The 506356-nt window shown below is 39.9% G+C and overlaps 18 protein-coding genes and 2 long non-coding RNA genes across 29 annotated transcripts in view; 11 read left to right on the top strand and 9 right to left on the bottom strand.

Annotated features, from left to right (window-relative positions):
- The first annotated feature begins 15160 nt into the window (after positions 1-15160).
- On the top strand, positions 15161-54991 carry METTL9 (methyltransferase 9, His-X-His N1(pi)-histidine). Its single transcript, XM_067550958.1, has 5 exons — positions 15161-15558; positions 24079-24269; positions 27486-27695; positions 39274-39458; positions 54265-54991. Exons 1-5 carry the CDS (start codon positions 15385-15387, stop codon positions 54468-54470), a joined length of 966 nt encoding a protein of 321 aa, XP_067407059.1. The 5' UTR covers positions 15161-15384; the 3' UTR covers positions 54471-54991.
- IGSF6 (immunoglobulin superfamily member 6) lies at positions 40275-53253 on the bottom strand. Its single transcript, XM_067550959.1, has 6 exons — positions 53170-53253; positions 51399-51743; positions 50097-50200; positions 49146-49202; positions 47246-47329; positions 40275-42278 (listed from the first exon to the last, which is right to left on the bottom strand). Exons 1-6 carry the CDS (start codon positions 53225-53227, stop codon positions 42237-42239), a joined length of 690 nt encoding a protein of 229 aa, XP_067407060.1. The 5' UTR covers positions 53228-53253; the 3' UTR covers positions 40275-42236.
- Positions 54992-62874: 7883 nt separating the features above from the next.
- OTOA (otoancorin) lies at positions 62875-111683 on the top strand. The gene is made up of 29 exons (XM_067550957.1): positions 62875-62956; positions 63310-63338; positions 63433-63463; positions 63556-63583; positions 64140-64227; positions 66306-66437; positions 69306-69541; positions 70128-70231; positions 73006-73112; positions 73640-73779; positions 77280-77403; positions 77821-78036; positions 78542-78709; positions 79060-79200; positions 79904-79962; positions 80435-80552; positions 81022-81095; positions 84016-84151; positions 86562-86752; positions 89592-89685; positions 91217-91346; positions 96298-96485; positions 98110-98265; positions 99504-99646; positions 100275-100411; positions 101594-101691; positions 103728-103920; positions 105937-106025; positions 110230-111683. The coding sequence occupies exons 1-28, from the start codon at positions 62875-62877 to the stop codon at positions 106002-106004; spliced, it is 3411 nt and encodes a 1136-aa protein (XP_067407058.1). The 3' UTR covers positions 106005-106025; positions 110230-111683.
- Positions 104395-125951, bottom strand: LOC137155037 (uncharacterized). Its single transcript, XR_010920337.1, has 3 exons — positions 125724-125951; positions 123495-123571; positions 104395-105134 (listed from the first exon to the last, which is right to left on the bottom strand). It is a non-coding gene; the product is annotated as an uncharacterized lncRNA (long non-coding RNA).
- A 104-nt stretch (positions 125952-126055) lies between these two features.
- KDELR2 (KDEL endoplasmic reticulum protein retention receptor 2) lies at positions 126056-139771 on the top strand. The gene is made up of 5 exons (XM_067550956.1): positions 126056-126243; positions 135404-135504; positions 136911-137069; positions 138475-138727; positions 139592-139771. Exons 1-5 carry the CDS (start codon positions 126153-126155, stop codon positions 139624-139626), a joined length of 639 nt encoding a protein of 212 aa, XP_067407057.1. The 5' UTR covers positions 126056-126152; the 3' UTR covers positions 139627-139771.
- A 4074-nt stretch (positions 139772-143845) lies between these two features.
- Positions 143846-168628, top strand: DAGLB (diacylglycerol lipase beta). 2 transcript variants are annotated; one of them, XM_067550952.1, is made up of 16 exons: positions 143846-143919; positions 144421-144549; positions 146288-146439; positions 149915-150089; positions 150811-151072; positions 153187-153312; positions 154678-154805; positions 157899-158025; positions 158505-158588; positions 159113-159190; positions 159649-159729; positions 159885-160012; positions 160651-160719; positions 160828-160900; positions 163359-163612; positions 165556-168628. In XM_067550952.1, the coding sequence occupies exons 2-16, from the start codon at positions 144455-144457 to the stop codon at positions 165749-165751; spliced, it is 2028 nt and encodes a 675-aa protein (XP_067407053.1). In that variant the 5' UTR covers positions 143846-143919; positions 144421-144454; the 3' UTR covers positions 165752-168628. The 2 variants fall into 2 exon arrangements, with proteins under 2 accessions (XP_067407053.1, XP_067407054.1); XM_067550953.1 differs by lacking the exons at positions 163359-163612; positions 165556-168628 and adding an exon at positions 161056-162807.
- A 116-nt stretch (positions 168629-168744) lies between these two features.
- RAC1 (Rac family small GTPase 1) lies at positions 168745-186245 on the bottom strand. Of its 2 annotated transcripts, XM_067550954.1 has the most exons (7): positions 185986-186245; positions 178231-178302; positions 177648-177765; positions 174210-174266; positions 172381-172443; positions 170560-170719; positions 168745-170375 (listed from the first exon to the last, which is right to left on the bottom strand). In XM_067550954.1, the coding sequence occupies exons 1-7, from the start codon at positions 186018-186020 to the stop codon at positions 170245-170247; spliced, it is 636 nt and encodes a 211-aa protein (XP_067407055.1). In that variant the 5' UTR covers positions 186021-186245; the 3' UTR covers positions 168745-170244. The 2 variants fall into 2 exon arrangements, with proteins under 2 accessions (XP_067407055.1, XP_067407056.1); XM_067550955.1 differs by lacking the exon at positions 174210-174266 and having other exon boundaries at positions 185986-186241.
- Positions 186246-192500: 6255 nt separating this feature from the next.
- SMIM10L3 (small integral membrane protein 10 like 3) lies at positions 192501-195994 on the top strand. Its single transcript, XM_067550951.1, has 2 exons — positions 192501-193062; positions 195874-195994. The coding sequence occupies exons 1-2, from the start codon at positions 192877-192879 to the stop codon at positions 195892-195894; spliced, it is 207 nt and encodes a 68-aa protein (XP_067407052.1). The 5' UTR covers positions 192501-192876; the 3' UTR covers positions 195895-195994.
- On the top strand, positions 195917-212365 carry FAM220A (family with sequence similarity 220 member A). 2 transcript variants are annotated; one of them, XM_067550946.1, is made up of 5 exons: positions 195917-196728; positions 200047-200147; positions 209192-209351; positions 210757-210937; positions 212013-212365. In XM_067550946.1, the coding sequence occupies exons 1-5, from the start codon at positions 195961-195963 to the stop codon at positions 212180-212182; spliced, it is 1380 nt and encodes a 459-aa protein (XP_067407047.1). In that variant the 5' UTR covers positions 195917-195960; the 3' UTR covers positions 212183-212365. The 2 variants fall into 2 exon arrangements, with proteins under 2 accessions (XP_067407047.1, XP_067407046.1); XM_067550945.1 differs by having other exon boundaries at positions 195917-196794.
- A 9807-nt stretch (positions 212366-222172) lies between these two features.
- Positions 222173-322079, top strand: CYTH3 (cytohesin 3). Of its 5 annotated transcripts, none has more exons than XR_010920332.1 (14): positions 222173-222533; positions 254044-254126; positions 255888-255952; positions 256408-256474; positions 263985-264103; positions 267692-267772; positions 272608-272720; positions 273711-273859; positions 274367-274478; positions 289902-289978; positions 290060-290131; positions 290261-290415; positions 290887-291027; positions 320458-322079. XR_010920332.1 is itself a non-coding variant. In XM_067550948.1 (14 exons), exons 4-14 carry the CDS (start codon positions 255915-255917, stop codon positions 290957-290959), a joined length of 1056 nt encoding a protein of 351 aa, XP_067407049.1. In that variant the 5' UTR covers positions 222512-222533; positions 250905-250986; positions 254044-254126; positions 255888-255914; the 3' UTR covers positions 290960-291841. The 5 variants fall into 5 exon arrangements, 4 of the variants coding, with proteins under 4 accessions (XP_067407048.1, XP_067407051.1, XP_067407049.1 ...); XM_067550948.1 differs by lacking the exon at positions 320458-322079 and adding an exon at positions 250905-250986 and having other exon boundaries at positions 222512-222533; positions 290887-291841; XM_067550947.1 differs by lacking the exon at positions 320458-322079 and having other exon boundaries at positions 290887-291841.
- On the bottom strand, positions 295871-333219 carry USP42 (ubiquitin specific peptidase 42). Its single transcript, XM_067550944.1, has 19 exons — positions 333171-333219; positions 327640-327886; positions 326311-326511; positions 324136-324246; positions 323842-323944; positions 323621-323688; positions 323415-323485; positions 322467-322549; positions 320206-320317; positions 319583-319723; positions 312080-312180; positions 311357-311510; positions 310182-310928; positions 309146-309237; positions 306835-308358; positions 304113-304456; positions 300794-300885; positions 299326-299369; positions 295871-296797 (listed from the first exon to the last, which is right to left on the bottom strand). Exons 2-18 carry the CDS (start codon positions 327875-327877, stop codon positions 299355-299357), a joined length of 4197 nt encoding a protein of 1398 aa, XP_067407045.1. The 5' UTR covers positions 327878-327886; positions 333171-333219; the 3' UTR covers positions 295871-296797; positions 299326-299354.
- A 237-nt stretch (positions 333220-333456) lies between these two features.
- On the top strand, positions 333457-341613 carry LOC137155032 (uncharacterized). Its single transcript, XR_010920334.1, has 3 exons — positions 333457-333662; positions 339333-339407; positions 341497-341613. It is a non-coding gene; the product is annotated as an uncharacterized lncRNA (long non-coding RNA).
- Positions 341614-347248: 5635 nt separating this feature from the next.
- On the top strand, positions 347249-378470 carry EIF2AK1 (eukaryotic translation initiation factor 2 alpha kinase 1). Of its 2 annotated transcripts, XM_067550940.1 has the most exons (16): positions 347249-347469; positions 349167-349325; positions 353012-353145; positions 353589-353620; positions 355223-355322; positions 357070-357150; positions 357566-357665; positions 359351-359408; positions 360206-360563; positions 363341-363452; positions 365514-365600; positions 366253-366359; positions 376240-376360; positions 376505-376584; positions 377190-377423; positions 378217-378470. In XM_067550940.1, exons 1-16 carry the CDS (start codon positions 347343-347345, stop codon positions 378349-378351), a joined length of 2025 nt encoding a protein of 674 aa, XP_067407041.1. In that variant the 5' UTR covers positions 347249-347342; the 3' UTR covers positions 378352-378470. The 2 variants fall into 2 exon arrangements, with proteins under 2 accessions (XP_067407041.1, XP_067407042.1); XM_067550941.1 differs by lacking the exon at positions 365514-365600.
- ANKRD61 (ankyrin repeat domain 61) lies at positions 369117-374945 on the bottom strand. The gene is made up of 3 exons (XM_067551458.1): positions 374715-374945; positions 371492-371586; positions 369117-370175 (listed from the first exon to the last, which is right to left on the bottom strand). Exons 1-3 carry the CDS (start codon positions 374943-374945, stop codon positions 369233-369235), a joined length of 1269 nt encoding a protein of 422 aa, XP_067407559.1. The 3' UTR covers positions 369117-369232.
- A 543-nt stretch (positions 378471-379013) lies between the features above and the next one.
- On the bottom strand, positions 379014-385141 carry AIMP2 (aminoacyl tRNA synthetase complex interacting multifunctional protein 2). Of its 2 annotated transcripts, none has more exons than XM_067550943.1 (4): positions 385025-385141; positions 382221-382427; positions 381436-381667; positions 379014-379806 (listed from the first exon to the last, which is right to left on the bottom strand). In XM_067550943.1, the coding sequence occupies exons 1-4, from the start codon at positions 385037-385039 to the stop codon at positions 379421-379423; spliced, it is 840 nt and encodes a 279-aa protein (XP_067407044.1). In that variant the 5' UTR covers positions 385040-385141; the 3' UTR covers positions 379014-379420. The 2 variants fall into 2 exon arrangements, with proteins under 2 accessions (XP_067407044.1, XP_067407043.1); XM_067550942.1 differs by having other exon boundaries at positions 384911-385106.
- A 281-nt stretch (positions 385142-385422) lies between these two features.
- Positions 385423-403137, top strand: PMS2 (PMS1 homolog 2, mismatch repair system component). Its single transcript, XM_067550939.1, has 15 exons — positions 385423-385607; positions 386908-387047; positions 388065-388151; positions 389011-389113; positions 391038-391221; positions 391990-392157; positions 393771-393868; positions 394689-394788; positions 395592-395676; positions 396197-396349; positions 397067-397985; positions 398608-398775; positions 400316-400416; positions 401293-401462; positions 401867-403137. The coding sequence occupies exons 1-15, from the start codon at positions 385588-385590 to the stop codon at positions 402008-402010; spliced, it is 2640 nt and encodes an 879-aa protein (XP_067407040.1). The 5' UTR covers positions 385423-385587; the 3' UTR covers positions 402011-403137.
- A 1660-nt stretch (positions 403138-404797) lies between these two features.
- LOC137155286 (radial spoke head 10 homolog B2-like) lies at positions 404798-435011 on the top strand. The gene is made up of 21 exons (XM_067551486.1): positions 404798-405148; positions 406008-406083; positions 406659-406727; positions 407216-407389; positions 410493-410578; positions 410791-410911; positions 412513-412689; positions 413729-413870; positions 415296-415417; positions 416216-416405; positions 417249-417357; positions 418279-418358; positions 418464-418612; positions 419624-419731; positions 421086-421262; positions 423495-423629; positions 425597-425696; positions 426167-426229; positions 429000-429137; positions 429748-429943; positions 434442-435011. The coding sequence occupies exons 1-21, from the start codon at positions 404895-404897 to the stop codon at positions 434641-434643; spliced, it is 2868 nt and encodes a 955-aa protein (XP_067407587.1). The 5' UTR covers positions 404798-404894; the 3' UTR covers positions 434644-435011.
- A 545-nt stretch (positions 435012-435556) lies between these two features.
- On the bottom strand, positions 435557-460766 carry CCZ1 (CCZ1 homolog, vacuolar protein trafficking and biogenesis associated). The gene is made up of 15 exons (XM_067550938.1): positions 460313-460766; positions 458094-458191; positions 457911-458004; positions 457741-457818; positions 456935-456982; positions 456439-456522; positions 453475-453650; positions 451211-451292; positions 447592-447653; positions 446102-446213; positions 445287-445320; positions 444725-444842; positions 439370-439528; positions 437623-437750; positions 435557-435923 (listed from the first exon to the last, which is right to left on the bottom strand). Exons 1-15 carry the CDS (start codon positions 460406-460408, stop codon positions 435868-435870), a joined length of 1425 nt encoding a protein of 474 aa, XP_067407039.1. The 5' UTR covers positions 460409-460766; the 3' UTR covers positions 435557-435867.
- Positions 460767-477564: 16798 nt separating this feature from the next.
- Positions 477565-480992, bottom strand: LOC137155285 (parvalbumin, thymic CPV3). The gene is made up of 4 exons (XM_067551485.1): positions 480932-480992; positions 480483-480615; positions 479921-480030; positions 477565-477590 (listed from the first exon to the last, which is right to left on the bottom strand). Exons 1-4 carry the CDS (start codon positions 480990-480992, stop codon positions 477565-477567), a joined length of 330 nt encoding a protein of 109 aa, XP_067407586.1.
- A 20466-nt stretch (positions 480993-501458) lies between these two features.
- The window catches only part of LOC137155284 (parvalbumin beta), a 5136-nt gene continuing 238 nt past the window's right edge, over positions 501459-506356 (bottom strand). Inside the window, exons 2-5 of the mRNA XM_067551483.1 lie at positions 504582-504649; positions 503575-503707; positions 503072-503181; positions 501459-501780 (exon numbers count right to left, since the gene is read on the bottom strand). Coding sequence (XP_067407584.1) covers positions 501755-501780; positions 503072-503181; positions 503575-503707; positions 504582-504642 — 330 coding nt within the window. The 5' untranslated portion in view covers positions 504643-504649 and the 3' untranslated portion in view covers positions 501459-501754. The remainder of the gene's footprint in view (positions 501781-503071; positions 503182-503574; positions 503708-504581; positions 504650-506356) is intronic.

Here is a 506356-nt window from a genome sequence, read left to right as displayed (position 1 = left end):
TGAGGAATCCGAAGACTTAAGAATTCATTATATCTCTGATTTCTTTAACTTAAGCTAAAGTTATGGCTACATTTTTTTGAGTCATGCCAGAGAAACAGTTCTGTTCACTTGTATTGTACATGCTAATATCAACATGTTTCCAATGTCTTCTATATTTATATATCAAAAGAATCCTAACAAAAAAATGTTAGAGGAAATTTCATGGGCCTGGATTCTTAAATTCTATCTTTTATAATACACTATTGTTTATATACATTTATTTATTTATTTATTTGTCTATTGATCATTAGTCTATTTTTAAAAACAAATTGTATATTTGCCTTCCAATTTAGAAGGATTAGCGTTCTTGTTGTTTTGTGGACATAGTTTTTGAGGAGAAAATCTGAAGAAATCTAAATAACTTTTAGCCCGTGATTCAATGTGATTCAACTATATTTTCTTCTTGGTTATGCCTTCCAGTTTAGTAATAAAGAAGTTATATTGCAAATATTCTTTCCTTATACTCTCTCTGGTAGTATTTTGTCTTTTTCTCATTTGTATTCTTTCTTCTTTCTCTTTTAAAAGATATGCTCTTCCTTTCTGCTAGGGGACAAATCCCACCTCAGGTCCTAAATGCCTACAGTAGGCCTCAGATCATTAGCTTTCTTTAGTTTGTCCTTACATAATGTAGAATTGTTAGAACACATTTAGATCACAGTGCTCAAGTATGTTATGCCATGTAGTACAACAGAAAGAACATCAAGGAATTTTAAGCCCTAAAAAGGTAGCAAGAATTCATTTAATTTGGCAAAGCAGGAGGGGTAGTCTTTTATGGAAGAGATTTGGTAAAGCTAGCGTTTTACTTACTGAAGTAAAGAAGGATAGAAGTGGATATGACTAAAATCTTAGATTGTTATAAGAATATTAAAAGTAAACTTAAATAGCATCTTTTTCACTCCTACAACTCCAGCATTAAGATAGACAAACCAAAAATAACAGTAGACAAAAGAATTGTAAGCCAACCTTCATTCACATACAAGGAGATTAATGGTATGGAATAGTATAATACAGAAAATGTGTAGTCATAGCCTATGAAACTCATACTAAAATACCAAATAAATATTTAACAGGAACAGTAATTAGTAGAGCTGCTAGTTAAAAGTGTTAATAGTGCTCCTTAGTTTTCTTTTCAGACCTACCATTCTTCTCGGCATAAAGACAGCAAAAGTATCTACTGCTACATGGTCTCAGAATAAAATTCTGGACCTGGAAAACTGATTGCCACTTGAATATAAATCTCATCACAAGAATTAGCGATAGAAAATTGACCATATTTATGACGGAAGTGAGGAATAAAAATGTCACTGCCATGCACCAAACTTCATTATGCTGTGCTAAACCTACATGATTGCTTTGGCGAAGACCCAAGGAAGGGATGACCACATACAAAAGTTTAGTTTTCTACAACAGCTGGTTGGTCAGCTCGGACTCTGTGTTAGCTTGGTGGTCCTGAGTCTGAAAGTCCCATTGCTGGGGAAAAAAATTACACAGTTCAATCTTAATATTTTTAAAGTATATAAAATAGCCAGTCTGTCTGTCTGTCTCTCTCTCTCTCTCTCTCTCTCACACTCTCTCTCACACACACACACACACACACACACACTATTTGAAAGCATTACAATTTATCAAAATTACAAGCCTAAATCATCTTGCACAGCTTTCCTGAGGGCCAGATGTGCCTGATCTTAATACAAATCCTTGGATTTCAACTTGTTAGTACAGTAAACTAATTTTATTTATTTAAAACCAATACACAAAAGCCCATGTTAGACTTAAATGGATGATAGATATTAGGTGTTAAAGAACATCTTTGTTAATCTTAATCATAAAACAGTGGTGTACTATGGTGTGGTTAATAGTATAGCCAAAATCAGACTGATCAAATATAAAAATTATATTGAGATATTCCTGGGAAAAATTCAACGCAGGTATTTTGCGGGGACTACAGCTCTGCTTCAGTTTTCTTATATGATGTGAGCTTCCCCAGGTGCCTGCTCTAATTTATGAATAAAGATGTTTATTGTGTGAATATATTGGTGTATTTTAATAGGGGGCTTTAGGAAAGACAAGCAGGAAGGAAAGGATTTGAGGGTTGTAAAGCCATATGTAACTAACCTGGAGCAATGTATTTAACAGTGTATACATTGCAAGCAGATGTCTGTTTCAAAAGCAGCAAAGTTAAGTTTGTCATTTGGAGTTTTGAGCATGGAGCTCTTTTATTCCTTGAGGGAAGAATAGGCTGACATCTTTGTAAACAGCAAATCACACAGAGAAGAGGTTCTTGATACAAACCAGAGAGAAACAAATAGATTGAAAAGGCATCTTGGCCCTTACAGTTATGGGAGAAAAAAAATTCTCTGATTTTAAAAAAAAAAAAAAAACTGCCACTGGCAAATGTCTAAAACTTGTCTCAGAGATTTTCCTTAAAGAGACTAAACATAAATGATAGTGAACTTAAGAAAAAGATTGTTTAGCAATGTTTTTGTTATGATCATGTTAGAATTTCTCAAGGTAAGCAGGGTTGGGCTTGATTGGTACGTGGCTAAGAAACCCCCAAGGAAGATCCTAGGATGCAGCGTGAAGTACTAATGTTGATTTTGGTGAGTATTATTCTTACCATTGAGTCAGACTTGAACCCAAACATGGTGTTAAGAGTCGCTGGAGATCTGTCTTCAAATGAGATCTAAAGTCAAAGTAATTAAAGTTATGGCACTTTCTGCAAGATTAAAGATGTTAACCCTGGTGCCATAGTCAGATTCTAGTTTAAGCAATTAGGTAGGCTCCATCTAAATCCTCTTGCAGTTTCAATGTGATAGGGTATTCTTCACTTTCACTGCTATGATACTGTCATAAATAATACTGTATATAACGCCATACCTGTGCATGATAGTACTATGCCCCTAAAACACTCCCTGTCCCAAAGCTTTTACAGTTTAAGGCTTTGGTCCTGCAAAGATTTATGCACATACCTGTAAAACAAGAAGACGGTTGCCCCGCTACTCCACATGGAGCAGCTTATGGTCCCATCACCACACTGTTGCCACCATTACTTGGGGCAGTAGTGATAGGGACCACCTATACATGAATCATCTGGTTGGCTGGCATGGAATCTACTACCGCTCCTCTTTGGGTAGGTTGGGGCTTCCCCCATCCTCAGACCACTGTTCCCTGTCTTCAGGCAGGTTTGGACCCATAGCAGAAGAGGGAGGAATCAGCCTCCACCCCTTAAGCAGAGGATTATGTGGGGTACCCTGCCAACATCACTCCAGAGATTTATGATGAGGTGGCAGCGGCAAGGTCCCATGCCACTGGGGTAACAACAATTTGCAGATCTCGGTAAGATGAAAGTTCCTACGTTGTAGGGCTCTTATTTCAGGCTGTCTGCAAACCTAGTCATACACCACTGCATTAGTTATACACAGGTCATATTTCCATGGTTTTTGTCACAATTATGAAAGTTGGAAACTTTTTGCATTAGAGCTTAAGACTCTAATGTTACCCAATGACTCCAGGAACCAGGGCCCCAGGTACATCTCTGTAGTGCTTATGCCTTAAGCCAGTCCATGATGAATTAGTCCCATTTTGCAGATGAGGAAAACAAGGATGGACAGGAAAGGACTTGTCCAAGGTGACACAGCAAGACAGAATATAAGCTGGGAACAGAAACCAGGAATTCCAGCTCCCAGTCCTCCCTGTTCTAACTTAATAGGGTCCCACTGTGTTCCCAGACCCAGGAATAGAACTGAGGAGTCGGCTCCCAGATTCCTATGCTCTAACCCAGTGGTTCTTAACCTTTCCAAACGACTGTACCCCTGAAGCCTGCGTCCCACCCCCACGGGGCTGAGGCATGTAACTTAGTTTCATGGCGCCCCTGTGGCTCCAGGCAATTGCCTTTCTTGCCACCCCCAATACCAGCTCTGCACTTGCAACCCCTCTAAACCCTCAGGTTCAGAAACACTGCCTAACCTATAAGACCCATCTCATAGTTGCAAGTAGAACCCAGGAGCCTTCGCCCCGCCCCAATCTCCCCGTTCTAATCACTAGGTCATAGTCCCATCCTAAGAGCCAGGAATAAAGCCTAGATTCCCTTAATAAAACAAAATCCTACAGAATTCCACAGTAACAACCCACTGTAAAGGGGTCTGAGCCATTACCAAAGGGAGATGATGATGATGCAGCTTTGAGGGCCTTAAGCCTGATCTTATATTTGTCAAGATGGAGTCTTAAATCTGCAGGTCTGTGTTTGTAAGGTGCAGAAGCCCTTTTTGAAGAGGCCTGTGATGACCAATCCATTTTAAATGTGCCTTTTTCATAGGAACCTCCTCACTCAGTGTTCACTGCACCTGTTTACTTTAGATTTCAGTTTGTGGGATGAACTTGCATTCAGATAGAGAATGGAAGCAAAATATTACTCCAAATCTCCCCCCAAAATATAAGAGAAGGTACCACTTCTCACTTTCATTTTTACCATTGCAACAGCAGCAAGGAATTGCTGCAGACGAGGCTCAAGCCCCAAAATTCTGGACCTTAACCACAGCCACAAGAGACTGTATGTACAATGAGTCCTTCTGGATTGATGTTAATCTATTCTGAACCAGTCATTCGCTGCATGGTCCTGAGTGACAGCTCTGTGCCATAGTCAACACAGAGCAGAAGCCTCATTGAAAAGCAAATGCAACATGTCACTTGAGTTGCCCTGGGTGAACTAATCACAAGGACCTTGGTCACAGTTGCACAACTGAGGATGAAATTCTCTTTCATAAGCAATTTGCCAAATCCTGAAAGGTCAGGACTCCTAGGTGAGGGTCCTAGTGAATTAAAGTATGTGAGTGCGTTGTATGGTTGCGGAAGGGAGGCTGGGTGTTAGTTTAACAAGGACTGGCTCTAGACAAAAATGTCACCCCAGATGAGGATTGTCTTTGGCAGCCCCCTCTTCATCGCCCTCCCATATGTACATTTTCATAATTACATAATAAAACAAGGTTCACAATGTCACAGCTGGGCTCTCACTTCAATTCATTCTTATATCTCACTGACTGGTGAAGCCCTGCCCCTTATTAGGGTGACCAGATAACAAGTGTGAAAAATCGGGACGGGGGGGGAGGGGCAGGTAATAAGTGCCTCTATAAGACAAAACCCCAAATATTGGGAATGACCCTATAAAAATGGGCCATCTGTTCATCTTACTAATATACCCATGAGGGCATGGCTGACAACACTCTAGGAGGTTCAAGGAAAATTATGTTCTCAGAAAGTCTGAAAAAGGTCCAGAACATCCTAGGAGATTAATGAAAAATGAATCCATATATGGAACACCTGAAACATTTTACTTCAAACACTCTATTTTCCCTTTTGTGGCTAACAACAAAAAACAGCACCCCAAGCCCAGCACCCCAACCCAAATCATGGTGATTGTTACTGGTATGTATGTGTATGTTTTTTTCCATGATCTGCAGTGCTCTTAAAGTAAGATGGGGACCCAGTAGCTTCAAGAGAAACTTAGACACTTGGTTCCCTTGCTCTGAACTGGTGGTGAGACTGAAAGTGAGGCTGTCAAATAGCTTCAGGCCTAGAAGCTGTGGTGGAACTCCATGTATTTTGGCGCGGGTGAGCTGCGGTGGTGGATGCCTGTCATGAGGGCATGTTGGATATTAAACTGTTGGATAAAGCATAGAGGAATTTCTCCTCTTTTGGAAATTTTCCCAATGTTTCCACAAGCCATACACAGCTTGTGTGGTGCAGGACTGGCATCTTTTCAGGACACAGGCCTGGACCCCCCCTTGCCAAAAGCTTTCAAGAGTTTCTGTGGTTGGCCCTTGTGGACACTTCTACTGTGAGGAGTAACAAGAAAGGGTTTTGCCATGTCTAAGCCTCTTTGGGATGTGATTCATGTGGGATGTGTAGGTGGGCGGAGATTTGTAGAGGGAGAGATAAAGGAGATGGGGGTACTAAAATGGAATGATGGAAAGCGCTATGGGGGGGGGGGGTCTTCCCCAGACTCTGGGCTCAAATTGTGTTAATCTATGTGATGCCCTAAATAACTTAGCTGCTTCTTTCCAAGGACACAGTTTTCTTTGTTCAGCATTAGTCCTGTAGATTATATATTACTCAAGACACTAAAAACCTTTTCTTCTGGTCCTTGCTTTGTATTGGCTTAAATCAAAATATCTTCCACATGTACAACCACCTCCTGTGATCCTCCTATCTGTTTGCATTGGAAGATTTCAGGAGAACTGCTGATGCCAAAAGATAAATGCTAGGAACAGTAGCAGCTAAATGAAGTAATGAATATAGCAGACTGGATTCTGAATTTACTTATACAGGTTTTACATAAGTTTCACTACACTGACTTCAATGGAGTTACTCCAGTCCAGATTTAAACTGGTGTAACTGAGAACAGAGTCAGGTTCAGTGAGTTTAGCACTATCTGGATGCAGCAGAATCTGCCAAAATCCACTTGCAAAATTAAGCAGTGAGGAAAATATGTGCACATGCTAACTTGGGGATTATATCCCCTCGTGTGGGCAGAACATATTTTCTTTTCACTGATTAAATACAAATCAAATCAACACATATTCTCATATTCTGCTCTCTTTTATGACAGGAACCGTGGGTGTGCTCCATTTTCTAGGTTCTGTTATTGCTGCAATTATTTGCAGGTTTACCATTCTGCCTAGTTCCTTTTTCACTCGTCTACACTGGCGACTTATGTCAGCTTAAGGTCCCTTAATTCAAATTAATTACACCCGCGTCTACACTGACGCCACTGTAAATTCAAATTAAGGTGCCTGTAAAACTGACCTAATAAGACCACCTCTGCAAGTGGTGTAGCACCCAATTCGAATTAGTTAAATTGAATTAGCATCAGTGTAGATGCAAAGGGCCTTAAATTGAATTAATTGACCTCCAGATAGTATCTCAAAATGCCCCACTTTGACCGCTCTGCACAGTCGCGCTGTACTGCTCTGTGGTCATGGAAGCAGGAAAAGTCCCCTCCCCTCAAGTCCCAGGAACATTTGAATTTCCATTTCCTGTGCTTGCTGCCAGAGTTGGGAGACCTTTGCCACTTTTCTCAGCATGTCTACTGCAAAGCCCAAATGTGCTCCAGCATGGAGTTGACCAGAGGTTTTAGACCTCATCAGGCTGTTAGGAGAGGAGTCCGTTCTGGCTCAGCTCAGAGCCAGCAAAAGGAATCTGGACATATATGGGAAGATATCACAGGGCATCCTGGAGAAGGGACACCAGAGGGACGCTCAGCAGTGCCGAGTGAAGATCAAGGAGCTGCGCCAGTCGTATCAGAAAGCCAGGGAAGCTAACAGCCACTCGGGCTCCTCTCCCAAAACATGCAGGTTCTATGATGAGGTACATGCTATTCTGGGGGGCGATCCCACCACAATGCCTCCCTGCAGCATCGATACCTCCGCTAGTTCACAGTCCATGAACAATGAGGAGGACGCCATGGACGAGGAGGAGGAGGAAGCTGTGGAGAGCAGGGTGCAAGGCAGCAGAGTGTCCATTCTCCCACAGAGTCAGGACTTATTCCTGACCCCCGAGCAGTCCACCAGCACACAGGACAGCACAAATGATCCCAGGGAAGGCACATCTGGTGAGTTTTATTTCTTCTTAGCATTTATGTCCTTGAACATTGGTTGTTGGGGGGCATGAAGGGGATCTCAGGCGTTTCGTTGACTCTATTGGGTGGTTACCCAGGGATCCTGGTTTTTATGTGATGAGAAACGCTACTTTTAGCATCAGTTGATATCACATGAAAAATTGAATGTATGTAATCTATTATCCCTTGAAAAAATTTTCAGGGGATGGCTGCCTTGTTCCTTCCTCCACGGTAGGATTCTTCTCTGCACTCAAGGTAGCCAGCATCCTGGCTTCATGTGTTTGAAGAATATCCTTCCCCCCCCCCCCCCCCCCCACACACACACACACACACACACACACACACACACACACACACACACCCTCCGCAGTTCCTCTCTGTAAGGGTTTTAGAAACAAGCAGAGAGAAAATCATTAGCTACATTTTATCATGGTATCATTATTGAAATTGTTACATATGTATCCTGTTCCTCACTATGCACACCGTGGCTACATTTTATCAGGGCATCATTATTGAAATGGACACATATGTATCTTGTTCTTCACTATGCTAACTGTGGCTATCTTGTTATTTTTCTTTCATTCTGTAGACACCTTGTCCGTGGGCCGACCATTAACACTGTCTCAGATTAGAAAAAGGAAGAAAAAAAGCAGAGATGACATCTTTTCGGAGGTCATGAACACCTCGGCAGCCGCAGAGACAGAGCAAAGAGCGTGGAGGCTGACCTTGTCCCAGAACATGGGACAAATGAAGGAACATGATCGCAGCACCATGCAGGAGATGCTGCGGCTACTGCGGGACCTGGCAGACTTGCTCTCGCTTTTTGTGGAGAGAGTCCCACTGCAGGCCCTCCATAATGCTCCTCGACGGAGTGCTATGCCGTCCTCCCCCACCCTGCCCCAAACAGGTCTTGGAGGAGATTGGCCAGGATGCAATACTTGCTCTCCTCCACCTTGGTGGAGGGGAGAAGAAAGCTGCAATGGCCATGCTGACTGCTGGCCACCAAGCTACCACCTTACCCATAGAGACAGTGAATTAACCCTCTCTCCCCCCCCCATCCCCTCACCCAAGACTTGTATGTTAAAAAATAAATTTTTGCATCTTTCCAAAACATTTCTTTATTAAATCATATCTTGTTCATGAAGGATTTTTCAGGCACAGATATCGAAGGGCGGTGGGGGGGTGTGGGTCTCATCAAAGGCAAACAACATACACAAACAGAATCAGTCCTGCATCAAAGGCAAACAACATACAGGAGGGTGGGTGGTAGGGGGATCATAAAAGGCAAGCAACATACGGGGTGTGGGTGGTTGGCAGGCAGTTGTGGGATCATCAAAGACAAACAGCATACAGGAACAGAAATCATTCCTGCATCTCATTGCAGAACCTGGTTTTCAAAGCTTCCCTAATGCAAAGCACTCTGCGGTATGCTCTCACCGTAGTGCTGGCACGTGGCTGCTCATAATTGGCAGCCAGTCTTTCTGCCTCCACAGCCCAGTCGTGGGGGAACCTTTCCCCCTTTGCTTCACACACATTATGAAGAACACAGCAAGCAGATATCACAGAAGGGAGGTACTTCTCACTCATGTCCAGCCTAGTGAGGAGACTCCTCCATCTACCCTTTAAACCCCCAAAGGCACATTCTACAACCATTCTGCAACTGCTTAACCTCTTATTAAAACACTCCTTGTCGCTGTCAAGGTGACCGGTGTACGGCTTCATTAGCCAAGGGAGCATGGGGTAAGCAGGATCCCCCAGGATCACTATGGGCATTTCCACACCCCCGATCTGAATTTTTTGGTCAGGGAAGAAAGTTCCCACGTGCATCTTACAGAACAGCCCCGAGTTACAAAATACATGAGCGTCATGCACCTTCCCAGACCACCCCACAGAGATGTTGGTGAAACAATCCCTGTGATCCACAAGCCTCTCCAGGACCATTGAAAATTACCCCTTGTGGTTTATATTCTCAGTTGCCAGGTGTGCAGGCGCTAAGATGGGGATGTGTGTCCCACCAGTGGACCCCCCGCAGTTTGGGAAGTCCATCGCGGCAAACCCATCCACTATGTCCTGCACGTTTCCCAAAGTCACTAGCCTTCATAGCAGAAGTCTATTTATGGCACTGCACACTTGGTGCATGGCTATTCCCACTGTGAATTTACCAACTCCAAGTTGATTCCCAACCAAGCAGTAACAATCGGGGGTTGCCAGCTTCCAAAGAGCAATGGCCACTCTCTTCTCCACCATCGGAGCTTGTCTCAAGCGAGTGTTCGCGCACTTCAGGGATGGGGCCAGCTCCGAGCACAGTTTGAGGAAAATTGCCTTTTGCATCCAAAAGTTTTGCAGTCACTGATCATCATCCCACAGCTGCATAACAATGTACTCCCACCAGTCTGCGCTTGTTTCCCTGCACCAGAACAGCCTGCAGCAATTGGGAATTGTTCTGCTGGATGTCTTGTAGCAGGGCAGCCTCGGTGGCATAGATGTAGTATCTGCTTCGCCTTCTTGCTCTATTTCTAAAGTACTCCATGATAAGCCGCGATGGATTTGTCACGCTCACAATTAGAATGCAGAGTTAAGCTGGCTCCATGTCTCTGCAGCAATGGTGATCACAGGGAGTAAAAAAATGGCACGAAAAATCCTTTTCCTGTTTGTTTGCTGGGTTGAAGGGGGGAAGCAGTGCTGCATCCTGGGACAATGACACTCATCGCAACAGCCACTGTGGCTAGTTGCACTGTGGGATAGCTACCCACATTGCACTGCTTTCTAATTCGACTTAAGACTGGCCAGTGTGAATGCAAGAGACCAGCGCAAACAGCGTAGTGTGTACAGTCTGCTGCGATTTATATAAATCGGCTGTTGAAAGTCCAATTAAGCTAATTTGAATTAGCGCTGCAGTGTAGACATGGCCTCAGAGTGAATGTCACCAGACCACACTGGCAAAAAACAACACATTTTAACTCAGCCACAGCCCTTACACAGCAGCACCTGCCTCATCTAGAGCCTGCAACAAGATGGTCCACCCCACCAAAAGAACACTTTGTTCAATTCCCATATCCCTGCCTCTCTTAAACTAGTGGGGGATGGGAAGGCCATTATGGGGTCATACAAGGACTACATGATAGGACTGCCCTAGGTTCCTCAGAAGGTTCTTCAGATTATAACAATTTCAGCATCTTTATTGGCGTGACAAGGTATTCGATACAAGTGTTGCCAACAGGTATCTGTCTATAAAGAGGTTCATATTAATGATAAGGTCTTATTTAGTATGTCAACTTGTATTGTTGTCCATTTCTGATTTGGTATAAGGGTATCACTTGCTGGGAGGGTATTTCAGGCTATTAGAAAATAATTATAAAATGTGTGCATACCACATAGAAGTTTGTCCAAACAAAAATATGACCTCATCCACCTTATACTTCACTATTCTATGCAGGCAGTCAGAGCATCAGAGGGGACTGCTCAGGATTATACCAAGACTATATCAATTAGACAGCTTTTAATCATACAAGAAACCTTGACTTTATCTAGATGTGGTGTCATGGGCCTTCTTAAGTGTGAGCCAGTGCAGATAAAATTGAAAGAAAGGTCAATGCCTTATAGCATTAACACAGCTCACAGAATTCCAGTCACATTATTTCCTCAGATACCCCTGAAACAACACTGGTGTTAGCTGTGGGATGGTGATGAAATAAACCCATCCTGTCAAACAGAAGCAGGATATACTGAACAGCTGTCACAGTTATGACCAGAAAGAGCCAAGAAGGAACAAGCTAGGTAATAGGCATGGGAGAAAGGAACAAAGGGGGCTTGAAGGGAGATAAAACTGGCAGAGATAGCACGGATAAATAAGGGAGGGGAAGATGTGGTAGAGAATGCAAAGCCAATGAAGGGATGTGTAAAAGGAAGCCATGTGATCACCATGGTTAGTGAGGAAGATGAGTTTGATAGCAACATTTGGTTAGATTGATAAAGTGGTGTTAAGAAAGCCAAAGAACAATTGGTTACAACATTCTCTTATCTATTATGTGGCATTGCTGCATGCTGTTTGTGAAAGAAACAAGGCTTCACTTTGCGTTTTTAGTTGAGGCTCCTCAGAGATCTAAGACTCTTTTATTATTATGAAGCATAAGCATATGCAAGGGGAGAGCCACTGACAGAGTTGCCTCTGGTCAGTAAAGGGTTTCCGCCCTGAGGCAGATTTTAACATATATTTATAACAGTGTTAGAATTACAGCATTCATTTTTTTAATTATTAGTTAAGGTTACAGACATAAGCAAACTGCAGTACAAGCATTTTTTCAGTTTAGACAGTTACATTTTTTAGCACTTTCTTACTCTTTGTTTTACACCCCCCCTCCCCCTTTACCCAAAAGACATACTTTTCTTCACCAAAGTTTAAGGCCTAAGCATTTTACTTTAACATGTTAAATATCTGCTGCATTCCACCCCAGCAGTGCTGCTAGGTAAAGTTGTTCTCTGTGTGTAGTTTATCTTATAAAGCTCTTTGGGATCCTTTAGTAAGACATTAAAAACTGTACAGCTTTCTACCCAGTGTAGCACATTTCATATACACACCATCCCAAAATTATTTTCAGAAATAAAATTCACAATACAACAAATTGTGTATGTTAAACTATAGAAAAATCTTTACAATATTATATGGTTAAATTATGGTGTTCAGTTACAAAACTAATAACTGAGAGAGAAATAAGTATAGACAAAAGATAAAAGATCTTAAAATGCTATTGTAAAATAGCTGATGAGGCAGAGCAGAACAGGAAGGTTGTTTCAGATGGTGGGAGATGCAGAGAAGGTGCTTTCACCAACAATGGCCAGATTAGGGAAACCAAGAGAGATGTAAATATATTGTGTTATAAATAATGTTAGAACCATAAAGATGAAAAGGGATTGCGTATTGGTCTAAGCATTAAGTCTTGAACTCACTGGCATCATAGGTTCAAAAAGTTGTCAGAGCTGACTTACAGTTTTGTCATTCTGAGATAAAGTTCAATTCCATATTATTTTCTGTGTCTTTTGGATGCTATTTTAAGAATTGAGAGTCTGTCTGCTCTATGTAGGCATTAAAAGATCTGAAGGCATTTTTCATAACAGTTTCATAGTTCATAACATAGTTTCATAACAGTTTCATAACATAGGTTTCTTCTGCTTTGTCTTTGACCAACACTTCACCTTCCACAACTGCTGTGTAATGTTCCAAGATGACTGCTTGGCTTACTCTCACATCGCAGAGATGGCTATATTTTAGTGAAGTGATCCTTGCGTGTATATAGTTTGTAAAATGCTTTGGAAGCATTGCATGGAAGATGCTATGAATTTAAATATGTATTCTTAAACTCCAGACAATTGACTATATAGAAGAACATAATATTGTGCCTTTTCTTGCTTCCCTTTGGAAACTAACCCACGTCAATGTTAATAGGAGAATGTATAAAATTTTACCTGCCTGCCACAAAGATAAGTGCATCTGCTGCTCAAGCCTACCTTGAGGGGGTCCAGTGGGAGGGCACTCCCCACCCACCCCTCACCCTGAGTCCTCTGGATCTTTTCATTGGGCCCCTGCCGTGCAAGTCCCCTTGGCCACCCCTTCCACACACCCTGAGCCAGCTGCAGGATCTGCAGCCAGTGCACTTCTGAACCACACCACGGGCACATCTATATACACTTGTGCTCCACACTTTCTATTTCCTTGCCCTCGTGTCCCACCCTGATACCAAGTGGCAGGACCTTTTACCACCTGTTGAGGATGAGGAACCCGTCTGTATTCCACCTTGGTTCCACAGCCCACCAGGGATATTAGCTGGCAGCTCCTTCATGGAGCCGTGAGCACAGGCGTGTACCTGGTGTGGTTTACGCCTCATCCTGATACCTGTCCCTTTTGTGACATGAGGGAGACCCTGGCGCACGTCTGTCCAGAGTGCACCAGGCAGCAGCCCCTATTCTGGCTCCTCCAGAACTTCGTCCTGAGGTTCTTGCTGCACTTCTCCCCACACCTTCTCATATATGCAAACCCCATCCGTGGCCCCACAAAGTCATGGGACCTCCTCGTCAGCCTCCTCCTCACTTTGGCCAAGGTGACTATCTATAACACCAAGGAGAGGATGTTGGCTGAAGAGGTGCTCTGCAACTGTGGGCCCTATTTCCGTTCCTCTGTCCAATCATGTACCCAGGCAGAGTTCCTCTGGGCTGCATCCAGTGACTCTTTAGCTACTTTTGAGGAGCAGTGGGCACTGTCCAGGGTTCTTTGCTCGGTGTCCCCCTCAGGTTCCCTCCATTTAGCCCTTTGAGATTAATGCCTGTTCCTCTTTTATCATTTATTGTTCCCAGTAATCAGTTGAATCCCAAGCTCAGTAGCTCCTCCCTTAGGTTCACCCACCCACATCCCGGCACCCAAATAGTACAAAGAGAAGTGCAATTCTGTAGTAGAGAAGGAATTAAAGCAAAAAGGGACATCATCCAGCCAAAATGATTCACTGACCTTTTATTGCCTGAGGTCCAAAATTTTCAGATAAAGAAAATAATGAGTCTTAGGATAAGCCAGACACCAATTAAAAATTTATTTGTTGGGGAAAGTGACACTGCTAACACCAGATTATTTAGATTTGTTTACCAGAGAATGCCCGCTTTTGGGGAAATAAGACTGGCAGTTGACAATGACAACGGGGACATGTATGGAAAGATGGAAGGGGATAACGTCTTGTGTTTCTGCTCAAATGACGGGGCAAGGCCCTATCTGTGTATGTGGGAAGCTCTATATGCAACACGCTCATCCCATTGTGTTTCTTGGTTTGCGGAAGCACCTCTGTGTCTATGGGGTAGGAGGGAAGAATGGGTCCTTGTGAAGGAAGTAAAGGGAGTAGTTTTGAGTGTACACAAACACATACACACAGCAGCTATCTCCATGCTTCATAACAAGTGGTCATAGGGGAATATGCCCTCCATCGGTCTGTGGGGGGAAGAGATGTTTCTTGATGGGGGCTGGGGGGAGAAGGGGAATTGGAGAAAGGAAAGGGTAGTGTCTCTGCCTGAGACTTAAGTCACTCATTCACACAGAAGGGCAGTGGGTCTGCGTGTGTGTGAGTGGCTTATGCTCCCAGCTGCTCGTGGGAGGCGGGGAAAGTGCCCTTTGACTGTGGAAAAGGACTGCGGGCGTCCTGGACGAGTGATCCTCCAAGCCCCCCTTCTGCGTGGGGTGGACTGGACACTGGAGGTACCAGTCCGCCTCTGTCTGCGGCGGAGGGGCAGTCGGTCTGTCTGCCATGCGTGGCACATGCCCCGAGGGAGGGGCGGTAGGTGAGTGATGTGCCATGTACCCTCTGAGGGAGAGGCGCCCCCTGCGTGTGGGGGAGGGGTAATGGGTCGGAAGGTGGTGGGGGGTGAGATCGCCGGCAGCCCCGCCCTCCCCCGAGTCACCGCCCCATTGTGCTCCGCTCTGGTTTGAAAGCAGCGTCCCGCGGTGTGGCCCACGCCACGCTGTGATTGGCCCAGAGGCAGGGAGGGGGCTGGTTCGTGCCAGGCCCCGGCGTGTCCCGGCAATGCGGTCCGGCCGGTCCCATTGCCCCCGCTTTCTGAGTTCCGCTCGGTGTGCGCGCGGGCCCTGAAGGGGAGCTCCGTGCTGCCCGCCGCCGCCTCCGCCACCAACGTCTGTGCCGCCGCCATGGAGCGAGGAGGCGGTGGCTGCGGCAGGGGGTGACTTTGCGCCCCGTCCCCCGATGAGACTGTGCCTGGCCTGGCTGGGCTGCTACACCCTCTCCCTGTGGGTGCTGAGGAGGAGGATGTGGTCTGGCCCTGCCAGGTACCTGAGGAGCCCTTTATCCAGGTCCCTCTACATGAATATGATGGGCAGCCACAGCCAGCCAGCCCCGGGCACCAAGGAGAACCACCAGGTACAGCCCAGCCCCGAGAGAAAGGCAGCAGCCCACCCCCCGGGGAAGGGGGCTCCCCGCCCCCATCCGGCCCCTGAGAGGCAGCAGCCCACCGGAGGGGGGGAAACTCTGCTGAGAGCCCCGTGCACGGGGGCTCCCCGCCCCCATCCAGCCCCCTAGAGGCTGCCCACCCCCAGGGTAGGGAGCGGGGGTGGAAGGGTGTGAGTGAGAGCACGGGTGGGGGCGGGAGTCTCGGGAGAGGTGGGAGTGAGCGTGGGGCGGGGGGGCACTGAGTGTAACCGGGGCTGGGGCAGGGAGCACAGGAAAGCGCACGAGGGTCGGATCTGTGGGGCACACGCAGCCCGAGGCATGAGACGCTTGTGGAGTGGACTTGGAGCGAGAAGGACCCGGAGTCCCTCCAGGCAAATGTCTGCGGGCGTGAAACAAAGAGAGTGGCTAGCTGATTCTTATTGATTAGAAAGTTTGTGTTTGTTCTTTGTGTAAAAGATGTCCAGGGAATTTTAGTGTAGTACAGAGATTGAGACAAGCTGAATAGAAAGAGGAGACATTTTAGTGTAATACATGTGGATTTGACTAAAATGTACACCGCACCTCAGTATAGTTGTAAAAGTTCCTTAAAATTAGGTAGGCTAGGAACATGTGAATTGTAAATCAGCTCAAAGGTTGAAAATAAACAGTAACAATAAATAAAGTCTCAAGTTGCAGAAGGGTGTTTTAAAGGGTTCCTGAAGTCCTGCCTCAGTGTAGGGGGCTGGACTTGATGACTTCTGGAGGTCCCTTCCAGCCTGTATTTCTGTGATTCATGAATGTGACTCATGTTAAGACCTTTATTTCACTTCTTCCTTGATGATCTAGATAAGGGAGTAAACAGAATGTTAATGACAGTTGCAGATGGTGCTAAATTTGGTGATGTTACAAGCAGGAAGGTGACAGAGAAATGCAAACTAGTATAAGTGGTGGAAAATAATCTGAAATATAGTGAGAGTGAGAAACTGGGAAGCAGCAAAGTGTAGAGAGACTTGGGTTGATAGTGGACAACAAACTAGGTATGAGTTTGCAATATATGATATGACTACAGTGAAAGCTTGATGTAATTTTTGGACCACATATGCACATGCATTGGTCGCTTCATGGAGGAAGAAGGGAATATGCCTTTGCAGTCCATCTCTTATGTGATATGACAGCACCTGGAATATACTGAAAACCTGGAGGGAGTTCAAGAAAGAGTAATACAAATTATCATGAGGCTAAAGGGATTGACTTATTGAGGGAAAAATTAAGTAAAATATACATAGTTTGATTTACTGGGGAAAATATAGTTTATAAGTACTTGAAGGGTACAACCACAGAGGAAGGAGGTTAATTACATAGGCATTGATTCTGCAAGTCTGTTCCACCAGCACCCTTGTGCCCAAACAGAGTCCTGTTGACTTTATTGGGACTTGAGGTGGGTGCAGGAGTTTTACAGAATCAGGGCCTTTATGTGGCTCATGAGTGTTTATAACTAGTTTATGAGTAATAGGATGAGACTGAGGGATAAAATATAGGATGAGTAGGGAACTTCCGGACAGTGGAACAAAGGAAACTTTCGAAGCTCCATAATTTGAGAGGTTTAAAACTAATCTGGAAACAACAGTAGACCAAGAAAATGTATAATAGGGAACAATTTGTCATTTGCTGGTAGATGGACTGGATGATCTAATGGGTCTTTTCCATCTCTAATTTTTGTTCTGGGTTTTAGATTTCTAGCATTGATTTATTGAGTGTGTAGTGAGCTTCTTAAAGAAATTATGATGAATAAAAGCTGACTAATTTCCATGGAGTTACTTGTGTGGATAAGTGCTGCATGGTGGGGCCCTAAGTACTTTGTTACTTTTAAATTATACTATTTGACTTTTCATTCTTATGTAAAGTAGTTAACTCACCAGTGAGGTGTGTTTGGGTTTTTTTTGTTTGTTTGTTTTTCATTAACATTGGTTAACAAGTTTTGGCAATAATAGTGGTAGAGAGTTTTGAAAGTTTCTTTTGGTAATTATAGCCACTGGTTTTATTATTGTTCCGTTAGAAAACCCTTATTTTTCAGTTGTTGATAAATCACTTGTGAAAACTTGATCCAGACTGGAACTCGTCTGACATTTCTACTCATGTGCAAGCAGTTGGGGGAGACGAAGCATTCATTTTTTTTCAGAGCTTTGTTAGAAACCTGCATAATGATGTACAGTGTTTTCTACTGGTGTTGAAATATATCCTTAGTTGGATGGAGTAAAGAATTTGGATTTTTTTTTTTTTTTTTTTTGCATCCAAAATAACCAAGTTATTGGTTTCTAATGCTTTATTACTCCCCTACAGATCAAAGGTGATTTGATTATTAAACAAATTTAGCTGACCATTACTTTCTAATGTGAACCAGTGCAGTGGAGTGTTCTGGGAGGGCGATGGTAAAATGAAGATTCGTTCAAGTTGTTGGAAGCTCCTGTGACATTTTCAAAATTACTTTAATTTTTAAACACTTCCGCATCTTTTTCCTTAAAAAATAAAATACACTGTGTTGGTTTTAAAGTTTATTCTCATACAAAAAATTTAATTTAAAATCTATAAAGCTAGTATACTTAAATCCGCTGTAAACCTACAGAGCTAATGTATTCAGAGGTAAGGCTAAAATTCCCACCTTTGTTCCCACATTATGCCTTAATATTGCAACTAATATGGTCCAATGTACTGTGTGTCCAACTCCTATTGGAGTCAATAGGAACTGAGGGAGAATCTTGTAGGAATGGGCATTGGGATGCTTGATCATCTCTACATATTATCTGCAGTGCCTCTGTATTATAAATTGATGGTATTTAGGTTTTGGTCTTAGCTCTGATTTTTTGAGTTTGGATGTTGGATAATCTTTCAAGGTAGTAGCTCTATTAAGACCTTTAAATTAATACACATTAACGTTTACTGTCAGCTGCATTCATATCCTGTGGTACTGTCCGTTGTTGATCTCTTTGTGGAGTTGGTTGAAATGGAGAGTTAGGGATTTTATTGAACCATACTTCCCCTGGTCTCTTATCCTACTCTTTTTCTTTAGAATACTGCTAGAAGGCTTTACGCTTACAAGAAGGACCCAGCGTGTTATGTTCTGTGATGTACAGTAATATGTCTGTTGTGATGTACTAGATCTCTCCATCTCCTAACTTGGTGGCCCAAACTAACCTTTCTATAGACAAGAGAAGTAGGAAATAATAGAACCATATAATTTTGCACAAAAAAAAATTGTAGAATGATGCTTTACTTCTTTACTACTGGAACTTAAAGGGACACTCTAAACTTGACTTGTTTACACTAGACTTTTTTTCTTACAATTTTCCATGTTGCTACCAGTAAAGTGCTAGAGTAGATCAGCCATTAGTTGTTTTAACCACTGTCATCTAATCTTGTTCAGGCCCGGTTTAGGGGATAGGGGTTAAAAAGCTGTTGACCAATGACAACAATTGGTCTGTGCTAGAGCGCTCACTGTTTCTACCACTGGTGGAGCTGCACTGGTGGTATCAACAGCAGGAAACTTTTAAGGAAAAAAAACCTAGTGTAGACAAGAAATGGAGTTTCAAACCATACTACCTGCAAACATATTTGAAACATGATTCTACAAGAACTGTACCTAGCATATGAACCGGTCTGAAGCTGGTTTAGAATTTGCTTCTGAATGGAAAGGCCCTAAAACATTTCTTTGCTCTGGGTCTTTGTTTTGATGGAGCACTACTTCAGACGCTGGACTATTTGCCTTGTTGCAGCTGTCTGTTCCCCTCTGCTTGCTGGCACTGTTATTGTGAGCCAGCAGGATATTGAAACATAAATCCTGTATCATTATTTGTATTACAGTAGTGCCTAGAGGTCCCATTGTGCTAAACACTGTGCAAACATACATTAAGAGACAGTTCCTCTCCCAGCTAGTGAATGTAACAAAGAAATGGAGAAGTAGGACAGGATATGTATGTGTTCTTGCGTCGCATAGCTACCTGAACAATTTTTGGTGTTAGGGCAGTTTTTTGTTTTTAAATAAACATATTGGTGACAGCTGTCCCAGTTGGTCACTTGCCTAATCATCATCAATTTGTTCTTCTATGCAGGTTTTTTGTAAGAGCCTGTTTACACTATCCATTTCAACTTTTATACAAGAGCCTTGCAAAGCCCCATCTACACTATAAATATAGTCTCATTTTGGAATATGGTTGCAACATAGTTGCCCTGAAACAGTTCAGTTGCAGTTTGGATAATTCAAGGCTTTAGCAGACTTTGGGGCGTGGTTTGTGAGCTCTTTGAGGCAGGAATTGTCTTTGTTCTGTTTGTACAGCACCTAATACAGTGGGGTCCTGGTCCATGACTAGAGCTCTTAGGCCCCACGATAACACAAATAATAAATAATAATGCCCCTTCTTCACTATAATTTGCAATCCTCCTTTAATGGTGTTATAACATCTTCCAACATGGTTATATTTTTAGTATAAACAGGGCCTGCATATCAGTACCTTATAATTTCACCACATCAGAGCTAGTAAGCACAACATACATATGTGCAGTGATTTTACAGTGTGTTTTTGCTCATATAAATGGTATAATGTTTGTTTCTCAGTTGCTTCCATATCAAATTTGCTCAGTTTACAAATCAAAAGATGCCTTTTCTAATTGCTGGTTCCGCAGATTCAGTCTGGACTCTGAATATCAAGCTAGGTTTTCCTTGTTGTGTGTTATCAACAGTAGTAAAGATTCTGCATGCCAAATTACCTTCCTATATCTCTGCAACTATACTGTCTTCAAATTAGGTCTTCAGTGACACCAGTGCTATGACCCAATCTTTTTCAGTGGGGCAGCACTGATGCAATTGTTTGGAATTTAGTATATAATCTTGTTGATGATGCACAAGATGGGAAAAGTATCCATAACTTTAATGATTAAATTAAATCAGCAGAAATTACTCTGCACACACACAGAATATCTAAGTCATTGTCACTGTCCCTTGTGAAAGACATAGACCTGTACTTTGAATAAAAACTGGTAGGACTAATTAAGGCTGTCTGCTGCCGGTAAGTTTGCCTTCATTTTACCTTCATGATCCATGTTATTGTGAGGCATCTTCTCCATCAATTTCCACTGCTAAGGAATTTAATAAAGAAGTCAGGCAACAATAGAACATCAGAGCAAATTCAGAGTGGATAACAGGGAATCTCAGTTGGTGTAATTTACTCCCATGTTTTTATGCCAATGTAAACGCTCTGGCATGCTTGCTTAGGCTCTGCTCTTTTAAACAGATCTGCACGGAGCCCTGTTGACTTCTGTGGGGGGACCCCATTGGTACAAGTCTGCACTCATGTCCATTTTATTTCAGGATTGGAACCTTACATTTGTATCCACTTACCATGGAACTTGCACTCCTCTTTTACATTTCTTTTGGACTTGGGCAGTAGAATCTAAAGTTTATCTACATGGGATTTCAGGATTTGCTATTCCTGACTAGCTATTCCTGATTAATGAGATGTGTGAATGCTCTTATTCCAGAATTCGTGCCTTATTCCAAATAATTTTAATTCATTTTGGAAGTGGGTTAAACTAATTTGGAAAAAGGCATTCTTATGCTGTAATAAGAGCATCCACACATTTTGTTAATGAGGAATAATTAATCCACTTTTAATTCACTCCCTCCCTTATTCCAGATTGTTTCTTGTGTAAAAAGGCTGTAGCTTCCATGTGGAAAGGCCAAAAGAGAATAGTGAAGTAAGAAAATCACTAGTAAGAGGGTGTAAATTACATCTCGTTCCAGCTCCTAAATTTGCAAATTATATCAGTTTAGACATGTTGGTAAATTGGTAGATGTAAGGAAGATTTGTATCATTCTCAAACTTAGCTCATAATGAATAAGAGCAGCAGAAAAATTCTGGAAATTTTCCGGGTTATACTGTGTTCTTTTTTTGTCCCCCTTTCTCTTCCTCTCCCTCCCCCCCTGGCCGCCTTGCTCTCCCCCCCAATGGAGTATTAAAGCAAACCCTGACCATGAAAAGGTTGAACAATTACAGTTGCCAGCTCTGTGATGGAAACTATCTTTGATATCTTTGGATTTGGCAGATATGTGCCTACACATTCTGATTGCTTGATGTCTCAGAAGGTTTTTAAAATTTCCCTCATCACAGTTTGATGTATCAGCAGTTCTGAGGGTCTTAATAAAGATCTCCATGCCAGTAATTGACTTTGCTAATTTCTAACAGGAAGATGGCTCTTTATCTCCAGTGACTTGAACTTTTTAAAAAGGGAGGCAAAATTCCATCTGAAAACTGCTTATTCATGGAACTGTTCATAGGCACATCCTGAATGGAAGGCTTAACAGAAGAGAGGTTTAGTCAGAGGGAACAATATCTAAAATCACAAGCAGATAGCCTTCCATCTAGGAATCCTAAACCTATGGTATCACCAGACTTTGATGTTAATACAGTAGGTGTTAGTAGGTAAAAGTGGTCCCCTGATTAAAGTAAATGAGACCAAAAAATGTAGAGCCATCTGTCTTAGTGGCCATGTAATGTAAGGGTCCTGTGTTTGGCAAAATTGTTACAATATCCATATATTAAGAGATGTGGGATTTAAGCTTGGTGCTGCAAGGTACAGAAGAACAATCTCTTGAGCTTTTAGAATGCATTCCTGATTGTTGTCACCTCAGGGACAAGAGTTTCAAGCTTGCATCTGTATCCACAGAAGAGTAGAGTTATGTTTGTCAGGCGAAAATGGATTTAGAGACTTTTGCTGTAGTTTTAGCAAAGGTCCATTTGGTTTCTCCAAAATCTCAAGATTTCTATGTAGTTCTCCCAATCTTGGAAAATTTTTGTTGTTGTGGGGTTGAATCTGGCCACTCCATTCCATTAGTAAATTGTGTGAACTCTAAATGTGTGCCATCGGGTGCTCTCGAAATGAATCCTCTTTTCTGTAGAATGGAGTTCTTCTGTGCAGTCAGGGTTGAGCCATGAAATTGGGACTGAAGTAAAGAGCTGGGACAGAGCTGTGCTTTTCATTCTTTCCTGCCCACATCCTTTATTTAATCTCTCCCTGATGCTGCTCCCTTCCCCTTGCACTCCCATCTCCCCATTTTCTCTAGGTTTGTGCAGCTAGGGATCATGATCAGGCTGAACTGTGTTCTCGTAATAATGAGAATAATGCTGATACTGATCAGCTGGCAGGTGGTGGTGATGTTCAGTACCCAAGGTTCACCTTCACCTCTGAGAGCCCTGTTTTGCAGTGCTGCTTGCTCCTGCTGGCACAAGAAGCTGGACTTAGTCCAGCATTCAAACCCAGGTTTCCCCAAGCTTGGTAGTGCACTACCTCTAAACAACCGCTGTACTGAGGTCTTTTATTAATAGTTCTGCTTTGTTCATGGTAGGTCATAGCTAGACTGTGCAACTGACCTGTCTAGCAGGCTTTTTTTTGGCTACTTTCATTTTAATAATTAATAGGGAAGTATAAGAAATAGGGTTTAGGGTGAAGAGCATTGGAGCACTCAAATAGGAATGGAGGACAAGAATAATAGTACAAAATAGTGACGAGCAAGGGTGGAATTGCATGGTGAGATGTAAAGAGCCAATGGATGTATAGGTGAGAAATATTTAATGGCATGGAAGAATGAGCAGAAATGTGGGAGGAATAAATCCGTGATTGTTAATTCAATAGCAGAAGGCAAAATGGAGAATACAGTCAGAGGTGTCACTGGAGCCTTTCTGAAACCGACAGAGAAACAACGTCATGGTTATAAGTGGGAACGTCTTATACAGGGTGTGTGGAAATGATTGTTAAGTAGCACAAGATGAGAGAAACTCTCCTATCCAGATTTCATTTGTCCACCAAAAGGAAAAGGCTGAAAGGATACTGCTGCCATTTAGCTGATGCTAATGTTTGCTTTGCATGGCAAAATTTATCTCTCTATTTAGTGTTTTTAATAGGAATGTCGGGAAGAAGTTGCATACCATAGCAATATTTGTGGACTAACTTGTTGGTACCGGAGTAGCAGGAAATGTGGTCTGTCAGTTTCTCAAGCAGTGTTCAAAAGCAATGTATAGAGTCAATCAAGAGAGAAGGTGTGTTGTCTTGCAATATAGAGCAGATACTTTATTTCCTCTCCAGGAAAGGCGTTGCAGGTGTATTCCTGAATTCCTTTTGGTAGGAGACCCCATAAAGTTCTGAGTGATTGACTGAGTTAGAACATGAAAGAGTGGAGTCTATTCATCCAGCTGTTTTTATAGAAGATGCTTTGTGAAATAACTGTCCAGAGTTCAGAATACTATGTAAAACACGGGTTTAAAGCATTATTTCTTCAGGATTAGTCTTCCTGCGTTTGAATATAATCCAAACCTAAATTAATCTTGAATTTATTAGTCTGAAGTTCTGAAGTTTGGTATTTGTAGAAGAGCTTGATACTGGTCTTCTATGATTTTCATTATTTTTGAACTATTGTTTTTTATTGCTTAAGTTTTAAAATGTTGTTCCTTTCTTTCCCTGTAGTGGTACATGTGCAACACAGAGCAGTTGTGTGAATCCCTTCAGCCTGTCTTTGTCCAGAGTTACCTTGACCAGGGAACACAGATCTTCTTAAACAACAGCATTGAGAAATCAGGCTGGCTCTTTATCCAGCTCTATCACTCTTTCGTGTCCTCAGTTTTTAGCCTGTTTATGTCTAGGACATCTATCAATGGGTAAGTGAAAAGGTGGTACTAGCTCAGTTTTTTGTAAATCGAGACAGAATAAGAAAACTCGGGATTTGGATTTCCAAGTGCTCAGTCCTGCCACTTGATGCCCTGCCATGCAGAGAGTAATCAGTCTTTTCCAAGATGCACTTTGCTTCATTTTCTTCATTCTGTCAAGTGCATCTAAACTACCTTTATGTAAAAGAGAAAAAATGTAAATATCTAACAGGTCAGAAAAGCTATCTGTGCATTTTTAAATTATAAAGAATCCCACCTCCAATTAAAAATAAAATTGGCAAAAGATCATGGGACTTTAAATTGGAATATAAAGGCTTCTTTCTTCTTGCTCCATCCCAAATTTACTATGGAGTGGGGTGCCCTCCTTATGGGTCAACAGTTATTCTCCCTGCATCCCTCCATATTTTTTTTTTCATCCTTTGCTTTACTTACCTGCCCATCTCTAGAGAGCTCACATGGTGGTGACTATCTTAAAGATGGTTGTATGAAATCATCTCTGCAACACAGCCCTCATGGTAGCTCCAACGCTTATTGGAGGGGTTGCTGCAGAGCATTTGAAAATTCTTCTCCCACTTTCCTTTTGAGGCTGTGTGCATTGCCTCTATACTTCTACTGGGCATGGAGCAAGAGACAAGATACAGAAATCTAGACTAGGTTTCCTGCATAATACAATGTGTAACAATTACCACAGGACCATGGGTGTAGACTCAAAATTCCCTCTGAAAATAAGTCTTTTTGGGTGCCTGGTAGTGCTGACGGAAACTTTTTTTTTTTTTTTTTTGGGTCCTGTGGGAATTTTTGAGATTTAAAATAATTTTCCCGCCCTTAATTGGGACAAAAGTCAAAATCTCAAACTTTGTCAACTGATAATGTAAAACAAACAAACACACCCAAAAACCTTCAGATCTCGTCAATTGAAGCATTTTGTTTGAAATCATTGTGTTTTCAACTTTATTATTTAACATTTTTTATTTTTAACTATTAACCAAACAAAAAGTCAAACAGAAATCATCATTTTCTGACCAAAAACTATTTTTTGTTGAAAAATTCCTGACCAGTTCTATTGCCTGCCATCTCTGCCAAGAACTTTTATCCCATTCAGTTGTCAGTGAGCCATAATACAAAGCCAGTTTTTTCAGTGAGTTTCAGCTCTCTTCTCTATACTTTTTTTTGTTCTTTTTTGGTTTTAATTTTATGCACCACAGCAGATGCTTGAAGGCCTAAAGCCATATTAAAGCTTTTGTGGTATACTTAGGCTTCTAAAATTGATCAGCAGAATATTCAATACCATCTTCTGCCCTTTAAAGTATAAAATCTTTTTTTTGTATCCTTTTGTTTCTGAGCTGCCCTGGGGCAGAGAACCCATCATAAACAAGATGTTGAGTTTGACTGGTGGGTATCTTGGCTGGGGGAAGAGTGAGTGAGGAGAAGCTTATTAAACAAGCAAACTTGACCAATATTGTTCTGTTGGTCTCTTCCTTGATTGGCTTCAAATGAGCATAAATTTACACAGTGAACCCAAATTCCAGATTCTGAAGGCTATTCATTTGATATCCTCATATCTGCAGACCACACAAAAGTTCCCTGACTATTACAATCTCTTTCCTTCCTCACAACTCTCCACCACATTCAGGCATATCTCCAACTTCACTTCAGGTCTGATGCTCTGTGGAGAATGCATTTTATTATAGCTACATGCTTGACTTTTTTTCTTTCTTTCTTTCTTTTTTTTTTTAAACTTCCCTTGCACAGCTACTCTGTATGATCTGAGAATAGTATCTGGCTACTCTGGCTAGCAAAATAATCTTTCACCTTATTTCCCAACCAGATGTTCCTGTGAGCTTTCCTGTGGAGTTCTGAGTTATTTGTCGCTTTTTATAAAGGTCCTTTTGGTCTTCCCTTTTTTCCTTCCTTTCCCATCTTTCTTTTTCTCAAAAGCTTTCTAGTGCTTTGAACAACACCTCACAGTGCCTTCAGGAATAATAGCCATGAGCCAATTATACAGTGTGGACTGACATAAATGTGCTGCAAGCGGGCTCTAGTTAAATGGGCTGTACTCTATATTTAACATCCCTTCTTAGTATCTGTGCTAGAAACGTAACTGATGGTTTCTTCTATATGACTTCATTCACTCTGCATCCATTTCTAATGAGTTCTACCTTTCCTGGATGACTTCTTTTTTCACCCATCATCCTGTTTCATCATCTTTGCTGCTTATTCTCTTCAGTTTCCCTGTCCTTGCTCTTGATCATAAATCTCTTCTTTGCTGCTATGGCCTATTTGTACTAGTCATTGTCTTTCCTAAATTTGACATCTTATCTAAAGGTAGACTGAAATATTTTCTTTATCCCCTTTGCATCTGTTTGTTACCAATTCTTTCTTCCCCTTCCTAAGTCTTTCATCCTCTGAACTTCTGTCACAACTGCTATAATCTTACAGTATATAGTCTTCAAACAGTAATAGGCAGAGATGTCATTGACATGATCTAGAGACTAGAATCCAATTGTTGTCTGCAGCCAATTCCTTAATGAATTGTTCATTTTCTGTTCCACATCCTTTTCTGTCACATACGGGAGCTTCATATAGCTGCAAAGACCAGTTGAGTCACTACATCATACAGTTTTTAAAAATAATCCTTTTTCTATCCCACCACTCCAAACGTATTACCTCACCTGCTCTTCACATTTCTTCACTGGCTTCCTTTCCATTTCCTCATTAAATTCTTCATGCTTTGTGCCTGCTTACATATGTGCTCTCACCTCCTATTTCCTCTTATCTGGTCCTTTAGGGCCAAATTCCACTAACCATGCTCACATGAGGTCAATTGCCTGTTAAAGCCAGGGAATCAGCTCATGCAAGTACAAAGAGCAGGATTTGGGCTTTGTCGTCTCCTTCCCAGTCTTGGCTTTGTCCCTTTTGTGTGTGACCTCCTTCTCTTAGAACTGCATCCCTCTTTCCAGGAACAAAATGACTTCCCTCTGCCCATCAAATTTCTTCCTAAAGCCCACGCCAATGCTATCTGCATCCATTTGATATTTCAACCTGTGTATTGCATTTATCTAAATTAGATTGTAAATTCCTCTGAACAGCGACCTTGTCTATTACACGTTTGAAATAATTTATAGAGTGTAATCGGAGTATCCAGAATTTAACATCGTCCCTGTTTATGTTTGCACAAAATCAGACACTGCCATCTTTACATTTCAGGTTGCTGGGAAGAGGCTCAATGTTTGTTTTTTCACCAGAACAATTTCAGAGACTACTCAAAATAAACCCAGAGTGGAAATCCCACAGACTTCTCGATTTAGGGGCTGGAGATGGAGAGGTCACTAAAGTCATGAGTCCTCACTTTGAAGAAATCTATGCCACTGAGTTGTCTGAAACTATGATATGGCAGCTTCAGAAAAAGAAATACAGGTATTGTACTGACTAGGTTGCCTTGATGTAAAACTTGATGTGACGGATGTAGCAACTGCCTGTAGTATTTTATGAATATGATGTGTTCCATCTGTTTTATTATTGTGTTGCTTACTATATGATTTTTAGGAGATGGTAGTTCAGGCATGAGCTGACCTGCATTTACATAGGAATGCAGACAAACACTTTTAATAACCCCCATTTATCAATACTTAAAACAATGAAGAGAATAATGGCTTTGAACTCTAACCTGGCCTCCCCCCATGATGAGGTGCTTAAGAGATACAGGGTGACCAAGAGAAACAGGTTCAAGAGATACAGGGTGGCAAAGAGCTTTGGAACTGATAAATGGACAGCTCTGAGACGAGAGAGAGACAGGGATTTCAGGGAAGCAGACTGAAGCCCAGTTCCTAGAAGTGGTGGTGTCTGGGTAAGTGAGGCATATGTAAGATTTAGGTGAGACAGTTAATATGTGTAGATTTTTGTTGTTGTTTTAAGACTGTTGTGCTGTGTTTGCTTTTGTTGTGCTTTGTTCCTACTGTTGAGATTAAACAGTTTGTTTTGAAAATGTTGGTTTGTGGCACAGTATTCAAACACTGATCACAGCTCTTGAAAGGCAGTCTTGCAGGTAGCCGAATCCCGTTGGGCCTGCTGAGTAATCCCAATTAGTGTACAAGGGACTGTATCCCGGGACCCAGTCTAAAGAATGGGAGAATCCTAAGGTTCCACGCCAGGACAGGTGAATGCAAGAGGCCTAACACCTGAGAAGCTGCAATCTCAGAAACTGAGGGATAAAGGATGTAGCTAATCTTGAACTGTGAAACTTGAGCTTTGCTATTTCTCCAAAGTGTATCAAATTTAATACCAGAACATCACATTTTTGTAAAAATGTTTTATTTAATAATTGCAAGGAAGGTCCAAACTAAAATGTTTGTGTGGTGGGGTGTATAGAGCTGCCCAGTGGTTGGCTGGGGGAAGGTTAACTCTGTCTGACCTAGAGGAGTGGAAAGATCATTCCTACAGCTAGAGGCATGTCTACACTGGGGCTTTGGTTCATACTGCTAGTGAACACATGATGAAAACGCTTAGTGCACTAACGCCCTGTGTGGTGTGAATTCTGCAGTCCTCTTTTCAAGTATACAAAGTTCGTTGCGAATTGAGTTAGTGTGGACTGTTGTTTGTGTGAACGCAATACTGCTGTGGATTACTTTTGGCAGTCCTCCAACTGCTATCCCACTGTTTTGTGGGCATTTGTGACCTACCTATCTGTTTACCTGTATGTCCTCCACTGCTCTGGGGTCAAACTGACCAGATGTCACTGTTTAAAAAAACTGGCTGAGGGCCATAATTTGTTCTTTTGCTGTTGGATTCAAATATATCATTATTAATGCAATATTACCTGGAAGCGATATGACGTTCCTCGGGCAGCTGCTGTAGCCATGGAGTAGTCCTTGATCTCCTCACCATTTGGGGAGAAGCAACAATGCGAGTAGCTCTTGTGACAAGCCACAGTAATAAGAAACTGTTCAAGGAGATCTCCAAACAAAAGGCCAAAAAGGATCACAACCAGAACACTTTTTTCAGTGCCATGTAAGAGCCAAACAATTAAATGTAGCAAAGACACAAAAGAAGATCCAATGCTGTCTCTTCAATCTGTCTATTTTTTGAGGAGCTGGACAGGATTTTAGTTGTTACACCACTACAGAGCCCAACACCCTTATGGAGACTCGGACCCCTGGGGATGAGCAAGAGTCATCAGAGGAGGAGGAGGAGGAGATCTCCCCAAACAGCCAGGATATTTTCAGAAGTCAGAACCTAGAGAGTTGACATGTAGGTAGCATGTCCAATTCCCAGTCTGCGACACAGGAGGAAGATCCTACAGAGGGGACCTCGGCATGTAAGTATCTATCTTCTGCCTTTGCCATTCATTATTATGCTATACTGCTGGGCTAACTGCTTTACAGGTGCCCCAGGACCACTGCCATTTTGGGCAAATGTGAGCTAGGAGCCTTTCAGATTCTCTGGCCCCTGTCAGCTGTCTACTCTCCCTCCTCCAGTGTGGTCCCCTTTCATTCTGACGCCAAACACATTTTCAAAATGGAGGCTGGACTGGCTGGGCAGTCCGCTTCTATGTCATGCTGAGGCCCCTGTTAACATGTGACCTCTGTGGTATAGGTTTGTAATCTGCGAATCCCTTCTCCTTTCCCATATGTTTCCTAACCAGTGATTATGCCCCCTCCTCCGCCCACTATCTCCATACACAAAATGGTGGCTGCACAGAGCAGCCACAACCTCTATATCACACCTCTTCTCTCCCCCTGCCCCTCCATGTAGCAGAATCAAACAATACTGTTTGTTTGTGCAAAATTCAAAAGTTTATTGAGACGGTTATTACAGGAAAAATAATTTTAGTATTCATAGTTTACATGAGGTATACGTAGGCATGGACATTGCATGTCCTTAAAGATATAAGCCCTCTTACAGGGATTCATGCAGGAAAAGAAATTTAGGTTAGGGATAGTATAGCTCCTAATGGCTTTTCACAGGGATACAAATTCTGCAGCCTCTGGGTAATACAGGGTACTGGGAAAGCCATCAGATGCTGTCTGCTGTCGCCCCACAGCTGTGCTCCCAGAGGCTATTCCCCTCCTCAGCCCCAGCACAGAGCAGCAGGATAGGCACCATGTTGGAACCCTGTTCATTTGAGCCATCCCATGCACGTGGCAGCTTTGAGCCCCAAGAGTCAACCCGTGAAGGCAGAAGGACAGGAAGTAAAGGCAAAACATTCACTTGCCTGTGAATAGGAACGCCCTCCACCCACCCCGTTCTTTGCCAACAACCCCCTCCTTTCACTGCTCTGTATCTGAATTTTGGACACTTTCAATTTAAACCTACGTTGCATGTTTTTACAATCACTGTTAGCATTTTTGTATTGTTTTTCAAGTTGTATTTTTTGGTTTTATGTACTGGCATAACTTGAGCAATAAAACTGTTAACTATTCACAAAGAATCTGCAATGCTTACATGATGTATACAATAAGCATAAATTTTCATAAGAAGTAGGTTCTTACAAATGTATAAAAAATACAGACATAATATAAGGAATGCCACAATGTGCTACTTCTACCACCCATAAAAGCAGCTGTAGGGTTCATGATCCAAACCCCATAACCCAATTAACAGATGCACATTTTCAGACTCCAGACTCAAGGCATTGCCATGACAGTTTAGATTTACTAGTGGATGCCTCGATGGCTGCTTATATCACTGAGCAAGGCTCTCTACCTCAACCTCCCATCTGTCATTAAGACTTTTTCTCCCTTGTGCTCACAAAATGTTGTGCAAAATGCAACACTCAGCTATTATCCTAGGCAAGTTTTGTTCTGCAGCTTCTAACCTCGCCACAAGAATGCCGCTTAACTTTGAGATGGCCAAACGTGTACACAACTGTCATTCTGCAATTACTGAGGCAATAGTTAAACAGTTCTTTTCTTCTGTCCAGTCAGCCAATAAATGGTTTCATTAAGTAAGGAAGCAGGGGATAAGATGGGCGTCCTAGAATAACCTCTCCAATCTCTGCACCATTAATGTCCAAAGTGATCCTGGGGACAAACTTTCCATTATTCATTAAAGTAAGCAGGCATGAGTTCTTAAAGATCCTAGTATCATGGACCTTTCCAGATCTCCCTGCATTTATGTTTGTAAATCTGTGATCAACCTTACCTTGGAGCACCAAGGAAAAATACTGTTTTCTGTGTATAAACTCCAAGGCAGAGGACAAATGATCATAGAATTTTAGGACTAGAGGGGACCTCAGTAGGTCATCTAATCCAGTCCCTGACAGGCATTTGTCAACCTGTTTGTGAAAACCTCCAATGACAGAGATTCCACAGCCTCCCTAGGCAATTTGTTCCAGTGCTGAACTGCCCTGAGAGTTAGAAATTTTTTCCTACTGTCCAACCTAATCCTCCCTTACTGCAATTTAAACCCATTGCTTCTTGTCCTATCTTCAGAGATTAAGGAGAACAATTTTTTATCCTCCTCCTTGTAACCGTTACATGGGGCTGGTATCAGCAATCAGCAGCAATTTACCAGTGAGACACAGTAACATCTGATTTGCAGATTGATAATGCAATTTAATGAGAACAGGCTTACTATAGCTAATACAATACTAATATAATATTATTACAATGCTATACTCACAAAACCCATAGAGATAAGTTCTCACCCAGTAGGCTGTGAACAGGAGTGTTCTTCAGGAATCTTCATCAGACGGCCAGGCTGGCAGAATTACTGCTGGATTTGGGTGGCAGAACGCACACCTGGCAGCCCAAGTGCACTACTTGTATAATCCATTTGTACACAACAACTATGGCTGGTATGTAGCAGCTGACGACATCTCATGGCTGTTCTTTATGGGTATTCCACATACTTTTCCAGTGTTCTTTAACTCATCTGGGTCAATCTTTAATTTACTATTATTGACATTCATACTATCAAAACTATTATCATAAGAACAAACAGAATATAACATTCTTTCTCATGCTAAAACTATTTGGTTATCATATTACTGCTGGGGTTGTTCAGACTCAGGGTTGTATTTCCTAAAAGGTTTTCCTTTTTGATTTAGGCCGTGGCTCATGAGTATGTAAGTGGTCAGCGGTTAAAAGGCTGCTAGCTTACAGGCCGCAAAATGTGGTCAGTGCTGCAGGACAGAACCAGGCCCATGGCCTACAGTAACAACCTTTTATGTATTTGAAAACTCTTATCTTGTCCCCCCACAGTCGTCTCTTCTCAAGACTAAACAAACCCAATTTTTTTAGTCTTTCCTCATATATCATGTTTTCTAGACCTTTAGTTATTTTTGTTGCTCTCCTCTGGATTTCCTCCAGTTTATCCATATCTTTCCTGAAATGTGGCACCCAGAACTGAACACAATACTCCAGTTTAGGTCCTATCAGTGTAGAGCATAGTGGAAGAATTACTTCTCGTGCCTGGCTTACAACACTCCTGCTAATACATCCCAGAATGTTGTTTGCTTTTTTTTTTTTACAACAGGATTACACTGTTGACTCATCTTTTAGCTTGCGATCTACTATCACCCCCAGATCCCTTTCCGCAGTACTCCTTCCTAGGCAGTCATTTCCCATTTTTGTGTGTGCAATTGATTGTTCCTTCCTAAGTGGAGTACTTTGTATTTATCCTTATTGAATTTGATTTTATTTACTTCAGACCATTTCTCCAGTTTGTCCAGATCATTTTGAATTTTAATCCTATCCTCCAAAGCAGTTGCAACCCCTCCTAGCTTGGTAGCATCCACAAACTTTAAAAGTGTACTCTTTGACATTATCTAAATCATTTATGAAGATATTGAACAGAACCAGACCCAGGACCGATCCCTGCAAGACCCCACTCGTTATGCCCTTCCAACTTGATTGTGAACCACTGATAACTACACTCTGGGAATGGTTTTCTGACCAGTTATGCACCCACTGTATATAGTTCCATCTAGGCTATATTTCCCTAGTTTATTTATGAGGGGGTCATGTGGGACAGTATCAAAAGCCTTACTAAAGTCAAGATATACCACATCTTCCACTCCCTCCCCCCAATCCACAAGACTTGTTACCCTGTTAAAGAAAGCTATTAGGTTGGTTTGACATGATTTGTTCTTGACAAATCCATGTTGACTGTTACTTATCAGCTTATTATCTTCTAGGTATTGACAGCTTGATTATTTGCTCCTTTATCTTTCCTGGTACTGAAGTTAAGCAGCAATTCCTTGAGTTGTCCTTATTCCCCCTTTTATAGATTTGTCACTATATTTGCCCTCTTTCAGTCCTCTGGAATCTCTCCTGTCTTCCATGAGGTTTTGGAGATAATCACTAATGTTCAGATATCTCCTCAGTCAGCTTCTTTAGTGTTCTAGGATGTATTTTATCAGGCCCTGCTGACTTGAAGACATCTAAGTTGTCTAAATAATTTTTAACTTGCTCTTTCCCTTTTGTAACCTCAGATCCTACCTCATTTTCACTGGCATTCACGACGTCAGATGTCCGATTGCTACTAACCTTTTTGGTGAAAACTGAAACAAAAAAGGCAGTTAGCACTTCTCCCATTTCCACATTTTCTGTTATTGTCTTTCCCCTCTCATTGAGTAATGGGTCTACCCTCCCATGGTCTTCCTCATGCTTATAATTTATTTCTGGAATGTTTCTTGTTCTTCTTTATGTCTCTAGTTAGTTTAATTTCATTTGTGCCTTCGCCTTTCTAATTTTGTCCCTATATATTTGTTGCTAGCTCTCAAACTTTTTTTCGCCTTAGACTTGCTTCCCATGGGAACTTACCTACCAACTCTCTGAATGTGGTAAAGTCTGCCTTCCTGAAATCCATTGTCTTTATCCTGCTGTTTTTTCTCCCACCATTCCGTGGAATCATGAACTCTTACCATTTCATGATCATTTTCTCCCATGCTGCCTTCCACCTTCATATTCTGAACTGGTGCCTCCCTATTGGTCAAAATCAAATCTAGAACAGCCTCTTCCCTAGTTGCTTTCTCCACTTTGTGAAATAAAAAATTGTCTCCAATGCATTCCAAGAACTTGTTGGATAATCTGTGCCCTGCTGTATTATTCCACCAATGTGTGATGCCAACTATGTCATAGTTATAATTATTCACTAGTATTTCTACTAGTATTTCCTGTTTATTCCCCATACTACTTCTGTTAGTGTGACCCATCCGTGCCTAGGGTAGCCACCTGAAAATGTCAAGGTCAGGGCAGGCTGCAAAAGGAGAACAGATTCTCTCAGCACTGGTGGGTGATACTGAAGTCAGACTTCCCAACCAGCCACAAACAGTGCTTCTGATTCCCCACACTGGTTATCAAGAAGCCAAAATAAAATATACACAGATCCCTTTACTGCATTTCAGTCTCTGGCTCCCAATCTGACACTAGGTCCAGTAAAGAGACCAGTTATTTAAAACTCTATGCTCTTTACCAAAAGGTTTCTCCTGACCCCAAAGGGTCAGCCACAGTACCAGATCAATATAAATTTGGATCTTACCCAAAATACCATGCTGCCAGCCAATCCTTTAGTAACTAAAACTAAAGGTTTATTATAAAAAGAAACAAACTAAAAGAGAAATGTTAAAGGATTAAATCAATCAGATACATACAAATGATTTGAAAGTCCATATATATCAGGTTTCTAGAAGAATTGTGGAGTTTGCAGGCTTGTATAGTCCCTCTGGTATACATCCAGTACCTGGATGGATCTCAGTCCTTTGTTGAGAGACAAACAATCACTCCTCCTTCATCAGACTTTGCAGTTGAGAGCTCTTCATACTCTCAATATCTGTTCAGGGCTCTTATGATTATCTACCTAGACCAAACTCTCCTGAGCTTGCTCCACCAAGGGATATTTCAAGGCTCACAAGGTCTCAACCTCTTCAGCATCCTCCTTGGTATGACAAATCCTGGATTCCTGCTGTGTTCCCATATGGCCTCCCTAGTGGCTATACTGGGACCCTTGGGCTGCATACTGCCAGCAATTCTCCAAGGTACCCAGTGCTCACAGGAAATGCCAGGATCAGTACTCCCCAACACCACCTCAGGAGGAGATGTTTGAAGAGCAAGAGAGGAAGGCTGGGGAAGTGACTATTGCTCAGATAAATGTTTCCTTATCCTCCCTGGATTAAGCCGTTATGCCCCCTCCATCTACTATGGACAACTTCAAACAGTCTAAAGATTTGATGAAGACACTCTTCAAATATCGCTGGAAGAAGTCAAAGAGATAAAGCAAAAATTGTTGGATGTTCTTTCTACATGATATTTGGCTAGGTGGCCCTCCATATAAATGAGGCACTGTTAGAATCTGCTAAGACAATTTGGCAGACTCTTGTTGCTGCTCCACCTCCCTCCATCTTCCCTGATAATTCACTGGGCACACTGCATCCTGCAGACAAGAGGAGATTGTTGGTCTCAGACAGGTAAGAGATCCCACCCAGTTCAATTTTCTACCTACTGTAAGGCCTCAGAGCTGCCTAAAACAACAGCTGCACTTGATTCGATGCAACAGCCACCATCTACATAGTGCTCATTTTGATGCCTTGGTCAAGGGCCTCAAACACCTCCAGAATCTGGATTTGATGTTGTATCATCCTGCCCTTTCCTTCTGCCCACCTTTTGGGGCTCATTTTTCCCATTTCCACATCTCATGGGAGCAGATTACCTTCAGCAAATGGGTCTTGGAGGTTATAATATGGGGCTACTCCAGCCACTTCCACTCCATACCCCCTCGGACTCTTCTTCCCCATCCCTTTTCAGGGATCCATCTCACAAACCTCTCCTAAGATAAGAGATTGTGCCTCCTAAGATAAGAGATTGTGCCTGCAGCTCCTCTGGCACGTGGCAGCGTGTACCTTTGTCACATTACATGCACACTTATCCCTGTGCTGCTACCAAGCCTGGCTAAGGACAGTTCATATTCCCAGTAGAGACAGTCTAAACAAGTTCTCTATTCCTAGCTGTGTGCTAGTCTCTCTCACCTAGTTGAAGAATCCGGACAATTCATGTGCTCATGGTTTCCTTCAGTCATCTCTCTCCCACTGTCCCAATGGTTTTGGATGTGTCCCTCTTAGGATGGGGAGCTCATCTTTGGGACCACGCTATCCAGGACAGATAGTCTGCCCAGGAGTCTACACTACACTTGAACATTCTGGAGCCCAGAACAGGACAAAATATTTGCCAGCCATTCTGCTTCATGATAGATGGTCAAACCGTCTGTATAATAACAGACAACAGTGCCAGTATGCACTACATAAATTGACAGAGGTGCTATTTCCCCTTCCCTCTGCTCAAAGGCAATCAAGTTATGGAACTAATGCATATCCCAACAGATCCTTATCTTGGCAGCTTATTTGCCTGGACTGCAAAACACAATTGGCAACTACCTCAGCAGATACTTCACTTGATCATAAGTGGGAGCTCAATAGATCCATACTCAGACTTTTCTTACTTGGGATCTTCCAGACATAAACCTTTTTGCCACCGCTGCCAACAGCAAATGAGAAAAATTTCACCAAAGCGAGGTCTTGGTTGCCATTATCTGGGAGGGACGCCTTTCTCCTCTCCTGGTCAGAGTCTCCTTTATATGCCTTCCCTCCAATAGTGCTAATCCTCAGAGTTCAAAATAAAACAAAACAGGACAAAGCCACAGTAATTTTGATTGCATCAACCTGGCCAAAATTGGTATGATTTACTTATCTCATTCACTTCTCATCCCAACCAGCCATCAATCTCCTGTTCACATCCAGCCTTCTGACTCCAGGATTTGGGAAATGTTCATTACCCCAACCTGGATGTTCCCCAGATCAAGGCTAGGTACATAGATAGGTCTCAGGATGAGAACTCCCCTGTTTCAGAGAATCAAGAAGTTTTACTGCACAGCAGACAGGAATCCACCAGGAAAACTTACCTTCAGAAATGGAAGAGATTTTACCACTGGTGCACCTACCTTTGCCTATCTCCTATCGACTTTCCCATCTCGGAGGCCCTGGAATTCCTGTACACTCTGAAGAAAGGAGGTCTTTTGTTAAGCTCTGTTAAAGGCCACCTAGTGGCCATCACAGCTTTTCATTCTCCTGTGAAATTTTATTTTGGTATTTGCTCATTGTGCAACTTCCAGATTCATTAAGAAGTTATTGAGCCTCTTCCCAAATGTAAGAGAGCCCACCCCAACTTGAGATTTGAATTTAGTTCTTAATTCTGTGATGAAAAACTCTTTGAGCCACTAACTACTTGTGCAGTTCTAAATCTTTCCATGAAAATAGCCTTTCTAGTGACAATTACATCCACTCAAAGAGTTGGTGAATTGGGGGATTTGATGGCTGATCTGCCTTATATGGTCTTCAAGGATAAAATATGCCTCCAACCCCACCCACAGCTACCCAAAGTAGTCTCTGACTTAGATATTAGACTGTTCATCCACAGTTTTCCACCCTAAACCCCATCAGACTAGGAAGGATGCTGCTCTTCATACCTTAGATGTTGGGGGGTGGACAGGACAAATCCTTTTGGACCTTCTCCAAGACTATTCTTCTCTATCACAGACAGAGCTAAAGGAACACCAGTGTTCACCTAGAAACTTTCTAAATGGGTTTCTGGCTGCATTTTCTTCTGCTATGCAGTTGCTAATGTTCCATGCCCACCTAGGATAATAGCCACTCAACCGGTTCTCAGTCTACATCTTTTGTCTTACTGAAATATATTCCTATTGTGGAAATCTGCGAAGTGGCTACATGGGCATCAGTTCACATCTTCAAGACTTTATACCTTCATGCACACCTCTAGAGTAGATGTAACATTTGGTTCTGCTGTTCTACAAACAGTTCTAGATCAGGTTCCAAAGCTCTCACTTCCTTCAGAGGATACTCCTTAGGAGTACCCTCAAGTGGAGCACCCATAGGGATACTCCTCGAAGAGGTTACTTACCTTGTACAGTAACTGGAGATCTTTGAAATGTGCCCCCTCCTCCCCTCCCCCCCCCCCCCATGGCTGCTCCATTACCCGCTGTCCTTCCCCTCTGCTTTGGAGTCTCCTCTTCATGGGACTTTGCAATAGAGAAGGAATTGAGAGCAGTTTTGTCTGTTGTAGACCTATATACCCTCAGTATGGGACAGGAGAATGGCTTGGACACCATGTGTGGATCGAACAAGATTGATACACAAAAAACCTGATCAAAGGCACATGTATACCTCAAGTAGAGCGCCCATAGGAGGAAACATCTCAAAGAATTCAGTTGCTGTACAAGCGAGGTAAGTAACCTCTCCTTCCTCAGTGCTGTCATTATCATCCTCCTCCTCCTCCACCTGCTGGTGCTACTACAGTTGCCACTGTTGTAGCCACATTATCTGTTCAGTGGTGCAGCAGTTGGCTTCCAAAACTGAAGCAACCTGGCCCTGAGACCTCAGATGAAGCACAAACAGTCTCTGCATGTCTGCAACTGCTCGCATAGCAGTGCACAGCATTCTTGCATCCATGCTGGCTGACAGTGATTCAGAAATGGTGCTAGTCCACCTAGAAAGAGGGGAAGTATGGAATGGAAGGAGCAAAAGCATGGGATTTTTGGAGTTTGACTCCCAAGTCCCAGAATTCCACTGGCTTCTGCTAAGCATTTCAAAGTGCTCAGCGAGAAAAATCCCAGAATGCATACAGCTCAGCATTGAAGCAAAGGACCATGGGATATCTACCCAATATACTGCATGCTTAGTGCACACCCAGCTCCTGCTGTGTATACATGATGTAAATGAAAAGAGGACACAGAAACTCCATCTGCGTGCTCTTAGTGTGGCTTATGTATTGCACACTGATCAGTGCATATTGCCTCAGTACGAACTAAGTGCCCTGTGTAGACAAGTCCTATGTGGTCTACATACAGTAAAGGTATGGTCAGCCTCAGCTGTAGAGAATTATCTCCTACTTCTAATTGCTGTAGTCAAGCTGTGTACTGAGAAGTCTACATTTAGTCTGCAGTTGTTTAATTATAACACTTTCCATCTTGCTCTCTCTCTCTTTAGAGTGCTCGGTATAAATGAATGGCAGAACACAGGATTCCAGTATGATGTTATCAGCTGCTTGAATTTGCTTGATCGCTGTGATCAGCCACTGACTGTATTAAAAGATATTAGAAGTGTACTGGAGCCAACTAGAGGCAGAGTCATTCTTGCATTAGTTCTGCCCTTTCATCCATATGTGGAAAATGGTAAGTAGACACAAATTAAAAGATGTTTGGGAAGATAGGGGAAGGATGTTAGGTTATAATCTAAAGACCAAATCAGAACAAGTTTTTATTCATTGTTAATAAAAAATGTTGTAGTAATGCTACAGTCTTGACAATTAATATCCTTTGCTCTATTTTAAACTACTTTTAAATTTTAACAGAGTTTCATGTGTATCTTATAAAGCAGTATTTAGGCCAGTAAAGTTTTAAAAAATAATTAAATAAAATGTGACTTTTTTTTCTTTTGAGGGGAGAGGGAACCTGTTTGGAGTGGGATGTTTTTGTTTTTATGAGCCTATAAAATGTTTCAAACACATCTGGATACAATTTCTTATGCCTTTTAATAAGGAAAAGTTGTCCTGATTGTTTTTTAAGGTTCCACATAATAGTAAAACACAGTTCTGTCTGTATAGAAGTGTCTTTATGTAAGCAAAATCTGTGACATGCAGTGATTATACATTAACTTGTTTCTTGTGTACCTTATAATTATACACTTAAGTTCAATTTCTCTGTTTTGCAATTACTAATCCATCCAGGACCTGTTTTCCTGCATTTTCCTCTCTGAGTCTGCATCATGCTAGGTAACAATATGAAAAAACTTAATGCAACTTTCTAGCATAGCAGGTGGTGGAGGAACCAAGTGAAAGACAAATATGAGGAATCCACTTTTACTTTCTCATGGTTCAGTCTCTTAGTATTTAGTGGAAGGAGAACTGACTATTGGACTAATAAGCCACTAGGACTTGAAAATATGTTCTCTGAATATGGAACTTCAAGACATTTCTTGTTAGGGGTAGGAATCTGCTGTTTGGCATCTTATAAACCAGAAAGAAGCTTTGCTTGTGCTGATGACTTGTGGCAAACCAGACATTTTGTTTCAGGCAGCTCCATTTCCTTTGCTTTGTTGCTACTTCCTTTCTCTAATCTCAAATCAGATCACAATGATTTCTCTGATGATTTTCTGTGGCCTGCAGGATGTGACATGATAGCTTTGGAAATGGAATAATTTAACTGTAATGTTAATGAAAATTATACTCCGCTATGCTTGACACAGTCTGTTTCCTTGTTCTTAATTTTTTTTTAATGACTGATACAAATGTCCTTGCAAAATTATCAGAAACAAAAGAAATATTACATTGCTCTTTAAACTCTTTCTAGAATTACAGTGACATCTAGAGTCCAAAGTACCTTATTCACAAGTTATTTCCTAAAACAGTTTGAGAGAAATGCACCTTTGTTTTTTATTTTCCAATATACAGTAAAACCTCATTAATTCATCCTAACACGATGTTATTGTGGAGTTCCAAATTTTATGAATTGACAAGTACACAAATCTTACTGATAAGTCAATGATACTGCACTACAAAATGTACTCTGTTCATTTGTGGTTTAATATTTATATTTATACTTCATTGGCAGGTATTCTGTAATGAGTGTTGTATAGAGAAATACTTTTTCATATAATTCATCTCTAGAACTCGCTATGTGATATTATTGAGGCAAAAAGCTTAGGGTTTAAAAAAGGATTTGATATTTATACAAATAAGAATAACTGTGTAGTCACTCTAGAATAAATATGTATAAGAGATCATGCTTCAAGAGAGAAGCCAACCATTAACTGCTTGGGATTAGGAAGAAAGTTTCCCTGTTGAACATATTGTTCTATAATTTGTCCATTATGAGGTGTGGATTTTTATGCCTTCCTCTGAAACATCTGGAGACCTCTGGTTTGCTCCAGTCAGGCAGTTTTTGTGTTCTTAAGAGTTGCAAAATATTAGATGAGGCCTCACTACTGGACACAATTAAATCTTTTGCTGAGAGGATGAGTGAGACCAGCAGGTATTTTGTAAGACTCTTGAGGTGTGCAGATTAACTAAGTGAGAACTGGTGAAGTTTCACTGTAGTCCAGCAGTCTCGGTTGTGTCCAGCTCCATGTATATGCACAAAGGGAAGGAGAGGTTTCAAGGAACCCCCTCCATGCCCCTGTGCAGAGGCTGCATATAGTTATAATGGGGAATGAGGTACTGCTTCTGCCTAGCACCCAGGAATCTTGTCTACTGATGCAAGTAAATATAAATGTTGAAAGAAAAGCAGTCCTTGAATTGGCATGTAGACTAAGCTACCTTCCTACCCCACAATATGGTCCCCCTGGATCAGCTTTGACATACATTATTGTGTATGCTTTTATATTGCCTATTTCTTAATCCCTGTTCTGTGCAAAGCCAGCCAGATTCTGCTCTGTTTAGACTAGTGTAAATCCTGAGTTACTATTGACATGTGTGGTAATTATACCTGAGAGCAGAATTTGGCCCAGAAGCTTCATTTTCTTTATCTGCTTATCACAAACCTTTCAGAAGCATTACATTCACAAAAGAAAAACACAAAAAAATTATTATAGAACTTGCTCTAAATATGAACATTTCCATGAAGTATTTGTAGCTCTTCAATAGAAAATAAAATCCTTTTCCAATATTTTTTTTTTGCAGAGGAAGAGGGCTTAGTAATGTCAAACATAGGATTGTAATACTTTCACACTTTAGTTGGAATACCGTCATTTGTGTTTGATAATCTATTTGCAAAACATCTTTTAAAAAAAAAAAAAAAATACTGCTCACTGAGGATTCTTTTTTTTTTTTTTTTTTTTTTTTTTTTTTAATATCAAGGTAAGTCTCTTTCAGAAAATTAATTTTTGAAGGCTGACACACCTTCAGTTGTATTTCACATAAGGTATCTTTAGAATGTTATGCACTTCGAATTTGATCATCTGTTTTGATAGATAGTGTCATTTGGTTCCAAGCATTCCTGCAAAGAAAAAAATTGTAAAAGGCTATAATATTTATGTAATGGTTTGCTTTGTAAAAAGATTTTCTTAGTGGGGCAAACTTCCTTCCCTTTTCTACTGCTGAAGAAAGCTTCCCCCTTCCTTCTGCCCCATATCCAGATGCCATCATACACATGGCATCTGCAGGATTTTTAATCTTTTTTTATTCACCGTTGAGTACCTTGAATACAGCTCCTAGGGGAACACAGAATCAGCAAGACATTCATGTTTACCTTGTGTATGCCCATATCTGCCAGGCCCTGGGTTACATCAGTAGGAATTTGATGGCTTTATGAAAGGCAGTTATAGAGGAAAACTGTTGGGTATGAAAATTAAAATTCAAGTTGTATGGGAGGGCAAGTGTTTGACCTGTCAGTTCTGAATGTCTATTTCATTTTTTTTATTTCATCTGTGAAGTATATGTTCTGCTCCCTGCTTAGAATAAGAAAGGAGCTGTATTGCTTGTGCAGTGTGGATTCAAGAGTAGTTTTCTTAACTTGAAAGTATGTGTATTCCTAAAATAATTTTTCTGCAATTTACATGGCATATGCAAAATCCACTATGTTGTGATTATAAAAATTGTATTAAATTCAGGAGAGTGAAATAACTTGCATGCTGTATACAGTACCATGATTTATTGTGTATATGCTGCTTATGTTACAAAAATTGTTTTAGGAATGTTATAGAATTTTTTTTTTTTTTTTAACTATTGGAACTACTTTTTGTAACTTTCAACTTGTAAAGCCATGTGCCTTCATTACCATGGGTCCAACTATCTGGACCTCAAAGGGGGAGAGAAAACAGGGTTACTTACCAGTAACTGTTGTTCTCGAGATGTGTTGCTCATATCCATTCCAATTTAGGTGTGTGTGCGTCCTGTGCACAGATTCCCGGAACTTTTTTTCCTTAGTATGCCTGCAGCGCCGGGTGGCGCCCCCTGGAGTGCCGCGCTCGTGTCCCGGTATATAGGGTGCTCCAGCCCCACGGGTCCCCAGTCCCTTCTTTCTGCCGATTCTGACAGCGGGGACGGGGGTTGGGTTTGGAATGGATATGAGCAACACATCTCGAAGAACAACAGTTACTGGTAAGTAACCCTGTTTTCTATCTTCGAGTGATTGCTCATATGCATTCCAATTTAGATGATTAAGTAGCCATACCCTAGGAGGCGGGTAGGAGTCACTGACGAGCGGCTCTACTCAGCACGGCTCTGCTGACAGCTGCGTCGTCTCTCGCCTGTTGAACAATGGCATAGTGGGTCGTGAAAGTATGAACTGATGACCAGGTGGCTGCCCTGCAGATGTCCTGCAGTGGCACGTTCTCTAGGAAGGCCGCCGATGAGGCTTGAGACCTGGTTGAATGTGCCGTTACCGTTCCTGGCAGGGGCACTTTCGCTTGCTCGTAACATGTCTTAATATAGGACGTGATCCAAGAAGAGATTCGCTGGGTGGAGACGGGAGAGCCCTTCATCCGGTCTGCCACTGCTACGAACGGCTGTGTCGATTTGCGGAAGGGTCTGGTTTTCTCCACGTAGTATGCCAGGGCCTGCCTGATATCCAGTGAATGCCATCTCTGTTCCTCTTCCGAACCATGCGGTTTTGGGAAAAACACAGGGAGGAAAATGTCTTGGTTACAATGGAATTGGGACACTACCTTGGGTAGGAAGGCCGGGTGAGGCAGCAGCCTGACCTTGTCCTTGTAAAAAACCTTATAGGGGGGCTCCGATGTTAATGCCCTTATCTCAGAGACCCTCCTGGCCGAAGTAATGGCCACCAGGAATGCTACCTTCCAAGAGAGGAGCAACAGGGAGCATGTAGCCATGGTCTCAAAGGGGGGTCCTGTCAACATGGTGAGGACCAGGTTTAAATCCCAGGGGGGGATTGGGTCCCGAACCTGTGGAAACACCCTCTCCACCCCTTTCAGGAATCTGACTGACATGGGGTGGGAAAACAGCGACCGCCCTTCCATCAGCTGGTGAAAAGCCAAGATGGCTGCCAGGTGTACCTTCAGGGAGGCCAAGGCTAGGTCTTGGAGTTTAAGATGCAGAAGGTATTCCAGAATCGCCTGTATTGGCGAGCAGGTTGGCGTGATACCCTTGGCCTCTGCCCAACCCATAAAGCACCTCCACTTAGCCCGGTATGTAACCTGTGTGGAGGGTTTTCTGTTACCCAACAGAATCTGTTGAACCTGCAAGGAGCAGGCTCTTTCTCCCTCTGTCAGCCAGAGTCTCTCCATGCTGTCAGATGGAGGGAGTCCAGGTCCGGGTGCAACAGGCTCCCCTGGTCCTGAGAGAGTAAGTCGTATCGACTGGGGAGTGGGATCGGTGAGGCGATGGATAGGTCGAGCAGCGTACTGTACCAGTACTGTCTCGGCCACGCTGGGGCGATCAGGATGACGTTCGCCCTGTCCGTCTTGATCTTGAGCAGGACTTGAGGGAGGAGTGGGATGGGGGGAAAGCATACATCAGAGACCCCGACCATTCTATTAAGAACGCATCGGACAGGGATCCCGGCTTGCGACCTTGGAGCGAGCAGTATTTCGGGCACTTCCTGTTGCAAGAGGACGCGAACTGGTCCAGAAGGGAAACGCCCCACACTCGGAAGATTGAAGTTGCTCCCTTGTGGTGTAGGGACCACTCGTGCCAGGGGGAGAACGACCTGCTGAGGCAGTCCGCCCTGTCGTTCCTGGTCCCTGGGAGGTGAGAGGCAAATAAATGAAAGTCGTGCCTCACTGCAAATTCCCATAGATGCGTAGCCTCCTGGCACAGGGCCGAGGAGCGTGCCCCCCCCTTGCCTGTTCATGTAGAACATGGCGGCTGTATTGTCTGTAAGGACCCGTACCCCCCCTGCCCTTCAGGAATCTGAGGAAGGTCTTGCAGGCCAAACGGACTGCTCTGAGCTCATGAACGTTGATATGTAGAGCTCTCTCCATCGGTGACCATAACCCTTGGGTGCCTAGGTTGCTGCTGATGTGGGCTCCCCATCCCACATCCGAGGCATCCATGATAAGGGTCACAGATGGAGCCAGGTCTCTGAATGAGACTCCCTTGAGCACCTCCCTCGGGTTCCTCCACCAACGGAGGGAGGACAGCACCTGTGGGGGAACCATGACCACCTTGGTCAGTAAGTGTCTGGAGGGTACGTAGACCGAAGCTAACCATGCCTGTAAGGGCCTTAGCTTGAGATGAGCCAGCCTTACTACGTAAGGAGAGGCTGCCATATGTCCCAACAGCTGTAGGCAATGCCTGACTGTCATCATGGGGGACCCATGCAGCTCCGTGATAATGGATCTCATTGCCTCGAAACGCGGTCGTGGCAGGAAGGCTCTGGCCTGTATGGCGTCCAGGGTGGCCCCTATAAAGTCAATGCGCTGCACCGGGGCGAGTGTGGACTTTTGCTCATAAATGAGCAGCCCCAGTCTGGTGCATGTGGTGCAAACCAGCTCCAGGCTGTTCTGCACGTGATTCCTGGATCTGCCCTTGATGAGCCAGTCATCCAGGTAGAGGAAGATCTGTACCCCCTTGCGGCACAAGTAAGCCGCCACTACAGCCATACACTTGGTGAAGACGCTTGGGGCTGAGGATAGGCCAAATGGGAGGGCCTCAAATTAGTAGTGGCTTCCCTCTATCGTGAATCTCAGGAACCTCCTATGCCCTGGTAAAATGGAGATGTGGAACGGAGGCGTAGGCAAGGCCATGAGGACCCTTGCCGCGACGAACACCTCCGGCGTCAACGGCCCTTGTAGGGGCACTCCTCCACCCCCAGGAGTCGGGGAAGGCTCCCTATGAGGAGACACCGGTGCCAGAGGAACCTCCACGGCACGTGGCTGGGGTGTCTCCCGTCCTTCTCCCTGTTTCACAGGTTGCAGAGAAGAGTCCATGGAGGCGGTGCCGGACCGCTTCGTCGTCTTCGGCACCAAAGGCTTCGGTGCCGATGATGGTGCCGGTGGTGCGCTTTGCACCAAGCGTCCACTCGGTGCCGGAGATCTTGACGGCTCGGATGCCGGACGGAGCGCAGACTCCATGAGTAAAACCTTCAGCCTTGCGTCCCTTTCTTTTTGGGTACGGGGCTTGAAGGATTTGCAGATCCTACATTTTTCTTTGCGGTACTGCTCTCCAAGACAATGGAGGCAGCGGTCATGAGGATCACTCACTGCGAACTGCTTCGAGCATAGGGAGCAGCTCTTGAAGCCAGCAGAGCCCAGCATGGCTCCTACAGAAGCCCTTGAGGACACTTGACACTACAATTTCACTATCTAATAACTGCTTGAATAACAACAAACTAACTAACAAATCTAGAGCTCTAACTAGAGCGAAGAGGCTAAGGACTGCTGCTTGCAATAGCAAGGGGCAGAAGTTCCAGTAACTGTCAGAGGTGGAAAGAAGGAACTGGGGACCCGCGACGTGAGCGCGGCACTCCAGGGGGCGCCGCCCAGCCCTGTGGGCGTGCTAAGGCAAAAAAGTTTCGGGAATCTGTGCACAGCGCACGCACACACCTAAATTGGAATGCATATGAGCAATCACTCGAAGATAGAAATTAAAATTAATAATATGCCTCCAAAAGTGAACGGTAATAGCTTTTCTATACCTAAAATACGTCGGGGCTTTAAAATCTGACATCTCAGGCCTTCTAGGACATGAAATGAGTTCAGAATCCCTTTGAAAAGAGAGGTATCTCCACTCCCCAATGGTATGTAGATCTCAGTTTTAGCCCTGCTGGGATGCACAGTATTGGACTTCTAAAAATCATGGCATTGTAGGTATAGAAAAGCTATTGCTGTTTTAGGACTGAATCTTGCCAGTCCTGGTTCTCAGGCAGTGAAGAAGTCCAGTTCTGTAGGAAATGTAATATAGTTCTGAAATTTGCTTCTCCCTTTTTCCACATACAATACACTAGCAATAAATAGCCAGAAGATTTTGGTAACCCCCCTTCTCATGTTACTCGTTACTCACAGGCTGATGGCTGTCTTCAGCATATTTCTTCTTGTACAGTTCTTGTACAATTGCTCGACAAACTGTTCGTCCACTCATATTTTTCTGCAGATTAAAATCTGTGGTTAACAATAATTTTATAAAAGAGCCAGATTTAGAAAGTGCATTTGCCTCTACAATATATCTTTGCTGATTTTATTTTGGGGTTTTATGCAAACTCTTAAAAATGTTAATCCTCAGATGTTACCACAACTTCAAAACAGTAGGTGTAGCAGCCAAAAGGGGCCCTGGCTGTAGAATAGTAATGATTTCTTACTGTCAAGTTAAATTCCTCCTTTAAGTTGTGGATTTTTTTTCCCCAAGAGGGTCTTGCAGTACATAAACATGGTTTTAAGTTTGGTGGAACCCATCTAAAGCCACTACCCAAGGGACCAGGAAAAACCAGTTGCATGGCAGAGGTTGGCTTTTTAACTAAAGTTCAAACATGGTTTACTTGTAATCTTGATGTTAATGAAAAGCCATCACTTAAGACAGGAAGTTGCCTGTTGGACGTGGCCCTCAGCATAGCTCTTACTGTAATGTAGACCATCAGTTATCTGAACCCAATAGTTAAAAAGGACCGATGAACAGAAAAGCTTTAAAGCTTGGGGTACAGGTCATTTGCTAAATCATCTGGGTATATCTCACTTTATCAATTCCCTGACATTACAGGGGCCTTGGGAAGGCCCACTGATGGGGGATAGAGGGGGCAAAGGGGTCAATTGCCAAGGGGCCTGGCAATTTAAAAGGGCCTGGGAGGATGGGATAGATCTGTGGGTGGCGGGTGAAACTTCCCTATGGGGAGGCTAGCTCCTTGTAGGGTGACCAGATGTCCTGATTTTATAGGGACAGTCCTGATATTTGGGACTTTTTCTTATATAGGCACCTATTTCCTCCCAACCCGTCCCGATTTTTCACACTTGCTATCTGGTCACCCTACTTCCCCATCCTGCCTCTTTCACCTGCAGCCCCGCCCCCACTCTGTCCAGGCCCTTCCCCTGCTCAGCCTGCTTGCCCTCTTGTCCCTCCTCCCCCCCTGTTCAGCCTCCCCCCTGTCGCTCACTGCCTTGGAGGATGGGGGAATATGGAAGAGAGGAGGGGGGCTGAGCAGTGGGGGGAAAGGAAGGAGGGACATGGCAGCGGGGAGGATGAGCAAGGAAGTAAGGGTGTGGAAGGAGGGTGAGCAGGGAAGGAGAAGGAGGGATGCAGTGATTGGCAGGGCCAAGGGTGGGAGGTATGTAGCGGTGAGCAGGGCCTGGGCTGGAGCAGAGGCAGGGTCTGAGGCAGAGCAGGGGTGGATTGTGGGGAAGGCCGTGGGTGGAAGAGGTGGGACAGGGAGCTAGCCTCCCTGTGGGGAAGCTTCACCCACTGCCCCTGGTTGTAAATCTCAGCTATCCCTTTCTAGGGGGGCCATTGACTGTTCTGCCCTGGGGCCCGGAATTGTTGTCGGCAGGCTTGGCCTTGGGAATTGGTGCACCTCGGTATCCTGTTCTCTGCCTGTGACACACAACAGTCTAGTCTCCTGAAGGTTGTAACACTTTGATATAATTCTAGTGGTTGGGGTTGTGAGAGCGGCTAGGTGGTTTTGGTGGCCCGCGATGTGCAGGAAGTCAGACTAGATGATCTGGTTGTCTCTTTTGGCCTTTAAACTCTGACTCTGAATTCAACAAATAGCTTTCTATAAATCTTAGACACTGAAGCCCTTAATCACTTACATTTACAGAATTTGAGCTCTGTATACGCATCCAGTCCCAGTAACCCCTTTATCTGAGACTTCAGTTAGCCAATATATAGTCCCCAGATGTGTTCAAGGTTAAATTTAAAAAACAAAAAATCTATGAATCAAAGATACATCAAACAAATAAAGTAAATGTTCACATACATGGTGCCCTCCTTTCAGATCTTCTTTTCTGGTTTGCTTTACCAATTTGGATTTTGACTGCAAAACAAAAGTCAACTTTGTATACATAGCTCTCTGTGCCAAATAATAACTAAAGAGGTACTATAGCAAAATGTATTGCCTGCTTATAACATTTAGGGATATCTCCTTATTATATATTGAGTTCATTTAAAGGTCCCAACTACTGATGATAGTTCTAAAAACAAACAAACAAAAGCCTCTTCCACATACTTAATAAAGCCCAATGTCAGTGTCTTAAGTAATTGGGTGCATTCTAAACCTGCACACCTCTCTCTGGTTCTAGGGGAGCTTTTCCAAGTGTTAGCTGCCCTGTGATGCTCTTCCAACTCCCTTTTTCATACAGCTACACTATTTTGAATATAACTTCACTATGTAAGAAAGCGTATTGCTTGAAATAATTTCATTGCTCTTGCATTTTGTGCTATATAAATTTAATTATTGGTTTAGCAATGGAAATTCACAGATTTTACAACCTGTGTAGTGGTAGTAATGCTCTTTATTTGCTAACTATCTTTCTTTCAACATATTTTAATCTTGCATACTTTTTTGCATTTTTGATGGTCTCGGTCTCATTTACAAAGTGATTTCTGGCAATATATACCAAAGTTGCTGTAGAATGTTCCAAAGATAGTTTGGTTTCTGCTACCTTTCCCTTGAAACTCTCTCTATTTTAAAAAAAAAAATCAATAGGTGATTTGTATGAGATGTAATGAGTATCTAATCAGTGTGTGAAAGTTTGGAGATACATATGAGATGTAATCATCAAACACAACCTCTGTAAAACTCATTTGCCATGTGTGATGCAAAAGTTATTAAAACCCATAATGGCCTTTGACTCTTGATGAAAACAATAAAGCTATTGAGAAGTCGGGAGGAAAACAATCAAATAAAAAAAGTCAAAATTAAACCCACCTTGTAGAATATAAGGACTGCAAATATGGCAGTGCTGTATAGAAATAGCAAAGATGAAAGGACTATCATGAGGGTGTATTCTTCAGTGCTGTACTTCTCAGATCCTTTAGTAATAATAAAAAGTGTTAGAATAATGGAAACCTGTTCTATCTGGATCATACTCTTAGTAAGAATAATATTTTAAATTATAGCTCCTTTCATCTGAGGAACTCAGTACTGCACACGAACACATTCATGTTTTAATCATTCCTGGTGTTAATTTCCATCTTGGTTCTTGACTGTAGGAATCTTTTCTCTCCCTGTCAGCTGGAACATTTGAGAAGAGTCACTAGATTCAAACAACTGGGGACAGGAGACCAGGCATTCTTGATGGAGGGCTCTTGATTTGGGATTTTGTTCTCTTCCTATTCTTGCCCTCTGCTGTACTAGAATCTAGCCTTTAAGGAACAAGTCTGAATAAGGGTCATGTGTTTGTTCAGGCTTTAGCTTGAGTAGGCAGAGTGAGTGGTGGGATGAATGTAGGGAGAGTTTGGGGGGAGAAAGTCCATTAGTTAGGGTTTTCTTTAAACTTTTGTACATATGTCTAGAGCTTGTTATTTAAGCACATGGAACCAAAAATATAGTTAATTAAGCCTCCTCATCCCTATGAATATCTTTATCTCTGTTACATAGGTGAAGAAACTAAGACACCAAAGTGAAATGATTTGCTCAAGTTCACGCAATGAATCCATGGCAGAGAATCAGCCCAGAGTCCCAGGACCTTGTTCTGTCTGCTAGACACAGTGCCTCCTGTATATGGCAGATTCTCAACAGAAGCCATTTACTTGTTTGACTGTTTGTGTTGGTGTATGACTTAGTTTGGGCCAGTCCCAAAACCTTCCGTGTAACTTGACATGGAGTGTTTGTATGTTCAGTTTTGACAGTTAACAAAAAGGTAAAATACAGCACCCAATCTTCTAGATTATTATATACCGTCTCCAAAGGATCATTTACATCATATGATAACACAGCATCTGGTTAGTAAACCATAAAAAGATGCTGATTTTTAACTTTGTTAATAGAGTATCTCCCTAGTTGATCTTCATTCTGCACCTGGAACTCCTGTTGATGGTAGTTTGACATTCACACAAATACCCAGGGTATGACATGGCCCTTATTTGCTGTTCAAATCGATACTAAATCAACAAGCTTTCCAGTAAACTATTAGTGTGCCATAATTTACAAGTATAAATAATTCGAGATATTTAGAAAAGAACAGAATGGGTTTTTTAAAAGATTTTTTTGTAGAAAGTAGTGACTAACCTCTTTTCACCAATATTGTTCCATCCCCGGTTTTCTTAGATGTGTGTGTAGCTGAATCTGAAAATGCTATTCCACAGATATAAATGGCACTGTCATTTACGGCCAGTTTGTTGATCTGAAGTGAAGCATTATTTTCAGAAACTTTGAACTTCTCAGTGTCTATGCAATTAGGTGTACACAAAGTCTCATGTTGAAGAGCAAGATAGCGAAACCACAGAATTTGAGGGGAGCCAGGACATTCAGAAGAAGAGAAATTGCACATAATGTTCACAGTACTGACAGTGTAGTCTACTTCCTTAAGTGGGTGTTGTCTTACGGTAACTTTGCAGGTGTCTACAACACGACCTGTTGAGAAAAAACACATACTTGAGTGAGAGAGGATTTAAAAGTAAGGGATGGTACAAACGAAATATAAGTTACCTTGAATTTACACTGTGGGGGAGGGGAACAGTGATATTTCAACCATGGGACCTCTTTTGGTTGTTTTCAGGAAGTTTCTTCTTAATGCTTCCAAGATTGCCTCATGGTTCAAATGCCATTTTGAACTTTATTTTATAGTTTTCACATACATAAGAAAATATGAATGTGATTGCCTGTTGATCATGGGTTTCACGGTCAGCAGCACCACTTGCTGGTACTGACATTTAAAAATTAAGCAATATACAGAAAAAGGAGAGCAAGGGAAGGTTAATTAATCAGAAAAGAGAACTTCAGTTAAGGAACTGAGTCACCAGCAGCTCTCAAGCTTTCTGTTTACTATAACTGTTATGACAAATGCCTTTTTTTTACAAGACCTTATAGAAATACATAACTTTAATAAACATTTAATTTGCCAAAATAATTATATCCAAGTAATGGGTAAATGCCTAACATTTAGGCAATTGGAATGGAGACTCTGGAAATGAAAGTGAGATTGCAAAACCAACAAGCTTTTTTTTTTTTTTTTTTTTGCTTTCTAGAAAATATTTAGCAAACAAATTGCAAGAAAAATAAATTGAAGTGGACTCTTATTTCTTTGATCAAATCTGGGATTATTACAAGTTATGTATTGTATGCAATCAATACAGTAAAATGCAAAGTTAGGATAGCATAAAATGTTACTACTTAATATTGTCTGGATACTTATGTGACTCTTCATCATTGTACTGTCTGAGCTCCTGGTGGACTATGTCCAAGCTTCATGAGTGCACGGGGTTCCACAAGAACAGAGAGAAGTCATTCTCCTTTTTCTGTGCCACAGAGCAGCAGCAGAACTACAGTCGCTACTGCTTCTCTGAGGCTGCAGTAGCCCTAGCAGCTGCTGCACTCCCATTCTGTGAAAGGCATTGATTGGCTGGTACATCCACAAAGTGGCTAGTATCTCTGTGTCCCTCTCCTGAGCAGGGTGGCCCTATGAAGCAGAACTCTGTGATTTGCAGTTGATGCAGACACCCTGCACTGGACTCCCAGAATCATCCTCTTATCAGCCAACTAGAGCAGAACTGCAGCCATTTTGCCCTGATGGTCATATGTTAGGAGAGCATTTTATATACTCTGCTTCGGAAGAACAATCTTTCACTAATAATCATTTGATTAGGAAACTTTATGAAGACAGCAGATATTAGTTAGCTCCACTCAACAGAATTGTTTTTTCTTGCCCCTTTTATCATCTTACAGACTTGATCCAAATGAGAATCGCTGCATTTTCAATCTTATTTATAAAAAAACAAACGTATATGAATCTCTTAAAGTAGGTAAAAAAGACAGTAAGTTTAAAAATAAAATGTCTTACCAACATAGTATAGAATCCAGTTGAATTCCAACACTAGTACGACTTTGAAAGGTGCCATTTCTTTATGTGTTTGTCCAGAAATGATTCTGCTGAACAAAAGAGGAAGTTAGTTGGGAACTTTAGAAGTTACATAATTCTCTCAATCGCTTGCTCAGGCACTTCCTGCTTTCATATGTTTATAGGAGTTAAACACTGTGTTCTGTAAATGTTTCAGTATGTATTTAAAATATAATCAAATTACATTTTTCTATTAGATGGGACTGGTGAAAGTCTATTTTGATAGCGAGTGATTTAAAAAAAAATTTTAAATGACTATATTGCGGAGTTGCTTCCAATTATTTCATCGACTAAAACAAATTATGACATATTTTCCATTATATAAAGTCATTCAGAACTCCATTTCCTCTTTGGGAGATCCTAAACAAAATGGCCTTTTCTCACCTACCAAAATGGCCCTTGGATGAACAGAGATTCTGTAGACAGTGTTCCACAGGACCCATTTAGGATTTCCTAGTTTGGTGTAGAGTCTCTTGTGGTGGATTTTTTTTTTTTTTTTTTTTTTTTGGAAGGGTGGGAGCGAAGGGGAAGTTGATTTTGTATTTTAGCTAGTAGTAATACTGTGGTCATACTGAAGAATTCATAACAAATTATGGTTGTCAGTGTTTGGCTTTATTTATTATAACTAATCGAAGCCAACTCCACCAAGGGAGTATGATAGAAAAATACTGGAACGCATTTTAATGGTGGCCAAGGTTTTAGTTAGTTTCTCAAGCTACATCTGCCATATCTCAGTTTCACTCAGTGATCTTACTATTCTGAGCCAAATAGTTCTTTGGCCAAGTGGCTTGAATTTAAAACTATTAGAGGAGGATTTAACAAAATATTTATGGGGCAGCCCTCTCTATACTCTAGCAAGACCTCTGAACATTATGGTCTTCCGATAGACTTATACAAATGCTTTACCCCACCATGTGTTGGGGTGGAGCATAAACTCTGGAATGGAATATAAACTGCATAGCATGCTTTCTTTAAGAGACTGCCATACACTGAAAAGGATCTCTTTCTAATTTAAATATAATTGTTTTGTTTTCTCAGTAGGTGGCAAGTGGGAAAAACCCTCAGAAGTTTTGGAAATCAAGGGGCAGACTTGGGAAGAACAGGTGAATAGCCTGCCAGAAGTTTTCAGGAAAGCTGGTTTTGCCATAGAGGCTTTCACCAGACTGCCATACTTATGTGAAGGTGATATGTATAATGACTACTATGTATTAGATGATGCTGTCTTCGTCCTCAAGCCGGTGTAAGCGTATATGAAGTAGAAGTCTCCAGAATCAAACCCAAGAAGCAGCCTCTGAAAGAGGTGTCTGATTTATGATTACTTAATGGGAGGGAATTTTGGGATTGCCATTCTAAATAAATATCATGTAAGAATTTTAAAGGCCAAAATACTAATGTATTTCTTTGTAGTATCTTTAAAAAGGACAGTTTTTTTAAAAACAGACTCTTCAGTTGAGAATTTTTACCAACTCTTAACAGAGCAGTCTGCAAACCAACATTAATGGAAGATATTTTTTATACTTAACTGCAGTAGGGATCAAAACCAGACAAAAGCAATAGTTGTGATGATACGTGAACCAATACCCAGTATGGATTGTTCTTAAAGAAATCAAGTGAAAACTGGCAATAAAGCTGTCCATTCAGTTCAGAACATTGTTGAATATAAAGAGTTGGAACGGATATTCTTCCATGTTAAGAAGTTTTTATCTCTGACTGTCATTCTTCAGCACATCTTTTTAATCATGCTAATAAACTTTTTTTGAGATGACCTTTGCATTCATTTTTGTTCATTTATGTAAACATAGTCATACTTGTCTGCACAAAATGCTCCTTGTATAGATAAGAGAACCTTGTAGCAGTACAATTGAGTTCATTTAACAGGATTTAACTGTTGTGTTGAAGACTAATGTAATCAAATTAAAAAATCACTTTTGGAGGGATTCTTCTATGTTCCTCTCAATCTCATAAATCCTCCTTGCTTTTGCACACATCAATTTCCAACTAAGGAGGGTTAGTCAGGATTTATGAAAGCTGTTCCTTAAACTGATGGATAGGGTCAAGTTGATACATGACAGACTTCCACAGGTTGAACAAATTGTCTCCAAAGGATTCCAACTCAAAGAACTAAGGTAGAAATTTTCACTTGAGATCCTCCATCACCACCTCCATACACACACACAAGTGCTAGGATAAATACCTTCCGTGCCACATTGTTACGGTGTCTGTTTGGAGTTTCTATCTGCTTGACCAAAGCATTTAGTTTAAGTGAAATGGGAGTTTCACTTAAGTTTTAATTTAATCTGCCCCCGAAGGGATCAACTGTAGCCTTTCCTTTACAGAGAAACTCTTCTCAGTAGTGGTATATGATGTGCTGGCTACATAAAGTGGAAAAGTCTCTTAACTGGATTGTGGCATATAGACATAGCTTTTTGATGAGGGAGGTGCAGAAATCCAGCCACCTTGGTAAGAGCTCTGGAAAGCACTGGACCTGCTGTAGCCACGTTTCCTGGAGTTTAAGGAGCACTGGAGGGACGTAGCTGCTGTGCCACTCCTGGAAAAGTTGTTGTACCTACTGTCGCTGGCCTCCTTTGCTGACCAGTGTGGGATCATGGCTCTTCTCCCTATCCCCAACAGAGAACATAGTGCCAATAGTGACTCCAGCCATATAAAGTCTTTCCACTTCGTGGGATTTTTCAGTGCCGCCTGGGGATTTTCATTAATGAAAATTGGGTGTCTACATTTTCCAGGTAGCCCACAAAATCTCAGCTTAAGAATGCAAAGGCTGACACTGACCTGAACACCAACACTGCAGACAATAGAGAAAGCTACTTGCATCCAGGCAGGGACTGGGCACAGTCTTGTCCTGTGTTACTATTGGGTCTAGTGCAGGCCATAGTGTGAAGGTGCCTATTCTGCCAGCTTCCTCTTTGTTCTCAAGCACTGTATTTTGGAATTCTATAGTTCGGTTGATTTTTACATTAGCTCTTTCTTTATAAATCAGTTTAGTTACTTTAGGATTTAGAAGTTCCAAGTCATTAGAACTGACTCACTGAACTTCTGCCACCTCATGTTAGGTTTCACACCCTGCCTATTTGGGGAAAACTGTAATAAAAACAAAGCTGTTTTAATTGATTTAGGACCAGATTTTTAAAAGATATTTAGGTGACTAAAGATGCAGAATTTTGGCATGTAACTCCCACATTACCTATCAGCATCTTTAGGTGCCTAAATACTTTTAAAATCTGGCCCTAGAGACTGGTACTTGGTGGCCACAGATCACATTAACTGCACAGGGCAACATCTCACCTAGGGCAGAACCTTATTTATCCAAACCTCTTATCTGAAAGCCCCTATTTGCTGAAACTGGGTTGTGTTGCCCTGATACATTATTTAAGTGGGAAAGAATAGTTTGGATATGGACTAACGTACTTGTTTATTAATATTCCCAGTCATCTGGAATCTGGTTGACATAGGAAGATTTCTATATACAGAGTTCTGGGCTGCGCAGTGCTACCTAAATGCTAATTTTAATAAACTTAATACAATAACCCTAAAATGTGTAACTGTATTAGAGGGAAACTTCCATTTCTAAATGACATGGGACTTCTCCTGGCTCTGATTGTTAGCTGCCCTGGAATATAATAATCCAGATCTGCCTATTTTTCAAAGCTATGCTTTCATTGCTAGGTAGAGAACAGAAATGCCACATTAGAATGCCTCCCAAGAGGATAATCCAAGCTTTGTTGAAATGCTAGCTGTTGAACAGAGTTTTTTGTTTTTTCAAATTAGAAAAATTGCAGTTTAAAGTATGTTGTGTGCTATGAAAAGAGCTAGTGGAGGATTGCACAGCTAGGAGGCTTGATAATGAGAGGCAGCAGCCTTTCACCTCCTAAGTCATTGATTCAAATTCTGTTCTAGAACTATAGTCATCCTAATTCTTGAACACCTGATTTGAGAGCAGCATTGGTGAAAAATTTGACTTCTCAAATAAGGCAATTAAATGTCCCACCTCACTAACTTGGGGGCACAATTCTTGACTAAAATAAAAGTTGAACAAAAAGGCTAGCCATCGACTGAGCCAGGTTCTGGCATTTAGGATTTTGTATTTCGTTGCAGCAGTTAGCAGCATCACCAGCACCAAATAGGGAGACAGCAGCTGCATGCCTTGTGCTGCTTGGAGTGCAAGTGGTGTGTCTAACTCTTGTGAGAGAACACAGAGCTCAGAACTGGAGTATTGGCAGGTAAGTAAAAGAAATACTAAGATATTTCTAGGGTTTTATTTTGTTTTTATTACCAACAATCTCAGTTGGTAATTGGGGATCAGAAGCAGTTTCTGGACATTTCAGCCCACTTTTAAATCTTTATGTAATTGTTTATTACCTTAACTTTTGTACTTCCTGCCTTGGAAGTATTTCATTATACAACCTTACTGGCAATTAATTTCCATGGAATACTAAATGTTCCTAACAGTAATGAAGTCTTAGTAATTCTCACTATAGCAGCTGCTGTTTAAATTTTGGCAGAAAAGTAAAGTCAGTTCTGGGGAAGAAAGGGGGTTATGTACATTTTGGGATGTGAATATTAAGTAAAATTAAAACTAGCAAGCTTTTTTATGTATATTGAATAAATGATGTGAAAATGTAGCCCTTAATGTGTAGTAAACTTAAACTGAGATATCAGCTATGTACTCTGCTTCTAAATTGCTTTGGGATCCCTTTGGACAAAAGGCACTATATAAATAGATTATCATTCATGTCTACCACTCTACTTGTTTCAGTGTTCAAATAAGGGTTTTTACTGAATGGTTTTAAGAGCAAATGAAAATGTGTGAGAACAAAAAAGCTGTGAATGGAAAAAGTTTATTATGCACTAAGGGCCAATGCTTTCACACAATGCTCTGCACTTTGGCCCCAATCCTGCCAAGATTTACACGTGCTCAATTTTATACAGTGTGAGTGTTCCCATTGGTGCCAGGGGGACTACTCTCAGCATGTAAAGTATATGGTGTGTAAATCTTGGCAGGATGGGGGCCTTCATTTAGCACCTTTCGTCTGAGGTTCTGAAGGCCCTTTAGCAAAGTATTATGTATTGTATTCAAGTAGCTCCAAATGCTACATAATTTAAACCAAAGCAAGGTGTAAAGGTCACAAATAGGACAGCAATGGTTCAAATAAAAATGTGCCTCTACTTTTAAAATGATACATTCATCTTATAATTATTCCTTTAGCTAGGTCTGTGTCCATTTGTGTGTGTGTGTGTGTGGGGGGGGGGGTTATGTACACTCTTTCACCTTAACAATGCAGGCAGTAAATGGCTAAACCACGGTACCTTCGTCGTGCGGTCTGTGAACATACTAGTCCGGGCAGTAAATCTACTCAAGTGCCCTTTTCTTCAGTGAGAGCTGGGGTGAAGGTGAAGGTCTTTTACTAGTCTGGGACCCTTTACTCCGTCCCAACCTGCTCGCGCTCCTGGGCTCCCGTCTCTTCTCAGCGGCTGGGGGCACCCGCGCGCTCCGCCGGGCTGAGCCGCCGCTGGGCTGCCCCCCCGCCGCCGTCCCGCCCCCAGCTCGCCGAGACCCGCCGCGCCGCCGCCAGCTTGGTTCTCCCCGGAGTCGTCGGACGGTGACAAAGGCCGGCCCCGCCGCCGCCGTCGCGGGTGCGCTGGGGGGCGCTTCGCATCCCAGGCCAGGGAGTGGCGCTGCTGCTGCCGGGGCACCAGGCAGCCCGGCCGCCCGCCGCCGCTGAGTAGCCCCAGCTCAGCCGCTCCGAGGGACGGCCCTGAGAGCCGGGCAGCGCCCCCTGCCTCCCTCCGTCCTCCCTGCGCCCGGGCTGCCGGCGGGCAGGGACCCCTCCCTGGGCGAGCCCCTGCCCTGCTCGGGGGGCGTCCAGAGGCAGGTAAAGGGGCCGGCGGCCCCGGCTCTCCACGGGGGCGGCTGCAGTGCCGGGGGGTCCCGTCCGAGGCACCCAGCCACGCCAATTCCCTCGCCCCTCCGTTCCGCCCCTCGCCCAGTCCCGCTTCCCCTCCCTGCGCCCCCTCCCCAGCCTCCTTTCCTAGGTGCCCCTGCGCTGCCCGAGGGGGGCGGGCGGGCGGGCGGTCCGCGGGAGCTGGCCCTGGAGCCCCAGCTGCGATTGCTCGTTGTTCCTCGGCAGGCGAAGTCCGCCCAGCGCCGCCGAGGTTCTCCCTTGGGGTGGGGGGCGGGAGGTGGGGAAAGGTTAGTAGCGACACGGGCTAGGGGGGAATCTTGGCCCATGGAAACATGCCCAGAGTTGAGGCACCTGTCTCCGGGCTGGTTCCGTGCCTGCTGGTGTTCTGGCAACATTGCAGAGGGGTGGCTGTATTCTGCCCCCCTCAATAATAGTGGCCCTCTGTAAGATCAGTCAGGTAAGGTGTTCCTTTCCTCAGTTTCATCCCTTCCCTGTAGGGTGGTGTTGCTGTGCCCTGTTTAAATGCCCCTGTGTTCCCAGCAGAGTCGTGCAGTGATCCCTCTATAGAGGAGCTGGTAATAGTTGGCAAAGGTTGCCGAACGGTTTGGATGATTTGGATGAGAGGTGTTATCATTGTGTTTCCTTGTGGGTATTGAGAATAGCTATCTGAGGTAACAGTGATTAAGACCAGCAAGCAGGCTGCAGGTAGGGCACTGTTTGAGTCAAATAATACAAGTGATAAAAAGTCAGGGATTTCTAAACACTGCCCTTTGGAATTAAAAAGGGAAATAAGGACTGTGGCATTTCCCTGTAACAAAATCAGGAAAAGGAAACTTTATAGGTCTGAATACAAAACTCAGTCTGCAGTGTCCTCTGCACCTTGTTCCTTGAGGGGAGAATGACATAGCCACCAAATAAATTAAAAACAAAAAAGCAAAAACCCTGCCTACAATTTAAGATGAACTCTTCTGCCTGATTTTTGTTTGACAGTTTCAGTGTTTAGCAGAACAGGCAAAGTGTCATTAAATAAGGTGATTTAATGGCAATGTTTTCTCATTAAACTGTTAGTTGTCCATTTCAGTTGGTTGGTCAGGATAAAACACCAGCTTTCTAAACACTTCATCACCTTATAGGTTTATTTAACAGGCTTTAATTAAAACAAAATCATACACACATAAGATCAAGTTAATTTGAATGACTAAATCAGGATTGAGAGTGATAGTGGAGTGATTTGTTAAACTGTGCAGTGTAATTCCAAACCTTGCTGCAAAATTAACTGGGCAAATGCAGAAACTAACACAAGAAAGTTCATTGTCTGGGAAACTGGATATGTTTGAATGAGACAGATGTCCCATAGAACTCCAAATGAAATAGCTAAAAGGAAAGTGCACAGAGAAAAAGGTCTGTGCAAGATGAACAGGACTACTGAGGCTGTGGCTTCTCAAAAGCAAGTGTTTAAAATCTTTCATCATCCAAGAGTTTGGTTCACTGTTAATTTTATAATCAGTGTTAGAATTCTTAAATGGAGGCATTTGTAGAAGGCAATTGGAAATTTGTTATGGTGAAGAGATTATCTTAAAGCTTTGCACATACACACTATGTAAAGAAATGGTAATATAAATGAATGCAATTTAGTAAAGAGATACAAATCTAATTTCAGAATCAATACCATTTGCAAAAGTGAATTTAACAAAGAAGAAAAGACAATTAATTCAAATTCTGTTATAATAAGAATGCACAGCATGATAGAACCTGCATGCAGATAAAATGTCACCCTATAGCACTACCCAGAAATAAGGGGCCAAAGTCACACAATGATCTCTGACAAAGCTAGGTGCCAGATGGTCCAGTGTGCTTGGTCATCTGTATTATTATTTTTGAACAGAAGGGAGACACAAGAGGGGCAAGAAAGGGTATGGTGTGTCCCCCCCAATCATCATTAGGGGGCACAGAACTCCAGCCACAGGGGATGGGGGCAAGAGACTGAGCTCCTGGTGGGGCCGTCGGAGGGGAAGGAGAGCAAGCTCCTGCCAGGGCCAGGGGAGGGAAGAGTGAGCTCCTGCTGAGTGGGGCAGGGAGAGGCACAAAATGTGCCCCTCCAAAAGGGATCACAGTTGAATTTCTGGGCACACCCCTGCTTTTAAAATAATAAATAGATCTTTATTTTAAGTTTCAGTCTATAGGAGAGGGCACCATTTAACATCTCAAACAGGGTTGTGTTTTTCATGTATTCTTTTCTTTTAGCTGTTGGGAAGGTCACATTGGTGCTTGTGCTAGGTGTCAGACTAAGAGTCCTGGAGAAGAAAATCCTCTGATCTTCCAGAGAACAGGTACCACATGGGCTGCAGCAGTGAAGGCTTCCCCACACTGCTCAGTGAATATGTTTCTACCTTGATCCGCAGGGACTACCTGTGTAGGCAGAGGATAGTTCACTCACTATTCCCTTTCAGTCCTTGGTCTTGGGGTTGAGATTGCTGACAAAGGCCCTAATTCTTACAAGGTGGATGCATGTCCACTGGGAACTGGACTAAGACCAGAAAACCAATTTCATGTAGGATGATTTTGGGGTTGCTATCAGTCTTGGCTGCATTAGGAACCAATATTGTAGCAGTAAAAGACTATATATTCCATTTCCTGGCCCTGAGCTACTTAGTCTTTCAGTAGTCTTTGTGGCATAGATCCCCATGCATTAGGGATAGCGTAAGCATAGCAAAGCTTGTACATTCTACTCAGCGATGGGTTTCCATCCTCCCCACCAGAGGTTCTGGTCCATGCCTAGAGCTCATAGGCACTGTGGCAATACAAATCATCAAGTATCATCCAAAGACTCAAAATCAGTTTAAGTGAAAGTGAAGTTGCATGTTTCTGTTTGCAACTGGACACGATTTCCAGAAGCTTGTTACCTAACTTACCTATCAAGCAGAGCACTGTGTTAGCTAAGATAGCCACCTAGTCATGTGGTGCAAGCTAACCCTCCTGCTAGGAGACTGACAGCACCAACGGTGTGAGGAACCATGCCCTGCCCTGCCTGCAGCATGTCTCACTGGGATGGGATCGGCAAGTGCTGTGGGGGGCTTCCATACTGGGGGATTGTGTGAGTACCGAAGGTCCTGAAGGGATATTGGAGTAATCATCAGGACAGTCCATCTTTCTAGTGCTAACAACAGGCGTGGGCTTTTTTACACATTTTTATTTCTCATATTGTTCTAGGGAAGTGTTATAGGACTGATACATTCTCGTGTTTGTTTGGGAGCCTAATTACATCAATATGCCTCTCTTTACTTTGCCATAGTTTTAAAAAGAATAAATAAAAACATTACACAATTTCAAAGAAACATGTATATTTCCTTTTTACTAAACTGGGTTCATCCTTTATCTGGAATATTGTTTAGCAAGTATACTGTACCACAGAGAGTAAAATTAAAGGAACTGCCTAATACAAGGGATGTAAGAATGACTGTGCACATATCAAGTTTTTAGGAGGGGTGTCGTATTATTAAGTCTTATTTTATTTATTATTATACTGGAGAGAAGTCTAAACTAAAATCCTCTATCCAAACACTCCTGTATCTCAGAGAAATTCTGATCTCAATCTCAATTTTACATCTCAGATCTATCTCTAATTTATAGCTGTGAAACTTTAGGATAAATATTGTCTTTTGACATTGTCTTTTTATTTTTCTTTTGTAATCCAAATATCTTCTGACTTTAATACACAGTAGAAGAAATGTTCAAAAATCTGAAGATATGTTTCTTATTGATATTAATGAATCATGCAGAGACTGCAAGTGGTCAGAAATCTGATAAAGGTAAGATTAGAAATCTTGTTTGGGGGAAAGCTTTTTCAATACACAAAACATTCTATGTGTAGTAAACTAGATTCCCTACAATTAAGAAATATGTGATCAGTTTCACAGAGAATTTGGCTAACATTGTAAATAAAAGTTTTGTTTAAAAGCAATTACCTTTGCTTGAGGAAACTCCCCCCTCCCCCCCCCAAAAAAAACAAAAAACTTTTATTAGCACTATACTTCTGCTATAGGTACATTTGATAAAAGCTGCTTTTCTTTAAATTCACTTATTTATGATGCATTTATTTTATGTTTAGACTTTTTTTTAAGGCTGTTGAATTAAATTTTAGTAATGGGATAATCTCTTACAGGTTTGCCTCCATTATTACAAAAAGCTGCGGTTAGTATTTTTATTTTATCTGTCTTAAAAAATTCTGTAATATAATCTAAAAATGTTTGTGTTATTACATGTAATTGTTGTTTATACTCTTTAGGAGGAAGTAATAGCTGGAAAATATCTGAATGGTAATGTGTAAAACTGTCCCTACCTGTGTTTTGAAAACATTTTCAAATACCATGCAATATTTTAATTGTTTTTGTTTGATTTTCTTGTTTAGCTTTCCTTGATATACTCCAGTTTCAGGGGTAATGTATGACAAACTGTACTGTACTGTAGATAGTATATGTGTATGCACGAGAATAGAACATGATGGATTAAAAGGGCAATCAAAGGATATATATTTAGTGTTTACTAACATTAACCTATTATGTACAGTATATATACACTATTAGCTCTATAACCTGCATTAGTACAAGCTCTGTGTACAGAATTCTAAACCACCAAACCAGTGTATAGTGAATTGGTGCATCTTGTTGTTATGATTCAGAACTACAATGAAAATTGTTAATTTCTCTTAACACGTATAAAGCCATTTCTCATGCCAAAATAGAAATATACACAGAACAAGGCTGGACATAAATACATGCTATATTATTTCAAAAGCTTTTTGATAGTTAACTTTGCTCATTTTTTTCACTGTAATTATGAGTTTAGATGTAAATCTGTTTTGGCAAAAAGATTAAGTAAATCCTTGCATCACTGTCATATTAGTAATAGTGCTTGTTTGTCATATTTATTTTTTCTTGTAAGCAAAAGTAGTTTATTATTTTACCTATATTTTGCTTTTGTTTTCCACTGTAGCACTAATGTATGGACAACAGATATGCCTAAAAAAATCATGGAATATTTCCATGCTCAGAATATTATATTTACTATTAGCAGCCTACAGGTTAGTACCCTTTTAAGTGCCAAAACTTTCTTATTAAAGAGAGAGGGGGGAAACCTTAAGAAAACTAGTATCTGTAGTCTAAGTCGTGTAGTTAAATTATAGAGTTGGCCAATAAGTCTGTGTAATACTGCAGGTCAGTATTAAATTGAGGATAGAGTACTTTGCTTTATGGCCTTCAGAAGTTTGCAAAGGACTAAGACACAAATAATATAGATAAGGGCCCTTTTGCTCTTCTTCTGGAGTCAAACGTTTGCATGTGGTGTTTGGTATGGTAACTGCTAGCCCGGTAACTCTGCCACACCATGTTTTTCCATAAAACAGAAGATTTCCCTACTCATACTCTGGATATAGCTATACTTTGCATTGCTTCAGAAGCAATGTGAGACATTAGAGTTTCCTACAAGACTCTTCTCCTTTCAAGACTTCATTGAACTCTGTTTTGTAAAAACTCTTCCTGTGACCAGCGTAAGTAGTCTGGGAAGTATACACCATTCGTTATCCACAGTCATTACAAGTGATGGTGGGCCAAGTTCAGATTTGGAGCAATGCCACTGGCATCAGTAAAGCGGAATCCTTTACATCAGATCTGAATTTGGCCCCCAGAATAACAAAAACATCTAATGTCCAATCTGAGTTTTTAACCTTCTCAAAAAGCCTTTGGCCATTCATTCAGAAGCATATGAATCTAGTCCCACGACTCTATTTCCCTATCATAACTCTTCCAAATCTATAGGGATTTTCATTAAGGTTATGTTCTTAATTTTGGTTTTTGGAACCTTCACAGAGTGCTGTGAGAGAAGTTTAAAGTGGTCTTTGATGATAGTGAATAGTCACAGACATAAGGGTTATTGGTTTTAAGTAGAAATAAAAGTTAGAAGAAGGATTTAATGCAAAAGGTAGAGGGTGTAGAGAGCAGTCAGAGTAAAGGGACAGATCCTGAACTGATGTCAGTAGAGCTATGTAGATTTGCACCAGCTGAAATTCTGGTTAAAATTTTACCTGTAGCTAGGCCTTCAGCTTCTGATATTGGTAGCTTAATATTTAGGAATCTATCCTAGGAATTATCAGTGAATCAACTGGCTAACTGTAAAGCAGTTTGTACCTATTGGGTATGAAGGATACAGTGTTTTAAGGATTTATATTTCACACAAAGCCAGCTGTATTCCAGTAGCAGGTACAGGAAAAGTGGCATAAGTAATATTCAGTTATAATATATCATTAGCAACTGAAAAGATTGTGCAATTTAAAAGGCAGATAACCATGTCACTCATATTTCTCTATTTATAAGGAAGGCTTCCCCCGTCTGCTTCTAATTACTTTAAAATCCACTTACACTGATTAGTTTGTTTCATTAACACTTTCAAGCAGTGTAGTCAGCTGTAGGCTTCATGGAGCAGAAGGTATTTGCAGTCTGTAAGCATGATAAAATGTGTTTTGTTTGCAGTGCAGATTCTTTTGCACCCTTAGCAAAGACAACAACAAAAATTACTACCTGAACTTCAAACTAGTTTTGAAACAGTCTTGTTGGAATTCAGTCTAGTATTAATTCTTACTGCAGTCCAGGAAAGAGTAAAGATGAGATGCCAGTGTTAATCACACTCATAGTGGTTTCTGTTAATATCTGTTTTCTCTGAGTTCCAAAATATATAGGACTTTGTTCACGGGCGGTGGGGTGTGGTGTGGTTTATCAACTAATGAGCTGGCACATACTTTCACTTCCATCCAATTGCATGTTTCTTTCAGCTTTGCATTATTATTATAAATAATGCTCAGTATTCTTCATCTTCCAAGTGATTTAAAGGATTAATCACCACAGCCCACTGTAAAGTAGATAAGTATTATTATTTCCATTTTTTTACAAATGGAGAAACTGTGGCATAGATAAAAAAATGACTTACTCAGTGTCACAGAGGGAGTCATTTTTGGAGCCAGGATTAGAACTCGGGAGTTCCTACCCTTCCAGCCTGGGGCATGAACTATTAGACTAAGTCTTTATATCTGTTTAAACAGAGATTTTCCTGGAGTAAAAGATTAAGGGTGTGTGTGTGTGTATTTATTATTCCCACCTTGTGCTGCAGATGTCTATAAAAAACTACCTGGAGAACCTTTTATACCAGCCCAAACAGCTACTGTCAGATTTTCGACAGATTAGTCATCAGCAATTTCAAACTGCAGTGAAATATCTTTTCCGGAGCAAAAAGGACCGTTTGGTAAGTTACTTTGCACGCATTGTGTGAAAAGTAAGAGCTGCCTTTTTATGCTTAAATATAAATAGAAAGAAGGCCAGACTGCGTGGGTTTTCATGAATGTTTTACGCTGCGACACAGCAGACTTGGATTAGATACCTGGGTCTGGTGTCTTGCATCCCCTGTTGACTGGGTATGGGAATATGCAAACAGCGCACTAAATCAGTGGTTTTCATCCTGTAGTCTGCATACCCTGGGGACAGAGTCCCCACATGGGGGGAAAGGGTACACTTTACTGGGGCCTGGAGGCCCTGGGGGGCCCAGTCTAGGCTGCAACCCCCATTACCATGAGGACAAAATTGAGGCTAAATTGTAGATCACGCCTGAGGATATTTATAGAAACTTATTTCCCTGTATCTATTGTCCAGATCTTGTGAGATTTGCTGGAGCCAAGGAGAAGCAGTGTTAGAGCAGTCTCAAGCAACATTCTGAACAGTGAGTTGCTGGGCCTCCTGGCCCAGCCTAGGACCGTCTCTAAAATAGAGTGTGTGTTTGTGCAGTTAAACTAGGACTTGTAGTTTGAGACTGAGAGACAGAGGGACACAGGCGTGTGTTCCCAGGGAATTTTCATTAGGGGTGTCAAACTCAATTCCACCGACGGGCCACATTTGAATTTCCTGCCGGCAGAATTCTTGCCGCGTCCGAGTCTCGGCCGAGAAATGCCACGAGGAAGAGTATTTTGGCAGTAGAGTCCGTCCACCGCAAAATCTTGCAGCTCCTTCTTTTTCAGCGGCAGCTCGCTGTGTCTTGCCGTCCACCGAGAAATTGCGCGCCCTCCACTCTATCTGTGGCAGCACTACCCTCCAGCATCAGCTTGGTTCGCAGGCCGGATACGAAAGGGTGGTATGTTTGAAACCCCTGCATTAGGGTGTGCCCGGGCACACCCCGTACGCACGCCTATGCAGAGAGATTTGTGCTCCTCTCTGTGACATGGTCTAGCATATCAAGATCAAGAACTACCAGTCCCAGAGTTCCTTGCGCACAGGCAGGAGGGAGAGAGAGCTGGTGGGAAGATCAAAGCAAAGCACCATAAAACAGTGGGAACTAGTGCTGCTGCTTCTTCTTCTGGTAGGATTAGCAGGCCCAAAATATATGTGAGTAAGTGTCTAATTCACTCACAGTCACACACACACATCTCATATTGCCATGTCTGGTGATGTCTATAAATACAAATCAGGCAGCCAGAAACATAAGAAGATAAAAGAAAGGGAACTAAAAGAAGCTAAAGGACACCAATCAATCCTCCAGTTTTTCAAATCAGACAAGGCCTTCCTACATCAGGCAATATACTAACTAGGGAAGCCGATAAACAAAATCAAGATGAAAATGATTTCACTATAGAAACTGTCTGTGGCACTGGCAATTGATGACAAAAGAAAAGCTGCCAGAACATGCATCCTATGACTCCAATTTAATGCTTGAAGATAGTCAAGTAGTATCACCATTATAATGACCAAAAAGTTGCAAAATAGTCAGCAAACTTGTAGGACTCTCAGGCTGGGTGTTATGTTAAACAAAAATAGTAAAGAGGGGCATTTTTCAGAAATGTAAAATATATAATAGTAATTTCAGAATTCAAACTTTTTTTCATGGTTTATGAGATTATATGAGGGATAGTGGTATGTGTGTGGGAGGGGACCCGTGTTACGAGTTTGTACTGGGCCCGAAAAATTATGCTTGGCCCTCCCTGGGGGTTCGCAGACTGTCTAAAATTTTTCAAAGGGGTCCGTCCATACATCCAGTCGAAATATTTTAGTGGTCCGCAAATGAAAAAAGTTTGAAAACCACTGCACCAAGCAATTATATGGAGGACAGAGCAACCTTTTCTACCAGTATAGGGCCTGATACTGTAATGTGATCAATGTGTCGGATCCTTACGCCCACATAGAGTCATGTTGAAATCAGTGTGGCTCTACGTGGGTGTCATTCTCATTCTGCAGGACAGGCCATTGCATGGTGTTTGTGGATAGAGATGAGAGGGTCTTCCATGATGGGAGGAAAGGCCTGCAACATAGGTGTCCTGAACATGGGGGAGAGCAAACCAGGAGAAATAAAGGATGTTCCCCAGGAGACATGTAATGAATACCCAGATAATATAAGACTTCAGTGTATTGTAGAGTCTGTTTTACTCAGACAGTTGAGATTCAGATTGCATTGTAAGAGTGTACAGGTAAGTGCCCAGAACACTTTGGGAGCTGTGTAAATAATACTAATCAGAGCTGCAGGTGGCATTTTCTCACATGGTATTCACAGGTACCTCCAGGACTGATACTACAGTGATGATGCCAAATCACCATCCCTAGAACTAGCACTGAAACATCAGTCCTGAAAGTGTTGTCTTTGAACCATAGATGTTTAAGATGGGAAATTTTCTATTAGCTCTAGTCCATCCCTTTGTCAGGGTAAGCTTGTTCTTACATTGTTTTTAGTGTTTGTCCGTCTTCTGAAGGTGGTATGTTTGGGTGGGCATCGCAAGAAATATGGCATGTGGAAAAGGTCCATTCTGCGGGGTGGGGAGATATATATATGTAATTACTTTATGCACAGGGTGCCACAAAACTTCATGTTTTCCCAGTACCCAGGAAAATACTCTGTAATCTGCAGCCATTAGTAGCCTTTTTCTACTTTTCACTTTGCTTGGATCTCAGGTTGATTTTTGACCCACAGAAGAATAATCTCCAGTAATGCAATCAGACACAGTATTTTACAGCTGCTCTATTTTGAAATAGTGGAATATTGTTTCTACACTGCTTTTTATCAGGCCTCAAATTAAAAATATATTAAATTAAGGATGAAAGGAAATATATTCTCTTAACCCTTTGATACCTGCAGGAATTGGGAAATATTGTTCTCAATCTGAACACAGTTAGGGAGAGAATTTTCCAAAGCCCAGGAGGAAACAGGACCTTGTTCCTTGTTACGTTGGAGAAATGCTTTGCAGCTTTGAGCTCTATGGAGTGTGTGGATATATTAAGCCAAGTTCTGCGGGTGTCTTCAGTGAGCTACCTTCAACCTGATATCATTGGAAGCCTCCCTAAAGATCTTCAACAAGATACTTTCAGAAACTTGTAAGCCATTTGTTTCCCAATGAAAACAATAATTTCTATTATCTTCTGATTAAATATACTTTAAAAAAAAAGATTTTGATATAGCGGCTCTATATTTGGCTTCAAGATACAACTTTCTGTTAGTTTTAATTTATTTTGATGCTTTAAAAGGGGTGGGCAAACTTTGTGGCCTGAGAGCCACATCTGGGTATAGAAATTGTATGGCGGGCCATTAATGCTCCGGGAGTGGCTCCAGTCAAGGCGCCGCTGGGCCCATGTGGTGGGAGAAGGGCAGTGGGGGGAAGGGGTGAGCGGTCGCTGCACTCTGGCCAGGGCGTTGCTGGGCCCACGTGGTGGGAGAGGGGCGGGGAGAAGGTGTGGGGCTAGGAGAGAGAGCAGCCACTGCCACACCACACAGTTTGTTCCTCAACTTTCTGCAGACCACCTGAATGGAGCTCACAGACCACTGGTTGAGCTGGAGGGTCTGATGAAAAGCTCAGATGGGCCATAGTTTACCCATCCTGCTTTAAAACCATGTTTGCTAATCTATCCCTTTAAAAGGAAGTCTACTTATCAATTGATTAGCATGTGCTATTGTATCATTTAGATCGGCAGTATTCAAGGACCTCTACGACAAGACAAAGGCAAATGCACAAAGAACTCTGTATGACTGGATGAAGCAGATTCTACAGAAATCCTATACCTCCAGTGGTATGTTGAATATTAAAACAAGGACTAGCTTATCGCTCTGGAAACATGGTCAGGAAAGGGTTAATCTTCCATAGTGAACTTTTTTCCTCATTATGAACAGTGTTGTGTTAAGGGCAGCCCTCTGAAATACTGTACATCTCTCCAGTGTGTGATAAACATATATCCTTTATCTAGAGCTGCCCTGCAGATAGAATGATCAAATATGCTTATTCCTAAAGGAGAACTCCACCCTTGTGCAGAGCACCATGCACAAGGACTACGTGCCATTTTGGTCCTGTTTCTAAGGTTTATATGGGATTTAAGTGGTGTATTATCCTTGTTCAGGCTCTGCACAGAGGTGAAATTCACTATGGTACCTTGTTTAAACTAGGAAAACAGGTGATCTTTGGAAATGTTAACCACCATGTTTTTAAACACAACAGGTGGCTGTGAAGGTTCTGCCATTGGAGTACTGGCTCATTCAGAGAAATGACAAAATAAAAACGAAGTAAAATAAGTGTACCTCCCTCCCAATTTTACATGCCTTTCACAGCTGTTTATCTTCCATGGCTGAGGTGCTTATTCCAGTGCCAGACAGCATAGCACAAATTCCACTAGGGAGCACCAAAGCAGCAGCAACAAGACATCAGGGAGGGCACCTGCACTTCATTAAACGCTCTGTAGTAGTAATACTAGTAGCAATTTGTTCTTCTAGGGTTTCATCCCCTTCCCATTGAAATCAAAGGACTTCAATGGAGCAGGATCCAGGTTCTGTGGACTCTTCCATCTAAAGATATCAAAGTAATCTATAAACGTTAATACTGTAATGAATGAGCCTCAGACACACCTGAGTATTAATGATATTAACACCATTTTACATATGGAGAAACAGAGGCATATTACTTGCCCACAGCAAGCCTGAGGCAGAGTTGTAAAGAGTCCAGATCTTCTGACTTCCAGATCTGTGCCTTAAGTACAAGCGCATCCTCCCTTAATTAACAAGTGAACATACAGCTGAGAAGTAACTGAGGGTTACAGTGCCCCACTTAAGAGTTCCAGCATTGGTGAATGTTGGTTGTCATTCTTGCTTGTTTCCTTGACCATTACGGATTAGGAACAGTATAAAGACAACACAAAGAAGGGAGCTTTTATACCTCTGCAGCATTCCCTCCTTCCACTTAGCGCAGCAGTGCAAGAATCTTGAAACATACCTCGTATCTGTGTTATTTATTAGGCTGCCTTCCCAACATTCTTGCTAGTTTTCGTTACAGATATTTCCTCATTTGTATATATGTTGTGCAAAGCATGTCTTCCTGCCCACTGCAGTTGTACCAAGGTCACAGTATCAACGTGAGATGACCTGTTTTAATGTCTCAAAAACATCTCTCCAGCTGTAAATAACTCAGCAAATTCTCCTATTAAAAATACCAACCTCTCCAAAGATGAAGAATTCTAGTGGCTTTTACAAAAACACGTGCTGATGTTTTTTACATTTTCTGCATAGTTTTTAAAGAACAAAAAAGGCTCAAGGGACCATAATCTCCAGTGTTGATAAAAGCAAGTTTGCTTTTCTATTAAATGCTGCAGTCAGTATCTTTACATTGTGAAAATTCCTTTTCCCTCACCCTTCCTCTTCTCTCTCTTCGTTTCTGTCTCTTAATGTACTTTGTGATGGAAGGTAGTATGGTCTAACAATAAGAGCAAGGGACAGGAAGCCAGGACTCTGGGAGTCCATTCTGAACTGTGCCTCACCACATCAACTTAAGGCAATCACTTGAGATCTATGTTTTCAAAAGTGCCCACTAATTTTGGGTGCCTGTTTGAGAAACCCGTGGCCTGATTTTTCAGAGATGTTGAAAATTCTCTGAAGTGTATTCATGACTATTGATAGAAGTCAACTGGAGTTGTGGGTGATCAGTATCTCTGCAAATCAGGCCCCAGAGATGTCAAGTTGAGCACCCAAAGCATTGAGAGATCCAAAATTCATAGACACTTTTGGAAAACTTAAGTCTTAACCGCTCTGTGCCTCAGTTTTTCCACTTGTTAAATGGGGATAATTTTTTCCCAGGGCTGTTGTGAATCTTGATTGTTTATTTGTAAAACATTCTGAGGTCCTGGGATTGTGCTATATAAATGCAAAATATTGTTCTTATTATAATATGGTATTGTGTTTCTTCAGCCTTTATCCTAATTTGTGGCTGTACTAAATATTTTTTACTTTCTCTGTGGTTAATATCAGTTAACAATGAGAGTGTTCTGTGTAGTTATAGCATATAGTTAGTCATTTAATGGGACCCTGTGATGTTAATAGTATACAAAGATAAAGTGCTTTACCTCTGTTACGAGATAACACATCTGATTATGAAAACTGAATTTCAGAAAAACTGCTACTTCATACTGTTTTTTACTTTTGCATTTTGTTCAGGTTAGGCAATACAAACAGACTAGTCATTTTCACTTTCTGGTTCTCATGTATTAGCACAAAGCTGTAATAGCTGGGTGCACAAACCCTAGAGTAAAGTTTTAAAAGCAAACAAAACTGATTTATTGACATTTAAAATATTAATGAATACACTTCTGTTGTTAGTTTGTAAAATGTTAGTTATAACCCATCTCATCCCTGCCATTTATGGATTTAAACTATCTGATATTGTCCATTTTTAAAAGCAGGAACTAGTAGAGTTATCATTTTAGAGTTCCTTTGATTATCCAGCAATGAAGATATATAGAGCATAATATTTGTGTAACCACAATGACATTCTTTACATTTGAACGAGTATTTTTGTACAAAACAGAGTTAAATGATTCAACTTCTTGGGTCAGTGCAGAAAATCTATGGATTTTGGGAAGATACATGGTTCATCTTCCATTAGAAGAAATTATGAAAATTAATCTGAATGAAGTAAGTAGAAAAAATGTGTTTGGATGTATCAATTATGCAATGATGTGATGCACGGCTAGAATGATCACAAGCACAAACTTAAAAATGAAAGATTAATGTGTATTTTTAAAATTACTTAGTTGCAAAGCAAATCCAACTATTCAGTCAATCATTTATTAACGACCCACTCCACTGCCTGTTTTAAAATTGAAAAATGTACAACATCCATAGGTGCTTAATTAGATGTGTATGCCTGCCATTGTCTCTTTCCCACAATCCATCTGCATCAAAACTTCCATGGGCTGCACAAGGAGTTCTTCAGATGAGAGAACTGCAGGACCAGGCCCCATATTAGATTCCAAATTATTTAGGAGTGATACAAAACCACTGATCTTTGCCTTCTCAAACTTTGTATTATCCAAATTGCTCTTGGTGCCATCTGTGTAATCTGAATGGAGGCAGATAATTGTTTACAGTATAAAATATGTGTATTAATGTCTTTAGTTCGTATAGATTCCTGATGATATGCTTTTGTTTGTACTAATTAGATGAGACTATTCATAAGCTATGACAATGCAACAAAGCAGCTGGATTCAGTGTATGATATCACACCAGAACTCGCTCAAGCTTTCCTAGAAAGAATAAATGCATCAGGATTTGATCTGAGAAACACTTCAACTATCTACAGGCAAGTAAAACTTATTTTCACTTTTGGCTGTCTTTGAAAATGCTTTTCTGAAGCAAAGTGAAGGAAAGAGAGAGACTGGATGTCACGTGAGATTGCTAGAACATCGTAGTTTTTTACTTCTAGGTTTCTGATTGAAAACTGCCACTGGTTGGTAACAACCAAGAGTTGTTGCCATTTGATTAATTTTTGTAGGTGCTTTTAAAGTAACCGATGGTCTCACTAGCTTCCTTGTGCACAAGTGTCCATATAATTAGTAGAAACCCAGAATCAAGGTTTCATTGTGCTAGGCATCATACAACAAAGTACATAAGACATTCCCTGGCTGAGAGAGCTGACAATTTAGATGTCAGGCATAATGTCACGGGTGGATGAAATGCACAAAAAAGGCAGGAGTAGTTTAGAAGGATAATGTTGCAATAAACAAATTAATTTAGCAGAAAACAACACTCAGCTAACCACTTGCCTAACCATTGTCAGATGATATTGATCTGTAGGCATTATGACAGAGTAGGCTTTGAGGAGGAAATCACACATGACACTAGACACCATCACCAAAAGTATTGTTAATTGACACCCAGATTACCAGTCACAGCAGAAACAACGAGAGTTCTGTAGCACTTTAAAGACTAACAAATTTAATTTCAGCAGGCATAAGCTTTTGTGGGCTTCAGCCCACTTCCTAGCACACGAAAGCTTATGAAAAGAAAGCTTATGCCTGCTGAAATTAAATTTGTTAGTCTTTAATGTGCTACAGAACTCTCGTTGTTTTTGCTGTATACAGACTAACACGGCTATCACTCTGGAACTCAGTCACAGTAGAGAGGCCAAGGAGAAAACAGGTAAAAAGAATGATCTACCCTCCCCACTTTAGTAGTCCCTTGGGAAAGCATTGATCCACATTTGCATGCATTTGCTGCCCATCCTGTGCCTGTTCTGTGGGTAAATGGAGGACCTCCATCTTCAGGGCTTTCAAACCAGCACTAAACTCACTTTAACAATAAAAAAGAAAATAAACCTTTCTCGTGAATATTCAGCGTGTAAACCTGTTCCTTTACATTTACATTACATTTTTTCATATAAATGATTCATATAAAATACATCACTATCTGGAGTTATTTGCAGCCCTCTGGAGCAATTCCTTGGACTTTTAAGATTTATAAAGAATACTCTTTATGGTTCCAATTCTTTTCTAATTACACCGGTGGAACTCTGTTCACTTCAGTGGAGTTATTCCCGATTTACATTGGTGTAAGTGAGAGGAGAATCGGGCCCACCATGTATATTTGTGTGTCAAGAATGAGGGGGAAAAAAATCTCACAAATGGTTTTTATTACCCATGAAAGGTGCTAGCTTCTCATAAACTGGAGGAATGTCATGCTCCGAAGTCCTTAATATATTCCATTTTACAACAACCTTTTTATGTATTTTAACCAAATTAATGATTTAAAATGCTCTTTTAAAAAGTAATATTATTATTTATTGCTGCTAATCCCAAGGGAGATGGTGAGCATTTGGTGGGCTATGCATCAGATGGTAACTATTTGTTATAGAAGTGTGGTTATAGATATTTTGTTGATTTGCATGTTAATCTGATAATGTCCCATGAATTCCCATGGGCCACTAAAACAGTAGGTTGTTACATTGCTAAGCTATTTGCTGTTGAAGGACTAGAGGAAGTAAAAACTGTCTGTACCCATCTGCTCTGCAGACTTCTACCAACTTTGTGACTAGGTTGCAGCATAGCTAGCTGCTGCCACAGTTCATATCCATAAACTACATAGTTTAGATGCTAATCCTAGTGTGCCCATGTTCTATATATCGATCCTGTCTGTGAGCAGGGCTGTAGCATGAATGTCAAGTTATTTGTAGCTGCATTCTCCTATGGTTCCTGCCCTATGTAAATGGGATTGCTAATAGGTTGGAAGATTAAATATATGGGCAAGCCCACTATTGTAGCCTTTCTTGCTCATTTGATGACTAATCTTGACTGTAAGTGCAGTAGAAGTAGAAAATGCTCAATAAAGAGTGCTGATATTTTACCATTACTATGATATGACCATCAGGTCAAATGTGTCAGTGTGGTTGATACACATGCATATGATACACAAAGGTCCTGTCTGCCTGATAGCTGAAATCATGCAATCAACAAAGGTGTGTGGAAAATGGCTGTTCACAGCGTGTATTTCCTAACCAGTATGGACAGATATTTTTCTTCTACGTTATGAAACTATGCTATAGACTTAACCAGGAAGGTCTTGAGTGAAATAATCTATAGTGGAGCTTTGTAAAACAGTTAAAAAATATCCCTCTTCATCACAGTTAGGGAAAACATACTACATCCCTGCTTGCAATAACTGTGTTTGAACTTTGTTGTGTTCTTAACATAGTTTTAGCTACCAGGTAGACTAAGCCAGAGGAGTTTTAGGCATTTAATCCTCAGCCATACACATAGTTGTGTGCCCTGCCGGCGCTAGGAAACAGAGGAATGTTTGACGTAGTGTATCAAACATGGCTTCATCTCTGACTTATAACGCAGATCTTACCCAATAATCATGCTGCTGCCAATCCCTTAGTATCTAATATCTAAAGGTTTATTCTTAGGGAAAAAGAAAGAAGAGAGAGTTAAAATGGTCAAAGAATCATACATACAATTATTGCAAAGTTTCTTGAGTCAGGTTTTAGAAGGGGTGAAATAAACTGCTGATTTGCAAAGTCTCTGGAAATTACCCAAAAGCTTGGGGGTCATCCGTCCTTGTTTAAAGCTTCCTCGTTAGGAATCCAGTCCAGAAAAATGAAGCAGGAGATGAAGACAAGATGGAGTCTTGGAGATGGTGCAGCTGCCTTCTCTCAATGCGTGGATGCTTTCAGTCTCAGTTTGTGGAAAATTACAAAATGGAGTCCAGGGTCACATGAGCAAGTCACATGTCCTTGCATACTTTTTTGAATCACTGGAGCAGCACTGTCCATGCTCTGGCTAAAACGTTCATGGAAAGGCCCATTGGGAGGGGAAGGGGACACAGGCTTCTTCTGTGGTCCATTGTGTGAGCTAAATGTCCTTAAACGGGCTGTTAACATTCACAATAGGCTGGCTTCAATGTAGATTTTATCTGGTGGGTGTTACTCAGCAATGCAGCATATATGCAGGATTCCAGTTCATAGTCAATATCTATCAGTTCAAATACAAAATGATATTTGCCTATAAACAGGATAATCATACTTAGCAAATCATAACTTTTCCATTGACAGCCTTACGTGATATACTTTGCTTAAGTTTCATTGCAATTGTATAACAGTGGTAGCAACAATGTTATACATGGTTATATTTCAATCATATAACATCACATCCTACTTTAAAGATTCAAGGTGGTGGTGAAAACTAGAAGTGATCAGAAAGCTAGTGAAAGGCTTTGAGCACAGGAGCTGCATTTATGCTCTACCTCCCCACCCCAGGAAGCAGGTATATCTGTAGTTAGCTAACTCATATCTGGTCTCCCATACAGGTTAGGCTTGTTGGTTTGTTTTTATGATAATATGGAACAAATGGATGCTGTTGTGGCACAGGTTTTACTTCATCAAATGATCAAATGCAATCACCTGAGAGGCTTCCAGGCTGATGTTCATAAGGTGTGTATTCTGTTCACTCATGCATGAACTATCCTAGCTAATCTGATCCTAGAAAGAGATAGGGAACCAGTTTCTTCTTTAAAATCCAACAAGAAAAGAGTGACAAATCACCGATCTCCAAAAAATACATGAAAAAGTATTTGAATAAATAATGCAAAAGATAAAAATCCATTGGTGCTTTTAACAGCATTTAGTCCTTTTCTTAGCCTGTTTGCTTATTTTTTATATTTATTTGCCATCTGTGGTTCTATGTCAGGATTTCTGTGAAGTGGGTTCTTGCTAAGTGCTTGCTTCTGGTGCTGATGTTTAGTCAGAAAACCCCAGATAATGTTTGGGTGACGATGGAAATAGATCTTCACAAACCTCCCTGCTCTTAGACACAGTTTCATGTTCTGCATCTGTCTCTTCTTGTTTTAGCTCAAAGCTCAACTCCTAGACATTGCCATGCAAAACCAGACCTTGAATGATATCCTGGGGTCTCTGTCAGATGCAGTGGTTGGGTTGACGTCAAGTCAGCTGGACTCTTTGTCACCTGAAGCCGTGCATAATGCTATTTCAACATTAAACCAAGTCTCTGGATGGGCAAAAAGTCAAATTATGATTTTATCCAGCAAATATCTCACTTATGAAAAGGTACATTTGGGAATTTTCTGATATAACTTTATCACATTTGATAAAAACAAAGTGCAGAAACCTATTTTTTTCCCCAGCTGGAACTGTTGATTTTGAAAAGTTTAGAATCCACAGAGTTTTACTCTATAATTTATTCTCAGTACAAGATTTCTATAATGCTGTCATTGACAGACCTGGTCAGAAAATTCTGTTTAAACAATGTTTTAACTCAAAATAGGAAAATATAATACCTAAAATATAATTAGACATAGGAAGAATGTGCAGTTTCAGTCCATAGTTTTACTTTCTGTTCTGTCTGAATTGCTGCCACAATTAGCTGAACTTTAAGAACTTTTAAAACTATCACTGGAGGTTCAACATTCCAAATAATAGGATGCAGAAAGATGCATTTCAGACAAGAAATATATTGCACATCTCGAATTAATGGTTCTTAAATTTTTCTTTTAAGATTTCTGCTATACGTGGATTTGAAAACTTCTCATTTTGTTTCCTCTGCCCTCTATAGGTTTTATCATTTTATAACATTAGTCAAATGGGTGCTTTGGTGACTGGTATTAGTACTCAATCATTCTACAGCATGAACGCACGGGAACTCTCCCAAGTTATCAGAGGTACCTTATCCCAATATGCATCTGATTTATCACCTGCACAACAACAAGGTATCCTCAGTAAGGTAATAATACATTCTTAATCCCCCTCTCCATCTACACCAAAGTATGACCTTATACATAGAACATGATTTTAAACTACTGTCAGTTAGATGTAGATTTTGGCTAAATTGTTGACTGAAATAATTACCTCCTATTTGTAATCTGTTTTCCTCTCAAACGTCAAATACTCTTCAAAAGTTATGTACTTTATTCTCTATCATTCAGTAACATTATGTTAATGTTGAGTAATGAAGTAACTCTTTACCTGCAGTTTCTTAAGGAATATTGCATTGAATTGAAATAATTTAGTCAAATGCTATGAATCTAGCAATAAACTCTAAGTCCCATGTACTGTCTTTTTTCTCTTTATTAGATGCTTGCGTCTAGAGATTTTTCTTCAGCAGTCACAGATATACACGGAGCTTTTTTTAAAGAAGTATGTCTTTCTGATTTATGGAAGGAAACAGGTTTTAACTCTTCAATAGTAAAAGAAAAAGAATTAAGAAAAAGCCAGGTAATGAGCAGTTACAGTATTTCCATTTTCACTGTGATTGATGCCTTTATAAACACACAACATAGATTTTCTCTGAAACACAGTGAAACGCTTCAGGGCCATATTTTTAATCTTTAAGGGGTCTCTCTTGATTAGGATCACAGGCCACGTTTCTCCAATAGAAAAAAAAGTCATTACTATTATTGTTTTCCCTTCCTACTCCATGTTCAGAGATGTAGTCTGATGCTTACTGGAAGATGGGAAGAAAATAGAGCTAGAGGAGCATAAATGCAGAATGAGACTGGAGAATATAGGTAGAGGGAAGGAGTCAGTCCAAATATACTTTGATGACACCCACAACCAAAGGTTTCACTGACCTGCTCAACATATAAGAAATTTTTATATAAGAATAAACTAGTCTTTAATATACTACGCACAAAGCTTGTCAAGATTCTGCCACATATTTTTTCTTCCTGCCTATTGTGTATTTGCTATTTGCATTTGAAACCTGTGGTCTGTACATAGAGGTATCATGATCACTGTCTAACATACATGCCATCACTTAAGTCAGTGACTAAGACTATTCCTGTGAATAGGGCTTGGAGGGCTGAGGCCTCACAATCATGTTCAATGCCTTTAAAATTCATAAGAAAAATACTGCAGTATTTCCTTGAGCTTACAAACATATTACTCAAGATGCACTTTCCTGTATCTTTAATTTCAGGCCTTGTTTCTATATGAATTATTGTCTAAGAAAACAACAGCTCTCGCTGACCTCTTAAGGTATGGATGTTAATCTCACAGTATCACACCCTGGTTAAATGTGTTTGAAGCCTCATTTTGTTATGAGTGGTAATGAAGCAAATGTTCTTCTATAATTCTCAAAATATTTTATATTTATATAGCACCTTTCATCCCATGGGACCCCAAAGCCCCATTCATCTTTCTCATAAAGAGGGGCCCCTAACCTCAAAATGTGTATGAAAACACCCCCAAAGATCAATATTTTTCAGTTTAGGCTCAGCTCTGCTTCCTGATGGTTTTAATGATTCATTATCAAAGAAAACTATAAAGAGGTGGGGTTTGGAGGGGGATGCAGAATGAAGAGGAAGCCACAAAAAGGGGAAGCAGGATGAAGAGGTGTCCAGAAGAGGTTCTTTCTTGGGAATTGGTCTGTAGAATGAAAGAGAAGAAGATCCTCTGCTCTGGATCATGCTAACAAATTCATGAGATCGTGCCTTGTTCTCTCTATCAGTATAGGGCAGTTGGTGAAAGGAGTAACATGCCAGCAGATTGAGCATATGAGCACCGACTCTTTTCTAAATAATTTCAGATACTTTGAAAAGAATCTCCAGTTGCTTTCTCCATATCAGGTAAAATGAAAATATAACTGTCTGTGCATCTGTGTATTTTTCTGGATACATAATCTAATATACAAACTGTAGGTGGATTAGAAGGAGATGAATTCATAATTTTTTAAATGAATTTCAAATCTGCTGTATGAATTGTTCATTAACAGATTCAATTTTCACTATTTCATTTGTTCAAGAATTAATTGCAGAATAATTTCTGCAGTTCAGTCTTGATTGGTAGCTAATACATTAATAATGGGTTTAAAACTAATACAAACCCTCATATGCACCCAAGCATGGCCTTTTCATCTCTGGCACACAGGAAGAGGAAACTGCAAACAACTTCGTAGAAATTGTGTGCATGAAAAAGCTCTCTGAAGATAAGCATAATTCTACATATGCTAATTTTTAAGATGTAATAAACAAACCATATCTGCATTCTTCCTCAGAATTCATAAGTGCCTAAGATCTTAAATAATTTTGTTTTTAGGTTAACTGTTTGGCTTGGAAATTTTGGAAAGCTTCCAACACATCTATTCCTCCCTTTCTCTTATCAGTGCTTCCGTAAGTTACTCTTCTAATATGCATGGGGATATGTTCCATTTAATCCTCAACAGCTTTTTTTACTTAACCATTTATTGCCAGAGAAGTGGATGACTCAAGCAAGTTTTATATGCAAGTCACTGGTTCCAGCCAAATCAGTATCAGCCAAAAGTTGACACCATCTGATGTGTGTTCAGTGATTTGTGTGAAACATGTTTATCTTAATCCCTGGTTCCAGTAACATCATCAGAACTGTCACATTTGGGATTTATTGATACATGTAGAATTGTTATAGAGACTGAATTGCCTTCTTACCCTTTGGAAGGGGTATCTCTCCAGACAAAATTGAGGCACAATGACTGTGGAAAGTTTGCGCTCTACCTGCTGTATGAATGAACAGAGGACTTAATTCTCCAGTCCTTTCAGTTCATCACCTTTCATAATTGTTAAATTCACTTACATTTGTTTGTTTATTTTTTGTTTAAAGACACAGCCATTTTGGGACTGCCTAACTCATCAAATAGAACAGTTGGTGAAAAAAAGTTCAGTGTGCCTCATGGAAAAATTTGAAAAATGAATGTTTTTTTATTTCATTTGAAATTTTCAGTGAAATGTGTTTTTGTAACAAATTTTTTAAAAATATTTTTAAAAATTTTCTAAATATTTTGGTTTGGCTTGGTGGGAATACTCATGTCTCTCTCCTTTGAAGGTGGACGAGTGGGGTGAAAAAGTCAGTGGTTCATTTCTCCCTTCCTTCACCATCTCCCACCTCCCATTAAATTTTTAATTAAAAAATAAAACTTCTGACTTAAAGGAAAATAATTCCTTTTGGTTGAAAGGGGGTTTTCTATCAGGAGAAAAAAAAAATTGATAGAACTGTTTGGAGAAACTCCGGTACCAGGCATGTCTGAGAGACCCTCTTATGCTGCATCTTCTGTTCCATCAAAATCAGCTGGTATACTCTGATGCTCGTGGCTTCACTGGACTGCTCATTGAGAGTACAGAAACATTTGGAGAGCCTGACTGGCATAGCTTTGGGATTTGATTCAACTCTAAGAGGCTGTCTGCCACTCAGATGGAAAACCACATAACTTTGGTTCCATTTGGCAACCCTTCTTAGACCAGTGTAAAAGAGAAACATGTTCCAAAAATTCTTGTTATCAGTAATCCACCCACTGCATCTGGACTCATTAGAGAGATGAGAAATGCTCCCCTTCATTGTAGGTTTATGATGCTATATTTACTTTATAGTTCTCTAAAAGGTGCCAACTGGAGGATTTATTGTTTTTGTGTTACTTTTTACAAGAGTGGTTTTTTCCCTATAAAATATTCTGTTCACTTAAGTGTGTTGGCCAAGCCTGCATTGGTAGTGCTGTCAAGTTCTGCTACCTACTTGCATTTTATTTTGTAAAATAAATATAAACTACCCTAACAAACAAACAAGACAAAAAAAACCCAAACCTACGAGAGTCCAGTAGCATTTTAAAGACTAACAAATTTAATTTCTGCAGACATAAGCTTTCATTGGCTGCAACCTACTTCGTCAGATGCAAGAAAGAGAAATCAGATAGGGGGTATATATATACATCCAAGGGTAAGGAACAACAATGGGGAGCCTAGGTGTTAGCAAAGTCCATTCAGTTAGAGTAGATGAGGTCTATTCACAACCATTGATTAGAAGGTGAGAATGTGTGAACAGTGACAATTACTTCTTGTAATGAGATAACCATTCCAAGTCCCTATTCAGACCCAGTTTGATTGTGTCAAGTTTGTAGATGAGTTCCAGCTCTGTAGTTTCTCACTGAAGTCTATTTTTGAAATTTTTTTGTAGAAGTATGGCAACTTTCAAATCAGCTACAGAGTGTCCTGGGAGATTGAAGTGCTCTCCAACTGGTTTATGGGTGTTACCATTTTTTATGTCTGATTTGTGTCCATTTATTCTTTTGCATAGTAACAGTCCAGTTTGGCCAATGTACATGGCAGAGGGGCATTGCTGGCACGTGATGGGATATATTACATTAGTAGATGTGCAGGTGAATGAGCTCCTTATGGTGTGGCTGATGTGGTTAGGACCTGTGATGCTGTCACTAGAGTTGATGTGCAGGCAGAGCTGGCAACAGGGTTTGTTGCAGGGATAGGTTCCTGGGTTAGTGTTCTTCTTGTATGGTGTGTGGTTGCTGGTGAGTATTTGCTTCTTCACTTGCAAAGGGTGACTTTGGAATGTATTCTGACTTTATCACAATGGTCATTACGTAGTAAAGCTGCTTAGTCAGCCCAGTTGTCTAGAGATAGCACAACACACTGTCATTTGGGAAATCAAATTTGGATGTTGTTCAGTCCCTTGCTCCAGAATAGGGAGACACTGGGAGCGGTTCTCAAGCTTCTCTCTGTGGCCTGTCAGTGGTCTGAAATTTGAGTCCCTACTATAAAGACATCACACACAGCTCCTGACAGCCTGGTGGCAGCAGGCTTGCATTGCTCTCTAGCAATCCCTCTGGCTAACCCAGGAGTCTTTTCAGAGCCTGCACCCATTCTTTTACAGCACATGGGGATGGTTCTATAATGAATAACCAGTAAAGAGACCTGCCAATGCAGAAACTTTCTATAACCCTTATGTTCACAGATTTGTCTTACCCATTTCTAAATAACATAAAAAGGGGGAGGCAAGTCCTTCAACTACATTAGCTCCACATTAGTCCTTTGTGATATGTGTACACCAGCATCGTCTAAGGGAAGCTAAGTTCACTTACATGCTGAAGAGCTGAAAGAATGTGTAAGTTAAAGTAAGGTGGGGACTACTTTAACTTACACCTTTAATTATGCCAATGTACCCATCTCTGAATGTGGCCCTGTCACCACGGCCTTCCCATGCAGTACTAGGGAGAGCTCAAGTCCAGCTTTACAATCTAAGAAGTGGATTTTTTTTTAACTCCTCCTGCAGTGCTCAGCATCTGGAATCCATTTCAGGCACTTCGTGTGTCCCTTTCCTTATAAGTCTGGGGAAAACTGAACTGGATGTTCTGATTCTAAACTTCCACAAAAAGAATGCAGTCCTACAGAAGGTACAGGAGTGTCTGGTAAGCATGATGCATTTCTTTTGGGGGGACAAAGTGCAATGAAACAACAGCCACTTCTGCAATTACCCTAAATTGGGATGGCTTCTGCCTTACAAGATAAAATAAGTGCTATTTTAACATTGCGTAGGAGGTTCTCCTTTATGGCTTTGTCACATTTGTGGTTTTCACAGTAACATAGTAGTTGCAATTTCTTATTGTGCTTGATCTTATAATCCTGGGATTCTACAGAATTATTACTGAAATAGCCATATTGAGACAGGGCTGGGACACGTATGGCCAAACCATATTAGAATATAGCTTGTTCTTATCGGTGGCCTTGTCTGTACTGGCATCTTTCAGGAAATTTCCCAGTGGTGCAGCTTTACCAGTGGTAGCAATGGTGGTAGAGCTAATGTAAATATGAATCAGGGATGGTCCTCTAGACCTCAGGGTTAGACAATATATTGGTATAGACACCAGCGGCTGATCTACGCTAATACTTCCATCATTGCTAACATTGATGGTACTGCACTGGTGTTAACCATATCGTGGGAGATTTCTTGGAAATTCTCAGCATTATATGCTAACTGAATAGAAAATATGTGTTCTAACCATGTTAGAGAACCATATTTTACACCAGGTTTTCTACGAGCGTTTAAACATTATCATCTATAACAACATCTCATTGTTTCCTTGTGCTCTCCCATCTGTTTGTATCCACCTATTTCCTATTGTCTTGTACTCAGATTGCAAGGTGTTTGGGGCAGGGACTTGTCTTTTTATTCTGTTTGTACAGAGCCGAACACAATGGGGTCCGAGTCCATGTCTAGGGCTTCTAGACCTAACATAATACAAATAATAACTTTTAGTAGTAATAATAACATAACGTTATTTTTCCATCCACATAGATAAGAACAGGATATATGTTATAACAAGGCTAGCCCACAGCTGTTACATAACCATGTTTAAACATACTTAACTTTGTAGTGTAGTCAAGTCCTTTCTGACTCACATGAGTAAGGACTGCAGAATTGGATCCATTGTCTACACATGCTGAAAAGAGGCATTTCTATTTCAGGAGTGAGCTGAATTGCCTTGTAGAAATTCCAGTGGAGCCAAATGTTTGGGCTCCACTCTAATCTTAGGACCAAGATAGTGCAAAATATGTGTGATGTTCTGGACACTGGTTTAACACTGATACTGGTTTAACAGTCTGCCAGTTTGCTCAGAACAAAGGTCAGATGGCTGCAAAAAGCCAAAAATTCCTGCAACTCCCTGGTTTTGCAGAGTTGTTTTCAGTACGACTCGGGGATTATTGCTCATTCTGCTTTATGGATTAAAGATGTTTAATTTAACAAATAAAATTCCTTCGTTCTGATTTAAAGCACAATAAAGCTTATATATGCTGCTTGTTCCTCTCTGTTGTACTTAGTACTATATTTCTTATAAGGATATCAATATCTATTCAGCTGTGTTCTCTTCTAGACTGTATATATACGTATGTTCTCTGCATCCCAATTATTTTTATTGTTCTCCGTCCAAGATATAAACATTTCTTAAAAGCTGTACTCAATCCCCTATATGGCCAAAGTGTTCTCATGAGAAGCCATTGCCACATGCATTGAGTTGGTGAGGACAGCACAGACTTGGAAAGTTTATACACCAAGAACCATATCCTATTTCTCCAATCTTTGCCTATCCTGGGCAGCTGTGCCAGGCACAGATTGTTCCCCCCGGAGAGGGAAATTTATGGTCTTTTCCTCCAGGCTGCAGAGTTGCATCAGCACTGTTCTATGACTGCTGCTGTAAACCTTGAGGTTATAACAGTCCAGCTGCTATTGCATCCCTGCTGTATGGGGGAAATTGCTTGGTTGATTCATGTAGTGGCAGAGGCTCATCCCCTTCCCCAGTACTACCTTGCACTATAAACCCCAATGCACTGCATGTAGGGAGAGACCCTGCAGAGGTGGGCTTCGTGGCATCCAAGGTTTGTGCTCTCCCCCATTCCTGGACAGATTCCAGAAATCCTTGCTCCCTGGTCTCCACATGGCAGAATTGCACCCGTTTTGCTGCATCTTGGGTGCTCAGTGGATATGGAGGAGTGGGCAGGATTTTGCTTTAATTGAGATCTGTGCTTGTTGTTTTGCTTGGTTCAGTGTTTAATGGACAACATTATACCTAAAGATACAACAAAACATCTTAAACTTTGCCATGTGTCTATTCTCATTTGTTAGTAATGGAAAAGAGCACTAAGCAACCCTGCCTGAAGCCATGGATCAGCCCACTCGCGCATCTACCATTGTTTTGTGAGCAAGCAGTTACTGAAACGCTCAGGCTGAACGTATTGTGGTACTGCTGGGCTGCAATATACAATACCGGGTAATAACTGTGCCAGCGAGATAAACACATCAGCTTTGCCTCTTTGTTTCAGAACGGTTCCATCAGTGATGAATATGATGTAGACATACTTGGAAATCTAATCTGCCATTTACCGCCAGCGATTATACGTGATGGAATATCCCTGCGGGCAATGGCAATAGCCCTTCACCAATTCAGATTCTGCCGACAGCTCAGCCACGAACAGAAGACTGAAATTAAATACAAACTTTCTGAGTTATATGGGTAAGATATTAGACATGCAGTTTTGCCTTTGCCTGGGTTAATCCAGATAAAAACCCACCATTTGCTTTATCCAAACCAAGTTGTAGTTAAAAAAAAATCCTGACCCTATATAATTCTCTGAGCTTGTACGGTTCTACACTCAACTGATGGCATTTCTCTATTTGGTTGTAACACAATAACATTTGAATGCCATATCCGATCAACTCCAACATTTCAGAGAACGTTATAGGAGCCAATGGGCAGAATCTTACTGATTTTTGGGGAAAGTGGAAAATTGGAAGGAGGAAAAGGGAAGGTGTAGAGAGGCCCTGCCATCTGTTCATCAGAGCCCCAGCTTCAAGCACCTCTGGAATTGTAAAGATCAAAATTGGTTAATGGTACCAGTTAATATCTTCTAGCATAACAATAGCCCTGCTCATCTCTGCTTATCCTCCTGATAGAGCTGAACATGTTGACACCCTGAATGACTTACACCCTGAATGACATAAAGAGGAGAAATAAGGAGGGTGGGAGAAAGAGGGGGCACACCGACCCTCACAGTTGGGGAGGGGGCACAGGGCTCCTGGGTTGAGGGGAAAATGCAGAACCTTGGTGTAGGAAGAGGGGAGAATTGGGGGGGCAGGGTTGCGCACATAGCTCCTGGTATGAGGGAGTTGTGGAAAGGCTGCAGCTAGTCCCTTATGCCAAATAGAGGGAAACAGAGGGGGATGGAAAGGTGCACACAGGGAGCTTGTGGTGCAATGCAAGGAGCCACAAGTGTGTGTAAGCAGTGCAGTCTAAAGAAGCAACAAAGTCTGAGCCCCACTAATGTTAATTCATAGTTATCAGACTAGAAGACTAATTTGAACCTAACTCATATCTCAGTAATGCAAAGAAAACTATCCCAAATCCCCCTTGCAGGAATACACAATTTCCCTCTCGTCTTTTCTTGTTCTCTTTGGAAGAAGCTCATATTTGAAGGCAGAGTGTGAACACCAGCTCACTGATCCTTAGTAATCATTTAGCTAAGTTGTGCCTACAACCTTTTACCCCTACAGTTAGTCACTTGAATCCGCTGATTTTTATTTTATTTTATTTTTTTGCTCTTTGAATATTCTCCAAGATGTCTGTATTTTTCTGGTAATTAAGTGGCTGGAATCAAATACATTAAAGAAAGTATTAAAAAAATAACTTTATTTTTCAAATGTAAGTTGAATAATGCAAGTTTTACTGAACATTTTTTTTCAATTTTTAAACCATATTTTTCATCAGATCGTGTCTGTGCACTATCCAGTCTTGGCACACATTCAGACTAACATGCCATGCCTCGCCTCATTACACGAACATGTCCTGGTATATTTCATTAAGTAATAATTTTATATAGTCAAGCATCCTGATAACAGGTCAAATCCTGGAAACCGAAATACATTTTTTTCTACTATGAACATCCAAAATATTTGTAATGGATCTGTTAATCAACCTACAAGTCTTCTACACAATTTTTAGGCTGAACATTTGCAGTCCAGATATTTTCCTTGTCACCTAGCCAGCTGTGTGGCTTAACATCAATCAGTTTAGTATCTAAGGTGCAATCATGAAAGGTACTGAGCACTGCTGTAGTGAGTTGTGGGCACTCAGCATTTCACAGAACTGAGCTTTAACTACAAAAATACCAAAATTCCAATGAATAGTTCAGAATATCATGTCAAGAAATGCAGAACGTACATATTCCTAGAATTCATTTCTAGAATTATAAAAATAACAGGCTTTCATTAGAAAAGACTTATCCAAAGCTTACAGGTCCTAATGCTCCCTTCCATGCACTCTTAATATATCAGAGGAGAGAGAAATACAATATCAGAAAAATATGGAGCTAAAATGATATATATTTAACTCCACCACTCTGTTGCCTGCTTTTGTTGCATCCCTTTCCTCTTTCATAAAGCAGAGGCATAGCCAGAACTGATTTTTTGGCAGGGCCTATGGTTGACACAGGTGGGCGCAAGCGAAACAGAGGCTGATAAAAATGCGGGATGAATTGCTTAAAATCTGATTGGGTGAGCCTGCTACGCCACTGTTCTAAAGACAGCATTAGCAGAAAGAGATTGCTACAATCGCTGGCTAGTTTTCAGGGATTGTGTTAATAAGCTTTATCTTTCCAGAGTGAGCAAGACACTGCTCAGTTTGTAATATACATGAGCCTGATCTTCAGAGGAACCGAGCACTCATAACTCCCACTGAAGTCAAAGGAAGTGGTGTTCATCATCTCTTAAAATCAGGCCTGTGTACTTTTATGGGCCAATCCTGCAAATATTTAATATATTATATTTATATATTAATTATAATTATATGTATATTATATATATATTCATATAAAAAAACCACGTGAATAAAATTACTCAGGTACTTAACTATTTGGAGGATTGGGCCCTTCGCATAGGCTTTGTGGAACAGGGACTGTCTCTTTTTGTTTCTAAAGTTCCTAACTCACTTTTGGTACTGTAAAATATGATAGATTGCTTTAATGAAAAAGAACAGAGATTTTAAAATGGAGACTTCTCATCCTTCCTCAGATACTATGGTAATAGGCATGCAATAAATACTGAGAGAGAGATGTACTAAGAGGGTGGAAAGCACTCTCTGACTAAGGAGGGAGAGACAGCTTTGTAGATTCATCATAAATCAAGGAGTTGCAGGAAAATGTGATCTGATGTTAAAATGTCACTTCAGTAAAAAGGCATCTATCTTTGCGACTGTATATAGTATAAGAAATACATGCAGATTTAGTGCTATTATGAGGCAGGGGTGGTGTTGCAGGGATTTAGTATTTTGTGTATAATTTTCCAAAAATTTTTCTCAGCACCTCAAAGAACTGGACGGCTCAAACAACACAGGATATTGGACCATTCATAGCTCTTTTGTCAAAAGAAGAATTAACTGTCCTTGCTGAAAAGGTATCTTCTCATTTTAATGTTTAAGATTCTACAAGATCATTTTAAAGCTTTACTTTAAATGTAGTAAATGTTGTAATTCGGTTTAAAATACACACATTTAAGTACTCATTGGGCGTTTAATTCTCCTTGCAAGGAACCTTGTACATATTTTTGCCTAGTCCTACATTCCTTACTCAGTCAAAACTCATGGGATTTAGCCCATAATGTAAAGAGATATCTATACTTACACACAGATAAGTGCACATTGTTATATAAGAGGAGATTATATGTTTATGGGTCTGTACACAGCCTGTCATACTTTCAAAGCTTTATACAATGTTCCCTGCTACTCCATCATGCTATCCAAATGCAAAGAGTTACCTTATTTGGATTAAAACACTTCCTAACTCATTATTAACAGTGCTATATATGTAGTGTAGTTGTAGCTGTGTGGGTCCCAGGATATAAGTGACAAGATGGATAAGATAATATCTTTTACTGGAACAATTTTTGTTGGTAAGAGAGATTTGTCCAATAAAAGATATTACCTCCCCCACCTTGTGAGCTAAATGGTCCGATGATGATTTATACCCTTGGGCTAAGAGCCAGTGTAGTATCATCTAATGTGGGATTGTGTCCTGCCCTCATAGGTAGTGGATTGTGTGTTCCTTTTCCATCTCTCATTTTTATAATCTTGTGATCTTTATATACCTGGGTAATCTGGTGAATCTATTCTGCAGAGGCCAGACCTGGGTGCAGTCCAGTGGTGTACTGAGAAGGGGTCAGGGCCCCGGGCACCAGTCTGCGGGGGGGGGCTGGGCAGACGCTTCACAATGCGCAGGGGAATGGGGGGCACCAGCCCCTCCAGTCCCCCCCACCTCCTGCACATCATGAAGGGCCGGCCCAGTGCCCCCACCGCTAGGCCAGGGGGTAGGGCCGCCCCCATCCAAGCTGGCGCTGGGCTGTGGGGCTGGAACAGGAGAGGCGAGCGCCATGCGGTGGATAAGTGTGGGGAGGGGGTGCGTCGGTGGAGCCAAGCCTGCATTTGCGCCCCCTGCCCCCCCCCCAGGCCTCATGCCTCCCCAGGTGCAGCCCCCCCCTCCCTGGGGCAGCTGGGGGGTGGCACCGGGACTCTTTCTGCTCTGCGCAAGGGGGGTCACAAATGCAGGCTTGACCCCGGGCGCTGGAGATCCACGGTATGCCACTTCCGCAGTCAGCAAGGGGGTTTTCTGAAGGGATAATATTTAACCAGAAATCAAAACAAGCTGGAAATCAGCAAAAAAGTGTTACTGAAAACTGTAGTTCCTGCCAGTCCTGGGACAATGGAACAGGAGCCTCACCTCCCCCAAATCATGCTCCCTCTCTCTACAATGAGCCAATGTACAGTCCTTTCCCCTAAACACCTGTGCCAGAGGAGGGGGTTGCTGTGTGGTGGTTAACCCCTTGTTCACTGGAGCCTAGGCCATGCTCCTGCCCCTTGTCATGTTTTGCTGTGTTTCAGATGGGAGGGAGCTCTGAAAATGTCTTGTTCCTTTTCTCTCCCCTCGTTAAGTTTCCAGATACCGTTTTACAAATAGCAAAGATGGCTCGGCCAGCTTCTCCACCTGAAGAGTTTCTATCTACGGTATTTGAATCTGTTCGCAACTCCAGTTCCAGCTTTAGAGAATCGGATCCCACAACTGGTGAGCATTTCACTGGCACCTGTCCAACGTCAGTGTGTTGGGTTAACAGTGGTGACATTTTTGACTGTGCTGCTGCAGCCTGAATGGGCTCTTTGTTTTGCTTTGTCGTCAGATTCGTTCTGAGAGGCAGTGTGACAAAAAGCCAAATGTCAAGTATTTTAAAGAGGTGCAGTCTTTTAGAAAAATTGGTGAAAGTGTTTGCTCTCTTCACATACTTGTCTTTGTTAATGCTTTACTCCAGTCACAATACACTGCTAAACAAGTGCTGAAACATGTCTGGTTGCTTAGAGGAAAAGATGAATGATACTGATTTTGCATTTTAGAATTATTTTGCTTTGCTTGTAGTATAAGTCAACGGTTCTCAACCTGGGGTACACCACCCCCTTGGGGAGATGACATAGATTACAGGGGGTCCGTGAGGCTTCAGTAATATTGAGGTCACTTAGCCCCCGCCTCCCGCCCCCCCGAGCTCTGTGCCAGCCAGAGTGGAGAAGCAGAGTGGAGAAGCCAGCCAGAGTGGAGAACGTCCCTCCCCCCCCCAGCTGGCTGAGCACCCAGCCAGAGCGGAGCAGCCCCGTGCTGGTGGGGGCCTGGAGCAGGCCTGGCCAGCCCATCAGTGCCTGCTACCTCCATTACCCTCCATCCATGAGGGACAGGAAGAGGCAAGCCCACATGGGGGATGTGGTGGTGGCTGTGTCAGGGAAGGCTTAGCATCTTACTCAGGTAAGAGTAATTTATTATTAATTATTATTATTTATGTAATTTAGTGTTGTTATTATATGTTTATTGGGGTTATATGTATTTATGGCTAGTGAGGGGGTGGAGTGCGGCAGCACATGTTTTATCTAGTATTAAGTAGTGGGGCTTTCACTCAGAAAAGTTGGGAACCACTGGTATAAGTGAAAGTTCCATGAATAGAAAGACAGCAGAGAGACAAGATGTTGAGCCAAAAGATGATGCCCAGTTAATTATTTATCAGACATCAGTGTATGTTGACTCAGCTGTTCTGAAATGTGACATCAGTGTCACTGTGGTCTAACTGTCTAAACAGACTACATTGGTTGCTACAGATTAAAATAAACTTTATTTTACAACAAAACACAAATGTTTGCTTATCAGAAACTCTTGTGCCGAATGAAATCTATCCCATCTACTTATTATACATACTTTGGTTATTTGAGAGCATATAACTACTACATTGGAGTGTCTGACACTTTGAAAGATCACCCTTGCGATGGCCCTGAGAGAACAGTTAAACTACGTGGTCTAATGGACTTCAAGACATACCTGCTATGGGGGAGATTTTCAAAGGCATAAATGTGGATTAGGCATCCAAAGTTTTCATTGTGAGTTGGGTGCCTACCTGCTTTTTCCATCTTTGAAAGCTTTACCCTGGGTTCTTTGTTTAATATAATATAGGCCCCAATCTTCCACGAAGCTCTGTGTTGGGAGACCCTAAAATCTGCATGGACCTCCCACTCAAATCCAGTGGAGTGCTACCAAATTTATGATGGTGTATCCAAGAACACAATTTGGCACTTATAATACTATATTTGTATATAAAGGTGGAATAAATGTAATTTTGGAGTGGCATATTCTTGTCTCAATTCAGCAAAATAATAATACCTAGCTTCATCAGTAGAGTTCAAAAAAATTACAAGAGGTCCGTATCATTATCTCCATTTTACAGATGGTAAAACTGAAGCGCTGAGTGACTTGCCTGAGGTTATCCAGCAGGCCAGTAACAGAGTCAGAAACAGAACCCAGTCCAGAACAGCGTCTGAGTCCAGTGCTCTATCCACTAGGCTACACTACCTCCCCTATCCACTCCACTGTCTGCAGTGGACTCACTCCAGATTTTCACTGGTGTAACAAAGCAGAATCTAACCCAAAAAGTTTAACAAATATTTTAGTGTTGGTAATCCAATCACTACAAGTACCTCACCACTACTGTGCAGTATGGATGAAATTCACCCCTCCCTGCACAGGCAGTGATTTATGCCATAAAACAAGCTTAAAGCAGCCCAGGGACTGGCCAAAAGGCTGAAGTGCTGCCTCCTCCACACCAGCTATTCCAGCCTGCCTTTGTGTCATTTAGGACATAATTTTCAGGCTACTGGGTCACAGTACCATGGATCCAGAAGCCACTCTGGCTCCACCCAGTGGCCCCCTCTGCATTCAGGGGCAAAGTGAGGCCAATGCAGAGCCCCCCAGTGCCCTCACACTCCCCACCGAAGGCTATCATAGTGCTCCAGTGCTGTGGAGGCCTTTCATTCTTCAACCAGTATGAATAATTTGGTTGAGGGGAGGCCTGAAGTGGAGAGTTTGTTTGTGCTGTTATCAGACACACAAGAAAGAAAGCCCTGAATTAGTTTTAACGAAGTTCTGCAATATAATTGCTCACAGTTTATAGAGAGCTCACATAGCAAGTTTCAGCTAGAAGTGAAGGTTTAGGATTGTCACTGGACCAGCTGACTCATGAGTGCCCCCTTGTGGCCTGAGATTGCTCTGCAGACACCCTATCTCAGTTTCCCCTTTCAAGGAGAGTCTTAAACACTCCACACACAAACTCCTATTAAACTGAGCAACACTCCTTCCTGCGGTTGGATTTATTAACATAACATTTCAGAATAAAAGTTCTCAAATCCTTATCAAGTTTTTGCTCCCAGTCTTCCTGCTGGGTGCCTTGCAAGCCTTGCTGCCTTGAGCCCTTTCCCTGAAAACTCAGGGATCCCTGCTGGAGCCTACTTGCTCCCAGCAGCAACTGACTCTGCTTGTTTCTCCCTGAGCATCCCCCCCTTGCAGCTTCCTACTGCTCTGTAGAGGGATCAGGTGTGTCTACTTTGTAACTAAGGTTGATTGGCCCCAGGCCTCTAGCCATTAAAGGGGCAACCCACCCTGTTACAGTGACTGATTTCTAAATCCCCGAGAAACAGGATTATTATGGAAATATCTTCAGGATAGCATTGATCTAATATTGCTCCTCAAACTTCATGCTAATAGGTCCGGTGTTTGCCTTTCAGAATGTCCAGTTGGGGTGTTTGTCATAACAGTAATGCACTGTAGGTCAGGTATTTTTCTTTAATCTGTATTTCTCAGTGATATTATTTAAAGTAAAAGTGAGTATCCTATGACCATTTTTTACAGAGGGGAAATCTGAGGCAAAGAGATTAAGTGATTTACCCAAGGTCACACAGTACAGCAGTGGCAGTGCTGGGGATAAAACCCAGGTCTTCTGGCTCAGAGTCATGAAATGCTATTATGTATGGTCAGATCGAAGCATTTTTACATATCTGGTCCATTCATGCTTGATCAGTGTGAAATCTGATTACAGCAACAAGAAGAATGAAGCAGCATCAGACGCAGGATATGCTGCCAAGATTGTAATGAATACGTCCATCTGCAAACTTGCCAGCAGAGTTGATGTGTTTGAAGAAACAAAAAATAGGGTTTTTTTCCCCCAAGAATCAAAAACATTAGGTTTTCATGACAAGGGCATGGAACTGTATTGTCTCTGCTTGGGCAACATTTACACGAGAAAAGCTGACCTTTTGCAGTGAAGGAAAGTGAAACAATCTAGCTGTACAAGGGACTAGTTTCTACTATTGACAAAGGGAAAGCAATGGAGGTTGGCTGGTACAGTAGAAGCCAAACAGCTTTTCATCCGTCTCAGTGTTCTGCCCACTGCTGTAGTTTTAGTTGATTCAAATAAATCTTTCCTCTGCTTCCCTCCAAAGTACAAATCTATTTTGTACATCCTTGCTTTAATTTGTTTAGCTCAGGAAGCTCAGCTCAGAGGCAGCATCTGTGGAGTTCTGCTTTTTAGGGGTGAGGCCAAAGCTGAAGACATTCAGAGATTGTTTGGTTTAGATAATGACTGAATAATTGTTTCCTAAATTAGGGGCAGGAGAGTGGCTAATAAGAGACCGTGTTATGATGCCAGGCTCCCCCTTGCATCAGTATCAGGAAGAGTAAGCCTGTAGAGACCTGGGTTTGTCAAAGTGCACAATGGAAAAGAAGCAGAATCTGCCCTTAAATCAGATTTTTGACCACTACAATTTGGCTGATCTAACATTTCTATTGTAAATAAGCATCCCTTTCTAGATTTTCCTAATTCTTGGCACTTTAACAACATGCTTGACATAAAAAAATGAGTCTCGCATTTCTCTCACACATTTAACAAGGGAAACCAGTCCCCTTGTCTTGTTTAAATGTCAGGCAAGGCTTACAGCCATACAACTTTGACAGGGCCTTTCAAACTGGAAGGCCCACTCAGGCCTGCTACTATATGTAATAGCTAATGAGCTGGATTTTACCACGTCTTGTTTGAACAAAGATAGGCAGGTTTATTTAGCTGCATTTCTTGTATGTGAACAAAAATACAATACAGCTATGTGGAAACCTAGACTGCGTCCAAACTAAGGAACTTAATTGAGTTCTGACTCAAGCAAGACTTCTACTGAAGTCAATGGAAGACTTTCCCTGAGGATTTGACTCTTAATAACATAGGGTGCCATTTTTTTAAGAAGTGTTTAGGAGAGTTAGATGCTTTTTTCTAGGTGCTGCATTCGAATTCCATTTTATTAAGGTATGATATATATATGATTGATAACTGTTTTAAAAAGTTTGTTTGCTCCTCCTTTCCCTTCCAGTATCTAATGCCTTCCAGGGCTAGAACAAATGACCAATTACACCAAACTTAGGTAAACACTAGTTTTGTAACAAGAACATTAAATTACATTTGTACTTTTAAAAATGCATTTTTATTTCATTGCAAGAATATTTTATGCTTCAATTAATGTCAAGATTGTCCTGGCTCCAGTTAATACATAATACATCAACATCATAACGAGAGAGCATAAGTCTTCATTGCTTTGCATTTTTGTTAATTTTCCTCAAGAAGATTACAAGAGAAGTTGTCTCTTCAGTCTGTGTTTTGATTTCTTCCCAGATTGCATAGGAATCACAGCTCCCTCTTCAGATGAGATTATTAAATTAGCAGAAGCAAATGCCTTTTGGTCAGTTCAGGAACTGCAGTGCCTGGGTACAAATACTTTTACCAAAAATGTGGAATTCCTTGGGACTGTGATGGGTTTCAACAGATCCCAGCTTACTGTCTTGAAGGAGAAAGCTAAGCAGGTAGCTATTATGTCTATGAAGGAAAAATAAATACATAATTTGATATACTGTTTTTGAAATGTGCATTTCTAAAGCCACCATCATTGTAACAATCACTGCAGTAATGTTCATTGCTTATTGGGGAAATAATCTAAGATTAGCCCTAAAATAATATCATCCATTGTTTTAGAGTCAACTAGCTTAATAGCTCTGCTGGGCAGGTTAAGCATTTTCACTTTTTAGATGCCTTTTTTATTTTATTTATTTATTGCTAATTTTTCACTGTTCCTTAAAAAAAGAAAAATCACAAAACAGGACCCTAGGATATAAAACAGCCTGCTAGGAATCAGGCCAAGAGTGCTAACCTGTTTAGAAACAGTTAAATCATACAAAAACTGTGTGTAGACAGACCCTAAATCAGGAGCTAGTCCTTGATTAATTAGCTGGTCATACTTAGGGGAGATCTGTAGTCAGGAAAGAAGTGGCCACCACTGGAAAGCTATATTAGAGACCTACAACCTGAAGAGGGCTTGATTGTTACGACTCCAGGCAAACTACTAGCCTTTCTCATACCTTGATGCTCTGCTTCACCTTGAGGCTCTTCATTTCTGGTTGGTGTTTTGCTTAAAATGTCCCAGGAATTTATCTGTTTAATCCACCCATTTTAAATTTTTTGTAATAATCGGTGCAAAAAATTAACTTGAGTTTTCCAAATAAATCTTGGCATTCATATTGGTGGATGGGAGGACAAAAAAATCAGAGAGAGAAGAAAGAGTTTACAAAACAAGCACTGCATCTCTAATCCATCACAGAAATAAAGCTTTCCTTTTTTAGAGTAAATTGGTGATGTATGCTTAAGGGGCTTCTTTGCAAATGCCAAACTCCCGGGTAGCATGGGGTGAGGGGGATGCCTGGTACTTGTGGGGGCAGCAAGTGGGCAGGTGGTGCGGGGTGCTCTGCAGAAGACGGAGAGCCCAGTATTTGTGGGGGGTGCAGTCAGGAAGGGTGCCTGGTACTCACCACAATGTAGCGGTGAGGAAGTCTTCCACTCCTTGCGAGCCTGTTACTGCAGCAGTCAGGCAGTCTCAGCTACCAGGACCCCACTCCCTGTCTATCTCACTCCCCCACAGTGAAGCACAAGCCACCAGTCCTCCTCGGGCAGGTGAGGAGACTCTGTGAGGGGAAGACCAAGCCACTATCTCTCTTTCCAGAGCAGGGAGCCACATCTCGGGAGTTTTAGCACTTCCAAAATTCAGGTGAAAATCAGTTAAAACCTGAATAAATGGCTTTTTTAAAATCCAGGAATTGGGGATGGAGGGAGTTAAAAAAAAACAAAAACACAGGGACAATCATTCCCACTCAAATAACCTCTATTCACTAACAAGAAGTCATCTTGTGTGACAGTGTAAGTATTTTACTTAAACTGAGCATTACCACCCTCAAAACATGAAGGGCTCAGTTCTCTGCAATGTCCAACCTCTGCTTATATAGTGAAGAATGGGATTAGCAGATCACACAATCTAGCCCATAGCATTTTATCTTTGTTAATTACTACTTTAAAATCAGAAGTACAAAGAATGGAGCATGGGAGTGAGTGTTCATCATGAACTAAAAAATGTTGTATGTTAATTAATTTATTTTAAAGGTTTGGAGTGCATTGCCAGGCTGGAAGAGTTACCATATTGTTTCCCTTGGACGCATTGCGCTAGCTCTCAATGAGAGTGAAATAGAAGCATTAGATTTAAGTTCTATTGACACCGTTGCTGCACTTAGTCAACAAACAGAGTGGACTCTTGTCCAGGTAAATATTTTATTAAATTTACTGTGGGTGAAAAGACACGGGATGAATGGCACTCCAAGACTTAAACAAATGCCGCTCCCCACGCTGCCCTTCCAATTTTTCTCAGCCATGCTCTCCAGTGCCACCTCTAAGGATGAAAGGATAGTTAAATGTTCACACCTACTTGGTCCTTGGCCTCCCTGGTGAGAGGGCCCAAGAGGGTGGCAGTAGGTACCAAATGTGAGAGTATTCACTGTGCTCTGACCACTTGCCCGTCATTTCACACAGGTCTCTAAACAGACACTAATTGGTTTAAAAAAAAAAACAAAAACAAAAACCCAAAACATTAGTCTTAATTGACCAAGGCTGGATTCAATAGTATTATGACCCATACCCCAAACTCATCCAGAAATTTGTACAGGTGATCTGTTATTTACACATTATTCTATTCAGGTGCTTGAATACTCACTCTGTTTTCCTCTCAGTATGCCTGAATAACTCCCGTGAAGGTCAGTGGGATTTACATAGGGAATAGAGAGAAGATTAAATGCCTTTATTTGTATATGCAACTAGCAGCAAATTTCTGTCCATGTGGTCTTGTCATCACTTCTCTTCAGCGTATGACATTAGGTTGATAGTAGCTAGCACTGTTAGAATATCAGAAATCTATCTAACAGATGTTTATGCTGTAGAGTCACTTTAAGATGGAAACAGAAGGAACCTGGAGTGTTTTAATATAGTACTTCACTTTTGATATTTCCTGTTGTCTGTTAATAAGTGATACTGATTAATCATGAAACATAGGTTAGCATCTACATAAGACACTTAAACACTACAAGAAGACTCTAATTTTGCAAACCTTAACTTCCTCTTGACCGCTTACAGAAGAGGAATTAAATTTTCCTCTGAGAAAAAAATTACCTATGACTTAGCTCTTTTCAGTTGAGTTGAAATAGGGAAGCTTTGTTAAATGCTTCAATAGCTGGTTATTCTGGTGAAATCTTTGTTTATGGGAGGTGCCAAGTATTTCATAAGTGGTGCTAAATGCCTTCAAGCCACACCCACCGCAGTGGTTAGCAATGGTGCTCAGGAGGCACTGTGCCCATAAGTGGCACTGACATTGCTCCCACTAAAGACAATGGCTCAGGCCCAGTTTAGTAAAATGACAGTCAGTTTGTAATAGCTGATATCAGTAGCAGCTTCTAGTAGTAGAATCCTATATTATATTTATACTGTTCTTGATCTCATTGCTTCTGCAGTCTAAATCTATTTTAAAAGGGTTTCTTGAAGACTCTGGTCAGACAGTCCATGGGCTGAAAAGCTTTGATTTAGCAGGATTAGAAGCTAATCTGTGTTCTTTGAACACCACAGACATCGCGAACATAAAGACTACAGAATTCAGGTAGAAATACTTTATTACCAAAATTAAGTATTAGTTTGTTTTTAAGTCTCTGTTAATGGTATTAGTGGTGAAATTTGTCTCCCCTCAAGGATTTCCCAGAAGCACTATGTCTGAAGAGCTCTTTTCCAACACTTTAAAAGCTTTTGGGTGTGCTATAATTTTTGGGAAGATGTCTAACCATGGCCACTGAACCATGCTCTGTCAACATTTTCTCAAATGTCACCTCCATTAACAAAAGCCATGTATCCAGCAAAATCTGCTAGAAGGGCCACCTGGAATACGCAACTTAAATGACCTTTTAAAATATTCACAGACTTTTACATATAACTTGGTTCAGCCTTTAGTTTAGAAAACTGGAGCAGGAAACTGATTTTCACTGGAGCCGTGAGTGGTTATTTCAGACAGATTCCAATGTGATCCACTGTAGCTATTGTATTGAGAAACTCAAATGTGCATGTTAAGATTTTTTTTAAAGGTTGACAGTGCTAATTTCTTTGCAATGTGTTCATCTATATCTGGACCTGAAACTAGGTTTACAACTCTGTTAGCATAGATTAAGCATATTTCAGGCATATTAAACATTGGTGTAATTACAGTATGTCATCCTAACCTCATTGCCCTTTTGCAGTGCTGTGATTGCAAGAGTTGGTTTGTTGCCTTGTAGCACTCCTGTTCTGGAAGAGTTTAAGAAGATTGCAGAATCTGTATTTGGAATTGCTACAGGGTGGAACAGCTCTATTATACATGAGATTGGTATCATAGCAGGTAACAAGACTGACTCCTATCAGTGATGTTTCTGAAACACCATCTTTAAAAGCATTACAGACCAGGTTCACCCCATATTGTGCTTCTCTGCCTCGGTAAGGGACAGGAGTCACCCTTCTAGGGAAGGACAGCAGCATTTCCATTAACATCCTTCCCCACCAAAGGAAAGCACTGTTAGTCTCCACAGGGTGCTCTGACTTTCCACAGCTGGGGGCCTCTGCCAGAATCTGCACCAGCTTTCACTGGGGCAGACTGGAGTAAATTTGGCCCTGTACATACTTCAGTGAGTTAACTAAGCTAAGCAGGCTGAGTCATACTAAAATTTCAGCCCCACCCCTCTTGATGGACTATTCTTCCTCTCACCCTTAGGTTTCTTATCTTACTTCTAAGTGAGGTGCCCACCAGCTGTCCAGCATACAGTTATCCAGCTGAGCACAGCACTGCCCACAGCTGCACTGTTTCTCCACTGAGTCTCTCTAATTACAGGGTTCAAGAATCCTACCTTAGTGCTCAGTCCTGCAAGGGATTGACTGTCTCATCTGAAGTCAGCAGGAATTGAGGGTGTTCAGCTTGTTGGAGGATAGGGCCCTTAATCTGCTCCTGCATGTTCATAGAACCATTTTTAGAGAGCAGTAATGCCAAGGCAATAGTAAAGTTCTTCTGCTTACTCCAAGAATGTGGTCAGTTCAGTGACATGTTGTATGGCACTAATACAATGTACAAAAGCAGAATTTTCCCTTTACTGGTAAGCAGAGTCTACTCCAATCTATTTAGGATTTCAGGGGGAGCAAGATTACAAAGAATACTATGAAGAACTTCAATCATAGTATCTTTCTTGTACTGAAAATGTGATATTTGTTTCTTATGTGCTACAGCTGTCTGTAAGTTGATTGATGGTGGTGGTTACAATGAAAGAAAGCAGGAAAAGGAATTGCGTATTTGTCTTTAATTATAACTTAATTTCTATAAATACTTCTTATAGCCATTAAACTTGAGAATTCATTCAATTGCACAAAGGTGTCTCTTTCTGTTTAATATAGTAATGTTGATTTCCTCATGTTTTATTGGGACATAGTTTAAAGACAAATATTAACCAGATAATGTATTAGTGTAAATTAGCCAAAAGTCAACATAATGAAAAGGATATGTGACCTAAACTCTTTTCCTATTTTGTCCTGACAGCTGGTTTAAATGAGAAGGAATTTAAAGCTCTTAACAAAGATGTGATGCCATATTTCCAGCCAGCAGCCATAAGACACATACCTGATGAAGTTTTCAAAGTAAGAGCTTGGTTACTGAAGAAGTGTGATATTCCATCACTTTTACTCTATTATAAACAAACAGCAATACTAATTTATGCTTCAATTTGGGGTTTCTGCAAGACCTTTTCTGGCTTGATTATTAAGTGTGAGGCAGTTAAGTGTATGAAGCATTAACTTCCAGCTATATCATCTCTATTCGCGATGCCTATAAAATGTCAAATCGTTTTTATTCTATTTATGCTTTGTGCAAAATGTGTTCCAAGGGAAAAAGCATTATAAGAGTGGTTATAAAATGCACCCTGAGGACATAAGGGCAGATGGCTTAGAGCACGGTCCATGTCTCTGGTGATATTCTGTTGAGGTCTTCCTTTTCTTCTCATTTATTAAGGGCAGTCAATGCTTTCACCCACACTATCACAGCTACAAACAACCCCCTGAGTCATATCTGGGCTTTCTTGTTAACCCTAAATTCTGATAACATATGCAGCATTTCTGAAAGGAAAAAGAAAGGTGGAGGAGGCTGAATTCAGAATTGGTACAAGCAGATTTTGACTTTACTAGAATTCATCCTGCTTATGTCAGCTCTGGATGTGGCTTTTGAAATCTCTGACCCAAACATTGTTTGACCTGGAAAGAAGATTAAAATTCTGCCCAACCACTTCTGGTTCAGGCACTCATGAGGTCAGGCACATATGTAGTGATGGATAGATGAGCCAGACAGCTTAACTGTCAGCTTCTGTAAAAGAAGAAACTCCTTGACCATGAACTGCAAAATAGTCTTTTGTACAGCACCTTTGACAGCTCCAATAAGTTTGCAACCTCACTGTCACACTTTTCAATGCTAGGGGAAATCCAAAGAGCAGAGGGTTGAAGGTATCCTTTAGAGAGTCTCAACAGAAATTCGGCAGGTGTACACAAGAAGAGAGAGATGGACATGGTGCTTTACAAAACATATACAGAATCCTTACCCAGAAGAGCTTACTACACTTCTTTGGGGATTCAAAGTGGCATTTGTTTTTACCATGGCTTTGTGTAGCTACAGTTTTATCTTGAGGCTTTCAACATGAAAAAGTAGTATCAGTTTAACCAAAAGGCATTGATTATAAACAGATTTATCACTTTGTGGAAACTTAGTTTAGTTTGAATGGCTTATTTTAAACAATTCCTGGAGTTTCTATGCAGGGGTTTGCACCAATTTAATTAAATAGGTTCAAACCTGTTTAACCTTTAATTAAACTAATGCAACTGTGTTAGGAAGACAAGGTCTCAGACAGACACACGTAATTATAACTGATATGGAATGGAATTTTGATCTGTCACCTGGCCTACTTTTAAACTAGAATGTGGCCCTTTATCAAAATAAAACCTGGATGCACAGCTGCAGCAGCAAAAAGAGCTTGCTTCATAGTGGAGTTAAACATTGAACGTTACTATAATCAAGGCAATACAGCTTGCACTGTAGCTGTCAGTTTTACAAATTGGTTTAATTACCATGTACTGAAAGATAATTACTATATGGTTATGATTATCATGTTTCATTTTTTAAACAAGATTTGATGTGACCACACTTGGAAGATTTTCAATTTAGAAGGAATGATCCAGTGGTGGATCTTCCCCGCCACCCCCAAGAAAATCTTTTAATCTTGCTGCTGTATTGATAGCAGAATCCTGTGTCTATATCACATGCAGTCAAGAATGGGACAGGTTTGGAAGATGATGCAAGAGGAAAGAAACAAAAAGAGTGTGGCAGTCCTAGGGAATAAATTGCTAAAAATGACTCTAATATTAGAGGGTTGATAAATACACTGGTAGCACAGAAAGCGTCTCCAGAACCTATGTACTGTCACAACCAAAGGAAAAGGGTTAAAGCTAAATGAATGGCCAGTCAGGTAAACAAATGCAAATATTAAAAAAATAATACTGAGTATTTTTACAGCAATACAGACTGTGGCTGTTTTCTTCACTCTAAGTACAAAGCAGTCTGGACATCTGATTGTTACCTGTGTGTAATGTAGTGGACATCCTAAAGCAGTTTTTCTGACTTATTCCTCAAGGAGCTGTCCCCAGAACAAATAGCAAACCTCGGCCCTGAAAATGCAGCCATGGTTACTGAATCGCAGAGAAATCATATGAATGCATTGCAGCTACAGAGTCTTCAGCTGGCACTAGATGGTGCCAGGACAAGCGTCGAAGATATACACACTAGTGCAAGCACCATTCAGTTAACACCCACTCCAGCCTCAAATTGTGAGTAGAATACTTTGGAGCTGATCCTGAGAAATAATGAGTATGAACATAGCCCATTGAGGTCAATAGGGATTGCAGAGGCTCAATATGCATGAGGAACAGGCCCTTGTCTTGGAGTTGTACCAGAATGAAAATTCTGGGCAACATGTTTGAACTTGGGTGCCTAAAATTAAACACCTAAATAAGTAGCCTGATTTTTTTTTTCCCCCTCTCCTCTCCGGAGATGCCAAATACACACTACTTCAGCCACCTTCAGTGGGAGCTTTGGACAACCAGCTGTTGGGGAAGGAGGGGAGAACAGGCCATTCAGTTGTATCAATTCAGCTGTAGATGCTTAACTTTAGGCACTTATATTAGTAAATGTTGGCCTCTGCTTTTATAGTTCTAAAAAGACATAGTAGCATTTAGTTACCAGAAGCTAAGTCAAGCAGAAATATTACAGTTACTATAGACAGATAGTATTGAAGAGTACAGTTTAAATTCTGAGAAACTGGTACTCGTGCATTACCAGATTTTTTTTATTTCATGCTTTACAACTCAGTCTCCAGCTGCTCACACACAAACAAGAGTGTGAGGAAGCATTTCCATCTGAAAATGCACAGTCCTAATGACACCTCTTTCCTTTATATGCCCCCTTTTTCTCTCTCAAGAAATGTGCTTTGGGTGTCACTGGCCTGACGGCACGCTTCCTCTGTATTTTGTACACAGAAGCAACATTAATCTCGTTGTTTCCCCCTTCTCTCGTATTGCAAGAATAAATCTTACCCTGCCTCCATCACTGAAAAGCAGTAGTGTGGGCCGGGGTTCCATAAAGATAGTCAGGGTGATGCAACAGGAATTTACCAGCAACAGCAGCCAATGGAGGGACAGCAGTAGGTGGTGCTACCAGCAGTCATACGGTGCTGGCAGTGTCACACCATGCTAAGGAATGGGAACCACTAGCTGGTGTAAAATATAGTCCACAATATCCTCTCTGCTTCCTTTTCAACCAGCTCCCTGAAAAATTTAGGACCAAAGCATGTCTTTCATGCACCGCAGATAGCAGCTCTTTCTTGGCCTCCCCTGAAAAGCCATGGAGCCCCAGTGCGCAGAGATCACCAGGGAAGCTTGTCTTGCAGAGCTGGAAGTGGGGAAGGAATGATGCCTGTTGCTTCAGCTGTCCCTCCTTCAAGAAGACTTTGGGCCATTTTAGTTATTTTTCCTGTTTCCATCCCCTGCATGGGAAACAAGCCATCCAGGATATGAACATCAGTGACAGGATTATTAAGCCTCGGTATTGAAAGTTAATGGATAAAGGTTTTGGCAATGCCCACAAACATCTTTCAGTTAGTCATAGGTTGCATTTACCCAACCTGGTGCAATGGGGTATAAATTACATCTCCAGCCCAGTTCCCTGCACTCCCGAGGGAAGTCACGCCAAGAGAGGGCAGGTGCTGCTCCTACTGCCACTGTTCACCCTCCCTGGGGCTTTACAGTCAGGAACAGCCCCTGTTAGCAGGGGGTGGGGCTCCATACAAGCGCTGCAGGGGGGCTAAGAGCTCCCAGGTGGCTCTTGCTTTCACTTACAGAAATTGAACTGCCTAGAACTAATACAATTATTCTTCACACCATTGCCTTACTTGTGCAATCTGCTCCCTCTGTGGTTCTACTAGGGGCAGGAATGTCCCGATCTTCCCAACATGGCATAAAACAAACCTGCTTACTCAGGCTTTTCAGTCATTTATTGCTCTCACAGCAGTGTAGTGGGAGCTACCCATTTGAGACTCTTCTCTGGTGGATGTGCGGATATTAAATTGAATTTTCCAGATGCCATAGCAAGGGGAGCCTTTTGAGCAACTGAATTTCATTTAAAAGTGATTCAGATTTCTTACATTTGGCTTCGTTTCGAGTGTGGTTTGGTGTTTTTCTGCTTGTTTAAGTGTTTGTCATTCTGTTTTAGTGGTGAGGTTGGGTAAGACAAAACAACATTGTACACATGCCAGATGACACTAAGACATAATGCTTTGTATTTTTCAGGTGCTCACTTTTCTAGTGGCTTCAGTATTTGGTTGTGTGCTCTGTTTATCCTTTGTCCCACTTCCTGAAGTGTGATTGTTAAACTTACGGTAAGCATGATCCCTTTACTTAAACATTCTTGGCTAGCACATTTGTGATTGGTATTAAATGAGGATATTGATATAATAGGCATCACAGAAACTTGGTAGAATGATGATAATCAATGGGACACAGTAATACCAAGGTACAAAATATATCGGAATGACAGAATAGGTTGTGTTGGTGAAGAGAGGCACTACATGTGAAAGAAAACAAAGTCAAAAATAGTAAAAATCTTAAATGAATCAAACTGCACCATAGAATCTCTATAGATAGAAATTCCTTGCTTGAATAACAAGAGTATAATAGTGGATATATATTGCCAACCACCTGACTAGGATTGTGACAGTGATTGTGAAATGCTTAGGGAGATTAGAGAGCCTACAAAAGCAGAAAACTTAATAAATCGGGGGATTTCAACTATCCCCCTATTGACTGGGACATCACCTCAGGACGTGATGCAGAGATAAAATTTCTAGATATCGTTAATGACTGCTTCTTGGAGCCGCTAATTCTGGAATCCACAAGGGGAGAGGCAATTCTTGATTTAGTCTTAAATAGCACATAGCATCTGGTCTAAGAGGTGAATATAGCTGAAGTGCTCACTAATAGCAGCCATAAATGTAATTAAATGTAACATCGTTGTAGGGAGGAAAACGGCAAAGAAATCCACCACAGTAGCATTTAACTTCAAAAAGGGGAAATACACAAAAATGAGGAAACTCATTAAATGGAAATTAAAAGGAACAGAGTGAAATGCCTGCAAGCTGAATGGAAACTTTGTTTAAAAAACACCATAAGAGAGGATCAAACTAAATATATACTCCAAATACAAAAAGCCAAAGTATAAGAGGATCAAATGAATGTCACCATGGCTAAACAAGTAAAAGAGGCGTTGGACACAAAAAGGCATCCTTTAAAAATGGAAGTGAAATCCTACTGAGAAAAATAGAAAGGAACAGAACATTTGTCAAGTCAAGTGTAAAAGTATAATTAGGCAGGCCAAAACAGAATTTGAAAAGCAACCAGCAAAAGACTCAAAAACTAACAGCAAAAAAAAAAAAAATTATGTATGTAGGAAGCCTGCTATATAGCTTCTGATCAATGGGGCCACTGAATAATAAAGGTGCAAAAGCAGCACTCAAGGAAGACAAGACTGTTGCAGAGAAGCTAAATTAATTCTTTGCATTGGTCTTCAGTGCACAGTATGTAAGGGTCATTCCCACTCCTGAGCCATTCTTTTTAGGTGACAAATCTGAGGAACTGTCCCAGATTGAAGTGGCAGTAGAGTAGACTTTGGAACAAACTGATAAATTAGAGTTACAAGTCACCAGGACCAGATGGCATTCACCCAAAAGTTCTGAAGGAACTCAAATATGAAATTGCAGAACTATTAACTATAATGTGTAACCTATCACTTAAATCAGTTTCTGTACCAGATGAATGGAGGATAACTAATGTGATACTGTTTTTTTAAAAAGACACCAGAGGCAATCCTGGCAGTTACAGGCTAGTAAACCTGACTTCAGAACCTGGCAAATTAGTTAAAACTATAGCAAAGAACAGAATTATCAGACACACAGATGAACACGGTATCTCGAAGAAGAGCCAACATGGCTTTTGTAAAGGGCAATCATGCCTCACCCATGCATTAGAATTCTTTGAGAGTATCAACAAACGTGGACAAGGTTGATCCAGTGGATATAGTATACTTGGACTTTCAGAAAGCCTTTGATAAGGTCCCCCGCCAAAGGCTCTTAAGCAAAGTAAGCAGTCATAGGATAAGGGGAAAGGTCCTCTCGTGGATCAGTAATGGCATGGGCAGCAGGTATAACAGGCTAGGGAAGGCTGTGTCCACTTGCGTAGCTGCTGCTGGATGCCTAGGCCGTGGTGGCCCTGCCTCTTCCCTTCCCTGTTCCATAGCTGCCCCTTCCCCAAGGCCCCCATCACCTGCCGCCACCTGGCTGCTCCTCTCTCCTGCGTTCCACCATTCCTCTCTGGCGGTCCCTGCCCTCGCCGTGGGCATCCCTCCTCACCCTCCTACCCCCAGAAGACCCCCCGCCTGCTGCTCCCTGTCTCCCTACTCCACGCTCCATCCATCTCCCCCATGAGACCCACCCCACTCACCACATCTCTTCCCTGTCTCCCCCACAGGACCCCTTCCGCCTCCACTTGCTGCATTCCTCCTCTCCTCCACGTTCCACTCCCTCCCCACAAGACCCCCTCCTGCCACGTCCCTCCTCACCCCCCACCCATACAAGACACCCTGTCCTACTCACCGTATCCCACCGGTGGTACGGGGGATGGGCCTGGGGCGGACCAGGGGTGGAGTGTGGGCATGGCCATGGGCAGAAAAGGTGGCACAGGGAGCTAGCCTCCCCCAGGGGAAGCTTCACCTGCCGCCCTCGAGTAACTAGTTTAAAAAATAGGAAACAAAGGGTAAGAATAAATGGTCAGTTTTCACAGTGGAGAAAGGTAAATAGGGGGGTCCCCCAAGGATCTGTACTGGAACTAGTGCTATTCGATATATTAATGATTTGGAAAAAGGGATAAACATTGAGGTGGCAAAGTTTACAGACAATACAAGATTACTCAAGATAGTTAAGTCCAAAGCTGACTGCGAAGAGTTACAAATGTCACAAAACTTGGTGGCTAGGCAACAACACGGCTTATGAAATTCAGTGTTGATAACTGCAAAGCAATGCATGTTGGAAAACAATCCGAACTACGCATACAAAGTGATGGGGTCTAAATGAGCTGTTACCACTCAAGAAAGAGATCTTGGAGTCACTGTGGACAGCTCTCTGAAAATATCCACTCTGTGAAGTGGCAGTCAAACAAACTAGCAGAATGTTAAAACCCATTAGGAAAGGGATAAATAAGACATAAAATATAATGCCACTATGTAAATCCATGGAACACCAACATCTTGAATACTGCATGTAGTTTTGGTCACCCCGTCTCAAAAAAGATGTATTAGAATTGGAAGAAATAAAAAAGAGGGCAATAAAAACTCTATGGAATGACTTCCATATGAGAAGAGATTGAAAAGGCGGAGTCTGTTCAATTTGGAAAGAAATGACTAAGGGGGGGGGAATGACAGAGGTCTATAACATCATGAATGGTGTGAAGAAAGTGAATAAGGAAGTGTTACTTACTTCTTCACATAAGAGGGGTCACCCAATGAAATTAAAAGGCAGCAGGTTTAAAATAAACATAGGGAAGGATTTCTTCATATAACACATAGTAAATCTGTGAAACTCATTGTCAGGGGATGTTGTGAAGGCCAAAAGTGTTTAAAAAAACGAATTAGACAAGTTCGTGGATGATAGGCATTGATGGACCTATTAGCCAAGATGGTCAGGAATGCAGTCCTATGCTCTGAGTGTCCCTAAGCCTCAGACTTCCAGAAGCTAGACTGGACAACAGGATGAATCACTTAATAATTGCCTTGTTCGCTTCATTCCCTCTGAAGCATCTGGCACTGGCCACTGTTGGAAGAGAAGGTATTGGGCTAGGTGGACCATTGGTCTGATCCCATATGGCCATTTAATTGAGTCATTTGAAGAGTGGGAGAACGACAACAAATTCTTTGTAGAAGGTTGAGCATATCACTAGTGGAGGTTTTGTTTAAGACACTGCACAAGCTTGTGCATTCTATAGATGGATCTTTGAAGAGGAGACAGAAGTCAACCATTACAGTGATGGTTTAGCAGCATCCGGAGGGGATAAAGAACTGCTCTAGAGGATAGTAGTTCTTGAATACTATTACTAATTATCATGTTTACTTGAGTCTGTTAGCGGTAGATTAGCTGAGTATCTAAACGGGAAAAGCATTTTCTTACTACAATTACTATAAAAGTGACTTTTGGTAAGATGAATATTTAAGATCTCTTTCTCTCTCACACACACCCGCTAAGTAATTTGTAAATTAGCAGCAGGCATTATTATCCTGAAGTTAAAATGCTTTAATAGATAGAGGTATGATTTGATTTCCACTGCTGCTTTCATATAAAGCATGCCAAACAAATTCCTATTTGAAGTGTTAGTGGTAACATTTAGATTTTCCCATATTATTATTATATTCTAATTGAACAGGAACAATGCCAGACTAAGTTCAGACTTCTAATTTAGCAAAATACGTGCCCTTGTGTCCCACTATTTAAAAATGCTAACATTCCGTAGCACTAATTTGCTTTTTTGTTTGTTTTCCAGAAGTCTAGAACTCATATGGGAGTTGATAGAACGGCTCATTTAGAAAGCCAGTCAAGCAACCAAAATTCAATGGATAAAGAACTGCAGCTCAGCAAGAAATATGGGGGCTGAGTCTCTCTGGGATGCTTGAACATAATAGTGTTTAGAGTCTTAAAAGCAACAAACTGATACAGTACATTATTTCATGATCCGAAGTATAGAAAGCAAGTGCTATTTTGCTGCCTTAAAGAGTTTTTAGAACCCTCCAACCTTTTCATGACAAGTTGGTGTCTCATGAAAAGACCAGTGAAGGCTTCAGATTTATACATTACACTGGAGACTGAATGACTCAGAAGACTGATACAGAGATATAGATTGTTAGGCAGCCAGTGTGCTGTGGCCATGGCTTTACGTGTTGACCAATTCGGTCTCATTGCTTCCTTGTACTTCCCTGTCTGTTTTGGCCATTTATTGTTTCTTATACTTTATTTGTAAGCTCTTTGGGATAGGGACTGTCTTTGCACAGTGCCTAGCTCAATGGGGCCCTAGATATTACCACTAGAGCCTTTAATCTCTAGGTTATTGTTTGAATCTTGTAGTGACAGACTACTGTTACAATTCAGTGGCTGGCCTATATGAAATATAGGTCCACTGGCTATGTCTATGCAAAACCACAAATACAATTGGCATTGAAAATACTATTAGCAGTGTCCTACAACTGGCTGAGAATTGAATGAGCCATGGAGACTCAGCTATCCTCAGCCAGAGAAGTGCCACTCCTGACTAGGGTTGAAGCATAGAGCTGGGGCAGCATAGGGTAAACTTGCACTACTGCTGCTGGTTCTTGTGGGAATAGAGGACTTCAGTCCTCAGAAAAGGCACTCCAGCACTTTCCAGTGCACTGAGTTCACACTGCTTAAAAAAAATTAATCCAGAAAACATTGTGAATATTTTGTCAACATATAGATTGTGCCCAGTATTTAAAATAGGAAGTTTTTCATACCAAGTCCCAATATTTTAAATAGTGACAGATAAATAAACAATCCCTTACCCCTTCCTTTGCATAATTATCTTTTGCTTGTGTTGCTGCCAAGAATCCATGGCAAACACTCATTTAGCAATTGCAAAAGTCTGTGGAATAAGACGACACTGACCTGTTTAAGTACATTTAAAAGGTAGGATAATACATAGTCTAGAAAATACTGTTGTTCCTGTTTGGTTGAACTATAATAAATCATATTTCAAATCTTTGTTCATATCTTTGTATTTTTTCAATGGTAAATGTGACAGTGTTATGGGTGATCTTATGTCCTTTGGTTTTGTTTTATGAGCAAATCTACCATACCTAATGGTTGTCTCATGCCTATATCTCTGCTGCAGTAGGTATGATATCCGTTATCCCACTGCATTCGTTTTCTGTATGAAAGAAGGTTGTTGCATTTATTGAAATATACAAGATCTTGTTTTTTAATCAACCGCAGCAAATGCACATTAAAAATTAAATTGTATCTGTGCATCAATTTAAAGATTTAGCTTTTAAAGATTTGGCTGTTTAGTTTTATTAAAAACTCCTGTCTCAATTATATGTGAAAGCACTAAAAGCTTGTTTGAGCTTCACAGTTTACCCGAGTGGAATTCCACATGCATTTCAATTAAGATGCAGAAGAAAATGTTTTCATATTCAAGATGACAGTCAGCACTTCCATTTAGAGAGGTGTTAAGTCACACACAGAGTAGCTGCACTAAAACTCAAATACCCTTAGGACTAGTGAAAGACACTGTTCCTCTGCCAAGGTGCCTGGGCTTCCAGTTACATCAATAGTTGTTCAGTCTTTAATCAGAGCAGAACTGGGCCCTTTGGTACAGTCTGCAGGGTAGTCTTTTACATGCAAATGGTTTTAAAACCTTAAGATCCTTGATTCATTTTTGTGAAGTTTACACAGTAGTTGATACCTTTAGTATTACAGTGAACACTTGGTCATGTACATTTTAATTGTAGCAATGAAATTAGGTAGATTAGTAGTACCAACTATGTAAGTATAGTAATATCTATCTCAAGGGAAGGTCATGAGGCAAAATTTTTGTTTGTAAAGTAATATGAGCACTTTGGATAAAAGGCTCTGGAGAAATGCAAATTTTTATTCCCCAGTGTACCCCTTTTAGAAAGCAGTGCTATAGAAGAGTTCTCCAGTAATGGAATTCATGGGATTTCCCCTTCTACACAGTAATACCTTAATCACTGTGTGTAGTATCCTTTTTTGCATGTGACTGAAGTGTGATGATTCCAAGTGTGCTTGTTGACTTGTGGTCTGAGAATATCCTCTATTGCAAGCATCAAAGAAAGTGTCAGCATCACACTTGCATGTGTACAGCCAGTCAGTCTACGACACACTAGCAGTTATACTATAAAGCAATGAGCATGAATGAGCTTTTATGTATTAAAACAAGGAATTTTTTTCTATAGCAATCTCTAAAGTTGTCACTGTCATTTGCACAGCACCCAATACACTTTTAGAGTTACACAGAAAGACATAAAAAAACAAGATACATGTCCCAATGGGCTCAAACTACATAGCTCACAACGTCATTGTATAATAGATGCTTTGAGGAAGCAAACATTTTAGGAACTGTGTTGTCAAGACAGGTGCTTCTCCCTTCCCATTACCATAGCTAAAATATGAGCAGTCAAACAGTGCTCAAATAAATTCTGATGCGAAATCAAGTATTTCACACAGAAGTACACTCATACTTCCAGGCAGTGCTTATGCTTCACAATTCATTTTACAAGATAAAAATGGCCAGGGACAGCAAAAACCTGGGATGAGGGGGCCATATTCTGATCTGTTATATTGATGTAAATTCAGAGTAACTCCAACCATAAAATCAGCATCTGAACTTAAATGCTGCTTTCCACTTTTGTGTATGCATGTAAAAAAGGACATACCCATTAGTAAAATAGCTAAATCTAGGATGTTTAGTTAGAAAGTCCTTTTTCAGTTTAATCATCATTTTAATATTTTGCATGCAAGAAGTTAAACCCCATTGCTGATTGAGAGGAGTATGGTTTACTAAACCAGGCTTAATATCATGGCTTCTTTAAACTTTAGTTTCATGGTAAATAGGAAGTGTGGTGAGAGGAAGAACGTCCAGTGGTTGGGAGCACTAGCCTGGAACATGACACTCAAATTCAATTCCCTTGCTCCATCATAGACTTCAGCTGTGATCTTGGACAAGTCACTTGCCTCCCTACCTCAGTCCCACCTCTACAATGAGAATAGCACGGCCCACCTCGCAGGGGTGTTGTACAGGTAAATACATTAAAGATTGTGAGGCACTCAGGTACAGTGGTGATGAGGGCCATGTAAGTTTCTAAGATATCTAGATAGAAAGTGAGCAATTGAACCTGAATTGCTGTCCCATTGATTGACATCTTCCACTAAAAACATTGATTTTTTTACATATTATCCTGAAACCAAATCCAGTTTTAGGCCTCAATGTGGCATTAATACCTGATGCAAAAAGAAAAAGTAGTAGTGAGCAAAGGAGTCCAGAGAGAGAGATTTTGATGGGAATGGGTGGGTTCACTTTAAGGTACTGCAGGGTGGGGAGGCGGGAGGAGTTAGGACTACAAGAGACTGAAAGGTGTGTTGGTTTTAGTAAGTTTGCAAAAACCACGTTCCAATGTGAATGTTTCCCTCAGATTTAACAGGTGCATGGACCAGGCTCCTTTTCAGTCAGCACTTCCTGGAATACCCCAGTCATCGTGCTAGCGCTGGACTCTCTGACAAGTAGTAATTAGCTGTGCATCAATACTGCAGAATGCTCTTAATGTATCAGTGACGGCATTGTAAAGCTTAAGAGGTGTGGCAGGGTGCGCCTGTCCTGCCCTGTGGATCCTGCGCTTCAGCGGCTGTGCCAGTGGTGCGGCGGGGAGGGGAGTGCAGGGGGAGGGGGGACCCGGTCCCGCCCTCTTCCCCGGGCCCCCGACCCAGGGACCCTGTAAGGAGTGGTCTCACCCTGCTTAGTCCTGGAGACCTACTACCTTCCCTGGGCCGCCTGTCCGTGGCCCCCCGGCCTGTAGACTGCTCCCTCGTACCGGCGTGAAGGGTTGTGGTGTCTTCCCCGGCTGGAGCCTCTCTGTCTCGGTATGGTAGCGGCCGTGGATGATAGTCCCAAGCCCTGCAGCTATAGTGGCGGCAGGGCAGGGCAGGGCAGCTCCTCTCCGCTCCGCTCCGCTTTGCTTCACTTCACTCCTCTTCGCTCTGCTTTGCTTGCTTTGCTTTGCTCTGCCCCCTCTCCTCTGGCTGTTAACTCCCTTTCAGCCTACTTGGCCTGCCTGAAATGGAGGCTTTTAACTGCCGGGGCAGCTTCTTTGATAGGCTCCAGGTGGCCTAATTGGCCCAACTGTCTTCAATTAGCCCCAGCTGGGTTACCCAGGGAAGAGGGCTTTATGGAGCCTGGGGCTAATATACATGCCTTCCAGTACCCTTTCATAGCCCTGCGGTCTGGCCCTGTCACACATCCTCCCCCTGCTCAAGCCCCCAGGGTTGGGCAACTTGGGACGTCAGACAGTGGACCCGGGACAGACCATCAGCATTCCCGTGGCGACGTCCTGCCCTGTGCTGTATGGTGAACCGGAAAGGTTGGAGGGACAAGAACCACCGGGTCACCCGCGCATTTTTCTCCCTGTTCCGCTGCATCCACTGGAGGGGCGCGTGATCGGTCACCAGCGTAAAGTGGCGTCCCAGCAGGTAGTAACGGAGTGCCTCCATAGCCCACTTGACGGCGAGGCACTCCCTCTCCACTACTGCATACCTCTGCTCCCTTGGGAGGAGCTTCCTACTGAGGTACATAATGGGATGTTCTTCGTCACCTACCATCTGCGACAGGACCGCCCCCAGCCCCACTTCTGAGGCGTCGGTCTGCAGAATAAATTCCTTTGTAAAGTCAGGAGCAAGGAGTACGGGGTTATTGCAGAGGGCCGTCCGTAAGTCTGCGAAGGCTTCCTCTGCCCCTGCGGTCCATCGTACCATGTCCGGGCCCCGGGCCTTGATAAGGTCCGTCAGGGGGCTGGCTCTGGAGGCGAAATGGGGGATGAACCGTCGGTAGTACCCTACCACCCCTAAAAATGCTCGGACCTGCTTCTTTCGGTTGGGCCGAGGCCAATCCTGGATGGCTTCCAGTTTGTTGAGCTGGGGTCTTACTGTGCCCCGCCCTACGATGTATCCGAGGTATCTAGCCTCGGCTAGACCAATGGCACATTTGGCGGGATTTGCGGTGAGGCCAGCCCGCCTCAAAGTGTGCAGTACCCCTTCCACCTTCCTCAGATGTGTCTCCCAATCTGGGGTATGAATGACTATGTCGTCCAGATACGCAGCGGCATAGTCAGCATGAGGGCGTAACAGCTTGTCCATTAGGCGCTGGAAGGTGGCTGGGGCCCCATGTAATCCGAAGGGAAGGACCGTATACTGGAACAATCCATCTGGTGTTGAAAATGCCGTCTTTTCCTTTGCCTCTGTAGCTAGTGGGATTTGCCAGTATCCCTTGGTCAGATCTAAGGTAGTCAGAAATCGGGCCTTGCCCACTTGGTCCACAAGCTCATCTATACGAGGCATGGGGTATGCGTCGAACCGAGATACCTCGTTTAGCCGGCGGAAGTCGTTGCAGAATCTCGTAGTGCCGTCTGGCTTCGGTACTAGCACAATTGGGCTACACCACTGACTATGGGACTCTTCTATGACCCCCATCTCCAACATCTTTTTGACCTCAGCCTTAATCTCCTTTCTTTTGGCCTCGGGTACTCGATAGGGTCTCATCGTAACCCTCGCCCCAGGGCTGGTGACGATGTGGTGAAAGACCTCCGTTGTTCGGCCTGGGCTAGTCGTGAAGACATCTTGGTTCCGGGCTACCATCTCTGCTGCCTCGGCCTTTTGGTTTGGCGTTAGATCAGGGGATATCTTCACTTGTTCAGGCGCGCTTACCTCCTGGGTGAAGGTCATACATGCTTCTCGGGCCCTCCATGGTTTTAATAAGTTAATGTGGTAGATCTGCTCTTGCTTCCGGCGCCCTGGTTGCCGTACTTTATAGTTGGTCTCTCCCACAGGCTCGACCACCTCATAGGGCCCCTGCCACTGGGCCAACAGTTTGCTCTCAGCGGTAGGTACGAGGATCATCACCTGGTCTCCTGGCTGGAATCGTCGAACCATGGCGTGGCGATTATAGTGGACCTGTTGGGCCCTCTGGGCTTTCTCTAAATGTTCCCGCACAATGGGGGTCACTCGGGCTATCCGATCCCTCATCTGGAGTACATGATCAATAACATTCCTTCCCGGGGTGGGCTCCTCCTCCCAGGTTTCTCTGGCTATGTCCAAGATGCCCCGGGGGTGACGCCCGTACAGTAGTTCGAAGGGGGAGAACCCCGTGGAGGCCTGGGGAACCTCGCGAATGGCGAACATAAGGTACGGCAACAGGGTATCCCAGTCCTTGCCATCTCGGCTCACCACCTTCTTGATCATGGCCTTGAGAGTCCTATTAAACCTCTCCACCAGACCATCCGTCTGGGGGTGATAGACGGAGGTCCGTAGGGCCCGCACCCGTAGGAGAGTGCACAAGTCCTTCATTAGCTTCGACATAAATGGGGTCCCTTGATCCGTTAGTATCTCTTTGGGCAGCCCCACCCGGGCGAAAATCTTCACTAACTCTGTTGCGATCGCTTTAGAAGTGGTATTCCGCAAGGGAACGGCTTCTGGATACCTGGTAGCATAATCGAGGACAACGAGTATGTGTTGGTGCCCCCTGGCTGTTTTCTCCAAGGGCCCCACTAGGTCCATAGCAATACGCTCGAATGGGATTTCAATGATGGGTAGGGGCACTAAAGGGGCCCGCAAATGAGGCTGGGGGCTGTGTAATTGGCATTCGGGGCAGGTGGCGCAATAGCGCCGAACTTCCTCGTGTATACCTGGCCAAAAGAACCTCCTCAGGATTCGGGCCAGGGTCTTTTCTACACCCAAGTGCCCCCCAAAGAGGTGGCTGTGGGCTAAGCTCAGCACGGCATTTTGATGCTTCCGCGGCACCAGGAGCTGTAACACCCGCTCCCCGCTTATCTCCGTGGCCCTATACAGCAGGTCCCCCTTTACCAGAAAGTAGGGCCCCGGGCCTCGAGCTCTTCCCTCCACTGGGACTCCATCGATCTCGGCCACTTCTGTCCTGGCGTTGACATATCTTGGGTCACCGGCCTGGTCTCGACCGAAGTTCTCTCGCACTGTTCCTAGTTGTCCCAGCTCCAAGGGACCGGTTTCTACCCCAGCTTCCGGTTCTGTGCGACTCGGCTCAGTGTCCGCTTCAGGGCCTTCTTCGCTCTGGGCTGTTTCTCTAGCTGTCGCCCGGGTCTGTCTGCCTACCATGGCGGGCTTTAGCCCCTGGGCCAGGATTCTTGTGCCCAAAGCCTTAGCCGCCCTCCTTTCGGCCCGGGTCTTTCGGCCCTTCCCTGGGGCTAGAAATAGATCCTGGGCGATCTCAGAGAACATCGGGGGGTGGTCCTCACAGGGGAGGGCCCGCCCGGGGGTTTCAGGTTCCTCCCCTCCCCCGGGCCCCTCTGGGGGAAGGAGGGTCCCAAAGCCCGGAAAGTCTCTTCCTATAAGAACTGGGTATGGGAGCCTAGGGACCACTCCTGCTGTCACTCTGGTGACACCCCCCTGAACTTCAATGTTCACTGGGATGGTGGGGTAGTAGCTTACGGACCCATGGACACATGTCACCCCCGTGCGTTTAGCTTGTGCTAATTGGCTGTGCTTCACCAATCTTCCCGAGATGAGCGTAATGGCACTCCCAGAATCCACCAGTGCCAGGGTCTTGACTCCGTTCAGCTTCACCGGCCTCGTGTATCTGTGGGGGGTTAGGGCAACCCCTACGAGGTGGATTAGGCTACAGGAGTCCGGCCAGGTTCCCAGGTTGCACTGCATGGGTTCTTCGGTGTTGGGACATTGGGCAGCTATGTGTCCCCACTCCCCACACGCATAGCAGCAGTAGGGGGCTCTAGACACCCCTTTGTTCTTTGGGCTAGGGGGTCTAGCTCTGTCCTCCTTGCCCGCATCACCCCGTCCCTTGGTGGCCTCCGGTGGGCCCTCAGTCCCCTTCGCTTTCCACCTGGTCCCTGCCGGGTTCTCGGGCGTCCGGACCCCCAGAACTGGGGCGGGTCGTCTGACCCGGGGCAAGTCCCCTCCGACTGGCCGGGTGAGACCCCTGGCCGTTACCTGCCTCTCTACTAGTGCAACCAAGTCGTCATAAGATGAGGGGTCATTCTGCCCTACCCAAGCGCGGAGGTCGGCCGGCAGCCCCCTCATATACCGGTCGATAACCAGGATCTCCAGGACCTTCTCCGGCCGGTGGACCTCTGGTTGCAGCCACTTCTGGGCGAGGTGGACGAGGTCAAATAGTTGCGACCGCGGAGCCTTGCCCTCCTGGAATTTCCAGTCGTGGTACCTCTGGGCCCGCACGGCTGTCGTTACCCCCGACCGAGCCAGGATTTCTGCTTTTAACTGGGCATAGTCCGCCGCCGCCGCCGCGGGTAGGTCATAATAGGCCTTCTGGGCTTCTCCACTCAGGAAGGGGGCGAGAATACCAGCCCACTGAGCCTGGGGCCAAGCCTCACGTGCGGCAACCCGCTCAAAAGTAAGGAGGTACGCCTCCAAATCGTCCTCCCCAGTCATCTTCTGCAGATAGCCGGTGGCACGTAGTGTTCGCGCCCCATCCGGCCCTGGGGTTTGAGAGGCCAGGGTCCTCAGCTGGGCCACTACTTCTCGCAAAAGGGCCCGGTCCTGGTTGGCCTGGCTGATCAACAACTGATTAGTCTCTTGCTGAAGCCGCAGTGATTCTTGCTGGGTGGCCATCTGGGCCCGGGTGGCCTCCTGCTGGGCCGCCGTGGCTTGTATGAGTGCCTTTACCACGTCATCCATTGTGGTGAGGAGGGGAAGAAAGGAAAAGTCCCCCACCCTCCTGGGTTTTTTTTTTTTTTTTTTTTTTTCCTCTCTCCTTCTCCCTCTCTCTAGCCGCTGCGCATGCTGAGTCCCACTTCTGACACCAGTGTGGCAGGGTGCGCCTGTCCTGCCCTGTGGATCCTGCGCTTCAGCGGCTGTGCCAGTGGTGCGGCGGGGAGGGGAGTGCAGGGGGGGGGGGGACCCGGTCCCGCCCTCTTCCCCGGGCCCCCGACCCAGGGACCCTGTAAGGAGTGGTCTCACCCTGCTTAGTCCTGGAGACCTACTACCTTCCCTGGGCCGCCTGTCCGTGGCCCCCCCGGCCTGTAGACTGCTCCCTCGTACCGGCGTGAAGGGTTGTGGTGTCTTCCCCGGCTGGAGCCTCTCTGTCTCGGTATGGTAGCGGCCGTGGATGATAGTCCCAAGCCCTGCAGCTATAGTGGCGGCAGGGCAGGGCAGGGCAGCTCCTCTCCGCTCCGCTCCGCTTTGCTTCACTTCACTCCTCTTCGCTCTGCTTTGCTTGCTTTGCTTTGCTCTGCCCCCTCTCCTCTGGCTGTTAACTCCCTTTCAGCCTACTTGGCCTGCCTGAAATGGAGGCTTTTAACTGCCGGGGCAGCTTCTTTGATAGGCTCCAGGTGGCCTAATTGGCCCAACTGTCTTCAATTAGCCCCAGCTGGGTTACCCAGGGAAGAGGGCTTTATGGAGCCTGGGGCTAATATACATGCCTTCCAGTACCCTTTCATAGCCCTGCGGTCTGGCCCTGTCACAGAGGTCAACCGTCCAGATGGATATGTTTTTGGAATCTGCAGTTAATGTCGTAAGAAATGCCTTTCTTGGTTATGAAATGTTGTGGGAATAAAGGATTTGTCTTTTAATCTACTAAAATGTAAAGGCTTAGTCCCTGACATGTCACTTCATTTTTTTATTAAAATTAATTTTAGTTTTCAGTTTCACTTTATATTAACCGTACTTTTACTAAGTCTGAAATCATCCTGAAGTTTATAGGCTTCTAGTTATAGCCAGAAGTTTGAACTAAAATTTGAAATCTGAAAAGTTCTTAGATGTTATGTTTTGGTAGCATTTGACAGTATAAACTGCAGGATTTTCCTCCCTAAAATGAACCAGTACCCTGAGGCTACAAATTTACGACAAGGAGTGTAAGGAAAGGAAAATGCTTCTTTGGTTTAACTGAAAGCCAGAATTTTAGTTGCTGTTTCTCTGCTTTGGAAAGATGTGAGTTAAGTGTTCTACAAGCATGGAACAGCTTTGTGTTATTGACAACTTTTCCCTTCACCCGCCTCTGAAGAAAATGTCTCTAAAACCCCTTTGATGAGCTGTACCTCCTACATTAAGGAAAACTGTGAAATTAGTACAGGTTAATAAAAGTTAGAGTATTCTACTAAACGACAATTTAGACCCCCTATTTTGTCATTGACGATGATCAGGGCCAGTCCATCTATACAGATCTGATTGCAGAATTGGGGTTTTATATTATTAAAATAGGAATATTCCACGTTCTTTAGTTGTACCTCTGATGTTCCACCTTTCCCCCAACAGTTTGGACAAGTAACGTTTATTAGTCAATTTTGGGGATGCATGTATTGCAGAGGAATGTTTATTTTTAAGAGTCAAACAGATTTTAACAACATTTCTATCCGCCTTAGATTTTGGCAGGTTTTTAATTAAACCTCAATTTACTATGTCCCTTTAATTCTAGCCACTGTATTTCAACAATACCAAAACTCTGACTCTACAGAGGACAGCCGTTGTGATTGGCCATATCACCATACAGGAAGAGCTGCAGCTATGTTTTCTAAAAGTCATCACCACTCTGGCCATTGCCAGTAGCTGCAGCATACACTGCAGAATATATATCCAGCAGTCAGTACAGAGGTGGGTCCAATCTTAAAACATAGACCAAACCTCACAGGCTTCTGAAGTGCAGTGACTCAAGTGACTGAAAACACTGCCCAAAAGAAGGAGAGTGGGAAAGTTACCGAGGCCATGTCTAAACTAGAACTTATGTCAGCAAAACATTTGTCACTCGGGGGTGTGAAAACATAAATTTTGCCAGCATAAGCCATTGTGTGCACAGTGCTATGTCAGCAGGAGACTCTCTCTCGCTGACATAACTACCACCGCTTGTTGAGCTGGTTTTATTATGTTGATGGGAGAGCTCTATCAAGTCAGCATAACGAAGGTACATGAGCGCTCTGACAGCGGCACAGCTCTATCAGTACAGCTGTGCCGCTGTAAGCTTATAAGTGCAGACATGGCCTGAGTTTAACTGATTTGGCAAAAGTAATGTTCATGAATCCTTCTGAGTCAAAAAAGCAGAAAAAGTTTGTTGGTTACACTATCTCAGTATCCATTTTAAAACTACTGCACTGTTGTTTGGAACTAGATTATGTTGAGGAAAAGAAAGCCTACTGCCATCCAAACACCCTTGAGGAGGAGAATATTCCATCAGCCCAGTTCCCAGAAAGTCCCAACTGGTACACTCAGGTACACTCAAATCCCTGCAAAACACTAACAAGTATCAGATAGGTGTCCTTGAGAAAGTCGTTCCATGGCTGTTAGTATGTTATTTTTTTATACAAAGCCTGAAATATTTGCCTCTTGACTGTAATGACCTTATGAAAATACGAACAGTCATACTGGGTCAGACCAATGGTCCATCTAACCCAGTATCCTGTCTTCCGACAGTGGCCAATGCTAGATGCTTCCAAGGGAATGAATAGAACAGGTAATCATCAAGTGATCTATCCCCTTTCATCACTCCGAGGTTCTCACAGTCAGAGGCTATAGATACCCAGAGCACAGGGTTGCATCCCTGACCATCTTGGCTAAGAGCCATTGATGGACCTATCCTCCATGAGCTTATCTATTTCTTTTTCTGAACCCAGTTACAGTTTTGGGCTTCACAACATCCCCTGGCAATGAGTTCCACAGGTTGACTGTATTGTGTGAAGAAGTGCTTCCTTTTGTTTGTTTTAAACCTGCTGCCTATTCATTTCATTGGGTGACACCTGGGTCTTGTGTTATGGGAAGGAGTAAACAACATTTCTTTATTCACTTTCTCCCCACTATTCATGATTTTATAGACCTCTATCATATCTCTCCTTAGTCATCTCTTTTCCAAACTGAATAGTCCCAGTCTTTCTACTCTCTCCTCATATGGAAACTGTTCTATATCCTTAACCATTTTTGTTGCCCATCTCTGTAGCTTTTCTAATTCTAATATAACTTTTTGAGATAGGGCAACCACAACTGCATGCAGTATTCCAGGTGTGGGCATACCATAGATTTATATAGAGCCATTATGATATTTTCTGTCTTTCCTAATGGTTCCGAACATGGTTAGCTTTTCTGACCGCTGCTGAACATTGAGCGGTTGTTTTCAGAGAACTATCCACAGTGACTCCAAGATCTCAACTTCACACTTCATAGCTAACCTGCCCCATCTAAGTCTGAGCATTTAATGTAGCTTTTTTTTTTACTTAAGGGCACGAAGTCTTATGTTCCTGTGTAAGTTCTGGCATAGTCTGATTTAAGACTTCAGTTGCAGTTATGTCCTGCAGCCTGACAGATATGGCTCATTGTATGGATGCTGCACTTTCGTCAGAATCATTCCCACCTGGTTTGTTTTCAAGTGATGCAGCCCGTTAGTCTGCAGCCCTATCATCTTAAAATAGGACCGTATTCAATTCCTATTATATTTCTTCAGGAAAAAAAAAGTCAAAGCTTCTGTTTCATCCTACTTTCTATGCCAATTATGTATTTCTCCCCCGTTTTAATCTGCACCCAGAATAAAAGTCAGGAGGAGGCATCATTCCAGAGGTGCTGATTTAATACATCCAGAGAGCTGTAGAGAAGTGTGACTTGATGGAATTATCCTCATGCTGCAGTATATAAACATGTAGGGAAACAAGCCATTTACTAGGATATTCCCTAGACAGATGAGATGACTTATGTCAAGTATCCTGTTCAGTAGAATATATCCCCAAATCCTTGATGACATGGTGCTGTTCTGGATCTCAAGGTATCTTAGAGAGACAAGAATTGGAATCCAGGGGAAAAAGTTCAAAAGCCATAGATCAGTTATTTCTGCTCATCTGAATCAAATAATCTCTACCTTTTTAGAGAAGCTTGTATGTCACACTGAAACAGTTGTGATTGCAGCCATCTATCTCAATGGTTTTGAGCAAGAACCCCAAATTCAGTGGAGCAAGAAGTAAACTGGATCGAAAAGACAAGCTTCTGAATTAAGCAACTCCATCTCCCAATACAATTTCAGCTTCTAACCAAACCCACCTGTTCAGGCCCAAGAATGTCTTTAAGCTTTCTTCACAAAAAGAGGCTCTCTTCTGGATCAGTATATACAGCCTCCACTGAAATACAGAAACACCTGGTCCTTTAATTGTACAACAGATAAGTCATTGCAGTTGTCAGAACAAATCTTTTTCCTTACTTTAGCAAACAGGCAACATACATCTGTCTATCTGCTTGTCCCTTCTTTTTGACCATCAGCTGTACTTCAGCTTTGGTCTGCTTTTCTAATCCTAACAAATGAGGATTTTCTTCTTTTCATGATGCAGTCTTGTTGTTCAGGGCTTACAATCACTCTGATTGTGCAGTAATGTACTAAATGCAGGAGCAGTAATTGTCAGATTTCTTGCTTAGCTAGTAATGGCGATGTGCCACATTTACCCTCAAGATTTTAGCTGGTATTAATTAAGCTTAAGACTTTGTTTTAACAGCATCTCACTTATATTCTGAAATCTCTTTGCAGTTTTTAGTTGTTTTTTTGTTTGTTTGTTTTTTGCCAGAGGAGAAATTGGAGAACAGAAGAATATAAGTGGGGCTTCTGATTTTAGGTTTAGCTGATAAACACCAATAATACTCTCGAAACAAGAAAACAAACAAAACATCAAACTCTCCTCTGTTTATCCAGTAAACACCAGAAAAACCACCAGAAATGGTTATTTGTATCTGAGGGCTTGTCTACACAGAGCAGTGATGTGGACTTTGAGGTTTGATTTCTAAGGTGTGTTAACTGCTTTGTGTAGACCCTGCTGGTGCTCACTAAAGGTTCCCTAATGCACTACGATGTTGAAGTGCACTAGGGAATGTTACAAACAGATTACTCATTACAGCAACTTAAGTTGTAATGCGTAATGTACATAAGATACATTACTCTTTATGGTATATACAAAGAAATCCCTGAAAAATAACCAATTTCTGGACATCTACATAAAACTAAAAAATTGCTAAAAATATATCCTGCAAAATTAAATTAATAAACCCTGAAAAACAGAAGCCCTGAACTTAAGTTTTCACAAATAAACATGGGACATTTTTTCCTGTGGTACGCTTCTCCTCAGAATTTTCTATTAGATTAATACAATTCCTATCCGTAATGTAGTTAAGAGACTAGATGTTGCTACAGTTATAGGTTGGTGCACAAGTTAAAGCTTAACTTTCCATAGATCTCAAGGTGCTTCACAATCTTTAATGTTTTTAGTGTCACAATGATAAAATTTGAGGCAAGGAAGTGCTGTTATCCTCATTGTGCAGATTGGGAACTAAGATGCTTTTAGGGAATGTCTACTCTGCAAAAGAAAGTGTATTCCTCACTCAGGTTAGTTAAATCACCTCAGCTAACTCATGTTAAAATAACAGACACAGCAGCTTGGCTTTTACATCAGGTTAGCAGCTTGAGATCAACCTATGGGCAGCCTGAGGTTGTTATTTTAACCCAAGTTAGCCGATGTGGGTTAGCTGAGTTAAGAACACAATTTTTTTTCTGGCATGGGAGCAGTGTAGACATGCCCAGAAGCACAAGTGACTGGTCCAGGGTCACATAGGAAATCTTTGGTGGAGCAGGGAAGTGAACAGAGTCTCCCAAGTCCTAGGTTAGTGCCCTAACCACTGGACCAAGATCAGTTGTGACCTCTCTGCTTTGGAACGTCTCCCCTGCCCCAGAGTTCCCACTGTAAGTTGCTATAGATCAAGCAAGCACACTTAGTTTGTCTTCAGAAGAAGATCACAGCCTTACCCAAGAGCAATACCCTTAGCTGGCTGCAGGGAGCACTAGTGACTCTGCCAATGCTGCAGCTGCAACTAAACTAACTTGCACGACTCCGGCCCCCAAACATAAGCATGAAGCTAGTCAGGCCCAAGTAAAGAAACCTGCTCCGAGGGAGTCCGAGCAAGTCAGCTAGTCCCGTGATGTGCCCCAGAGCTGTACACGGAGCGGGAGAGAGGAGTGCAGGAGTGCCCCGGGGGGGCAGGCACTTTCCGAAACACAGTGGAAGACACAGTCCCTGGCCCAAGACCAGTATGTCCTGTCTGGCACCCCTGGCTGGGGATGGGGGCGGGAAGGGACAGTCTCTCTGTTCTGCAACCCCCTTAGCCAGCACTGCACCATGGGCCGCGGGAGCAGAGTCCCCGAGCTAGGTGTGCCCGGAGTGCAGATTAAGCTGCTGCATGGGGCGGGGGAGAGGACACAGGTGTGCGGGCAGTAATGGGGGAGGGGGTTACCTTGTGCTCCCGGCTCCTTAAGCCCAGCACCATCTGCAAGATCGATAAGTGGGGGCTTCTCCCCCGCTCTACAGTGAGTGACGGGGCGGGGTTAACTAACAGCCCGAGCCGCCGAGGTGGGGGGGGCGGGTCTGTGCCTGCTGCTCACGGAGCGAGCAAGCCGAGTTGCAGCGCGCGCCACGCGCCGCGACCCCCACCACAGCGCTCGCTCGCGTGCCGGGCGGGGGCGGGGCGAACGGTCCGAGCCCTGGGGCGGGGGAGGAGGCGGAGGGGCGTGTCCCTTGCGGGAGGGGCGGGGCCTCCCGCTCCGGTTTCCCAGCGTGCACTGGGCGCGCTGGCTGTCTGGCCACGTCTCCGGGCCACGTCGCTCGGTGCCCGCTGAGCTCTCGCCATCTTCGGTCCCCGGTTTCAGGCTCCCCTACCTCCGCCATGAACATCTTCCGCCTCACCGGGGACCTGTCCCATCTGGCGGCCATCATCATCCTGCTGCTCAAGATCTGGAAGACCCGTTCTTGCGCCGGTGCGTGCCCGGGGGGCCGGACGGAGCTGGGGAAGCGGGGCCTGCCGTTCCCTGGGCGGAACGGACCGACCCGAGGCGGGGGAGCGGGGCCTGATTTTCCAGTGCGGGGAGGGGACCGGACCGGTGGCGGGGAGGGGGCTGAAGTGGCTCGCTCTCGTGGTCTGTTCTCAGCCCCTTCTGCGTGGAAACCCGCTTTTCCACGGGGGTTTCTGCCCTCCCCTCGAGGCGTGGGGCCCGCCGCCCCAGGAGTTGTCCCACTTGCCAGGGGATGGGGCATCGAAGGGGGTTCCTCCCTCACGCCCGCCCCGGGGCACTGAGGTGGGAATCGGTGCCTTTGCTGGCGATGGGAGAGGGGGATTTTTGTGTGTGGGGGTGTGTCTGGCTGCTCCAGCTGCTGCAGGGACCCCCTCCTCTGCATGGGGTACTCAGGAAATCCCCTGCACCATGGAGAAGTGGGAGTTTCTCTGGAGAGCTGTCCCCAGTGTACATACCATGAAGATTTGCCCTTCCCAAATGTGAGAGACTTGGGTAAATGGTGATCAGGGAGACTGTCGTTCTTGCCCCTGCTTCCTCCAAAAACATCCCAGGACTGGGGTAGCTCTAAATAAAGCCGCTGCCCTTCCATTGCCTCCTCTTGTGACAGCTCTGATTATGTTAAAGATTTGATGGCTTTAAGCAGTTGCAGTTATTCATGCTTCAATCCCTGACGCGCTGCAGAAAGCACTAGTACTTTCTCCCATCCTACAGTTTGCTGCTCATTCCTTATGTAACTGACCAGTCGCGAATGAATGGGGGAGCTGGGTTGGACTTTTGCAGGAGGGAAGGAACGACTCTCCCGGATTGCAAGCAAACGTCACTTTGCACAACTCACTACATCTGAGTTGCAGAAATAAAATTAGTTTCTTAATTTGAAGTGAGCCGTCGGTGTCCAGGCTAAATTTTCCTCTCTTCCTGTATACTTTCCTTCTTTAAACTCAGATCTCATTTGCAAAGAGCAGGTTTTGGTGCAGATGTTTGGAGTAGCTGACTTTGCAGTTTGCAAACCCTGAAGTTTCTCTTGCTGTCTTCCTATTTTAGATGTAACCACACTAATTTACACTCTTAATTCCTTTTTCTAAAGGCGTTACGTTGCTATCCTATTAGATTCCAGGTTTTGGAGCAGTTTCTCACATTGCCAACTGCAGTAGAAAATTGGAAGTGAATGACTGAATCCGGGTTTGAGAATAGGCTCTCAACTGGGATTCCTGGCCTAATCTGACGTGGCAGCTAACTGAAGGTGTGGTGGATTAGCTTCTAGAAACAGGGATGCTGTTGAATTCTGACTGTACAGTGGTGTCAGCTTTTCAGGATTACTATCCTCATGGGTCTATAATCTAGCTGCATAAATTCACTATCGCTGCATCTGGGGAAGGCTTGTTTCCTGTTGTACATTTACTAGTGCTTCATCTAGTCATATTTTTAATCCTCTGCTGCTACAGAGTGGGGCTTCCCTGGACTGGTTTGTGTTTAAGTAAGGGGAACCCCCAGTGTGTGGAGGTATCCCCTGGATGGTGGTTTAAAAAAAAAAAAAAAAAAAAAAAGTACCAAGGGTCATAGTGGATTCTCTATCACTGGAAGTTTTTAAATCAAAGTTGGATGTTTTTCTGAAAGATATTCTCTAGGAATCATTTTGGGGATGGTTTATATAGCCTTTTCTACAGGAGGTCAGACTAGAAGATTATCATAACAGTCTCTTCTGGCTTTGGAATCTGTATCTATAGAAAAAAGTGATGGGGCTTCTACTACTTCACTCTGAACAGTAGAGCTATCTGGAATAGCTTTGAAAGCAGTTTTCTACTATTGTAAATTGTTCCAGAAAGCTAGAAATACTGCTGCACCAGTAATTCAATCTAGCTGCTCCATATATGTGTGTTAAATAATATGCAATACCAATTCTCCTACAACCTGGTCTTCAACTAGAGCTTCTTTTGGCCCTCAGTGAGAGTGGGTATTCCTGTAACTAGTTCTTGCTGTCACTTGTTGGCATGAAGTGTTCCCTAGGTACTAATTCTTATAGTGAAGCTATTGTGTTGGGCTAACAAAGTACAAGTGGAGAGTTATTGTAAATTAAGAGCCCTAGAGGGACTGAGAATGGGGAGATAAAATGGACTTTAAGTAAAGGTAGTATGATGTGAAGCATCTGTAAACCACACTCCCTGAATTAAAATATCTAATAAACTACCTGCACAGTGCATCTAATATTTTTTAGCATAGGCTATGAATAAGCAAGCTAGTTGTGGAAAGGTGAAGAATATGGAAAGACCGATATCTTGTGTCGGATACAGTCACTATTCACTTGGTAGTTTGGGGAACCTGGTTTTTAAAGCTGCCAGTTTTGAGTTACAAGATTTGTCATGATACATAAGTAACATGTTTTCTAACAAACTTTATTAAGACATCTAGCAGTGAGCCTAGGATGTAAATGTAGTGACAGTTCAGAACTATTTATAAAGGTCCCTGCAAGTTAATGTTACTTAAAACTGAAGCCTTGCCAGTAGAGGTTACAGTCAAAGAGCCCAGTTCTACAAATCACTCCTGATGTAAGTTATGCAAATGCGACTTTTGGCTTACTGGGCCCCATGTCAAGAAAACATGCAGAGAAAGGCTTGTGGTTTGGGATTAGTTGGTTAAAAAGCCTTTCACCCGAGGCACATGAGGTACTGAGGAAGGGCTATATTGGACTAAGATGGAAGGCTGTATTTTCTACTGCTTAAGTGGTTAAAGTGTTAGCCTGAGATTCAGAAGATCCATCTTCAATTCCCTGCTCCATCAGACTTCTTATGTGACCTTTTTGGAATACTGGGGTATTTATTATATCAGCAGACATACAATATAAAATAGAATTTAGTTCCTTCTCCTATCCCCCAAAGGTGCTTAATGATCAAAATGCTACTGGCTCCCCAAAGTCATTTTCTCTAGAGTTAGTAGGTTTTTGCAAACAAATAAGCCTTTGCCTTTGTCTCCAATAAGTTATAGAGGTATAACATCTCCTTTGGGGGCTGCTTTTTCTAGCGCTAAGAAGTGGAAGAGCTTGTGTTAAATAGGGCTCCAGACTCCTCCCACTCCCAGAATGCCCTGCTAAAAGAACATTAATAACCTACTTTTCCTTTGCTCTTCTAGTGGGGAAAAATCTGCTTTATGCTCTTATCTATGCCTCTTTGTGAGATGGAGATAAATTTACCAGGGTTTATTTTCTGAAAGAAAAATCAGATGGAACTAGGGAGAAGGATTTCCGATCCTTCTTTTCTTTTATCTTAGGGCTCAAGCCTCTAACTAACAAGAATTAGTGAAACTAAGTTTAGCATGGGCTTCTCTTTAGAGGCTCATTCCTTCGGAGGGTGCAAGTGATCCTGAAATAATAGATTTTATGGTTCTAAGGAAAGGAAGGAGTGAAAGCAAAAGAACAATGACAGTGGACTTCAAAAAAGCAGACGTTAACAAACTCCGAGAACTGGTAAGTCAGTTCATGTGGGGAGAAAATCTTAGGGAAAAAGGAGTTCAAGAGAGCTGCAGTTTTGCAAGGAGACAGTATTAAAGGCCCAATTGCAAACTATCCCAATGTGAAGGAAAGATAGGAAGAAGCTAATATGGCTCCACCAGGAGCTCTTTAATGACTTGAAAATCAAAAAGGAATCTAACAAAAAATGGAAACATGGACAAATTACAAGGATGAATACAAAAGAATAGCAAAAGAATGTATATACAGACAAAATAAGAAAAGCTAAGACAAAATGAGTTACACCTAGCAAGGGACATAGAAAGCAATAAGAAGTTCTTTAAATACATTATGAGCAAGAGAAACATGAAGGGAAGTGTAGGTCCTCTACTTACTGGGGAGGGAGAGCTAATAAGTGATGACATCAAGAAGACTGAGGCATTTAATGCCTATTTTGCTTCAGTCTTCACTAAAAAGGTTAATGGTGACCAGATACTCAACACAATTAATATTAAACAACAAGGGGGAAGGAATGCAAGTCAAAATAGGAAAAGACCAAATTCAAGAATATTTAGGTATGTTAAATGTATTCAACTCAGCAGAGCCTGATGAAATTCATCCTAGGGTATTTAAAGAATGAGCTGAAGCAATCTTGGAATTGTTAGCAGTTTATCTTTGAGAATTCATGGAAGACAGGCTTGGTCCCAGAGGGCTGGAGAAGGACAAACATAGTATCTAGCTTTTAAAAAGGAAAACAAAGAGGACTCAGGGGATTATAGACCAGTGAGCCTAACTTTGATACCTGGAAAGATACCGGAACAAATTTGTAAGCACCTAGAGGATAATAGGGTTATAAGGAATAGCCAGCACAGATTTGTCAAGAACAAGTCATGCAAACCAAGGCAAAATTTCCTTCTTTGACAGGGTTGCTGGCCTAGTGGATACAGGGAAGCAGTAGATGTGTGAAAACTTGATTTTAGTAAAGCTTTTGACACAGTCCCACATGACATGCTTATAAACAAATCATGAAAATGCTGTCTAGATGAAATTACTACAAAATGAGTGTACAACTGATTGAAAAACTGCACTGAAAGAGTGGTTATCAATGGTTTGCTGTCAAACTTGAAGGGTGTACCTAGTGGGGTCCTCCAGGAGTCAATTCTGGGTCTAGTACTAGTCAATATTTTCATTAATGACTTGGATTTTGGAGTGGAGAGAATACTTCTACAATTTGCAGATGACACCAAGCTGGGATGAGTTGCAAGCACTTTGGAGGACCAGATTAGAATTCAAAATGACCTTGACAGATTGTTGAATTGATCTGAATTCAGCAAGATGAAATTGAATAAAGACAGGTGCAAAGTACTTCATTTAGAAAGGAAAAATCAAATGGACACTTACAATATGGGGAATAACTGGCTATGTGGTAGCACTGTTGAAAAGGATCTGGATGTAATAATGGATCATAAACTTAATATGAGTCGGTAATGTGATACAGTTGCAAAAAAAGTGTAGTATCATTCTGGGATGTATTAACAGGAGTGTCCTATGTAAGGAATTGTTTTGATTTACTCAGCAGCGGTGCTGCCACAGCTAGAATACTGTGTCCCGCTCTGGGCACCACATGATGTGGACAAACAGGTGAGGAGAGCAACAAAAATGATAAAACATTTAGGAAACCTGACCAATCAGGAAATAAAACAAAACAAAACTGGGCATGTTTAGTCTTGAGAAAAGAAGACTGAGGGGGGACCTGATAAGTCTTTGAATATGTTAAGGGTTGTTATAAAGCGGATCATGACCAATTGTTCTCCATGTCCACTGAAAGTAGGACGAGAAATAAAGGGCTTAATTTGCAGCAAGGAAGATTTAGGTTAGATATTAGGAAAAGCTTTCTAACCATAAGGGTAGTTTTAAGCCTTGGAATAGGCTTCCAATGGAGGTTGTTGTATCCTCATCATTGGAGGTTTTTAAGAACAGGATAGACAAACAGCTGTCAGGTCTTGTTTGTTGATTTGGTCCTGCCTCAGCACATGAGGGCTGGACATGATGATTTCTCAAGGTCCCTTCCAGCCCTACATTTTTATAATTCTATGATTTTCCCCATGGGAGTTTGCTACGTCAGAGTTTGTTATATTCTAAGAATTCAGTAAACACGAATTTACACAAATTTGTCTGTAAAGCCATTCCATAAGCACATCTGCCATTATAATAGTGCCAGTTAACACTTCAAGAGTCACTGATGAATAACCTACTCTTGAGGGCTTTATGCTATCACTTACGAAGCTTGTTTATTAGAGTAGTTTGTAACTCAACACCAACATGCTTACATCCTATGACTTAGACTTTAAGGAAGAGTGTGAGCAAACCAACAGATGGTTTAACAGTGTGCCCCCAAACTAAAGAGAAATTTAAAATCCAGAAATGAGTGATTCCCAAACTGTAGTTTATGGTCCATGGAGAGCTGGCAAGTCACATAGCGCTTACTCCTTTTCCATCTGCTTTTGTGTGTGTCCAAGGTTGGTGTTCCAAGAAGAGCTTGGAGGTCTGAAAAAGCAGCTGGAAATGAGGTGGTTCACCTTATGTACCTCTACTCAGAGCCACTGCTTCCTAAGAGAAGCAGAGGAAATGGGGACAGAGGTCACAAGGAGGAGGTGGTTTGTAATAGGGAAGGGGAGACTACAAGACAATGTCTGTATATGAGAAGTGGATCACACTATCAGTGTTTGAGACCCCCTGCCATAAATTGTTCTGGGAATGTATTAGATTAAGTTAGAGGAAGAAATCCAAAGGGATAGCAAATTAACTCATGTGGTGCTGTTCTTTAGAGTTTTGGAAGAAAACGGATTTTAGATAGCCAAACTGCTTATTTCAGCTTTTGAATTAAGTGCTCAGAAAAATATTTACCACACCAAACAGCAACTCAGAAATAATTACTAGGAATCTCTTTGCTGTTGAACTCCATACTGTTGCTGCTAACTTTATTTAATACCATTATAAATTTCCTCTTTATGACATGGAAGTCAATATAAGGTGCTAAATCATGTTCTTCCATAAACTGTCAGGTACAGATTGTTTTCTGTAATCCATTTCAAATCAAGTTAGATTGTTTGCTCTGCAAATTACAGCCTGAAATTGATTTGCTCTTCTGCAATATCCCTTGCCAAGCGTTAAAGATAACTTGAATTGCAAGGGCTGTCGAACAACATGATGAATGCTGTCGGTGAGCAGGGTAAGAGGGGCATTATGCACATTTTTAATATAAAATTGACCTTTTTTCATCTGGGAGGTCCTGGAATCAATACCTTCCATGGTATCAGCTGCTACACTGTGCTGATGACTTCACACTCATCACTGAACCTTACTAGAGGTTGTAGCCAACTTGTATGGGAAAGGCAGGTCCATATTTTCTCCAAACAGTTCCATTTTAGAAAGATTTTTATCTTTTTTGTAAAAACTACAAGGGTTTGGAGGGATTCATTTTGGATTTTTTTTGGAGAAAATCTTGACTTTCCACAGTAGACAGATTGAAGCCTACGGGTGTACCTGATGCCAGGTATCCATGGCTGGTCTGGACTTCAGGGGCCAACTAAATGGATTTATTTTATATTCAAAATATTCTTCTGCCCATTTTCAGGGCTTGAGAGTTCCATTCAGTTATGGCTAATGGTGAGTGGGGGCTTAACTTAAGTTTTCATTTAAAAAAAGAAAAAGAAAATTAAGTTTCTAGCCCTTATAATTGCGACATTTGGTTCGTATTTGAAAGGGTAACTGAGATAGTGTTTTCTTCCTATGTCCCTAAACAAGAAGTTCCAGTGGCTCTGCTGCTGCTCATTGCTTTGCCTCAGCAACAATAGCAAAGTGAAACTGACCAGAATGTAGTTAGTTTGAACTGCTGTTATCCTCCCTGACTGTGGGAAATAGTTAGGCTCTCAAAATCATGTCAGTTTTATGCAATTGCTTCTTGGCAAAGCTAGGGAGCAGAAGCCAGAATAGGATTTATTCATGGGGGAGAAGAAAAATAATTTGCTGGGATGGGATTGAATAGTCGGTTCTTACACCTGTGATAGTAGCCAAGAGCTTCTGGAGCAGGGAGAAGAGACAGAAAGTTCTTTGTTCATTTCCACAACCGGAGGATGTAGGTGTACTGAAGCTTTATTTTATCAGACACTTGCTAGCCAAAGGATCTCGGGAGCATCTTGAGAGGAATCTCAACATTTTCCCTAATATCTTGGAATAGCCTGCAGTCTAGATCACTCACTAGATTTGCTAGTTGGTGATTCTCCAACCCTGCCTGCATTTATGTTGTAATTTGCTTTGCATTATTTATAAAGTGTATTAACAAATCATTACAATTAAGATACTCAAATAATACAGGACTATATGTGTAAACACAGTTCATTTAGGTGCAATGTATTGTTTTATTTGTGGGAAACTTTACTCAAAGCAGTTCCCTCTCCTGCATGGAGAGCAGCATCATGGTTGAATTCTCTGTGTTTTTTAAGGGCCTGATCCTAAAAGCCCTTACTCTGGAATTAGTTCAATGGACCTTAAAAAAGAGGAGTAAAGATTTGCAGTGCCAGGTCTTAACTTTTATGACTTGCTATAAAACAGGACAGATCTATAAATGCTAGACATTTCTTACTCTGTGTCTCTGAGCCTTTGAACAGATTAATCTGTTTAGCTAAAATATTGGATAAACTACTTTCCCCAAAACAATTAGGAATGAGGATGGTCATGTGGTAAGAGAAATGTAGAGCAGGTGATGTCACTGCTCACATCAGAGTATCAGATCAGAATGGTAATATCAGGCAAGGACACCACAGGTAACATTTTCAAAAGCACCTAAGGCTCATTGACTACAATGGAACTACTCACAGTGCGTGAAGTTATGCTCATACTAAGTCTTGCAGGATTGGCTCTACAAGCCTGAATCCCACTTTCAAAGTCATTTTTTAAAATAAGATTTAGGCTCCTCTGTCACTTAGTACTTTTGTAAATGTTACTGTACATACTGATAAGCACACTTGCTGACTATTCAATATAGAATTTTGTTGCCCAGTCATGTGGAGCAATTGAACTATAAGATTAGATTGCCATATGCACTGTTAAAATAGCTTTTATTCCTTTCAGGTCATTAAGTAACTAGTGCTTATGTGCTCTTCTTATCCCTGAATGTGCAATATCTGCTGTTCACATGTTCTATCCTTGAGCCTTTTGAGATGTCCAGCATGTAGCTAATGTACAGGGGCAGTGACAACACTATTACAATACAAAGCTAATACCTGCTAATATAATGAGCCCTGCTATATAGGAACCACCAGTGGTGATACTGAACAGATGGCATAACCTCCAAAAGTATGATCTGCAAACTCTGTGCGCTATCAGTGAATGGCTTCTAATAACTCACTAAATCGTGTATCATGCTAGCACCTTTTCCATTGCATAGTTTAGTGATGCCAATGCACTTCAGTTTGATATTGCTAAGATGCACAAACTCACAACACTGTTGGTGCTTCTGTTAGTCTGAGAAGTCCGCCTCTGTCCTCATTGTGCAGTCAGCCACTTGGAAATGAGGGATTTACTCTTGCATTTTCATCCTTTATTTCTACATCTTCAGCAGCAAATATTTTAAAGAACATTGTCCTTTGTTATATATAATAATTATTTCATTTATTGCTTTAGGTATTTCTGGGAAAAGCCAGCTTCTCTTTGCACTGGTCTTCACTACCCGTTATCTGGATCTCTTTACTGCATTCATTTCATTATATAACACATCTATGAAGGTACAGTATACTGTAAAAGTGAGAGAGGTTAATTATTGTTTTGCACATAACAAAAGCCTCTTGTGGTAGGTGATGGTCTCTGAATTGGTAACTTAAATAAAGACAAGGGAGCTTCAGACAAAGTATATGGAAATTTGCACTCTGTACAAATACTCTTTCCCACCAAACAAACCTTCTAAAAGCTGTTAATGTGAGGAAATATGACATGTAGATCAAATGAATTTGCAACTATAGAAAAGGAGTAATTTGTTAAAAGCTGTATAATAAATGGCACTTTTCATCATGGCATTTAGAGCTTTATGAATATCAGTTATAACAGCACTGTAAGATAAACCTTATACTGATTTTTACAAATAGGTAAACTGAGGCACAGATAGCTGACTTCCCAAGGTTTTTCAGGACGTTAACAACAGAGCCAAGAACATGCCCTTGGAATCTTGAGTCCCAGTCCAACACACTAACCACCACTAGATTATATTTCTTCAACTTTCACATTCACTTTAATGTGTGTCCTCTGGACATTGATGGGGTCATGTTTTGTTACTCCAGATGTATTTGAATATACTTATCTATTTTTATTTTTGCTTTTTAAAACATTATTTTTACAGAGTCTGACAAACAAACAAAGCACAATGTGTGCAGTATGATGGCCAGTCAGTGATAGAGATGGAAATAGAAATCAACAGGTCAGAGCTTCTAGCCATGTGCTCTTTTTCCAGGCTACGTGGCTTTTAAAGTGTTAGATCAGCTCCATTGAATAAGCATGATGCTATAGCTACATGCCAGAGCATGCATGAGGATCACATCTGTGTTTCTGATCACTGCATAAATTTTCTAATATTGATGTGCATGCTGCACTGTAATTTTCAAACATTAATAATTTCATATTTTTCAGAAATCCCAAAGTATATACTATTAATGGATTATGCATATGTACAATTTTAAGTTCAAATGTTTTGCAGTTTTTTGTATCTCCTTCACAATATTTCTACAATAAGGGAAATGTATTTTTCCTCCAAGTCCTCTTCACCCAAACATCTGAGTTTTGTTGAAACTTCCTTTAGTCACCATTAGCCAGAAGCAAGGTATAGAAAAATATAGACCTAAAGGTGAAATGTGAAAATAGAGGGTTATAATGGAAACTGCCTTGCATCCTGTATGACAATAGTCAGCAGGTTATAATTTCTGTAATTATTTAGATTAAAAACGTAGAAGCAAGAATCATTGGCTTTTGAATTAGTACTCTACCGAGAGAAGTAAAACACTGTTCACTCCTTGTATTCTTTTGCAGTGTCAAACAGACCAAAAAAAAACCCCAGAAAATTTGGAGGTTTTCTTGTAAACAGTAATGTATTTTTTAAGGAGTGCAGCTACTTATATTTGTGTTCTGTTTTTTATCTTATTAGCTTATCTACATTGCTTGCTCATATGCCACTGTATACCTGATCTACATGAAATTTAAGGCTACCTACGATGGAAACCATGATACCTTCCGAGTGGAGTTTCTGGTGGTTCCTGTTGGTGGGCTCTCATTTCTCGTCAATCATGACTTCTCCCCTCTAGAGGTTGGTTGAGGTTTTTTCTGGTATTTTAAGTTGGTTGGAATTCTGTAATAGTGTAAAAATGGTGTAACTATTTAAATTATTCTGTCAACAGTTAGAATTGTTTCAGTATTTAAAAAAAAAAAAAAAAAAAAAAGATGGTGTATTAGACATCAGAGACACTTTTTTTCTAAAAGCCCATTTGTAAAATACATCCTATGACAGATATGGGCTTGGTCCCTGCACTCCTAACACGTCTTTAAACTCTTTAGACTTCAGTTAGAATTTAGTCTGTATAAAGAATGCAAGTTAAGCTCTTTTAAAGCCTGGATTTAGTGCTCAAATTGATTCACTTCACATTATTTTATCGATCAAAAGGATATATTGTTTCCCTCACACTCATGACTGTGATATTAATCCAGTAGTATTATTTGTCTTATGTTTTCTGGCACTTTTCAAGCTTACCAGATTGGCAGCTGGTGAGTATTTGGTGCCATCTGGTGAAACGAAGAAGAACTACAAAAATTCTGAAATTCTGCATCATTATAGTGTATTTCAAACTTCTAGAGTATTTGTAGCCACACTAGAAATATAGTACATTTGTTTATCATTTATCAGTGCAGAAATGCTTCACTGTAGTATAAAATATACCTTCCTGTGTATATTTTAATTGGAGTTAACTGAATTTTTCTTAGACCACGGTGTTAGCAGGTTTCATTAAGGAAAGTGTTTTTGTCGTGATGTCCTTCATCACATTTTGTTTTTAAATCTTTTTTTTTCTGTTGATTTATGAGCTTTCAGTCAGTCTTAAAATGCTTGATTGTTTTGATTTCCATTGATGTTGCAAAACTTATGGCAGGATGTTATTTCCATTTAGGCATAAAATGGAATTTTATCTTTTTTATCTGGAGAGCACACAACAATTGTAGATTGATAGTTTCTTTCCTCAGTTAATAAAGTAAACAAATAAAAATTCTCTTCTGGTCAACTGAAGGGTTTTTTCCTCCATTTTTCTTTTACTTTTTTCACAATTAGGATCTGACCCTGCAACAAGTGAAGTCTATAGGAGTTTTGCTACTGTCTTCAGTTTGTGCAGGATCAGGCCCTAATTGTGGGGGGAAATGAAGAAAAAAAAAATAGGGGAATTCACTCTCAATTTACTAGCCTAAGACTCTTTGTTTAAAAGCTGATCTAATGAGATGAAAAGTGCCCTCAACAATTTGGGACCACTCAGCATCTCACAGAATCAAGAATGAATTTCAGGGTGCTGCAAATCTTTACTGAAAGGCACATACTAGGAAGCATTGATTTCATCAGCAAACTACTGCTGCAGGCTCATTACATAGTTGATTCAGAGATTCTCCTGTCTACAATTGCTGGTATGGAAGAAAATTAGTGGTATGGAATATACTTGCCTTTTTTCTTTCAGATCTTGTGGACCTTCTCCATCTATCTTGAATCAGTTGCTATCCTCCCCCAGCTTTTTATGATCAGTAAAACTGGGGAAGCTGAGACCATCACCACTCACTATCTTTTCTTCTTGGGTCTATATCGTGCCTTGTACCTAATCAATTGGATTTGGCGCTACTATTTTGAAGGATTCTTTGACCTCATAGCTGTTGTTGCTGGTGTGGTCCAGACCATTCTTTACTGCGACTTCTTCTATTTGTATGTTACAAAAGGTAAGTAGTATAGTAACTCACAGCATCAGGTTGTATTCTAATACCCTGTAGTGTCAAGCATGGTTAATAGACTTTTTTCTAACTGATTCTCTCCACTGAGGTCACCAACTTATTAATATTATGTGTAAATGATTACAGTACTTTCTTTGGTAATTCTGAGCCTTTTGAGGGCCTGTCTGTACTAGAGGTGGAACTATGGTTCTGATGAGCCTCTCTGACAGTTAAAACTATGTGATTCACGGTATTCACATTGCACCTTTTCCTTGGAACAATCATGTCATCCATGCTTCTTGAACCCTATACAATCAGCACAGCTATTCCATACTGTCTAAATTGGTAGAACGAGTCCAAAGGATACTGTGAGTGTCTTTCAAGATGGATAAGACTTCTTGGAGAAATAGGATATGAGAGTGTTTGTTTTATGCTGGTCCAAGAAACGATCAGCCCAGTAGAGTCTGTTAGCTATTCTGCTCCTCCTTGTAGTCCCCCTTTTCTGTTACCCAAAAGTTGTATATTTGTAAATCATGTTATTTTGGTCAGGCCCACTATGGTGGATTACCACTACTGGTTCATTGATGACTTGTTAGCATACCCTGGGACCTGGCAAAATTCATGATGCTAGAATTGAAGAATTCCCATGTGTACACAAGGGGGCAGAGTGGAACAGTCTCTTCTCTTCATATACTCTTCCCAGGGAATTTAATGGCAGGGAGTTGAGAATTAGGAGGACCTGATTATAGAATACTCCTTTTAAAGAAGTGATTCCATATGATAAATTGTATTCCTTCACATACTTTAACAATTTACTATTTGTCCATGGATACAGCTATGTATTTAGTAACTGTTTTCTCTTTTTTTCCCCAGTACTAAAGGGAAAGAAGCTCAGTTTGCCAGCGTAAGTGCCAAAAATCATCACCAGCATCTGTCCTTCCGGATGCTTGGACAGAACAATCCTTACCACAAGCAAAGGCGAAGATGCTTGAGACAGAAAGTCAGAAACACAACTCTTTTTAGCGCAGATAGTCATCAGTGGCTCTGTAAGAACAGAGGAAAAACAACCAGCAGATTTCTGTTTGATGCATCTTGCCTTTATCTTTTTTATTACTGTGTATAAAGATTTTTTACATAAAGAAACTTATACTGTATTATTAAATTCAGTGTGTAGTTTCAATTTCAATAGTTCCAAAAGTGAGGTTTTGTGAGGTTGTTTATGATCAGAAATAAGTACAAACTATTTTTTTTTAATTTTCAAGGATCTTTAAATTACTGATTTATTTCAGTGCACACACGTGTGCTACCTGATGGATGGTAATCATTGTTCTTCCCCCTCATTTCAATTTTCATTCCACTATATTTATTTTTCCAAAAGGTGAATTATATCTGTCAACTTAACTCAGAACCCACTGATATTTGATGTGATGCCATGTGCTGATAGGGAGCTCCCTATGAAAACACGTCAGTGCCATTAAGATTGGCAATAATGTTTTGTTAGAGTTTTCTCTCTTTGGTTCCTTCCCTTTTAAAAACAAGCTAACTGTTAAAGGACATTAAGGAGTTCACTCTTGTGGCCACCAGGATGCATGCCCTCTGTATCTTTGACCTGTTTAGGAAGGCATTCCAAGTGATAAAATATTTGTTGGCAGTGCAGGTTAGAGAGGCTAAGGTGCTTGGCTGTGTGGTTTAGTGGTAAATATTTCTATTGTGTTCTTTATTCAGGAAAAGATGGTTAAACTGTTTTGGATGTAGAGCCCTACTTTCATTAGTAGTAATATTGTTGCAGCTATAAGGATGAATAACCCATGATAGTTGTCAATTGCAGTAATCTGTAAGTGATCATTTTAAACAATGTCTTCAATTTTTTAATGAGTACTTATACAAGTAATGTCCATGTTCAGCTTCAAGTGGTTTTTAATGTGTCACTTTTGGACAATTAGTATGATTTTTATAAACTTGTTTCAAAATCAACAGCATCAATTACCATTCTTTATAGTCTTTAAATGATTCCCTTTTTTACTGAGCTGTTGCATGATTTATCCTGTGTTACCATCCTAAATAAACATTTTATGAAATGGTGTAAATTGTATCTTTGTTCTTAAATAAGGGTTCTGTATCACCCTGTTTCTGGATGAACAATTGGCATAACAGACAGTTGTTTAAATTAATTTCATTGTTGTTGTACTGGTGTTTGTGGGAAAATAGATGCATTACCTTTAAATACAGAAACATCTGTTAGTATGAATTTCTAGAAAATTATCTTAAAAGTGGAATAAAACTGTTGTTGCACTAGATTGGATTTAGAACTGTGACAGAGAAGATGAGTAGATCAAACACAAAGGGGCAGATGATGATCTACTGTTTTGAATGCTGGATTGGGACTCAGGAGAACTGGATTCAGTTCTTGCCTCTCGATTTTTGTATGAACTTGGATAAGTCACTTAATGTTCTCTGTGCCTTAGCACGGGTGGTGTTAGGATAACATCCAGTAATGGTTGTGAGGTGTTCAGATACTACAGCAATGACTGCCAAATAAGTACCTGGATAGATTTCATATTATTGCTTACTATTGACCTGCATTTAGTTAAATTATATTTGTCTGGTATCGGTCCCTTTATTTCTCTCACCCCTATTCCACTTAGCTTCAAATGTAAATGAGATTGTTTTTCAGCTACCAGTCCAATTACTAGAGGCACTTTTTTATTCTCACCCCCATCCAGCTAGTTTGTGACTTGCTTTCCCCACATCCTTTTTTCTTTTATTTCTGCACATATTTTGTGTATTTCTCTCTACCTTTCATATCGTCTCCTTTCCCCATTGCTCCCTGATGTTTCCATCTCGCACATCTTCCATGTCTTTTGCAAATCTACTGTTTCTGACCCACACTTTTGGGTAAGGTTTGTTTTCTCCTCATTGAAGTTAGGACTGGTTTTGATCCTAGTTGTAGCCCATAAACAGTATACATTTGATGTGGGTATCTCCCTTTCTGAGGTGGCCACTTGTGTAAGTAGAAAGACTCTCTCCTGAGGTCTGTACAGGAATTCTGTTTTTTTTCAATACATATCCAGCTTTGGATGAGGTGAACATGGAATATTATTAAACACACACAAAAACTACATTAAAAGGATGTTATTAAGGTCTCCTTTCTCTTGCAATCTTCTGCCTCATTCACTATACACCTTCCAACTTCTGCAACAAATGGAGTAGGGGTCCTACAGATAGGTCTTCAGTACATGACCCTGATTCATCCCCAAAGTAGCTCCATTCTGTGAACTGAATGAGGCAGGGGTCTTGTGGAAAAATAGTATGTGATTATGTAATTAAAGACTATCATAAATCCATACCCACAAGGGGGCTGAATTAAGGTTGCACAGGCACTCTTAATTCTGTCATTTCCTACCTTTTGAGTGCTTGATTTTCATGTGCAGCCTTAATGTTCTTTTAAAATAGTGTGTGTGTCTGTCCGTGTCGTGTCGTTCCCCCCCCCCCGTCCCGTCCCGTCCCCCCCCGTCCGCACTGCATTGTAAACCTGGATCTGCGAGACCAGGGTTTGTGGACTCAGTGTTTCCAAGCTTGGGCTTGAGTATCCATGCTGCATAGCAAACCTTGGTTTACAATTGCTGGACCCGGCTCTCAGAGCCATGCTAATGTGTCCAGACTATGTTGCACAGATCTTTTGACTCCAGTCTTTTGACTGGGGCTTGAGCTGCATGCAGACTGCAAAATGACCAGGTTTGGACCCAACTCACAGTGCAACTTAGGGTCTGACCCACCTATATTGCTTTCCAAGTGTACCTAAGGTTGTGAGGCACCTCACCATCACTTGCCCTTGGTGTGAGAGTCCTGGCTCTGCTTGTTTTGATCAGATCCCTGAAACCAACAGCCTATAGCAGCAGAAGCCCTACCTTCGAGGCCTCTGCAGACCCCACTCTCTCTGTGAAGGTAGTGACCAGTACACACCAACGCCCAGATACTTGGAGCATTCCCTGTAGGGTCCAGTCCCTTATCCACAGACCACACAGAATTATCAGGCCTGCTATTCCCAAAGCAACAGTACACGCTTGTAAGATTTAACTAATGACCAGCATTTTGCTTAGCACTGTAGCATATTCATTTATATATTTTATATATATATATATTCATAGTGAAACATATATATACTCATAGTGAAAACAAGAATAAATTTCTTATCAAAGACTAGAGAGAGGTGGGAGATGATGGATAAGGATATTAGAAACAGTCCTATGTTTCTGTGCATCTGTGACTAAATGACTACCAAGGGTTTAAACAGTGATCCCTTCGTGCTGTGTGAGCGTTGCACCCATGAGAGGATGAATGTGTACATGGGATACCATCAGGTGCGTATTATCCATTAGGCACAGTGCCTAGGGCCTATGAAACTTTCAGGGCCTATGAAAAAAAATTTATATATTTATTTTTATTTAAAAAACTATTAATAGCTTAAAATCAAATTAGTTATTTCAGGCGGGGGTCTACAAAGGCAAGTGTGCCTAGGGCCTATGGAGGTCTTAACATGGCCCTGGATACCATGAGAGGGACCCACAGGACACCATGTTGTAGCCAGGGCCCCCACATGGGTGTGGAGAAAGGGTACACTTTAGCAGGGCCCATAGGCCCTGGCCCAGGCTTCAAGCCCCATGGGTATGTGTGTGGGAGGGGCCCATGTTACACATTTGTATTGGGCCTGAAAAAATTATGCTTGGGCCATGGTTGTAGCAGTGTGTGAAGTGATGTCACGGTGCTATAGATGATGTCACATGGTCATTACAAAGCAATTAGGGCCAGAAGATGGCAGCACCTTGGCTGCAGCCAGGTGCCCTGTGCCCAGAGTCTCAGGGCCTCCCTCCACCACGTCCAACGAAGACTGCAGGGCTCCTGGCTCCTCCATCATCAGCGAGCTACCCGCGACAGAACTCTGCGCATGCGCCTAGGCGCTAGGCAAGGCGGGGGCGAAAGGGAGGCTTTGACACAGAAATCGACGCGGGAGAAGAGGGGACTTCGACCCGACCCGCGCGCGTCCTTAGTGTGCGCATGCGCCCGGCCGCTCGAAGGGCGGGGATCGCAGAAACCAGGCGTTTGCGCCTCATGCTGAAACGGGAGGGAGAACCGCCGAGCGGCGCGCGCTCTGCACATGCGCCGCTGGGAGAGGGTGAATGTGCGCGGTGGACGATTCGAAGGTCTTACGCTGCGTGGTTGCGTCATGTTGTTGTGTTGGCCTTTGGACGGGTGTCGGTGTGAGTGACGTTCGGTCCGTAGAAAGCCGGAGTGCGGGGAGTGCTGTCCTGGTGCGGTGAGGGGACTCGCCTTGTGGGGGGAGGGGACGTGGCAGGCTTGCTTGCGGCGCGTGCAGCCCTGCAGGGGCTGGAGACAGGGAATGGACGGGGGTGGGCTTGCAGGACGGGGCCGACCTTGCAGGGGCTGGCTGGGGGGCAGCGCTTCTGGGGCAGGGGCAAGACAGCGAAGAGTTCCGGGGGGCCGGCCTGGGGGCAGGGAAGTGTTGGGAGGTAGCCCTCCTGGGGCAGGTGCGTAGCTTGTGGATTGGGGGCAGGGAGAAGGAATCCGGGGTATGGCAGCCTGTTTGGGTAGGAGGCAGGTCTCCTGCTTCAGTGAAGGTAAGGAGGCGTGCGTGCGTGTGTGTGTGTGTCTGCGCGCGTGATCAGTACATTTACTTCCTGCAGGAGGGGCAGCCGCAGCACTGGCAGGGTCCCCACGATGCCTGGGATGGTGATCTTTGGGAGACGTTGGGCTATCGCTAGTGATGACTTCGTTTTTCCAGGAGCCTTTGAACTTTTCATCAGAGTGATCTGGTAAGAGTCACCCCCGTCCTCACCTCCCACCATCCTCCCAGGGTGGGAGGACCAGGCAGCTGGGGGATGTTAGAGGTAGCTGGTTTGCCATGGAAAGTGCAGTGTACATCTGAAGTGCCCTGTTGTTATTGCTGTTACTGTAGAGCCATGGATCAGGACCCCATTGTGCTAGGTTTTGTATAAACAGAACAAAAAATGTTCCCTGCCCCAAAGAACTTGCAGTGTATAAGACAAGAGACAACAGATAGATACAGACAATCTGAGGTGTGCAACCTGCAGCCATCCTCTCCTGGTGACAGTGGGCTGAATGCAAAACTGATCAGCTGCTGATTAATTATTGACATGCGATTTCTAGTTCTCTATAAAGGATAATGCAAATGTTAGGATTGTCTTAATGAATTGTTTTATTTTAAATGTAAGTTAACTTGCATGCTAATTGGAATAGTCCTTGGGTTCCTTAGGGAATTGCTACTATGTATCTGTAGATTATCTTGTTGGTTTTTTATAACATGCCTGGGAAGCTGCTGAGTTGATTTGTGTGATGGAGTTCCACAGGAACAATGCTCTGGAACCACTCAGGACACAGCCAGTCAGGACTAGTGCTTCAGAGTCTGCCCTCTCGGGTCTCCACAAAGCAGTGCATCTGCCTCCTGACCCTGGTCTCGGAGGGTTCAGCACCCCTGCTCTGCCCAAACTCCCCCTGTGGGTCCTCCTGGATAGGGCCCTGGGGAACTCTTCCATGTTCCAAAGGGGCCATGCATCCCACCTTTCAGTCAGAAGTGATTAACAGCCAGCATGGAAAGTCAGAAGGGTTTATTAGATCTCAGGATCACAGCCTAGAAAGACTTTGTTAGCAGCTTAATTAGCAGTTACAGCAGTGACCAACCAAGGGGCCCCGGAGGGGCCCATCCTTGGGCTCTGCTCCCATGCAAACCCCCACAGGGGACTGCCTCTTCCACCCAGCCACCCTCTTGTCCCTCCCTTGTCCTTTGTCTCCTTCCGGGGCATTCCTCCTGGTCTCCACCTGCTGTAGCTGGCTGACTTAGGAGGACAGAGGGGTCTAGTCTGCAGACATGGTTGGGGAAGGTCCTTCCACCATCCAGTGGCCTCTGCAATGATTACACACCGGGGTCCAATCACTGAAATACCTGAGCAACATATGGGAGAAACTGAGGCACATGCACAGCACTCAGAGAAAACCCCAAAAATACCTCCACTTCATCACAGTTTCTTGTTAGGAATATTTGTTCAAATGTGACCTGAGACTGTCTGGTTCATTTGCCATTTAAGCACATGGAAGTGAGAGAGAAATTGAGGGGATTTTTTTCTCCCTAGGCAAATCATGTATCGACAACCCTGGTTTTCATATCGAGAACCAGAAATGTAATGTAACTTTTGCATGCTGTACTAAATTAATACCACACTACACAATAATGAATTGCTATCACTTCAAATGTAGCTGCATCACTTAAACTGATAAACTTCATCCAGCATTGATGTGCTCAGAGATCCATCTGAATGAAAGGTGCTATTAAAAAGGATATTGCTGAACTTGTATTGTGGTTACTGTGGTATACTCTACTGGGGTCTTTACATTCTGTGTGTTTCAGTATAGGAACACTCCCCTTCTGTAGATTCATTTTAAATGAAAATGGGGAATTTTTTATAACTGAATCGGCTTTGTGGTGAAGTATGTTTCTTCCTAGCTGTGACACTTTATTGTACTGTTTTTCTGCAGGTGGATTGGAATTCTTGTTTTGTACTCCATTCACAAAGGGAAATTTAATTGTACTGGAGGGGGATTATTGCACAGCTACCTGCTTGTCCTCATCATTCTCCTGGCTGCCATAATATGTGCTGTATGTGCTGTTGTGTATATCAGTATGCAAGGTAAATACTTTAGTTTGCAATACCCAGTATTTATAGTAGTAGGATTTATATATTTTATTTAGATTTGACATTAAAATAGAACACCTTTACAAACACTGAGTGCCCTGACAATAATTAGGTTTACAGTAACCACCTATCAGCATTAGTACTACTAATGTAAATAAATTAAACTCTGCTAGCCTTAAATAATGAAATAGAGATAACAGTTTACCATAGCCAGGATACAACTAAAAACGGGGGAACTCCAGAATATCATCTCACACCCAAATCAGATTCAGCAATGCTGCTGCTTCCACAACCAGCAATTTACTAGTTTGCTAATTAATTAGCTGGAAAAATGCACTATTTTTAACACCTCTGACAAACTTCCAGGAAAAGCTATGCAGAATCCATCTGCTCCATAATGGTACTTGTAAACATAGTCTTATATAGTCAGATTCAGTGACACTGAATTCATCCACATATGAAAAAGTGCATCAGATACAGTAAGCTGTTATGAAAAAGTATATAGAAAAGTGGTCCACACAAATATATAGTGTCTCATTAATACAATAATTATGCACTGTAAACAGGAAGAGTTTCAACTTGAGGAAGGGAAGCAAATTAATATGATATGGGAGCTCTAATGCAGTTTTGAGTTGCATATGCACAAACACTTTATCATAGGATTTAGAGATACCAGTCATGATGTCTTTGTATATTGTGTTCTGTTCTGGGAGCCTCATTACCAGAAAGATAGGCCCTCCTAATAGCTGTCTTAGGTACTTGTATGTCCCCATTAGGGTAGTATTTAAGCACCTCACAATCTCTCGTGTATTTATCCTTGCAACACCCTGTGAAGTAGGGAAGTATTACCCCCATTTTACAGAGAGGCTGTGACTTGCCTGTGGCCACACAGAAAGTCTGTGGTGGAGCAAGGACTCCCATGTTCTAGGCTAGTGCCCCAACCACTGGACCATTTTAGGGTGTTCATAGAAAAACAGGTAAAGTATTTAGGCATCTGGAGGGGGATTGATCTGAAGAAAATTAAAAATCAATTGTATGGAGCTTGCCCAAACTACAAGTTGGGGGGAAATGGTGGCTATAACTGTATATAAATACATGTATGTAAACATCAAGGAGGGAGAAGGATTGCTCAACAAAATTAAAGGCCATATATAACTAGGAATCACCGGAAAAATTAAGAAAAGGAAAACAGATTGGATCTGAGAGAGATGTTTTTAATTGGGGGAATTATCTCCAAAGGGTAATGGTGGAAACCCTGTTACTTGGTGATTAAATTAAAGTGAAGAAAACTCCAATAAATGTGCAATAAGGAAACTGGAAAAAATGGACTAGATAATCTAGTACAGGGATTCTCAACCTTTTTCTTTCTGAGGGTCTGCCCAACATGCTATATAAATTCCCGGGCCTACTGGGGGGGAAAGAGCTCTGGGCTTCAGCTGCTGGATGGGGCTTCTGATCTGGGGGGTTCAAGGGCCCTGGGCTTCAGCTGCCAGACTGGGGAGCTGGGTGCTCAGAGCTTCTTCCCCACAGGGCTCCAGGCTTTAGCCCTGCAGGGCTGATTGGCTTGGGGCTTTAGCCCTGTGGGATACCAAGATCCTGGCATTAGCAGGAGGACTCAGGGCTCCAGGCTTCAGCAGCCAGACTGGGGGCTAGGGACTTCTGCCCCATGGGGCTGGGAGCTCAGGGCTTCTGCCCCACAGAATGGGATGGATGGGGGGGTTCTAGGCTTCAGGTGCTAGGGGCTCCTGACTGTAACCCTGTGGGGCGTTGGGGCTCCCGGCTTTATCCCTGTGGGACTCAGGGCTCACAGCCCTCTGATTGAGAACTGCTGATCTAGTAAGTGTCTTATATCACTGGAGTCAATTGATACTCTTACATTGCCCCCTCTTCTAACCAAAATAAAAACAATTCAAGCACTTTCAAACAATAACAGTGAAAAAATCCATTATTAGTATGTGCCTGGATCAAGTGGGTGAACAGAACTTTGTTAGGCTGAGTTACACATACCACCATCTGAGGCAATGAAATATTCAGTTAATGAAGGTATCATCTGCTTGACAATATCTGCAGCATTAGAGTGTAAACTGTAATTCCCAATGCCATTTTTATTTTATTGGGTGATAAGTTTTGTCAGTAACATCTCTGTATTTGATAATCTCACCATATAAAAAGTATTTCTAAATTGAGCTGAATGGCATCCCCATCCTTCTGTGAACTATTTGTAACCCACAGAAAATACAATAGCAGTTTTAGTATTTCAAATCTGGGCAGCTTTGGTTCTCTTAATCAGACAAATGCCACTTTTCTGTTTTGATAAAATCCTTCTTCTAGAATACAATTCCATTTTTAAAATAAACACACACACATCCTCCTCCCCCTGCCCCCCAATCTCTCCATCTTATTCTAAAAATAGTGAGACAAGGCTGGATGGTGGATTGAAGGCAGTACCCCAAACTGTGACATGAATGTGTGTATTTTGGGTCCCATGCTTATGCAGGTTGCATGCATCACAGACAACATGATTGGTTCCCAAGGAAGGGGATTGGGTTAAAACGTTAGTTAACTTCAGAGATTTTTGGTTAGCTTGGAGTATGTTGTCTGGTTGCTCTTTTGACCAAAAAGAGGAAGTGTTGCAGTAACAGCCATCTGAACAGAGCTTGGGGGATGCTCATGAGCTTATTTGTATCAACTTGTGTTCTTGTATGTAACTACCTTATTAATAAATCCTGACACACTGAGCAAACTAAGCTGTATAGTGATTGGTGTTTTTGTTGTGGCTAAAGTGGCTTTGAGAAAAGACTGTAAATAAAGATCAGGGATTTAAATTCTGTGAGGTTGATCTCTGTTCAGTTGATTGGACAAACCTGTGAATCTTTAAAGGTGCAACTGCAAACAGAAATACTTGTTCTATGCCAGTATAATATGTAGAAGTAAAAAATGCTTGCTAGAAATTTAAGGAATTCTGAAATAGGACAGCAAAGCTCACAAGCAGAGTAGCAAAGAACTGTAGGTAGTTGTTACTTTTTTGTGGAGCTTTGGTTTGTTATGGGTTCACTACTGGTTCATTGACGTCAGTAGCAGAAGTCCTATTGCCTAGAGAGTGGGATCGGGTCTTGTATGAACAGGTTGAGGCTGAAATATATCTTCTGGGAAATGAGCTGTTTGCAACAACAGATTAAAAAAAATTACTCTTGGAAAGCAGAAATGGTTTTAATATTTCCAGTTTTAAACAATTAAAAATGCTAAAGATGTTCGCCACTCAGTTCTAAGACACTTTATGATCTACAGTTGTACTTCTTGGAAGCTTCCCTTTAAAATCTGACAATTTGTTGGGGGTTTTTTATATACTTGATTACATTTCACACTGGCCTCCATAGCACAGAAATACATAAAATATCATAAAAATTACACCAGTATGTAAGATATATTTATAAGTGACTTTTTACTTAATTTCCATCTGTAATTTCAGGAACCATTTCTAATCCTGGGCCCAGGAAATCTCTTCCTAAACTACTTTACACTCGCCTAGCACTCTGCATACCAGAATTGGTCTGGGCTGTTGTGGGAGCCATCTGGGTGTCAGACAGCGATGTACATTGTGAAAGAACTGTGGTAAATGCCGTATTTGGGACAGTTATTGCAAGGTAAAGATGCCAACAGAAAACTAACCTAAGCTTATATTATGCATGCAACAGGGAAAAGGGCTTGCATTTATATTTTAAATATCCAGTGAAGATTATTCTGACGGATCAAAACTTGGATATTTCTGTATTAAATTACTGGAGTTTCTTAAAGAAGGATTTTTATAGTGGGGTCAGGGGAAGACTTTTGAATGTATTAGATTAGAATAAATTGATATCTTTCTTTGTGTTTTTTCTAATTACCTAAAATATTTTACGGCATCCTTCCTTACAAAACACAGATTGAAGTGAAGGATATCAAGAGTAAAGATGAGAAGGGCTCAAGAAGACAGAAAAGGATAGATGATAGGACAGATGTGAATGGGGCTGGGGAAGAGAAACAAAGAGCAGGGCTAGATGCCCCAAGAGACTAGTAATGGCATATGGAGCCTTGCTTAACTCAGGGTAGCTATTTCAAAGCAGGTATCGGTCAGTGGTGATTGCAGCAGAGGTTTAGTGTGTTATATGTAATGAGCTGGCAGTCTCAGTCCAGTTCCTAGTGGATTGGTGTCCCTATTACAAAGCCATTACCAGTGGCAGTAAGTGAGTGTGCTGATGATATGCCAAATATAAATTGTATTTTCTTTTCTACCTGACAAGAACTATAATTGCATGCTCTTATATAGAATACTTTAGCAGCACATGGTTCACCAAGCCTTTCCTGTCACACCTTTCTGTTTTGCAGCTGGGTTATCATCATCTTTACCGGCGTTGCAGTTGTAATTGTCTTTGATCCACTTGGGGGGAAAAAGACACTGTACCTGGCTGATGGTATAAATCGCAACTTGGAAAGCAGTCAATCAGACCAATTGTTTTATAACGTCAAGAAGACCGCAACCAGAGTCTGGGAGACAAGAATCAGGTTACTGTGTTGTTGTATTATGCAAGATGATGATCACCGAGTGGCTTTTACCAGTATTGCAGAGCTTTTTCGCACCTACTTCTCAGTAAGATGGAAAGATTTGTTTGGTTTTTTTCTTTTCATTCCATTTGACTAAACACTGAGGTCTCAATACTGCAGCATTTTCATGTGTGGCTCTTGCCTTTAGATCAGTAGAGTTGAGCAGTCCCATTTACTTGAAAATCAGGCTTTCGATGCCTTGAGAGCTCTGTTCTGAAACAGAAAACTTACACTTCGGTGTCCTCCTTTTAACACTGGTTCCTTTGCCCTCAGGGGGAAAGGGATTAGGAAAATTGCACAAACTAACAATCCAAACTTAAAACTTGGAAAAAAATACATGCTCAAGTAACCACTGGTTTCAGACTACTTTACTTTAACACACTGGGCACTTTGCAGACATGGAGGCCAGATAGGCAATAGCTTCACAACAGTGAATTTGCTTCACTTTTTCATCAGTATTTGGGTCACAAATCTACTTTCCTGTAATAGCATGCTTGCTTACATTTAAAAAAGTAAATGGATACCATCACTCTTTTCCTTATACAAACATATTCCCTGTCTTCCCTAAATGAAAAGCCCCACTTCACTGAAGTTTTCTAGTGCTCCTCTAAGAATACCTGGTGGTATTAATTGAGTTTAGGATCTTGTCTATATTGGGAGTTTAAATTTCCCAGCAACGCTACAGGTCTTCAGCTAATGAAGTTCCCTGTCTCTTCTGCATAGGCAAGTCGGGGAATGATACTGATTTTTCTTAATCTTGGTATAGGAGGGTTCAGAGTTTACCCTTTTGTCCCCTTGCTTATAGTAGGAAATGGTATAAACAGCAGGGAATTTGGCTGCATTAGTTTATAGAGTTACTGAAGAGGTAATGTTAGCATTAACAGTGTTAAGACAGTTCTCCCATCCTGAACTATACCAAACTGGCTCATACACAGTTGGAAGCTACTCTTGGATGCTGTAGAAAACTCATTACAAGTTAAGGTCAGCATAGTATTGAATGAGCTGGGACTTAACTCTCAGCACACTGTGCTACTGTATGGCAGACGAGAGTTCAGCAGTGACCTTAAGATCTCTTCTCATGTTCAAGGTTGGTGGGAGAGGTTCTTATTAATTAAAGTGGCATCTGTGTGCTGCTCTACAAATGCTTCCTATACAGTTGGTTGTAGGATGATGGAGGGAGTCTTGATAAGGGGGTGGTAGTCATCCTGGATAGCTGAATTAAAACCTCTCTACCTTTGAACCTAGCCCTTTCCTCTGTAAACCCTCCTTTACTTGCGTGGTAGAAAAGGAATTTGCCACATCCTGATTTTTGGTGAGTCTTCCCATTGCAGTCAAACTTAAAAACCCTATTTCTCAGACTAATAGAAAGGGAATCCTTCTGTCTGTATTTCTGATTGCTATTCATGATATAGCACGTTTATTTTGACAGTCTTGTTTCACATAAGTCACTAAGAGCCTTCCAATGATCTCTGCTCATCGAAGCTCAATTTGAACAAGTAACCTTGTGATGAAAAGCTCAGTAAGCTAAACTCCCAGGCTTTCTAATATGGTTTCTTTACAGATGGAATAATCTTCATGGCACCCTAAGAACCCAATCCTGCAAGGTGCTGAGTGTCCCCACTTCACATTAACGTCATTTAGACCTGTAGTGCTCTTCATTTTGCAGGATCGAGTTCTAAATGACAGAGCTGTATTTCTCGTATTGTTAAAGATCTACAAGCAAATGTTATGTGGCTTACCATAGGTTCAGAGCAGGAATACTTGCTAGTGACATATCACAAATAACAACCTGGGCATTCCTTCAGAATTATATAATAGGTATAGAGGGAGGTAAGGGTTTTTTCTTAGTTGCTTGTGACAAAGATTAGTCATGGTCACATCATGTTTTGTTTTAGGGCTCCACAGGCCCTTAGGAGGAGATCCTTTTTAACTGTCCTTTTGACATTGAAATGTATGTATGTGTCTTTTGCAGAAAGTTTTAAAGATGCAAAATTGCGTGCATTGGCTGGTGATGTGAATATGTTTCACAAGCACACTTTGCCTTCTGATATAGATGTATTTACTCTAGAACTGCAAAAGAAATTCACTTTTTAAATTTTTCAGTGGATTACATGTGAAGTGGGTTTATTTTCAAAGCATTTTTTCCATTTCCTTTGGCAGGATACTGATCTGGTGCCTAGTGACATAGCAGCAGGCTTGACTCTGCTCCATCAAGAGCAGGATAAAGTGGAAAATTGTCCAAAAGAGCCTGAGGAAGTCCTGTGTCATTCCCCACAATCCTATGTGGTAAGATATGCTCCAAAAACAGGTTTGTGATACAACCTGTTTAAGGGGCAGTGTCTTGTCAAGCTGAACTAAAATGCAGGGTTTGTAAAAATTAGCTTTGACAAAAATCTAAGACTCATAGTTTCACCTATTTTAAGTTCAAATAGGAAATTTTGTAATCCAATAAAAATTTTCATACGAAGTTTGCAATCAAAACACTGCAGCATTGTATTAATACATGAGAACCTGACAGTGAAAATGACTGGAAAGTGATTATAGACTAAAAAAACCTCCAACATTTTAACAATTGTATTACAAGACTGTGCTATAAAGGTATGATTCTCAAAAGCATCCAAGTGATTTAGGAGAACAAATCCATTGAAAAATAATGGGAGTTGTGTTCCTTAGGCATGTTTGAAAATTCTACCCCACAATCATGTTTTTGTGTATATTAATAACACTTCAGTTAAATGAAATTTTGAAATGGGAGGTAGGTATATATATGAAAATTATAGGGGGGTTTTGGCTCACTGTCAACAATATACACACAAACAAATTAGATGACATTCCAGTGCTATTAACATAGAGCTGAAAATGTGGTCTTACAGTATACTCGTTTTTCCAAATTCTAACTAAATTATAACTATAACAAACATCCAGACAGGATGTGAAGCAGAAACAGCAATTGTTTAGTGCTTGCTGATTAAGAGTGACACTTCATTTCAGCATCTTCCACCAGTCTCTTAAATGGCTTAAAATGGGATATATATCTTATAAATTATTTTGTAATCTTTAATTTCTCATCTTAATGCAGCGTTTCCACAAAAGTAGATGATTCCACTTCAGTTGAAACAGTTTAAGTGCACTCTACTTACTAGATAATTCCTTTTGAATTCAGCTGATGGTGGGGCCTATGCAAAGAAAAAAACTCTTGTCAGAATGATCTGTTACATAATCTATAACCTTCGCTCCACCTACTCTTACATCCCACAGGATGACTATATAGTTTTCAGTACCTTGTTTATCAATGTGTAGTAAAGTATTGAAACATGTAAAATGTGGTGCTATTAATGAACACTTACTTCAAATAATAATTAGAATTTTTTCAAGACTCCAGCTTCATTATTAACAAATAAACCCTAAACTTTTTCTAAAATAAGAAAATGGAATATTTTTAAGGATGAACGCCTCACTCTGTTGTTCTGTGTTTCACCTACCTGGGGCTTGTAGAGAAAAGATAGAAGAATAAACTTCATCGCCATGACTACTTGGGTCTGTGGGGAGATCTAGAATGTTACAGTAGCATGTGTGCATCTGCATTCTTTATCCTGGGCTTGCCTTACATGTACAACTGGTGATTTTTTTTTGTTTTTCCCCCCCTCCCAGACTGATGATCTGGATACTGAATTAGAAAATGCTGCTCACTATATGCAGTTTGCTGCAGCTGCTTATGGATGGCCGTACTACATATACACTAACCCGTATACTGCACTCTGTAAGCTTAATGGTGACTGGTAGGTTGGCATTATGTACTTTTAAGACTTTGTTTCTTTTTTAATTATTTGGTTTTTCATATCTGTACAAATCACTTAAATAGCAATTTTCTGATTTAGTCAATTTCTATCTACTAATAAGTATACATGAGCTTGACTGCTAAAGTTGTCTTCCATAAATTGAGTAAAAGGAAACCAAACTTCAAAATACTACCACCAATTTTGGGAGGGAAGGGAAGCTGTTTTCTTTGGCCAAACTTACAAGGCCATACATTGAACTTGATGATGGCATTTCTGTGTTTGGCTGTAACTCAGTAAGTTTTTTAATACTGCACCTGATCAATTACAAAATTTCAGAGAATGTTCTAGGCATCAATGGCCAGAACCCTATTGATTTTGGAGAAAATTGGAAAACTGAAAGGGGGAATGAGAGACATGGAGAGCAACAGCTTCAGGCACTTCTGTAATTGTCTGTAAATAATTGGTTAAAGGCACCCATTAATGCCTTCCAGAATAATACTACCTCTGTCTGTCCTCCTAATACAGCTTAACATGTTTTCACCTTGAATTATTTATTTCTCAGACAAATTATGGTTGGGGGGAATTGGGGTGTGGAAAATGGGGGTGTGCACATAGTTCCTGGTGTGGGAGGCAGAATGAGGGGAGGGAGGATTGGGGAGGGCACAGAAAGCCCCTGGTGTGGGATGAAAATTGAGAGACCCTGGTATGGGTGAAGTGGGGAGCATCCAGAACCACTAGCATGTAGAACAGGGGGCAGACAGAATCTCTAATGGGGCAGGGATTTTAGGAGCCTGGTGTGGGTGGAGGGGAACACACAGAACTCCAGCATTGGGAAGATGGGGCGCATGGAAGGAAAAGGGTAGACACAAAGCTCCTAATATGGAGGGCCTGGAGAGAATGGGAGTGCACACAGAGTTGCTGGCATGGGGGGTGGGGGAGAGAGAAATAGGGGAATTGCAGGGAGACCCTGAAATAAAGAGGGACAGGAAGATAGCGCACAGGGAACTTGTGGAGTGGAGGGATACAAGGAGACCCTGGTGCTTGCAATGAGCTCAGCCTTTGCAAGATATGAAGAGTGTGACCCTATAGTTTAAAAGAAAACAAAGAAACAAAAGATTGCAAACTGTGTAAAGAGTTACTGATCTTTATTCAGCCAGATCAATTTTAGTATCTGAAAAGGCATTTGATTGAGTTGAATGGACATTCCCCAAAATGGGATCGGGGGGTGTTGGAATCAACCCAAACAGAAAAAGATGGACTGAGACCTTATGCTTCTGCTTAGACAAGAGTGTGTATAACAGAAGTACATTGATTATTTTCCCTATTTAGGGGAACCAGGTAAAATTACCCCCCTCCACCTGCACCCCCATACCTCTTTGCTTCAGAGTGGAACCATTTGCTTCTCTATAAGGAATAACAACGAGAGTCCTGTAGCACCTTAAAGATTAACAAATTCCTGCAGGCATAAGCTTTCGTGGGCTGCAACCCATTTCGTCAGATGCATGAAATGGAAATCACAGATAGGAGGTATACATATACATCCAAGGGTAGAAACAACAATGGAGAGGACTAGTGCTAACAAAGTCAATTCAGTTAGAGTAGATGAGGCCTATTCACAACCGTTGATTAGAAGATGAGAATGTGTGAACAGTGACAATTACTTCTTGTAATGAGATAACCATTCTAAGTCCTTGTTCAGACCCAGTCTGATTGTGTCAAGTTTGCATATGAGTTCCAGCTCTGCAGTTTCTCGCTGAAGTCTGGTTTTGAGGTTTTTTTGTAGAAGTATGGCAGCTTTCAAGTCAGCTATAGAGTGTCCTGGGACTGCAGAGAGCTGGAACTCATATGCAAACTTGACACAATCAGATTGGGTCTGAACAGGGACTTGGAATGGTTATCTCATTACAAGAAGTAATTGTCACTGTTCACACATTCTCACCTTCTAATCAATGGTTGTGAATAGGCCTCATCTACTCTAACTGAATGGACTTTAGCACTTGCCCTCCCCATTGTTGTTTCTTACCCTTGGTGGAGGGGAGTTGGTGTGCGTGCGTGCGTGCGTGCACGCACGCACACCACACCTCCTATCTGTGATTTCCATTTCATACATCTGATGAAGTGGGTTGCAGCCCACGAAAGCTTATGCCTGCAGGAATTTATTAGTCTTTAAGGTGCTACGGGACTCTCATTTTTGCTGTATACAGACTAATACGGCTACCCCTCTGGAACTTTCATAAGGAATGAGTCAGTAGTTAAAGACCTTGGTCATGATATTGTCTCTGTATAGGCAGTCCTCCCCCAAGCTAATGGGTCTGCACAGGCCGCAGTCTGCCCTGAAACAGGTGCAGAATCAGAATCTAAAATAAGTAAATATAACCATAAACTGGCTTTGTAAATTAATGTTGTATTTAATATTATGTAACACAAGTGTGTCAAAATTAACAAAAGAAATAAATTTGGAAGTTATACTAAGTGCATCAAAATGAAAAACTTTCCTATGTCAAACTTGGGCAACTTTGACCTCTTAAGAGTTGACCCCTTAAAAGTTATTACCTCACCTGCTTTGTCTAATATCCTGGGATCATCACAGCTACAATAACACTGCATACTGTGGCTGCTAATATTAAGAAGGCTAGCATAATCTTATATTGTATCTTTATGTTTAAATAGTCACCTTCATTATTTGTGACATTAGGATTGAATATTCCATCTAACTTTAATTGCCATGAAGTTAATTATCCTCTGGAGATGTTACAACTTATAGTAATAAAGACTTGAGAGAAATTGAATGAATTTATAATTTTATAGCTGAAATTGTGGCCATGGGTCAAATTAATTTGCTCCCTAGAATTGTTTTTCTACTTGAAATTGTATAATTTCTATCATCTGGATGTAGTTTTAAAAAAATATTTAATTTTCTTGGGAATTGCCTTGTTTACACTGCAAAAAGATTTGTAGCAATGGTGTATTAGCCTGTCTTTATAGTATAAACACCCATATGCTCCCAATAGAATGTAATTGAATTCTTTTTCTGAAAAGAAATGTAACTGGCTGGAACTTGCAAGTTCACTTTTCTTTCCCATGTTTCCTTAGTTGCAGAAACAGCCCAACAGATTCTGATATAATTGGTGGTGATCGTTTTAACTTTCACTTTGGATCCATCCTAAAAATAACAGGCCTGCAGTACAGAGATTTCATTCATATCAGCTTTCATAACAAGGTAAACAATCTGGACAAACATTCAACAGAAGAATTCTCAGTAGCTTCTTGAGTTTAGTTAGAAACCAGGAAGAGGGTGCTTTCCTCTCCTTACCCTCTACTGTTATAAAATGGAAGCCCCAACTGAACCAAAATGTTTTAAAAAGCATTTAAAAAAACCCCAACTCTAATACACAGATGCTTGTTTAGATAAGTGACACAAACATTGACATTTTTTTAAGTACTGACAGACTTCACAACACACAGCAAAAGCTCTCATGTAACCTTGTACAAGAATAATAGTGGTCCTAATTATAACATACAATAATTAAAGAAAGATTATAGATTAAAAAATAATCCTGTGTTCATTAAGAAAAGTTTATACACTTAAATAGAATTTCACAATGTCATGTTCATTTCTTTCCGGGAGAGTACAATAAATCTTTACTGTTCTTGAAAATTTGGTATCTTTACTAAACACTTAATTTTTTTACCCTTCAGATTTTCGAGATCCCCTTTTTCGTTGCTTTGGATCACAAAAAAGAGGCTATTGTGGTTGCAGTGAGAGGAACTTTGTCTTTTGAGGTATCATCTCTGTTGTGTGATACTAGTTCTGGAGATGGGTAATGTCCCAATGGTTTGGAGGAGACAGTACACTTCCTTGTAGTGGCTAGATGAAATAGTGCTACAGTGACATAATGAATTAAAAAAAAAACAGCAACCCACAGTTGAGTGAGCAATGAGATAGGGAAAGTAGATAATCTTCTTAAGTGGTAAGCTTATCTGCTCTTGTATGTCTGAGAGCCCATATGCCATTTTAAGGGGCAGGTGGGAGAAAGGCAAAGGTAATTTTGTGTCCTTATGGTGGTAAGGTATATGTATAGTGTACATTCCAGCTATTGTGTGTATATATACAGTAGTTGTAAATGGCATTTTGTAATGGGTTCTAGATGTGTAGAAGTAAGAGACATTCACACTTCTCTCTTCTATGTGCAATTACTTGTAGATTTGAAGTTGCTTGATGATCTGACTAGTAAAGAGTGTCATGGGCTGTGAAAATTCCCATATAGATGTCTGTAGCATAAGGGGTTTGTCTTATTTACCTGCAGGATCTCCTCACTGATCTGTCAGCAGATTGTGAAGACCTAACACTTGAAGACATTCTGGAAAATGGTTTTGTACATAAAGCATGTGTCATCTTTAACCATTTGAAGTGATTATTCAATGAAAAAATCAGATTAACAACCCTAAATTTCTTCAGTTAAATGGAAGTAGCGTTTTCTTTCTGAGACAGAGGAGACAAGCTGTCTGGGTGACTTGTTGGCAGTGTTCTCTGCAATGCAAGAGGCAGAGTTTAATTTGCAGTCCTGGTGTCTTGCTTGCCTCTTGTGATCTAAGTGTCCCTTTACATTTAAAAAAAAAAAGAAGAATTTTAAATGTGCAGTATGCTTATTCAGGTGCCACTCTAGGGCAGTCCATATGTCAATAAAATAGAACATTGAAACAGCTAATTAGGTTATCACACATTTTTGTAGTCAGTACTCTGAACACTGCGCTGTCATTTTATTGCATTTAAAGGGATACGTATATTGCATTTCCGACTGGACTATGTTTTTGTCTCTTAACTTAGAATACTGTCTTCTAGGGGATAACTCAAGCTGCAAGTTACATCTACAGAAGGCTAATAAATGATGGCATTTTAAACCAGGCTTTCACCATTGCTCCTGTAAGTCATGACTTCCAAATTATTAAATTTCACTAGCAGTGTTTCTGACAAAACACTTTAGTTGCATTGGAAACCAAAGTAACAGCAAGCTGTTTCTCTTACAAAGGGTTTTGCTTTTTACCCTCACCATGGAACTCTTCTGTTTCTGTCTTTAGGAATATAAACTAGTTATAGTTGGTCACAGTTTAGGTGGTGGAACAGCTTCTGTATTGGCCATCATGCTCAGAAACTCCTTCCCAACTTTAAGATGTTATGCCTTTTCTCCTCCAGGAGGATTGTTAAGGTAAATACAACACTTGTTTTTAAGTACAAGATACAGAAATCATTAAGGTACTTACCCAAATTCATCCCTGGTATGACTGAGTGGAGTTGCTCCAGGGGATGGATTTGGCTCATCTGTTTTGACACAAAGAAGCTGTAGTGGTTTTAAGTTTTGTATACAAAATACATTTGAACAGGCTTATCTTGTTCTGACTGTGGGGTTTGCCTTTGTAGATGACGACTAAAACGTCTTCATAGCTTGTTTATAAAATAAAGTGTTCCAGCAAAGTTGTAATTCTCCCACCTGATATTGGTCTTAAGAATGAAATACTCGGTTACTTTTAGTATTAAGAGTGTATTTGTTAACAGAATTAAGTGCTTCACACTTAACTGTCAAATTAATCTTGGCCTGTTCAACATAAAATCCTAGAAATTTAGGAGTGTAGGAGACCTTGAGAGATCATCTAGTTCATCCCTACTTTTTAGCATGCTTAAGGAGGTTCAGTATAGTCTGCTCTTGAATTAGTCTTTAAAAGGCTAACTCACAATAAAAACTTAGTTATTTTACTAAACTTTTTTCTGAACACATTTATATTATTATACAAATAACATAGGTCATAGCAAAACTTATATATGGGTTGGTTTTTTTTTTTTTTTTAGCAAATCACTTGCAGACTACTCTAAATGCTTCATTGTGTCAGTCATTGTTGGAAAGGACCTTGTTGCGAGGTAAGGATGCTGGCATGAGGTGAACAATTACATGATTTTATTCAGAGAGGTTTGTCTCCAGCAGTTGGCCTACAAAGCTTTTTTCACTTTGTTTTGTATGTTAAACAGGTTAAGTATGCCCAACATGGAAGACCTGAAGAGAAGAATAGTGAGAATAGTTGCCAATTGTAGCAGGCCGAAGGTAACAAAGCACACCATGAACAGTAAAAGCAAAGGGAATTGTCATGTAGTTTTGATACAACATTTAGTGTGGTGTTGGCTTGTGTTTGTTTTAAGAAAGGGGTTTCAAAGCACAAACACAATTGAAACGTTTGTTTTTTCATTTTAATAACCTAGGTATTTCATGTCTTCTCATTCAAACCTTTCCCTGCTGTGTTGGAAACTCGGATAGCTGCATTGTGCTTGTGCACAAGACCCGAGAGCTGAAATCAGATAGGTGATCAGATTAGTTTTGCTGCTCCAGGGGAGTGAAAAAATTAAACAAAATAGCATCAGTGCTGACAAATCAATAGGGTTTTTAAATTCCATTAGTTTTACTAAATCGTTACTTACAAAAATTGGGGATTTGTTTAAAACATCTTTATTTTCAGTGTCATTGTTAAGGCAAAAATCTCAAATTTTTATTGCTTAGTTTTTTATTTTAGCATTAGTCAGAAAAACATTATCGGCTGCAGTCAAGTTTACATATGCTTCAGGAGGTCTAGTGGTGGGTGTCCTGCAGGGCAGCATTGTTTGTTTACCATAGCAGTGTGTTGGTTATGTGATGTTCTCCCCCTGCAGTCTGGACTGATGTGTAGCTGTCACCCCAATTCCTCACTCCTGGGCCCCGATTTACTCCGCTTTGCTGTGTGAACCACCCACTCCTTGTTCAGCCCACACCCAGCCTCCTGCGAGTAATCAATTCCTGACCTAGTGAAGGAGAGTTCTGGCCAGCCACTCATGGGATAGACTCTCACTAAACACCCCTAGTCCCAGATGCAACCCCAGGAACTGCCGTTTTACACAGTTCAGTGCTGTACACTGCACCCTGAAAATTCATTTACATTTGTCTGTCAATTTATCAAAGAAATTGATATGTACCAGCTCTGTCACTCTGAGTGAAGTCTCTGCACACACTCAGTCCACATGCACTGTTTTAGATAAACAAGTTTATTGACTACAGCAAGATTTTATGTGATCATGTCGGATTAATATAAATCAAGAGATTAATATGAATGAAGGAGTTGGTCACAATTAACTAAAAAGGTAACTCGCATCCTAAACTAAGCTTAATATTTCAGTAGCTTTTCAGTCTGTGGTGTTATCTTACCCACAGCTGGCTGCAATGCCTCTTGCAGCCAGGTTCTCCCTCCCCCCTCCCGTGGGCTGTTGTCAGTCCTTGATGTTGCTTAGAAGATGGATTCCAGGGCAGAGCTTTGAGACAAAGATGCCTCTTCTTTTAACAAGTTTCCTCTCCCCCTGGCGTCAAGTGATTGGCCATGTCCGGCAATGATCATGATTTCTTCCACTTGCGCCAAAGTGCTCAAAGGTGCTTAGGCCAGTCCATTGTTCCTGTATGCATGCCTCTGTGGGCATAGAACCTCAGCTTTGTGTTTGTCTGCATCTATTCAAGCCATGTGAGACACACATTTGGGGATGGGACACAGCAGAGTTTCATATCTGTACATATACCTGACATTGCAGGAAACGTGCCACCATACCAATAACGTTCAGTATGTGATGAGCATTCCAAAAACACCTTACATAACATACTTTGCATTAGACAATACACAGTTACAATACAAGGGTGAACATGGGGTACAGCATGTCACAGGCTAGAAAGAACTAGGAGTATGCAAAGGCTGTGCATAGTGTCTGTAGTGGGAGGGTGTGCCATGTGTTGCTCAGCAATGATCCCTGCAGCTGATTAAGGAGTGATTGATAGATCAAAGAACCAGCAGGCTGGTTTGGCTCAGTATTCTAAATTTAGTCCTGTCTTCTGGGACCAAAAGGAAGTGAGAGTGTTATAGAGGGGAACTCCTTCTGACCACCACCAGGGAGGCTTTGTCTGGTTGTACCAACAGCCCTTATTCTTCTTAAGAAAACGCAGGCAAAAGAATCTGTGCTTGCGTCCTCAGAGCAGTAGTTATTAGAGAAGGAGGATCACATGCTGGATGGGGCTTTAGTGTGGTCCTCTTGGAGGACTGGAACAATAAGTTGTGAGGAAGATGACTTCCTTGTGGTGTGAAGGGGAGTGGGTTAAAGATTAAAAACTGCCTTCTATCAATGCCTGGAGTTAAAACCCTAGATCTTCCATTTGTTTTTCCACAAGATTTGTGTATACTTCCAGGATTAGCTACCTTATGGAGTCCGTCTGTGGCAAGTTATACTTTAAGAAGTTGACAGGCAGCTAGAGGTAGTGGATGTGGGAGATTCAAGCTGTATAGGAGAACTGGACAAAAAAATGTAATTGTCAAAGTTGGAGACATTTCCCTTTGAATTAACCCCGTTGAATTATTTGTGGGTTGAGTTGATATCAATTAGTTACTGTAGAGAAACTTGGGTATGGAGATCTTGCATTTTGTGTCTAAAATTAAATGATACTACTTTGAAAATAAACATCAAAATTTAATATTCTGCTTCTTTCTCTCTGAACTCAGTACCAGATTCTGCTGCATGGGTGTTGGTATGAAGTGTTTGGAGGAGATCCAGATAACTTCCCAACTGAGTTAGATGGTAGAAATCAAGATGCCCTAACTCAGCCTCTTCTAGCTGAAGAGAGTTTAATGATGCATCGGTCACCTTCTTACAATGCCCTTGAGGATGAATCTCCTTTAAATTCACCACCTCAGTATCCTCGTCTTTATCTCCCTGGAAAAATCATACATATTGTAGAAGAAACCAGCTCAAAAAGGTAAACAATCAGCATTATGCTTCTCTGAATTATTAAATTCAAGCTTCTCTTTACCTTAAGAGCAGAGGCAAGAGCTCTGATCTCTCATCTATTCATGCTTTTATATTGTACCCAATCTTCTCTGATGTTCCCTGTTTCTTTTACCTACTTCTGACTCAGTGCTTCCTTTCATCCTTGCCCCTGAAACTGGGAACAACCTCCTCTTTCTTTGTCTCCTCCACTGAATACTGTCTTGTGACACTGCAGCTGCAATGACCAAAAGCCATTCTGTGTTGAATGTGTTCTTCTCACTTATGCCTTTAAACAGTAAACTAGTCAGGACAGGTACTTGTTACGTGTTTGACGCAGGTCACCTACTGTACAGCACAAAGTATGTAGGTACTGCAATGGTGACGCTGATTGCTTTGATTCCTGTGGCATTACCATTGTTTGTGTGTTTGAGTGGGCACGTAGTTATTGTCAAAGATGGTGTAATGTGTAAGAAGGTGTAATATCCCTCATTATAGTGAAATGGGCTTATCCTAGCCATGGTGCAGTTGTGTTAATGATGTAATACTACCATTTCCATTACATATTTGCCTCAGTAAGTGTAGCCTGAACATGCAAATCTCTATGCTTCTGGCTCCTGTACTTGGAATTCTCAAACTGTTCCAGTAAGAAACTTGCTGCCTCAGTGTCTCCCTCAAGTTGAAGCAGGAAGGAAACAGATGCTCAAAGAGCAAAGAAATTGGGGCTATGAAACTGCCAAAAGGGGAAGCATTTCTTTTTTAAAGAGTTTAAAAAAAGAAAGCATCTTCCCTCCTTCCTCGCTTCCTACTCTGTAGACCAGCAAGACTCCTGCACCTCTGTCTACCCCTCCCAGTTTCATTTTGAAAGCGCCACCAAAAAAATGGGTGATTGAGAAGAGAGAGAGCTTCCTTGTTGACCAGAAGAGAGGGGAGGATGGAAATGAAGAAGGGAGGACAGGCCAAACACTTTCCTTTCAGCAGTTTGACAGCCCACTTTCTTCTAGCTTTCTGGTTTCTTCTTTCACATTGATTTTTGAATATTTTTCACTTTAAAAATTCAATATTGCAATAACCAGACTGGGTGGATAATTTAAAAATTCAAATATTGCAATAACACAGTTGACTGGGTGGATAATTAATATCATAGCCAGGGCAAATGAACTCCGCATCCTTCCTCCTCAGGTCAGCTTGTGACACAGGAATTAGCTGACTATTAATATCTAATAATAATTAATCTAATATTGGATATTAATAATTAGGAGGATGCACCCTCAGCTTAATCAACAAATAACACACCACTTCTTTATGTCCAGCACATGTAGTCCCATATGTGATTTTGATGTGTAACTAATAAAATTAAAAAAAAAAACAGCTTTAAAGACTAGAAAAAAGGACTTTCTGATGCAGAAACTGGCAAATACTGGTTTAATTTTATATTGATGGCAAATATGGAAAATATGATTAGCTGCTCATTGATGTTGCTAACTAATGTGTTCAGCATTAGTTGAGAAATTCCATTTGATTATGTAAACAAACTAACCAACAGACTTCATCTGCACAAATGTTAAAATAGAACAGAATCTGTAATTCAGGATAAAAGAATGGGGGAATAGGATTTTCAAAAGCTCTCAAATTAGCTTACTTTTGATCTTACTGAAATTGTTTTAACATTGACTTAAGTGGGAGCAGAGTAGGCCAATACAAAGTGCTTTTGAAAACCCCACCTTCTAAGTACGTAAAATATTTAGCAGTAGCTGGGTAAAGCTTTGTTTACAACCTCTAATAATGTGCAAAGGTTTTAAATGTATGACCGATAGGCTTTCCAAGACCGATATAGTGGATTGCCAAGATTTGCACTGTATAGTGGACACAGATCAAACCTCATCTGATATTCTGAATCTCTAAAAGCCTTTATTAAAATATTTGTCTTTTTAGGTGGTGTTCTTCTGATGTTAAATATGCAGCAAGATGGTCAAAAGAAACGGCCTTTAGCAATATTTTAATAAGTCCCAAGATGATAACGGATCATATGCCAGATGTTGTGCTCAAAGCCCTGAATAACCTGACTGAGGAAAAAGCATCTTGTATCAGCTGTCGAATAGAAGGGGACTTTCACACCAATGTAGTATAACTATAGCTCCACCAGAACAGCCATATTTTTTTCTTTAGGCTTCAAGTATTCAGGAGACTTTAACCTCAGATTTAAGTGGTGGTGTGAGGTTTTTTGTTTTTTAATATGCCTCAAATAGAAACTAGGAAGGAGGGGAAGTGTCTTGATGACTACATCCTAATGCACAGTGCAGTTTACTCTACCAAGGTTCTTCAGAACTAAGCATTACTCACTAATTGTAAGAAGATGGTTAAAATGAATGTATTCAGGATTTTGACAGAAGCAGATATGAGCTTTCTGGAAACGGAACAGTAAGATAAGGCTTAGCCAGATATGTGTAAATTCTTTCTTTCTTTCTACATCTGGAAGGATTCAGTTGAACTGAGAACACAACTCACACGGAGATTATTGAGCTCGAGAAGGAACCATGAGCCAAATTCCTATTCCAGCTCTGCCATGGACTTGCTATGTTACTTTGAGCACATAACTTGCCCTCCATTGTGCCTCAGTTTCACATCTGTAAAATGAGGGTAGCACTCATCTTTGTAAAGCAGTGAGATTCTTGGGTGAAAGGTGAAATGTAAAAGTAGTGTTAATATTTATTAAAAATGGACAGTCCCAGTAGAAAGTTTTGTATTAAAGAAAATTGGGTAGTAAAGGCTGGTGTGATTGCAAATCTACTGCAAAAAGAGAGGGTTAAAATATAAATGAAGTTTTCTGTTTTGTTTTTAAATAGCTGGTTTTTGAGTGCACTAGTTACCTTCTGAAAATACCTCCATAGTGCATCATTCAAAGGCAATTTTTTAATGTTTGGCTCTTGGTTTTAAAAATGCTTGGATATATGTGCAATATTGTTGTATCTGTTTACATTTTCCACCCTAAAGGACTCATTTGTGCTTTTTTTAACTTTAGAATGTGGGAACCATCGTGCCCTCTTTACACTCCATCCAGCCTATGACCCTGCTGACTCTTACATTCCACAGGGTGGTACTTGCAAAGGTTTCTTAGACAGTACATCTGAACTGGTTTTGCAACTTCACTAGTGACTGTCTGATTAAACTTGGTTGCTTTGTAGTGAACAAGTGATCTTTTTGTAAAAAATAGCACATTTTGCTTGTCAGGTACAGTCCCTTATGTACTTTTTTTTTTTTTTTTTTTACAGGAATGTAAAGTCAGAATTGTTGTACTGGGATTGTGTAATTTTGTTTGGGTGTTCATGCTATGCCCCTGTAGGCAGGGACAAAATAAAATCATTAGAATTTGTCTATTTGAGTACGCTCAGAAGGGCTTGTGTGTAAAATACAGGGCAGATTATTATTGTATATAAAAAGCACAAAATTTGTGGCTTGATATACACTGCCACAATAAACCCTCACATTTTTCTGCTATCCCCTAATAGTAGTCTAGTACACACCTTGACCCACTGCTGTTTGAAGTAGCAGTGGCCTAGGGAACATCTAGTAGATGGTGCACTGAAGTGCTGTAGAACTATGTGCAGCAAGCTGTGGCATATGACACAAGATGGATCTAACTGACAGTTACTATCAGTTGATTGATTCTTAGATGCACTTTAGTACAGTAGTACCAAAATGAATGTAAGATACTGTGTTGTGCAGAGGGACTAAGCTTTACAGTAGAGGGGAAAAAAGTAACTGCACCTGCTTTGTCATCAGTGGCAGTCTTTGAGCAGTAAATCTTTTCCCATCACATTAAAAATTGAGGTTTTACCTATTTGTGCAGTGGACCCAACCCAAGACATTTTAAAGTTTTGTGTAAAACCAGGGAGGTGATATCTACTGGCCCAGCCAAGGGTGAGGGCAGGCAGCTTGGATGTGGGGAGCTGAATTAGGATCACCCACATTCATCATGCTATAGTTAGTGTATGCACTAAGTGGAAGAGCTCTAACAGGAGCAATTAAGACCCAGCCCTGCTTAGCCACTTCATTTGGGATACAGGAGATAACCCACCTTGCTTAGTGAACTGTCACATGCTTTGCTTTAATACATGTAGAGCAGATGTCAAATACATAACCTGAGTGAAATTTCTGTGGTTCACATAGAACAATAAAGATTATAAACTCATTAAAAATGCTTCCAGCACTCTTAGGAAATTGACATTCCAAATGCCAGGGAAGTGTGACAGTGTTGTTGAGACTTTTGAAAGCTATTTGTATAGCCCCAGGAAGCTGACCACTGCTCTCTCACCACTCCCATTAGTCTCACTACTGTGTTGTCTAATGCTCATGACATCAACTGTGATTGCTGACCACTCCTACTCTGTTCTTGTCTGATAAAGCTAAATCTGTAGAGGGAGAACTGAAAGTTGCTGAAATAAAGAAAATGAAGAGCAGAGAAAGGAAACAATAGATACAGCAGTGGTCATAATCCTGGAGGATGTCCTCCCAGTAAGTGATGCTGAATGCAAGTAAAATAGTAAAAGGCCCTGCTTGATTTTTTTGCAAGCCTCCCAATTAGCTAGCAGTGAGATGCACTGTTTTAAGAAGAGAAGGTAGTCCTAGAGTTATACTCCAGCCTACAATTAAAACTGAAATAGACATCTCCACAAAGGAGTTTGTTGAAAGCACAGTCCAGGGGATAAAATGGTTGTCCTATACTACAAGTGTCAGTTTTCAGATCACTGAAATATTAAATTGCCACCACCAGAAGCTAGAGCCAGAAGATAGAAAGCTCTATCACACCTGAAACAGATCAAGGCAAACGAGTAAGGATGCAATTTTATGGGCTAAAATATTGCATCCTACAAAGCAAGAAAAATTGTTAGGACCAGTAAACTTCTCTCTGCCCTGTTCTTGGGGATAAAAACTAGTTCTTTGGTCCCTAGCCTAACACTATGACATCTAGCAAACTGATTAGTTTTGAAGAGCATGGGCTTACATATTGCCAGAAAACAGCCAATTCCAAACCACTACCACCTGTCATGCTCTGCTATAAATAACATGCCCTCACACTTTTGCAATAAGGATTTAAGAACATTTACACAAAAAATTCAAGCATTATTAATGTGATTCAAGAATTTATTAAGTCATACATGCAAAACATACTGCTAACTGTATTAGCAAAAGATCAATGTAAAAATGTCAATTTTGCAACTTGATTTTTAAATTTTGTTCAGTGGTTGAAAGGGCATAGTTCAACATTGTATTCTTGCCAGTGTTTAGGATGTACAGAACATTGTTAGCACTAAGTTACAGAACCTCACAGACCCAAGTTACCATTACCAGATAAATCAATGTGATACACATGTACATATAGGTGAGCTAAAGGACAATTGTCAGCACTAGTAATGTTATAGTGTTGGGGTACATGGCAAAGTGATTTTGAGAAAGTTCATAGTTTACGGAGATCTAAAGTATAAAAATTACTAAAACTTGTTTCACATGATTTTTACACCTAATGTCTAGAAGACTAAAGAAAGCTCCTCAAAGCATGTAATTTACTGGAGCAGAAGTAACAAGAAAATAAGGATATGCTTAAACTTCCTAATCTACAAAAAACACAAAATGCTAATATATCAGAAAGGTTTTAAAATACAAGTTATATTGCTCAATAAGAAGAAATTCTACGAGAAAAGCATTTACTAAGTATAACAGCTGTGGGAATGACCATTCAAAGTTGTGTTACATGAATGCCCTGCTTGAAAATAAATTCAAAAAACTTACCTATAAACACCAACTGTCCCTTCACCTACTGCATATTTGTGACAAGTTAATTTTACTGTTAATGACTTTACCTGTGACAAAAATCTATTCACCTTATCACTCAGTTGACAATGTAGTGTAAATTGGTCTGTACAGTGTGAAAATACTGTCTGGCAATATCACTTGATCAAACCAGATGTGTTTCACCTACCCATCACAATACAATGCTGTCAAGAGAAGTACATACACTTCAGTACGAATATTTATTTTTAATCACAGCAGCAAGAACTAGATTATAACAGCCCTTACCAGTGATAAAGCATTTTTTACTGTGACTCAAGGTTGTCAGTCATATAGTCAATTCTCTTAATCGTTTATGTCTGATGCAACAAGCACAGACTGAGAAAATGTTTAATGAATACATTAGACTGCAACTTTTTCCTAAGGATCCTGTACTGTTACATGTGTGTGAAAAACTAGAGTGTTTTGCATTTTCTACAGCCATTAGAGTCTTCTTAAGGACAACAGTCTTAAAAACAGTTTAGTGCTTAGTGTTCATAGCACAACAATGCAATTTAGTTCAGCAGATAGTTTGGCAACACTTGTTTAATCTGAGCAAGAATAGGACTTTAAAAATAAGGCTTTACATAAGTTGGTCATTTTTTAGGATTTCACTTTTAGTAGAATTTGAAAAGCAGTTCTCACACTTTAAACAAATGAAACCATGAAATTGTTGATTGAATCAAAAATTTTATGGAAGAGAACTAATAACAGAAAAACTTGGCATTGAATGTGAATGCTCCCTTGTTCTGAGCAGAGCACAAAGGTTCAGAGTGGGGGTGGGGCAGGGTACATTTACAGCAGCAGACATTTTCTCTTCCTCTTCTTTACAGGAGGGGGGCAGAGAACCGCTCGAATAGCTTCATCGAACACTGTCTTGAGGCCTCGCTGTGTAAGTGCTGAGCATTCTAGGTATTTCACTGCACCTGTAGAAAGCCATAAGGTTTGAAGTTACAAAATAATTCTATACACTGTGTCAATTATAGAAAACACTGCTTTTAACAGACTGCCAAAAAACAGAAACAAGGGTCTCTCCTCTTAAAATTAAACAGTAAGTCTTCTATACAATGAATTTTAGATAGAGTCAATGTAATTCAGTAAGAACCATACCAATCTCTTTTGCCATGGCAAGGCCTTGTGGATAGGTGATTGGAGTCAACTTCTTCTCCTTCAGCTTTTCAATAGTATCTTTATCATCTCTAAGATCAAGTTTGGTACCCACTAGAATGATGGGAGTGTTGGGGCAATGGTGTCGCACCTCAGGATACCACTGCAAAAAATAATGCAAATATGTACTTGCGTAGCAACTTTTATTTAAGACCCTTAGAGTACTTTACAAATTAAAGCCTCACAAAACTCTGGTAAGATGCATAGAAATGTGGGGCAAAGAAAGAAATTAAAGGGAAGATTCCCCAAAAATATTCCTTCCCTAACCACAACAAGATACAAGTGACAATTACTCTGTCCAGACATTAGTAATACTCAATGGAGATGCCCTTCATTCATTAGTTTGACAAGAGCATTGAAACTTTTGGGGCAATTTAATAGTTAGCACAAAAATTTCAGTGCAAGTGCAGCTGGGTTCAGGAGTGTAATTACGGCCACAGGTACCCCAGAATAGATATATTGGATATTACCAGGATGGAAGGGTGGAAGAAATACCCTCCTCATGCTGTTCAATAAACTGTAAATTGTAAAATCAATACATGTCCAAATTGAAATATATCCCCTTGTTCACTGACTGAAAGCAAGATCCATTGAATATTAAGCATAACAAAGACAGGATCCACAAGGTCTCAAGGCAGTTACATATTAGCTTTTTGAACCTGGGCCAGCAAACATGGCATCCAACGTTTATCATCGGAGACTTAACTCCTTTCTTATCCAGGACAGGAGACTCCGACAGGCTGAAAAATCCTGATATGGCTTTGCAAAACAAGGAGAAGAGAACAATACATTGATGATAATACAGACCATCTGCTGGAGCTCTCCATCATGCAGAATGGATCATTTCTCCTTGCCCAGGGAAACATGTGACAGGAATAAAATAAGCTTCTGAATGCCAGCTGATTTTCTGGTTTCTCAACAAGCAAAGTGCAGAGCCTACATCAAATCTTCATCCACCACCAAAATTTGCCATTTTTGCCTATGCACTTTTCCAAATTCTTTGCTACCAAATATGTATCGAAAAGAGATCCCCATACCACTTGACATCTTAAAACGGGATTATAAATTCCAAGATTTGTGTATTCCGTTTAGTCACTGCTTTGCATTTTATCACTTTCCTAAATGTATCAGTTTTCTCAATTACCTTTTTCCTTACCATCACATCAAGGAAAAAGATTCTGGTTTGAAATGTAGCAGATGCATTGAACTGCTGAAAAGAGATCTCCAAACTTTTAAGATTAAGCAACTGACATGGCTGAAAGCAGCAAAATTCTCGAGTTCTCCCTTTGCACAGGTAAAGTAGCATTGTTCAATCACAGAGAGAAGAGGTGACTGAGGTAATATCTTTTATTGGGCCAACTTCTGTTGGTGAAGGAGACAAGCTTTTAAGCTGCATAGAGCTCTTCTTCAGGTCAAACTTGCAGAGACCTGAAGAAGAGTTCTGTGCATCTCAAAATCATGTCTCCTTCACCAACAGAAATTGGTCCAGTGAAAGATAATGTCGCCATCTTTGTGTGTCTAATATCCAGGGACCAACACAGCTATAATACTGCAAAGAACATTGTTAAATCATGTAATTGAAGACACCTGCTAAACTCCAACATTCATGTATCTTCACACAATAATTTCATAGTACTGAACATGTGAATCTAGTTTTTCCTTTAATTCCTACAACAGTAAAGCAAAGAACACAGGCTGTGCGCTGAGAAACAACACAGTATTTAGTCCCTCCAAGTAAAGAAGCAGACACTACTCTACACTTACCTTAGCACGGACATTTTCAAAGGATGCAGGACTCACAAGGGAAAAGCAAATTAAGAAGACATCCTACAAAACAAAAGTTGAGTTAGCCCAATACAGTAACACTGGAGAACAAACGATATCTTCTTTATTATAAGATAGGTTTCCTATTCAACTATTGGAGGGGTCTAGTCAGCAACTGCTAGAATAGTTACGCTAGCAGCATGTTAGCATTTCAAAATCTTACTCCCAGCCCATCAACTCTTGCTAAGCTATTCAGACATTGAAAAAATAATAGAATCTTAGAGGAGTCCGTAAAAAAGAGAAGTAGAATGTTGCGGATTACGTATGAGAAGAGTCACTAGAATTGCAGTCTCCTGTCTGCTTTTCAGATTAGACATAAGGAAAGGCCAAGTGATTTAAGCTTTAAATAATATCCTGTGCTATTGTGGAAGGTGTCTGCTTAAGTAGGAAGTGTTACTGCTCCATTACTTCTGAAAGCAAATCATACCAGAACTGGTATGAAGCAATGGGGCGCAATGTGGAATATGAGTATGTGAAATCACATCAGCGTGCCAGCATTAAATGACTACTTCTATGTAAAATATTCTCAAACCATCTAAGCAGACATTTTCTTGCATCCAGTAAACAATTTCCAGATCATTAATGTTGTGCACAGATTAAGTGACTCCTGTGTGAGTTATGAATCTATTACCTATATAGACTGTTAATGTGAAACACTTTAGGGTTTCCCTCTTCCCTCTCAGCTAGGATCAGGCATGTAAAAAACCTATCTTACTAGCCCGTTCCATTCCTTAGTGATTGGACCAGGGAAGAAAGGCCTTTAAGGAGTTCATCCCCCTTGCTTTCCCATTGAGGGAGGGGTGAATTTTATTGCAAGGAAGAGATTGGGTGAAAAAACATAAATATCAAGGGAAAGATACTGCAGAATAGATAGGAAAGAATACCCAGAAGGTTAATGAGCAACTGCAACAAAATATAAATGTCAAAGGCTGATAAGTTTCCTATCGTGATTGCTTCTAAATTATTTTGAGAAAGTAATTAAATTTGGATAACTATAAGATTAATTTCTAAATCTGGTCATGTGAAGATCACTGCAGTCTTCCTACATGAATCTTACAACTGAACAAAGAATTTTACACAGCTCCAGCTTTCCTTGACCCACTTTTCATACTGGACTAAATACAAATAAAAACACAAGTTCAACACAAGACTCAGAGGTATTTCAGAATGTTAGTTGATTGTGTTGCATTTTAAGGCTTTCTGTTAGGCCAGCTTCTGACATTTGCACTACTATGCACTTGCAACCCAGTCATTCATGCATCACCATAGCAAAATTTCCATAGCCAGGACACCAGAAGAAGAAAGATGGGTAATATCACATAATGATACTATGGCCACTACTTCAGTTTTCCAATTCTGCAAGTTTATGGCAATCTCTAGTTCTGCAAGTTGTACAGGTTCACTTCCGCCTTTACTAATTTCAGGTGATCAAATGTTTGAAAGTACAGGAAGTTCTATGGGTTATTATTTGCACTTTCAGGTGGCCCTTCTGAATTAAAAAACTAGTCCAAAACACAGGAGGAAAACACATTTTAACTGCTTGTTATGCAAGAAAGACTATACTCTTCAGAAAAGTACTGATTTTAAAAAGGTCTGATAGTCAGGGGTGCTCAGACTTATAAAACAATAATAGTGTCCCAAAAGTTAAACTTTAAGTACAAGGGAACAGCTATTGTTCAGTAAAATAGGGGCCAACTTATCACTGTATTACTGTGAGCAAAACAAGGTAACAGAACTTGGAACTTAAGTTTATTGAAAGCTTTACATACGGCAATAGGTTGATCTTTCAGACTGGAAGTTAAATAGTTATCATTGGTTCCTCCAACCTAACAACAGTATAAGACAAATTAAGTTTAGGAGTAACTTTAATGTAAAGTGTGCTATTATGTGACCATTTCTTCTCAGAATTACTATTCCCACCAATTCTCACAATACAACTTTACTTCTCAAAAGGATATCTTTCTTGGAAGTTATGGCTATCAGTCACCAGACACCTAGGAAAAAAAAACCCTAGAACTATTTATTGCAAAGCTGTAGTTACCTATATGATAAAGATGACTAGCAACAGCAACCACTGCTTACTAAGTATGGTCATCTCTTTAAAAAAAATAAAAGTTAAACCACACTGGAGGGGGGTTGACTTGGTGGACAAGAGTCACACAGAAAAAAAAATTAGGTAAGAAATTTTCCTCTCATTCCTGTATCACATTTGCCATTCCTCAAAGATTTTCCAAACACTAAGAACAGAATACATTAAGGCAGTGAAGTTTAAAGTGTGAATTAGTGTCAGACAGATACCAAAACAGTCTATAACTGAATGATCCATTGTACTAAGACAAGACAGCATGAGGAATCTTTTTGCCAAAAGTTGCAACTGGCAATACCTAGAGATACAGTTTCGTGCCTAATGAAAATATGATTTGATCAGGCTGCTGCTTTGCAGGTCTCTTCCTAAAGGGTATACAATTCTTCCACTAAAGCAGTTGACATAGCTCTCCTTCAATGGGCTTTTAATCTACTAGGTGGAGAAAAGCTTTTTGCTATGTAGTATCAGAAGCAAGTTCTGATCCAGCTTGTGGTTGAAGTCTTATTTCCTCCAGTTTTGGGATGGAACAGAGTAGATATTTTCCTGTGTTATTCAATAACATTTTTAATGTGCATTTCACATCAATTATATCAAAGCTCGTCCTACAACTCCCCACACAGAGATTAAGCAGAATGATGGCAACAATATTCTGAGATACAGAAGACAGTTAATTTTAGATGTACATTTTGGGACCACTCCAGCACAAACTCATCATAGAAACTTATATACTGTCATTACTGCCAAGGCCTCTTAACTCCAAAATTCTCCTTACAGATGTAAATATCAACTAAAATGCCATCCTTATATAGTAGGACTCAAGGATTTGCCAATCTGAATTGTAATACATATGTTGTGGAAGCTTATTTGTCAACCTCAGAACGCAGTCATCATGTAGTCCCCTTTCCCAGGTAGGAATAAATTTAGTCATAGCACATGTCTAGATTTTGAGGACATGGTGGAATCCTGTCAAAGTTTATTCATCCAAAATTTCTCTTCTATCTTCTACTGCTGAAAAAAGACTCAATTCTGGATGATTGATAAGAACTAAAATTCATGCGAAATTATTTTAAATCTTATTTCACTTTCTATGCTTTTACTTAACAGAGGGTTCCTCCATTTTCCTTAAGTTCTGGAAAACTAAATGTTTGTGGATGCATATATCCAGTTTTGGTGGCTACAAGGATCTTTGCACCATGATGTTAGTACATCATGTCGTACTGCAGCAAAACCCAGTGAATCCAACATTGTATTCACCATCAGTGAGGTGGGCAGAGATCGTAATTAACATTAACGTAAATTCTTTGATAATTTGCATTTGATCTTGTGGGGTTTTGCTGGAATAACACTTCACAAAAAGATTAACTTCATTTTCTCCTTAAAAAGGTCTACTTTTTCTATGAGCCAGTTCTTTAGGCTAAAAGAAACTATCTAAGAGCATTGCAACGCTATGTGAAAAGGAAGTTACTGCTGCATCAGCTTGGTTGCAGAGCAAATATTAACTTCTAACACAAGGTATTTATCAACTCACATTTCTTTTATTTACTGTAACTAATCTGTTGACTGAGTCCAAGCCCTAGAAATTTAAATAGTCTGAGTGCCCACATGTTGACCAAAAAGCCATTTTGTCCCCTGTACACAGGCTTGGAACTTCATGGTTTAGTGCACTTTAAAGTTCTACTTTTTCTCACCATTTGGTGGATTCCCAACTAGCCATTCTCCACCCTATGATGTTATTTAGAAGAAAAAATAAGTTAAGGTGCCGAGAGTCTCCTAAACAAGCTTAAGAGTTTCATTTCTTTTAAGTATCCCACTACTGCTCCTGCATACGGAGGGTGCACAGATAACTGTTGAGTTTTCTTCCTGGCAGAAGTAGAGATTTCTGGCAGTTTTGTAGGGAACATCTATAGCTGACAGATTAGTGTCAGTCTCTGGCCTCAAGGACGAGAAGAAAACTTTATTGTAAGAATTGAAGACCATCACATATGACTAAACTACAAAATTTAACTTTCACTGAGTGAAATCCATCTTATTCAGCAGAGCTGTCAAATTATATAAGAAACGCAGTAGTTTTGCATTTTAGCATTAGAGAGCATGAAATATAGTTTCAGACAGTTTATATTGGCTAGTGATTACTATGAGAAAACTGAAATAACTGAAAGTTTACCATTTTTTTCTCACTGAAGGACAGTTCTGTCTAAAGTCTAGCTCAAAACAAGACCACTGGGTTTGGCAGAAAATAACTTCAGGAAACTAGTATCTAAAGAGATTAGGTGAGCTATGGTGGCAGCTGCATTTGAAAGAACAGAGCAGATTACTTCATCTTCCATATACAGGAGGAACTAGGGATTCTCAAACTTTTTTTTCTGAGATCCCCTTTGAAAATATTTCAGGTTGTGATGACCCCTCCCCCCCATGCCATGTCCCTATAATAACCTCGTGAACCCCTGAGGGGTTATGACCCCCAGTTTGAGAACCCTGGTCTATACAGATTCAGAATTTAACTAGTTGCATCCACAAATACACTTGTAATTTTGATTATAACATCAGAAGAAATGTATCATAAATACTCTTGGCCTGAAGTAATTTAAGAGCTATAAAATACCCTATGTCAACCCCAATAATTAAGAGCGTGCCTCTTTCACATTTAATACCATCTTCCAAATCAAATGAGAAGATGAATGACATCAAATGCTTAGCAATGAGTGTCAGACTGCAGTCAAACAGCATGCCCAAAAACCAAAAATAAATCTTGCTTTTGGCAGGGATCTTAATCTTAATCAACAGACTTGCTGATGAGACCATTCTAATTCACCAAAATGGGGTTCTAGTCAATTGTGGGACTGCAACTGTACATAAAGCCAGTATGTCTCAGTGTACACAAAATAAATACATGGGTGAAGGTTTCAACATCTATTCAATTGCCAACTAATAGAAGATCCAAATATTACAGTTGTAGCATTCAGAGAGAACTAGCCAGAGTTTAATTTTACCATTAAATTGATATATTAATATGATGAAGTGTTAAAAATCTTAGCATTATTCAAGAAAGAAGCAATTGAACATTTATACGCCTATTTAAGCTATATTCATGCTTTCAAATATCTCATGCTATAAGTCTTACTGTTTGTGGATAGGATAATGGACGTAATCTGTCATAGTCCTCTTGTCCAGCTGTATCCCACAAACCCAGGTTGACTGGTTTGCCATCAACCATTACATTAGCAGAATAGTTGTCAAAGCTACAAAATTAAAAAAAAAATTAGTTGACGTGTTTCCTGTGAATAGTAGCAAGCCAATAAATGTATCTTTTACAGTAAACTACAAAGGCTGAGATCTTTTGTGACGTCCTAATCACAAAGATTGCAGATGAAAAGGTCAAACTCTAGTCCACTTATCTCTGCCACCACATGTAGTCCCAGTACATATTGATTAGTGGGCAGAGTGGAAGTGAGCTGATAAATAATACACAATAAATACTTACCACATGGATACCACCACGTATGACAAACACCAAATATAAAAGTTAGCCTAAGAAGCCAAAAATACTTTAAAATAAATCTAAATGCTGAGTTAAGCTTTTATTAAGCAAAAACTAAAAGGTGATGTTTTCAGCTGATTTACACAATTAAAAACCAACCACCAATGGTGGCTAGTATGCAGGCTGGGACATAAATTAGTTCAGAAGGTTTTACTGATATACTTACACAGTGGGTATGTATTCTCCAGGAAATGCATTGGTTGTGTAACTGATGAGTAGGCATGTTTTACCTACAGCACTGTAAAAGAGAAAGTTTATTCAAGGTTAAGTGCTCTTTCTTACATGTGAGGCAGAACAAACAGCCTTCAACAGAAACAAAGTTTCATTTTGCCATTTGAAGAGAGATTAAGCTGAAATTTGAATTGTCAGTCCTCAATGTTTTGAAACTGTGGCTTTCTAATAGAAAACAAACCAGTCAGAAGATAAACTTAAGCTTCTCAGTGACAAACAGATACAAAATAATAAGCATTTTCTAAAATATGAACAGGCAATACAAATTACCAGACTGTGTTTGGATTTTAACTACAAAGGTCATGTGTCTTAATCAGACAACCAATTTTTGCTGGTCATCTGACCAATTCCACTCACTGAACAGTTTTGTGATAGTTATCACTAGCACAATGCCTTGGTATTTCATAAAATTGAAAGGAATATCTCCCCTCACCCTTCATACAACTCAAAGATGACTTGTTATTCCTTTTATATGACTCAACTATAGTTGTTTCCTTATACCAGGAACTTTTAAGAAACTATAGTAGAACCTCAGAGTTACGAACACCTCCGGAACGTACGTTGTTCGTAACTATGAACAAAACGTTATGGTTGCTTTTTCAAAAGTTTACAAATGAACATTGACTTAATATAGCTTTCCATTTATTTTAGTAGTTTACGTATAACACAGTATTGTACTGTATTTGCTTTTTTGTTTTGTTTTGGTCTCTGCTGTTGCCTGATCGTGTACTTCCAGTTCCAAATGAGGTATGTTGGTGACCAGTTGGTTCGTTACTCTGAGGTTCTACTGTATTGCCAATTTCTTTTCAAAATGCCACATTATAGGGTCTGGGGAAACAGGAGTAGCAGTCCTCACCAACATCTGCTCATCTGCAGACATCAGCTCCTGTATGCAGTATCACTTCCTTAGAAACCCACATACATCTCATGGAAAACTCATTTAGCGACAATTATATCCAAACATTGAACCCCAGTTACGCAAAGATTAACTCACAAAAAACCCCAAATAACTTGAGATAATTGTGGGGGAAGCCTGTGCTCTGGATTTCTTTGAGAGTTTCATTGCCAGCTCTCTTCTCTCCAGCATTACCGAAAATCAAATATTTAAGGTACATAGCTGATCTTTAGTACAAGTTTTAATTAACAAGGGTAGGGATAATCCAAGTTTGACTAAATAACATTGTTTCTCTTTTTTTTTTTTTAAAAGACAAAAGTTGCATGAAAATTAGGTTTCCAATGCTTAGGAGTTCATCTGGTCCTGATAATTGTTCCTCTTTTGAAGAGTATAATCCTCTGACATTATAATATTTTCCAAAGGATAACTTCACAATTAGCTGCTGCAAAGATGATAATATCATCAGGAGATTATGTTCTTCCTCATGCTTACCCCTCACTTGAACAGATGAACTTCTATACAAAAGGCAGATGTTTTGGACAATCAGTATTTGTTAATAAAACAAGATATCAGCAGCATTTTAATCCTTGCTGTGCTTACAAGTATAACCTTCCATAGGTATTAGGCTATGACTCATGCAATTCTTATACTTTGTGCGTCTCATATGGATAAGAAACACACGAAAGCCAGGTTATCTGCTGTAAAATCTTGCCTTAGTACTTAGCTGCTACACAAGAAACCCTAGCAGCTAATCAATACTGCTGCTAAAAATATCATTTAGCTTTGCATAAGAAAAGAAACTATTGCAAGGATTACAAAAGAATTTCAGTCAGGGGGTCTTAATACACACAGGCTTTCTGGCTCTAAAATGAGGAGTTAATACCTGTGGCAGTTTTATCATAAGATATTTACTATCACCACCACCCTTCCATATTTTGTCTGTTTTGTGGAAGCATCTCGTTACTTTAACATGGATTTCCTCTTTTCCTTTCAAGGGTACAGAGACTTTGAATATTTTTATAAACTTTACAACAGTCAACTTGTCATCTCTAATGATTCAACAGATGAAAACAGGTTAGGTATACCCTGTACTTTGTCAGAGCTAGAAGTTACTGTGTACATCACAATTCTGCCTGCAACAGGTTTCTCCACAACATTTTCTTAATTCAATAATACTTTGTTAGCTGACAGGCTATTCAATTGTTCTCAATGACTGATAAAACTAGAACCTTCAGAGAGGCAGTCATGATCTGCTCATGCTAGTGCCTGTCTGGGAATTTATCACACATGTCCATTTGTAATTTTTAAACTATTTCTTACTCAGTGGCAGGTTGGCATATAGCATGATGCTCAATCTGCTGTAGCTTTTTGTCCCATCTAATAAAGATTTTCCTCACCACTCTGATAGAAAGTCTTATAATTTGATTATATAAATAAATTGTTCACACTCATTTTGAAGCAGTAAGGAAAGTATAAATTTCAATTGCTCTTCTGTCATATTAGCTGCAATTTTCCTCTGGAGATCTCCATTGTGTCTTGTGCTTCTCTACACCTCTAATTTACGGCATTTAATTCTGTACTTGGTAAGCCTCAGTTTTGCACATTTTACTGTAGCATATGTATTTCAGGTGGCTTTACAAATGTATGCAAAAAAGTGGCCTGGGAATTTGTCAATCAGGAACACATGTGGGAAACTGGGAGCTGCTTTAGGATCTCCAAGTTAATAATAGTGGACCAAGCATGGATTATCCCTGGCAGCCAGTAAATCCTTCCTTCAAGGATTCATTCCAGTGGCATACTGAAGACAAGAGGAAACAGTTGCAGATTACTACCTCTGTTTTCATAACGATAAAGTTGCATCCTTTCTGGTAGTCCAAAAAGTTTAGCGTTCCCAGCATATAATGGAGAAGGAACAACAAGATGTATTTAAATAAAAAGGAAAGAGGGGTAAACTCTAGTCAGTCTAGCTCAGGATTAGGAGTCAGACTCCCAAATTCTAATCCTAGCTGTAAGACAGTGTCCTTGAGCAAATCACAGACCCTTTTTCAGTTTTCCCAACCCATAAAGTAAGGATAATTATTTACCTCACAAGGTTGTTCTGAGGAATAATGTTTGCAAAGTGCTTTTAAGATGAATATCACTAAGTACTAAATATCATAAACCTTTGTACACAAATTGGGAGTTTCCAGGTGTTTTACAGTAAACCAGCATCTCTGAAAACAGGAGCCTGTTGTATCATTTTAATATCATTAAATCAATGGGATATTCTTAGACTTCTATACCTGTAAGAGTCTGACAGTCCAGTATATTAGCACTTCCAAACAGGAAATTGTAAAGAGTATGTATGGATCTAGGCCTTTCAGAGTGCCACAGAATAGGAATGCAATAGGTCCAGATTATAAATAAATCAAAGCTTTAAGACCTAGAAATTCTGGCACAACCATGCCCCATATTCTACAGGAGGCTTCTTTAGGACTTGGAGGCAATACTGTCTTAAGATTCCAGAGCATCTTTCACCTGGTGCCCTATTCTTAATAAGTCCCATAAGACATCAATAAGTATAAACAATTTGAATATAAAAGTTAAGACAACTGGTTAATAGATATTGAAAACTAAGACTATGCCATTCAATATTTGCAACAGTGAATGAAGAGCAATTCTCCACCCTCACATATTCCTCTCCGACTCACTGTGCAGTGGGAATGGTGAGTCTGCTGCGGTTATTCAAAGTACACAGGGAAGGAGGTGGTGAAAGATTTCATCCCAGGCTTGAAAGAATTAAAAGAACTGCCTGCTGCTACAAAGCTACACAACAATCAGGCACAGTCATTAAGTCAACAAGAAAAAACACGTTCAACAGCTCTGTGTTTCAGACTTACTCCATTCTAGGTTTCCTGCCTCTTTAGCCTCTTGGCTCTCTGCCTTATGAATCAGATCTGCATGGTTACCAACCTCAGAAATAAATCTTTAATATCTACTTTTGCTATGGTATCCTACATTACATCTATTCCTCACCTCCTGCTTCAATATTATATTAATACTCTTCTCTGCAAAAAATAACTTGTGCCAATGCTTTTGTACCAATTCTCATCTTCAATAAGAATGTCTTATAAATAATCAATATTCAAGTAAGTAACAGAAAAGTGTTTTCTATATGCTGTTGCACCCTAGACAGTCTTATTTCTCTGCATAATAAAATAATTCAGAGAGCAACACTTGCCGTCTATCACTCCCAAACAGTCTTCATGGTAAAGATATAAGGACAAAAATATGAGAACAAAAACCTTATGTATGTAGATAGGGCTGTGCTTTTCTAATCAACTGGGTGACCAATAAATATCCGTTGAGGCATGAAGTCTAAATAACCAGGTACATATATGGTATGCCAAAGATAGGGCTGTGCTTTTCTAATCAACTGGGTGACCAATAAATATCCGTTCAGGCATGAAGTCTAAATAACCAGGTACATATATGATGTGCCAAAGACAAACAGTCCATAAATGTTGAAATTTAGTAGTATCAGTGACACATGTATATTTATATATCCTTGTTTGGTTTTTCTAGCAGAACTTGGAAAAATAAGATACGTAAACAATACACAAATTAATATGTATATGTAAGCAAAGCAGGATCTAAGTTATATGGTTTATATTATTAAACTATAAGGCTTCCATATATATTTTTAAATAATTTTTAGATATTTCTTCTAGATCACCTGATAAGGTGGTACTTTAAAAAAAGAACCAAGTTCTATGTCAAAACGTAGAATTAGGTAATTAGATATGGAAAAATGCAACCATGGACCTTAAAGAGCTCTCAAAATGGGAATACACAGATCAAGATCCCACTGAGACAGCTAAGTTTCTGAATGTGCATTAAGAAAGACAAATAAATTGAATACATCAGCCTTTTGCTCAAAAGAATGTACAAAATGTAAACAGTGTTATGCTATTTTGGTTTTCAAAAAAGGGAAGAGAAGGAAAATAATTCTGAAAATGGTTGCAGTGGGATTATACTTACAGAGGACCATGGTTTTTTTAAATCTGTTGTATACTTTTTGTTGAATGAGCCCCCATACACAACATAGTTTCCTTCTAGTCAACTTTCTAAAGTGTATTTCAAAACATGGAAAATAGCATTTCAATTTATTAACAGCAACACTAGATCTTGCAAAATTTGTTTAAATATAATGTGTTATGTTAAGCTAGTGAGATCTTTATAAATGGATACCATTTGTAAAATATGTAATATGAATAATTGACCTGTATTAGCTATTAATATTGTACACAATCACAAATGAGGTTAGCTTGTATATTAACACATTATGATGAGTTTATATATAATTTGTTACACATTTGTATATAATTTGTTATACTTGTTTGCTCTTTATTCATCACATTTAACAAAAAGTTAACAGGAAAAAAATTGCTAAGAACATAAGAGCTGCCATACTTGGTCACACCAATAGTCCATCTAGCCCAGTATCATGTCTCCAACAGTGGCCAGTACCAAAGCTTCTGAGAGAGTGTATAGAATAGAGCAATGCTGGAGTGATACACTCCTGTCTTTTGGCAGTCGGAGGTTGAGGGCAGCCCCAAGCATGGGTCGCATCCCTAACCATCTTGGCTAACAGCCATTGTTAAACCTATCCTTCAGAATATTTAATGCAAAGACAAAATTAAATTTAACTAAAAATATATTATTTTAGACTAAGGACTAAGATGTTGATTTAAAAATCAAAGTTAATTTACTCTTCCATCATATTCATGTAAGCTAAGTGAAAGAATGATCACTGTTATTCCTACCAGTGTCAATAAATTACAGCACTATAAGTGTCTGTGAAACGTACCAAGACATCATTCTTGTGAAGCACAAGCAATAAGAGCAAGCCAGGTATCTCACATGAATTTTTAAGTCCAACATTATTTGTTAAAAGTTATTTTAATTAAATCTTAATGAAAACTAATCTTTCCTAAGTAGCATGAAGAAAGCCACAGTAAACGACACAGGGCTGATGGTGATTTCTTCTAGTTGTATTTACACTCCTTAGTCTATCTACCCAAGGTTGCTGTGATGCCCAATTATGCTTAGACTACACTGGGATTTTTGTTTCTATGGAAAAAAAAATCAAACTGCATAAGACAAGTCTTGTTTTCCAACTGGCCTGTGATTCTCCCTGAGCTCTGACATACAGTAAGAAAAAAAAATGCTTCCAAGATGATGGGAAGAGCTTCCCCTTTATGGAGTCTACTCAGCATCATTCATCACTAAAACATGTCAGAAGGGTCAAACACACACCACACACCTTTCAACATGTTCTTTACAAAGGAAGCCAGCAGCTACGCATAAACTCGGGCTCCACCCAGTTACAAATAGCATCCAAAAGTTATTTCAATTATAATAGCAGGGCATGCAAAGTATCATAGATGTACACAGTTCTTTACAGACAATGAATATATGACAGGCTGCTAATTTTTTAAATTACAATAGTACCGAAAGGCTCTAGTTAAGACCAGGGACCTACCGTACTAGGTAAATATATAGTGAAATACAGTCCTTGCCCTGCAGAAATCACAATCTACTCTGAGTTTATAAACTACATTTTAATCCTTGGCTGTAAAAGCACAGATCTTTCGAAACACTGAACTATTACTGCTAGTGTTTATCACTGCTATAAAGAAGTCTTTTTAAAGAGATGTTAGAGCTAAAAGTATAAGTTTTACATTCAGTTACTTTAAAAGTATCTTTATTATATAATTTTAAAGTAGGAAAGAACTGCTTGAACTATATATGACAAATCTAATTAGTGAGTGGGGAAAACACTTGTGTCCCTTGTTAAACCAAGTATGGTTTAGAAGAGGTGAGGAATAAGGGAACAGCCCCATAATAACTTAGGGAAGTGACCATTTCTTTGCCAGCATCAAAATGGAATGCACACCTTTGCACACTAATGTACATGGAAGGCCACTATTTTTGTAAGCATGAACATTCACTATCAAATCACTACCCCATCATCCACCTTTGGGATACCTGTCCACTCACCACCATCCGTTTACTGCCACGTGAAGCCAGGGCTTTAGGGCACCCACCATTCACCGACATCCTTATGGGAGCTCAGAACACCCATCATTTCCTAGCAGTACTAAAGCTATCTCCCATCCCCCCAATCTGCTAACAGGAATAGATGGACCACCACCCCATCACACATACCCATCCCTGGTGGCTCTGCTTCCACACCCACTGCAATACAGATCTCCTCACGCCACCCACCGCCCTGAAATGACTCGCCGCCGCCAACACACGTACAGCGCACCCGCACACACGATTTTGGGGGACACTGTGTATCGGTGTCCTCCAGCACTAGCCTAGGGATCCCTCAGTTTCTCCCACAGTCATTTACAACAGCACCTACTTCAGAATAGCCCGGACACGGAGCCCTTCCCGCCGAGGAGCTGGGGCTGGGTGTGGAAAGCCTGTGGGGCAAAAAAGTGGCGCTTCGGCGCCCCCCCGGGGAGCAAGGGAGAGGCCAGCCCCGGCGGCGCGCCCCCAAGGAGGGGGAGAGACCCGCGGGGAGTGGGGGAAAGGCCCGCCCCGGCGCCCCCAAAGGGGGGGAAAGACCCACGGGGGGAGGGGAAGAGAGGCCCGCCCTGGCTACCGCACGGGGGAGGACGGAGCCCCGGGGAGCGGGGGGGAGAGGCCCGCCCCCCTCCACCGAATAGGGGGAAACCCGGGGAGCGGGGGAGGAGGGTGGGGTCAGGTCCCATCCGGGGGGGAGTAGCGGCGCTCTGAACTCACCCGTCTCCCACCACCACACACTTGATGGCCTGCATCGGGGCTGCGCTGGGTCCGAGTCTCTGCGGCTCCTGCTGCTACCTGGCTGGGAAGGTCCGTGAGAGTAGGAGCCCGCGGGCCTGCACCAGATCCTGGCCGCCTCCGCCCTCAATGCCTGGAAGCGGGGACGAGGCAGCGGCCACCACCCAAGCTGGGAGAGCAGAGAGCGCAGCGCTGCAGGGAAACAGGAAGCAGCCGCTCCGCTCCGCTCACATCCGGCCTCCCTCGCAGCGCTCGGCCCCAGCTGCCCCGCCTTCGGAATCGCTCGAGTACCCCCGCCCGGCCGGCAGAGCAGCTTCGGAACCATTCGGAAAAGCTCGGGTTCTCTCTCCCGAGGACAGCCACAACTTCGTTAGTATTCGGCAACGCGCGATTCACAGCGGGCTTGGTTTCGGCCATCTTCGGTATTGTTCGGGCTTCCCCGTCCCAAAGTAACGGCTTCGGACACACTCGGTGTCCCTTACCTCAGCCCAGGAGGGGCCGCCACCGCCATCTTTGTGCTACTAACCTAGTAGTCAGTCAGGGAACGTGGGGGGAGGGGGCAGAACCCCTCTGCGTCTGCTCTGCTCTGCTCTGCTCTCGCTTTCTTATGAGCACGGAGGTCCTTAGTCTGACCATTGTTATCTGTCCCGCCATACTGGGACATGGGGTCCTGGTATGGGACCATCTCACAGCTTTGGTGAGACAAAAAGTCACCACATGAGGGCATCATATCTCAGCATGAGGCCAACAGGCACACACACCTCTATTACAAGGGAGCAGCCTTGTAATGTGATGTGGTGTCATATCCTGACATAGTGCCACAAGTCACTATGCCTCCCTGTCATGAAGGCCCTACAGGAGCCCCTTTATTAGATGGGTCACTGTGCATCAGTGTGAAGTGGCTGTCATGTCAAAATAGCACCTCAGGAACAAAAAAGCAACCTTGTGATGTTACATCATGATGCCATGACATTGACTCGTCACAACATAACATCACACCACAAAGTACCTGAGATGTTATGTTTTTCTCCTAACATGTTAAGAATTGAGTTAAAAGCATGTTAAGAAAAAATTGAAAATCCCAAGAATTTTACACACTTATTACAAATCCTTTCCCCTCTCGATTGCTCTAGTTTCAGTCTCTTGCAATAACATCATCCCTTTAGATCTTCAGTTCTCCAGAGGGTCCTTCAGCAATAACAGGGAAGTCAAATCCTCCTGGCCTGATTTTCCATTGCCCTACAGCCCGTTCTAGCTATTTCAGCAGATGAAGAAGCCACAAAGTCAGTGGATATGCTCACCAGGGAATATCCAGACATTAGGATCTACCCATTTCTACTGCAAGAACTTTGTCTGAGATGTGGTTGACGGCAGAAGTGTTGCCAGAGTACCACTGTGCTCCAGCTATTCTTGGCTGCTGCAACAGCCTATAGGCTATGGGCAGCTGAGCATAAATTAGCACAGATTGCAGGCTCATGTCCCAGAACATGGAAAAGTGCAAAGGTCAGGTAAAGCCACCTTTGCTCTCCTCCCCCACTTCCTGGGCTGAGTGTAGATTATCCAGTATGGATAATTAGACCCCATATTTCTAATGTGAAAAACAGAAACAACAAATTTAAAAAATCTAAACATACCAACCTGATAATCTGCAACTGTGGAAATTTACAGTTATATGTATAACTATGAAGTTACAAACACAGTATTGTACATATAGTAGTTATGTACAAAAGTAATGGGGATACCATGATGCCTTAAAATCCCTCTAGGGTTCTGATAATATCATGAACCATAAACCTGAGGCTTGCATCAGAGCCCTAGGATTGATTTATAATCTGGTAACCTGTCTCCCTTCATCCATTATATTTTTAAAAAATACAAAAACAAACAAAAAAAAAATCTTAGATACCAAGATGAAGTTGTTAAAAATGTTTCAGAAACTATGTGAATGTTTCTATTGTGCTGGCACTACAGCACCATGATTATGTGGGTGGGGAGTGGCAGGATAATCATACTGATGCAATACTGGAAAGTTTTATACATTATGACAGAATACTAGGATTATGGAGATAATCATTTGTATTTTTTTGTATCTTTATTCCAAAAATATCACCATTGTTTCATATATATTAGTTAATTAATAAAGCCATACAGCACCACAGTAAGGAAGATAAACATTATGACACCCATTTTACAAATGGGGGAATTGAAGCACAATGAAGTTAAGCAAATCTCCCTGACAAAATCAGAAATAGAACATATGAGTCCTGATTCCTAGATACATGCTCCAACTTTTAGATTGCACTTTTCACTGATATGAGCACTATTATTTTCTTTTAACAAAGTGTTACAATTTCTAGGCATAAAATTAAAAGTCTGTGTTGCCACTGTAAAGCTATTTTTCAGGAGAAATACAGTGTAGTTTAAATTCATAGCAATTTGAAATGAAGAGTTTGACTGGGTATTGAGTGGTAGTTGATTTTACAAGAAGCAAACTTATTCACAAAGTATTAGAGGGCAAGAGCTAGTCTTTAGTATATAAATTATTAACTTGGTTAATTGTATTTATTTATTTTACAAAAATAGTTTAAAGGATTTTCTCTCACTGGAGCAGTGAAAAATTTGAATTTGTAGGTGCTTTTCAGTCACATGACAGTTAAAACAAATGGCTTGCTTAAATACATTGCATGCAATTAGGGCTTAATTCACTGAAGTCAATGTCAAAACTCTCACTGACTTTAATAGTGCAGGGTCAGGGCCTTGTTCTTCATGGAAAGAAATATGTGAGCACAGGAGTGGGTGTTCAGGAACCCGTTCCTGGGTTCTAGATTTAGCTATGATATTGGCTTTCTCAGTGGCTTTGGACAAGTCACCTAGCCTCTCTGCCTCCATTTTTCTATGTGTAAATTGGAAATAGTAATACTTATTCAACTTTTTTAGGACTAAATGATTAATATTTGTAAAGAGCTTGAAGATTAAAAGAGCTAGAAACAATTAATGAAGACTGGTTTGTTTTATTTTGTGTTTAATGTTTTTCCATAAATGACTTAGTTGTATATCTTAGTAAAGTTATTACTGCATACCACCTACTTTTAGTTTAGTCAGATTACAGAAGCTAACTATCTTCTCACTCAAGTGCAAATACAGAGTAACTGCATTGAAGTCAGGGGGCCAGGCTGAGGTAAAACTGGTGTGAAATCAGAGTCAGGCTCACAGTATTTAAAATTGCAGGCAGACATTTTAAACACGACTGATCTCCTGAATCTTGAAAAACCGAAGAAATGCAGTAGCAGCTGATATGTACAGCATTTAAATTTAGCACTCAGTCTGCTATAAGAGAAAAATAGCCTAAAATATAAAAGGAACTATGACTTTTAAATGTCAACACTAACTACAATAGAAAGGAGAGACTGAAAGAGTTGTGAAAATAAAATTTGAGGAAAAATATTTTCTGAAATAAGTAATAATGAAACTTTGTAACCAAATGTATCATTTTCATGTAGTATTAACACAGGTGGTTTATATAGCATTACACATATAAAGGAAACAGGTCCTTTCCCTTCTTCAAATAAATTCTGATAACCGCTTCCTCTTTTAGGTATTTCAATTATGACCACAAACCACTCTGTGTTGCTCACTGTTGTATTAATTTATACTTTCATGTGCTAATCCAGCATGCACTAGTTTTTACTGCCATGAAGGGATTGGCAGGCAATGGGACTACTCATAGTACTACTAAGCATTGTATGGGATAGTAAGCTCTTTGAGACAGAGACTTATTTCTATGTTTGCAAATAGTAGGTCTGATTCTCTGCTATGTTACTTCATTGTATGACAAAGTAACTCCATTTAAAACAGGTGTAGAATCAAGCCCCTTGTCTATTGTAAAGTATCATGTATAGTTATGGTGATATAAATGTAAAAATAAGAAGGAACTGCTAGAGGGCATGGTTCTGTAAGGTGCTGAATCCCCTCAACTTCTATTTGTATTAAAATCAATGGGATTAAAGACACTAAGTACTTCCCAGAACTAGATTCTACAATACTAAAAGAAAGAATAAGGGTTTAATCCTGAAGTAGTCCAGTTTAAAGTGTATTGTCTTGTTGCCTTCAATTGTCCAATTAGTCTTCAGTGGGACTCACATGAGTAAGTACTGAGGGCTAAGAGCTGTCAATGGGCACTCTGATTTTTTTTAGAAATTATTAGTATTTTTTTCTCTCCAGATTAAATTTAGGGCAATCAACAAAACTGGAGGCTGACAAGGACCAGCATCTACTGTGGCAAATTTAATCTAAGACAGAAACTTAGAGCGGCAACAAATGATACTGTACGTCCCTTTATCTCATTGCACTACTGTTCAGCTAATTCACATAAAAGCTACTAGCCTCTGTTCTTGGACTGGAGAGCAAGATGTTTTGACAATAAATAGATATGGTCAATTGCAAAACCTACATCAGAGTAAGACCATAAACCAAAATACATTATTCTTCACACAGTATAACAAGATAAATATAAAAAATAGAAAGGTGAATGATAACAGAAACAAGACAGTATAACTTCAAGAAGCAGTTACAAACAGCAACTTGTTCTTCAGTAGAACTGCTCATGAAAGACTTTAAAGATGCTGTCTGCTGTGAGAAATAGTATATATGAGAACACAGATCTGGTATAGACTTTTAATTATTTGTATTTTAAATTAGTTTTATCCTGATAAATTTAAAAGTAACTTTTTCTGTCAGGATAGAAATTTTCAAAGAGAATCTGTTTGACCTATTCCCCCAGTTCCTAAATATAAAGATTAATAAATTGTGTTGTTTGCAAGACAGTAATGACTATGGATATGATTTTGTCAAGGTAAAATTAAGCATAATTCTCTGAACAGTCATGGGATACAGTGATTGGCTTAGACTAGTCAAGGCTATATTCCCTTCCTGGTTCTGTCAGATCAAAGGATTCTGCTCAGTGTCTCAAGGAGCTGCTTTTAATACTTTACCTGTGACAAGATGGAATAGCTAGAAAGGTCTAAGGACTGCCTGCATGCAGTCAAGTGAATTCAGAAGAGGTCTAGCACCTTTCCATTTGCACATCTCTTCCCCACTGGAAAGAGATGTGGGTCCCTGCTGCCTGTGTGTGTGTCTGCCTGAAAGGGACTTAGGGCTGACACTGAGTTTTTCCTGGGCTGGTGAGGGAGCTCACCAGTTTACACAGCCCCTTTTCACTCACTCATAACATGGACAGTAGCTTAGCCACAATTTAGCCTAAATATTTCTATCTCTGGCAATAAAAGCTAGTACTTTGTTTCCCACATTGGGCTCATACTGATTGCAGTTACAAATGCATGCAGAGATAAGTTACCTAGGTGCTCTCCCTTACACTGTAAACACAGACTGGGTAAAACAATATTATAAATAAAAGTGTAAATCAGCCTGGGAATATATCCAGCCCTCTTGAGATTGCTATATATCTGCATCAAAGCAACTGAGTGGCAATAACATTTTTACAGTGATATAGGAAAATTTTAATGTTAATCAAGTAAAGAATCATGATTTCAAAATAACAAAATTTTAAATAGAGGGATCCTTGAATGCAACTTTTATTATGATTTAAATTGTCCTAAAATAAAGATCCAAAAGGAGCATATTTTAGAGAATGAGTAAAAGATTTCAGAGGCTTGATCTGTAAATAGAGCACAATGATGCTAATTTATCCCAGAGGAGTTGGGAGAGACTTTTGCCACGTTTCGGAAATCTGTGGATGAATGGTATTTGAATACTGTACTATTAAATGTGAAATAACAAACCTTTGACTAAAGCAAGACACGGGCCTTTTCTCCTGGTTTAGGAAGAGCTGTCGGGCTCAGTCTAATTGGTGCAAAGATCATCGCTTATTTAAAAAAAAAAAAAAAAGGTGGATGGAAAATGATGTTCTGTTGCTGTGCACGCTGGAGCTGCTGTTAAGCTCTTACAGGGTGCTGGAATAAAGTGAACGCAACATCTACTTTCTATGCAAACAGAGGTGAGGGGACTCAGCGCGGCGCTGGACAGGAAGAACTGAGGGCCACACTCTCCTCATTACCTACAGGGCAGCCTTTGTTCACGCTGTCCCGGCTAGAGTTTATCCACCGGCGTGAAGCCGGGCAGGTAAAACCCGACCCCTTCCTTTCAACGGCGGTAGCGGCGGCTCTCACGCAATCCCCTCTGCCCAGGAGCGGCGCTCACGAAAAACAGCCACTCTCACGAGCGGGCAAGACAGCGCTACGGAGCGCGGCGCCTGGCCGCGATGAAGATATGCCAGCCAGGCTCCCTCACTCTAGCCGCAGACAGGGGCAGCCGCCGGCCCGGACCAAGGCAGGCAGACAATCCTCTAGTATCTAACCCTAACCTAACCCACCCCGGCCCCGTTCTTATCGGGACAGTACTGCGCATGTCCCCTCGGCCCGCGGCGCCTTCACATAGCGTCAGGACACTTCGCCTGCGCCTCGTTCTGAGGTAAGGGGACGGAGGCGGGACCCCGGAGGGGCCCCGCGAGCACTGCGCATGCCTACGGCAGGGAGGGACGCTGGCTCTCTGCGCAGTTTATTCCCGTGGCCCCTGCCCTGGCTGGGGTCGGTGCGCCGCCGTCACAAAACGGCTGTGACATAGCAAGCGGCGTGGACCTACGTAGCTTAAAGTTTCATAGTCTCCTTCCTTCCTCCCTCCCTCCCTCTCCCCTCCCCCCACTGCGATCGGCGTCCGGGCTCTTGGGGCTGGGGGAGGCTCTGAGGGGAGGCGGCGGCTTCCTGGCGGAGACTGGCGGCCCTGGAGCGGCGGCTCCCCAGCGGGTCAGTACGGAGCGGGGGCGGGACAGTCCGAGGGCCCGGTGGGGGCGGGGTGTATATGGCGGCAGCTCTCTCTGCCCTGGCTGCTAGGCTCTCGCAGTCGGCCGCCGCCAGGTCCTACGGGATCTTCTGCAAGGGGCTGACCAGGACCCTCCTCATCTTCTTCGACTTGGCCTGGAAACTCCGGATCAACTTCCCCTATCTCTACATCGTGGCCTCCATGATGCTCAACGTCAGGCTGCAGGTGAATGGGGGGGAGGGGCTGCCATTCTCCATCCCCGCCGCCGGAGACCCGGCTGTGGGGGGAGAGGCGGATGTGATTGCGCTTGAATCAGGCCATTGCTAGAGTTGCTAACTCTTCCCTCTCAGGTTGGGTCAGGTACCCGCGGAGCTCTCTGAGCTGGCAGGAACTGAGGGCACTGTTGGGTTTTTAATTTGACTAAAAGGAAACTTTGCTCACTCCTAATTGCCGTGGAATTCAGGTTATGGCTGTGTTGTGTAAGCTTAAACATTAAGGGCAGGTCTATACTATCAGTCTAACTTACGTCGCTCAGGGGTGTGACAAAGACATCCCTAAGTGACGCAAGTTAAAGTGACCTAAGTGTTGTCCACACTGGCACTATGTCGGTGGGAGGCGCTCGCCTGCTGATGTAGCTTCTGCCTCTCATAGAGATGGAGTAATTATGTTGATGGGAAAGACGATGTTTTCACTAGATGCACTATATTTATCTTGCCCAAGAAAAAATACATTGTGACTATAGTGTTATCTGATCCCACAAAGCACAGTTACTGGCAGTAAGTGACTATTCTACCATTCCTTCAGGTGTTATGTCCTCTTGTATTTTTTGTAGGATACACGCCATGTTTAGTGTTCCAGTTTGTCTGTCTAAATAATTCTCTTAGCATATATAGGTTGACACAAAATCAGCATAACTACCTAAACGGCCAGTTAAAATGTTTTCTGGTAGAGAGTCTTTCAAGTTCAAGAAAAATTGTAGTATTAGGAAACCCAGGATAACTTGATGCTTACACTAAAATATAAATTTAAGTTTTTGAATTAAATGTAAAACAAACTATTTGGAGCCTGCTCTTGCAAGATGCAGAGCTCCCTCAATTTAGTCTAGGCCAATGGGAGTTGAAAATTCATAATCTTGCAGGGTTGGGCCTTTACAATCTGCATAAGGGTGTGATCCTACTCTCACAGAAGTTGGTGAATATTTTGCTGTTACTTCACTGGCAATAGGAGAAGGCACTGATGAGGCGAGCACTGTTTCTCAGGCTGTTTCTCAGTGAGAAGGGAGAAATGACTATAGAGGAGGTCTCTGAAGGCTTGGTTGTGAGAGTATTAAAAGATGGATGTTACAACCACTTGAAGCCGGTAAAGGATGAAATTTCTAATTCTAGCAAATAGAATGAAAAATTGATAAGGAAATAAGATGGATCAGAGGATTGACAACTTGGATATGGAGACTTCCTCTTCTTGCACTTGTCTGTGCTACAATTCTTTATATTTGTAACCAGTTAGTGACACCTCTGGATATAAGCCACATTTAACACAGCCCTCTCCCCCCAATGGTATTCAGTTAGTAACCATGGCAATTAAATATTTCAGCCTTTCTAGGGCCCATGTTGGCTGTCTTGTAACTGGATCAGCATCCTCTTTTGTTGCAATATAAATTGTAACTCCTAATCATGCTTGTGCAACCAGTTTGCCTGGTGGTCTTTCCTCTGAACTATGCATGTTGCTCTGTGCTATCAGTGCCACTCTGTGTGCATGTTCTCCAGCTATTTAACTTGCTGCTGAGGTGCTATCTTATAGTTAGAGCCCTACCAATTTCACAGACGAAAAGCGCATCAGGGACCATGAAATTGGCCCTTCTCTTTGAAATCTGATCTCCCGCCCTGCTGCTGGGAGCACTCCCAGCAGCACTGGAGATAGGAAGGCCCTCCCCCTGCTGCAGGAACCTCCAGGGCTGCTGCCCAGTCCTGGAGCTTCCTGCAGGGGCGGGGGTCTGATCTCCCCTCTGCTGCTGGGAGTGCTCCAGCCCGGGGCCCCTACTTGCTGGTCCTGGCTGGGCTGGGGTGCTCCCAGCAGCACAGGGGAGATCAGACTCACCTCAGTGCTGCCAACTCTGAAGGCAGTACAGAAGTGAGGGTGGCAATCCTGCCCTCCTCCACAACCCCATTTTGGTTAAGGATCCTCCTGCTACATGAAAACATCTGAAACTGTGAAATTGACCAACTTTCAAATCCTGTGGCTGCGAAATTGACTAGAATGAACCTTGAATTTGGTAGGGCCCTCCCTTCTTATAGTTGCCCAGATTTTTACTGAATACTTGATACAAAGTTAGTCAGCACAGAAGGTTGTATAGACAAACATGTTTGGGAAAAAATGAAACTTTTAAAAGCTCTGATGGACGTAATAGTTGAGACTTTGCCTCTGACTTAATTTTTAAACATAGACATAAAAGTAAAGGAAGAAGGACACCTAAAACTGAGCTCTGATGTTAAGCCTCTGATCACTTACATATTGCAGGTTTATTGGTTAAAGTAGAGAGTATTGTTATGCAATGTTTTCAGATTTCTCATTCATTGAGTCACCTGTGATGCTATCCACCACCCAACAAAGGTAAGCTTTAACTTACTGAATTTAAACTGCAAAAGAGGAGAAACCAGCTTTAACATGCAGTAGAGTAGAGAGACACTTTCTATTGGAGGCCATTATCTTAAATACTGTGTATATAAATAACCTTTTAGAACCTTTTAAAATTAATAGTAGTAATACCTATTTTCAGCAGTATAGGATAAATCTGCATGAACATATTCAAGGAAAGAGTTAGTATAGCGTGTAAAGAGATCCCCCAATTAGGTTCCTCCACTATGTTCTGTTATTGGGCTACTCTTTTTTCCTTCATGATTTGGGGGTCCCTAAATATCTGGTAACCCTGATAAAGTAGTTTAGATCTGATGAAAATGTGCATATTTAATTTAAGAGAAGCAATTGAAGATGGAGACTGACCATGAGTTCATTTCCTGTATGCATTCTTTCTTTCAGGTTCATATTGAGATCCACTGACTTGCTGTGCTCATTGTACTTTACTGCAACTAGGGTTGTTAATATTCTGCATTGCTGTTTAACAAAATGAGAAGTATGAAGGATGGAAGAGCTACGATTGTCTCCCGTATGAATATGGAGGAGGGAGAAGACCTAAACCATGAACACTTGTGTGAAATCAACACAAATAGGCAAAATGAGATCTTTCACCTTCCAGACATACGTTCCTTGTTGAATAATTCTCAAGTTGATAATAGTAGCTTACAAAAAGAATTCTTTTCTCTTAAGATCAGGAATTGTTCTTTATTTAAGGCTGTACCTTTGCCTCATATTGGCAAGAAAATTCCTCATTTGCGTGAACCAACAAGGTTAAATTTAAGTACAGCTGCCTCTTCGAAGGATTCATTTCGCCTGTTCTTTTCACCTGAGAAAGGACGACTTGATAAGGTTTTTAACCACTTTGATAGTACTTCTGTGACAGATTGGCTGGAGAAAACATATAGTTCCATTAGTGACTTGGGTGTCTGGTGTTGCACTGGAGATAACTTTGTACATTTTGCACATTTCTGGCTGTCAGAGCTACAGTACAATCAAAAACTGCAATTGTTGGAATTAGAAATGGGTATTATTGAAGATGAATTACAACTTGCATTTCTTAACGGGTTGGAGTCTGACTTTCAACCTTCTGATCTGCATTCCATCCTTGCTGCCACATTGAGTGAATATCCTATGGATCTACTGAGCAACCAGAAACCGTACATTTTCCTTGATTATTTAAACCTCATGTCTTCAAAGCAATCAACTGGATATAAAAAAATGCTTTCAAGTATAAAATATACAACAAATAATCCTCAGGTAACACAGTGGCTACTAGCTGTACGAGCTTTTGCACTAGCAAATCTCTGGCATGCAGTAGTGAAGGTAAAAGCAAAATATTGCTGAAATTTTAATAATTGCTGTTTTTAACATTAATAGAAATATCTGATTAAATCAAACAGTGCTGAGACAAAGTTAGAGTTCAGGATTTAGTGAGAGCTATGCAACTAAAATGGGATTTGGAGTTGCTAGTAAAACACACTGCCTAGTAAGAAAGAGGGAATCTCTTACATGGAAGACCATAATGTCTGGATTCAAATTTCAATTTGACTTATTTAGGATTCATACAGCTCTGACATGAGTTTCTCACATTAATCCTTGACTAGAACACAGTTTGGCTTCAATTTTATAGCACGAATGTTTTTTTAAGGCTCTGAGCTAAATCTGTGGTTTTGGTTGGTGCTTATAGTTCCCTATTGGAAGTTCTTACCTGTAGAATTCAATCCATCTATCTCAGCACAGTTTGTTTTTGTTTTTTTTTAAACCTGTGACTCCAAAACATTTTTAATTGATATACACAATACTTTTGAATTGGAACAACTGAGTCTGAAGGTGAGAACTTCAGTATAGGACATCTCTCAAAACAGTTCCTTTTTAGAGAAATGGTGATAGTGTTGTATTCATTTAAAGAATATCTCCAATGAAACTTGCTGATGAGCTATAGACAAAGGCCTCTTCACGTCCCCCTCATAAATAACTATATTTTCAGAGGGTTACATGTCTTTTCTTTAAAAACAAACCAACCTTAATTACAACTGAATCTTACTGGAAATGGGTAGCCCACTCCAGGGAGGGGCGGTGGAGGGAGATAGCTGATCTGTCCAAAGCACTGAGGTCAAGGTGTGCAAAAAACATGGCATAAAACTCACTATTGCACTCCCCTAATCCTGTTGCAGCTCTGTGGAGACTTGCTTCCACTGCATCCTGAGGGCAGCTCTAAATTATGGTTGCTACAAAGTCTTGTAGGGACCAGAAATGTGGCTAGTAATGTGCAAAACATAGGGCCATGTACCCTTTTCCCTGCTATGCTAGCAGCTGGTATATAAACCTTTACACTGCCTCTACACCACTGAACAATCATCCTTACCCTGAGATGATCTTTCCTGAACCAGTTAAATTGTCTTTTGGACAAGCTTATGCCAACAATTCTCTGCAGATTTAACCACATTGCATTGGAGAATTTGGCCATTAGGAACTGATTTTACAAACCCTTATTCATCAACCCTATTGATTTCTGTGGCTTTAGGTTATGATTTACAAGATTTTGAACAGAACACATCTTTAGGCTTCTAGGAGTGAAGAAAGCAAGAAAAGATCCTCTTTTATTGCTTTCAGAAGTGGTCTTTTCTTTGCTTTGAGTCCCAAATGTGGACTACTATGTTTCAGTATAAGGAAGAGATTAAAAAAAATTCTAAATTTAGAAATTAATTTTTTCATGTGCACTTTTAAAACTATATGTAATTTTAGACCTTAGACCACATGTGTACCAGCTACATAATCAGTAGAGATGTCAAAGTAGTAATACATTATAGATAGTAAGCAGCTGTGAGGGAGGTTTTGCTGTCTTGGTCAAAAATTAGATTTTGTCCCATAGATTGTAATGGAACCATTATGTGTTATATAATTCATGTCTACTTGTAGTTTTCAGTAAAAGCTTACAACTAGTTCTGCAATGTGAGACTTAAAACACAGTCAATAACATTAAATCTGCCAATTCTCTAAAGTCAAATACTGAGTTCTAAATTAAATTATTAGAAGCTCCTGACCTATTATGGAAAAGGATGAAAATTGTTAATTTAGAAATGATTCTCCCTGCTACTTTTTTGGGGCTGGTGGCATAAGGTTTTCTTATTTTTTAAAAACTGCGGATACAAATGAAGAAATAGGCTCTTTTCCTGTACAGTAAGTGTTTCAAAGTGAAGTGCAAAAATGGAGACCAACCTTTGAAACACTTACTGTATAGGAAAAGAGAGCCTATTTCTTCATTTGTATCCATTTTTGCAATTCAGTTGCAGTTTTGTATCTGCATTTACTGTTGTGTGGACATCTAAGAACAATATACTTATTTGCACAAAATTGTACCTGCAATTATTTATGCTTATAAGGCCAGGCTGAACACTTTGTCCCTCTATCTTCTCCTCCACATAATTAAGAAACAAAAAAAGGAGAAATGTTTCTAACATCAGTTGCTTTTAGAGATGATTTTGAGGTACACAAAATTTCCAGGAATAAGGAGGAGCAAATGAAGGTGTAAAAAGTAATTGTCTTTAAAAAAAGGCTGGGGCAGAAATATGGCAAAAATAGCCTATGACTGGAATGTTTTTACAGAAGCCGACTGTAGGGTGCTGGTAACTGCAGTATTAAAAAGGAAAGTTAAGCAAATTATTCAATGAAGGGACTTCTGGCATTATGGATATTATATACCACAGACCTGATCATATAGTCTTGTCATAGGTGAAACATCCATTAATTTCCCTGAGTCTGTGGCTTTTAGCCATGATCATGGGATCAGGTTAAACAGTCTGCAGTAACTAGACACAAAAAGATGATTGAATTATGGTTTGTCTCCTGTATGTAATCTTTAAACAAAGTTTACAGAGTCTTAATTCTGAGTGGATTAAATCCATTCTAATAATATTTTAACATGCCTTGAATTTGATTGTTGAAAACCTAAAAGGGAACTTAAACATTCCATCTGAGACTGAAATAAAGGATGATTTAGTGTGGTAGCATTTCACATACCATACACTGCACTTCATGGCTGGAGAAGCATACATTGAAAGCAGTATTCTTGAACTACTAGAATTCTTTGGCAGAGACAGCACACAGAAATGACTGTATTTTCCCCCTGGGAGGGAGAATTGTAAACCAGAAGGGAGGCAGTCTTTCACAGATGTGTACTATTTATACACATGGCTCTTTTATACAGTTATGTGTGCACCACTCATTTTTTCCACTATAACTGGCTTGATAGTCTTTCATTTCAAAAGACGGAAAACGTCTAGACTAAAACCAGTGAATCAGTTTGCAGGGAGTTTCATAGCCTCAGTAAATGCGATGTAGGAATCAGTTTTCACAGTAAATGCTTCTCTAGGGTTGAGGTTGTACTAAAGGAATCTGTTATAGTAAGGAAGAATATTATAATGGGGGGACTAATTTCAAAAGAGCAGAAGATGAGGTTTTTTTATACTTCCAGTTTTTTGCTTGCTAGTTTATGGGTGTCAGTCAAAAGTATTTAAAACGTCAAAGTAAAATGTAAGACTGGTCACTAAACAACTTAATGCTTTTAAAATTCAGTTTTATAAGGCATTGCTCAGTACCAAACTCCTTCCTGAACTACATATCAAGAGTTCTATTTCTGCTGCTACAAAGCAAACAAACGAAGTGGTTAAAGAAAGGTAAGAAAATAAAGATCTAGTATTAAGAGAATTATCTAGTAACTTTTTAAAAACATGTTTCTTGACTAAAGTCAAACTTAAGCAAATACTGCACTCGTCTTTTTAAAGATCACTTTAAGTATGTTTTTTTAAAAATGGAATAATGCCTAGAGCCTTTTATATGTGCCTGTGCAAAGCTGTATGTGTATAGATAGGCAAAACCACAGCAGTGTATTTGAATGTATAAACTGTCTTGGCCCTTTAGTGTTAAACTCCAAAAAGTAGTTACTGTTATTCATGTAAATTACATGTATACATCACAAGGAAACCTTATGGGCCCATATCACTACCCATTTCTATTTTGGATAGGCTGCTCTGTATCTGGCTAATCATAACAAATTTTGACAGTGAATGGACACTGATCTCTGTCATGAATGCTTATCAGTGTTTACCTATTAGTGTATCAGATAAACCACCTAAGTGGTAAGCCTGTTTTGTTTGCTTTTTTTCTCTCAGCTAGCTGCTTTGAAAAACATTTACCTGACAGCCCAAATCTCCATTCTTTCTATCCTTCATATGATTGTGAACAGCAACCTTATTTATGCTGTCAGATACTTGTGGCATCAAATCTATCAAGGCCTGTAACTAGTAACCAAAATAACCATGTTAACTTTTATGCTGCTTGGGTTTCTGGGTGAGATACTCTGTCATCAATACAACTCTTAAAAATGCACGAACAGTCTGAATAAACCTGGTTTCAATATTTTTCATAAAGATTGCATTAAATAAGGCATGTTTTATGACACTGGCTTGATCTTTTTTCTACAATACTTAAGATATTTGTTAAGTCTTTAGAAAAGTAACTTTAAATTTTCATAAGTGGACCTATCAATCATTTATCTGGAAAGCTGTAGCATGTATTTTTACATGGGAACTGATAGATCTTATGGTCTAATTTCAGGAGAGGTTCACCACATTGCATTAAAGATTAGTAAGTGGTAATTTTTAGAGGATGTTCTTTCTGGCCCATTCATATTTACTGATCACATTAAATACATTAAGGACACATAGCTACTTACCTCCTTGTTTTGACACTCAAATGTCAGAATAGTAGCATGAAAGTGATTTGCTTGAACATCATGCTCTGAAGTTCAGTCCTTGGTTGATTTTGGAATGATATGAGTTTTGAGACTGGTCCTGCAGGATAAAGGCCTGTGTTCAGATGTTTGTTAAAGTGACACTGTTAATCTGAAACCTAATCCATTTCAAAAAGTGATCTAAGGAATATCATCAGTCACTGTATAATCCGGCCCATTTTTGTTACTACCTTTTTTATTCATTTTAAGTCATCTTTCCCTGTTTGGTATGTGGAAGACCCATACAGACAAGGAAACTGACAAAGTTAAACTGAAATAAATAAGTGTTCTCTAATATTTTGGCTATAGTCATCTTGAGTATTTACCACCTACTGTTAAAAATAACATTCAGACAATTTTTAAAGTTGACTGTCCCTCTTTAAAATTAACTCACTCTAAATTAGCTAGTGCCTGATCTTCACCATTGAAGTCAGTGGAAGCTTTGCCACTGGCTTCAGTTGACACAGAATCCATCCCTAATGGTGGGTAACAATTTAGTTGTCAATGCTTGTATTTATGGTCATTTAATGTGAATTGTCTTAGCTGTAAATGCTAACACTCTACTAGAGCTTTTGCACACAAAACAATTAGCTATTCTTTTTGGTCATTCTTTAAAACTTTTATTGCAATTTATAAAATTAAGAAAATTAGTGTGTCAGCCCAAAAGGACTACAAATATATATAAATGTGACATACACATTTGATGTAAGGAAAGATGTTTACAACAATTGTCTATTTGAAACTATTATACTCTAACTCATGAGCGAGGAGTTTCTGTAGTAAACTTGAAATGTTTTTGTTTTAACTAAGTGAAAGCAGGCTTTTTAATAATATATAGCACTATATAAACTTATAGAAGCTGAATTGTGATGCTGCTTACTTACACCACAGGAGGGAGTTAAATATCATGCTTTTGAATCATTTCACTTACCTGATGGCATAGATTTTTCCAGTACTGTGTATCCAAATCCATTCTCAAATATGCTGAATTTAACTTACTCCTATGGATTGTTACTGCAATTTTCCATAAAAATATATCAAAGTTCAATACACAATAGTAACTTATTGTGATTGTTTACAATTGAACTCTAAATGCCAATGAATGGTTTTATCAAACTGTTTTTAAAAATATAGAAATAAAAGTGTTTTGAAAAATAAATTGCCTGCTTTTTGTTTTTTGGTTTTATAAACTCCATTGTAATATATTGTAATAGAATGTAAGCTATCCAGTAACCATAGTACTTAACTTTACAAAACACAAGTCATAGAAGCACTGTGGCTGATACACAAATATCAAGATGGTGTTGTTCTCTCAACTTTTAAAGTGGGGAGGAAATCTCAAGTGTCCCTTCCACAAAGGGAATTGTATGGGTGGTAGTGGGAAGAATCCTCAGTATGTGACTATGAAGATATTGTCCTGAAGAACATATAAACCAGTTCATAACACTGCTTCTCTTACCATACAAGTTTGGTTTCTTTAAGAAATGGAATCCAGCCCAAAACTTAAGCAACAGATTTTGCTGAGTTCATAATACAGCAAGTATTCTCATACTTAGTAATTTTTTTTTTTTTACATTTGTTCCTTACTCATAGGTGATAGACAGTTGTAATACATCAATAATGTTTTATTCAAATCCAAGTCTAAATTTGCATAATCTTTACATAATACCCATATTCACATATGGATTTAAAAAGTAATATATGAAACTACATGTTAAGGCTAGGATGGTGCATCATTGTATTGGGACATGACTCAATCTCACATGGCTCATAACGAGCACATATTGTACCATGGGAGTGGCTTGTCTAATCAGGAAGTTACAAAGGCTGACACACAAGAGGCAGCCCTTTTTATTTGGAGTGATGCTTGGAGGCCAAAACTATAGTTTCTCTCAGTCCATGCACATGACTTCCATTGAAAGGAGTAGGAATTCTGCACGTGGAACAAGGAGAGAATATGCCACCTTACTTTTGGCCTTTACTAGGCTACAATCAGAATTTACAGGGCTTAGGATAAAGTGCAGAAGCAGGGCCACATAAGTGCCTACCCTTTCCCTTAAGGGTGGTAGCCTCATGTAATGTGCTGGGGTCCTATCATTTTTTTTCTGTCCTTGGTCTCTTAAATAGTGATTTTTTTAAATTTATTTTTTATTTCTTTTAAAGACCCAGATCAATTTATCATGACTCCCAGAGGACCAGAAGTGCTGCAAATCCATTAAGGGAAACTTTCCTGGAGAGGTGGGACTTGGGAGCTATAGAAAGGTCCCTATTGGACTGTCAGGTTCTGGCTTGCTTAGAGATAGTACCTCTCCTTTCTGAACATAAAGGAGGAAATCCTCACCTGAAGGGTCTCCTCTGTATACATAATATGGAAGGGATACTCTGAGCCTTTCTCTGGCCTGCTTAATGTGGCTTTTCTCCATTCCCCAAACCACTTTTTATCTGTCTGTACCCTGGCTTTTAGTCTTGGCTCATATCTCCTTATCACTTAGCATCTTGACTTTAATTTCTGTTCCTTTTGCTGAATATTTCCTTCAGGAACAAGTTTATTTTGAATACCTATTTACTTTACTAGATATTCCAAAATTACATTTCCATGTTTGCTGATTAAGATACTTAAACTAACAAGTTTACTCCATCCTTCTCCATCTTTTCTTCAATATTACACAATTTCTGTTGTAAAAGTGCTATTAATTCAAGAATGTGATTTCTACATCAAGTGGAAATGGAGTTACCACCACAGTTACTACTACCTGACAGCCACTCAAAGTCGTCACCACAATTACTACTAAATTACACCAGAGTTGACAAGACATGGAGCATGAACTATCTTCTTGGTTTTGGTGAGGAATGTCATGCCTGCTACATGTTGGAGGATGCTCTGAGGAAAACAGGTTGCTGCTATACTATGTGCTGTATTTATTCTATTTAAAAAGAAAATTGGTCTTGGGTCTCCATGGCTGTCAGGCTGGCACCTTTCTAGAGCACACAATTCACAAATACAACTAAAACTTTTAAAAAATGGATACTGAGTGAGGGAGAAGGCTTTTGAAACATAGCAGCAGCAAAGGAAAGGAAAAAATTAATACAGAAATTTTCTAACAAGGCATATATTGAAGTTCCCACTCGTATACATTCATATAGATTTAGTGTCATATCTGTAATATACTGGTGAAAATCCAGATTTTTTGGTAACTTTAAAAAAATAAGTTTGACTTGTTCTTTCCTTCATGACCCTTTGAGTTGCAAAAGTCAAGCTTTCTGTCCCTTTACTCCTTTTTGTGCTGTCTAGCATATTTTCAGCTATGTCTGCAGGAATGTAGGGTGCTTTGGGGACAAAGTCATGTAAGAGTCAAACATGATGCATTACATTCACTGTTTCTCTTTTGTGGAAAAAGCCCATGGTTAGCAAAATGCTGCCTTTGAAGCAACAGAGGGAGATAATATTTGAGATATGATCTAAAGTCTTCAAAAACATGCATTGGCTATTCCCAGGTTGTTTCCAATGTGATTATAGCAGGGTGGCTGTTGGTTTTTTGTTTTGTTTCTAAACTCACCTGTAAAGGGGATTGAAGGAATTTTTTTTCTTTGTTGAGTCAAAGAGAGTCTGAAAGCTTAGGTGGTTTTTGGTTTTTATTTTTTTTAAGTAAATTCAGATTTTGTCTGACCTGGAATTCTGGCCTTGTGATGTCAAAATTCTTTTAGTCCAACACAGCTAAGCAAGTGAGAAAAGAAAAAACTAAGTGTATAAAATTTTAACTCCAAAGTTCAATAAGCACTTGTGAGAGAGGCCACCTTTACTAAAGATTCAATCCTCTGTACTCTTCAGTTAGGCAGTGACAAAGCTCCTAATCAACATCTGAGATCACTAAAAAGTCCCACAGCAGAAGTAGGGAAGGCTAGATGTGACTTTCTGGATATTTCTAAGCTGCATAAACAAGCAGAGAGAAAATCTCGAGTTCTTTTTGGAGAATAAAAAGCAAAATGGCCAATTTAAAAAAAAAATCATTTGTATGTTGCCTTTAAGGGAGAAAATTTGAGGTCTTATTTATAACCTGTTTAGTGTTTGTAAAATGTTTTGAAATCTTGGAGTTGTAAGAAGTGCAAAGTTTTTACAAATATTGTATCTAAGCAGATTGAAAGATTTTTTTTTTTTTTTTTTTATGTATTCCTTAACCTCATAACTCAGACTTACAATTTGGGGACTTTGGGTTTTTTTTTAACTCTTGTAAAGTTATCTTTTGTTTCTTATTGAAAGGATTCAGGATTTTTTTCTTCTGTCCCTTGCCCTTGTGAAAGTCAAATGCTTACCTATTGCTCATTGAGTAAAAAGCCCAAGTGACAGAGACCAACCATCTGAAAACTTGCTGTCATTTTGGGCCAGATGGTGGAGACTTTACTCACTGTGATGAGCAATTATTCTCACAAGTAGTCCCTTCTGAGGTCTAGAACACTGCTCATGTAAGTGGTTGATCACCAGGGTAAATAGGGTTTCAGTCTTCTGTGAATTAAAAAATCTGCTCTGGACCAGCAGTCGCTCAGTAAGAGAGTCAACTTTATTCCCATGTCTGCCATTTCCTTGTTTACTTTTCAAATCCAGCATTGCACACTGGTGCCAAGCAAGGATAAATCTCCTGCCTAGTGACTTGCTCAAGTTTTGGCACAACACTAACATTTCTTGGTTCTGATCTTTGCTCATAAGGATGATTCCCTATGTGAAAGAAACAAGTTATGAAAGTTGCTTACTTTTGTGCCGTTTTTAAAATGCTACCATTTCTGGTCTAGGTGGACTCATCAATCTGAAGTAGTTCATTGCAAAAATCTTTGAGGCCTCACACCATCAGTCAAGTGATTTTGGTTTTTTTCATTCTCAGATACATATGTATTCAATATTTTTAAGAACAGACTTTTAATGGTGCTATCTAGCATCTTCCTAAAGGCTTGCCTGCTTTGCACCTTCAGGCACAAGTTTCTGGATGATGAACTTTCTATTAGTCTGAAAACATGAAGGTGTTACATAAGCTAAACTTGCCCCTCTGTCCTAGATTCCTCTGTGGCTCTTGAAAGGAAGACTAATCAAGGCAGACCGATAAATGTTCAGAGTTGCCCAGCCTCCTTTCATCTTATACCACCCTCCTGCTATCTTTTCAGTGATGGCACTTGTACAGACTGTAGCACTTTCCAAGTCCTTCCAGTCTAATGCTTGTGTCCTCTCTATAGTTTGTTAGTCAATTCAAAAGCTCTGTGACCTGTATTGTTACCACTGTTGAACATGACTTTCAGAACTCCTCTTACTTCATGCTTTCCTTTTACGCTCAGTCATTCATTAGTAGTTGGTAATTGTACCGTCTCATTACACTCTCCTTTGGCTGAATTACTTGCAAGTGTCAGCAACCTTCCAGTTTGTGGGAGTTGTCATTTCAGGATGTTTTTTATGGACACTTTGTCAAGCTGTTTTTGGCATTTGTTCAATTTTAAACTCATTCTAATGTTTTTTTTCCAGTATTCAGAACACAGTCCCTGTAGTCTAAATGGGCCTATTCATCTATCTCTGTATAGCCAGTGCCTTAGGCTCCTTTTTAAAATTTGCACTGTTCAGACAGTAATATCCAAAGCCTACAGTTCCATTTGGCTGTTTGCAAATGGATACTATTATTATAGTTATGAAAAATTTTATCTGTGAAAATACCTGATAAGTCTTTGTTAGCCATGTACACTCGATTCATCCTTCAATTGGTATGCCTGAGAAAGAGTTGCGCTTCAATTCCTAGCAGAAATTCTGGCCTTCTAGTGACTTAAAGGACAATTTTATCTCTTTTGCTCTGCACAACAGTCTGAAAATTTGATTGGAAAGGAGCACTTCTCCCCATGAATAAACTGTAACCTGGTATTTGGAAATTAATTTTTAATTGCCATTGCATCAACCTTACTTAAAAAGGGCTACAACTTTGGATACTGGCAGAATGGAAGCCTAAAGTAAGAAACTGTAAACCAGCTTGGATCGTGTTTTAGAACTAGTTGAATTTGAATAAGCTTAATGTGGAGTTTTTTTCTTGACAATTACAAATCTGTGTGCTTGTTGCTTTAATACTAGTTCAACAGTCTCTTAAATATGATCTCCATCATGGCAGTCAATGCAGCTCTTTATGATTTTATATGAAGTTAGAATCAGACCTTAAATATAATGTTTGTTCATTTTTGAAAATGAATATAATTATTGTAGATATGATTTAATTTATTGTGAATGGATTTTTAATGTTTTCCTGATATGAGGTGGTGCCTTGTCCAAAAGAAAAATTCCTTTAACTAGGTGGTTGGCTGAGAATTTAATTGATCATTTTGTCACCTATTTAAATTAAAATAAATCACACAGAAAAATGAGGACAAGGGGAAATTTTAATTAGAGTGCAAAGAGAACACTGAAGAGATTTGCTGTGATTTTTTTGTCCTGTGTGACAAAAGTAAGTACACTTTTTGGGGGGAGTGAAGGATGGGGTAGGGGCAGGAAAAGTGGTTTACAAGAGTTCAATAAGAATTGAAATATTTCAAATTATATGTGTGCTGATTTAAACACATTTTCTTGTTGTATTTCTCTGAATTATTTGCTATCTTTTTAATCCAAAAACACACGCATTTTTCCTAGTCCAGGTGAACTAGAAGGTCAAATTGACAATGTTTTTAAAATAAAGTTGTGGGGAGGAAAATGGAGACAGACTACATGGTCTCAAATGAGTGAAATGTAACAAGTCAGTCAATATAAATGGTGTAAAGGACGTTTAGATATTTAACAGTTTCAGTAAACAAGGGTGGTATTAAGAGAACAAATCAAGGCTTCAGTCCTGCAATGTGATCCATTTGGGGGCCCCCACATCCATTGACTTAAATGAGGCTCCATGTAATTATAAGGGTCTGCCTGTGTGGATCAGACTGCAGAATCAGGGCTCAAATTAGTTTTATCCAAGTGCCAATTTAAATTAAACCTAGATTATGAGTATAATCCCACTCCCAGTGAAGTCAATGGGAATCATTCCACTGACTTGAAGGATAGTTGCATCTGGCCCTCTTGGATAAAATATATGTATATGTATAAGATGACAGTACTTGAGGGGATGAAGAAGGGATTGTACATATTGGAATAAGAACTCTCCCTTCACCCAATGTTCCCTTGCCAATTTTGGAGTGATTAAAAGCTTTGGCCAACCATGACCACATGAGCTACTTATTTAATTTTTTTCTATTGTATTGCTGGTAATTTGTAGACCATCTTCCCAGCACTATAAGGACTCTCAATTCTTCCATACTACTATGTTTGATAATTTATATATTTATACATATACCTGTCCATAAATATATTCCTACAATGGAAGATAAAGGAGAGGTAGTGAAATTTAGTAGCTAGACACAGATGACCTAAATTGCCAGACTCTACTAGTGACTGACTGTGTGATACTGGGTCAGTTTCTTAATCTCTGTCTAAAAAAGCTTTCCCATCTGTCAAGGTGGGATATACTACCAGGTTCCTGAATTGCTTTGAAATTCACTATATAAATACAAAATATCATGGTAGTGGCAAAAAACGAGAGAATTCACTGTTACATTAAGTACATTGTCAGAATTTAACAACTGATACATACCAACAATTAAATGTCCAATGGCCAAAGTTACAGCATACTCCCTAGACTTCCAGTGTTACAGAAAACTACTAGAAATCATCAAAAGTTTATAAAATGCCCTCACTTGTTGTTGTTAAATTACTTAGTTTTATAATGGATTTTTAGTGACTGTTTTTATATGGCTTTAGTGACTGTGCTTTTCTCACTTTAGAAAATTATATAGGACTGTTGATGATCAAACTATTATGCATTATTTTTATCATTTTATCTTCCTTCTGAAGCAATGTTGCATTTAATTTTTTTCTTTCTTCCTCAGAGCTCTACAGAGTATCCAGCTAGGATATGCTGATGTCTTGCATTATCTTATTATAAACCAGCATCTTGACCTTGGTGCAGTAGATGAAAAAAATCGAAATCTGATATTTTTAGCCACTATATATGACCAACCAAAGATACTGGACTATTTCCTGGACACGGTCAGTTGACCCATATAGTTTATAATGAATTAGTATAGCTAAAAGGCATAGGTATAAAAAAATTAATTCAGAGCTCCTTAATTTGATTTTTTGTGTGCAAAAGACTGAGTCTGGACTGCTCTTGAATCACTCTGCCAACTTTTGTCATTTTGCAATCACATTTTCCTATTCTTCAAAATTTGCTCTCCCCCCTCTTGTGTGGAAGAACCACATAACTAGTGAAAACTAATTATACCCAAAGGGCTGTCAAATGCAAAAATAAACAAGCTAAAACATAGAAAAAAAAGCTTTTTACCCTCTTTTTTCAGTTACAATTAGATGTTACCTGGAACAATAATAGTTTAAAATGCAGACAGAAGTATTACTTAATTTGTCTTGTTCCCAAATGTCAGTGATGGTATATTTAAATAAAAAAATGGAAAATCATACACAAGTGTTGATTATTAGCAGATGGGGGAAAGAAGTTGCCTTACCCCCACAGACAGACTCCAAGCTCTAGAGTTGAGGAGTGGTGGTTGTGAAGTCCTACATCAAGTTATGGTAGTCATCTCAATGAGCAGGACTCTATGTGCTTCTTGGAATTTCCCAGTTTGGGGACAAACTGGGCTCCATCTCGGGCTATCAAACTTCGTGGCTTCGTACAGAAACTGTTGTTTTCTTTGGCAGTAGCAGTTTCTGTAAGATGATCTCAGCAAGCCCAAAATATAATTAGTAATTTTCAAACAGTAAGTGAATTTGAATGCTCATAAAGTGAAAGACTGGCTGTATTAAAAATTGATGCCCTGTTTATTTAGACTGTAAGCCATTCAGGCCAGAGACTCTCTCTTAACTTACCTTTGAATAACTCCTAGCACAATGGGGTGCTGATTTGGGCTGAGACCCATAAATGCTATCGTAATACAAATAATTTTTCCACAGAAGAGCTACAGTAGAGGTAGTACAAGTTTTCCCACACCATTTTACTAATGATGCCTCAAACCTATTCAGAAGCCTACCTTGAATGTTGAGAAGGTATTTCATGCCCATTCCGTTCTGAGCCTACTTTCTGAGGCTGGATGTTTCTCAAACACCTTGGTGACAGGCACTGTAAAAGAATCTGCAGAGAACAAGTTCCAATTAGAGCTAACTGTTGAATAAGGCTTGATGTGTCAGCTAAGAACTGGACTAAAAATCACTGAGTAATTCCACCTAGGTTATCTAGCAGCCATTAGATAGTGTAATAATTTTTTTTATCATTACAGGTTTGGGACACATTTGAACCAGTTACCTAGAGATAAAAGGCTTTGTATTTTATTAATACAAAATATAAACCTATAGTTCTATAGTCCAAAATATAATTGCTTTTCTCATTGTAAATCTGTTTTGGTTGTTCAGCTCATCTTTTCCTGATAACTTTTTGTTCTAGGGACTTCCCATACCTGATGTAAACCAAGCAGCAGAAAATGGAAACACACCACTTCATGCTGCAGTGAACACTGGAAAAATGCACCTTGTATCTTTGCTGTTGCATTATCCTGGAATTAATGTGAATTTCCCAAATCCCCAATGTGATGGAGCTACTGCACTACATCTTGCTATTGCCTATGGTAAACTTTGACACATCATATTTTCTATGGTGACTGTCAGAAGTTTAGCCTTTTAAGAGGATTCTATTTTTAAACCCCATTATTTGTGGCTTTATAATGTAAAAAAGGCAAATAATGTTATTTTGGATTTTGTCCTTTTCAGTTGACCTTTCAGTATTTGTAGTTAAGGAATCAAATGATTGTCTAAGTGCTGAGGACCAATTTGTCTATTTTAAAATATACATATATATCTCAGCTCTGCTAAACCTGAGTGAAATACAACCATGTTTTGAAAAGGGATGGGAGCAGTTTGTACAAAATATGGCACATCCCTGGGAATATTAGGATCTAGGAAAACAGCCACATCAGGAAACTCTTCTGTACAAATCTTGGCTTGCAAATGTTTGCAGGATAGACCAAGACATTCTGAAGATAACGATACACAGAGGAATGTCTACAGAATATTGTATGGAAGGATTAGTCTGTGAAGAAGAAAAAAGTTCTATATCAGGGAGGTTGCAAAAGATTACTATGTTGGGAGGAGACAGTATATATGAATAGACTGTTTTTCTGTTTATTGAAGAATTGTTAGTTAACTGCAGGTTTTAATAACGGACTTAGTACATTTTTGTTTTTATAATGTACAAATTCACAAAATACTTGTCATATCCTTATTCATCATAGTATATTTGAAATGTCTTTCCATTTTGATTGTGCTGGTAGCATATGATGATAGACTTGTTAAAAAACATAATATAATAAAGATCAACAAAAGTAGGCTGACCAATTCTGTCAATATTTTAAAATGTTCTACATTTTTATTATAAAAAAACACTTCTGCGGAATCTCCTAAAGGTGTGGTATTTTTTTTCATTTAAACACCAATAAATGGATATACAGTAGTCTGTATAAATTTAGTATAAAACATTTGCTTGGAAATAACATCTTAGATTGCTTTGTGAATTAAAATCGTGCATTAGATATTTAAAATAGGTGAACTAATTTTGTTTTTCCAGAAAATGTAAGACACATAGATGAGATATTAACAGAAGTCTTTGGACTTCAAAATCATCTTCACCATCTTTGTTTCATTTAGGGTATTTGGGAATTTGCTATTTATTGCTGAATGCTGCAGCTGATGTGGAAAGTCCCCTGGGAGATGTAACACCTGTTCAACTTGCTGAGAATTTTGGTAATGAAACTATAACCAAGTTCATAAAGATGCATGTTAAAAAACTGAAACTTGAAAATAAAATGTTTGCCTGACTATGCAAAGCACTGTAACACTTTCAAATGCATCTATTTTAATTTTGTACATTACACCTATTTTAAACTTTTGACATTACAGTGCTGCTTTTATCTGACACATGGCAGTTTGCCAACATTAGTAGTTAGTGATAAATTCTGCTATACAGATCTGAAAGTTTTTATATCTTAGGCCACTTCCTTCTGTTATTTTATCGTCTTCCTGGTTTTGTCTCTTTTCAAACAAATGGTAACTGTATTTTCATGGTTTTTAGTATATATAAACATGAAATAAATGAAAGGAGATATAATCTCCTTTCCTGCATATTCAGACACTGGCTAGTTTTTAGGTATTACTAAAATGGAGAATATTTATTTCAGTTACACTAATACAGTGAACCAGATTTTTACCCCCTTTATAAACTAACTTGCTCCTAAATTTTTCCAGGATTATTTATATGTGAAATTTTAAGACAAGATTTTCAAAAGTGACTAATGATTTTTTGGTATAACCAAGTATTTGAGTGCCCAACCTGAGCCCCCTTAAAGGAGTTGGATAATGCAAGTGCTGAGCACTCACCCTCTGAAAATGAGTTTCCCTAAGGGGCCTCAGGTTTGGGCATCCAAAAACTAAGGTACAAAAATCACTAGTTTAGTTTTTTGGGGCCAAGATTTCCATAAGTAACTAGTAATTTTTTAGTTGATTTGTCAAATATTTGTCTCTTCTGATTTGACGCTGATTCTTTTTATGTGTGATTATTTTATTTTAATGTAATTTAATTACACAAACATATTTCAGATGCAAGTTTTTGCACCAAAAATAAAATAAAATTTTCCCTAATAATCCTGCTTTACGTTGTGAATATATTTTCAAATTATTCCGAAGAATAAACTAACAGCAAAGCAAACATCTCACATAAAACTACGTATTTTAACTTTATGGGCAAGGCCAAAAGGAAATAGAGCCAAGCTTAAGAAATTCTGACCAATTACATGTTATTTTAGAACATATTTTGATTACTAGAACCTGTGGACTTCATTATGGAATAATTTTATACATCATATTTATTGACAAGGCTTTAAAAAGTTTTACAGCTACTTACAAGAGTAAAATATTGTTAAAATACCTTTAAATTAATTTAGGCTTACTCTTTATTTTTGTATTAAAATATTAAGTAAAACAAATTATAGTTAATGTTACAAAATTTATATGATCTTAAAGTAATATCTGACTTTTTATAGACACATTTTAGGGCATTAATCACTAAGGTAGTAATTTTCCTTACTTTGTCATGAAAGGTGAAAAATAATTTCATAAAGTATATATGTACTTGAATGGCTTCAACCTTGAGATGCAGCCATCTCTGGGCGACAGCCAGTCTGTGCACAGAACACTGAATAGAAGTGGCAGTGAGGAGAAATTATGGTCAAAGATACCAAGGCAAACCCCTATTCTTTCAGAAAGTGCCATGTGATCTTTAATATCTATACAGAGTGCAGAATTTCCATTTAAGCTTTCTTCTTAAAGATCTAATGCCAGAGTTACTTTAACTCTTGGTTTACGGCTGTAAGTTCCAGCTTTCATCCTGGCCACCAGGACTTTTATGCTCTCTGCCCAACATTTTCTGAAATCCTCACCTGCTCACATTGGAGGTTGCTTTCTTACCCTGTTGTTCAGCAGGTGAACATCTGCCTTTTGGAGACCTCTGCTCTCCCTTTCCTCGCCAGTCACTGAGCAAGGGGGCTATGTTTGATTGAATGGAGGAGCCAAGAGGAGTGAACTCAGAAGAGGAACCAGCCAGAGAAAGAATGAGGAGTCTCAGCTCATTCAAGTGACATTAAGCAGAAGTGGCGGCAGCAGTAACCAGTACTAGGAGGGCCAATCCAGAGCTGCCTTCTGCTTCCCCCTGCAGAATCAATACATCAGGAAGAAGTAGCAAAGCCTAGAGTGAGCAAAGTGTGATGGAAGGGAGTGAGTTAGTTGAGGGACCAGCTGCCAGAGGGAAAAAGACAGAGCCTCTGTTGAACCAGTGGCTTAAAGCTTTATCTGGATCAGCCCCACAACTTAGACAAGGGAAGAGTGAAAAAGGCCTGCAAGAAGGAAAAAGAGACGGAAACATGAAAAGGGCTGGCTTTGAAGCTTCAGAAGTGTAACAGAGTGGGGAGGAAGGAGACTGAGATGGGAGGAAGGAAGTTTAAGGTAGAATGACAAAGAGGAGACAGACTTATACTTGAGAAAGAAGAGCTGTCACTGAAATTGCTATAGGTTCTAGCAGTCGGCCATGAGTTCCTCCTTCCCCATAAGAAATAATCACTGAGGATGCAATGTAGTTGTAGCTGTATTAGTCCCAGGATATTAGAGAGACAAGACGGGTGAGGTAATATCTTTAATTGGACCAACTTCTGTTGGTGAGAGAGACAAGTGCTTGAGCTTACATAAAGCTCTTCTTCAGGTCACCTTGTCTCTAATAATTGAGGATGTAATTAACAAAGTTTGCTGCATGATGATCTGTATGAAACCCTGATTGTGTTGCTTTCCTAGGCCCATGGTTTTCTCATGGTTGCATTATAATAGAATAGACACAGCAGTTTCTCTCATGTTTAAATTGAGAGTCTATTTCTCGTATATCAAATGCTTGAAATCACAGAACTCCCATTCTAACCACAGAGGAACTGTAAGGTATCAAATTCATCCTTGGTGTAACTTCATTTACTTCAGTGGAGTTACATCAGAGATTAATTTGACCCGTCTCCTCCATTTCCTTGGAAAAATTCTTCATTTAGTGCCTGCCAAGTTTAAGTCTCCTTTCTCCCTAACTACAAACAAGATGTTAGGCAATGGCTTTTGCCCTAAAAGCTATAAACACAGAGGTAGGGCATGAGGCAGATGGATAAAATAAAGGTAGAAAGATTGTTTGTTTGGTGTATAAGTGAAACTAGGTCCCTGGTAACCGAACCCTGAACTCTGCAGTAGTGGCAGTAAGAAAAGTAATGAATAGGAGAACTTAAAAAATTATATCATCCTAAAAGTTCTATTTGTTCCTTGCAATGTTGTCTCAAAAGAAGGCTCATTGAGAATCTGTCAGCATTATCCCTTTATTGCTGTGGTAACTGCTTGCTAATTAGCAGTTAATCAAACCAGATCAGTTTCAAGGCTGTGTCCCAACTTGTTGCTCATCATTCCACTTTCTGAATTTTAAAATACTGTAAAAGAAAAATCTACAAAAATTTGGTAAAATATTTTAAATTAAAATATAAATCCAGAGAAGTGAGGAAATTCTTTAAAAAAAAAAAAAAATCAAGATCTAGAGAATATAATGAAGTCTGTGCCTAAACACTTTATCATTGAGCTCCTGCCTACATCTCTTCCTACACCACTTTCCACTTTGCCAATTGTTACTGCCATCTATATTACATGCTTTCACTTTCATGTCATTCTTTACTCCATATACTTGGCACAGCCTTCCATTTAATGTATGCAAAGGTCCTTCATTCTCTATCGTAAACCCCTTCCAAACCCACTCATTGATAAAGTAGTCCAACTGAACCAACAATCTGTTGCTCTGTTTTATAATATCTCATATCCTTCAAATCTAAGCCCTTCTTTATGTGTCCCTGTTATTTCAGGTACAGCTCTTCTATTGATCAGCATCACGTACATGTATGGCACTATATATAATTAATGCAGGTGGAACTATTTCATACAAAGGGTAATAAATGTGGAAAACCAAAAAGTTGAGTGTAGTACAATGTAAACATATACATTACTGATAGTTGGAGACACTTCTAGAACAGCTTTGGGAAAAGGAAAGTATTAATATAGCAAAAAAGTATATTTCAAACAATATTAAAGTTTAAAAAAAAAAAGTTGACTGACAAAATTGCATGGCTAGTCCAGATAGCCTTTTTCTGTATCTAAAGGCTTTTATGGTTTTCAGTAGTAATTTTTAGTTGGAAACATTTAATACTTTATTAATATGTTCTATTGTAAGGTACATTTCAAAGCATAGCATTATGCCTTAGATCAACAGCCTTAATTTGTTTTACATGTAGGACATTCTCATGTGCCTTCATCTGTGAATCACTAGCAGCTCTACTACTATTAGACAGTAGAAACACTACAAGCATTGGCTGTCTAAAGATAGTAGTATCTGAGGAAGGAGAGTAGATTTGCTATATTCTGCTACATAATCCATTGTATACTTTTGGAAATCTCAAACCAAAACAAAAATGTCAAAAATCTGTATTTGAAATAAACTGTGAGTAAGAAAGCTATGATAACTGACTAGAAAGTTCTTCCGCAAAGAATTATGGGTAAGTTCTTAGGAAACAGGCACGTTTAGCATTGTATTTTTATGTTTTCAAAGGTCAAGAGTTATGTTTTACTATTTTAAATTAAACAGCTTCTTATCCATACATTACATGACAAGCAAACACAGCTCTTAAAAGATGTTTGGTTTCTTAAATCTTGTGTTTAACTCAGATTTTCCATACAGTTCTTTTATGTTGTTTTTTGACTAAATGAAAGATGTAAGCATGCCTGAAATTACCAAGACAACCAGCAAACATAACTTCCTATAAATATATTTTGACAACTTAGATTAAATATGATGCATGTTTACATCATAAGAATGCCAATAAATAATCTAGTATTAAAATCCATCTGCCAGACAGAGGAAGTTACCCAATTTGCTGTAGGGGTTGATAAGTACCAGATAGTTCAAGTACTGATGAAGAAATAAGAAGAAAACAGATAATGATGGGCTTAGACTTTTCTGTCTGGAATCTAGCACGCAGTGCTGGTTTTTTTTTTGTTTTTTGTTTTTAAATATATCTATATTAAGATTTTGTTTAAATAGACCTGAAGCAGAGAGGTCCTTTAACACAACTGGTGAGTTGAAATAAAACAACTTTTTGTTACTTTTAACAATAACAAGAGTAACATATGAGACCATGAAGTGTTTTGCATGACTCTTATTAAATCATTTGAGTAACTTTATTGACTAAAATACAAAAAAAAAAAAAAAAAAAAAATCAAATAATTCCAGTTTATTGAACACTTAGAACATCCGTATTCACTGGGATGTATTGGTCCCCTTCAAGTTAATGATAAAACTCGCATTGTCTTCATTGGGAGTTGGTACATAAACCCTAATCCAGTATGTGAGTGATAATGTGTCGTGAATAGAGATGCAAGGAGATTACTTGTGTAAGGGAGGACTACCACCTAGAATAAGGTTTTGCTCCCACAGTGATTAAAGATAAGAAATAATAGTCCAAGTCCCTTCTTCTGATACTGAAGTCTGTCTGATGGCACAATAGGAAGTATTCCTTCTGCCTAGAAAAATACTATTCTGAGTATTCTCAGTGCTTTTATCATATAATTTCCCATTATTCTGCATTTTAATGCACATTCCTATCGCTATGGGGTTCTCAAATTTTTTTTGCTGAGACCCCTCTGAAAATATTTCAAGCTGTGATGACCCGCCCATGCCATGCCACCCTTACCAGCATGTGCGAGGGCTGACAGCTCATGACCCCTCCCCCCATAATAAACTCACAACCCCCTGAGGGGTCATGACCCCCAGTTTGAGAACCCCTGCTATAGCTAACACTTTTGACTCAAATTGCACTGTTTACATAAATCTAACAGCATAAAATGGAAATATAGCTGAAAGAGGAAATTTATCAAAATAAGATTAATCTTGCTCAGTTTTGTTATGCTTGTAGAAAGAATTATCAAGATGCTAGACAGAACTTGTGATAATTGTTAAGAGAAAGGAAGCAACATTTACAGAGGGAAGAATGTGATTATCTAACAAGACTTTTCTATTTCTAAATTCTTTGATTTAAAAAAAAAAAAAAAAAAAAAGGAAAAAGTTCTTTTCATTGGGTAATCTCGACTACTGTTCTCTTGATAGTCTGTATTGTCCCCTCTCATTTTCTGTAGGTAGGTAGGTAGGTAGGTAATCCTTTTAATGTCCCAAAATAAAAAGGGTATCAAGAGTTATCTTCCAAAATGGCAGAGGTGTTCTGGGGGTTAAAATGCAACCTTAACTGAAGGTTTATGAAACCCATCAGCCCCATTTTGACAGTGGGACTTAAGTGGTGCATATGTCTTGTCCTGATCCTCTGAACAGGATGAACATCAAACCAAGTGAGCTCCTGACCCATTATACTGAAAAATCTGATGGTAAATTATTTTGTAATGGAAATTCTTAATCAAAAGTGAGGGAAGAATGAACCACAAAACAAAAATGCCTAAAAATGACAAATGAGAAACTGGACTGCCTCAAAACTCAGCAAATACCATCACTTTCACAATTAATGGGACCATTTCTGCTAACCTCAAAGTTCATAGAGGATCCCCTATTCTCTCCCAAAGATAGAGAAAACTCAATAAAAGAGCTACTAGAAAATTATTTATGTGGAATGATAGATTCTGAAGAGCTCAAATATGAGATTTCTGAATCTAAATTGACAAAACATTCCTGTGTGATAGAAACTGAGACATGACTTGATAGAAGAAGGATCACAAGGAAGAAAAATATTTGTTTTGTTTAAAAAACGCAACCTCTAGAAAGGTGTTGATAAAGGAAAACAGGGTAACTTGAAAATTACAGACTAAACCAATGCAGCTCTTGGAAATTAAGAAATTCAGGTTGAAGAAGTTGAGGCATCTGCTCTTCTGCCTGGAGAAGATGCAGATTATTAAATAATTGATAATGTTAATGTTAACTTAACAAAAATACTACTACTAATAAATATATAATAAATACATATAATACTGTGAACTTTACATTTTCAAAGCTGTGTAAACAACTAATTCTTACAGCACTCCTGATCTAGGCAGCACCACAGCAAGGTATTATTAACCCCATTTTACAGAGATGGAAACTGAAGAAGAGAGGTAAAGGATCTTAAAAACTACTGTCATAATTGATTGTTAGTATATAAAGATTAAAGGGCCCATCCTGTGAGCGCTCTGCATGCAGAACTTTCATTGAAGTCAAAGGAAGTTCTGTGCATGGGGTATCTGCAGAATTAGGTCCTTACATAGCTAAACATATTTACACAGTAAGATAGATACTTATGAAAAGTTCAAAAGTTTCTAGAAACAACTGTCATTGTTTCAATACCCATACTCAGTGAAACAACAGCCTCAAAGTGGGGATTATAATTTTTAATGATCGTTCCTAGCAGGAGCCCTGATTGATGATGAAATGTAGGATAGGTCTGAAAGGAACAGCTTTCCCATGAGAAAGTATTGAAAGGCAGAGAGTTTCCAAGTTGCTGTTGGGTAAATTCTATATTCCAAAAATGCTGTGGTTAATTTAACAGTTGGTTTAAATTAAGAACACTAAAATAAAATTTGATTTTTAAAAAATGGTTTAGTTTACCATACAACTCTGAAACTCTGATTTTTTAGCACCATCTATATGTTTTTATAAAATATCCTATTGCTGTGGTATCTGAGCACTTCCTAATAGGAATACTAATTCTTTCAATTGTACTTTGTATAATTAAGTTATTGCTTATTTTTGTTATTAATATAAGACAACTTGTTTTCTTGTTGGGCACAATCCTGTTCCCTTCGAAGTCAATGGTAATTTTGCCATTGAATGAATGGGAGGAGGAATGTACTGTGGCTTACTCTTTGTAATTAGAGGCTGTGATTATTTTGCACTGGAGTTTCCCTTACAGCAAAAAAAGCTATACAGTATTAACTTTAAGTTCAACTGAAATAGCATAAAGGAAAAAAACCAAAGTTTTCCAAACAAAAGCAGTAAGGAAATAAATATTATCTAAAGGAGAGGTACATTAGAGATAAAAACAGAAGCCTAAAATCAGTGTACATTCAAATACAAGTTGAACAAGCTTAGCATCAGAACCCAAGGCCAGTTCTTCATCTGGTGTAAATGGTCATAGGTTGTCCACCTGGTAAAATGTCCAAAGATCCCCTCACTTTCTTTCTGCATTCAAACTTATTTGCTCTCTGATTTTAAAAACCATCTTAAAATTCAACTATGAAATGCACACCCTTTAAAGATTTCTCCTCCCAATTAAATGCTATGTTGTACTGTGTAATCATCCCACTATTTTTGTGCCAAGTTATTAAAAATGTAATAATGTGTAATTAAAAAAAAAGAGGACTATTTAAAGGATTAGTGAGATTTATATGATTTCTAAGTGAGCAAAACTGTTCTTGTGCAGAGAGGTTGTCTGAGCCAAACTTCAGCTCCAAGCAAAATTGACTATAATGACCACATATAAACAGGGGTATTATGAGGTGAGTGCCATTGACACAGTTTCATTGGTTACAAGCTGGCCCATGCCAGCTTACAATGGGAAACTAAAGAGCCTTTCCTATTCACTGACTCTTTCCCTATAGCTTCTTCCCTGTATAAAAAATTGTCATAAATTATTTTTAAAAAATCAGGAATATACTTTATCCTCTACTCCCAGAACAGTTTTATTCATCTTTGTGGGTGTGGAGGTTGCAGTCCTGCCTCCTGTGGCACCTCTGAAAGGCCTGAGATTCTGGAGACAGTGATAAGGGCCTGAAAAATCCCACAAAAGTTTGATTCTCTGGTCAAAAGCCTGAGGTTAGCAGGTATAGGCTACCTGATGGTCATATGGGACCCACATAAATGTAGAAAGGTGAGCCCTCCTGCACATATCAAAATGTGTGTGAGATTCAAAACCAGAGGGTCTCCCTCTCAATATCAAAATGGGCCCCCTGACAGTCATAATGGATTCCCCTGTGGACATCAAAACAGAGGGATATTTTGTACCCATATGCTCCCCCTTCACTGTTGAAACTGGGGACCTCTCTGACTTATACAGGGCCTCCTGCAAATGTTAAAATGGGGTGATCCTCATGCAGTCCTGCAGCCCAGATTGGATGTCATGCATTCAACTGGTCTGCAGGAATGGCCTGCAACTGTCCCCCACAGTTACTGTAATGCCTGCTGGGGAAGCAGCCTCTGTTTGACCACTTCTCCCTGCTGGATCTGAGCTAGGAGAGAGCAGCCAGGAAGAGCCCACAAGCACCTGGAAAAGGTGAGGAGTATCCAGTATTGGCCCCAGCTCCCCACCAGACTCCTCTATCCAGCTAGCCCCACCTCCAACAAATCCTGTCTTTCATGCAGCCTTCAGCTGCTGTCTTCCCAAGCTATCCACATCCATCCCCAAGTGCTCCCCCAGTTTTCCTTAATCTGCCCAGACAGCCCCTGGACACTTCCACACACCTAGCTACCCCCAGCTTCTCAAACACCCTCAACAGATGTCAGCGATCTCAACCCTCTGCCTCATAAGCCATTCCAACAAACCTAGCTAATCTTCAGTTTCTTCCCCACAATTATCACCTAGCTACCGGCAGCTTCTCAAAAACCCTCAATAGATGCCAGCTACCGCAAGCGCTGCTCCCCCAGCCATCCCAACAAATTTAGCTACCGTTCAACTTCCCTCCCTCAGTTATTATCCCATAGCTACCATCCACAGACACACACCCAAGTTCTCTCAGCTTTCCCGGAGACTAAATCCCAGTTTGTCTCCCCTTCCCATTGGTCACCCCTACAAACTCCGCTGCTAGGGTTGCCAATTCTGGTTGGAGGTATTCCTGGAGGTTTCATCACAGGACATAATCTTTAATTCCTGGAGACTCCAGGACAATACCAGAGGGTTAGCTACCCCTCCCCCCAGAACCACCCGCCTCAGCTCACCCCCAGCCAGTTCCTACCTACTCCCCAGATGCTCTTCAGCACCCACCAAATCTTGTGCAGCCGCCGTCTCTTCCCCCAGCCATGGTGCGCGGGGAGGCGGGCAAGGTGTGTTGATCTTAAACTGAAGTTTAAGGTCCTCTACAAATTCTGTGGAAATAATTTAATGACCTAATTTACCTATAACGTCCTCACATGGAGCTGTACAAAGTGTGGCAGCTATGGGGGGAGAGGGGGAGCTTTACCCCTTCCACGAGGGGGGTGAAAACATCAGCGGGTAAGCGCCCTTTTGCCGCTGGAAGGGCTCGCTGGCTAGCGGTGGCCTTTCCCCTGGACCCCGTGCCCCGGAGGGGGTGGGCGCACCGCGGTCTCTGCCGCTGGGAGAGCAGAGGGGATGAGGCGGCCCAGGGCTGGGCCCGGCCCGCTTTCTCCCTCCTACTCTTTGTGGGTCACATGAGAGGGGGCGGGCGGCTTGGGATTGAAGAGGCAGCTGCTGCCGGGGCTGAGCTTGGGGCGGCTGCTGTGTGAGAGCGTGAGGGGGCGACGGGAGCTGGGGACCCCCCTCCCCGCCTCAGGGCCTCGGCCAGCCGCTGCCGCGCCCCAGCGTCCCGCTTAGGGCCCCGACATGGACGAAGAGGGCGGCGGAGGCGGTAAGTGGCGTACTCGGTGTGGGAAGCCGCCCCCCAGGAGTGTGGGGTGGGCGGTAGAGGGGTGGGGGCCGCGCCGCTGGGGAGGGGTGGTGGGTGTTGGCCGGGCCACGGTCTCCAGTACCTGGTCTCGCCTGCGTGAGGCTGTGAGCCACATTCCCCGCCTCCGGCATTCCCGGTTTGGGCGCCGTATGTTTGTTAGCGGGGGGTGGCTCCCTCCCCATCTGGACGCGAAGCGTCCTGCTCTCAGGGACTCTGACCCTGTCTGCCACGCACCAAACCCCCCGCGCCCTCCTTGACATCGCCTGCGCTGCCCCTTTTCATTACAACACCCGCCACACCCTGTCGCTGCCCTCCTGCCCGCCCACGCCTCTTTGCTTCTTGATCCCCCCCCCGCAACCACACACCATTGCTGCTGAGCGCCCTGGAATACCCTGTTACTCCCACTCTGCTCCCCCATAGCCACATCCCCGACTGTGCTTCCCCCACACTCCCTTTAATGCAGAACACGAACCCAGTCCTATCCCCCTGACCCCTCGATCCTACCGGATTGCCCTCCTCACCCACCACCCCCTCGTGTTCGTTCCCCACCATACATCCACTCTGCCCTTCTGTCCCTCCTCCACATAACAATCCCACTCATACACATCTCAGCCCCCGCGCTATCGCCCACAGACCTTCTTTTTGCGTATTTATCAATGTGTCTTAGGGGAAAACCAAGGGAAGCCACTATAGTAACAAGTAGTGAGCAATTTTCAGGCTTCTGCATCCTGAATGAAGAGGAATGTTGTGAAGGAGACCTCGGTCTTATATTTCTGGCAGGGATGTGCAAGTACTGGCAATCTTTGCTAGTGTAGGGACATTGCTCCTATTAGCATTGACTTGCTCACTTCCCTGAGCTAATGACAACAATAGAGGGCTCTGTGCACCCTAAATTATTAATCCCTCACCCCCCAAAAGGTCAAACATTTCTGAGGGAGGGAAAATGAATGCACACTTGCTTATGGTCTGTGTGAGAGTGCTGGAAAAGAGAAGCCAATTTAAACACCCTGAAGAAAGGGGGAGTTGCAGTTTGTGTTGTGTAATAGTTTAGGGACAGTAGAACTCACTGTGTGCATCTACATATGGCCAGCTCTCACAGTTGACTTGCCCCCATGGTGTTACATTGACAGCCAGTCGTTTGTTCTTGTGTCTCAACAAACTCCTATAAAAAATGGTGTGTCTTGCAGTAAATAATGTACAGAGAAAAGGCTAGTTATATTCTGCAACAGCCCCGTGTTTGTGTGTAATTTTAGTGTAGGTGCAATGATAATCACTGAGTGGTTCATCCTGTTTAAACAGGGTAAACCATTTCCATAGATTGTAATGTGAATGTTTCCAAATACACATCTTAGAAAATCAGGACATGTCTCTTTCACCATCTTTTAGTACAATTGTGACCTTTCAGGGGTTAGTTTGTACAACTGTCAACTACATGACCTAATAGACCCCAAACCAGGTTTGCACCGGGGCTTTCTCTATTTAATCTAAAATGCATTCTCTGTGTGAAGCTTTTTGTCTGACTAACCAGCTCTCACTGCCATCAAAAATAAGGATGCTGATATTGTCCATATCAGTGGCAGTATTTCAGGATGAGATCGTTAATCAAGATGTCTTCTAAATAAAATAAATAGTAATTGTGTGTGGATGAATATATTTGTTTTATTATAAATGTCAAGTAATGAGTGGTAAGATTAATAGTTGTAGTGTGATTGCTAGCTTTAAAAGTAGTAAGGACAGAACTCTGAAATCAAGTGGGTGTGGTATTTGTTTTAACAAGTGGAAAAAATGCGACGATGAATCAGTAACATCACAAAAAAACATCCTACAAACAGTCTGTCTGCAAACATCAACATTTCTCAGTAATTATTTCCCTTGGCTGTTTTGTCAGCAATAGATATGTTTCCTTAAAAAGAATAAAAGGAAAAAAAATGGTTTTACTACTACTAATGGGAAAACATTGTGGTAAACAGCAGAAAAGTAAATTAAAGATTTCATGTTTTAAACCAACTTGGTATTACATGACGGGTATATCAACAGTATATCACTGAATTTTCACATATATAAAGGGTACATTAATATGCTTGTTTATTAACATTGAATCCATCTAATATGGATATTTTTCACTCGTATGAGCTTGAGTCAGCAAAAAATACTTTCACACTGGAAAAATTGAAAAATTGGCTTCTTCAGCCTTAGGGCCCACTTCTGCTAGGTGCAGAGAGTCTCCCTTTGAGCACCTTCGGTTCCCACTGAGGTCCATTGGATTTGAAGCACTTGGCACCTTGCAAAGATTGGGTCCTCAAAATGGATCTACTGATTATTGAATCAATCACTTCTATTATTCTTCTCAGATTACTTGTCACATCTCATTTAATAAAAAATTTACTATTCAAGTTGGTCAGATTACTGTATAGTTTACATGTGTCCTTAGTCATCTTATAATATTACAGATCCAAATTAATGAAACGGCCCAGTCTCTACAATAAGTATATTTTAACTGTTACACTAGCCTTTCGTGACTATTACACTTACTTTCCTGAGAGATGGCCCAATTTTGCTTTCATTTCTTGTTCAAAACTTCCATTGGTAGAGTAGGATTAGTTTAACATTCTAAACTAATTAGATTTTGGAATGACAAGGGCTAAAAAAATTGACCATTTCATGATAAGAGATGTGTCAACTTGAAATCTAGTCAGTTTTAAAATGAGTTAACGGTAGTTTTAGATGCACCTGCCCTGAGTCGTCTTGCTGATTTCTGAACTTTTAAAATTCCATTCCACTATGTTAAAAATAGCTTTTTCTCTTGCTGCTGCTGAAGGACCCACATAGAGAGGTGTTCCATTCATAAAATAAATTAAGTAGACAGTGTTACTCAGGGGGTATGGCATTGGACTGGGATTCAGGAGATCTCAGTTCTATTATAAGCTCTGTCATTGGCCTGTTGTGTGAGCTTGTGTTTCCCTCCCTGTGGTTCCATTTCCTCATCTATAAAATGGGAAACATTCTATGTATCTTTTTTAGTAAAATGCTATGAAATCTGTGGATGAAAACAGCAACGGGTTGTTGTTTAAAAAAAAAAAAAAAAAAAAAAAACAAACAAAACAAAAATAAACTTGATAGAGAAGCTGACAGATGCAGGACGTGCTCCTCCACTAGTTTAAACTTCCCCTTCCCCTGTAGTCTAAATGTGGGCATAAAGGCCCATGTTATACCACACAAACTCCTGTTGATTTCATGGGGGCTCTGTGGATGCGGTAAGATATGGTCCAAATTAATTAGCATTTATTTCAGCTTTCTGTTGTGTTCTAATTACAAGGATCCTTATACTTAATTCAGGAGATGATGATGATTCCCCTCCCTCCCCCAGTTTGATGTCTTTTATGGCTTTACTAGACTGAAGCTTCTCTTATGTTAATTGCTGCAGTTAGTGTGGTGCTACTATTGCATTTGGGTATCTAACGTCCTTGCATTGAGTATTTCTTTTGGTAGAAGGTATTATGCTTGTGTAGTGTAACATAGTAAAAATTTGTTTTGAGAATTTTCAGGTCGTGACATTCTTTGTCAAATCAGATTATTCTACATAAAAATTTATGGCAGAAAATGACTCCAGTTATTTTATAAGAAGATCAATTCTAGTTCTGTTACTTTTGTTTTCTTGAATTTGAGTCCAGTGCCAGTCAGGCAGTTGTTGCATATTCTCTCCCATTCAGATCATCAAGAGTTCTGCCTATGAAAGGATGGCAAGATCAGTCACTTAGCACTTTTTTTTTTATTAGTAGCTTTTTTTTGGTCATCATTGGTTTTTTTTAAACAAAGTAAAAGTTAACTTTATAAAGGTGCTGATTTACATATAAGGAGATACACATCTTTCTCTGCCTCCCACTTCCCTCCCCAAACAGCTACTGCACAAATAATAGTATAGTGTAAGCTTCTCCATACTGTTCCCTAAACTGTGTGCTTCAGTCCTGAACTCTGAGGCATTTCTTTGGGTGAAAGGGAAATTCAGTCTTCAAGCTCTTTCAATCCTTGACCTCTCTGCTGCAACTGCCAACGAGAATGCCAAGTGCGGTGTTGGTTTCTGTGGTATAGTCACCTGTCCACAAGGAACTGAAACCACCAGCACATTCCACACAGGCCACAGAAGAACAGCTTGCTGATGAAGTAAATGTAGTAAATCTGCTTTCACTCTGTCTAGATTGAAAAGCACAGTTTATCCATTTGTAGGTTAAAGGATGATAAATTTAATAATAACAAAGGCAAAGGTGCTCTGAGAGAGACCGGTAAAAGTATTAAAACTGGTTTTCAAAAAAAGTAATTTAAGTATGGTAGGAGTTTAAAAATAAATATTCTTAGGTTCAAGTCAACCTTTCTGTATCCCATATTTCTCCTTTCTCTGTAAAACTCTGTGGAAGGGAGAATATGGACTGAAAAATCCGTGTGAACTGATCTGTTATACACAAATATTCTACATCATCTATTATACACAAATATTTCTTTCCTGTGTTTGGAACCAAAACTGGATGCTGTATTCATATAATATGATATGCTTTATGTTCCAACAGTAACCAAAGACACATTACATATGTCTAATTTCAGAGCACCAGACTGGAATAATTTATACCTGTAGTTCCAAAGAGTTGTCCCAGAAGCTCTGAGGATTGACGTTCATTTAAAAAAGCAAAACAAAACTGGGGAAATTCCAAATAGAGTGCCTGTGTTCTGCCAATAATTAAAAAGGGTAAATGGGATGACCTTGGTATAATCTCGTTAGCTGGACATTGATTGCAGGCAAAGTAGTGGAGCAGCTGATATAAAACTCAGTAAAGAACACAGAAATATAATTCATATCAGTCAGCGTGTTTTCATGATATATAGGCCTTGTTCTCTGAGGTAATTACAAATTTGGTTGCAAAAGGTAACTGGTAATGTCAAATACCTTATAGAATTCTAATATATTACATGAGATTTGGAATAAAAAATAGTTCTATGGGAAATCTATAAGGCACCTTAATTGGATTTAAAAACTGGATACCTGATAGATTTAAAAATGTAATGATTAATGAGGAAATCTCAAGGATTTGTTCTTGGTCTAGTGCTATTGAATGTTTCCATTGTTGCCTGATTTTGGGTGTTTAGTAATTTGAACGGGGTTATAGGCTTGCCAATTGATCTGATCAGAAGATAATGAGGTTCTTGTCCCAGAATCAGGTTCCAGAGGAGTTTTATAGGGTTTTTATAGAGTTTTATAGGGTGCACGACAGGAATGCTCACACTGATAATAAAAGCTTATAAAATTATACAAATTTGGCTAAGATAACATAAAATGATAGGCAAATGACTGATTTAAAAGAAAATGAATAATCAAATGGATAATGGGTAGAATTACAGTCTTATTCTAAAGACATATGTGATATATATATTTATACGGTATGCTTTGGATTAATATACTAACACTCTTCCCTGATGACCTGGTTGAGAGAAATGTCCGATTCCTCAGCTCTTGAGTGGAGAGCTAGGCAATGCTCGAAAGCTAAGAGCTATAAGGTTAAGACTACAAATAATACTAAGTATAAACTAAGAACAAAAGATTCTAACAAACACTAACTAAAAGAAGCTTAAAGAAGGAGTAGCTGGTGATCACACTCAAGTAACATGTTTTGCCCCTTTTTATACCCTGAACAATATGGGTCCTCCTTTGAAGTCCGAACGTGGCTTCTTCACCCCCAAATTATTAGGGTACACTTATTCTATTGGCTGGCAGGTTTGTGCATATTAATGACATATCTTTTCCAGATGGTTCGCTCATCTCACCTTTGTTATTTCTGGCTCTTTCTGTGGGTTTTGTAGCGTACCTATGAAGTTTACTTGGGGCATAAACTGAGGCAGCCCCCCTGTCTTGATGCCTCCAGACTTATCTAGGGTAAAGGTTTATAATCATATATGTCTTATCCTTTAACTCATCATTACTTATCTGGGCCAAAGGTCCCGAACATATGTATGCTAATTGCCTTAGCTTTCATGCAGAATGTGGCCTGTAAGGTACCTTGCATTACAGCTATAATACTTTAATATGAATCTGACTCATTTATAATAAAACAACAATACTTAAATCTATAAGAAAAGGTATATATGTACAAGCCAGCAGACTAGTCCTATAGGCTACACCAGTGTTCCTCAGCCTTTTAAGTAGCAAGTACCCCCTAACTTCTGAAAATTTTAATAAGTACCCCAACGCTCAATTTTCCACTCTGGGAGCTGGGACCGGGCGAGAAGCAGGTGGCTGCTTCCTGCCTCGCTTCACGGTTTTTTGCCGTGTAGCCCCTACCTGTGTCTCGCGTACCCCCAGGGTTATGCATACCACAGGTTGAGAAACTATGGGCTACACCATCAATATCAGAAGAAAATAAGAAATAATTGCTAATAAAGTATGCAGATTGCAAAACTTCATGTGGTGATAAATAATGAATAGTCACTTACACAGAGATCTTTGGATGTCAGAATGCAATGAAACAATGTGTATTAATATAGACAAGTGCAAGGTTATGCACATAGGATAGGGGATTATATATTGCAAAGCAATGATGAGGAGTCATGGTAGATAAATGAATGTGGTCTCCCGTTGCATTGCGCTGCTATTGCTAAAATGGCTAACATGATCCTGGGATGTACAAACTGAAGACTATCTCTGCATGTGTCATTGGTAAGATCACTACTGGAATATTGTGTCCAGTCCAAGTATGAACACTTTAAAAAAAGATGTTGAAAAATTTGGAGAGGGTTCAGAAAAGAACAATAAAAATTATTTAATGTCTGGCAAACACATCTTACAATGAAAAACTTAAGAAATGCAGATTACTTACTTTGTCAAAGAAAAGGTTATGAGACAATTTGAACGTGGTTTATAGGTACCTACATAGGGAGAAGATCATGTTAAAAAGGTCTTTAATCTCTCAAAGAAATATATAATAAGGTCCAGTAGCTAGAAAATTCCAACTAGAAATAAGGGGAAATTTTTAAGAGGTTAGGGTAATTAACCAATGGAACAATTTATCAAGGAATGTGGTAGATTCTCCATCACTTAGTCAGTGGAGTTATGTCTTCACTAACTGAGGATCTACCTCTTTTCAAGCTAGACTGGATGTGTTTTTAGAATATATGCTCCAGTTCAACCACAAGCTGAACTCCTCAAATCCTCCCCTCCTTGTGCCTCTACTTCTGTCTTTGCACTGGATCTTTTCAGTTTTTTCCCCAAAGAGAATATTGACAAAATGTGATTTTCCCCTTCTCTCAGCTTGTCTTCTCTTCCCTTCCCCCTCCAACAACTATTACCTTCTTCCTTTTCACATGCAGAAGTTTGCAGTCCTTCTCTAACCCCTCCACTTGCCTCAATAACCCCATCTCATCTCCTGATCTCTCATGTCCAGTCTCATCCCCTCCCTTTCTCTTCTTAATCTGTTAGTCTCCTCTGGCTCTTTTCCTATCCAATACAAGCATGATTTAGCAATCTTAAAAATCCTATCCTTGACTTCCAACTTGCCTCTTCATTTGCTACCTCATCTCCCTTTCATCTCTAAACCCATTGAATGCACTGTCAACCATGTTCTTTTTGAAGTCTTGTCCTCCCATGGTTTCTGTGACTCTGTCCTCTCCTGATTTTTCCTCCTTATCTTTCTGGTCACTCTGTCAGAGTGTCCTTTGGAGGATCCTCTTCATTTTCACCCTGGCCTTGGTCCCTTTCTCTTCTCTCTCTACACTTTATCTAGGTAACTTAATTTGCAAACACAAATTCATCTACTATCTCTATGCTGATGATTCACCTTTCTGTTCCAGACCTGTCTCCTGTTCAAACTAAAATATTGGTCTGTTTTTCTGAGATCTTCAGAATTTCTGTCCATCAGTTTAAGATCAACATGACTAAAGACTAATGTGTTAATTCTCCCTCCCCCCACTCCCAAACCTTCCTCACTATCTCCTTTCTCAGTCACTGTGGACAGTGCCACCATCCTGCCTGTTGCTCAGATCTGTATCTTGGATGCCATCTTTGACTCAGATCTCTCCATAGGTCCTCACATCCCAGGAATGTCTAAATCTTGCAGATGCTTTCTGTATATCATCTATAAGATACTTTGCTGTCCATCTACACAGCTAAAACTCATGTTAAGACTCTCATCATCTTGTCTCGGTTGCTGCGACTTCTTCTCTCTGGACTTGATAAATGCAAACTTGTCCCACTCACATTCATTAAAAATCATTCTCCTAACCTGTTGCTTCGACCCTCTTGTTGCATCCCTCTCTGGGCTCCCTCTTTTCTATCACGTCAAATATAAGCCCCTTGTCTTCACTGCCAGGTCCCTTCATGGACTATCTGTCATCTCTCATCCACTCTTGCGATTTCAGCTCCTGCTTCTGATTGGCCCTCAGTGCCGCCTTCCATTGCCCACTTGGTTAAATTTTCAAATTCAGTTGGGAGGAGCTCCTCATAAACATCCTCAGAATGAACACTTCATTCTCCTTTAAAACTCTCCTTAAATCTCTCCTTTTCTTTGATGCCTACAAAAAAATTGACAACAGCTAGGTAGCAGTCAGGGTGCTATTGTGCTATCATGCTGATCCCTGTTGTCTAGTTTCCTTGTACTCTTCTGTCTCTCTCTTGATTTGTTGTCTGTTGTCTTAATCCTTGCTCTGAAGAGTTAATATTCTATCTTTTTGTACAGCACCTCCTTTAGTGCATTCTTTCAAGATAAAGTCCTTGATTATGTGATCACATACTATTTCTTCCCATATAGCATCAGGATGGACAATGAATGAGGCAATGGACTCATGATTGAATGAGGCAGGGTTTCACTAGATTCATTAATTTTAAAAAGTGGCTGGTCTATAATGAATAAGACATCCCCTCTAGGATTCCCCCCCTCCTCCTTTAGTTCTAGATTCAGCAAGGTATTTAAGTATACACTTTGGTGAAACAGTGCTCTTAGTGAAGGATGTGGGTGCATGTGCAGTTAGTAAGGTATGTGGGCACCTGCTGAACCTTGAGGATAAAAGTAAGTATTTAAGAGCTGTCTCATTGCCTGAGCACCATCTGTGCTGTGCACTGAATGAGGCAGGAGTTCTGCAGGAATACTTAGTATGCAATCATGTAATTAAAGATGCATGGGAGCAGAGGAAAGGTTGTGTGGACAGCCTTAACTTTGGCATTCCTGAGTTTGTTCTTCATTTTGTATTCTCTTCATACAGAATAGTTATTTGACTTGTGTGCATCTTCATTAAAAGTCATATAATATCAAAGTAACTTGATTATTTTTAACAGATATATGTAGTCAGCAAGGAAATATTTGGCAAATTTATTTTAATTTGAAAAAGAATCCAACAATTTCATGGGAAAACTTAGTACTGCAAATTTTTTGGACAGCACTGCTTCCTCTTAGCAGGGATAGACACACAAAATCCGCTAGAAAACCATTTGTTTTGTGGCCCTTTGGGATTTGTCTGAAAAAGGAAGTGGCTTGACCTATTTGGTTGCTATGAATTAAAAACATTCTTGTTTTCGTTTTTAGTGAACATCTGTGTAACATTTATTTAACTACATTTTGGAGGTCTTTTAAACCCGTAATTTGATGATAATATAAGGTTTAATTAAAAGAAAATAAAGTGCTACATAGTTGTTTCCCCGGTTGCATTAAGTATTAGAATCTACTTGAAGGTAAATTTAAAAAAATAAGCCGACAACTTTTCTGATTAAAATTAGCATTTAAAAAGAGGATCCTTTAGTACATGAATGCAGTAATATTTCAGCATTCTTCAGAAAAAAAGCATCTGTTAGACTCCCTGCTCTGTGTTGTGATACTAGATTATGTTGGTCAGTTTCTTGTCTGGTCATTCAAGTTCCCTTATATATAAAGCTCAATAGGAAGGTACTGAATGAGAATTTGGTATGTAGAAAAATTGCAGGATTGGGTCTGTAATCTCCTCAATTATGGGAAGGGGGTCCTGAAGAAAATTCCAGCTTAGTCTTTCTTGTCCAGATCACCCTTTTCTTACTGCAATTTTGATATTTAACCTCATTACAGGTGTTCTGTGGGTTCAAAAAAAAAAGTTTTACACTGGTGAAAAGGAGAAAGTGAAATGAATTAGATGAGTACATTTCAAAGCCTAATAGAAAGTTATGAGGCTTGACAAGGATAGTGTAGCTGTAGAACTGTTATCAAGAGACCTTATTTCAACAAGGAACTTCATAGAAATGAAGGGCTGGAAGGGATGTTGAGATGTCATTTAGTCTATTTTCCTGCACTGAGGCAGGACCAAGCATATCTAGACCATCCCTGTTAAGTGTTTGTCTAAGCTGTTTTTAAAAATCTCTAATGACAGGGATTCCACAACTGCCTTGGGAACCTATTCAATATATAACTACCCATATACTTAGAAAGCTTTTACTAATGTATTACACTTCTTTATAAAGAACTTCACTTCATTAGCAGGAAGCCTAGTATGTTGTGACTCACACTACTCCTGTTGATGTAAATGGGAATTCTACAGATGGAATGATAGCATCCCAAAGGGGCACCTAAACATTTAATTTTCAATTGTGCCACATATTTGAAAATTGCAAAATAAGGAGTTGTATTGTCTCTTCTGTAATCAAGGTTTGAACACTATTCTTTTGTCTCTTCTGAGACACCAGTCTGGGTAGATGAACTACCCGCCCACTTATTCTAATAGACCAAAGAGAAATGTTCCCACCAAAATGTGTGCTGTCTCCAAGTACTATGTGATTATGTGGCCACTTACATGTGTAATTCTTCCATTTGTAAAGCTATAGCACATTCCTCTTTTAATGATTAATAAATGACCAACCAGGGGACTTGGAGGAGAGGGCAGCTGAGAAAATTTAAAATAAAGCAAGAGGAGGAGGCCCTGTGGAGCAAAGATGTGGTTTCAGCAGAGGAGTCCTGCAGAGCGTGTGCCTTCTCCAGCTCTGAAGTTCCTGATGTGTTCAAGAAAGGGGATTGGTTCTGCATGTCTTAAGAGTTCTGGTAGAGAGGATCCTGAGCAGTTTGGCCCCTTCCTTGCACATGTTAAGTGTTTTGAAACTTTGAATGTGCCTGCTGTGAAAAGTTGCTTGCACACGATGCAGGCTAATAAAACCATTATAACTAGATTACTTGGGGAAAAAATGAAAAATGTATTTTTGTTCAGCTGGAGAAGCTCTCCACTCTGGGACCCAGCTAAATCAGACACTTTGCATTTGGAGAATGTACCTCCTCCAAAAGTGCTAACAAACTAAATCAAACCTAAATTTAGGCCATCCACATATCTTAAACACAAGTGTACATGCTAGAAGGAAAGATCTGTAACCCATCTAGTCCAGAGTGGGCCTGAATATCACAACTAATGATTGGAAAGCTGAGAAGTTGAAGTTTGGTAGATTTGCAATATGGAAGTAAAGCCCTAAAATCACATTCTTAAATGAAAAACCTTATAACTTAACTAATTGACTCTTATTAAATTGATTTTAAAAATTGGTTATATTCTATTATACTACTCTTGTCAGTTACTGTTTTACCCTGAAAAATGCCATGTTGTGTGATCACAACATTTAAAAAAATATAATTTACCCCCAGTCTAGGGGTAAGGAGGACATGCTGTAATTTCCTCCCATTCTTTTGTCCCTCTCAACTGGCAGCCATGGATCAGTGTTTATATAGAAACTGACTCTTAAGTGAAATAAAGAATAGAGGATTTTCATCTATGAATATAGATCACTTTCTCTTAAACACAGCAGTCTTTCTCATCTCTCTGCATCTTCTTTCTAGCTAATGCTGGTAAATAAGGAGTCCTGTTAGGGCATGCTATGAGTTTGCTGAACTGCCGCATTCATAACACTGATCTGTTCTGCAAACCAGTTACTTTGCTGGCCTGGATAGTGCCAAGTTGGTTCTCAAACCTGTTTACTCCACAATATCCACATTTTCTAGGCACTTTCATGACATTTCAGCTTGCTATTGATAATTAGTTAAGACAGATAAAAGGAATATATGGAGCTGATTATTTTTCTGTGTATATGAACTGAATTTTTGTGTATTAAGAATAGTATTTTTTTTAATACTAGAGATGAAACTTTTTTCAAGTAATTTTGAATCAAAATACTTCTAACTCTAGTCTCATTTTGTGCAGTGTAATTGGAGGTGCTGTAATAGTCAGTGTTGGTTTTATACCAGTATATGACATAGGCACAAATGAATGTGCTAAAAAATTAGCTGATCTTTTTTTAAAAATACAAACATAAACATAAAAAGGAAGAATAGTCGAAAGGCTCAGTCCTGCAGTCTTTACTTGTGTAATTTCACTGTTACCTGAAGTGTACCTTTTTGTAACTACATTTATGTAGTTTTCAGAGTTTGAAAACTTATTCTCTTTGCATCATTTACCTTTGTTGGAAGTCTGACAAATGAAACTAACTTTTATTATTAAATGGGAAGCCTGGGTGAAACTAGTAATCAAAATGAAATATAAATAATTCTCAAAAATCTGTGGACTCTGTGGGTGGATGGATTTGGAGCACATTCAGAGTGGTATGTTAGATTTAAAAGTCCATATGGAGCTGATTATTTTTCTGGCTTTCTCTAGTGGGTTTTTTTTTTTTTTTTTTTATATAAATACTTTTCTCTCTGTTTTTTGCAGAGGCATTTTAAATGTTTGAATTGAAAAATATGAAAAGGAAAATTAAGTTTAGAAGGAACAAAAGAAAAGTTTGTTGGGTTAGGCTATGGAGAAATTGATTTTAAAATGTACAGAAAAGAGTTTTCCTGCTATTTGCCTGTTAGACTCTTTTTTTTTTATTTTGTAAATGCAGCTCAAGATCCCCCTGCAGCTGGGACTAATATAGGTTCCAGCTGTAACTTCTGCTGCTGCTGCTGCTCACATGTCTGGTGATGGTCAAATCTAAGTCATTGTGTGGAAATTCAGTAAAGGAAAAGGGTAGGGTGGGAAAAAAGTGACTCTATAAAAATATTTAACTAAAAGCAACAGGAACTAGGAGTCTCCATTTCAGGACTATGCCATAATCCCATCCTGAATGCCTTCAGATTTGTTTGAGATTTTAAATAGTTTATGTGGAGTTTCATTTTATTGTTTAAACAAAAACATAGCCAATTAACACATACAGGCTATTAGAAGACCATTAGATGGGAGGTATAATGTTTTAGTACATAAGAAATTCTATTCTTTCTGAAGTATTACTGCTGAGAGATCCTACAAAATGATTATTCAAGGTGGGATGCATCTAGAGAACAGTCAGAAGACAAAGTTGAATTTTTCTAGTGTTGTATTGTTTCAACAGTTTTTATGTATTATACAAAGTAAGTGGGTAAGGGAAGAAACTGGAAAAAGCAAAGAAAAAAGTTTCACGTTACCATGCTGTAAGCATTATCTTCCCAACTGTGTAAAGGATGCTTTTTGATCAAGATCCAATGTATTGATGGATCAAGATGCAGTTCCATTCTGCAGCTATACTGAAAGTGAATAGAATATTTTAATGATGATTATTAAAAGAATGGTATAATATATTTTAAATGAGTTAAATTTCTCATTTTCCTTAAAATCGTAGACAGATCTGGGTTTTTTTTTCCGGTACTTGAGACCAATACTGTGCATGATGGAAACACACAGTTCTTTAGAAACCTGCCTCTTCTATTTCCTCCCCAGACATACTTTTGCAAACAGATTCCTTGAAATGACCATGCTAAATTTCAGAGTGCTTTGTTTTCCTCTGAGTTTTCAGTCGTTAACGCATTAATTAAGCAGTTTATGAAAGCACTGATCAAGCTGTATAATGAGACTTTTAGAGTAATGTATGATCTGAGACAAAAATTACCAGAATTAGTTATTGGTGTGTAATAATAAATTCTTTGTGTTTATTGGCTAAAATAAAGGGAGTCTTTTAAACAAATGGTTGACTTTTTTAAAGAATGGTGTTGAAAAGTGTTAATATATTGACACATGTTTTGGCTCTTGTTATGAATTTATTTATTTTATTTTTTGGGGGGGGGGAGGAATCTGGTCCTGTGGCCAGTCTGTTGGCTAAAGCCATCAGACAGCCTGGTATCCTGCCCTACAGAACTAGAATTTTGGAGGGACTATAGGGATATTTTTCTTTCCTGCCCCAGTAGAGTGCTACAGGGATAGTGATCTGTGACTTCAAGGAGGGAGTTGAAGGGTGAAGAAAGCAGCACAGTTTATTTGAAAAATACCTTGACTAATGAAATTATAGTAATATCAGCTTTGTTAGTATATCAATATTGAAAATAACTGCTTGAAATAAAGGGCTATCAAAATACTTAAGAATGATGACTTGTTGAACTTCTCCTATTAGCCCAGTGTTGCTGTTTAGGCTTGGTGAGAGCTCTTGAACTCAATCACCATTTAGAACTATAGGAACAAGGGAGTTCTGCTTTTGTAATAAGACCCATACAGCATAAAAAAAAAGCCAAACTTCTGGACAGGGTGGATATATATTCCTGGAGACTAAATTAATTTTACAGAGTTGCTGTCAGTGTGAGGTTTGTAAATATGACTCCAAATTTGATTCTTTTAATTGGCATTTTCCCTTAGAACTGGCACTTTTTTTTGTTTTTTATATTTAAATTTTATGGCAAAAATGATTACACTGTTTCACTATACTCTTGCATTGAATAGTGCATATTATATTAGAAGGCCCCAGTTTTAAACGTTTATATAGGAGACATTTGTTCCTTTTCTCCATTTTTTTTTTTAAACTGATGTTGTGTTTAAATGTTATGAGGCAAACTAGTTTTATTTTTTATTTTTTGATATTTTGGCAGTAAAGTAAGCAATGCTTCATCATTCGTGTTGTAAGCAATGTTTCATCATTTGTCTTGGAAAGCAAAAATGTAATGATATTCAAGAAACACTCAAGTCTCCCCTTTCAATTTTTAAGGGCTATATGCTTCTTTCGAGCTACTCAGAAGCCTGAAAGTAAATTTCAAGTTAACTGTTTCATTGAAATGTAAATAAACAGTGCTGAGACAGTATGCAACCACTGTCATAATTCAAGTATCAACTGTACATTTTCCCACGTTGAAGATAATTAAAATGTAGCAACTACAATAAACTTTAGTTTTAAAATCTACTTTATATGAATATTTAATCCATATGGTTAAAATGCTTAAGAAAATCTAAAATAATTGCTATCCAGGAAAAATCTACTAGTTGAATAAGTGTAAACTTGTTAAATATGGAGGAGACTTCTTGAGAATGTGTAATAACAGTGCATCTCTCATCTCAGTGAAACTATCAAAATGCAGTTAAAGCATTATAAACTCTGGAAAAATACTCTGAACTTGATATGTTACATCATGGTTTTTCAAAGATAAAATTAGAATAGTTGCATACAAAAACAGATTGCCAACATAGCTAATACATGTGTTTAATTAAAACACACGTGAGATAAAATCTTCAGCTCTAATAATTTTCTAGATGTGAATGGGTTAACCTACTGCTCTGAATGAGAACAGTATGCGTAGATATTTAGTACCTGGTTAAACCCCCCAAATCTTACCTACAAAATGAACACACCTATTCATTGAGGGTAAAATCCTGGCCCCATTGAAATCATCCGGGCCCCAAAAGTCCCTTTGACTTCCAACAGGGCCAAAATTTAACTTTAGAAGGGTAATAGTGGGATAATTCTAGCAGAATGTTTGTCCCCCTACCCATCCATTTAAAATATTTGAGGAAAAGGGTTAAATTTAAACAAATACTCATGAATATTTTTCATGTGGGAGTCATGAGTAGTCATGATTTAGCAAAAATTAATTGATTTATGTTTTAGCAAATATCCAGTTGTGACATCACAGAATATACATGTAGGATGAATGTATTCTGTTAGCCAAGCCCCATTCTTTCCTCACAACTGGCAGTTCATCAGCTTCTGCTGCTATATGTAGGTTCCTCTTGAGACTTTCTGGAATAGAATAAATACTGTGGTGACATGCGTTAATGAGCAATGAAGTGATAGTGTTCTGTGTTCTATGTCAATTGTCACTTTCAATTGTCATTAATTCCTATGGAAACAATGTCATCTGTTTTTATGTGAGTTAGTTCAGTGAGGCATGCAAATGTACATGCTTTGTCACATCATCTAGTAAGAATGTTTACATCAAAATTACATAATTGGAAAAATATCTCTCCATCATTAACAGTGAATTTGGTATTTAAAACTGAAAACTTAAAATTAGAGTTTAACTTTCTTTTTATTAAGATATTTACTGTTTGCATTTCTTTTAGCTAGGACACTACAAATAGACTAGTCTTTTTTTTATTTATGGTCAGCAGTCAGTGAGATTCTGTTGTGCTAGCACAATGGGCAGTTGCGGAAATACAAAACCCTGCAGGTGGATTCTCCTTGCATTAGAACTTTTTAAAAAAGATGAAAATCTTAGGACAATTTCCATTAGTCTTGTGTGTTTGTAAAAATAAGCATTATATACCTAAATATGGGGACAAATGAGACCTGGCAGTGTCTTGGCAAATTGTCTGCATCTTTCTTTATTAGTAACCTTAGCAATTGGCCTAGAATAAATAAATCTAATATATTGGTACAAATTTATCTACAATACCCATTCTTCTATTTTAATCTGTCATTCAAGGATCAAAACCCATCTCCAGAAATAAACATAATCTCACAGAAAACTAATTGTGCGAATTTGGTTTGCAAGAGTATTGTCTAAACACCACAGCTTAAACTGGACAGTTGGCCCACTGATAAGTGTTCAAATCCTTTGAAGGACTCAGTCTCTTAAATCAGTGTGAGCTCCAAGAAGGGAGGGCTGGCAGATTGGCCTCTGTAAATGAAAAATCTCATAGCAACAATGGGAGTGCTATTGTAGACTAGCTGCTAGTATTTTAATCATTGTTATCTAATGTTCACTACCAGGGTTAGACAACATGATTAGGGAGCTGGAGCACAAGACTTACGAGGAGAGGCTGAGGGAACTAGGCTTGTTTAGTCTGCAGAAGAGAAGAATGAGGGGGGATTTGATAGCAGCCTTTAACTACCTGAAAGGGGGTTCCAGGGAGGATGGAGCTAGGCTGTTCTCAGTGGTGGCAGATGACAGAACAAGGAGCAATGGTCTCAAGTTGCAGTGGGGTAGGTCTAGGTTGGACACTAGGAAAAATTTTTTCACTAGGAGGGTGGTGAAGCACTGGAATGGGTTATCTAGGAAGGTGGTGGAATCTCCATCTTTGGACGTTTTTAAACTGTGGCTTGACAAAGCCCTGGCTGGGATTATTTAGCTGAGGTTAGTCCTGCTTTGAGCAGGGGGTTGGACTAGATGACCTCTTGAGGTCCCTTCCTCCAACTCTATGATTCTGTGAAAATGGTGGTTAAAATTCCAGTACATGATCAACACTAATGCTCCACCATTGTTATTACTGGTGAAGCTGCTCTAGTGCTAGTGAAATGGTGGAAAATATTAAGAAAAACTCCATAAGATGAATTCTAATACTGACTGCCCTTATGTAAATTTCACCACTAACCTGAATGGGCAATAAATATTCTCACTTGCTGCATTAATTGTAGCAAAGCTGCTTCCAAATAAATGGTTGGTAAAGAAATAGTGTTTCACGGAGATTAAAATCTGATCCATGTCTGTTTTACCTTAAGGCATTCATTGTTCTTTTATAACATTAAAGATGTTGCAAATATGTAAATATGAATCTTTGTAGAACCTTGGCACAAAGATGCTTTCCACACTTAGGAAAAAAATAGTTGTTTTGAATTGTGTGCCTTACTTTAAACATATGAACCTGATCCAGCAGAAATTTGGCTTTGGGCTCATGCAGCTTTGAGCAACCAAGAGTTACAGAGTCCACCTACCTTACTTACCTTGCCTCTGGAAAGAGTGAAAAAACAAGATGCAGGAAATGTTACTGTAAATGTGAGGCAGTTCTGCAGAAGAAGAATATCAATTGACGCTAGTGATGGGAGTGATCATGTTTCCTCCTTTGCAAAAATGAGGTATTTCAGTTTCCATTTGTCATGCAGGTTTTGAACATCAAAATAAGTACACAACAAAAGAAATAGTGTCATAGGGCCAGCTTCAAAAGATGGAGTCTTGTGGGGTCATATTATGGGCAGCATGCTAAGAAGTGAAAGAATGTGTCCATAGCAGTGCACAATTGTTTAATTGTATTGCAATAGAGACACTGTTGTACACTTCTGCCTTTGTGAGAAGTTCTGTAAACCTCTCTCTGTCTTACAAAATGCAAATATGTGAAGCTGAGGTCAGTAGTTCTGTGTAACATTCAAGACTTGTTTTTGTTTTGTTTTAATAGATCAGTCCTATAATTTTTAAATCTACTATAGGATGGCAGGCTTCTCCTTAATTTGTGGTAGTAATATCTATCATGGACTTTATGAGCATACACTCTTTTCCTTATTCATATTTGAAATGTCTTATCTAAAATAATCCACCCCGTACAAGCAAATGTGTATCTCACTTTTTGAATACTTCTATTGAAGCATCCCTTGTACAATCCCAAATGTGCTACATGTTGGGGCAGGATTGGGGGAGGTGGGGAGCAGCATGTGTGTAGCCTATCCTGTCAGAACTATCTGCTTGATATATAATCAGAGCTCTGAAAAAAAATTAACTTTCACTGACCAGTTCAGGAGAGAGAAATCTATTTCTGCTTTCAGAACAGGATCTACACAGTTCGTTTTCATTTTTCTTTTGCTTCTCCTGATTGTTTTCTTTTTGTGATGATTCCTATTGGGGCCTTCACATGACAGATATCCTAGGAACACAATAGGTATTGCATTTTGCAGGCTGTAAGGTGCTTTGTAATCTGCTTCCAGTCAAAGAGAAATGTCAGTAATTGTATTACTTTGCACTAATACTCCTTCAAGTTGGGCAGCTTGATATATTGATATTAGCAAAGGATACAGCTTCTAGAGAAATGGGCAGAAATGTTTGTCACAACTGATGACGTTCATGTCATTTATCTATTCTGTCCAGAGAAGCCATTTCTATTTAGATGTGTAATTTGAGGAGAGCTGTGTAGTACCTATAATGCATTAGCAGTCTGAGTGATCATCTCTTGAGTGATCTTTTTTTATAAATTTAAGTAGGGTAATGCATTCAACATTCTGAGGCAATGAGGGATAGAAGATGATGATATTTACCTGATAAAAGGTTGATATGCTTTGCAACTTTAGATGTGAGACTGCAGTTACATGTGGAGATGGGTATAAATAGAGTGAAGGATTAAAATCTAGCTCTGAATGTTATGTCTAGAACCCATCTCCAATTGAAAGTTGTACAATTAGGTATTCTGGTAACAGAATTCACACTAAGTTGAAAACTGTGCAAGATCTCAAAACAAGGTACACTTTCCTTGCTTACTCATCTGGATTTAAACTAGATACATTTTACCATGCTAAGTAGCATAGTGTATGAAGGATTTGCAGAAATCTGTTTAAAACTTGCCTAGCTGAAATTCTGTCTTCCTGCAAACTTTTAAAACTGTGGGGTTTTTTTTAAAGTTATTGTCAGTGTTGTCTATGTGCAATTCACTTTTGCTTGAGGCCAAGAGCAATCCTAGAAATTAGAGATGGAAAAAGGCCTAGTAAAGTTGTCTAATTCAAATGCTGCCAACATGAGGGGTGTTTTTTATTTTTGGGTACAGTAATACTTCCTAATGCTTTATCAGGCAAAGTCTTAAATGACCAAAATGTAGGATATTCGCTCCTTACCTCTGGAGACTGTTCCACAGGTTAAAAGATCTTCCTGTTGCATATCTAAATTGTTTTTGTCTGCTATCACCTATGGTCTCTTGACATTACTATTAGAACATTCCCTAACTATGGGCTGCTAAAATGTGATTGAAGTGGTAAAGTAAATCATGTCCTTGACCTTGACATGAAAGTCATTTAAAAAAAATTCAGAATTGTCCATCATTATACCCTTGAACAAATAAATGTTGTGATAGCATCATTTATTATTATGTAATGTACTATGAGCAAAAAAGGCTTTAAAATGTCTGATTTTTTTCAATGCGAAATTAAGTAACCTTATTATTATTCTTTCTCCTTGCACACATGCATCCCGCCTTCCCTGAATTGAGTTCTCCTTCTAAAATTCTGTGATTTCTGCAAGCTTCTGCCATGTAGCTTACTGCAATTTTTTTTTACAATGTGTTGTTTTCTGTTTGATAATATTTTGATTATCTAATGCCATCTAAATGGAAGGCTTGAGGACTGATTTATTTTTGTAGTGAGAATGTCTCTGACACTTGCATTGATACCGTAACCTCTCTGAGCCAATTGTAATGTCAGAAATAGGTTTTTCCATTTCTGTTTAATTTGGAAAACCAAAAGAAATGGTGTAATTTCCACATTTAAATGACTGAAAGTCAAGGGAAAAAATTGAGGTAACATGAATGCACCCATTTTATTTAAAATGGCAGAAGTATGTATTTTCTTGCATGTGGTACTTGCATGGCAAAGCACTGTTTGTCTACATTAACCTGAAGTTGTTTTTTTCCTTAGAAACAACAGGATAGTGGTGATCAGCATTACTTCTACAATTACCACAATGTTTGTCTATGCAGTAGGTACAGTGAAGTGGTGATTCAGAAACAGGCTGAAGTTTATAGACTTAATTATCCTCATCTACTTGAATATGGTAGATTAAGTAAGTCACACTTCAATTTCTGCAATACTTTTTGGATCTGCTCAAATGTTTTAAAATCTAAACCTGACCATTGTTTTTTCTGGCTACCCCTTCCCTGCTTCTCTTTACAGTGCAAAAAGTCTACTGCTCTTAGAGAATGTGCGCATGAATGACACTTTTTATTAATTCACCATGGCATTAATTCTGGTATTAATTTCTAACTAGAAAATTGGGCATGATTAAACTCAACTTCCTTATTAATATCCAGTGATCTTAGACATTTTGAAAAGCAAAGTCAGTCTAGCGGTGTTTTGTGCTTCTCTGAAATACAAGAGTGTAGTAAGACCTGGGGAAAAAAAATTCCAGAAAGGAAATAAGCATGTCTTTGATGTATCAAGTTGAACTGAGACTATAAGAGGTGTTTAGTGTTTTTAAAAATAATGTGATAGTCTCAGCTCTGAACTGTCTCCCTTTTTTACCTGAAGATGGACGCTTTATTTTATTTTTGCAAAATTTTTCATTTTTCTAATGGAAATATTAATAAACATTAACAAAAGATAAATTGCTGAAATATAAACCACAAAACAAGGAAAAAATACAACAAAACACTTGATCATAGTTACCAATACTGTCTGTTTGGTAATTGCCAGAAGCATGGACAGGAATAGAAAATATACATCTTTTTTCAGTAGTAAAGACTTTGTGTCAATAATGGAATTAGAAGTGGCAAAAAAAAAAAAAAGCAGGATAGATGTTTCCTTTGCTGTCTCTGGGAAGGTCAAGGACTGAACAAGTGATGACCAGGTAACATTAAAATCCACAACTATCTCATGTCTTCATAAGAACTTATCAAGGATAAAATACTGTGAGCCTTGCTCAAACCATCTCTGTGCAGGCAAGGTGTCCATCCATTGAATGGCAAAAAGATGGTGTTAAAATGTGGGCTGCAAGGAGCAGGGAACTTCTCAGTAGTGTGTTTTTGTTTTTCCTGTGCCAGATAAGCAGGAAGAGGCATGTTTATGGGTAACTTACTACTATTTGTGAAAAATAATGTATTTGTGTCCCTGGGCCCCAAAGCTTCATTTTGGGGGCAGCTCCACTATTTATCTAAAGTCTCTAAATTGTCATTTTAAAACCCTCACTGATATTGTAACCGCTAGATTCTTATTAATCTCATCTGCCATTTCTGTGCAGTGCAAAATACTAATCCTCTTGCTCCAATAATACTGCCTCATACCTAGTAAATTCTTAAGAAAGATCATAGCTGTGATTCTTCTTTAAAATGTATCCTGCCTTCAAGTTAGATCAAACTTATGGTATATCTGCTACTGTTCCTTTTTTTAAAAAAGCCTCCTCAAAACCCATAGTATTATCCTTCAAAAAAGAGAGCAAAGTCATTATTGTTACAATAAGATAAAACCATATTTAAAAAATTGGTTTGAACTGTGTGGGTATTGTGGGGGGCCACCCTACTTTAGCTTCTCAGTTTCATTTTGTGAAGTTATATGGCTTATGGGCTCTTTTCTGATTGGAGAATGCTACAGTGAGTGGTTTTTGTTTTGTATTTGTTTTTTCCCTTCCCTCAAAGCAGCCTTACCCCTGACCTTCCAATCTCTTCTGAGCTGCCAACTCTCTCTAGGAGTATTAGTTTGATCACTATGCCTGACCACGTGAAAAACTTAACCTTACCCTAATAAAATGACCTAAAAGAAGGTAAAGAAATAACCAATTGGTTTTACAAGAGTGTATTTCATTCCTAACGCGCAGTTACCCTACAAATTCCTTTTATCATAAAATGAGTAACCCAGATTATATTACTCTATTTTTAATATACTGCATCTGATGAATCCTCTTTACAGAATAAATCACTTACTTAAATTCATACATCTAAAAAGTTTACTAGGTCATGATAGAAGGGAACAATGTTTCCTCTGACTTCCTGAATACACTCTTGAATGTGCCAATAGAAGCAATACCAACTTTTGAAGTTTCTTTTCCCCCCATATTATTGGAAGAAGTCCAAATAGGCCAAATAAAGGTTGATTGTGACTTGCTTATAACAAGAATTAAAATATCTCCTTCCCCCAGAATGAAATAGATTATCAACGTCTTCTCTAGTAGTTAAAGAATATGAGTGGGTGGTTATGAGTTTGAGGTTCTGTTCTAGGTTCTGCCAGGCTTCATTGTTAATCAGAGCTTTTTATACTTTTACAAAATATAATGGACACATTCCTGAGTTCCTTTCTCCCATACACTGAATGGTAATTTTGGCATGGGAAAGGCATACCACATTGTTCACTGTATATAGAAATATCTTCATCCACAACTGCAATGTGGCCACTATTAGGATAAGCATGGAAGACAGCAGCTGCTAAACAGCACACAGTATTGCAACACAACAGTCAAGACAGAAACGGAAGAGTACTACGAAATCCCACTAAGTTTTACAGGAGGAACTTTGGGATATCATGTTCTGTCTGCATAATAGAATCTGTCCAGGATGCTGTCCTCCTATGAAAATTTCCATGTCCTTCACAGCTTTGTGTGGATCTTTAATGATTTTCACAGCTTTGTTTATACATCTTGTCTAAAAGTTGGAAAATATTTTTTTGATTTAATAGAAAAGAAGGGGGATTGGGGTGAGCGAGCCCATCCTGAGACTATCTGTTCAGAGGAATGGACTGGAATGGTCAGTTGTGTTCCAACAGCTGTATACATGTTCATTTTCCAAGAGGCATACAGTTCACAAGGCAATAGATACCATACAGATGTAGTTTTTTGGACAAGGAAAGGCTTTTTGATATTGCATATTGTAAATATCAATATACCTATATTAAAATATCAGCTGCTATAGCTAGCTCAAATGCTGTCAAATCACTGTTTTCTAGGGATGGGAATACAACTTTTAATGTAGTACTGAAGCAGCAATTTTGGGTTTACATTAAACTTTTCACTCATGAGGGAGATGGGTTGCAGGAAGATTGTTTCCGAAGGGTAATGGTTTTTCTTAATAATGATGCTCATTAACTTCATGACTCCTATAATTTATCTTGCCTCTTAAATTGGTCTGGACAATAATTTCATGTTATATTTGTTACTGGTTCAGAAGTTATTGTAGGATCTCTGTTTTGCTTGGCTTGGTGTTGCTTTACTCTCCCCTTCACAGACTTAACTGTGAAATCAGTTGAAAGGGGAGCAGGGCACAATTGTTCTCGACAAGGAGAAAGAAGGACCAAATGTAAGGGATGTGTTTTAATTAGGCCGCAGCTTGATCATTACTTAACTCATCTGGGAACTAACTAGCAAAAGCTCATACAGTAGAGGTCCTAATTTCTTCCTCCACTATTTCCACCTGGTGGAGGGCTGCTGTCATCCCTGCCCTTCTGCACAGCTGGTCCCAGCCCATTGTTGAGACCCCACCTTACCTCTCCTATTATTATGAAGCAGAGATGTAAATTTCATTTTAAAAAGGTAACCATTGAAACTTAAAATTATCAGCAACTGTTTAATCGATATAATTTGGTAGCGCCCCCCCAGCCTGGCTCCATGGGGGACCCCACTTCCCGTCTCGAGCTCATGGTCCCCAGTGTTCTGCAGTGGGGCGCTCCGCATTGCTTGCACTAGGGCCTCGGTCTCTCCAGGCAACAGCAGCAGTGCGGCCGCCTCTGTCATGGCCTGATGGCGTCACCATGGAGACCAAGAGCCTATACCGTCGGTTAACTGATACATATTAGTTTTAACAGTAAGACTAATACTACTTCAAGTGCTTGCTCATGTTGATTCCAAATAGGTGTGTGTGCACCATGTGCACAGTTTGCCAGAAGATTTTTTCCCCTAGTTGAACCCATAGAGTCAGTTCTGGTGCCCCTTGGAGTCACGTCTCCATGGCGCCCTATATAGGACCCTGCCGACTCTCTGCCTCTTCAGTTCCTTCTTACCACCCATGATGGTTGCTGGAACTTTGCTCTTGCTTTGCAAGTCTAGCCATTGTTCTCCTAGCACCCTGCCCCTCCCTGTGCTTGGTGACAGATGCTTTGGCGATGGAACCGGGAGCTCACCTAGGAGAGCTCAAGACACAGGGGCTTTGGTCTCATGCAGAACTCTCCCTCCACATCAGTGTGAGGGAACTAAGGGCAGTGTGCCTGGCTTGCCAGGCTTTCCAAAGTCATCTAGAAGGCAAGATACTGTCGGTCTTAACAGACAATACGACAGCTATGTTTTATATAAAACAGACAGGGTGGACCTCAGTCCTCTCCCCTGTGCCAGGAAGCCCCTCAAATTATGGGACTTCTGCATCGCTCGATCGATACACCTGGAGGCCTCCTTCCTACCCAGAGATCAGAATGTGTTGGCCGACAGCCTTAGCAGGTTTTTCTTCAGTCATGAGTGGTTGATCTGTCTGGATGTGTTGAGCAGTGTTTTCCATTGGTGTGGGTGTTCCCCACATGGACTTATTTGCCACGAGACTCAACAGGAAATGCCTCCAGTTCTGTTCTTTCCAGAACCACAGCCCAGGGTCCATGGTGGATGCTTTTCTCATCCCATGGACAGGCCAGCTGTTCTACCCCTCCCCGCCTATCCTGCTCATCCACAGGCTCCTGCTGAAAATCAGATGGTTCTGTTAGTCCCTGCTTGGCCTTGCCAATATTAGTACACCATACTCCTCGATCTCTCAGTGGACACTCCAGGTCTGGGAGCAGATGAAGGGATATTGATCACTCAGCAGCCCGGCAATCTTCAACACCTCAATCTCAAGTCTCCACATCTCACGGCATGGAAGCTCTGTGGTTGAACACTTTGGAGCTAGCATGCTTGGAGCCAGTTAAAGATGTCCTCGTAAGTAGGAAACCCTCCACTAGGGCCACTTACCTTGCCAAGTGGAAGAGGTTCTTGATCTGGGCTGCTCAGAAGGACATCCAGCCCACTCTGGCATCAATCCCTACAATTCTGGACTACTTGTTACGCCTCAAGCAACAAGGATTGTCTTGGTCTTCAATTAAGGTCCACCTGGCAGCCATTTCCACGTTCCACCCAGAGGAAGCAGGTCGCTCCGTTTTCGCTAATCCTTTGGAGGGGCATTTTCTTAAGGGCCTAGACAGATTGTATCTCCCTACAAACCAGCCAGTTCCACAATGGGATCTCAACCCCAACCTGTCAAGGCTGACGGGACCACCATTTGAGTCTCTGGTAACGTGCTCACTCCTCTACCTGTCCTGGAAGGTGGCCTTCCTGGTGGCCATAACTTTGGCAAGGAGGGTTTCCAAACTCAAGGCACTCACTTCAGAGCCTCTATATGCTATTTTCTTTAAGGACAAAGTACAGCTTCATCCCCACCCAGTCTTCCTCCTGAAGGTGGTATCCTGGTTCACATGGAACTGTGAAATCTTCCTCCTGGTTTTTTACCCAAAGCCACATGCTAATAGTTGGGTGCATAGGCGGCATTCGCTGGATGCCAGATGTGTTCTATATAGTGTTCTGTATTGAAAGAATTAAACTATTCAGGAAAACAATGCAACTCTTCGTAGCAGTCATAGATAGGATGAAGGCGCTTCCAGTTTCCTCTCAAAGGATATCTTCATGGTTACCTCGTGCATCAAAACCTGTTATGACTTGGTGAATGTGCCTGCCCCCAAGTTAACGGCCCATTCCATCAGAGCACAAGCATCCTCCACAGCTTTCTTGGCCCAGATACCAATTCAGGATATCTGTAGGGTGACGACGTGTTCAAGTATTCACACCTTTGCTGTCTACTATGCTATTACCCAGCATACCAGAGATGCTGCTGCTTTTGGCAGAGCAGTGCTTCAAACTTTTGGATTCTGAGCTCCAACCCCATCTCCTATGATCTAGCTTGGGAATCACCTACTTGGAATCAACATGAGCAAGTACTCAAGAAAAAACGGTTCCTAACCTTCTGTAACTATTCTTTGAGATGTGTTGCTTATGTCCATTCCAAGATCCACCCACCTACCCCTCTCTCGGAACCTGTTGGCAAAAAGGAACTGAAGAAGCAGAGGGTCGGCAGAGCCCTATATAGAGATGCATCTCCAGGGGACACCAGAGCCAACCCAAGAGGTACTACTAGGGGAAAAACCTTCTGGTGAACGGTGCAAGCGGCGCACATACACCTACTTGGAATGGACATGAACGACACATCTCAAAGAACAAAAGTTTCAGAAGGTTAGTCACCGTTTTTTTTTTTGTTTTTTTTTTTAATTGTTTAACCAGTTAATATTTTACATCCCTATTATGAAGATTAAGGGGCAGAGGGTTATCTCCTCACTGTACCATACATTAGAAGCCCTAGCTTCTTTAGGGGCTGTCTTCTCACTAAATCCATATCCAAGTTCACTGGACCCTCAATGGAACAAGTACTAGCACTGCCCAATTGTTAAGTTGTGACATCTTGTGATTCTTTGTGAAAATGAATTATTCCATCTGAGCTCAACAATATTTCACATGACTAGGTCACATTAAAAATGGAAAATTGTCCTTGTGTAAAGATTTGAAGATAACATCAAAATGTGATACAGTTGCAGCTTACTCACTATACTGAAATATTTTTTCCATCAACAAGTCCAGGAACATTTTTGTTCTGTTTTATTATTTAAATTATTTAAACTCATTCCTCCCACACTGTATACTTTGTGTTCAGAAGTGTTGAACCTCAAAAATTTTGGAAATGATTCATAGATGATATCTAGAAAATGAGTAGTAATGAGTAATACAGAACAAAGATGTAATTTTGTATTCTGGGACATGCCTGTGTATAGGTCTATATCTGTATCTAAGTTTAAAAAGAAAAAACAACTTGTTAGTTACAGAATTTCAGCTACAAAATATTCCTAAAATTCTGCTTGCTTGAGGCAGTCTTGTCTGAGTGCATCTTCATTTACATTGTTTGCAGTGTTGTAGCTATGTTGATCCCAGGATAATAGAGAGACAATACAGAGGGAAGAAGAGCACTCTGTAAGTTGAGAACGTGTCTATTTCACCTACAGAAGTTGGTCCAGTAAAAGATATTACATAACCCACCTTTGTGTCTCTTCATTTATATGTCAAGAAGGTATGAGGATTATTTAGACATGCTGAAATGATTTATGACAGTAGAATGTTTATTGGGAGTCATTGAGGTCTATTGACTGTAACAGTGGGTTTGGAGCCTTCTTGTGGGCTGTCGTTTTAGTCAGCATGCTGTGAAGGCACAATAACCCTGTATGCCAAAAACCGCTCTGACATTTTCAAATCTTTTAAGTAAGCACAGCAGCAATTTTACTTTTAATGGGAATTATTAAAGGTGCTGATTCCATTTGCAGCTGATACCTCAGTGACACCAGCTCCCTTTCCAGAATAAACTACTTTCTGCCTTGCACAACCTGTAGTGCAAATATCATGCCAGTAGGCATCTTCAAAAAACTTAAACTAGATTACCTGCTGCTTTGTTCTGGAAAGACTATACATCACTATGGCAACTTTTGATCTAGCCAGTACTTGTTGGAAATTAGTTATTTTTTGTGAATTTAATTATTTTGAATTGAATGAAATCTGTGGGAAATACTTCATAGGTATTTCTCACATTGAAAAATGACATATCTTAACTGTGACAAACCTCCTTTTAATTCATTTAATCTAATTTTAGGTATGTATGTGGGCCTCCCATTTCAGTAGTATCTGAACTCCTCTGTCTCTAATGCATTTATCAACACAACCCCTTCTCTGAGGTACAGAAATACTATTATTCCCATTTTACAGATGAGGAACTGACAGAGAGATACTCTAGACTTTTATCTAGCTAGAGAGAATGTGGCAAACTGGAGTGTAAATCTAACATGCACTAACCTGCCATGCACTATCCTGTCTGTGCGCTATAATGTTCATTGACCTACTCTGATGGAATGCTCCTAGTGAGCAATATCAGGATCCACACAGACAGTTAGTGCATGTCACACTAATGTGCTGAAGATTTATACCCCAGCTTGCCACACACACTCCATCTAGACAAGTCTTAACTGATTTGCACAAAGTCACACAGGAAGTCTGTGCTGGAGCAGGGACTACATTAGTGCAAACTTGGAACCTTTAAATTTGTGCCTTCAGCGCCTAGATGGCGGAGTTACAGTGCAGACTTTGCTGTACACGGCTATTCACATCCCCTTAGTCCGAACTGCAGAGCAGTGTAGCCATGTTTTAAAGTACCCTGTGTAGAATCTTCTTTCTCTGCTGACTTTTCTCCTTTTCCATCTGGCAGACAGACAATTTGTGATTTCCCAGTGCAGCAGAAAACAATATGAATCCATTTGGTTTACTTTTCTTCTTGTGCAACAGCATCATTAATCATATCAGCATGGATGTGTCTGTGTCTGGGAACAGCATGTCTCTGTATTGCTGCTTATAAAGCTATAAGAAGAAATTAAATAGAACAAAACACTGTATTTGAAGGTCCTACAAAAATAATGGAATATTTTCCCCCTACACTGGACAGCCTGAACCTACAGAGTAATTAATTCAGGCATAACTTTTGTCAATTCAGAGTAAAAGTTTAATTAGTTTTCAATGGAGATTTGACTCTTTAACTTTCTCAGTCAGTTATTGAACATAGAGAAACTAACAAGACTGCAGTATAAAGACTCAAAGGCAGTTAATGCAATGATTTTGTAAACTTACTGTGAAATAAAAAGCAACAGCTATGAGTATACTGAGATTTCTAAATATTTCATACCCTTTTGAATTAAAATCGTAGACAGATTTCAGTAACTTAAGATCTAATTAATGCTTTGAGCAGTTACTGGAACTATGACTTCCTAACTATCTGCTTTTGGCAAATTATGTAAAAATGAGGAATCGTATAACACAGCAAAAACACTTTTAGGGAGACTTGAGTGAACTTCCCAGCTAAAAATCTGATTTTTCTGCACGGTTTGTCCTTTCTGATAGTTGAGATTATATAACAAACATTTCATTTTTTATTTGTCTAAATCAGTTAGAGAGAGAGACTGCTTATAAAAACTACCTCAAGATTTTTGACTGTTCTAAATCTTAAGGCTTGTATGTAAATGGCAATGTCTCTCTTTATAAATCTTGATGTAAAATGAATGATCCTTGTGCTTGAAGTTTGTCAATATCTGCTTTGGGAAGAAATTTTAGGAGTAGGTGGGTTTCCAGTGGGGGGGGGGGGGGAAACAGGCAATAAATTGTGGTCTGTTTTTCTTTTAACAGAAGATTTGACCATTTCCTAAATTGAAAGTAATATAATCATCTTTGTATCTGGAACAATTAGATGAGATCACTTGTTAGTACTGTGCCATTGTTGTTGCCATTTTAATTTTGTATTATACTGAGATTTTTTATTATTATTAAAGATGGTAAACTTTTTTACAACTGGAGTTTGACCATTGGCTATCAGGACTAACCTCCTCCTCCATCCATAGAAAAGATTCACTTAACATTTTAAATATATTTAAAAATAAACCCAAATCTTTGTTTCTGGTTTATCGCTAAACACACATGTATTAGATGAGGAGAAGGCTTTTGCCATTTAAAATTACTACATTTGTCACGCATCTTACTTGATGCAGAACCCTTGCTAATTATTTTAATGGTTGCATTTTACTGAGTTTCAGAGGTAAGCTGCTCTGTCATCTATATTAATAAAAAAAAAATCACCATTTCCATGAGAACAGTTAGCATTCAAACTGTTAACCACAGTACATGATAATCCTAAAGAAATGTGAATATTGTTGCTTATTGTGCACTGACCATGACTTCAGTGCAGTACAAACAAATGAGATGCCGTTGTGCCCTAAGACGCTTACTTATGGGCAAGGAAAAATCTAAATGGCCAGAAAACAGCTGAGATATTACTTGGAGCAATACCTCAGGTTTCCTGTTTGCCAGACAAGAGCAACAGGGGAGGCTAGTGGTGGGCTGAGGGACATCTGCAAATATGTACAGCACTGTGCTTGCATCTTCAGTAGCAATTACTTTTATCAGCAGGGTAGCACTCTTATTTCAGCATAGCTCAGTAAAGAGTTGAGAAAAATAATTTTAAATATGGCAAACAATTTTTTTAATGTTATTGTAAAACACTGAGCATATCAGCTGCTGTGTTAATGTTTTCCAACTGTGTCCTTATCTGTAATGAATAAAAATGTCATGCTGATAAAAGTAATTGCTATTAAAGATGCCAGCAGTACTGCATGTACTTGCACCTGCCATAGAAAGCAACCAAATAAATATTTAATCCCGACTTGTGTTCTGTACCCGGGGGCTGATTTCAGACCACATCTCCATAAGGGGCCTATATATAAATATTGTAATTTATTTCCTGAAAGATGTGATAAATGTATGTACTTTACAAGTCATAATGCATTTTGTAAACCTAAATAGGGTAATTTTAGGCATCCCCTTTTAAAAAAAATACTAATGGCTTTGGCTCATCACTGCTATAATTCCCATTATTTCTGATATGAATTTGGCCACTTAAGTATAGACCCAAGTCATAAAACTCATTATATAGTGAGTCCCCCACAGTTGTATTGCTTTCTTTGAATGCTAGACTCTTTTGGGGGTGATGGTAATTGATTTAACTACCAAAGTTATGATTTATAAACTGGAAGTTCAGTAACACTGGGCATGTGTCCGTTTTTTCTCATAATTTTTAGCTAAAGAAATGCTGCATATTCTTGTAAAAGTTGCTTTTCTTAGCCAAGCTAATAGATACTACTGAGCCTTAATTTATCTGTGTTTGCTAATGGTATAAACATTTGCTTTATTTTCAGTACCAGATGATCTCTCCATAGAAGAGAGAGAAGAACTTCTAAACATTCGTCGCAGGAAAAAAGAACTAATTGATGATATTGAGGTAATTAATTTCTTTGTCAGATAAAGATGCAAAGAAGACTGCTTCAGTACATTTAAAGTTATAGCAATATGTTATGGTTATTTATAATTATATACTGTTGGAAAAATTTTCAAAAGCACCTAATTGACTTAAGAACCTAAGCCTAATTGACCTTCAAGTCACTTAGGTGCTTTTGAAAATTGTACTTAGTGATTTAAGAACCTAAATCTTAGTGACTTGCTGTGAGTCTTAGGGCTTGTCTACATGAATGATTTTACAGCAAGCTGGGGTTTGAATCTACCCTGTGTTACCGTACCACAGACTAACTGTTTGTGTGAACTGTGCTGACATGCATTAACAGTTTCATTGATGCTCTTTGATCTAGTCCTGTTTAAAAGAGAGAGAGATCAAAATGCATTAAGAAATTATCCTCTGATGCACATTACGGTAATATACACTGACAATTTAGTCCATGGCAGGCTAGTGCAGGGCAGATGTACACCCCAGCTCGCTAAACTAATTGTTTGGGTAGACAAGCTCTTAAGCTCATAAGTCACTTAAGTGCTTTTGAAAATTTTACCTTGTATCTGTATAATCATTTTGTGTGTATTACAAAAGCTTCGCTTGCATGTTTAATACTTCATATATAGAGATATTGTAGATGATTGTGGGAAGCAGTGAAATGACATATTGGAACAGGGAATTCTCATACTGAAACTTACAATACTTGTAGTGGCACTGAGACTATGAAAAAAGATATTGTATCTATTTTATGAAAGATTAAGAATGTGGCATCAGTGGCCAGGAGAGATGGCCCTGAGGAATGAATTTTGGCTCAAGAATCAGAACAGAATCTCAGCATAACTTGCTTTTGGGAAGAAGTTCTTGGATCTAATGGTCTGAGTGGGGCCTAACTTCTAACAAGATACAAATGTCTAAACTGTGCATTAATGCTGGTGTAAACTTTAACCATATATTCTAAATGGGCCCACAACTTTTATTGATTCCTGTTTGGATAGCACAAAAAATCCCATTGCTATTTATTGCAGAAAACCCTCACCACCATTCTGCATTGTGATACCTCTTTGCCAAGGCTGGTAATAAAAGGGAAAGAGTAGGGATCCCATTTAGCCCTGGTCTACACTTAGCTGAAAATTCGGCGGCAGTCAACGGAAGTTACGCAAGCTACGCAGAGTACCTTGCGTAACTCCCATTGACTGCTGTGCTTCCCTTCTGTGTGCCATCTTCACTGCACTGCGCTGATGGGAACTGCGTTCCCATCGACACAGTGCTATGCCACTTGAGGGGGTGGATTTACTGCATCGATTTCCTGATCGATTGAGCGGGTCTACATTGACCGCTCAATTGATCCAGAAAGATTGATCTGACGGCGGCAACTTTGCCACCATCAGTATAGACATACCCCTAAAAAGTATGATTTCTTCTGCTAGCCATCTTTGCACACTGTCTGTGGCCTTCTCCTTCCTTTTCTTTGCTAATCTGGTCACATTACTATTTGGATGCCCCAAGTACAATTTTCAGTAGAGTCTCTCCTTTCCACATTGAGTTTTCAAACTAGAATAGAGGGCTCTGGCCCTGGTAACACTAATTAATGCCAGATTCTAGTAAACCCTACTTGTGCGACACCCTCACAGCTCTATTGCCCCATAAATAAAATGAAGTCTACATTGATCACATTAACTTTGTTTATAGCAGTGTGACTACTTAACCAACCAGTATTAAACCATTTTTTAACTTACTTTCCTTTCCTTCTTTTGGCAGAGGTTAAAATTTGAAATAGCAGAGGTTATGACAGAAATTGATAATCTGACTAGTGTAGAAGAAAGGTAAGTAACTCTGACAAGCATCCACTCAGTAATAAGATCCTGTCATAAATGTTTTAGGAATGAGAAAACAAAAATTCCTTGTTTTACCAAAAACTGGATATTTATAAATCTTTGCTTGACCTGTTTTAAGATCTGTAGTGTCCATTTAGCTTCTATTTTGCCTTTCCATAGTGATGGACTTAGTGATCTGATAGGCATTTACTATGGAAAATTCTGTGATCAATCCTGTGAAACTGTGATAACTTGGTCCTCTGTGTAACATGATTTTAAATGATAGACTGTAGTTGTTTTTCACTTTTTGGAAGTAAATGCCTTATGATACTATGATTCTTTTTGACCATATAAAATAAAATATCAAAAATAAAGTTGAAAATAAGTGAGAGAGTTTAAAATTACTGCATTTGGCAAGAGCATCTGGTAATCTTTGTTGTTGTTGTTGTCTTCCAAATGAATAGCAAAACTACACAGAGAAATAAGCAAATAGCTATGGGAAGGAAGAAATTCAACATGGACCCTAAGAAGGTAGAGCAATTTCTATTTGTCAGGATTTAAGTTATTGTTAATGATATTGTTTTTGGCAAATGCAGACCAGACCAAACTTGTGGTAATCAATGAAAGTTAAATTAAACTGCATTTTAAAGCTCCCCAAAAATTCATCAGAACACTGTTACGGGCTGGCAAAATCATCATGAAACTGGGCCCAAAATCTACTTCTGTCTATCCTTTACTACAATGATAATTAAAATAATAATAATAAATTATGTATCTATTACAGCAAACATCTTTCTTGCAGTCAGAATGTTTAATATAGTAGGTAGGTCTGTCCGTATACTCATTGTGGCATGCTTTCATAGAGCCTTGATAACACATGATGGAGATATTCTGTGTTGATGTGCCAAATTCAGTCCTAAAAATATTTTACAGTTTGGTCAGAAGCTAGGAGACTATGTAATATAAAGGGCTCCAACCTGACTTTTAATTTGTGCTCACAATTAACTGCTCATATAAACCACTACATTTATGTACACAAATGCTGATGTGCAATTATTTGCATTCATAAATAGCACTTGCACAAATAATTGCAAGTAGAAACTTAGTCATCACATTTAAAAAAATAAGTCTTAGCTTATTATTTGAAGAAATGTATGTCTAGGATTAAGACCGTGGCAAAGACATCATTTAGCGTCTTTGCAATGTCCTTATTTTCCTTAATTGTTTCCTTTTTTCCCTGGTAGTCCAGGACCCATCAATTTTCTTGCAGATGTCCTCCTGATAGACTAAAAATTTCTTGTTGTTTTAATGTATTTGGCTAATTGCTCTTCAGGTCCCCTCTTTACCCTTTCTAATTTCCATTGTCTCTTCTCTCTCCCCCCCCCCCCCCCCCCCCCCCCCCCCCCCAAGCGCTGAATTGTTTACTGCTTTCTGAGTTTGTTAGGATTGCATTTTGAGTTTTTGAAGGATATCTTTTTTTTTTTTTTTTTTTTTTTTTTTTTTCCCCCAAAATCCTCCTGACTAAAGTTTAGGGTCTGTCTTCCCAAGAGTGTTGAACTTGAGTATATTTTGATGACTTATTGGTACATTTACAGCAGTGTTTTCAATTAACACCTCTGTGTGTTACTTAGGCTATTTTCAACTTACAAATTGTCTTTTTCTTTTGTGCTGTAGTACATTATTTAGATTAATGGACCCTGGTTCCCTTTTTAGTCTGTATTTTTTGGTGGGTGAGTGGTTTTTCTGTTTTATCTGTTCTTGTTTTGGGGTGCCATGCTTCCAAGTGTCCTGTTGTTTTGTTGTTTAATTTTTCTTAGTACCTAAAAGGTCATTTTGCAATTTAGCCACAAACTTCAGGTACTTTTATTGCAGTGATGGCTATATTTCACAGATGTATGAAATTATTCCCATATGTAGAGGTCCTGGCCACATTTCTACTATAGTAGAACCTCAGAGTTACGAACTGATGGGTCAACCACACACTTCATCTGGAACTGGAAGTACTCAATCAGGCAGCAGCAGCAGAGATGACACCCCCCCCCCCCCCCAAAAAAAAAAAAAAAAAAAAAAAGGCAAATCCAGTACAGTACTGTGTCAAACATAAACTATTTAAAAAAATAAAGGGAAAACAGTATTTTTTTATGCATAATAAAGTCTCAAAACTGTACTAAGTCAGTGTTCAGTTGTAAACTTTTTTGAAAGAACAACCATAACATTTTGTTCAGAGTTACAAACAACCTCTGTTTCCAAGGTGTTCATAACTGAGGTTCTACTGTATAAGGTTATTTACATGTGGGAAATGGGTTTACAATACATCGTCAGTTCTCAAATGGTGGTCTGTGGAACAGTGTTTGGTCTACAAGAGCTGAGTGGTCACATAGTGCTGGCTTGTCTTTGTTTGCAAATGCTATGTTGAATTAGAGGCAGCTTTAAAATACATTAACTGCTTTCCTAATGTTGCTCTTCCATATAAGTAATTTGCTATAGTTGCAATCAGAATATTGTTTTTGATCACAAATGGGATGGGGTGGGGCGGTCTGCATGATCAGGAATGTGAAAAGAGGAGGATCATTGTATGAGTACAAATGGGGAGGTGACCTCACAAAATCTTTTTATTGGATGTGGTCCACACTATTAAAAGTATTTGAGAACTCCCTAGTTTGCATAGTACCTATTTAATTTTAAAATTGGTCTAATTTGTGTTACCAATCATAGTTGAACTTTCTATAGGTAAGAGCAGGGCTTAAATTCTCACAGGGCATTTCTGGAGCCTTGGGGATCAGGGCTTTTGCCCTGCAGGAGGCATCAAGGTTCAGGGCTTCTGCCCTGTGGGTTGAAAATATTTACTGAAGCTCCACTCCGGACTGTTCTGGCTGAATTTAAGACCTAGGTAAGAGTTTACCACATTCTATGCTGTTTGCAGATTTGTTCCATGAATACACTGAACTGGATTTGAAACTGTTTCATTTGATGCAGTTACATAGTGTTATTCTATATAACTTTTCAAAACCAGTTTAGCTTTGAGCTCGTGTGAGCAGTGTTATATCTGTAAAGTTTGTAAAACACTTTTAAGTCTGTGTGTAAAGCACCCTACTATGTGATTTTAAAGTATGAAATCATAGGAGTAGGGTTTGATACTCATTGTCTATAGTGGATTGGAAAGACAGTTCTTCTTGGGAGGTATAAAACTTTATGATGTACACTGAAATTCAAAGCTGGTTTAATTGAAGTCAGTAATAGTTGACTAAGAAAAATCTATTTAATATTTGTAGTGAATGTATAAATATCTTTTTTGTAATCCTGTTTTATGTGGAGAGTGAAACTAATACAGCTGTCTTCTGTCTTAAATTAGTCAACAGAGGTTTAAGCAGAGAGAGACAGTCTAGAGTGGGAGTTGGGGTAGGTTTTTGGCTGGCCTATTTAACCCACTTCTTCTAGACGCTGTTGTTGTCCCAGACAAATCTCCTCTTCCTGTCTATCTGCCTCTTCGTTCTTTATCACCTCATGTATACTACAAAGGAAAATGAAATTGAGTCCTGGTTTGCAGGGTATTTAAGATGACTGACTGTTTCTGTGGATGGTAATTTCTTTTCCTTGTAGTATTTGGGTTTGCAGAAAAGAGGTGGTATTAGATCTAAGAAACCTGATATTATTCATAAAGACAGAAATAGGGTTGATTAGATGCATTTATTTTAACTGAAATAGAAGGACATTGTTAAAACCTGTTTTGGAAATTATAACTAATCTTCTTCTTCCCCCCCCAAGCCATTATCAGTATGCATTCAAAATTGTCTGATGAATCTACTGCACTTGTAACATATTTTTTTATAATGAAAACAGGATAGCACAACTGCATTCAGCCTGTAAGGTACTATCCATACATTATTTCAATGTCATTTATAATGGACTACTTTATCAGATCTGGATGGTCTACATTTTGAATTGATGGCCTTTCTGCATAATTTGTCTGCTAAAAGGAAGTTTTCACCTCTTCTAGCATCTAAAGAAAGTGAACTTTTTAAATTAGCATGTATAAATGTCTTTAACTTTACAGTTAATTTTGCCAGTGCATTTTTAAATAGTGCAATCATTAAAAATCAAGAAAATGAGGTTACTGTGAGTAACATTAACTTTTATACTATACCACCTTTCCAATACCTGGCCATCCTCACTTTCTCCTATGCTGCACAAGAAAGTGCCTTTTTGTTCCAGCCACAATGCACACACTCATTTTCTTTCAATCTCACCTGGATGCAAAACCTTAATGCCAACCTCAGTGGTAAAATACGTTGGGTATACATATTTTGTAGTCTATAAGGGGACTATAAGAAGAACCATATCAGATTACACCAGTGATTCATCTACTCCAATATTCTGTTTCCAACTATGGCTAGTAATAGATGCTTTAGAGAGAGATTTAAGAAGCCCTGTAGTAGACAGTAAAGGATTAACCTGCTCATAGAGAAAGCTACTTCCTAACTCCTGCGAGTACAAGTTGGTTTATAAACCTGGGCTTAGCTAAACTTATTTTTTTTGAAAAACCTTACTAATGGAATTCTGGATGTTCTTACTGGCCATAGAGATGTCCAGTCCTCTGAATTTTGCTGTCCTCTGTATCATGTGGCAGAGTTTAACAAGATAGCTATGCATTGTATTTGTTTTTAAATGTATATCCTTCCAATTCAACTGAACTTCTTGATCTATCTTCTCTATTCTGTACTTTAATTTTATACCTTTATCATGTCCCCTTGTAAACATATCCCAATCTTTTTCAACTTCTCTTCACATTAAAGCTTTTTCATGCCTCTAATAATTTCCATAGTTTTTCTTGGAATTATCTTTCTGTTATATCCTTTTATAGAGAAGGTGACCAGAATTTAACAGTCATAAATGCATAAAAAAGAATGAGGCACTAAATGTGTCAAACACAGGGAATTAGCAACTCCGTTACTGATATAGCTGCTGATTCTGACACTTGTCTGAAGAAGAGTCTTGTGCTGTCAGATCTGAAGAAGCTTAGTCTTTTAGATCAGCATAATTACTGCTAGGTTTAACAAATTAGAATGTGAAGCATGGAAAGATGCGGGAGCAGAGGCACATAGAGTAAAGTACGTAGGTGAGGCTAGGGCACAAGGACTAGAGAAGTGGGGAAATAACATTTGAGAAGAGAGCAGTTCTTTGGCTTCCTTTTGTAGAGCTGAATTAGAGTGACAAATTAAGGGAATATCTCTATTTCACGTGCTTAAGAACATAAGAATGGCCACACTGGGTCAGACCAATGGTCCATCTAGCTCAGTATCCTGTCTTCTGACGGTGGCCAATGCCAGGTGTTTCAGAGGGAATGAATAGAGCAGGTAATCATCAAGTGATCCATCCAGTCGGTCATTCCCAGCCTCCAGCAAATAGCAATCCCTTCCTATCCTGGCTAATAGCCATTGATGGCCCTATCTTCCTTGAACTTATCTAGTTCTTTTTTGAACCCTGTTATAGTCTTGGTCTTCACAACATCTTCTGGCAAGGAGGGTCCCAACTATGGGATCGTTTCCCTCTGGTCCAGTTTGATGATCTGCTTCCCTGAGACTTTCATCTTCAACAGTACAGAGGCTGTCATACTGGAGGTTGGACCATTCTACTGTGTCTTGGGAAGTCTCATCTATGTACCTCTCTGTCTCCCTTAGCTCCTCCAGTTCAGCCACCCTGAGCTCCAAAGCCCGTATGTGATCTCTGATGGCCAGGAGCTCCTTGTACTGAATGCACACATACACCACTGGAGTTTGCAGGGACTTCAGTTCTTTACTTATAAGAGATTTTTAAAAAATAATTTATTTATTAAAAGGGGTCATTTTTAAATCTTTCCTTTGCCAAACTTAGTCTTTTGACCAAAGAATTATGGAAAATTCAATCATCCTCTGAAGAGTTATGGCATTACATTTGAAAAACAAAACTAAATTGTTAAAGTATGGTTGCAATTTTAATCCCGATCTAAGTGAAAAAAAATCAACACAGCTTTAACAGCTCCATAGTTATGACACTTCTGGGGTGCATCCTTTAGAACTCCTACTGGATTTTCTGTGTTTGACAGATTTATGGCTTTCCATGGTGGTTTGTGTTTTAAAGCTGAAAATGTGTTTATCCTGATGAACCTTATTTGTTCCTTAATTTGCAATACTCTCCCAATTGTCATAGTGCCCTTTCCAGACATGTGCTGAACTTATTCTTGGAAACAAAAAGTTCATTTTATTTGCCTGCCTTTACTCCTCTTTGGAGCATCTTTTTGTGTAGCTAACTAGTCAACGCATCCAACTATCAAGCAAAATTCAGGGGGATCAATATGTTTGAGGAAGGCACACCTATTGCTACTACAAGATAAAACTGAAATATTTTCTTTGCAATGAAATCATGTCTTTCTCTAGGATTTAAAAAAAGAGTTAGTTGTTAACATCAATATTCTATCCTGACTCTGAAAGTAGTTTTTCCAATGGCAAACCTTCAAGAGAGCAAGCAGTGTTCCTGGTTAAAGAAAAGCTTCATGATTGATAAAATGGCAGTGGTTTACCCTTCTAAAGTAGATTGCAGTCAGCAGACTGATCCTCCTTACCAAGCAGATAAGAGTTCTGTTGCAAAAATAAACTAAATCAACCAACCATATGAATATTTTCATGTTTCCACCAATGGCTTGGATAGTGGAAGGTAAAATTAGAAGTACCACAGTGTCTCTTCTCTTCTCCTCTCCCCCTTTTCAAGGATGATGGATGTCCTCCAAGTCTGGAGGAGAACAATAAACAATATCCATTTACAGAAATGGAAACATTTTTGCTTTTATCTCTAAAAATAACAAATGTAATCTCAGGACATGTTTCAGTGGCAAAGATTTTAATAATTTACTGAAATCTTCCACATATGGATAGAATTCAGGACCTTAAGGTTGCATGGAGCTGCCGTTGCTACTTTCTCCCAACATGTTATCAATATTTTGAAAGCAATGGAAAAATTAAAATCTTTGTTAGAGAAATATTGTCTTGGAGATATATCTGTCTAGGACTTGAGTACCCTTTTGAGAGCTAAAACAGCACCCCTTGTATTTCTTAAGACTTCTATAATGTTAATACAGTTTTTGAAAGTGTTCTTTCCTCATTTCTTTGCAGAAAGCATTCTGGATTTCCCTAGAAAGTGTATATTATGGAGTCTGTAGCTCATGAGAATATTTAGGAAGTGCAAAGGCTAAAAAGGCCTAAGGAAGAACAAGCCAAAACCTTCCTGTATCTTGACTGTATATAGGGTTATTCTCTCTTGTTTCCTCAGCCCATCTCTGAAGAGACTTGATTGAAAGCTCAGTGAATTAAATGGAAAGACTCTCATTGACTTCACTGGGCTTTGGATCAAGCTCCATGATGGAATCCTCTCTTTGAATAGTTTAGTTCAAGCAGTGACAGAAATTAATTATCATCCTAATGCCAAGACTTCCATCAATTCTCAAAGTGGGTTTAATTACGTCAAATTATAACTTCTTCTACTTCAAGTAATGCAAAGATGATGCATTCAGTCGTGGTTTTGCAAATTATAACAGATGTTTTATCTTGTAACATGATAACTAAATTGTGTTGTCCCTTTCTCTCTCTTAGTTATGTGATCTCAGATGATGCCTTCTGCCAGACATCAGTGCAGTAACACGGATGAACTTGAATTTTGTTAAATGCTAACTCTCTCTTCAGTTTGCTTCCCAAGGCCAATATGGAATAGTTACTCAATTAAATAACTCTTTGTATTTGAGGAATTTAATTTGCCACCTTCCGTTTCCAATCTGTGGAAGTCCTTCTTTTTCTGATTTGTAAATTAATTCTAGAAATTTCCTACTAGACTGAACGGATGTCTAGAAAGATAAATGATTTCTCTAATTTAGACTACAAATTCATTTTAATGCAGAAAGTGGTACAGATATGTATATCTCTGTATATTCATCCCAAAATATCCTGGATAGTATTCAAATAAATGTTTGTTAAAGGAAATATAATTCTTTTTCCTCTTAAATTTCTTTTCCTAGGGAATCCAGTTTCTTATAGAAAATGACCTCCTGCAGAACACTCCAGAAGACATTGCACAGTTTCTCTATAAAGGAGAAGGACTAAATAAAACTGTAATTGGAGATTACCTTGGTGAAAGGTAAACTGAAATAAATGTATATGTTCTTTTTTTCTCTGTGTGTGTGTGTGTGTGTGTGTGTGTGTGTGTGTGTGTGTGTGTGTGTGTGTGTGTGTGTGTGTGTGTGTGTGTGTGTGTGTGTGTGTGTGTGTGTGTAAATAGTATGTTTAATTATGTTCAGAGTTACACATTCTATCAGCGTTTATCTCACCTTCACTGGCTACATGGGCGACATTCTATCCTGAGGAATATAAAAGTTATACAGGGAAGTAAAAGCACTGTGCTATAAAAAGTTTTATAAAAAAATGGATGAATTCTCTCTCATTGCTCAACTAATCAAAATTCATTACTCTGAAAAATAAAATATTGTTTTTTCTAGATTTGGTGATAGTGCAAGATTTAATGTCATCAACTTCTGGAGTTTTCAAAATCCTAATTCAACAATCTTGTAGTGGTTCTGCCCAGACCAAGAACGCTTCATGATATTAATAACCAGATGATGAGAAGATTAGTGCCTATCCTAATGAGTCAGCTGTTTGTATTTAATGTTGTTGTCTTCCCTGCACATACACATCCTATTAACGTTAATGGGTATTATGTAGGTTCCTTCCTCAAGGGGAGAATGCATCTTAGCTCTTATCATGGACAGCACAATAAATATGCAGATTACTCCAGCTGTAATGCATTACAGAAAGAGTTTGTTTAAAAAAAAATTCAGCTGGAAAACTGAATTGCTGTTAAAACCTGTAAACTAATCTTTCTAGATTGAAAATACTACAGACCTAACTCTTGCCTATATTTTTTTTTTTTATCAAAATCAGATGACAGTTATAGAGATTTAATAGCCTAGTCACTTAGGCCCTACTTTTGTAAACTGATCTGATCTGCCATATCCCCTTTAAGTTCACATGGAATCTGTTTACAGGATTGGGGTCTTAGCTGGAACCGCTTGGAGTGAAGTAGGGATAATGAAAATTTTTACTGTAACATGGTGCACAGTATGTAGGAATTTCAACTGTTTGCATAAACACGAGAACTTGCTCTCTGAGAAACATTCCAAACACCATTTTCATATTTCAACTACAAGTAATAAAAATGTAGATTTTTAAATAGCTACACATACACTGTGCATTATGAACTTAATCTCCATAATTACAATAGAGTTTGTTTAAAGTAGTCTATTTTCTTCTCTCTTGTAAGAGAAATGCATCACATTCTGGCATCTGATCTTGAAATAATCTTTTTTTCTTCTCAGGGTCTGATCTTCAAAATCTTACTTGTGCAATTAGTCTTTGTTCACACCAATAGTGTCAGTGAAGTCAGGGTGATAATTTGCATGAGTTGGTGTTAGTTTGCTATGATCCTGCAAACTCAATTTACAATTCAAAAAATTATTTCCAACCTCTTCCCATTCCAAACCTGCCAACAATGCAGTCTCCATCCAGGATCTGAAAAAATCAAGATGTGGTGTTTGTCTCTTATCTAACTGATCCCTAAACTTTCATTGGTTTCAGTTGTGTAAATACACTGGGTCTACACAACTTAATTTCCATCTTCCTGAATTCTGAACAGTTAACTGCAGACTAATATAGCAACCAACATAAATGTCAAATTATAACTCAGAAATTTAGTGTCAATCTATAGAGTGGTGGTTAAAATATTAGAAGAACTGAAAATATGACTGCAATGATATGTGGCTGATATTTGGCTACAAAACCATGAAAAACATCCAGCATGAAGTCAGAAATGTGGATGTTGAAAAGATAATTTTCATGCAACATATCTGTTTCCTGTGTACCTCTAACTTCACTGATGTAATCAAGTCTTTACTTCTTTTAGCAATGTTGTGTCAATTCAGCTATGGGAAAGTGGAGTGAATTGTATTCTGCAGCCTGAACCATGCTAAAACTGTTGTCAGTTACTGGTTAGGTAAGAGGTTAAAAAAACACCACAGCTTGATCCCCACCTCACCCCACAGTCCTATATGCAGACTGCACTACTATCAGGTTTGCAATGGGAGGGGATTGGAAATCATCTTTTGAATTGTAAACTGAATTAGTTTGCGATGATCCTGCAAGCACTAACTCAATGCAGCTAGTCTCACAAACTTTATTGGGACTATTGGTGTGAATAAGGACTACTCACGTGAGTAACAGCTTGCAGATCTGGCCGTGAGAGGAAATAAAATATACATCCCCAGGATGTTTTGTCACTTTTCTTGCAACTGTGCCTGCACTATAAACCGTGCAAATGTCACTGTTCAAGTTCAAGTCTACGAAACAGTTCTAACCAAGTGTTCTCGTTAGCAAGATCTCTAACTATGGGACTTTTTCTGAACACATTCTCAGCATTTGTCCCATTGATGAGATTTCTGTCCGGATTCTAAAAATATTGCTGTAAAGCAGGCCTACATCATCAACATGTTAATTATCTGTGGAGCATCATCTGGTGAAAGCTGAATGTAAAATATTGGCTAGTGTTACCATAGAGTCACAGCAGTTTGCCTCTTTAAACTGGTGAATTCAAATGAGAAAATGGGATGGGATGAGATGATAACCAAACATTAAAACAAATAAGCAACCAAGCAAACCATGAACAAAAGACAGAGTATGTTCTCTAACAGATTAAAGATGCCTTTTATGTGGATAATTCTTTACTAATTAAAAATGGTTTTCCAGACCTTGCATGACCTTCAGGCTGCACAGTCTTTGAGTTAGTCGCAGCCTCAGTCACAACTATAAAAACCTGTCAAAAATCACATACATCTGAAATATGCCACAATACTTTAAAAAAAAAAAAAAAAAAAAAAAAAGCCTAGAATTAGAATGTCAGGGCAAAATACGTGCTAGATTACTCCAGATTTACACCAGCATAAACAAGAACAATGTTTGTTAATAACCAAATATCCCCACTAAATGTTTTTGTTTAAATTAATCATGTACTAGTTCACTTTGTATAATTGCACTGAAAAATAGCCACTACATTATTTTGTGCTCTGATCTACTTGGTATGTGCTCCTGCTCTCTCCACCTCCCTAGCAGGACTTGTATGGTGTTTAAAATAAACTAGTTATTAGGATGCCTCAAGTTATTTTTATGTAAAGTGTTTAAATTAATGTGTTACAGCTTTGTTATGTTCTGTTGGTAGGTAATGTAGCAGACAAGCACACCTACCTCGTTGTTGGGTGGAAGCTGATCTGCAACATTTTACTTCAGTGATGTATCTAACTCACTAAGTAAGGCTTGAAAAGCCTTCGTGCTTCTGGTACATCTGTCTCCAGTGGTGTTGGGATTAAATGGCATGTGGACCCAGATTGTTCTTGTTATATTATATTTCAATTTACATTTTATACTTTCTAGTCCTACCGAGTTAAATTTCATCTTGGCAAAATTGGGAGAAGAATCTTGCACTTAATATATCCCACAACTAAATGTTAGAAATATTTATGATGGCTTGATTTGATTAATAGCATCTATATGCCTGATCAGTTTCTTACTTCCTTTCTATGTTTTGCATTAATAGGAAGCTTATTAACAAAGCATTGTTTTAAGTTTATGGTTTGGTGTAGTAATTCTCTGTTGTCATTTTTGTTTTTGTTCTTTTCCTCAGAGATGAATTTAATATTAAAGTTCTTCAGGCTTTTGTTGAACTCCATGAGTTTGCTGATCTCAATCTTGTACAAGCCTTAAGGTGAGTGAATTCTTTTTGCCTTTTTGTGAATTGCCTTTATCAAACTTCATTTTTAATTGAATCTAAGTGTATAGATGATGATTCACTCAAGCAGCTCAATCATACATTCAAGTCACTCAATCTTTCACTTGAATGTCTGATTTACTATGTACTTTGTTAGTAGACAAATCTTAATGTTTCAAGCCTTTGCTTGTTTGCATATACATTGCCTTTGAACTCTAGTACATGAAATTCATGATTTCACCCAAACACAAAGAGCCAAAGTTGAGTCTCAGATGCTTGATGTGCGTGCCAAATAGTTCACATGTGCAAATTTTCTGAGATAAGCAAAAAAATCCCTGACTGCAATGGAGCCTAACCACCAATTCACAAAGAGAATATCGTCAAAGCAAAGTATTTCTTTTATTTTTTCCCCATTGCATCTCTTCCACCACTTCAGAATTAAATTGTCTTAACATATTTATTCTTGTTAGGTAAATAGTACACATCTAATTTTTCACAGGTTGGCAGCAAATAGGTTAAAATACGTAGGGTTTGAATTCGGTTGTTAATCTAGTGTAAATCCAGAATAATTCTAATGATGGGGTTTAGACAGTGCTGTCAAATTTATAGCCAGAAGGGGCTGCCACCCCAAAACAGGTTAAAATGTTGGTATAGTCTTTCCGACACATACTACATTGCCATGTGGTATGTCAAAAGAACAGCTTTATTCTGACTAAGGCTTGCAGTGGTGATAACTTGAGTTGCCTTAGGAATCAGGATGTTTCATCTGATTTGATGGTTCTGTGTGGGATATTCCCATCAGTTTCTGCCTCTTAACAGCAAGCCTTGCTCCACTCTTTCCATAGCTGCTGCTGCTATTTGTATTGTAATAGCTCCCAAAATCCACAGTCAGAATTGGGCCCCATTGTGCTAGGAGATGTACAAACAGTTTAAGAAAACAACCCTACAGAATCTATAATCTAATGACAAGATGCAACAGCTGGGTGTAGCACACAGAATAAAAGGTGGCAGAGAGGAAGGTACTGTGTACAGGAACAAATGGTTATTACGTGGTTTACCAATGTGGAAGTGGGTATGGCTTTTTTAAAAGGTGCAAATGAACAAGAGATTTTAACTCCCTCCAGAATTGCACCATTTGCAGTTATTTCCTACAGTTTTCCTCTGCTATATCCAGCATTTCAGGGAGAGCAGTGTGGGGCTAGTAGGAAGGAGAAGAGGACTAGTCAAATAGTTTTTCAGGGGGCCCAACTTTGCTTGGTCTGATTGCCAATGGAGACAAACCAATATAAATCCCTAGTAACTGAGAGCAGAAGTTGCCCAAAGAATGTAAATTCAGCTTACCTGCTGAACAGGGAATGCAAAACATTATGCTTTTTTGTATATGACAGTGGGGAGTACAGTGACTTTTATCTATATGTCCAGCATTATTTTCACTTGTGTACTTGCATTTTCACAAATCTAAATTTTATAAGTGAAACTGAAAGGCTGTGGAAGATCCTAAAATTGTACAACCTTGATTTATGTCAGGAAAACTTCAGTCATGTTGTACCAGATCCATAAAGTTATAAAACCAAACCCAAATAAACATCACAACAAAACAACTATAGTACAATATGGTTTAGGAAACTGCTTGATTGTAGGCATCCTTTACCTAAAATGTTCCCTCTTTTACATTGTGTTAAAGTGGCTGGCAAGCTAGAGCTTTTGCTTGGTTTCTGCACCTAAAATATGCTGTAAGTGAATTTAGTACTATAGCTGGGTAAAGGGAGGACGTTTTGTTCCAGGAAGGATTTCAAGATTTTGAAATTTAGCCTCATTCCAAATTGCAGTGAAAACCAAATATTTCAAAATTCTCCAAAGGAAAATTCCTTTAAAAAAATTGTTTCAGATTGTTCAAAATGCTGCATTTAGACAAATTGAAATGTTTGTTTTAATTTTGACTCTTTGATGTCAGGACTCCTTCCTTTTTTTTTTTTTTTTTTTTTTTTTTAAATCAAAATTTGGACAAAATCAGTTCAATTTCATGAAGTATTTTGATGAAACTCGGTATTTAAACTGAATATGGTTCCATTGAAGTTGATCAGACCAGGTGTATTTAGTCACATGGCAAGTGTTGGATTGCTGGTTCTGAGGCGAAATCTTTCATTTTGTGCAATGAAAAGGTGCAGCATAGGTAGTGCCAGTCCTTCCTCCCAGTTGTTCCCACTACCCTGATCTCTGTTGATCACTACTTTGGAAGTAGTTCACTCTTCCATGCCCCCTCAACTCTCCATTCTTTCTGAGACTGCCAGCAAGGGGCCCATTTTGGTTGGGACATCTGTCCACCAAGAATGGGCTTGAGATCATTAATTTACTGTTTGGTAGCATAAATGAAGTTATCTGATGCAGCTGTTTTCAGTCACTGCTGATCTGGAGTGATTTAGAACTGGTAGCTTGGATATGAAAGGATCTGTGACCCATTACAAATGTCATAGGACACTGTGTTTTGCTTAAAATACTCTTGGTCTTCACTTTTATGAATTGGGAAGCTTAATGTTTAAAATGTCAACAAGGCATCTCCTGAAAGCAGATTCAGTCTCCTGTATAGAAGTGTTGTAAAAATGTCCGTCATTGGACATTTTTTTTTTTTTTTTTTTTTTTTTTTTTAAAGATTAGGTACAAAAAAGTGCCAATCAGTTCTTTCTTTTTTTACTTCTTAATCTTATGGATGTTGATTTTTGAGCTATCTCATATATGCTTCCTGTTTATGAACACATTAGTTCAGTACTGTTCAACATATTCATCAATGATCTGAAAAAATGGGTTAACAGTGAGGTGGCAAAATTTGTAGATGATGCAAAACTACTCAAGATAGTTAAGTCCAAAGCAGATTGCAAAGCGTTACAAAGGGATTTCACAAAACTGGGTGACTGGGCAACAAAATGGCAGATGAAATTCAGTGCTGATAAATGCAAAATAATGCACATTGGAAAACATAATCCCAACTATACATATAAAATGATGGGGTCTAAATTAGCTATTACCACTCAAGGAAGAGCTCTTGGAGTCATTGGGACGGTTCTGTGAAAACATCCACTCAATTTGCAGCGGCAGTGTAAAAAGCTAACAGTGTTGGGAATCATTAGAAAAGGGATAAATAATAAGACAACAAATATCATATTGCCTCTTTATAAATCCATGGTACACCCACATCTTGAATACTGCGTGCAGATCTGGTCACCCTATGTCAAAAAAGATGTATTGGAATGGGATAAGATACAGAAAAGGGCAACTAAAAATGACTAGGGGTATGAAAAAGCTTCCATATGAGGAGAGATTAATAAGACTGGGACTATTCAGTTTGGAAAAGTGATGACTAAAGTGGGGATATGATAAAGGTCTATAAAATCATGACTGGTCTGGAAAAAGTGAATAAGGAAGTGTTATTTACTTCTCAACACAAAAACTAGGGGTCATCAAATGAAATTAATAGGCAGCAGGTTTCAGACAAACAAAAGGAAGTATTTCTTCGCACAATGAACAGTCAACCTATGGAACTCTTTGCCAGAGGATGTTGTGAAGGCCAAGACTATAACTGGGTTAAAAAAAGAACTAGATAAGTTCATGGATGATAGGTCCATTAATGGCTATTAGCCAGTATAGGCAGGAATTGCTGTTTGCCAGAGGCTGGGAATAACCACAGGGATGGATTATCTATTCTATTTATTCCCTTTGAAGCACCTGGCATTGGCCGCTGCTGGAAGACAGAATGCTGGGCTAGACGGACCATTGGTCTGATCCAGTATGGCTGTTCTTATGTTCTTATAAAATAGTTTTAACTGGCCAGTTTCAAAGAAGACCCACAAACAAGAGGCTGTGCTATCTGCCCTAACTTTGCCTAACAGTTGTAGCTTTGATAGTTGGATTTAAGAACATGAATAACAATTCCTAAACTGATATGCGATTGAGAAGTATGAAAACCAGTTTATGTGGTGCAGCCCCTGAGAACATCAATTTCCAATAAATTCTGTGCTGATGCCAATATTGCTGTTCTGTTCATAACTTTACTATTTTGGATCTTATTTTAATCACCATTTGTAATCTGCAGTTCTTTTAATTTAGATTAGCTCTTGCAATCATTTTTGCTTAACATTTTATTGCAGCCTTATATTCCTGTCAGTTCAGCTTGCTTTTTTTTTTTTTAAAAGGCCAAGCCGAGAAGACAACCTACTCTTCTATTTCATACTTGAAATAGGAATGCTTATTGTCTGTAGCTGAATTTAAAACCCATTTGCAGTGATATTGAAGGGTCCCATTTCCTTTTTAAGATCTGGCCATGATACCATAGTTTGTCCTTTATCCATCCCAGCTAAGTAAGGCTCTTGCTATCCCAAAGCATTGATTCATTATGTCTGGTTGATTTAAATGAAGATATAGGGTTTTAATCCATGTTTTTTTGTTCTGAGCTTGCATATAATACAGCCGTCTTTTTCCTTTCAACAAAGTCCTGCAAAGAATGTGCTCTTTTTAGCAGTGAAGAAGCACTGTGGTACAGCTAGTTAGAGAGCATGTTGTCCTACATACGTCCTACTTCTACCAACATGAATGAGAAAATCACAAAACTTGTACCTGAATACATGGTCTGTCTTGTTAGCATGCAGTGCTGATGGCTGAGTTGAATATTTTTAATTGCTTGTGAGTTGAAAGTTTAAGACCATAACTCAAAAAACTTCTCATTTTATTTACAAATTACTAATTTTTGCTTAGAAGCTGATTATTGCCAATATATGTTTAATGTATAAATATTGGAATGGATCTTACGTTATTTAAATGTTTACACTTCCCTTTTGTAGGCAATTCCTGTGGAGTTTCAGACTTCCAGGAGAGGCTCAGAAAATTGATCGTATGATGGAAGCTTTTGCTTCACGCTATTGCCTTTGTAACCCTGGAGTCTTTCAATCTACAGGTTAGTCATGATACATTTTCTATCAGAATCATCTTTATTATATCATTTGTCAGATCATGTGTTAAGCTGTCTTGAATTCAAAGAGAAGGTGGCAAGCTTGGAAGTCCGCGTTAAGACAACATGTGAAATGAAAAACAAGAATGTTTTGAGGTGTGAGCAAAACAAAGGGCCTAATCCTTCACTACTTCTTATTTCTAACCTAGGTGCAAGATTGTATCAGAACTATTTTTCTTCCTAGCACTGTTAAAACAATGGTTTAAATAAACTATTAATAAAGTGCAACGTATCATGCAAATGCCACCAAAGATCTGTAGTCAAATGGGACAAACGTGAAAGTAGAAGATGTTACAGCAAAATGCTGTTGCATCAAAATAATCAACATTTCTGAGATTTCATGATATTTTGGACCAATTTCTGCAAACACTAAAATGTTGTGCCTCATCACCTATGTCTGATAAATATAAATGCAAAAGCAAAACGCCTTAAAAATAAAACTTGAGGGACTAATGTTTGGAGAACCACTTGGCAAAAAAAAAGGGAAAAATAATCTAACATTTAAACCTGGGCCCTTTAAAACACATTTACAAACCCAGTGCAGTGTTGAAGGAGCAACGTGGGTGACCAAATGTTTGAAGATAAAATGTGCACAAATAACCTACATGGTTTGTGCCACAAAAATCAAATACAGTTTCTCAGCTGATAGATAGAATGTTTGAACGTTAACAGGGATTTAAGCAGTGTTTTGAGGGAGCGTTCAAAATGTTTTCCCCCTGATCTGGATCCGTAAGTCATTTTCTCTTTTTAAACCTCCCTTATATGTTCATGGTTTGCACTCTTGTATGTAGAGGGTTTTTGGGGTTTTTTGTTTTTTTGGTGGTGGGGGTTTATAATTCCCTTTCTTTGCTATTCAGAACTGACTGGGGTTTGTTTTACAATCTACTGCTGTACTACAGTACACAGAGCACTAATTCCTTTTTGATATTATTTCAGATACATGCTATGTGCTATCATTTGCAATCATTATGTTAAATACCAGTCTACACAACCACAATGTAAGAGATAAACCCACAGTGGAGAGGTTTATATCTATGAATCGTGGCATTAATGAAGGTGGGGACCTTCCAGAAGAACTGCTTCGGGTAAGTTGCATTAAGATGACAAGTGGCACCTCCTAGTTTTTGAAGTGGGGCTTAGAAACAAGTGCAGTGGTTCTCAGACTGATCTTACAAAGGTAGTCAGCATGATATATATATATTGTGGAAGAAATGTAATTGTGAACATCTCAATCAAATGTCTAATATTTTTCAAAAACAAATTTCTTTGGGGAAGCTTGTATCGAACAAACCTGTTGGAAAATCTAAAAGCTGTGGAAAAAATGAGTGTCAAACTTCTTAAGAAAAGCCATTTCTTTCATGAGAAATACACAGGAAATCTTCAAAAATGAGACACTTATTTGCAGAGAAACTACAAATAAATTATTTAAAAGCAGATATAGACTGTGGTGAATGCTGCTTAGAGGAAAAATGGTTCCAGTTTCTGTGGGAAATATTCCTAGTTCATTTTTATATAAGAAGTCTGAGAAGAGAGAGCAGAATCTCTTGACTAGCTGTTATGTACGTTACTGAATTTTTTTTGTTTTCTTCCAGAATTTGTATGAAAGTATTAAAAACGAGCCATTTAAAATTCCAGAAGATGATGGGAATGATCTAACACATACATTTTTTAATCCAGATAGAGAAGGTTGGCTACTGAAATTAGGTTCGTAGAAGGGCAATTTCTATGATACTTTGCTTTGTGTGTTAGTAATATGTACACCGCTTCCCTTGCTAACTACTTTGTTGTAAATCTAATAGGATTAAATTAATAATAATTCCTGCTTAAAAACATATGATCTAAAAAGCAGTAATTCCTTTATTATTTTGTATAATTGCTAATTCTTGGATATATAACCAGGAGAAGTAATCTTGCCCCTTGAATTTTGGAGTGGAGTTTGATTTCTGATACTTTGAGAACTGAAATCTCAGCAACAGAAAGGAAGCTCCATTTACTATTTACAAATCCCAGTGACTGAAAAAGAATAATTAAATCTACGTGAAACCATTCCAGAAAACTGTACAATAGCTTCAGCTCAGTTTTCTGTACAAAAAGCAGTGCATTTATTTTCAAATAGTTGTTTTTGTATGTCTTTATTTTTCCATATTATTTGTGAGTTTCTATTGGTTTGGTTTTGGCTATGATTTTTAATGAGTGGTTTAAATGTGCCTTCTTGTTTTCCTTATGCCCTATGACCTATCACCTTTCTGTTCTGTGACTGGCTGTCTCTCTGCTTATTCTGCATTAGGAGGTACGTACCTGATGGCTTTCCAGCCCTCCCTCTTGTTCAGTTGCTTTCATTCTTTTATTTGTCGTCTTCTTTTTGTTTCTTAAATCAAATGTATTGGAGCACTTCGCTTTTCACATATCACTAGCTTTAGCCCCAATGGAATTTTGCTTGTACATAGGGTGTTAGTAATTTACTCTCTCCCCCTATGAGATTCTTCTACAAAAGAAGAATATATACTTTGTAAAGCAATGCAATAATGGTTAGTGTTTCAGAATGCTGTACAGCATCTTTCAGTCTTACTGAAGTATACAAATGAGAAGAGTACTTTTTGCAGCAGAGAAGTGCTGTTTTCTTAGAACATAAGAACGGCCATACTGGGTCAGACCAATGGTCCGTCTAGCCCAATATTCGGTCTTCTGACAGTGGCCAATGCCAGGTGCTTCAGAGGAAATGAACAGAACAGGTAATCATCAAGTGATTTTTATTCTTGTAACATGCATTCTAGAGAGTTTTTTTTTTTTACTTGTATGAAAAGTTTGTGTCTTATAATGTTGAAAGGCTAATTTTAAACAAAATAGCCTACATGTGACATATGCATGTGCTAAAAAGACTGATTGTTCCATACTAGCTTTCTTGTGGTGGTTTTTTATATTTAGTTTATTTTAAATAAATATAAAACCACTCCAAAATTCAGGATTCTGAAGCCTCTTGCAGTTTGTAGTTTTCTGGCACTGCAGCTCTAAGCTGCTCTGACTTTGTTTGCAGACTCTTTTGAAGTTGATGTGGCTTGCCATGAAGCCATTTGGGCTCAATGAGGCAGCTGGCAGCAAAAGGTAAACTTTTTTTCTGATTAGAACAGACTCTAAAACTTGGTTCTAATTTTTTAAATTTTTTTGTTTTGTTTTAAAACATTGATTTAAAGGCCAAAATCTATTAAATTTCAGAGCCAGATTCTGTCTGCTCTTTTGTAAGAGGAACCTTGTGCCAGCTCAGAGGCAGCCAGGATCCTGATGATCCCTAAGTGCAAGATCAGTGGGAATTAAAGAATAGCCAGCAGCACTAGACATAGTGGGAAAGATTAAAGAAGATCTTGCAAGAAAGTGCAAGATCAGTGGGAATTAAAGAATAGCCAGCAGCACTAGACATAGTGGGAAAGTACATTGAAGTCAGAGTATGGGGCCGACCTTCTTCCAGGCCAACTAGAAGTTGGGGCTGGGATGGCACTGGCAGGAAACATAAGGGTCGACACACTGAAGGGGGTATTCCCAGAGACTGCTCTCAAGCAGTTTGATAGCACTGGATCACTGTTGAAGGCTCTGAGGTTCGGTCCCAGGAGGTGGTGATACCAAAGGGCTTATCCCAGAGAGAGAGAGTGCAACCCTCAAGGAGGGTTGACACACTAACGGGGGTCCTCCCAGGGACTGTTCGAAAATGCTGGACCTGTGAGTCCATGACAACTCATTGTGGCACCCTTGAAAAAGATATACCAGTGGTAGCTACTGCATGTGCTTCCCCAGCCTCTCTGTCCTCTTTTGGCAGAATGCCTTCAGCCACAGCATCTGGGATAGTCTCGTATCATGTTGTATTTTATATTCATTTTTAAATATTAGGAACTGATTTGAAAATGGCTGTAGATTGTAGATAGATGTATCGATTAATATTGATAGGAACTATAATATAATGATATCCATAGCCAATAAATTCACTCAGTTGTTCAACTCTATATTTCTGCTTCCAGGCTAGTAACAACCAAGTGATCAGAAGAATGTATGGACACAAGTACTTTGGCAGTATCCGTGTATTAAGAATACATTTTAATAAGCCCTGCAAAGCAGCAGGGGCCAGCTCACAAAATATTGTCACTTTGGGGGGACAGCTGTTGCAGACATAGCCAATTAGCTAATTCAGGACCCAGTAGTGTCAGGTGTTAAGCACCTTTGATTCCCATGGACATCAGTGGGAGTTGTGGGGTGCTTGACCTCTCATGCAGTTGGGCCCTTAGAACACAATGCTGGGAGCAGGGGCTGCAAATGGGTCATTTAAAGTGGAGGATCCCATAAATTTGCTCTCCTCACCTGACCCCTCCTCTTTTCCTCTCAGGTGACTCCCCCACCAGCAACCTGACCCCACCCCATGACCTCTAAATGCACTCTTTCCAATAGGAGAAAGTGTCATAGTGACCTGGTGTGTGGGGTTACTGCACCAGTCAGGTTTGGCCTGGCCAAAAAGTGGGTGGGCTGTGGCCTGTGTGGCTCCCCTCCTTCCCCCCAGCCATGTGGCGTTTGGCCGGAAGGCTTGCGGTTTGGTTGTCTCGATTACTTCAGCTGCAGCTGCAACGAACACTGCAAAAGCCTCAAATACCCTCTTTGTGTTTCTAAATAAAAAAGCAGAGCCTCTTCCTGTTGATGTTTGAAGACATGAACTAGCTTAACAGGCACAGTATTCATAGTTGAGACAATTTGAAAGATGACTTGAAGAGCTGATATATTATCCATTCAGCAGCATGTAGCAGTGCTCACCTCAACTGAAAAGATTTCTCAGTACAAGACTTCAAGAACTAGAAATATTTTAGCACATAAAACATCCAGATAAGTCTGTTACCACTCAAATTATTTTCAATATTAATATTACCTACAGATTTTTCAGTTTTAAAACTTTTGATGGTTGTTTTTTAATACATAAAAAAACCTACTTGCAAATACTACTATGCAATAACTTTACCTTCACCAGTTGTGACTTTAATTTACAGTAACCCTTTTTAAATTAGTCCAAGGAGTAAAGCTGTTCTAACTGAATTGTATAATATAGGAGATATTTATTTAATCAGACTCCTCTACATTAAATTAGTGCATACATGCCAACCTTTGAGAAATAGCTCATAATGGAAATAAAGATTAAACATAAAGGTAAAAGAAAAACTAAATACGGTGTCTTCCTTGAAATGAAAATAAGTACCTGGAATCAGCAGCTATTTTGGATATAAATATATTTTTTTACTTATTTTACTTTAAAAATATTATCTTGCAAGAAAGGGGATTGGATGTGAACATGTCAGTGATGCCATGAGTATTTCTTATCCACTGTCTATCAGTGGGAAAGGAAACTGAAGGGTAGTGGTAGAGCATCAGCTGCAAAAGAAATAGTCAATGAAAGAATGAGAGCTTTAAGAAATTAGAGATGCAAAGGAATTTAAGAAAAATACATGCCTGAGAATCAATAAAACCACCATGTATTTCTGCGTGCTCTACCTGTGGGTCTGTGACACATAAACCCAGTAAAGCCAAGCTTTCATCTGTGTGTGCCCAAACAATCATACTAGAGTCCCAGTGATAAAAGCATGCATTAAACTGAAAGGTGCTGCACTTGAAATGCCACAGCACAAGGCTTAACTGAATAAGGAGGTGAAACATGTCAGTAATTTTTCTGTGAATCAGACTGTAAATATGTAAAGCCCTACTGTTCCTTGAAGGACTGTGTTTCATTAGTAGACAGACTGGTACAGACAAATATTTTTGCTAAGTTAATGAGCTGTAGAGCCATGAATGGAGTGACCAGAAATAAACCTGGTGATTATTTTTTTTTCTTCTATCCCTTCGATTTTCTCGTTGCCAGGAAGCTTGAACAATGTCTTAGTATGATACATGGGGATATTCTGACTCCATGTTAGAGTACTGTTAAGTGACATTCTCTCTTAGCACATTGAATTATTCCTAAACTAGCGAGGCTCTGCTTAAACATTCGTTATCAAAATACTAAGGAGTCTTGATTCATATGATTAAAAAAAAAAAAAAAAAAAGATGATGCTCAATTGTGCTGTTCTTTGAGTGCTTGCCCAAGTCCATTCCACTACAGGTGTGTGCATGCCTCCGTGCATGGCTACTGGAACTTTTTTCCCTTAGCAGATCCCGTAGGGCCGGCTCCGGTGCCCCCTGGAATCCCTCACACATGCCATGGTATATGAGGTGCTGCCGGCCCTACGCCCCCTCTGTTCCCTCTTTCCGCCCGTGATGGTTACTGGAACTGCCTGCGCTTGCATTGCAAGCGTTTAATTCCCTGTGTTTTAAACAAGGATTTTTGTGTGTGTGTGTGTTAGATTAATAACTGTTGTAGTGGTAGTTAGAGACTTTGAGAGAGTCTAGCTCAGACTTTACCGGGAGCAGGTATGCTCCAGTGTCATGGCTTCAGGCTACGCACTTTCAGCGGGAAGGCTTTCCTGCTGCTGACCCCCACTGCCTGAAGCATGGGGGGGAAGCCCTTCGTGAGAAGAGAAAGGCTTTCAGATCTCCAGGAAATCCGCCTGAAAGCCTGGGTCATGGGGCCCCCGAGCCGACTCCGAGCCAACCCACTTCGCTGCGGTATCCAGCGTGCCGTCGGTGCAGAGGGCACCGTTGGCACCAACTCGACTCAACACCGAAGATGGAGCGTGGATACTTCCCCACACTGGCGGAGAAGGCGGGGTGGAGCACCAATCCGCACAGAGGTCGGATCACGAAGACCCGCTGCTGGAGCCAGCGTCTCCAACCAGGGAGCCTCCCCTGACTCAGGGGCGTGGGGGAGCCCCTTGGCACCTACCGGCAGCGTCGACTTCAGTGGCCAAAGGATGGCAAGAGCCTTGCTGGCCTTGCATATGCCACCGCCTCCCATGCCTCCACGAGAGAGAAGGGGCTGGCGTTCAGGGTAGCCCACGTTGGGACCCCTTAAATGGTTCAGGAGATCCCTTAAATGGTTCAGGGTAGATCCCTGGTATGGGGCGGTCAGGAAGATCACTGAGGTGGCCTGCAGACCGATTCCTCCCCCACACTGTCGGAGCAGGCAGGGTGGAGCACCTACCGGCACTGTCGATTTTGGGTAAGATCCTTGTTGGCCTTGCATACGAGCCTCCAGAGAGAGAAGTGGCTGGCGGTCAGGGTAGTTTGCGTTGGGACACCCTGAATGGTTCAGGAGATCCCTGGTATGGGGAGGAAGATCTCCTGCAGACCGATTCCTAGGGTAGAGCAGAGCACTCCCCCTAGAAGTCATCCCAGGTCGCGGTCACCGGAATGACTTGCACTGAGGTGGCGAGCGGAGTCGCCCGCCCGGCACCGGTCTCGACCCCCCCCCAGCACTGTCGGTACTGACTCGACTCCGTGGAGGCGGACTCCCCCACACTGTCGGAGCAGGCAGGGTGGAGCACCTACCGGCACTGTCGATTTTGGTGGCCGAAGGATGGTAAGATCCTTGTTGGCCTTGCATACGCCACCTCCACCCATGCCTCCACGAGAGAGAAGTGGCTGGCGGTCAGGGTAGTTTGCGTTGGGACACCCTGAATGGTTCAGGAGATCCCTGGTATGGGGAGGTAGATCTCCTGCAGACCAGTAGAGCAGGAACACTCCCCTAGAAGTCATCCCAAGTCGCAGTCGCCGGACCGACCTGCATTGAGGTGGAGAGTGAAGTTGCCCGCCCAACACCGATCTCAAACCCAACACCCCCCCTCCCCCCCGCCCAGCACCAGGTGAGGTCCATCCCACTGTTCCGGCAATGAGGAGTTCGCCCGCAAGGACACAGCACTGATCCCGATCACCGGAGACAGTCTCTGTCCCGAGGAATTCGCCCGGCGGTGCAGAATCCAGATGCTGGAGACGGTGTTGTAGGGGGATCACAAACCCATTGCAGGGGAGTAGCAGGATTGCCACCCTCACTTCTGTGCAGCCTTCAGAGCTGGGCTGGGCTCTGAAGGCAGCAGGGAGGTGAGGCTGATCTCCCCTGTGCTGCTGGGAGCGCCCCAGCCCAGCCAGGATTAACAGCTAGGGGCCCCCGGCTGGGGCGCTCCCAGGAGCATGGGGGAGATTGGCCCCATCTCTGGTACTTCCCCCAGCTGCAGGAAACTCCTGGGCTTGGCAGCAGCCCTTAGAGGTTCCTGCAGCCAGAGGAGGCTGCACGCGGGAAATAAGATTTCCCAAGGAAAGGCCAATTTCACAGTCTGCGACGCATTTTTTCACTGCTGTGAAATTGGTAGGGCCGTGCTTATAGGAAAGACTGCTGTCAAATCTGCAGGGACTTTAGGCCCCGAACCTAGAAGGACCGAGCAGCACAACTGAAGGTCCTCCTCATGGAGACAACCTTAAGACTTGCCTCGGAGCTGTGCTCACTTTGCACCAAGCACCCCAGCCTTGGTGCAGAGCACTCTTTCAATGGCTTGGGACTGTCGGCACCACTAGTCTTCCCCAGTGCCTAAGAAGCATGGCAAGCACCAAGAAAAGAGCTGGTTCCAAAGGCAAAAGACAGAGAGAGCGGGACGTGTGGCGGGCCGCTCTTCAGACCTGGCACCACATCATCAGGTGCTTGCAGCTCCGGTGCCGTCGCAAGCCCCTCTGACATGGGCACAGGAGCCACCTCAGAGAAGACAGCGCACCAGCTCGTTTGTGGTGCCGTCAACCCCGGATGCCTTCACAATAGCCAGGGACCTTCTTGCCCTACCGGTGCTGGGGTCCCCAGAGGGTCAAGACTCTACATCACTGGTACCACCGAGCAGCAGGAAGTTATCGTTGGGACCTTGCCCAGTACTATGGCCGCCATCTAAGGGCAAACCCCCACTGACAACCTCGGCAATCTTCTCTAGCATTGAGAGGTATGGCACAACCCTGGTCTCTGCACCGCAGCTCATCGTCCTCATCAGACTCCGAGGTGCGATCATATTCCTCTCATCTACACAACCGACCTCGCTGCTTCCCAGGCTTTCCCATTCCATCACAGCCCTGAGTTCAGCGGCACCACCAAATGTATGGCCACTAGGTCCATGGGGACCGGCAGCTATGCAGTGGCCCTTTTGGAATCCATAGGGGTTTCCCCCACTTCAGGGCACCCTCTTGAGTGCTCATACTCTGTTGTCAGGAAGGATAAGGCACCCCTGGTACCATATAGAGACATTCCAGATTTGCACTCGCGTACTAAGCACAGCACTGAGCCTCAGGAGGAAGCCCCACAGGCTCCTGTGGGTGCCGAGGAACCAGCAGAGGCTGCTCAGCCCATTTTTAGCCCCCTCTGGACGAAGCAACAGTGACATGAGGGGTCTCCCCTCCACAAGATGGCCACAAGGCATACCAGGACTTGTTAAAGTGGTAGTTTTGAATTTGGAGGTCCAAGTGGCAACGCATGGTGTACTCAACATTTTGTCGCTTGCAGGCCCCTCTAGAGTGATTCTGCCACTTAATGAAGCCATCATGGATCCAATCAAGGCCCTGTGACAAACCCATGCCTGCCTCCCTCCGACAGAAAAGCTCCCAGAGCGCAAGTACTTTGTACCGGCCAAAGGGTACGAATTCCTTTTCTTGCACACTCCTCCAGGATCTCTGGTTGTAGCAGCCACCAATGAAAGATTGCCAAGGACAGGCTGGTCCTATGCCCAAGGCAAAGGATCCAAAGAAATTGGACCTGTTCAGTCAGAAGGTATATTCACAAGGGGTCTACAACTCCGCATAGTGAACCAGCAAGCCTTACCAGGTTGCTATGATTTTAACATGTGGGCGTCTGTGTCAGAATTCAAGGACCTGCTCCTCTCGGACTCAAGACAGGAGTTTTCCTCCCTAGTTGAGGAGGAGAAGACTCTGGCATGTGTCTCCCTGCAGGCGACCCTGAATGCCGCTGATTCCGCAGCCAGATCAATGGCCACAGCAGTAACAATGCATAGGAACTCATGATTCCAGTCCTCGGGGCTCCCTCATGGGGTGCAACAAACTATACAGGACCTCCTGTTTTGAGGGATCATTGCTCTTCCAGGGCAAATGGATGCTAGGCTGCACGGTCTCAAGGACTCAAAGGCAACCTTGAAATCCCTGGGGCTCTAAAGCAGGGTCAAGGAAACAGGACAGGCCGTTACTTTTCTCAGCCAGCCAACAAAGATCAGCAGAGGAGAAAGAGCGGGGGTTTCAGGTGCAGACCTTTCCCTCATCCTCCTCAGCAGGTCCTGCAATTCAGGCCCCAGACACTCAGGATCTTCAAAGCACTTTTTTTGACGAGGCGCTTGAGGTCGGAATTGCAATCCCCTCTACATCCGATCCAGCTACACCCTTGTTCTCCAACCACCTTTCTCACTTCCTGAATGCCTGGACTCAAATAATTTCAGACTGCTGGGTTCTCAGCACAATAGAACTGAGTTACACCATCCAATTTCTATCTACCTTACCTTCCTACCCCACCCCCCCCCTTCCTATCCCTCTTCAGGGACCCTTCTCACAAGCATTTGTGGGAACAAAAAGTCCAATCCCTCCTTTTAGTGGGAGGCATGGAAGAGGTTCATTTTCACCGAAGATGAAAGGGGTTCTATTCTATTCCGAAAGCCAGAGGTGGTCTCAGACCCATCTTTGATCTGCGTTGTCTCAACTGCTGTCTCAAGAACTTAAAGTTCCATATGGATTCCTTAGCTTCTATTATTCCCTAATTGGATCCAGGGAACTGGTATGCTGTCCTGAATCTAAAGGAAGCTTACTTCCATATCTCAGTCTTCCATGACCACAAATGTTTCTTAAGGTTTGTAGTCAACTAAGGTCACTACCAGTTCACGGTGCTTCCTTTTGGCCTGTTAGCTGCCCTGTGAATTTCAATAAATGCGTCGTGGTGGTAGCAGCCTTTCTCAGGAAAAGGGAAGTCCACATATTTCCATACCTTGATGACTGGCTAGTCAAGGGCCGGTCCAGACCTCAAGTGGAAGCTGTCATCCACCTCATTCGATCGATCTTCAGTGTGTTGGGTCTTCTGTTGAATATCTAGAAATTCACCCTTATCCCAGTCAAAAGGATAGAGTTCATTGGTGTGGGACTCGATTCCATGCAAGCGACATCGCGACTTCCGGATAATCGGTTTCACTCAATTACATCTCTGATAAGGTCGCTCCAAGCTCATCTGATCATGACCATACAAAAGTGTCTGAGCCTCCTGGACCACATGGCATCATGCACATATGTACTACAACATGCAAGGCTACATCTCAGACCTCCCCAAGCTTAGCTAGCCATGATATACTCCCCTCTCACAATCACCTGGACTCAGTGCTCATGGTACTGGCCCAGGTCCTCAGCTCACTGACACGGTGACTCAACTGCCACACAGTATGTGCAGGGGTAACTTTCTTAAGACCCCAACTGTTGTCCCTAGGATCCCTCAGGGCCTCTGGTCCCAAGACAAACTCTCCCTTCACATCAATGTCAGGGAGCTCAGGGAAGTGTGTCTGGCCTGCCAGGCATTTTTACCTCACCTGTCAGGCCAGACTGTTTCAGTTCTCATGGACAGTACAACAGCTATGTTCTACATAAACAGACAGGGCAGTCTGCGTTCTTCCCCCTTGTGTCTGGAAGCAGTCCACCTGTGGGAGTCTGCATCACTCATTCCATCAATCTAGCGGCATCTTACCTCTCGGGGACACAGAACCAGCAAGCACATTGCCTCAGCAGGTCTTCCTCCTCTTGCCACAAGTGTCTTTCTGACCGGACATCATGAGGGACATCTTCCAACGGTGGGGGGACTTCCCTTATAGACCTGTTTGCCACCCGTAACAACAGCCCAGGCAGCATTGGTTCACCATCCTTTTATGCATGTTTATGGAGGCATTGTTACAGCTTCTGCTGCACCCTCCACCAGGGCCACCTACCTTGCAAAATGGAAGCGGTTCTCCATCTGTTGCTCCCAACAGCAAATTCCACCTTCGCAGTCTTCTCTGCAGCTCATTTCAGAGTATCTCCTACTACTGAAACAACAAGGTCTAGCTCTCTCTTCAGTCCAGGTTCACTTAGTGGCCATCTCTGCCTTCCATCCCAAGGTTAACAACCAATCCATCTTCTCACATGAGATGGTGATCCATTTTCTCAAAGGCCTTGAGGGCGTGTAACTCCAGGTTAGAGATCCCACCCTCCTTGAGACCTGGACCTTGCCCTGTCAAAGCTTACAGGGCCTCTGTTTGAGCTACTAACATTATGTTTGTTGTTTCACCTTTCCTGGAAAGTGGCCTTTCTGGTGGCTCTATCACGTCAGCCAGAAGAGTCTCAGAGATCCGTGCCCTCACATCAGAGCCCCCATGTACAGTCCTTTTCAAGGACAGGTCCAGTTGTGACCACACCTGTCATTCCTTCCAAAGGTAGTTTCAGAATTCCGTTGAAGTTAAACAATTTTCCTGCCGGTTTTCTATCCTAAGCCACATGCGAATAGAGAGGAACAGCTCCTCCGCTTATTAGACATTAGGCGGGCCCGAGCTTTCTACATACAAAGGACCAAACCATTCCACAGATCTACTCAGCTGTTCATAGCAATAGCAGAATGAATGAAAGGTCTCCCCAATCTCTGCACAGAGAATCTCGTTATAGATTACTGCTTCTATCCAGGTATGTTATGAACTCGTGAACATCTCGCTGTCAGCTAACCTAACAGCTCACTCCACAAGGTCTCAAGCCTCCTCCTCTGCTTTCCTAGCACAAGTCCCAATTCAGGACATCTGCAGGACAGCAACCTGGTCATCAGTTCACACATTCACAATGCACTATGACATCATACAGCCGTCTAGAGACTATGCCAGCTTTGGCTGTGAAATTTTACAGTCAGCCTGTCCTTGAACTCCGAACCCACCTCCTGTACAACTGCTTGTGAGTCCCCTACATTGGAATGGACGTGTGCAAGTCCTTGAAGAAGAAAAAACAGTTACTAACCTTTCTGTAACTGTTGTTCTTTGAGACGTGTTGCATGTGTCCATCCCAAAATCCACCTGCCATTCCCTATTTTTCAGAGGTGGTCAGTAAGAAGAAACAGAAGGGGGGAAGGGTTGGCAAGACCGTTTATAATGGCACTATGAGCTGACCCAACAGATACCACAAGGGGGAAAAATTTCACTGACATTGGAATTTTTCTTAATTTTATTTTATTTATTTATTTATTTTATTTATTTATATTTGGAGCTGCCTGTTGGCAGATGTTTAGAGGTGACTTTGTGTAAATAAAATCCTGCCAAATCTAAGTGCCAGAACTGGACTTCAAGAAGTAATGTTTGATTTAAAACATTGGTGTGGATTCAACCAATGCATTTATGTAGAAGCATTTACATCAACTTGCTCTCTTAACTCATATAAGATTGTATGCCTTCTAATGTGGTACGATGAACATTTATGCAGCAAGAAAAGAGGCTGAAGATTGGTGAATGCTAATCAAATATCCTTTGTAATCGCTTGAGATATTAGTATTTTGGAGACTGTTCTCAAGATTTGCATAAGGATTAATTAGGGGCCAAATAAAGAATGATTTGCATAAGGATTATTTTTGGGCAAAAAAAAGGAATTGGTGCAATGAGAACCCCCCTCCATCTCTAGCTAAGAATTTAAAGTTGGACATGGGCATCAATGGAGAGAGCCTGTGACCTAAATTTTTTACACCAGGATGTGTGTGTTCTTTCCAAGAACAGTTTCTGTTGTCAAATAGCTGAACCAAAATGACTGGTACTAAAAAAGTTACAATTAATGTGGCTTGAATCATTTCCTTTTTCTAGTTAGAGGGAGGAAAAATAGATACTTGGAAACAAATATATTATCCTGCTGACAGAAGAGGAAATGACTTAAGCTGCACACATGACCATGAGTGGCAGAAGAAGCTGTTCTTACACTAGGATATCAAGCAACTCAATGAGCATGTGCAGGATTCTCAAAGGGCCCAGACTTCCTGGTCCACTCTGTACATGGTACTTGCCCCAAGCACAGCCTTCTAAAGAGAGTGCTACTTCTCCTCTCTTCACAGAGGGGCTTGTGGGGTTCCTTTCAGCTGGATCATTCTCTTTATAGCTGTAGTGATTTTAGTCTTATGCAGTACAGTATTACTGGACAAATTTATCTTGTGTGTAAATCCATACTCATGCCTAACCCATTGTGCACTCTTCCAGGTGCTAAGATAGCTTCTGAGTATTTGCATTTTACTGCACTGAAATTAATTAATCCAAAATCATCCTTGGTCTTCCTTTTTTAATGGCAGTTTTACACAATTTCTAGTTCTGTAAAACTTCCTTATGAGCTGGTACAAAAGTGCTGAAATTGCTGGATTTTTTGTTTTTTGTTTTTTTAAAACCTATTTATTTTGTACTCCCTGAGATACATAATTGGCTTATTCTGATGCCTAGGCAATTTTAAGACTCTTGAATATTTTTAATTAACTGTGATGGGTAAATTATTACTTACTTCTCCATCTTTTCGCCACTAGACATTTTCTTTCTTTGTTCTCTGGTTTCTAGTTCCATTTGAGATGAGTTTCCTATAATCTGATTATATAGGTGAAAAAGGCTGGTCTGTTAGATTTATTTTTCTCTTCTCTACACTCACTTGCTATAGCTTTTCCTGGTAAGTCCCTTGCATTTCCATCTACTGGATCCTTTAAGCCTTTCTGCTCTGAGCTGTTTATTATTGATGCTGTTTCTTTAGTTTTACTTAATTAGCTTGGTCCTCGTGAATCACTTGTATCTTGATCTGTTCTTTAAATACTTATGGTTTCATACTGTTTCCAGACTCTCTTCTAACTACTTAATACCCTTCAAAATGTATCTGTTTAAAAAACTGACCGCAGGATATAAAAGAAAGTTAATTCAAAGTGCTTTATCACCAATCTGGGAGTCTAAGGCACTTGGAACCAAGGGGGAAAATATATTCTGTGAGATACTTATTACTACCCAATAATTTTAAATGGGATATTATGATCAATAGAGTCATATTGACCAGCTTATTTTCTAGCACTGTGATTTTTGTGCTAAGTGCTCTTGATTCACTTGATAAACTGATGAGTGCAGAATACCTGGTGCCCTTTGTCAGCTGTCGAATGGCATAGAATCTGTCCCCACACGACTGTTACTTTAATTCTGGAGACCATTAGTGCTGTTGAAGTCTGCCCTATCTGCTTTTGGAGTCTCTGTACAGGCCTTTTTATAATGTAGATGGTTTCTGATGTGCCTTTTTTATTCTACTTTGCATAAGAGTTTATAAATTTTCTTTTTGTTCTCTTCAGTCTAAGCTGTCTTTGCAATGGTAACCAGGTTTCCTGCTTATTTGTTTTTTTAAGACTTAATATCTTCCTATCCATTTTTGCTGTACCACCTCCTGCCCCACTGAATCTCTTCATGTCCTAGATCTGGACAAGCCATTAAGTTTTTTATGGTAGTAAAACTTAAACAAAGCCATGGACCTGGTTCCAACTACAAGGCAGAACATGAGCTAGAATAATTGGAATTTACACTGTAGAATATAAAAATGTAACGTCACAATGACAACAAGGTAGAACTGCCTTAACACTTCATTTGGCTGCTTCTTATTCGTGGATTCAGATCCGAGTTAGGCTAAGGTTCGGGTTGGCTTTTCCACTTCTATCTTAAACCCTGCCTCTTGTCTCTAATCCAACTCCCATTCAGATCAATGGGACTCTTTCCATTGACTTTGATGGGAGTTGGAATGGGCCCATGATGCATTAAAGCATTAAGATCAGGCATCAAGATGCATAATCTTTGATGTCCCTCACCACTTGACATCTGCTCTTCTTCCCTCATGCTTTGCATTTGTAGTTCACTCTACCACCATTCATTCTCTCTTGGCTTCTGCATCTTGCATTTTCCTGTTTCTAACTACTTGACTACTTACACCCATTTTAAGGAAACAATTTGAATGTGTATGATGGAAATGTATAATTTGCTTAGCAAATGTGAATATTACATAGTGTTAGCATTGGATTACCTAGCCAAGGTCCTGTCACCAGCCAAAAGGAGGATATGATGCATAATAGTACCCAGTCTACATGCCAGGAACTCAGCAGGTGAATAGATAAAGTTCCGGGATAGCCAGGCTATTTCTACAATGGTTCTCCACCCTCAGATATTTCTAATGGTTTAAACAAAAAAAGTTATCTTCGTGAATAAGGAAGAGCTACATATAAAAATTGGTTTTGTATCCTGGATTTAGTTACATGATTGTTAAAATGATTAATCCTGGGTTGAGGGGGTTTTTGGTAATGAGATTCTTGTGCTCAGGATTCTCAATAACAAGGTCAACTGTACTGAGGGTCGGGTAATAAGATTAAATCACTGATGAATGGATGATGCACAGATAGTAACATAACTCTGAAATTATTTAACTGTGATATGACTAAGCCTGTATGTTAATAACCTGCAAATACCTTATCTGCAGTATTTTCCTGGAAACTGATTTGAAAATATAGTGGAATTGTAAAGGATTACAGAAATTTTTACTGTCAGGCTGAGCAAACATTTGTAACCATCAGCGGCAGGCACTCAACCTGGGATCTGAAAATCAGTCTGGGTTCTTAAATGACTTGTGCATCATTATGAGTAAAAGCCATGGCAGGTCAAATTCTGCCCTTAGTTACACCAGTGGTTGCAATGTTGCACAGATCTAAGATTGGGCATAATCTGGTCCTGCAGTTAGAATTCTGGAATCAAGAATTCTGTAGATGCTCCAGCTCCTTCTCCCCAAGTGTTGTTGATGCTGTACTGCTAATGGCTAAATAGCATTAATAATAAATATAGAGAGGGAACAGATCTGGTTAAGTACCGTGTTCACACGGACTTGTTTCAGAATAGAACAACACCAAGATCAGAAACTGTTAAGGCGGCAGGTCAGCATCACCCTAGTTAATGTTTCCTCAGGATTTTGTCCTTTAGCATTAGGATATTTACAGGGAAACTTAAATTCCTTTCAACCTCAGCTTGTCTGTATCTTACTTATTTGCAACTAAGCATTTCAATAATTTTTAAACCATTAAATAAATCAGTAAATTACAAGACTAAATTACGATTTTATTCAGAGTCTGGAATCTTGATGATAAAACAGTTTTAAATTAGTGGTGTCTTCTATTTATAGGGGGAAGAGTAAAAACATGGAAACGGAGGTGGTTTATTCTGACAGATAATTGCCTGTATTATTTTGAATACACAACAGTAAGTATATATTGCTGTGAATCTGTGTCTGGGATCAAAAAGTATAACTGAACAGTAATGCGCACTCTTCCTGTCTTTTAGGACAAAGAACCTAGAGGAATTATTCCTTTAGAAAATCTTAGTATAAGAGAAGTTGAAGATCCTAGAAAACCAGTAAGAACTTTTCCTTTAACAAGCATAGTAAATGTGTTGTTTAAGTAACAGCCAGAGTATTCAGCGTTAGTGTACCTGTGGGTTCTCAGTTGTTGTTCTTCATTGTTTTGGTTATTTCTTTATCTTTAGAACTGCTTCGAGCTCTATAACCCCAGCCATAAAGGTCAAGTAATTAAAGCCTGTAAAACTGAAGCTGATGGTAGAGTGGTAGAAGGCAATCATGTTGTGTACAGGATATCTGCCCCCACCCCTGAAGAGAAGGAAGAGTGGATCAAATCTATTAAGTGAGTTCAAAATCTTAAATGTCGTTCATAAGTGCTGAAGTGTAAATTGTATATGAATTCCTTTCCAAATAAAGAATTGGGGAACGTGTGCTGTACTACGGAACATACCTTAAAGAACTATTTAAGCAGTAGCCATAGGCAAAGGGCCTTTTGTGAGGATTAATGACTATCTGGAAGGAGTTGCTGGGGCAAGATAGGTTAAGCCAAAGGAAGCACCTTATGATGTTCTTGTTCTGGCTATTATGAACTGAAAAATCAAGAAAATATGCAGAGAGAACTTTTTCTCTTTAGCCCACTACTGTAGTAGTATGTTCCTCTAACTACCTGAAAATCTTGTTGCTGATGTTTGTAAGGATGTTTGCCTACCATCATATTACAGCTCTGGGTCTCTCTACAACGAAAGGTAAACAAAATGTGTTTAGTTTATAAAACATGTATTACCCAAACTGATATCTCTCCTCCTCCCACTAGAGCAAGTATCAGCAGGGATCCCTTTTATGATATGCTGGCAACGAGAAAGAGGAGAATTGCTAATAAAAAATAGCATTTAACATAGGCTACTTACGGACCTGCACTTGTTAATGTATAAATGGATCAAAGTCAAGTGATAAGGTAAAGTAAAAATGAAATATGCTGAAAAAAGTTACTAGAAATATATACATTTTCTTACAGCATATCCCTTTGTGAGATCATCCAAGAAGATTATTATTTTGCGTATAATACTGGAGCAAAATTCTCAACGGATGATTGGAAGGGATGATTGTAATTTGTTTTACACTAACTGAAAACACAGAAGCCTTATGTGCATTTTTATTTGTTGCAATTTCACTGATCTGGGGAGAAAAAATTTCAGCCTGCCAGTAAAATGATATTCTCCAGTCTGTTCCTTGAGCATATTATATTGCCCATGACAGGAAATGTTGTATAAGGACTCTGACAAACTAACACCTCACTGTAATACAGCACTCAGAACTGGTGTACAGAACTATTCAGCACTTACTTTTCTTTATGCAAAAAGACTTCATACTAATTTTGAAAACATCCTTAGCAATGCGGAGGAATTCGAACCTCACTTTGTAGAAAATGAATGGCTAATATGAGGAGCTTTTATGTAGAATTTCTCCCCCATTGTTGAATAGAATTAGCTTTAAGATATATCTTTTAATATTTGACCAGTATCCATACAGTTAGCTTAACTCCTTGGCTCAAGCAGTAGAATGTGCACTGAAAATATGCAGCGCCAAAGACAAGGGTTCGTGGGCTGAATATGTGACTGAGTAAAGATAGTTCTTCTTTAGCAGGTTAACCTTGTTGCTAAATGCTTATGCCTTTAATAAGCAGTAAAATTTAAAGAGCAGTGGTCTCTTCCTTGGATCTACTTTCTGTATATGTTATACTGTTTATATTGTAGTTTGACTAATACTCAGTTATTTTCTTAAGACCAAACGGTTTTGCATTGTTACTGGGAATCTCTTGATTTGTGTATGGGTAAAATGCTCCAAAACTACACTAATTTTCTTTAAGGAGGAGGCAGTGTTCTCCTTCCTTGTGGGTGTAACCCCATGAAGTCAGTGGAAATGCTTGTATGAGTAATGAGAGCAGAATTTGGCCCTTCTTGGTTAACAAAAACCTTGAATAAAGCAAACACTCTCTGTATGCTTTGTTTGTAAACATGACTTCTCACATTTCTGCTTCAGTGACTTAAAACTGGTGAGAAGAGGGGATAGAAACCCTAATTATATAAATGTTTGATCTCATGCCATCGATTCTACTAAAATATTTATCTAATATAACCATCACTTTCAAGTATCTTGATAGGGGTTGAATGTTTTTTTGTGAGATTCTACTAGATATTCCTTCATAACATTCATTTTCTAAGAGATTCAAACTTACGCTCTAGCCTATTTTGTTGCAACATTTTCTTTTCCAAATTTATACAAATCTTTCAGCAGTGGAGTAAAATCCTTAATTTTATGATGGAAAAATGTCTCTTCATGCTCTTGTAGCTTTCCACATACGGTATCAGACTGAGCCATGGCAACTGTGCCATTAGTACTGTACAGATTTCATACCTTGAATGAAACACAACTGGGTTGACTTAAACCTACAAAAGCAACTGACTACAGTGTAGGGAATTATTCTGCACTGGCAGAAACGTGGACAAGATTGCCTATTAAATCTCTTCCATCTCTAATTAAAGCCAAAGAAAGTGTATATCAAAGCTTCCATCTTACTAAATTGCCTTGTGCTGCGTGGAATCTAAGATCAGTGTATAAATACTACAGACTGTCTGCCTTCAGATTGGCTGATAGAAAAGAATGGAGTAGAAGCCCAGAGGCTGAATTTCCTTTTTAGTTGTAATCTCTTTAAAGGAGTATTTAGATTAATGCTCAGTTATGATATAGCTTTGAAACTGGGGAAAGGGCAGCATCTCCCATTCATGGAGCCAGGACTTAAAAGCCAGTTGTGGACTCTGTGCATAATTGTAACCTCAAAAATTAGAGTATTCAGCTGCACAACTCTCAAACCAGAGCCTGTTTCCTCTCAGCCCCACTTTTAAAAAAGTCTAACTGAAGACAGAAAAGTATGTTAAGGACTGTACATCAGGGATTTTTAGCTGGGAACAGTTGCATTTGTAATAGAAATGGTGACAAAGCCAGAACTACAGTTGTATTAACTGTAAACATTTAATTTTAGTCAAATAAATTTGGAAGGTTACAAAAGCATTGATGGGCCATGAGCACTTTCTGTACCATTCCTTACCTCCCTGAAAAAACACAATCCTTTCAAAAGTCTATTGTCAAGGATATTTGTCTGTAAGCATGAAGGAAATGCCGTGTTGAGTTTGAAACTTTTCATGTCCTGTACATCTAACACTGCGACTGGCATATAATTATGGTGTTATAGCAGGAAATATACTATATTCTTAACATTCTAAAAAAATGTCATCTTAAGAAGCTGCTACTGATGTCCAATTTTTTTATTCTGAATGGAAGAGATTAAATATATGGTGCTCAATATGATTAAGTAGCATTCTTGTGTCAGAATATTTTTTCAAATGTTCTCTGTAGTAGTAGTAGCAGGAATTGAAATTGGACCAAAATTTCCACTGGCCTTAAGACCACTAAAGTGATTTACAAGAAAAAGTGGCTTGTGAAAATTTTGGCCAGACCAGGTACTGTCCATGAGGGGATGAAAAGCCCTCTTTCGGGGGGGTTAAGTGACCTAAAGCACCATTTGTTTTTGCTGGGCTAGTCTGAGAAAAAGCACTCTAAGTGTAGCTGACTGCCCCAACCGTGTTTGTATTGACAATCTCCCTATTTTTTAGCCTGCAGGAGGTTCCCATATCAGCAGTTTTTTTTTTTGTTAAATACTACCCATTAAGCAACATATAGGGAGAGTAGGCAGAGATCCTTGCAACTGACTGACTGCTGCTTTTTTGGCCTTTGCCAGCATCAATAACTTTCATGGCCCTAGGTCACTACTAATTTCAATCTGCGTCATCTAAGAAAGAAAGTGTATATAATACTTAAGATCAGCTGGACTGACTTAAAGGCTACATAACCTGCCAAAGCTCTGTTTAGTAAGTCACTTAACATTTTGAAGCATATGGTACAAATCTGAACTTTTAAACTGAGCAGCATTTATAATGCTTCATATATAAAGCAATGCATATTTTTAAATTTTAATACATATTTATCTAGATATGCTTGCTGGATAAGTTAGGTCTCTTGTAGACCAGAAGCTACAAATTATGGTTTACCAGTTTTCTTTCTATATTTTCTTGGAAAGCATTTCTATTTACAGTTCAATATAAAGTTAAAATGTAAATATTGTACAGCTATGTATTGATTTGTTATTCACTACACAAACAATTTGCATGAAAATTATGTATTCCTCATTATACAATTAAGTCTGAGGTAATGTTATTGCTGTGTAAATCCATTGCAAATATTAATGGGCTCGTTTACCAATACGACATGTTTAAACTGTGGTGAGATTTCATTCTGAAAAATAAAATACCAAGTATGAAACTACACAGCCATCCTGCTCCTTTCATTTACTAAGCATAAACATACTGAGTAAGAGATACCTGCTCAAGGCTTTTGATATAGATTAAGATTCAGCTTACTCAAAAAGCAGTTACTATGCGAGTGGCTATCAAATCTAAACTTCCCCTGCCCCAGCTCTGCTCACAGTAACTCTTTACCTAACCTTTGCTCATTCTGCCTTACAAATCAGACCTTTTCCTTCATTATGTTAATATCTGACCCAGTAAACCCCTTAAGTATGTAAGTGCTAGCCTGATGACCGACTTTCCTCAATTGGGGCTTTAAATAGGGTAAAGTAATAACTGATGGTTGCTCACTTCTCGATAGGTCATTAATGTTTGCACCCTGTCTCTTTCCGTTAATCAGATAACGGACACTGAAAAGGAAAACGTAGGTGTATCCAAACCCAGAGACAGTTTGTCTGTTTAAACCTACTAATTCTCCCCTCACCCACACTGTTTCAGGGAAAGCAAGTGAAAGGAATAAAACTACTCAGTTTTCCTTCTCAAGCTACCTTCGGCAGGCTATTTTTACAAAGCTGGTCAAAGGCAAATGCATAGTTTCCTATGAAACATGATCACACACTTACGCCTGTATTTAAAAAAATCACCCACCTTTTCAAAGTTCTTGAATGCAAAACTTTACTTTAGGCTCGTGGTACTAGAAGCAGCTCCAAGGACCAGTTTCAGCAATGTTTAAAGACAGAAAATAGCTAAAACTAGAGGCTTTTCTGACCAAACAAGTAATTTATAGCAACCACAGTAAGATAAAACAGACAATGAACTGGAGAGATAAGCAGTAGTGGTCATTCTTAACAAGGGGAGAATCTATACTAAGACACAGTTGTTTACTGGAGAAGAGTTCAAGGTACTAAGTGTGGAGTTTGGGGATCTAAACCAAGTAGCTACCAATTTACACTCATGACTGTGATATTACTCCATGTAACAACACATGATTTGTTGCTGCAAGGAAGGTGGAGTCCGAACTGTATTCATGTCTACCAACTGCATCTGAGGAAGTGGGCTTCAAAGCTTATGCCTGCAGAAATTAAATTTGTTAGTCTTAAAAGTGCTACAGAACTCTCATTTTTGCTGTATACAGACTAACACAGCTACCCCTCTGGTATTCATGACAAGTTATCTTAAGGCCTTCCACAGGAGACAGCAAGAGCCCCTTAGGCAGTTGTATTTGGGCAAAAGAGGGAATGGTACTGGGAACACATGGAAGAGTTGCCATTCCCCCATACTAACAGTCAATGGAATCATTTAAAGGACATGTATAGTGACCACTGACCACATCCCCTTTGTCATCTGAAATGCAAGGCAGGGCTACAATTCAGCCCTTCAGGGCAGTTTTAAGGGGTAGAAGTTGAATAAATAACTCAAGAAAACCAGTGTAAAAAGCTCTTTTGACTTTCCTGTATTTATATACTATATAAATTTTACATGCTATGTATTTACAGTGGGGCAAGTGCTTTATCTTTAAAAAAAACAAAGATCAAACTTTAGACATCTCTGAACAACACAGCTTGTATAAACCAGACAGATTATACAGATGAACTGTATTTAATACAGCTTCCCCACTCCATCTCCTGATGCAGGACCAGTGAATTATAAGTATCACAGTTTGATAGCATTTCATAATAAAAAATAAAATCACAGTATGAATTTGTCTGTAACTTTAAAGGGACAAAACAGACATCAGACCAATCAGTCAAGACAAGTGACACTATATAAAAGTAACAAAAACATATGGGAGGGTATACAAATAGTCTTGGAGATACATTCAGAACTGTGTATGTTGAGTGGTATGTTTCACAAAGTTCAAAACCAGAACTTTTCTGTAAGTTTTTCTTCAAAGCTTGAATATAACTAAAGTATGAAGTAAGTTAGCTTGTGTCAGACATCATGGAAGAGAGATGTTAGTTATCTGAGAGCTTATGAAATTTTAAATAAGTCTTTAAATTAAATATACAGACTGTCAGTTGTGGTTTTCTAGTCGCTTGCACCAGAAGTCTAACGTGGAGTAACATTACATGAATTAACACATAATCAACCTGAGTCTGTAATTAAGCAGCATTTGAGATGTTCTATTCCAGGGCATTATTTTCAGTGTGATATTTACAATGTTCAGCAGTTGTAGAAAGTTTCCATCCTTTTGGAGTATGGGTATTTTAAAAAAAAGTCTCAAGGTAAAAACTAAAAAAGTTCTTCCATGGTAAAATCCTGTACAGTATTCTGAAGCACCACTTATGGATTGAAGAGTTAATTGTTCTGTAATAAATGTAATTTAAATTGTGTAGGGAGGGCGTCCATCAACACACTTTGAATCTGAAAAATAAGAGGAGGAAGTGTCAGTCCCTGATGTGAAATTTCAACACAGTCATAGATTGTAAGGTCAGAAGGGACCACTGTGATCATTTAGTCTGACCTCCTGCATAACACAGGCCATAGAACTTTCCCAAAATAATTCCTAGAGCAGATCTTTTAGAAAAACATTCAAGCTTGATTTTAAAAATTCAGAGATGGAAAATCCACCATGACCCTTGGTAAATTGTTCCAGCAGTTATTTTCGGTTAAAAATGTACACCTTATTTCCAGTTGGAATTTGTCTGGTGTCAATAACCAGCCATTGGATCATGTTATACCTGTCACTACTAGATTGAAGAGCCCATTATTAAACATTTGTTCCCCAGGTACCAACCTGAGACGGTAAATCAAGTCACCCCTTAGCCATCTCCTTAAGCTAAATCGATAGACTCAAAGAGCTCAATCATTAGAAGGCATGGGTCTAGTCCTTTAATCACTCTCATAGCTCTTCTTTGAACCCTCTCTAATTTATCACATTCTTCTCAATTGTGGGCACCAGAACAGCACACACTATTCCAGCAGTGGGTGCACCACTGCCAGCTCCATAGTAACCACTCTTCTTCTACTTGAGATTCTTGGTTTGGTTTCTTAATGACAGTTAAAGTGTGAACCTGCAGGTGTGTGGCTATAGCACTGAACCAGCACCCTTCAAGCAAAAGGATTCCAAAACTGAAATGCAACCAACTCTGTCCTAAACTGAAGGTTGCTGAGTTTTACAGCAATGTACCTGCCTACCTTAAATACCAGATGGGGAATCCTAGGTAGGCAAAATAGAGTTGCTTGGTTGGAATTTGGCCAGGACACTCCTAACATTAAATGCCCTGGTTTCATTAATGATCTCATGATCAAGCTGTCCCCAAAATGACATCTCCAGCTGCTTGCTGGGGCCCTGATTCAAGCATGGCAGAGGGATGAATGCCACTCAAGGAAAAAGTTCTATTTTATGCAGTATGTGGATTTTTCTTAAGCCTACAGCCAAGCCCAATCACTAGCCAACTCCAGCCATTTAGTTTATGAAATCTGACAAGCTCCCAAGCCAAGATAATATGGCTCCCTCCATTCCTGTCACCTGTCTTGCACTCATGTATACTTGTCCCTTCAGCCAGTTAGCCCTATAACTTGGTCTGAATTTCAGACAGTCTCCAAGCATTTTTCTATCCTTTTGGGATATCCCATTATTCAGAAACTGCTTAATGCTTTTTGTCATCTTTTCTACATTCTAAATAAAGCCAACTAACATCCTTAAGTATATGGGAAGGGTAAGATCCTTCAGACTTAAGTTACACTACACAGCACCTTCACCACAATAGTATCATCCTGCCTATTGTGCACAGCAGTATTTCAGAGGGAATATCATTTTTTTGTTTTTGCATTTCTGCTGTACACCACAATCCCAACACACACAAAAGCAGGGTGAAGGGTGAGTTATTTAACACACAGCTTGGCTCCTTACACAGATTTTACTTGTCTGTACTAAACCAAGTTTGCCACCTGCTGGCCAACTCACATTCATTAAAGCAAAAAATCCATTAACAAGCTGATTACAAGTTTACTTCTGTGCTCTGCCTTCTATTTTCTTATCTAAAACAGAGACATATACACTTTGCAACTATGAGGGCTGCACCAACACTTGCCATTAAAAAGTCCACCTTTTATCAAACTGTGCTATTTGAGATACTTGTTAGTTCCTGTGTAGGAAATAGGCAACTGTGGAATGATTTCATTAAAATGTTACCTAGCTGTCATAACTACCCATGTATAAACACACATGGATTGTTCCAGTCAAAAATTAATATAAAAAGGCATATTGCTACTGCTTCTCTTCCTCCGCAGAGGGACAAAAATAGCTTGTTGGAATTTACAGTGTAGCAAAATAAATCTGCTGTTGATTAGCTTCTCCCATTGAAGACGAGGGGAAACTGTGGCCACTACCTGCATTTTAGGAATCTGAAGGCAGCCCCTGGATATGCAGATCTACAAATACCTTGTTTTCAATATCTTCATTCAAAATATTTCTGGATATTACAAACCCATTTTACCCCTTTCCGACACTAGTTGTTTCTCTTTCTACAGTTACCCTCCATTTCTTGTCCTGAAGGGACCTTTCAGTGCAGAAAGCTACTATTAATCCAAGGCCAGTTTAACTTAGCAATAAAAATAGCTGCTTTTTTAATAAATGAAAAGTCATTCCAAAAGCAAGACTAGCAGACGATGATAACAATTTAAATCAAATTTAAAGGAATTTCTCCATGTGTTAATAAACCAGCTGTAACATATAATGCAGCTCACAGCTTTCGAGATGCTTAAGTTCACTTGTTATCTATGCTAGAATAACACTGCTGACACTTTGACCATTAGTGGGCAGTAAGATGCTAATTTTTCACCCAAAGTTATATGCATCTTCAGTCCACTATTTGTTAGCAGAAGCGCTCCCCTCACCCAAGTGCCCAGGACATATAAGATACTGATGATTGACAAATACAACTTGCCTGTGGCTAGTGAGTTTCTTCTGCAAGGATTACTTTTCACCCACCTACAAGAAAGGAAAACAGGTTGGCAAGATCTCAATTGTTATAAAATCAGTATAATTCAGTTGCTATTTCACAGAGCGCTGCTGTGCTAGTGATGGGGAAAAAACAAAATCCCAGCTAAGTATTACAATCAGTTGATGTATGCCAATGGTCCCCAAATTGTTTAGTTTGTACCCCTTCTCTCCCCTCAGCTGTGGCTGGGAGAGGGGCCAGGACTCGGAACAGGGCTGCGGTTGGGGGCTGAGGCTGGGAGTGGGGGTAATGGCCAGGGGTGAAGTGGCTAAGGGCCGGATGGGTCCATGGTGGCAAAGTCTGGAAGCAGCAGCAGCTGCAGGAATGGGTGGCTGGGCATCAGGACTGGGAGCCGAAGCCGGAGCCACAGCTGGGTGGCGGGGAGCCAGAGCAGAGGTCAGGGCAGAACAGTGGGGGATGGTGTTCCCTCAACGCCCCCCCTATTGGGGCTGGCCCAGGCCCTGCCACACCCTCCAATGTTCCTTCACACCACCTTGGGGGGTGCGCCCCACATTTTGGGGACCTCTGGCGTACGCAGTATAGTTTTAGCTGTGTCGGTTCCAGGATATTAGAGAGAGAAGGTCACGGAGGTAATATCTTTTATTGGACCAACTTCTGTTGGTCAGAGAGACATGCTTTCAAGCTACATAGAGCTCTTCTTCAGGTTTAGGAAAGGTACTCTGAGCATCAGCTAAATGTAGGGTGGAACAGACTGTTTAGCATAAGTAGTTAGCACGTATTCGAAGGGACCATTCAAGGCAGAGTGTTAACCTTTTAACACCTCTGCAATCATAGAACAAAAAGAGGGGGTTAATAGGTTACAGAGTGTTGTAATAAACCATAAATGCAATGTGTCTGTTCAGTCCCTGAGTTTTAGTGTCTAGCAAGTGGTGCTCAGCTTTCGGAAGCCACTCTTTTAATCTGTACCACTCTACAGCAATACAAGGAAAAATATTAAGACTTGGAAATTAGTCTGTCACTATACATATTTATAAAGGTATTTGGATACCTGGAACTATATCTATATCACAGGAATTTAAATAGTTCTTCTTATTTAAATGTTCATAAACTAAGTTATTTAAAACAAGAAAATGTCAAGAACTTATAGCTATCAGTGTCTGAAATGTATGGTGCATCAAGTCTGCTGCTGCTGTCAATGGGTTAATAAAAGTAATTCAAAACCATATAGGATGTTGGTGTTAGGTGAGAGCAGTAGGAGAGAGTCCAATGCAAATTACACTTAGAATCCAAATTAGGATTGTATTTTTTTGTTGTGTATGGAAGATGTCATTGATCTCTTAAAACAGGGAAAAAAGTTGGACTGACTATGCACGAAGGTTAAAAAGCTTGCAGCAGCCCATTTATCTGTATTACTATAACCAAAATGAAATAGAATCACAGGAATTTAACATACTTTCCATCTGGTTTCATCTGTGTATGCAAAGTTGCCATCCAAAGATTTAATGACTGTGTGTCCATGGTCCTTATGACAAGGTAGGTCTATAGCTGAAACAGAAGGTATTTCAACATTAACAATACCCACTTAATTATCAAACTAGCATTATTTTGATTAACAAGTCAGCACTCTTAGTATAACCTGAAATTGTTACTGGGGTAGTGATTTTCTAATGAAGTCACTCATTTTGGCAGCCATTGTTAATAAGATGTTTTTATTGCAACGTTACTAATCTGTATTTGGAAGTCATACAGCATCATCTCCCATCTTGATTACTGAAATTTCTTCCCCTTACTTCACTCCTTCCCAGTTTGTCCAAGATGCAGCTTCCAAATTGTCTTTGATTGATCAGAGTGAATTTACTGCCCTCTCTGAATTCCTTCATTGGTGCTCCAATTAAACACTACATCAAGTTTAAACTACTGGTTCATGTCTTTCAAAGCCCTTCACAACACTGCCCTGACCTACATTTCAGATCTCCTCTAACTCAATTCCTCCAGCAACTAACTATATCAGTTTCAATACCCTGTTAATCTCCTCCATCTCTGTGCATTTGACTATACCACCACTCTGCATGAAATACACTCCCCCAGTCCTAATTTGTCGAACTAGCAGTCTAGCTTCATGCAAGTCCCAAGAAAGTATAGTCCAGCGAATAGAACATGGGCCTGGGAGTCAGTTTTGGATTCAAGTCCCAGCTCTGTCACTGATTTGCTGCAAGGACCTTGTGCACATCATTTAACCTCTGTGCCTCAGTTTCCCTATCTGCAATATGGTGATACTGCTCCAGATTTATAAAGGAATTTCAACTCTTCAGATAAAAGAATTAAGAGGAAAGCATTATTAAAAAAATACTTCTGCAAGGACCTTAGCTGATGAGTTTATACAGTATAATAAAATTACTAATACATCCCCACAGGGAGACTTCCCAGTGTGTTCAATCTTATATCTTCCTTAATTCATGACCTCTTGGGGCAAAGACTGTCTGTGTGTGGTACATTGCTGACTATCTTTGTGCTGGACAACTGTTTTGAAGAATGGGTATTTGACAAGCTCTTTCTCCCTTATATGGTTTGCTTGTATTTACAAAAGGGTGGATAAAAATTGATTTTTTTTTTTTAAAAAGTCAGTTAAAATTTAAATTAAATACATTCTTAAAAATAAACCTATTTGTCAATTTCATATTTAATTTTAATTTATGTTAAGGCCTCAATTTACTATAATCTATTGAAATAATTTAAATAAAAATATGGTGCATCAATGAGCCCTTCAAGTTTTAAGGAACTAAAGGGTGCTGCTTTTTTTAATTATATACAAAATCAGAAGGAAAACATCTTGAACTTTTGGGGCCAACTCAAGCTTTGTAACAATATTATGTACTGCATTAAGTAGCTATTATTTTCAATCTTCACAATCGAGTGATTTACATTTTCCCAAATTTCAGAACTTTCCGTTTCTGTTGTGAGCTTTTGCCTTAAGCTAGCAGATGCAGAGAAAATGTTTTCTTCATTTGGACTAGTTCATTCAAAGTCGAGAAACTGACTGGGAGCAGACAAAGCAGGAAAGCTTGTTTTTTCTCTTCCACTCTATAAATAAAAGTCAGTTGGGAAAGGATGAAATCTACTACTTGTAAAAACCTGGGCAACAGGCCAGATTTTTAAACAGTATTTAGGCTGAAAGATGCAAATAGGGGCTTAATGGGATTTCAAAAATACCTAAGCAGGTTAGGCTGCAACTCCTGTTGATTTCAATGGGCATTATGTTCCTACCTTGTCCTTAGGCGCTTTTGAAAATCCCACTGGGCCTCTATCTGCATCTTTAGGTGCCTAAATACCTTTGAAAATCTGGCTCATGGTAACTAGAAATAGTCACTAAGTACAATCAATATTTCCTCTGTTTAATAAAATCAGTTATAAATGCAAAACATTGTTTGATAAACTTTATGCATCCAGCACATTAACAGTAGTTTTATTTAACTAAAAAAATTGCTTACATTAATTAAATACCATCCAAATGCCGTTTGATACAAAAGAATATAGAAATGAGCTGTTCACCATTTTCTAACAAAAAATTAAGAATCTGAATATATATATATGTTAAGCTATATAATTTCTTTAAAAATGTGTGTAGATGCACTGTATCTTCCTGATTAGCAAAAGTATCAAATTTAGTGTAAAAAGCCGCATTTGATGGCAAATCAATTTGTTTTAATGGCTATACTAATCAATGAGAATTAACCTCTCTTTCCTTTAGGAAAATAACTAAAAAGTGCAAATATCTAGATCTTATACAGCATTTATCATTAGATCTCAAAGCACTTGATGAAGGATGTCACTGTCATTCTCCCCATTTTACAGATGAGGTATCCAAGGTCACCCAGCAGATCAATGACTGAGCTGTGAATAGAATCCAGGTCTCCTGATCCAAGCCCAGTCCCACTGCAAAACAACATTAAAATCTATTTGTCAAAGTTTCCTGCTTGCTGATTTAAATTATTTTTATTTAAATCATCCACCCTTATTTATTTTCTTCATTTCCTTTACTCACAAGTTTAGCTAATTACAACAACATAGTGCTATCCACTCCCTTATGCAAGGGGTTATCCCCTTAGCCAGTCACTAACGCTTCAAACATGGCCAGAGGAGTTATTACAGCGCAACGTAAGGCTTTCCTCTCACTCCCCTGCTCTGGAAAGGAGGGATGAATTAGAATCTGTCCCACATGATAATGTAGATAAACACATTAGTCGGTTTTTTATGAGTGGTTTTGTGTAGAGACTTTGTAGGTCAAGGATTACTGGATTCCAAAATTGTGTACTCTCTTTTCTTGTCCCCCTTCTCTCCCCCCAAAATAAAACAAAATAAGGAATTCAAAGAAATTAGTATAAAAATACTGTGCTCAGGAAAAAAATAAAAAGACAAATATTTAAATTAAGCAGGCTTGACGCAGGCAGAATAGACAAAAGCAACAATGCTATTCCCCACCTGATAGAAGCTCATACTATAACTCATCGATATAGGCATATGTTGTAACAAACATGCTGAAGACAGCAACTACCTAGTTAATAACCCAGGGCAGGTTAAAAAAAAAAATCATTAATTTGATCTACTTTATTTCAGACATACAAAACTGAAGAAATTATCCAACATCATTGAATTGTTTGGTGTCTGGAAGATGTGACATACTGTATATATATTACAAAGCACTTAATATGACTTTAAATATTTTTATCTATTTGAAAAAATAGAAATCCCATTAATTTCTAATGGTCTCTTACCTTTATTATACTCTTTAGATATGTGATAGCTATTTTCCTTGCCTCTTCCTATGTATTTTGTTTTATGACAGGAATCAGCATCCCCTCCCTCATGAGGCCATTTACTCCCCTGTTTACTATATTCTTCAGATGGAGGGGCATCTGTACAATTAAATTCTCCTTTTTTCTCCCATGTCTTAGAGTTATTAGTGTCAGAGTCAGCAGCCTTCTGGATATGGGGATCTAAATATTCAATAAAGCCCTCAGATTTCTTTGTATGTTTCTTCTTTTTCTTCTTCTTTTTCTTATGTTTGTGGATGTCAGAATCAGAGCAGGCCCCAGATAAGTCTGAATCCTGGTGATGTCTGGGGGAAAAAAAAACATACAAGTTAATATGAAAAAAAAATGATGCTTAAAATATAATATCTTTAACAATAGTGTATTTATACATATACAACTTATTAACTTTTGAGGGAGTTTAGGACAATATAAAAGAGATTATCCTAAATTTGGCCACAGGTCATATTCACTAAAATCAGCCTGGCCAAAGCTTTATATAAAGAGCACATCTTATTTTCTTAATAGCTGTGCTGCTTGCTGCTCTTCTACTCCAGCATCTGTGCTGTCTGCTGAAAACATGGGATAATGCACTTTGCCTAATACATTAGTTGTGTTCAGCAGCAAGGAAACTGTTAAGCCAGTGGTTCCCAACCTTTTTGGCTCGAAGGCCACCGATATCATTGTTACAATCCTGAAGGGCCACCAGTCTCCACCAGCAGCGCTCCCTGTCCCCCCACTGCAGCTAGACAGAAGGAGTTCAGCGAGGAGGCTGCCTCCCTCCTGACTAATCTCCCATCCCTGGTTGCAACAGGGAAACCGCATGTGTTCTGTAGTCCCATGCGCTCTGCCTTGATCCCTAGGCAGCGGCTCCCTTCTGCAGCCAGGGGGACAGGAGATCAGTGCTCCCCTCCCTCTGGCTCCAGCAGGGACACTAGCACCTAGGGACCCAGGCAGAGCGCTTTGCCGTGCTCCCTGCTACAGCCAGGGGGAGGGCAGTGCTGACCTCCCGTCCCCTTGACTGCAGCAAGGAGCTTGCACCGGTCTTATAGCCCTAGCAACGCGCTCCGCCTGGGTCTGCAGCCCAGTGGGAAGGGAATGGCAGGCCACTTTGAAAGCCCCCGCGGTTTTCATAACACACACTTCCATAATGAAGGAATTCTAAGCAATTTTGAAGTTTTTTGAAGTTTCACTTAATTCTGACTTTTTGGGAGACTTCTAAATAAACGTCTCAGGCTTCTTATTTCACAAAGCCTAAGTAAAGCTATGACTTGCTATAAGTTTCCTTTTCTACAATATAAAACAATAGGGGATATTATTGGATTCTGTGGGAGACAAAAGGGGTTTCAGCACTGCAGATTAATATAGCTGGAGAGCTGTAGGATAAAGGTGGTTCCCTGGGCTGGCTGGGATTTGCTGCCCTGTGCAAATAAGAATCCCACTGCAACCATGAGCCTTCTTGTGGAGGGGAAGAGATTCTTCTTTGATGGGGAAAAGTTCCAGAGGGGTAGCTGTGTTAATCTGTATACAGCAAAAACACCGAGAGTTCTGTAGCACTTTAAAGACTAACAAATTTAATTTCTGCAGGCATAAGCTTTTGTGGGCTGTAACCCACTTCGTCAGATGTAAAGAACAGAAATCACATAGGAGGTATATATATATATATATATATATACACACACACATATCCAAGGTTAAGTAATAACAATGGGGAAGGCAGATAAAAGCGAAGTCCATTCAGTTAGAGTAGTTGAGGCCTATTCATAACCATTGATTAGGAGGTGAGAATGTGTGACAGTGACAATTACTTCTTGTAATGAGATAACCATTCCAAGTCCCGATTCAGACCCAGTTTGATTGTGTCAAGTTTGCAGATGATTTCTAGCTCAGTAGTTTCTCTTTGAAGTCTGTTTTTGAAGTTTTTTGTAGAGGTATGCCTGCAGAAATTAAATCTGCTAGTCTTTAAAGTGCTACAGGACTCTCGTTTTTTCTTTGATGGGGTTTGGTAGGAGCAGGGGAGTCCAGGTGGAGGACCTCAGGATCAACTCAAGGGTTCAGAAGAAAGAAGAAGGAAAGCATTAGCATTTCCCTGCCTTCTCTATCTCCTGTAGTTCACTGCACCTACACTTCTCTATCCAACAAAATCTCCTCTTTTATCAGAGGGAAGGCAGAGAAGCACTAGTCTCTTCCCAAACCTCTTCCTATACACATGAAGTGCTCCTGTGCACTCCAGACTGTTCTAGACTTGTGACAGGACACATACCGCTTCCATTCAGTTAAAAGAAAAGCTGCGTGCCTGCACCTCTCTATTCCAGGCTATCATTTGTTATGAACAAATTTAGGACATCTCTACTTTAGGAGGAAAAGTTATGTCATGGCCTGCCTACCCAAGGTTGACCATAGCGTGTTTTGTAAAGTGTGCAATAAACGTAGTCAGGATCTTTGTGCAGATCATTATAACACTATTTGTTTGATGCTATTCCAAAAGTTCTCACACAACTCAACAACATGGTTTGATCCGTTCTACGCAAGAAACATCAAATTAATAGCATGATCCCATGACGGATTTTACAGTGTAATGGGTCTGAAGCAATGGAAAAAAGGGGAAGACCAGGAAAATATCCAGAAACAAATTAGGAAGTGAAGTTTGTTTAGAACATTGTAAATAAAAGTCTCTGTTGCTTACCTGTCATCTTTTTCTCGGTGTTTATCTTTAGACTTCTTTTTTTTCTTGGACTTCTTGTGTTTTTTCACTTTTTGCTCTTCCATTGGCTCAATCTGCAAACATCTTCTGCGTTTCTTTTCTGTATCACTGTTACTACCTTCTACACTAGCACATTTTCTTTTTCTGTCTTTTAGATATTCGTTTTTGTGGCAAGAATCCTCAAAACTTGAATTGTTTTCTTCAGACATGGGTGCACATTTTTCATGGGAATATTTTTCAGAGTGCTGAGAGGGAGCTGAGCAATGATATAAGTCTATTTTGGAGCTGCTGAAATGATGTTTCTCTCTCTCTTTAGCCATTGGTTCATGATTCCATCTGCTTGTGTAATAATAATCCTTGTGTGACCTATTATTGTAAACCTGACTTGATTTGTCATAGTCTCTGTCCCCATGAGAGAATTTTCTCTCTCGATCCTCTCTTGCTGTATAAGGAGGATGATAATCATTATAATATCTGTTCTTGTCCCATCTCCTCGGTGTATCTTGGTAATATCTTTCCCTACTCCAAGACCTTTCCCTTTTGGAATGGTAATATCTACTCCTCTCCTGATCAGTTTTTCCTCTACTTTGGGATCTATAATGGGTATATTTTCCTAAATTTCTGTCATTACTAGGGCTGTTTCTTTCATTATGCAGAAGTTTGTACTTATTTCCATTACAGTGCTGCTGCTTATAGCGATCTTGTTTAATCCTCTCCTTGCTGTAGGAGTGCCTTTTTTTGGAATAATCACTATCTGGTTTGCTTCTGGTTTGCTTTTCCTGCTCTTCACTCTCAGAGCGCTCTCTTTTAGTACGGTAATGCCCTTTGTCAATTTTTTTGGGAGTGCAAACGTTTTCCTTAACCGGAGAATGAGACTTAAATTTTTGCCTATCATTATTTTCTTCACATCTTTCACTACCATCCAGTTCATCATTTTCTTTAGAATAATGACTCTCTAAAACTTTATCCAACCTTGTAACAGAAGAGTCATTAGTAGGTGGTACATCTGTGTCATTAGCACTCTCCTTTGTTTCTTGGCATTTATCTATAATGTTTAGAGTTGCAAGTTTTTTAGAACTACATTCACTGTCAGACTTTATAAAGGGGCTTTGCCCCAATTTCTCTGTAGTCTCAGCAGACCCTCTGACGTGCAAAGGACTCTCCTTCAAAGTCATTTTTACCTCTTGTAGTCCTCTTATCTTGTCTGCATAGTCCTTGGCATCACACTGCTTAGAAAATTCATCATCAACTCCCAGGGATCTTTTCTTAGTGTTACACTGACCACTGCTATCAGAATGTGCATTATCAGTTTTTGATACAATACTTTCGGCAATTTCTTCTTTGGTAGATATGGTCTCAGGATCTGATGCAGTACAAGGATTCTGGACATTGCAGCTAAGGTTAGCGGGAACTTTGCTAGACTTCTCATAGGAAACAGTACTGTTGCCACTGGCTAAGGTTTCTACATGACCATCATTTTTAGAAGGTTTTTCAGGTCCAGTTGCACTGCACAAAAGAGAAATGTATTTGTGACTTTCATCATAAATAAGTCGAATGTTCTACATGATGATTGTTAAGAGTAAAATCCTTTTAATCAGTAAAGATCTGACTCCTGGAAAACTCTGAAAGACATTCTGTTTAGAAACACATCTACTTATACTATATTCCCTCCCCATGGGGAAGGCTCTTTTGCTTACTCTAGGTGCAATACCTGTTCGCTCTCCTATTTCCTCCCCATCTCTTTCCCCTTTTGACTCAGGACCATAGCAAAACCCACTACCCTTGCCCTTCCCCACAATAAAAACGTTGTAATAGTGGGTTTCCCTCTCCCTCCCTCCCAGAGGCAAGGGAAGGCAGGTGGCAGGAATTTACACTCACCTGGTCAGTGTCCTAGCAGAGCAGCTGGGATTACTCCTAATGAGCTGCCCATATTTTAGAAGTGTGGTAGACCGAAAAATAGTTATACCCACACTAATAAATAGATATCGTGTTCATGCATGCATCCCTAGGAGTGAAAAAAAAGGGGAAGAGGAATATAGAAAATATAGACAATAAGACAGAATGGTTTCTACATAGAATGTTTTTCCAAAGTTTTCCATGAGGCATCAACAAGTTTTTAATATCAAAATAATAGGCACAGTGCCAAACATAGGTTCTGTTCTCACTACCATTAGTTTCAGTATGGTATTCTTGCAGTGACTGAAATTTTTCTATATAAGTAGTATTAATAGTTAGGTATACCCATAACAGAACTTGTATGGAATCTTAATTGGACAAAGCATACTTATTTTACCTTATTTCCTCTGACAAGCTTTTCAACTGGTTATATCTGAAAGCCTCTAAGATTCTATCTTCAGGAACTGGTGACAAAGCTGTAGGTATTATCTACAATTAAAAGGTATGAGTTAACACGAATAGAATGATAGCAATTATACAAACTTATATAGCATCTCAGCCGAAAAAAATCCTAAAGCACTTTCCAATCATAAGCTGACATACAAACTATACACATGATCATTTTAGGCAAGGCACCCCAACAATTCAATACTGCAAGCATTAACAGCACACAACAATGCTACGTCACAACCTAGGAAAGGAAAAATTAAGTAGATACTATACACTTTAAACTGCAGGGGAATTAAGGCAGGCAGAATACAACTGTCAGATGAAACCTGGACAATGCACCAGAAACAGCACAGAGTGCCATAGGTTCTTTAATGGTCAGCACCACAGTTTTTGTCTCATCTGAAAGACTGCACACCTAATGCAATGACCAACTTAACATGCACTGGGACAATAACCACTGAACACTTTTCTACCTCAAAGCTCTACTTAAACATCAACCTTCATAAAAAAGCAGTGTAGTTTTGTAGTCCCAGATCCCTAATCCTGACTTGCTACACAGCCTCAGGTAAGTCACTTAACCTCTCCACATTTCAGTTTCCCCATTTTACAGAATTATAGCTAGGTATTTAGCACGTCTACCTCTCTGGTGCCCAAGCACAACATAATGCTTACTGTACCCACCTCAGAAGAATCGTTAGTGTTTGCAAAACATTATATAAATACAAAATATTAAGACACGACAGAGATGCATACTCTCTCCATCCTACTGATGGAGAAATGAGATTCCTAAGTGTTGACTCAGCTCAACCTCTTATTATGCAAATTCTAAGGGATCACAGCAAAGTACTATGACTACAGTTAGTGTTGTATATTTTCCTCTGAACTTCGCCTGAATTAGGAACATTTTAATACTGAACAAATCTCAGTCATATTTATAACTTGCCAGGAAAAGACATTCTAGCTGAAACAAATGTAAAACTCACTTTTCCATGCAATCCATTCACTTTAGAAAATGAAATTTCTGTAGATTTAACAGGCTTGACTTGACAAGTGGATTCATCAAATTTCAATCCATTTGCTTCCGGATCACTATCTATACTAATAGCACCATTGACTGTAACGTTTTTTGGCAGTACATGCTGGGATACAGCCTCTTCAGCATCTTGACAGGAGGAACAGGAGTTCTGTAATGTACTAACTACATTTCCAATCAAAATTCCATTAAAAGATTTTGAGTGGCCATTCTCCTTAACTAATCCCTTCGACTCCTCATCAGATTCTTCTGAAGATTCTGCACCGTAAGGGACCAACGTACTAGAGTTTAGTTTAGACTTGCCATTCATTAATGGCTTAGAACAAGATTCACTAGGAGCTGTTTGTTTAGATACTTTAGTAGCAACTGACATTGTAGGTGCACTTGAGGTAGACTTTACTGCAGAGGAATTCGTAATTGTTGATGAAGGAACGGGCTTGCTGAGATTCTCCAAAGAATTATGAAGGTTGGGTTGAGACAGAGTTTGGCGAGTAGGCAATTTGTTATTGTGAATACTGATAGTGATTTTCTGTTTTTTCGAAGGGTCAGGAATAGTGGGTCTGTTAATTGTCCAGTTTTGAGTGGAAGTTGAAGGTGGAGCTGAAGTTGGCCTATTTAGGGTAACATTACTAGCACTTGCCACAGAACTGCTTGGAGTTTCTTTTAGTGATCCAGTTCCATTTAAATGGCTAGAATTCTGTAATGACAAAGAAATCACTATGAAAATGTGTGCATGTATATAGACAGCATTTACTATCCCAAGACATAATGGGTTTACTTGATGTTTCTACAAATTGCCTCAGTGGCTAAGCAGAAAACACACCCCTGTATTAATGATATATTAAAACCTTGCAGATAGTTTAGATCCAGAATTTCAGTGTTAAATTTTTTTTGTGTTTGAAAAACCTAACCAACCAACAAAGGATTGCAGTTGGTGTTAAGGTACAAAAACAAAAAAATAAAACTCCAAAACAAAAAAACCTTGTTTTTTGCTAACCCTTGCACATTTGTACTAATACCTGAGAACAAGCCAATCTGGCTTCACTGTCTCAACTGAAGTGCAAAACAGCATAAAACAAAACTCCTGCCATCATTTTGATACCATTAACTACATATGAAGATTACCTTAATCATATGAGGAGGAAGCTGTGGTCCAATAAATCCTGATGCAGCCTGCCTGCTATTAACCACCCGCTGACTGATAACTGGACGGGGAGAAGACTGTCCTGGTGTATGAATGGAATGGGGGTGTTCTCCTCCATTTCTCATATCATGGGACCTGAAAAAACGACACATATTTATTTATTTATTCATTCATTCAGATTTGTTCTTTTGTTTAGCCCAGGCTTTAGACATCCCGCAGTTTATTTAAAAAAAAAAAAAAAAAAAAAAAAAGTTTTAAACAAACCTTAACCCAGGCTGCAATTCATAAGTTAGATAACAGACCTCCTATTATAATTTCCCAACCCCAAACATCAACTCTTAACTTCACAACATGCACCACCACCTGTCTTCCACCCCCAAAGTCAGCCCATTACAGAGCATTTGATCCAAAAGATTCAAAATGCTCCACCTACACAGGAATCACTTCATTCTATAGATGACTCTTTCAGTGGTGGATGGAGGATGACAGGCATTTAATAACTTATACAAGCAAAAAAATTTAGGTCAGGCAGTGAAGAACAATTTCTACAGCTTAAATTATAGGTGGAGTTAGAGTAGACAGAGATGAATTAACCAAATTGAAATTTTTCCCAGGAGAGGAAAACACACAAGTGGGAAGAAAAAAAAATTATCAAGGACAGGAAAGTAACTGAATCTTGAACACATTGGAGTACTTGATATTACCTGATATAAAAGAGCACATAAGCTTGCTGATTAAGTACAGCTCTGATGTCACTGTTGGATACAATAGAATCATTCATCTGGTACCACTGCCCATTACTGGCCTGCAAATAAGTCAATGACATCTTTTAAATCAGTTACAAAATCTGCTAGAAAAACAACATAGGTAACTACTAAACTGCAGAAGAATAAAGAGCGCTCCAAAATATAGCACAATTTTCATTATAGTGATGTACACACTAATGATTTTTTTAATGAAATCCCTTATCTAGAGAGATTCAGTATCAGTAACTTTTGTTAGTGAATGTTCTCCTTCACCAGTGCAGACTTTACTCTAGGGAACTGTTCTCAGAAACAGTTTTATTGTTTAGAGAGGACCTGTTATGCTAAAACACTGTCCCTTCAAGGATTCAAACAATAAATCACATACTACAAGAACAAAGGGACATTAAATAAGAAAACTGGCAACAAATTCATAACTAATAAAAGCACAACACAATCTGTGGAACTCACTTGCACAAGATAGAGGCCAAGAGCTTAGGAAAATTTGAAAAAGGAATAAAGGTTTCTAAAGATGTAAATACCCACAGATACAACAGACAGAATAAACATTTTTATAAGGGATATAAACCCATCTGCTTCAGAGCATAAGACAACCCCTGACAGGGATTAGGAAGAGATTGCCCTTATGGGCAAGTTGTTCCACAGTTGTCCACTATAGGGTTTCTTTGTGCCTTCCTTTCCAGCACCTGGTACTGCACTCTGTACTGGACTGCATGGAAAACTGGTCTAATATGGCATAGCAACTCCAGAAACCCAGCGCATATCCTTTCACATGAAATATCACACCATTTTATGGGGAGTTAGCCAAAAAAAAACCACAGCAACCTTATTGGTTCTAACAAGGAACAGAAGATTGTACTTCAAAAGTGGGGTCTTTGTTGAGTGTGTGACTACAGAAGAATACTTTTACAGCCAGCAATGAAGAGCTGAAGTGAGCTCTGTGCTGCAAGGAGGGAGAAATTATGTTTTAGATTCAAGTTCATGTATTCCTTATCAAGAAGGAAAGCAAGCTATAAAAATCAGTAATATCCTTCAAGGGAAAAAGGAACACGATAAAACAAAACTAAAGGAAAAGTGTTCTGTGAAAGCAGGTAAATTTTTTGCTTAGCAAACACAAACTCTAAAAGAATATTTATTTAAAAATTTACTGTAGGAGGAAGATTCTCAGAGAGAATCTAACCATGTATGAAGCAGACAGAAGGGGTTAATTTACATCAGCATATTACAGAATTATAGGAAGGAGAGAGACAGTTCTCTTCTACTTTAATTTTATGCAAACCTACAGACACAGCAGCAATATGATAAAGTAATGGAACCAGAGGAAAGGAAAAACAAGAAACACTGTCATTTAGAGCCAGAAACCTGAGCCAAAGGTTCAAAAGGAAACAGAGTCAAAGACACTGTTGGAGGACTAGCACGTGGAAGAGTTTTCTAGTCCAGAAAGTCTACTCATCTACCAAAGCATTTCTCTGTGACACAATCTGAGATACTGGATTTTATAACATGGGTGACTCTTAATTTATTCAATATCTGTTACTTAAATGTTAACTGTGTAAAACCTTTCATTATCAATAGTTATGTGCAAAATATCAGACAAAAATACAAAGACAGAGTCTGACCATTTCTTAACTTTATTGGGCCATTCATAACTTTTTGAATATATAACTGTGCAGCAGCAGTTTAGGACCTCCTCAGGAGAGGAAGTCTCAGTGGAGACATGAACACTTACACATTTGCAAAAACAATGAAAAAAATGTTTTAAAAATGTTAAAATATTAAGTGTCATTCATGCTTTAAAATGAGATTGCTTTTTTTTATAGTACTAGGTCCAGGATTTGTTATAGTAAATCCCAGACCTCTAGTCATTTTAATTTTCAAACTCTTAATTGAGACCAGAACAGTACAAGGATAATGTAAACTCTGAATTGTGTTAGTTTTTTCAGGAGTCTGGGGTAAGCAGGCATGCATAAGGACACCGATCACCCCAGAGAATAAAAGGAAGTTTATCAGATAAGTGACTTGTGCTGTAGCACAGCCTTGAGGTAGATACTGAAAGCAAAAGACATCAAAGTCAAGGGTAATTCAAGCTCTACGTAAAGCAAGAGAAAAAAAACTTAAGCCAACTTCCATACATCTCTCTCTCATACAAGACCATGGGGATATTAAATAAAATTGGCAGATTCATAGCTGACAGAAGGAATTTTTTTTTTTTTTTTAACAGTACAACAAAATCTGTGGAACTCATTCATTTCCTGGTTCAGAGCTAGCGTCTGGATTCCTCTAACAGATGTTGGTAATGTGTATCCAACCAGGTCTCATTTACATCCATATGATGGAATGTGCTATAGGATCAAACAAAGCCTTGAATTTGAAGTTATTACAACAGGAATAATTTCTTGCCATGTATGCAGCTAAACCATCCAGATGGGGTCTACAGGCCTTCCTTGCTAGCAGCTAATGTGACCATGATCACATGGTCCAAGGACCTCAAGATATTGCCGAAAGTCAACATAAATAACTACTCCATGAGATAGTGAGAAATAAAGATTAAAGACTCAGAGTCCTGAGATCTGTTCTCAGGAGCAAAGGACGTGACATTTGAAGTAGTCAAATAAGCCCCCATTATCATGAAATGTGCAGTGGCTGCCTCTCTAGATAGGAAAGGAAGTAACTTGTGTTGCTGAAGAGAGGCTAACCTAGTAAGTTTCCACTGGGTGGTTTCAAACATTTTCAGGTGCGCTATAGTTTGCAAGGATCCCAGAGAAAAACGCTCAATGATGAGAAACCAGCACTTTATGAATAGTTTCACTGTCTTAGCCATAAAGGTGGGTGCTTGGCTTATTACTGTAGATTACTCAAACTAGTCAACCAACTGGGAAGTTACAAAATACTTTCATCTGATAAATTCCACTAACTAGGCTAGCAAGACTTATAACAACCCATAACACTGACGAGTTCCAAAAGGGATAGACAATAAATTAGTAATGCTGGTCAGGAAGCAAAACTGCAGATACTATCTGCAAGACTGCTGGTTGAAAACATGGAGACAGGCATGCCTGAACACTGTGAAAAAAGAGAAATCAAAGTCTGGAGAATGAGGGAAACCATATTCATCTTAAGTCTGCCTTTTTTATGTTCCAAGCCAGAGATACAGAAAGGGTCCCAGATACTCTGTTTTCTTGAAAATGAGGAAATCATTAGAACAAAACCCTTTGTCTTATTCTGAAGGGTGGTCTTGTGAGATAGCTCATCTAAAATAGTTCAGATTTCCAGTAGTAACAGCAAGGGTTCTATATTGTGACACAGAACTGGAGCGACTAATATCCCATTCTGGAGGGAGTTGATGATATTTCTAAGGGTTGCTTCATAATTCATAGATTTTTTAAAGCCAGAAGGGACCATTATGATAAAGGATAAGATTATGTAATGACATTTTCCCTTGAGCCAGAGGTGGGGCTGGAACTGTCAGCTGGCGGGGTCCCCTGGGCAGCGGCCCCCCACCTCTCTACCTGAGTGGCGGGGCAGGACCAGTGCTCCAAGCAGCCCCAGCCGGGAGGGGACCCGAGTTCTGAGCTACTGCAGGCGGCGGAGGGCCCCCCAACTCCCAGCCACTGTGGGGGCCTCTGCAGCTCCTATGGGGGTCCCCAAACCTCTGAGCCACTGAGGGGTGGACCTGGCAGCTTGGAATCAGGACCCCGCAGCTCCAAGCCACTGCAGGAGACAGAGGAAGCCTGAAGCTTTGAGTGACTCCAGGTGGTGAGGCGCACCCAGGGCTCCAAGCCATGGCAGATGGAGAGGAAACCCTGTAATTTCCTGCCACCGCAAGTCATGGAAGAAGCCCAGAGCTCTGAACTGCCACAGACCACAGGGGAGCCTAGAACTCCGAACTGGGACTGTGCAGCTCCGAGCCACCATGAATGGCGGGGAGAGCCCGGGGCTCCAAGCCACACAGCTCCCTGCCATCGTGGTCAGTGGGGGGGACACCAGAGCTCAGCCAGACCCCATAGCTCCAGGTAAGTGACCTGGGCAGTGGAGCTCTAAGCCTCCAAGGCAGATGTGCTGGACCTTACCCGCCTCTTACTCCTCTCCCACAGCAGGGCTTGGGCTCTCATCCCTGTCAGCCCCATTCTGTCATGTTATTTTTAGTAAAAGTCAAGGACAGGTCAGGCATCCATAAATTTTTGCTTACAGCCTGTGACCTGTCCATGACTTTTACTAAAAGTGACCATGACAAAAACTTAACTTTAATTATGACCATGTAGTTTGACCTCCTGCACGACATAGATATTGCTGGGTGAGGCACTTTGGCCTAATGCAAGCCCATAACTTCTGCTTTATGTTAACTTGAAATTTTCACTAAACTGATGTCTTCTCCTCCAACGCTTGCAAACAGGACAGCCCCCCTCTAGTGAGAGAGAATGAGGTGGGGTCTTGGCAGAGTCAGTTCCACCTTTGGAAATTAGTTTCCTAAGGTATTTGGTTTGGCCGAAGTGTAGGATTCTGGAGGTGGTACTTGAAGCAATAGCAGGAAACTCTAGCCAAAGAAATGGACAAAAAGGCAATTTTCCATTAAACCTGTTTTAGGGAAGAAACTCAATGGCATCTAGAAGAGCTGAATTTACGGAGAAGAATCATCTTTCACAATTCAGAAGCCTCCTTAATTATCTTACTGAGAATGGAGCCAAATAATGTGTCAACAGGAAAGAGCAGATTAGTGAGATTAAGATTTAGAGGCAACAACAATTTTCCCCATACACAGCTGAAAGTGCCTTGTGCAGTGATATTAAGGACAGACTCCCTAACAGATTTTTTTCAGTTTACAGAGTCAAACTACAGAGCAAAGACAAAAGAAATTGAAATACACTGAAAAAGTTAGTGCACCAGCGGCTTGATGGAACTTGTTAAACAATTTATTCTTTGGTTTCCAGTGGAGGGATGGTGTCCCAATGCCTTAATCACACAGAATCCTCTTTAAAGCACTGTTGTCTTATGGGGCTGTACAACTGTTTCTTTGTGATGGTGACCATTTAGTGCACTTAGAATATATAACAAAGCATAACCCCCAACCACCTCAGTGCTTTCTCTGCTGCCTCAGAGCACAAGTAATGCATGCTGTGTCATCTGCCTCAGCAAATCTCACACTGTGCCCAGTTTAGTTTTTGTAGTTTCTTAGTTTAGATAATTTTAGTAAATTTCTCTTCAGAGAAATTTTCAGCCCCAATGGCTCAGTTTGGTGCCATGGTGATGCCCATCTCAGAGCCCTGCGGAGAGTTTAAGAGATGCACTACAGGCACCTCTCTATTTCCCCAAATCAAGCACATTTGTTGCCCGACTTACTTCGGTGAATCCCACTCTCCTGCTCCATGCTCAATCTACAAGGCCATTCCATGAGCACACAGACAGGCACCTGAGACTTCAAGCTTACCTCCTTGGGAAAGCCATGAAGGTTTATACAGAGACCCCAAGGACCATGCATCCACACTCTGCCCAAATTGGCCAGTCTCGGCACTAAAGCCAATTAACGGGCTAAGCTGCTGGCTTCAGCTTCGATACCACCCTGTTTCAGGGTTTTAGCAAGTATCCTGTAAGTCCATAACTCCACCAGTGGCATAACGTGGGTCTCCAGCGCCCAGGGGCCGTACTTACATTGGCACCCCCCCCCCGCATCGGCAGCAGTGCCCGTCGGTATGCCACTGAACTCCACCCACTTAAAGCTGAAGAGCCCCAGTCTCAGTGGTGTTGTCCAGTCAATTTTGCAAGGAAAAATTGCTCAGACAGAAAGCTATAATGAACAAGAGCTACTAAAGAAGAGTCCACCTTCAGAGCATCAAGCAAAGATGTATGCAAAGATGTACTGGAGTAAAACTTTTCCTAAAAAGGCAGAGCCTGAATTGCTAATCAAGGTCCTCCCAACTGTTCTGTATCATAATAAGGATCAAGTCATGGACAGGAAAGTAAAAAAGCAATCTCTTACAGTCTAGTCCCACCCAGCGGTTTGATAAAGGTAGATGGAGCAGTGTTCAGTTTATGAGTCATTGTCATGTGCTCAGAATTCAGTTGGCAGCTTGTGTTTGGGTAATACTCCAAACACGCACACTCCAATTTAGAAGTGTCAAGTAACACTTCATCCTCTCTGCAGAACCAAAGCTTAAAACGAATCCTGCCTAAAGGTTCTGAAAAATAGAAGAAAATCCCTCTGCACCTGAGGGGCCCCAGGACTAAGGAACCTACAGAGGCATAATTATACAAGAGTAGATGAGAGAACAGGAAAGAGATGAAAGAGATACCCAATCATATGACAACATGCCCAGGACCCTCAAAATCCATAAAAGGAAAAGAAAACTATGATATTGCTATGCATCCTGGCAGCATTTAATATCTTATTTTCTTTTTGCTAATTCAGAAGAATCAGGATTAGATGCAGAGAATTTTGACTACTCTGTAACCTAACCCATCTTTTTCTCTCATTTGTCCTGTTATAATTTCTCCTTAGCTTTTGTCTGATTTTCATGAAGGGCATTAAAATGGTCCCTGCTGGAGGCTTCTGAAGTCCTATGGTGAAGGGACCACCCGTAATTATTTACCATTTGTTAAGCACTCATACTGTGCTCTATAAGACACAAAGGAGGCCACCATCCTTGTCCCAATGAGGTTACTATCTAAACAAAGGATAGACACAAACGCAGGCAGAGGATCTTGATAACTTAGAAAATCCTCTTTAAACAACAGAAAAATCCATTATGAGTGTCCACAGAATTTTGCTGACAAGCATTTGTGGGTCTCTGAAAAACCTCCAACAGGAAAATCTAAGGAGTGGGAATACTGGTGCAAATTTGCTAGTATAACTGGTAATCCACACTTGTACAACTCAGAGGCCCTGTCAATTAAATGAAGGAGGAACTTCCTCTCCAACCAGGATTGAGAAGAATGCCTCTCCTGTTAGCAACCTTTCTGCAACAAAGAGTGTTTCCAGACATATAGGACTTCCTGGGAGCAGATGATCCAGCTAACAGGGAGAAGTGTGCTGGTAGCACTAAAGACTACACCGAAAACCAACAAGGGTTGAGAAGGACATTCCAGTAGCACTAGAATGATCTGAGATAGCTTTAAAAAGAACACAGAGTGTAGAAGACTCACTGTTTTTGGTTAATGGAAATATCTGGGTAGTGCCAAAACCCCCTGGGAGAATCCCCAGGAATAAAGTACTTCGTTTAGGAGAGTGGCAAAAAAAAGTATGCAAGATTCTGTGTCCTTATATGGAAGGGATCCTCCCATGACAGGTCATCCAAACAGTCTGTCTCCAAGAACAACTCCCTTCCTCAGAGGAATGTCTGTACCGGTGAAGACAGGAATGAAAAATTAATGTCCCCAATGCTTATTTTTGGAAGGCTATGTTTTAAAAAAAATCTGTTTATTAAAATAAACAAAAATGTTTATCTTTACCTTTATATAGCAGTAGTAGTGTCCTGCATGACAGCTGAAACCAGTATGCACCAGGACTGCATATAGAACATAAATGATTGGTTCTCCATTTGGTTGAGACATATATGGTCGAATATCCAGATACTCAGGATATTTCACTTCCTAAACAGAGATAGAATAGACGGCTCAAATATTTTATGAACTATCATAGAAAGTTTGAGAAAGATTTCAGATGGTGAGGTAGAAACATTTCTAAAAATATACACACACACACAAAATGGACCACAAGCATACAAATAAAACAAAAGGATTCAGTTTCATTTGGAAAATGATAGGGTCCCAAATGATCTACACTGAAAAGCATAAGCTGCAGAACTGTCTGCTAAAAAGGCAACTCTTGAAGGGCAGAGGAGACTGTTTATCATTGTTTTTGTGTTCATTGTTAAAATGGAACTCTGCTATTGCCAGAAGAGAGGAACAGGAGAAAGAGGAGAAGATTAAGTTATTGGGTTTTTTTCTCTACATAAAGCTGGAATCTACAATCTGTAGTTGTTGTGTGTATGCATTAATTTGTTTTGTATGGTCACTTGGTATTAGAAAATCTAAGTATTAAAAAGATGCAGTTGTAACACCATTTTATGTACCTTGGTAATTTTTCCACCACTAAAATTTGCAAACCGTTTCAGAGACAATGTAAGAACATTAGAAGACCGATGTATTGTAAACCTCTTTGAAGCAGGAACCATCTTCTTACACCTTAAAAGCAAACACAGACAACTGGTTAGGCTTATGTGGATTTTGAATTGAAACCTTTATATCATGTTTTCCATGACTCTCACGTTTGTCTACATTATTTGAGTAAGTATTTCTTTACATGCATTGTTTTTGCTTTTCAGAAGTTCATACACAGCATTTCAGCACAGCTAGTACAAGAGACAGCAGAATGCATGAGGACAAATGGAATACAGGCTCTAGAAACTTATCTTTTGACATCCAAATGAATATTTGAACATATCTGTAGATCTCTGTGATGCCAACAAAAAATAAAGCTTGCCAGCAACTCACAATGCAGTAAGAGCAGCCTTCTCATTGCAGCATTTACAGTCTTTGAAAATAGCTTAGGAAAACGTAAGAAGGTGCAGCATTTCTATTATTACAAAAAGTGACCACCATATCAGACTGCTTTCAGGCTATCCTTTCAACTTTCTGCCAGAGTGCACAATACCAAAAGCATAACTGAAATAAGGGAACATCAGCTTCGATCTGGGATTGGAAGAGCACATATGAACTTCCAAAATGGATTTAATGTGTTGTCAATAAAAAAAAGCAAACAATTGTCCTACAGTATGAGAACTTTTGATAAGTCTGTGATCACTACTTTCCTTTATTGACACTACCTGGAGAGGAAGAAGAGTGAAGTCTATGATGTCTTTTGAAAAATGATTCCCAAACTGACAATGTAAAAGTGATGGATGGCTACTGATCAGTGACAGAATCTGTAGGATTAACCAGTGGGATCCAGCTGCTACCACAAAGGAAAGAAGAATAGTAATAATATGACTTAGTGATTTACAGGATCAAGAAATATTCTTGACAGCCAACAAAGGGTGGGATTGAGTGGGGAATTAGAGAAAAGGCTACCTTTCCAGATTTATGCCCCAAAATACTAGACTGGAGACAGGAATTCCTACTGACCAGAATGTCAAGGAAGTCTTGTATATAATTCTGTGAAACTTAAGTTAGATACTCAAACAAACTGTAGTTTGTGGGCTTTATAATTAGTATAAGCCTAGCCAGCACAAACTGAGAAGACAACTCCAATGAGAAAACTCAGATAAGCAGCTGAATAATTGGACTAAATAGTTCCCAGAAATGGAAAAATCCTAAAGGTCAGCAAGGTGCTTTTAAAAAAATCTCATTGAGAAGGGGGTAGCTTGTGGCCTCAAGTTTAAGCAGACCATAGAACCCTGCAGAGCACATTTATGGAGGACCACACAATACAGAAATTAGATACTCATTAAGACTATGGTTGTTAGCTATGCTTCCCATCTATGATCTTTACACCATCAGAACTCTGAAAATATTCTGAGTTTGTAGTCTGCAGATCCTAGCAAATAAGAGAAAACTTGGATTTGAATCCTTCTATTTCACCTACTGGATACATCATTTTAGCATGACAGAGGAGATAGTCAGCATTTTCCCACCAAATGCACTAATTAGCCATTAATATTCTACCTCAGGTGCAGAACATGTGCTTCATTATATTATTAATTTAGAGATGAGGCAAGAATATTAGAAGACAAAGCTTAGTAAGTCTCTTTGCTTAGCAGCACTGATTTAAAATTATAACCTGTTTTGCTATTATGTTGTATTTGTACCTCTGTGCTTTTATCCAAATGTTTTAAACATGCAATCCATTTTTAAGACATGAATAGGAAGTTTGATCAACTTATTTTTCTTTCTTTGTTATCTGCAACATACTAACTCTGTGTTCATTGATAGCAGATTGGGTTTAAGATGGTTTATTTAACATCATAATTTATAGTAAACTTTTTTCACTTTTAAAATGGTATTCAGCAACACGAGCAAAGTACGGTTTATAGATAATAATAATAAATGAACACTTATTTGAATCACGAGTGCATTTCTTAACAAATACCTCCCCAAATCAAGCCCTCCCAGAACAATAAATTAGGGAACTAGCCTTCTCAAAAATAAGTTTTTTTCCCCAAGTTCCAGATGTTTTGTATTATATTAGCTTGTGTACAACAAATGAGATTTTACCTTGCACTATGTTTTTGAATTAAGCAAAAAATCAGTAACTTTTTTAAAAATGACAGGCAATAGTACATCAATAGATAGAACCAAGCATTTAGTATTAAGATGTCATTAATATCCATCTTACTTGCTACATTTATAGGCATTTTCACCATCCAGCTGTTCAGGCTTCACAAACTGTTCCAGAGCTTTGTTTACACTCTGAGCTGTCTAAAACAGTAAGATAACAGTGCAACGTGTTAGAACATAATAACATAACATACAAACTGCCATACTGGATCAGACCAATGCCAGGTGCTTCAGAGGGAAAGAACAGGCAACTATCGAGTGATCCATCCCCTGTTGTCCACTCCCAGCTTCTGGCATTCAGAGGCTAGGGATACCAGCACATGAAGTTGCATCCCTAACCATCTTAGCTAATAGCCATTGATGGACTTATCCTCCATGAGTTATCAGAAACATCATAAGAACTTGCCACACACTCACTTTATCTTACAGTAGCATGAACTAACATGGTTTTAACAGAGACCCACTGCAGACTACTGAATTTGTGACCAATGGGGGCAGGGGAACGGCAGAATACATTACATCACAAAATGTACTCTGTTCACTTTTGACAGATATAGCTGAGATTTAACTATCTATAATAGTAAATATAGTAAAGCAGTAATGGAGCTGTGGTACATACTGTAAAAGTAGTACACTAGTAATTGATCTGTGGTACGTATATTGTAAAAGTAATAATGTTTTAACAATATGGACACTCAGTATAACATTCTGCAATTAAACCTCTATTTAACTTGGAAATATGAGATAGCATTGTCATGTATGTGGATTCAAGAATTCGGAATGATGTACTATTTTAATACTTGGTCAGATTAAGTAAGCACACATACACATACACTGTTTACATTGATGAGGTACCATTGAAGGACAAAGTACAATATAAGTCACATCCACCACAAAATTATGTAGCTAGAATCAATTTAAATTCTGCATTTCAATTAACTGCATAGCTTTTGAAAAGTAAAGTGTTGTTTTAAACCTCTTCAGCCAGAGTAACAAAATAGTTTACCTTTATCTCCAATGTAATATCAAGGTACGGATCAAAGGTATCTGAGACTCCTTTGCAGTTCATACATTTTACTGAAAACAAAATACAAATGCTTAACATAATATGCAATAGTCTAACTATGATTAACATTAGCTTAACTAGTGTTTAAGTCATAAATAGTTATAAGGCCAAAACCATTCCTAAAATAGTAATTTTTAGAAAAGTACCTCGAGATCTTAAGTACCCTCCAAATATTTGATAGATGAGCGTGGTAGCTTGTGTATGTCTATCCAATCTGAAAATAAATTATGCAGCAATTAGATTTAAAGTCAATTTATTTTCTTCTATGAGCTTTTCCTCTTTTGAAAAACCAGAACATGTATTGTTCTATTTATAGGGAATCAGGAGAAGGAATGACGGCATATTCAAATATTTTGTTGGCACTTACTTGTTGCTTCCATTCAAACAAGCTTTCTGCATAGCATCAATAGTGTAGCGTAGAAATTCATGTGCATCTTCCTGATTTCCAAAGCGGAAATGTTTTGCTATCCCTAACAAATAAATATAAAATGTTACATTGTATGTCTCACATGTGAAAAAAGATGAAAAGATGCGTTTTTTAAACTTCATTAAATTTTTTAAAAATATAAGTTCTATGAACTACAATAAAAGCAGACAAACAAATCAAAATATTTAAATACAGAGATGGCATTTTACAAATAGATTATTTTAAATGACTTACGCCTAAGATCATTGATGACAGCCATAGGTTTGATGACATTGCCAGAGTTAGAGAGTGCCTGGGTAATGTGAGCTTGCATTGTACACATCATGCAGAATCCTTGTTCATGGCCTGAGGAGTGAAGCAATATTGCATCTCAAATTAATAAAATACTTATCTACAGAAGTCCTCAAAAACATCTTGAGATTATAGGAACAATCTCCATAAAAATTATTCTTTTTCAAAAGAACTGAATTAAGAACAGGTGGAAAACCCATAGTGATGCATTAAAAAATGGAAATTATAAAAAGATTCTGTTCACAGAAATAAGTAAAGTTAGGAATAGTTAAACACAAAATTCAATAATTTAGGAAAGGATTAAAAAAACAAAATGCAAACCAAAAAAATCAATCTTATGTTGCTTCTCTTGCCCTCTCCCACTTTTTTCTGCAGATTGCCTGGTTAGAGTACAAGCTCTTCAGGGCAGGGATCTATCATCTTATATGTACATCAAGTGCATAATGTTTTGGGTGCTATATAAACAATAACAAATGTGTATGACTAAAATTAAACAAGCTGTTCAGTGTTATATAGAAGCTGGGCCAGATTCAACTCTCAGAGTCCAGTGGCAGCAGGAGCAAGCCCAAGCCCAAACAGAAACTGAAATTCTTGAAAAATAAGACCTAATACAAATAGAAAAAATATTACTTAATTATGCCAACAGATGAGGAGTTATAGCAGGTACCTGGACACTTTAGCTGCATTTTATTGATGAAGGTGAAGCTAATTGACTTTAACCACGAGAATTGCAATATCTGAAGACATGGTAGTTTCTAAAGTGTACTGTATTTTTATGAAATCTTGTTACATATGTATATCTAATCCCTAACCTACCATAGTTGTCTTGACTATGCAGGTACCCAGAATGTTTAGCTGCCTTTCTAAGCCCTCCTTTCTAATGCTGATTTTCTATCTACATACTTTCTAGCGTTCCATCACCTTTGTATCTTATGCCACTTTATTATATAAAGCTATGTACAAATAAATGGAAATACGCTTACATCTATATTGAGATTTACTTAGTGATGAGAAATCCAAGTTTGTGTCTTGAGCTTGGTCCCTTTCTCCCAGGCTGACAGGAACTGAGAACATTACAGTCTACTGAATTCTGGCGTAAAGAATGCATTTATTTGACTGGCTGAGGCTGTAGCATGATAGATACCAGAGGGTGCTACATCCAGCCCACTCTGAAGTCTGGAGACCCACATAGTACAGGGCACATGAGAACTCCTGCAGGGTCAGGTGTTGAAGCAATGTGGAGATATATATTTCTGCCTGGGTTTCTTCAAAATTATTTTGGTCAAACAAATTTCTTTAAGCAGCAAATATAGTATTAATTCATATAAATGTAACTAAAACTCAAGCTAAAGATACACAGAAGCATTCCTTAGCATAGATATATGACCAGAGAAAGTGACAGGAGGCTATTAGACCAACATATAATTAAAAATAATGCAGGTATTGAAATAAAAAAAAATTGTCTCTTATAAGAAAACCAGCAGTAAAAAGGTAGCTTTTGCCATTAATGGATGCATCATGCCTATTACTAATAAACTCAAAGAACATAAATCAGGAAAAAGATTTTTTTTTTTTTAAATAAAGGCAAGGAACAAAGATACCCAAGTTCTGAACACCATGCCACTGACATTTGTATTAGGATAAACATGAAGCCTATGTCAGTTTGCTTCCCATTTTGCTGTCTACTGGTTTAACTGTTTAGACACTGATCATTTTATTTGTGTGCTACAGAGCTGTTTTAAATTCTGCTTGGTATAACAATAATATAGTGAAGTGGAAACTAGGCTATGCAGCAACGCTGAGAAGACATGTAGCCAGTGTCCTAAATTATGTCACTTTTCAACCAGATTTGGCTACCAGCAGGAGATTCATGCCAAATATTCATTATTCACATTACTTTCCAAAGCACAAAGAAATGCTTCTTACTCTGAAGTTTAGGCATCATGCATAGACTGCTCCACGAGCCCACTGACAATATGATACTCAAAATCCACTCCTAGATGTTGAAAAGCAAAATCAGGAGTTCTCCAGAATTACTGTTCTCCTTTCACTTTTAAAGTTGATAAGAAGTTTTTTTAAAAAATATATATATATATATTTTTTTTTACAAGTACTTACATGTTTTGGAGTGTTCATGAGAAAGCATGTAGTTGGCAAGGGGGGGGGTGTAAGTCAAACACTGCAGAGCAGAATTGAGGAAACATGTATTTCCAAGATTTTGGAGTCCAGCTCCAACTCTATGTGTTTGCTGCCATTTCAGACAAATCTTTTCTGCTGGAAAAAGAACCTTCTGTGGCGGAGCAATGCCATCATTAATAGCTGCCAAAAAAAAAAAAATAGACATTTTTAAGAGATTAGCATGATTTTAAAATTAAATGATTTAAAGTAATAATACCTTAAAGCATGAGCACCTAGAAAAACTTTAACAGAACTAAGTAGAATAATCTATGTTCTAGTGACTTAATGGGAAATGTATTAAAGACTGCCTCAATACCACAAAGCAAGTTCTCAAGTCAAGCTCAGTAAAAGACACAGTTTTGTATGCCAACTGGAAAAAATTGATACAGTAGAATGCACTAATGTGGGATAATACAAAAAAGACTAATTATTGCCCTGATTTCAGTAATCTAACTCTAAGCAACTCCTTGTCTAGCTAGCTTCCTAAACCTGACTCCTTAATTCAAATGACCTTTTTTCCCTTATTGTAAATTACAAGGAAAACTTACACTTATTATAGTTTAATAATTATAAATATAAAGCAAAAGGTTACCAAAGTAAGCACATAACAAGTACAATAAGTAGCTCTTAATGATAGAATCACAGAGTCATAAAAGTTAGGACTGGAAGGGACCTTGAGAGATCATCTAATCCAATCCCCTGCACTCAAGACAGGAGTACATAATAACCAGACCATTCCTGACAGGTGTTTGTCTAACCTGTTCTTAAAAACCTCCAATGACAGAGATTCCATAACTTCCCTAGGCAATTTGTTCCAGTGCTCAACTACCCTGACAGTTAGGAAGTTTTTCCTAAGGTCCAACCTAAACCTCCCTTGCTGCAATTTCCATTGCTTCTTGTCCTATCCTCAGAGGTTAACAAAAATAATTTTTCACCTTTTTCCTGTGATGTGGATCTTGACACCAAGTCTTTTAGGAAGAATGTTATATTTCAGAGAACTCCAAATAATACAGGCCACAAAAAGCAACAATGATAAAACTCATCATTCTCTACAGAAATAAACACTTGACTAAATAAGTATACTATAAGTCAGGAGTGTCAAACTCGCGGATGGTGACGGGCCAAATTCACATGAACTGCACTTCACAGGGGCCATGATTATCAATAGGATTACCCCAATGAGTAAGAACTGCAAGATAAAGACTGCACATCCTACTAAATGGCAATTGGTTTTATTTTTCATAATTTGAGAGTACAGGATATACTTACATTGATCTTTCTGAGCTGAAGGCTTGGATTTATCAGGTACAGATGAACTAGAATAAACTGCAGCACCAGGTACTGGTCCCAAAGTGATTTTGTGTTTTGGAACTTCCAAAGATGATACAGCACCCCAACTTGCAGAGGCTGAGTCCATGTCTCCAGTAGAGGGTACCACGGAGCTGCAAGGCTGCTTCTGACAAGCTGCAGGGTTTGAAGACTCAGATACCTTGTCAACTATGGTCATCGTTCATCTCTGTAACAAAGTCAAAAGTTCTGTTTGATATGAGAACAAATATTACGTGAAAAAGCACACCACAAGGAAAAGAATGGTAACCGTTATGATTTCCCCTTAATAAAATCAGCTCTCTCTGCCATTGAGATGAAAGTTTTAGTTCTCTAAATTAATTCTATGTGAGACTGTTTCAAAAATGCACCATGACACACAAAAAGTTTTCCAGCTGAATTACACCGCCTCCGCTTTTGACTTTCATGAGATTTTTTTTTTTCCAGTAACAACTACTGTTTAATAGCAAACCGTGTGAAAATACCTTTTAGGTAAACTTTGCATTCAGCATTGACTACAACAGTATTTTTCCCACAAACGTGTAAACTAGTCAACTGTTTTTGCATTTGATGACATTAAAAGTTCGTAAAATGACTGAAGAGGAGATACAAAAGCTAATACTTTTATTTGAGAGAGACCAAAAAAATAAAGTTGTTTTAGATGTCTTTTGCCAGGCTCTAAAATAAAGAATATTTTAAAATATGAAATTGTATATGGATTTAATCCTTAAAGACTAATAGTTTTGGTATAGCCCATATTAGCTTAAAGAGACAGACTCAACATGTTTTTATTTAAAAAAGTCTGTTGCATGTGTATTAATGAGCCTGTGATTAGCTAAGTTACCTGCACGATCAGAACATTTAGCCACCACTCTAATCTAGCCTTTCCAAATGCTGATTTACAATCTATATTTCTAGTGGTATCTTGCGCTATTTTATATTTAGCGTAACAAACCTGCATAGAAACAAACAGTACTTAAAAACTATACTAAGTTTTATTTAGTGGTGAGGTGTCCAAGTTTATATCTTGAGCTTGGTTCCTTTCATCCAGGTTGGCAAAAGCTGGAAGCACTACAGAAGCAAAATGCTCAAACCCTGACATTGGGAAAATAAATGTGTTTATTTGCCAGTCCAACGCAGAAGTGTTGATGGGTTCCAGAAGAAACTGTTTGTGAGCCACCTTACATTTATGAGAATCACAGCACAGGATTTTGAAAGTGGGACATACCTAGAGGAACTGTCCTTGGGGTGGGGGGAAAAAACAGATTTATATATGTGTTTCTTCCAGGAATTTTTCTGACCCTCAAAGAAATATTTGTTTGGACTGAATTTTCAAAACAAATACAATTTTAATTTTATCAATTTTTAGCATGCCACAGTTACAATTATTATTGTAAAGTAAAAGATTAGACCAAAAGGTAGCTCTTTTTCCAATTTGTTTACTTTGTACGTTTGACAGCAGTTTGTGCTAATTTTTCTGTAGAACAGAAGAAAAAAACCTATTTAAAAATTAAGGAAATGTGATTAAAACCACGTACATTTTCAGGGAATCTCAAGCGCAGGGGTAGTAACTGGAAAAGTAATATTTTAAAAACTGACTAGATTTTGAGATGTTGTCCCTTTAAATGTGTGCTGTTGAGCATGTGCACTAAATGTTACCAAAACAAGTTTTATAGCAAGATTGTACATTATCTTATTTCAACATAAAGGACCTGATCCTGCAGCTTTTACTCACACAAGCAACCCCATTAGCTTAAATGGGGCTACTAACATAAATAAGGGTGCCAGCATTGGTCATATATGTATCTATTCTTGTGACACAAATTAGAATGTATGTCTTAAACAGCTTTAAGATATATGATGGAAGTGTTTCAGAAAAACTGAAGAAGTTAAATAAAGCAAACTCAGTGAACAAAATGTTCATGCTCTCACACAAAACTGCAAATTCTGAGTAAAAATCCTAATTAAACCCTTTAAAATTACATGGCTCATTCTACATGAAAGCTACCAAGCATGCTCGGTAGTTTAGCAGAATTATAGTGAGAAAATTTTCATATAGGGTCAAATTTTAATTATTTATGGAGAGTGGGCTCTGAATGCTAGTGGATTCACACAAGATTTAGAAGTCTCCACCTGCCATTACTAAGAAGAAAATACACAAAACTGAAATGAAAGAATTCTAATTAGACTTCATGGAAACATTACATTGAGAACTGGAGCCATCCTGATACTAAAAGATGAGTTACACTGAGGCTCCCAGCTCACTGTGTCTCAAATAAGATTCTCTCAATCACCACTATACTGATTCAAGCCCTGATAACACAATGTGTAAGTGCCATCCCCTTGAAAGAGCCAGTTTTTCACATTCCCAACCAAAAGAAAAGGTGCTTCAATAACATCCATCAATACACTGGGGGAGGGGGGGGATGATGATCAAGAGTGATAGGAAATGAAAAAGAAAAGAATACCAACAAATAAAAACTAAGTATTTAAAACTAAATAAGAACACTATAGTCAAGACGTCCTATTTTTAAGCTTTTTTGAAAATTAATGACTGACAAATGCTTCAAGATTCCCAGGTGAAACGTACTACCAAAGTGCTATGTACTATTACTACTACTAATAAATTAAATCCATCTCTTGTTCCAAATGTCCAAATTAAAACTATTATATCAGGATAACTTCTTAGGCCAACAAAATGAACAGCAGAGAACTACAAATATTTATATTATCTCTTCTCCCCACTCTTCCACACACATGCACAAATTATTCTATCCCTGAAACCATTTAGGCTAGTATACCCAATCTACTTGCCATTGTAAATTTATTTCCTTATACAAACCATGGTTTATAATCTCTGTCCCAATATAGGATTAAAAAAGTAACAACAGATGTAATTACTTGCCACTAAAAGCAGCATGGAGTTTTGCATCATTGTTAAGATCTTGTCAGCAGTTCCATTAGAAACCACTATCAGTTTAACCTCGCTGTAAACATTTGTCTGGCCGCACGCTCGCCATACAAGTCAAAGCACCCAGGAACCATTACTTATAAATAAAACCAATATTTTTATTTACAAAGCTCAATCTGGCCTTGTTTAAAATAATGCAACATAAAAAGTGTTTCTCCTTCAGATATTTAAAAAATATGTATCTTTTATTACACAAGAAGCTCTCTCTAATTAACTGCACTCTTAAAAAATTCAAATAAAATGGTAATGACTGAAAATTGGCACGTACCACACCTTTTCATGATTTTTAATACACAGATGCATCTGACAAAGTGGGTTGCAGCCCACAAAAGCTTATGCCCACAGAAATTTGTTAGTCTTTAAGGTGCTACAGGACTCTTGTTTTTTTAATATACATACATATGTTAACACTGTGGAACTACGTACTACTAATTTACAAAGAAGAGCTTTACATTATAGCCATTTAACAGGAGGGGAAAGTTCATTTCATTCTAGTCTCAGCCTGGTTTTAAAAGTCATGATTTAAAAAACAAACAAACAAACAAAAACAATAAATAAAGAAATGTAAAGAAAAAGCAGCAAGCCATCACAGCCAGGAAATACAAAATTAAGGCTATTATTCCATCCTTAACTGGAAGCCAACTATGTGTCACAAATTTAAGAGTTACTTCAAATAAATATTTTTCTATGTGCCTTATAAAGCATTCAGACATTTCACTTAAAAGCATTATGGTCTCACAGCATCACCTGTATGAAGGATGTACAAGTCAAACAATAGGAAAGTCTGGAAAAAAGTACAAATTGAAATCTTTCTCCACATCCATCCCAAAGCTACAACTTGCTTCAAAACAGATCCAAAATGACTATCTCCATTCTCACTTCAGTTTTCAGCTGAACACAGTTTCTCCCTTGCCTTTTAATTTATCTCCCTTCACTAAATGACCTTATGTTTTCATTACAGGCCTGAATACTTTCATTTATGCACACCACAGACTTTTAACATCAGAGCTTTGGGTCATTTTACATCCACTGTCCTAATGTGTAGAAAGTATTTGGGGAGGAGGATGGAATATGTATAAAGGATGCAGCCCAAAATACTTTCCCAACTACACACAGTATATAAAGCACCAGTGAACCGCGGCTACCTTTGGAGGTAGATGGTGGCAGCCAGTTGGCACACTAGACATTGCACAGAAATATTTAGGAAAGAAAACATAGCTAAAATTCTTTTCCTTTTCCCCAACAAATATACAATCCTAGTATCAGTAATATATTCCTAATATCAGAAATATCAGCTATCCCCTCGCTGGGGAAGGTCTATACCCTATATTCTGCAGCTGCTGGGGAGATGAACTGGATGGTTTAATGGGCCTTTTCCCACTCTGCTGTCCATCATGATCCTATTGTGCTGGTGCAACGAAATCACCCACATCAAACCCTGAGCACTGCAGTCTCGATGTCAAGGTGTCTCAGTCTCTGTGTCTGAGATTCAAAGGCGGGACAAAATTTCCTGCCATTCTCCAAATTCAGCAGTAGTAACAGGGCCCACTTCGGGGGGGGAGGGGGGAAGGAACTGGCACAAGCTCTGGGCCTAGTAACACCAGATGGACCGAATAACGAGCGCCGGCCTCAGTTTGTTCCTCTCCCCCACACGTTAGGGCCTGAATCCCAGACACGGAGCGAGGCAAGGAGGAGAAGCGTCTGTAAAGGAATCGCCCATTTGAGAGACAGTGTCCATGGCAACCACGCGGGAGGTAACAGTACAAGAGAAGCGGACCCCCCTCCCCAGACCGAAGGGGAAGAATGGGATGGGGAGGGGAGTAAAACCACAAGAAAACCCGCCCATCCTAAGATGGGGAGCCGGGGGCGGGGGTGACACCAGAAGCGGGGGGGGGGCGGTACAATGAGGGGGAGCAGCGGGTAACAACGCCGGACGGGAGGGGGGCCGGACCCCCAGGCTGGAGTTGCGCGAGGAGGAGACGGTAACCCGAGTCTCCCAGCCCCGTATGGCGGGGGCGATTAATCCACCCCCGCCCGCCTGCCCGCTTGGGCGGGAGGACGCAACCCCCATCACTAGGGGGGCGGAGGCAGCAGGGCTCAGGAGCCGGGCGGTCAGAGGAGCCCGGCGAGCGGCGGGACAGCCGGTACCGACTGGGAAGGGGGAGCAGCCACCCGCCGCGGCCGGGAGGGGGCTGGTCGGTCTCCCCGGCCCTGCCTGCGGCGGCAGCGAAGACTGAAGCTGGGTGGGTCCGGTGCCCTCGCTCTCCTGAGGGTGGCGCCCTGCCCCCCTGCCCAAGGGCCCCTCCCCCGTTTACCGCCCGCAAGGAGCGGGTGAGGATTGGGGGCCGGATCCCCCTGCTCCAGGGGTGGGATGGGCCGGGCCCCAGCCGGCCAGCCGCGGCCCCTCCCCCGGCCCATTGATTTGCAGGGAGGGGGCAGCGTGCGGCACTGCCGGGCTGGGCCAAGCCGCGCCGCGGCCCGTCTAGCTCCCCGGGCCCGTTACCTGGCTCGGCCCCGCTCAGCTCGGCGCTGTCGGGTTCCCTCGCCGCAGCCCCCGCCTCAGCCCGGCCGCTCCGCTCCGCCTCCTGCTCCAGCCCGTCGGGGAACAATGACGTCCCTCCTCCGCCGCCCGCCGGCCTCCTACATCCGGGGCCCGGCGCCGGCCGGGGAGTGGAGTGGGGCGGCGAGCGCCTCCGGGTCACATAGGGACCAGCACCGCCCCCGCGCCTCCAGCGGGAACCGCCGGGGGGCGCTGCAACGACCCGACAGAGGAATTGACTAGAGAGCTGCAGGGAGCGTTACCAAAGTACAAAGGCAACATGGAGCCGCAAACACGCCACTAGGGAACGTCGCCAAGTTGTATCTGGTATGGTCAACGTCTCAGCGTGGATCCGTAAATACCCGTCATGATTAAACTACAGAGAAATTGTATGAGCTGCAGGGAACCACAAATACTTGCTAAGGAAAGAAGCAATTGCCAACCCTAACCAGACAAGTGAGTCTAATACACCCTGAAATAACAATTACCTTTAAAATTGTAAAATTTCAAAAGAAAGCACATCTTTTTTTCATATGTGTTCAGTTTTTGAAGCCTTTGAGGTGAGCCACCTATCCCCAATTTGCATTTCAGGTTTAAAATTCAGCCTTAAAAACACATACATAAATGCAGGGCTCCCTGCTGGCTAGCTGGATAAGGGTTCACTTAGCTTTTCCTCAGCCCTGAGTTGGGAAACTAGCTATTATTTTATCCTCCTGTATCTCTGTCCTGCCTTCCTCCCAGTTAACATCACATTTTGCCCCCATTCAGGGTTCATACAAGGTGTACCAGCATCTTTTTCATGCTGCCATCTTGTTCTCCAAAATCTAAGCTTTTATTTTTTTTTAAAGGAACTCTCAAGGGCTTACAGTTGCTGCCATACACTCTGTTCACATTTTTAAGCTAACTGAACGTGAAACAATAGCTCTGAGATATGTGAACTGCATCACTCATTTCAAACAGATGCTCAAATAAAATACTTTAAATATCAACATTGTCAAACTACATTTAAATTTCAACTATTTCACTGCTCATCAAAGCATGTAAGAAAAGAGAGGGAGGATCATATTAGGAATATCTACACAATCCACAATTAATTACTTTTTTGACCCACAAATGAGTGCACTTTGGAAATCACCACCCTCCTTTCTCAAAATAAATAGCCAACCCCAAGAAACTTAGCAGAGCTCAGCAGGGTATCTTATGCTCCATAAGAGCAGGTAAAGCTCAGAAAGCCCAATGGCACACTGAAGCGTCAGAAGTCAAGCCTAAGGCCTTTTCTACATTACACTTCTCTACACTAACAACTAGAAAAAAACCACACCCCTAGCAACATAAGCTTTGCTGGCATAAGCGCTTGTGTGGACAGCGCTATGTTGGTAGGAGAGCTCTCTCCCACCTACATAGTGCGGCTACACAAACACTCTTACAGCAGCATAGCTGTACCGATACAGCTGTGCTGCTGTAAATTTTAAGTGTAGACTAGCCATAAGCAGAGCTCATTAGCGTATTTGAATGCTACTCTGGCTATGTCTACACTACGAAGACAATGCTGGCATAGCCATGTCAGCATAGCCCACTAATGTAGACAGAGTGTAAACTGACAGAAGGACTTGTTTGGTGTAACGTAAATGGCATTAGGTATGTCAACAGAAGCCCCCTTCTGTCAGCATAACTGTGTCTATGCTGGCGGTTTTGTTGAGATAGCTTCATTAGTCAGGGTTTTTTTTTTCAACACCTGACCAATGTAGCTATGCTGATATAACTGAGGACCAAGCCTCAGTTCCTCAAGCAGAGCTCCAGGAACACAGAGACCGTGTATCTAGATATTTTGAACATATATGCATAATCTACTGTGAATGTGGGCAGAGAGCACCAGTAGCTTTTTTTTTTTTTTTCTTCAGAGTTGACCCTTTCATGCTGCTATACAATCTCCTGTTCTTCATCTGCCCTTCACGTTCACTTGCCTCTATATTTTTCCTTCCTTTCCATCAGTTTCCTGCAATTTGCATTCTCCCTCTCTGATCAACCCCCATATTCCTGTATCCCCCTCAGTCTCTCTCTTGCCTGCACATTCCCCAATATCCTTCTTCTGTATCTCGGCTAGCCCATTCATTCCCCTGACCCCCCCCACAGTCTCCATTCCACTCTCTTCATATTCCCCCCTGCATGCCCCTCAGACTCTTTCCTTCTCCCCACATTCCCTATGCCCCCTGAGTCTCCCTCCTCCTCTTCACATTCCCTTGCCCCCTCACAGTTTCCTGTCAAGTTTCCTAAAGTTAGAGCACCCCAGAAGAAGCTATCTTCGTTGATGGCATCCTGGCTTCTATCCCATTGAAAACAATGGGAGATGTCAGCTACTGAAGAAAATGGGGCTCTGAGTTTAGAATACTTTACAGATGCACTGAACAAAATGGGGCATAGTTCTCATTCTCTCTCGGAGACACATTCATACATGCTCACTCACCCACCACCCACCCACACACACGTGCACGCACATGGAGCAGAGAATGTGGTTCTGAGGGGTTCACACAGAGTGGAGAATGGGACTCAAACTGAGGTGAGTCATGCTGGGTGGGAAACTACATATTTTTTGTTTGTTTGAAAATGTCATCTCATTCTCCATATTCTCAACTTTCATTCTTCAGTCTCTAGTCTTTGTGATTGCAGAAAAATGTTTCAAAACATGAAGGTATGAAAGGTAACCAATTCAGTGACATCTGTATGAATGTGCAGAGAGACTGAAACAGTAGCTCAGGGGGAGTGAGGAGAACTGCCCTGTTCCTCTTTATGGGTACATCTACACTGTAGCTGGGATGTGTAATTCCCAGCTTGGTTAGACATACGCATGCTAGCTCCACTCGAGCTAGTATCCTAAAAATAGCAGGGTGACTGCAGTGACATGGGTGGCAGATCAGGTTATGTACTTAGGATCTTGGACAGGGTTGTACTTGGGTGGCTAACCTGAACATCAACTGTGCACTGCAGCTGCATTGCTATTTTTAGCTCATTAGCTCAAACAGAGCTAGCATGTGTATGTCTACCTAAACTGGGAATTACACCTCCCAGCTGCAATGTAGACATGCCTGTAGGGTATTAATTCAGTAATTACAATAATTTAAATATCAATGTTAACTATTTGTTTGTTAACCAGAACATGTAAGAAAGGAGAGAGAGAGCATTCTGAAGATAGATCTGCACAGCCTGTAGTGAGTGACAGCTTGGTGTCACAAGTAGCTGGTGCTTGGGAGATAGAGGCACTTTTTTCCTATTAGTCTGATTTATAGAGACAAAAGGTCAGAGGAGAAAGACCTGAGCTCAGGAGGGAGCCGAGGCCCATCAAGAGCAAACCAGTCTCAGAGAGTCTAATGGGGCATCCTAACACTATTTTAACAAGCCCAGTCTTCACACTAGTGCAGCAGGGGCTTTATCTGACTGATGGGGGTGTGTGAATCCACATGGTTTTCTCCTTGGTTCTAGTGGCTGCTGTTACTCTCTCTGTTTGAGGTTATTTGCAGGTTCAAGCGGACACTACTGCATCATGGGTCACATTTTTAAGATTTTTTTCACTATCTTGAGGGCTAGAAACTTACAGATAGATATTTTTTATATTAAAATTCAGATTCTGATGTCATTGCATGATTCAGGAGCCAGGGCCCTAGACCCTGTTGTCCTTATGTCTCAATTCAGCCCTGCCCTAGGGTGTATCCAAATTCCCTCAGGAGGGAGCTGACCCTGAGGAGCCCAGCACACACAATCGTATTTTGAACATGTGCACTATCTATTGTAAGTAGCGTCTCAAGTCGGTGGAGCTTGGTTTGTGGGCAGAGCACCGCTACTCTTTCTCCAAATTCAAGCCCTGAATAGAATTCACACATACACTGAGGAGAATAAGACATTGGGGAATAGAGTTCACACATCCACACAATCGCTGAGAATGGGGATCTGTGGAGCAGAGTTCATACACATAGCTTGATTCTCCACTGCCCTGCACCTTTTGTAGCCACTTATACCTATGCAAAGTGATTAAAAAATACTATCACATCACCCAGTCTTGCTCTCTTCCATGCCTTACCATAGCCCACTCCTCAAAATTATTGTCTACAACAGCCTCACTCCCAAACAGGACTACTTACTACATTCATCTTTAAAACACTGATTCATACCAAATCACTCAAATGCAAAATCTTAACTTTGACCATACTTTTCATGTAAAATAAAACACATTACCATTTGCTGGTGTCCATGTGTCTATAGAGATTATAGACCAGATCCTCTGCTCAGGCTTGCGCCCAGTGGAGCCCATAGGTGAAGTCAGACTTCACTGAGAGGGAGTTGAGCCCAAGGAGGCCAAAGAGCATGCATGATCATATTTTGAACATGGGCACAATCCATCATGAGTGGTGTCTCAGCTGGGCAAAACTTATTCTGTTGGCAGAGCTTGGAAAAATTCCATCACTATTTTTTCCCCGATCTGATCCCTGACTCTTGTACAGATTCTGCCCTCACTTATTCCAGTGAAAACTCAGAGTAATTATCTGGAGTGGAGATTTTTCTGGAGTTACAAGAGAGCAGATTTTGGGTTCCAGGCTGCTAGAAACCCTCAGTGAAATCCAGGCTCCATTGAAGTTGATAACAAAATTCTCATTTACTTAACAAGAGCAGGATTTCACCCCCTTATCTTTTTGTTTGCATTTTGTCTGAATAGTCTTTGTCTACAGGTGTGCAGCTGTCACCTGTAAACTGGATTAGTTCCCCTTCTGGCTAGTCAAAACCAACAGTGAATGTCTTGGCTCACTATTGATAGAAATTTCTTATGCACACTACTAAAACCAGTAAACCAGTCTGTTCTTTAAAAACAACACTTGATTGCCAACAAATGTAGCAAATTTACCATCTTCTGTTTAACCTCTCCTTCCTGGACAATTGAGAAGATGGTAGTGAACAAACTCCAGCAACACCTGGCTTCTGCTGGCATCCTAGATTGCTGCCAAGTCTGGCTTCCTGTCAGGCTATGGCACAGAACAGCACTGGATGACTTCGTGGCAATTTACAAAGGGGAAAGAACAATGCAGATACTTCCAGAGCTGCTAGAAGCCTTTGATACTGCTGATCATGATCTCCTGTTGACTCTTCTGTGTGCTATGGCAATAATCAATATTATTGTGCTCAATGGGCTTCTTCCTTTCCTCTTCAAAATGTCCCAAAGAATCACCTTTTCCCCAAGAGCTTTGATATATGGAATCTCAGAGGGTTCAATCTTGTAAATGGTCAACATTTTTGTACATCCTAGGGGATATCATGTGATGCCACGGGCTGTTTTGCCAACAATATATTGATGACATGAGTGCTGTTTCCTTTATATCTATGCTGGTCCACTGCAAGGTTAGGTTGACCCATCTATGTTGCTCAGGGGTGTGAAATATTCACAACCCTGAGAGACATAGTTAAGTCAACCTAAGTCCCAGTGTAAATGGTGCTAAGTCGATGAAAGAATTCTTCCGTTGACCCAACTACTTGCCTCTTGTACAGGTGGATTTGGTTGTTGGCAGTCACTGCTGAGATACATAGTGTTCTTCTTTTGAGAGCCAAGTACATGGACTCCACAATACCTACATCCTCTCTCAACTTTGTGGAAACTGGAATTCAATCTGGACTCACTAAATGGCAGTTAGAAAAATTTTTTTACTTGGAAAGCTGCAACAGGAGGGTGTGAACAACAGTTTGGTATATGTTCACAATGGTACAGCTTTACAAAGTACTATGATCCATTTTGAAGGCCTTGTCATAGTTGGTTTGGTCATTTCAGTCTGTTACAGCAAAGCATTTATTTTAGAAGTCTGACAATAATATTATCCTTGATTAAAACTGTACAGAATATTGTAACATATCAACAACAATTATTAGTAAAAATTAGTAATATTCTATGAAGACATTTTAAATAGAGGATCATTCTTCAAAGGTATTTGTTCACATTGTGGAGGGAGACCCAGTTTAAGCATCTCTCTATTTTCCAGGTGCACGGAAGTCTCCAGTTGTATACAAAACAACGGGCTTTTAATGTATAAGCATTTATTTAACAAATCTAACTTCCACCAATGACGTCTGGCTACTGCTATCTTCTTACAGCAATACAACAATAGACGACATGAAGGAAGAAGCTCAGAGGCTTTTCATCTGAAGAGAACTGCCAAATTTAATGAAGTGAGTGGATGGATGCTATAGAAAAATAGTATGTTCTTAGTGAGGATTTTCTTTTTAGCTGTAAATGTTTTAGAGTTTTGAAAGGGACTCTATACAATTTTTCAGCAGGCAGCTTCCAAAATGTGAGGTAATGGACACATACATTGAGACACGTCTGATGGCTAGCATGGATAAATGGGATCCTGCTGATGCCACTCTGCAGATGGTCCCAAAACCTATGCCCTCTACATGAAAACTTACACTTCAAACAAGCAAAGAGCTTTGATCTGTGGAATAGCAGCTCTTGAATGATAGAAGAATTCAGAATTTTTAAACTGCAGCACTTTTCAAAGACTTAAGATAGCACAGAGCAGGCACACTGAAGGATGAAGGTTTCTAACAGGACAGAAAGCTCCCTTGGGAAGACAAAAACAAAATTCGTTGAATGTGAACATTAAAGTGAATCAGAGTACCCATTTTGAATCTGTATAATGTTCCATGAAAAGACACAAGCCATTAGCTGTAATGTTCAATTACAGGGTCCTCTAAAATAAGTCTTCTAATTAGTCCCTTCTCAATTTGTTATCTGCTGACTTCTCAAGTTGAATAGTCCCCAGAGAAAATGATGGTCCCATTAGCTGCTTGTGTAGCTTGATACAGATGGCTGATGAGGACTGCATAAGGTTCCTGCTCCTCTCTGATTTCTAAAAACACATATCACTAGCCACTTTTTTTAAATTAAAGAAATCACCAAAGAAATACATGGTTAAACTCTCAGGCAGTTTAGGTTAAATTTAGGTTTTATAAAAGTTTTTGGGAAGGTATTATTTAGTTTCTTATTTTAATAAACGTGAACAAGTTATTGTGTTAATTAAACATGCCTTATCACTATTTCGAACCCAACATGTGCTACCATGTAAGAAAAAAAGTGAAACTAACTGCAAAAACTGTCCAAACTAAGAGAAATTTAAAAAAAACCAACATGAATTAGAGAAAATAAATCAGATTTAAAAATATACTTTCCATTTTAGTAGTTCCAGGTGTTATTAACACAGGTAGCAGTTTTGCTATAGGAATATATGATTTTAAAAGACAACCACAGCAAAAATGTGAAGACCAAGGTTTGTTTTTATAACTTAATTTTGTGTGTGTGTGAGAGAGAGAGAGAGAGGGTTGTAGGGAATAAGTGGGGTAGCATAGAGGAATATTATGCATGTTTAGCAAGATTGGCCTAGCAGAATATTAGAAATGCAGTACTCTTCCATGGAAGAGAACGGAATGTATGTCTCTTAATCTTGGCTAGCAGGTACTTAAACAAAATGATTTAATTACACTATAATTAAAAACACTTACCAAATTAATTACAATGCCATTCACAATTCAATTGAAACACAGTATAGGCATGAACAGAGGAAGCAGAGAAGGGTTAGTATGTGAGGGATGTTAATTATATGGGCCCTATTCTGCGAGTCCTTGCTCACAGGAGTAGTCCCTTTGATTTCAATGTAATTACTTGTGTGAGTAAAGGTTTCAGGCTCAGGACCAAAACATTTATCAGTTTGTGTGAGATAATAACCCAAATATTATTATTAGGACTATAGTTGTAGACTTATGGAGCCTGTATGGAATAATGATAATCCTGTGTAGCCCTAGAGAATTTACTTTCATGTTTCATCATTGGGCAGATTTGTTAAACGTCTGGGCATGCTGCAAAGTCTGGTCTCCTGGGCTTTTTCTGACTTGTAAGAGTAGGAGTGGGGTTGGGCTAGGTGTTTAAATTCTGTGGGATTTAGGAGACATTGGAGGGTTTTGTTCTGTGGATTTAGTTTTGGGCATTGGTCAAGATCTTCAGGGATCATGTCTTGTATCTGCATTGTGAGGCACCTAGCACACTTTTTAATAATAAATATTAACTGTATAGCTTGGTACAGAACTCTGGATTGCCACATCTTAAATATGTTTAAATAAATGAAATACATATAAATAAGGGGTAAACGATGTGTCTTTTAGCCTTTTCTGGACTCTTGCCAACCAATCCACTTAATTGTGCACTTGTCAGGAATCAGTGATGACTGATTCTTATTTTCTGTTTTGTCTTTATTTACTACAGCTCCAATGACCTTTGGCGGCTTTTGAAAGTGACCTACAATGGAAGAAAAATTTGTGCCTATTTTGCTTTATACTGAATAAAAACCTGAAAGGGATTTTTTTGTTCTTCCTCAAAAAACATTTTTTTTTCTTGATTGGTTCTTTATTTTTGAAATTTCAAGAATGTAAGGTTTGATCTTCCCTGGTTTTGCTAAAAATACAGTGTATGTGTCTCAGAGGAAGATTATGAACACTCTCAGCATTTAATTGAAGGGGCAGACTTGTTCAATCTTTACCACAAGTCCTTTTCTCCCAATTGTCTGTTAGATGTTTGAATGAAATAGGTGTTAACAAACAAACAAAAAGCAACCCAAACAATTTTAAACAATATGAATATAAATAACTTTCCCTGTCAGTTAATCAGGTTTCACTTGGCTGGTATCCATAATATTATAAATGTAATAGTTTTTCAGTCATCTACAAGGGTTCTAAGAAAAATAAAGTAGACATAATCTGAATTTTTAATATGAAAAACAGAGAAAACCACCTTCCAAACAAAGAGTAGAAAAATACTTCATGCCTTCTTTGTAGATTACAAATGTAAAAAAAAAAGTGAAAGTCCACCCTTCCACCTTTTTTTTTTTTTTTTTTTGAAGGTCATCTTTAAAATCACCTTTGCAGAAAAAACCTGATTTTACAAGATGCAAATATGTGCTCCACATCACAGATGAGCATCAATGCTGTTGTTTTGCCTTTATTTTCTTGGTAAAATTTCTTCTTAATAATACTTAACACTTAAATAATATCTTCCATGGTCAAACTGTGATTTGTGAGCCATATGTGGCTCTTTTACAGTTAAAGTTTAGCTCGCAGAGCCCCCTATGTTCCGTCCCCCCCATTCTCTGCCTACCAGACAGGCATGGGGAGCTCGGAGCTTCTGCCTTGCAGCAGGGTGGTAGGGCTAGAGCATTCTGCCCAGCAGGGAGGGGGGTCTTGGGAGGTCAGTAATTTTGGCCACCCCTGGAATATAAAGTCAAGTTCAAGGTCTTGTTCCTTATCTTCCAGGCTTTCAATGATCTAAAAGATCACTTAACCTTTGGTATGAAGTCTGTGGTCCACACGTCTGCACCCCTGGCACAATGGAACTTTCAACCATAAGGGTAAAACCCATCTTTGTAGGGGGCATGTGACAGTCTATACTATTATGATCACCACTTTTACAAGACTATGATAAATGTTGTACAAAGTATGCCTTGTGAGATATCATTTGAAAACTCATAATCTGCTGAATATTGTTGTCCTGGTAAAATGTGTGTATCAACATTGTATGAGAAGTTACTGGATTCTACTATGTATCATTGTTATAACATGCTTTCAAGGTTAAGATAAGCAGGCACAAACCAGTTTTTCAGAGACAAAGACACACTGGCATGCACAGACAGGTATCAACAAAGTCAAGTGAGCTATTGCTTTCTTAAGCAGCCATTCTCCAGCAACGGGAAGGTATGAATAAGAAATTTATATTGTATCACAGGAACGGATTATGTGTCACCATGACTCAGCAAGAATGTTTGTAGCACAAGAAATTGAATTATAAACACTTGCCTTTACCTCTTCTTCTCCTGTCTCCCTGCTCATAACATCAACAACTCTCAAAAAACTGAACTAAGGGGGGCCTGGTCCCAGGCTGGAAGGAGATCCAGCCTGTGAAATTTACAGCAGCAGATGATGAGACAAAACTTTTGCTTTTAAGGCCAATTAGCTTGTTAAATTAGGTATTAGCTTACATATTACTTTTTTATTTTCTTTTATAACCAATCCTGACTTCTATGCATCAGCACTTATAACCACTTAAAATCTATCTTTCATAGAATCATAATCATAGAATATTAGAGTTGGAAGGGACCTCAGAGGTCATCTAGTCCAACTCCCTGCTCAAAGCAGGACTAACCTCAGCTATATCATCCCAGCCAGGGCTTTGTCAAGCCTCAGCTTAAAAACCTTTAAAGATGGAGATTCCACCACCTCCCTAGGTAACCCATTCCAGTGCTTCACCATCCTCCTAGTGAAAAACTTTTTCCTAATATCCAACCTAGACCTCCCCAACTGCAACTTGAGACCGTTGCTCCTTGTTCTGTCATCTGCCACCACTGAGAACAGCCTAGCCCCATCCTCCCTGGAACCCCTTTCAGGTAGTTAAAGGCTGCTATCAAATCCCCCCTCATTCTTCTCTTTTGCAGACAAAACAAGCCCAGTTTCCTTAGCCTCTCCTCATAAGTCCTGTGCTCCAGCCCCCTAATCATTTTTGTTGCCCTCCACTGGACTCTCTCCAACTTGTCTACATCCTTTTTGTAGTGGGGGGTCCAAAACTGGACACAATACTCTAAATGCGGCCTTACCAATGCCGAATAGAGGGGAATAATCACTTCCTGAGACCTGCTGGCAATGCTCCTCCTAATTTCTGTAGTTAATAAACTTATCTTATTGTTTTATTTTAATCAGTGTCTTTGGATTAAACTGTGTGAGAAACTCCATAACGAAGTTGGTGCATATATAACTTTCCTTTGATGAAATGATGGACTTTCTATGAGCTTGCATTGTTCAGTAGTGTGGTGGACAATACAAGATGCACATTTTTGGAGGAACAAAGCTGGGACTAAGAATTTGTGGGTGTTGCCCTATATGTAATTAATGAGTGACTGGTCAGAGTGCTCGTGTATTTAGCTGGAAGTGAATTTGCATGCTGAAGGCTGTGTGAGCAACCAGGTGTGGCTGTTCTGATATGAGTGTAAAAGGCACCCCAGGCTATAGAGTTAAGGGGACACCACTGTTCAACAGTCCAGATTGTGCCCTGGGGAATGTCACAAGGCAGTTTTCTCAGAGGGTAGTCTGAGACTATGGAATAAACTCCCACAGGAACTAAGGACCATCACAAAACCTTGCCACCTTCTGTTCCAAATACAAAGTGCACTTGGATCTTGCAATCTGACATAAATACATAACAACATATAAACAAAACAACAAAATCCCTACCAAAACACTACACTACACACACAGGTCTCCTATGGGGCAAGGAGAACGAACGAAGCATGTGTGACAGACATAGCTTAATGCACTACTGGAAGGTGCTCAAATGCTAAAGTGATGAGGGTGGTATAAGTGTCAATATACAATAGAATACAAATATTGAGGGTATGTCTACACTTAAACTGCTACTGTGGCACAGCTGCAGCACTGCAGCTGTGCCACATAGTGCTTCAGTGTAAACACTACCTATGCCAACAGAACAGTTCTCCTTTTGGCAAAGGTAGCCCACCTCTCTGGGAAGCGGTAGGTGGGGTTTAGGTTGGCAGAGCTATGTCTCTCAATGGTGCGGTTTTTTCACATCTCTGAGAGATGTAATTATGTCGATATAAGTTCCCAGTGTAGACCAGCCCAAACTAATTACACCTCAATAAGGTAGGTATTATTATTTTCTTAATTTTATATGTAGTCAGAGAAGTGATGTTACTTCCCCAAGACCACACAGTAAATGGTTGTCAACTTAGAACTCAGGTCTAACTGCAAGCCCTGTACTTATTCTTCCAAGCCTCACTTGTAAAAAGAGAGGTTATTTGAAGAGTCGGTGTTTAACAAATAAAGGCTTGATTACAGTAAAGAATAATAAAACACAGGAAAAGCATTGAGTATTTACCTGCAAATGTACCATATCAACTTTTTAATTCTTTGTTTGTTATATCTACATATATACATATGAGGAATCGATTTGGATCACTGCTACTAAAGGCAAACATATACTTCTATCAACCAAAGTAAAGAAGAATCATCAGCTGTCACTTTACAGGAGCTATACCATCATTTCAGGCTAGCTCTCAGAGGACAAAACACTAAAAACAAACAAAACAAAAACAACACCAGAGGGTGGTGAAACCTTGACCCCAGTAAAAACTCCCATAGACTGCAATGGAGTTAGGATTTTCATGAAACACCTGAGTAGGTCTGATTTATTCTGGGCAACCGAGGGCAGTGCTAACACAGAGAGAGACACATCAGCTAGAACTTTACATATGCTTGTAATTTTTGCATAGTTGAAAATTATCTGTACTTCATACTGTAATTCTGTTTACTTGAATCACAATCTTGTTTAGTTGGTATATAAACCAATATTATGTCTTTCTTTTTCTTCTTTTTTTGTACAGATGTGATAAATTCACTAGGAACTGCTGGTGCTTAATACTCTCAATAGTATCAGGCCACGATGTTGAATAATACCTTGGCATCTGTGAACATCACAGGGGAGGTTGAATTAAATTCAGTGAAGCACGGTTTTGGATAATTGAGGGAACATTTACTGTAATTAATAGATCTTGGAGGCACTGATCTTTTTTTTGAGATCAGAGGAAACTTTGTATAATTGAGAAGATTATACTGTATTTGTTGACAACAGGATTATGATCATTTTGGTTAAAATTTGTAATGGATCAAGCTGGCAGCAATTTAAAATAATGTTATGCTCAAAACAGGGAAAAGTTCAGTTTAGGAACATGGTTCCACCAGATTAGGACATCCATGTTTGATAAAAAAAGATTCAGTGCCACTTTTTGTGGAGTGATAGACACTAACAACCCCCTCATTTTTTGATGCATTAAACTGAAAATATTATGAGGATTTTATGTATAATATTTGCTAGTACCCACCACATGCTAGGTGCTTTCCAAATAAAAAGGAATGCCTTATGCACCAAATATCTCACAATTTTAAAATTGATTGGTCAATATTTATATTCTCAAGTATGAGTGGGACTAGTCTGTATCTCAATACCCCCAGATCCAATGAATGCAGCATGCACTGGAATTGTTCTGAAGCCCAAGTCCCTTGAATCAAAGGGATGCAGTGGAGGATGGGATTAGTCTGTACCCCAATCCCCAGCATTACAGGACGTAGTATGGGGTGAGTAGAATTTGCAGGTCAGTCTGTCTCCACCCCAAGGAGTGCAGTGGGAGGTATTAGTCAGCACTCTGCCTCCCAGAGGTGCAGGAAGCAAATTAGCTAGAGCAGTGGTTCTCAACCAGGGGCACATGTACCCATGAGGACACAGAGAGGTCATCTAGAGCAACTCATCTAGATATTTTCCTAGTTTTACAACAGGTTGCATGAAAAGCACTAGCAAAGTCAATACAAACTAAAATTTTATACAGACAAGGATTTGTTTATACTGCTTTATATACTATATCAGGGTTTCTCAAGCTGGGGGTTTGTGATGTATTTTATAATTACACGGTAAAAATGAGAAAGCAAGCCATTTTTCAGTAACAGTGTGCAGTGACACTTTCATATTTGTAGGTCTGATTTCTATAAGCACAGAGTTTTTAAGTGAGGGGACACTTGGGGTTCACAAGGCAAATCAGCCTCCTGACGGGTAGGGAGGATAGTCTGGAGAGGTTGAGACTTACTGAGCTAAAGCCTCTATCCCCCAGGGATGCGGGGTGTATCAGCAGCACCCTGGCCCCTAGGGGTGCAGGGGCTGGGGGGATGGATAGTCAGAGCCCTGCCCCCCAGGGGTTTGGGGACAGGTCAGCACCCCCGCCCCTAGGGGTGCGGTGGGAATGGCCTGCTGGCGGCAACCTCATTCGGCAGCAGGTCGCGGCCGAGGAAGACTCCCCCTTCTCCTCCTCCCGAGCCCGCTGGCGGCCAGCCTAGAGCCGGCGGACCCAGGTCACAGCGAGACCCTGTAGGGGGCGCAGCCGGGCGAGCTCGCTCCGGCTGGAACCGCCTGGAAAGAGCCGGTGCGTTCCACCTCCCCTCCGCGCTCCGAGTCCGAGACGAGCCCGCCCGGCCGTCGGCTCTGCCGAGGGTCGGCGCTCGGCCATGTGGAGAGGTGGCCGGGGCGCAGCGGCGGGAGGCGGGCCCAGGTTCTGGCCTAGGGCCACGGGGCCCAACCGGCCGCCGCCCCCTATCGAGTTCCCCGAGGAAGGGCCGGAGCCGCAGTACGACGGTGAGTGAGGGGGAGCCGCGGTCCGCCACTCTAGCAGGAGCCGGGGGGAGAAAGTGCCCCCAGCTACCGAGGAGGAAGGGCGCTGCCACTGCCCCCAGCAACCGAGCGATGTCCGCCGCGGCGGCCTCAACTCCCCCCTCCGCAGCTCCTCCTGCAGCAGGCTGGGAGAGCGCGGCCCTGCAACTGCCCCCCCACCTCCTCCCCGCCCACGGATGGGGTGAAATTGCCCCCCTTCCCCTGAGGAGAGAGGTCCCCTGGCCCCACGGGCGGATGACACAAAAACCTCCCCCCTGGTCCCGGTCATTGTCGGGATGGCGGGGAGACGCTGAACTTGGCCCCTAACTTCCTGCAAGGCGTCAGCCGCCTGAAGGTAGGGGAGGGTGATGCAAGAGCTGCAGAGCTGTCAGTCATTCGTTCTTAGTTCCCCCCCTTCTTCTGGTGTCTGCCCACTTTGACTCTGTCCTCCTGGAAGTTAGTATTTCTGAGGAGCTCCTGGAGACAGTGTGTTTGCTATGGTACCTCTGTGGCCCCTTGCTGTGTCCTTCCTCCGAGTAGGGGGACTTGGGGAATCAGTGGATGTTTGATGTAAATTGTTAAATGGGGAGGATCATTGTATTTCGTCCCTGTTAGGGCTATTCAGGTCTCTGGTTTTTCTTCCATAATTCTCCTTTCCTTCCCCCTCTCTTGCCTTGTGTAAAGTGTGGCTGTCAGTCTGCTTGGAGAGTGGGTGGGTCCTAAATTGACTTTACTGTGCTGTTAGAAATTCCACTTTCCAGGGACTGAGTATTCCTGTTCAAAGATTACACATTATTACTCTTAAATGAAGGTTTTTAAAAGATCAGGATTTTTTCAGAGAACATTTGTTTTCTAAATATTGTGAAAGGCACATTTAAAATACCTAGATAGATTTTTTTTTTTCTTTCTGTCTTTTCGTAGTTGCCAGAAGTTCAAAAAACTACTGCTCCAATTATAAGGAATGGTCTATGCCAGTGGTTTTCAACCTTTTTTTTTTTATTGGCAGACCCCTAAAATATTTCAAATGGAAGTGCAGACCCCCTTGGGAAGTTCAACCTGTGGTCCATGGACCCTCACTATGGAAATCTTAGACTGAAAACTGACTGAACAGAATTCAGCTATAAATGTTGCACATGTCTGGCATGGCATTTGACAGCGTGGGAGAAAGGGCGCTAAACTGTGGGCTTCTATGGTAACGACAACATTTCCAGGTTTTAACCTGTAGGTGGGGGCTATTCACATACTTTTGATTTATCAGAAAAACGGATTACCTTTTCTGAGATCTGAAACTTTATTTTCATAGTCACCTTGGTGTCTGCGAACCACAGGTTGAAAACCACTGGTCTATGCTACAAGTACAACCATGTTTTACAGACCCACTTTTAAAATATATGTTTGTGTCTACACCCACCATACTGTCTAGCTATATTTGTACTGGGGCATCCAGGCCTTAATAGGACAGTGTGGCAGGAGGACATACACAGAGAGTGGCATTAGAAGCCACTTGCACAGTGCGCTCTGGTGTACAGAGAGTTGGAATGAAGAACTGGCCAAACTGGCTACACAGTTACAATTAGGCATCTGTATGCACAGCAAAAAAGTGTGCTGCTCTGAACCACTCTTGATAGTGTTTCACCAAATCAGTATATTAAAACGCTTACATTGTTTTGTTTTATTTTCAGACTCTGATCTACCAGCAGAACTCCAGGTTGTGAATGGTTCACAAAAACTAGTGAATTTCACTTCTACCATTGCAAACCAGCTACTGCTTGTTTCTCTGCTAGAACATCTTTGCCATGTGTATGCACAAAATCCTGTTCATTCAAGACGTTTGTTCCAAAGTTAGTAAGAGTACCTATACTTTTTACTTTATCTTAAACTGATTTATTGTCATGTGTACCTGTACATAAAATGCTACATTTGTTTTCTGTATTACGAGATCTGTTTGGTAGGTTACATTGGAATATTATTGGAAAACTATAAATCTGGTTCTGTGGGTAGCTGAGTGCTTCTTGGACAGTTGGAAGCACCCTCAATTCCTATCTAACTGGGAGTTAAGGGCATTCTCTATCTTCCAAAAATATGCAGGATCAAGTTGCAAATAATTATTACTACTCTGCTAACAATTCTGTTTCACCAGCCTCCTAAGAAAGTACAGTGCAAGAGAGGTGATATCACTAAAATAATTCTGAACTCATTCCATGAGCTTTATTAAAACCTGGTATTTGAACTATAAAAACAGGGAAAACACTGTAGGAAAGGAATATAATGTAATAGAAATATTCATAAAATGTACACAAATTGTATAATTCTTAATATACATGCAAAAGCAACAAATGTATTATGCAAATCAAAACAGGATTCAAATCAAAGGTATCTTAAAAAAAATCAGTAAGAAAAGGTTCTTAATTTCCATTCTCTAATTTCTATCAACTAGATCTAGTTAACACTGCTCCAGGGTGAATATTTGGATAACTTTTCTACTGTATCAGTTCTGCTTATCTTTGGAAGGTGCTGAACTAAAAAACACACAACATTTCCCATTAACAGTGTGTTTGTGTGTCTATATACACTCCCCTCCATATGTAATGGTGATTAAACTGTAGAGCCAAGTGATGCACATTGTGGATCCATGTGGTATGCAGTAATGCACCTTTTACCACCTCACCTGCCCTCTTCCCACTAATCCAGTTCATTCAGGCCTACTTCTAATATTCCATATATCTGAGCAGCATTCGAACAACTGTCATTTAAAAACAAAAACAACTAACAAAAAGGTATTTCTCCTTCTTCTCAAATGTAGAAATTTCTGACCAAAATGTTATGTGCCTCAATCCCAGGATGGACAATATTCGGACCTGCACTAGTGCCAGATTTAAGGTTTGATATCTGATGATCCTGCGTGGCTTGAAGTGCTATTTGCTGTTGGAAGAGTGTGATCTCAGCACTTGGATTCAAAACATCAGACCTAAAAATACTGACACTTTTATAACTATAGGAGAACAATTTTAGGCCAGTTGTAGAACTTTTTAATAGTTCATTGTAGAATTGACTTGATAATTAAGATGCCTGGCTTTACGTGAGGAGTGATACAAAAATATTCCCAATTAAAAAGTGTGAAAACTGTACCCCTAGGCAAAACCTTAGTTAAGCGAGAGTTAGGATTGAGAATACATAACAGTAATGTAAGCATAAAAAAGCTTTGCAAGAACATGTATTTATTTAATTACAAACAACATCCTAAGAAACAGGTTATAGTTAAATTCAAATTGGGAGCTGAAATTCCATTTCTTTTGGAGTTTACCCATTGGAATTCTCACAGTAGTAAAGGTAAACATATACATAAGTGTTTACAGGATTACAGCACTAGTGTGTAGCAATTTACATATTTTATATGGTTTGATGGATCATTGATATTTTTGGTGTGGAATTTTGTTTCTGTGCATTTCCTAATCATATTCTTAAAATAATGAGAAAATAACAAAAAAAAGAATATTTTCCTTTTTTACTTTTCTGACTATAAATAATTATACACTTCTAATCTCTGTTTTAGCCTTTTAACACAACTCTCTATAAAAGTGCTTCCTTTATTTTGGTACAAGACATTTTGATTTAAATCTTCCTTTTTTGTGCATATAGATTTTGTTTTGAATATTTTCTTTGATTGAACACGTGACTAGCACAATTAAGAAATGTCATTTTAAAAAAATGTTTGTTTTCATATACAAAACTATAGAAATAAACTGATGAAATAAGAGTAATTATATATATATTTTTGTACTTACATGGGTTAGTTTGGACAAGCAATACACTGTGATTGTTGATGACTTGTAAACTATCGTTTTTTTTCTCCTTAGATTAAAAACTTCAAAACTATACAAGTATTCTATCGCTTCCTCTACTATCTATTTCAAGACTAATGTACTTAAAGCTACATCACTGTCTCTACTCTCTATCCCAAGGCAAATAACCACAAGTTCTCCACCACTCCTACTCTTTGTCAAGACAAATATACACAACCAGTACTCTGTCACTATGTCTACTATGACCCAATCAGGTGTTCTTTGTGTACTTATGATTAAGTACTTGACCCATGAAAACTCTTGACAGTGGAAAGTCCCCACTAACTAATTTCAGCCAATAGAGGTGAAGCTTACAAATGACTTGGAGAGGAAGGGCGATGATTGGCTGTTACCCCATAACACTGAACCACGTAATGACCCAGCATCCTGCCTATAACCATAACATTAAATTCAACAGTTGTTCAACAACTTCAGTTAATTACAACCTAATTTCTTTAAATGTAGTTTATGTACATATTTTCAAAGAAACTTCTCTATATGTTTGCTGGGTTTGGTAACAGGCTGCTTTTGAGCTACAGTGATCCAAAGAAACAAGCTCACGGTATTTCCAAAATAAGTCCCTTTTAACTCCTTAGGACTCCTAAACAGTTCTAAGCTGTTGTGTTTTGGTAACTGTCACCAAAATTCCATCCCTCCTTTTCCAGCGTGTAGTAACTTTGTCAGGCCAAGTTTTTTATTCCTCATAATGGACTGCATATTTCACAATTTTGAGAGAGAAACTGACCTTTGCTTAACTGTGGAGCTATGATCAATGCATTCTTTGTGTATTTATATGTACATACATGCATATACATGGGTATGTGCACATGCTCTGGAGGAATTAGTAAAAACCTTGATACTGCCACTTTTCACTAATAGCATAGGGTTGATAGCCTATGGTAGTATGGGTCCTCATAATTTAAATAGACTTTGGAATGCTGTTAGTATTGAGCTCTGATAATACAAGGGTGCCCTATTTGAGGCAGTCAAGTGGGTGGGATGGTGGTCATATAGTTTATTCAGCTAGGAAGGGAAGAAAAAATGTGGGGCACAAGAGTCTTTGGCCCTGAAGGGGGGAAGTGAAGGAATGTGAATTAATTTGGTGTGTGGGAGGGGTTTTCTACAGGGTAACTGTAGTTGGGGTGTGATTAGTTTTGGTTTGGTTCCTCACCAGGAGTGAGGAAAAAGGTGTTTGAATATGTGTAATGGAATTAATTTGCTTTTTCAGATTCAAAATCTTTCAATTATTGTTTAAAAAGAGTTCTTTATGTGACTATTTGATGCATTATCACCATGTGCACTCCGAGCCCCATGCTGACTGAATTATAAGTTATATTCAGTTTCAATAATACAACATGTACTTCTGAATAAAAAGGACGGGTCAAAATGGTTGTGTAAATACCCCCAAGTGGTGTTAGTTTGGGCATTTGTTCCCTTGCTTGTGCTAAAATACAAGTAACCACTGCTCAGGACTTAGCTCATATTTATTCATATTGGGAGGGAAAGACTTAAAAGGCAGTTGGGCACCTAGCTCCTGTTCATATACATTGATTAGCTGATCCCTATACATTTGACCAGGCTAAGAAGTAATGAGGATTAATTTATAGACTGGGTGTACTATTTAAAATTGCAATCCTTTAGTTAGACTTTCTGTTAAGTAACCTTTTTCCTGTTTCTTTTTACAGTAATCTGTCAGACATTCACTAGAATGGGCTTGCTCTCCTCTTTTGCCTTCTCTGATGAATTTAGTACTTTAAGATTGCAACATAACAGAGCAATTACTCAGTTAATGAAAACAGCTAATCAACAAATACGTGGGGTAAGCTTTATGTTTCTTTAATAACCTTTACATTACTGAACCTGCATGTTAGGATTTCTGAAGCAACTTTCTTTATGGAACTATTTTTATATTTGGATTGTGTATTTTCAAAAGTCATACAAAATGGTGCTTTGGTTCCACTTTGGTAGTTTGGGTGGGTATGAGGGAAATGTCTAGATCTATAGATACAAATAGTAACTCTTAAAGTCTTCAGCATTTTTGTTTTATCAGGTCAAAGCTTTATTTTTGTTTAGTTCAAAATTTAGGCATATTGATTTAAATGTTACTATTTTTTGTTATTTACAAGATTTAAGAAAATAATTGGAATTGCTGTTCTGTTATTTTGCTTTCTTGTAGTAAAGTTAATGTTTAACCATTAACTGCACATCAGACTTGTGACACTATATGACTTTTTTTTAAAGGTGAATTTTGTTATTTTATAGGAGCTTGACAATGGAGATTCTCATGCTGTCAGGTATGTGACCAAAGTTCTGTGTCAAGTATTAAAATTAACTTTCTGTCTGAAGTTCTGCACTATAAAAATAATAGAATTCATCTTAGAGTGAAATCATTGCACTTGATATCTTGGGTGTGAGAAATTTGATAAGTGATATTTTTGGCTTAGTCAGTATATGAAATACCTTTGTATTAAAAAACATAAGCTTACTCTTAGGAGGGCTAAAGGTGAAGAGAGATTTTATATTGCTTTTGCTTCATGTAGGACATTGGGTTTTACTTGATGCACTGCTGTATTAAAGTTATTAAATCTTTTTAAGTAGCTGTGACATGATAATCCATTGCCAGAAGCAAAAGCACCTCAGTAGTTTGGCCTTTGATGATGCTTGGTTCTCTATATGGGATTCACAGGTAAATTTCTGGGGCTATAAAGGAAATAGAGGCACTAGCTGGAGTTTCTACATTCCAAGCTGGATCTTCTGATCCTTCTTCTAACAGTATTGGAGAAATACTCCCATGTTTTTTTTCCATTAAATAAAATGACAGAGTTGTTATAAATATTTCCCACTAACTTTAGAAGTTCAATGGAGTTTGGGTGAATGCTGAAATTTTGACATGGGCATGATTATAACTGTACTGCATTTTAGGAAATGCTTTTTCAGGTATCTGGAATGTATTGTGGCTAGAAAATTGTTTTCAGTGGAGTCAAAGAAATTTTGTATTTATTTTGAAAAGGTTTTTGGATCAGATGAGGGTTCTCCCCTCTCTATTATTCTTTGAAGAGAGGTGAGATAAATTTCACAAACGCTGTTGAAATTTTTCTTTTTAAAGTCAAAATGTCCTATGTGGCAGCCGAAAAAAAAGGGGACCAAATTATTAAAGAGAAAATAGCTAGCTTATCTCCTCCAGCTGCTGTAGAGTTAGCAAGCTATGGCTGAGAGAGAATCTGAAATCATTCTAGAAAAACAGTTATTGCTGATAATGGCCTTTTGATATAAACAGTACAACATTTCTAATTCTTACCCTGCTAATCTGTAAAGATAATTCTCATGTAACCTGCCCACCCCTTGCCTCAAACTTTCATCACCAGTGTTCAGTGAAGGCTTTGCTAAAATACACAGTAATACGTTTTCTAGGTTTCTATATGATAACGTAAATACTTTAAAGTTGTCAAAATAGGACTAAAGTTCACCTGGTGGTACAGAATCTATGATTCTGAAATGATGTTTAGTTACTTGCTATTCTGCAAAATTTGGTAATCTGCATGGTTTTCTAGTCATTAATGCAAATTAAATATATTCTTTCTGTATTGCTTACAACACTTATAAGTTAGGTCAGTCTTCTGTTATTCCATTTCTCTTCAGCAGGTTACCTTGTACCACTACTTCAGTAAATCTGCTCCATGCACTTCACAAAATATTGATGTTGGGAACATTAACCTTCTCGTTCATACACTCTGCTGTCTTTCAATTTGCACTACGTGGATAGTGTCATAGTACTTAAGTATTTTTCACAATGTAAATGAAGTTTCTGTGTCATCTCAATCTGTGACTTACATAATACTTTAATTATAAGTTGTGATTTAGTTTAACCAGTAATAAAATAAACTTTTTTTTATTAGTGAAAAAGAAGTTTTCTTTGAAGCACAAACTTCACGTTACTTAAATGAATTTGATGAGATTGCAAGACTAGGAAAAGGGGGATATGGTAAAGTATACAAGGTATTTTTATCCTCTATTTTAACAGTTTTGTTAATAACTGTTTGAGATGAAGGACGGTTTTTGTTCTTAATAGAAAACAAAAATATGCAATAATATGAACTAGGAATGCAAAAGGTTAACCATTTAAACAGTAATCAGCTGTTTAAATGTTTTAAACAGCTAATTACCATTTAAACTGAGGGGGAGGGGAGCGGCAGCTGGGCTGGCTCCTGGCCAGCGAGAGCAGCTGGGCAGCTCTTGCCGCAGGTAAGTGGGGAGCCCAATGGAGGGTGAGCTGCAGCTGGGCTCAGCTCAGCTCCCCACGAGTGAGAGCTGCCCAGCTACCATGGGGGGCTGGAGCCGCCGCTAGGTAGCTCTCACTTGGCAATGAGGAGCCGAGCCCAGCACCGCTCTCTCCCTATCCCCAGCATTTAACCATTTAAACATTCTATTTTTAGAATGTTTAATGGAATTTTTAATTAAACTAATTTTTACATCCCTAATATGAACCTTAGCTGTGTAAGAGGTTTTAGTCCTTCATTTCAAAAGCGTGCTTTGAAGACTCCAGTGAATTTTTGTCTAAAGCAGAATATGTTGTATATTTCACTTTTGTGTACAGTCTTATTCTTAAACCTGAATATGAGATAAATCTTATTTCTCATATGAAGTACTTGGATTTATCTGTTTAAAATAAGCATGGAAGCTTACTTTGTTTTAACTGGCTTATTAAAAAAGAAAATTATTTTAATTTTAATGTGGGTTGGACCAACCAGTGGTGAATAATAACTATTATTTTTACTAACTATTTATACTATAGTAGCACCCAGAAATGACATTTTAGTGAGTGCTATATAAATGTCTAGAAAGACAGTTCCTCCCCCAAGAGAGCTTATAGGCTAATGGCTTGATTTTCAGTAATGCTAAGCACCTGCAGTTCATACTTTGGTTCTCTTTGGACATCAGGTGCTGAGTTCTTCTGAAAACGAGATCCCAAGTAACTAACCTCGTTTCCTCTGTCAACCATGTTGTTATGTTGGGTGGATATTTTATAAATCTAAAATAAAATATTTTTTAGAAAACGAAGGTATTTAGTTTCAGACCCATAAGTCCATGTAACTGTCTAAATATCTGTTTGACCTGGTATTTAGCTGTGACTTTGAATACCTTTCCCAACTTGAGGATGAGCTCTGTGTAACTTGAAGGCTTGTCTCTCTCACCAGCAGAAGCTGGTCCAGTAAAAAATATTAGTTCACCCACCTTGTCTTTCTAAGTCATGTACTATTTGCCAAAGTTTTGTTTTAAAATATTTAGTTGCATTATAATAATGAGCAAAGAACTCATTTCCTATCTAATGTTTCCCCTCTAATGTTACAACCCAAAGACAGTAGTTAAAAATACAAACAATTTACCAATATATAATTGGCAAGGCTATTCAGATTAAGAAGGAACTTTGTGGGCTGGGACTTGTAGTCCCAGTGGCCAATACTCCATATTGAACGGAAGAATGGCTGCAGTGGTGTCCATTTCATTTTATGTAATATTTGACTCTGTACTGCTGCATATTAGGCAAAACTTGGACACCTCTGCATTAGACATTTATGGCCAAATCCAGAAGACCATCTCTAATGTCATTGAGAGGTTGTCCGAAAAGAATATAAGATTTTGACTCTTAGGAAACAAACTGTTGTTCAAATGAGTTTTTGACACATTGATCTAAATTTGTGAAATTTGCTCTATCTAACTTTTTCCTTGTTAAAATTATTTTCAGGTCAGAAACAAATTAGATGGCCAGTTTTATGCAATTAAAAAAATTCTTATTAAGAAAGCTTCCAAAAGAGATTGCATGAAGGTATGAATTTATTTTTCCATGTTCAGATTCTCTGTTTAACTCAGTGCTTACTGTAATTGGTTCCTAATATAATTAGCTATGGAATTAATGTTGTTTATGTCAATATAGTAAGCGGCCATATCTCCTATGTTATAAATTTTGCATATCATACGTTTCTGAACAGAAAGAATGTTTTATATTATCTTAATGTTTGTTTATTTAGCCCTAATCTGAGTCTAATATAAAACATTAGTCTGCAAGATCTTTAAACGCTTTAAAAGAAACACGTCATTTTTATTTTGAACACTGTGAAATAATAATTTGTTCTCAAATTCCAATAATCAGTATCTAGAAACCATTGCTTTTATTCCCTTTGGATTATTTTACAGGCAGATTAAAGGATGACCATAAAGTTGCTTTTTGGTCTTTTTTTCAGGTATTACGAGAAGTTAAAGTGTTGGCTCGTCTGCAACATCATCATATTGTAGGTTATCACACTGCTTGGATTGAACATGTTCAACAGGCATGTCCAAAAGGGGAGTATTATTTGTTATATATATAACCTCATACTTCCCCATAAGCATGGCTGTACTATTAATTTGCAGGAGAACATTAAACTCTCAGAACTGATAGAAGAACCAAAGATTTTTCCAAACAATTTTTCTAGGAAGCATGACAATGGTTACCAGCTCATCAGGTGCCCTTACCTACTGCAGTATCCTGATTAAGAGATAATCTGGGATGTAATGGTAAATTTAGAAATGCAGGACATGTAAATCTACCTATTAAAATATTTGAGTAGGATTTTGGATGTTGCATAGGCTCCAGTGGAATCCAGTAAAAAAACCAAACAAACTCTGATAAAGTATAACAATGCGGCTAGGTGTTGGACAGATCCTGGAGAAGGAACCGTTTGAGACCTCTTGAGGAAAACACTGTGTATTAAGGATGCTGAGGAAGAAATGTATTTGCTATCAGGTTTTGAAATCACAGATCTGTGGTAGAGTCTGGAGATCCCTTTCCAACACTACTCTTCCTAACTGCCCCAGAAAACCTTAGAAGAATTGATACAGTCCTGAAGAATTTTAATGACAAAACATATAACCATCTCTTACTTTGATTTCCATACTAGGGCTTTTAAAATGTTTAGTGAGGTAAATTGGGGCTTCTCTATGGCTTCTGCGCTTTCTGTTGACAGAATCTGATTTTGAGACATAAACTTCTGTCATTGACAGGAGGCACTTTATCTCTCAGGATTGATTTTCTTCCACTTTTTCTCTACTATACATCTCCCTGCTCTCTCAGTTCTCACCACACCACTTCTAGAATGCCTGTGTCATTAGCCCCACAACCCTTCATCTTTCTGGTGAAGAGGTCTTCCTGATCTGATCCTGTTTCTATGGCACTGCAGCACTCGTTCAGTTATTCCTATTTTGCCTGTGTTACAGGCTTGGAGGAAAGAATGCTCAGGAAGGTGGTGCTACAGGAATGCACACAGGCAACTCACTCATTGAGATGAAGAATACCATTTATTATTTCTATTTTAAATACTTTTTTTTAAAGATGCACCTTACAACAGTGTTGGGGACCATATAAGTATCTAGACTGAATAATAGATTCTGTGGTCTCCATCAACTTAGAAAATAGATGTTCCACATTTGTCTCTGAAACCTCTATGTATGGTAAGCCACTGAGTTACCGTTTTTCGTAAATACGGTGTTTGATTAAAGTTATCTTCTAAAATAAAGTGTTAGCTGTTGTACAAATTTCAACTGACAATTAGTAACCTTACATAGTTGCTTCCCAGCTCTTTCACTAATTAAAAAAAACCCTGTTTCTGTGTAGGCTGACATGCTAATAATACCTTCCTAAACATGAAAAGTAAATAAAAATATAAAGGGAACCCAAAACATCCATTACAGTGAGACTCTCTTTTCCCAAAATGTTTTTTTCTTCTTCTTAAAAAAAAAAAAGAGAGAAGTACAAAATACAGCACCTTGAGCGCTGTTGGTTGTTTGAATAAGAAATGCCCTATATCAATATCTTTCCAGGGCCAAAAATATATCAAGGATGAATGAGGTTATGTATAGGTAAAACCCCTGCCATTAGTTGTAAGTTTTAGTAGTTTAATCAGCAGCTATAGCTGTAAGGTTAATATGCAGTGAAATGTGTGTTGAAATCTTGTTTTGTAAAATGTGATGTTATTCTGTTCATCCAATAGATAAGACAGTCCTGAAGTTGCAGTCACTCAAAATGTCTTCTGACCAAGAGAGTAACGAGTAGGTATTACAGTGTTAAATGATGATATTCATCTGGGTCTGACACAGGGTTTTTCTCCATATAACATTAAATGTTGTAGAGTTAAACTTGTAGTACAGCAATATTACTTCCTTGTGTCAAGTAGTGAACAATTAGGCATCAGTTAGTTATGCTTGCATTTGTTCCCCTTTTCATCAGATGTCTGAGGGGGAGAAAATTGTCTAATACTCCTCCATCTTGGGAATTTCTAGGGTCTATTACCATAGTATCTAACTTTATTACTAGATATATAAACTTCAGAAATTGTGTATTATTCACCAACAAGATTCAGTTCAGAGAGGTAGAGGGTTTTTATTCAACAGAAAAGTGTGAGGATTTGCCATCTCCTCAAAGATGAGATTGGTGGAAAGGGGAGAAATATAATAGCATCACTTATCAACTGGAAGGGACGGAGATGCAGCAGACATCTGTCAAAGGATCATGTGGGGCTGTAGCTGCTTGTCTCTGCCAAACTTAAAAGGTCAGCTATCAGAAATGAATGCTGAGAAGAGTTTTATAAAGGGTGATCCTACATGGGCAATTGGGCAGTTGTAAGTTTTTTGTAGGGAAAGGTCAGAACTTCTGCTTCTGAGAGTAAAACAGCTATTGGATATTTATCCCAGGTTTCCCAGGGTTTGAAATAGCCATGTCTTTTTTGTAACATTTAAAAAATAAAAGCTAAAATGCAATTCTGACATCAGCTGGTTGTTGTGTTTAGTAGATAACATACAAACTTTATATACTTGTTGATTCCTTCCCCTCACTTTATTCTTTTCAGAGATCAGTGTTGTATTCAAAACATGGAAAGCAGCAGTTCCATTATCTTTGCTGACCTTACCTCAGAAGAAATTAAATCCTTTGGATATATCTTTCTTGAGAATCAAGAGGATAAATCAGTGGAGCATATGGATATAATGAAAGATTTTACCAGTGGAAATGGTGAAGAAAGTATAAAAATGAATAAATGTGAACCACTCACTGACTCTCAAAAAAGCTGCATAAATAATACTGCCAATGGATCAGTTTATTTTAAAAATAATCTATCACATGGACTTCATTCTAATATGAATAAAGATAGTATCATTTCAAGTGATGCTTGGAGTGAAGAAGAATGCTCCCAGAAACATATGTGTGAGGTAAATAAAGCCCCTAAATACAGTTAACTGATTTCTAATGTTGTAATATGTTCAGAGTAGTCTTAGGTAAGTGTGCCCATGAATTATAACAGTGTATTCCATAAATGGTATGACTGGGATTGGAGCCAAAGTCTAGTAATTTTGTATCAATTGTTTTGTGAGTGGATTATATAATTACAGGGATTCTCACCACGAGTTGCCAAAATTTAACATTAAAGAAAAGTCTATAATATTCCTCACTTTGGCTCTCTTCAGTTATAAGTACATATATAATTTAAAAAATCAGAAACACTATTCTTGCAAAAAACAAAACAAAAGGAACTCCTCCCCCCCCCCCCCCAACCCCAAATTAACTGAAAAATCTCCAACATTCTGCTCTAGTAACCAAGCCAGACATTGCTGATGAATGCACCTAAATGTGCAAATGTGGTGCTGGTGCAAGTTTTCAATTATCTTCCAGTCAGACACTGTCACTTATGGAAAGAAGGACGGAAGCAGAAGCACATGGAAGTGGGAACCACTTAATGAAATGTAAATACTGAGAAGACAGCTGAGTGTCTGGGTTGGGGGTTGAGCTGCATAGCCATGTCAGGAAGGTCTCAAGTCAAGACCATGTACTGTCAGAGCTCCCTCATAATGAGATCCTAGTTTTGGCATGGGAGAGTTGTTTCCAGTGATCTGCAGCTTTTATGGAAACTCCCTCTGGAATTCCTGAAGGGAGATGCAAGGAAAGAAGAGGTATGGGGCAGTACTTGTGGGAGAGTGTCAAAAGAGAGAGTGTCAAAATTTCCTGGCTAGTAACCATAGGCTAGGTCAGGAGTCAGGAGTTCTTCTAGAAGAGAAAAGTGTGGTGTATGTGCGTAGAAATTAGCTGGTTAGGATTTATTGGGGCTTTATTGGGGCTGGGGTTAGATTGTGCTGCAAATGGTGGAGAGGGAATATAAATAGAGGAACTGAGTGAGAGGGCAAGGAAAAATCAGGGCTTGTGTTAGTGGGAAGTAATATTTAGAGGGCAGGAAGCATGGAAAGCAAGAGAGTTGGGTGAGGCATGAAGTTGATGTGTCATGGGTATTAAATGACTTGATTAAAGGTGTTGAGAGATGCCTGGGTGAATTTTGGACTTATAAGAAGTAGGGTGGAGAGGGGGGAGCAAGACGTTGAAGAGAAGGGATCAGATATGGGCCATGTTTTCGGAGGATTATCAGGGAAGTAGTTGTAGGACCGGAAGCAGAGGTTTTATCTATGTAAAAGAAACCAAATAGAAAATACTATATTAACACATTAATTGTATATTAAATATTCATACTTCTTAGGATGTGTTCAATTGTACAAAATGCTGCCCATTTTTCTTTCATCCTTCAAAAATGCACATAGGCTTCCTTAGCAGATCCTGTCAGATCATATACCATATGGACTGCAAGTGAAGCCACAAACATCAGGATATGTAAATTGTCTCTCCATTTTCTCAACAACAACAAAAAAAACCCAAAAACCAAACACCACTGTTGTGAAAGTGGTGAGAGAGAAATTGTATATGAAAGTAGATTTCTATTTTGAGTTTCCAAAATGTCGTTAATAACTGAACCTAATTTAAATTTTTTAAAAAAATGCTGTTTAAAGCTGATCATTTTACCTTTAAACCAGTGATTTGATGTCTTGCTTCCCAAGATACCTGTCATGAAAGTTGAAGATGTTTGCTACAGTCATCTAATTATCAAATGAACCAACGCACTTAAAGAAATTGAGTATGTAATTACATATTCAATGTGCTAATAAATAATATGAGCTCCTCTCACAAAGAGTCACAGTATTTTTTAAATTTAGGTTCTGTTTCTGCTCTTATTGAAATCCTTGTCAGAGCGCCCATTGATTTCAGTGGTGCATGATCAAACTGCTAAAAGACAGGGAGAAGCTATGTAATAATACAACACAACAATTGTAGGGAATCAACTACAATATGTCTTACCTTATCAGGATATGGACTGTTCCTGGGTATCTTTATCAAATTTGACATAATTAATATCCTAAAGGGACACTGTTGGGTAGTTTAGGCCCAATTTTAGTGTTTTAGTGTGGGAATATATAATTGATAAATATATTCGTAAATTGAAAACAGTAATTGAAAATAGCATTTTATCTCAACTGTGATTGCACCAAACCACTGTAGGGTAGTACTGGTACATCATAGTCAGAAAGTGAAACTGACTGTTAGGGAAATAAATTGACTAGTTTATCTTCATTGTTCGGTCTGAATGCATTTTGCTCTGAAAGGCTTTAGTGTTATTTTGATTTTGGTATTTCATTTATCAAAATAGGTATATTTTCCAGTATTGATATTCTTGTAAATTATTTTCATTGGTTGGAATGCTTCCCTCCGTAGTCCATCTGAAAAAAACAAACTCAAATCTTTCCATAGACTTACCCAGATACTCCCCGATATCTTAAGAATATTGGGCATGTTGTTGTGTTAGCTTTTATTATTTTATCATCATCATCCCAGGACCAACATGGCTACAACTACACTGACACAGCTTTTATTATATGCTTTTACAAAGTTATTGCTTAGTACCATTTGAGAAATAAGGAAAGCAAAATAATTATACATTCTCTTCTCTCACCTAAAACACAATAAATTTAATAGCACTGTATCTGCCATCCATTCCATACTCAATCTTAGTTTAAAAACTGCAGATCATTTGTCTTGAAACAAAATAAAATTGTGTAAGTGAACATCCCTCATATTACAGTAAAAAAATGTACCAATATTTTCCTGTTAGATGGAGTATTGTCTGATGCTTCATATACAGATGCAACTGTGTGAAATCTCCTTGTGGGACTGGATTGTTGACAGAAATAAAAGATGTGGTGAGCGAACAGAGGAAACTTCCAGTAAGATTTATACGATTTGTTTTAAAAATATAGATACATTAGTGTTTTGTTCAGTAAATATTTTGATTTTCTACTTGGAAGTCAGTGTGCTTGATTTCATGCTTTATTGACAGCAGTTTAACATGGACTTTGGTTATTAGGTCCTTTTCCTCCTCTCATTCAAACAACAGTAATATAGGGTACATCTTCACTGAGAGTGGCAAATTCGCTGCCGTCAGGTCGATCAATCTGGATCAACTGAGCAATCAGTGAAGATCCGCTCAGTCGATCTGGAAGTCGACACGTTAAAACCACCTCCCCAAGTGGTGCAGCGCAGTGAAGATGCTGCGTAGTAGTTACGAAGTCGACGGGAGTTACGCAAGCTACTCTGTAGCTTGAGTAACTCCCATTGACTGCTGCCGAATTTGAAGTGTAGACCAGGCCTTAGTAAAGTGTGTGTAGTCTATACACATTCTAAATGGCCCCAAAGTGAAGTGTGAAACTATGCCTGAGCAGTAGGACTGATTTGAAGGAATAGAGATGCTGTGGAGAAGACCTGCCCCTTTTCAATGAGCAGTTTAGATAATGAAGTTTTAGTTCCTTTTCCAGAACAATTTCAGTAGATCAGAATGAGATGTTCCAGAAGCAGGTGTAATAATTCCTGATTATGATTGTTTGGTTTATTAAACATTAGTTTTCAAAGACAAAGAGAGAGACAAAATGAATAAACTATTAAACTGATGCAGTCAGGTTACAACACAATTAAAAGCTTTAAAATTTGTTCTTGAAAAACAAAAAACACGCTACAGCTTTATTTTGATTAATCATAGTAGATCTAATATTTGGTCCCTATCAGAGGAATTCTTAGATACTGATGTCAGCAGGCTTCATTGATGGTTGATATCTAGAAGGGCAGGTGGTCTTTTAAGGACAGAGCATTAAAGATATGCTCTACCCCTTTCAGAGTTAATGTGAAAAGGAACTTACTTAACACAGACTGTTATATAAAAGTATAAATCTTGAAATGAAAAATGTCTTTAATTTGATGTCTTATCACAGGAATTTTGAGAACAAATTTGTTATATTCTTTGCATGGAGTGAGATTTCCCAGCTGCTTGGTTTTTGTTTGTGTCTCTCTTCTCCCCCCCCCTCCCCCGCCACCGCCCTCCACCCCTACCTTACCTACAACTAGTCTTTTTGGTCTCTTAAATTAAGCAAGGTTGGGTCTGGTTGAGAATTGGATAGAAGAATTCCAATATAATTTATTTTTACTTTAAAAAGCCATTGACAAAGACACAAGAGGGTGTTAATGAAACCAAGTAGTTATGGGGTGAAAGGTAAACTACTACCATTGGTTAGAAACAGAATAGGAATAAATGATCAGTTTTGTGTAGCAAAAGGCTAATGTTGCAAAGCCTCAGGGTGCTGCACTAGGAGCAGCGTTTAATATATTTATATCTAGAAAAAGGGATGAACAAGATGAAGTGGCAAAATTTGCAGGTGACTAGGTTAGTCAAGGCTAGAGAAGTCTGAGAACCTAAAAATGATAGGTGAATAGGCAGCATGATCCATAGATGGATTAGGCTCTATAAAGAATAGGATACAAAATAATACAGAAAATATGCCATTATGTTAAATTGGTATTCCCTCACCTGGAATACTGTGTTCAGTTCTGGTCACTTGATCTCAAAGAGATAGCAGAAATAAAAAGGGCTCATCGAAGGACAGTGAAAACGACTGAATGCGCAGAAAGACATCTGAATGAAGAGTGACTGAAAAGATGAGACAAGTAAGGGGGGACATGATAAGGGGTATACAGAATAATGAATGTATAAAGATGTCGGCTATTTTTGACACCATGTTGTAGGAGCAGAAATCAATAAGGCACACACATCAGTGTTGAGAATTTCAAAGCCGCAAAGAATTTAGACACATCTCCATACATTTTAATAGATGATACTTGGTTAAATCCCTTGCATTACTTTGATACTCTCAACCCATAATTCTGAGAGAGAGAATAACCTCTTATTTGGCATTTTTTCACTTTTATTCTTTCATACAACGTGTTTGGATCCTCTTTAGGAATCAGAGGACCAGGAACTTCTATGATTTTAACTCCACAGAACATTTCAATCAAATTGAAAAGCAAAAAAGTTAACCCCAACAAAAGTAAATACTTTTTTTTACATCATTAGCCTATGGAAACTGTTGCCACAAGTTATCATTGATGCTAGGTAGGATTTAGAAGAGAATTAGGCATATGGATAATGAGCACATCCACAATTAGATTATTTATTCATATATTTAAAGAAAGAATATAAGCTGTCTTTCTTTAGGGCTTATATACCAATCACTAGCTGGCAGAAGGTTAATCAGAAATTTCCTCTATGACCTGGATGCTGGTTTCTTATCCCTTGCTGGAACATCTTCTTTAGAGTTTTGAGCTTAGTCACATTCAGGTTTATGAACCCAAGTGTGGTAGATTATCACAAGGAGCATCTTCAGAGTACAGCAGTTAATAATTAAAATTTTCTTTCAGATAAATAGTCTGATTTCCTCTCTCTCTATCTGAATGGCTTAGATGAGTGGAGAACAGTCTTTATTTTTTATTTCTGCTATACCTTTAAATATAGAACATACTTTGTCTTCACTGAACAAATTTCCTGTTTACACCATGGGAAATCACTTTTACCCTATACATTTATTTAGAATGTCTTCATGTTTACAGAGAAACTGACACACCATTTTACCATAGATTTATAAAGCATCTCAGTGTTAGCAAAATCAGTTGAAATAATTAAAATGTTTAAATTGTTTTAAGGTCCTTACCACCTTGTGGATGTCAGCTGGACATCAAAAATTTTTCAACAGTTACTAGAAGGAGTATACTATATCCACAACAAGGGAGTCATGCATCGAGACATTAAAGTAAGTTGAAAAATTATCATTAGAGGATGCGTGTGGTCTAGTGGATAGAACACTGGACTTGTATTCAAGAGATCTGCTTCTGTTATAAGCTTTGCCACTAGCTTGTTGGGTGATCTTGGGCAAGTTATTTTAGCTCACTGTGCCTCAGTTTCTCCATCTGTAAAATGAGGTAATGATCCTGACTTCCTTTGAAAAGTGCTTTGAGATCTACTGATGAAAAGTACCATATAGGAGCTAGGTATTATTATTATTTATTAAAGACAGTAAAGACCATTTGTGTTATGGAGGTGCTGATAGTGGCTCCACAGCCAAGGCTGAGCTGAGTTTTGCACTTATGGATTAACGACTTTATCTATGAAGAATGTACAGCATTTTCCCTAAAATTACAGAACTTACTTTATGACAGAAAGAATTTGCAAGTAAACCTATTAATTAATTACTTTGAGTTAAAAATTAATTAAAAAATAGGTCCTTTAAGAAATTTAGCACTGTGTGTCAGATCCTTATATGTCCCAAATGATCCAATCTTAGGCATTGTCTATCTACACAAACCCCAGCAGAGGGATGAATCTTGACTAGATCTAATGTCATGGGTATCTTTTGAAATTACATTTTAGTATTAATGGTAATTTTTTTCTGTTAATAAGTTTCTCCCTCCGAGAGCCTGAAGGAAAATAATGTTCTTCAGAGAAACTCACGAATTGCTCTCTTTCAAAATGGCTATCTCCTATTCTTCTCAATGGCAGTGAGGCCACAAGCTGCCCTTAGTCCTAATGGCCCCTGGTTCTATTTACCTTTTCTCAAAGTGCACCTCTCTCCTTTCAGACAGCATAAGGGTTCACCATCTTCCCTGAGGGCAGCCTGACTTCAGTCTCATTAAGAACAATGGGGGGCAAATTTAAAAAAAATCTAATGAATTAGAACTTCTGTTCATACATTTTCCTGAGTAACCTTGATTGATTATGATAGATATCGTTGCAAGATTGTTGACTAATTGGCTTTAATTATGAGAATTTGTAGAATATCTTACTTGCTTTTTTCTGACTTAAACCGAAAACGTATAAAAATAGACAATGAATTTCCCCATCCCATTTCCATGGAGACTCATTGGCTGTCTTTCCAGCTATTGTTACTCCTGGGGGAATTCTGCACCAAAAAATTAAAAATTCTGCATATTTTATTTGTCAGAATAACACAATATAATCATGCCAGTTTCAATTATTTTGGTAATTAATTTCAAAACAATACAGACAACTAAAAGAATTAAGGGAGGGGTCGGCAACCTTTGGGAAGAGGCGTGCCAAGTCTTCCCCGCACCCCTGTCCCACATGCTGTGGGCCCATCACCCTGACTTACTGGGTGTTCAGCGGCAGTGTGTCTGCAGGCCTGTTTCCGGCTCCTTTCCCCGCCCCCCCCCCCCCCCCCGCTGTGGGGGGGCAGGGAAAGGGGGCTGAGAGGTGGGAAGTCTGCCTGGCCCCATGCGTCAGGGGTTCCTGCCCAGCAGAGGGGCTGGAGGGGAGCCAGGAGGCTGAGGGCCGGTCGGTTTGGTGCACCACTGGTCCTGGCCAGGAGCTGCTCCAGGCCCCAAGCAGGGTTGCGCAGCAGCTGCTCCCCACTTCCAAACCCAGCCCAGCGGTGCCCCGCTGGCCGGAGCCACGCCACTCCCAGCGCAAAGCAGGGCTGCGAAGTGGCCGTTCTCTTCCTCCCACCCCCTGCCTGCTTTGCGCTGGCTCCGGCCAGGGCACCGCTGGGCCCACATGGGAGAGGGGCAGGGCTGGAAGGGGGGAGCGACTGCCACTTGGCCCTGCCTGGGGCCAGGAACCGGGCAGCTCTGGCCAGCAGTTCACAGCTGGACTGGGGCTGGAAGGGAGGAGCAGCTGTCAGCCCTGCTTGGGGCTGGGAGCAGTGCGGCGTGCCACTCAAAATCATTGCGCCTGCCACTTTTGGCACTTGTGCCACAGGTTGCTGACCCCTGAATTAAAGAAATGTTTTTTTTTGGTTTTTTTTTACAAATAGATACCTTACTAAGCATATTAATACAGAACTTTGAGTAATTCGTTTAAACTACAATACAGAAATGTATTTCCTGTACTCCTTAGAAGCAGTCTTAAGATTTGGGGGAGTCAGGAGTACTGGAGAAGTGAGGAAGAGGGGGAAGGAGCCTGGGAGTGAAGCTGAAGGGTTGTTAGGTGTGGGTGGGAGAAGTATGGAACAGGGTTTTTGGGGGTGGGCATCTGTCCCCTGTGTCCCTGTAGCCCCCTCCCATTCAGCCCCTGTATCAGTGCTTTCACTCTGCTAGCTCCTGAGCCCCGCACCCCAGTCTGTCCCTTCACTAACCCTTCTGAGCCCCAGCCTGAGCCCATAGTAGATCCTTGTGCCCCACTTTGTCCTGTGCTTCCTCACCTGGCCCCACAGTGAGGAATGCAGCCTCTCTGCTGCCGGCTGACCTCCCTTCTGGCACCACAGCGGCCCCTAGTGGACGAAAGGTGTATCTGCAGCACCTCTCCAGCAAAATCTATATTCTGTGGAGGAAAAAAAGTCGGCGGGGGGGGGAGGGGAGGGAGATGAATTCTGTGCATGCACAGAATTCCCTCAGGATATTGTAATATTGTACTTAAAATCATGATTACACATAAAGTATTGTTTAAAACAAAAACAATAACCTTGATTATTAAAATTACATTTGAGAGAAGTTAAGAGCTACTTCCAAACATGTACACTGATTTAATTTAATTTTTCATTACACAGTTTCAGGATCAGCGATTTCTCAGTTCAGTTTCTCATGTAGGTGTGTGTCACTGCATATGTCACACACATTCATCAAATCTTCCAGAATCATTGAACTTTGTGACTGTTTAAGTCATGAGATTTATTTACCAAAGTTGTGAGTAGTCCTGGTAGTTGTATAAAGAATTCCACACAGTTGTTGGAAGTTGTTTTTTCAAACATTGTTTGTTTTTTTCACCATATATTCTTCTGACAGTGATTTTGCAGATGTCCTGCAGAGACAACGTGTTTTGTGATAATCTTATGAGAAAGTCTTTTTGCATTTGAAATTCTTGGAGCAGAAGTCCAGTGGGTAGATCTCCTTGGCTATTGGTTAGCTTCAAAGGGTATGAGAGGTTTAATAATTTATTTAACAGTGATGTACATCTTAGATTTGACCTGTGTTGAAGAAACAAAAAAAGGGGAGATTGCCTATGTCTTGTTAAAATGTTAACATCTGCATGGTAATCTAGGAGAAGATCAACTATTTCTTTTCTGCCTCCCAAACAAGCATCATGTATAGCTGCTCGTCCTTCACAATCTTGGATATTTACTTTGGCTCCATTAATTAATAGTAAACGAATGCAGTCTATATCCGCAGCTAAAACTGTGCCTGCTTTAGAAGATGCAGTGCACACTGCAAGCTGAAGGGCAGTTTTTCCATATATTGGAATAGTACAATTAATGTTTGCTCCACAGGTGATTAAAGTTTCTGTTATCTCCTTGTTCAAATGCTCTGCAGCAGTGTGAAGCGCAGTCTTGCCAAACTCATCTCTGTCATCTATGTTGGCACCATTCTCAACTAGAATAGATATAGCTCGAGAGGCTCCAGAGTGTAGGGCTAAATGTAAGGAGCTGTGTTTATAGTTACTATCCATTTCAGGATCTATCTGAACTCCCCCCTCACACAAGATACGAAGACACTTTTCTGCATTACTCTGTGTAGTTGCCAGGTTTCTCTGAAGTCTGGTCAAGATGTCTGTCCCAGTTACATAAATATTTGGCCAGTGTAGTAGTAGGAGGTGAAGTGCTGTGTAACCTCTGTTATCTCTAAAATGTAAAAAATTTAATAAGTTAATTATGTTACTTTCAATAAACATCAAGTGGCTTACCTGAAGATATCCAAGTAAAACATTTTAAACAGCGAAGACCATTTACACTAGCATTGCTGAACCTGGTAGGTCATGACCTGGCAGTGGGTTCCACATCACCAGTTGAGAGAACAGCAAAATCTATGGGTTGCTAAAACCCAGTAGCTGGGGTTGGGTGAGAGGCAGAACAGCTCCCTACTTCCCCCTAATTTGTTGCTGGAGCTGATGCCTGTGCCCCCTTCTGACCGGCAGCTAGTCAGAGAGTTGCTCCTCAAGCTTCTCTCCCCCTGCCTTAATTATGCTCATCTCTGGAGGTTGGGAAGGGAGAAGACTTCACAGCACCTGGGAGCTTCACTATCCTAGAGCAGAGCAAAGTGCAGACGTAAAGAAGAGTATGTGGGGAGGCAGGCAGAAGCCTCTACCACACTCATGACCTAAATTCCACGATCCTTTGTGGTCAAAAGATTGTGGGGATGGGATGATTTTTTGGCCACTTTGGTGGGTGGCAGATCAAAAAAGATTAGGAACCACTGTTTTACGTTATTTATTATTTAGGATTAACCTATTTTCGTCTGATCTTTTGTCTTTCCCACTTTTTCAGTTTAATATGTATCTTGTGTCCTTAATGTATTTGTAGCCAAGGTAGCTGGTAGTATGGCAAGCATTTTCACATTTTCTACCCTAATTTATATTCTGTGTCCATGTTATCCTGTACCCCTTCAATTATGTATTTCTGCATGTTTCAGGGGTGGCCAACCTGTGGTTCACGAGCCGCATGCGGTTCTTTGGTCATAGAAATGAGGCTTGAGGCTCTTTGCTCTTGGAAATTGACAAGCTTTTCCAGAGCCTAAGAAATAGGGGAAACTGACAAGTGAAAATGACAAGCTGCCCTTTAGGTGGAGGGTAAGAGAGGAGGGGAAAGTGACAAGTGAAATCGACAAGCTGCCTCTGGAATTGAGGGATCAGCTGGAATTTTCTGGGGAGGGTAAGAGACGAGGAGAAACTGAAAAGGTAAATGTGGCTCTTTGTGGCTCTTCGTCTCTGACTGGTTGGCCACCCCTGTGTTAAGTGAATTAAAAATAAAAAATTAAACTTCACATTCAAAATTTTGAATTCAAGTGATCTTGCCACATAGTGTGAATCCTGCACACCACCACCGGTGGGAAATATAAGATCTTAATCAATAAGTGAGCCCTAAAATTATATTCCAATTTAATATGCAATTGTGCATATTCTTGATGGAGTGCAAGGTGAGAGTGATTACAAATGCCCTACCTTATTTTTGGGTCAGCACCAGATTCTAGCAAACAACGCAAACTCTTTTCTCTTCTGTGTTTGGCAGCTAAGTGAATTGGAAGAATAGACTGATCCTGTATGGAACCAAAAAAGTTACATGTGTATTTGTTAACATAAACTTCTGAGTTTTGTAATCTACAGTCTTGATTTTGCTTGAAAGTGAATTAGTTTATCTAGTACAGTTTGTGACAGGCTCATGTTAGCTGGATAAGGTTAGGTTTTACCAATCTTCTTTAGTCCCCTGATAAATGAGAACAGAGAGAGACATATTGTCTAAATAATATTGGCATACTTGCTGTCTAGCTCATATATTGAAGAATTTGGTCCACTAAAGCATCAAACAAATAGCAGAACTTGTTTTGCAGAATTTAGTTGCAGATAAAACTTAAAAACCTTGTATTTTTTTCAATAAACTGAAATCTGATTTATCTACTACCTACTGAACATTTGAATTTGAGTATTAATTTACTTGAAAAAGCTTAATCAAGTGTGTCTATAATTATAGTAGTTAAGCACTGGATATTAGAAATGTGATTAATATTTTATTATAGCTGGGCTTTTTAAGATTTCTAGCCATTCATTGCTGAAAAAAAATAAAATCAAGAAACTTGGATCACCTTCAACTAGTGTGTGTATTAGATATAAAGCTGTGCATGTGCCTTTGTCTGATTCTAGTGAGCATATATTGCAGATGGGGTAAACACCCCAACCTGAAACTATTGCAGACAGACTGCCCTGCCTGGGGTTTTAATCAAGCTGGTTTTGTGAGCTATTATGTGGGTTTGTACCACCTACAGATTTAAGAGTATATTGACTTACATCTTATGCATTATATCTTACTGATACAGATTGAAATTAACCACCTTTGTGTGTTCCCAGAAAGGCAGAGGAAACCATCACCCTTAATGTTCCATGTGCTTGCTTCTGACTTCTTGCTTTCTTTCAAGCTGCCCAATATGGACAACCTTCCAATTAATATTGGCCAAAACCCCCTAGGCAACACTTAGAAAACCACTTAAATTGATGCATACCATTTGAAATGCCCCCTACCATGCTCTGAACTAATTCTATCTACTGTATTATATTCATTTCTATCCTCAGATATTATGCTGTCTGTGGTCAGAATGTGTTATTTATTTGGCATAATGGTAAACTGCTACATAAATAATACACTATTTTTAATATGAATGGAAAAGGTCATATATCTCTTAGGGGTAGTACAGTTAATGAGTTCCATGCTGAATATAGCAATGCATTTGTGCAGTGCTCCTATAAATATCTGGTATGTTCTGATGTTCCTTCATAACAAAGACATTCCAAGAAAAATTGTTGAGGACTCTTTAATTTGAATTTATTGTGAAAATGCATAAAACACTGTCCTGAGGTGGTCCCTTGAGAGTCCCTCAGGCCTTAACCACAGACCACAACCATTCCAGGTCTCCTTCACCCCCACTGTATTTTATTGTATTTTATATTGACAGTGAGTCACCAGCTCCATCTGCTTCTGGGAAGGGTACATCAGCTAATCCTGCCTACTTTTGCCTTCCTTCAGGCTCCCAACTCTTCCTCCTATACTTTCTTCCTGTGTGCTTATGCAGGCCTAGCTGCTGGGATTATTTCCACATGTTAGCCCCTTGGCTGTACCCCTACTCAGTTAATTGGCCTCTGCCAAGTGTCTGTATTTTAATTAGAGCTCAATTAGTGTAAATGACAGGGTCATCTCCTGAGTCAGCACATCCTCTTACAAACACACTGCAGTAACTGGGAATCCACTCTACTAATTCATAATTCAGTTCATAATTAGAGGAAAAATTACACAGCTAAATGATCTCCTTTTCATGATGCCTATATCTTTTTGGAAAGGAGATGCCTAGCTACACAGAATACCCGCTACTTCAATCTAATGATGGTATGCACAGGCTTAAATGATTACTCAGGATTTTATATTTAAGTGTAATAGAGCTTGGGCTAAGTAAAGGATAAAAAGGAAGGGGGCAGGATTAGTAAACTTAGAAACACTTGAGCTCTACTGATGGCTGTCAATAATTCCATACTGTGTGAAACCCATATTTTTAAACCATTCATCTTACTCTTGGAAGCTTCATTAAATAGAGGGTTTTTTCACCATTCAACATATGTATGGCTACCACATATGTGGTTTCTTCTAGGCTAGTCTCCCCTATCTTCATCTGGCTTTTCCTGTAGGAACTTCTCAACAGCAAGGAAGCTGTGGTACGACTGTTATCTCTAATTTATGCTTTGGCTGGTCATGTGCATCAGGCAAAATGGGAGGTTTGCTAGCTAAATGAACCATTTGGCAGTTTGGGTACAATCAAAAAGTTGAGAGAAATGGAGAGCTCACTGACTCTTCCTCCTAGCAACTGAGATTGAGACATTTTGTGTAGATGTTCTTATCACCAAAAAAGCGTGTTCTATCAAACAGGTACTATGTGTAAGATTTCTGCTGGTGTGTGACTTCTGCAATACTTACATACAACAGAATTACTTAATGATGGAGTGAATGGTAGCTTTAATTCTGAATTTCACTGCTTAGTTCAGATGAACTCTATCAAGTAGCCCTTGAGCTTGAGAGGCCCCAAAATTTATCTTAGAAATACAAAATTTTAAATATATTTCCTGATTCTGAAAACTATGATTAAAACCAGGGCTGTTACAATGATAAAATTCCCATTTGTTAATAGGGTCCCTACCAGCAAACCTAGGACATTTTTTTGCTTTTATGATCCAGGGATTCAATTTTCTTTTTAGAAGATATGGTATTGAATTTCACAGATGTCTTGTAGCTAGTCTGTTAATTACTTGACCATACAATTCAGCCAAATCACTGGGTCCTAGTAAACTACTTACTGGCGTTGTGGAGCTTGTGGGATTTATTCTTCCTTGTATATTTATGAAAGGGAGCTTTATTGTTTTGGCCAGGAATTTTTAGAAGATGAGTGCCTGAAATTAGGCTCCTAAATCCCTATATTAAGTCCCAAAATAAATAGTCTTTGGTTATCAAAAGTGTTGAACACCCACTAAAATCCAATCCATCCAATACAGGTTTAGATGCCCCCATTTTAAAATAATATTAACCTTTAATGTTTTTTAATGAATTAGTTGAGGGGGTTTTATGTGAATTTTAAACAGCATCTTTACTCTGTGGAATTAAAAATAATGATAATTTAGATCAAATGGTTACCTGGATTGACAATGGTCTTCTGCACGCAGGGTTATCCCAAACAATCAGTGGTTCATTGACAGGTTGATGTGCCAGTAAAGCTTTAATGTTGGTGCTGTCATCTTTCATTATTGCTTCATATAGTTTTGCCTGGAGTGGCATACATCCCCTCTGCATACAGGAAGAAAGGGAGTAAATGAAAGGATCAGAGTCAGTTGTAGGTGTGCTGACTCCCTTGATTATGTTACCCATGGTAAGATAAATTTAGTTTATGTAGTGAGAATACATGATCCAAGGGAAAGGTGGAATTTTGGACTCTGCCATGGGAACTGTATCACACTTTGTGATGTTGCAAGATGTTTGGTTCTAGAACAGCTTTGAAGTCTGCTTTTAAAGTTACAACTATCAGTTGAATACTAATTGATATTTAGAATCTTGCCTCATATGTTTGACAGACGTAATTAATGTGATGTAGCATTCCTTCAGTGCTTGTGTAACATTTTAGAGTTGCTCTAAAATAATCAAGATATTAAAGATGGAAAATGCCTTAAATCATTCAGGCCTTCCCCCAGCCAGTGCAGGATTATTCTGTAGAGTTCATTTACTAAGCAATAGAGCTTTCACTTCCATTTTGAGGAAGTGTATTGCATCCTAATACATTTCATTGTGGAGATGATTTTCTGGTATGGAGCCTAAATTTTCTATTTAATTTCATATCATACTTCTTCTTATACCCACTTATGACACCCAAAATAATTCTCCTTTCTTGGTGTTTATAACCTGCAGGTATTTTTTAAAAATTTAGCATTTTCCATCTTAATAGTCATATAGCCACATTTAAATGTAACATATTAAGATATTTTAATCTTTCTTTATATATCAGTGCTTTCCGCCTCCTAATTTCTTGTGCTCTTTGCTAGACTCTTTCCAGTTTATCTGGGTCTTTTTCATAATTAGTTGCCCAGAATTGAATGTACCATTTGAGATGTGTTCACCAGAGCCATTTTGGAGAAGAGGGACTGTTACGTTATGCCTCAGTATACACAGAATTTTTTTTTTATTTTTTTTTGCTGCTGCTATATCATACAGCAAATGGTCTAAATTTGCTGTCCACTATCATGCTAGGTCTCTCTCATCTTTACTGTTTGTCAGGTTTATCCCTCCTGTTGAAGATTTGTTTCATATTATTTCCCCCCAAGTCTGGAAGCATGTATTTTTTCCAATGTTAGATCTTGTTTTGTTACTACTTGCCCATGTTCCTTTCCTGTATAGATCCTCTGGTGTTGCATGTCTGCCCCCACTGGTGTTTGCATCATCTTCTGATATAATAGTGTTGAATTTCTTTTTTGCTCTCTTTTACTAGGACATTAATGCAGATGTAAAATAATTAGTAATTAACTATTATAGGTCTCATTTGATTTTATCCTTCTGCAGGCTACAAGGAATGTTACAATTTGTGAAACTTAGAGAAATGTTACTTTAGAATTTTTTAAAAATATTCTAATTTTTTTTTAAAGTAAGAGATTGATGCAGTCTATTTTTGTAGCCCAGAAATATCTTTCTACATGGATCAGACCACCATGTGAGAATAGGAGATTTCGGACTGGCCTGCAGAGATATCATACAGGAAAACCAAGACTACTGGTTAAAGACAGAGAAGATAAATGGTAATTGGGAAAAAACCACATTTGATTTTCAATTAAAAAAATTAGCAATGCATTATTGAAAAGATTAATATTTAAATCATAACCAATTTTTATAAATGAAACTGGAGGCATTCAAGTAATTCAAATTCAATTTATTTTTTACAGGACTAAAACATACTTCAGGAGTGGGTACTTGTCTATATGCTTCACCAGAACAGTTGAAAGGATCTCATTATGATTTCAAGGTAGTGACAATTGTTTTTCTTATAAAGTATTAATAATAAGTTGGTACGAAGTAGTATCTGCCCAGCATTTGTTGTTGTGATGTATGTATCTTTAGTTTAAGGTAGTGATTACCTTTTCTCTTTGCTCCTTAAATACACCTTTTCAAGAAATCATATGGCTGACTCTTTTTAAAGATTAATTTTGAGAGCAAATTCTCTAAAATTTTGAGAGCAAATTCTCTAAAAAGAAAAGATTAAAAATGAATGAGACTTAAATATAAGTGAAACAAATACTTGTTTTTAAAAGGAATGCTTGTTACAGTTAGGAGGAACAAAACCTTAATCCTCTTGATAAGCAATTACGCTGTAGCTAGTAAAATTTCCTCATAAATTGCTGTAGCATAGGTTTCAGTCCTGCCTTTTTCTTTTGCACCTCTTGTAATGTAGTTAATGTGTATGCTGTCTAATATAAGACTTTCTTTAGCAAAGTGACAAACAGTCTGTTAGGCTTTAGGATGCTGTGTTCAATACTTGATGATATTGTTTCGTAGAAACTGTTTACAGCATTGAAAATTATATTTTGAATATAAATGTAACTGCAAATCTTATTTTCCCCCCTCTTCCAGTCAGACATGTACAGTGTGGGTGTAATTCTTCTAGAACTTTTTCAGCCATTTGGAACAGAAATGGAAAGAACCAAGATTTTGACAAGTTTAAGAAATGGCCATGTTTCTAGTTCTTTTAGCAGCACATGGCCAGTACAAACCAAGTATGTTAAGTTGCTAACCAGTGAGGTATCATCACAGAGACCAACTGCTGCACAGCTTCTTGAAAGTGAACTGTTTCATAATACAGAAAATGTAAGTTATTACTCTAATAGCCTCCACTTTGGTACCGCATAAAGAAAACACAGCTGAAAAAAAATGCATTTATGGGTCTTGCAAGAGGAACATAAACAATTGCATTGTGCTGACAGAACTTTGTTCTCCCTCTGCCTGTTTGCATGTCCTCATTGCTAGTTTTACAATCTGGAGGATGGTTGGAATGATGGAACAACTGTAGTGCTTTTTTTTATTATTGTGCTTAGGACCACTTCATGAGAGTGGGCCGCTGCACCAGTGTTTCTAATCTTGGGTGGCTGAGAAATACTGGTCTTGAAATCTAGATGACCTATTTTTCATTGTTGCATGTTAATTTGTAAAACTTGATTAACAACTTACAAAACCTTGTATAGCTGCTTTTCTGAAGACATAATTTTGCAGGATTCTCACTCTTGTGCCTCCACCACAAAGCCTACCAAAAGCTCCCTTACCACTTATGAATTTTGGCCTTCTGAGCTATTTATATGTTGGTTCAAGGGCTGTGCTCTAATCTCAGAGGCACCAGAACATTTCAGCCATCTCCTTTTAAAACATAAGCTACTTGGTACTGTAGCAGGAGAAAAAAATCTATCCCCTGGTGTTTTCCAGCTAACAAATGTCTGCTACTGCCATGCCTATCACCAGTAAAACTGGCATTACTTGTGTGTATAGTGCAAGTTAACTTTTCAAGCGGGAAAAAATTTAGTTGGCTCGGTGTATTAACTATTGGCAAGCAAATATAAGAATGATCCTTCCACTCCATGACTGGTCTAAAACCGACTTTTGCTTTTAGGTTATTTGTAGTCTACAGCAAAAGGTGATGCAGCAAGAGGAAGAAATTGAAAAGCTTAAGGAAAAAATAAAATTGCTTTCCAGAGAAAAAGAGGAGAGAGAAAATGAGTGCAACAGGTTTGGTTCTCCTGTTTAAGTAGAGCATCACTCACACTAATGAGAATCTGAGTTTACCGTTTAAAATTATGTAAAGTTTTTTATATAAATATTTCAAAACAGCTCTCTCCTGTCTCTGTACTTTAATGGTATTTGCCTTTGAGGCATAATTTAATTAATCCCTATGAAATGTGGTTATCACTTCCTGTGTTATAAGGTCACATATGGAGTTACCAGATGTAGTACCCTTACAATGTACATCTTGTAAAGAAGCATGACATGGAAAGATAAGTACATTGTTTTTAATTCTCAACCCATCGGGGACACTCCAAAATTAGGTTGCCTGCATGGATACATTCTGAGTGGGGCTGCCTGGCCTCTGCACCCTGCTCTGGGCATTGTAAGCTCATGCATGGGGGTGCAGTGCTGCTCAGGTTTGGTCCAGCCTTGTCTCCATTCTGAGGGGAGCTAACTAAGCCAAATTCTGAGTGGCACTCTTATCCTATATGCCAGGTAATTGTCACTGACCCAAATGTGACCATACTGCTGTGCAGTTCTGTGACCTATGGGGAGCCAGTGATTTGGTGTGTCCAGGCCCCTTCCCATGGACCTGCCTTGTACCCATGTAGGACCCCTCCCATCCATCTGGGTTATTCCCCAGCCTCCTCCACACTTTATCCTGTAGCCCCATAACAGCTGTGGTTTTGTAGAGGTGTCTCTACCCTCCCACCAATTGCCACCGCAGGGGCATTCCCACTGTTCACATCTAGCATTGTAGCCCCAAGCCTTCTCATGGATCCCTAGGTGGATGGCTCTGGATCAAAACAGAACAACTTTTACAACCAGTGTTCTAAAGTACAGCTGTATTAGCACTGGAACAATATCCTTCATAGCCAGCTCTGGAGTATTAACTATTAATATATTTTATACAAGTAAGGTTACAACCAAAAGAGAATGGTGATGTCTTTATTGATATAAGACTTTACAATTTGATTTTAAAAGACTTCAGTCAATCTCACTAAAGTACATTTTAGAAGAGACTTTCACAACCTGTACCACAGGCGTGAGATGCAATAAGATTAAAGAATGCCCCTTCGAAGAGTGCATACTTATTTGAATAGTTTAAGGGCACTGTTGAAAGGTGTCAAATTCTCACAAGACTTCATCCATTTCTGTACATTGGCTGGAACAGCATTAGAGCTACTTGTCTGCTGAAGCGCACACCATGCCACGATGTCTGCTACAGTGAGTTCATTTCCCACCAGCCAGGGTGTCTTGCCAAGGGTGGTGTTCATGGAACGTAAGACGGCTGCTTTTTCTTTATTGCTACCTTCCTTCAGCTGGAAGATGGCTGTATCCACCCAACTGTCTATCAGAGTTGAAGTGACTGCATTATGCTTCTGGCCAAATAAGGAGAACAAAAATCTAGCAATATTTCCTTCTCCTTCAATGGGACACATGGTTTGAATGCTGAACTTCATCTGGGGCTTGGGAACTGAAATTAAGACAAGAAAAACACTTGGCACCACAAATGTTTACATATAAGGAAAAGTTTTCATTAGTAGTAGTTGAGATAACTTACTGAATATTTATTAAAGGCATGGTTGCTATTGCTGTCTATTGAAGGTTCTCCCAATAAGATCCTGGTTTTCAGTTATTTATAACTTCCCCCATTGGGTTGAAATTTTCCGTGTCTTCCTCAGTCTGGGTGGGGTTTTTGTGTGTGAACATTTCAACCAAAACAGTTCAGCTGTTTCCAAGACTGTCTAGGAAAAAGCCTTTTGCATCTGTTAAGTTCAGCCTACCTTTTCAGTGAGAAGCTCTAGTGCCACCTCCTTCCCCACTGCCCAATGTTTTGTAGCAGGGACATGAAGTTTGGGAAAGAGGGCTTTTGCTGTGACAACATGCCCAAATTTGGCCAAGTTCTAAGCCTTTGAAAAGTCAGTTTCCACATGCTCAATGGTCTTAGATTTTACAGCTAAATTCCTTAAAGATTCTGTCCTTAAGAGCATACTGCAGCTTGAGGCTGAGCAGAACTTTCCCTGCAGTCACCTCTGGACTGTGGTGGGTCCAGGCACCTACTCTCTCCTGTGCTCTCCATGATCCTTCTGTTGGGCCCCGGCTATGTGAAGGAGGAACTTGATTGATTCCAATGCAGACTGTTAATGGCTGGGAAAGTGGGAGATGAGACTATGCCCACTAGACCACTCTACTCCACAGAGCCTGGAATGAAACCCAGCATGCCCTCTAACAAATATCCCACCCCACTTTAGGACTGGTACATAAGGAGGATAACAACCTACTGCTGCTAACAGTTTTGTGAGGTGGATGTGAAGGTTCCAACTCCACTGATGAATCATGGGTGGGTTCAAACTGTCACAACAGAATTTGTTTTCAGGGTTTGTGTGTATAGCTTTCTTGCTTTTTGAATACTGTAACCTTAATTCAGCCCCCTTGTACATATGTATTAGGATAGTCTTTAATTACATGATCATACCTTTTCCCACAGGATCCCTGCTTCTTTCAGTACTCACTTAATGAGTTGCTATTCAATATTTTTTATTGCTCAATGCATGGCACCAGACCTGCCTTACTGCATACTATTCAAACCCTGCTCTTAAAATCAGAATCATTTTCCTTATGAGCTTCTCCCTGATGCTTATGACTACAGTATAGGAGTGCCTTTGCAAATAATTTATCTTAACCTTGTGAGTGATGGGGTATTTTAAAGATGGAGAAGCTAAGGAAAAGAGATTAAGATCAAAAGTATCCACTAATTTCAGGTGCCCAATTTGAGATGCCTAGGACCTGATTTTCCAGTGTAATCAGCATCAAATATAGCACTTCATATATTCAAAACAGCTCAGTGACTTCAGTTGCAGGTGCAGTGTTCAGCCCTTCTATAAATCAGAACCTAAAATCCTAAGTGAGGCATCCAGAAAATGACGAACACACAAATAATAACCTGTGAAGCATTTGGTTTAAGTGACTTGCCTTGCATCATACAGGAAATTGTGGCAGAGAAAGGGATAGAATCCAATTCTCCATGGCAGCATTCAACTGCCTTAACTATTTAACCATTTGCAAGCCAATACCCCCTTCCATAAGTGAGATTCATTCTTACCATCTTTCCAAATGAGAGTGAAGCCCAACTGGTACTCATGACGTGACTGTTTCTTAGCCTGTTCACCGAAGCATTTCAAGAGGTTTTCTGGCACACATTTCACTGATGAATGTGTATGAACAGCTGATAAAATCTTATAGCGCTCACACAGCAGACTGTGCAGTACTAACAGTGAAAATGGAGGTAGAGAAGGGTTTGCATTGATCACAATATCTTTCAGAGCACCATAATCCTGCATCAAAAGTAAATAATATTTAGCAGACATTAACATGTGACAACTCATTGCACTGCAGAGACATTCAGTAAGTAGATTTTTTGTTCCACCAAAATGTGTCTGGCCATATAGTTGTATATCCTAAACCTTATAGCATTCAATTTAATTTTAACATTTACAGTATCTCAAGCAACTTCCTTACGAAGCAGTAATATATCTAAAATAAAAAATACAGCGCTCATTATGAGTCAAAACCTCCAAGGTAAAGAGTCCATTAATTGCAGCAGAACCATGCCATGGCCATAATTTCAAGATCAACTATTCTAGTTTAGAGTTCTGTGTTCTGGAGGCTACAAATAGCCTAAACTGAACAGATTTTATTTTGAAAAGCAGCAGTAGGTTTTTTGTACATATCAGTTTTGAGTATCCCAAATTTTACTCAGCCTGCACTATTTTCCCCCTTATTGAAATTTAGATGCACGTAACCTAACTACTGATCAGAGACCTCTGCATGAAAGGTAATTTGTTAACTGGACACAGGTATGTTGATAATATACCAGTCTGGACTTGCCTTCCCAAGCATTGAATCTAAGTCTGCTGCGTTTCCAGTCAAAGGCGCATTTTCATCAGCTTGGATTATATTAGTTACATCAAAGTCAGCATCTGGAGTTTGTATCATTTTTGAGAGCCCATCAACAGCAGCTTTAAGTTCATACAAGCGTTTTAAGATCTCCTCTTGGCGGGATTCAAGTGCTAGAAGTGATGGGTCAACCTCTTCCTAGAGGGAAAGGATTAGATTTGATTAATTTTCACTCACCCCAATACATCAACACAATTATTGAGTGTCATTGAATGAGCTGTGCATAAGTCTTCATAGGAACTTATTTTGACACTAATATCATACCTCATTTTAATACACTATTGAAAAAATTTAAAAATATCCCAAATGAAATTCTTAAGCTTATTAGTAACCTTAGCAATGCCACTTCCACTGACTTTACATGAACAGATGACTGAGAAATAATGGATTGTAAATATGTCTCTTATTTAAATGGTTTACTGAAATCCTATTGGTTAAAATACCTTAAGTGTTTTATTAAACAATTTGTGGTCCACATTGTGACAGCTCTATCTGCAGAATGGTGATTCTAAGACCTAATCAAAACCAGATCAAAACTGTAAATCTACAAGTAAAAATTCAAAATAAAACCCTGAAGAGGTTAAGGACTTCATGAATACAGAAGCCTAAAGAACCAAGAATGACTTGCCAGCCATTTACTTCAACACAAGCAGTGACTTTCAGACTGATGAAGCTCATGCTCACTTTGCAATATCAAAAAGCTTTTTAAAAGAAAGTGCATTCCAGTGCTCAAACCATAAGGCTTGGAGTCAGATTTGGTTCTTCCCAAGATTGCTATACAAACCTGAGCAAAGTATTTTACTCATCTGGTTCAGTTTCCTCAATAATAAAATAGAGAATACCTATTTTTGGGATGTACTTTGGAGATCCTTTAAAAAAAAAGGGGGGGGGGGCAGTAAAAGTTTTAATTACAAGGCAAGATACACAATATTGTTTCATGTTAATTTTTAATCAAGAGAATTACTGATAAAAAAGCCAAATAGAAAACAGGCAGTCTATAATGAAAGTACTTCAGTGCTGAAGACAAACACACCCAAAATTTACTGAAGTACATCCTTGTGTGTTATCTTAGGTGTACTCAGCCCTTAATTCTTCCAAGTATGAGGGAAAAAAAGCTAGTACTTAGTACTAAAACAGAGGTTTCATCAAGAACAGTATGAAATACTTCATTAAGGCTGATCTGCATACCTTTGTACCAAACTGACACCCAAATTGATTTTAATTCACATCTGATGCTATTTTAGTGCAAACGAGTAGATCAGATCTTATGATTAGATCTGATTTTCACAAAAATAACTATTTCAAGTATGTGTAATAATACTACATTTCTGTAGGAGACACCTAAACAGAGAGGGTGAGGTATATTCAATAGACTAATAATTCTCCAATTTTTTCCACTCTGCAGAAGACTGAGATATTCCCTCATGAAGTTTTGGCTCCATCACACATCAGCTCCATGACTCCCCCCTGGTTTGGCTATCAAAGTATTTAATCTACAGACCACCATGTTTATTGTACAGTCTTGTTTTTGCTATGCCACAGATTTTTGTATTGACAATTCATAAGTGCTTTGTAGAAATCAGGGAAACTGAAGGGTCAGGTAACTGGAAGGGAAGAGCTACAACTTTTGGCACCTTGGGTTCAGGTATGCAAACTTGTTTGAGACTGCGGGTAAAGAACATAACATTGATATATCTGCTAGAATAATCAGCAACCAAATAGTTGACATTACACTTAATTTACATTCTGTGGTTACCTTCACAGCCATAAAGGCAAGACACATCATCTTAATCTCAAAATATAAAACACTCTGGAGCACACTTCTAAGAGAGATGGAGTCCAGGGCATGCCCAGGGCCTTGTCTATGATTCTGTGGCCCCAGGAAAGACATTTTAAGGGGACTAGCAAGACCCGCAGAAGGCTTTGAGAGTACAGATCTTTGAGAACACACGGTCAGACCCCGTGCTGCGACCATGGGCAGGCAAACTTCACGGCTGACAGAGGAGGAGCGTTATCATCAGGACAACGCAGAGCTCACAGCCTGGTGTGCCGGGTCTCTGGGGGCCGTCAGAGGAGGGTTTCCCGGAAATGGCCACACGAGGCAATGGCTGGCTTCCCCCGGTGCAGGAATTCAGGAGACCCCGCAGGGCCCGGGGAGGGGGGGCTCCGCGAGCAGCCCGACTATTCACCCCCACACAGCCCTGCGGGTTAAAATATCGGCCCCGGACTCCAGGGTTGGCAGCAGGAGCGCGACAGCCCCGCCTCTGGGGATCGGGGTCTTGCAGCCAAGCCTCGCTGCTGTCTGCCAGCGCGGCGCCACAAGGGGAGCCGCCCGGGTCCCTCCCTGTGTGGGGGGAAGGAGAGGGTCGGCGGGGCCCAGCCCCAGGAGCTGTTTAGACCCTTCCCATGAGAAAGCGGGCCGGCCCCGGTTGGAAGAGGAGGAGCAGCCAGTCTCTACGCGCAGCACGGACCGCGGCTAGGAGTCGGCCATTGCTGCCTGCCACCAGCCCCGGAAGCCCAACCCCGGCCGCCCCCAGCCGAGCGCCCCCAAGCGGGCCTCTACTTCGCCCGCGAGCGGCGGCCGCGCTCCTCAGCCGCCCTGTCCCCCGCTCCACTCATACCTGATGAGGAGGCGCAGCGGCTACCGGGGCGCGGTGCAGGTTGTGCAGCTGGTACATGCAGGTCGGGAGCTGCTCGGCCCGCACCACGCCGGGCCCCCCATGAAAGGGCCTCACCTTGTACATGGGCATCGCGGCGGCGCAGCAGCCCCACCGCGGCCAGGCCGTGCCGAGCCGAGCCACACGCTGACGTAGCTTAGCCTAGCCAAGCCCCGCCCCTGACCCAACCAAACCACAAGCAGCGGCGGCAAGCACCAGTCTGGAAGATGCCCGCCCACCTTATCTGCTCCCCCATTGGGCCCTGGACAAGTCCCGCACGACAAAGCACGTACTATTGGTCCACCTAGAAACCCCGCCCCTTTACTCTCATTCCCACCGGTCAGAATGAGTGACTGATGCAACCGGGCAGAACTCAGTGAGGCAAAGAGCAGCGACCCCTCTGCCGATTGAGCAGACAGGTGAGCCAATCAGTATGCGGGAAGATGGAGCTTGCTTCCGATTGGAGGAGATGATTTCCTAGCGGCCAATGACCACGCGGGGCCGGAGTCTGCAGAAGGAGCGCTGAGGAGAGCGGAGGAGGCTGCTGAGCGGCTGGGCTGAGGCGGTGTTCTCGGGCTGTGCGGGTCGGAGTTCCGCCAGGATCCGGCCCGGCTTCGCTGTGTGCCGGGAGCCGGGACTCTATGGAGGCGACGGCGCCCTGGTGAGGCCCGTTCCCCGGGGTGGGGAGGGAGGCGCTGGTGATACGGAGGTGTCTGAGCGGGCCCTTCTCTGCGGGAGTGGCCGTGTGAGGCAGAGGGGCTGGCCTGGGCCTGGCGCCTCTGTCTGTACGTCCTGCTCCCCGGGGCGTCCCTCCCGGCCCCGCTATCTGCTCATGGTAGCGCGAGTAATGCTGCTGCCTGAAACGGGGACACGTCCCCTCCGTCACCTCCAGGGCGTCGTGCCCCCCCCCTTTCTTCCCATGATCCCAAAACACCATTGCCCCCACGGTGCCGTACCCTGCACTGTGCCCTTCTGGCACTCCACAGATGCATCACCCAGTCAAATCAATACACTCCACAATCCACTTCTGAGCATCTCCCAACACCGTTGTCTTGGGGCTTGTTTGCAGGAACATTGGGTTTGCGACAAGCTAGGGTGTAAATCTGCCCCGTGCTAGCCTGCAGTGCTGTGACAGGCTATGTGCATCTTGCTGATGTATATTAATAGTTTGTTAATGCACTTTGATCTCGTCCTGTTTCATCAACAGGGTCTACACAGACAGTTAGATGTCTACCCTACAGTCACTGGAGCAGAACAGCTATGGCACTGCAGCATGGTCGTGTGGATGCTTGGTGTGCCTATGGAAGTGCTTTTCCCATCAATAGTTAATCCATCTCCATTAGTGGCAGTAGTGAGATCAGTAGAAGATTTTTTCCATTGACGTAGGCGTGCCTACATTGGGGGTTAGGATGACCTAACTGTGGTGCTCATGGGGTGAAATTTTTCACAGTCCTGAGCGACACAGCTGGATCAATCTAATTTTTTAGCGCTGGTTTACACTAGAAACTTACATCAGTATAACTATATCCCTGAGGGTGTGAAAAATCCTCACCCCTTAGAGACATAGGTATACTTACCTAACCCCCAGACAGTGCTAGGTTGACAGAAGAATCCTCTCGGAGTGGTGGATTACCTACACCCACAGGAGAAGCCTTCCTGTTGAGGTAGGTAGTGTCTATATTGAAGCTGTGCTGTTGTAGCATTTTAAATATAGACATACCCTTTGTCTGTGGTAGGCTAGTGCGGGATCCATTCACACCCCAGCTTGCTGCAAACTAAATGTTTGCGTAGACAAGCCTTAACACTTTCAGGAGATTCTACACTGTAGTTGGCAGGTTCTACTTACTTAGTTCTTAACTCCATGTGATTTTAGTTGCCATAATTGTGGTGGGGGAACTAGTACTGAATGCATATCTAGTACCTTTTGCATATCTAATTCTTAATTGCTCTTTTTCTTTTAGTGCACAACCTGCTAAAGCCATCAAGCCTATAGACCGTAAATCAGTTCACCAGATATGTTCAGGACAGGTTGTGCTGAATCTAGGCACTGCGGTGAAGGAGTTGGTGGAAAACAGCGTAGATGCTGGAGCTACTAATATTGGTAAGCTTGTTATTTTAATTTCAGGTGAGACTAACACTTAGTACTCGTATACTGCTTTATAACTTCTAAGTGCTCTGCGCATGCTAGCAGTTTGGGACAAATGTTTTGTATTTGACCAGATCTTTAGCTGGGACATTCAGATGGGAAAACTAAGGCATAGAGCACTTGGGGTCCCAATTCCCCAGTTGAATCTGTGGAGGCTGTACTACTTTATTTCCATGTCTGGGTCCAAAATGAACTTGCCCAATATAATATAAAATGAATGGGATTACTATTGTGTAAAGTTAAGCACATGAATAAAAGTTTGTAGGATCAGGCGTGTGTTGGAAGCTTGCTGTGGCATGTCCTCCTCCATAGCTAGAAATGCAATCAGAATCTGACATGGAATCCAGCCCAGTTTGATGGTGACTGAAAGTTACCACTGTTTGATAGCCATTTGGTGGGCTATCACAAATTAGTTTGGTTCCAGTCCCGTTCCCAATGGACAAGTTTAGAGAAACAAGATGGGTGACATAATATCTTTTATTGGACTAACTTCTGGTGATGAAAGAGACAAGCCTACACAGAGTTCTTTTTCAGGTCTCTGAAGGGCGGTCAGAGATCTGCATGGAGGTGGAGACTCAACTATTAATGCCTCATATCATGCGTGAAGTGCTTCCTCCATTTCAGAGTTCAGACATATTAACAGAGCAGCATGAGGAAGCTTGTGCTGCTGCTTATACTGAACCTCTTCCAAGAAATAGAGGATTTTAGTCTTCCAGGCTGGCAGGATGACAACTTCTATGAGCAGAAAACTCTAATACTTGCATGCAAATTTTAAAAAATGAGCTAGTCTATCAGAAAACACAGATTAATTTGGAATTGATAACTCTTGGAAGCTGTGAATCTTTTTTAATTTGATTCAGAAAACAAATGACTATTGAAGACTTTACAATGCATTATTGACCTTGTTAAGCTATTAATTCTAAATGTTGCTCGTGAACACTCCGAATGAAAACAATCTTTTACAATTTTTAGACCTAAAGCTTAAAGATTATGGAGCAGATCTTATAGAAGTTTCAGATAATGGTTGTGGAGTAGAAGAAGAAAACTTTGAGGGCTTGAGTAAGTTGAATTCTTCACAATTTATGTATGTTCTAAATGTTTGAGAATATTTATATTATGTATAAACTGATTTATCTGACACTAATAACTGCAGTAAGAAAACCACTTCTTTCTTATAAACTTCCCAAGTTTAATTTCTTTAAGAGGTTACTTTAACCTTCTAGAATGACAGAGTTGTGATAAAACTAGTGTATTGGTCACCCTGGTGTCATTATGGTGATGGTACCTACACATGGGAAGAAAACCTGGACCTAATTATGCATGTCTTAGAGTGGCGTCAATAGTGGGGGGGTGAGGGAAATTGTTGCATGTGCTTATTCAAATTCACAAGGAAATTTTGATTCAGCTGTGTTCATTACTCTTTTATGTTCACTTTCTGTTAATGTTCAAGCAGTCACATTTTATAACTATTCATGAAAAATTAATTTTAAGCTTGAATATTTGCTGAAAGCGAGCTTGACATTGTATATTTGTTTGTAAAATTTACAATTTGTAGTTTTTAAATCATCCAAACAGGATGCAGAAACATGTGACTCATGTAACTAACCAGCACGTCAAAAATGGCAAATATTCTCAACAAACTGTTAGCAAAGGATCTGCGAACCAAAATTTATTCACTGAAGGAATGAATAATTTTGAATAACATTTGAGAATTTTGCAGATTATTTGCAAACAGAAAACAGGGCAAAAATAGTGAATAGTTTTATTATTTACTTGTCTCTACCATAGTTACATAAAATATGGTAGAAGCATCACATTTTTCTGTTTCTTGAGGAAGATAGAAAACATACCTTCATACATCAGTGTCACTTTGGAAAAATGTGATACAGTTACGCATTTATGTTATACATTTTTTCAGCTCTGAAATATTATACTTCCAAGCTACAAGATTTCTCTGATCTAATGCATGTTGGAACATTTGGATTTCGAGGTGAAGCTCTGAGTTCACTGTGTGCTCTAAGGTAATATTTTTCTTTATTAGTTGAAGGTTCCATGTAAAGATTCCACATTAATTGAAAAATATTACTTCCATTATTAATGAAACAAGGCTTTGGAAACTTGGGATTGGGTTATTTCTCAACTAAAAAAGAACACACAACTTTTTCCCTTTGTCATCTTATTTTTAACTGGTTAAATTTGGTGGAATCTCACCAATGCACATGGCCATCTCTCCAATACACATAGTTTAACAACTAATAATGATCCAGTCCCAGCAAGTCTGGACTGGATTGAACTATATTATAACCAGGTAAAAAACAAGTTTACCTTGTAGTAATCTACCTATTCTAAAGAATATTTTTGTAACCCAGTTACAATGCATGTGGATGGGACCAAGCTCTGCTATGTCTCATGTTATTCAGTTGAACTGCACCCAAATAAACAATTGTTAAAATTAATTGTTTTGTTTTGTATAGATATTCTATTAAATATATTTTCATGGACAATCCATTTAAGCAGTGATTTTTCTTATCACAAATAGCATAACTGTAATTTTAAATGGAAAATCCAGTATGTATGTTAGAAAAGCAACAGCTATGGTTAGGTGGAAGGTTGTTAATTTTTAAGACTGATTCAGTAATGCCATCCCTATCTAGTAAAGTGCCTAAGCACAAAAGTGCATTCCTAAGTCAAGGCCTACATTAGGGAAAAAAACCTGTTCATATTCTGGTTGCAAAAAAATCCAAGATGTCCTTTGTCTCTTTTAGTGTGCAGTATCCTTCATTGTAAAAACAAAGATTTATCATGTAAACTATAATTAGCAATTATTGAAGACTTTGAGTATCTTTACTCCTGCAGTTATAATAGTTAGATGTTTATCATGATCTCCCAGCATCCAGAGACAGTTTAATTATGAATATCGTGCCACTAACTTAAAAGCGGTCAAACTTGCACAATTTAGAGGAATTTATTGAAATACGTAGGGCTCAGCAAAACATTCTGTGTAAACCTACAGTATGCAGTTTTATATGGCTGAATAAATTGATCCAAATATCAGTGACTGATTAAATAAGTTTTTGAAATTGACATAGATTTCTCCCAAACGGCAAAGACTGCCTGAATCCATTGCATTCACAATCCTTTTTAGCTGTTAGTTCTATATAAAGGAAATACATCCTTCCGATAACACATTAATGGTGCCCTGATCCTCCAAAGACATATGCACTTCCTTAACATTAAGCATCTGATTATTCTTACTAAACTCACAGTGTTAAAGTTAAGCACATGCATAAGCTTTTGCCAGGGCTATGTTTTGCAATGCATTTTATGATCCTCAAGTGTAAAGGGATGTGCAAAGATAGATATTATTTCTTCAAATGTTTGCTTTTTTCTAGTTCGTAATTCTTTAAAACTTGGTTTCATGATTTCTCTTGAACTAACTGCGTGTTGGAAATAATTGCAGCATTCATATACAGTCTTGAGCATAACAAATATTACAGCGTTTTGTGTTTGTATTAGAAAACTATCTAAGTAGCATAAAACAGCAAAATCAGAGCCCAACATCATAATCTATCTAAAAGCTTTACATAAGGGATAAAAAACAAATTTTTGCATTGTATCTAGGAAAATTAGAAATGTCTGCACAGTATTGTTTAAGTATTTTTATGTATACTCTTGGTTAAAAAATCTTGAGGTGGGGGGAATGATATTTGTTCCTTAGAGAATTAATTTGTAATATCAACTTTCAAACCAGAACAAATATTTATCTGTTAGAAACTCTTACAAAAGGGAGTTGGTAATGTAAACTCTGACTTAGCCTTAGTTAAAACTGTGAATGGTGCTGACATACTGAGAATAGAAATACCAGAAGTTTGATACTGTAGACTGACTAAAGAAAAACTACTCTTCAGTTAATAATCCTATTGCCTCTTTTTTCCCCTCCTCCAGTGATGTTACCATTTTTACTTGTCACAAATCTGCAAAGGTTGGAACTCGTTTAGTATTTGATCACAATGGAAAAATTACTCAGAAAACTCCTTACCCACGCCAGCAGGGAACAACTGTTAGTGTGCAACAATTGTTTTATACCCTACCAGTGCGCCATAAGGAATTTCAACGAAATATTAAAAAGGTATAGTGAACTGGAAATTCTGCTATTTAAAAAAAATGTGATAAACTGAAAATCTTAAAAAAAAACCCTTGTTCAAAAAAACCTCCTCCCCCCCCCCCCCAAAAAAAAAAAAAAAATACATATAATTTAAATAATAATTCTTTCCTTTATATCTTGGTAGACCATAGTGCTTGAGAGATTTGATTAGCTTAGCCATTTTATTCTAGAACTTTGTCTTTCATCATAAATAATAAGCTGTGGTTTAAAATTCTTCTCTTTTCAAGCTAACTAACATTTACTTTAAGTGTTGGTTTGATGCTTCTAAATCTTGCACAATTTTTCATCTAGTAACTCTAAATTTAGACCAGAATATTATACAAATATTTGTGAAATAATACAACGGACTCTTCCCCGTTTGCTTTCCTTCCATATTTTGCACAGATTTTATGTAGAACTACAGTAACAAAACTTTCAAATTTAAGAAAGAAAGCAAGATAGGAATGATCACTGCATAATTCAAATTTGAAAATGCAGTGTTTTAAACTACCCACTTAACATATATCTTGTAAATATGGTTTAACCTTCCTCCTATTTTTCACATGTAAGATCAAATTATTTGCAGGGTCTCTGGAAGTTGCAGTTGAATCTCAGAATAAATCTATACAACCACCTTTGGAAGTGAGGAAAAAAATATGTACACAAAGATAGATTGTCCTATTTAGACATTTAAAAAAATCTGTTAATGTGTTTTCTGTTTCATAAAAATATGCAAACTTTGTTTTTTAATAGGAATATGCAAAAATGATCCAAGTATTACAAGCATACTGTATCATTTCAACAGGAGTTCGAATTAACTGCACCAATCAAATTGGTCAAGGGAAAAAACACTCCGTCGTGTTTACCACTGGAAGCTCTAGTCTAAAGGAAAACATTGGAGCAGTATTTGGGCAAAAACAGGTAATACTTACTGTAGGAAAGGGAGGAAAATCAGCTGCAAGAATATAATGTTAAAATCTAATTAATAAGAGCATGAGTAAATGTGCTGTATAAACCATTATGCAGGAAGTTGCCTTAAGCTATAGGAGGAAGGATGTAATATGGATTGTGTTCTAGCACACTGTAGTTAAATAAGGCAAGAGAATGCAGTTTCCACAGACTGCTTACTTTCTTGTCACAGTTGTGTACCTGCTCTGCAGAAAGAGAAATACAGAAGAATGGGATGAGTGTAAATCTTAATATCTCAGTTCAGACTGATTAAATTAGTATTCTAATAAGTGTTTGAGAGAGATGAAGGGTGGTTATCTATGCTTTGTGGGATTGGAGAGGGTATCTATGGTCCATGTATCACAAAAATGGACAAGTATAAAAATGTTAGCATGGTGTGGTATGGAAGACTCACTTTCCAGGGTGGAAAAGAGAGATGTTCGAGTTTGACAAACCTTCACTATGAAATTCAAAAGCTTATTCTTTAAAGTTCTGGTCTGTCTTCCAAATTGAAATAGCTGTTAGCGGATGTAGAGGTTTGCAGCTTGATGCTTAATAAATGTTTGCTATAAATAAATTTGTTATAACCATCTGGTGGAAAAAAGTAGAAAAAGGAAGACAAAAGCAGTAAAAGCACTCTTGCCCCCCAGCCCTACATCACATCTGCCAAGCATTTTTACTTAATTGGCTAGTGAGGTTGCTAATGAGTGATATTAAGTATCTCCTCACAGGGAATTATTTGTGCTATCGCTGCAGTGCTTCCAACCTCTTCCTCTTGAGAGTGAGAGCCCAGACCAAAAATTTAAATGAATGTCTTCCATGGCAATGAAGAGCACCAAAATGACTAGGTCAGCCAACTAAAATGTTAAATTATATGTATCTATTTATCTGGCACTGCACCTTGAAGACAATGTGCTGGATGCAGCATTAAAAATAAAAAAAAGTAAGAGTGCCCTATCAGAAAAACTATATTAAGATTTATTATTGAAGGAAGTTGTATCTGTGTTTCAGGTAACTTGTGTTTCAAATGGAATGTCTTATTAATTCTATTATCTTCCATTCAAAACATATGAATTTATCTGATGACATAAATGATATGGCATGAAAGTTGATTGGATATTTTATGGCTGAGAAGTCTGAAGCTGAATAAATAATGCATTTTTTCTGTCTTACATAGATGTAGTGAGTAAGTGTTTGCATGAGGGGGAGAGAACACTCAACATTGGAGCTGTGTGATCAAATACAGGTTAAGAAGAAGAGTTTGTTAGGGCTTTATACTTCTGCATATGCTCTTTAACAGTGTAACTATGACCTGCTGTGCGTTTGAGGGTACTTATCTGGCCAGCCAACTTTTAAAAAATAAAATTATCACATGTGCCAAGTTGGTTGGGATCCTGACAATAATAAAACAAGGAACTGAAAAGAAGGCCGTAGCTATAATTGTTTAATCAATTATCGTCTTTGTGGCTGAATTAAACTTGAACAAAAGGCAAAATGAATGAAAAACCTACTGACCTTAACATATTAAAACTATCTTTAATGTTCTTGCACCAGGAAGAATAACTATGGATTTAAATTTCTTTCAGTTGCAAAGTCTCATTCCCTTTGTTCAACTACCTCCTAGTGAAGCTGTTTGTGAAGAATATGGCCTCAACTCCATTGATATGCCGCACAATCTTTATACGTAAGTAGGAAACTACAAGCCACTGCTGTCAGAAATGCATTTTATAATGTTCAGTCATTTAAAGAAAGTCCAAGATTTAAGGTGGTTTGTAGTGACTAGAAAATTTAGAAAAGCACCTATCACAATACAGCTGTGGAAATAAATCATTTGACTTATTTTAAGTAGATTGTTTCCTTGTTATAACTCAGAACTAAGATGTAATTAGTTAAATGTATGTGGAGAGAACGGGACAGAGCTAATATATCTTGCATCCTAATTAATTTTGGCTTACTCTAATTTTCTGCTGAATTAGTCACAACATTCAGGGTTCTGAATAGTTATACATCATGGGTCAAATTGTGCCCTCAGTTATAACTGTACATCATCCCCACTGAAGTCAGTGTGATTGCATGAGTATAAGGAATGGCAGAATTTGGTCCAACTTGAGTAAAGAAGTTATTTTAAATAAAAAAGTGCTAATTTTTAAAGACCTTATAATGGTTAATATAGAAGAGATTTGAGAACAGGCATATAAATGTTTGGGTTTACCGTGTCCTCAAAATCAGTGTCACAGTTGACTCTCCCTGAGGCAGAGAAAGCATGAATGCAGCTTTTTCTGAAGTCAGTGAAGTCAGAGAGCTTGCTAATAGTGAACTATCAGTCTTTGCTAAGCTGGGGTGAGGAGCAGAGCTACAATTAGGTATCTACTGAAAGTGTGGAATAGTTTTAGCTTTTAAACTTTTCAGAAATGTTCCTCGATAGAACTAGTATTGACTCTCAAAAGTTTCTATTGTGCCTTTCTTCTATTGAGCCCTACCCTTACAATATTAATATTAAACAGTATTACAGGCTTTGTTTCCCATTGTGATCATGGTGTTGGAAGGAGTACAACAGATAGACAGTTTTTCTATATCAATCAGCGACCATGTGACCAATCAAAGGTACAGTTCTTAATAATATTGCTTATAGTTAGGTTTGCAAGGATTAGATTTTTATCAGTAGAAGTTGGTAAAGTTGATTTCACCATACACAATCACTCTCCTCGTCTACACTCACCTCAATTGCTCAGCCATTCACACATCAATCACTCAGTGCCAACTCCTAGCTGAAGAATTCACGTATTATTTTTAAAGCAAACATTATTTCATTCTTGCCAGTGTCTTTCACAATTAGATAGGTATATTACATTTCACAGTGTGGCTTTTTATACTTAAAATAGGGTTTTTACAAATATATTGAAAGTGGGTAAAATTATCAGATAAAATGATCAGTGGAGTGGTTTTACAAACAATCTTAAAGCAAATAGAATTACACAAAGTACAAACAGACTTGAATTATTGTTCAGTAAATGGATATTTTAAAAAGGCTGAACATTTAAAAGGGTAGAACAATAAGAGTCAGTTGAGGTTTTAACTTTTGATTAAAGTTACAATGTGTCAGGCTGAAGTGCCTCTTGGTAGGAAGGGGCTGGGGGCGGTGTTTGGCTCTGTTCTTTCATGTATTTCATGAAAACAGGATTGCGCCAACAGTAGGTCAAGAGTCCCAGGAAATAATCAGATTAGAAATTTGTACATATAGGTCTTACCCTGTAGACACTCACTTTAGTCTCTTTGTCTACAGTAACACTATTTGTGTGAGTAAAGGCCTAATCATGTGAATAAGTCTGATTATTACTGCATTAGATAACAAGTATCAGTAGAGAATGGAAGTGAACATCATTTGTTGTTCTCTGTGTTCTGTGCAGATTTCCAAAGTTGTGAATGAAGTTTACCACATGTACAATAAGCACCAGTATCCATTTATTGTTCTTAACATTTGTGTAGATTCTGGTGAGTTCTTCTAATCAATCTCCAATAACTTTGTAAAATGCTAGAAAGAATAAATATGTAACATATGCAATTGCATAGCTTTAGGATCACTGGGGTTTTAAGTAGCTTTTGGATTAACTAGATGAATAATTATTGTGTTGTAAAGATGCCTCTGATATATAATAGGAACCTGTTCTATAATTGTTTGTACACTAACTAGAAGTAACTTTCTATGTCCCCCCCTCCCCACAAAAAAAAAAAAAAAAAAAAAAAAGGCCGTCTGTTGGGTAGAATTAAATATTGGAAAACTTAAAATGTCTTACAATGCAGAAGCAGTATTTTTCATCATCCTTGCTGGATCTGCAGGTGGTTTAGCAGTGTTATGTTTGAAGTCATGTTATCCATATTATCAGTGGCTTTGGTTTTACTTTGTGAAATAAAGAGGGGGAAAAATAAGAGAACTTCAATCCAAGGGTGGAAGGAACAAAAATATTGTATAACTTAATCTGAAATATAATTAATAGCTTTATTTTATTTTTAGAGTGTGTTGACATCAATGTAACTCCTGACAAAAGGCAAATTTTACTGCAAGAGGAGAAAGTATTGTTAGCAATTTTAAAGACCTCTCTTGTGGGAATGTTTGGTAGCAGTGTTAACAAACTTAACGTCAATCAAAAACTGCTGGATATTACAGGTAGGATTGATGTTTAACTGTGGCACTGTGGGTGTCACAGATGCTGGAGAGTTCAGAAGGATGGAAAAAGGATGGTATTTTTAAAATTAACATCCTGATAGCAAATATGCCTGCTAATGAAACTGAGAAGCTCATTACCAGATTTCTAGTCCATAGTTTGTAGTCGGACTCCAGCAGTGCAGAGTATGTTGTCAAGATTGATCTGCCTTTAGTTTAAAACAAACAAACAAAAAACCCCAACCATCACCACACATACACATCACAAAAAAGCTTTTCAGGCCTCCTTTATACATCATAAAAAACTTTGGGTGCAAGCCTACTTTATTTTTTATGTTTTCCTTTGATGGTCACCTTTAAGTAAATTTGGGTCTGGCCTATTTGCATCCTGAAGATGAAGTCCCCTAATTATCCACTGATCAGGTGTAGCACAAGCATTTGCAGTGCCAGGTTCCTTACTGCTCTGCGTTGGATATGATATTTATTTAAAAAAAAAACAACTACTAAACAGCCATCAAATAGTAACAGCTTTCAGCACTGCTGACCATGGCTACATTCAGTCTGGTGACCCAGAGATTAAAGGCTTGGTTGTTGTGGCTTGGTACCAGTCTCTCCTCTCTTCCCCCCCCTTTTTTTGTTCCATCCCTCAAATGATTGATGTTTGTTTTGCTTTTAAATTGCACTTAGCAAAAATCTAAAATTTTCTCCATATTTTATTAGGTAACTTGAAAAAGGTAGTAGCAGAAGAACCAGAAAAACCTCAGACAGGAATGCTGCTTGATTCTGTAGCCCAGAATCCAAGTGGAGAAGAGAAAAGAGCAATGACTATTGCCAAACTAAGAGAATCATTCTCTCTCCATCAAATGACAGAGAGCAGCGTTCGGAGCCCTAAAAATGTTGAACAACAACACAACTTCTCTAGGGAGAGAAAACTTTTGTCATTTCATAACACTTCAAGTCCTGTAAAGAGTCAAAAGTCCATCTCCAGCAAGGAGTCTGAGCATTGGAGACAGCTGGACTCAAATACATACTCAATTACTAGCAGAGATTTGAGGAAGTTAGAAAATGACACAGATTCTGGATGTGGTAGTGTCTCTACAGAGTCAAATGTTGGCTTTAGCACTCCAGAAGTTGGTAGTTGCTTCAGCAGTGAAAGTGCAGGCAGCTCACCTGAAGAAGAGCTCCATATTTCAAATGAGGAGCTACAAAGTGGATGTCTTGGAACTGTCAAACTTAATGAGGAGTCATTGGAATGTGATGCCCAATTTGCAGGGGTTGAGCATGAGTTGACCCAACTGGATGATCAGAATGAACTGAATGAGTTATCTCAGCAAGCCAGTAGTTTTTCCCCAAATGTGAAGCGTTTTAAAAGTGAGCAAGCTAATTTAAAGGCAGCCACATGTCCAGAACTGAGGAATGCTGAGAATCGTGCACCAGTGCCACATATTGATGTACCCGTTGAAATTAAAAAGAAAACTGTGCCACTTGAGTTCTCTATGATCTCTTTAACTGAAAGAGTAAAAAGGCTAATACAGCAGCAACAGAAAAAGGCAGAAACACAGAATTATAGAATCTTTCGAGCAAAGATTAGCCCTGGAGAAAATAAAGCAGCAGAGGATGAATTAAGAAAAGAGATAAGGTATTTGCACCTTCTTGTTAACTTTTTATGTTAACACAGTGATAAACAAAGTTGATGAAAAATATAAGTTAACTGTATTTTCAAGAACATTTTGATCTGTTTGTTAATTTTGGATATAGGTTTATATATATGAATGACAAACCTACATAATTATGTTAGTACCTTTTTTGGCAATTTGTTTCATTGGGTAACTCAAACTTCTGCAAACATGTAGAATATGTAGTCTATGTAGAATATGGAAATGTGCATAATAAATAGCCAGTGCCACACATTTTATAAACTCCTCTTTAGTCATAATCTGGAATATGTTGAGTTGTGTATCCAAAGAAACACCAAGATTATAAATAATTTGGTATTACTCTGGTGGCATTCTGCTGCGTGGAGCCCATTATTCATGTTGCCTCTTCTAAAGTACTGTAAAGTTTGGGCGTGGAGCAGCTGTGGAGATGGACTGGACTCAGATGAGGATTGGATAGTGAGGGTCTTGGACAGGTATTCTTGACAATAAGTGTGGTTGTTGAGTGGTGTGGAGGCCTACCCCTTCTGACTGAAAAGGAGGCAGATAGCTCTAAAATGTTTATATGTGAGTTATAGTTTATAATGTTTGTTTTTCTATATACAGTAAAGAGATGTTTGCAAAAATGGAAATCATAGGTCAATTCAATTTGGGCTTTATAATAGCCAAACTGAACTCAGATCTCTTCATAATTGACCAGCATGCTACTGATGAAAAATACAACTTTGAGATGTTACAACAACACACTGTTCTCCAAGGTCAGAAGCTTATAGCGTAAGTGTCTTTAGTGTATTACTATTAACATTGGTTTGAATCATCTGGAACCTAGTCTAGTAAATGTGGATATAGTGAAACTGAAGCAGATTGTAATGCTCTGGTTCTTTGTGTGTCAGGTGCAGTTTTAGTCATGTTGACCCTCTGCTTATAGCGAAGTTCTGTTTAAAAAAAGAAAAAAAGAACTTCAGTATAAGATGGTACCACTAATCTTTAATTACAGATGTCTGTTTCATTTGTTCTTTGTGATGAATGACCTATTCTTGTTACTTATCTCATTATCTCCTTCCCACTGTGATTTATACCAGATTGATTAAGTAAACAAAAACTCAGATCCATGACTGCATAGAAAAAATTGTTTCTTAAAAAGGGGAGGTTAAGATATTTGAAAGCTACTGCAGTTGGGGATCTTTGGAAAACAAAATGTAACCTGTGATTTTGAGGTCTTGTTTCATTCATATCTAATCAAGAATTCTCAAATCCACAACTCGCTTTATAAGTGATATTTTAACATGTTGTAAATAACTTGAGAAAAGCCTTGAAGCTTAAGGGACAAGTTTAGCAAAAAGATTAGTGCATAATCTTAAGCAAATTTGTCAGGAAAGGAAACAAATCCAAACACAGGAGTACTGAGCATGGAAGAGCATGTTTCTCAGTCCCTTCAGAAACGTTTATGTTGTTCAGTACTTCCGAGTCTAAACAGACCTTTATGATCACTTAAAATAGCTGAGATATTTACTTGACTTCTTAAAAAATATTATTTTCTATAGTTCCCATGCCATGTTTAGGTTTTATAACACACAATGAAAACATTTGGTATGAGAATTTTATAGAAAAGTCTAGCTGAAATTTTTGTAGAAAAGTCTAGCTGGAAAGTCTAGGAATCTGACAGAAGAGAAACGTGCGTGAAGGAAGGCGTTTTAGGCTCCAGTACATTAAATTCTTTAATCACATGCTTAAAATTTAAATATGTGTGTAAATACTTTGGTGAATTGGGATTATAAAACCAGATCCGAAGTTCTTTGAAGTCAATTAGAGTCTGTTTGGTGAATAATTTGGGCTTTGGATCTGGCCCTTAGAGAAAAAAAGGCAAGCCAAATGCTGGTACTGTTTTTTTGCGGTTCTCCATAATGTTAAAGTCTCCTGAACTGAGAGTAGGCTTTGTAGATGCTTTCATATTGCAGAAGTAAATTTCTGCTGGATTTCAGCTTTGGTCATTCTGTATTAGAATTTTGGAGTTTCATAAGCTTAATGCAGTGTTTCGATGGAATTTTAATAATCATACTTACGTAGCACTTTACATATTCAAAACACATTATTAATATTAATTCCTACAGCATCCTTTAAGATAGGCAAGGCTGACTCCTAGAAGTACTGAACATAAGCATGGGTAAAATCCAAAGAGACTACAGGGACATGATTAAGGACATAGTGCCTAAATGTCAGAGCTAGAATTTAATTTTTTTTTAAATTTTGTCATCGTATCACACAACTTTGTAATTTGGTTTGTGATATATATTTAATTTTTCCTCTCTTGTAGGCCACAAAATCTTAATTTAACTGCTGTAAATGAAACTATATTGATTGAAAACCTGGAGATATTTAGAAAAAATGGGTTTGATTTTATCATTGATGAAGATGGTAAGTTTGGATCTAGAATAACTGGAACTAGAAAAGTTTACGGTTTTCCTCCTCTCCCTCTATAAACAAGATTAAGCTGATAGCAGTTGTCAGGAGTTTTGCAAAATAAGCTCTTAAATATTGATTTGCCATATTCAATGGATACTGTTTTTTTTTTTCTTTTATGGTTCTTGAAATATTGAATAGAAAATTATAGATTGTGTATTTGTTGTTTAAGAAATTGGATTGACAAGAGTTACTATAGACTCCTACAGTAATTCTTCTTAGCATGTAGTGGTAACCTTATAGACCCAACTGCCATTCCTAGAGATACTAAGTTTATTCTTGTATTGCATTTGTAAAAGTCTTGTTGGAATAACAGTGTTACATATAGGTAAATGTTTATCTCTGAGTCTCAGCACAAAAGCACTGTTTAAGTGTAAAGTACTGCGTGCTGTAGAGGAAAATGTCTGTTATCTCATGTGGCATTTTTCAAGAACATATAGGCCATGCCTTGCACTATTATGCATTTTTAAAGATCAGAAATCTTCAGGATTCTTTTTTCCTAAAATAGTAATGGTAATTATCAAACTTTTACAAACAGTCTAATTATTTTAGTTACACAACTTCAAAAGTACCTTTGAACAGTCAGCTCTTTCAAAGCTGACCAGTTTTTAAAATGTTGGATTTAACTGCTTTTAAGTTAGAACATCTCTCAAAAGACTGTTTGCTAATTCAATTTTAGTACTCCTGTAGGGATCATTATGGATTGACTTACAGAAAGAGTGTGTTTAAATTTTTACTTATTTGTCAAAAAACAAACAAAATGAAATGTTCACTTGCATTGATAAACTGTTTCTTTATTAAAGACTTTGCTTTTTTTAAAAAATCTTCCAGCTCCTGTGACTGAAAGGGTTAAGTTGATTTCCTTGCCAACAAGCAAAAATTGGACTTTTGGTCCACAGGACATAGAGGAGTTGATCTTCATGTTAAGTGATTTTCCAGGCGTCATGTGTAGGCCCTCCAGGGTCAGACAGATGTTTGCTTCTCGAGCTTGTAGAAAATCTGTAAGTACTGCAGTTGATGTATATTTATTTACAGGTATATACTGTATACTTACACTAACACATGGAGTGCAATTATGTTATTTACTGCAATGTGAGTGTATTTACTAGTGGATTTTGACATCTAACATTCTTGGTCCCGATCCTGCTCTTTTGTCACAGTGTAAATCAAGAGTAACTTCACTGAGGTGTGTCTAATTATACCAGTTTTAAACTAGTACAGTTAAGGGCAGAATTTGGCCCTTTGTACCTTAAATTAGGTTTTGAATTTCCTGTAGGTCTCTTTATTTTAATGTCTTGCACAGTACCTATCCGTTATTGTAACTGAAGAAGTACAGCTCTTATGTAGCAATTTGCCAGTAGGGACTAAAAATATTGTTAAACTTCTTTTGTGTTTTTGTTCATAGGTGATGATTGGAACTGCACTTAAAGTAAATGAGATGAAGAAACTGATCACCCACATGGGTGAGATTGAGCATCCTTGGAACTGTCCCCATGGAAGACCAACCATGAGGCACATAGCCAATTTAGATATGATTTCTCAAGAATAGCAGACCCTTGTGTGTATTTTATTAATGTTTTTTACTTTTAATTCATTGACAATGTGTTATTAATCCAGCTCTTTTCGAATGACAGGTTTTATCATAAAACTTTTTATTTTGTCAAAGAAGTGACAATTTTAGAAACCATTTTGCATATTTAAATATTACCTTTACAACACTTAAAGGCATCTTGTTATATTTTTTTATTACTCCTATCAAGTCAAGTATAAAGACATGCCAGACTTTACTTGTAAATACATTCCTTTTGTCAGTCCGAACTGGCCTTCTGTATTACTTTTTTTTTTGGGGGGCAGCTAAGAGATTTAAAAAAGAAACTCTTATATGGAAGTTCAAGACTTTAGGTGAACATTCTTTATAGAGACTATATTATGGTGTGACTTAAAAATAAAGTAAAATAAATTGCAAAGATTGTAATAAAATTATAAAGCAACTTTCATAGGATATGGTGCCTCTGATGTAATGTTTCAAATAAATCATATTTGTATATGTGAAAGTATTACATCATCATCTTTTTCTCTTTTTGCTATTAATTGCAATTCAATGTCAGGGTTTTTCTGATATTCAGATTTATGTTTAGTAGTGAGAAACATTGAACAGTGGTAGTAGAGAGGATGGAATAGAATTATGTGCCTGTGACATCAACCTGTACCTCTTAAGCAGCATTTTACTGAGTCTTATCTCATAAACATTCTTTCAAGAAAAAAATCCTTTTCTGAGAATCAAAGCAAGCAACCATCTGACCCACCGCCAATGGTAGGAAGTAAAGAAGGCCTTTCTAAAATTAGGACCTTCTTTCATTATAGAATCAAACCAGTTATTATGTTGGTTACTTTGGAGCCAGGAGGCCAAATCCTGGGCTTATTGAAAGTCAGTTGCAAAACTGTGACCAAGATTTGACCTAAAAAGAGTGTTTTTGTTTACATGGGTGTGCCAGTACCTGTCTGCACTGTTTTTAGAGTAGGATGTTTTGGCACCTTGCTTTTGTCCTAATGAATGGAGTGTGAGAATGCAAGGTAGATGTGCAATCTCTTCCTGGCTTTGTTATTGAATTGTGTGAAGTTGTAGTCTACCTTTCTAGTCCTTAGTTTCCCTGTATGTGATGTGGGCATGATGCTGTACCATGCATAAGCACTCCTGGCTTATCATGGTAGGTGCTGGACAGCTCCTAAGTATTCTCCACCCAACATTTAAGTGTAACATAATTAACGATCCAAACTCCACTGTTGCAGAAATTAGTTCTACAGTAGTGTAGAAATGAATCTGAAACCATCAGCGGCGTGCACCAAAAGGAAAGGGGGAGAGGGGAGGTGGCACTGGAAGAAAAATAGCTCCCCTCCAGCATGCTTGGCACTAGCTGCGTTGCAGTTCGCGGAGGAGAGAGAAAACGTGTCTCAGAATCGGCCCTGAAACTATTTAAAGCGCTGCACTGTCCTTGCATTGCTGCCAGGTGGAAGCCAGAAGCGGTGGGGCCATAAGATCTGTGCCCCACCAGTAGTGTGCGGAACCGACCAGCCTCCCTTCCCCCCCGCCAGCATGCTAGGGAGGGGCGGCTCAGTACCATTGCACTAGAGCAGGACCATGCCAGCAGCGGGTCGGGTCCGCAGGGACTAGAGGCGCATAGCTGCCTGTGCCCCGCCCGCCGCAAGGGGCTGTGCTGCTATCCCGGGACCCGGGGAGTGGAAATGGGGGGTGGCCCCTTTAAGAGAACGAGTGGCTGGCTTTGGGCCGGCTGGGCGGTTACTATGGTTACAGAAGCCGGGCTGAGAACGCTGTCACGCTGTGGCTGGGGTAGGCGCTGGGCCCCCAAACAGCTCGTCCTCGTCACCCTCCGCTTTGCACAGCGGAGGCCCCAGGCCCTGGCCCGCTGGGGGGCTGGGCGGACGGCCGGGCGATGGCTGTAGAAACAGGCCTCGCGCTGTGGGTCAGCCACAGGCAGCGCGCCGCCACCTAGCTAGCGTGGAGGGGAGCCAGCAGCTTCCTACTAAGCGGCTGCCCGGCCAGCCGTCCTGGGGGTCAGAGACCCTCGGGCGCCGCTGTTACCAGGCCTCACTGATTCTTCCCGGTTTGGTGCGGGTGAGGGCGGACGGAGACTCCGCAGAGTGGCCTCACGTGTCTGAAAATGTAGCTGAGGAATGTGTAAATCGCTTTCTCCCCCCTAGAGAAGTTTTCTAGCTTGGCGAAATCCCCACACCCTGCTAGCTGTAGGATGGCAGCCTGGGCTTGCAAGGGGGTTGTCGTTTTGTTCAGTCCCCAGCATCGGTTTAACTCATTTAATTTTACATTTGCTTTAACCAAATAGTGATGAGGGTTTAATGAGTGTGTTTTGAATTGCCTCTGAATCATTCCTGCCTAATATAGCAGCATGTAATAGCCTTACAGCGTCAGGAATACTAAGCAATGAAAACAGTGGGAGTCAGAACAGTGGGAGTCATGAGTCCAGGCAAGCGAATTGTTCTGTGACTTGCACAATCCTTTGGAGTCACAAATATGTGGAATTACGTTTATTTCAATAAACTGTCACCTTGTGTGTTATCGATATCTGGTGAATCTGTAACCCATTATTTTCCCAAAGAGTATCTTGTGCATTCCTGCCACCCTCATTTCCCTAGGAGCTCATGAGATATCACACTCTTTTACTTTAAATACTTTTTGGGAATTATTGCAATTACCACAGTGCAATAAAACTTTGAAAAATATTACATTTTTGGGTAGTGAAGGGAGAGATTGGAGTTTTATCATGTTGTTTGCTTTTGATTTATTTTTCAGTTAAATGAGTTCAGATTTTGAAAACTAAACCTCTGACATAAAAAATAGGCAAAAGAAGCAATAGCCGTTTGTTCAGAAAAACGTAGCTTTGAGGCCACTCAGTGGCATGGCGAAAGACAAGAAGAAAGATGGCAAAAAAGCAGAAAAGGTGGCACCTGCCCCTCCTCCTGTACCTGAGACGTCATTTGAAGGTAGTTTTTCCAAGCTGTCATGTCTCCAGACGTCACTGAATCAAGCAGAGGAAGCACAAGCAAGCCTTTTAGGATCCCAAGAAGAATCAAAAGAGATGGAAGAACCTCTGACCCAAGAAGCAGCTCAGTATTATGAGGAGCCTATTCTCACTCAACTTATTGTAGAAAGGTATGTTAAAAACATGTCCGTTTAGTTAAAAATATGTCCACTAGATCAGGAATTATTATTTAAATACCTTTGTGCTTGGTATTGTCCAAAACAGACTCATTGACATGGCTTCTGCCTTGTGGAGTTTACAATCTAAAAGGCAGATAGACATTGGACACAAATGCACTGCGAGACAGAGGGTAGTGGTAACTTAGCTTTGTGCATACACATACATCCTATCTGCTCCATTTAAGACCCACTGTGTGGTGGAACACCAGCAGATTGGCTGTGCAAAGGGTGTTGGCAAGGTTACTGAAGAGGGTGCCAGTGGGGACGGGCCCACATAATTTATGATTATAGCGTTTAAGTGGCCTTAATAACCTATACTGGCAGTGCACGTCACGGATGAAAGGCTGTACTCCACTCCTTTTTTCCCTGGCTCTAGAATCTTGCCTCCCCCGTCTCATCCACTTTTCACTTGCTTAAAGTCTGATTCCTCTGCCTTTATTTGGGTCAAATGAATTTCACTGGAAGCATACAAGCAGTTTTTTATGAAAAGTGAACACACTAATATAATTACATAATATTTCCAGCTGCTTAACATTTAGGGCCAGCTGGTGAGGGGCATAATCCACACGAGGATGCCTGTTTCCTCCCTGTACTTTGGGCATGAAAGAGGAGCAAGTCTGATGTTCTACCCAGTAGCAAGATACAGTGTGTGCTTTTCTCCCACCTCTTTCAGAATGAGAGCTAACAGGTGCTAACAATGCACTTTGGCTTTTGTCAGAATGTACGATCATTATTTTTTTAACTTCTGTTGTCTCTGGTTTACTCGTAGTGATTTGATCATTTCATCGTTGGTTTGTGTTTTTTTTAATAGCTATGAAGGCGAAAAAGTCCATGGATTATATGAGGGAGAAGGTGTTGCATGTTTTCAGGGAGGCAATATATACAGAGTGAGTAGATCAGCATCCCGTTTATTTACTGTATTTGGCAAGGCACTAAGGGTACGACTACACAGCCTGTGGCAGCGAAGCTCCAAACCTGGGTCAAAAGACTTGGGCTTGTGCTTCGGTGCTAAAAATAGCTGCATAGATGTTACAGCTCAGGCTCTGAAGGCTAGGGAGGGAGTTTTGGATGGGCTTCAGAGCCTGAGCTACAAGGTCTACACAGCTATTTTTAGTGTGGTAGCACAAGCCCTGTGAGCCTAAGTCTGTCAACCCAGGATCAGAGGCTCCATATTGCTTGCTGTGTAGACATGCCCTAAATGTAATTGGACAAATTCTTCCCCTTGAAGTGGACATGCTACTACTCTCTTTGACTTAATTGGAGCTATACAGCTAAAATGTATGTGTATTGAATAGTGGATTCTGTAGTGTCTAAGGGATGCTGGCATTCAAAACTTTCTTCTTTTGGTGCTGATAGTTGGGGGCTTGAATTAAAACATGTTACTTCTCCTTAAACTACCCAATAGCTATAGACCTAGGTTGTGATAAAGGAATAAAACTATAATATGTGTATTATTTTGAAGGGCATGTTTTCCGAAGGACTCATGCATGGACAAGGGACTTATACATGGGCTGATGGAGTGAAGTATGAGGTAAAGTGAAATGTAAATGATTTGAAAGTATCATTACAGCTGATTACAATCTACACATGCAAATTCTAGGAAAGCAAGTAGGTTAAATGCTTGCAGGTGGTAATAGCAAGCTTATTGAAACATCTGTGTTTTAAATTTAAGGAACACACAAAATGTAACTAGAGTTTGTTTTTTCTTGTTTGTGCACTGTAAACACGTGCATTTCCCAATTTACTCTGCAAATCCAGTGCACACATTGTAAAGTCCAAACTTGCCTCCTTCCTCGGGTTTGGCTATTTTACCAAAAAATCAACAATAAGATAACATACTGTGCAACTCAGAACTTCTACTTGGGCTTGGCTGCTCCTAGGGCCCCCCTTTCAGGACAGCTCAGCCAATGCCCTAGATATTCTTACCCACAAACATTCACTGTCATCTCCCTTACATCCAGGAGGCGTTATGAGTCGCTTGCTTTAGTGAGTAATCACATTTATAATTTAATCTTGTAGGGGAACTTTGTTAAGAATGTGCAGATGTATAATGGCAGTTACACATGGCCTGATGGCAGCATGTATGAAGGAGAGGTGAAGAATGGAGTCAGACATGGCTTTGGCATATACAAGTGTGGCACCCATCCAGTTTCATACATTGGCCAGTGGTGTGAAGGCAAAAGACATGGAAAGGTAAATAAGCAAAGTACTGATGAAAGTATCATGTGGGCCAGTGACATGTGGGTTGAAAGTCAGTACAGAAGACCAGCACAGGGCCTCTGCAACATTTACTTATATACTACTTAATCCTCATGGAGGATTTTAGTGGGACTTAACTGGTGCATAAACCTTGAATTACCCTAATGAAATACCTGTGATAGCATATGCTAATTCAAATGAGTGGTCCTGGTGGGGTAAGGCCTTCTTTTGTATTAAAAGGGATGAGTTGTGGGAATACCCCAACTTTCTGCTTTAAAATTAACTAGTAAATATATATGTTACCTGCCCTTTTAGGAAGCTCTAATTAGATGGTGACTAAGCTGATTAACAGGTGATGAACCAGAGGCTGTGTCATAAAATGAACAACAGCATTAATAATGGCACAAAATACATTGCTGATGAAAGAGCAATTAGTCAAATCTCACTCCCGAAATGTGCTGAAGATAATAGCCTAAATAGGCTAATAATAATTAGGATAATAGCTAAGTCTTTAGCCTAAGTACTGTAGGGTTAGCATGCAGGCCTAAATTTTCAAAAAGGCTAGTCATTTTGTGTGTGTCCAACTTGAGATCTCTTAAAAATCAGGCCCATTTAAGGTGGTGGGTTCTCAACACTTTCTGAAAATCAGGCCCCTTTAAGATGTTTCAAGCTGGACACCAATAAATTGAGACACCCAGAATCACTAGTCACTTTTGAAAATTTAGGCCCTAGTGCATCATATCTAAGGAGCACTTGAAAGGCACAGACTGCACTAGCTGTTAACCAACAGGCCAATCTGGACACTCACTTCTATATGGCTGTGGAGTTTTTGCTCTATCATACTTCTTGGAGGTATTGTAACAATATAATAGTGGATGTTTGTACAGAGCTTGAAATATGTAAAGCTCTGTAAGGGCTATATTTTATTATTTATTTATTCTCCAACCATCCAGAATTTTGTCCCTGTTTCTGCTCAGTTGTGAGCAGTGGTAATCTTTGAGTATTAGATGTGTCTTAGAATCCTTTGTGACATTTGGCATTGCCTCCCTGGAAGCACGTGTAGCTGGTACAAAGGATTCAGGAGTACAGTTGAGAACTGTTGTTAAAAGTACCTATTGAGCAGACCAGAAACACCATAATGGAGGAAGAAATGACACTGACAGAGAGCTGTCAGGAAGAGAACAGAACAATTAGGGCAGCATGCCATTTGTCTTTGCCTTCTGAAGGATGGCACTGCAGAGCTGGCTCTAGAAGATAATGATCTGTCTCAGACTGTTTACTGTAATTAATAGATTCCAAGGCCAGAAGAGACCACTATGATCATTTAGTCTGACCTCCTACATAACTTGAGCCATAGAACTTACTTGAAATAATTCCAGTTTGAAATAGAGCATATCTTTTAGAAAAATATCCAACCTTGATTTAAAAATTGCCAGTGATGTAGAATATATCACAACCTCAATAAGTTATTCCAGTGGTTAATTTACCTGCACTGTTAAAAATTCATGCCTTATTTCCAGACTTAGTTAAGTCATATCTATAACAGATTCAGGACTCAGGCCAAGTCATGGAACTCAAACTGCTTTAGTGGCACTGATGGATGATCTCTTCCTGTCAGTGGATAGAAGATAGACATTCATTCTCCACCTCTTGAGCCTGTCTGCAACAATCAACAGTGTTGACCATGAGGTACTTCTCTCTCCCCTGAGAGAAGTTGCAGGGGCCCCGGTAATATACTGATATAGTTTTTGTTCTCCCTGGAGGACTCAAATTGAGTAGTGATGGGAAACGGCACCTCCACTACTAGTTTTTTTACTTGTGGAGTCTCAGAATGATCAATTATCTCTTTCCACTTCTTTACAACATATACATTAAATTGCTAGGTGAACTGGTCAGATAACAGGAACGCAGGTGCCAGCAATATCTAGATGACACACAGCTCTACCTATTCTTCACCATGTACAACTATACCACTACCATGCAGATGATTCAGTGCTTGGTTGAACAAGATCAACTCATGGATGAAGAACAGCCAGGTGAAGCTGAACCCAAGCAAGACAGAAGTGCTGCTGGTGTACAGAGGAAAGCATTTGGAAGAGCCTGCAGACACACTGCAGTCTCCTTTGGTTGAAGATACATACACACAAATGGTCAATTTGGTCCACTGTCTAGGAGTAGTCTTGGATTCCTTGCTGATGTTGCACTCTCACATAGAAAACCTTACTTGCAGATGCTCCTATCATCTCCGGTTGTCTAGGAGACTTTTTCACATCTTGACAAATGATGATTTGACTTCAGTTATTCACACCTTCCTCACTTCTTGGCTGGATTACAGAAGTGTGACATATCTGGGCATGAAGCTTTCAGCACTTAAGAAACTCCAACTAGTGCAGAACTGGACAGTGTGTCTCCTCCATAGCACTGGTCACTGCAAGCACATCAGATCACTCCTCCACTTTCTATACTGGCTTCCCATAGAATTTTGAATCAAGTTCAAGGTCTTGGTCCTTATCTTCAAGGTGCTCCTTGGCCTGGCCCCAGCATATTTAAAAGACAGTGTAGAGCGCTGGGATGCAGACCAGGGTCCCCTCTAGCACAATAGAACTCTCCACAGTAAGAGTAAAGCTTGTCTGTGTGGGAGACAGAACTTTCTTGGGAACTGGTGTGAGACTGTGGAATGAACTTCCCCAGAAACAGGATCATCACAAACCTTGCCACCTTTTTGCTCCAAGCATTAGGCACTTTTCTTTGGCCTTGCCTTCTTTAACACAAATCATAGCAACATATGTTAAAACAAAAACGAAGAACCCTACCAAAACCAAGACATTTCACTGCAAATGCTTCTCCTGCTGGGGAGAGGATGAGAGGACAAACACATGACCAATGTAATTCATGTCACTTGATGCATTACTAAAAGCTGCTTGGATACTATGTTGATAAGTACAGTATAAGAACCTATATAGAATAGAATATATCAATGAGAGCATTTCCAAAGGGTTTGAGGACACTTGGCATTGTTTGGCTAAATGTTACCTTAAAGCATTTATGTGAATATTTAGGTATTGATTAATTAAACTGATCATACTCTTTGTTTCAGGGTACCATTTATTATAACCGGGAAGGTACTTCCTGGTATGAAGGTGACTGGGTAAACAACATCAAAGATGGCTGGGGTATAAGATGGTAGGTATAACAACACATTTGTTCAGCACATCTTCAGAATTAATTTCTCCCAGTATTCCTATTTTTTCCCAGCAACAACATCTATCTCTTGTTCTAAATCAGTGGGATTTAGGCACCTAACTGGCATTTGTGCCTTTGAAAACCTCGCACAGTATTGTTTGTGTATACAATAGCTGTGTAATTAATTTCCTTATTCATTTGTTTTCTTGTAGTTATAAATCGGGAAATATCTATGAAGGTCAGTGGGAAAAAAACGTGCGCCATGGGGAGGGACGGATGAGGTGGCTGACAACTAACCAGGAGTATACTGGGCAGTGGGTTAATGGCATACAGGTACTACACCCCTTTTAATCAGTACCTGACTCTTACACTAGTAGGATTAGATACATTGATTCAAACAGGAGTAAAGAAGCTCAGCATGATTCTGCTAATTGTAGTTGCAGGAGTGTGTTTTACTCATAAATTGCTTTTCATGTTAGTTATAACTAGCAAAAGTTTAATTTTAAACCCAAGCTGCTGACTTGTTTTTATGAAAAGGTCACTTAATTTTGCATACCAACTAATGGAAAATATAAATCTTTCCTAAAAAATTAAATCATTTTGTGTTTGCAGAATATTTAGAAAGAGACTTTAGAGTGAAATTTTAGAATTGGTGTAAGAGGGCCTTATTTAATCCAGCATTGGACCCTGCCACTATCTCAGTTCCCCCTTCTTGAGCTTCCCAAGAATTGCACCCAGCCATTCACAAGTCAGATAACAGCTCTTCTTGGGGTCTGGTTTCTTAAAACAACATCATAGTTAAAATATCAACTTAAAACACATCTTTCCCTGATTCTACATTTCCTTCAGTCATTAGGCTGGGCACAACTGTTCTTTCTTAAAACCCAGCTTCTGCTGCATAGTAGTTCCTCAAGCCTCTTCCTTGGGAGGCTTCTGCTCCTGCCTCTCCATCTGCCTGGTGTGGAGAACCTCCTTCTAAGTCCTTTCTCCTGACCTTGGGTCCCTTTCAGGAGTCTTCATACTCCTTGCAGGTCTCTCTCGCTTCCTAAACTAAGCTGAGTAGACTCCCTTTTATTGGTCTTAAAGCCCATTATGTTGGGGAGGCTGCTGGCAAGGTGGGTCTGAGCCTAACTCTATGTTTCTTCCCATTCTCTGGTTAATTACATAGAAACAGGTTTTATATGTCATATAAACTTAAGTGAAAATAAAACTGTTCAAATATATAGGTCATTTGTATAGCTGATTTTATTTGTTAATAGAGATCTCACTTAGTTAATTCTTATAGCGTGGTATCTAAATTCAGTATTATAAGACTGTAACAAATGAAAATATTACCTGATCTAAGTGGTGACCTGCTTTTTTGTTACCATCAAGATCTAACACCCCAGTGTCTCTTCCTGTGAAAGAACCCATGGAAATAGGCTGGGGTGGATGGAAAACTCTGAGATTCCCCTCACTGAGTCTGCCCCCATCTTTTTGTCGGAATGAGGGTTGGGGTGAGCTGCTTCCTTTTCACTTCCACATAAAATGGGCAGGGAGTTTGACCTCTAGAACAGCACAGATGACCTCCTAAGAACTGGTTCTGTAACCCTGTCCTGACTGCTTGGCAGGGTACACAGGCCAGAGGATGGCCTCTTTAAACTCTGGCCCATTTTCTATAGGAGATCAGCCTGTGAAAACAGCTTGGAGGATTTGTTGAATTAGTTCATCCCCTGAATGCTGCTATCCTGCCCCCCGGTGCACTTTGTGCCTTGAGTTACCTGGTAGAAGCTAAGGTAACTTGGGACTGTATCAAGCCATTTAGTTGAGTTAGCAACAGTCACCCTTTAAAAAAAAAAAAAAAAAAAAGTCTGAGTAGCTTCAGGTCTTTGAATTTGGATCTGCACCAATAGTAGCTCTTTGGAAAATTCTGCTAATGGCTTGTCTTTTTTCAGCATGGGTATGGTACCCACACCTGGTTTCTGAAGAGAATACCTGGGTCTCAGTATCCTTTGAGGAATGAATATGTAGGGGATTTTGTAAATGGGGATCGTCATGGACATGGAAGGTTCTTCTATGCCAGTGGAGCAATGTATGATGGAGAATGGGTTTGCAATAAAAAGCATGGCCTTGTGAGTATTGACAAGTGATGAAAGAAAAGATAAAAATGCACTTAGAGACTGTCTGTTCTGTGTAGCAAATGTCTAGGTTTCTGTAAGGAAAACCACATTTATTTTTCTTGGCAGTGGTGTGCACAAGGGGGAACAAGCAGAGATATGGGGCTGTCTAATAATTGGCGGGGGCACATAGCTCCTCTGGCCCTGGAGCTGCAGCAGAGAGAGCAAGCTCCTCTGGTCTTGAGGCCGGGGTGGGGAAAGACAGCTCCTCTGGCCCTGGGGCCGCTGCAGAGGGTGGGTTGGGGGGCACAGAACATGTCCTTCCAAAAGTAGTGAAATTTTTATTCCTGCACATGCCCCTGTTCCTTGTGTATTAGAATGCACACGTTGACTTCCATGCCCACTAAAGTTGATACGAATCCTTCCACTGACCTCACTGGACACGGATAAGGTCTAAGAGGAGGAGCATGGCACGTAGGTGGTAAATGTATTTTAACATAAAGCTTTTCAATGCAGTAGGTATATCTGACATTTTCAGCCTTTTGGCTGATAAGTGACCATCGCCTTCTGTTGGCCTTCTAGCTAAGCTCACTTTTAATGTCTGATGCACCTTCTCGCAGGGGACTCCAAACTGTCCTTGCACAGGGGTGGACTTCATCTAATAGGTTGTTTTCATCTCCAGCTGTGGTTGATCACAAAGAGAAAGAATCTGGGGACAGACTCTTAAAGTATTTTGAAAAGCTGTAAACAGTTTCAAACGTAATGAAAAGATGCTTATTTCTCAGATGTTTCAGAGTAAAACATTTATCACTTAGATAGCACAGCCGCAGATTTTCATTGATTGATCTCAGAGTACTTTACACAGTGAAGTGAAGGACGGTACTTATCCATCTATCTCATATATTGTAATTTAAACATGATTTAGATTACAGAAGGAAATCTATATGCATGCAAATGTTTCTTTTCTAATGATCCTTTACTAAATGTGCAGGTTTACATCAAAATGAAACAAAAAAGCCTCTCTCACTCTCTCTCCATTTCCCCCAACCCCCAGGGAAGGTTTGTCTTCAAGAATGGGCGTATTTATGAAGGAGAGTTTATAAATGATCAAATAGCAGAGTATCCAACTTTTCAAGTGGATGCAATGAACACGCAGGATCTGAGTGGCATTCGCACACAAAGTCCCTTTGGCACTGGTGAGCAGCTTGAAGTGATGGTTGGAGATGTACATAATTTCTAGTCAGATAGTTCACATTTGATAAAAATTACATCTTTATCACGTGAGGCACTTCTGTATTCACTGAAGAGCCATACACATTTCCCTACAAAGATTCCTTGATAGATAAATGAGAAATTTGAATGACTGAAGCTGGGTTTCACAGGAAATTGCAGTTTTAAATCATGTGTGTTCATAAAAGAATTAAAATTTAACATCATAAATGGCAATTGATTTCCTGTTAGTTTAGTTTCTCTAAGTTTCTCTGCACCAGCCCAGACAGTGGTGACAGAAAAAAGCAAAGCTCTTATGTTATCATTTCTCCTATAAAAGTGCTAGTTGGCTGGCTGCTCAGTTAAGAAATAGAAAAGTAAGGGCTTGTCTGCGTGACAGGTACTGCAGCAGCACACTATGGCGCTGTAGCTATGCTGCTGTAGCTCTGTGGTGTAGGTGCTTCCTACAGTAACAAGGGTTTTCTGTTGCTGTAGGTAATCCATTTTCTCATCTGTCAGTAGCTAAGTTAGTTGACTTAGCTGCATCTACACCAGAGGTTAGCATAGCTTATGGCATTCAGGGCTGTGAATTTGTCATGTACACTAGAATTTTAAGTGTAGACGAGACCTAAGGCCCTCACTCTGTTCTGCACCTTACATAATTCTGTCAGTTTAGGCATTGCAACGTATATGCCTACGGTTAGGGGGAAAATCCTGAGGTGTGGCCAAATTGGATAGAATATATGTCAGTAATATGCGTGTGCAAAAGTGGTTTAAAGCTCATCTTTGCACTGTCCTGATTTGGCAGCAGCTTTTTACAAATGGATCCCCATTAAATAAATTTTGTATTTTTTGAGTCTATACCTATATTCTCTCAGTGATATGGGAGCTTAAACAATGTTTGTTTGTTTGTTTTTTCACCAAATTTTGCAGTTCCCTTTAGTAGTTTTCTAAAATATGATTTCCTAACAAAGATTTGTTCACAAGGTCAACTTCCTCCACCCACCTTACAACTAGGAAAAGACACCATTTAATTATGTGTTCCTCTTCACTTCTGTGCTTCTTTTTTGTTCCATACCATGACATTTGGAAGACTCTTTAAAATGAGTTAGTTTTCATGCCAAGCCACATCCTTAATGCATCAGATGCATTTGGAAACAGTGCAACGTGGAAATTTAGTAAGGCATAATGTTAACTTGTTCTGTGGCACAAATGGAAGGTGGCTGTGCATTCTGTTAAGATAATGCTAAACAGTTAAATTTTACAAACTGGGGTCTACTATTCTTCACTTCTTGAAGTCAGTGGAACTGGGAACAAGATAATTGAGGATATTATTTTATCTTTGTATAGATTTATTATTTATTTGTTTATTAGCTAGCCCAAGATAAATTGTTACTTTTGTTACTTGATAGAAACCATCAGAATAGTTGATGGCCCAGGAAATACCTCTGTATTGGGGTCAAATATTGAACTAGACATATCTTCATTGCTGAACTTGCTTCCAGAGAAAGACAGACAGGAAGAAATTAAACAGGTAAGAGCCTGCACACTGCTGACATTTTTTCAGTTTTGTTGCAGATAGGTACTTTAATTTATTTTATTTTATTTTATTTGTATTTTATATACAAGTCTTTGTATTCAGCTAGAGAAACAAATGGGCAGAGCATTGCCAAAGAGGTGATGTTCTGTCTTGTTGAATATCCCATAAAAAGCGTTTAAAACAGGTCGCATTAACTTTACTGAGAAGGCAGTCAGTATTCCCATATAGGACATGGGAGAGGTTAGGTTGGGACCTTTGTGGTAACATTCCATAATGGTACCAAAGGAATAAAACTCCACATGGTCATCCAAGATTTACAGGTTTGAAGACTAAACTCTTAGCGTGGGACTGTCTTTTATTCTCTGTTTATACAGTGGGGGTGGTCCTTGATACAAATAACACAAAGTCCTTTAGCTATCCACAGAACTGGTGCAGTTCCGGCAACAGCTGGGGAAATTTCCCTACAATTCCCTGACAAGGTCTCTAGTCCCTGACCTGTGGGGGCGAGAGGATAGTTCAGGCTCCATTCCTTCCTAGTTTGTAGCCTCTATGATGCGACTGCCAGAAAGGTTGCTAGATGGTGAGGTAGCAGTGGTGGGTTCGGGGATATGGATACTTCTCCACTGGGAAAATGGACTGAGAAGATCAAACTCCTTTCTCATAGGACAGCACAGGACAATCGTGAGAACTTCTGACAATACTGTCCCTGGCTGGATTTAGTAAATACATCAGCTGAGGTTACTACTTGTCATGAGATTAAAGCTAAGACATGCCCTTTACTGTTTTGTGTAGGTAGAATATGCTGTATTGAGACATATTACAGATTTGAGAAGAATCTACAGTTTTTACAGCAGTTTAGGCTGTGATCAGTCTCTTGACAACACCTTCCTGATGACTAAACTCCAGTTCTGGAGATTTCTAAAGGATTGCAGGTTTCATCATTACAATGTAACCCTGGCTGATATGGACAGGATACTGAATGGTTTGTATGCCTATAGATTGACTAACAGAAGCAGATAGTGGTTAGAGTTAGGGACTATGAGTCTGAGAGTTGGGTTCTACACTGTGACTGATTTATTCAGTGTCCATGGGCAATTTACCTGTTATCTGTGAAATGGGCATAATAAGATTAATAAGATTTTCAGGCAAAAATAAGCACAAAATAATAACACTCAAAAATGTTTTAAAGGGTTATCTTAAAAATCATATTTCTGTTTGTATTATTTTTTCTATTGTTGTTACAGGTAACACTTTAGGTGACTGACTGAAAGAGATTAAAGAGGAAAGAATCCTTTTGGGTTTTTTTTCAATTTGCTTGACACCAGTTTGTGTATAGTATGTTTCACTTTTCTCCTGCATAGTCAATAAATTGGTCAGCTTTACCTGTTGCTCGTGTGGGACTTTGTGACAAGTTGCAGAGGCACAACCTGATCCTTGCTACACAAGGAGTTAGCTCTAGCTTTACTTTCCTATCCCTATGCACGTGTGCCCAGGGGAAGAGATCTAAGAAGATCTTCTGGAAAGGTGGAAATCAATAGGGCTTTGCCCATGCAACCCCAATTGCAGGATCAGGTTCTGAGTGATTTGCCCAAGACTACAGGGGCATTATGAATTCTCTCCTACCCTGATGACCCAGGGCTTGCTGATTTGGAAGTAGTGCCACCTCTAGTCTGTTTTTTCAGTGAATGTTGGCTCAATATGGCAGATCACAGGAGGATGAGAGGGGTCTATAGGCAGATATGGTGATAAGCTTTATGTTATTTGTAGATTCACTTAGTGATGATGATGATAAGAGATTTTTTTTTCTATCTTCTTGTTTTATAAGATAAAACAACACCTGAGGAAATGCATTCTCCATATGAGACTTTGCTGCTAAGAACATTTTTGACTTACCTTATCCATCTAGCAGTTCATATCTATCACAAAGACTACAAGTAAGTTGTTTCCTCTTTTAGTCAGAGTTGCCTGAGTTTCAGTGTTTGACTATTATATAATTAGTGGTAGCCAGTCTCAGAATAAGCATGGTCAGTGTTACTCTTCCTCTGCCCCCTCTCCTTTTTTTGACCTTTCTCTCTCTCTGCTAATGTCCTATCCACAGCTCCCTGGTGAGTGGTTGTATACAGATCTCAGCAAAAAGTTCTTCTCTCCTTCTGACTTTTTTTTCTTGCTAGTATTGAATTATTTAGGGAATGGACATGGCGTGCATACACCAGTTTCAAGTTAATATTGAATAGTGGACTCTGGGTTTGTGAATTGGCTTCAGTCTGTTGCACTGCCATGCAACCCTCTCCTAAAAAAAATGTTCCCAAATAACCTTAAAATTTTTACTCCCGAGGTTGGTGGAGCACAGGCTTCATACAGAAATAGTATACATGCCAGAATGTCACTGGCATATGAGTGCCTTTGACTGATCAGTAATACTTTTTTATAATGTGTAATTATATAAAATTTTATTTGTATTATTTTATTTAAAATATAGTGGATAATCTGTTCAGAGGATGGGAGAAAAAGAAAATACTGATTTTCAGTTGGATTTGTGCTCCTAAGATATTTAAGCATTTTTGAAAATCCCATTCAATATGTGTGTAATTCATATAAAATTCATCCATCCATTGCTTTGGGCTTCAGGAAAATAAATAAAATAATAAATAATTCTCTCTCTGGGGTTGCACAATGTGATAGCATTGCAAGTGGTCCGTGGGGATAGAAGATAATTCACTGAAAACTTTGTTAAGGAAAAATCCACAATACAACTTTTACAGGATAAATATCCAGTGTTGCACTTTTGAATCAAACAAATATTATCTGCTGTGCAAAAAAGGAAGATGTAATATAAAACTTTGTTTTAACTGTAGAGATAAAAGTCCCTATCTGTTTAAGTGTTTCTCAGAAATGATGATGAAGAACGTTATTCCCAATGCCTGTCATATACAAGGTAAGTAATGCAACACCTTTCTGTGCTAAGCAGAATCAATCATTGTTCTTAGTAATTAAACAAGTTTTATTTGAACTTCTGTATTTTCCCACTTCACTTCTACAGGAATTTTATTTTGTGAACAACAACAAACTGTCTATACAATTAATTACATTGAGAAATGCTGGGAGATATACAGAGCTTATTGTAGACCAAGCACCATGCCGCCTTATGAACCCACAATGAAAATGAGACACTTCCTCTGGATGTTGAAAGTAACAATCTTATATACTTGGATTTTTGTGTTTAGATACTAATTTATTTGTCCAATTCACAATGACATTTTTAAACTCTTTCCACTAAGGGCCTGATCTTGAAAACACTTAAGAACTTGAGTAACTTTACTCAAATAAGTTGTCTCATTGGCTTCAAAGAGATGGCTCACATAAATAAAGTTGCTCACATAATTAACTGTTTGGATAATCCAATTCCAAATTCTTTGATCCTCTATGCCTTAGTCTTACTTTGAGTATTTAATTTTTTAAAAATAAATTTAAATATTTTCACTAGCATTTTTTAAACATAAATACTAATAGTTACTGATTAAAAATGTAATGTCTGCAGAAGTCCAAGGTTGACAGATTTAGAAATAATATTCAGTAAACAATATTTTTAAACGATGTATTTATTTAATTTGAAGTATAGGTACAGTGTCATGGACACAGGATTCTTTTCCAGAGCCCTGGAATTTAGGACCTGATCCAAATCACATTGAAGTCAATGGAAAGACTCCCATTGATAGCAGTAGGTTTTGGATCAGACCCTTAATGATTAGAAATCAAGCCTGCTTGCATCTCTGAAAGTCAGCTGTCTGCTTGCAAGACTCCTCTGCATTCCTGTGGGGAATACTTACTGATTCATCCCTTCTTTTATGCAGGGTGGAATTTAAAAAAAATAAAACTGGCAGACAGAGAAGTGGGTAGCTGTTGGGTGTATCAATGTCAGTAGGTTCCAAGGGATAGTTAATTGATGAACTTTCCTGAACTTTGAGGTTAACATACTATGTAAGTGAAATACTAGCTCTGTTGAAGTCAATGGCAAAATACCCATTGACTTCAATGAGGGCCCGATTTTACCCTGTATATCATCAATTATTTTCTGAGAGACCAATCCTGCGTCCATTGAAATCAAGGGGAATTTTGACATTGACTTCAAAGGGAGCCAAATCAGGTCCATAGCTGTAAATGTCTCAAGTACTAGTAACATTTAACCTTTTTGTTATACAGGATTTAAATATGCTAAGCAAACAATTAACTGCTACAAAAATTGTGGAAATATTGGCAAAGGACAATCCTTTTGTATTCGATGGAGATGACAGCAATTTACAGCATGAGGTATGTAAGGAAATAAGTACATAACAGCTCATGATGCAACTCATCAGCAGGTAATTGCTACAAGATCAATTACAATTATTTTTAGAAGTTGTCAGTGAGTAGAATTGTACTGTCATGCTTTCCAGAAGAGAAGAAAAATAGTGTTCTTTGTATTCAAGAAATGGAGCTGAATAATAAGTGTTCTATCTTGATATTCTTTTGTTCATCAGATATCATATGGGATATTTTATCTCACATACTTTTCATTGGTCTGTGGTTTGCTTGTTATCATGCCCTTCCTATTGCTGAAGAAGTAACTGCAAGTGCGTTCTCTATACCCTCTGCCTGCACACTGGATATCTGGGATATGCTCTGAGATTACAACAGCACATAGAATGAAATTCAGCTCAGTCTGGTGCAAGACTCTTTGCACCCCTATTTTTCATGGGGGAATTGTACAGTAGTGCACAGGTGGAATGGCTGCACTGGGATGTCTCTGCACTTCTAGCCACTTAGAAGGTTTTAGGCTGGATCAGCAGCTGAGTGATGAGACCTGCAATCATGCAGATCTGCTGGCCCAGGAACCCAGAACACTGGGTGTGAAGTGGCAGTTATTGCACTTCCAGCCCTACAAGCTGGAGTAATGGCTGTGGAGGAACTTTGTTGCAGCCTTGCAGGCAGTGGCTTCCATTCCCACAATCCCTGTAGAAATCTTTGCATTCAGGTGTTGTGCAGGGCGGGTGAATTTCACCCATAAAGAATTAGTTTTCACCCAGTGGTAGTCTACTGTAAACAACATCATTGAATTTATTATTAATATCTGTACGTGGTGTTTTGGATGGACGTAATGTATTTATTATTAAATAATCTATTACACAGCCATTACTGTAGTCTCTAGGCATATTGCCTACAACAAAACATTGTCAATCAACTCTGACTATTCCAGACAACAATATAACCATTCCCCTATCCACCGGATAGAGAAATATTGCTGAGCCTTACTGGCAGGTGTAGTGAAAACTTAGCCATGAGGATGATGCAACACTGTTTATTATTCAGTTGTATGCAATGTGAAATACTGTATATTACTTGATAATATCATAATAAATATAGTAATATAAAAGACTTTGGTTATGATCAGTTTTCCACAGAGAAGAAGGGTCGTGATCATTTTTTATTATTAGGCCCTGATTCAGTAAGCTACTTAAGCATGGTGCCTTACTTTAAGCACAGGAACAGTCCAACATAAGTCAACAGGATTACTTTATGTGCTTAAAATAAGCATATGCCCAAATGCTTTGCTGGTTCAGATCCTTAGTCTTCAAAGAGGAGATTCTACAAAGATAAATTAATTATTATTATTATTTTACTCTAGTTGATTTTTCTTGAGTTTTTTGAAGCTCTCCTTGATTGTGCACTATTATATGTGACCAATGATATGATTAAGCAGCAAGTAGATCTTGTAAATCGGAAAGGAAGTGATTATAGAACCGACGATTACACAGAAGGGGTACGGCATATTCCACAGCACTCAGAATACGCCTCATTTCAGGTAATAATTATGTAAAACTTCATACATTATTTTATTTAATATTTATATTACAGAACCCATCTAGAGGTCTCATTAATGGACTAAATTGTGCTGGGTTCCATGCAAACATTTGCAGCATGGAAAAAGACTTAGATATTTGTGTGGGAAGCTGACAAATGGGTGGACATGGTTGGTGGAGTGGAGAAGTTCACATGATAAGACACAAGTGCCTATCTTCCTTCTAGTGCAGCTCTGTTCTGAAAAGTGGCCCTGTAAAAATAGAATTGTAGAGTTCATATTCAATGAGTCTCACTGATTCATAGACATCTAGATAGTTTTTTTTTTAAACCAGTTAAAGTGTCTACGGATCAAATGATGCTTTCAGTGACACCTGTGAAAACACACTGACAGCAGTGGAGATGATCTGGGGTAGCTGTGTATAATTTGGTGGAGGGCATAATTTGGTCTGTAGAATCTTTATTACTAGCTATGATGCATGATACAGAAGAAACCCAACTTGATTCTCAGCGCCGAGGCTAAATTTGCAATGCTGGCATTTAGAAAAAACAAACATGTTTATACTTGCTAAGTGAGCAAGTTTTACCTGGAAGTTAGTGGGAAACAACTGTTCCGACAGGTTAATGATCCCCGAGAGTTAACAATGAGTTGGTTAGTAATGAACTGGATTTTATTATAAGACAGAAATAATATAGGATTTTAACTATTTATACACATTTAAACAAACAATTAGCTACAATACACAAGCTAATACGATGGAATGCTAAACAGACAGATAACTGCAAGGCACAGACTAATTTTAAAGAGACAGTTAACTGCAAGACACCGACTGATTTTAAAGAGACAGTTAACTGGAAGACACAGACTGATACGAAGGAATGTTACAATCAGCTAGCTAAACAACACGGGCTGATAATTAACTCCTTACCATCCAGACTAGAAAGGGACACAGCAAAAAACTCGAACTCGGCCGACTAACAAACGATTCGCGCTCGGGGGGGACACGGGAGCGGGAGAGTCCGAACCAGGTGATCAGGCTGGTAGTTCGGGAAGGCTCTCTGCCAGGGGCTCGGATGAGACCCTTTTATGGGCTTCGTGCCAGCACCAGGTTGGCCGGGGTATACTAGCAATAGGTTTCATTTCCTAGTTGCTGTTAAGTTTCGTTTCCCATGGTCAGTTAAGTTTCATTTCCCATATATGACATGGGAGCTGAAGGCACAGCCGATCACGTAGGCATATCCTAATAAGGTCAGGTCGTGTGTTGACTGTTAGCACCGAATGGGTGGGGGGTGGGGTGGAGCGAGGGGTGGTCATGGCAGAATTGGAGCAGTGACAACAACGAATGTGGAATCCACAATGACATTTTTAGAGTGTTGTGGAAAAAGGACTTCACCAGAATAGGGGTCCAGTGTATGTAATACCCAAAATCAATAGCTACATTAGACACACACAATGCTTATTGCTTCCATTAGCCATGGAATTAGTAGGAGCATTGCCAGCAGATCGAGGGAAGTGATTATTCCCCTCTATTTGGCACTGGTGAGGCCACATTTGGAGTACTGTGTCAAGTTTTGGGCCCCCCACTACAGAAGGAATTGAACAAACTGGAGCGAGTCAACAAAAACTGGAGGGCAACAAAAATAATTAGGGGGCTGGAGCACATGACTTATAAGGAGAGGTTGAGGGAATTAGGCTTGTTAAGTCTGCAGAAGAGAAGATTGAGGGGGGATTTGATAGCAGCCTTCAACTACCTTAAGGGGGGTTCCAGGGAGGATGGAGCTAGGCTGTTCTCAGTGGTGGCAGATGACAGAACAAGGAGTGATGGTCTCAAGTTGCAGAGGGGGAGACCTAGGTTGGATATTAGGAAAAACTTTTTCACTAGGAGGGTGGTGAAGCACTGGAATGGGTTACCTAGGGAGGTGGTAGAATCTCCATCTTTAGAGGTTTTTAAGGCCCGGCTTGACAAAGCCCTGGCTGGGATGATTTAGCTGGGGTTGGTCCTGCTTTGAGCAGGGGCTTGGACTAGTTGACCTCCTGGGGTCCCTTCCAGCCCTAATATTCTATGATTCTGTTGCTTTGTTGGCATAGCTATTTCTACCTTCAGAAGGTATAAACCATTTGCCCATGTAATTGCATGTTTGAGTTTGCTTTCTAACATGATAAAGTTACAATACCACTTGCAAAACTATACTGAATTATGCTGAAAACATCTCTTTTGTGTTTATTTTGTATTAGTCCATTCATAGCAGAAGTATGACCAGTGCTGAGATAAGCCATGAAGCCTCTGAGACAACTCACTATTACATTACTACAAGGTCTTCAAGCAAGCTCGCACAGTCACCTGACTCTAATAGAATAAAGAAACTTGAGGTCTGTAAAACACGTGCTTTAAAAAGGACAGTGAAGGGACCATCATTTGCACTATGTCAGGCTTTAGCAGGGGGCAGACAGGCTTGACAATCTTTTTTAAGTTTTATGTCGCTTGAGATCTAAAACACATTTGAAGAAAATCTGGCCCCACTGAAGTCAAAGGGAGTTTGTCATTTACTTCAGTGGGGCCAGGATTTCATCTGTTGTTTATAGAATATACATGTGTGCGCCTGCATGCATATAGAGACCTAAAATGGGTTCATTTACATTGTTAAACAAAATAGTCACTTTCATTATTAGCTCCGAAGACCTGCGTGTAGATGATATTATTAATACCTGAAACAGGAAGGAAGCATTGAAAAGTTAAATTATAGATAAACTGTCCTGGGGCACAGAAGTTATAGCTGGGACCTGTGTGGCACTGGGGAATCAAGCTTTAGATTTAGTTGCAGGGCTGGTAGCTGACCAAAGACACTTGGCGGCATTAAGTCAGATCACCCTAATTATAATTTGTTGGTATTTGATAGCACATTGTCACATTTTCAATATATTTTATTTGCTGAAAATGGGGCCTTTGTACTCGCCACATCTGTTTCCTATGTATATTTTGGGTCTCATTTGCTTATTTAGTGACCCAAAAAAAAGCTTTCACTATTCTTTCTTCCTGTTAATACTTCAGAACCAATAAAGGTGCATAAGCAGGACTGTATTCATTCTCTCAGAGAAGGAATTCCAAAACTGCAGGGTGAAATTCTGCTCACAAGAAATCTCTGCCACTCTGTTGTTAATGCACAAAGCTACAGCTCCATTGGGGTTGAGCTGGTGTAACTGTGGGCAGAATTTGGCTTCCAGAATCTTTATTACTGATGAAGTAGAGATGTATGGATATGAGTTTATTAGTAATAATAATAAACGCCCCTGTATTATGAGATGGAAAATTTCCCACATGACTCTCAGATCCCAGGATAAGTTTGCAGCTCTGGCATTTAGTAAGCAGACTAAACTTCACAGAGAGTCACTGAGACACAATAGATATGGAAATCCTCAATTCCATTTTATAGTTGCTCTTCAGAGGGCAGGACAATAAGGTAAGTCTGCAAGACACTGAAGCTGCATAATATGAAATTTGAAAGAAGATCATATGTTCTCTCTTTGTTTCTCTTCACATACTCCATTCATTTCTCTCTTTCCTTAGCTGCATGTAAAAAGAGTTTCTGGAGACAGCAGTTTCTCTTACTGAATAATATAATCAGTAGTGGAGATTCACTACTTTATTTCAACAGGACAGGAAAGCAATGGTATCCAATCAGTTACCTCCAAGAGACATGTGTAAGGACAGGACTTCTATTTTCAATGGGGCTCCAAGGAGCATGGCAGCCATCTTCTGTGAGCCTGTGGTTCAAGAAGATCCGGCTAAAAAACCTATTAAAAAGTTACTGTAGATGGCTGCTTTAGTAGGTAGCCTGGTCTCTAATGCACTGAGAATAGAGCTGCAAATCAGATACTTCTGTGGTCTGCCACTGTCTTATGGTGTGGCTTTGGACAAGTCACATGGTCCCTGATCTGGCAACTGGGTCTACACAGACACATCCCTGCAATTTAAGTCGGACTCCTATGGCCACTAGGGTCTGCCCACATGGAGCCAGTTGCAGGATGTGTCTGTTTCCCCCTCTGTAAAACAGGTATAATACTATTTCCTAGTAAGACAGTGCAAGGATATTATGAGGGTTGATTAGCTAGTATTTGTACAAGAATATAAAAATGTAAAACACTACATATATAGTTCCAAGTATTATTAAATATTGACTACAGCAGGCATGATTGCAGAATTGGCTTTACTGGGGGCTTCCTGTGTCTTAATGTAGTAGTTGATGCTATTCCAAAATGCTTTGTGGATAGAAATGTGTGAGTCAAATGCAGAAATTCAAGGATTATATTTGTGATTTCTGTTTTCATTCTAACACAAGCTTAAATCCAAGGACTCTGCAGTAGAATACAGAACTTCCAGACAGGCTTTGAAAACCACTGACAAAGAGAGAGGACCACCTCTTCAGGCATCTCACACAGGTGAGTGCTACAGAATAGCTGTTAGCATCTATTCTTGGTGATGGGAGAAAGAGAATATGGCTCTCACAGGAATTCCCCTTGTCCCCCATCCCCAGTTACTTAAAAATGTGTCTTAGAATTTGTACAGTGGGATGTATTTTAACTATGGAGTGAAGGCTGCATTCCGTTTTACATTTAAAGCAGTGTTTAAATCCCTTAATCTAACATTTAATTTCACACATTTGTACCATTTCAATCAGGGAGGACAAGCTTGAATTTCCAAGCTCATTTTCACACTATATTCAGTTGTAGTTTCAGAATCCCATCCCTTCTTACTGAATTTTCCCTATGAGTCTGTTTTTTTCAGATCCCTAAAGTCTAACGGTCTGAACACCCCCAGGCTGCTCATTCCCCACACTAGTTAATCCTGCATCAACTCAGTGTGCATTTGTCTAGACAGAAAATCACACTTACTGTTTTTGTCACCACAGAAGCCATCGTAGAATATGCTTCCGCCATAAGCTTCCGGGCACCAAAGGAAGGAGCTGGAACAGGTCAGAGGAAGGAAGGCTTGTGGGCTGCAGGCAGCAAGGGGGTGGGGCAGGTGCTGATAGATGGCTGAGGGCTAAGGGAACAGAGCATGGAGCCAAGTACAGCTAGGTGCCAGAGCAAATGCTCAGAGTCTGCGGGGAGGAGTCAGAGTCAAGTAGAGATGGGGCTGAGCAGTATCTCAGTGTAGCAGGGAAACATGAACATTTCCCTGCCTTCTCCACCTGAGGGACTGCAGTGGAACCTTATGGAGTCCTGATGTTGTGAACCAGTCATGGTGGGTGACAGCGGGCGTTCTTCCTGCAGAACTAGCAGGTCGCTGGCTCCTCACACACCAGCCAGCCCATGAACTAGGTAGCACTCATGGGCTGGAGCTTGAACTGTCTGAGGAGCCTGAGAATTGTTAGGTTCTGGAGGTTAAAGTGCCCCTCCCCTGCTTGCTGTTGTTCACAGCATGGGGCATTTCCACCTCTCCCCCACCTTACTGCAGCAAGCCATTAAAGATAATCTCTAGTGCCCAGAGGTGCAGCTCTGCAACTACTAGCCCCACCAGCACTCTTGAATTCCCCCATCTCTGCAATTTTTCTTACCCAACACACTTATCATATTTTCTTGCCAAAACAGTCACTAAAATCCAGGAAATGGGCAGTTAAGGGCATTATTAATGTCTAGGCGAGCATGAAATTACATACCATCTGGACTGATACGCTCTCCCACCCTTTTGCTTCCAACAAATAACCACCTATAGTGCACACATCCTCTAAATCATGCTTGCATGCACATCCTTCACTCAGCCTTCAGCATTTTTAAGGTATTGATCAAATATATTAATGTGGTTGGGGGCAGAGTTAAGATTTTCAGTGTTGCTGGAGGCTGGATGTGTGCATCGTGGGTGGTTGTATGTCTGAAAGGCAAGGGAACAGCAGAGGTGACAAGTTCAAATGCACGTGTTTGAGTCTGATGAAGGGGTGGCAAAATGTACGAACTGCGAGTTGGTCTGAATGGTAATATTGGCTTACCTGGTGGTTTCCATGATTTAGGGAATGTATTGGTAGGAAATACACTAGAGCAACATTAACTTTGCATTAATTTGTCTGTGTAGAAATTTTTACAATACTTTGTTTCTGTCAAAAACCGCACAGATCCCTAATATAGACAGGACATCGCTTTACTCCACAGTTTACATCGCCTACAGAGCTTCTGAGATGAGTAGTAGTTAGGTCTTTTGCAAGAGCACTCTGCAAGCGTTTGTTCCTATGCTACAGCTAAATGTCCTCAAAGTGTTTTCTGAGTTTGACACTGTCTTCTGTACCACTCTGTTGTGAGTTCAGATCGAGTATCGCACAGCTAAGGATTGTGATCATGAAGTACATTGTAAGGTTTATAATTAATGATAAAATAGTACATAGTAAAATAATATACTTTGAAGGCCTTTTCAAAGTTGAACTTTCCCTTCTCTGTCCCACCCACTTTGAGGTGAAGCCTGAAGTGTAAAACCAGCACAGTTGTTTTCTCAGGGAAATGAGCTTTTCCCCAGTACAAAATTCTATGCAAACTCTAGCATTAGTTGGAATGATAGGTGGTTTATATTTGATAGGTGGTTTATATTTACCTAATATGAAAACATAAAAGGGTTCTTAAAATATTAAAATGACAGTATGTGTGACACTTCTCGGGGCATCCAGGGCTGAGAGTCATCTTGTTACCACCTGCTTCCAGTGTGAGGGAGTCTTGCCTGTACTACGAGCTGGGTGTTAGTTTACTAAGACAACCAGCCTGTCAGCCACTCAAGCAGTCTCCTCTGGGCTGCACCAACCCTTTCTTTGCCTTGCAGGTTGGCAACAGATGCATCCCAGCCCTGAAGTCCCTTCAAAGTGTCCAGTCCCTAAATGACACTGGATACCTGCAGAAATCCCAGATCCTCTGTTCCCAAAGGAAGTGTTCCACAGTTTACCGGTTTTACCCAAGACTACTGCTCCTGTGTTGCCCTTGAGTTCAATTATAAAACAAAAGGGAATTGATGTAAAAGAGAATAGAGATTTAGATAAAAACCCATGTGAGAGTTGGGAACAAATGGTTACATAAAAAGCATAATATGCTTTCTAGAGACTAAACTTAACTACAAGGCATTCCCCTATCCCCTACCAGATAATTTACCCCAAGTTCTTTCTCTAGCATTTTCAAGCAGTTTGGTTGAGATCCCTTCTTACAAGATCAAGCGTGCTGACAACTTGTCCACACAGACTGAAGGAATGCCAGGGGATCTTTCTGTACCCCCCATTCCCCCCCCCCAAATATACTAGAATAGACCTTTGAAGTTCACCTCCAAAGAGAGTCCCCCATCTCCCTCTGCAGTTTACCTCTTCTTGTTAACTTCTCTTTCAAGTCTCAGCTAGCTCTTCATTAGCATTTAAAAGAGACTATCAATAGACTCCTATTGTATAATACACAATATCCCACTATGGAGATAAGTGTCTCCTACCCCCATCTAGAGAAGTTTGTCTTAAGATGTGCTACTCTTGAGTGATCTGCTTTTAACTACAGACCTAGAGAACATTTTCAGTATATACATATACCTCTTCACATATTTTGCATACATACATCTTGCAATGGTATAACCACCACTGTGACACAGGTTTTCATTACAGATCTTATAGGACAGTCTTTTGGTGAATGCAGGGGAACTCTGTATCCCTGTATATCTCAGTGCCTTCTGCCAGTTGGCAGCAGAGGTTCTTGGGTCACAGTATATAATTTTATTTTCTTCCCTTGCAGTTCCAAATGTCACATTCTCCTCAAACACAGTGCACCAGCTGTCTGCCGATGACAAAGATGAAATGTTAGTTCAGTCTTTGCCAGATTTCAATGCCGAACGAGGCCAAGTGCTCAGCAGCCACCTGAAAGAATTTGCAGGTAAAGTGATTCTGAAGATCTGGTACCCATAAAATTTTTTTTAATTGAATAGCTCCTAATCCTTTAGGTTGTTGTCACAAGAGGGCAGTAAAAGAACATCTAACACAATAGTTTCTCTCTGTTAAAAAAAGAGAAAATATTTAAGGCTCTCTCTTTTCACATTTTAAAGTTTCCACCATTTAAAAATTCTACTTTTTATTTTAAAGAACTCTAAATTTACATAAAATGTTGCCATTCTTACTAAAAGTACATATTGTTACCTAGAACAGACTTTCACGTATATCATCCATCATTGGCTAGAGGAAGAAAATCCATATCACAAATCAGGGGGCATTTGTGATGGTTCTCAGGGTACCCAGGACAGAGTCACACCCTGCCTCTAGCAAGTTTCTATCTTGTGGTTGCTGGCTGTCAGCTTCCTGTTATAAGTCTGTAGTGTAGATCTGGCCTGAGGCACATTATCTCTTCACAGTAACACACTTTTATTTTGGTAATTATATCAAAAGTCTGGAACATCCTGGCTGGAGAGGAATTGGGATGATTTAGAGTGAGTCAAAAATAGTCTTAACTAAGTTAAATGACAATTAAAATGTAAGTGGTTTTGTTACAGATAAACTAGAAAAAGCAAAAAATGAACAGAAGGAAAAACTCAGTCTGTGGCTGAATCAGATGTACATCTTTTTTGTGAACAAGTTTTTTCCTGCCTACAAGCATGCTCAACTGGTGAAGGAAAATGTGGAAGAACACAGGAAACGGGATGCCGAATTAGCCATGCAGTTGAAAATCCAAAAGGAAAAGGAAGCAAAGTGAGTCTTAATTAATGTAAAAGCTTCATTTTACACAGACATCTAGAGCAAGGCCCTACACAAATACCAAGTTCTTGAAGAAATAGCATTTGGGAAATTGTCACTCTGCTCTTTAACAAATTACAGACACTAACTACTTTCAAAATACTCTATTGGATGACTGACTTATATAGTGAAACCAGTGGACTACAGTAATCAATTTCTCTTCATTTGTCGTAGAATATTACCCAGGTTTCCTCAAAAGGAAAAGGAAAGTGTTTTCATAAAACATACGACTATTCCTAATGGATACATTTCCTGGCACTTACGAGAATGCATAAGAACTGCATGATTACTTTCTTCTTTCTGAAGCACATTTGGGAGTTATTTCTGCTTGTCAGGAGCCAGTCTGGTATCCTGGCTCATTGCAGTCTGAATATATCACAGCAGTTCCTTGTCACCGTGGGTTCACATGGGGTTTAACACTCTCTGCAAACTCCTCAATGGAACACTAAGCTACTTTTGAAACCAGTCAGTTCCTCAGAGCTTAGGTTTCTTACATGGATGGTCATTTTTCTGATGGCAGTGACTTCAGCTCACCAAAGGAATGAGTTTCAGGCCCTAGAGACTGATACATGTTCACTCGTATCGTCCAAGGATAAGGGGGCATTGAAGATTTGGTTGACTTTCCTTTCAAAGCCATGTCAACATTTCACTTTAATGAATCTTTTGTCCTGCCACTATTCTTCCCACATTGATCATGATGAAGCCCTGTTCTATGCTGAAAGGTCATTGGTGTGCTAATTAGAGCAGACTAGGTGCTTGTCTACACACACAAGTTGTACCACATTACACAGGCACAGTTAAGGTGATATAACTCGTGTGTGTGGATGCAGATCTATCGATGTAAGAGTCCATTGCTATACTGGTATATTCCCCGTATAGTATCTACTGGTAGCAAAGACCTGTAGTCTACACTACATTGGTAAAAAGATCACACCCCTAGCCAAAATAGTTATACCAGTACAAAAACTGTGTGTAGACAAGGTCTAAACAAACTTTATCAAACTCAGAGAACTTGTAGGTAAGGTCCCATGGGAAGAAAAATCAATGGAAAAAGTAGTTCAGGAGAGCTGGCAGTTTCTCAAGGAGACAACATTACATGTGCAACTGCACTCTATGCTGACAGGAAGGAAAGAGAGAATAATAAGAGGCCAATATGGCTCCCCCAGGAGCTCTTGAATCAACTGAAAATCAAAAAGGAATCCTACAAAATATGGAAACATGGACAGATTGCCAAGGAGTACAAAAGAATACAACAAGCATGTAGGAACAAAATCAGAAAAGCTAAGACATAAAATGAGTTACCTCTAGCAAGGGACATAAAAGGCAATAAGAAGAGATTGTTTAAATATATTAGGAGCAAGAGAGAGACAAAGGAAAGTGTAGGTCCTCTACTTACGGGTGAAGGAGAGCTAATAACATCAAGAAAGTTGAGGTGTTTAATGTCTATTTTGCTTCAGTCTTCATTGAAAAGGTTAATGGTGATAAGATACTCAACACAATATTAACGAGGAAGGAATGCAGGCCAAAGTAGGGCAAAACCAGTTTAAAGAATATTTAGATAAGTTGGATGTATTCAAGGGAGCAAGGCCTGATGAAATTCATCCTAGTACTTAAGAAACTAGCTGAAGCAATGTCAGAACCATTAGCACATATCTTTGAGGACACATAAAGTTCCAAAAGACTGGAGAAAGGCAAACACAGTACTGTCTTTAAAGAGGGGAACAAAGAGGACCTACGGTTTATAGACCAGGCAATCTTAACTTTGATACCTGGAAAGATACTGGAACAAATTATTAAACAATCGATTTGTAGCTATCTAGAGGATAACAGGGTTATAAGGAATAGCCAGCATGGATTTGTCAAGGATAAATCCTACCAGATTTCCTTCTTTGACAGGGTTTCTAGCCTAGTGAATAGAGGGGAGCAATAAATATATCTTGATTTTTAGTAAGGTTTTTGACAGTCTTACATGACATTCTCGTAAGGAAAACTAGGGAATATTTTCACTAATGACTTGAATAATTGTGTGGAGAGTAGGCTCAAAATTTGCAGATGACACCAAGCTAGGCAGGGTTGCAAGCACTTTGAAGGACAGGATTATAATTCAAAATAACTATAGCAAATTGGCAAATTAGTCTGAATTCAACAAAATGTAATTCAAGAGACAAATGCAAAGTACTTAATTTATTAAGGAAAAAACAAATGGACAACTACAAAATAGAGAATAACGGGCTAGGCTGTTATAATGCTGAAAAGGATCTGGGTTTAAAGTGGATCAAATTGAATATAAATCAACAATGTGATATGCAGCTACAAAAAAAGTCTCTGACAGACATGTCGAATGTAAGACGAGGTAATTGACCCACTCTGCTCAGCACTGGTGAGGCCTCAGCTGGAGGACTGTGTCCAGTTCTGGGCACCATACTTTAGGAAAGATGTAGACAAACTGGAAAGTGTCCAGAGGAGAACAAAAATGATAAAAGTTTTAGAAAACCTGCCCTATGAGGAAAGGTTTAAAAAAACTGGGCATGTTTAGTCTTGAGAAAAGACAATCGAGGGGGACCTGATAAGTCTTCAAGTATGTTAAGGGCTGTTATAAAGAGGACTGTGATCAGTTGTTCTTTGTCCACTGAAGGTAGGACAAGAATTAATGGGCTTAATGTGCAGCCAGGGGAGATTTATGTTAGATATTAAGAAAGCTTTCTAACTATAAGGGTTGTTAAGCTGTGGAATAGGCCACCAAGGAAGACTGTGGAAACCCCATCATTGGAGATTTTTAAGAACAGGTTGGACAAACACCTGTCAAGGATGGTGTGGGTTTATTTGGACCTGCCTCAGTGCAGGGGGATGGACTAGGTGACTTCTCAAGGTCCCTTCCAGCCCTTCATTTCTATGATTCGATAAAGCATTGAAAAAGCCCACAGCAGCTTTTCTTTTTACACCAGTTAAGTGAGAAATGACTACGGGTAAAATTTTTGTAAGTGCCTAAAGCTCCTAAATCCCATTGACTTTCAAGTCAATACCAAAGTCAGTTTTGAAAATGGAACTTAGGTGCTTATGAAAATTTTACCTCATGTCTTCTGTGCTTTGCATTGCTATGACTTAACTAGTCTGAAACTAGGTCACGTCAAGGCTCTGAGTCTATATCCACCACTACCTGCCTCATGGATGTTCCTATCACAGACATAGGCAAAGCAGCTACATATTCCTTATTTTTATATAGCATTATTGGTTGAATTCAGGGTTCAAGAGGGAATCCTTTTTGAGATTCTTTGTGCTCCAGCATGTTTCCGAGGTAGGAGAAACAACTCAGTCACCTTCACAAGGAAATTTTTTTATTTCAAGACATTCCTTATTTTCAGTTGACCAAATATTTTTGCATTGTAGTTTGCTTCTCTGGCGTGGGCTCATTCTACAGCTTTGAATGTTATGCCTGATGAGAGAAGTATTTATTAGTCCTCTCTCCCAAAAAGCCCTCCTTATTCACCTGGTCCTTACTGCAGCTGAGCATCACTGTCTTTTGAAACATCTCTCAAGGAGTGAAACTCTTGTAGAGGAGGGAGAATTATTTACATGTAGTTCTGCTTCCCTGAAAATGTCTTGCAGGATTGTCACTCATCTGTCCACTTTCTCTCAGAATTTAGTGGTTACTTATTGATTTTTTTCTCTTGTACTTTTTTCATTTTCTTTACTGGAGCACTTAAAAAAAAATCTTATGCTTGGGCTACACACTGATACAACTAATGTGATGTGTATGATGACTTAGTTAAACCAGCATAACTTAGGTGGACACTTATTAGTTTAAAATTGCTTATATTGGTTTAGCTTGCACCTGTACATTTACAGGTGCAAGCTAAACCCACAGAAAACTGTCCATAGTTACACAAGTTTAATTAAAACAATGCAACTTTGAGCGGCGACAAGGCCTTATACTGATCTGGCATTAGTTTTCTGGGAGCTTTGCCTTCTGCATAATCAAAAGAATTGACTGGAATGTTCAGAGAGCAGTATTTATGCTCTGCATTGGGTGGCATAGAACCACTATTAGGGAAGCCAAGCTCACACTTTACACTGCTACCACTACTCTCAAAGGTCAAAAACCAACTTGAGAGCTGTCCTGTGCTAAGGAGAGAGAATCTATCAAGAAGGTACATTCAGAGAATCAGGATCACGGGTAAATTTTTCCTTTTAAGAATGTGTTTGAAGAGTTAAGTTTAGATTATACAGTGATATATGAAGCTTAACACTAGTTGATTGCAAAGTGGCAACTACACAACACTTACTTTAGGACAGGATTAAAAGGATCACTTTTTCATTAGATAATTAATTCTGCATGTAATTGCAGTATGGCTATATTTACTTAAGCAAAACAAAAACATGTTAGCCTGTGATAAGTTTGCATGAATTTGCTGCAATGGTAAATAAGTCTAAACTTTTGTTTGTTTGAGCTTAGGCTTATTGCCATAAGGGAAGCAGAAGAGGCAAAAAAACAAGAAGAAGCTGCAGCAGAAAAAGCAGGCACAGATTATGGAGTGGTTAAAGAGCCAGATGATTCAACTACACAGCTGCCACTTCCTGCAAAGGAAGAAGTAGTGATTCTGCCCCAGCCAGTCATTAGTAAGATTTCTACAGGTGGGAAGAAAAAGAAGAAGTAAATTAGGCTGACTGTTGTACTAATAAAGCTGTAAGTAAAGTTTGCGCTTGTATTCTTAAGATATAAGATTTCCCGTTTAGGCCTATAAAATCTAGACACTACAATGTAGTTCTAGGAAATGTGTGCCAATAAAATTATTTGTATTTGTTTATATCAGAGGGAAATTTAATTCTCCATAGTCTTTCCCCACACCCAACTTCCCCCACACTCCAACTACTGATATCCTAAGCCTCCTAGAAATTGGGGACTGTGATTATATAATTGATTGTTACATAAAACTTGTGTAAACCTTTGGACATACAAAGCCATTCCATAAATGTACTATGTAGCATATTAGGAGAAATTTTGCTATTAAAACTTTTACATGCTACACAGGATCATTTGGGTCTCAAGTTTTTTTGCTGGCCAACTCTTTTAATCATGAGACTGCATAGTCTGAATGGAATTTAAAAATATACAACATGCATAAGGTTTTTGTTTATACACCTATTTTATGTACACTGGCATGTAAGGAACCCAGATATTTCACTCATGTAAAGTAAATCTTTGGGTCTAATCCTGCAACATGTGACTTCTGTGGGGCCACTACTAAGTATGAATTGGAAGATCAGGCCATTATCCTTTCACCTCTTTAATTGTTAAAGCACCAGCCTCTGTCAACTTATACTGGAGAGGAAAAAGTTAGTTTACATAAGTAATATGGAAGAATTGTTGTAGTGTAGCTTTTGCATGATGATGGTTCTGAGACTACCATTTCAGGTAACTCAGTATCCTTTACTGTGGGTGCCACCTCATACTCAGATGATAGGGTTAACATCAACTCCCTCCCACCTCACTTTACATGATAGTGTATAGAAAAAAATGTAAATCCCTACACTCAGGTCCACTGTATTAGGCAAGTGAACATAGAGGGGGAACAAAAGGGATCTTAAAATTGTAACAATTATTAATTTTATTTTCCAGTAAAATATTAACATAATATCAGAGAAATGGAATGGTACAGTTGAATTATCAGACTGGTTTTAATTAGTTTGCACATAAATATTTTAAAATCTAAAAATCTTATGATCAGAGTTTACAGCTTCAGTAGAAATTTGATTCTTACAAAGCAAGTATTGCTTTACTATTGTCATTATTCCAGTCAAATATGACTAATAACCTTTCATGTTAAACAAAAATGTTTCTGACATTTTTAGATCTTTTCACTAAATCAGTCCTTCGCAGATCAATCCAAGAAGAAAATATTATTGAACTGTGTTGCACAAAGTTTCTTTACTTCCTCTGTTTAAAAAAAAAAAAAATTATTTCAGAAACTGCACACAGTATCACAACATATTATATAAACACCCTGCTTTTAAAAGAAGACTTTACAACACTTTGCAAAACTTTAACTATATGCAGGAGGAAAAATTACATTTGTTGGGCACACAAAAAAGGATTATCTGCTTTTAAAAAAAAGTGAGAACCTGTTTTAAGAGGGTCCTGGTGCATATCGACTCCGTACTTCTATTTTCAGTAAGAAAAAGATGGGGCAACTTTGCTCAGCAGGCCCATATTGGAGTCTGAAAATTCACATTTTAGTCTTTTCATGCCAAATATGGACTGCACATTTGAAAATAGAGAATTGGCATTTTAAGTCAATTGCTTGGGCCACGCATCTTGTTAAAGTGAAATCATTTCTGACAGCAGCAGAAGAGCCAGCTTCTATCCTGTTTCTACATAAGAACTTCCCTTGGTAAACAAATTTTGTTTAGTGATTAGAAGAAACAATGATTAATCTTAATCAGTTTTATTTCAGTAAAGAAATTGATTTAAATCTCTTGCTTTGTGCTCCGTTACTTCCTTGTCACAGGTGAGATTAATTTTCAGTACAACGTTTATAGCAATTGCTTTGTAATTTAGGGGCAGCACTCTAATTATAAACACTCTCATAAAATATTCCTGCACAATGGGTATGATCCTAAAAGCTGTTCAGCACCCTCATCTTCAGTATGTGCATGAAAAATCAAGGTTGCTGAGCACCTTGCTTGATCAGGCCCCTTAGCAGCATCTTAAATTATGGTTTTCTAGCCCTGGGCCACACCTAACCGAATCCTATGTTTAGTCAAAGTGAAAGTGATAACATCAATTTTAAAAATCAAGGATCTGATTTTTTTCCCCCAAACCAACTGTTGAAAGTAATACCTAAGATTTTGTTTCACTTACAGTAATTTTGTTTTTCTCTAGTTTATACACTTTCTGCATTTGACAATACTTTAGGTATAATAAGTTTGTTTCCCCCATTTCTGTGCATCTTTCACACACAAGCAAGGGAGAGAAAAAACAAGTAGAAATAGGGAAGTAGGATTGTAAAGCCAGAATAATTAGCAGAAAGGTCAGGGGCAGATGTAGAAACAATCTATTTTTCTCTCTCTCAAAAAAAACTGTCTAGTTTCCAAGTTGATATTGCACCATAATGTTCTCATTTGTTATCCAAATGAATTGGTCTAAAGGTAATATTGATACATGTGTTTCTTCATGTACTTGGTATGTCTTAAACTGCAGTGTAACACTGAAGTAGAAAAAGACTTTTGAAGAAAAATATTTTAATACTAATAATCTTAATGACTAATGCCCTTTGTGGAGATATATTGCCTTGACTTATGAAAGACAAAAGTAGGCATTTTAACCTCCTGGAAATCCAATAATGCACTTCATTTATTAAATATTCCAAAGTTAAATTTCAATAGAGTGCTCATTAATGTCAAGGAGTAAGATAATGGCCATTGATTCATTGCTAAGAACATCTACTTAAAGTCTGCTGAATATTTATGATGCCAATTTAGTTACCATGCAAAACATGGAACAAAGACAAAGTCTTAGGCAAGCTGACCTGGTCTAGCATAGAAAAAATCCTACATTAAGTGTCTCATATAAAACAGAGAAATAAGCATTTTAGTAGCACCAGCCATATTTAACAAATAATAAAAATAATCCTTACCATTAACTTCAATCAGGTTTGCATTTTTTTGATTCAAAATAACATACAGTTCCCGTTGATCAGACTTTTTCCCAACCACCCAGTAGTCACTCATTGCCTTCACAATGATTTCCTCGTCCTCATCAACTCTAAAATAAGTTTGACAAAACAAATCTTAGGAAAATGTTTACTGATATTAAAGATAAGTGACTAGATAGACAGAATAAGTAACTTACACGTTACAAGCAACAATATTCAAGGAAAGATCTCAAAAAATAACCAGCAAGTAGAGCAGTTTCAGTAATTGTTTAACTGTCCTAAGGGTTATGAATAAACTAGATGTGAACTGAATAGCTGAATTTTCAGATTGCTGTGACACTACATATTTGACAGAAAATCAAAAATGAGCAGGTGTATTGAACTAGGAAGACATAAATACAGCTAGCCAGTGCCTGTATGGACTGCACAATCTCCATTGGGGAGAATTTAATCACCAGGAAGTAAGCCAGACACTTATTTGGTCTACAAGTCACCCAAATATCAGTGCTTTGAAGAAAGCTGATTGGGTAGCCATATAGCCAAGGGGAAACCAGTGCTGGATATATATAGCACACAGCATTATATCTGCTTCATATTGATCATGGAAATGAGGAGACAAAAAAATACTAAGCATTCAAGAATTTTCTATTGTTAAACCAGGATTAAAGCAGGTTGGAAACTGGTTACAGTCTTACACAAGACTGTCATACGATGCATTGTCAATCAACATGGTTTTCTACAGTAATTGCAGACTTAGAAATGCCAGTTATAATACACCACCTCTCTTCCTCTCCATTATTTTCAAATCCATCTCACACAGGGTGAGCAGATAGTGAGTGTGAAAAATCAGGACGGGCTGGGAGTAATAGTTGTCTATATAAGACAACAAGCCCCTAATATCACAGGACCTCTGGTCGACCTCATCTCACTGTTTATTCACATGGAGACGTTCTTATCTTCCAGTCGTCTTTGCTGTTATATGTGAACATTCTAACTGAAAATCATAAGCACTTATTGTCTACAAAATTCCTCTTTTCTGCTGCCCCCCCCGCTAGCTGGTGTTCTTCCATTTTCTTTCTCCTTCCCCCATTCTCTTTCAAATTTTGCTCCTGTTTGTTCCCTCCTCTCTTCAACAACATTGATGGGAAAACAGCATGAAATACAATAGCTCCAAGCAACTCCCAGAACAGCAGGAACACCAAAAACAGACAAGCTTTGATTCCACCATCACAGGAGAAACTAATACATGTTTTTCAAACTTCAAACAAGTATTGGATTTAGTATTTTATTAGAAGTACTAGTTTAAAGAGTTTACCATGCTAATTAGTAGGCAGATGTGGAATAATGTACCCCAAAATTGGTCTCATCCTGCTGTCTAGCAGTTAGAGATTGACTTAAGCCCTGAAGCACAAGGTTTGAATCCCTTCCAAAATTGGTTATTAATTATAACAATGATAGATGTTCTTGATAGCCACAGAAGTATCCAATCCCTTTTTGAAATCTAACCCAGTATCTCAGGGACATGAAAATTCATGAGAAACAGCCCAGAAGGGTGGGACAAGACAGACGTTTCAATGTATCAAACTGGCTACAGATAACAGAAAAATCTGTTCTATATTATTTATTCCCCAATTTTATATATTTCATAATTATATGTATATATAAATAAATGAAAATTGCTAAAAGCTGAGGCCTAATCTGACAGAAGGAGAAGTGTAAATAAGATTACCTAGTAAAATCACTGTTGATATCACCTAGAATCTTCATGAGGTCAGGGTGAACGGACGTGAGTGATACACTGGGTGTTTTCCTCATGTGAATTGTACTTTTCTCTGCCAAATTCATATGATTGAAATAGATAAACTTAAACTGAGGTTCCTTCTCAGACCTAGGAAAACAAGTAAAAGAAAAGAGTGATTAAGTGGTCTTTGTGAAATGTGAAATTCATATACGTAAGTCATAGATCACTAAACCATGCACAGCATGAAATCCATGATGTTCAGGTACCTTATCATACTGAGACATTGTGTACACATTACTGTTAGGTTTGGCAGAATTTGATTTTTTTTTCTATTTTTGAACATTAATATCAATTTTTATTTGTAATTTTTTTTTTTTAAACAATCACTGGAAATTGGGGTGGGGTGGGAGGGCAAAGTGTTGGGTTAGGGCAGCATTGACAGCAGGGCTGCAGGAGGTTCCCTGCACAACCTAGATGCCCAAAAAACAAAGGTGTATGGTGGGGGGAATCTGTGGTTGTGGCTCGGCAGAGCAGAGGCCCCTGGCTTGGGCTGCAATAAGGACAATGAAACCTTGGCTGTGGTTCCTGCCCACAGATGGAGCTGTTCAGCAGTAGGGTGGTCTCCCGCAGGGCCAGGGTCTCAGCCTCCTCCTCATCCCAGTCCTAGCTGGGGCTCTCTGCTCTGCCCTGTCAGAACTGCAGCCTTCCCCAAGCCTTGTGCCTCCGGGGATCAGTGGCACCAGCCCTATGGCAAATTCCGGAGTGGGTCTGTGACAGCAGGGCTGCAGATGGCTGTCTGTGCTGCCAAAGGGCTGATGACAAGCACAAGGGTGGGGATGCTGCACTCCTGCCAACTGTTAGTGACAAGGGCATGCGCAGGAATAAAAATGTTACTGCTTCTGGAGGGGCACGTTCTGTGCTCCCCCTCACTTCCACCATGGCCCTGGGGTCAGAGCAGCTCGCTCTTCCTGCTGCGGCCCCAGGGCCGGAGTTCTGTGCCCCCTTCGATTATTGGGGGGGCCTGTGCTCCTGCTTGCCCCCCCTTTGTGCATGCCCCTCGTTAGTGATCAATATTTGTTTTAGATGATTTACTGACATCTATGGATTTAAATCAAATCCTGCCATGCCTATCTACTTTTCAAGACCTGTGGCTGACAGGCTGTTTTTGTATAGCCATTGAAAAGAAAAACATTTAGATCTCCAAAACTCTGATACCGTAAGAGAGACCTGCATGAATTCCTAGTAAAGAAAAGAGAAGAAAATTATGTCTGCCTAATGGCATTTCCTACTCTTACCAGGACCCACCCACCTGTTGCGGACATCAGAACATCTCCCTTTCTCTTGCATACAGAGACTTCACTAGTTCTTTGAGTTCTCTCATTGGGCCCATGATCTCACACCATTGGTGGGTTTGAACTCCAGCTGGTTGCTGGATTGGTTGGCTACTTTGGGAGAGAGCATATAGGTACTGGCTGACAGAGTGGGGATGATGATGCAGCTGTTGGCTTGGTTGGGTGCTGTGTCACTAATTTGTTTCATAGGGGATTTCCCTAGCACTGCACCAGTTTTTCATTTACTGTCTTATTTGAGATCAGGAAAAAGCTTTCCTAGAATGGCCAAGCCAATGAGCGTTTTTCACCCTTGGTGGATTCGGGCATGAGATGATCTCTCTTTCCCATTTTGGTAAGTCAAAACTTAAATTTAGTAATTGATACTGGTTTTGATGGTGGCTTCAACAGTTACAATCAATGAAGGTTTGCTGCAGCAATTGGCACTTCAGGTTATATATTATGTTGTTTGGAACTCATTTACTCACTATCACCTTAGCAGACCAGCAAATGACTCAAAAGGCTGTATAATTTGCTCCCTATTATGTCAATCAACTGCATTAGTGTAAAAAAACCCAAACCATTTAAGGTTATCAGGGCACCATTGCATTAAAATTTAAGGGAGACTTAATAAAATGAGTTTCCTTTGCTTTATCCTTCAATGACATAAAAACCAAGTATTTAATGATTTAATAGTTTGGCACCATTGCAAGCATGTTTTATTTGACTCATTGCAATTCTGCCTGCTCAGTACAGGCACCACACACCGAAGTAAGTATGCATGTATCTTTGTTTTGATTGAGTCATTCTTAGAACAGCAATATTGTAGGAAACCAACAATATTCCAAATGACAAATACACCTTTTGAAGAAAATATTTAGGATTGTGGGAGAAGTTAAAATGCACCTCAACTCTTTCCCCAAACAGTCAAATATGTACCATATAAACCTTGCCTAGGAATCTTCCCTAGTCTTACACAGCGCTTCCAAATAAACCATTTGTGTGGTACAACTGATTCAAACATCCTAAGTGCTAGCTTTATCATCCTAAATACACACCTTGAGCGGCAAATAAATGCCACATGCTGTAGAAAATTTAAACTCTAAAGTTTATAATCCTTCAATTTAATGCATCTGTTGGTTTAAACCATCACGAACTATAAACTAACTAAGCTGCATCTTTAAGCCTCTATTTTATAAAAAGACCCTCAGTTTCTCTCTGCTGGCCAACATACTGTAAGCGCTCAGCCTACGGCTGACATTGATGCTATCACAATCGACTAGAGTGGTGCTATTGCATAAAACTACACTTTGCTTTCAACATAAAATGCACATCAAAAGGAACTCAAGAAAAAAAACCCACTGGGTAAAATCCAGCAATGATTTACCCTAAGCTTTTAAGAGTTAGACAGAAAGGAATAAAGATTTCAATATTATAGTCCCAGATCTCTGTAGCCTTGAACTGCTAGTTTCTTGCAAGATTGCAAAAAACTCTTGGTGAAGTATAAGACTTGCAGCTGTATTTTGATATCTAAAATTTTTGAGCTGTTGTGCATGTTGTTATAGATGGTAGAACGGCATATTAAGGTTGCCTGACACTTCCCACTTACAAGAGCCTGTTTTAGTTGCTTATAACTTTGCCAAACTTTAACCATTTGGGCTGAAATTTTACATGCCAGGTGTCTGCCTCAATCTGAATGACTCAATTTGGAAATTTTCAGCTGTTTCCAAGAAAGCAGTTAGGGAAAAAATGTTTTGTCCATATTAAAAAATTCTGGATATCTTTTCTTTGAGAAGTTATTGAAATTTGGCAGGGAATGGTCTTTGTGTCAGTGATGTTCCTTTTACCATCCCTATGACGATCTGTCTAAATTTGGCCAAGTTACAAAACTTTGAAAAACTGTGGTTTGCACAGTAGAGGCTTAGACTTTTAGCAGCTAAATTCCCTGAAGATTTTGTTGCGCATTGGGCATGCTCCAGTCCAGGGCTGAAGGGGCGAAGCTGGACTTTCCATGCCATTGCAACTCTAGGTTGATCTGGGCCATGCTGGGTCTGAGCAGATGAACAGAGATCAAGGACACTGTCCCTCTTGTACCCTCAGTGACCACCTCCGGCTGGGCTCAGGGAGCATGGAGCAGGAAGCTGTCTGATTTGAAAGCAAAGTAGACAAGAGCTGGACCTGAAGGGGGTGGAGGGAAGCCTGGGACAGGAGCCTGGTGAGGTTGGTGGGGAAAGACTGGGACTGGCTGGACAAGACCGCAGGAAACCGGGAGTGGGAAATGGACTGGCAGGTCCTGGAGCCAGGGAGAAAAAAACAGGAGAGACTGAGCCAGTAGATAGAGGGAAGGGGCTGAGGGGGCAAGGGAGACAGTTCTGACATGGAGCCAGGGTGTGAGGGAAGAAATGAGACTGGAAGAGCAAAAAGATTGGGACAAGGGGCTGTGGGTGGAGAATGGGTCACAGTTTGGACAAGGAGTCTAGGGAGGGAGATTGGGACTTGGAGCCACTGTGGATATGGGGGGTGGCAGCAGCGACAAAAGGCCAGTGAATGGGAGAGAGACTGGATGAAGAGCTGGAGCAGGGGAACTGTTATTGGTTGCATAAGACGACTCGGGACAAGGAGCTGGGAGTGGTGGGATTGGGAATGACAGGGCAAGGAGACAGACTGGGAGTGGGGGGGAAACTGGAATAGGAGCCTGGGGTAAGACTAGGACTGGTTGGGCAAGAAGACTGGGACTGGGATGAGAAGCATGAGGAGTGGAAACTGGAACTGGCTAAGTGAGAAGTATGGACTGGGTCAAGAAGCCGCAAGTAGGGAAAGAGTAGTGGGATAAGTCGGAGGGGATGGAGTAGAAGGGTTCAACTTTGAGGGGTGGGGAGGGACGAACAGGCGGAAGAGAGTACGTACCCCCTAGACACACTCCATCCAGAGCCTGGAATAGAACCTGAGTCCTCAGTCTCACCATTCCTCTGCTGTCAGCGAGTATATGAAACACACTGACAAAGTGTCCCATCTCCCTCTAATGCTGGTCCACATACAAGATGACAACCTACTGCTGCTATCCATTACTCTGTTAGCTCACAAGATAGAACTAAAGATTCCAGCCCTGCTGACCATCCAGGTGGTTATCAATAGGATTCCACATGATGGAATTTGTTTTTTCAGTTTGTTTTTTAAAAAACCTAGGAAATTACATGCATACAAAAATTCTGTGCTAAAAGAACATTAGAGATTGCAAAGTCAAGCACTTAAAAATTATGAAATGAGGGGGCGGAATTAAGATTGCACAGACAACCTTCATTCTGGCATCTCCTAACTTTTGAATGCTTGACTGTGCCATCTAAATAATGCTCTTTTAACACTGTGTGTGTGTGTGTGTACTATATGCAATATATTGAGAGAGCTTATGTAATGCACTGGCTAATATGCATGCTGCTCTTTTCTGATGGATGGAAAGTCAGGTATGTGTACTGCCATCCCTAAGAAACTGATAGGATAAAGCCTAATTCTATTCAGAAACAACAGATTCTTCTTGAGCTCAAGTGGTAGGGATCCTTCTGTTTCTATGTAGGTATCAATATGGTCCACATCACTGAGGCTGAATGCCTCTCAGCCCTAGTTATTTGGGGGAGGCAGCATATTCTACAGTTGTTGGACTTTTCCTTTTAATTGGTTGCCGGTTTCCTTTAAAAATGGTTAATACTTAGATAATTAGTTGGTTAGGAAAAGAGTAGCAATTACAAGGTTGTAAGAATCAAGATGTGCCAAAAGGCCTTTAAAAAAGGCAATATAAACCTTAATTACACAATAACCTACATAAAATTGTTACTTTATAAAAACTAGTGAAGCTCCCCCATGGAACCTAAGTACATCTTATAAAAGATATAACATTATTTTAAGAGCATTCTCTTTGAGTTATGTCCTCATATCGTTACCCTCATTAAAGCAGCCATTAAAATAGACTTTGAGCAACCTAGTGAAGGTTTGCAATAGGGAACATAAAGATAGTACAAACCCTGATATCCTTTTGTTGATGTTGTATTGTTCACATATGTCTGATGCTAATACTGTGAGTTGAGGCCCAACAATGCTGTCCAGTTTACGGCAAAAATCCAGTGAAGGCTGCATTGAGGCTATGAAGCAGTTTTAAAGAGATGATGAGTTTTTTCCTAATAGTACATGAGGTCTATACCATTTTGTGCCAGAAAGGCAAACATGTTATTTTGTAACTAACTTTAAACATTTATAAAAATCTTGGACCAAATTGCTGTCAGTTACACCTATGAAATCTCCTAAACATCCATAGGGCTTCCATGGAGTAACTGAGGGCAAAAACACAATTTAAATAATCTAATTGATTATTTAATTGATTAAATGGATTGATTGGTGAAAGCATCCACAAAGAACAAACTAACACACAAAACTATAATGAATGAATTACTTTGCAATAGCAAAATCAGGCTAGATTTATGTTTGATAATGTTTTGGTAAGGAGATAGTACAGAAAAACAAAAGTTGTCAAGAGAAAAAAATTTAATCTCCATGGTTTATTTCAAATCATACAAATATATACCTACCATCAATCATAAAACAGACAGTTGCACTCATTGCCTGAAATATACCAAAACACAAACATTTACAAAATAAATTTTCTTCCCTCAACTTCACCAGTACATTCACTGCAGGAGTCATTTATTGTATTCCAGTTAAATTCTGAAAATTCCTTAAATCACTGTAAAGCTCAAGTGTTAACTGTAAAACCTTTGTTCCCATGAGCTTATCTAGGACACTTGATTTTCCGTATTACTTCAGTCCTGGACAAGGTTTTAAAAATCAACTATCCAAGCGGGCTTTAATAAGTAGTTTGCTATTCTGCAGAAATTGAAATGCAACCTAGTTAGGGCATTGCCGACACACAAAATTTGCACTTGAAATCTGCAAAAAATCTTTAACTAAAATCAGTTTTAAAATCCACGAACTTAAATCAGTCCTAACTTACATGCAAACCTATTTAAAACTGGCTCATCTTGATTTAGCTTAGTGTAGGCATTGGCCAGAAGCCAGGGTAAGGAGCTCTGAGAAAATATTACATATAGCTAGCATATTTTGCTTTTTGAGTTCACTGTTGGTAAATCTACATAGAAGGAATAGACAGACAGACTTTTGCCAAGTTTGTGTCATTTGTATTAAACCAGAACCTCAAAAAGAAACCCAAAGAATTCAGAAAAGGATTATTTGAAGTTTTAAATTTGAACCTTCAAAGAGCTCCCTGTCTTACTGTTTTGATCTGGTCCCGCTACATGCACCTTTCTGCATGGATTCATAAATAAAACAGCTATGTTTTTCTCCTGGTATGGATTCATAATACACTGGAATAATGAGAGTTTGGTACCTTATAAACAATTAAATGAAGTTCTTCATAAGTGTCATCTGTATTTACAAATATTTTGGGGAATCTGCATTTTGCTTCTGGATCATTAAGATTTAAAGGTCCATTAAGAAACCTATAAACCAGAATTAACAGAACAGATATAATTCATTTTTTTATATTCAATAGAAAAACAATCCATTTATAAGCACATGAACAATTTTGAAAACTAGAAATTACTTAAATACATGCATACATTTGAATACAAAGAATTTCTGTCTACCCAGGTACTTATAAAACTACCCATCATCATAGTATCTGAACATATGTCCATATCAAATTATTAATTTCAAATTAACTGAAAGACTTAGGTCCTGATTTCAAAAAGACTACTCATGCTTAAAGTTAAGCATGTGAATAAGCATTTGCATGATCAGGGCCTTAGAATGCACAGAGAGAAGGTTCTTTTAGATCAAGATAAACAGCATGTTGTGATTCATGTGAGTTGCAAGTGATCAGTGGCATTTCAACAGCCTTTTGTTGATCAAAGGTAACCTACTATGTAGAGCTCAAGGAACCAACTGTTATTTACCAACAGGCCCTCAAAAAAACTACTGAAAAAAGATAGCATGTTAGCATCAAAATAACTCTGAGCTGGGGAAATAAAAGTAAATAACAGATCAGAGCAACCCAATTAAATCCTCCAGTAGCTTTTAAAAGGAACACCTTATCAATGATGACTGCAGAATGCACACACTGGTGCATCCTGCTCTTCTGCTCCTCGACAATATACACAGGTAGAAAACATCAGACATTTTGTAAGACTGAAGTGAGCTAGAACTCACGCGGACTTATATCCACACTAGGAAGTGGAAAACACTAAACCAGGCTTTGTGATTAAAGAAGGCATATTTCATGCTCTGGAAACAGGCGGCCAAGAAGAACCCAACCCTTCATTCAGAATAAGGTCACACAACTGGCCAAATGCAAAACTGGGAGGTAGGGTTGTCTCTCGCTGATGCACTTAATATATAGGCCCTGCATGAGGCAAGTCACTAGACAGACCATTGTTTTACTGCTGTATGACAAATCCTATTGCTCAGAGAAAAGGAATTGGAGGAATAAATACTAAAATACTTTCTGTACAACATGCTAAGAACAGCAAGAAGGAAACAAATATGCAGTAGCTCTAAAGCAGGTTCTTCACATCACAGGCCAAATTCTACACTGACTTATCCATAGAGCCCTGTGCGGATACAAAATTTGTATCTGCATTTGATCTGCAAAAATGATCTGTGCAGATGCAGATATCTGCAGATTTGCAGGGCTCTACTTATCCACTGTACAATCCCACTGAAGCCTATGGGATTATCTGGGTGTAGAAATTAGCCCCAGGAATACATTTACACTCCTACCTAAACAAACCATACAGTTTTTATTCTGTGTGCTAAAACACCTGGCTTTCTTTCTGACGGGAGGAAACAGCACAGAGTATGACAAATGAGAAGAACTACCTTCCGTAGTGTTGTAGATTTCCTGGCATTTCTGCACGTATTGGGGAATCTCTTCCTGTTAACTGAAAACAAACAGGAAATAAACAGGTTGGGACATTTCTTTCCATTTCTCTTTTTTCTGCAATAGCTAAAGAAACTGTCCACAATCAATAGACTGCAGACTATATCTCTCTTGCTAGGAAATACACCCTTATGGCATAATGGGAGAGGCAAGAATAAATGGCAACAATATTTAGAAAACTGGACATTTTGGTTTTACATTTATTAATTTGAAACAATTATGTTTTACCTTGGATATATAGTTCTTTTAATGTAATTTTATGTCCTGTCATCATGGTATCTGAGCAAAGTAGCAAATTTATTCTCTCACTGTCAGATTGATAAATATTTTCATTGTGCAAGTGGGAAACTGAAGCATAGGAAAATTAAGGGAGTTGCTCATGGTCACACAAGAAGTCAGTGGAAGAGCCAGAAACTGAACCCACATTTCCTGGGTCCTAGTCTAGAGCCTTAACTACAAGACCATTTTTGCTTCCTAATTAAAATCTTTACGTTTCTGTATATTAACAACAGCGAAGGCTGCATCTTGCACTGGTAAAGCTATGCAATGTTGCTTAGATGGCTGAACTGCATTTTATCTAGGGCCTGGTCTACACTTACTGCGAAATTCGGCGGCAGTCAATGGGAGATACGCAAGCTACGTAGAATAGCTTGCGTATCTCCCATCGACTTCCTAAAATTCTAATGAGTGCAGCATCCCCACTATGCTGCACTGACAGAAAATGCCCTCCCATTGACGCAGCATTACTTTTTTTCCGGGAGTGGATTTCTTAAGTCAATTTCTGGATCGATTGAGCGGGTCTCCACTTCCGCTCAATTGATCCCAAAGAATCGATCTGACAGTGCCCAATTTGCCACAGTCAGTGAAGACCTACCCTAGAAAATACACTGGTCACTAATCAACCATCCTAACTAAAGCCCTCAAGGAAAACCCTCAAAGATATCAAAACTGCAGTTTTATATAGATGCAGTTTTAATATCACTGTACTTCAATATCCACATGTTTATCCTTCTTTAGTTTTCAGTTACTGAATATTCTACTTTATTTTTCTTTTTGTTGTTTATAGTGAAGTCTACATATTTGCAACATTTCTGTTGACTGCAGGGGAGTTAGCTCTCTTTTGAGGTAACTACTGTAACCTGGTTCATAATTTGAATCCTTACTTCTGTTTAACATTCAGGTTTTCTACTGTGAAGGAAATACTTTTCCTTTTTCACTTGTGAACACCAATAGTGCCATCCAATGCCCAGTTAAACAACTACAGGTACATATTTCAGAAAGTCCACAGGGAGTGTACTGGGCTATCCCGACTCCGTAGTGTAGACTCACAATGGACCTAAATATAACAGAATCTGTAGTTTTCTGAAAAATTCACTTACGTTTCTAAAGCCTTACAAGAACTCATTTAATTCAATTAAGGGAGGAAAGATGGTCTTGTGGTGAAGGCACAAGAACTGGAGTCTGGAAACCTGTATGCTACCACTGTCCTGCCATGGGCTTTGGGAAAGCTCCTACTAAAGTAGGGTAAACAGATATCCCGATATTATAGGGACAGTTCCAATATTCGGAGCTTTTTCTTATAATAGGCACCTATTACCCCCACCCAGTCCCAATTTTTCTCACTTGTGATCTGGTCACCCTATACTAAAGTCAATTAATATTTGTGCCATGTATTGTGTTCCTAGGAGGTTAGAGATTATTTTTGTTATACGAATGCAAAGTATACACTCCCTTCACTACATCCTGTCAATGTAGCCACATAATCACATATTACTTTTTTGTATGTAACCATTATGCCTTTTAAAATCTTGGAGGTGGCTGAAAACAGTAACATCAGATTAATTTGTAGCAGCATGAACTGTAAGTGCATATTTATTTGCTAATAACTCCACATGAAAATAATACTTAATGAAATGCTGTTCTCACATGTAATTGCAGTATACAAAAAAGGTCAGTAGAAATGCAAATTGTTTCAGTCCCATCAGCCATTATTAATAAGGATTTGCTTTGTTTGTTTCCAGGTGAGTGAATTTAGTGCTCATAAAATGGTGAGAGATAGTTATGGAGCATGCAGGTAGGTGCGGCGCAAGGTTCCTGCATAGCATTATCTTGCACAACTTGTGGGCCTTGAGCAGATCACACAAGTATGGTGGTTTTACCATGCCTATGAATGGGGGCATAAGACTATCAAATTCATTTTCACTTGACAAAACTTAGACCCTGGCCACCTTTTCTCCCCCTCCCCGGGGAGAGAAATGAAATCATCTCATTCACAGTTATTACAGTTAAGGTTCAAGCAAAATAAGAAATTTTTGCAGATTTGTTTTGTGCATCTCACTGAAACTTAAATATCATGCAAAGTATGAAGACTATACATAATGTATTTAAAGTTACTGCATGAAAGTCAGTATAAGAAACTACAGACTGTATTAACTGATCATTTATAATGATTTGAGGACTATTCCTCATTCTACTGGATGCAGTGGAAGTATAACTTGACCCATAAAGAAAACACATTTTAAGCACAAAGGGACAGAGTTAAGGCTGACCTTTCAATGTATTTGAACATTTAAATTTTTTTCATCCTCTAATAATTCAAAATCAAGTGAAGAGATTTGGCTAAAATGTTACAAACCATCTTAATGGTAATGCCAAGGATAGAAAACTATCCCCAAAGGAGAATGTTCTGGAAAATTATAAGTGCAGAATGGAGATGGTTTTGCAAAACTGAACTATAGTAGTTACCAGCAGCAACCTATATTATAACAGTACAAAAGGAGTTTTTTCTGCTCTCTGTATAAATATTCAAATCTAGTTTAATTGTTTTTCAATTCAGGTAGCAGTTGTAAAAACAACATATAATGACCCTGTAGAATGATTTATAAATGAAAATCAAAAAGATTGATTTCCACTTGGCAGAGTCCAAGCGCTGCACTTGAACTTTTTTTTTTTTTTTTTTTTTAAAAGGGTCTGTGAGATCTTTAACATTAACCTGGCTAGTCACCACAAGTAGCAAAAAGGGGCCTTTGATTAAGGCCTCATATAAAGGACAGTTTCTTCCAAACTGCAGTATTGTATCATATTAGCTCACTGTAAGGTCCACATTTAGTATGATCCCAAGCCTTAGAAGAGGACTGAATCCATGATGCTCTGGCTTAGAAACAAGGGTGTTACCAACTGAACTGTACTGACAGTCCTGTGACAATAATATTTATTCAGATTTAAATAGACATGCCTAAAGAACTTCCTATCCTGGACTCTAAGCATACTTATTGTCTGCTAAATATATATTACAAAACCATTAGAGAATCTGAGCAGCAGTAGACCTCCCGTAGCTACATGCAACCACCAGGCAAGTCATTACAAAACAAATCAATATGTCACTCCATCTTCAAATTAATTCCTAAATTGGAGAAAGCACTTTCAGAAACTTCCCCTCTTCTATATCAAGGTAGCTCCAGCTAAAGTACTTATATAACTTATTTATATTGGTATAGCGTATATGGTACAAGAAATCTGTGCAAAACGTATGTGCTATAAAAAAACAAATATCCATACCTCAGGCTCTATGTGCCTTGGAAAGAGCGATGTTGTGAGATATTTGTATAAAATTCTCATGTCATCTTGTTCTAATCCACTCCTGGAATTTCAGAGAAAAAAGTTAAAAATGTAGATTGCAAAGTAGGAAAACCAATTTATGTAATGGTCTTACTTCATAGCCAACATCTTTCAAACCAAAAGCTGGACAGACCACAATTTAGAGTTTTCTGTGAGAACTAAACTCAGGTCTCTTACATGACAACACACCAAATTTTTTAGTACAGCCAGTCCTAGTGTATATATTTAATTTTTAATAGAATTCTTATTCCCCTACAATATTAATAACATATTTAGATTAACAAATAGATGAAATCATGAGCTATAAAAAGTCTTGTTCTAATTTATGAATCCATATTTAATTTCACATGCATATTATGTGCAGTAAATACTGGAATCTAGATAAATATAGGAAGACTAGGATTTTTAAAATAGTATTTTGTACATTATTTCTCACCTAAACATTGTGCACATGCTCTCCTCACTTAATATCCTCTGAATAGAAAAACCTTGCATAGCTACTCCTAAGTGAAATAGTATGCCAAAAGCAGCTGTGCCATGTCAATAAACATCCTAAAATCAAACAGCTGAAGAGCACTTGCCTGTTTAAATTACATTAATGCAGCAAACTCCATAAACTTTTTTGAATTTTAACAGAAACAATCTGTTGTAATATTATCTGCAATTGAAGTCAAGATGAATCAAAAGTAGTTTTGATTGGCTGAAAATGTACTGCTGTTCAATATGACTTTTTGGTTGTTCATAATTTGCTTGTAATATCAAATATGGATTTGTAAATTGTCTTTGGTTTTAAAAAGTACTTTAAGAAGCTGCTAACTGTTGTTAATGATGTGAATAATTACTGGCCCCACACAGTTTAACATGATGTGTGTATTTGTGTGAAATACTAAACATCAGGTTATCATATTTATGCGTTTATGCATTACTTCTCAAAACTTACTTTCCCTTCATTTAAAACTGCTATTATTCATAGCATTTTCTCTCAGCCATATTATGTGCTAAAGTTTCTGCATTATTGAACTGTGCAAAATGTGTTTCAACTGCCTGGTTTTCAGAAAGTACTGGCTGAGCACCCAGTGTGAAATCTTGGCTCCACCAAATTCAATGGCAAAATTTCCACTAACTTCAATGGGGCCAGAATTTTACCCCTCCGCCTCTGCAAATTCAGGCCTATGTAAAGTGTCTCAAATTGTGCACCTAAAAATCACTAGTAACTTTTGGAAATCGTGACCTACATTTTCATTTGCATGAAATTCTTTATTTATTTTTTTAATAGTTGACTTCATAACTAGACTTCTCACAAATGTAAAAAAGGGATCTGTTCCGCATCAGCAGCAAACTGTCTAGATGGCCTAATATGGGCCTTTCCCATCTCTATCTTCCACAAAGGTAGCTCTTATGAAAAAAGGAGGTTGCAGATTATAGGAGGTAACATGGTAGAAAGATGTGGCTAAGGGCATGTCTACACTGGGTGGCTCCATTGGTGCTGTAGTCATCTATACAGCGGCATCGATTGAGCAGGTCTGCTAAAGATACGCTCAGTCCATTGCTGAGCATTTCTCCCATCAATTCCAGCGGAATGAGAAGCATAAGCTATGCTGATAAGAAAACGTCTCCTGTTGACATAGCATAGTGAAGACAGCACAGCTACTCGATGCAAGTTATGTCAATATCAATATCTTGTGTTGACGGAGCTGCGCAGTGTAGACCATGCCTAAAAGTCCCAGTTCAGCAAGGTACTGAAATGAGTGATCCTATTGACTTCCATGGGACTACTCACACATGCTTATCTGCAAGTGCTTTGGTACCTTGCTGAAACAAAGCATCAGAATTCAATAAACTGAGACACAAAAGAAGAAAGAGTTGAGAGATGTCCAACAAAGCAGCTTATTATTTTTAACCTTCTCACTCATCTTGCCAAAGAGTTCCTCTTTTCATTTATCCCATATATGGAGAATCTAGTTTCATTTATCTCTAGCAATCTTAGTTCTATCTTTCCCCAAAACATGAAGAGTGCACCTTCCCGGAAGTTCTGCCATAAAGAAGACTGTCTTTTTCTTTGTTTCTGTACTGCACCTAGCACACAATGGGGCCCTGAGCCATGGCACCCTATGAAAATACTACAAATAATAAATACAGTACATTTATTTATTTTAAGAGGCATACTAATTTTCCCCCGTTCTACCCATTATTCTGATACCTACCAGATGAGCTGATCATTGTAGAGAAAGGCAGTATATTTGACTATGTTCAGGCTTTCCTCCATCTTATTAATAAATGATTGGATTTTCAGGTAAGTCATTTTATCCAATGGAAAGAAGCTGATTCCACAAAAAACATCCAGCAGGTCACATGACTGTAAATGCAGTGTTTGCAAGTACTGAAGGAATAAATATAAAGGGAAAAGAAGGAAGTTACTGGTTTTCTGAATATTTAAAGGCTATAATAAAGCCTCTAAAATTAACATTTCAACTTAACCTCTTCTGCATTCATTTTTGGGTGCTTCTGTTCTGTACCAAATCCTTAAGTGACAGCTATACCATACTGCATGTTGACAATTATTTGTTATGTTAATTTACAAATTCATTTTGTGGGCATGGAGAAAGTAGAACCTAGCTAAAACTCATTTATACATATTCAATATGATCAGTGATAACTACAATTACTAGCAAGAAGCAGAGACATCCATAATGCCACACAGACAAATAAAGGGACAGGATCCCTGCCCCAAACACCTTATAATCTAAGGTCCTAATCCTGTAAATTGTTCCATGTAGTCCAACTCCTGTACCAGTGTGTGATCCACATTATTTTAATGGGGTTCTGTGCAGGCACAGGGGAGCACCTCCCTGGAACAACTTGTGCAGACTGAAATCTAAGTGCCCGGCCTTGAAAAGCATCAAGCAATATTTTTCCTATTTTTGCTTTAAAAAATATCCCAAAGGAACTGAAATCCTAATGTGCTGTCCACTACAACTACTTTACTATATAAATAAAAGAGAAACCTGCTGCCCTAAGGCATATGGAAGGCTCAGGACAAATTTATTTTCTGTAAATGTTTTTGCAAATGTGGAAAAATATTGGAAGACCATGGTGCTGACTGAATCTTCATTTCTTTCTTCTAGTTGTGTTGTGTGCAAGTCATGCATTAGAATAACAGGTTATGAGATAAACCACGTAGGAATACTGATATGTTCAAGACTTGACAAGAGATGGTTGGTTACATTTTAAACATTATATGCACTTTTTTTCAGCATTTTTATTATCCATATTTTTAAAAAGACAAAGTAAATTGTAATGGTGCTGATATAAGATCACATTAAGAAGCCAAATTAAGATTTTTCAGGGTACTTCAGAAAAGCCAGAGAACAGTGATACAAAGATAGCACTGAACTAGAGAGCATCCAACAATACAAACAAATGCTCTACCAACAAGCCACACACACATGCTACATTAGTAGGAGAATGGATCAGATTACAGTTATGTGGCCATAATGAACTATCCTACAGTGTACTTAAGAATGTTATACATTGAAGTTGTTTTATTCATTTGAATTTCTGTGGAATAAAAAGAAATATATAACCACATACAGAATATCATAATTACAGGAGTGGGTAGGATATGGCATATTACATTTATCGCAAGAGAAAAACGTATTGACTATTCTAGTAAGTATGAAAAACTGGGTACACAGCTGAAAGTTAAACAAAAGTGGTCCATTCACCCACAAGAAACAAAAGATTCTATGATTCTAGAAGTTATTTCACTACCCTTATATTTCAACTAGTTACTGATATTCAGAAATGACTATTTAGGGAAACCCTGCATCAAACACATGATGTTCAACATCACATCTAATGCTTAATTAAATCCAAAGAACTAAAGTACAAGCATTAAAGTTGAAAAATCAAATATACAATGGCAGGGAATGCAAGAGATATAGCTGTACATAGGCCCCCTCTCTTCCATCTATGTGTTATGATAGCCCTGCTCAGAATCATGTAAGAAGTCTGTGGCAGAGCCCAGTTGAATCCTGCTCTCCTTAGTCCTGGTCCAGTGCCTTAAACTGAAAGGAAAATTCTGTCTCCTCTCTCCTGCATTTTTAAAATGCAATCTGAAAAAACAAATTCCATCACTGAAATTCCATCACTGCATGGGTCGTCATCAAGGTTGGAGCTAGAGGACTAACTGGTAACAGTAGTATGCTGTTCTTCTCTACATGGGGATTTGACACACACTTTGTCACTGTCCGACAAAACAAAGTGGATGTGATTTGCCATATTACAGCTCTAGCTGTGGTGACCTCTTAATTACCTTATTTGTAAAATAGGTGAACAGTACTTGACTGCTTCCTCAGTTTAAAAAAAAAAAAAAAAAAATGGTTTTGAAGTGCAAAGAATTATCAGTCAGTACTAGTGTAGAAGAGCCAAGACTAGGGAAATATCTACATTGTAGACCCACTCAGTCAATGGGAGAGCACTCTCCTGTCGAATCAATTAGTCCATCTTCCCAAAAAGTGGAAGGCAGTGTCAACGGGAGAGCATCTCCCTTCAACGTAGTGTCGTGAAGATGCTGCACTTGTGTAGACGTAAGTACGTCGACGTGAGATACACTAGTTACGTTATGTAACTAGCATATCTCACATTGACCCAGCACAGCAGGCCAAGCCTAGAACTCAAGGTCTTCTCCTGGCTCCTAGCCCAGTGCAACTTCATCTAGGCCAAAAGGCTGCGTAATTATATATAACAGCAGACAGACAGTCATGCAAATAACTCTATTAAAGAAATAAAAAGTTCAATCAGACTTGATGATTTAGATTATTAAGGTTTTAACAGTTTTCTAAAAGCAGCTATTAAGTCAATTTTATCTGTAACAGATGATCATCCTATTCTAATCCATCAAGCTATCATTCCATTTATTCAAATCTCTTCTAAAGACTCTTCCATAATGCATGCGAGACAATAATATTAAACAAAACATTTTTAAAAAAAATCCTAGTAATTCACTCTTCTAATCTTCCCATTGCTTCTTCTCTACTTTTTGTGTGTGGGTGCAGGGTTATTTGTTTAACACTGTAAGCTCTTCTGTGCAGGGACTTGTGCATTTTGTTTCTTGTTCAGTATTAAACGCATTGTCCGTACTCAAATTATAAACAGTAAAAACTTACCCTATGGAAGAATTTCTCTAATCTCTCTTTTAGAACCTTTACACCTCCATCTTCTATTGCTTTAAGGAATGTACCATTAAAAAGCTAATAGGTTAAAAAAAAAAAGCAGTATTAGTTGTGTAATTGTGTAAATATAAAACAATATTGCTACCCACAATTCCCACTTCCTAATTCCACAGAACCTAACCATTCTAGGTGATGTGCAGCCTCAGCAGATTTGGGATAATCAAATCAGGTTAATCAAGATCTTCACTATGTGAAGGAACTAATTTAGTCTTCACAGAAGTTGGGAATACTATTAAAGTGAACTTCAGAACAGCACTGACGACCACAAAAGCACTCTGTCATATCCTACCAATTGCCACTACTACATTCAGAAAGAATGGAAAGTATGGATTAGACTGGAAACCCAAATGAGTTATTAGCTAGTAGGATGCAGAAGGTGGTCTATTCCGTCTCTAAAAGGATAATCTTGGTATAAATCTATGACCTTTACCTTGTACATGCTATAGCACTGCTGTAGGATTGAACTATAAACCTTGTCCTGTAAAACACACAATAATAGATCATCACTACATAGGCACAACTCCAAAAATTATGACTGATCTACAAATACTATGCACATTCTTTTAACTACCAGATGTAAACCAGAATATAGACAAAACAGAACATCTCTTACCTTCCTTACGAGGAATAAAAACCTGGCACATAGACTTTAAAGAACACAGGAAGCCTGAACAAATGTTTTTTAAAATTATTCCATCTTGCCAATTACTCTACCTTCTTACAGTTAATGTGAATGGCAATGCTGAAATGAAACCTCCTGACAAATGTTAGTTATATGTTTTATTTTCCAACAATTATCATCAATAATAGTCTCAGGATTGTAACAGTAGCTGCTGAACTTAAACTTAGTAAGAAAAATTTCTTTAAAATATCTTCCAATTAAATCTATGTTGGTTCTTTAATTGTGTTGGCCTGTTCCTTGAAATTTCAAGGATCTCTTTGTTTTTGTTATTTTTAATCAAATTTCATTTTGTTACATAATTTCATTGAATTCCTGTTTGGATATTCTCTCCTGTATCTTTGTCTTTCTTCCCTTTTAGTGTTTGTTGCAAAATGCTTTGTTCTACAGCCTTTATTTCCTGTTTGCAATCATTCTTAAATCATTTCTACAACAGCCAAAAGTTATAGATATTAGCCAGAGTAAAAGACATTGCTGGTTATATTTCTTTTAAAATTACAACTAAAATATTTCATCAGAAAAATAAAGGCAAATTAGAAAGAATAGCTGAACATTACCAGTAACTCTTCTTCTTGATACTCAATGACTGGTTTTGCATCTTTGTGATGTTTTTCTATTATGGGATTCCGTACAACCTAGAAAGTGGAACAAACTGGCATTAGACAATGCAGAATGTATTTAGTAATTTTTAACATTTTAGGAAAGTATAGATCATGCATATAAATACCATGACCATCCAGAAGTTTTCTTCAGGTTCATTGAAGAACTGTCTATTTTTCTGCGTATGCAAAGATTTTGCAGGTTTTGATGGACTAAAGGTTCTGGAAATATAATATATTTGGAACAAATTTTAGCAAACATACAATTTATTATAATATAATAAACTATGCAAACAGTAATACTTTACTACCTTGTGAACTGTACTATAGCTTCACATAATCCAACATTTCTAATTTTTTCATTCTTTTCTACTTCATTTGGGTGATAAAAGAGAATCTTCTTTTCCTCCTAAAATTTGAAAGAAGAATAAAGATAACTAAATTTTAAATAGAATAGCAGAGATCCAAAATAAAGTCATTTTTTAAAAATAAACTTTAACTCCTTAAATTGACTGAACAGAATTTAAAAATTGTCTCATAACCAGATAGGCTTATAGAATAATAATAGAATAGTAATATATTGCACATTATCAGGGCCTGCCACCTAAAAAAGATCTCAAAGTGCTTTACAAATGCAGAATGCTACACAAGTTACACACAAGATGGCAGCTTTCACCCTACAGCACTTTACAACCAATGCACAAAATATACTAAAGTATTACTTCGTTCCACTGAAGTAAAGACAAATCTATAGATATGTGGCAGTTGTTTAACAGTACACCACAATAGTTCATCAGATATTATAATGATTGGGGTTATATGAGTATCTATATAGATTAAATCGGTATCCTAAATCTAACAAATGAAACTGCAGGAAGATAGGTAGATAGACTACTGTATCAGGTGGCTGTTTTCAAGCTAGTATGTCATCTACAATGGCAGATCAGTCTATCATTGATGCCAGTTAACTTATTAGCTTCATTTAGCTGCTCACAACCAAGACAAAATGCTCAGTGTGTATATTTATATCTTGATATCAATTTGACTCATTCAGAAGAAGTACATAAACACTGTGCTTAACAGATACCTTTCCTGAAAACAGAAAGGCTTCATCATGTGCATATCAGGGATGTTGGTTAATGTTTACAAAGCACTTTGTAAATAAAAAGTGCTGTATAAGCATTAAGCGCTATTGTTATGTACCCGGAACAATTCTAAACAGAAGAAAAACTTTTGAAAGATCTTATTAAAACACTAAAATTGTAATGCCCCAATCCTGCAGGGCTCATGTGCTCAGAACAACTTCTGAGCCTTACATGAATTCTCACTCACTTATCTGCATATGAATTTATGAGTTTGGGACCTAAATTTGTGCATGTATTTATTTTATGTTTGGAATTGTTATGGAGGTTTTTTTCACAACTGCTTTTTCCTCAGCCCTTCTTTTAACCTTGTTGCTACAGGAATTTTATTGGGCCAAGCAGCCATGTTTCTAAATGCTAAAGTTTTAGCTATAGGGACACCATCAATTTAAAATCATACTTAATGCCTGACTATTTTAACATATTATTAAAGTAAATACCTTACATAACTAAAGCTGCATTTTCTCTATTTTTCCGTTTACTTTACATATTGAAACAATACTTTGTCTGAGCAGTTTCACTGATGCACTTATTTAGTTAGTTTCAGTTTCCTCTGTCTTTGTGTGGGACTTTCACACAGTAACAAAGGAGAGAAAAATATTTTTAAAAACAAGATGTATGTCATCATAAAACTACGAATATTGGTAAGGTGACAGTGGTAATACTGGCAACTTTTAGCTCATACTTTTAAGTTGAAAGTGTGCCTTTATAGCTTGTGAGACACCTAAAAACAACCCTTCTGCATGGGTGCTCTATAAATAACAATAGTAGAGGAACATTTTGTTGTCCAGTGTCTAGTGAGAGACAGAATGGCTCGAGCAGAAGCCTGAGAGCTGCTTTGCGTTAGCCTGACAGGGCAAACTTGAGAGTCGGGATGTTTTGGTGGTGCAACAGCATCGCAAGGTAACATCACTGACGTTTCACAGGGTCCCATAACTGCGGAAAGTGGGGCTCGGAATCACCGCGTGTATGTTAGAAAGGTGAGGGAAGAATGGGCGGGGAGAACCTCCTCCTTTCCTCAGAGACCAACCCCCCCTTCTCCTCAGACAGACACACAGACGTGGCCCGATCCTTGTCCTCACCTCAGACAGTTCCTCCCTATCCCGCCCAGACATACAGACGTTTTCCCCCTCCCCTCAGACAAACTCTCCTCGCCCCCTCGTCTCGTCTCAGGCACCCGCAAGCAGACAGACAATAACTTCGTCAGATAAAGATGAACAGACCCCGCCCTCCCCTTGCAGCGACAGAGCCAGAGCCCTCTCCTCAGAGCCAGACACGCCGCCCTCCCCTTCCGACAAGCACCACCCCTCGCCGCTCCCCCGCCAGACCTCCAGAGTCCAGACACGCACACCCCGCCCAGGCTGCCGCCCCCCCGCCGCCGCCGGTACCTCTCCCTCTCTGGGCCCCAGCTTGGGGTTGTAGATGAAGAAGCTGAGCAGGGCCGGGGCGAACTGCTTCTCCTGCCCGGCTCCCGCCGCCGCCATAGTGGGCCTGAAGCGAGAGAGCCTGGGGCTGGCAGCCGCCACACACCATCGGGGACCAGCCGCGGGCCCTCCACCGGCACCGACCCCAACCCCGCACGGCACTTCCGCCTTTCCCCTGCCCCGGAAGGAAACGGCGCCGAGCTGGAGTGGATCCGCTCTATCTGCCGCGCCGGGGTGGGCAGGGCCGGGGCCTGGCCCAGGCGGGAGGAGCTAGGGCGAATGGGCGACGACTCGCCTGCGGGCTCCGCTGCCCCCGCGCCGAACTGAGGGCATTTGGCAGAGACCTCCCAGCCCCTGCTCCCTCCGCAGCAGCCGGCGCCCGGCCGCCCGCCCGCCCTCAGTAGAGACGGGCACCATCGCGGAAACCGAGCACCTTGCAGGGCCGCTCCGAGGGCGGGAGCCCCCGGGGGGGCTCCCCTCACTGCTGGAGGCGCCTGCGGCCGCGGGCGCGCGGTTCGGCGGAAGCCGCACGGTGCCCGGGGCGCCTGTTGTCCATCTCCTGAGGAGGGAGGAAAGGCCGAGCCGAGCCGCCTCCGTGCCAGGCCGGCCAGGAAGCCGAATTGTTTTAATTCTTGCTGCCTAGCAGTGGTGGGGGGCTGGCTAGTACCGAGCTGCGCTGGGATACACCGCGATGGGGGGGCCGCAGTTGCCTCAAGCAGGTCCGGCTGTGCCCCTGCTCTTGGGAAGTGCCGCTGCCGGGAAGAGCCTTTCTCTGGCGCTGCCTGTGGTGAGGGCTGTTCGGGTGAGGGGCCCGGCTCCGCTGGCCGGAGCAGCGCGGTCGGACAGTGGCGTTTCTTCCTGTGGTGGGCTGGTGATGCTGCCCTGGGAAGCGTTTCTTTACGGCGCCTTCAGTGTTAGCAGCAGAGATTTTGACATGTGCTTTGTGTGGATTAGGGGAGCTTAAAAGTATCCAGGGTCGGGTGGCTCAGAGTCAGCTCTTGTTAATCTTTGGTAGAGGATGAATTCTTATTCTTGGCCCCAGTAAAGTCAATGGAGGGGGGGGGGGGGGTTGCATTGAGTTCAGCAGGACCAGGATTTCATGCATTTGAACATTTGAAAAAGGTCTTTGTGGTTCATTCCTTCCCACCTCCTCTTTTAATTATTTATTTGCATTGTGGGCATGGGCTAAGGCCCCCATTAAGACCATTGAGCTCAGCACTTTTCAGCCATACAGGTAGACCCTGTCTCAAATAGCTTCCAGTCAGGAGCTTACAATATAGTCCTCACACATGAATGTGATTAAAGTTCTAAACCTGCTGAGCCAAATCCTGTTCTTAAGTACCCTTCTGGACCCTGTTTTCTCCACACTGTCCTATCTCTGGGGGGAATATCAGGTAGGAACAGGAAAGTGATGTTACCTCTGTATACAATGTTGGAGAGATCACAACTGGAATACTGTGTCCTGTTCTGGTATTATACTTTTAAAAGTATGAATATGCTGGAAATTAGAGTGGGTTCAGTAAGGAACTATAAAAATGACTGAGGTCTAGAAAACATACCTTACAATGTCAGACTAAGGATTTCAATCTATATATTTTATAGAGAAGATTATGAGATGACTTGAACACTGTCTATCAGTATAAGAAGAAGAAGAAATCTGAAGCCAGGATATTTTTAATCTAGCAGACAAAGGCATACCAAGGATATAGTGACTGGAAGTTGAAGCTAGACAAATTTAAACTGCAAATAAAGGGAATATTTTGAACAGCAAAGATAATTAATTACTGGAACAATTTAGAAAGGGATGTGGTGGATTCTCCATTATTTGAAGTCTTTAAATCAAGACTGGATGTATTGAAAGAGAGATGCCTTCATTCAATCACAGATTATTGGGCTTCATGCAGAAATTCATTGGCAATATTATATAGCCTCTGCAGTTGCAGATAGTTAGAGTAGATGCTCATATGGTTCTTTCTGGTCTTTAGATCTATGAAACTATGTAAGGTGTAACTAAGAACAGAATTTTTTTTAGTTTCTTTATTACGTGTGATGACATTTGAGATGGAAAGATCCCAGCTTCAGTTATTCAAGCTAAATTCACAGGTCAGACATTTAGAAAAAACACTTGGTTACTTGTAGAACAATCTGGAGTCAATAAAAATAAACATGGTACCCCACAATGCCATTTTTAAAAAGTATTTCACTGTAAAGTTGCAAGCAAGTTGTGCAAGAATAAATATGGAAGAGGATCATATTTTCTGTCTGTTTCCCCTCAAATTCTCCATTAGTTACTTTCATCATTGTGTTGTAAGCTGTCTTGATCCATTTTACTACTTTGTAGACTGCAATAATGCAGTGCTAAATGAAGGCCTCAGTCTTTACCCTAAGAAAGTGTACAACAAGTGTACAACAAGATACACATTACTTCTTATAGATGGGAAAGGAATTTAATACCCATTATAAGTGCAAATCTCAATGCAGAGTTAACTATGGCGTCACTACTGGCACCACCACAATAAAATATTTCACCCAAAGTGGTAAAGAGTTGTGACTATATATGTTTCCCTACAATCAAGGCTGCAATTAGAGAAGGAGAAGTGGTAATGCCCTTGTATACCCAAGACTTCCAGTGAGCCTCAGCTGATTTTACACTGATGTTTGTTGTGTTTTAGAGGCAGCAGCAAGGGAAACCTAACTTTTTCCAATGAAAGGTTGTCCATGCAAGTCTCTCTCTCTCTCTCTCTCTCTCTCTCTCAGCTCATCTTGAGCACGTTTCAGTACTGGCAGGGGAGGAACCTGGGCATGCGGGATACAGAGACACTAATGGATTGACTGGCACAGTGTAGAGTTGCTGAAGTAAAGACAGAATAAGAATCTGAAAGTTTGGCCAAACTTATGAAAAAAAAAATGCAGTACCAAGTGTAAGTAATCATAAAGGCTGATCATTCCAGTTCCTTATTCTTCCACTTACAAATAAAATTAACTTTAAAATAAAACTCATTCTAGAATGTTGCAGCTGCCAATTCATTGGAGAGCTATGACACAGACTAGGAATAGTCAGAATCAAATATTTCCGAAAACATATTCCAAAGGAGATAGTAAGTGATGGTGGAGAATGGAACAGCAGGTCAGATGGGACAAGCTCATGTAAAGCTCATTGCTCATTACAAACAAAAATGGAAATACCAGTATTAAAATGTTTGGTAACTCACCTTTACGTATGTTCAAGGGCATTTCCCACCAGTGCAATTATTAAATGTTAAGTGATGTGTATATTGTGGATAGCTACTGTATTTTTGTTCTGTATTTGTACAGCACCTAGCACAATGGGGGAGCATGTATGTGACTGGGGATCCTAAGTGCTATGGTAATACAACTAATTAATAATAATCCTGGAAAGGGGCTATGTTGTAGAAGCATATAGGATAGGAATGTGGATATGTATGGTTATGTGCAATTGCTAAGATAGCCTGTGGGTGGTATGGATATTAATGATTCCTTAACTAGTGATTTTCTAGATGTCTAGTGATTGCATTGATGGGAAATGCACTTCAGCAATCTATAACTCGACACAGTTTTTTGTGAGGGATTTATCAAAATATATGTTGCATGTGATAATGGTTAAACAATAATGTAAATTACTATAGCTTTAGTGTACAAATTAACAAGGCAGGTGGAAACTACGGTTGTGGTTCCAGTTTCATCCTATTGACTTAATTGTATGCACAGTAACACCACACCTTGACATTTGCAGAATGACATTAGATAGCAGTGAGTTTGAAATCTGATTCCCAGCCCTTCATTACACAAAATTAAACTGTTGTACAAATGCATTTGAAATGAAATGTGACAGTGGATTACCCCGGCATCAATGAGCAAATACTTAAAACTTTATTAGTGTTTGACCATACATAAAAAACCCAAACCTAAGACTGAAATAAGAAATAGGAATATTTTTATCGTGTTGTCATACTTTTAGGGTTGTTGACTGTTTCTTGATACTATTCTGAGCATTTCTGTCAGCTGCATGATAGCAGACTTAACAAAAAAAAATACTATAAATCACTCTGCCTGTTGGAGATGACAGCTGTAAACAAATGCAGCTGACAGGACAAATAGTTAGTCCATTGACAGTGTGTGGGCTAAAAATGTAACCAAAAGTGGGTGAGTCAGCAGTTTGGTATTGCTATAGCAAGTAGTTACAAAATAAGGCCCTGATCCAGGAATGAGCTCAAAGTAGGTGGAATCCTTAATCACACAGAGCTCTTTAGAGCACTAGGGCTCAGGGCATTTTAGCTCTGAATGAGAAAATAATACATAACAGAGGGAATAGTTGAATGGGCTCTACCTCCTTTTTCTGAAATGTCATGTATGTACCATACCTCCCCAATATTTTGCATATGTGTGCTCTTGAGTTTACTAAGGTGTGTGGTGAACCCATCAAAGTAAAAAGAAAAATATTATTAATGAAAAGGAAAATTCAGAAACCTTCTGGTTTCCCCTCTGAAGGCCCAATATGGGGTTAATCTGTCTTTCCAGTCCCTTCTGCTGATTACTGCAATGAATTTTGTATGACATTTGTTCTATGGAAATTATGAGATAAAAGGTAATGAGCAACAGAAATCTTCAGGTGTAAAAATATGTGGGTTTTCACAGTGTTTGTCTTCCAGCAAATTTTGGTTCATTCTCCCTTTATATTTTTTAAATTTAGTTTTTGGCTTTTACTACAAAAATATACTTCACTGTGCAAATCAGTGAATTGCTGCCTTGTTAATGGGGGGTGGGGAGCTTGAACTTGTATGAAATCTACGGCAGCTGAGTTTGAATTAGGGGTTGTTGGATTCAAAACGAGCAATTTGACTATATCACATAAAGAAGCATCTTTATTAGGTATTGCTAATAATAATACTCCTATTATATAACCTCTTTTCAAGTCTCCAGTCCGTAGAGGGTGAAATCATTATATGTTTTCCTTTAAACTTATCAGGGAGTAATGCCAGAGTTTTGTCATGATCATATAAATTATATAAATGCTTTATATTAAGGAAGAAGACCCAAATGTATCTAGTCTCAGGCAGTGAAATTTATTTCTTAAACAGTGTAATATGTTTGTGGTATACCAAATTGTTCCTTATAACATCTCCAGTAAATGTTTATCATTCTAATTTGTGACAATTCACTGTTGAATACATTATATAATTGCTATTTATGTTTACTAGTTACTTTATTTATCTCTTCAAAATGTTAAAATCCCTTCTTGGTGTCCATCTAGTGCACTGGGTGTCTATCTCATACATTAAAAATTACAACATAAACTTCAATATACCCACCCCATCTTCAACAGCCTTAACAAAGAGGAAATAAAGATGAGCTTTGCAGTGTGTTTAGAGGGTTAACAAATTACTTATTGATTGTAAATCCATATATCCTATTTTCTATCTAAAGAATCCAAATCTATATTTTAATTTTTTTTATGTTTATCTGACACTAGTTACTTTTAAGACAGATTTGAAATTTATCAGTAATAATTATACATGACATCTAAAAAAACTGCATGAAGTTTTAATCTGACACACACACATAATATTACCATGGCTTATATGACTGCAGCACCAAATTCTGTCTCCATACACCTGCATGCATCTGCTATGCAGTGGACTTCAGTGAGAGTTGCACATACAGATCTGAAACCCAAATTTGGCCCATTCTGAATTACACCTGGTCAGTAATACTAATCTGATATATTCAGGAGAAGTGAAAATAGTCAACCACTGTATGTTTGAAGACCACTGAAATTCATGTTTGCATGATAAGAACAAAATCCAGAATGAGTTTGTAATTTGTTGCTTGTAAATCAATATTTTGATTCTCTTGGATACAATTGGAAGAAGTCAGATTGTCTACTAATATTAAGGCGAAGGGCTTCTCTCTCCTTTGATATAGTGCATTAATTTCCCCCTCCCACGTAAATGGAATGCCAGCAAGATACAATGATAGATTACATGATATCATCCTGAATTAATTCAGTGGATGATGTAAAGCATTTAGAGACAAACCATAAATACCACCCCTCTTAATAATAATATGAACTAAGGACATTTAAGAAGTTTTCTGTTCATATGCCTGGATTTAGGAGGTCTATACATTAGCTGACAAAGAAAAAAGAAAACTTCTAATTTCTGTTACTGGGCGGGAAATCACTTGTATCTGTGAGAACCTGAGAATTGTGAACATGGTTCTGTAACAACCAGAATTGTCAACCTAAATAATATTTTAGCTGTTTGTGAAATAATTATATAAGAAGTTAACCTGTAAAAGAGAGGAGAGGCTTAATGGTCTGAACATAAGACTGCAACCTAGGAAATCTGATGTTGAGGTCATGTTTACAATAGGAGTGCTTTCCTGGTGTACTATACAAAGAAACTGCTTCTTGAATAGATAGTGCTTATGCCAGCAAAACTGTGCTTTTACTGACGAAGTGGGTTACAGCCCACAAAAGCTTATGCCTGCAGAAATTAAATTTGTTAGTCTTTAAAGTGCTACAGGACTCTCGTTGTTTTTGTGCTTTTACTGAGACAGCTTTTTCCACCAAAGCTATATTGGTAAAGGTGCAGTTTTGCTGTATAACTGTCTACACTAGAGGCTGTTGCCAGCACAGCTCTGTCAGTCAGAGATCATGCTTTTTCACACTGCTGATTGACACAGACCTGGCCTAAGGCCTTAGTGGTACAGCTAGAATTGCTCCAAGTGTTGACACAGATACGCATGCAAAACTGTGCTTATGCTGGCATAAACTGTTCTGACTTAAGTGCTGTTTTGCTAGTATAACTGCACCTACACTAGGGCTCTTGCCAGCAAGTAGCTGTGTAGGTTAAAAAAAATCACACCCCAAACAGACATAACTATGCCAGCAAAAGTTTCTAGTGTTGATCAGGTCTAGCTCCTTCTATGGTCTTGAGCAAATCACTTACGGGCTGACTGTAGTCATTTATACCGGTGGAAAATGCTGTATGTAAGTGAGTGCAGAAATTCTGATTTGGCTGCATTTTACACCAGAAACAATTTGAATAAGGCCACGATCCAGTAAAACACTAAAGCATGTGTTTGATTTTAAATTTGTGCACAAATGAAGTCCCATTGATGTGAACGGGTCATAAATATCAGCTTCAGTGCTGTGCTTTGAATGGGGGGGTTGATATAGCATGTGCTTAAATATGTTACTTGAGCCTATATAAAGAGCCTATATAAAGAAAAGTAGTAATCTTGTAATACAATCAGGTAAAATATTTCAGACAGAAATGTGATTTTTAAACTAATGGTGTCCCTACAGATTCATAATCTGTCAAAATGAACTTTCCGATGTGAGTTTTAAGGATACAGAATAACCAAGCAACTACCACAATTCTAGCCGTCTTCCAAACTGGATATATCTGAAGCTTTCCATGTTTTGGATTGTTTAATTTGCTTTAGCAAGGAAAACTATGCATTGTTGCCCGCCTGAGTCTGCATAGTACATGAAACAAACACTACCGGGGGTAAAAACAATGAGAGTTCTGTGACACTTTAAAGACTAACAAATTTAATATTTGCAGCCATAAGCTTTCGAGAGACTTCAGCTCTCTTCTTCAGGTGCAGTAATACAGAAAATAGGTAACACAGAACTCACCTGTTCTGTGAAATGTGGTGTCATCTCTGAAGATTAATGATATTTTAAATGTTACCATTGTTAACTATTTCACTGCTGATCAAAGTATGCCAGAAAGAATAGTATAATGAATTATGTCTTGGTCTGACATCTCAGGCGGATGGGATGCTTTTGTTTGTGGATGGAGATTGAGTATGTCACTAGTTGTTTTTTCCTTTTCTAATTTGATTTGTTTGCAGATGAAGAAACTGAGGCACAGAGCCATTTAGGAACTTCTAATATAAAGGTCAAATGGTGGTGCTCCTTTTAAGGCTATTATTTACATCCACTGCAGAACTTAATAAGTCTTATTATAATTTGTACTTGACTTACTGAATGCAGTGTCCCATTTCAAATACATTGTACTGTGTGCATTTGATTTTTGCATTCCTTAGGTTCATCTCCTTTGCATTAATTAAAAATGGATTGGTTATAGAAAATGAATGAAATTCAGTGAAAGAACATATCCATGTGCTAAATGTCATGACAAGTTTTATTTTGCCTCCCCCAAATCAATCAACAGTGGTCTAGTTTTGTAGCTACACAGAGTTGTCATTGAAGGCAGTAATAATTCTGCATGCAGAGTAGCTACAGAATGAGGCCCTACTGCTAGAACTTTTTTTTAGGCCAATAAGAACAGAAATATATCCGTTCATGTCAGTGAGCAAATCCAGTCCGAGTTAACAATGTCTAGTTTTACTCTGACATTTTGGAAGGAGTGATCTCTGTTTCATTATCCAGTGAAGTTGGTTTCAGAGATGGGAACTGGAGCCTGATTTGATGAAGTATGAAATTTCCTGGCTGGGAGAAGTTGAGTGCACTCAACTTCTCTTGCAGCCAAAGGCAATTGAGGGTATTCAGAACTCCCGATATCAAGGCTCTTTGGAAGTAAAGACCCATTATGGTATTGCCATTGATCACAGTGGGACCAAGATTGTACTACCAGGATTTGTATCAATTTAACTGTTTTGGTTCAGGGTGTGATTTTTTTTTTAACCCAAATAATTACATACACTGCCTAGTGTGGATGCAGTTGTACTTGCATAAAGGTGCTTTATTTTGATGTATCTTATTCCCTTAAATTTACAGGAATAACATGTACTGGTATAAGCACCCTTAGACCAGTATAACTTTCCACACTTGAGGGTTGTACCATTTTAACTATAACTATGTTGGTTTGAACTAATAAAGTGATACAAAACCTGTGTAACCAGCTCTTAAATTCTTGAGTGTTAAACCATCCATTTGCCCTTGAAGGGGCATTCTCATGTAATTCCTACAGACATTAATAGCAGTAACCTCATAGTTTCCTTTTCAAGTTTTCATACTCTACAAAAGGCCCCAGTGGAAAAGGATAATTATTGCCCCAAAGGAAAATATTAATTATTCTTTTCCCAGCCAAATTTCCAATTCCAAGCACTTTTATTTGTATAAAGTGCAAATAAAAAGATATTAGGGACTGCTGAACCTACCATTATCTATCTATCTATCTGTTCCCCCATCATAATATCTAAGCACCTTATAGACATTAATTAATTTATCCCCACAACGGTCCTGTGAGCTAAGGAAGTAGTATTGTTTCTGTTTTATAGATGGGAGACTGAAGCTCAGAATGGTTAAGTGATTTGTCCAAGAGTCACACAGCCAGTCTGTGGTAGTGCTGGGCACTGAACACCTGACTCTCAACCCTGTGTTTTAGACACAAGATCATCCTTTCCCAGGAAGTTACAGCAATGGATGGCACAATTTGCTCAGAATGTTAAACTGTGATACAGAGATCCAACTTTAAAAGTTTCCTCCATTTCAAAAACTCTACCAGAGCGAGAGATTCTCTTTACTTAAAATGCAGAGTCCCACTGGAACCGGTAATATTTAGTGCAACCAGTGTACTGTAGAGATTTTTCAAAGAAATGCTCTACAAAGGTTTCTTTGAATGCTGATTCCGTGAGCACTGGAATTTGGAGATAATCTCAGTGTGTGCTGAGATACTGTATTGTATCCTCCCTCATTTGGTAGCCTATTGTGCTGCGAGCCATATCCAGTTAGAACTGCTAAGAAGCATATGATCAAATTAAAAAAATATGTTTTCATGTGGTAATCTAAAACAAGATTATACACTGTAAGACATTTCACAGTCCTGGTGCATGGTACAAGGGGAGGGCACACTTCAGTGCTTGCTTTCAATAGCAATCATCAAGGAGTGGTTGCATTGCTTCGCTAATTCTTCTCCTTGGCCTCTCGATTGGACACGTACATTTGGGAATTTGACTGCATCAGTGAGCTTTTGCTGTGGACCATAGTACTAGCTTCTTGTCAAAAGGCACAGATAGTTCTGATTCCCACCTGAAGTAGGGAGTGATCTGACCTGGACACTAGATAGTTTGTATGTCTTACATGCATGTACAGCCAAGGATCTAGTCTAGAGCAGGGGTTCCCAAACTGCGGTACATGAGTTTGTTGGAAGTGGTACACCAAAAACTCTTGAAAAATAAACAAACAAAAACAAAAGACTTCCAGTTTCAAATGAACAGTCATCACACATGCTGCAGACCACCAGACAATGACCAAGATGCTAAATACTCTTTCCCAGCTGCTTTCAGACATGATGAATAACACTCACTGACCATGCTGGCATAGAAATGGGATTTAGCAATGTGTTGTGCACTCTGGCAATGCAAATGGGTGCTGTACTCTCAGCTGGCTGGCGTTCTACTAGGTAGGGAGCCCCAACATCAGAGGGCCCCCACACAGGAAGCTGCTGCTGAGTGGGAGCTCCATCTGTGTTCTCTACTCTGCAGAGGCTGCAGTCTGGCCCTTACAGGGCTGCGAATCGGCATGTATGGGGAACTGTCTCCTGTCTCTGCAGAGAAGTTGGAGGGTGGTGGTGGTTGGTTGGGTTCAGTGGTTAAAACAGTGTTGGCAACCTCAAGAGATCAAAAATCATCCGAAAGCCCCCCGTCCCCCAATCATTAGATTGGTCCCACAATGTGATTTTTTTTTTAAATGTGTTTTTTCAGTCTGTCCTTTGATTTTTGAATTCCCTCTGCCCCTCCCCTGGTTGTATGTGGCAATTCGTGTTTCTCTCTCTCCCAAGTGTGTGGGATAAAGTGATTTTGGCCCCTGCTACAGGAGTTCTCACCCACACGTATGCCCAGTCCTGCCCAGCAATTAATCCTGTTCCTCAGTCCCTCCATCAGTTCACCCCTCCCCATCCCACACCAGCCCCCTCTCAATTCAGCTCCTCCACAGCCCTCATCATCAGTTAAGCCCCCATCAGCCCCCCTGCTCAGTTTAGTTCTGCCCTCCATCAGCCCCCCTTCAGCCTCCCCTTTCTTCCTTCTGGAATTTCCTGCCCCCTCTCTCAGGCCTGGGGCAGGAGCTGCAGCAGAGTCTCCTCTCCCCTCTCCCAGGCTGGGGAACAGCTCCAGGGACTCTTCACCCTACTCCGCCTCTTCCCAGGTGAGGTGCTGTAGTGAGGAGGAGGAGTCGCTGTCCTGTCCTGCTGAAATTAAATGTGTTAATCTTTAAAGTGCTACAGGACGCTCGTTGTTTTTGCTGTATACAGACTAACACAGCTACCCCTCTGGAACTGTCCTGTCCATGTTTCTCAGTGGCGAGAGCAGAGCTGCGCTGAGCTGGGCTCTTTGCTCCCTCCTGTGGGAAAGGCAAGTGGAAGGGAGAGATTCCGCCAGCTACTACCAGGGCTGAATTTCACCAGGGGGCTGGTGCCTCTCGTGTCATCGCCAGAGGGGCGCCAGCATCCTCAAATCCTGTCACATGCAAAAAACAACACACGAGTTGGCAGCATTGACTGGCAGCCTTTGCAGCAGAGTAGCTGGCGGGATATGATTTGAGCCGCCTCCTCATGGGGGGAGCCCGTGTTCAGCTTGCCCTGCAGTGCAGGCATCCAGGGTCCAAGCTTGGGAGGAGGCTGGACTGGAGCTGTGAGGAGATAGAGGCCTCCTGGAGCTGTGAAGCTGCCCAATGCCCAGGTAAAGCCTCACTTTCAGCTAAGGCTTCCCCACACGCAGAGGAGAGGCACTGCTCCCAGCTTGTGCCCCTGGGACAGGGAGTCAGTATTTTGTTTACAAACAGAGGCAGGGTGATTAAAATAAAAAATGGCTGGTGATTAAATTAAGGAGTTGGAAGTTGTTAGATGAGTCTTTAGATGGGGTGGTGGGAGGTGTTGAAGAGAGAACCTAGGGGACTCAGAAGAAATACAGCCAAGCCCACTGAGCCAAGGTTACATTCAAAAAAGAGGGAGATGTGAGATATCTAAGTGCTGATGGCAATAGAAGATTTACCTAATTAAGGACTGGAAGATTTGACCCACCAACTTTTTTTTCAGAAGGTAGAGCTGCCTAGAGCTCCTGTGCCTGTTTATTTTCCTTTCCTGCCTGTAGTGGGCCTGATATACCTCAGAAGACTCCATTTTTTTCTCAACTTTAAAATGTGGAATTTTTTTGGTGTTTGGTTTTAAATAAAAAGTTTCTAGCCCTCGTGGCTGTGGAGAAAGTTTCAAAATGTGACCCCCGTGCACCTTAAAGGCTCAAAAAGCAGAAGGCAAATAAAAAGAACACCAAATCTATTATTTTTACATTATCTCATTATTTTTAAGCTAATCTATGATTTTTGGTGAGCCTGACTCATAATTTTTGATTATTTGGGGTTAGCAATACTCTGAAAGTGACTTGAAAGTGTCAGTTTAATTCCTGTTTAAAGTCTAGTCTATTATTGTTTTATGGTAACACCCCCTATAACTCCAGGCAGGTGCAGTATGAACTCCAGGGCCTTGCCCTAGCAGGATGCTTCCAAAAATTAAGTGATCTGTTCCAAGCTTGGTGAACTGCAAAAAGTAAGTAGCCTAAATGATAAAAAGTAATCTAAATTTTTCTACCATTGTTTCAATTGTTGTATTCAAGAGTTTGTTACAAAGTAAGAATATACATTAAAATTTTAAACCTAACCAGTCTCCCTTAAGTCGATAAATCGATCGGACAGCGACAAATTCGCCACCCTCAGTGTGTACATACCCTGAGATCTCCCTGACACAGTATAGGGAGCCAGTCCCTGGTATCAAAAAGGTTGAGAAACACTGCCTTTAGTGACTTGACGCAAGATGTCAGAACATGTTAGTATTAGAGGTGAGAGGGTCTAATATTTATTTAATTATTTTCTTTATATAGGAATTAGATACAGTGCTCCTGTCAGTTAATTTCTAAGTTATATCTGCAAAAAACTAGAATTTTGAGGTGCCTAAGTAACCTCTGGAATCATGGTTAAAGTTGCTCCCCCCAATCTGAAATGGCGCCCCTGCCCTTGCTCCTTCACTCACACCAGACGCCTGCCCGTTGATACACACACCCCACTTCTCATTAAGGGCACTTTTTTTTAATTTTCTCCAAAAACTACTCAAAATGTTTTGTATTTTTCTTGATTTCAATTTTGTACAAATGAATGCAAAGGGCACTTTCACTCATGTGCAGCAATCATCCAGAGAATGAATTAGCAGAAACTTTAAAGTTAAATTAGACAATTTTAAAGAGTCAAGCCACTGACTGTAGTTTGATGACATGTCAAAATATAATAAGATGTCATTTATAATTGCGTCTTGTGATCTGAGTAATATCCAAGAGATAAATAATAGTGAGTAATTCATTGTGTTTCTTTTTGATGCATTGTCTAAAAACCTGAGATGTTTAAAAAGGATGTTATAATTGAACATATTATTTTAGGCTTCCTTAGGCATTTATTTTGCAGTAAAGTCTGGAAATACTTAAGTTAAGCCTATGAAGCCCTAAATAAATGTGCACAAAAAGGAGAAATTTTCATGTTGTACTTCAAACATCAGTTTTTTTTAAAGGAAGTGATGCGAGTCAATAAAAGTTTGGAAACAGCTGGTCTAGAGTATGGTCAGTTATATGTGAGGATCTGGAAATTGCCTGTGAGAAACCTAAATTGGGGAGCTCATATAGGAGATTTTGTGCCACCAAGTTAAAGATACTGCCTGCGTTGATGCTGAAGTCTCCAAAGACCACGAGCCTTGTAAACGTTCACACGCTGTCTTGATCAGCTCTTCTGGGAAGCCTTTGGTGTCTGAATGACTGTAAATTGACTAAGTTGGTCTTGTCTCTGGACTCATATATTATGTGGACACACTCAGAATACTTAGTCTTGCATTTGAGTTTGGAGGGGAATAACAGATTTGCTACTGTGCCCTCAGATTCTTCTGGTCTGGGTCTGTAATGCCTGACCTACAGGTTAAGATGAACCAGAGCTGGGCCTGCAATGGCAGGCAGATATGTTCTTTTTCTTACATCTATTTCCTTGCCTAGAGTAATATGATTAGCCAACATCAGGGCACTTTACTTTATTGCCAGTGAAATGGAGAATGGGTTTGTTTTTGTTACTTACATGTGAACTAGTGCAGGGTACTTCTGTCAACAGATTGATTCCCCTGCCAAGTACACTTCCTTTTCTTGTGTTGGTCATGTGACATTCATCATATGATATTAAAAACTTCAGGGACCAGATCCTTAGCTGGTGTAAATAGGAGTAGCTCAGTTGAAGCCAATGAAGCTATAGTGGCCAGGTAAGGATCTGGTCCCATATGTCTTAACATTGTTGTGCTAGTGCTTCAGTTAAATAAATGTCCATTTCTTATTGAATGTGGGAGTACAGTTTATTAACAATAAAGGGGAAAACCTTTCCTCCTTCCACATGTATACCCAGTGTCCAGGTGCTCAAACAGTTAAATGAAGTTGTACAAACATTCAAACATGGGATAATAATTCTGATGTTCAACCAACCAGATGGGTACTACCTGAGAATTTGTGTATCTATTTAGAAAGGATAAGATTACTTTAGTTGTATGATACTGGGTTCCCAAAGAAAGAAGAGATTAGAGAGGTATGAGAAAGAGGGACACTGGAAAAATGCATTACATTTTAATTTGTATTAGTACTGCTGGTTTAGGACATTGTGAATGATATGACTGCAGAAAAAAAACTTTCATGCAGTACAAGGAAAAACTTAATTTGTGTAAAAGTTTGTTTTTCTAGTGTGAAAAGCATTTGAATCCATTGGGATTTTTTCTAGCGTGTTATTTAGATTGGCAACATACTTCTTGGAGGCAAGATAATATGTGTGTGGCCCAACACAACATCCCAATAATAGCAAGTAGAAGTGCTTAAAAATTGGATTCACACAATCCAACTGAATACAGTTTTTGTGACTTTGCTACTGTGAGATGTACATAGCTCCCTCTCCTAGGTGCTTTCAAAGATTCTGTATTTCTTTCCTTTGCAACAACTGATCACCTCCACAAACACTCCAGTGAGTATTTTCCAGCACTGTATTTGATATTTGTAATGTCACCAACTATTGCAGACATTGTGGGGAAAAATCATGGAATCCTGAACTCAGATCTTTGCAGTAAAGGAGGAAATAGATTTGGAAATACAGTATTTGGTTCTAAAATATAAATGAATATGTACTTTTAAGCCAAATTCTTTTGTCAGCTCCACTCGTGCATCCCCATTGAAGTTGCTGAGTTCAACCTCCAGTGAAGCTTCCAGGATATGATTGAAGTTGGATTTGGCTCCTAGTCTATTACTAATTTTGAATGTTAAGCATTTTGAGTAGGCAAGACAAGGCTTCACAGTTCAAGTTTGAAGGAAAAGGTGCCACAGCCCTCTGGATGAGTTGTGAAAGTCAATGAGTCCATCAGATATACTCCATCCATTTTCCTAATGAACGGATGCTTATTTGTTCACAAAAGTATTTCTCCAGAAGTGCATAAAATAACAGCTTTGGGGAAGGGCATTTTTCTAACTCTGTAGGCACAGAGTGGAAGTCTCTTGTGATTGGTTTGCAGGAGCCCTGAGTTCTGTCAGCAGTAATTCTCCAGAAATTCCTCCTCCACACATTTAGCTATCCCCTGAGAAAGCTAAAGGCCAGCCACCAGTGGGGAGGCATTGTAGCACTACAGGATGGGGATAGAAGGACCCAGGGGATATAATTTGGGCTTTTATGGGCTTATCTACATTTACAGCTCTACAGCTTAGTGAAGATGCTACCTGCACTGACAAGAGAGCTTCTGCTGTTGGCGTAGGTACTCCACCTCCCCAAGAGGTGGTACCTATTTTGACGGGAACAGCTCTTCCATTGACATAGTGCTGTCTACAATGGGAGTTCAGTCGGTATAACTGCGTCACTCACACCCCAGTGCAATGTAGTTATACCGACATAGGTTTGTAGTGTTGATCAGGGCTTTTATATCTGAGGGATTTTCTCACAAATCCAGGGTTATGAAGGTCCTCTGCTTTCTCTGTGATTTTCAAGAGCTCATGATATGACAGCTTCTCTGCAGTCTCAAGTCTGTGTAGGTTTTCTTCTAACTTTGTCCCTTCCTCAGGAGAGCGTGGTCCTGAGCCTGAATTATCAAGACAAAATCAAGTAGAAAACTGTTTTCATCTCCGATTTGGATAGTTCATTGTCCTTATCAAGGGTCTGTGTGGTATTGTGACAGCCCCATCCTGAAGCTCTTTCTTAGGCTAAAGTCCATTAATGTTTATCAATTGGAAGTCAGTGAGAGATTTCTTCCCTCACATCCCCTCCTGAATAAAAGCTGCAGGACTAAATGCTTTGTCTTTGACAGGTCAACAGTTTGGTTGTGAAGTTTGGGCTTGACCCAACCAGAAAACTCCCTTTGATTTCAACAGAAGGGCTGCCCATGGAGGGCTGGGGGGGAAGTGGGAATCAGCATCTTTCAGAGATTAACACTTTTAGTTTAAGAATTCACACATGTTCCAGCATGGTGGTCAAAAAGATCAGACACAGGCAGTAGCATGTGATGAGAAACTTATTTTTATTGGATTATTTTAAGTGCAGTGTCTGCTGACATGTTCCTAGAGCATGGTAAGATGGTCCATGATCAAAAATCATCATTAACTGGTGCTTTGATAACTCACTAGAGCAGCAAACAAATAACAGACACGAAGAAAATGAATAAATAAACAAAGGGACTCCCTGATTTACAGAGTTTTAGAGCAGTGGTTCTCAAACAGGAATATATGTACCCCTGGGAGTACACAGAGGTCTTCTACGGGGTACATCAACTCATCTAGATATTTGCCTAGTTTTACAACAGGCTACTTAAAAAGCATTAGCAAAATCAGTACAAACTAAAATTTGATAGACAGTGACTTGGTTATATTGCTCTATATATTATACACTGAAATGTAAGTATAATATTTATATTCCAATTGATTTATTTTATAATTATATGGTAAAATGAGAAAGTAAGCAATTTTTCAGTAATAGTGAGCTGTGACACTTTTGTGCTTTTATGTCTGATTTTGTAAGCAAGTTTTTAAGTGAGGTGAAACTTGGGGGTACGCAAAACAAATCAGACCTCCTGGAAGGGGTACAGTAGTTTGGAAAGGTTGAGAGCCACTGTTTTAGAATATCATCTCCTGCGGATTCATCCCCCCTGCCTCTCTCTCTTTCTTTCTCTGTTGCCTTCAGTCCTTCAGGAATGCACCATTTCCTGAAATTCTACCAAAGAATAATGGAGATTTAATGGCAGCATTAATAAAAACAATATAATGAAAAAACCGAACACAACAGCCTTATCAAGAGCTTTGCAACTGAAAAGAGCATAAAATAATCAAGTGAAAGAAGGGAAGAAAAAAATAGAAGAAATAAATAAGTTTTTGCACAAGCTTCCTGATTATTATAAAGTAGATTTCTCCTTCATCTCAGGCTAACTGACAAGCATCATCATGAGTCACATAATTTTAGGACCATTCTCACCAATACTGAGGTTTGTTATTTAAATTGTTTCTATCAGATCAATGAATCCTAGAAAACAGTCACAAAACATTTCCCTCTATTATTTGCTCCTTATTATAGAACAAGAGTTCTCAATCTTTGTTTTGCTGGGACCCCCTTTAAAAATATTTCAAGCTATGACAGCTCCCTCCCCCCCCAAAAAGTGAAAACCTCCCCCATGTAATGCCACCCTTACTTCTGTGCTGCTGCTGGCAGCACTGCTGCCTTCAGACCTGGGCACCCAGCCGGCAACCACTACTCTCCAGCCACCCAACTCAGAAGGGCTCAGGCTGATAGCTGGAGCCCCAGCATGCATGGGGGCTGACAGCTTGCGACCCCTCATCCCCATAAGAACCTCACGACCCCCTGAGGGGTCCTGGCCCCCAGTTTGAGAACCCCTGTTATAGAACCTCCTGAGGTTCACCATTTTATGGACCTTTTGGACTATTTTGGGGGTTCAACAGACTAATTGCACAATGCCATTTTCCTGTAATTTAAACCCACACCTTTTTTTCCCAAGGTTGATTCCATTTTTCAAAGCAACACACGTTTTCCTAGCTCCAGGAAAATCTGTGTTATGTAGGAGAACTACCAATGGCTAGACTGGCACAACTGAGTGTCCTCTTTGTGGTATTTATACTGTATTAATATTGTTTTTTGATCCTCTCAATTCCCTCTGTCCCTCTTTTTCTTAATCAGTTCTAAATTAAGTTGGAATCCACAAATATGTGAGTTTGAGTTAACATCTGAAGCCATGATGCTTGAGTGGGTTTTAAATGAAGCAAAATATGTTCAATCATCCCCTATTTTTTAATTGATTTTTTTTAGTTCATTTAGAGCATGATATTGCAGTCCTGGGGCAAAAGAGTTTTGCTTGGACATGATATACAGTATTAGGTCTACATAGAAACATGATAGCTTTTAGAGCCTGGCAGGCCATTTAGATTCTGTGGGCCAGAATATTCCCTGAATCCCATCCCCAGGGGTGTAGATAAATTCATGAAATCCCATGAGTTTACCCAGCACATTTGCTGTGGAACTAGCTTTCATTCCCTCGGGGAAGGAAGAGGAGAATTGTTGCCCTCCCATCACGCAGCGGCTGGGGAATCTGCACACACAGATATTCCTTTCATATTGCTCCCTAGGGTCCCTTCTCCATGGCAGCCTGTCCTCTTCTTGAGCCAAGCTGCCATTGGCTGCCTGTCCATGTTTGCACACTACCTGCCCCAAAAGGGGAATAGAAGGCACAGGACCAGGATGTGTGGATGTTACTGCTGCATCGAGTAGCCATTAAATCACACTGGAATCTCCATGGGTGGGGACAAGATACTACTCCCTAGAGTGATCATTCCCCCAAATCTGACCCCATCCTCACCCAGACACTCCATCTGAAATCCACAGTATCCAAACCCCACACATAGAGGATCTTTTGTGGGATCTGGGGAAAGGAGGTGATGTCACTTGATCATCATCTTTCCCTTCCTGTTACACCTGCCACACATCGCTTCTGTGCAAAACAGACAGTGGTCCCACTGCTGCTCTCAGTTAGCTGGTGCAAATCTGGAGTAATTTCACTAACATTAATGGAGTTATTGAAGGTGAATGCTAGTGTAAACGAATTCACTGGTATGTGATACTGAGATGATCATGCATTAGCTGATTCTCCTCTCATAAGTTTTACATTAGTGTAACTCCACTAATGCTGTCACTCCTGATTCATACCAGTTTAAGTGGGAAGAGAATCAGCCCACTGTTCTGAACATAGAATTTCCATTGAAGTAAACAGGAGTCTGGAGTTTTGAGTGAGCAGTAACAATTAGGTTCCATAGGATGTCTGGTATGTTCTTTTCAGCCTGCTCTTGCACAAGGGATTGCAGAGATGAGTTTCCAACATTGTAGGCTGACTATCTCCTCACACAGGTTGTAAATCAAGGGTGATTCCACAAAAGTCAGTGGAGTGACACTGGTGTGAAACCAGTGTAAATGAGAGAAGAATGAGGTCCCATAACCACACACTCTTTTGCACACTATTCAATATATAAATAACTTCATACCTTCAGCCCCAATTTTGCCATCCCCATCATGATCTGCAGCTGCCAAAAATGTCTTGGCTTCTGAAGTAGTTAACACTCTGGCTCCACATTCAAACCGCTGGAGGAAATACCTAGAGAAAAGATTCTTTGGGTGTGATTTTTATGGAAGACAATTCTTTTTATGCCAGGTGGATTGTCAAGTCGATCCGTTCCTATAAACAGATTGTCTACACCTTGTTGCCAAGTCCCCCAAACAGAGGCTGCATTATTTTGGAAGTTAAAGCTTCATTTTATGCATTCCTGCTTGCTAAGTGCAGTCCTGGCATGTTTAATTGTGCACTGCCCTGGGGACTGACATTTTTCTGTACCTACTATCTCTTTATTGCTAATTTTTAGACCTTACACTTTTCTCTCTAAAGATTCCCCTAGGACATTCAAAATCAGTACAAGGATTTACCATACATATACTCAGCATTACCCGCCCTCAGCTTCAGCAGAGGATGGTTTAGGAGACAAAGAAATGCTGACCTCTGTGAAAATCTCTTACTAATCAAAGAAACAAGGAGACAAAGAAAACTCTTACTTGAGTTCATCTTCCTCAATAAAACCGCTTTGATCATTGTCTAAGAGTCGGAAGATATCCTTGATCTGGCTGCTGCTCTTTTTGGACATGCCGCTGATCTGAAAGAATTTTTTGTGGCTGAAGGAATCTGGGGCTGGAGATAAACAATAAAAGCCAGAATGACCCAGGTCACTTCAGTTAACACTCCTTGTCTTAGCTTCAAATTCTGAACAGTCTGATCATGTTGCTTATTATTATTATTATCATGTTGCTTGTTATTGCAATTTTATTACTTATTGTTTTAGATGTAACAAATTAACTCAGCCAGCCACTAAGTCAGACAACAAAAAAATCTCTTTTCCGTGGTGGACTCTCTGGGAACATACCTTTAATATTTCTTGAAGACTGAATTAAATTTGCTGTGTATTTTACTGAATAACAGATCTATGTTTACCTATAGATTGTCTTACCTTGGCAGTCCCTTAAGGCAGCAGCAATATCAGAAGGGCTGAGGATGTCAGTGATGCTCATTTTAAACCTGGTCAAAAAAAAGTATTTCAGACAGGTACAAGTGAATTGCAAACACATACAAGCAAATAAGTCCACCCAGTAAGCTTGTTTGTTTAGAGTTTTATAATAGACGATTTTAAAATTAAATATTGTAACGAGTATTTTTCATGGAAGAGAAGCTAATTAGTAAACATTGAAACTGCTACTTAAAATTCTTTATATCCCTATTTTAATCAATTTGCTTGCTAAAACATCATTTTAAGCTGGTGACTGATTTTTATCTGTTACCTACTCAATATTTAAGCAGGTCAGACAGATTTTAGACTCTCCATGTGACAGTTAAAGTAACCTAACTACTTTGTCTGTTGGAACGTTTGGCATTTAGAAATGCACAATAAGGGGGTACGCAGAAGAAAAAGGAAAGGAAAGAAGTTTTTTTCCTCCATCAACAAGCCTGAAAAAGAAAACAAAATCCGGTACTTATCTACATAAGCTCCATCTGTGTATGACCTCCAGAGATAAAACTGAACATCTTACACCATCAGCTACTGTATTTGCTACTGTCTCACCCTTGTACAGGTCTGCACTTTCATTTCTAGCTGGCTGCTCACCTTTTTATTTTCCTAAGTAGGTGAAGAAAAAATAGCGGAGGCAATATGAGACAAAACAATAGTGTTGGCTGGCTTGCCAGCCTGGCTTATATAGGATTCAAAAGGTGATAATAACCACTACTTAGGTTACCTTTCATTGGATCAAATGCTCGATTTGAGACTGAGCTCAAATTTCCTGCCTAACTAAATAACCTTTTTCTATTTTTATCCCAAGAGAATACAAACAAGAGCAGCAAATTTTTAATAATTCCACATATGTGCTTAATTAAATTTTCAATTCTGCTATCAAGACCTATTGTCCTATAAACTCCAAGGATTTTGGGTTTCCAAGTAGTATCCAGATTTTAAAGTCACCCAGTGGAAAGTGACTCTGACAGTCAGATCCTTAGAAAAGAAAAGCCAGTTTGGTTTTCCTAAGTCTGTTGACACTGTGGGGGAGGGCTCAGAGGAAGTGAGAGATGAAAGATCTGAAATGATATGTCAGTCTTACAATGGGAATTTATCACGAGGATAGGGGAAAGCAAGAGTCGTTTGGGATGATCTTTCTACAGCAAGCTTGATTTTCACATGTCCAAGCCATTTCCTAAATTACAGTGCTATACCTGAAAGGGGACAGAGGGGAGAGCAAAACCATCACTAACAGAAAAAGCCAACAACTAGGGGAAATGTAAACTGGTTAGTTTTGATATCTGTGTCTTACTTGCAAGATAGGCCGTCTTCAGATGGCCTGTCTAAATAATCCATATTTTAGTCATCTTAAATACATGGAATAGATAACAGATGTATTTTACAAATGACAGATTGGATCTTGGTTAGACCTATACAAAAAACAACACAAGGAACTTCCTTAAAGTGAAATTAAAATTGCAGGCACATATTGGTGGTTTGAGTGCATATTAACTTTCAAGAACATTAAAATTGAAAAGAAATCTCTCAAATGTTAGAAAACCTGGAACTGTAGGGTTCAGGTTGCCCTTCTCAAGCAGGTTCTGCTCAAGTGAGTAAGGATTATTCATGTGAACATGGATTGCAGGATGAAGACCATAATAAAATCACTTGAAATTGTTAGTTTGTAGTTACAGATTTGTCTGGTTTTAGCATAATAATTAATATATGCATGTACAGTATTATCTTCTGGAGTGCATGCATTGCTGTCATTAGTGTTGGTGGAAATCGCATAAAATGCTGAGCAGAGAATATATCTCACAAGAGACAAAAGTCACACATTATATACTGGAGGTGACATATAATAAGTCTAGGCTTAATTCTCATCTCATACTGGTGTAACTTCATGGATGTCAGTGGATTTACTCCTAATCTACACAGTATAAGTGAAACGAGTATCAGGCCAGAATAATTGTGCCATAACTTTTGTGTACCTGAATTTGGAATCAAGAAATACAAAACGTTACTGTAGTGAGGGGACATGGCTTCCCTCAGAGACTGATGAGGAGGGACGGCCATCCGCCCCTGGTGGGCAAAGCCAGGAAGACAGGAACCGGAAGTATAAAAGGTGGGCCATCTAGCTCAATTGGGAGAGAGCTGCCAGAGAAGAAGGATGTTTCTTGCCCGTTGCTGGGAATCAAGCCCAAAGAGGACCTCTGCTGTGCCGATGACTCATCCGACCTGTCACAGCTGCCAGACAACCCTGACACTGAGAAGCCACTGGAACTACCACTGGCAGTGTACCCTTGAACCCAGGTACATCCTAAAGGGAAGGTAGGAAGTGGCCCAAAGACAGCTGACTATAGTTCAGTTGCATTGCTACCTGAATGCAGGTCAGGGTGTTGCAGCTGGATCCCCGCTGAACCAGTGGTGGAACCATCCACCACTGTTAGGGCTCGGGGCTGGGACCTGGTAGAGTAGAGTGGGCCCAGATTCTCCTACCCCCTGTGCTGTCAACCCCCACCCCTGCTGTGATAGCCTCCCCACACTAGGCCAAGAGGCCTGCATTGTTCTATTGTCTGCCAGAGCTAGGACACTAGTCTGTTTGGTGCTCTGCAATACCTGAGGATTGGAGCATATAGACCATTTGGTGCTGTGCCACCCCTGAGAGCCAAAGTCCCTAGACTGTTTGGTGCTTCACCCTGCCTGAGGGCCTAAGCCTGTAGACTCTTTACAGCTCTGCTCTGCCTGAGGGCCAGAGTCCCTTTATCTGCTTATTGCCCTGCCCTGCCTACAGGGCCAGGACCCTGGGGATAGCTAATCCCCCATCTTTAGCTTGCCTTCATAGGTGTATTATTGCTTCTGAATTCTTGTTTGGGTCTGTTTCAGCACCCAAGCATTTTCTTGCTAGAATTTACACTGTATTTTTTCAATCTTGTGGAGCGTTGCCATTGACTTCAGCGGGGCCAGGATTTGACCACTGGACTTTATTGTGGGCTTCCTTTGTTTCTGTTTGGATTCTTTATATGCTGTTTGCTGGATTCTTTTATTCTCAAGCATCTGTTTTGCCAGCTGACACTAACTTGCCAAAGGTAATAAGGAAAAGGAAATATAAATTATATTGAAGACACCAAGACCAAGGCTATTATGGAAGATATGACAAGACCTGGAAGACTTCTGGTGTTCTGCCTGCTATCAAATCAAACATTTTCCCCTCCCCACCTTTACACTGAATTATATCATGTAGCTAGTGTAAAAAATCAACCAAATCTATTTTAATGTTTCCAGTTAGCAAAACTCTACACTGAAGGATTAAATACCTTAGGGAGGCCACCACATAGACATTTGCTTGCACAACATCCATGTTCAACGCTAAATCTAAGGATCAAAAGCTCAAAGGACTGTGCCTGACATAAGCTCTGCCACTTAGAGAACACAACATTTTAAATGAGTCACCCCAAGCAAAATATTCATAAGCAGTAAAATAATTGAAATGAGTTGTTCAGTACAGTAAAAGATATAAAAGTAGAGCAATGACTACCACAGAGTGACTGCAACAGTTAAAGATGGGTTTCTGTAATGTTTGAAATTCAACACTGAGACCAAATGTGATGCTAATCCTGGCTGAAAGATGGGTTACAAAAGCCTAAAAGAGCTGAATTTCAGAATGAAGTTGATGTCACTGTATAATGATACAGGAGAAAATCTAGAGTTACTGGTATTTATTTATTTATTAATGATACTCCTCGTCTGCTTTCCCTCCACTACAGTTAGAAATCATCATGGAGGAGTGTATCATATAAAGAGATATTTTAGTTAAATAAATTACTCTGCAATGACCGAATATGTTGTTTTTCAGACTATCTGGTATCTCTCTTAACCCAACTGCTTTAGCAACATAGGGTGTTTATAAAAAATGAGCTAAACCAAAAGGAGAAAAGGACATATTCTATAAAAATAATGTGCATCCAGTGTAAAAGTATAGAGTGAACATATGACACTTTATAATGAAGCCATATCCAATCAATCAGCAATTTATACTCACTAAGGATCTGGCCCTAAAGCAGAGTATTATGTTGTTTTCAGAAGTGCTTGGCCAGTTTTCTTATTAAGTCCAGAAAACAGTTAAAGAAATGTTAGTTGTTTCTTTTTGCTTAATAGGGATATTTGAAACCCCCATTTGATTGTTTTTCTGGAGAGTTACCTGGTAACTCCACATTTGTTTTACTATCTGCACCCATTTAAACACAGTGATTTTGGGAAGAAACTGAGTTTTTGGCTTCGAACTTTCAGAATGAAAGTAAAAAGTGCAGTTCAGACAAATATGGAGAAATTCTTATTATGAAATTTATCTGCTTACAGTATAGTCTAAATGAAAGCATGAAAGCATATCCAGTTGAAATATTTACAGAGCTATTTCCTAATCTAATTCCACTAATTTATTCCATAAGCATAGGGGAACTTGCATTACACTAAACCACTGACACTCTTCAGGCTGTTCCTGTACGCTGTCTTCCGTTTGTTATAAGATACATAGAATTAACTAGCAAGTGACAGCCAACTAGGACATTAACATCAGCAGATGTAAGAGAAGCTTCAACAACAGTCTCAGGTGAGACTAGAAAAGTGTTATCTAAGATTGACTACAATAGTGTGAAGGGATGCTCTAACAGCCGTTCTAAAACCATACAACTCCATCTTCCAACTGCACTTATGTCAGAACTGGTGCTGTTATATCATCATCCATCCTCAGTAAGAGGCTCTCCCATTTGTCACCAGTTTGGAGAAGACTGAAGTAGAAGCTTAACATTCCATAGGGCCTGGTCCTCATTTACACTAAAACCTTTTACACAACTCTGGCAGTGTAACTAATAGAGGATGTAACTGTAACTTATGGTGCAAAGGGTTCACAATGTAAATGAGAATCATGCCCCATAATGAACTGAGTCATGATATATCACTTTTAGTGCTCTGCCAGATCATCCACTTCCATTATAAGGAAATACTCAATCCCTTTCAGGTAGCATCCAAACGCTTTTACATCAGGTGGGATTTCAAAACTTCCATTGACTACAATGTGGTGAGGATATCAACCAAAGTTTTGAGTGGGAGTTTAGGGTGTGTAACAAATGTAGGATATCCCCTGAAGAGTTGAAATGTCTGGCACTAAAGAATAAAATTTATTTCTTCCCTACTATTCTGCGGTAAGAAATTGGGTTATGTACTTTCCCATTCCTAGTAAGTAAGTCATTTCTTGTATTGAAAATAATAGCACAGGGGTTCTCAACTTGTGGTCTGCTAAGTGAGCCGCAAAAGACTTAGACTGAAAACTGACTGAACAGAATTTAACTATATATACAGACAATAGATTTTTAAAGGGATCCACATCTCCATTTGAAATTTTTTAGGGGTCCGCAAATGAAAAAAGGTTGGGAACCACTGTAATAGTAGAATAAATACTGTAGTGAACTTCAGCAGAATTATTTCCCAAATATTTTAGTCCAAAGTGCATCTTCAGTTAAAAAGCTGAAGCAATATAAGATGCCATCTTGGTGTCTTTGCTAACATTTGATATGCTCTATGATTATCATTAAACAAATTGTCTAGTGTCACCATGACCCAGTAACACTATCTTATGACCCTGACACTACGCATGGTGGTTTAAGATGTTTCTGGTTGCTGTCAGCAGCACAATCAGGTAGTGTGATCTTTGCATTCCTGCATTATTTAAGTTTTCTCTGTATTTTAACAATAACTTTGCCCTAATGGTTAGATGATGTTTAAGAGCCTGGATGCTGCTTTTTAGTATATGTAATAGATATGGCAATTGCTGTAGTATATTGTTACTAGTTGCTTTTGCAGGGGATCCAGCACTCTTCACCAAATAGTTCCATCTCACAATGACCAACAATATAAAGAGCAGTAATAAATAAAACAAATGCCACTGCAGTAGTTCCAGCTATTTCCTAATTAACTTACCAGTTAAACTCTCAGTGAAATAAGTGGTAAAAATCCTGTTGTTTTCAGTGAGACCAGGCTGAGACCCTAAATGATGTATAATGTAAAAAAACTACCTTGTATTTATATAGTGACCCTTGTCATAAATAATCATGCAGGGAGCTGACAAAAATCACTTGGCTAAAAGATGTGGTCTCCTAATAAAGGTGGAGCAGAATATTGCTCAGTTATGGCTTCAGTTCAGCAAACTACTTAAGCACGTCCTTAACTTTAAGCATGTGCTAAAGTGACCGTGAAATTAAAGAATGTTTTATGGCAATCCTGTAGGTGTTTGTAAAGTTAAGCACATGCTTAAGTACTTTGCTGAATAGGGCTGCATTTACACATGTTTTAAGTACTTTGCTGAATCAGGGTCTATGGCCCCAATACTGAAAGTTGTTCTGCCCGGCATATGGATCCCTGCACTTATGCAGATTCCTTTAATTTTAATGGGGCTCCTTGCATATGTAGGAGCCTGCTCATGCAGCGTTCCTTGCAGATGTGGGGCCGCTGGGGATAATTTGGAGTGCACTGTTATGGCAGCAATTGGCAGCTTTCAGAACAAAGAGACAGCAGGTTCATCTTTGTAAAAACAAATCAAACGTTTTCTCCACTAACTGCCTAGCAACATGGTTAAAATCAGGAAACACCTGAAAACAGCACTATAACTCTTCTAAAATTTCTGGAATAGTCACTAAAGCTGATATCAGAACTGTTGTCATACATTTTTCATAGGGGGGATGGGATGATAATACAGGAGCATTGTGACGTGTCTGAATGTTGGTAGCATTATGAGATCTTCAGAGGATAACTGCTGTGTATTGGAAGCATCAGTTATGATAACGACTGAGATATAGGGCATTTCCTGGAGATTAATGATAGCATGGAAAGAGCTGTTGGCCTTGTGATTTACCTGTAGCCTTTGATTCCTAGGAGATATCAACACTTCAGTTGTTATTACTCTCCTGAGGTAAACATGGAATAATGCATATAAATTTGTGTGACAGAAGATGCCATTTCAATGTACAGGAAAATTCTAAAATATTAGGGCCTGATCCAGTGTCCACTGAAGGACTTCCAGTGATTTTTATAGGCATTGGATCACCCATTTAATGCCTTATACATTAGCCAATCAGATTACTTGGTTAATTAATGATGATGATATCCCAACATTCTATTATTTCTAATAATTTTCCTCTTTCTCCAGAATATATGATGATAAGCTGTTGTCATGCTCCCATGCCCTCTTTAGCAGCTACATATTTTTGATACTAAGGCTCTGATTCTGCAAACACTTACACACATGTCTAAGTTTGTTACCGAGACACGGTGGGTGAGGTAATATATTTTATTGGACCAACTTCTGTTGGTGAAAGAGACAAAGGCTTATAATTTGGCCAAATGTGAGTAGATTTTCATAGGAATGGCAAAAGGCACATACTTGACTCGAGGGCCACCTCCTTTGAAATTTGAAGTCCCTGCTCAAATGCACAGGGGTGCTAGGGCTTCTCAAAGGTCCCCAGAATTTTTAATAGGGACAAAACAACATATTTTTCCTACCCTCATTCTTGTTTTGGCTGAAATTTTTCAGAAAAATTCAGCCTGAAGCAGACACATGGCACAGAAAATTTCAGTCCAAACAATAAGCTAAAAGCAACTGAAAACAGGGTCTTATGATGGAAAGTGTCAGACAACCTTAAAATAGGTGGTGCTACCAGCCCCAGCTGGAGAGAGAAAGAGAGAGAGTGTGAAAGTGAAGACATTATTCCCCCCTTTCATTTCCTGTGATAAATAATACGGCTCAGAGAGTTTTCATATTTCTTATGCTAGAAGATGTACATAGCATTTTTATTAACCAAAGTAAGCAGTTCTGAAGACAATTCCCTTAACATACCTGGGAGGGTGGTGTGTTACTTGAAGGTGTCAATATATAGTAGTCATTAGTATATGACATCTCATCTATGATCAAAGCAACAATGGATGTTCTACAACACTCATCCTGGAAGATTTTGTATTAAAGTAGATAGACTCATAGATAATGCCAACAGGGAGTCTGTGTGGCTTAAATGGTACATAGGCCTTGTGCTGTCTGTCTCTAGAAGATTGAATTTCACCCAGAAAAAGCAATTAATAAGCAGAGATGGACGTGTAGGATACTAATGTGATTCTTATTCAGAGTGCTTCAAACAGGCAAAAAAATGTTCTAACTTCTGTTAAGTGAAACAAGAGTGCCATCAGGTGGGCATGAAGGTGGGTTATTCTCAGAGAACCAACAATCCCTTGTGTTGTGATTTTATTGCTATAAAAAGGGTAATTCAGACCAGATTCAGTTTATCTTATGTTAAAAGAAATAAATAACTTGTTTAGGGCCAGATCCTACCATTGATGCAGACTCATGCACCTCTATATAAGATGTAGAGGCCTGGCAGAATTAAGCATTGTTTGCTAGTAGTCTTATTCAGTGTGTGAAATATAATCACATGAGTGAAGAAGGACCTCTAAACTTACTGATCATTAATCCACCTTTTATTTATGTATGTATACATTCTACCACTGCCACTTATATTATCTAGATTGTTTGGTCAGGGATTTTTATTAAACCACTTAAGGCAAATACTAGTTGGGTGTACAAGTGCAACTTGCCCTTTTGGCTTCATGGACGTTCATTAAAAATTAAATTGGCATTTGTGAATATTGTAGATAAACTGCCCACAGAGACATTTAATATTTCACATTTGTTTAATATTTTTACTGGCACCTGCTGAAAACAAAACACAAAGTTCAAAATTACTTTGATTAGTATAATGGGTTCCAGCTTAGTCTCCCAATGATGGCATGAGACACTAAAGTTCAAGTAGTGCATTGTAGGTTACACATTTTCCAGCAATGAGAAACAATATATTGGCAACTGTTAATGCCATTTCGTGGGATAAAAATGTATAAATCAATAGTAGACTCGTAATAAGAAAGATTGTTTATAGTACAATTAGCTTGGTCTTCATCTTGAATGCTTGTTAAGGGGTCACAAGGCAGTCTGCCGGGAGTCCTTTCAGGCCTTAATCCTGGTCCATACCACTTCAGGTCTCCTTCACCACCACCATGTTTTATTGTTTTGTTCCAGCAGGCTTCTGCCTGTCATGTTATTTACAAGCCCCAACCAGGTCCCCCATTTTCATCCATGTTTCTACAACTTGGAAGCCAAAATCACAGTGACAAAATAGTGCAGTTGTTTTTGCTGCTTTTCTGATCCTGGAAAAAAATTTACGCATATGAGTAACTTTATGCACATACGTAGTCGTCCTGAGTTGAATTGGACTTCTCATGGACATAAAGTTTCTTTCATACAAAATTGTCTTCAGGATCCAAAAATGTACATTAATAATCTTAGTTGTTTGCATTATAGAGCCCCTGTCCAGCTCCAGCAATTGCATGAAGCCACATTGAAGTTAGTGGGGCTCTGCATATGTGTGCAAAGATCCACCCTCAGCCATGCCACTCAGCGAAGCCTTTGAATTGCTCTGTGACACACTGTGAGGCATCCTGGGCTACTTCAATCACTCTACCTCTTACGTCACGTATGATACTTGGTGTATGTTGTTGTTATAAAATACCTCTAAATTTTTTATTACGTAAAGAAATTCTTTCAAGCTGCCATCTCCAACCATGATTAATAATTACATGCAGAAAAAATTCACCTGTAGGAAAACATTTCTTTTCTACAGCATTTAGGATTAAGCCAGTGCCTTAACTGATAAAGGAGACCATTGTATCTTTGAGGAAACTGTTACATCTCGACAAATTGAGATTAAGGAATGGGGTTTCCCCCATCCTCTATATATAGATTATTTTCAATATGTAGCACTATTCAAAGGAGATTATTTTCTCATAATTAAAACCAGATAATAACTGAGAAACAGTCTTAAGAACTTTTTTCCTAGTGTTTTTTTTTAGAGGTTTAATATGAGGAAGAGGATGGTGGTTAATAAGTTTTGACCCCTGTAATGATAATGAAGTAACAAGTGTGAACATTTAACCCTCACAGTATGTAATCCAGGAGGACTCTTTTGTAAAGGGATCCTTACCATCCACTCCAATTTTATCATTTCCGTCATTGTCCACTGCTGCCAAGGAAGCCTTGGTCTTGGCATCAGTCAAAGTTCAGGTACGTGTGGAGAAATTCTGCAGGAAGAGCCTGAAAAAGATGAGAGGAAAAATCAGTGAGATATGCCCAGAGCAGAACGGATTACTATGTTTTACTGTTACTGTTTGTTGAGCTCAGTATTGTATAAAACATAGCAGAAAACACCATGCGTGAAACCCTGGCCCTCTTGAAGTCAATAGCAAAACTCCCATCAACTTCAGTTGGGACAGGATTTTACATGTCTGCCTGAGAAAAGAAAAGGAGTGAGACTTAATTATTTACGTGTTTTAGGGGAGGAAGAGGCTATTTGCATCAAAGCATGCAGTTCTCAGCTGAAATCCTGACTCCATTGAATTCAGTGGCAAAATTCCCATTGACTTTCAGGGGACCAGGATATCATCCCAGGAAATTTTGACTGATAATCTGACCAGTAACCATTTAGCCATCCTAACTTTTTATTTCACAATGAGATTAATATGATTAGCTTCTTTAAGATTAGGGATGTAACAAGTCAATAGCCATTGGAATTTAGAGCTCAATAAGCAAACTCCAGCAGAACTGCTGTTTTTATCTTTTAAAAACCTGTTAGTTATCCTCATATGTAATAAATATTTTCAGAGTTCTGTAACTGACTTCTCCTTGTGCTCCAGCCTTTTTGAACTTCCTGTTCTCTGCTAAATGTGTTTTCCAATCAAATCATTCTTGCAGTGGACACTAGGCAATAAAATAAGCCAGGAACACAGGTGTTTTTTCTTAAATATTTTTCTGGTGGTTTTCAGCACAAGCACAAATGGAAAAAAGTCACTAACTACAGCCTAGTATCCAAAAATACAGATCAGGGTAAGTATATTTCTAATCCCATGCTGCAGTGCGTTTTGTGATTGTGAAGTCCAAACTTGTTTGTAGTGTTTTGTTCCACTTACTTCAGCTCATCTTCCTCAATGAAGCCATTCCTATTAGGGTCAAGGGTCCCAAAGCAGTTCTTGGACTTGGAGTTCAGACCTCCTGTTGTGTATTTTGTGTTTTACCTAATTGCCTAAGTTGCCATAGCAACAGAGCTTAGCTTGTTGCCATAGCAATAGAGTTAGGCTATTAGGGATAGCTCAGCCGGTCCTGGCTGGTTTTAGTGTTGATTCAATAAAGATGCTTCCTGTGTTGCATCTCTCTCTGAATACAAGCAATTAAAAGGGATTCAACATAACACCCCCTTTGATGACAAATATTTTGTATTTGTAGGAATCTGCAGCTGAGGGAGGACAGTGAGAGGGGATGGAGCAGAGAGGTAAGAGATTAGGAACCTGAAAAGAGGCCTCAATTGTTCCATTTGTTAAATTCACCAACCCACAAAGAGGCAGTTTTGCTCCTCGGCACAATGAAGCACCTCTCAATAGCTCTTTGATTTTCTTAGTCTATTTCAGACGAGCTGAACATTTCAATCACTGATTTCTCAGAAACTAGAGAGAAAAGCTAATGACTATGGGCTCATTCCTATAGAGATTTATGTGTGCCAGTAGTTAAGCCACTCACATAAGTAGTTTCTCTGAACTCAGGGCTGGTTCACACTGACCGTGTGATTCGACAGCAGTCGACGGGAGTTACGCAAACTACACAGAGTAGTTTGTGTAACTGACATCGACTGCTCAGCTTCCCTTCTGTGTGCTGTTCTCACTGTGTGTTGTTCCCGTTGACGCAACACTACGCCACTTGAGGGGGTGGACTTACTCAGTCGACTTCCTGATCAATTGAGCAGGTCTCACTGACCGCTCAATTGATCCTGAAAGATCGATCTGGCGGCGGCGATTTTGCCACCGTCAGTGTAAACGTAGCCTCAGTGGGTGAAATCCTGACCCAATTGAAGTCAATGGGAATTTTATCACTGACTTCACTGAGGCCAGGATTTCATCCCATGTGACTATTTTTGTGATTAAAGTGACTCACATGCATAAATGTTGGGATGATTAGGCCGTAGGCTGATTACAGGTTAAAACTCACATGTATTCTACCTGCCTTCTTGGGGGAAAATACAAATAGAAATGTAGTTTGTAAAATGAACGTGCAGAGATTATCTTGTCATGGACACTAGAGATGGAAGTGCATGTTAGGTTATTTCAGGCCATCCCAGTGGTCTTTTCTGTTTCCACTGGAACTGCATGATTGGGATAGCAGGAGTTGGGAAGGGAATTTGAAAGGCAAAGAGAAAAGTCAGGAGGCTTTTAAAAGGCATTACTGTGGCAGCTTTGTAGGCCAGCAGTGATTTCAGCATCATTCAGGATACCAGTGAGAGCCATGTCAAAGCTCCAAGGAGGAGGAAAACAAAATAAGCTGGGGCTAATACAAACAAGTGATGATGAGCAAGTACTACTTTCAGTCACAGGCTGGTGGAGAACTTAGTGTGAGATAGAGGTCAGCAGCTACAACAATGGCTAACAGAGCTATCGCATGTTGATCTTGGCGTATTGGTCTCTGCCACTGCCAGAGGGGGACATGTTAGATCTGCAGGAGGCAGCAGCAACACAGGTCACAGTCCTGCCCAAGGGAGGTGCTCCTCTGAAGCACTGAACACAGTTCTTTCCTTTAGCAAGTCCTTTCGTTCAGCCACATGTTTTGCATCATAGGTCGTAGTGGATTCTCTCCACTTGATCCTTCAGGTTGATGATGTCATCACAAAACACCCTGTAAAAACTAGAGTTTTTGAGGTTCGGTTTGAGATACTCAGTTATTTCCAAGTAAGTTTTTTTCGAGTGCGTCGATATGATGTCTGCAACCCGCTGCCCCCCCCCCCCCACAGAAAAACCCCTACAACAACAGGCAAAAGGCTCAAGTCACCTCGCTGATGGATTTTTCACAAGCTGAGAGAAGAAGGAAGCAGAACAAATAAAAGATCTACAGAGTGTGCTCTTGGCTTGATTTTTTGCTTGGCAGAGACCTTGATATATAGGCTTTAGTTTAGACCCGTCAGACCTTTCACAGAAGTTATAGAACCATGTTATGGCTCACATGTCCCAGGGGATGAGATACTGTAGATGCTAGCTAATCAGATTGATATTTCTATCCCAGAGGATTGTACATGGTGCTTTAGATGATATAATAAGGTTTAAAGCCATACAAAGTAAACCCCCTCAAGTCACTTGTACCTAGTTTTAGTGAAGTAAGTGATTTTTTGAACTATGGGTAAAAAAGGTTTTAACAACTTGATATCAGTTATGCTACAGTTACTGATACATATGTCTGAACTGCTAGACTTTGACACCTTAGGGCCTGATCCTGCTAACATTTATGTATGTCATGCTATTCCTGTTAGTAGTCCCATTGACTTAACTGAGAATGCTCATGGGAGTAAAGTTTATGTCTAAAATGTAGATAGCACCTTTCCTTCTAAAGGATCCCAAAGTGCCTTTTAACAAGCTAGATACAGAGTTCAATTAATCTGTTACTGAAACATGTAATTTTGATTGTAATTCATCAGGGGAAGAGACTTTGCCTTTTCATTTCTGTAAAGCTCAGTGCAAACGCATTGCATCATATACACTCTAAATAATAATAATAACAGAGGTGAACTTCAGAGGTGAAGTGTGTCAGTTGTTTAATGGCACACAGAACTACACAACAGTTTAAGAAAGGGAATGAAAATAAAAACATGTCTGATGTTTGGGGAGCCAGTAAAATAAAGACTGACACTTGTCTGTTATCCCATGAAGTTGCCCTCTCACCTTCTTCCTAAAACAGCATGAGTCAAAGATAGAGATAGAAACTTCACCTTACATTTATCAGTTTTTGTTAGTTACCTCTGCAGCATTGTTTAAATTTTAAAAAGGAGCTAATTGTATATTTCTAAAACCATGTTATGTGGCAAATTAATCATCTTGGAAACGGAGATTTGGGGGCTCTGTAGTATCAGTTGAATACTGAATATGTCCTTTCTCAGGCATGTAGTCTTGAACTGGCAGGAGGGATGAATTTGATGAACTAATCAATCTTCCGTGTCTCTAACTTCCATAATCCTGGTCTTGTCTATTTGCAGCTCCTGTTAACAGTACTGGGAATTATACATGTATTCAGGGGAGAGCTAGGGTCATGCCAGGAGCTAGTTATCATTCAAGAAAGAACTCCTGTCTGGAATTTAAACTACACAGGAACTGTGAGTACCCCTGGATTTGACAGTTAAGTTCTCATAGACTTTAAGGTCAGAAGGGACCGTCATGATCATTTAGTTTGACCTCTTGCACATTGAAGGCCACAAAACCTCACCAGGGCAAGACTAGATTCTTGTTATTTAGGGATTGTCAACAACAGCCAAATGTGATGTAAATATGCAAAGTTTTGTTGATTCCCAGTGGGTCTAATTCCTTTTGGCTTTTTGTTTTTTAAAAAAGAAGTATTTACCAATAACACTTCTAATGTCCTGTATTTATGAGAGAAGGTGGGAGACTAAGTCCAGCTTGCCTGTAGATGGCACCAGAGGCAATCAAGTTTAACTGTAATACAAACTTGCTGGAGAATATTTGGCCTAAAGGAGAGCAGAAGAACTACATTTCTAAAATACGCTAAACGTGTCTACAACAAATAAGCTGAGAGTAAATGAAATAAAATTGTTGTGTATGATTTGGGCAGTACACAGGAGATGCACAATTTTAAAATTGTCATAATTCAGCATCGAGAATACAGAGTAGACTTTACTAGAGGATTTAGACTGAAAAGAAAAAAGTCCCCCTAAGTTTACAAAATGATCAGCTAGTCTCCTTTCTTCATAATATAGAAAATGCTGTAGGAGGTGTACAGGTGAGTCCAAAGGAGACCCCTGCAAGCAGGAGGTTGATTTGTTTTTGAAGCCTATTAATTAGTACCAGCAGTTATAGTGCCTTCTGGGAGAGCATCAGATTGATAATCACCTGTGAAGAAGTGGAGGTATTTTGGGGGTTTTCTCTGAGTGCTGTTTGTGCACCTCAGTTTCCCCCTATGTTACTCATATTTTGGCAATGGGACCCAGGTGTGTGATCATTGCAGAGACCACTAGAGGACGGATGGGCTTCCCCAGCCACACGTACGCAGACCTAGCCAGGACTCCCTCCCCTGGCCCAACTAGTTGCGACAGGTTTTGGCAGATGGAGTCCAAGAGGAGTGGTCACCTTGACTGGGAAAGAGACAAAGGACTGGGAAGGAGCAAGGAGACGTCTCTGGGGGGTGACAGGCTGCCTGGAAGGAAAATCCAGAGCCCAAGGATGGGGGCTCTGGGACTCCTCGGGTGGTCGCTGCTGTAACTCCCAATTAAGCAGCTAGCAAAGTCTTTCTACGCTGTGATCCTGAAACCTAATAAACCCTTCTGATGTCCATGCTGGCTGTGACTTGCTTCTGACTGCAAGGCGGGGTGCATGGCCCTTTGGGGGCATGGAAGAACTCCCCAGGGTCCCATCTAGGGGGCCCCACAGGGGGAGTTCTGGCAGAGCAGGTGTGCTAGACCCTCTGAGGCCAGAGTCAGGAGGTGGCTGCACTGGTGTGTGGAGACCCAAGATGTCAGACTCCAAAGCACTAGAGTCCTGACCGGCTGCATCCTGAGTGGTTCCAGAGCATGGTTCCTTTGGGACTCTGTCACACCCCCTATATCTGATTAAACAGTGTTCTTCCTTTGGAAGGCATGCCTTCCTGCCCCCTGAATCTAACCTGGGTTCCCCCATGAATGCCATCTGGGCTGTCATAACCAGCCTGAAGAGCTATGGGAGCAGCAATAACTTCAGATCCTTAAAAGGAGTAACTGTCAGCTATTGGGCTCCCAAGGGGTAATGTAACTGCCATGGTATGTGGATTATCTCCAGTGGGCCTTGATACAGTCTCCCTCTGTACCTACAGTAGTTCCTCCTTTTCCTGCTACCCAGGGTGTGGTAACAGGGAGCTCCTGATCTGTGGAGTAGCCATTTCCCATTGGGTAGATGACTAGCTCAATGGAAATGCTGTACAAATAGACTATCAATAACCCTGAATTGTTGTTATGTAACCTCTGTGTGTTTGCAAATAAAATAGTTGGGAATTAGAAATACACAGGGCTTTATAAAATTTGAAACATTAAATTAGTCCCAATCCCACAGGTTCTGGAACTAATGAAAATGTTGAACATTTGTAAACGTGCATGAAAACAGTTCTGCAAGGTTTATCTCTGTTCAGAGAATTAATATTCAAACAAAATGTATCTATTTCAGTAGCTCATTCCAGGAAATGAATCCAACCCTCTGATCCCTTCTTGTATGAAGAGCTCTAGGCCTCTGTGGTGCTGCTACATCAAAGTTTTTTCACATGGGCATGTTGCTGATGCAAAGAAGAAACTTTACCAGTCAGGGTGTGAGTGTGGAATGAATGTTCTCAGATCCTCTTTCCATTTCTCTGCTCTTCTTCTCCTCGGCTCAACACTTCAGCATTATTTTCCCTCTCTTCTTATAAGAGATGAGCCCCATGCAAAATGCCACCAAATTGTATGGGTATTGGAGATCCAAACCTGGATCTGCCTTTTTCAAATAGCCCCTGGCTGGGATTTTCAGAGGAACCTGAGGGAGATAGACATCCAACTCCCACTGAATTTCAAGGGGCCTTGGACACCTAACTCCCTTACACTCCTTTGAAAATCCTGGCCTCCAAACTGTGGGTTGAGAGGAAGGAAGGTTGAGTGGGTCTTTGCCAGAGACTTACATTCAAATCCCTTCTCCACCACAGACGTCCTGTGTGACCTTGGGCAAGTTGTTTAGTCTCTCTGCGCTTCAGTTCCCCATCTGTAAAGTAGGGATAATAGTGCGTCTCTACTTCCCCGAGGTTTTGTGAGGGGTTACAGATTAAGGTGCTCAGATAGTATCATAACAGAGGCCATATAAGTACCTAAGGATATGTCTATACTGAAGCTGGAGGTGTAATTTCTATCTTGAGGACACATACCCCTGATAGCTCTGATTGAGCCAGTACACTAAAAATAGAGTGTGGCTGTGGCAACATGAGCAATGGGAGGGGCTAGTTGCCCTGAGCCCTTTCTGCTGCTCTCACGGCTGCAGCTACACTTCATTTTTAGCACGCTAGCTCAATCAGAGCTAGTGTCAGTATGTCTCCTCAAACTGGAATTCACACCTCCAGACAGAAGTATAGAAGTGTCCTAATACAGCTTGATCTGAGCACTCCTGTACTTTGAGATGTGTGAAATCCAGATCCGCCATCTGTATCCTGGGCCCCTCTTTTGCTTTTTATTTGGTAAAAGATAAAGATCATGGCTTTATTTCCTTTTTCCTGAGGCTCACAGAGAGGTGTTTTAGTGAGTGGCATGGCTTTATTTCAAAGGCTGAGAACAGGCTACCAGTGTGCTAGGCAAAATGTGGACTGGTCCTTTCTCGTTTGGTGACAGATAAACAATTTAAAATATACTAAGAAAAGGCACTGCTAAAAATGTATCTAAGTACAGGATGGTGCTATATACTTTGTGTATACTCTTTTCAGTAATGTTCATTTCTGTGTTCCTCTCAAATGAATAAACATAGGACCTGAACCTGCAATTCTTACTCACATAAAATTTCTATTGAGTTGGAGACACCAGGTCCTTTTTCCTTTCTCCCTAATTATCCTTCCAGTAGCAGTTTGCAGTCCAATGAGCCCTGACTCAGGAAGGCTTGCAGGACTGGAGTACTGTTTTATACTACAGTAGGAATATGTCTAGATAATATTTAGTCTTGCCACAAGTGCAGGGGACTAGACTAGATGACCTCTTGAGGTCCCTTCCAGTCCAGAATCTATGATTCTGTTTTATAAGGGAGATCTGCTGACTGGATGCCCTGCCATCCATGTGATTTCCCCAGAGATCTTGGGATATCACAATTTGGAGCACACAGCCTCCTGCTCCCTTTAAGGAATTTAGAGTCTGTCACAGGCTGAACTGAAACTCACTGAAAGGGGCTATTCAACAATATTTTACTTTATCTTTTATTCATTTCCATTGTGATATGAAAGAATGACATGATCCCTCCCTTCAGATATTGCAGTTAGCTTTTTAATGTAGCAATAAGCTATTAGTACATGCTTTGAGTGCACTGCAAGCATGAAACCTAAAGCTCAGTTATATTTGCCTCTAATTTCTGTTTGTTTAGTTGCTGCTGGCACTTATCCAGGTCTCTCTAGTGCCAGAATTGCTAGGTACTTGGGAATATGCAATATGAGTCCATCATTGTGAATTGTCAATGCTTCTTTCAATCAGTAATCATCTGTCCATCTAGTTCAGTGAAATGATTATTTTCTATCAATAGGTAGATAGAGAACAGACATTATGACTTGCATTATTAACGTGACTCTGAAAATACCACTCCCAGCACCAGTCAGTAGAGAATAAAGCACTGTTTTTGCATAGATCCTGCACGCACAGTGTCTATGGCTTTTTGGAATTTTGTTTTGATTTCTCACTGATAAAGTGGTGGCATGGCTTCTTACAAAATTTCATAAACATTTAAAATCTGCTGCCTTGTCAGAAATGGCTGTAACTAGAGCAGATTTTCTCTTGAAAACAGTTACATTGGCAGCAATTTTTACATGGAACAGCAGCATATGCATGAGTGGCCTGAATCACAAAGGTGCTGTGCACCCCTAATTGCCACTGAATTCAGTGAGCGCTGCTGTTGCTCAATACCCCTGAAATTCAGGTTAGCTCAAGGCCTAAACCTGTATTTCTTGTGTATCCATTGGGAGATTTGGCGGGCCAGGAATGCGTTATCAGGCCCTTGATCTGTGTATGCTGGCAGTATATGTCTATTATGTTTATGAAAAACAGACATTAGTTTGTACTGATTAACAGTAATGCCAGTTTTGTGTCTATGTACTGCTACAGATATGGATGTGCTCTTTATCTCTGTCTTCAGTAAATAGGCAAATGAATAAAGGTAAAAGGAATTAATGTAGTCTCTTCACTATTTGGAATAGTGCAATATAGCAATTAACACCAACGATAACTTACACCAAGATTTAACATCAAAGTGACTAGGGATAGAATTAGGATTTATATTCAGGGTAGCTTTGTGTTATGTTGGACTGCCAAGGCATCAGCGAGACTGATTGCCAGGATTCCTCTTCTGCATTCACAGTCTTAACATCTGCCAAAAAGCTAAGTTACATGCCTGGGCGTAAGCGAGCTGTGCTATGCATTACATGATCTGCTTGCAATTTATGGGCATGTCTGCCCCAGAAATTACATAAAAGTTCCAACATGCTTTGTTTCTGCAGCTCTTCAAAACAGCTGCCAAAAATAGGTTACAGCTATCACCCGATTTCAGCATGGAGTAGTAAAACCACAGTGTACTTTTGGTTTGGAACCAAGTCATGGTAAATGAAAAAATAATTAATTAAATGTTGGTGGGGAAATTTTTAACTCCCCCTCTGAAAATATAAAACAGCTCCTTTTCCTGTATTTGACCATGACACTCTATTAATGGACTAAGTAAATAGTTAAGACCTAGCAACATCCCATGATACATTCCGTAAGGCATTTATCAAAGGAATGAGTAGCTTCAGACATTTTCAGACAAGCTAAACCGCTAATAAGGATATAATATTAAGGATACTAATATTAAGGTACATCAGTCAATGTTCATTATGATAAAGGAAGGAGTTGGGTAATAGCCACTCTATATTAGTGTATCACTGGTGATATTTTTACACTTTGGCATTGGATAACAGACGAGGAATGACGCCGAGCACTTTTTCGTTTGTAGCAAGCACAGCATTTTACAAGGCAGGAAACGGTTAATATAGCTGTTTTACAACTGGGTAAGTCAGGCACAGAGAGATTAAGTGACATGCTCATAGCTACACAGCAAAGCCTTGATCCTGTGGCCCACCCACATGTAGCTCATTGCAAGATCACGGCCTTTGACACTGGCAGAGTTGAGGTTAGTACCTAGGTTTCCTGCTCCCCAAACCCACTAAAATGCAGCTGCCGCACAGTAAATGTTAATATAAAGATAAAGGAAGATAATTCCTCTCGAGAGAGTTGCATTTTAGGCTATTAGCACTTTCTGACATTATAGGCTATAGCCTACCACTTGCTTTTTAAATTAACCAGGAATTTATTCCCTGCTATGAGCTATGTGTCAACTCCTCTTACGTTTTCTCTCTAAAAGCCTCAGGGCTGGGACTGAATATAGATTAATTTTAGATACCTTGTTAGCATCCCTTTTCCTCAAGGATCGTAGAATTAAGCAGAAACAAAACTCAGCCAAATCAGGGCAATTATGATGTCATATTGTTTGAGAACATCGACAGTGTGCCTGAGGTGGGTGGGATGGAGAGCGGGATTGGGGAGCTGGGAAAGGAAGTTTTGAGCAGAGAGAATAAAAGACAACAGGGTGTTTTGCAGAGTTTTTTTTTAATAATTTTTTTCCTTCTTCCAGCCACAACTTCAACATTGTGAGTGGTCGAAAATCACAAAGTGCCTGCTTTTACACTGAAAACAATGCCACATGACCAAAATACCTGTACATTGCAAGATCTCTTTACAGTCCCATATGTGGAGTTAACATACAGGCATTTTACTAATGCCATGAGACAATATAAAAATGTACAAATATGTGCTGAGTGTGAGGTGCTTGTTGGAGGAGGGAATTTGAAGAGACTGTCCATTGTTGCATTTGGTCTAATGCTGTTTATGCCTTCACCAGAGCCTGGAATTCTGTTAGAGAAAGAAAAGGAGAAAAGCAGGGAGTAAAACTAGATGAAAGTTGTTCTTAGAGTCTTTAGAAAGAATGGAGAAAAATGTCCAAAAATCCTAAGCGATGGCCCACAAAGTTACTATAACACTGTGGAAATGATTGCTTAAATGTAGCAGATTTTCAATCCTTAAAGCAGATTGTGTGCTGAGATGAGGATTGGACCTATACATTCATATTCTTAGGAAATCCGGAGGTAAAACTGAATTATATTTAATGCACTGCAGCAGGTTTTCCAGCTGGAGTGTGAGTTTACTATGCACATTAAATGTGCTGCAGTAGCCAAGATGAAAGAGGGTGGATTAGGACAGGATTGTTGCCTTCAGTCTGAATTTTCTTGCTTTTGTAGCTTCCAAATGAGGCACTGAATGTTAGCAGTGACATAGTTTCAGGGTGAGAATCTTTATCGTTAAGGAGCTGTCTGAGATTTGCATAAGATGATGTCCTATTTGCGGTTTATAAGTAGAAGCTACAAGAGCTGCTGCTGAAGCACATTCCTGCTTCTCCTCCCGAACTCCAGCTAAGATTAGCACGTGTGTCTATTAGGGTTGTTGCCACCTGTCTTGGTCTGGCTGAGACTGCCCAGTTTTCAGCAACTTTATCTCCAGTACATGATCCATGATGCCCTGTTTGCTTCCCTGCAAGTTCGAAAAGAAATTGCCCTGCCAGCCCTTATCTTTCCTCTTGGGTTTTTTAAAGGAATTTGCTCTTGTTTCCCTAGAAGTGCTGCCCAGTGAAACTTGCACTGATTGGATTGGTCTCTAGCACAAAGTGTCTGACTGAGTGTGGGGTGATTAAATCCGTAACAGGATTTGTAGCATCCTTTAAAAAAATTACAGTCAATTTTATTCTGTATTATTGAGTTTAGGTTGAGTGTCTACTTGTGCTCTGATGTGCAGAGTACCGACAACTGTAATTTAAGTTCCTAGGAGCAGCTGGTCCTCAGCACCTCTGAGAAATCAGGGCCCTAGAGTCTATGGGGCTGATCTTGCACCCCACTGAAAGTTATGGCAAAGCTCTCATTTACTTCAATGGGTGAAGGATCAGGTTTCATATGGAGCCTAATTCTGCTGTCATGGATACTAGTGACAATAGGAGTAAATTGATTGAAGTCAAGCTTGTGTAAAACTTGTTTCAGAGGGAAATTGGAGCCTTTTACTTCACCTAAGTATCAGTGCTGTAAATTTACATTTAACCTGAAAATACATATTTGAAGAAACCAAAACTCACTGAAGATCACACCAAAAATCTTACCATCCACTCCAATTTTGCCATCACCGTCAGTGTCACCTGCAGCCATGAAAGCCTTGGTCTCAGCAGCGGTTAGAGCTCTGGCGCTTGAGGAGAAATTCTGCAGGAACAGCCTGAAATAAAACAGGGACATTACTAAGTGTCCTTTGTATTATGGAAGTGCTTAGAGGCCATAGTCAGGATGTGGCCCCATCATTCTGGGTGTCATACACAGAGTTCTGTGACACCCTCTGTTGTCTGAGATGGCTTTAGTAGTTCAGCATGTCTGTCTTTCTCACCTAATTCAACAGCCTAAAACCCACAAATGAATAAAATCTAATCTTAAAGTATGTGGAAATTCCTAATCTTATTGTACATGGAAGTTGACAAGCTGCTGTTAAGATCACATTCAGAGAAAGTCAAGATGTTGGAGTTTCTTTAAAAGCAGCAGCAGATCACAGGACACAGAGATCATTCAGACACCAAAATTTTCTAATAAGTAACAGCAGCAGATGATCTATACTTACTGAAGCTCGTCTTCCTCAATGAAGCCGCTCTTGTCCTGGTCAAGGATTCCAAAAATTTTCTTTACCTGGTCAGTAGACTTGCCTTTTAGACCGACCTTGGAGAAGAAGGACTTGTAGTTGAAAGAGTCAGCAGCTGGAAGAAACAAAGACCTGTTGTTTAAAACCTTTTCTCTTGAGGTTATTACTGTTGTATTTATTTCTAAGGCACCCATCCCCACAATATCTGGGTCCAGGCTCAATGCTCCAATTCAGCTTCTGTTGCCTTTGTTCCTCATTGCAGCACAATAGAGATGATCTAACAGGTAGTTTCCCCTTCTAACTACTGTAGGCCTAAAGCTGGATATCCTGGTGACCAAGTTTGTGTTTCCTATTAGAATGGACATTCTGCAAAGCCCCTGACACTTATTTCAGTCTACATCACAGGCAATTAAAATAAACATTAGCATGTGTGTGTCTCTGACATAAAGCCTTTCATCCAAATCCTGAAGCCCTTACTCCATCTTAACTCAGTCCTTACTCAGGCAAAAGCTACAAGAGAAAACAAATTTCATCCAGGATCTTCAACTGTCTCATGAAATATACATAAATACGGGCCTAATCCTGCAAGGGAGGACTTCAATGGAGTTGAGATTGGTCATCACTTTACCAGAGAGGGTCAGTGCCCTGCAGGATCAGACTCTCTGTATATGACATTTTGGGAGACAACGAATGAATACTTAGGGACAAATCCCCAACTGGTGTAAAATCGGTAGAGCGTGACAGAAGCTACAACAAATTTATACCAGCTGAGGAGGTGGCTCTTTAACTCCAATTTGCTGCTGCATATTTAAGGGAATGGTACGTATAAAATAATCTGTGGTAGGTCTTTTTGTATTCAGGAAACTACCCTGTAAGTTAGCTACAAAGAGATCTTACAGTGAAGGGCTCTACAGAGAAAATGATAGCCATGTCATATTAAGATGTAAAAGCTCTGTATGTCTCCTCATTGCAGAGGCACCGTTCCTTACCCTTGCAGCTGGAAAGAGCAGCTTCAATGTCTTTAGCAGAAAGGATGTCAGTCATAGCCATTGCTGAACTGTAAAGCAAATGTGAGCTATTTAGTCATTAACATAACTTCTCCATGGCTTTCACGTAAAGGCTCTGTTTGAAATTGCTTGTGTGACAGTGTCTGATAAGGGATACATTATTCATCTAATTGTAAATGGAGCATACAGTAACAGATGTCTGTAGCAGGTGCTTCCACTTGAAGCTGGGGAATGAGTGTAGAATTCTACATGATAGAGTGTAGGGCCATAGTAAGATATGATGCTGGAGGGCATGGGAAGAGAGCAAGTCAAAGGTGTCTAGCACCCCAAAAGTGTATGACTTTGGCAAGGAATTCCCTGGAAATAGATTGTTACTCATTAAAGGTATTCTATACAAAGACAAAGTGTATCTACAGAATACATAAAAGAGGGTTACATTTATCCCTGATGTAGTTCTTGGAGCTATTTTGCCTAGAATATTTGAAAATCAAGTAAATGGGCTGATCTCTTTAAAAATTGAAAAAAATTGTAAAACGAAGGTTTATTCTATTTATTCTAATTTAATTTTAAAGGAATCTAAATGCATAGGAACAAATTCAACCTGCTCCTAGCTCCACTGAGGTAATTTGCAGATGAATTTGCATTTATGATTCTACAGAAGACTAACTCTCATGGTAGCTGTCTAGACAACTGTTCTTTTTAAACAAATTGGGCTGTCTTGGCTCAGCCCAGAGTTGAACGACCTGGATTTTTACCCAAATGCCGTCATTTTGGTAAATTGATGTGCTGAGAGCAAACCTGCGAAGAGTGAAGGAGGGAAGCCATTTTCTTTTAAAACATCAGTTTTTAACAAAAGATCCCCTTTCCCCACCAAAGCGAAGATGACTCCAGAGGCTCTGTCTGACAGAGCTGGCCAGCATGTATGTTGATTACCAAAAAGCTGCTGGAGCCCTAAATCCCAGTCTATTCTATTCACATGAATGTAATTTAACATGAACACATTTGAACTGCTGTAGTATTCGCCACTGAAGATTTCAAAGTATATCACAATAATTAATGAATTAAGATTCATAACACTTCTGCGAGGTAGGCACATATTACTTATGGATGGAGAACTGAGGCACAGAGAAGTGACTTACTGAGGGTTACAAAGATGTCTGTGGCAGTCAGGAATAGAATTCAGCTCTCTCGAGTCCCATTCCAGTGCTTTCCCAATAAAGCTATTTCCCAATATAAAATATTTATAGAAGATTAAATAGATTTCCCCTTCTATTTTCCTTTCTGGGCACATGGATGTGAGGGAAAGTGGTGTTATGAGCTATGTGCTCTGTTAATGAGATCTACACAAGTTGGAAAATTGCTTAGGCAATCAGCTGGCTACCTCAGTTCAAACTGGTTTCTGAGAGAGGAAATAAAAAGTTAATCATGTACGTTTGGCTAGTCCTTGCTTGCAGGTACTTCAAATGGTGCAAAGAAACAATGGGGCAAATTCCCCACTGATGTCAATGGGTGCATCACCAGTTAAGTTTCTCCACTGGCGTTTCTTCTGCTTATGCTAGCAGTGAATTTATCTCAATGACATCTTGTGAACACTTGCTCTCATTGCTCTTAGCACTCAGTTAGGAAAGGTAATAGGGAGTTATGCCAATCACCCACTTCTCACTGCTGATGGTAGAAAAAACAAGGGGGAAAAGTTAAAGGGGAAAAAAAAAGTTGGAGCATGCCATCATTTCTGAGAGGTGCACCATTACTGCCAT

Source organism: Emydura macquarii, unplaced genomic scaffold, assembly GCF_026122565.2.
Source record: "Emydura macquarii macquarii isolate MOO-44397 ecotype Brisbane River unplaced genomic scaffold, CSIRO-AGI_Emac_v2 contig_1348, whole genome shotgun sequence".
NCBI classification, from domain to species: domain Eukaryota; kingdom Metazoa; phylum Chordata; order Testudines; family Chelidae; genus Emydura; species Emydura macquarii.
The sequence above is the reverse complement of the archived record's forward strand: the minus strand, read 5'-3'. Positions and strand labels throughout refer to the sequence as shown.

Bases quoted from the DNA above. Each gene is read 5' to 3' on its own strand.
- AIMP2 (XM_067550942.1), bottom strand. From the start codon at position 385,039: ATGCCCATGTACAAGGTGAGGCCCTTTCATGGGGGGCCCGGCGTGGTG. The intron at 382,428-384,910 runs GTATGAGTGGAG...CTTTCCCTCTAG, and splicing joins CCGCTGCGCCTCCTCATCAG to GAAGAGGTTGACCCATCACT. The intron at 381,668-382,220 runs GCAAGTCCAGAC...CTTTTGATGCAG, and splicing joins TAGATTCAATGCTTGGGAAG to GATTATGGTGCTCTGAAAGA.
- LOC137155286 (XM_067551486.1), top strand. From the start codon at position 404,895: ATGGCGAAAGACAAGAAGAAAGATGGCAAAAAAGCAGAAAAGGTGGCA. The intron at 413,871-415,295 runs GTGAGCAGCTTG...GTTACTTGATAG, and splicing joins ACAAAGTCCCTTTGGCACTG to AAACCATCAGAATAGTTGAT. The intron at 421,263-423,494 runs GTAATAATTATG...ATTTTGTATTAG, and splicing joins CAGAATACGCCTCATTTCAG to TCCATTCATAGCAGAAGTAT.
- EIF2AK1 (XM_067550940.1), top strand. From the start codon at position 347,343: ATGTGGAGAGGTGGCCGGGGCGCAGCGGCGGGAGGCGGGCCCAGGTTC. The intron at 353,621-355,222 runs GTATGTGACCAA...TTTTTTTATTAG, and splicing joins GGAGATTCTCATGCTGTCAG to TGAAAAAGAAGTTTTCTTTG. The intron at 376,585-377,189 runs GTAGTGACAATT...CCCCTCTTCCAG, and splicing joins GATCTCATTATGATTTCAAG to TCAGACATGTACAGTGTGGG.
- KDELR2 (XM_067550956.1), top strand. From the start codon at position 126,153: ATGAACATCTTCCGCCTCACCGGGGACCTGTCCCATCTGGCGGCCATC. The intron at 137,070-138,474 runs GTTGGTTGAGGT...TTTTTCTTTCAG, and splicing joins ATGACTTCTCCCCTCTAGAG to ATCTTGTGGACCTTCTCCAT. The intron at 138,728-139,591 runs GTAAGTAGTATA...TTTTTTCCCCAG, and splicing joins CTATTTGTATGTTACAAAAG to TACTAAAGGGAAAGAAGCTC.
- ANKRD61 (XM_067551458.1), bottom strand. From the start codon at position 374,945: ATGGGTAACATAATCAAGGGAGTCAGCACACCTACAACTGACTCTGAT. The intron at 371,587-374,714 runs GTAACCATTTGA...GGTTCCATACAG, and splicing joins GAAGACCATTGTCAATCCAG to GATCAGTCTATTCTTCCAAT. The intron at 370,176-371,491 runs GTAGGGCATTTG...TTTACATTTTAG, and splicing joins GGTGCTGACCCAAAAATAAG to AGATAACAGAGGTTACACAG.
- USP42 (XM_067550944.1), bottom strand. From the start codon at position 327,877: ATGACCATAGTTGACAAGGTATCTGAGTCTTCAAACCCTGCAGCTTGT. The intron at 326,512-327,639 runs GTAAGTATATCC...TTTTTTTGGCAG, and splicing joins TTCAGCTCAGAAAGATCAAT to CTATTAATGATGGCATTGCT. The intron at 323,486-323,620 runs GTACTTTTCTAA...TTTTGTTTTCAG, and splicing joins AGGGTACTTAAGATCTCGAG to TAAAATGTATGAACTGCAAA.
- DAGLB (XM_067550952.1), top strand. From the start codon at position 144,455: ATGCCTGGGATGGTGATCTTTGGGAGACGTTGGGCTATCGCTAGTGAT. The intron at 144,550-146,287 runs GTAAGAGTCACC...GTTTTTCTGCAG, and splicing joins CTTTTCATCAGAGTGATCTG to GTGGATTGGAATTCTTGTTT. The intron at 154,806-157,898 runs GTAGGTTGGCAT...ATGTTTCCTTAG, and splicing joins TGTAAGCTTAATGGTGACTG to TTGCAGAAACAGCCCAACAG.
- RAC1 (XM_067550954.1), bottom strand. From the start codon at position 186,020: ATGCAGGCCATCAAGTGTGTGGTGGTGGGAGACGG. The intron at 172,444-174,209 runs GTATGTAAAGCT...TTTGTTTTGTAG, and splicing joins TGAAAGATCAACCTATTGCC to GATGTCTTCTTAATTTGCTT. The intron at 170,376-170,559 runs GTATGGTTCTTA...GGCTTTCTACAG, and splicing joins TGCCATGGCAAAAGAGATTG to GTGCAGTGAAATACCTAGAA.
- LOC137155285 (XM_067551485.1), bottom strand. From the start codon at position 480,992: ATGAGCATCACTGACATCCTCAGCCCTTCTGATATTGCTGCTGCCTTA. The intron at 480,616-480,931 runs GTAAGACAATCT...GTTTATCTCCAG, and splicing joins TGCCTTAAGGGACTGCCAAG to CCCCAGATTCCTTCAGCCAC. The intron at 477,591-479,920 runs GTATGAAGTTAT...ATTCTTTGGTAG, and splicing joins TGGCAAAATTGGGGCTGAAG to AATTTCAGGAAATGGTGCAT.
- METTL9 (XM_067550958.1), top strand. From the start codon at position 15,385: ATGAGACTGTGCCTGGCCTGGCTGGGCTGCTACACCCTCTCCCTGTGG. The intron at 27,696-39,273 runs GTATTGTACTGA...CTCTCTCTTTAG, and splicing joins CTTCAGAAAAAGAAATACAG to AGTGCTCGGTATAAATGAAT. The intron at 39,459-54,264 runs GTAAGTAGACAC...TTGTTTTCTCAG, and splicing joins TCATCCATATGTGGAAAATG to TAGGTGGCAAGTGGGAAAAA.
- CYTH3 (XM_067550947.1), top strand. From the start codon at position 222,509: ATGGACGAAGAGGGCGGCGGAGGCG. The intron at 222,534-254,043 runs GTAAGTGGCGTA...CTTTATTTTCAG, and splicing joins CGAAGAGGGCGGCGGAGGCG to TACCAGATGATCTCTCCATA. The intron at 267,773-272,607 runs GTGAGTGAATTC...TCCCTTTTGTAG, and splicing joins AATCTTGTACAAGCCTTAAG to GCAATTCCTGTGGAGTTTCA.
- OTOA (XM_067550957.1), top strand. From the start codon at position 62,875: ATGTTCAAAAATCTGAAGATATGTTTCTTATTGATATTAATGAATCAT. The intron at 98,266-99,503 runs GTAAATATTTTA...TTGCTTCTGCAG, and splicing joins CAGAGTGGACTCTTGTCCAG to TCTAAATCTATTTTAAAAGG. The intron at 101,692-103,727 runs GTAAGAGCTTGG...TTATTCCTCAAG, and splicing joins TACCTGATGAAGTTTTCAAA to GAGCTGTCCCCAGAACAAAT.
- IGSF6 (XM_067550959.1), bottom strand. From the start codon at position 53,227: ATGGCACCTTTCAAAGTCGTACTAGTGTTGGAATTCAACTGGATTCTA. The intron at 47,330-49,145 runs GTATGTGAACAT...TTTAATCTGCAG, and splicing joins ATCTGAAAGGAGGGCACCAT to AAAAATATGAGTGGACGAAC. The intron at 42,279-47,245 runs GTGAGTAACGAG...TTTTCTTTGCAG, and splicing joins CTGAAGACAGCCATCAGCCT to GAATGCTTGGAACCAAATGA.
- FAM220A (XM_067550945.1), top strand. From the start codon at position 195,961: ATGAGAAGTATGAAGGATGGAAGAGCTACGATTGTCTCCCGTATGAAT. The intron at 200,148-209,191 runs GTAAGAAAATAA...TTTCTTCCTCAG, and splicing joins AACGAAGTGGTTAAAGAAAG to AGCTCTACAGAGTATCCAGC. The intron at 210,938-212,012 runs GTAAACTTTGAC...TGTTTCATTTAG, and splicing joins ACATCTTGCTATTGCCTATG to GGTATTTGGGAATTTGCTAT.
- PMS2 (XM_067550939.1), top strand. From the start codon at position 385,588: ATGGAGGCGACGGCGCCCTG. The intron at 394,789-395,591 runs GTACAGTTCTTA...TGTTCTGTGCAG, and splicing joins GACCATGTGACCAATCAAAG to ATTTCCAAAGTTGTGAATGA. The intron at 398,776-400,315 runs GTAAGTGTCTTT...CCTCTCTTGTAG, and splicing joins CAAGGTCAGAAGCTTATAGC to GCCACAAAATCTTAATTTAA.
- SMIM10L3 (XM_067550951.1), top strand. From the start codon at position 192,877: ATGGCGGCAGCTCTCTCTGCCCTGGCTGCTAGGCTCTCGCAGTCGGCC. The intron at 193,063-195,873 runs GTGAATGGGGGG...TCTTTCTTTCAG, and splicing joins TGCTCAACGTCAGGCTGCAG to GTTCATATTGAGATCCACTG.
- CCZ1 (XM_067550938.1), bottom strand. From the start codon at position 460,408: ATGGCGGCGGCGGGAGCCGGGCAGGAGAAGCAGTTCGCCCCGGCCCTG. The intron at 451,293-453,474 runs GTAGGTATCAGA...CTGAAATTCCAG, and splicing joins TACAATGATCAGCTCATCTG to GAGTGGATTAGAACAAGATG. The intron at 437,751-439,369 runs GTAATCTTATTT...AACTTATTTTAG, and splicing joins ATCAACAGTGATTTTACTAG to AGTTGATGAGGACGAGGAAA.